Here is a 576,716-nt window from a genome sequence, read left to right as displayed (position 1 = left end):
GCATGTGTCTTTATAGCAGCATGATTTATAGTCCTTTGGGTATATACCCAGTAATGGGATGGCTGGGTCAAATGGTATTTCTAGTTCTAGATCCCTGAGGAATCGCCACACTGACTTCCACAATGGTTGAACTAGTTTACAGTCCCACCAACAGTGTAAAAGTGTTCCTATTTCTCCACATCCTCTCCAGCACCTGTTGTTTCCTGACTTTTTAATGATTGCCATTCTAACTGGTGTGAGATGATATCTCATAGTGGTTTTGATTTGCATTTCTCTGATGGCCAGTGATGATGAGCATTTTTTCATGTGTTTTTTGGCTGCATAAATGTCTTCTTTTGAGAAGTGTCTGTTCATATCCTTCGCCCACTTTTTGATGGGGTTGTTTGTTTTTTTCTTGTAAATTTGTTTGAGTTCATTGTAGATTCTGGATACTAGCCCTTTGTCAGATGAGTAGGTTGTGAAAATTTTCTCCCATGTTGTAGGTTGCCTGTTCACTCTGATGGTAGTTTCTTTTGCTGTGCAGAAGCTCTTTAGTTTAATTAGATCCCATTTGTCAATTTTGTCTTTTGTTGCCATTGCTTTTGGTGTTTTGGACATGAAGTCCTTGCCCACGCCTATGTCCTGAATGGTAATGCCTAGGTTTTCTTCTAGGGTTTTTATGGTTTTAGGTCTAATGTTTAAATCTTTAATCCATCTTGAATTGATTTTTGTATAAGGTGTAAGGAAGGGATCCAGTTTCAGCTTTCTACATATGGCTAGCCAGTTTTCCCAGCACCATTTATTAAATAGGGAATCCTTTCCCCATTGCTTGTTTTTATCAGGTTTGTCAAAGATCAGATAGTTGTAGGTATGCGGCGTTATTTCTGAGGGCTCTGTTCTGTTCCATTGATCTATATCTCCGTTTTGGTACCAGTACCATGCTGTTTTGGTTACTGTAGCCTTGTAGTATAGTTTGAAGTCAAGTAGTGTGATGCCTCCAGCTTTGTTCTTTTGGCTTAGGATTGACTTGGCAATGCGGGCTCTTTTTTGGTTCCATATGAACTTTAAAGTAGTTTTTTCCAATTCTGTGAAGAAAGTCATTGGTAGCTTGATGGGGATGGCATTGAATCTGTAAATTACCTTGGGCAGTATGGCCATTTTCACGATATTGATTCTTCCTACCCATGAGCATGGAATGTTCTTCCATTTGTTTGTATCCTCTTTTATTTCCTTGAGCAGTGGTTTGTAGTTCTCCTTGAAGAGGTCCTTCACATCCCTTGTAAGTTGGATTCCTAGGTATTTTATTCTCTTTGAAGCAATTGTGAATGGGAGTTCACTCATGATTTGGCTCTCTGTTTGTCTGTTGTTGGTGTATAAGAATTCTTGTGATTTTTGTACATTGATTTTGTATCCTGAGACTTTGCTGAAGTTGCTTATCAGCTTAAGGAGATTTTGGGCTGAGACAATGGGGTTTTCTAGATAAACAATCATGTCATCTGCAAACAGGGACAATTTAACTTCCTCTTTTCCTAATTGAATACCCTTTATTTCCTTCTCCTGCTTGATTGCCCTGGCCAGAACTTCCAACACTATGTTGAATAGGAGCGGTGAGAGAGGGCATCCCTGTCTTGTGCCAGTTTTCAAAGGGAATGCTTCCAGTTTTTGCCCATTCAGTATGATATTGGCTGTGGGTTTGTCATAGATAGCTCTTATTATTTTGAGATACGTCCCATCAATACCTAATTTATTGAGAGTTTTTAGCATGAAGGGTTGTTGAATTTTGTCAAAGGCTTTTTCTGCATCTATTGAGATAATCATGTGGTTTTTGTCTTTGGCTCTGTTTATATGCTGGATTACATTTATTGATTTGCGTATATTGAACCAGCCTTGCATCCCAGGGATGAAGCCCACTTGATCATGGTGGATAAGCTTTTTGATGTGCTGCTGGATTCGTTTTGCCAGTATTTTATTGAGGATTTTTGCATCAATGTTCATCAAGGATATTGGTCTAAAATTCTCTTTTTTGGTTGTGTCTCTGCCAGGCTTTGGTATCAGAATGATGCTGGCCTCATAAAATGAGTTAAGGAGGATTCCCTCTTTTTCTGTTGATTGGAATAGTTTCAGAAGGAATGGTACCAGCTCCTCCTTGTACCTCTGGTAGAATTCAGCTGTGAATCAGTCTGGTCCTGGACTCTTTTTGGTTAGTAGGCTATTAATTACTGCCTCAATTTCAGAACCTGTTATTGGCCTATTCAGGGATTCAACTTCTTCCTGTTTAGTCTTGGGAGGGTGTGTGTGTCAAGGAATTTATCCATTTCTTCTAGATTGTCTAGTTTATTTGCATAGAGGTGTTTATAGTATTCTCTGATGGTAGTTTGTATTTCTGTGGGATCGGTGGTGATATCCCCTATATCATTTTTTATTGTGTCTATTTGATTCTTCTCTCTTTTCTCCTTTATTAGTCTTGCTAGTGGTCTATCAATTTTGTTGATCTTTTCAAAAAACACGCTCCTGGATTCATTGATTTTTTAGAAGGGATTTTGTGTGTCTATCTCCTATAGTTCTGCTCTGATCTTAGTTATTTCTTGCCTTCTGCTAGCTTTTAAATTTGTTTGCTCTTGCTTGTCTAGTTCTTTTAGTTGTGATGTTAGGATGTCAATTTTAGATCTTTCCTGCTTTCTCTTGTGGGTATTTAGTGCTATAAATTTCCCTGTACACACTGCTTTAAATGTGTCCCAGAGATTCTGGTATGTTGTGTCTTTGTTCTCATTGGTTTCAAAGAACTTCTTTATTTCTGCCTTCATTTCGTTATGTACCCAGTAGTCATTCGGGAGCAGGTTGTTCAGTTTCCATGTAGTTGAGCAGTTTTGAGTGAGTTTCTTAATCCTGAGTTCTAGTTTGATTGCACTGTGGTCTGAGAGACAGTTTGTTGTGATTTCTGTTCTTTTACATTTGCTGAGGAATGCTTTACTTCCACGTATGTGGTCAATTTTGGAATAAGTGCGATGTGGTGCTGAGAAGAATGTATATTGTGTTGATTTGGGGTGAAGAGTTCTGTAGATGTCTATTAGGTCCACTTGGTGCAGAGCTGAGTTCAATTCCTGGATATCCTTGTTCACTTTCTGTATCGTTAATCTGTCTAATGTTGACAGTGGGGTGTTAAAGTCTCCCATTATTATTGTGTGGGAGTCTAAGTTTCTTTATAGGTCTCTAAGGACTTGCTTTATGAATTTGGGTGCTCCTGTATTGGGTGCATTTATATTTAGGATAGTTAGCTCTTCATGTCGAATTGATCCCTTTACCATTATGTAATGGCCTTCTTTGTCTCTTTTGATCTTTGTTGGTTTAAAGTCTGTTGTATCAGAGACTAGGATTGCAACCCCTGCTTTTTTTTTTGTTTGTTTTCCATTTGCTTGGTAGATCTTCCTCCATCCCTTTATTTTGAGCCTACGTGTGTCTCTGCACGTGAGATGGGTCTCCTGAATACAGCACACTGATGGGTCTTGACTCTTTATCCAATTTGCCAGCCTGTGTCTTTTAATTGGAGCATTTAGCCCATTTACATTTAAGGTTATATTGTTATGTGTGAATTTGGTCCTGTCATTATGATGTTAGCTGGCTATTTTGTTCGTTAGTTGATGCCGTTTCTTCCTAGCCTCGATGGTCTTTACAATTTGGCATGTTTTTGCAGTGGCTGATACCATTTGTTCCTTTCCATGTTTAGTGCTTCCTTCAGGAGCTCTTGTAAGGCAGGCCTGTTGGTGACAAAATCTCTCAGCATTTGCCTGTCTGTAAAGGATTTTATTTCTCCTTCACTTATGAAGCTTAGTTTGGCTGGATCTGAAATTCTGGGTTGAAAATTCTTTTCTTTAAGAATGTTGAATATTACCCCCACTCTCTTCTGGCTTGTAGAGTTTCTGCCGAAGAGATCCACTGTTAGTCTGATGGGTTTCCCTTTGTGGTTATCCCGACCTTTCTCTCTGGCTGCCCTTAACATTTTTTCCTTCATTTCAACTTTGGTGAATCTGACAGTTATGTGTCTTGGAGTTGCTATTCTGGAGGAGTATCTTTGTGGCGTTCTCTGTATTTCCTGAATTTGAATGTTGGCCTGCCTCGCTAGGTTGGGGAAGTTCTCCTGGATAATATCCTGAAGAGTGTTTTCCAACTTGGTTCCATTCTCCCCATCACTTTCAGGTACACCAATCAGATGCATATTTGGTCTTTTCACATCGTCCCATATTTCTTGGAGGCTTTCTTTGTTTCTTTTTACTCTTTTTTCTCTAAACTTGTCTTCTCCCTTCATTTCATTCCGTTGATCTTCCATCACTGATACCCTTTCTTCCACTTGATCAAATCAGCTATTGAAGCTTCTGCATGTATCACATAGTTCTCGTGCCATGGTTTTCAGCTCCATCAGGTCATTTACGGACTTCTCTACACTGTTTATTCTAGTTAGCCATTCGTCTAATCTTTTTTCAAGGTTTTTAGCTTCTTTGCGATGGGTTCGAACATCCTCCTTTAGCTTGGAGAAGTTTGTTATTGCCAATCGTCTGAAGCCTTCTCTCAACTCTTCAAAGTCATTCTCCATCCAGCTTTGTTCCATTGCTGGTGAAGAGCTGCATTCCTCTGCAGGAGAAGGGGCACTCTGATTTTTAGTATTTTCAGCTTTTCGGCTCTGGTTTTTCCTCATCTTTGTGGTTTTATCTACCTTTGGTCTTTGATAATGGTGACGTACAGATGGGGTTTTGGTGTGGATGTCCTTTCTGTTTGTTAGTTTTCCTTCTAACAGTCAGGACCCTCAGCTGCAGGTCTGTTGGAGTTTGCTGGAGGTCCACTCCAGGCCCTGTTTGTCTGGGTATCAGCAGCAGAGGCTGCAGAACAGCAAATATTGCAGAAAGGCACATGTTGCTGCCTGATCCTTCCTCTGGAAGCTTTGTCTCAGAGGGGCACCTGGACGTATGAGGTGTCAGTTGGCCCCTACTGGAAGTTGCCTCACCGTTAGGCTACTTGGGGCTCAGAGATGCACTTGAGGGGGCAGTCTGTCCGTTCTCAGATCTCAAACTCCATGCTGGAAGAACCACTACTCTCTTCAAAGCTGTCAGACAGGGATGTTTAAGTCTGCAGAAGTTTCTGCTGCCTTTTGTTCAGCTATGCCCTGCCCCCAGAGGTGGAGTCTACAGAGGCAGGCAGGCCTCCTTGAGCTGTGGTGGGCTCCACCTAGTTTGAGCTTCCAGGCCACTTTGTTTACCTACTCAAGCCTCAGCAATGGTGAGTGCCCCTCCTCAAGCCTTGCTGCTGCCTTGCAATTCAGTCTCAGACTGCTGTGCTAGCAGTGAGCGAGGGTCTGTGGGCGTGGGACCCTCTGAGCTGTGGGCGTGGGACCCTCTGAGCCATGCGCGGGATATAATCTCCTGGTGTGCCATTTGCTAAGGCCATTGGAAAAGCACAGTATTAGGGTGGGAGTGTCCCGATTTTCCAGGTGCCGTCTGTTATGGCTTTCCTTTGCTGGAAAAGGGAATTCCCTGACCCGTTGTGCTTCCCAGGTGAGACGATGCCCCACTCTGCTCTATGGGTTGCACCCACCATCTGACAAGCCCCAGTGAGATGAACCCAGTACATCAGTTGGAAATGCAGAAATCACCTGTCTTCTGTGTCACTCACGCTGTGAGCTGCAGACTGGAGCTGTTCCTATTCGGCCATCTTGGAACCTCTGGTCTGTTTTTTAAATCCAATTTGCCACTCTGTGTCTTTTAACTGGAGGCCATTTACATTCAAGATTAATACTGATATGTGAGGTTTTGTTCTTGTTGGAGTGTTGTTAGTTAAGTTGCTTTGTAGTCTCTAATATGTAGTTGCTTTATAGGGTCTGTGGGCTACGTGCTTGCATGTGCTTTTGTGATAGCAAGTATCATTCTTTCATTTCCATGTTTAGCATTTCCTTAAGCATCTCTCATAGGGCCAGTCTGGTGATGAAAAATTCCCTTAGTGACTGCTTGTTTGGGAAAGACTTTATCTCTCCTTCATTTATGCAGCTTAGTTTGGCAGGATATGGAATTCTTGGCTGGCATTTCTGTTCTTTAAGAATGCTAAAAATGGGCCCCCAATCTCTTCTGGCTTGTAAGGTTTCTGCTGAGAAGTTTGCTGTTAGTCTTATGAGTTTCCCTTTATAGGTAAAATGACCCTTTTCTCTAACTGATTTTTAGGTTTTTTTCTTTTACATTGACCTTGGATCTTCTGATGAATAAGTGTCTTGGAGATGGTCATCTTCTATAGTATCTTGCAGGAGTTCTCTAGATTTCTTGTATCTACATGTTGACCTATCTAGCGAGATTTGGGAAATTTTGCTGAACTATATCTCAAATATGTTTTCCAAGTTGCTTACTTTCTCTTCTCTCTCACAAGTGCCAAAAAGTCATAGATTTGTTTGCTTTACATAACCCATGTTTCTCAAAGGCTTTGTTCATTTTCTTTAAAATTCTTTTTTCTTTATTTTTGTCTGACTGGGTTGATTTGAAGGACCAATCTTTGAGCTCTGAAATTCTTTCTTCTACTTGGTCTAGTGTGTTGTTAAGGCTTCTACCTGTATTTTGAAGTTTTAGTAGTGAGTTTTTCAATTCCACAAGTTCTGTTTGGTTGTTTCTTACTATGTCTATGTTGTCCTTCCAACCTTGGATCATTTTTCTGGCTTCTTAGGGTTGGATTTCAACTTTCTCTTGGATCTCATTGAGTTTATTTGCGATTCATATGCTGAATCCTATATCTGCCATTTCAGACATTCCATTCTGGTCAGGATACATTGCTTGGGAGCTAGTGGGATACTTTGGAGGTGACAAAACACTCTGGCATGTTTTATTACTGGAGAAACTCATGCTAGTTTCTTCTCATCTGAGAGAGCTGGCACTTTTTTTTTTTAATTTGCTGTTGTTTGGATAGGGCTTCTTGATTTTTTATTCTTTCTCCCTTGGAGTTATGACTGTGGTGTATATTGTGTATGATCTATTGCCTTCTTTTCTGGGTGCTTTCAGGGTACCAAGGCTCTGTACTAGTTCCTTAGTTACAGATAGGTTCATGCAGTTGTGGCTTTCTCAGATGTTGCTTGTTGTAGTGATGTAATTTTGTTTGGTAGTATAATTTAGGCTGCAACTCAGTAAGTGATATTTAAGAGTAAGAGCTGGCAAGTAGGGGCCGGAATGGAGGCAATGGAGAAGTGTGACAAGCACCCTCCTCCAGTGTGTGTTTGCCTTCACAGGGGTGGAGCTGCTGGAGAAACCCGAGAAGGGGTTTCTTTTAGCCCATGCTCCCCAGGCCCTGATGCGAAGAGCCACTGCTGAGTCTGCAACAGTGCACTGAGGAGGGGAATGAGGGGACAGGAGATGACCCCCTTTCCATGTATGTTCCCGGGCTTTGGTGGTGCTGCCTTCAGCAGCTGGTGCTGCACTTGTGTTTAGTTTGACCCAAGGAGGGGTTTGGCTGGCTGTGCCCACCCTCCCTTGGGTCAGAACATGCCATGGATTAGATCTCCAGGGGAGTGGGGCCCATCTACCTCATGCTCCTCAGAACTGGTGGGGGACCATCTTCCAAGTGACCAAGGGAGCAGGCTGGGCCGCCCAGTAATGACACATATAGATTGGTTCCAGGTCACAAAGATGTCCCAGGCTGCAAGTCTTACCATCTGGGAGAAACCTCAGCTTCAGCAACTCTCCTCCCACTCCAGTCCTATGATGGGAGAGAGACTAATACCAGTGCCTACTGCTGAGGCGCTGTCCACACTCATCACTCAATTCTGGCTGTGAGAGCCCTTCCCCGGCTCCACAGCAAGGTCTCCAATCTCTGGCGCAAGACTAAAATGGCTGTTGTGGTTGCCACTGCCAGGTCACCAAACAATGTCTCTAAACTCTCAAAACAGTCCTAGCTATGGACCATTTTGTGACCAGAGAGGGTGGGGCCCCTCTCAGGCAAGCAACATAGACAAGAAGCTGTCTATATTCTTATCCTATGCCATTTCATCAAATTTTTTAAAAAAATCAATTCTCAGGCTCTAGAGCAGTTATCCCAGGGACAGTTATGTCCCTAGAACCCAATATTTTATGTTACCAAATACTCTAAGTTTCCTGAGTAAAAAGTAGAAAAAGGAAGCCTTCTTTGTTTTAATGTCTCTAAAACACAAGAAGGTCAATGTCAAGTTTCCAGAATCCTCTTAACAATGCATGCTGTGAGCCAAAGCCGTGTAGGGAGAAATCTCCAAGAGAAACTATTATGACTTTGTGTATCTACCACATCTTGGAGGAATATCCACCTATACATCCATTCTCCTTTCCAAGAGAATATTATTTCAGGCCAGCCGTGGTGGCTCACGCCTGTAAACCGACCAGTTTGGGAGGCCGAGATGGGCAGATAATGAGGTCAAGAGATTGAGACTATCCTGGCCAACATGGTGAAACCCTGTCTCTAATAAAAATACAAAAATTAGCTGGACACAGGTCACACATGGGTCACACAGGGGTCAGTCATGGGTCAGTCATGGGTCACACACAGCTCACACACATCAGTCACGTGTCACACACGTCAGTCATGTGCCACACACTTGCCAGCCAAGTGTCACCCATGTGTCAGTCGTGTGTCAGTCACTTGTCAGCCACGTGTCACACACGTCAATCATATGTCAGTCACCTGTCATGCACATCAGTCACGTGTAAAACATGTGTCAGTCACATCACATAGGTGTCACTCACATGCCACACACCTGCCACACAAGCTCCACACACGTGTCACACATGGGCCAGTCACATGTCACACACATGTCACACGTGTCAGTCACATGTCAGTCACAGCCAAACACGTCAGTCACCTGTCAGTAATGTGCCACACACACGTGTCAGTCACATGTCACACGTATCACACACGTAGCAGATACATGTCACATGTGTCAGTCACGTGCCAGTCACCTGTCAGTCACACACCACATACATGCCATTCACATGCCACACACGTGCCACACACACCACACATGTGTCAGTCATGTGTCACACGTGTCAGACACCAATCACGTCAGACACCTGTCAGTCACAGCCAAACACATGTCAGTCACCTGTCATTCACCTGTCACATGAGTGACACGTGTGTGACACGTGTCTGACATGTGACTGGCACGTGTGACACGTGACTGACACGTGACACGTTTGAGGCATGTGTGATACGGGTGTGACACGTGGAGGACATGTGCATGATATGTGACTGACACGTGTCTGACATGTGTGTGGCACATGAGTGACATGACTGACAAGTGTGTGACATGTCTGTGACACTTAAGTGACACATGATGACACATGTGTGATGTGTCTGACTCATGACTGACATGTTTGTTACACTGACATGTGACTGATGTGTGTGACTCGTGACTGACACCTGTGTGACATGGCTTTTTTTGACAAGCTCTTTTTCTGTCTCTCAGGCTAGAGTGCAACGGAGCTCAAACCTCACTGCAGCCTCAATCTCCCAGGCTAAATCTATCCTCCCACCTCAGCCTCCCTAGTAGGTGGGAGTACAGGCATGTGCTACCACACCTGGCTAAGTTTTTAAAAAATTACTTTTAGTAGAAACAAGGTCTTGCTATTTTGCCCTGGCTCGTCCCCAACTCCTGGGCTCAATTGATTCTCCTGCTTTGGCCTCCCAAAGTGCTGGGATGACAGGCGTGAGCCACGGTGCCTGGCCTGAGGCATGCTTTTTAAAATAGTGATGAATATCTCCACAAAACACAGACATGTGAGGAAATAGCAAAAATCAGATAAATTTTAAGGAAAAGCAAGGTATGTTCAGAGATATTTATCTTTTCAAATTTGATTTGAACTATACCTGTAACTACTCTGCCAATAAGAGTCATTTTCTTAGGGTAGTTTGGAGAAAATTTTTGAGAAGCATTGGGTGAACGGGAAGTGCTCAAGAGATAACCTGATAGGAATGTTCTAAAGAAGATTTCTATACTGAGAGGAGAGGGAATGATGAGCTCTGAGCTCCCTTTCAGGTCTAAGGTTTTCTAAAGGCCTTTATGGAAGGCAGAGCCTTTATAAAAAAGCAGGGAGGAATCTTAGTTTTCTAGTTTGGAGGTGGTTCTACTTCAAGAGAGGTTATTTGTGTTAACTAGCATTTATTTATATAGCAACCTTCTCTCCTTCTGTACAAGATCAGATCATAAATTGAATGATGTTTTTCAAGGACAAAATACCCCTTCTCCAATTGCTACAAGAAATTCGCCATGTTTCCCCACTTGTCCAAGACATAGATCAGCTCTCTAGTTGATGATTATGGAGTTCACACTTTAGAGTTAAATTTAATATTTTTAGCTCAATTTTTGTTTGTTTTCTGGCCATGACCCATCTATTTATATTCCCAGAACACAGAAAAGCAAAAGTGTTTGTGTCGGTGGATTCCCCTGGTCTGCTCCTGGTTCCACGATCCCCTGGAGGGACTCACAGGACTCAATGTATAGTCCCACTCACAGCGATTATTTATTACAGTGAAAGGATTCAGATAAAAATCAGCAAAGGGAACAGGTGCATGTCCAGGGTAAGTTAGGTGCAAATTTCCAGGGGTCCTTTCCTAATGTTGTCGCAAAGGACACTCTTAAATTTCCCAGCAATGAGTTGTGACAACACGTGTGAAATGTTGCCATCAGGAAAGCCCGTTAGGGACTCAGTGCCCAGGTTTTTTACTGGGGCCTGGGGGTATGCCCTCTCTACTTGCCTCTGCCTGGCATGTACCCAAATTCCAGACTCCCAGAAGGAAAGTGAGTGTTCAGCATAAACCATATTTGCACAGTTTAGGTACAGTGAGTCATTTTTGCCAGTGAATGGTGAGAATCTTATGAAATCTGAGTTTCCAGATGTCAGCCCAAAGGCCAACCTTGTAAGCAGGGTTTTCTAAGGATAGCAGTTTTCAAGTCGGCTATGTTAACGCTTTCCTGAACTGTGATCTTTTAGATGTTTTCTGAAAAAGGGATCTAGTCTTTCCAGAAGAAGAAGGGCCTCTGACTCTTCTCTTGTAGATTTTGGAGAGATCCTAACCACTGAACAAACCTCCCTTCCTTTTAACAACAGAAAGGACAGGAAGAATTATAGAGGGAGAATCAGTAGGAGAATTTTTTTTTAATACTTCAAATGAGACCAAATAAGTAAAGGCTTGTCTGCATGGGCATAACTACTTGGCCCAAGTAAATAGCCATAAAAGAGATCCCTTACCACAACCCAGTGTCTGCCTTAAGTATGTGTTGGAGCAGGAAAATATATATATGCAAGATTCCCAGTAAGCACTTAGAGGCATCCTGCTGGCTTATCAACAGGGGCTAAATGCTGACTTCAGGTTTAGTACACAGTCATCACATTAAACAATGTTTACTTGCCAGAATCCTATTGTGTCTGGCTGTTACAGCTCCTTGATGTTTTTCTACTCTCCTTGCCTGGATGTACTATCCAGCACATCGTCTGTCAGCCCTTTTAATTGTCTTCTTGATGGCCCTAGGTTCCCTGTGTGTCTCCTAAGCTGCCATCATTGCAGAATCAAGGGAGTTGCCCATCTCCTTCCTTGCTTATTTACTAGTGTCTCTTGGTAAAATATGACTCTCCTGGTTATCCAGTAAAGGAATGGCGGTGGGAGGAAGAAGAGTTAATGGGGCATTATCTCTGAAAAGTTGAGTGGATTGGACTAGACAAAGAATGGCAAATATGTGGCCAATCCCCTTACTCCAGCCTCCTGGGCCTACAGTGCACAGAGAGCATAAAAATTGAAGCCTACTGATTCCTGGCATAGATTGCTTTTAAAGTCCTTTTAATTTATAAGTTAAGTGATTACTTTATTCTTGTGAAATGCATATAAGTAAAAACAAGCTAAGCAACGTGGCTCAGTACTATGTACTGTGGAATATGTAATATTTTTACTAATTACTGTGGAATATCTGATATTTTTAGGTGAAATATGGACAAACATTTAACAGTTGTAAACTTATTTTAATGTGAATATGGAGAATTAGTGAACACATCAAACTTATTTGTGAAAATGAAATGAAGTTTAGATTTATTAATATATTTATTTAAAGGAAAAGGAGCCAAATTAAAGGCTATTTAGTAAATAATAGTACAGGTATGGCAAAAACCACGTAAGTAGATTCAAATCCTTGCTTCAAAATGTCCTGACCATGTGAATTTGAGACAGGTACTTAATCTCTATGGGCTTCAGCCCTTTCACTGGTTGAAGGAAGAAAGTACTGCCCGCTTCCAGTGTTGTAAGGATTAGAAGTAATGATATGGAAAGGGGGAAGGGAAGTGCTGGGAAGGGAAGGTCGTGGTCCCTGGTGAGGGCTCCACCCTCGGCCTGTGCCCACTGACCTAGGTGAGGACAGACACTCCTGCCTTCTTGCCCAAATGTTGCATTTCCCAAGACCACCATGGCCTGCCATGCCCCCATCCTGTGCCTATAAAGACCCCGAGGCCCTAGCAGGCAGGCACACGAACGGCTGGAAGTTGAGAGAAATACATCGGTGGAAGAAGACATGAATGGCTGGACGTCGAGAGGACATCGAGGGGAGCATACCGGGGGAAGAGCACACGACAGATGCTGGCAGGATGGCAGGCCATCGACAGGTGGAACAAGGCAGCAATTGGAGGAGAGCCTAGGCCGCCAAGCAGCCCAACTCCAGGGGAAAACCATCTATCTTCTGGCTCCCCCATCTGCTGAGAGCTACTTCCACTCAATAAAACCTTGCACTCATTCTCCAAGCCCACATGTTATCCGATTCTTCCAGTACACTAAGGCAAGAACTCTGGGATACAGAAAGCCCTCTGTCCTTGTGATAAGGCAGGGGTCTAATTGAGTTAACACAAGCCGCCTACAGACGGCTAAACTAAAAGAACACCCTGTAACACATGCCCACTGGAGCTTCAGCTGTAAACATTCAACCCTAGACACTGCTGTGGGGTCGGAGCCCCACAGCCTGCCCGTCTGCATGCTCCCCCTAGAGGTTTGAGCAGCGGGGCACTGAAGCAACGGGGCACTGAAGAAGCGAGCCACTCCTCCACTGCCCGCCCTATGAGGGGGACAAGGGAACTTTTCCCATTTCAGTAATATATGTCAAGTTTCTAGCATTGTGGCTGACATATAGCAGACACTCAATAATAATCAGAATTAACTAAATGCTTACTATGTGACAAGGTTGTTTCAGAGCTTTATCTATATCAATCTAACCCTCCAAAAAACCTTTATGAGATAGGTACTATTATTGGTACCTTTTTTTGCCAGGGAAGAAACTTAAGGCATGAAGAGGTTAAGGTGATATTATTTCCCAAGTCACAGTTAGTAAGTGGTAGAAGGGAGATTGAGCTAGGTGGTCTGGCTCTAGACCTGCCAGTTAATTATATTCTAACATCTAACATTTTAAGTACAATCTGCCATCATGTACTAAACATTACCATTTAGAGACCTTTCTCCAGGACCCTTTAGGTGGTCCCAGACATGTGCTAACAGGGGCACCCAGGGGCACTCAACCTGGCTGGGAGTGGATGGGACATATGGTGGACTGATGAAGGGACATGCTGGTGACTGTTAATGACAGAGCAAGAGTCTTGGATTGTTTTGGATAGGTAATAAGAACCAACTATAGGTATTGATACGCTGATGAAAGTCAGGTACTTTTTAAGGTACTGGACATAAAAAATGACATGATCCAACCCTCAAGGCCTGCTAGTCTAGAGGTGAAGCAGCTGGCTAACAATTCACTGCAGTAAAGAGGAAAAGATGGTATGAGACGAGTCTACATGAAGCACAGCAGAGACACAAGGGGGAGAGGGTCAATTCTGCTCTGAGAAGCAGGGGGCAAGGAAGGCTTCATAAGGAGATGACATAAGCTGGTTTTACAGGGTCCTTGGAAGGTTTTGAGCAGAATGTCATCGCCAGAAACATGCATTCCATCAAATAGCCTATTTCCCATCCACCAACTCAGGAAAAGGAGGGCCTGACCCTGGGTGGCGGCAGTGAGAATGAGGAAGAGGAACACAGAGGCAGGCTTGAGGTGAGATTATCCGGGGATGATGATTACATATGGGGCCCAAGGGGAGTACTGATCTGAAGTCCAGGGACTGGGGTGCCCCTCTTAGGGACAGTTTATGGAAGGAGAGACTGCATTTACTTCCATTTGAAGCACCAATGAGACCTAAAGGTGTAGATAGAAGACTACAGGAAGGAGATGCTAGGTTTTGGGAACAGCTTTCTCTCCAGAAGGACTCTATTAAAAGGCATGCCATTGATAAGGAAAGAAAGGGGTCACTCTTGACTTTTACCCATCATCTCAGGCTAGTTTACTGTCACTGAAGGCCCCAAGAATATAGGAGATAAGATGTGATTTCCAGAGGTGGTGGGTAGGGAGCCACCTGAAACTTCAGCCCTGCATCAGCAGGATATACACCGTCTCTTGTTCACTTGCAAGAGAAGATGTGGAGAGAGTGGGCCACTTGAGTCTCAGTCTCACAGTAGCCCACAGCAGGGCATTGGGTATTGTCCTGGGTATACATGGGAGAGTCTGGATTCCCTGTCCCTCCTTGGCTAGGCAGTGGCTGCAGTTGTGTCAGCCCAAACTCAGGCTGAGGGTAGGATACAGCTCAGCATTAAATTCTCAAAATGACACCTTAGGCCTATGACCAAGGAGGGCAGGGTATTGCCCAGGGAAGCAGCATGGGCAAAGAGCCGCTGGGAGTGTGGTTCACCCGCATCTCAGTCTCACAGCAGCCTGTTGCAGAGCTATGGGTATTGTTCTAGATATCCATAGGATAAGCTGTAGCATAAGATATTCATAGGATGAAAAATTAATTTTTTAATTTGGTGAATATGTCCAGTACTGACAAATGTGTGCAGCATATTAAGATGAAACACCAAAGTTGTTTCAGAACAATTCTGGAGTCCCTGAAGGACCCATACTCCTGCCAGTGAGAGGAATCCCAAGCTACAGCATAGGATACTCATAGGATGGCCTAGTCTCCCTATCCCTCCTTGCCCAGGCAGCAGCTACAGCTGCATCAGCCTGAACTCAGGCCTTAACTGTAAAATGTTTTGAGGCAGTGGCAGCTTCTGAATTTCTTGCCTGGTTGGAAGGAGAAGTGTGGTGGCATAAGGAACTTGTCTTGAAGATGCTTTCACATAGCAAGTAGTTTGTGTTTTTCTGTAACATTTTATTAGAAAAACTTTCAAATACATAAAAAAGTTGAAAGATGTGTATGGCAAACACCATACACCCATCACCTAGATTCTACAGTGGTTAATATCTTTCTATATTTGCTTTGTGACATATCTATTCGTCCCTCCATCCATCAATCAAAGTAAGTTGCAGACATCAGTCACGTCACCCCTAAACACTTCAGCCTGCATAGCGTTAAATAGAACTCAATATTTATTTATGGTGCTTTCTGTTTTTGAGATAAAACATACATACAGTGACATGCACAAACTTGTGTACTATTAGATAAGTTGAGAAAAATGCATACATTCATATAACTCAAACCCCTATCAAGATATAGAATATTTCCTTTACCCCAGAAAGTTCTGTAATGCTCCTTCCCAGCCATCCCTAACCCACCCATCCTGTGTTAGTTTCCTAGGGCTACAGTAACAAATTACCACAAACTGGGGTCTTAACAGAAATTTATTCTCTCATAGTTCTGAAGGCTAGAAGCCCCAAATCAAGGTGTCATCATGGCCATGCTCTCTCTGAAGGCTCCAGGGAAGAATATGTTCCATGCCTTTCTCTTAGCTTCTGGTGTTGCTGGCAATCTCTGGTGCTCCTTGGGTTGTAGATACACCATTCCAAGCTGTCTCTGTCATCAATGGCATTCTTCTCGTATGTGCCTTTCTCTGTGTCTCTTCCCTTCTTTTTATTATTATTATTATTATTATTATTATTATACTTTAAGTTTTAGGGTACATGTGCACAATGTGCAGGTTTGTTACATATGTATACATGTGCCATGCTGGTGTGCTGCACCCATTGACTCGTCATTTAGCATTAGGTATATCTCCTAAAGCTATCCCTCCCACCTCCCCCCACCCCACAACAGTCCGCAGAGTGTGATGTTCCCCTTCCTGTGTCCATGTGTTCTTCAGTCATATTGAATTAGGGCCCACCCTAATGACATCCTCAAAGATCCTATTTGCAAATAGGGTCATGTACAAAGATCCTATTTACAAATAGGGTCACATTCACAGATACTGAGGGTTAGGGTTTCAATATGTCCTTTGGGGGGACATAATTTAACCCATAACACACCCCTAGATGCAGCTGCTGTTCTGATTTTTACACCACTTATGTTTGCATGTCCTAGAATTTTGTATAAATAAAATAATGTCGTTTACTTCTACTTATTTATTTATTTTTGAGGCAGGATCTTACTGTGTTGCCCAGGCTGGAGTGCAGTGGTGCAATCATGGCTCACTGCAGCCTCAAACTCCTGGGCTCAAGTGATCCACCTGCCTAAGCCTCCCTAGTAGCTAAGACTCCAGGCATGCACCACCACACCTGGCTAATTTGATTTTTATTTTTGTAGAGACAGAGTCTTGCTGTGTTTCCCAGGCTGGTCTTGAACTCCTAGCCTCCAGTGATCCTCCTGCCTTGACCTTCAAATGTGCTGGGATTACAAGCATGAGCCACTGCAACTGGCCTATCATAGAGTCTATACTGTTTCGTGTCTAGCTTCTCTCACTTAGTATGTTTTGAGATTCATTTATGTTGTTGCATGTATCCATTCTTATTTCCTTTTTTAAATTCTTTAAGGCTAGTCAAGTGAAGCAGTTGGAGTGGAAAAGGAACAAAGAGATCGTAACTGGTTGTGATTATTTCCTGTTAATTGCTGACAAGTATTCCATTGTATGATGTACCACAGGTTGTTTATCCAATCTTCTGTTGATTGACACTTGGACTGTTTCTAGTTTTTAGCTATTACAAATAAATCGGCTATGAACATTGATATACAAGTCTTTTTGTGAAGATATTTCTCTTGGGTAAAAACCTGGGAGTTAAATTGCTGGGTGATGGGGAGGAAGAAAAGCAGGGAGAAAGAGAGGGAGGAGTTCCTTTTTAAAAATGAGCCAAAAGGATAGGACTTGTAGCAAGCTGACGTTGAGTCTTAGGGTGTTGGAGTGGAGCTTCTTAAAATTCTGTTGACAAAGTTGTGTCTGAGACTAGCACTGAGCTTGCAATTGAGATCAAATTGTTGTCTCAGCTGTGGGTAGAGAGGAGACCTACAGAGACTGGAATCAGGCCCTTGTAAATTATTTTAGAGCCAAGTTAAAAATTGGGCTTCATTTGTCTCAGGCTGTACCTATTCTATCAGCCCTCTCCTAATTTTTATGGATACTGCCTGTAGTGACTGGAGTCCATGTGTTTCAGTTTTTAAAAACAAAACAAAACAAAACAAAACAAAATACTATTACTGTTTCTGTGTCATACTTTTTTTTATTATACTTTAAGTTTTAGGGTACATGTGCACAATGTGCAGGTTTGTTATATATGTATACATGTGCCATGTTGGTGTGCTGCACCCATTAACTCGTCATTTAGCATTAGGTATATCTCCTAATGCTATCCCTCCCTCTTCCCCCCACCCCACAACAGTGCCCAGTGTGTGATGTTCCCCTTCCTGTGTACATGTGTTCTCATTGTTCAATTCCCATCTATGAGTGAGAACATGCGGTGTTTGGTTTTTTGTCCTTGCGATACTTTGCTGAGAATGATGGTTTCCAGCTACATCCATGTCCCTACAAAGGACATGAACTCATCCTTTTTTATGGCTGCATAGTATTCCATGGTGTATATGTGCCACATTTTCTTAATCCAGTCTATCATTGTTGGACATTTGGGTTGGTTCCAAGTCTTTGCTATTGTGAATAGTGCCGTAATAAGCATACGTGTGCATGTGTCTTTATAGCAGCATGATTTATAATCTTTTGGGTATATACCCAGTAATGGGATGGCTGGGTCAAATGGTATTTCTAGTTCTAGATCCTTGAGGAATCGCCACACTGACTTCCACAATGGTTGAACTTGTTTACAGTCCCACCAACAGTGTAAAAGTATCATACATTTTTTTTTAACCCAAGGTCCTTGGGGCTTAAAATAAGTCATATTCTGATTTCCAGATTTCATATTAGTGGCCCTATTGTGGCCATATTCTTACAGAAGAAAAAATCACATAAAACTAAGCTGAATTAGACAGCCCAGTTCTCTAGGAATCACTTCTTGGTACCGTCTGGCCACACTGGAGTTGAGTGATCTCTATAGATGATTTGGATGGCTGGCCTATGCAACTGGCTGGGATCCAGTTGTTTGGCTGCAGCCAGCCCTTGCTGCAGACCATGTTTAGTTCATCTGTATGTCTGGGTAGCATTCCTCTGACTCTATTCCTGGATTTATTCTGAGTGGGTATCTCTCTTGTTCTTAATGAGTTCCATGAAAAGATATTCCACAGCCTCCTTTGACAGTTTATATTACAGTGCTTTATGATATTTTCAAGAAATGCCTTTCCATTTCTATGACAACTCATTCCCTCTTTCTCTGAATTAGTGAAAATAGAGGCGAGGCTGCCACTGCCTTTTCCCATGGTAGCCCTTATGTCCTATGAAGGTAGTTTAGTGTATTATCTCTCAAACTTCTTTCTAGGAAGGGTAGATAATATATCTTGTCATGCTCCTAATCTGAGGCACCACTAAGGATGAGTGAATCAACTCCCTTGAGGGCTGAAATGACTCTTCTGGGTACTTGTCCCAACTGAACTGTTATCACACAAATGACTTTTTTCTTCCCTTTGTTCACATTCAATTAACACTTTTGCACAAAACTGAGGAAGACAGCTAATTTATTTCTCTGATGACTGGTTAAAGCACATTGTTCTGACACTAATCTGTCTGTTCCTGCTTAATGTCCAGTTCTCTGGACCCATGTCTGATCCCTAATTCTGAAACCCTGCCTGCTGTCTACAGTATGGTCACCTCGATGTCTGTGGCTTATACTGCCAATGGCTTTTGCTTTGTCTTTCATTTTTCTGTGAAAGGATCTTTTAGATTATTAGAGGAGAAGGACCATGATCAGCCTCCAAGGCTAGACTATGACAAGAACTAATATGTTGTTGGCCATGAAGGCAAAACATATTTGGTTTAGAGTACAGCTAGGTCTTTTCAGTTTGGAAAGATAGTTTAGCATTATAGTTAAGAATATTGATTCTAGCATTGCACAGACCTGGATTTGAACCAGTGCTATCACTTATTTGCCCGTGATTTCAAACAAGTAAGTTAACTTTTCCCCATGCTTCACTTTTTTTTATTTGTAAAATGATTGTGACTATAATATTACCTGTCTGAATGGATAAACAAATTGTGGTATCAATGGAATACTATACATCAATAAAGAGGAAGGGACTAGAATAGCAAATTTTATGTTATATACATTTTACTGCAATTCAAAAAAATGTAATATATCAAAAACCTTTGAATTGTACATTTTAAATGGGTGAATGGCATGGTATGTGAGTTATCTCTTAATGAAGGTATTTTAAAAATGGACTGTTGATACATGCAACCACTCGGATGAATCCCAAAATAATTATGCGAGTGAAAGAAGCCATACAAAAAAGAATATGTGGTTGCTTGGAGAGGCAGTGTGGGGAGGGGTAGGATGGGAAGGGTCAGGAAGGAGGGATTGCAAAGAGGGGCAAGGAAACTTTTAGGGACGATGGATATGTTAATTATCTTGAATGTGGTGAAAATGTGCATACATATGTCAAAGATCATCAAATTTACACTTTAAATATGTCTGGTTTATTATATGTCAATTATATCTTTCAAATGTTGTTTGAAAATAGTATTTTTTTCAAATGGCTGGTAAGAGCTTTTTGAAACAATGAATGAAAAATGCTCCGTTATATGGTAAGTGCTTAATAAGTTGTAACTGAAAAAAACAATTGGCAGGGAAGAGATGCACGGAGTAAAGTTATCTGAAAATCATTCAGGCACTCATCCAGGTTTTTCTGAATAATGATTTATCTGGCACTTGCTTTTCCCATTTCCCAGAGGGAGAACTTCACCTAAGCTCAGTTACCCACCAGATTGATGAAGTTCTTCCCCCATCAGGGAAAACTGCACCTACTCATGGTTCTCAAGGTCACAGGCTCATGTTAGCTGGCTTTTTCAGACCACTGGCCTAAACTGGTGCCACACCAATTCTAGGCAACCTAGTGCCAAGCAGCCCTGTATGTTCCCCACAGACAAGGCCTATCCTAAAAAAGAAGGAGATATAAATAGGAAGGGGTCTGTCTTAGTCCATTTTGTGCTGCTATTACAGAATACCTGAGACTAGATACTTTATAAAGAACAGAAATTGATTTCTCACAGTTCTGGAGGCTTTAAAGTCCAAGATTGGCCGGGCATAGTGGCTCACGCCTGTAATCCCTGCACTTTGGGAGGCTGAGGCGGGCGGATCACAAGATCAAGAGATCGAGACCATCCTAACACGATGAAACCCCGTCTCTACTAAAAATACAAAAAAATTAACCAGCCGTGATGGTGGGAGCCTGTAGTCCCCAGCTACTTGCGAGGCTGAGGCAGGAGAATGGCGTGAACCCAGGAGGCGGAGTTTGCAGTGAGCCAAGATCGCGCCACTGTACTCCAGCCTGGGCGACAGAGTGAGACTCTGTCTCAAAAATAAATAAATAAATAAATAAATAAATAAATAAATAAATAAATAAATAAATAAGTCCAAGATCAAGGTACCAGTGCGTTTGGTGTCTGATGAGGGCTGCTTTCTGCTTCCAAGACAGAGCCTTGTTGCTGTATTCTCCAGAGGTGAGGAAACATTGTTACTCACATGGCAGAAGAGTGGAAGAACCAAGAGAGAGAACTCACTCCTGAAAGCCCCTTTTAAAAGGCACTAACCACACCCATGAAAGCAGAGTTTCCATAGTGTAATCATGTCTTAAAAGTCCCAACTTTTAATACTGTTACAATGGTAATTAAATTTCAACATGAGTTTTGGATGGCAAACATTCAAACCATAGCAGGGTTTCACTACAGGAATTCAGCCCTACATTGACCCAGTGAAAACCTGAATCCATCATTCTTGTATTTGTTTTCTATGTTGCACAGATTCACAAACTTAATGGCTTAAAACAATACCCATTTATTATTTCATCATTTACATTTGTCAAAAGACAGCACAGCTTACCTGTATTCTCTGCTCGAGGTCTTACAAAGCTGATGCCAAGGTGCTGACTAGACTGCATTCTCATTTGGAGGCTTGAGAAAGAGAAAGATCACTTCTAAGCTTCCTGGAATTGTTGAAAACATTCATTTCTTTGTGCTTCCACAACTAGGGACTACCCTTTCCATAGGTAATTCACAATATGCTACAATATGCTATTTGCTTCTTTGAGATAGGTAATTAAGTTCTTTTCTTCCTTTTCTATTTTAATTTTTTTTGTGAGACAGTTTCTTTCTATTTTGCCCAGGCTGGTCTCAAACTTCTGGGCTCAAGTGATCCTGTCACCTTGGCCTCCCAAAGGGCTGGGATTATAGATATGAGCCACCATACCCAGCCATTAAGTGCTTTTCACCTCAGGTAGAGTCCATGCCATCTGATTAAGTCAGGCCCACTCTCAAATTCCCTTTTTGATTAACTGAAAAATCAACTGATTTGGGACATTAATTACATCTGAAAATCCCCTCACCTTTTCCCTATAACATAACCTAATCACTGAAGCAGCACTTCATTGTAATTACAGCCCTTCACCCATACACAAATGGAGGTTGTAAAAGAAGAGACAGGCATCTCAGAGGCCATCTTAAAAGTAGGTCTAGTTCAATGCTTTTCTGTGGTAGAATGGGCGGATTGGGAGCACTCATGCCTTCTTTCTCTTGCTATCTTTTGACTTACATGTCTCCTTTCTGCAACAAGCCTACTTATTAATCTATTCATTGTGAAATTCAAACAGGATCCTGATGTATGCATGCCAAATAGAGAACCATGTGGGCCCCATATTGTATGGTAAGTTGACACCTTGCCCAACTGGGAGATTCATAGTATCTTCTGACTTTGTTTCAAGAGGGGTATGTACTAACAAAAATAATGTTTACAATATTTTTCTCAACTCCATCTGCCTTATAGATTGGAGAGATTAAAGTACAGCAATATAGATTGTAAGGAAAACTAATTAGATAGGCAAATGGCCAAAGCACATGAAAAGATGCTGAACATTATTAGCTATCAGAGAATGCTAATCAAAATCACAAATGAGATGTCACTTCACACCCACTAGGATGGTTATAATGAAAAACAACAGGCAGTTCCAAGATGGCAGAATAGGAACAGCTCCAGTCTACAGTTCCCAGTGTAAGCGATGCAGAAGACAGGTGATTTCTGCATTTCCAACTGAGGTACCAGGTTCATCTCACTGGGGCTTGGTGGACAGTGGGTGCAGGACAGTGGGTGCAGCCCACAGAGCGTGAGACGAAGCAGGGCGGAGCATTGCCTCACCTGGGAAGTGCAAGGGGTCAGGGAATTCCCTTTCCTAGCCAAGGGAAGCAGTGACAGACAGCACCTGGAAAATTGGGTCACTCCCACCCTAATGCTGCGCTTTTCCAATGGTCTTAGCAAACAGCACACCAGGAGATTATATCCCACACAAAGTTCAGAGGGCCCCAAGCCCACGGACCCTCACTCACTGCTAGCACAGCAGTCTGAGATTGAACTGCAAGGTGGCAGCGAGGCTGGGGGAGGGGCACCCACCATTGCTGAGGCTTGAGTAGGTAAACAAAGCAGCCGGGAAGCTCAAACTGGGTGGAGCCCACCACAGCTCAAGGAGGCCTGCCTGCCTCTGTAGACTCAATCTCTGGGGGCAGGGCATAGCAGAACAAAAGGCAGCAGAAACTTCTGCAGACTTAAACGTCCCTGTCTGACAGCTTTGAAGAGAGTAGTGGTTCTTCCAGCATGGAGTTTGAGATCTGAGAACGGACAGACTGCCCCCTCAAGTGCATCTCTGAGCCCCAAGTAGCCTAACGGTGAGGCAACTTCCAGTAGGGGCCAACTGACACCTCATACGTCCAGGTGCCCCTCTGAGATGAAGCTTCCAGAGGAACAATCAGACAGCAACATTTGCTGTTCTGCAATATTTGCTGTTCTTCAGCCTCTGCTGGTGATACCCAGGCAAACAGGGTCTGGAGTGGACCTCCAGCAAACTCCAACACACCTGCAGCTGAGGGTCCTGACTGTTAGAGGGAAAACTAACAAACAGAAAGGACATCCACAACAAAATCCCATCTGTACATCAACATCATCAAAGACCAAAGGTAGATAAAACCACAAAGATGGGGAGAAACTAGAGCAGAAAAGCTGAAAATTCTAAAATTCAGAGTGCCTCTTCCCCTCCAAAGGAATGCAGCTCCTCACCAGCAACAGAACAAAGCTGGACGGAGAATAACTTTGATGAGTTGAGAGAAGAAGGCTTCAGACGATCGGCAATAACAAACTTCTCCAAGCTAAAGGAGGATGTTCGAACCCATCGCAAAGAAGCTAAAAACCTTGAAAAAAGATCAGATGAATGGCTGACTAGAATAAACAGTGTAGAGAAGACCTTAAATGACCTGATGGAGCTGAAAACCATGGCACGAGAACTACGTGATGCAAGCAGAAGCTTCAGTAGCCGATTCGATCAAGTGGAAGAAAGGGTATCAGTGATTGAAGATCAGTTGAATGAAATGAAGCGAGAAGAGAATTTTAGAGAAAAAAGAGTAAAAAAAAAAAACAAAAAACAAAGAAAGCCTCCAAGAAATATGGGACTATGTGAAAAGACCAAATCTATGTCTGAGTGGTGTACCTGAAAGTGACGGGGAGAATGGAACTCAGTTGGAAAACACTCTTCAGGATATTATCCAGGAGAACTTCCCCAACCTAGTGAGGCAGGCCAACATTCAAATTCAGGAAATACAGAGAACGCCACAAAGATACTCCTCGAGAAAAGCAACTCCAAGACACATAATTGTCAGATTCACCAAAGTTGAAATGAAGGAAAAAATGTTAAGGGCAGCCAGAGAGAAAGGTCGGGTTACCCAGAAAGGGAAGCCCATCAGGCTAACAGTGGATCTCTTCGGCAGAAACTCTAAAGCCAGAAGAGAGTGGGGGCCAATATTCAACATTCTTAAAGAAAAGAATTTTCATCCCAGAATTTCATATCCAGCCAAACTAAGTTCCATTAGTGAAGGAGAAATAAAATCTTTACAGACAAGCAAATGCTGAGAGATTTTGTCACCACCAGGCCTGCCCTAAAAGAGCTCCTGAAGGAAGCACTAAACATGGAAAGGAACATCCAGTACCAGCCACTGCAAAAACATGCCAAATTGTAAAGACCATCAATGCTAGGAAGAAACTGCATCAACATAACCAGTTAACATCATAATGACAGGATCAAATTCACACATAACAATATTAACCTTAAATGAAAATGGGCTAAATGCTCGAATTAAAAGACACAGACAGGCAAATTGGATAGAGTCAAGACCCATCAGTGTGCTGTATTCAGGAGACCCATCTCATGTGCAGAGACACACATAGGCTCAAAATAAAGGGATGGAGGAAGATCTACCAAGCAAATGAAGAACAAAAAAAAAAGCAGGGGTTGCAATCCTAGTCTCTGATACAACAGACTTTAAACCAACAAAGATCAGAAGAGACAAAGAAGGCCATTACATAATGGTAAAGGGATAAATTCAACAAGAAGAGCTAACTATCCTACATATATATGCACCCAATACAGGAGCACCCAGATTCATAAAGCAAGTCCTTAGAGACCTACAAAGAGACTTAGACTCCCACACAATAATAAGGGGAGACTTTAACACCCCACTGTCAACATTAGATCAGTGAGACAAAGTTAACAAGGATATCCAGGAACTCAACTCAGCTCTGCACCAAGCGGACCTAATAGACATTTACAGAACTCTCCACCCCAAATCAACAGAATATACATTCTTCTCAGCACCACATCACACTTATTCCAAAACTGACCACATAGTTGGAAGTAAAGCACTCCTCAGCAAATGTAAAAGCACAGAAATTATAACAAACTGTCTCTCAGACCACAGTGCAATCAAACTAGAACTCAGGATTAAGAAACTCACTCAAAACCGCTCAATTACATGGAAACTGAACAACCTGCTCCTGAATGACTACTGGGTACATAACAAAATGAAGGCAGAAATAAAGATGTTCTTTGAAACCGACAAGAACAAAGACACAACATACCAGAATCTCTGCGACACATTTAAAGCAGTGTGTAGAGGGAAATTTATAGCACTAAATGCCCACAAGAGAAAGCAGGAAAGATCTAAAATTGGCACCCTAACATCACAATTAAAGGAACTAGAGAAGCAAGAGCAAACAAATTCAAAAGCTAACAGAAGGCAAGAAATAACTAAGATCAGAACAGTATGAGATAGAGAGACAAAAAAAACCCTTCAAAAAAATCAATGAATCCAGGAGCTGGTTTTTTGAAAAGATCAACAAATTGATAGACCGCTAGTAAGACTAATAAAGAAGAAAATAGACAAGAATCAAATAGACACAATAAAAAATGATAAAGGGGATATCACCACCGATCCCACAGAAATACAAACTACCATCAGAGAATACTATAAACACCTCTATGCAAATAAACTAGAAAATCTAGAAGAAATGGATAAATTCCTGGACACATACACCCTCCCAAGCCTTAACCAGGAAGAAGTTGAATCCCTGAATAGGCCAATAACGGGTTCTGAAATTGAGGCAATAATTAATAGCCTAGCAACAAAAAAACATCCAGGACCAGATGGATACACAGCCGAATTCTACTAGAGGTACAAAGAGGAGCTGGTACCGTTCCTTCTGAAACTATTGGAGTCAGTAGAAAAAGAGGGAATCCTCCCTAATTCATTTTATGAGGCCAGCATCATCCTGATACCAAAGCCTGGCAGAGACACAAGAAAAAAAGAGAATTTTAGACCAATATCCCTGATGAACATCGATGCAAAAATCCTCAATAAAATACTGGCAAACCGAATCCAGCAGTGCATCAAAAAGCTTATCCACCATGACCAAGTTGGCTTCATCCCTGGGATGCAAGGCTGGTTCAACATACGCAAATCATTAAACGTAATCCATCATGTAAACAGAACCAAAGACAAAAACCACATGATTATCTCAATAGATGCAGAAAAGGCCTTTGACAAAATTCAACAGCCCTTCATGCTAAAAACTCTCAATAAACTAGGTATTGATGGGACGTATCTCAAAATAATAAGGGCTATCTATGACAAACCCACAGCCAATATCATACTGAATGGGCAAAAACTGGAAGCATTCCCTTTGAAAACTGGCACAAGACAAGGATGCCCTCCCTCACCACTCCCATTCAGCATAGGAAGTTCTGGCCAGGGCAATCAGGCAGGAGAAAGAAATAAAGGGTATTCAATTAGGAAAAGAGGAAGTTAAATTGTCCCTGTTTGCAGATGACATGATTGTATATTTAGAAAACACCATCGTCTCAGCCCAAAATCTGCTTAAGCTGATAAGCAACTTCAGCAAAGTTTCAGGAGACAAAATCAATGTGCAAAAATGACAAGCATTCTTATACACCAATAACAGACAAACAGAGAGCCAAATCATGAGTGAACTCCCATTCACAATTGCTTTAAAGAGAATGAAATACCTAGGAATCCAACTTACAAGGGATGTGAAGGACCTCTTCAAGGAGAACTACAAACCGCTGCTCAACGAAATAAAAGAGGACACAAACAAATGGAAGAACATTCCATGCTCATGGATAGGAAGAATCAATATGGTGAAAATGGCCATACTGCCCAAGGTAATTTATAGGTTCAATGCCATCCCCATCAAGCTACCAATGACTTTCTTCACAGAATTGGAAAAAACTACTCTAAAGTTTATATGGAACCAAAAAAGAGCCCACATTGCCAAGACAACCCTAAGCCAAAAGAATAAAGCTGGAGGCATCACACTACCTGACTTCAAACTATACTACAAGGCTACAGTAACCAAAACAGCATGGTACTGGTACCAAAACAGAGATATAGATCAATGGAACAGAACAGAGCTCTTGGAAATAATACCACACATCTACAACCATCTGATCTTTGACAAACCTGACAGAAACAAGAAATGGGGGGAAAGGATTCCCTATTTAATAAGTGGTGCTGGGAAAACTTGCTAGCCATATGTAGAAGGCTGAAACTGAATCCCTTCCTTACACCTTATACAAAAATTAATTCAAGATGGATTAAAGACGTAAATGTTAGACCTAAAACCATAAAAACCCTAGAAGAAAACCTAGGCAATACCATTCAGGCCATAGGCACGGACAAGGACTTCATGTCTAAAGCACCAAAAGCAGTGGCAACAAAAGCCAAAATTGACAAATGGGATCTAATTAAACTAAAGAGCTTCTGCACAGCAAAAGAAACTACCATCAGCGTGAACAGGCAACCTACAGAATGGGAGAAAATTTTTGCAATCTACCCATCTGACAAAGGGCTAATATCCAGAATCTACAAAGAACTTAAACAAATTTACAAGAAAAAATCAAACAACCCCATCAAAAAGTGGGCAAAGGATATGAACAGACACTTCTCAAAAGAAGACATTTATGCAACCAACAGACACATGAAAACATGCTCATCATCACTGGCCATCAGAGGAATGCAAATCAAAACCGCAATGAGATACCATCTCACACCAGTTAGAATGGCAATCATTAAAAAGTCAGGAAACAATAGGTGCTGGAGAGGATGTGGAGAAATAGGAATGCTTTTTCACTGTTGGTGGGACTGTAAACTAGTTCAACCATCGTGGAAGACAGTGTGGCGATTCCTCAAGGATCTAGAGCTAGAAATACCATTTGACCCAGCCACCCCATTACTGGGCATATACCCAAAGGATTATAAAACATGCTGCTATAAAGTCACATGCACACGTATGTTTATTGCAGCACTATTCACAATAGCAAAGACTTAGAACCAACCCAAGTGTCCCTCAGTGATAGACTAGATTAAGAAAATGTGGCACATATACACCATGGAATACTATGCAGCCATAAAAAGGATGAGTTCATGTCCTTTGTAGGGACGTGGATGAAGTTGGAAACCATCATTCTGAGCAAACTATTGCAAGGACGAAAAACCAAACACCACATATTCTCACTCATAGGTGGGAATTGAACAATGAGAACACATGGACACAGCAAGGGGAACATCACACACCGGGGCCTGTTGTGGGGTGGGGAGAGGGGAGAGGGATAGCATTAGGTGATATACCTTATGTAAATGATGAGTTAATGGGTGCAGCACACAAATATGGCACATGTATACATATGTAACAAACCTGCACATTGTGCACATGTACCCTAGAATTTAAAGTATAATAATAATTAAAAAAAAGAAAGAAAAACAACAAATAGTAACAAGTGTTGACCAGGATGTTGACAAATTGGAACCTTTGTCCATTGCTGGTGGGAATATAAAATGGTGCAGGCACTGTAGAAAACAAGTGGTTCCTCAAAAAGTTAAACATAGAGTTAACATACGATCCAGCAATTCCACTCCTAGCTATATACTTTAAAGAACTAAAAAATATACATCTATCCAAGAACATATACAGAAATGTTCATAATAGGATTATTCCTTATGGCCAAATGGAGAAACAACTCAATGTCCATCACCTAATGAATGGATAAACAAATTGTATACATCTATACAATGAAATATAATTGGCCACAAAAAGGAATGAAGTACTGATACATGCTGCAATATAGGTGAACCTTGAAAGCGTTATGTGATGTGAAAGAAGCCAGTCACAAAAGACTACATGTTAAACAGTTATATCCTTAGGGACAGAAAACTGATTGGTGGTTGCTGAGAGCTGGAGGGCTTAGGGGGAAATGGGAAGTGACTAGTAAAAAGTATTAGATTTCTTTTTGGAATGATGAATATGTTCTAAAATTAGAGAATGGTGATGGTTGCACAAATTTGAATATACTAAAAACCACTGGATTGTATACTTTAAAAGGGTGAGTTTTATGGTATATTAATTATATTTTAATATATCTGTTATTTTAAGGAATCAGCCAACAAGTATTTATTATCCTCTCTGTGTTTGATATGGGGTTAGTGTTCCCAAAGTCAGTATCTAATATGCAGCAATGTGAATGAAGAATATTTCCACCTAGAAGGAATATTTTTAATTTTTGTTGAAATTGTTGGAATTATGAATGAAAAACTAGAGTCAAAAACATATTTGTTATAAAAATTTCTTGCAGAACAAAGTTTCTTATAGTTTAAAGCCTTGCTACTCAAATTGTGGTCCAGTAGCATTAGCACCACTTGGGATCTTGTTGCAAATGCAGAATCACGGGTCTCATTGAGACTTATTGAATCAGAATGGGCATTTTAATAAGATTCATAGGTGTTTGGCATGCACATTGCAGTCTGAGAAACACTAGCCTGAAGGTTAGCAGGATGACTTCATGACACTTTAATTTGCCCTTTAATCAGTGTGAGAGTAAGGTGGTGGCAGCATATTTAATATTGCATTATGTTGAATGTTCTCTATATAGACTCATCATAGATGTAATCATAATCCTAAAAAGTAAAAGTCAGTCCATTTTAATATAATTTCTTCCCTTACTTATAATCTATTACTTTCCACAGCCCTTTGTAAAATCCTATGATACATGTTTTTTCAGAGATATTTTAATGTTAATTTGCCATTATTATGAACAGTTTTATATATTTCAAGGAGACAAACTGGCTTAGTGCACTTTTTTAAAAGTATTGAAATTTTAATTAAAAGTATGGGTACAAAGATAACTTGTAATTTTTAAGTTAAATTCAGTAGTAAGGAAAACTATTTAGTGTATTATTTGATTAACGTGCCAAGTAGGTAAGTTATGCTACTTAGTTAAAAGCTGTTTGTTTTCAAAGGATTGTTATGTCCTTGTTAGAATGCTAAATTACATTTTTAATTTTCTGGAACTGCTCTTTCATTTATGTAAAAATTAAGATAACACAACGCACCAATTTCATAAAGCAAAACTGTTATGTACATTAATTTCAGCAATATTTAATAACTGTATATTGCATGTATTTTGGGATTACTGTATGATAAACTTTGAAAGCATTTTGTGGAGATAATTACATATATAAATTTAGTAAAACCCAAATAACTCTATTCTTGCCTTGCTAAAGCAATATTATGTCCTTTGAATATCGAGTTTGATGATAAAATGGTTTTCTTGATCTTCCTATATAGCTAGGGATTTTATTTTGCAGTTCAATTTCAGACTCTCTCAAGTATGGGCTTCTGGCCATTAATAATCACCAAGTTAGTCAGAACCTGTGTTCATTTTCTTCCTAAGTCATTGTGGCAGAAGTAAAATGTAGTTTATTTGTGGTTTATTTAGGCATCCTTCATTAACATGACTTGATAGCATATATGGTTCCATTTCTTCTTCCTGCCTTTGTTCTCTTCTGGCCTATCACTTTTCAAATGAAATAATAAAAAAAATGGACAACTTACTCTTTATAAATTTTTATAAATTACTCATACTCAGGAATAGAGAAAGCAATCTCATTTACTATAGCTACCAAAACCACAAAATACCTAGGAATAAATTTAATCAAGGAGGTGAAAGATCTCTACAGTGAAAATTATATAATGCAGATGAAGGAAATTGAAGAGAACATTAAAAAATGGAAAGACATTCCATTCTCATGGATCAGAAGATTTAATATTGCTAAAATGACCATAATAACCAAACCAATCTACAGATTCAATACAATCCCTATCAAAATACCAATGACACTCTTCACAAAAATAGAAAAAAAAATTTGTATGGAACCAAAAAGGGACCCTGAAGAATCAAAGCAATACTGAGCAAAAAGAACAAAGTTGGAGGTATCACACTACCTGGCTTCAAAATATACTACAAAGCTATATGGTAACTGAAATAGCATGTTATTGGCATAAAAACAGACATGTAGACCAGTGGAACAGAATAAAGAACCCAGAAATAAGTCCATGTATTTACAGACAACAAGTTTTCAATAAAAGCACCAAGAACATACATTGGAGAAAGAACAGTATCCTCAGTGAATGGTGCTGGGAAAAGTGAATATCCACATGCAGAAAAATGAAGGTAGATTCCCTATCTCTCACTGCATACAAAAATTAACTCATGCAGATAACATTATTATATATTTAGAAAACCCCATCATCTCAGTCCAAAAAGTCCTTAAGCTGATAAGCAACTTCAGCAAAGTCTCAGGATTCAAAATCAATGTGCAAAAATCACAAGCATTCCTATACACCAATAATAGACAAGCAGCCAAATCATAAGTTAACTCCCATTCACAATTGCTACAAAGAGAATAAAATACCTAGGAATACAACTTACAAGGGACGTGAAGAACCTCTTCAAAAAGAACTACAAACTACTGCTCAAGGAAATAAGAGAGGACAAAACAAATGGGAAAAAGTTTCATGCTCATGGATAGGAAGAATCAATATCATGAAAATGGCCATACTGCCCAAAGTGATTTATAGATTCAATGCTATTCCCATCAAGCTACCATGGACTTTCTTTGCAGAATTAAAAAAAAACTACTTTAAATTTCATGTGGAACCAAAAAAGAGCCTGCATAGCCAAAACAATCCTAAGCAAAAAGAACAAAGCTGGAGACATCATGCTACCTGATTTCAAACTATACTACAAGGCTACAGTAATCAAAACAGCATGGTACTGGTACCAAAACAGATATATAGACCAATGGAACAGAACAGAGACCTCAGAAATAACATCATACATCTACAACCATCTGATCTTCGACAAACCTGACAAAAACAAGCAATGGGGAAAGGATTCCCTATATAATAAATGGTGCTGGGAAAACTGGCTAGCCATATGCAGAAAACAGAAACTGGACCCCTTCCTTACACCTTATACAAAAATTAACTCAGGATGGATTAAAGACTAAAATGTAAAACCCAAAACCATAAAAACCCTGGAAGAAAACCTAGGCAATACCATTCAGGACATAGCCATAGGCAAAGACTTCATGACTAAAACACCAAAACCAAATGCAACAAAAGCCAAAATTAACAAATGGGATCTAATCAAACTAAAAAGCTTCTGCACAGCAAAAGAAACTATCATCAGAGTGAACAAGCAACCTACAGAATGGGAGAAAATTTTTGCAATCTACCCATCTGACAAAGGGCTAATATCCAGAATCTACAAGGAACTTAAACAAATTTACAAGAAAAAAAAACCATCAAAAAGTGAGTGAAGGATATGAACAAACACTTCTCCAAAGAAGATATTTATGTGGCGAACAAAAATATGAAAAAAAAAAAGCTGATCATCACTGGTCATTAGAGAAATGCAAATCAAAACCACAATGAGATATCATCTCATGCCAGTTAGAATAGCAATCATTAAAAAGTCAGGAAACAACAGATGCTGGCGAGGCTGTGGAGAAATAGGAATGCTTTTACACTGTTGGTGAGAGTGTAAATCAGTTACACCATTGTGAAAGACAGTATAGCAATTCCTCAAGGATCTAGAATCAGAAATATCATTTGACCCAGCAATCCCATTACTGGGTATATACCTAAAGGAATTTAATCATTCTACTATAAAGGCACATGCACATGTATGTTTATTGTAGCACTATTTACAATAGCAAAGACTTGGAACCAACCCAAATGCCCATCAATGATAGACTGGATAAAGAAAATGTGGCACATATACAGCGTGGAATACTATGCAGCCATAAAAAAGAATGAGTTCATGTTCTTTGCAGGGACATGGATGAAGCTGGAAGCCATAATTCTCAGCAAACTAACACAGGAACAGAAAACCAAACACCACATGTTCTCACTAATAAGTGGGAGTTGAACAATGAGAACACATGGACACAGGGAGGGGAACATCACACCAGGGCCTGTCGGGGGTTGGGGACAAGGGGAGGGAGCGCATTAAGGACAAATACCTAATGCATGTGGGGCTTAAAACTTAGATGACAGGTTGATAGGTGCAGCAAACCACCATGGCACATGTATACCTATGTAAAAAACCTGCACGTTCTGCACATATATGCCAGAACCTAAAGTAAAATTAATAATAATAATAATAATAATAAAAGAACTGCTCAGTTTGGGCCTTAATAAGATCAATTAAACTTTCATGGAGAAGGCAGAACTTAACCTTGTCTTCATCTATGAGTAAAATTTGTAGGCAAAGAATAAAGAAAGGGGAGGTATTTTTTGATATAAGATTGAGGGTAGAATGAGCAAGTGTGTCGGGATGCATATGAAGGCTTTCTAGCCATAAGAGAAGTTCTATCTTGGAGAGTAGAGGAGAAGACTTTGGATAAATAGGATGAGATTTCTGTGCAACGGCCTGAATTCTAGGTTTAGAACATAAAATTTATTCATCATGCATAAAAATCTTCAGAGGTTTATGAGAAGGAAGTGCATAGAAAACCATTGGAATTTTTTGTTTTTTGAGATGGAGTCTTGCTCTGTCACCCAGGCTGGAGTGCAGTGGTGCGATCTCAGCTCACTGCAACCTCTGCCTCCTGGGTTCGAGCAATTCTCTGCCTCAGCCTCCCGAGTAGCTGGGATTACAGGCACCCACCACCATGCCTGGATAATTTTTGTATTTTTAGTGGAGACGGGGTTTTACCATGTTGGCCAGGCTGATCTTGAACTCCTGACCTCATGATCCACCTGCCTCAGCCTCCCAAACTGCTGGGATTACAGGCATGAGCCACTGTGCCCGGCCAACCATTAGAAATTTTCAAGTAGGAGGTAAACTGAGTTTAAAGAAGATTAGTTGAAATTATCAAAGACTATACTTTCTAAAATAAACTATTTGTAGCATATATTGGGTTGTCTCAGTTTAAATAAAGACCAATTACATTTTCAAACCAATATTTCAAGCAATTTTACAGCACACACACATATTTAGAATTAAAAGTATTGTGTACAAGAGGGTAAACTCTTTTCTGGTAAGAACTGATACAAATTAGTTTAGTTTTTAACAATCGCTTTTGAACTGAAAAAGACAATTCCAGCAGCTCTTAGTCCATTTTCAGACTGAACCTCTATGATGACTGCTTAGTCACTCAGAAAAAAAAGAAGCATTTTGCGTGCTTATATGCACAGCATACACAAATATAACAATGTTTATACCTGATTCTACATTTTGATGGAACTTATGCCACTGTTGTCAATTATCATGTCTTGCAAAGACTGCATAAACATAATTATATTTTAAAATAAACTCATGAATTATCTGGCTAGAAACACAAATAGCAGTTGTGAAATATACTGGTGAAGGTTTGAAGCCAAAAAATACCTGTAGATCAGAAAGCACAAAACAGAATAATTTAATCACTGAGTTTCTAAGCGATATGCGTAGGCTTAATTAAGTATCTTCTATTACAATAAATGGGAGCCATGCAGCTAAAGCTAGTTTAGAGAGAAAAAGAGAGGGAGAGAAACAGGGGGTCCTGGGGGGGGGGGGGTGGGAGGAAGGGGCTCTCTCTGATAAGAATTAAACCAAACCAATATTGAAATCTTATGGTGACTTGGGAGGTCAAAAATCATTATAAAGTCACTCTTTCTTGCAACTATTCATTGACTTCCTATTGTTAACATGGAGTGTTATTTGTGTTTGTGATATTTTAAGAATATGGTAAAATTGAGGAGAGAGGAGCCAAGATGGCCAAATAGGAACAGCTCCAGTCTACAGCTCCCAGCGTGAGTGATGCAGAAGACGGGTGATTTCTGCATTTCGAACTGAGGTACCGGGTTCATCTCACTGGGGAGTGTCCGACAGTGGGTGCAGGACAGTGGGTGCAGCACACCAAGCATGAGCCGAAGCAGGGCGAGGAATTGCTTCACCTGGGAAGTGCAAGGGGTCAGGGAATTCCCTTTCCTAGTCAAAGAAAGGGGTGACAGACGGCACCTGGAAAATCAGGTCACTCCCACCCTAATATTGCGCTTTTCCAACGGTCTTAGCAAACAGCACACCAGGAGATTATATACCGCGCTTGGCTCCGAGGGTCCTACACCCACAGAGCCTTGCTCATTGCTAGCACAGCAGTCTGAGATCAAACTGGAAGGTGGCAGCAAGGCTGGGGGAGGGGTGCCCGCCATTGCCCAGGCTTGAGTAGGTAAACAAAGCAGCTGGGAAGCTCAAACTGGGTGGAGCCCACCACAGCTCAAGGAGGCCTGCCTGCCTCTGTAGACTGCACCTCTGGGGGCAAGGCATAGCCAAACAAAAGGCAGCAGAAACCTCTGCAGACTTAAATGTCCCTGTCTGACAGCTTTGAAGACAGTAGTGGTTCTCCAAGCACACAGCTGGAGATCTGAGAACAGACAGACTGCCTCCTCAAGTGGGTCCCTGACCCCAGAGTAGCCTAACTGGGAGGCACCCCCCAGTAGGGGCAGACTGACACCTCACACGGCCGGGTACTTCTCTGAGACAAAACTTCCAGAGGAATGATCAGACAGCAACAATTGCTGTTCACCAATATCCGCTGTTCTGCAGCCTCCGCTGGTGATACCCAGGCAAACAGGGTCTGGAGTGGACCTCCAGAAAACTCCAACAGACCTGCAGCTGAGGGTACTGACTGTTAGAAGGAAAACTAACAAACAGAAAGGACATCCACACCAAAACCCCATCTGTACGTCACCATCATCAAAGACCAAAGGTAGATAAAACCACAAAGGTGGGGAAAAACAGAACAGAAAAACTGGAAACTAAAAATCAGAGTGGCTCTCCTCCTCCAAAGGAAAACAGCTCCTCACCAGCAATGGAACAAAGCTGGACAGAGAATGACTGTGACGAGTTGAGAGAAGATGGCTTCAGACAATCAAACTACTCCGAGCTAAAGGAGGAAGTTCGAACCCATGGCAAAGAAGTTAAAAACCTTGAAAAAAATTAGACGAATGGATAACTAGAATAACCAATGCAGAGAAGTCCTTAAAGGACCTGATGGAGCTGAAAACCACAGCACGAGAACTACGTGATGAATGCACAAGCCTCAGTAGCCGATTCGATCAACTGGAAGAAAGGGTATCAGTGATGGAAGATCAAATGAATGAAATGAAGCAAGAAGAGCTTTAGAGAAAAAAAAATAAAAAGAAACGAACAAAGCCTCCAAGAAATAAGGGACTATGTGAAAAGACCAAATCTACGTCCGATTGGTGTACCAGAAAGTGACGGGGAGAATGGAACCAAGTTGGAAACCACTCTTCAGGATATTATCCAGGAGAACTTCCCCAATCTAGCAAGGTAGGCCAACATTCAAATTCAGGAAATACAGAGAACGCCACAAAGATACTCCTCGAGAAGAGCACCTCCAAGATACATAATTGTCAGATTCACCAAAGTTGAAATGAAGGAAAAAATGTTAAGGGCAACCAGAGAGAAAGGTCGGGTTACCCACAAAGGGAAGCCCATCAGACTAACAGCTGATCTCTCAGCAGAAACTCTACAAGCCAGAAGAGAGTGGGAGTCAATATTCAACATTCTTAAAGAAAAGAATTTTCAACCCAGAATTTCAGATCCAGCCAAACTAAGTTTCATAAGTGAAGGAAAAATAAAATCCTTTACAGACAAGCAAATGTTGAGAGATTTTGTCATCACCAGGCCTGCCCTAAAAGAGCTCCTGAAGGAAGCACTAAACATGGAAAGGAACAACCGGTACCAGCCACTGCAAAAACATGCCAAATTGTAAAGACCATCAATGCTAGGAAGAAACTGCATCAACTAACGAGCAAAATAACCAGATAACATCATAATGACAGGATCAAATTCACACATAACAATATTAACCTTAAATGAAAATGGGCTAAATGCTCCAATTAAAAGACACAGACTGGCAAATTGGATAAAGAGTCAAGACCCATCAGTGTGCTGTATTCAGGAAACCCAACTCACGTGCAGAGACACACATAGGCTCAAAATAAAGGGATGGAGGAAGATCTACCAAGCAAATGGAAAACAAAAAAAGGCAGGGATTGCAATCATAGTCTCTGATACAACAGACTTTAAACCAACAAAGATCAAAAGAGACAAAGAAGGCCATTACATAATGGTAAAGGGATCAATTCAACAAGAAGAGCTAACTATCCTAAATATATATGCACCCAATACAGGAGCACCCAGATTCATAAAGCAAGTCCTTAGAGACCTACAAAGAGACTTAGACTCCCACACAATAATAATGGGAGACTTTAACACCCCACTGTCAACATTAGACAGATCAACGAGACAGAAAGTTAACAAAGATATCCAGGAACTGAACTCAGCTCTGCACCAAGCAGACCTAAAAGACATCTACAGAACTCTTCACCCCAAATCAACAGAATATACATTCTTTTCAGCACCACACCACACCTATTCCAAAATTGACCACATAGTTGGAAGTAAAGCACTCCTCAGCAAGGGTAAAAGAACAGAAATTATAACAAACTGTCTCTCAGACAACAGTGCAATCAAACTAGAGCTCAGGATTAAGAAACTCACTCAAAACCGCTCAACTACCTGGAAACTGAACAACCTGCTCCTTAATGACTGCTGGGTACATAACAAAATGAAGGCAGAAATAAAGATGTTCTTTGAAACCGACAAGAACAAAGACACAACATACCAGAATCTCTGGGACACATTCAAAGCAGTGTGTAGAGGGAAATTTATAGCACTAAATGCCCACAAGAGAAAGCAGGAAAGATCTAAAATTGACACCCTAACATCACAATTTAAAGAACTAGAGAAGCAAGAGCAAACACATTCAAAAGCTAGCAGAAGGCAAGAAATAACTAAGATCAGAGCAGAACTGAAGGAAATAGAGACACAAAAAACCCTTCAAAAAATCAATGAATCCAGGAGCTGGTTTTTTGAAAAGATCAGCAAAATTGATAGACCGCTAGCAAGACTAATAAAGAAGAAAAGAGAGAAGAATCAAATAGATAAAATAAAAAATGATAAAAGGGATATCACCACCGATCCCACAGAAATACAAACTACCAACAGAGAATACTATAAACGCCTCTACGCAAATAAACTAGAAAATCGAGAAGAAATGGATAAATTCCTCGACACATACACCCTCCCAAGACTAAACCAGGAAGTTGAATCTCTGAGTAGACCAATAACAGTCTCTGAAATTGAGGCAATAATTAATAGCTTACCAACCAGAAAAAAGTCCAGGAGCAGATGGATTCACAGCCAAATTCTACCAGAGGTACAAGGAGGAGCTGGTACCATTCCTTCTGAAACTATTCCAATCAACAGAAAAAGAGGGAATCCTCCCTAACTCATTTTATGAGGCCAGCATCATCCTGATACCAAAGCCTGGCAGAGACACAACATAAAAAGAGAATTTCAGAACAATATCCCTGATGAACATCGATGCAAAAATCCTCAATAAAATACTGGCAAACCAAATCCAGCAACACATCAAAAAGCTTATCCACCATGATCAAGTGGGCTTCATCCCTGGGATGCAAGGCTGGTTCAACATATGCAAATCAGTAAACATAATCCAGCATATAAACAGAACCAAAGACAAAAACCACATGATTATCTCAATAGATGCGGAAAAGGCCTTTGACAAAATTCAACAATCCTTCATGCTAAAAACTCTCAACAAATTAGGTATTGATGGGACGTATCTCAAAATAATAAGAGCTGTCTATGACAAACCCACAGCCAATATCATACTGAATGGGTAAAAACTGGAAGTATTCCCTTTGAAAACTGGCACAAGACAGGGATGCCCTCTCTCACCACTCCTATTCAACATAGTGTTGGAAGTTCTGGCCAGGGCAATCAGGCAGGAGAAGGAAATAAAGGGTATTCAATTAGGAAAAGAGGAAGTCAAATTGTCCCTGTTTGCAGATGACATGATTGTATATCTAGAAAACCCCATCGTCTCAGCCCAAAATCTCCTTAAGCTGATAAGCAACTTCAGCAAAGTCTCAGGAGACAAAATCAATGTGCAAAAATCACAAGCATTCTTATACAGCAATAAAGGCAAACAGAGAGCCAAATGAACTCATTCATCAAATGAGTTCATGAGTGAACTCCCATTCACAATTGCTTCAAAGAGAATAAAATACCTAGGAATCCAACTTACAAGGGATGTGAGGGACCTCTTCAAGGAGAACTACAAACCACTGCTGAATGAAATAAAAGAGGATACAAACAAGTGGAAGAACATTCCATGCTCATGGATAGGAAGAATCAATATTGTGAAAATGGCCATACTGCCCAAGGTAATTTATAGATTCAATGCCATCCCCATCAAGCTACCAATGACTTTCTTCACAGATTTGGAAAAAACTACTTTAAAGTTCATATGGAACCAAAAAAGAGCCCGCATCGCCAAGTCAATCCTAAGCCAAAAAAACAAAGCTGGAGGCATCACACTACCTGACTTCAAACTATACTACAAAGCTGCAGTAACCAAAACAGCATGGTACTGGTACTAAAACAGAGATATAGACCAATGGAACAGAACAGAGCCCTCAGAAATAATGCCACATATTTACAACTATCTGATCTTTGACAAACCTGACAAAAACAAGAAATGGGGGGAAAGGATTCCCTATTTAATAAATGGTGCTGGAAAAACTGGCTAGCCATATGTAGAAGGCTGAAACTGGATCCCTTCCTTACACCTTATACAAAAATTAATTCAAGATGGATTAAAGACTTAAATGTTAGACCTAAAACCATAAAAACCCTAGAAGAAAACCTAGGCAATACCATTCAGGACATAGGCATGGGCAAGGACTTCATGTCTAAAGCACCAAAAGCAGTGGCAACGAAAGCCAAACTTGACAAATGGGATCTAATTAAAGTAAAGTGCTTCTGCACAGCAAAAGAAACTACCATCAGAGTGAACAGGCAACCTACAGAATGGGAGAAAATTTTTGCAATCTACCCATCTGACAAAGGGCTAATACCCAGAATCTACAATGAACTCAAACAAATTTACAAGAAAAAAAACAACCCCATCAAAAAGTGGGCAAAGGATATGAACAGACACTTCTCAAAAGAAGACATTTATGCAGCCAAAAGACACATGAAAAAATGCTCATCATCACTGGCCATCAGAGAAATGCAAATCAAAACCACAATGAGATACCATCTCACACCAGTTAGAATGGCGATCATTAAAAAGTCAGGAAAAAACAGGTGCTGGACTGGGTGTGGAGAAATAGGAACAGTTTTACACTGTTGGTGGGACTGTAAACTAGTTCAACCATTGTGGAAGTCAGTGTGGCGATTCCTCAGGTATCTAGAACTAGAAATACCATTTGACCCAGCCATCCCATTACTGGGTATATACCCAAAGGATTATAAAACATACTGGTATAAAGACACACGCACACGGATGTTTATTGCGGCACTATTCACAATAGGAAAGACTTGGAACCAACCCAAATGTCCACCAATGATAGACTGGATTAAGAAAATGTGGCACATATACACCGTGGAATAGTATGCAGCCATAAAAGTGATGAGGTCATGTCCTTTGTAGGGACATGGATGAAGCTGGAAACCATCATTCTCAGCAAACTATCACAAGGACAAAAAACTAAACACCACATGTTCTCACTCATGGATAGGAATTGAACAATGAGAACACTTGGACACAGGAAGGGGAATATCACACACTGGGGCCTGTTGTGGGGTGGGGGGAGGGGGGAGGGATAGCATTAGGAGATATACCTAATGTTAAATGACGAGTTAATGGGTGCAGCACACCAACAATGCACATGTATACATATGTAACAAATCTGCATGTTGTGCACATGTACCCTAAAACTTAAAGTATAATTTTAAAAAAAAAGAATATGGTAAAATCTAGCTATAAATAAACTCATTTGTACATACACTGGGGAAATGACAAGCCTAATCACAATTCCTTTAATATAATTTTCTACGACAGAACTTGTTATACAGATATTTATTCTGTCAACAACATAATAAAAGTATTCAAATTTAAAAATAATTAACTCAAATTGGATTAAAGACCTAAGTGTAAAACCTAAAACTATAAAACTGCTAGAAAAAAACATAGGGGAAAACACTCCAGAACACTGGTCAAGGAAAAAATTTTATGGTTAAGACTTCATAAACACAGGCAACAAAAACAAAAAGAGACAAGTGGGACTATATCAAACTTAAAAGCTCTGCACAGCAAAAGAATTAACATAGTGAAGCGATAACCTGCAGAATGGGAGAAAATATTTGCAAACTCGTCTGACAAGAGACTAATATATTCAGAATATACATGGGACACAACTCAACAGCAAACAAACAAACAAACAAAAAACACAAAAACAAAAACAAAACAAAACACAAATAATTCAATTAAAAGATGGGGAAAGGATCTGAATAGACATTTCTCAAAAGAAGACATACAAATGGCCAAGAAGTATATGAAAAAATGTTCAACACCACTAATAATCAGGGAAATGCGAATCAAAATCACAATTAGATATCCTCTCACCCCACTTAGAATAGCTATTATCAAAAAGACAAAAAATAACAAATGCTGGTGAGGATGCAGAGAAAAAGGAACTCTCATACACTGTCAGTGGAAATGTAAATTAGTGCAGCCATTATGAAAAACAGTATGGAGGTTTCTCAAAAAACTAAAAATAGAATTAACATAGGATCTAACAATCCCACTTGTGGCTATCTATCCAAAGAAAAGGAAATTGGTATGTTGAAGAGATATCTGCCTTCCTGGAACCTCTATTCTTTTGTGAACAAACTTCCCTTAATAATGAATGTTTTCCTGGAGTCTTCACTGTCATAATTAAAATCTGGCCTTCTCTTGCAACTCTCAAAATAGAAACCACTTTTTCTCTCGCCTCTAAACTCAGAGTAAGGATTTGGGGTTGACTTCATTTTTGCTCTTATTTGGCATGCTTTCCACTGTCTCTCATGAGCCCTTCCTCTTTTGAAGTCCACACAATCCACTTATACCATACTCTTCCCATTTTGTAGCTGTTATCTATAATCCCCTGAGATACATTGATTAATGTTATTAGCACAGAATCCCAATTTTCTTTTTCACTGCGTACCTCGTCTTTGGGGATTTTAACATTTAACACAGCTAACTCTTACAACAGGATGGGCTCACTGTTACTTGTTCTCCTTTTGATGATCTTTATTTCCTACTCGTTATATTTACTCATACACTATACTTCATGCCCAGTTCTGGCCATCTCTCTAGAGTTTTTCCACCTTGGCAAGGCACAGTGGCTCACGCCTGTAATTCTGGCACTTTTGGAGGCCAAAGCAAGAGGATCACTTGAACCCAGGAGTTTGAGACCAGCCTGGGCAACAAAGTGAGACCCCTATCTCTATTTAAAAAAATTTTTAAATTAGCCAGGCGTGGTGATGTGCACCTGTGGCCCCAGCTACTCAGGAGGCTGAGGCGAGAGTATTGCTTGAGCCTGGGACGTGAAGGGTGCAGTGAGCCGAGACTGCACCACCACACTCCAGCCTGGGCAACAAAGCGAGACCCTGCCTCAAAAAAAAAGAGCTTTTCTATCTTTAAGATCTCACATTTTTACCAGAACCCCTTACCCTTTAACCTCTCTCAGTCCCTTACTTCTATTCTTCTTCCTTACCATGACTTCTATTATACTTAGGAGGAAATATAATTTTTTCCCTTAAACTGGAATACTTTTGAAGGCAAGAGGCAGGCTATACTAACAATTACACTAAGAAAATAAAAATAAACTGGGACTGTATTAGGAATATCAGGACGTATGTTCCCTTTATTTTTAGTCTGTCAACTCTTCCTATTTTGACGGTCAGCACTTTCTGGTCCCACTTGCTTCCCTCCCCAAGCAATTTTTAATAAAATTTTAACCCTGTTATATGATTTTTAATTGTTTTATATACATATAAGATACAAGAATATGTAGCATGCATATATTCAATTTATGTTGTATTTATACATAATACAACAATACATGTTGTATAAAAACAAAAAACAATAATGTACTATATATTAACATGTGTATATTTAATTTTTAAACTAATAAAAGGAATAATTGTGTACCCACCATTTTGCATGTTCTATGTAGATAATCATAAAAATTTTAAAAAATTTTGAGACAGGGTCTCGCTCTGTCACCCAGGCTGGAGTGCAATGGCACAATCATGATTCATTGCAGCCTAAACCTCCCTGGGCTCAGGTGATCCTCCCACCCCAGCCTCCTGAGTAGCTGGGACTACAAGCATGCACCACATGCCCAGCTAATATTTTTTGTACTTTTGTAGAGATAGGGTTTTGCCACATTGCCCAGGCTGGTCTCCAATTCCTAGGCTCGAGTGATCCACCCACCTCGGCCTCCCAAAGTGTTATGTTTACAGGCGTAAGCCACTGTGCCTGGCCGATAATCATATCTTTGAATAATGACAATTTTATTTATTTACTTCTAATCTTTATAACTTAAATTTCTGAAATTACTGTGCTAGCTAGGACCTTCAGTACATGCTGAGAAAAAGTGATAACAGTTTTTTTCCCCCTGATGATTTTAAAGGGAATGCTTCTAAAACTTTCCCATTAGGAATATTTGTTGCAGGTGTTTTGTAGTTACCCTTTATTACATTAAGGAAGTTCCATTATTGACATAATCATGTTTTTCTCATGTAATCTGTTAATGTAGTGAATGACATTTATAGATTTTTCTAATATTGAACTAAACTTGCATTTCTGGGATAAACACATGTAGTCATAGCATATTCTTCTACACTGTCGTAGTCCATTTCTGCTGCTATAACAAAATACCTTAAACTGGGAATTTATAAGCAGAAATTTCTTGCTCACAGTCCTGGAAGCTGAGAAGTCCAGGATCAAGGTATGGGCAGAATTGGTGTCTAGTGAAAGCTGTTCTCTGCTTACAAGATGGTACCTTCTTGCTGCATCCTCACATGCAGAAGGGCAAAAGGGATGAATGCTGAGTCCTGTCATGGCAGAAGAAATGGAAGGTCCAGGCAGCTCTCTAAAACTTCTTTTGATAAGGACATTAATCCCATTCATGAGAGTGGAGCCCTCAAGGCCTAATCACTTCCCAAAGACCCCAGTTCTTAATACCATCATGTTGGGGTTTAAGTTCCAACAACTGGATTTTGGATCATTGCATGCACCTTTACTGATTTTCTTTCTGCTTGTCTTATCAATTGAAACAAGTATGTTAAAATATTCCATTATTTTGTTGAATGTATAAATTCCTTGCCATCGTTTTATAATTTTTGTTGAATTTGTAAACTCTTCCTTTTGGTTCTGTAATTTTTGCTTTATATAGCTTGAGGTCACTGTTTTACATGCATGCAAGTTAGGAAAGTTATATCTTCCTGGTGAATTAAACATTTTCTCATTATATAAGGACTCCGAGGATGCTTTTTGTCTTAAAGTGTATTTTAATATGAATTCATTGCTTCTTAGCTGGTATATACTTTTCTATCCTTTTACTTTCAACTCTTTGGTCTCTTGTAAATAGCATATAGCTAGCTTTTGTTTATAAATCCTCCCTGACAATCTGTCTTTCAGATAGTTTATATTTACTGTGATAATATCTTTAGATTTGTCTCTTCTATCTTACCTTTTAATTTCTGCTCATCTCGCTTTCTTTTCTTTTTTTTTTTTTTTTTGAGACGGAGTCTTGCTCTGTTGCCCAGGCTGGAGTACAGTGGTGAAATCTCGGCTCATTGCAAGCTCCGCCTTCCGGGTTCAGGCCATTCTCCTGCCTCAGTCTCCTGAGTAGCTGGGACTACAGGCGCCTGCAACCATGCCCGGCTAATTTTTTGTATTTTTAGTAGAGACGGGATTTCACCGTGTTAGCCAAGACGGTCTCGATCTCCTGACCTCGTGATCCGCCCGCCTCAGCCTCCCAAAGTGCTGGGATTACAGGTGTGAACCACCACGCCCAGCCTCATCTCACTTTCTCTGTGTCTTTTTTATTGTAAACTTTTGGATTATTGTTCTTTGGTTTTTTTCCTATTTCCTGTTTTTCTCTCTGTGGGTTTAGAATTTATACAGATTACCCTTGAAATTTTACTATGCATATTAGTCTTATGTGAATATGTATAATTTTTTTCTAAACAATACAACGGCTTTAGAGTGCTTTAAATCCAATCACCTTCTTTTTTCTGACTTGCATGCTATTTTTGCCCCATATTTTAGTTCTGTCCTTTTTGTAACCCCGCAAATTAGACATCATTATTATTTTTATTTTATACAACTAGTATTTATTTAGGTTTACATGTGATTGCCATTTTATATATTCACCACTTCTTGAACCTCAGAAAGACCATCAAAGCACCTATTCTAATAAGTTTTTATTTAGTTATTTATTTTTGTAGAGACAGGCTCTCTCTACGTTGCCCAGGCTGGTGTCGAACTCCTGAGTTTTTTTTTTTTTAATTTAGTTTTGATTTTAAGAAATTCTATTTTTCCAAAATCTACCTGTTTATTCCTAATAGTACCTTATTGCTTGTTCAGCTTTTTATTATCCTTTGTTCTATAATCTGTATCTAACAATTTCAGTATCTTTTTTCTTAGGTAGCTAGAACTCTTTTGTATTTCCTTGTTCCTAGTTGACCCTCTCTTATAATGTCTTACCTTCTTGTGTAATTTTAATTGTGAGCTCATTGATTGATATTAAACTGTGGGGGTCCCATGGATCTAAATTTGGGAAACTTTGGAGTAGATATGATTATCCTTCTGCATGTGGTCATTGGGCACTATTCTCCCAGAACAATTCAGCCCATTGGATCTCAGCTCAGTTAACGAATTCCAGGCTCAAACTTTTCTACTTGCACTGGCCAAGGCTTAGTGTCCTGATCACAGTGCTGCTGTAGCTATCTTCTCTACCGGAAATGCCATAAATCCTGGATGTCCATCACTCAGGCCCAAGTTCCCAGTTCCTTTGAATGATCTATTGGCTAATCTACCAATTATGTTTTAGTTTTGATTCTATTGTGTTTTTCATTTCTATATGCTCTATGTGCTTCTTTTTCAAATCTGTTTATTTCCTTTCAAACTTCTTTTTTTAAAAAGAAATAAAACATTTTCAACTGTCCCCCTTTTCCTTTCTTTCCCCAGGCCCCTGACATTTATTATGACAGCTTTTTAACCAGTCTCCCTATTTATATGTTCAAGGAATGACTAGTGGAAAATAAGACAGGTAAGATAGGTTGTGGTTAGATTATGGAGGGCTTTAAATGCAGGCTTCAAGAGGTTGGCCTTTACTCTAGGAGCAAAGAGGAGCTATTGACAGTTGTTGAGCTGAAGAGTCATATAACCAGAGCAATGTTTTCAGGGTATTTACTCTGGGTAAGATAATCTGGAGAGGAGTAACTGCTTTCTTTCATACATCATATATAAAGAATTTTAAACTACTTAAACTTCCATATTTCATTGATTCTCAAAATGCTTATTTTCCTTACATCTTTGAAATTGGGATGAGTCTTACAATCACTGTCAGCCTTGCTGCATTCATGATGTAGTCGTCATGTGCACATGAGTAAACTTAATCCAAGTATCCTCTGGGACATTCTGGTAAGATCAAGAAAGCACTAACATCCAGATTTGCAGAATAAGTCTGAACAGCTTGGAAGATAATCCTAGAGAAAATAGTGAAGCATTCCTTTAGCACCCTCAATGCTCTTGACGGCACAGAGGATGATACCATGTGGAAAATCACAGAACTCAATGGCTATGAGTCAAAAAGACTCAAGAAAGCTGGACTTAATGAAAAGAAGTTTTAGAAATATCATAATTTTATTTTGCTTTGTCTATGTCTAAAGTCTAAAATAACTCTTTCAACAAATGTAGAATAAAAATTTTGAGTGAATAGAAAGCATTGAGTTATTGTTTAATTGGCAGTCTATATCTTTCCTTAGTGTTACATAAAGTAGCAATGTGTCTTATAATCATGGATGTCTTAGATTATCTGAAATTTAGTACTTGCTATTCTTATATACACCTCAGTGAATTTTCCATGCAGTTGCCCCTGCCTGGAATCCTGTTTCCCTTTCTATGCATACTAAAACCTTTCCTATCTTTCATGCTCTAGAAGTACTATCACCTCTTCATGAAGCCTCTCCTAATATCACCAGCTAAAATTAATATTCTGTTTTTGATTTTCTATATCATTTAATCCCATTCATGGTACATATTTTCATCATTTTATTATAGTTGTTTGTGTACATGGCTTACCTTTTTTTAGTCTGTAATTTCTACTCATATTTATATCTCTCACAATGCTTTGAATTTAGTAATTAAATACATTTTTAGATATTAGTAGACAGATGACAGATACTGTCTCTTTTCTTCTCTTCCATTTCCAAAATGGCCTCTCCTTTTCCAGCCCTGAGGTTGAACTGGATCAAAGTATCCATTCAGATCTATTTATTTCTTTGGGTTAAAATTTGCCACCCCTACATGACTTCTCTCTCTAAGTCCTCTTACTAAGGAAGTTCAGTGTAAGTGAATTTCTAAGATCTTTCTCATAATGACTGGAGGTTCTAATAAACATGGATATCAGTGGAGGAGATGCTAAAGTGGGAAAAGGAAACCAAAAAGGAAATGGAAGCTTTGGTGATGATGAGAGGCAGGCATGTTGAAGGCCAGCTTTGCCCAGGGCTTTATGGAACTATTGGCTTAGCCTAGAATCTATTTTTGTTTTTAATAGAGACAAGGTTTTAACATTTTAGCCAGGCTTGTCTCGAACTCCTGACCTCAAGTGATCTTCCCACATCGGCCTCCCAAAGTGCTGGGATTACAGGCGTGAGCCACTGCACCTGGCCCTGAGAATTTGATTTTATTCTTAGAGCACACATACTTCTCAGAAATTTCTCAGTTGTCTTTGGATTGTAACCCTTTGATATTAAAATTTATTGTAAATACTGTAAAAAGTGACCCTTAATTCCCCTACCTAAATATGACAGTTTTCATCTCTTCAAGTTCCATTCCAGGATTAGTATACCAGAATTTTATATGATTACAGATTATATTATGATTATTTTATATCATAATATAAAATGTAATATGTATCCTCATGTCATTATATATTTCTATAATTATTATTCTTAATAGTTACATCATAATCCATGGAATATTGATTTATATAACATACTTTAAAAATATTTCTCAGTATTTGTGCATTTAAGTTTTTACAGTGTTTATTGTTACAGGTAATAAAATTATTCATATAATGCAGAGATAAAGTAAATATTGACGCATGTAGCTTTACTTCATTTGAATCTGTTCCTTAGGATAAATTCTCAGAGTGTAATTACTAGGTTAAAGGCTCTTGATAGGTACATCCAAATTGCTGCAGTGGACATATCTCCCAAGCAGCCTGTATTAGTCCATTCTCACACTGTTAATAAAGATATACCCGAGACTGGGTAATTTATAAAGGAAAGAAGTTTAATGGACTCACAGTTCCACATGGCTGGGGAGGCCTCACAATCATGGCAGAAGGCAAATGAGGAGCAAAGTCACATCTTACATGGTGGCAGGCAAGAGAGAATGAGAGCCAAGTGAAAGGGGGAAACCCTTTATAAAACTATCAGATCTTGTGAGACTTACTCACTACCACGAGAATATTATGGGAGAAACTGCCCCCATGATTTAATTATCTTCTCCCATCCGGTCCCTCCTAAAACGTGTGGGAATTATGGGAGCTACAATTCAAGGTGAGATTTAGGTGGGGACACAGCCAAACCATATCACAGCCATTTGACGGGTGGAATTGATTCCTCCACCACCACCACCTCCAATCATGAGCCCTCATTAGTCTTAGCAAATCTGGGCAATCCATTCCTTTGCCATAGTATTTTGTTGAGGTAACCCAGGCTTAAGCTGTTCAGCATATAGTATTCCCTTGGTCAAAGAAATTGGTTCAGTGGTGGCCCTGTCAGTGTGGAGCCCAGAGCTTCTTTCCTGGTTTTAGAAGGCAGCATAATCTTCTCCCCAGGATGTTCAAAAGGAAGAGAAAAGTTGCTTTAGCAGCCCTTTTGCAACAATGAGGGTGGCAATGTGAGGATGAAGCAAACACAAAGAGGCAGGCAGAGCTGAAGGAGTTACAAAGAAACAGAGCTAGAACCAGGATTAAATTGTGCCTTGAATCCTCCTTACCCTAAGCCCTTAGTTGTATGATTCAATAAATCCCCTTTGTTTGAGTCAATTTAAATTGGTCATCCTGTTACTTCTAAGCAGAAGCATATTGACGTATATTTTTTAAAGAGTTCTATGAATTTATATTGCTATTAGTTGAATTGAAACTTCTTCATTAAGTATTTTAAATTGCTAATTTAATAAATACCTTATTATTGCCTTAATCTTGTTTTAGTTGAATACCTGCCCATATGTTTGCTTCGTATTTTTATTTTCTCATATGAATTCACTGTTCATGTCCTTTATCCATTTATATGCTCATTTATTTGTTCATTCATTCATTGAACAATTTGTCTTGAATGTCTACTATGAGCCTAGTCTTGATGACATTTTAAAAATAAATTCAAATAAACTCTTTATACAGAATAGCCATTAAACCTTTGCCTATCATAGTTGATGCAATTTTTTCCTAAGGTAGAGTTTCCCACTTATTTCAGCCTTTTTGTTCATTCATTAACTCAGCAAATATCTATTGAGCTCACGCCAGGTTCAGTTTCAGGTCCCAGGCATATGGCAATTAAAAAAAAATTTTCTGCCTTTATTGTGCTTAAATTCTAGTAAGGTCAACATATAAAAAATAAATAAACAAGTAAATTTATGGTAGGTTAGATGACGATAGATGCTATAGTTCAAGAAAAATAGTTGTCAAAATGAGGTCAGGGAGTACTGGGTGGAGGTGTTGCTATTGCAAACAGGCTGGTGAGGAACATTTGAGCATGTAGCTACCTGGATGAAGAGCATTTGGGGCAGAGGAAAATAGCAAGTGCAAAGTCCCAGAAGAAGGAGCTTGCATGATATATTCATGGAACAGCAAGGAGGTCAGCATGGTTGCAGCAGAGTGAGTAGAGAAGGAGACAAGCTCAGAGGAACCAGGAAACCAAATTATACAGATCTTTGTAGGCCATTACAAGGATTTTAGATTTTATTATACAGAGGTTTGCTTATGTCAATAGTGTAATTAAAATAGCTAATCAGCCTAGGTGTGGTGGCTCATGCCTGTGATCCCAGCTACTTGAGGAGGCTAAGGCAGGAAGATTGCTTGAGCCCAGGAGTTAAAGACAAGACTGGGAAACAGAGTGAGACCCCGTATCTTAAAAAACAAAACAAAACAAAAGGATAACAGTTAATCATGTCTTTTGAAATTTCTTTTCCTGGGCTGGGTGCAGTGGATCATACCTGTAATTCCAGCACTTTGGGAGGCCAAGATGGGAGGATTGCTTGAGCCTAGGATTTTTAGACTAACCTGGGCAACATAGTGACACTCAATCTCTACCAAAAAAAAAGTCACAAAAACTAGCTGGACATGGTGGCATGCACCTGTGGTCTTAGCTACTCAGGAGGCTGAGGTGGGAGGATAGACTGAGCCTAGGAGGTTGAGGCTGCAGTGAACTATGATGGTGCCACTGCACTCCAGCCTGGGGGACAGAGCATGACCCTGTCTCAAATAAATAAATAAGTAAATAAATTTTCCTGAAATACATCACCTTTTCAAAGACATAATGCATATGGATTCTCTTTGTTTCTGTCTTTTAATTCTCAATTTTTTTTTTGAAACAAAGCTTCACTCTTGTTGATCAGGCTGGAGTGCAATGGCACAATCTTGGCTCACTGCAATCTCCACCTCCTGGGTTCAAGGGATTCTCCTGCCTCAGCCTCCTAAGTAGCTGGGACTATCGGTATGTGCCACCGTGCCTGGCTAATTTTTGTATTTTTAGTAGAGACAGGATTTCACCATGTTGGCCAGGCTGGTCTCAAACTCATGACCTCAGGTGGTCAGCCCACCTCTGCCTCCCAAAGTGCTGGGATTACAGGCATGAGCCACTGTGCCCAGACTAATTCTCAATTTTTATTTTTATTTTTCATTTTTTTTGAGATGGAGTTTCACTCTTGTTGCCCAGGCTAGAGTGCGATGGTGTGATCTCGGCTCACTGCAACCTCCGTCTCCCGGGTTTAAGCGATTCTCTTGCCTCAGCCTCCCAAGTAGCTGGGATTACCGGCGCCTGCCACCACACCTGGCTAATTTTTTTGTATTTTTAGTAAAGACAAGGTTTCAACACGTTGACCAGGATGGTCTTGGACTCCTGACCTCAGATGATCTGCCCACCTCGGCCTCCCAAAGTGCTGGGATTACAGGCATGAGCCACCGCGCCCGGCCAGAAAGAATATTTGATTTTAATTTCTGTGGTAGTTAGTGGCAGGGGAAGATACAGCACCCCAGAGTGTAAAATTGAGGAGGCTGTCATTCTTTCACTCAACAAATATTTGTTGAATGCCTCCTATGTGTGCTAGGTCCTAGGAGCACAACAGTGAACAAAACAGACAAAAATCCTTGCTATCTTGAAACTCATAGTCTAATCATCTTCACAGGATGCAGCAGACTTTACTGGAAAATGCTAGAGGATTGCTTGTCCATAATTTAGTGTGCTTTCTGCTTGTTTTATTTGGATCTGATTCTGAAGTTTTACCAGTGATGGCTGGGAATGACTTGTAATGATATTGGGTAGTATTCAGAATGTAATGTGAACATAGAAGTGTCATTGAAATATGCAGCCCCTGTACCTGTATTGTAGCTGTACCCATGAATCTATTTTGAGAGGAATGGGTTTCTTGTTTGGCCTTAGAAGAGTTTGTGATCTCATGCTCATTGACCTAGGCAATATTGTGAAGGTTGTATTAAGTTTATGGAACTTGTTTAACCTGAACTGCTTGATATATATTTTCCCTAACTGTTTTTGATATTTGATTTAGTTCTTTAGTCTGAAAGTCTTTATTGGCTATTTTTAACTGCTTAGAGACTTGGGAGTAGTTGAAAACAAAGGACAAAATCTGAAGGTAAATATTAGAAGTCTTTATGGAAGGGATTTGAAGAACAGATGGCATCCTTATGTAGTGATAGCTGGTATGAGGACATAGGAAGGTTGGGAGAAGACAGCAAAGAAGTACAAAGTAAGATAAATGAAGATTTCCTAAACCTCCAGATCACTGATGAAGTTAGACCTAGTCTAGAAATTAATTAGGGCATACTCAGTGGTCTGAAAGAATTCCTTTTGGCATGAGTCTAGTCTGAACAGTTTGAACTTCTCAAAAACAACAGTTGTGGTAGAACAGCTGTTATTTTACATCTGAAAATCTCTGCAGCACACTCCCTGTGCCCTGGATTTGGCTATTTTTCATTAATAAGGCTGGAGCTCCTGGAAGAGAAAGCAATCTTGGATCTTGGGATGGGGAAAAGCACTGAGACAACACTCTGGTGCTTTAACAGCAGCTTGCGAAAGGGCATTTTGCAGGGAGGGGAAGTTTAAAGAGACTATAAGAAGAGTCAAAAAAGAAGGAAAGGAGGGAGGGAATCAGCAGTGAAGCTGCCTATGACAAAAGGACAAGCAATTGAATCAGTGCAGGAAAGCATGAAAGAAGAAGCAACCATAGGGTTTCTGATAGGGGAGGCTGGGTTTGACAAATAATCATTGTTAACAGTGTATCCACCATCTTATACATATTATCTTATTTAATCTTCACAGCAACTCTATGATATAGTTACTATTATTACCCGATTTTACAAATAAGAAAGCCAAGGTATAGTGAACCTGAAGTAATTTATCCAGTTACCCAGTTAGTTAAGTGGGAGAGCCCAGACTCAAGTCCATGCTCTTAACCATTACATTACACAGTGTTTTACAAGCCATGTAAAAAGAGCTAAAGCAGGATTTTGACATCATCCCAAGGCTAAAATTTTTCTTTTGTTGTAGTTCTTATTATTCCCTGTTTAGTGTATGTGGATTTATTTTGTAATATGAGGTGCTTTAAACTGTTTGGGGCTCCTCCATGAGTGAGGGCTAATTTTGCTTTTTTTTCAAGTTATCCAGTGGAGAATGGTTGAATCTATATATTCCTGAGCCAATTCCAGGACTAAATCCATGATCACTCGGCTAGCCCATGTTTTAATGCTCTGTATTTTATTTGTGAACCCCCTCCAATCTCGCAGAAGCCCAGCGTGTACGGGGGGAATGACTGTCTTGGGGTGATTTAGTCAGTTTCAGTGACCTCCATCAGCAAAAAAAGACAGGCTTATAAAGCAAATAAAAAAGGTAGGAATATTAAAAGTGATTAGAAAAAGGAGAAAATTCGTCCTGAGAAGAGAAAGCCTTGAGAAAAGATGGAGAAAGCAGAATCAAAACTTACCAAGGCCTTTGGACTACATTCTTGTCTCTTAAGGAGAAGAGATCTGAGATATGAGTGACAGGGCCTAACTGAGCCAAGTACAAGGATCTTGCTATATTCTGATGAGCTCTGGCAGGAAGTTATCAGGGAGAAACTAGAGCTTTGCAACTGTCTGTTTTGGGCAGAGTTTAGAGAAGACAGCATCCCCACTGTACTTTGAAGTGTCCCTTTTAAGAGTGTCAAGTAAAATAATAATATTAATAATAATAGACGGGATAAAGAAAATGTGGCACATATACACCATGGAATACTATGCAGCCATAAAAAAGGATGACTTCATATCCTTTGCAGGGACATGGATGAAGCTGGAAACCATCACTCTCGGCAAACTATCACAAGAACAGAAAACCAAACACTACATGTTCACACTCATAAGTGGGAGTTAAACAATGAGAACACATGGACATAGGGAGGGGAACATCACACACTGGGATCTGTCAGGGGGTTGGGGGCTAGGGGAGGGATAGCATTAGAAGAAATACGTAATGTAGATGATGGGTTGGTGGGTGCAGCAAACCACCATGGCACATGTATACCTATGTAACAAAACTGCATGTTCTGCACATGTACCCCAGAACTTAAAGTGTAATAATAATAATAATTACCTAAGAATTTTCTTTTCATAAGAAACCTAGATTTTCTGCATCTCTGGAGTTATTTTTACCCTGGGAGATGGTGCTGAAAAAATGATAAGTTGACTCAAGGAAAATGGATATCTTTAATATTTAGCATTCCATCTATGAACATGGCATGAATTTTATTTATTGAATGTATCTTTTATATCTCCTGAAAATAAAACTTCTACCTTTGGTAAGTAAATTAAATCTAGAACCCTTAACTCCTGTACCCTAGAATTTTCTCCCCCTGCGGTCTCTTGGAATAGCTAGTGGTTAAGAGCATGGCGTTTGGAGTTGGACAGAGCTGCATTTCTATTCAACTTCTGCCATTTTCTTTGCTGTGTAATGTGGGATAAACCAGTACACCTCTTTTAGCTTCAAGTTTCTCACTTATAAGTGGGGGTGAGAAACAAAATTGCCTACCTCACCAGGTTGTTTAGAGGGTTGAATGAGATAATGTGTGTAAAGCAATGCTGTACCTGGCTCAGGCACTCAATTATCAATAGTTACTGACAACCCCACTTATGCCTACCAGTGAAGAAAGAGGTCCCACCTTCCCTTCAGCACTTTGGCCTAAATGTAGACACAGTAACCTTTCCTGAGTACCTTTTAGTATAGTTGAGGTAAGGCTGAAACACTGGACAATATTGTTCTAGAGACTAGGGAATAACAGTAAATAAATAAACACAGAGAAAAATATGAAACCAGATAACTGTCCTTTATAACATAAGGCTTGCTTTTCAGAACCCCATCTCATCTAGGTCTCTACCTATTTCCATCAGGTGGATATCATCTTAGCAACCCACCACCACCCAGGAGCATAAGGTGAGAATTTACGAATCCCCCAATGTCTGAATCCAAGATAGCTAGACTTAGAGAAAGACAAGCAATTCATTTCTTGCCAACTTAAGATCCTGTCTTTTTTGCTCAAATGATTGATAATCTGGAATAATTACTGTTTTCCAGGGAGACTCCATCCATGCTTCATCCACATGAGTGTGGCCTTTCCCTACAGTTATAATTTGACAAGGATTTCAGAAAATCACACACTATATCAATAGTTATCAAAACACACATATATGGGTGAGAGTGGAGGCTTTTTGTTAACATCTTCCAACAGTTTTGTAGTTTTCTTTATATGGATAATATACCTCTCTTGACACATTCATTCTTAAATTTTTTTATATTTTCTATGGTAATTTATTTAATACTTACATCTTATTTCTTTTTCATATCTTATTGAATTGATCAGAAGTTCAAAATGATATTAAAAATGATAGAAGATGTCTATTTTGCTTCCTTTTTTAAAGAAAGAAATGTTTTTCTTTCTTTCTTTCTTTTTTTTTTTTTTTTTGTTTGAGATGGAGTCTCACTCTGGAGTGCAGTGGCGCAATCTCAGCTCACTGCAACCTCTACTTCCCGGGTTCAAGCGATTCTTCTGCCTCAGCCTCCTGAGTAGCTGGGGTTACAGATGCACACCACCAGGCCCAGCTAATTTTTGTATTTTTAGTAAAGACGGATTTCACTATGTTGGTCAGGCTGGTCTTGAACTCCTGACCTCGTGATCTGCCTGCCTCGGCCTCCCAAAGTGCTGGGATTACAGGCATGAACCACCACACCCGGCCTTTCTTTCTTTCTTTCTCTTTCTCTCTCTTTCTCTTTCTTTCTTTCTTTCCTTCCTTTTTTGATACAGAGTCTCACTCTGTTGCCCAAGCTGGAGTGCAATGGTGGGAACATGGCTCACTGCAGCCTTGACCTGGGCTCAGGCGATCCTCCCACCTCAGCCTCCTGAGTAGCTGGGACTTCAAGCATGCACCACCATGCCCAGCTATTTTTTTTTTTTTTTGAGAGATGAGGTTTCACAATGTTGCCCATGCTGGTCTTGAACTCCTGAGTTCAAGTGATCCTCCTACCTTGGCCTCCCAAAATGCTAGGTGTGAGCCACCAAGACTGGTCATTAATATTTCTTTAGTTACATATAATTTTGCCTTGTGTTTTAAATCAATGTTCTTAATCATGTTATCCTTATTATTTTCATGGATATCCTTATCATGCTTATCCTTCCATTCCTAATTTTACAGAATGTGTATTCAATGTTATGATATGCTGTTTTGGATAGCTCTTGGAAATGATTCTTGATACATTGGGCAAACACTTATTAAGCTTCTACAATGCGTCAGATACTGTGTGAGAGTGCTGGAGAGAAGAGGATGAATAGTGTCACAGGCTAGTCAAAAGAAGGACAAGATGGCAACCATGACAATACAGCATGACAGATGCTAAAACAGACAGAATGCAGTTTAACTCAGAGCTTCCTAACTGATGCCAATGACAGATTGAGTCGGAGTTGCAGGCAGTGCTGATATTCAGCAGGTACACGCCAGAACAGCTAGACCCTTAAAATATTGAAACACTTCCATAGTAAATCACTATTGCCCTGAGCACACTGAGTACCCTCTCACTGACCCAGCTATTCCCTGGGACACACTCCCAGAATCCACCAACTAAAGCGCTAACACCTGGCACAGCAAGAGACCATCAGGACCCTGATGTAATGCTGCTGCCCAGCGTCTTTTCTAATTGGTCCATCCCTGTGCTTTGCCACTTGGTAAACACTGTGAATAGCATACCTGGTTATAGATCTGCCAATATATCCATCCCCTCAACTATTAGGGTGGCCAGTGGGCTTGGGACAGCCAGAAACCCTTCTCTCCACCTCCAGCTAAGAACAGCCTCGTTTGCATACCTCAGTGGCCCTTACAGATATTTTTATTTTCTTTCTTTTTTTTTTCTCTTGAGGCAGGATCTCAATCTGTCTCCCAGGCTGGAGTGCAATGGCAGAGTCGAGGCTCACTGCAGCCTCGACGTCCTGGGCTTAAGTGATCCTCCCACCTTAGCCCCCCTGAGTAGCTAGGACTATGGGCACAAGCCGCTACTCCCGGCTAATTTGCGTATTTTTTGCATAGACAGGGTTTCACCATGTCGCCCAGGCTGGTATCAAACACCTGGACTCAAGCCATCTGCCCGTCTTGGCCTCCCAAATTGCTGGGGATTGCAGGCGTGTGCCACCGCACCCAGTCTCATTTTCTATGTACGCCACAAAAATGTTGAGAAGAACTGATTTAACCTATGGTTAACATTATATTAGTAGACTGCTTTAGGCTGAACCACTGTTGCTTTCCGAGGATTAATTCTTTATGATTGTGATGTTTTGCTCCCTTCAAGCTTTGCTGAACTGTTTGCTTGTATTGGGGCTAAAGTTTTTGGACCTATCAACTATAATATAGTTTACATTTGGTCTCCGGTGTTCATGTTTTATTTTATGTTTATCACGTTTTGGGATCAGGACCATATTTGTTTCGTGGGGTGAAAGGCACATGCTTTTTCTGCTTTCTCCTTTGAAGGTTTAAAATTACTTACCATTAGGTTTAGGAACTTTGTGTGACAGTTTCTGAATTTATTCTTCAGTTATTAATTTATTCAGCTTTTCTACTTGTTGTGGTATGAATTTTAGTATTTTATATTTTTGTAGACAAAAAGGATCTATTGCACTATATTTTAAAAATGTATTAGCATACAATTGTGCATAGCATTTTCTTACAATTAAAAAATATTGTTTATACTGGTTGTTATATCCCCTTTCTCATTTCTAATTTTATGTATGTGTTTTTCTTACATAGATTTGCCAGAGTTTTATCTACTTTATTAGCCCTTTCAAGCAGCAAGCTCTTGAATTTATTTATTAATTCAACTGTTTTTACAACCTCTAATTTATTTATTTTTGCTTTTATCTTTATTATTTCCTTCCTCCTATTTTCCTGCGCAACTTTTTACCATTTTTGGAAAAGGTTAAGCTCAATGTTTAGTTTATTTTATTGGCCTCAAATTTTAATAAGGAGAGGTAAAGACCACGTCGTTGTATGTGTGTCAAAAGCCTCTTTCTCTGAGCTTGATAGATGCTGGAGGAAAAAGGGAATGAAGACTGCCAGGAGTCCAAAGTCAAAAGAGTATGGCAGTGAATGCTCCTCCACAATAAGTCGCGTTTTCCCAAAGCATTTCTCCACAGTGGGGCAGTAGGGAGTAAGAAGTGTTGCAACTAGCTTTCCGGAGAGTCAAAGGTATTCTGCTATGCTCTGAAACCTGTGCGTATGTTACGATGGGAGTCCTCCACCCAGCCTGTCTGCTGTGGGTGCCGATGCGTGCTTGTAATTCTTGTTCTCTGGTGTTGGCTTTTTCTGAGGCTTCTTTTCCTTTCTGTTCGTCACAGTAGTTAGGTAGCTCAGCTCTCCAGACTGCTGTATTAGCTAAGCCAAAATCGCCTGACTCCCTTCAGGGGTCGGACAGAAGAAGCCTTTGAGCTTTGAGCTCAAGCTGCGACGACATGGCTGCTGCCACTATCACCACGGCTCCCTCCTCTTATCTGTCTCAAAAGTTTTGGCATTAGAGGCTTAAGGCATAGATTGTCTGTCTCATGGTCCCAGGAGGAGTTGATGGGAAATGGCTTGTGAGCTTAAATTGTTTTAGAGATGTGGGGTCGGGGAGGAAGAAAAGAAAGAAGAGGACGAGAAGGAGGAGGAGGAGGAAGAAGAAGGGTAAAAAAAAAAAAAGGGAGTAACCTACAAAGGAAGGGATTCCCAGGGGGAAGAGGAAGCAGGTGCAAGGAAGGCCCATGCTTTTCTTCCCAAAGCTCAGGCATCCTGCCTCTGAGTCTCCCCCTTCAAAAACGCATTTCTCCCACCCTGGCTCTTGTTACGAATCAGTAGGGGGCAGCAGTCCCAGTTTTAAGTGTAAGTATAATAGGTGGTGCCCATGGCCTACAAGGCCCTGTAAGATCTGACACCTCTCATAGGCTCCTTCACTTCCTATGCCCCACCCACATTCGCCTTCTTTTTGATCCTTAAGCCTGCCAAACCCTTTCCCACTTTTGTACTTTCTAGTACCTCTGCCTGAAACATGCTTCCTCTGGCTTTCTCATGGTTGGCTGTTTCTCATCGTTTAGGTCTCAGCTCAAATGAATTGTCACCTACTTGCAGAAGCCTTCCCCTGAGCACCTTAGCCTAACAAAGCACTGCCCCCAACCCCAAGCTACTCTTAATCCCATTTTTTTTGCTTTATTTTCTTCATAGAAATTCTTATTTGTTTTCTTCTCTCTCTTTTTTTAGCGACCAGGTCTTGCTCTGTTACCCAGGCTGGAGTGCAGTGCCACAATCATGGCTCACCACAGCCTTTAACTCCCAGACTCAAGCAATCCTCCTACCTCAGCCTCCCAAGTAGTTGAGACCACAGGTGTGAGCCACCACACCTGGCTAATTTTTGTACTTTTTGTAGAGACAGGGTTTCACCATGTTCCCAAGGCTGATCTGGAACTCCTGACTGCAAGCAATCACCCCATCTCCGCCTCCCGAAGTGTTAGGATTACAGGCACGAGCCACTGCACCCAGCCTTGTCTGTCTCTTTCACCTGGTTGTAAGCTTTACTAGGCCAGGGAATCTTACTGCCTTGTTCACTGCTGTATGCCCAGGTGCTCATAACCAGTGGTTAGCACATGGTATACATTCAATAAATCTGTTTTGAAGGGATGAATGAATCGATGTGCCAAGCATTATGCTAGGTGCTGGTGGCACAAACCCAAAGGGAGTTCATAGAACAGTGGGAGAGAAATAAATATAAGTGAATAATTGTTAAATAATGGGAGGCATGTATACTGTACCAATATAGGCTTCACCTCTGTATTCAGAACAGACTTTTAAATCCTGGCTCTAACATTTACTAGTCACATGACTGTGGGTGATTGCTCAACCTCTCTGTGGCTCACTTTCCTTATTTATAAAATGAAAATAATAATCATAATACCCCATGGAATTGTTAAGAACATTATATGAGATGATATAAAGGGTCAGTACAGTGTTTGATAAATGGGAGTTATTATTACTGAATCTCTAGAGTGGTATATATAGAGTATGTTGCGATTGTTTCTTTTTTTTTTGCTTCTGCCTATCTTTGGTTCTGGCTGCTCTAATGGAGAGCCGTCCAGATCTAGAAGGAACTGCAGTGATGTTCATTAACAGCTAGCTTGCTCAGAATAGCTTGGGCCTGGCTGATGGAGCTGGAAAGTGCTTTTCTGAGAGGGAGTGGTGCCTTCTACTTTCCATTCCATCTCACAAAGCCAGGCCAGTGTAGGGAAATTAATTCAGGCCTTTAAAAGCTGATAAATGCAGAGGCACCTACTGCTAATATTCCAATCAAGTGTCAAGATAGAACTGATTAAAAGAGGATTCAAAAGCTTCTAGTGGATGGAAGCTGTATTCCTTAACTATTGTCATGTAAGACATCATATTTTTTTATTTGACCCCAGTTAGTCCATATTGCTAATACTTGAAGGGGAAAAAAAAGTCCTATTTTGTACAGTGTTATTATGCATTAATTTGAGAGAAATGTATTTTAATGCACTTGGCATCCTCTTGGCTCTCCTTCATAATTATGGGACTAATTAAACATATACTTGTAAGCAATCAGTGTTGGGGCTGAAAAGGGATTATAGGGATTATTCAGGTGGACCCTACATTTTTTAGAGGAGAAACAGGCCCAGTATCTAGCTTGAAGACATATGTCTTGAAGAAAGCAGTGTTTTAGAAAGTTTGGTCTGGTAGCACAGCAGAAAACCTCCATTGGCCTGCTACCAATTGAGCCTCCTCTTTTCTTTTCTGGCCCTGCTCCTCCTGTTCCTGTTTCATAATTCAGCAAAGTAACTGAGTGCCTAGTGGTTGCCACATCCTCTGCTAGGTACTGGATATGAGCAGTATACAAACATGGCTGCAGTTGTTGTTCAGCCAGCAGTCGAAGAGAAAGACAGATAAATAAACAAGCAATAGGGGAAGTACAGGATATTGGGGGGAGCACCTAGGAAGCTTACTTAAGCCGTTCTAAGTGGGGTGGGGATGGGAGAGGGTGATCATCAAAGGCTTCCAGGAGGAAGTCTTGTGATTCTATCTAAACTACAGGGCTGAAGTTTGAATGAGACTTAATCATGTGAGTGGGGGGTGGAGAAAAGGAATGGATTACTGACAGAAGGATTCCCTGTACAAAGGCTGGGCAATGAAAGAGAACATGGTGCGGCCATAAAAAGGATGAAGCACTGATCCATGCTACAACATGGATAAACCTTGAAAATATTATGCCAAGTGAAGGAAGTCAGACACAAAAGACCACATATTGTATGATTCCATGTATATGAAAAGTCCAGAATAGGCAAATCCTTGGAGACAGAAAGTAGATTAGTGGTTGCCTAAGGCTAAGGGGTGTGAGGCTTCTTTTTGGGGTAATGAAAATGTTCTAAAATTGATTGTGGTGATGAATGTACAATTCTGTAAATATACTAAAAGTCATTGAATTTTACAGTTAAATAAGAGAATATGGCATGCTGTAGAAATAAAAAAAATGATGTGGCTAAAAAACAGGGGGACGGAGACAGAGAGGCAAGAGATAAAGTTAAAGAGAGAATACTACTACTAAAAGCTAATATTGGCAGGACGCGGTGGCTCAGACCTGTAATCCCAGCACTTTGGCAGGCCAAGGTGGGTGGACCACTTGAGGTCAGGAGTTCGAGACCAGCCTGGCCAACATGGTGAAACCCTGACTCTACTGAAAATACAAAAATTAGCCAGGCATAGTGGTGGGTGCTTGTAATCCCAGCTACGTGGGAGGCTAAGGCAGGAGAATCGCTTGAACCTGGTAGGCAGAGGTTGCAGTGAGCCGAGAGTGAGTCGCTGCACTCCAGCCTGGGTGACAGAGTGAGACGCTGTAAAGAAAAAAAAAAAACAAAAAAAACAATAACGCTGGAAGGTAGGCATTGTAATTACTCCGTTTTATAGATGAGAAAACTCAAGTACAGGGAGGTTAACTTGCTCAAAGTTACACAGCTACTAAAAGCGTTAAAGCTGAGATTTGAACCCAGCCAGTCTTGCTCAAGTCTAATCATTACACAGCACTGTCAAAGCAAGATCTTATTATGAAGGGCCTTGAAAATCATGTTAAAGAATTTAATTTTTTTCTTGAAGGTCTTTGAAGTGTTTTAAACAAAGGTGATAAGATCAGATCTGTGTGGAAAAAAATCAATGGCATTCTTTTGCAATGTGACCAACTGAATTGGAGATGAGACAGGGTGGCAAGATCAGAGGCAGTGAGTTCAGTAAGTTGGTCTGAACTTGGGGGCCTGAAGTAAGAATGGCAGTTGCAATGAGGATGGAGAGAAGTGAATGGATTTCAAAAATTTTTAGGAGAATTAATTGGCAGGACTTGATGACTGACTGAATGTGAAGTGGGAGAAAGAAGGAATAGAGGTTGACTCCCAGAATTTTCACTTGGGCAGCTGGGTTGATGGTGGTGCTATCTTCTGAGATCAAAGAAGGAGGATGAGTTCAGCTTCAGGCATGTTTGTACCCATGAGACATTCAAGTCTAGGTGTTGAGTTAGGAAGTTGGGTATAGGGATCTGAAAAAGAGAAAAGACCATGCCATAAATACAGATTTGGGGAGTTATCAGTCTATAGATGGCATTAGAAGCTGTGGAAGTAGGTGACAGTGTTCAGGATGATGTGTCAGGTGAGAAGAGAATGGGGACTAGGACACAGACCCAGTGAACACCCCAGTGAACACCTTAAGGATTGGCAGATATGAGGAGACAGAGCTAGAGGAGCCAGAGAAGTAAGACAAAAAACAGGAGGTATGGTCTTATAGAAGCCCAGTGAAGAGAGTGTTTCAAGAATGAGGAAGGGGGCTGAATGCAGTGGCTCACACTTGTAATTTCAGAACTTTGGGAGGCCGAGGCGGGTGGATCGCCTGAGGTCAGGAGTTAAAAACCAGCCTGGCCAACATGGCGAAACCCCGTCTCTAAAAATACAAAAATTAGCTGGGTGTGGTGGTGGGCGCCTGTAATCCCAGCTACTCTGGAGGCTGAGGCAGGAGAATCGCTTGAACCCGGGAGGCAGAGGTTGCAGTGAGCCGAGATCGCACCATTGCACTCCACCCTGGGCAACAAGAGCGAATCTCCGTCTCATTAAAAAAAAAAAAAAAAAGAGGAAGGGAAGAGTGCGTCAGATACATCTGAGAGCTAAGGACTGAAAAAATGCCCATTGGGTTTTGCAATAAGGAGTCCATTGGTGAGTGCAATTTCAGTGGAGTGTGGGAAGAAAAAGACTGATTATAGTCATTGAGAGGATGATTCATAAGAAGCTTGATTTTTTCCTTTTCTCATAGATCCCACTACCTGATTTTTCTCCTTGAGTTTCTGTCTGCCTGAGCCCATCTCTCAAGCCTTTTACCCAACCCCAATTTTAGTACCTCCTTCAGGGCACTCAAGCTCTTTGCCCTTAAAGCTCTATTTTGTTTTAAAGATTTTGCTGGCAATGACTAAATGGAAGTAGGCAAAAGGAAAGTAATTTCTAAAAAAAAACAAATCTGGGGAAGTGATTTCAAGCTTTTAGAAATCTGATAACTTTCTCATCATGGTTATGTCCTAGACTAGTATTTTCTAAAATATTTACGGCAGGTATTATATGATAAAAGGGTTCCATAATTAAACTAGTTTCTTTACTATCTGACATCCCAGGGCCTTTAATATGCTAATACACACTGCAAATCTTTGTGTGCACTGAGTGTGGAGTTAATCATGCAGTGTTTCTCAAACTTACTTGACCACAGAACCCTTTTGTTGAAAAGCATTTGTAGGATTAGCTTTCCACAGAAAACACTGGGAAAGTCTACTCATGTTTTATCACTTCTAATATACTTTTAAAGATGGTTCTAGACATTTTAAGGCCTCTCACTATTACTCTTCCACTCCTGTGGGTGGAGCTCATGCTCCTTCATCACCTTTTCAAAGTCTATATCCCCTTACTCTTACTACTACCCAGGTAAAGCTTGGTAGGAGGGTGCATACAGGGTTGGAGAGACTGGGGAATGGAATCTAAGCAAGGAAGCTGCTATAGATGTTCACCGATGCATTCATTTATTCACCCATCCATTCATTAAGAGATTTATTGAATGCCTACTATGTGTCAGACATGATGAAAAGTACTGGAAATATATTAATGAATTTAACAGCCAAAAAAAAAAAAAAACCAAAACCAAAAAAAAATCTGTTCTCATGGAGCTTACATTTTTAATATGGGTGACAGACAATAAACAAGTAGACAAAAATATAGAGACTGATTTTAGCCCTAAAGGGGTGAACTCCTAAGCCAAGTAAAGTAGGGGAAATAAGAATAGAGTAGCTAAACCTCAGAAGTGGGTTTAGGAAATAGGAAGAGAAATTTAAAGTTTTGCAAAGCTGAATGAGAAACCCAGTCCAGAGCTTGGCATCACCAGCTCTTTTTTTCTTATCTTTTTTTTTTTTTTTTTTTTTGATCTTGATCTGTTGCCTAGGCTGGAGTGCAATGGCGTGATCTCAGCTCACTGCAAACTTCACCTCCTGGGTTCAAGCGATTCTCCTGCCTCAGCCTCCCAAGTAGCTGGGATTGCAGGCGCCCACCACCACATCCAGCTAATTTTAGTATTGTTAGTAGAAACAGGGTTTCACCATGTTGGCCATGCTGGTCTCGAACTCCTGACCTCAGGTGATCTGCCCACCTCAGCCTCCCAAAGTGCTGGGATTACAGACGTGAGCCAATGCACCCGGCCTGCTTATCCTTTTGTTTTGTTTTGTTTTACTCAGAGAAGCTTTGGGCGGCTGTTTCTCTGCCTATGTATGAGACCAGTTGAATTTCTTCACATCTATTGCCTGGGCAAGGGTATCAGGGAGTGCATAGAACACTCTGAAAGGCATCAGGGAGGTAGTTTTAGACTCCTTAAATGACACAAGTTGAATAATAATAACTGGTCAAATGTTTTGTAGTTTTCAAAATGCTTTCCACCCAGGGCATGATTTCTTGCCCCCATTATATAGAACAGAAAATTGAGGTCTAGAGGCTGACTTGCCTAAGATTGCATAGTCCTTCAATGGTGGAGCTGAGATTTGAATTCAAGTCTTTAGCTGGCACAACATCCACACATTGGTCACATTATTGCTTGATTTTCAATTCTCACGCTCATGGGCATGTCTGGCTGATTCTTGCATGTGTGTGCTGGTGGGAGGAGAGAGCACGGAGTAGGAGGTTGGAGTAATGATTAACTCTCGTTAGGGAAAAAGTGGTCCCTGTTAATGTTTTTGGATTGAATGAAAAAGTTTTCAGGGCAAGGGCCAAGTAGCGATTAGATCTTTTTCCCTCCAAGTAATCCCCATTCAAGGCTGCATAAATTGGAATCCTGAGGGGAGGAACTGTGAAGCAACAAGCCCTTTAGTCTCTCTCCAAACTAGTCAGCCCCATTCGAATCAGAGAATTTGGATGGCGTTTGTGTGAAGGTTTGGGTTTTCAGCTTAAAGGCAGATGTAGTGAAGTTGAAGAAGGCTCAAAGGAGATGATGAAAGGATAGAATAATATAACTTGCATTAAAAAGGTAGAAGGGGGCCAGGCGCAGTGGCTCACACCTGTAATCCCAGCACTTTGGGAGGCTGAGGCGAGGTAGGTGGATCATCTGAGGTCACAAGTTCAAGACCAGCCTGGCCAACATGGTGAAACCCCGTCTCTACCAAAAATACAAAAATTAGCCAGGTGTAGTGGCAGGCACCTATAATCCCAGCTACTTGGGAGGCTGAGGCAGGAGAATCGCTTGAACCCAGGAGGCAGAGGTTGCAATGAGCCGAGATTACGCCAGTGCACTCCAGCCTGGGTGACAGAGAGAGTTAGACTCTGTCTCAAGTGGTTGGAATTGTTTGGTTTGGGACCTGCCTACCTCTCATATGATCTTTCATCACTTCCTGCTTTGCACTTTGTTCCAGCAATACCAAAATGCTTATAACATTTTACATCCCTTCCAATCTTTCTATGGTATTTCTCACCATCATGCCTATGTAGCACAGTATCACTCTATTCATAGCACCTCTTTCTCCACATATCCATCCTTTACTAAGAATCAGGACTTCCTGGGCTCTTACTTGCTATCCAGCACCATGCTAAATATCTTAAATCCAGTAGTTCATTTAATGCTCATAGCAACCTTCTAAGGTGGATGCCGTTACCCTCATTTTACATATGAGTGAACTGAGGCTTAGAGAAGTATGGTAACTTGTTTAAGGCTGCACAGCTAATAAGGGGAACCAGGATTTAAATTCTGGTATTTCTGATTTCAGAGTCTAACCTCTAATGTTAGTCTGGGTCCTCTGAGAAGCAGAAAGCAAAAAGGAATTAAATGTTCAAGGATTTCAGTAAGGGAAATATCAGTATGAGAGCAAATGGTGGGGGGAGCCAGAGAAGGCAGAGACAACCATCAGACTGATGTAAGTCTGACCCCTGGTGAAGGAGGAAGAAAGAAATGGTGGGTGGGGGCATCCTAGCCTGTCATGCAGTCAAAGAAAGGTTTGGTAAGGTTAAGTCCTTGAGCCAAACTCTGCATCTCCCCACAATAGCATTGCCTTAGTGTCCCTGCTGTGCTCAGTCCCTTGGCTAGAAACAGCCCATGGGAAGTGTGGCATTGTGCAAAAACAGTAATGAATTTTAGAGCACAGCAGTTGGGGCTCTTGATCAATGATGATCCTGTAATTTAGTGGTTCTCAACCAGCTGATTTTGTCCCCCCAGGGGACAGTTGGCAACAGCTGGAGACATTTTTGCTTGTCACAGGTAGGGGGAGGATGGCTCCTGGCATCCAATGAGTAGAGGCCAGGGATATTGCTCAGTATCCTATGATGCACAGGCCAGCTCCCCTCATCAAAGAATAATCAAGAATAATCTGGTCCAAAATGTCAATGGTGACAAGGTTGAGAAACCCTGCCATAGTTGGAGGCTTGCATGGTGTGTTCTCAGGGCCACTGTAGTTCTCCACCTCTCTGTCATATTGCCCCTACCAGTAAGCTTTCCCTGCCTTTCTCCTTTACACTCATTCCATTTGATGTCCTTCCTCTCTTGCTTTCATAGCACTCTCTACATACATCCACCATAACACTTATCAAACTGCATTATTGCATATTGACTTGTCTGTCTCCCTCTATGGATTGTGAGAACCTTGAAGGCAGGAGCTTTGTCTTACTTTTCTTTGTATCCCTTGCACCCAGCCTAGGCGCTGGCACCTAGTAAATGCTTATTAAATGAATGAAAGCGAGAGAAGGCTCTGAAGCAGTTTAATACCTTTCTACCCTAGTGGCTCCAATGACCCTCTGCTTAATGCCCACCAGTAGAGAAAATTCCCTACTGACATTTTCACTTGAAAGTCTCATAGTAGTTCAAACTCAGCATGTTCCTTACAAAATGTGTGGTTCTCCTCGAATCTGTGGAGACTTGCCATGTTCTCTTTATCTGTGAATGGTCCCATAATTTATACTATTATTGATACTAGAGGCCAGGCACAGTGGCTCATGTCTGTAATCACAGCACTTTGGGAGGCTGAGGTGGGAAGGTCACTCAAGCTCAGGCATTCAAGACCAGCCTGGCCAACATAGTGAGACCCCCGGTTTTTTCAAAAAAAAAAATTTAAATAAATTAGCTGGGGTAGTAGTGCACATTTGTGGTCCTAGCTACTCAGGAGGCTGAGGTAGGAGGATCGCTTGAGCCTAGGAGTTCAAGGCTGCAGGGAGCCATGATTACACTTCTGCACTCCATCCAGGGTGACAGAGTGACACCCTGTCTCAAAAAAAAAAAAAAAAAAAAAGAGAGAGAGAGAAAAGAAAAAGAGGCTGGGCATGGTGGCTCATGCCTGTAATCCCAGCAGTTTGGGAGGCCAAGGCGAGTGGATCACCTAAGGTCAGGAGTTCGAAACCAGCCTGGCCAACATGGTGAAACCCTGTCTCTACTAAAAATGCAAAAAAAAAAAAAAAAAAAAAAATTAGCCGGGCATGGTGGTGCATGCCTGTAGTTCCAGCTGCTTGGGAGGCTGAGGCAGGAGAATTGCTTGAACCCAGGAGGTGGAGGTTGCAGTGAGCCAAGATCACGCCACTGCACTCCAGCCTGGGCAACAAGAGTGAAACTCCATCTCAAACAAAAAAAAAAAAAAAAAAAAAAAAAAAAAAAAAAAAAAGAAAGAAAGAAAGAAAGAAAAGAAAAGAAATTACAAATCTGAGAGTCACACTTACTTTTTTCCTTATTCTCTAACATCCTTAAATCACTAACTCCTAAGCATTTGGCTTTTCCTAATATCTCTTAAACCTTCTTCCTTTGCTCCATTCCCACTGCCATTGCCTTAAATCTGCCTCTCATTGCTTCTTTTATAGATGATTTCAAGAGTCTCCTAACTCATCACCCTGTTTCTAGTCTTGCCACACAGCCCCTTCAAACTTATACTCTACACTGCTGCTAGAGTGATATTCCTAACACACATCTGAGTATATTATCCTCTTGCTTGAAATCCTTCAAGGGGTCCTTGTGGTCTTTAGGATAAAGTCCAAACTTCTTATCACAGCACACATGACTCCCATGACCTGGACCCTGACTGGCTTTCCAACCTTGTTTTTCATCACTTTCTCACACATACCTTTGGCTCTATTTCTCAACTGGGGGCAATTTTTTCCCCTAGAGAACATCTCGCAATGCTGGTGATATTTTTGGTTGTCACAACTCAGAGAAGTAAGGTGCTACTGACATTTAGTGAGTAAAATTCAGGGATACTGCTGGTAAACATTCTACAATACACAGCCCCCCCACAACAAAGAATTATCCAGCCCCAAATATCAGTAATAACTGTATTAACTACTTTAGAAGCATCATGCTGGTTTTACTTGTGTGTGTCCAAAATGTGCTTGGAATGCCTTTCTCCCCCTTTTTCATCAGGCTCACTCCCACTTGCCCTTCAAAACAGCATTAAATTCTCACCTCTTTTGGGAAGCCTTCCCTGACCTCCCAGTGTAAATTAGATGTCCCTCCTTTGTCTCTCATGGTCCTCAGTGCCTGCCCTCTCATAACAATTATTAGATAGCATTGTAATTATTTTATTGTCTGTTCCCTGGAGAGACTGAATTCCTTGAAAGCAGATATCAGTTTATTCACCATTGTATCCCCTGTATGTGGCACATGGTACGTGTTTCAATAAATGTTTTTTAAGTGAATGGCCACAGAACCCATACAAATGACTGTTTAGATCCCAAAGAGTAGAATTTGTTGCTTGTCATCACCTTCACCACTGGTCTTTCTTTTTAAGATGGTGCCACAATAGCAAAGACTTGGAATCAACCCAAATGTCCATCAGTGATAGACTGGATTAAGAAAATGTGGCAGATATACACCATGGAATACTATGCAGCCATAATAAGGGATGAGTTCATGTCCTTTGCAGGGACATGGATGAAGCTGGAAACCATCATTCTCAGCAAGCTATCACAAGGACAGAAAACCAAACACCGCATGTTCTCACTCATAGGTGGGAATTGAACAATGAGATCACTTGGACACAGGACAGGGAACATCACACACCGGGGCCTGTCGGGGGGTGGGGGGCTGGGGGAGGGATAGCATTAGGAGAAATACCTAATGTAAATGATGAGTTGATGGGTGCAGCAAACCAACATGGCACATGTATACCTATGTTTCAAACCTGCACGTTGTGCACATGTACCCTAGAACTTAAAGTATAAAAAAAAAAATAAGATGGTGCCTAAAATATTTACTGTGTTGCCAGGTGCGGTGGCTCATGCCACCAGCACTTTGGGAGGCTGAGGCAGGCAGATCACTTAAGGTCAGGAGCTGGGGCAATAGTGGAATAATGAAAAGCTCACTAGTGCAGAAACAGTCAATGTTCACAGAAACGGTTAACATTAACTTTGGCACTGTGTGTCAAGCGAGGCCTAGGCCTGTTATCTCCTTCCCAAGAGTCTCTCAAACTCAACTGTAACACTAAGGTATCCAAATGAAAAGAGGTAAATCTCTATATTTTAAAAGTGTTCTTTTTTTTTTTTTTTTTTTTTTTTTTGGAGTTTCGCTCTCGTTGCCTAGGCTAGAGTGCAATGGCATGATCTCGGCTCACTGCAATCTCTGCCCCCCAGGTTCAAGAGATTCTCCTGCCTCAACCTGCCAAGTAGCTGGGATTACAGGCACCCACCACCATGCCCAGCTAATTTTTGTACTTTCAGTAGAGATGGGGTTTCACCATATTGACCAGGCTGCTCTCGAACTCCAGTCCTCAGGTGATCCACCTGCCTCGGCCTCCCAAAGTGCTGGGATTACAGGTGTGAGTCACTGCGCCTGGCCAAAAGTGTTCTAATGATATTTATTCTACTTAACTGCATAGCTTTAGTCTGAACCCATGCTAGGAAAAGATTCATTTCAACTACGATTGGAAAAAATGCTATGAGAAAGATAAACTTTTAAACTCCAGTATGAGAGACAATGGGAGGACAGTATCCTCTGGAGGCCCAGAGAAATATCCAATTGAGATAACATCAGGAGGCCAGGCACAGTGGCTCACACCTGTAATCCCAGCAGTTTGGGAGACTGAGGCGGGTGGATTATCTGAGGTCAGGAGTTCGAAACCAGCCTGGCCAACATGGTGAAACCTTGCCTCTACTAAAAATACAAAAATTAGCCAGGCATGGTGGCATGCGCCTGTAATCCCAGCTACTCAGGAGGCTGAGGCAGAAGAATCGCTTGAACCTGGGAGGCGGAGGTTGCAGTGAGCCAAGATCGCACCACTACACTCCAGCTTGGGCAACAGAGTGAGATTCCATATCAAAAAAAAAAAAAAAGATAACATCAGGAGTTTTTACAGAGTCTCTGGGCAGCAGAGGAAACCTCCCATTTCATTGATCTATTCATTTAACAAATATTTATTGAGCACCAACTATACACCAAGCACCTGGGTACCAGAAATGCAGCACTGGGGATGAGAGGAGCAGACAAAAATCTCCAATCTAATGGAGATTACATACTGTTGGGTACGCATTTGGTGAACAAAGGTAAACTGCTCTGCATATGTGTGGGAGTGCCTATTCTGCTTATGTTCAGCTCCCCAAGGAAGGTCTGGCAAGTAGAGATGCTGGGTTCCTTTCAGATTCTGTAACTTTTGTGGGGAGCTGTGCTAGATGGATATATCAAATCACTGATGAAACTGCTTTGACCCTTAGGAGAAGTTTGAGTTTTCCCCCAAACACCTACCTTGCCTTTCAGGACTTAACGGCTATAAATGGAATCATTCTGGTTCTCAGGAACCATAATTAAGCTCCTCTGGTTGCATGTTCAAATCTTGAGAGTGCCCCTTGGGCATTTGGAGAGCATTTAGCACACTCAGCAGCCTCTGCAACAGAAGCCAAAGTGGCAGCGGGAGGGCGTTCCATAAAAGCAGCTCTCTTCCTAGAGCCCATTATTAGAATGTGTTAACTACATCCTCTTTGCATCTGGTACACGGCAATTCAAGGGTGACAGAGGCAGAATGGAAATGGGACCCATAAAAATGTTCTGCTATCTGTAAAGTTAAGAAGTTGGTCTTTATTCTCACTTGCCCCTGGAAATCAGGTTTTTTCCTGCCTGAGTATTAGACACTTAAGGAAGCCACACTATTCTCAGAGTGAGGCATTATATGCAAAACACTTACTACAGTTTCTGGCAAATCATAAGAATTCAACAGATGACAGCTATCATCATCATCATCATCCTTATACTAGCATTCCACCATCTTACAGATAATAAGGCACTATAGAAGAAAACACTTTGGATTGAGATTTAGAAGTTCAGGTCTGTAATCTGGTTTTGTGAGTAATTAGTCACGGGATCTGTGGGGAGCTCACTTAATTTTAAGACTGGGATGACTCATGTGGCATGATAACAAGCTGAGTCTTTGGCAGTATGAGTTAAGGAGGAGGGAGGAAGTAGAAAGAATCATGAGTGGGGCAGATTGGGGCTAGGAAGTAAATCATCCCATTGCATAGTGTTACTGGATATTCAGAGTCACTCTTCAGCCTGCCCTGTGCCACTGCAGGCTGACCTATATGGATTACAATAATGGGCTCCCTTGCTTTCTGACCCCTGATTATGTTTGGCACCAAATGGAGATTGGTAGGTAGGAAGAGAATGAAGTTGGACTGTTTATTCCCCAGGCTCTTTCTTGATGGGCCAAGTATTGGCAGTGGCTGTGTCCCTCTACTGAAGACCACAGCTCTTATAAAGCCACTCTTTTCATACTGTTCCCTCTTCTTGGCCCTTCAGACCTAGAGGGGTAATGGCTCCCTGCTGTTACTATCTCTAGGGTGCGACCCCATCTCTTGTTCCTATACTCTACCCATACTTTTCTAAATAGGTTCTTTATGAAATGCTCCCCAGATTACTCACTTTGAGTGTGCCATCTGTTTCCTGTCCAGACCTTGATGGATAAACCTCAGTGTTTTTAAATTATATCCCAAGCCCCTAGCACAGTGCTTGGAACATCATAGGTACCCAGTAAAGATTAGTTAGATCAATACATTAATGAACTTTGATTAGGATAGTGGAGTGGTCCAAAGGACTTAGGTAACTCAGGTATAAGTCTGAGTATCATCAGTTCTAGGAGGACCAGTCTGGTAGATGGAACACCCTAGGGCAATGGGGTAGGATTTTGGGAGAACAGGATCCAGCTTTCAGAAGAAAGCTGGCAAAAACTGAGTAAGGATAGTATTTAAGATCCTAGTCACAGACTAGGGTTCAAGCAGGGCCCAATTATGTGTATTTAAGGCCAGAAAAAGCAGCAACGCAGAGTTCAACTTAACCATTGGGGTTTTGAGGGGGAAAGAGTACCCTGACTGGTCAACTTAATGTCTGGGATCTATGGTGAAGGGATGAAGGAGTCTAATTCACTAGGCTAGCATAGTTTGAGGACTCTAAAATATTCATTCATGTACGATATTTACGGAGCTCTTTGCTCTGATTTTGGCACTCATCAAACAATCTTCAGGATCTCACTCAGTTTCCATCATCTTCCTTCTTGGAGAAAGAATGCACAAAGTAGCCAATAGCTCTGTTTTTCAGTATAAAACAATGAGGGGCTGTGAGTGTAGGTGCTAAGGGCATCGGTGTTAGAATCAGACAGATTTTATATAAGAATCCCAACTTGACCAGCTTGGGCAAGTCATAACCTTTCAGAGCCTCTGTTTATTTAAAAAATGAAGGTGATGATACTACTTTACTCACAGTGTTGCCATGAGTGTGAGATAATTCGTGTAAAGCACTTAGAATGTCTCTTGGCGTATAGTAAATATATAGTAAATCAATTTTAGTTTATTTATTTATTTATTTATTTATTTATTTGAGACAAGGTCTTGTTCTGTCGCCCAGGCTAGAGTGCAGTGGCGCGATCACAGCTCACTGCAGCCTTGACCTCCCGGGCTCAAGCGATCTTCTTGCCTCAGCCTTTCAGGTAGCTGAACTACAGGTGTGTGCCACCAGGCCTCGCTAATTTTTGTATTTTTGGTAGAGATGGGGTTTCACCATGTTGCTTTGGCTGGTCTCAAACTTTGGGCTCAACTGATCTGCTTGCCTCTGCCTCCCAAAGTGCTGGGATTACAGGCATGAGCCACCGCGCCCAGCCCCTGGTTTATCATTTATATTAATGTGTATCTTTTTGATTTATCATGGGTCAACCCCTTGGAGTCTAATTAGCCCTACAGCAACACATAAAATTAAGTTTCTAAACGTGCAAAACTGAGAAGGAGCCCCACGACCTGTGGCAGCATCTTCATGGTGCTACCGCAGTCTTTCCCTGCCATATTTCTGGGCCAATCACTAGCACTGGCCAATGGAGAACAGTTGTCTATCCCCTAGGCTTCCCCCAGCCTTTGTGTCTGTAACAGTGCTTATCACTTTTTACGTGTCTGTTTTCCCTACTGGACAGTGAATTATGTGGAGGCAGGGCTAGGCATAAGAGTAAAGTCTCAGAAATGCTTGAAATTTTTTTAAAATAAAATTTCATTTGCACACATCTTCCTAGGACGTCAGCTTCTTCTGAAGAATAAGCTGGGCACTTCATTCAGGATGTTGGGGCACCTGCTTTTCTCCTCTTATTCCAGTCCCTATTTCTTCTATTCCCAGACACCTGCCCCCTGCTCTGACAAGTGCTGGAAAGCAAATATGGCAGAAATAAATACCATTCAAGCAGTGCCTACACTGCAGGGGGCCCATAAAAGGAGAAGGCCCCTCTAAACTGGAGATCTGTTTATTTTGCAATTAGCAAAAGGTCAGTAGGCCTCGTATAGAATCCAAGTGTTACTCTGCTGTGTTAGCAAGAATTGTGGGGTTGGGAAGTTATTGCTGGGGATTTGGAATTTTTATTATGAATTCCAGGAAACCAAAGGTTTCTGGGTAATATGCGAATCACAGGAAAGTACTCTGCCATCCTTTGACCAAAAGTTAGCTCCTTTTTGGCGATATAATAAGGTCAATAGGTCATGGGAGCTCTACTGGGTTACCTTAAAATGACCCCTTTTGAGGATGTAACAGATTATTAATCAGGAGCCATATCAAGGAGCTATGGCTAGGGTGGGGCAAGTCTTTAACCTTTGACTTAGGAGCTGGGAATTTACAGTTCTCTTTTGTCTGCAGAGCCCTAAATTGGCTTGACATAATTCTAATAGAAACATTTGTTTAGCTGTTGCTCTTTTTGTCACAAGGAATCATGGGATATCATCCATTCCAGAAAGTTTATTGAACACCTACTATGTACCAGGTATTGAGCTAGAGTGCATACACACAAATAAATAAAACCCTGTCCTCAAGGTACTTAAAGTCTAGTGGGGCACACAGACATGAAAACAAAAAGATACAATCGATTGTTACAGGTGACATGATGGAGTATGTTCGGGGCATAGTGAGACCTAAAGATAGGAGTAGCCCACTGTAGCCAGGTAAACTGTGAGGAAAAGGAAAGGCTTCATAAAGGAGGTGGCCCATTTCAACTATACAAATAAAAAGAACCATTTCAATAAGAAAAGTGCCTCCCTAAGATTCACTCACACTTGCTTTGGCCACAGCATCTTTGATTCTGCATTTATTTGAGCCCTCTTCTACTGACTTAGATCTACTCGTACTTTGAAAATTAGTTTTGAAGTCTTAGTTGTAAGATTGTACATCTCAAATTCATTGAATTTGCCTTTGAAGCTAAAATGCTGATGCTCTTCTCTTCCTCAGTTAATGCATATATTTGGTTGCTTGACAACGGAATATTTCTGTACTACCTGTGTCATCTCAGACCGGAAACTTCTTGGAAGAGGAATCCCTTTGTTTTTATAAACTGCCTGATAAGCTTTGAAAGCTTATTTCAAGAGGTGCATGCTGGGAGGTGAGGGATGAGAAAGTATTTGGGCTGCAAAGCCCAGTTCAGAATATCTTCCTCCTAGCACCAAACTGCCTCAGACCCTCAGTCGCATTTCTTACCTACTGCGAGCCAGGGAAGTTCATATTACCACAGCCTTGACATTCCCTTTCTATTGATGAGAATGAAAACCAGAGCAGCATCTCTGTTTCTATTTTTATTCCTGGGTCTCTCAAAATGTTTTCCCAACAGCAAGTCACAATTCCTGTGATGAAGAAAGCAAATGCAACTATCAATCTATCTATCTATCTATGAAGCCAAAGACCTTTTATAGTTTCTGAACCTAGCTTGATATCTTCCTTAGAAACTAACCATTCCACACAAACTGGAACCCTCGGTGTGATGGGCTTCTACAGGCCTTTACAGCTGAAGCGCTCTTTGTCTGATTTGAAAAACTAGATTATCATTTAAATATTCTCTTTCCACATGTCCCTCAAATAGATCATAGCTATATTTTCTTTACCATGTGGCTTATAGCTTGATGATCTTGGAAAATATTCAAAAGTAGCACATAACAGGTATTGCAACCAAGGGATGTTTCCAAGACAGTGACTGGCCAGAGCATCTTCTAGGATACTTCCTTTTTAAAAAAAGTTTTGGAAAAAAACTTAATTGACAAATAAAAAATGTATGTATTCAAGGTGTACAACATGAGGATTTGATATATATTTACATTGTGTACTGATTACTGAAGTTAAATTAACACATCCATCACCACCTGTAATTGCCATTCTGTGTGGAGAGGTGGGGTGAGGACACTTAAAATCTACCCTTTTACCAAATTTCAAGTAAACAATCCAGTGTATTATTAACTATAGTTACCACGCTGTACATTAGATCCCCAGAACTTATTCATTTTATAACTGAAGGTTTGTACCCTTTGAACAACATCTCCCCATTTCCCCAACCCCCCAACCTCTGGCAATCATTGTTCTACTCTCTGCTTCCATGAGTTCAACTGTTTTAGATTCCACATACAAATGCCATCATACAGTATTTTTCTTTCTGTGTCTGGCTTATTTCACTTGACATAATGTCCTCCAGGTTCATTCATGCCATGGCAAATGGCAGGATCTCCTTTTCTAAGGCTGAATAATATTTCATTGTGTATATATATATGTGTGTGTGTGTGTGTGTGTGTGTATGTGTCAAATTTTCTTTATCCATTTATCCTTCAATGCATGTTTAGGTTGTTTTCGCGTTTTCACTGTTGTGTATAATGCTGCATGAACATGGGTGTGTTAATATCTCTTTGAGATACTGATTTCGTTTCTAGGATCCTTCTAAGCCATCCCACTGATGAGTATTTGTGCTTCCTGTACTTGTTGAATGTAAGCTAATTTAATTTTACATTAGCCTAATAATGACTTTCGTGATGACAAAAGAGAGTCAGTGTAAGGAAAACAAAGCCGTTGAGCACCAAGCAAGAAAGTCAGCGTCCATTCTTGTTGTAATCTAACTTTGTAGTGAGAACCAAGGTAAATAATAAATCGAGAGAAATTGTCACCTATTGATCCTAATAGTAAGATGTCAAGTGATGTGTCTCAGAGAGAGAGAGAGAGAGAGAGAAAGAAAGAGAGGCAGAGAGAGAAAGAGATCCCCTCTTTGTGTTTACCATTTGCAAACTACTTGAAAATCTGCCTCAGCAAAATCTCATCTATTTGGACTAATGGGGGTGGGGGCAGGCAGACCAATCTGAATTAGTGACAGGTTGGAATTCTGGAATGTTTTAAAACATGCCCTTTTATTAGTTGAAGTCTATGTGTACCATAACTCAAACTAACTGCTCACAGTGGTTCCCAAGAGAGATCCTCAGAGACTTGCTTTCATGAATAGATAAGACCCATTTGTTATTAGCAGTATTCACTGACTCGTAAACAATGTGCTAAAGTCCTTAGAAACAGTTTGTTCCTTTAAGATGAAAAGGCATTTGTGATGTGATTTAAAGAATCCTGCCCAGCAAACTTTACCCTCATGGAGAATGCAAAGATCTTTCTCTCTACAATCTCACACACACAGTTGGTGGCACCTGAGGGATTGAGGTATGACTGTACTGATGGGGTAAGGTAAAGGGGGTTCACCCTGCTGTCTCTATTAAGAGATGCATAGAATGTAAAGTTGGGAGAAACATCCTATCCCTACCCCAGCCTCTGCAGCGTAATTCTGGAAGCAGGAATGGAGACCATTACCTGTGGAGGCTGGTCAGTACTAATATTTGGAAATGGTTTTCCTTGACTCTCCATTACTTGATGGGCAGACAGCTCCTCTAAGTCTGTGAATGTGGACTTGCTACATCAATATGTGTTGTCTCCCCAGCCTCGTCTACTTGGGTGTGAAAGGGGGAAGTTGATCTTGGTTGCCCACCCATCTCCTTTCTTCTCCCATTGCTTCCTCTCTCATCTTGGACCCCCATAATATAAAAAAAAAAAGGGAGGCTAACTGTTAGCTAGAAAACAATCTTGTCCCTTTCTGGGTTCTTTGTCTACTCATAAGGAATTGCGGAAGTTCCTAATCCTTAAAGTGTCAAAAGAAAGAGCTAAAATGTCAGAACATATGACAAGCAATGGAGTTGATATATTTTTGAGAAATGGATCACCAATAGTATTTAGTCAAATCACACTGTGTGGACAGCCTGCCCTTCCTCCATCCCAAAATGCACTCACCTTTGCTCTGTTGGGTAATGTAAATATTCAGCTGCCTCTCCATATCTAGGCTGAATGTTTGTCTTCTCTTGTCTGTATGGCCTTGACATGCCTGGCCACATCATGAAGGGTCTGTATTACAATGTAAACTCCAGCAAAGGGTTTGTGTTTGTTAATCTTTGTACAATCCTCAGAAAAAAAGAATGTTTAATAAGTGGCTTTAAAAATTTTCTAATTGTGGCAAAATACACATAACTTAAAATTTATCATCACAACCATTTCTAAGTGTACGGTTTAGTAATAAGTATATTCACATTATTGTGCAACCAATCTCCAAAACTGTTTCATCTTGCAAAACTGAAACTCTATACTCATTACACAGTAACTCCCCATTCCTCCCTCCCCACAGTCCCTGGCAACCCCCATTCTACTTTCTATCTCTATGAATTCGACTACTCTAGATAACTCATATAAGTAGAGTCATATAGAATTTGTCTTTTTGTGACTGGCTTATTTCACTTAGCATAATGTTCTCCAGGTTCATCCATGTTGTATCATGTATCAGAATTTCCTTCCTTTTTAAGGCTGGATAATATTCATTGTATGTATATACCATATTTTGTTTCTCCATTCATCTGTTGATGGACACTTGGGTTGCTTCCACCTCCTGGCTACTGTGGATAATGCTGCTATGAACATTGACATATCTATCTGTTTGAGTTTCTGCTTTCAATTCTTTTGGGAATATACCTATGAGTGAAATGGCTAGATTATATGTTAATTCTATTTTAATTTTTGGCAGAGATGAGGTCTTGCTATGTTGCCCAGGCTGGTCTTGAACTCCTGGGTTCATAATTCTATTTTTTAATTATTTGAGGATAATGATGTTTTTCAATGAGACTGAGGAGAAACATAAACTATATGCATTATTATATTACAGTGTCTCCCATTTCCCTACGTATCTATTGAGTACCTATCATGTGCTTAGTGCTATTTCTAGTAGGACTTGGGACCCTATGGTTCCTTCTTTTCTGTCACTAGAATCTGACCTCCATGGGGGTAGGGATTTTGTCTATTTATTTCTTCTTTACTGCTGCACGTCCAGGACCTAGGATAGTGCCCAGCATTCATTCATTCTTTTGTTCAGCAAATAATTATTGAGTACCTAGTATGTACCATGTACAAAACGATTATGAAAGTCAATTAAGAAACCAATGTTTCTTTTTTGCTTGGCTAATGGGCAGAGCTGATGAAAGGAGGCAACAAGGTCTTTTCTGATGACTTTGTGCCCCATCAGCTAAATGTTAACAACCCCTTTACTTGCAAAGGAGGATAGGGGTAAATTTAGGACTGGAAGAGAACAACTCAGCTAGAAGAGAAGATCAATGGAGGCAGAAGCCTTTTCCAACTGATCCTGGATGGACAACTGCTTACTCACCAATACTGAAGGCATTTTTTAATTCGGAGGAGAGCAGAAAGTAGCGCCTGATTATCCACATCAACTGTTTATTTTAACAGGCCACAATCACAATCAACTCTTGCCTGAAATTTTTTTTTTTTTTTTTTGCTTTTTCACTTTTGCCTCAAATTTGGGTGCAGAGGTGGGGAACCACTATTGTCTAAGCAGCAACTTCAAATTAGAAGACTGAACAAACTCAACTAAATGTTACCTGATAACCAGTCAATCCCACTTAGTTCAATAAGGTGGTATTTACAGAATATTCTCAGGGCTCTCTGGAGTTCACAAAATGGTGCATTCAGTTAACAATATCCATTTAAATCTCTTCCTTTAAACTGGCATGAGATATGCTATTGGAGAAATTCAGCAGGTTAAGGGGCTGGCAGGAACTATCTAGACTCCTTTCAGTTAAGCCCTCAAAGGCATTTTGCAGTCCTATGCTGGCCCCCAATATGCCAGTGTGGAACTGCATGCTGTGAACATATGACAAGCCCTTCTGTGAGCCCCAGAGATTGTTTTTCTCTCCCTTCTGTGAGCCCCAGAGATTGTTCATATCTATCTTTCTACTTTAAAACCACTGCCACTTACCATTTCTTAGGGTCCTTTTCATCTCCAGACTGGCCTATGTGGTAGGACGTAATCTTGCCAGCTATCTTCTTCTTGCTGTCCTCCCAAATAACACTGATACCATGGAGATAACAAAGTTACAAATATGGGAAATAGTTATACACACTTGAGACATTTCACAAAACTTCTTGTAATCAATGTCCGTGCTTCTTTTGATTGAAGGTACTCTGAAGCTGGAGTGGTCTGCTCTCTTTTATCTGTGAGAGTGGTGCTCCTTATTGCTTATAGGCTAAGACTACACTAATTAGCCTAGCATTCAAGGCCCTCTACAAGCAGACTATGGTCTACCATTCCATTATTATCTCCTAGTCATCTTCCAGTCCACACAATCTGTCTGCTCCTATCAAATGGTCTACTAATTATTTTCCCCCAAACTATTTTCATTACTATTTCCTGGTCTTTGTTCACATTAATTCCCTCAAGCTCTCTACCCTTTCTTTGGGGCCTGGAGCCCTACCTTTTGTGACCACCCCAGCCCTTGGAGCAGAATTGCTCCCTCCTTGGAATTCCGATAATCCTTCTAGTCTGCACCACTTCTCTAGATTTAACACATGGGAGTATATGTGTGTGCATGTGAGCCTAAAAGCAGGCACATTTTTATATTTCTAGGGCTAACACAGGGCCACACACTGAATAGGGACTCAGTAAACATTTATTTTTTAATGATGATGTCATGTTCTTGAGGCCTGTTCTTTCTTTCCCTAGGTAATGTTTACTAACGTGAATGAAGTGCTGCTGAGACTTGCTCACGTTTTTTAAAAAGATGAAGATGGTGATGACTCAGTGGCAAGACCTTTTGGCAGAAAATTCATCTTGAAAATACTTGTACTATCCTAGCAACACACGTGTAACAAGGGGAAACTGCCAGAACAGTCCTAAGATAAAAGCAGGGCAGATTGTAGGATTTTAATAGGCAGGATTCTCTCTCTTTTCTTTTCTTTTTTTAAAATTTTATTATTATTATTACACTTTAAGTTTTAGGGTACATGTGCACAATGTGCAGGTTTGTTACATATGTATACATGTGCCATATTGGTGTGCTGCACCCATTAACTTGTCATTTAACATTAGGTATATCTCCTAATGCTATCCCTCCCCCCTCCCCTCCTTTTCTTTTCTTTCTCTCTCTGTCTCTTTCTTTCTTTCTTTTTTCTTTCTTCCTTTCTTTTTCTCCCTCTCTTTTTTCTTTCTTTCCTCTTTTTCTTTTTCTTTCTTTCCTTCTTTTCCATCCACTCTCCTTCCCTCCCTCCTTTCCTTCCTTTCTTCCTTCCTTCTTCCCTCCCTTCCTCCCTTCCTTCTGTCAAAGTAATTAAACACTGGAATGAGCTACAGAGGGAGATTACTGAGAAAATTTGAACAATTTACTCATTCATCCAAAAGAAAACTGGGAGGCAAAGTAAAGGAAGGGGAAAAAGTTTAAGTATGAGGGATTTGGCATTTATCCATAGAAAACAAAGGAAGGCAGATAAAACCTTCCTTCTTTCCTTTCTACCTTCCTTCCTTCCTTCCGTACTTTTTGGTCTCAATTCTGTGTGGCTTCCCCAGCAGGACGAAGAAACTTGTGGTGGGTGAGGCTCCTTCTTCACTGTGTTGTGGAGCCATCAAGCAGGCCAATAAAAATTTTAAAAGGCACAGATGTTTTTCTCTGTGAAGAAGTGGTTGAAACAGTTACAGAATAACTGTTTCTCTTAATGTGGATATACCTTCAGTCCCCAATAGACCCAAACAGGCCAACAAATTTAGCTCTTAAATACTTTACCCAAAGGAATGCTGGGGTGACGGGTGGGAAAAGACCTGCTATTGCCTCAGGAGTTGGAAAAAGACAGACTCACACAAGCGGCAGGACAACAGGTAACAGAACAACCAAAAACAAAAACAAAAAAAAAGCATAAAAAGTTACTGAAGGGAAAACAAGGAAACAAAAATTGAAATGATAAAGAAACACTACATAGAAATCAAGTGTGGAAATTTGTCTGTGATGGCATTCTTGGAGAAAAGTATAGACAATGTGGTATAAAATACTTTAGTCCCAGAAACACCTATTCTAGAGCTATTCATTTATAAAATAATTTTAGGTGTTTAAGACTAGAAATCTGGGCCGGGTATGGTGGCTCACACCTGTAATCCCAGCACTGTTGGGAGGCCGAGGTGGGTGAATCACGAGATTAGGAGTTCGAGACCAGTCTGGCCAACATGGTGAAACCCCATCTCTACCAAAAAAACAAAAATTAGCCTGGCGTGGTGGCAGGTGCCTGTAATCCCAGCTACTTGGGAGGCTGAGGCAGGAGAATCACTTGAACCCAGGAGGTGGAGGTTGCAGTGAGCTGAGACTGTGCCATTGCACTCCAGCCTGGGTGAAAGGGCGAGACTCTGTCTCAACAACAACAAAAAAGACTAGAAATCTGTATTTTTTTTTTTTTTTGAGACAGAGTCTTGCTCTGTCGCCCAGCCTGGAGTGCAGTGGCGCGATCTCCACTCACTGCAAGCTCCGCCTCCCGAGTTCACGCCATTCTCCTGCCTCAGCCTCCCAATGTAGCTGGGACTACAGGCATCTGCCACGACGCCCGGCTAATTTTTTGTATTTTTATTTGAGACAGGGTTTCACCATGTTAGCCAGGATGGTCTTGATCTCTTGCCCTTGTGATCTGCCCGCCTTGGCCTCCCAAAGTGCTGGGATTACAGGCGTGAGCCACTGTGCCTGGCCAGAAATCTGTATTTTAAAAAAAATAGAGACAGGGTCTCCTGTTGTCCAGACTGGTCTCAACTCCTGGCCTTAAGCAATCTTCCCACCTCAGCCTCCCAAAGTGCCGGGATTACAGGCGTGAGTCACTGCACCCAACAGAAATTTGTATTTTTAGTAAGTGCTTCTGCTGATTCTTAAGTTCGAGTAAGTTTAGGAAGCACTAGCCTGTAACATAGTAGAAGGAGTTTCATTAAAGTGCAGAAACAGCAGCAAATAATTTGCTTGAAAGACAATTCACGCAACAGGAAGAATAAGAGGGGAGATAAGATTGAACATTTGAAATAGGAGAATAAATAATTATATTCTCTTTTGCACCTCTTGCTCCTGAAATGATTTAGGGCAGCAATGTTATAATATTGATAATGAACATATCTTGAGTGCTTACTGTTGGCTTAGCACTACACATGTATTTTCTCATTTAACACTCATAACAACCCCATGACTACTATTGTTTTCTCCATTTTATAGATGAGGAAAAGAAAGGTTAACATAGGAAAGGGTAGAGCTGGGAGCCAAGCGTTAAGTATATTAGTCCCCAGAGTCTCTGCTCTTGCCTCACTATATTGCTTCCAAACATCAAAACAAACCAGAAAACCAGAAAGCCCAAAACAACAGGAAAGCCAAAAAGCACAACTAAGTGAAGAAATGTAGATGAAGGAAAAGTAAAGGAAGACAAACAGGTGAAGCTGGGGTGAGGCCCTGTGCATTGATTAGAAGGGAGGGGACACAAATTTGGCTGTGGGCTTTCCAACAGCCACAGCAAAAAAGGAAGCGTGTCTTGATTCAGGGTATCCGCAAGATAAAAGCAAACCCGCTTTTTAGAAGAAACATAGCAATTTCTGGTAGAATTTTCTGGGAGAAATGACCCTTGTAGTACTTCAAAAAGAGGAGAAATAATTCTATTGAAAGGATTTGAAAGGATTTTTTTTCAAAGAACTTTACTGTTCATTAATTTTTTTTAAATTGGGCAAGCAAATGTTTTAAAAAGGAAATCATTTAAATATGGATGATAATATTATTACCTTGTAAATATGTTTTACAGTTCACACTTTTATAATAAAATAACTGCATGTGGAATTTTTGTCCTTGGAGATCTTAAAGAAAAGAGTGGCTATTCCTCTGGCTCAGATGCCTGAAGGCAAGGACGGGCTTAAGGGGGCCCCTTCCAACTCTGGGGCTGCGATTCTATACTTCTGTAGCTGTGCAAACACTTCTACCTGGGGCAGCTTAACTAGTCTTAACCCTAAAGACTCAGCCACAGCGATGGCAATGAATGCTTCCATTGTGGAAATCCTTTCTGATAAAATAAATGTTTAAAACACACACACACAGACAATAAAACAAAACCTCCTCAACACTTGGGATTAAGACACACCCAAGTAAGACATTTGCAGAAACAAAAGTTTTACTTAGTAAATGCTTGCCACTGGGGATGGAGAATCAGCACTTAGGCACCACTCATTTAACTCTGAACGCGTTTGCTAAAGTCCTTTGTGTCTTAGATGTCAAAGAAATCTTTTCTAAGGGCGCCATCAGCACCACCTCAGGGGTGATGTTTTAAGCCTAATGTGAAAAAGAGAGCTTCGCTAAAACTTCTTATATGATTAACACGGCTGAATGCCCTTTATGACAAAGCATGAGGAGTGCAAATAAAATTCTCTTCAGGAGGAGACCTTCTCTCCCTTTTTTTTTTTTCTTAAATCATTTCTTAGTAATGTAGCACAAGAAAAGAAATTTCACATTTTAGGGTGGGGGGAGGAAGCCCAGGGAGGTATAACTGTGCAGTTGAAACTGACTGAACTCATTACGAATTGGGTCAAACGGCTCAGAGGAAGCTCCCTTGCTGAATGTCGTCAGACTGCAACCCATAAAAGGTGAGAATCAAGTTAACATCATTGTGTGCGTTAGGAAATGTGGTGCGGCAATAGGTAATACAAGCACATTGGTCCTTTATAGAGTCTGTTGGGATCTTTGGCCTTCTGGCTAGCATAGGACATCCAGGAAGAAGGCACACAGGTGGCTTCTCTAAAAAAGAACTGGCTGGGTGTGGTGGCTAACGCCTGTAATCCCAGCACTTTGGGAGGATGAGGTGGGTGGATCACCTGAGGACAGGAGTTCGAGACCAGCGTGGCCAACATGGTGAAACCCCATCTCTACTAAAAATACAAAAATCAGCCAGGCATGGTGGAGGGTGCCTGTAATCCCAGCCACTCAGGAGGCTGAGGCAGGAGAATCACTTGAAACTGGGAGGCAGAGGTTGAAGTGAGCCGAGATCCTGCCACTGCACTCCATCCTAGGTAACAGAGCGAGACCCTGTCTAAAAAAAATAAAAATGAAAAAAATGAAAAAAAAAAAAGAACTGAGGTGCCTGCCTCTGCAAAGAGGGCCATGGTTATGTCGCTGTCAAGTGAAAGACTTCATCCTTGCCACAGAAGGCGTCACCCTCTGGAGGGCTTGATGGACTGCTATCCGACCAGGTTTCCCCTTTATAAACAGAGTCCAGCCGCCTTGGCCTTATCTCCTTGATTCTAAAATAGCTCGTCAATTTAATAGCATTCAGGTTGTTTATGCACACACAAGGCCCTTTGAAAATAACCCTTTTCATGTCGCCAAACAGGCATTTTGAAATCAACTAATTGGATGGTTGTCTGAATTCAACTCGTTGTTTTAAAAATAACCAGTTGTTCCACTGAATTACATTTTTTTACCCCCAAGCCAATTGGTGTGTGTAGACAGAGTTTGAGTCAATCCAGATGGCTGGCTGCATTTTTGACTTGAACTGACTGACTGGATGTTTTGTGGTCAGATATATACAGCTCTTGATAGCCACTGGGGAAATAGAGTAGAAGGGAAGGAAGGTGTAGGAAAGTTAGGAGAAATTATATCAACAAAAGTTTCCATCTTGAGTGCTGTGGATCAAGACATTTTCTGCAATCAATCCTCCCTCCCCCTCAAAACACACGCACGCGTGCGCGCACACACACACACACACGCACACACACACACACACGCACACACACACATAGTTAAGAAAACAGAAATAAAGTAATAACATCCCTCCCAGCTGGCTCTGCTCACGGCTGTGGGTCTTTTCTTTCTTTCTTTCTCTCCATGAATTTCTTCACTGCTTGGGTGGCCTGTGGAGGGATTCTGGCAACTCAGCTTCATGGGTTTCGCTCCCACTTAGGCTGACTTTTCCTTCCTGTGGAGAGCTCTCCTTTGAGGGGCTCAGTGTTCCTCTCAGTCTGCTAAAGGCAAGGCAGGAATGAGAGGGCTTCAGTCAGACCTGTACCCCGTAATTCCAAGCATAAGGCCTGACACTGACCCATGTAACCACTTTTCCTGAGGGAAGCTGGGAGTTTCCTGTTATGTGTGTAACCAGTTCTCTCTACGCAGACAATTACTGGTACATTTTGAGAAATTCAGAGTTTTGTACCATCTATAGTTCTCATAATTAGCTGTCAAATTCCACTGGCCTGAGGAAGTGCAATTCAGATGCTTTCAAAGGCTACTTCTTTCAGACTTATCATTTTGATTTCTTCATTCACCTTACTGATAACATGATGAAAGCAGAACAGAGACAGACTTTCCTTGAATGACTTATCCTTAGGTTTTTCACTTCTGAGCAAGAAAAGATTCTCTAAACATTTAAAATTGAACTGTAAGGGTGATCTTGAAAATGTCTTCCACTTTTATTTTCACAAATTCTGAATGAACTGTATGACACAAACTCATTTTTCTACTGCCCACATTGTACCTTTTCTATCTGTGCAAAGGTCACTGTTTGCAGTGAATAGAAGAGCACAAGAAATATTCTGAAGTTTGGCCCGTTTATATTGTTCTCAACTTTTCTCTCTCATCCAGTAAATCCCAAATTGGCATGTTTTTCATAATGTGTCATTTTTCCTGCCTGGCTCTTTAAGGTGAGTATTGATTCCCATGAGCCTTCCATAGACATCTGGATAACATTCAAAGTTTTTGACTATGACATTTACGTTTTAAAGCACTACCACATGGCTTGTTGGGATTTTTTCTTTTCTTTTAGACTTGGGGTATGGTCCTGTCTTCACTGCTGACCTGCTATGCGACCTTGGGATCATCACTTTATCTCTCTCAATCTCAGAGGCTTTCCCATCAATATTATGGGGGTAATAATACTTGCTTGCCTGGTCTATCTGATAGGGTTGTTGGAAAGAACAATCTGATAAGGTATGAGGAAGTCCTCTGTGAGAAATAGGAAGTTTTAAACAAATACAAGAGGCTCTGAAAGGAGACGATTTAACTGGGATTATTAGGTAGTCCTGGAAATTTGGCTCTTCCTTCTCAGATTAAGAGGTTTGTTATCAGGTCCCCAAATTTTACTATGTGTTACCATTACTGTAATCCCTGTTTGTTGAATTGAAACACCCCAAAAGATCAAATTCTAAGGAAAAAATGGTGTGAGTGGATATACTGTCTAAGATATGAGAATCAATAATATTAGTACAGGGATAAGGACATTTGGCAGGCTTGATTTTTTTTAGAGTTAGGGATACTATGAATATGTTAAAGTGCATCAGTATTAAGAGTTCCGTTTGCAGCAAAACTAGGGTGAGAAATAGAGATCTCTGGATTTCAGAGTTATGACTGCTTCAGGTGTGAATAGAATACTGCTCATAGGCTGGGCAAGGTGACTCACACCTGTAATCCTAGAACTTTCAGAGTCCGAGGTGGTCGGATCACTTGAGGTCAGAGTTTGAAACCAGCCTGGACAACATGGTGAAACCTAGTCTCTGCTAAAAAAAAAAAAAAAAAAAAAATTACTGGGCGTGGTGGCGGGCGCTTGTAATCCCAGCAATCCCAGCTACTCAAGAGGCTGAGGCAGGAGAATCGCTTGAACCTGGGAGGCAGAGGTTGCAGTGAGCTGAGATCACGCCATTGCACTCCGACCTGGGCAACAAGAGCAAAACTCCATCTCAAAAAACAAACAAACAAACAAACATACAAACACACACAAAGAAACTGAACTGCTCATAGAACGATACTCCGATCTTTTTATCTTAATGAGAACTAAGCCATTTTTTTTATGAAAATACACAGAAGAACAGTAGGTGATTCCATCCTTCATTCTTTGATGTTTCTCTTTAACTGGCTCATCCTTGAGTGGTGTAGGGCATTTGATAAGCCCCAGATGGTTTAGAAGCACACAGGTAATATATCTGCTTTATATTATCATCTTGTCTAGCTGCTTGCATGTGACTAAATGACCTCTTTGCCATAGGAGCAGTTACACCAAGGAAGATGAACTTTCCCTTCCATATGTGAGATAACTGTTTTCCCTCCACACCAAAGAGTATTAGCTGGGAGACTGACATTGTTTCTACTTACTGGGAAATCATTGGCCTTTTGCCTCTGAAGAAGAGTCACTTCATTATCTAGTACCAAGCAGAAGAAAATAAAGTAAATATGGCATGATATTTCTGTAAGGTGATAAATTAGCAATGGTATGAATATATGAATATACAAGTTTGATGGTGAAGTTGAAAACTGGGGTAGATCTGGCTGTAAGCTCAAGTTTGAAAACTTTTTTTCAGAGGTGAATTTGAGCTCCTGTAGTTACGTCCAGGAAATATGAGCCATTACTAAGATCTGGGAATTGAGGGTAAGGCCAAAAGAAAAAAAAAAAAAAGATCTGGAAATGTAATTGTAATTGAGGAGGCCAAATGACAGAGGTTAAGCCCTGGGAAATGGAAAGGCAAATCGGTGTCTGAGAATTCCTGGGCCTGTGGCAGGTCTCTTGCTGGACCCAGGCCATCACTGAACACTGCTTAGCTCCTGTAATCTCCACACGGACCTGTTTTAAGGAGAAGCTGGAGGAAGACTAAGCAGGAGCCAAGACTGTGAAGTTAAAGGAGACCCTTTGAGGGGCATATGCCTGCCTTCAAACTTACAAATCTGCAAACCTTTGGTAATCTGGCACTCCCAAAAGCTGGCATTGTGGCAAACCTGGCAATGAACTCATAACTAAAATCTCAAGATCTCAGTCATGTCTGATAACTCTGGAGGTTAAAAACAAACCTGGCTAAGGACCATGAGGATGAGAATTTTGCCCTCATCACTATGTCACCAGTGCTTAGAACACAGTGACTGCTGAATAAATGTTAGTAACAAATGACAAAGAAAGAAACAAGTAAATAATGTTTGTTAAAACAAACAAAAACCAAACTTGGCTTTGATGGCCTTTAAAAGAAGTAGCCTTAAGGTTCACACAATAATGTGAATACCTGCAATGTGCCAGACACTTTACCTATATAATCTCTAGTCCCCTCAAAGATTTTGCAAGGTTGCATTTTTCTTAGCATATGGAGAAGCTGTACAATGCATTGTAATATATGTGTATTATCATATGGATCTATATATCCATCCATTCACTGACCAAGATTAAGTTTAAAAAAATGTGGTAAGAACACTTAACATGAGATCTCCCCTCTTAACAAAATTTTAAGCATATTATACACTATTGTTGACTGTGGGTACAATGTTGTACAGCAGATTTCTAGAGCCTATTCATCTTGCTTGACTGATACTTTATGTCCTATTCTTCCTTACCCCCAGTCCTTGGTAAACACTATTCTACTCTTTGTATCTATGTATTTGACCATTTTAGATACTTTATATAAGTGGAATTGTGCAGTATTTGTCCTTCTGTGCCTGGCTTTTTTCACTTAGCATAATGTCCTCCAGGTTCATCCATGTTGTCACAAATGGCAAGATTTCTTTCCTTTTGAAGGCCAAATAGTATTCCATTGCATGTGTATATCTCATTGTCTTTTTTAACAACTTTTATCATAACTTCAGGGTTACATGTGCAGGATGTGCAGGTTTGTTACATAGGTAAACATGTGTCATGGGTGGTTGTTGTACAGATTATTTCATCCTGCAGGTATGAAGCCTGGTATCCATTAGTTATTTTTCCTGATCCTCTCCCTCCTCGCATTTTCCACCCTCCAATAGGCCCCAGTGTGTGTTGTTCCCCTCTGTGTGTCCGTGTGTTCTCATCATTTAGCTCCCACTTATAAGTGAGAACATGAGGTATTTGGTTTTCTGTCACATTGCCTTTATCTATTCATCTGTCCATTGTCATTTAGGTTGTTTTCACATGTTGGCTATTGCGAATAACTGCAGCAATGAACAGGGGGGTGCTAATATCTGTTTAGGATCCTGATTTCAATTCTTTTAATGAATACCCAGAAGTGGGATTGCTGGATCATATGATAGTTCCATTTTTAATTTTTTGAAGAGCCTCCATACTGTTTTCCATAGCAGCTGTACCATTTTATATTCCCACCAACAGTATGCAAGGTTTCCAATTTCCACATCCTCACTAATACTTTCGGTCTTTTTGAAGGTTAAGTTTTTAATCCTCATTTTGTAAGTGAAGGCTTAGACCGATAAGGCTGCTTGCCCAAGGTTATCTAGCTAGTAAGTAATAGAGTTGGAATTTGGACCCAGGACTATCTGACTGTGGAACTTATGTCCATTCCACAACACTGTGCTGGCTCTTGTGATCACTGTGTTGCAACATAAGCTAAAGCAAGTCAACTGGAGAGTGAGTTGAAATAGCTGTTATTGAAAATGATTGCTGTTTAACTGAGGTTAAACCAAGGGAATGACCTAGGAAGGGCTACTTTGGCCTTTGATTCCAGAATTACATTTTTTAAAAAGCAGACTAATGCAGGACAGCATGCATCTGTATATGCTGAATCATACATTAAAGAGGAAGAGAAAATTCATTTCAGAGGATTTGTTATTTTTAAAAATCAAATTTCATGATGTGTAGTAAGCCCAATACAGACTCAGCTCATTGTCTCACCATTTTTGTATATTTACAACATTGCACAAAAATTGAATATGATAAAACAGAGCATCAAGGATAGGTTATATTAGATTTCATATGCTTTGTTTACTAAGGCAGAGAAATGGGCAATACATTTTGGAAGAATTTCCATAGAAGGGATTGACACAGGTTTTCCAATAGGAAAAAATTAATAATAAATCTTCCTAAAACATTACTATAATCATTTCCAAACAATAAAATAATCCATTAGACTCCCATACAGTGAGATTTAGATAAATATAATCTCTCACCTTTAGTATTTTATAATCTTAAAGAATCAATAACAAAGCCTTGGTTATTTAAAAATGTTAATGAATTAATTTTTTAAATCTCTGACTTAGATTTCTGGAGATAAAGAAAATATGATAGAGGTATGTCTGTTTATATCTCCACTCTTGCAAAATTGCTTACAACAAAATTACTATCTTGCTTATTAGGAGAAAATTTATTTATTTATTTATTTATTTATTTTTGAGGTGTCTTGCTCTGTTGCCCAGGCTGGAGTGCAGTGGCACGATCTTGGCTCACTGCAACCTCCTCCTCTTGGGTTCAAGTGATTCTTGGACCTAAGCCTCCCAAGTAGCTGGGATTACAGGCACACGCCACCATGCCCAGATAATTTTTGTATTTTTGTAGAGACGGGGCTTCACCATGTTGGCCAGGTTGGTCTCGAACTCCTGACCTCAAGTAATCCACCCGCCTCAGCCTCCCAAAGTTCTGGGATTACAGGCATGAGCTACCACACCCAACCAGGAGAAAATTTAAATTTTTAATGTTATTATACGGTACTTTAAGATGAGCACTGATCAACGACTAATATTTCTCGAGCATCTCCTATGGAGCCATTACTGGGGTCTGTGTCATGAGGAAGACGTTTTGTCATGTCATCAACGATGTGTATTGGGGGCATACTGCATTCTAGGCAAGGTTCTGGAGGCTACATACAGAAATGTAAGATTCCTTCCCTCAAGGAGTTCACTGACATAGAATCACAGACAGTCAGAGGTAGAAGGAATTTTAGAAAGCATATAGTCCACCATTATCAATTTACAGTTAAGGAGGCTGTAGTTCAGAAACATTAAGTTACCGATCCAGAGTCGCAATGCTCAGAGTGGCAAAACAAGAACTAGAAATGAGCTCTTTGACTGCTGGTCTGCCGTTCTTTTCATTATTCCAATCTACTTGGGAAGACGGGATACTCCCACATGAAACAACTGCTAACTTCAAAACAATACCAGACAAAAAACTGCTAACAAAACATATGGTATTAACCATAAGTTTAACAGGAGTTAGGGAAGAACTGGAGACATCCAACAGAGCGTAAATCTTCTGAGTAATGACATGCAATTTATTTACGGCTGGGGAGACTTGCTATGCTTCTGACATGTTGTAAGGATGAATGAGATGAAGGCATTCCAAGGAAGCAGTACTTCCCTCTGGATCTTATCATCTTGCTCTTAAAAAGATATGTTTTGGTACTCAGGCTAGTATCTCTTTCATTTACAACAGAAAACATGATATAAATTAGGAGGGAAATAATTGATAAAATAAAATACAAAGGCTATGGAGTTCAAACTCTGTTTGTAATTTATACCAAGATCTTCTGAGATGCACAACCTCATGTAAGCCACATTTACTCTCTTCTGAGTGTTTCTTGAATAAAAGTGAGCTGAAGAAGAAAAGCATTCTTATGTGATAATTTTTATAGCAGGAATATTTTAGCTAGAAATTTATCTTTAAATAAGCCACTTATTATTGGAAAGCTTTTATATGTTATGATCTTAATAGGAACTCTCCATAAATCAGGATGTGTGGATTTATTTTTGTAAAGAAAAGCATCACAGGGCTTCATTGAAAAACCTTTACTAAGGGACTACTACAGACCAAAGTACTGTGCATATACTAGGGCGATATTTCTCAAACTATCTGTAGTAAAATCAGCTTATTTTATATTATTTTTAATTTTCTATCTGACATGGACAAATACTTTGGGAAAACATCATAAAAATGATTTACTGGAAAAACTGTAAAAGAAATACAAAATACAAGGCCATTTTAAAACAATTATTTGACTCAACAGTGTGACCAACTCTTCATGTGCTTACAAGTGGCAGCAATATCAAAATGCTATAAAAGTTTCTAGGGGCCAAGTGCAGTAGTTCACGCCTGTAATCTCAGAACATTGGGAGGCTGAGGTGGAAGGATCCCTTGAGTTCAGGAGTTCGAGATCAGCCTGGGCAACATTGTGAGACCCTCATCTCTGCATAAAAAAAAAAAAAATTTGCCAGGCATGGTGGTGCACGTCTGTCGTCCCAGCTACTTTGGGAAGAGTGCTGAGGTGGGAGGATAGCTTGAGTTCAGGAGGTCAAGGCTTAGCCAAGCCAGGATCACACCACTCCAGTATAGCCTGGGCAAGACCCTGGCTCAAAGAAAAAAAAAGTTTCTAATTGTTTACTTGGTAGCAGTCACAGATTCAGACTAGTAGGAAACAGGGCACCGACCAGCACAGGTACACTGACTGCACTCTGAGTAGCACTGTACTACAGGGAGTACATAAAAGAAGCAAATGAATCCCTACTCATTTAAAGCTCTCAAGTTACAGTGGAGATACATAGGAAAACATACATTTGCTGCACAATGTGGCAAGTGTAGTGGTCACCCCAATGTTGGTACCACAAGTCAGGAAGCCCCTGGGCCTGGTTGGTAGGGTATGGAATGGCTTGCACCTGCTGTCTCCCTCTCCTTTAACTGCAGGTCCCAACCATACTGCCTCTCAAGAACACAGTTCTTGCCAGGCGGGGTGGCTCACGCCTGTAATTCCAGCACTTTGGGAGGCCGAAGTGGGCGTATCATAAGGTCAGGAGTTCAAGACCAGCCTGATCAACATGGTGAAACCCCGTCTCTACTAAAAATACAAACATTTGCCGGGCATGGTGGTGCACACCTGTAATCCCAGTTACTCAAGAGGCTGAGGCAGGAGAATCGCTTGAACCCGGGAGGTGGAAGTAGCAGTGAGCCGAGACTGTGCCACTGCACTCCAGCCTGGGCAACAAAGAGAGACTCTGTCTCAAACCAAACCAAACCAAACCAAAACAAAACACAGTTCCTAAGGGATAATCTTTATGGTGACTATAGAGTAACAGGTGGTGCTGGGGATGGCATTTTCTTATGAGATGTTACGTTTGAAATTCCACAAGACTTAGGAGTGTGGATAGGGTTTGGGAAGGGAAAGGGAGAAGTTATCAAAAATATGAGTTGTTATCTGTGATGGTGGCTGTTGATTTCCCATCATAGGTTGCTAAAAATTCAGGGAGCTCTGGTGACAGGAAAGGACCTTAATGGAAGCAAACACATGAGATGTCAACTGTTGAATGCGAGTTGGCTTACTGGGGACCCACGCTCCAGAGCATAAAGACCCAGAAAAAAACTTAGTGAAATTATTAGAGGTTCTACACATCATACATCAAAACAGATATATTACATTACCTGAACCACTGTGTTTTTTGGTCCAAAATGATTCAAAGCAAAACAAAATATGTGTGAATTGCCATGTGGCACATAAAGCCATGCCTCAGGCATCACCAGCATTTGGATTTAAAGCTACTGTGCTCTCACTCACCAAACTACAAACCCGTTAAATTTTGAAAGAAAACCAAATATCCTATGCAAGAGACACAAAATGTTAGATTTACATACAGTGCATCTGCCCAATGAAAAAGAAAATCAATGGACTGGTGTATGAAGAAGTATGTTAGAAATCTAGGTCAATATCCCTTATACAAACAAACAGAATAGAATAATTTTTTATTTGTGGTAATCAACATGATGCTACAAATAAAATTGTCAATAGTTTTTTTCAAGCCTTGGACTCTGACTTACAAGAAGCTCAGTTTATTTTGTGGACTTAGTGAGGGCAAAGCATAGTCCCTGGTCTGAGGAAAGGCTATCCATCCACAACTCACAATGCAAGCATCTCAGCCGGGTCTATTAATTTTCCATACACACGGAGCCAAATTCTGCCTGGGATTATTATGCAATTTTCAAAATGGCTCTAAGTCTTTCAACTTACAAAGTTACCATTTACATTGCACTGGCCTGCTGGCTGGGATGAATGAATGAACACTCTTTCCCAAAGGACCATAATTCATTCTCTGATCATAGCTTATACATTTGGGAGCATTGGGATCAGTGTGCCTGGCGCCTCCCATCCCCTCTGCCCCACAAAGGAGTCATACACTGCAAGAGAAGGGGAGACAAAGTGGCTGTGTGCCATAGAGTGCAGAGGTGTGGCCAGGGAGGTGTTGACTGTGAGCAGCACCAGTCTAACATATAAGCAACTGTCTACATGATGTGATTTCAGGTGCACCAAAAAAGGCCTCATTGCCCCTCAGTTTAAACACTCCCTTCCCACTGGCAGATGCCTGGAATTCCACAGTTTTTAGAGCTCTGTTCCTTTGGTTTAAAGCTTTGATCCTGTTAAAATACTCGTACCCCTGGGTGGGCAGCCCCATTATAACCTATCAACCATATACACTGTAAACGGATGAGTTTTAAAGTTTCTTTTCTGAAAGCAGGTTTTGAGAGTGGAGTTCAGGGCAGAAGATACTGTGTACCTGAGGGATATGAGGAGAGGAGAACATCACCTGGAGGGCAAAGGAAACTGGGCCCAAGACAAACAATGTGTGCGTGTGTGGCCGTGTGCATGGCTGTGTATGAACTCCTCCCATGGCGGCAGCTGTTGAACACCCTTTCTTAACCCTCTCCCAGAAAACTTGATTTATGCTGCTTTTGGAGCCATGGAACCAGACTCTCCTCCCAGCTACAGCAAGATAATAGCTGCTGGCTACAGCTGGGAATTCTCGAATTCTTTCAAACTGGAGACTAGGAGTGAAAGGTGAAGAAAAGTTCTTCTGGGCCTGCTGTGCTAGGTAGCCTTCCTCTGGGGTCCAAAGAGAAAGATGGGGCCCAACGGTGTTATCTAAATGCTTCCAACCGGGCCTGAAAGCACAGAATCATGAATTGTCAAAAGTGAACACTAGCTCAATCAGCACATCCTTTTGTGTTTCTAGACTGATTGTTTCTCTTTGTCTCTACTATGAAGAGTAAGGATGAATCACTGGCCTTACTTCTAACACAAGGAAGGGAGCCTTGGAAGTTAAGACAGTTGTTTATGTAAAAGAGGAAAAGAAAACCCAGTCTTAATCCACAGTCGCCCATTTGGGCAGTATATAGTATGTAATGTAACAGATTGTATGCTTTGGTTAAGGAACTGGATTTTCATCAGTAAAATTCCAAGTTACTGGGTAGGCAGGGTGGACAGCTGCTCATAGCTTTCCTGCAAGCTTTCCTCAATGTCAGTTTCAGTGCCTGAAATTCCGCTATTAGAGTCATCGCTTAGGGACTGGAAGGTTAGAAAGTCTTTGAGAGGCACTTATAAAAATGGAACCACTCCTTAAACCTAGCAAGTTTTATTAACTCCTACCTTAGGTTGGCTAAAAGCTCTGAAGTAGCTGCTTGGAGGGGCAGCAGAAGCTTTTAGGCCAAAGAAATATTTTCCAAAACCTCAGGCCAGCTTGCCTATGACAGCCCAAATCCTAGTCATTCACATATCGCCCTACACATTTTGTTATATCTTCATATTCCCATTACTATTAAATATTTTTCTTCAAACCAGTTCACATTTTTATTGAAATAAATGTATCATGGCACCAGCTACTTAGTTTTGTCCTAACAAAATCATGGGTTGGATGTACTAGTTACATATATTTTTTCTAATCCACCATTAAAATAAATGTTTATTAAAATGAAAAGCAAAAACTTCATTGGTCCACTTCAGTGAACCCAGGGATTCACATGCTTCCCTTTGAGAAGCACTGACCTAGCTCATACAAAGTATATTAAATATAAAAGCATATATTAAAAATAAGTCACATTTCCCCTTTTCCAGGTACTCAATACCCAGTAGTTGAAAACAACTGTTGCCTTTGTAGTTAGTTGCATGAGCTCTGGAAGATCATGAATTTATGGGAGGTCATGTCTTCCTCTGCAAGGTCATGAAATTCAATCAATGCTTGCCTTCCAATCTGCCCTTTGGTCACAGGGCTCCACAGGTGGAACATATCAAACTCACCAGCCAAATTATGACTCTTAATTGGTGTTTCTTTTAAAGTGGATATGTCATTTGTCAAATGTTCAATGCAGGCGCAGGCCTAGCCCCAGGCAAAATTATGAAGTAGGAGAAGAATGCCAGATACATCGGCGGCACTCAAATGTTTGTTGAAAAAAGAGTGAATGAGCCCTCCGTCCTTGACTCCTTCTCTCCCATCCCCCATATCGACTAGGTCACTATGCCCTTTTAACTCTATATGCTAAATATCTCCAGTAATTTTTTCCATTTCCAAATCTTCTCTGCTACAGGACTTTAACATTTCTTGTCTGGATTATTTTCACAGCCTCTTAACTGGTCTCCTTGCTTCCAATCTTTTTCCTTCTTCAAGCCATTCTCCACAGTGCTGCTGGAGAGATCTTTTAATCAGGCAAATATGATCATGGCACCCCCCTGTGCTGAAAACTTCCCTAAGTGGTTCCCCAGGCTCCTCCACATGGCTTCAAGACTGCATAATCTGGCCCTTGCTTACCTCTGTCACCTTAGCTCTTCCAACTCCGCAACCTGAAATCATTACTTGCACCTCCCACCTTCCAACTGGGCCATGCCAAGCCCTCTCCCCTCAGTGTCTTTGTTTACACTGCTTTCTTTGCCTCAGCACCCTTCTCCCCATCTGCTTGTCTCACCTAAACTCCTACTGGTCTGAGTTTAGGACATCATCTCCTCTGGCATGCTTTCTCCGATTCCCCCCCCCCCCACCCCGCCCCTGAGAACTTCATCTTAGCATTCACACAGTGGGTTAACTTGGTTGTTTTCCCCATTAGTTTGCAGTTCTTTGAGGTCAGGTACCGGGTTGGTTAATCTTTGTATCCTCATTGTCTGTTTGTAATCTACAGTGCCTGGAACACAGTAGGAGTTCAAATATTTGTTACCGAATGAATAAATGGATGAATGAACTTCCCCCGTGACCTTCCTCTCTCTTTGTCTCCCTTCTCAGCCCATGGGTCCTGGAACACAACCTCCTCTCTCCGGACCTTGCACACCCCAGACAATTTCCTGGTGCTGAGGTTCTCCCTCAAAACCTACTTTCACCTAGGTCGGAAACAAAACCATCAGATGACAAACTAATTCATGCTGAGGTGTTAAGTAATTTCATCATACAAATACTTATTGAGTTCTCTACTGGACTAGGGTGTGGAGGATCATGAAAAGAATCCACGCTAAAGATCCCTACTTAGCAGCATATAGGTAATGACTAAACGCATTTTTCCTTGGAGAGATATTTCATTCTCAAAGAACTGGATTTCTTTTTTTCTTTTTTTCTTTTTTTTTTTTTTTTGAGACGGAGTCTCACTCTGTCGCCCAGGCTGGAGTGCAGTAGTGCGATCTCAGCTCACTGCAACCTCTGCCCTCTGAGTTCAAGTGATTCTCCTGCCTCAGCCTCCCGAGTAGCTAGGATTACGGGCGCCTGCCACCGCGCCCAGCTAATTTTTTTTGTATTTTTGGTAGAGACGGGGTTTCACCATCTTGGCCAGGCTGGTCTTGAACTCCTGACCTCATGATCCACCCGCCTCGGCTTCCCAAAGTGCTGGGATTACAGGCGTGAGCCACCGTGCCCGGCCTAAAGAACTGGATTTCTAATGGTGAAATCTAAGCAGGAGAGGTGGGATTTGGGTGTAGGATACCTTTCAAATAGCCTTCTACTCCATCTATGAAATAGGCTAGCTTTGGCTCAATAAATTTGCTGTGTAATGATTTTCTAATGAGTTAGGCTGGCTTTAAGCCCCTGGTTATTTCGTTGTAACCAGTTAGGTTTTGCCTCTTGAAGGGCCACCTGGGACTGTCGTGCAGTAGATTTTCTTTTAACGCCCCAGAATCAGGTGCTTTCTCTGACTTTTTGTGGCTCTACTGAATCAAATCTAGCAAGCCACAGAGGCTTTCAGACTTTTAAGATACAATATTCAAAGGTGAGGCAGGCTGTGAAAAGCCCAGCGGTCCCTGGCTGTCCCTGAACGTGACTATTTGCAGGTTGGCTTTGAGAACCCGGTCAGAGCTGCGTTAGGAAAACGGTTCGCGGGAAGCTCCTCAGAGAGTAGAATGAGGAGGTGGATTTTGTGTGAAGGAATACCTTGTGTGGCTCTGGTGGCCAGGAAAGAGCTGGCACAAGCTGAAAGAAGGCCTGTGGCGAAGCGGAGGGGGACCTAAGTCAGGGACCCCCACCTGCCCCCAGGAAGGATGAAAAGGAGACAAAAATCCTAAAGGGAAAAGCCCTCCAGGCGGTAGGCCAATGAGCGGCGGGAAGGAGGAGTGAGGCTGGGGAACTTCTCCCAGAGCCAGTCAGAGCGGACGGCTGCTGGGAAGCCAATCAGCGCGCTCGAGCCTGCAGCCCCTCTGCAGTAGTTATGCCAGAGCGCCCTGTGTAGAGCGGCGGCGAGCGGGCAGCTGGGCTCGGCTGCCGGGAGCCACCGCGCGCGCTCCGCACCCTCCTCTCGCACTGCCTTCGCCCGGTCCCTGCGCCGCGGTGCCCCAGTGGCCCACGCCGCTCTCCACGCCGCGCCCCCGCACCCCGCCGGCTACCGGCCGCACAACCGCCGCCGCCCCCTGGCCGCGCGGCTCGCCTCGCCCCGCCCCGTCCCTCCTCGCCCCGCCCCACACCAGTCAGCCCCGCCCTGCCCCGCGCCGCCAAGCGGTTCCCGCCCTCGCCCAGCGCCCAGGTAGCTGCGAGGAAACTTTTGCAGCGGCTGGGTAGCAGCACGTCTCTTGCTCCTCAGGGCCACTGCCAGGCTTGCCGAGTCCTGGGACTGCTCTCGCTCCGGCTGCCACTCTCCCGCGCTCTCCTAGCTCCCTGCGAAGCAGGATGGCCGGGACCGTGCGCACCGCGTGCTTGGTGGTGGCGATGCTGCTCAGCTTGGACTTCCCGGGACAGGCGCAGCCCCCGCCGCCGCCGCCGGACGCCACCTGTCACCAAGTCCGCTCCTTCTTCCAGAGACTGCAGCCCGGACTCAAGTGGGTGCCCGAAACTCCCGTGCCAGGTGAGGAGGGGTCCCTTGAGCGTGCCTAGCGCCCAGCGGGGAGCAAGGCGCGCGTGGTGGCTGTACCCTGAGCGCGCTAGCCCCGCCGGGCTGTAGTCGTGCGCCCTGCAGCTGGGCACTTGGGAGTGGTCGGTGTGCCTGGGGCCTGGCTGGATCTACTGAGGGAGGGAGAGAGGGTGTGTGTGAACGGAGCCCACATCCCCCAGTCTCACGCTGCTGTCAGGGAAGGTGTGAGCGGGAGGAACCGTGGGGATCGCCTTCTCGTGAGCGCCCGTTTTTTGGAAGGGCGAGAAGGTGGGAGCTATTTTCCCGGGTCTCTGCGAACTGGCGCCCCACAGCCGAGCTGGTGCCTCATGAATTTGCCATCCTTGCTCGCACATACGTGTCAGAATTTCAGCCTTAGCTGGACCACAGCTCCAGCCATCCCTTCCCCAACGTGCCCCCCCCCCCCCTTTACCCAGCCTGGTTTCCTAAGCTCACGGGCCCAAGTGCAAGCAAAGTTGAGGACAGATTTCTGAATCTGCAGTGGCGGGTGAAGACACACTGAGGCAAACTTTTGAGTAAGAGGGTCCCCAAAATGAGGAGACTGAACTTTTTCCTTCAAGACAGCATCCCTTATATAGGTTAGCGAAATCGCTTTAAAACCGGTGCTGCTGGCCCAGGGAGCAGGAGTCCAAAGATATTTAACTCCTCCCCCTCCCAAATTCATCTGCCTTCTTGACAGGCTGGATCCTAAAGGGGAGATGATTTCAGGTGGAGGAAAGTTTCTGAACGCCTGCCTTTTGTTCTGCACAATCAGATCGTGCCGTAACCACGTATTTTAACATTAGCCGAGGGCTGCCGCTGTCAACAGATGAATATTAATGGTCCTGCGTGATTGACTGTCCAGCGGTTGGGCTCCTAACGCCCGCCTTAGAATCCAATTAGACCAAATTGCTACACTGACAATGCGGACAAGAAGAGTCTGTTTCAAACAGGTTAATTTGTCAGGGGTGCACTGAGAAGAAACGGCCAGTTGTATTCCGTAACCGTGAGACGTTTGTGGCCTCCAGGGTCTCTTCTCAACTCAGGCATCCAGTGAGGCGCGCGTCCCGCGCTTCCGAGGGATCGGGGAGCAGCCCTAGCCAAAACTTGGCTGGTGGCTCTCAACAAGTCATGGAGGCGGGCCCGATGGTTGGACCAAGTTGTGAATGCGGATGCGCACCCCGTGGGCGCTGCCAGCCAGCGTTCACTGGCAGGAGGTTACCTAGGCAGCCAGCGCGCCCTCAGCCTTTTCTTTAGGTTGATGAAAAGAGCCGAGTGAGCCTGCTGTTTAGTTGCAAAGGTAATTGGTCACCCTTTTTGGTGACTGAAATGCATTTGCGCATATGTTAAATATTGCTTTGCAGGATTTCGCTCTAAGGGAGGGTCGAACTACCTCATCCCCTGTTAAGTGTTAATAATGTACCACGTGGGCATGTGCAGGAGCTGTAAGGGGCAACCTATGAATCAGTTCCACAGAACTGAAACAACTGGCGAATCTCTCTCCCCTGGAAGTGCCATGGTAATTAGATTGTTAAGGCTAGAGAACATGCTTTTGTTGGTAATGTAAAAATTGGTCCTCACAGGCTGAGCACCCACAAGATGAATGGGTCCAGGGTCCAGGGTTGGGGTTGGGGCCACATTTGGCTGATTCGAAGCCAGGAGGTAAAGGTGGTGCCCAAAAGAAGAAAAAGGCCAGAAGAAAGCACAGATAGTCATTTAGCAACCCCCCTCTACACACACACTCCTGCAGGCACTCGCCCTCCCTTGCTCTCCCCCAGCTCTCTGGCTGCCTGCCTCTTTGCAGCATCTGTATAAAAGTATTGGGAGGGCCCACACACTGTGTGTATGAGATTTGGCCTGGGCTCCTTCCCTCCCTTGAGGCCTAGGGATGGCCATACACTTATAGAGAAGAGGGACTCGTAATAAAGATTTTTCATTTTCCTCTACTATTTCACAAACTCTATAGGAGAAATCACTTTTCAAGGGTTTTCATCATATAAACCCAACGTTCCCTGCTTTAGTTCTATTTAACAAACACAAACACTGTTGAGCATCTTCTACATGGCAGGCACTGTCCTGACTTGCACTGGAGCCAAGCCAAACTTCAAATATGGTGATCGCCATACAGCTACCATTATATATCCTGGATTTTCCGGGGGCAGTGCAGGTTTCTAATACTCTGTCCTGGCATGAAACTGCGTGTCCTGAATTTTAGTGGGACAAATATGGTCACTGTAGATATGGAAAATGTGAAAATCCTAGTGTTCGTGTGTGGAAAGAGCTCATCAGTATTTTAGGGAAGAGACAATAATGGCAGACTAAATACAATGGTAAGTGTATAATTTCAAAGTGAATAAATGTATAATTTGCTGCTGTCGTTCAGTGGTTGGAAATTGAAAGAGAGCTGAAAATTATTTGGTAGTTATGAACCATCATGATGACCGCTTGACTTTCCCCCCTCTGCATCCATATTTTAAGCCATGTTCAGTTTGCCTGCTGCACTATATTAACTGCATTAAAGCTTTCTTTGTCCCAGATCAAATGAGATTCAGTCACAGTAAGGAGAAATCCTCAAGAATGTCCTGTTTCACTTAGGGGGAGCATTTGGGATTGACTGCTAACTTCAGCCATTAGCAGAATTGGGTTAGCCTGAATAAGGTACATTTCTTATGCTAATATGGATGAGACTAAATGGCATTTGAGATCAGCCAGCCTAAAAAATAAATCACTGGTGCTGAAGGACTACACTAGACTTCCACAAAGCTGATCTAAAGCCTTACAACCTCATGTTCCCATTTCTTTTGGAGTGTTCAAGTCACAGGATAGCAGTTCTAAATAGCATGTCCCCAAAATCCATAGATCTCTTCATACCCCACTTATTTTTTTAAGGATTTGTAACTTGGAAAGCACCACAGATGGAAACCAGGCGCACAGAGTTAGCATTTGGCAGAAAAATCCATATAACTGACTTTCAGTACAGCTCTTTTGCCCTTATTTAATTTAGAAAAATTCAGAAAAAAGCCAATGAGCTCATAAGTCTAGATGTTTATTTTGTTTTGCTTAACCTACCCACAGGCGCAATCAAGAATGGATACAATTTTAGGCAAGGAAAGTGAGCTAGTAATCAGACAATGATGTTTCCAATTGTCTCAAGGGAATGTTACAGAAGTCTGGAAAAAAATTCCTCTAAACAAAAATCAAGTGTAATTCACTTTATGAATGCCATACACCACTTTTGTCGGGGGAGGGGGGTAGTGTAAGGGATGGATGGAAATGAGAAAATCAAACAAACCGTGGTAGTGTTGCAACTCCCAAAAGATTGAGGGATCTTGCCTTGGAAGGCCTTGGAAAGTGCGAGAACCAATCCAGAAGGCCAAATGCCTGTATGGGTAAAAGGCAGTCTTGAACAGCCAAAATTGACTCGGAGTTTCTTGAAATAGATGAAACAACATAAAAATAAAAAGCAACGTGCTTGAAACAAAGAGATAGTTTGGTATTTGTTTTTGTTGTTTTTACTGTGAGAACTAGCCTCCGTATCTGGGTTGCCAGCTGCGGTTCCCCAATTGGTTTGAAGCAGTTAGCGGTCCTAATGTCCAGAGAGAGAATAATAAGTGAGGTGTGGAAGGGTTTCCTCTCTTCTGAGATTGCACGAGACATTTGGGTGACCAGGTGATTTGTTAAAACTTGGAACTTTGAACAATACAAAAAACTCTGTATTGTGTGCTACTTGGAACAGTTAGAGAATTCTTTCAAATGTGGTCTGAATAGTACACGAATCCTGATACTGATACCAAGCTGTGCTTAGAGGGAGCCATCAATCTGATGGAGGACATGGCTGATGATTGGTGGGGCACCTTGGGCTGAAAGGAGTCTAACACTGCCAACTCCTTGGCAGCCTCTGTAATAGGTGCTGGGGTTGCAGAGAGGAGTGAGACACAATCCCTTTTGTCAAGGAGCTCACAGTCTAGTGGGGAAGCATACAAGTAAACAGGCTTCCCAGGAAACTTGTAGGATTAAAAAGGGTGAAAAGGGCTAGAAAATACCTCCAGGAAATTGGCTGAAATGGTCACAATAGCCAGCCTGGGCAAGGGAAAAGAACTGAAGAGATGAAGTGGGAGATAGGGAGAAGTCTCTTAATAGGGCCGCCATCTTAAAAAGAGTTTCTTAATTCTTGGAGCAAATTCCATTTTGGAAGCATTAGGAAATACAGACATAAGAAGAATTTTAATGGATGCTAAATGACGCAGATGGTGTCAGTTTTGCAATGTGTTTTTTTCTTATGGGCTGGTAGGTTGTATCCAATATTTTGATGCAATATTTTTGAGCATTCTGCTACTTCCATCTTTAGAGTTGCAATGTTTGCTGTTCACTGTAGCCTAGAAAAAGGCGGCTTATTACTGATCTGGGAGAAAAGAGTCCTGGATTTGTCTGGTATGAGACAAGACAGAAAATATGTTTTCTCCCTAAATGACAGCTATCAATGACCACGCCAACTTCAGTGTTTGATGCATATACAAAAGCATGGGTCTTAAGAGTTATCTTATTACTCATTTCTAAGAAAATTGAAGATAATCACTTATAACTTGTGCACACGATACATCATTTGGAAAGAATTTCACTGGGGATCATGTTGCTCAACTGAAAAGTTCTGGCATGCTGAATTTGTACATTTTTTTGTGAATGCTTCCTTTTACTCTGATCTCTAGCTTTTTTTCTGCATATGGTTATTTGTATGTTTTAGATTATAAGCCTCTTAAAGGGAAAGCACTGCATTTGAGCAGTGTTGAGCACAAGGCCATACAGCATTTAGTAAATAATTTACAAAAACAGAATTTCTAGATCATTATGTGTTCCCTATGAACTCTCACGTACTTTCTTAAGCCATATGTCATCTTACATATTTTAAAAGCCTAAGTCCAAATTGTTATGATACATTATTGGGGCATGTGGACAAACTTTTCAGCCTACATATATTTTGGCTGGAGACAGATGCAGGCTTACCTCAGTTAGCTGGCAACTCTTACCATCAGTAGGGCTTATTAAATTTTGAGTACCCAAATAACAAATTGAAATTAGCAGCATTGTTATGACTGGCTTAGTATCATTAACGATCAACAATTATTGCAGCACATAAATTGTAGGACATCTCTTAAATCAAGCCCTCTTTGATTTAATGTCAGCTAGACCTTTCTTGCTAAGGTTGATATTACCATATTTGGGAGTTGAGCTATATAACACATGCATGGACCTGTTGAAGTACCTCACAGGTTTTTGTAACCTGGGATCAGAACTCGTGTACAGACTCAATTCAAGAGCCTATTCCAGGAGCCAATATCTATTCAGTCCTAGCCAATCTTGTAAATGGGTTAGATGTTTTTGGTAATCTGCGATCTAAGGGACAGTGTGGGCAGAAAAATCTCCCACTCATCTGCCCATATTTAGCAAATTGTCTGGCTTGAAACAGGATCCCTGGCACTCCATTAGGAAATGAGCATCAGAAAATAGAATCCAAGTTACAGGCCCCAGACTGGCTTTAGAGACAGCATAAAGTAATGGGAATTTACCTTCTGAGACATAATGACAGGGAGAATGCTGTTCAAAAATCAAGGTGAAGGTGGGTATATTAGCAGAGAAAATGCGTGTTTTGAAATGCTACGTGTATCGGGGGGTGGTGGTGAGAATGCTCATTGGAACATTGTAGCCTTACTTGAATATCTTGTTGAATATACAAAGTAAAGAAGATTTAGTTCTGTACTTCTAATTAGGGCAATTCAAGATCAATTAGCCAAGTGTTAATTATTAGAAATACTTGTTTGCGATTTAAAAAAATGAATCAAGATTGATTACTAAGAGAGGCATTTTTCACTTTTCCCTCTTTTTGTGTGTAGCTGGACAAAGCCTAATTTGAGAGTTTGTATTTTTCCTCATGAATAAAAGGAAGTCAATGTTATGACCAAACTGCATTGCTAGTGTTCCGAACAGTTAATTACTTCTAGTAGCTGAAATTGTATTTATATGCTAGATTAGTAAATCTACTAAGCTCTTTGAAGCGTACTTAATAGGCTTATGTTGATAAATAATTGATAGGAAGGAGATAAAATACAAGTGGAAGTGGCAATAAGAAGGGAAGTCAAAAGCTGTTATAAAAGAAACTTCCACCGTCCAGCCATCTGAAAGCTGAAAAATGTACATGTCTCAGTAGAAGTGATGTTTTTGAAAATATTCTGTATTTTTCAAAATTTCCACAGTGTAGCATATATTTATTCCTTATAAATCCAGGAGAAGGTACAATTTTAGAGTAAAATTTTACATGGCCTTTTTGTCTGCCTTTTGCAACTAAGTTTATTACTGGAAAATTAGAAGTCCCCATTATGGCAACTTTGAAGTTCATGTTTCTAATGATATCTTCCCTACTAGACTGTGATCATCTTGAGGTTAATGGCTATATTTTATTCATCTTTGTATCCTAGTGTCTAGCACAGTACAGGGTACAAATAATAGGTACTCAATCTGTATTTATAGATTGAATGAATGAACGGAGTTAGAAATGTATTACAAACATAAAATTTCCATAAAGCCAATATTTAAGTAGTTGATTTATTTTTACCAATATACTAAGGTTTCTAAAAAAGTAACCAGTTTTTTTAGGTCAAAAATCCATTTGTTTTCTATAGGTAAGTGATAAAGGATATTAGTTTAATTCATTTGGCTATACTATAACTCTCTGGAAGAAGTAGACTAGTTAAATCTTATAAGAGGTAAGTATTTTGTGCTTGTTTATAAGGATATTATAAGTAATTTCAAGACAAATTGAAGATATATTATACATGTATGTATAAATGCATATGCTTATCTTCACCTTACAGATCTGTGGTATTTAGGTTTGTGAAAATAATGCAACTTGGTGCCAGTTACGGAAACATACACTGAATGTATGTAAGTTTTTCCTCAGTGTTCGGCATTTCTTACCTAAGGCATCAAGCTTCATAAATGTACATTTAAAAGGACATAATCCAGGCTGGGCATGGTGTCTCACACCTGTAATCCCAACACTTTGGTAGGCCGAGGCAGGGGGATTGCTTGAGGCCAAGAGTTCCAGATCAGCCTGGCCAACATGGGGAAACCCCATCTCTACTAAAAATACAAAAATTAGCTGGACATAGTGGTACATACCTGTAATCCCAGCTACTCAGGAGGCTGAGGCAGGAGAATCGCTTGAACCTGGGAGGCAGAGGTTGCAGTGAGCTGAGATCATACCACTGCACTCCAGCCTGGGTGACAGAGGAAGACTCCGTCTCAAAAATAAATAAATAAAATTTAAAAAAGGACATAATCCAAAGTGGATTTTCAGCCATGGAAATTTCATTTGGGTAGGATAAAGGGCCTCATGAGAGTTCTCTTAATTTCTGTCTGCATTAGGCCAAACTTTCAATTAGTTGCCTAGGTAAACTAATTGAAAGTTGATGGGAAGTTCTTTCAAATATTCAAATAGAGGCCCAAGTAGGAAAAAGGATAAAAAACGAAGGGATGATGTTCATTTGAAAACAAAAATCAGAATTCTATTTGCATACTCTTCTCCTTAATTATGGCTCTGCTCCCTCTCTCCCAAACCCTGCATATCAGTACTTACAGTGTGTATCATGTCACCCTGGGATTCTTCATTGCTCTTTGTCAAACTTTGGTTTGAATGATTGAAGCTGATGGAAACATGGTGAAGGGAGAAAGAGTTAGAGTGACAGATATAGGGAGGAGTTTAAAAGCCTTCACTTGGTATATATTAGAAAGTTAGCTGGCATACGACAGATGGAAAGGATTGAAAAATATTTGAGTATGGAAATTTGCATGTGTGCAGAGAGAATACAGAAGGATGTCCCAATTGCATTTGGTTCAGAGAAATACTTTATCTTTACTTCTCACTTATTATCCATGTTTTTTGAAATATGTAGCTTATTCATGGCCTCTTCCAGACCCTATGCTTATTGAATGCAGGAACCATGTTTGATTCATCATGATATCCTCTAGAGTGGTGAGTAGAGTGCCTTGTACAGAGTTTTTAATGGAATTGATTAATTAGTTGGAATGAATGTAAGAATAAACACCTAAAGACATAGTCTAGAGAGCTTGACCACTGTCCAGTGAGATCCTGGGGTGGCATATAACTATAGAACATTGATTCTCTGAATGTATCATTGTCTAAACTAATTTGCAGCAGAGACAGAAGGGGTGGTGAATTTGAAGCATATTTATTTATTCTCTTTGGCCCTGGGAGCCTTGTTGCCTCTCTTTTATTTATTTATTTATTTATTTATTTATTTATCTATTTATTTATTATTATCATCATTTTTTGAGACAGAGTCTTGCACTGTTGCCTGAGCTGGAGTGTGGTGGCACAATCTCGGCTCAGTGCAACCTCCGCTTCCCAGGTTCAAGAGATTCTACTGCCTCAGCTACCTGAGTAGCTGGGATTACAGGTGCCCACCACCACACTTGGCTAATTTTTGTATTTTTAGTAGAGATGGCGTTTCACCATGTTGGCCAGGCTGGTCTCGAACTCCTGACCTCAGGTGATCCACCTGCCTCAGCCTCCCAAAGTGCTGGGATTTCAGGTGTGAGTCAATTTTGCTCCTGGCAAGTTGCCCCTCTTTAAAACTTACGATTGAAGAGGAGATGACAAGTAAAGAAATATTTTTTAACTATAGCTTTACCTAAGTGTGGTGTTTGGATATGTTTTATGTATTTATATTCATAGATTTTATGTATGTATGGAACAATTTCTATTATTTAGACAGCAATAATTAATAAATATTTCTGTTATTTAAACTGTTCGAAAGTTAATTGTTACTCTAAGCAGTAGGTGGTATTTCACAGTCATACCTTACATTTGTCTCATGAAAGCCTTGCTTTCATATATCTCATGTACACACAAGGCAACCACTCATAAAGTGTCTGTCACTTCTGACTTCCAGCAACCTGCCTGGTTCCAGCACACATACACACACATATTTGTACACTCATATACACATATATAATATCCCTACATCTTTATGCCTTTAATAATCTAGAGACTAAGCCTAATTTTTCTGGGGGAGAGCTAGTGGGTACAGCTTTCAGAGATTGAGTAAACCATTTTCAGTTGGATTGGCCTGAAATTGTAGCAGAGCTAATCGTCACTGATATCATAGAGCTACCACTCTTAAAATCAAGTTCCATCATTTCCCCAAGTACACAGATGTTATCCTTGTTAAGTAGTGACAGTCACCAATAATGCTAATTTGGCCCACTTTGGAGAACTACTTCTAGCACTGGCAGCTTTGCATGTTGAGCGCCATAGAAATGAGAATGTGACCCAAGAAGCAGTTTCCAGGTTAGGTTTCATGGAGTGATTGCACTGAGGACCACAGTTATCTGTTTTGGAAAACAGATGGAAATTTGCAGAAAAGGAACTCACTAATAATGAACTTTACATGCCATTTCTGCATAAATATTTAAAAGTTTTTAAAATTTATTCTTACTTCAACCAACATTTATTGAGCACTGATACTATGCCAGGTACTGAGCTAGGAGCTGATGAACAAGATAAAATCACTGCCAGCAAGGAGCTCCCTGCCTAGAGAGGGATCCAGGCAAGGAAAGACATAGATGCCAAGGCAGCATGACTGTGGCCTGCCATAGAGCTGGGCACCATGTGGAGGCCTGAGGGCTCTTGAGCTATGGAGGAATTTGCCTAGTTGTCTTAAGAGGGCTGAGTTCAAGGCTGCAGTGAGCTACCATCATACCACCACACTCCAGCCTGGGTGACAGAGAGAGACCCTGTCTCAAAAAAAAAAAAAAAAAAAAGAGGGGGCTATCATGTAAAGCATGTACAAAGGTACAGAATTAAGAGGCAAAATGACACATGACACATTTGTTGGACTGGAATAGTTGGGATTTCTTGGAGCACAGATGTGGAAGTGGAGGGAAGATGAATTAGAAAAATAGGAAATGCTGAGGAGTTTGGGTTATACCCAAGGATGATGAGGAGCCTAGAAAACATTTTAAGAAGGGAAACATTATTCAGTTGGAGGATGACTGGAGAGTGAGCGGTGGCAGGGAGTTTTAGTAGCACAGGTGATAGGGCAGGGGACCATAAATAGGAGAATAAAAGCTAAACTTGAGAGAACAGAGGGAGTAGAATAGACATGACCTAGTGACTGGATATGAGGACAGAAGGGAGAATCTAGAACTTTTGGTTTTTCTGGGTGGTGGTGCTGTGGCACATAATAGATGCTTGGTAAATATTTGTTGAACAAATGAGTGTGCTTGAAATATAGGAGGAACATGTTTTTAAGGGCTGAAATAATCAGTTTGGTGTCAAACAGATTGAGTTTGAAAGGTCCTTTGATGATGGAGGTAGAAAATGTCTGCTAGGTAGTTCAAGTTGCGTTTTGGATTACAGAAGAGGGAGAAATCAGGGATGGAGATATATACTTGGAAATTATCAGCATATAGATGGTAATTGAAGCCCTGGGAACAGATGAGTTCACTGGGAAAGAGTGTATATATTCTTCTGGAGTTAAGGAGAAGCACATAGTTGGGACTCATCAGCGTATAGGCTTAAGTTGGAAGTCGTGAGTGTGGATGATATTTTCCAGGCTTTTGCATGTGGCATGTATTAAAATGTATTTTGCCAACATCTGATGATTTAAAAAAAAAACCTGCCAAAGACTTCAAGAACCCTCTTGATTAAGAGAAAGTATGAGTATATGTTGTCATGATCCAAGACTCTGCAAATAAGATAATGTACTACCAAACACACACACGTGCATGTGCACACGTGCATACACACACATCTCTATGTAGAGGAATATATTAGAATCAAAGAATCAGACTTCTATTATTCTTGATAGTAATAATGAATAATTATGCATGTTATTTAAATGGAAAGGCTGGACATGGTGGCTCACACCTGTAATCCCAGCACTTTTGAAGGCTAAGGTGGGAGGACTGATTGAGCCCAAGAGTTCAAGACCAGCCTGGGCAACATAGTGAAACCCTGCCTCTTCAAAAAATAGAAAAATTAGCTGGGCATAGTGGCATGTACCTGCAGTTTCTGTGACTCAGGAGGCTGAGGTTGGAGGATTGCCTGAGCCCAGAGGCAGAGGTTGCAGTGAGCTGAGATCACGCCACTGCACTCCAGCCTGGGTGACAGAGTGAGACTTTGTCTCAAAAACAAAACAAAACAAAACAAAACAAAACAAAACAAAAAAACGCTGAAAGTTATTAGCTGTTACTCTTAGCAGTAGGTGGTCTTTCACAATCACACATTACATTTGTCTTGTGAAAGCCTTGCCCTCATATAGCTCACGTACACACAATGCAACCACTCGTAAAGTGTCTGTAGCTTCTGAGTTCCAGCAACTTTAGTGGTTCCAACATGGTGGCTCCTCTGTCCCTCCCCCAGGGGAGTACTTTCCCAATGTAAAGAATGAAAACTGTAACAATGTGTAGCTTTTGGAGCTCTGGTCTGTATTCTGCTTCAGACTTGGCCCTGATGGCTGGTCTCTGAAACGTGGTTCCAAGTAAACGCTAGGAATACTTGTGTAATTGGGCTGATCTTTCATAAGTGTCTATGGAGATGTATTATTTTTTGGTTTGGGGGTTGGGGAGGGTTGTATAATTTTCTGTTTCTCTGGCATAAATGGTTTCTTTCATTTCTCTGTTGTTTAAGAGATTGCCTTCATCAGTGTTTCTTTCAACATAAGCTTGAAACTCCTTGTATTCCCGTTGATTTTTTGACACCACTTTCAGGTTGGTGGAATAGTTTAGAAGGACCACGAGGGAAGATTATGGAAAATAATCTTTACTGAGTGCCTACTATATGTCAATTACTTTATATTTAACCTCTCATTTAATCAACACAGGAAACCTGAAAGGTAGGTGGTATCAACTCCATTTTACAGATGAAGAAACTAAGGCTCAGAAAGGTTTACTTTCCCAAAGGCTGTGTAAGTGGCGGAGCCGGAATTTTCACCCAGGTTTGTCTTACTCCATAGCTCATGCTGTTTCCAGAATACCTACTGGAGTATGAGAGGAAGGGATATAGTCTGGATATAAAGTATTTGACTTAAATTCCCATACTTTGTCAACTTCTGTGACACTGTGTACTCTGGGTTCCCTTCCTACTCGCTTCAGTCTTTGCTTGTTTGCCCTCTTCCTCCTACACTTTGGATGTAAGTGTCCCAGTAGTGTTTGTCTTTTGCCCTTTCCATTCTCTCTTTGCTTATTCCCACATCCATTCCCATGACTTCATTATCTTTGCTCTTTGAATGATTCCCATATCTCTTTTCAACCTGACCTCTTGCTTGCTCTTCAGCTCAGTATTTCCCAGTTGTCTGCTGGACATGTCCATCTGGAAGTCCTGCCAGTGCTTCATTTTCAACAGAGCCAAAAATTAGTCCATTATTTTCTTTTCCCATCCACACAAACCTGCCTCTCCTTAACGTTCTATATTTCTGGTGATGGTATCTCTGTCTGGCACCAACTCGAAACCTTGAAATTGTCTTTGATTTCTCCTGTTACCCATCCCACACCCAAATTAAGTGACTAAATCTTGCAAGTCTACCTCTGTCTATTATGTCTCTCACTCTTATGGCCTTGGCGTGCATGCCCTCTATTTAAGTGTAACAGACTGAGCCAATGAATGAGACTGTGATATTGAATGGGCTAGGGAGAGCCAGTAGGATCTCTGCTCAGTGGCTAATCATTTGTAACTAGTTGGAAAGTACTGCCTTTGCTGCCTTAGATGGGTAGAACCTCTAGTCTTGGCCTTGGCTTAATTTAATGTGACCAGAGGCAGCTATCTCCTGAGATCATTTGGCTCTTCCCATAGGGAACTAATGGTTTCCCACTTTTTCTTTTGCTGGCATTCTGGGGTATATCTTACTTGGCCATCTCCAGAAGTCAGAGTGGAACTGTTGAAGAGTTTCAAAGAGCTGTGGAAGAACTGTGCTCAGTGTTTCAAATAGTCCTTTCTGTTTTCAGAAACAGGGTTTCTGCTTTGTTTTCAAACTTCAAAGTTTATTTCTGAAATAAAGGTTTATTTTCCCCATGGTATTCTGAAGGTTTTATACAAGTGTTAATTTCTAAAACCTAAGTCATTTCTTGGCTTTAAAACTTCAGTGTTGTGGGTCAATTTAATAACGTTGCCTGAAGGGTTTTTTGGCCTTCAAAAGCTGTCAGATTGCTTTTTCTTTGTTCTTTGAGAGTGTAAGGTTGCCTCATTTATGAAGCTTGAAGGAGATGTTGGAACCAGCATTTATTCAATCATTCAGAGTCTTTTCCCAACAATATCCAGTTTTAGCTTCGAATTAGATCCTAGTGGTAATGAAATTTACTACCAACTAATAATTCGGGGTAAAATGGGTAAGATTCTTGAAGAGCTCCTCAACATTTCATAGAGTAGTGATAAGAAGTAGCCTAGGTTACTCTAACACCCACAGTTAAGGGGAACAACGGATGTTCTGTGCACTCTCATCACAGCCCTCCTGGGGCTCAATATACCTCTGAAGCTACTGAGGGCCCTCCTTCTGTCTGTTGGACTGTTCTCCGCATCTTCCTTTCTCCCCTTCCTCCTACCCTCACACCCTCTCTCAACTGATTATAATTTAGAACAGAAGATGCTTTATGGTTTTTTATCATTATTAAATGGTTTTGTTTCTTGTTCTCTCTTAAAAAAAAGATGAGTGGAATGTTTTATATTTTCCTCTGCATTTTAGTTTTAAGCTGTGTTTCCTTTCCCCGTAGCTTCTGATTTCCATCTCTCCTCTCTCTTCCTCCATTTTCCTCTGCCTTCTCCACTTCTGTCTGTCCTCAATGGAGAGAAAACAGGCTTTCAATTTCTGCCCACGTATTTTGTTTGGGTACCTGGTTTACTTATCTTGGGATATTGTAAAATTCTATTCTTTAGTTTGAAAATGAAGATCCCTAAAATATACACCAATGAATTTACATTCCATTTTCTAAGAACTGAGTATTTAAAAAGCTTTCTATACAGATAGAACAAGGCTAGATGACCTGACTTGTGTACCTCAGATCATTGCTATGTAGTTTACATTCTGTCTCATCTTGTCATAACTCTCAATAAATGAAAATTGCATCTTTGTTCTTAGAAATCTCTTTTCTTACATTGAATGCTTTCCTTTTTTCTAAAGATAAGGGAGCCCCTTTGAAACAGCGCTAGTGTGGGTTAAAACTGACACCTACCTTGTAAGCTAACCAAATTATAACCTGCTTTTCCCTGATGAAGTTATCACACTTCAGGGACATTGTTTTGCTTGTGGGGTTTTATTGTCCCAGTTTCAATTTTGACTGCAGGTTAGAGATTGTATTCCAATTGGACTATTCCTTGGTATTTTTTCTCTTTGTCTTTATACTTATGGGGCTCTGTTGTTTGTCCTGTATCTATTATCTCTTCCAAGCTTGGCCAAGGTTGTTAGGTTATGCACTTATGTATAAATATTTAACAAGATAAGTTAGACAAAATGTGCTTGAAGACATTTAAGCCCTGTCCCCCACCTTCCCACCACCCCACCCCCAGCTCATTTTTTTGCATAGAGTCGCAGACAGTTGCTTTATCTCAGATGTTTAGATTTGGAGGACATTCCTTTGCACTTTGCTTGATGGGCACAATTAAATGGAAGCCTTTGAGTCAATCTTGACTACCAAAATAGTAGCACCAAGTAACAGATAACATTAGGTTCTTCTTCCTATTTTTTTTTTCTAACTGGTTATCCAAACTCCCTTAAGCCAGAGAGTTTTAGGTATGAGATTGTGTGTTTTTTAAGAAAATATTATGGATAAAGACTAATGTTCTCAAGTCAGGAATAACAATTAGTACCATTCATTAATCAGGAAGCATGTTTTGACTCTGGGTCCTGGCTAGGAAATATAAACTGTGAAAGTCACACATATATATGAACCTCAAGCAAATTTATGACTTGTCAGCCTTTTAAGGTTAAATTCTTAACCCCAGATCGGAGCTGGCTTTATATGTGGAGCCCGGCACATTCCTCTGGGCCACTGAGCACGCCGCTCCCCAGCCCTTTGCTTAACAGCAGCTAGTGGCCTAATGAGCAAGAAGGATTTCTGTCTCTTATCAGCTGCCTAAACAGCAACAGGAAGGCTGATATACGGAGTACAGGTCAAAACCTGAGTTCTTGAACCAAAAAGCTACAAGGTCAGTTTAAAACTCTAGATATGTGGTACCGCTATACTCATCAATACCTGTCAGTAAAGGAGTTAGACACTTGAGTTCAAACAAATAGTAATAGTTGTCAAAAGTATGAATCGTCTAATTAATTTTGCTAATAGTTCTTTCCTTCTTTGTTTAGTTCTTCTAGAAATAGCCTTCATATACTCTTTAATGAGCTTTTAGTTTGTGCCTGGAGGTTGTTATGGTCGTGTAGGAGTGTTTGATTGTCATCTAGTGATGATGATGGAGGCGAGGATATTTATATTTTGGCCCAGATTTTGGAAGGGGCTGCCAAATAAAGGTAAATAGATATCTACTACTATTTTTATTTCTTTTTTAAACTGGGTTTTTTTTGCATATGCATTCAACTTGCCATGGAGTCAGAGAAACCTTTGTGCCTCCTCATATTGCACTCAGATGTTTTTTTTTAAAGGAGAAATCCTCATTGCCTGTTTCTTAGATGCACTTGGAATCCAGGCTCAGATTCACGTAGAATAAATATTTTAGGGTATTCAGTGCCCATCATAGTGAAAGCCCCTTGACTTTCATCTTCTGCATTTGCATGTTTTCAGAGACAATAATGAAAACATTTTTTTCAGATTCTGTTGTGTTATTGAAAATCCTATTTACATAAACAGGCATTGTTGTGGCTTAGGGAAGAATGTGGGGTCCCATTCTTTAGCTCCTTGTATATCTTTGCTAAGGCTCGTCTAAATAGAAGTAATGACGCTTTAGTCTAAGCAGCTTTTCTCATTTAGGTAAGCAGGGTGGTTTGAAATTTCAGTTTACTGGATAATTGAGTCTCTTCTTCTTAATTATTTCAGGCATGCAGGTTGCTCTCTTTATAGTAAAGACCCTAAAAATCTAGTAATCTCCTCAGGCATCCATTTGGTAATAAAGTCCTGTGCATTTTCAGGGGTTAATTTTCATGACAATTGTGTGTTGCTGCTCCACCCCCACCCCTGAAGAAATTCTGCTGTTTTAGAGCCTTGGTCTCCTCACAGTTGCAAAAACACACTTAAAAATATATTAGGATGTTGCTGGAATTACTGGATCTAGAGGACATTTAAATGTATTCAGATTCATGCTCATTATACAACTTTAATTTAGGGTTTTTAATAGCCTTGTCATATTTCTTGGAAAATCATGTGCCTGACTTTGCCAGACTTGGTTTTCTGCCCTGAATGAAAAATGGGTATCAGTGCAAAAGTGCAGCCTAAGTATCCCCTATTCTATCCTTTTTCTCTTCTTAAAAAACAAAAACAAACAGAAAAAACATTCACAGAGGTCATCTGGTGCAGTGAGGTGGGAAAAACTAAAAAGCAAAAAAAAAAAAAAAAAAAAAAAAAAGCCTAGGTCGCCTTCACATCTGCTAGTCATTCCCACTAGTGTGACTTCAATTCAGCAAGTTTTTATTGAGCACCTGTGATGGGGGCGGTGCTAATAATCGTTAACATTTATTGAGCCAGGCACTGTGCTAAGCTCTTTATGGGCAACATCCTACTTAATCCTCACAACAGCACTACCAGGTGGGTAGCATTATTTCCCCCATTTTACAGATGAGGAAACTGAGGCTTAGAGAGGTTTAATGACTTGTTCAAGATCAAATAGCTATGAAATTAATCAAACCCAGTTAGTCTGGTTCCAGAGCCATGTTCCTAATGATTACTCTTGTGATGGGTTCAGCATTTGTAGGAATTACTCCTCAAATCAGTTTTGAGAACCCAGTATGTGTGAGATGCTAGGGATTCAAATTCAAATACTCCCCTCTCCCTGCTCTTGGTAGGAGAAGCAGACATGTAGACAGACGACGGCCATGTATGGAGTGGTCCCCACGTTGGTTGAGGGGGAAAGAGGAAGAAATGGGAAGACCAGTGGCTTGAACCTGTGGGAATGCTACGTCACGAAGGCAGCCCAGCAGCCTGGGGTTATAGGTATTTCTTTTCCTGTTTGGTGAAGGTCATCCTTTGAGTTGAACTGCCTCAATGATTGTATCAACCTGTTTCCATCATTGCCTCAACCCAGTGTAGCATCAGCTACCTTGAACCCAGCACTCGTAAGACATGCATGGTCAGCACAGTTTGGGCCAACTGGCCTCATAGTGTCACCATTTCCCTTTCAGTTTTCCCTTAAAAAGTAAAAAGCAGGCTGGACACGGTGGCTTATGCCACCCAGCACTTTGGGAGGCTGAGGTGGGCAGATGGCTTGAGCTCAGGATTTCAAGACCAGCCTGGGCAACATGGCAAAACCCCCCATCTCTACAAAAATAAAAAATAAATTAGCTGGGCAGGGTGCTGTGCACCTGTAATCCCAGTTACTTGGGAGGCTGAGGTGGGAGGATCACTTGAGCTTGAGAGGTGGAGGTTGCAGTGAGCCAAGATTGCACCATTGCACTCCAGCCTGGGCAATGGGAGTAAAATCTTGTCTCAAAAAAACAAAACAAAACAAAACAAACAAACAAACAAAAACTAAAAAATAAATGAGGCAGATATTCCTGCACCAAACTGCTGTCCTCTCAAGAGCTGGTGGTTTTCTGAAGACAAGTTATATAAGACTGGCAAGCCACAGGGAGACTCTGGATCCAGGCTTGGTTCATTCCGCTTGATCTAGAGCCCTCCTGGTGCTACCTCTTGGAGCCCACACTGGGATCTGGAGATCTCTGTGTCTGAATCACCCACGATTTGATGGGAGAATGAAGTTACTCTTACCTGTTTTTGAGTTTTTCACTAAAATCATAGGAATGGAAGGGAAATCTCCAAATCACCTGTTTGGATAATTTATTTGTGTTTTTCATAGCTCCTGAAGAAAGCAAGGAGTAAAAAAGTTATTACTGAGCATCATTGAAAAGTCTTTTATGTGTTGCATTCATAACCTAATATTTCCCTCAATTTTAGGAAACATTTGGTTCAGAGAAAAGTGAATTCACTAATGTACATGTGGGTGTTTTGGAAACAATGTCCTCTAGCTTCCAGTGTCAGCTTACCAAGAACTCTTGTGTCTCCAAGTTTCTTATAGTTGCTCTGCAGTGCTTTGCTTGCCAACTCTACTCCTGTGCACTTTCTCCTCCATTAAATCTCTTCCACAGCAAAGGGTTGCCACCAAGTCTAGACTTTAGTAACATGCAGAAGGAGGGCGAATTAGTGAGGATTCTGATTCGCATTACATGAGGGTAGGAGAAGGAGGAAAATCTATCCTTCCCAGTCCTTCAGATACTCAAGTTCTAACACAACACTATGTTGAAGATGTATAAAATTACTGGAGCATTTACACAGCTATTCCCCAAGATGGCATAAATGCCACAGCACTAGAGCACGTTAGTATAGACACTCGGATAAGCTGAAGAATGGGAAAAAGGAAAAGATCAATAACAGCGCTTCTCACTCGGGGATCAAGAGTGAGTGTTTGATTTTCTTTTGGTTACATTTTGCTCAGGTGCAGTGTGTATGTTGTACTAACAAGGCAACTGACTCCTTTTTCCACAGGTTCCTATCATAGGGAAAGGGGAAAGATATAATAGAGGGCACGGATTATTTACAGTGGCCGAGAATGTAATTACAAGGTGCAATGGCTTGAAACTGAAATTTAAGTTAGCCATTAGAGCTGGGAGAAGCATCTTAACAGTAAGGGCAGTTGGGCATTGGAAAGATTTGCCTGGGAGCTTGTTAAACAACATCTCCAGGAATGCTGAAGACCAGAATGGGGGAATGTGAAGAAAAGCTCATACCAAATTCAGAGTTGTGCTGGAGGCCCAGACTGATCTGCATCTTTCATTATTGCCTAGCTCCCTTTGTGATTATTCAATTGCTAATAGCTTGAAACAATTTTTTTCATGTATTCAAAATATGCCTAATTTGGTAAGCATAACAAAAGAAATGCCTTTGAGCAGTGAGAATGAGGCTTTTAGACAGGCCTGAGCATTCTTCTAACAGACTTTCTGGAATATGGGCCAACAACGGAGACAATATTATTAGTATTTTTTGCTTCTGCAAGACTTTTTCCTTCTTATTATATGGGACTATTGCTGTTAAAGTAGTATTTGGCCTCTGTTAATATTACTTCTTCAAAGCTGACCTTACAGAAAATTTGGTTTTAGTCCCTGTTTATCTTTTTCTTGATCTTTCCCCCCTTTTTAACACTTCTCCAGTACTATCCAGGTGTTCTGGGTTGCCTCTCTCCCCCCTAATCCTTCTGTCCTGTGCTAGAGGAAGATTCCTAGTAAAGTCTTTAGCCCTGAGGTATGAGGGCATTACTCACAGAGTGCTACACATGAAGACAACACCTGATGAAATGGCTTAACCAAAGTAGTAACTCACCAATAATGAAACATTTAGATATTATTAGGCAGAAACATTTAGGTTGGGTAGAGGAGGAAAGAGAGTGTATTAGTTTCCTAGGGCTGCCATATCAAATTACCTCAAATTGAGTGGCTTAAAACAACTGAAATTTATTCTCTCGCAGCCCTCATGGTCAGAAGTCCAAAATCAATGGGTCAGCAGGGCTGTGCTCTCTTCATAGATTCTCAGAGAGAATCATTCCTCGCCTCTTCCGGCTTCTGGTGGCTCCAGGCATTTTTCGGTTTGTGGTTGTATCATTCCAATCTCTGCCTCCATCCTCACATGGCCTTTTACTCTTCTTGTGTCTCTCCTCTGTGTGTCTCTTATAAGGGCACTTGTCTTTGGATTTAGGATCCACCTAGATAATCCAGGAGGATTGACACCTCTCCAGTCCAGTCCTATCCAGGTGTTCTGGGTTGCCTCCCTCCCCCCTACTCCTTCTGTCCTGTGCTGGAGGAAGATCTCTAGCCTGATCCTTAATTACATCTGCAAAGACCCATTTTTCCAAATAAGGTCACATTTACAGGTTCCAGGGATTAGGACATGGACATATATTGGGGGTGGGGGGGTGACACCATTCAACCCACCATATAGAGGAGAGCTTTCTGGGGCCTTCTGAATCATACCAGTTTACCAGAACTCTCTACTGTAAGGAGGAACTTGTTTGAAGAAATCTTAAAGTTAGTTGTAAAGTGTCAGAATGTCAGTGCGCTTCCTGAGAGGGATGTGAGTTAACAGTAGTTAACTCATTTTTTAAATGGTTAAATTGAGGACCTGGGAAATAAAATGACTTAAAGTTAGTTGTAAAGTGTCAAAAATGTCAGTGTGCTTCCTGAGGGGGATGTGGGTGGCAACTACTGTTAACTCATTTTTTAAATGGTTAAATTAAGGACCTGGGAAATAAAATGACTTACCCAAGTCACTGGATCAGAAGAAGAGTTCTGAACAAGATCAGAAAAAGAGGTCTGAAACAATGAGTCTTACCCAAGTCACTGGATCAGAAGAAGAGGCCTGAAACAAGACAGATCTACTTCTGGCCACCAGAGCTGTGAGAGAATAAATTTCAGTTGTTTTAAGCCACCCAATTTGAGGTAATTTGATATGGAAGCCCTAGGAAACTAATACACTCTTTCCCCCTTTACCTGACCTAAATGTTTCTGCCCAATAATGTGTACATGTGTCATCATTGGTGAGTTACTACTTTGGTTAAGCCATTTCACCATGGGCTTTAGGTCTTACCTCATCATTCTTGTTGGACTTTTTTTCTGAAAAAATATAATATTTTTTCTAAGCATTTTTGCCATGGGAAGGCAATTGTTGCTTATTATGCACCTGAAAAACCTTTTTGCAGGATCTGTAGGATCAAGGCAGTGGTGCACTTGCAATCTAATGCAGCTTTCCACCTGGTCTTTGTGGTTTGCTGAAAGATCAGCTACAGGGAATTTTAGAAGCCAGAACATCTGTGAAGCAAAAGCCTTCCTTTTTAGATTCAGGCATACTGAGTTTTAGGTACAACTTGCGTGCAAAGTGGTAAATATATAGTTTTCACAGATGAGATATTCTCTGAAGAAATGCTGTCACACTTGCTTATGACAAAAAGACCAGTTCTAACATTTATGGCTATGGGGTATCTCTCCTCTGATGCATTATCAGAGCATACCAGTGACAACTGTGGTGTGTCAAGAGATTAGTGAGTTAAGAGTGTGGCCTTCATGGAAACAGAGAGAAAGGAACCCTAGGGGTCATCAGATTCAGCCTCCCTCCTACCTAGTGTAGGAGTCCATTCTGTCGTATATGACATTGCTACCCAAATTATGCCTGAATGCCTCAAGAGACAGGGAGATTACTATGTATAGGAAGTAGCCTGTCATTGTTGACTAATATTTGTTCATTAATTCAACAACCATTTATTGAGTGTGTACTATGTACTGGACACTAGGCCATGTCAGGGAATACAGAGATGGCCAAAATATAGCTCTTGCCCACAGAAACCTATAACTTAATAGTAGGGATAAGAAAGGTATACCAATGACTACAAAACCTAGATTGCAAAACACATTGTTAGAGAAGTACAAAATGTACTGAAAATTCTGAGAGATAACAGCTCAAAGAGTTCATTTGGAGAGGAGGGAAGAAACATGAAAGACACCTGAGAGAGACCTTATGGATGAGAATATTTTAATAGCTGAAGCTAGGGAAAGAGCACTTCAGAGACAGGAAAAGCATGAGTGAAACGGAAGCAGGAAATGGAGGCATGTGTTTGGAAAACATTAAATAAGAGTTTAATTTAATTCTCACAACGACCTTGAGAGTAGGTGTTATTGTCTCCATTTTATAGGTAAGGAAACTGAGGCTCAGAGATTAAGTAACTTGCCTAAGATCACACAGCTAGGTGGATGGCCAAGTTGAGGTTCACATTCTGGTCTGTCTGATTTCAGAGTTTTTCCCTTTGCCACTGCATGCCATCCATCAGGAGGATATCTGCCATTAGTAGGCCTCTGGAGATACAGGGGCATATATGTAAAAGGACATGTGGTTATTACTCGGGATACAATGCTATAAAGGCCAACTTGTTGGTCTTTGCCTTAGCCCCATATCCGTATTCATGTATATGCAAGTGATATTGACAAAGCCTTCCTAAAAGGGCAAAAGCAAATCCTTTGCTTCTTTTGTGTCCTCCCAATGCCCGGTTGAGAATGGGCTCAGTGAATATTGATTACCCTACAATTGGGAAACTTAGATTTGCTAGTCCAATCCCTTTGAGGAAAACAGGCCCAGATTTGGGAACACACTTGATTAAGTCACACAGCTGATTTGGTAGCAGAGCAGATAATAACATTTTAGCTTTGATAGGGAAGAGCTCTTTTCCCTCTGATGTGATTTCATACATGTCGGGGAGGGACCTAGCACTTAGATTGGGCCTAGGGTGTTGAAATTCTCAGCTCTGCCTCAGGTCTGCATATTTAAAGATTGTATCTGAAAAATAAAAATTAAACATCTTCTGAAAGACAGGATCTCAGCTACTTATCTGAGTAGAATAACAATTAGTGAAGAAGTGACTAGGGGAGGCAGGAAAATTACCTTAGTTTAGGCCCTCTGGCAGAATTCTAAACTAAAAGATTCTGCATCCCAACTCCAGCATAGCTGGCATTGTTCTCCAACCCAGTTTTCTTTTTATTAGGGTGTTTCCCCTCATCTAAATAATCAATGATGTGCGTGTATGTGTGTGAATACTTTCGCTTTTCTGAAAGTTGCTCTAGTAGCATCAATTAATCTGACCCAGTTCCTTTAAAACTGAACTCTCTTGAAGTTCTGACATTACCTCCAAGTGAAAGGGGAGAACATCAAGCCCAAACTACGATGGGCCCCTTGAGACACAAAGATGAATCAGTCAAGGGTCCTTCCCTCAAGGAACTTAAATCTAGTGGAAATAAGGCATGCATATATAACTTTGTTGCAATATAGTGTGAGAAGTGTCTTTATAAAGACTGGAGAGTTCCATGGGAATTCAATGGATAGAAAGCTTTTGGAGTTCATCTCCTTCTGCTCCCATAAACATTCTTTCCCGTGGGAATCCAGTCCAAAGATAACGAGTAGTCATCTTGTAGCAGGGTTCACATAGCTCCTTGTCATCTGGCTTCTGCCACTCTCCACCACTTCAATTTTCCCTTTAGCCTTGCCAGGTTCCTTGGCAGTGCCTGAAGATGCCACCCACTTTCACACCCCTGTGCCCTTACTCCATTTTCTTGGAGGTTTTTAAAGAAGTAGAATGACATAATCAGATATGTACTTTAGAAATATCTCTCTGGGACTTGGGTGGAGAAGGGTATAGAGGCAGGAAGGCCAGTTTGGAGGCTGTTGTTAGTTGTCCAAGTGAAAGAAGGTGAGGTGATGAGGCAGCAATGGAAAGGAGGGGAATGATTACATTTAGAAAGCAAAATCAGTAGCATTTGGTGACATTTGGCTATAGCAGATGAGGGTGTGAGTGAAGTATCCAGAATGAGTGAAAGGTTTCTAGTTAATTTGAGAGTCCATTTTCTACACCAATTCATGAACTCTGGTGCAGGGACCATGACCTGTTCATTATTATATTCCTTGGGCTGGGCATAGTCCTTGGCATAAAGTAGGCATTCAGTAAATGTTGGATGAATGAATTGTTCACCACTTTGGCAAGGTGGATATAATCCGTGAATTTGTATTCTCAGAGCACATGTTGACCACTGGTTGGTAAAGTGGTCCAGGAAGAACCTCTTTATGGGAGAGTGTAGTGATCTGGGGATTCAACCTTTACTGGGCATGAAATGATAGGCAGTTAATTGACAGTTGGCAGTAGAGATAAAGGTAATTCATTCTTTAATTTTCGGGCTTAGAGAATGGCTTATCTCCAGGGTTGCTTTAAACTCCCAGTACTCCAGTGTGGTAGTGACATTTTGGCCTGCCTTTTACAGAGGCAGAGTCCATGGTGGCCCCAGGCACGGTCTTTGATTTAAAGTCTGAGCTCCTGATACCCAGGTGCGCCCTCTGCAAGGTCATGTTCTTTCAGGCTAGATAACAGAAGGGTAACCTTCAGCTGGGTTCCCTAAGATGATTTCTTTCACCAGCAATCATCACTTTCCCCACCGGTTTTTAATGCAGCCATTTCTTTCATCTGTATTCCTATCTTGATTAGTGAGAAATTAAATGAGCTTGTAAGATGTGGTTTAGATAATGATTAATTAGGGGAAAAGGCGTCATTCTAATAGCAAGTCACTATTATATGCTAAGGAAATTAGTTCATATTTTTGGATGGCAAATTGACTTGTCCTGCATTTAAAAAAATACCTTTTAAAAAATGCCTGTTATGGCTTTTTTTGGTTCATTAGTAGAGCAACCTGCACTTAATCCTTTGGATGATTTTAATAGGCATCTATTATTTTCCCTACAAGTCATGAAGCAACCAGTTTGGGATATCATTAATTCTTTTGTTTAATATTAATTTAATGATAATATTGCATTATTATTTTCAGCACAAAGTACTTTTGTTAGCAAAAAAAATATAATCTGCCATTCATAAAGCAGACCTTGGCAATGAAATGTGTCAAATCATCATATATATATATATAGAAAAGATTTCAATTTTCGTTGTTACTGAGCCCTGACGATTCATTCTCTTCTGTTGCTGTTTGAATATGCTTTATCTGCTCTTAGAAAAGTGTAAGGATCAAGGTCTACATTAATATTTTTTATGTTATTTAATGTGATTTTTGACAATTTGTAGTTATTAACTAAAATTGCAGTCTAGTAAAATAACCAACATATAGAACATAATAAAGGTAATTAGAGAATCAGAGACCTGGAAGTGACCTTGAGGGATTATTTAGTCCATTTCCCAATTTCAAGCTGTATGACTAATCTTCCTAAACAGCACTCTTCATCATATTATGTCTCTGCTTGAGAAGCTCCAGTGGTCCATTACTGCCTAGGAGTCAAGCCCACAGGTCTCTGCCTGCATTCAAGGCCCTTCAAATTTGGGTCCGTCTTACCTGATAAGCTATTACGCCCCAGGGTCTAGCCAGTCTGCAGTTACGTTAGCTTTGCCCCGTTATTCCACTGTTTCCAAACACATTTCACCCATTGGCCTCTCCACATCTTTTCCATTCTGTATGGTCTACCTCAAGCCTCACCTTCTCCTGGAAGTCTTCTTTGACTCCTAGAGCCTCTGGTGAGCATTCCCTTATCCAGCAAATGTTGTCTATATCACATATTTTAAAAGTCAACTTTACTGAGATATAATTTACAAACAATAAGATGCACTCATTTTAAGTGAAGAGTTTGATGAGTTTTGACAAATGTGTACACCCATGTAACCACTAACCTGATTAGAATGTAGACTATTTCTTCCACCTCAGAAAATACACTGCATATTTTGTCATGTAACCATATACCAACTTTTACTGTTCTCTAGCTATGATTTTGTGTGAAAGTCTAGTCTCTCAGCATGAATTTATCTTTGGTTTACTTTTAATTAATGCATATTGAATATTTACTTTGTATCAAAAAGACTAAGAGCTTCACGTGCATAATCTCACTTAATTTTTGTAATAACTCTATAAGGTAAGTACTATTGATGATCCCATGTTATAGATAAGGGCAAAAAGTTAGGTAGAGGTTGAATAACCTACCCTTGCTTGTGCAGCTAGCAAGTGATAGGGCTAGGATTAAATTGTTAACAACTTGACCTGAGGAATCATAAGTGTTTTGTTATTTGCTGCCCACTAGTGCCTGGGTTGATACTGACCTCGAAGCCATTAATGCTGATTTGGAATAAAAATCCGATAGAACTGACACATTGAAACAGCCCTATACACACTGTTGGCTTTCCTCTTCCAAGTATGGACAGGGATTAGGCGTGGAATGGGGTCTCCAAGTGAATGTGGTAAGCATAGGACTTCACAGCAAAGAGAAGCTGAAGTCCCACTCCTGGGAGAGGTGACTAAAGAAAACCAGGAGCAGTCTAAAAGGTCAGATATTTAAATGGAGCTAACAAAGAGCGAGAAGTGGGCCCAAAGGAAAGAGTCTGTGATGGAGGTCAAGAAGGCCAAGCCACAGGTAGCCAGGCCTGAAAAGATCTCCTGTCACAAGAGTATGCCTCAGAAGAAAGCCTTCTGTGGACCATCTGTGGTTGGCCTCTAGGAGTGGAGTAATCCCCCAGAAGAAAAGCTTCCATAGCTCAAATATCCCCTTTTACTTGTATGACTGGACCCAATGTGCGAGAAGTTGTCTTAAAATAATTAGTAATAAATTACTTCATAGTTCATTCAACTGAAACATCTATTTATTGTATCTTCAAGATGTTTGGAATTTTTTTTTTTTTTCGAGATGAAGTCTCGCTCTGTCTCCCAGGCTGGAGTGCAGTGGCATGATCTCAGCTCACTGCAACCTCCGCCTCCTGGGTTCAAGCGATTCTCGTGCCTCAACCTCCGGAGTAGCTGGGATTACAGGTGTGTGCCATCATGCCTGGCTGTTTTTTTTTTTTTTTTTTTTTTCAGTAGAGATGGGGTTTCGCCATGTTGGCCAGGCGTTGGTAGTTTACTTTTTTGGTATTTTAAAATATTTTTCCAAGATCCAAGTTAAGTGTACAGATGTAACGTTTTCAGGGTCATCTGCCTCCCCTTGATCTTTTTTCTTTTTTATCTTTTTTTTTTTTTTGAGACTGGGTCTCGCCCTGTTGTCCAGGCTGGAGTGCAGTGGTGCCATCATGGCTCACTATAGCCTCGACCTCTGAGCCCAAGTGATCCTCCCTCCTCAGCCTCCCAAATAGCTGCAACCACAGGCATGCACTACCATGCCTGGCTACATTAAAAAAAATTTTTTTTATAGAGATGGGGTCTCACTATGTTGCCCAGGCTGGTCTCAAACTCCTGGGCTCAAGGGATGCTCCCACCTCAGCCTCCCAAAGTGCTGGGATTACAGGTGTAAGCCACCATGCCCAGACTCCACTCGCTCTTCTTAGATATAGACAGACACAAAGTTCTTTGTTAGTATTCTCAATCTGCAGCCCTCATTAATTCAACACTACGTGTACAGGGCTGAATGGGAGTGAAGGAGTATCCCAAAGGAGATGGGAGTCATTCTCTCCTCTTCAGGAACTTACAGTTTAGGAGAGGAGATTATAGTATGAAGGTACTTTTTAATCCTTCAATATAAATGGGAACTAGCAGGTCTGTAATGACTTCAGTTAATTTTTTTAGCGTCTGGGAATGCAAGTTATTAAGCCCTAAAGAGCTGAACCTTTCTGGCTCATTTGAATAGTCAATTGCTAAGTCTTCTCCTTATCTCCATCCCAGGCTATATTGCTTGTCTCCATTCCTTTTTCCCAGCTGAATTCCATTTTTACAAAAAAAAAATAATAATAATAAAGTGAGAACTCCTGTTTGATAGCTGGGCTCCACGATTACTTGTCCCTTATATCTAATAAACGGGTTATTTTCTTTTAACTTTCCTTTGTCCCTCATATATTTAAAGAGTGCTTTTGTATTTAGTATGTCTTTTGAAGGTGGCATCTTATATCTTGAATTTACCTTTCTGCTTTTATTCATGCAAGTACGTACCAGTTCTTGGCTTATCTCCTTAGTCATCTGCTTTTGGTTTTAGTTTTTCTTCATTCCATTTGGGATTCAGTTCCCAGGTTAATTCTTTGTTTACTTGATGAGAATTCCCTCTAAATTCTTTTTCTGTTTCTTTCTGTTTTCTGTGTTCTTTCTGTTTTATTTCTTTCATGCACATGTCCATACATTGAAATAGTTATATTTCATTATTGTCATTTCATTTAGGCATGCCTAGCTCGCCTAGGCTTCTTCCTCATGCTGTCTTGTGATGGGGCTTTTCTTAAAAGCTGGTCTGTGAAATTTACTGAAATTTATATGAAATTTACTTAATACAAAATATCTTTTCCTTTGGCATGTATTTCTCTCCATCCTGGTTTGGAAATTCTGAATTCTTAATCAGTTTATGGGTGTTTTATTTCCTTAAATCTATAGCTAACTTTTAGCCCATAGATCAATTGTACCAGTTCACTCATTAACCAAGCAGTAATAACTGGGAGGGAGGGTAAATATTGCAACATATCCACTTATATTTGGATATAATATATACCTTTCTTCAGGACATCTGACATGTTTTCCCAAAAGTTCTCATTTGAAGTTTTATTCTTTTAAAGATTTTTGGCTTACCTGATTCTTCAGGTGGTGGGAGTTTATAAAATGATGAGACTTGGCCAACTCAGGGAAGGGACATACTGTATGCAAGCTCTAAATTACTATATGAATTATCATATCAAAGGCAAATCAAACTGGTGTCATGGTAATTCAAAGAGTCATTCCCGGACCCATGTAGGTACATCAAGCAACAATTTGTTACCTTCTAAGATCTGAACCACTCATAGCACTTCACTGAGAAAAGATCTGAGCCCTTTTATTTGATAACTCCCACTACCTAGAGCTGGTGGGAATAGGACCAGTACTAACAGTCACCCTGCCAAATAAACTCAACCATTCCTGAAAACTGGAAGTGATTGTCAATGCAAATTTAGAAACACAAAGGATTTTATCTATAACGATTAATTTTATGAACTTATTTAAATATGATATTTTGAACATGTACTACTTAGGCATCAGTTTATCAAGAAAGTAAATAAAGCCTTGCTAGATGAACAGGAACTTTGTATGTGAAAGTACCTGCCACATAGGATTTTTCATGTCTACATATGTGTCCCAACCAACATTGTTTAAATTTAGATTAGCTACTCTTACCCAAGGAGACTCTTTCCCTTCTTGGTCCAGTAAACTGCATCAGTTCCTATTCCTAGAATAGCATTACATTTTGTAACTTCATGTAGTAAGAACACAGTGAGCTAGAACTAGCTGTTTCTTTACTTTTTCTGAAGATAATCATAAAGCTTTAAGCTTAGACCATATTGAAAATCAGTCTAAGGCTTGTATATGAGATTGAAATTTATAGGAGATAAATCTGAACTCTATGTCTCCAGACCCCAAATGGTATTTTGACATTAAATATCACCTTTCCATCTAGTACTATAAATTACAGTGCTGGGTTCAGTTTGGTGATATGTATTATCTGTGTTCTCCTTTACTGCTTTTGTCAGCAGCTCCCTTGAGAAGGGTGAAGTGGAGAGCTTGGAGTCAATACCCTGGACCCCAGCAGTGATGTCATGTGAGGCAAAACTTGATGAATTTCATTCCTAAATTAAGAAAATCTGGACACATAAGTTAAGGACATGATCAACTGAAATTCCTAGGGAAATAAGATGTTGTAATAAAAATAAATTTTCTGGTGACTTAGGGCTAACTAGTCTCCCCTCATTTTTTTAAAAAATAAAACCTCCAATTATTGAAAAACTGTCTAAAATGTCTGAATATGCTTTCTAGTATGACTTCAGTAAGATTTCTTGAAACTTGCTTTTCTGAGGACCTTGTAAAACTTTAGGGGAGTCATCCTTATATCCCATATACACATTTTTTTTTCATTCTACCTTCTTAGTTTGCTTTATTGCACTCATTTACTATGCACTAGCTATTTATCTCTGCTAGTCCCTTTAGACAGTGAACTTCTTTGGAGAAGGGATTAAATTTCTCTTGTTCAAAGTTGTACCTCCAGCATGTAGCACAGTGCCTGGCATATAGAAGGTATGTTAGACTGGGTTCTCTGAGAAGCAGATGCCAGTTGGATTCATATCTAATCCAATATGGAATAGATGTGCAAGGGATTTATTGGGGGAAAACACTTATGAAGGAAAATGAGGAGGGAGCTGAAGGAGGCCAGAAAAGCCATCAGACCATGGTGCAGGTCTGACCCTTGTGGAAGAGAGAGGAAAGGAAGGAAGGTTGAGTAGGAGGAATCTTAGACTGCAGTGCCGTTTTAAGAAAGTTTGGCAAGGTCAATGGGGAGTCCTCAAGCCAAAGTCCCCTGTGAGCAAAGTCCTGGGTTACAGGACTTAGTATCTTTGCCATGCTCAGTCATTGGCTGGGAGCAGCCCCCAGGGAATGTGGCTTAGGCACAATGTGGTGGTGAATTCAAAGGGCAGCAGCTGGGACCGTTAGTCAATTACATTCCCCACAGTAGAAGATCTGAGATGCCCATATACACAGCCACCACAGAAGGAGATCAACAAATGCTAATTGGAGAAAGAGTTTGGCAGTGGCTCATGCCTGTAATCCCAGCACTTTGGGAGGCCGAGGTGGGTGGGTCACCTGAGGGCAGGAGTTCGAGACCAGCCTGCCCAACATGGCGAAACCCCATCTCTACTAACAATACAAAAAATTAGCCAGGCGTGGTGGCAGATGCCTGTAATCCCAGCTACTTGGGAGGCTGAGGCAGGAGAATCCCTTGAACCCGGGAGGTGGAGGTTGCTGTGAGCAGAGATAGCACCACTGCACTCCAGCCTGGGCGACAAGAGCGAAACTCCATCTCAAAAAAAAAAAGAAAGAAAGAGTTTGAGTAAGATAGAAGTTGAAGAGAGGAAGGAGATTGGTCTTAATATTCACTGAGCCCTAATATTTGTTAGTATTGGTGGAGGATATAAAATCATCGGATTCACACTCACCTTCCTCATCTCTCCTCAAACGTTACCTTATGGAAGATGCCTTCCCTGACTGCCATATGCAAAACAGAATAGTCTCCACAATCATCACATTCTGTATCTCCCTTACTTTACTTTTTAAAAATTAAAAACAAGCTGGGAGAATCGCTTGAACCCAGGAGGTGGAGGTTGCAGTGAGCTGAGATTGTGCCACTGCAGTCCAGCCTGGGCAATGAGAGTGAGACTCTGTCTCAAGAAAAATAAAAAATAAAAATAAATAAATAAAACAATTGACACCTTTATTGAGGCATAATTGATATATAATAAACTACATATTTTAAGGGTGCAAGTTGATAATTTTGACATGCATATACACCCGTGAAACCATTACCACAATCAAAATAATGAACATATCCATCACTCCCCAGAGTTTCTCCACTACTCTTTATAAACCCTTCCTCCTACCCCTCCTGCCCACCATCCCCCTTAACAACGACTGAACTGCTTTCTGTCACTCTAGATTAGTTTCTGTTTTTTAGACTTTTATATAAACGGAACCAGAGAGTATGTGCTTCTTTTTGATCTGGCTTCTTTCACATAGCATAATGTTTTTGAGTTTTGTCCCTCCAGTAGTATGCATTAATGGTTCATTCCTTTTTATGGCTAAATAGAATTCCATTTTATAGATATACCACAGTTTGTTTTCCTTTCCTTACTTTGTTTTACTTTCTCTATAGTATATATCACCTTTTGACATTATGTTTATATTTTTGTTTGTTTGTTATCTCCCAGAATGTAAGCTCCATGAGGGCAGGGACTTTGCTTTGTATACTGTTACAACCACAGTGCTTGGCATATAGTAGGCACCTAATAAATATTTGTTGAATGACTTGTATCTTGCTTCAGACCTTTAGTTAAAACAACAGCACAGCTTTGATATGATATTGATGTTTTGATCATTTATCCTGAAAAGCAGTATTGGGTTGGCCAGACATACATTTCATTTGGAAATCATAACTGGAATTTTGAAAATTGTTTCTTGGTTGTCTTCTCATTCATACATTATAATCAGGAAAAATAAATTATAGGAGTGAAGATTGATCTTTTAAAAGACAAACTAAATATCGGTGTTCAGTGATGTGTTTTTGGTGCTATAAATTAGTTTATGCAGAATTTATGAGTCAAACCTAGGCAATTAATTCTGATGGTTATTCAAAAAGAGTCAGCCATAAGGACAATTGGGAGAAAGCAGGGATTAGTTAAGATGAAACGTAATTTTGAATAATCAAAATTTTACTGTATCTCAAAAGAAATGCATTCTTTGCCCTGTTTGCCATGTGTGAGTGTGTGTGTGTGTGGGGGGGTGTGGGTGTGGGGGGGGGGTGTGTGAGAGAGAGATCCTGCTTACTGAAACATGAAAACCTTGTTTGTTTCAGGATCAGATTTGCAAGTATGTCTCCCTAAGGGCCCAACATGCTGCTCAAGAAAGATGGAAGAAAAATACCAACTAACAGCACGATTGAACATGGAACAGCTGCTTCAGTCTGCAAGTATGGAGCTCAAGTTCTTAATTATTCAGAATGCTGCGGTTTTCCAAGGTGAGTTCTGGGGATTATTTTAGATGTGCTGCTTAGTGGCATCATTATTTGGGCACTGGGCTTTCAAATACTAAGTATAATTTATAAATTACCATTCCAGCATTAATGCTTGCTATTAAAAACCTCCCAGTGAGAAATTCTGGTTTAAAAAAACACATTTTAAGAGAAGCTTCATTTCAATCTTTGGAAAGGTGGGTACTGTCAAAAAATCATTGTCCAAGGACATTGTATTTACCTGTATATAAAGTTATAAATCTCTACAGAAAGAATAAATAATATTTTCTCTCAGCTTGATTCAAAAACAAAAAAGTTTCCTTAAATACTGAGCCCAGTTTTCTCCAGGAATGAGTTAGATGCTTGTGGGACACATGTGGACTCCTTCTGACCACTAGGACCATTTCCATTTAAGAGGCAGACACTGGCTTGTTGGCCCAGGATTTTCCCATTGGTGTGAGTGGTGACCTCTCCTCTCTTTGTGACTCTCACTTCTTACCATGCCTGTGAATGATTGCGAAAGAAGCTGTTGTGGCATTGCCAGAACGGGTAGGAAATGACACTTCTCCTTGCTAACTTAGTAGGACTATCATAGCAGGATGGGGAGTACCTCCTTCAATTCTAACACCCAGCTAGGAAGATGATGATGATGATGGAGGTGGTGGTGGTGGTGATGATAGCAAACACTTATATGGCACCATGTGCTAGGTACTCTTTTAAGTGGTTTACATGTATTAATTCATTTAATCCTCACAATATAATTATGAGTAGATGTTAGTAGCCTTATTTTGTCGATGGAAATCTAAGGCACAGAATGATTAAGTAACTTGCTCAAGGCCACAAAATTAATAAATAAATGGCGAAGGCAGGATTTGAACCCAGATGGCATGGCTCTTAGAGTCTATTCTTTTAACTATCCCCATAGGCTGCCTCCTGTAACTGGGAAAATTAATTATGGATATTCACAATTAATTAGTAATTAATTAATTATCAGTCTTTCTTCTATCCTTCCTTGAGCAGAGGGAATCAGCCACCTTTTTCTTGCCTCACCAAGAGAGGATCGAGGTCAGATAGAAAAGTAACACTTCTGACTGCTTGACATTGCAAAGCTTGAGATTTATGGCACTGTTACAAGAATTAACCTCTGAATTGTAAGGTGTGTTGATTATAGCTTATTTTGTGTATTATAATGAAATCTTTAGAATTAGCTAAGAGAATTGTTCAGATTAGTTAATAAAGCCTACATTCACAACAGTTTCTTGGGTCAAAGCCTCAGGGGGTGTTAGGTTGATTATATGAAGTATAATATATAAGCTTGAAGTATTTGTTAAACTATTTATGCAGTCAGACTCTTGTGAAGAGTTTGTTGAGACTAACAATTTGGTGATAGAATGAATAATTTAGACAGATTTTAAAAATACATGTAGCATTCATGAACTTCTTAGATTGGTTTTGGAGTTGATCTGTTGGATAAAAGTGGGGTGAGAAGAAATGATGTGACATGAGAATTGGGTTGAAGCAGAGAGCTGAATCTTACTCTTTGGGGCATCAAGGTCCCTTTTTAGAACAGAGTATTAGTGATTTGTTTAATTCCCAGAATATCCAAGCTCACAGATGTTACCTTACAATCCTTGTCTGGTTGGAGGGGAGTGGTAGAGTGATCATACTGGTATTTTAACATTCACAGTAGCTGACATGGCTATCTATCTGAGGGCCCGGGTCGTCAGCATTTACACCTCTGTCCAGTTCTGCACTTTGCCCACTGTGTTTTCTAGATCTGCAAAAATGTGAGACTAGGAGAGAAAAAAAGTTCTGACAAGATTTTGGTTGGGTTAGCTTCCAGATAAGCCTGCTATAGCTTGGAGGCTGAATACTAGTCCTGTGAACAGAGGGTAGAAAATGGGGGCAGCATCTACTAATTGTATCTCTCTCTCCCTTTCTCTCTGTCTCTCTTTCACTTCACACACACACACACACACACACACACACACACACACACACACACACACACTTTCTTGAATTGTGGGGATAGACAGAAGGACAACCCTAGCAAAGGAATATGGAGACAATGAAATTATATCTGAGCTCATTATTGCTAGTGCCGTTTACCTTGTCACCATCGGTACTCATTCTTTATCTTGTTTCACTCCCTCTTCTCATTCTTTTCCTGCCTCACTTTTAGAAAAAATAAACCCCACAAGGAAAAATAAACCATGATCCCAGACCTCAAGGCACTTGTACAATGTTTCAGAAGACATTGCCCCTAAATCCTTTTGTAACAAACATTTGGAGAGACAAGACTTCAAACTGGGGACCACTACAAGATAATGTATTATTAATTGCTAAGAAAAAGAGAGCATCCCCTTTTTTTCTTTCTTATGACCGTTTATTATTCCAATGAATTGAAATTAGGAGACACAATTGTTTTTCCCCTAAAATACATCCCCTCCCCAATATTCTGGTAGACCAAATTAGTGAGAAAACCATCCCAGTACTTCACTCATATGAAATTTGATGTGACGGCTTTTGCTAGCTATTTTCTCCATCACATGAAGTTGAAGAAAGCTCATCTTGATCTTGGCCTAGATCCACAATCTCTTTGGTATTCCTTCACTAGTCCACATTGGGGGTATTTAAGCAGTGAGTGCTTTCTGCAAATATGTGCACAGTTCCACGAGCAATCCTTACTGCCTCGATTTGGATTTTATGTCTTCATTTGCAGGAAGCCTTTGCCCTCATAAATGAGCCTGGGGCCCTTTGCTACAGTGGTTGGAGTGCTCTATTGCTAATGTTGTTTTGATAATGATTGAAGCATTTAAAAAAGTTGTTCTTTATTCTCAGTCTTTGCATTGCCTCGTTTCCTAAATTTAATTTACTTAGATGTGCTTAGTAAAATGGGGCAGCACAATTGCTTTTTGTTTCTGCTTAATTAATTCTTTCTGAAAAACTCCACTAAAAGTAGATTTTCCTTTCTCTTTTTCTTTTTCTTCTCCCCTACCTTATAATAGTTGTGATGATAACAATAGTGAAGATTTATTAAGTGCCTACTATATGATGCTGACTTTTACATAATTATCTCATTTAATTTTCCCAACAGCCCTATGAGGTCTGTACTGTAATTATCTCCATTTTACAGATGAGGAAACTCATTGATGCCACAGCTTCTTCTGAGCCATCACGTGACATGGCTTTCCTTGTTCTTAATGTACTTGAGGTAAAACAAAATTGAGAAGTTGGATTTGTGGTTCTTGTGAAGAAAAATGGAATAGAATTCTGAATTTTTCGTCATCTCACTACCACCTCTATACCTTTAAACCTTGAGTTCTATTTTCTTTGTAGAATTTTATTATGATTTTCAGCCTTGTACTATCAAGAAATATTTGGGGTACATCCAGGTCTTTTCTAGATGTTGGATAATTCTAGATTTCCCCAAGATACCACTGACTTTGAGTGATAATAGACTCTTTTATATGCGGCAATACCTTGTTTTTTCTGGAAGTTGCCTATTCCACAACTTGAACTCTCTTCATCAGAAAGGAAAAATAGTGGTCGAGCAGGAAATCATCTCATCTGAAAGGTTTTTGGGTCCTTGCTTAGAGCCTACTACTGTTCCATGTTTATGCGTAGTCTTGGCACACTTGATTTTCTGGCTTTCTGGGGGGGATCCAAGAACTCACTAAATGTGGCACTTGGGGACATTTAATAGAGGACCATACTCCTACAGGCCACAGTGGCTCCTGTATTACGTTAGGTCCAAGTGATGTTCACAATGTGGTTACAAGTAAATAAGGAAAGTCCAACTTACATTCACTGTCCTTTTCTTTTTTTTTTTTTTTTTTTTTTTGAGACGGAGTCTCGCTCTGTCGCCCAGGCTGGAGTGCAGTGGCGCGATCTCGGCTCACTGCAAGCTCCGCCTCCTGGGTTCACGCCATTCTCCTGCCTCAGCCCACTGTCCTTTTCTTAATATTTCCATTTTAAATGGCTAAAATGAATTTCCTCAGTGCTTAAGATCAGCGAAAGAAACACTGGACTTGGAGTCAGAAAATCCAAGTTCAAATTCTAGATCTGCATTTATGAGCTTTATGTTTTGGGGCAGTTATTTAGACTCCAATAGCCTCAGTTTTCTTGTCTGCAAAATGGGCATAAAAGTTGCAGTCCTGCTTACTTTTGTAAAGTAGAAATAATGAATGTGAAAGTATCCTGAAAACTGTAAAACACCATATGCATGCATTATCTAGACAGCTCATTTATGTGGACCGCTTCACCCCAGGTGGTGCCAAATAAATGACGCATTATCATTACAGACATTAACCTCGACAAGGCTGGAGTTCATGATGTATTTCAACAACTTTTGCCACTTATTGATGATATATATGCAAACAGCTCCAGTGTACAGACGAAAGAGTACTTAGGCAAAAGACTCTTTGGGAAAGGGGTTTATTTTATGCATTCTTGGATGTGAAGCTGTACTGTTTGAAGTGTCAATACTGCCAGGAGCAATCCTTTTTTAAGCTTCCTGAAGCTTCTCTTCTGGCTAGTATCTGGTGTATTTCATATATGAATAAGCAGCTAGATCAGGAAGGGTTTGTCGGTTCAGGCCATATTTTAATTGCATTTTTTGGTCCACACTATTATGGCAGAGAGGAGGAAAAGGTTGGTATAAGTCTAGAGATCTTCAGTTGATCCTCACTCAGTATTGGCAAGTTTGCTTTCTTCTACCTGCTTTCTGTGGAGATGAAAAAGACATCTCTGAATGGGGGGGAGGGCAGCGTTTCTGTGCTTCTTCTGTTGTTTCTCTCCCTTATTTTCTGTTTTCATCAGCTCTTGGCAGTTTTTAGACTCTCTTCTGTCAGATTCCTGTCTCTCCCACTCCCCCTAAATAAAATTGACCTTGGTTAGAATACCCTTTTCTGTCAGCTCACAGCAATTTCTCTAGTCATTTCTGCTTGAAATAACTGTTTAGGGACATTGTTCAAGCAAAGCTTTTTTCCTTCACAGTTAATATGTGACTCAATAATTGCTTGAATGTTGATAAACATGTTTTTGAGATTCAATCATTTGCTAATTTAGTTTTTATTATGTAGTGGGGGTTTTAAGTGAGTACTAAGCCATTTTTCTCCATTTCACAATTCTTTCCCCCTGACTAGCCTGACAGTTCTGCCCACACTCCAGCTCTGTGCAGGCTGAGCCCCATTGCATCCCCAACTCTAACTGTCCGCAAGTCTGTCACAACCCCTTTCTTGGTTAAAAATAATGTATGGGAGAGAATAATTACATTGATGTCTAATCAAAACTTAATGCTAAATACAATAGCATTAAACTGAATAGGATAATTTTAGGAACTCAAACCACGGCCATGAGTGAAGTTATATATCCTCAAAAATGTAAATTATTAATCAAACCGCTCATCTGTACAGCAAAGCTCTAGTAATCCCATTATAAAAGGGTGAATTTCTCATCAGAGCCCAGAAGATGCTGGCTTTAATTAGTGGACTTTCATGGCACCAACTCAAAGGCATATTTTGGTTACAAAGTTTTTAAAAATGCAATTCTTTAATTATTAGGGCAATTGGAAAACCAACTGGAAACTGAGTGTTTAAAGCCATTTCAGTTTTAAAGTAAAAACTTTTGGATTCAATCGGGTCTCAAAATTCTGTGGCTTTAGTAGAGCCAGAGGCTGGGGGAGTTATAAACCTTTCCTGGGCCCTTTATTGATTTAGAAGTCAGTCATTAGGCTGAAAACTGTTTAATGAAAAGAGCTTAGAAAAACGACTCAATATGCAGCCAGAGACCATTCTGGGGCCAACCATGAGGTGAGGAGATTATGCAGATGAACTCTTTTACCCCAGGCCATCGCCCTTGATTGAACAAGGTCCTGAACTCATGCCCTTGATTTAACAGGGCTCTGAACTCACCTCCTCTTGCTGTCATCATCACTGCCCACCTTTCTCACTAGTGGGCTCAACAAAGCACATTAAAGGACATTGTCCCTGCCCTCTAGAAGCTTCCAGGAAAAACACCACTTTTGCCTAGAGTGCTTACTCTCCACCTCCCCACCAGCCCCCAAACTGGAATTTGTTTACTTTCTGAAAACATATGTTCCTCCTCTTCTTTCTGTCTCACTGAGTTGCAGTACCTGATATTGGAGTAATGAAGCATATGTTTGAGAGATTTGAATTCTCTTGTCAGTAGAGTAGAGGTAGAAACAATTTCCCTCTAAGCTGGAAATGGTAACATAGAAATTAAAAGCCCCTTCCCTTCTATTGACTGTGAGATACTTCCAGGGACTGAGGCACCTGTATTGCTCCTTTTCCTTCATTGTACTTTTCAGTCACCAGGTCTCATTTCTTCCTGCATCCTTCTTCACATCATTTTCCTACATTCCAACTGAGACCCCATCGGTCTCAGTTGTCTCATTTATCATATGCAGATGCCTTTTGATTTTAGTTCCTCTCTGATTTCAGTTCCAGGCTCCATCAGCTAACATCTAGACTACCAGCAAATGCACCCCTGGGTTTCATGCCTTTAGCCTCCCTTGCTTCCCAGTTCAGCAATGGAGTGTAATGATTAAGAGTGCAGGCTCTAGGGGGCATTCTGACAGGGTGTGAATGAGTCTGGGTTGGGTAGGCAGGCTGGTATGGAGAGAAGAAAGTTGAGGGCTTGGGTGAGGATTAGAGACCTCCTTTCTGAAAGTGTACTGTATTGGAGAGAGATGAATAAAAAATTTCTTGTTCTCAAGTGTTTTACTTATCTCATTTAAACCTCATAACAACCCTAGGAGGTGGGTACTTTCATTAGCCTCATTTTATCACTGACAAAATGGAGGCTTAAAGAGATTAGGTGACTTGTTTAAAGTAGCACCCAATAGATGGCAGAGACAAGAATTGAACGCAGGAAGTACAGCTCCATAGCCTGTGCCCTTAAAACAGTGCTATATGTGTGATACAACCTCTGTGTATTTCATCTCATGGTCATAAGCAGTCTCCTCAATTCTAACTTTCCTCCTTGCAAGGGAACTCTATTGTATTTAATTAAAAAAGCATTGGCTGAGCAACTGGATAGCATGTCTAAAGGCAGGTACTGTGGGGGATTCAAAGAGAAAAACTACCTCATGCCTACCTTCAAGTAGATCAAAATTCAGAAACCAGGACATTTGTATACAAATAACTTGGGTGCAAGGCATCCTAAGAGAAATGTAAGAAAAAACCTTAGCAGTTTTCCAAGGGGAGTAGAGGTGGATCCAGGTTTTGTAGTGCTCAAAACTTATATAATTGGGAGACCTTCTTTAAGAAAAAGAAGACAAAATAAAAAATACAAAATGCCTATGGCTCTTCTGTGAGAGGGTGTGCAAGTGCAGGGTCCCTGTAGCTTAAGTTTCATTGTTTAACAGAAAAATAACTTTTCTTTTCTTTTCTTTTCTTTTTTTTTTGAGACGGAGTCTCTCTCTGTCACCCAGGCTGGAGTACAATGGCCTGATCTTGGCTCACTGCAACCTCTGCCTCCTGGGTTCAAGCGATTCTCCTGCTTCAGACTCCTGAGTAGCTGGGATTACAGGCACCTGCCATCATGCCTGGCTAATTTTTGTATGAAAATTCACTTCTTTATGGTAGTGCAGGGTTGGAAGAGATTAACTCCAACCAGAGGGTAGAGGTTCTTGGAGGAGATTGGCTGTATGAATTCTCCAGATAGACATGCAGTTGATCAAAGAGAACAGATGAGGGAGTTGGGTAAATCAGTGCACGTCTTTTTCTCAATTAAACTCAAACTCAAATTATTATTATTATTATTATTATTTGAGACAGATTCTCGCTCTGTTGCCCAGGCTGGAGTGCAGTGGCACTATCTCAGCTCGCTGCAACCTCCGCCTCCCGGGCTCAAGGGATCCTCCCACCTCAGCCTCCTGAATAGCTGGGACTACAGGAACGTGCCACCACACAGGGCTAATTTTTGCATTTTTTGTAGAAATGGAGTTTCGCCATGTTGCCCTGGCTGGTCTCAAACTCCTGGGCTCAAGCGATCTGCCCGCCTCAGCCTCCCAAAGTGTTAAAATTACAGGTGTGAGCCACCATGCCTGGCCAAATTCAAATTATTAATTGCCTATTAGATACCAGCCTTTCTGGACTCCTTGTCTATACCTGTAGTCTCTCACTTAGACTTCCCTCTTGGAAGGGCCAAACACCTAGGAGGCAGCAAAGGGCATAGTGTGATGGCTATGTGGTCTGGCTTCAGGCAGACTGGTGTCTAAGTCCCAATTTTGCCCTTTCCTCTCTTTGTGACCAAGGGCAGGCCACTTCTCTCTGAGCCATTCATTAAACAAAATTAAATCAGATGAGTGCTGTGAAGAACTCAGCTCTATGCTGGCCCATAGGAATAAAATGCATGGTAGCCATTGTTTTTATTATTCCCTCTTGTGCATTTATAAGCGTATATATGTATGAAATATAATATCTTTGCTTTACAGTAATGAATGTCACATCTGGCACATATACATTTTTAAATAATTTTTTATGTTTTAATATAATTAATGTCAAAATGCGCTAAATACCCACTCATAATCCTCTCATTCAGAGATAACCACTTGTAACATTTTTGTGTGTTTTCTTCCTTTCCCTCTCTGTGTGTATGTGTATATTTAAAACGGTACAGTATACAGTTTCTAAATGGTCCCGTAGTGGTCTGAATGAGTTAATGTAGCCTCTAGATCTACCCAGCAAAGGGAGACTGATTCCACTGGATTACATTAAGAAAAGAAGGAGAACAAAAATGTTGAAAGGAAATTGGAATGCTATGACACTCCTCTCCTTTGGTCAGAGTTCTTTAGCATATAGTTCTGAACCCAATTAACTGAAATGTCATTATTGGATTGCATTTCTTCCCTCTCCTGGGAACCTGTGCTTTTCCTTTCTAGCACTCATCAGGTTGCAGTGGTTACAGGAGTATGTATGGTTATTTGATTAACATGGGTATCCTTTACTAAAGAATGAGCTTTCTGTGGATAGGGCTTGTGTCTATTCTACCATATCCCTCTGTCCCCAGGTGAGACAGTAAACTCTCAGTAAATGTTTGAATGAACACATATATATATTCATACACTCTCACACAAAATTAGAATAAGTAGTATTGATAGAAATAGATTTCTAACTGTTCCCCTTCCCCTGCAACAGTATGACCAAACAGAAAAGAAAAGATAGATCCTGTTGCCTGCAGCATTTACTTCTAGGTTTTAAAAGCTGCTTAGATATAAGATCTTAAAAGTCTGGATAATGGGGTTTTGCTCGCCCATTGAGATGGAACATCTGTTTCTCTAAGCGTCTGCCTCAGCTTCTGGCCCCATAACTCAGGCTGGCTGGTTGTCTTTTCTTCCAGCATGACCTAGGCTCTTCCCAGAACACTGTGAACAAGATTCAGTGCCACAGATTTGCACCTTGTGAACAAGAACCATGAGAATGGTGACACCTGTCAGCTTGTCCAAATACATTCTTGTGTGTCCTACCAGCCTTTCACAAGGACCTGAAGGGAAGAGAAGCTCCCTTTTCTTGAAAGCCTTGTAGCAGGCAGACATACTTGTATTTATTTGGACCTTGCCAGCTTCCCTTCAAAAAGGTGGTATTAATCCCATAAGGAGACTAAAACTAAGAGAGTTTGGTAATGCAGGCAAGTTAACCCAATGCTAAATAATTGAGTTGCTAGACCCAAGATTGCTGAATTTAAATTGTGCTATTTTCCTATAATTCTATGTGTTCTCTCTCAATATTGTTGCTAGTGCATCAAATTTGGAGACTATTCACATAACCTTACCTTTCCTTAGAGTTTTATATTTGATATTTTAGTGGAAGGCACAATGTCAGAATAGATAGTCTTTTAAGTCAAATAGTCCTGTATTCAAATACTCTTATTACTCACTAGTTACGTAACCCCCTTTTACAAAATGAGGGTAATAATTACAACCTTACAGCGCTGCTGTGAAAGTGAGCCATAAATTATGTAAAACATTTACCATATTGCTTGGTATAGAATAGGTGCTTAATAAATGGCAACTATTGATACTCTTCAAAGTTAAAGATTAAGGTTCTCATTCTTTCTTATATCTGTTTATAGTTGTTCTTCCTTTATCAACTCTAATAAATTGGGATTTGACGTGGGTATAGGAATTTGATCAGACACAGGTGGGACTAAGGTTGACTCAAGTTTAAAAAAGGACTTGTCAAATAAATGAATAGTTTAAACGAATTGTAGAGAGGAATCATTAGCTGATTTAAAAGAATAATTTTTAAAATAAAAATTTTAGTGTGCATTAAAAAATAAATAATCATAGGTTCATTAGAAAGAATTGTTATCTATTTGTTAAGGCAGGTTTCTAGAGACCAATGGATTATTTATTTATTCCTGATTATGTGAGACCTTGAAAGTAATACAGCAGTATTTATTTCAGGATAATCTTTTTTTAAAACAAGTTTTTACTACAAAAATAAGTATTTCTTTTTTAATTAGAGAAAATGAAAGAACCACAAAGAAATAAAAAAGTGGAAAATAAAACGACCCTGATTCTACCCACTAGAGGATAACTACTGTTAACATTTTGACATATCGTCTTGCATACTTTTTATTCATACATAGGTGTATGTATAGTTTTTCAAAAATTGACTATACTGCTTTTTCATATAGCCATCTTTCCATGTCAATAATGTACTTCTGTAACACAATATAAATATAGTATCTAGGGGCTACCCTTTACTTACTACTGTGGATATTTCACATGTTATTAATCCAACCCTCTCTATTGTTGGAAATGAAGGTTGCTTTCAGTAAGCCACAGTGAACTAAATAATGTCCGTGTAATTAAATATTTATGCACATCCTTAATGATTTCCTCAGGATAAATTCCTGGAAGTGGAATTGCTGGGTCAGAGGCTATGCAGTTTTTAAGGTTTCTCACATTTATTGCCTATTTGATTTCCATAAAGTTTGTATGTGCTTTCACTTTACTTCTTTTTAAAGACTTTAAGTTTTAATTTTTGTGGGTACATAGTAGGTGTATATATTTATGGGGTATATTAGATGTTTTGATACAGGCATACAATGTGAAATAAGCACACCATGGAGATTAGCAATGTAAGAATGTCCATTTTCCTGTCTGCCCCTTGCCATTTTATCATAATCTCAGCGTGGGTGAAAAAAATAGTACTCTTTGGTTGCCAGTGAGATTTGTTGATCATTTGTACCTTTTATTTTGTGATTTTTCTCACTAATATTCTTTCATCATTTGGAAAAATTTAAGTATAACTTGTCCCTTACTAGTTGTCCTTTTCTTATTGGTTTGTAACAAGCAGCTCTTTGTATATTCAGAATGCTAGCCCATTTTGTATAAGTTGCTTTAACTGATTTGTTAATTCAAGTTTTCTTTTTTTGTGGGGGTTTAAAAATACTTTCAGTCAAATGTATCAATATCTTAATTTGGTTTCCAATATATTCTTTGATTCTTTACTAATTGATATTGGCCTTAGCATGAATCAAAGATGTGTTCTATTTCCTGTTCTGACACCAGCTGTGTGGAAATAGGTAGGTAATTCAAAGTCTCTAAGTTTGTTTTCTTATATGCAAGATGGTAACACCTGACCTGCCAACCTGCTGGAGCTCTTGAGGATCAAAAGAGGTAATATATATGAAAATGTTTTGAAAGTTTAAGTGACTATTGTAGTTGTTATTCAGTTGTCCCTTGGCACTTATCAGTCTGTACTATATCAGAATTGCCTTTCTTCCTCTGGATCTGAAACCTTTCTGGCCTTTTAATAGGAAGTAATTTTGGTCTAGAAATGCACGGGAGCCTGTGCCCTGGTAGCTGGAAAGGTGCTCTAGAGGGTGGTGAAATGTAGCCTGCCACCAGGCTCTGCCTGGAGTGCGGATTCTGGGCATCCTTCCCAGCTGGGGAAATGGGCCCTGGAACTATTCTTTGATGTACTATGTGTGTTTACTCCTACATGCCCCAGTCCTTGAAGGGTAGCTTAAGAAACCCAGCCAGTGAGGCCAAAGTGCTTGTTCTACCAACAGAGTAGTAGGTGGGGGAAAACCCCAAAGATTGCTATCCACACTCCTCTTCTTTGGTGCCTGGAAAAACAGTACTCTTTCTAGCAATTAACATTTGAAACAGATATACTGGCCTGTCAGATAAATCAGTGGCTTAGCATTGTTTTGTGGTACAAATTTTGGAAAGAGTTGTTTATTAGGAAAACCTTTTTAAAAAATTGTGAGATGACCATAGTTCTCCCTCTCTAAATGCCAGATTAAAAAAAAAAAACCAGACAGACAGGAAAAACAAAGTATCTCATGCATCAGAGTAATCATTAGTGGAAAACAAAGTATGTTCTTTCTGGCAATCTCTGCCAGATGGTTGAGATGGCTTATAGTGGAAGAAGAGGCTTAAATGATGCACATATTATTTCAAATATAACCTTGAGGTTTTTTGTTTTTGTTGTGATGGGAGGGGAAGATAGTGTAAACTTGCAAAAAATTAAGCCTTCTTGAAGGTCAGAGACCTGTGGAAGGTTGGTGAGGTTAGACATTTGAACTTACCGGGATTACTTAAGTGAAGGAGAAATAAAGTTAACTAATCTTACTAAAAGTGTACTATGTGCTAGACTTGAGTAATCTTCATAATGGTAATAACACCATTAGGTATTATTATCCCCATTTTACAGATGTGGAAACTGGGATTAAGAGCTATTAACCAATTTGTCCAAGGCCATGTAACCAGCAACTGGCAGCATTAAGTTGCTAACTTCAAAGTCATTGCCCTTTTCATTGAGCCACACGGTCTCCCTTGGAGCTAGAAGATAAAAATAAACGTTAAAACTTATTGAAATGATCATAGATGGTTTTGAAAAATAGAAAGTGCTGTTAGGAATCTGTACAGTAATGGAGAAATAAACAAAACACCCCAAGAATGACCCCAAACTTTTATTTGGCAGAAGGCTTCAAATTCCATTGATATGAAATAATTCTCTGTAGGGACATACTAGGGTGAGTTAATTGTACCCTGAGTATTCTATGGCAGGGTGGCAGCCTTTCCTATTGCCTCATAAAGAATCGCACACACACTCTTCAGAGTTCATTTTAGTACTTTTCAGCCTGACATCTAAAGGGGCTGCTACCCTGACAAACACAATCTGGCCAGATGTTATTATTTTGCACTACATTTAATTTCTTCCTGCCAAAGATTTAGGCTTCTTTTCCCTGATAAAGATCAGGGGAAATTGTCTGGTATTTACAAAATCCCATCCAGGCATATCTGTTACAATGTTCACTTAGCAAAGTTTATTAGATTATTAGGGCTTTAAACCCTTGGGCTCTTTCATTATTGAAATTAAAAAAAGAAAAACCCAAACATCTTCAACAAATTTAAGTGGTATAATTAGACCCTGGACTTGTCTTACAGGCATTTTAGAATTATGAAAATGATTTAAATAGTATTTGCTTCCTGAGAAACTTGCTGCATTCGACAGGGATGAAAGGAAAGCAGTTAAGCTCCTTTGGTCTCCTGAGTTAATGGGGAAAGTGATATCTGGAACTGAAATAAATTTGCTATAGTTGTATGGTGAAATTACTCCCATAAGTAGTTAGCCATACCACACAGGGCCTCTCTTTCTTGGCCTAGTTAAAATGTAGCCACTATAGTGTTAGAGGAACATGTGGGTCTGTCATTTCCTTGCTCATGAAGTCTTCTTAAAGTAAACACTGAACTAGACTCCTGAAGCTCTAATTTTTGCTTATATACACTATACTAGACATGTAAAGAAGACAGTAATAGAAATATTTTCAAGGTATAATCAATTATGATTTATATACACTGCAGTTTTCCTTAAAGGATTTCAATGTGCCTTGCATGCAGCAATTGTATTTTCAATCATCTCCAGTTGAAAGTTGGTGGCACGATTGTTATTTTCCCTACTGTCTGAATGTAGACATGGAAGAATTTAGACAGTGTCTTGACTTCATCAACATAAGGAGCCAGTAGCTGGTCTGGAACTTGAGCTAGTAGGATGTACATGAGAGAGGCAATCTAGTAGAAAGCAATGTAATTATGCTTATTTGTTTTGGGGAGTGAGGTGGGGTAGCTACTAATTCAGGCACCCAAATCCTGTAACATTAAACTTTGCTTAGGAAAGAAGGAGAATTATTTAAGAAAATTGAATGGACGTTTTTGCTACATATGCCAACTTGAGTATTTTCTTCTATTGTACAATTACTTGGTGCCAGATGAGGTTTTCAACAAATTGTGAAAGCCCAGATCTTTAGAGACTATGTTAGAAATGTCTCACAATTAAGCAGGACCATAGTTGGACTTTTTCTTCTTATTTTGAAGGCGGTCAGAAGTCTTTTATGTGAAAACTGTAACAGTGTAAACATATGTTTGTACATTAACTATACAGGCAATAAATGCTGAAATGGCAGAAGTGAACTCAAGGCAGGAGGTAAATATTTTGTAAAAATTAATGATCTAGAGTGAACTCTCATTAACTTGGGCTCTGTTAATTTGAATATTGTGATAGTTTGACTTGGGCTGAAGTTTACTTTCATCCCATTTATGAAGAAAGAATCTGCTAACAAATTAATAGTGTATATAAGATTGCAGGAAGTCATGTTTAACTTGCTTGAAGGACTTGAGCAAGCCCATTAATTGAGGATGCTAATTACAATGAGCTTTGCCTATTAAAGCAAACCTGATAGAACCTCTACTTGGAAACACTTTATTAGCAGTGAGTTTAAGTTACTCTAGGTATGGAAAAATAATAAAAGGCAGTGTAGTGTTTAAGAGAACGGATTCTGGAATAAATTGACTTGGGTTTGAATCTTGTTACCTGGGGGAGTCTACCAAACCTCTCTAACTCCCAATTTCTTCATCTCTAAAACAATAATAGGACCTAACCTTACATGGTTTTTGTGAGGAATAAATGATATGATGCATACAAAACTTAATTTAGGGTGGTGCCTAGTATATAGTGAGTGCTCAATGAATGTTAGCTTGTGTTTGTTAATTTTGGAAAGTAGTTATAAATCACACTTCACCATCCTTCCCTTCATCAATTTGGCTTAGTGAAGATCCAGGAAAACATCCTATTTGTTGAGCTAGTTGTTCCTGAATTTGAATGAGCAGCCATCTGGGGACAGTAACTTCATAGAATGGCCTACCTGTTCTATGGGCCAAATATGCACATGGAAAGAGATGATCATTGGATCTATAAGTCTTTTCAGTTTCCCAGGAGGGAAATTCGAATTGAACATGTTTTATGTTATAAGCTTAGTTGACCATGAGTTGAAATTGTGAAGTTATTATGGAGCCTGAAAAATATCAAGAGTTTGTATGTCTGAATATTTTATTACAACATTTCTAATATTGTTCCTCTTCTGCTGTCCTGCTGATAAGGACACTTTACTACATAAATAATAGGTGTTCGTTTTAGGTGTTTGGATGACCTTGGGCAATCAATTTCATTTCTCTGAGCTTTAGTTTTCCCATATATAAGATGTGGGGTTAGACCAGATAATTTCTACCGCCCCTTGCAGCTCAAAGAGTCTGAGTGTTAAAAAAAAAAAAATCAGACCTGTCTGTCTGTCTGTCTGCCTGGAAGAACCCGAGGCTCTGTGGATATCTTCCTAAGGAGAGGAGGGGTGATGAATTTAAACAGTTTCTTTGGCGCCAGATAGACCAAAGGCCGTAATTTTTAGCCTATCAGGCGTTTGACTTTTGCAAGTGCTAAATTCTCCATTAGGAATAAATGTGGAAGCTCCAGGTTATTTATTGTTATTTACACTTTCCATTCATAACTGTCAGTGTCAGAGGCTCTGTCAACATAACTGCGTCAATCAGGTTAGCTTTAATCAGTTTAGTGGTGGCTAAGTCACAAATATATCAAATAGCCAATCAAAATGCAGGAGCCCTCTAAAGCCTGACTGAATTATTTATTTTGTTATGATGAAAATGTCTGGGCTTTATTGGGTTTTCTTTGAAGAACTTGATTCAGCTTGAAGTCTAGAAGATAAAAGATCAGTGATTGTCTCTCAGATTTTTATTCTGCCTTCCTTCAAGGCTTTTCATTTTTCACAAGCCGTTGTTAGCACTTTTAAGTCAAGGTGAGAGAGCTGTGATATTTTTTATCCTAGGGGTTTAGGAAAACTTTTACCTTTGATTTCTTGTCCTGTTTATGTCATGTGGAAGGTGTGTGACCTTGAGCTAACCACTTAACCTGTCTGAGCCTCATTTTCTTCATCTATATAATGGGGATAATTCTAATCTTACCTAAATCTCAAATTGTTATGAGACTCAGGCTGGGCAAGGTGGCTCACTCCTGTAATCCCAGCATTTTCTTTCTTTTTTTTCACTTTATTATTATTATTATTATTATTATTATTATTATACTTTAAGTTTAATCCCAGCATTTTCTGAGGCTGAGGTAGGTGGATTGCTTGAGCTCAGAAGTTCGAGAACAGCCTGGGCAATATGGCGAAACACCATCTCTATCAAAATAATAATAATAATAATAATAATAAGCTGAGCACAGTGGCATATTCCTGTAGTCCCAGCTACTTGGGAGACTGAGGTGGGAGGATCACTTCAGCCTGGGAGGTAGAGGTTGCAGTGAGTCGAGATCACGCCCCTGCACTCCAGCCTGGGTGACAGAGCGAGACCCCATCTCAAGAAAAGATTGTTATGAAACTCAAATAAGATAATGCCTTAGTTGTCATATAAGCATGAGGTTTTATTATTATCATTAGCACTGTTATTTAGGCCTTATGTAGGTAGGCCTGACATAGTATAACATATATAGTCCTGAAAAGTTAGTTGGAAGTCAGTTTTGTAAATCAAAACTCTTCTGTGCCTTACATGATACTCTCATATATTATCACAGAAAATTATGTCCTCTAGACGTCATGAAAAATTAAAGCATTCAACAAACTTTAAAAAATCATATTCAACTGAAAAACGAATGATTTTCAAATATAACGTGAGCATTGCAAATCATTAAATACAATGCTTAAGAAAATAGCTCTAGAGACTCTGAAAAGGGAAATAATTCATCTTGCTTCCAAAATGCTCAGGGCCTTTTGGGGGTAGAATGGATGGGGGAGTGGGCGGCTGGCAGTGGGAGGTCAGAGAGAGAAGACAGAAGAAAAAGACATTTAAAATATAGCTGTCCTGCACAATTCTTTCTGTGTCAGTCCAAGTAGCTGTTTCCAACCCCCACCACACACTTATTATTCCTTTCCCAGACATCTTTAATACAGACGGTGAAACTGTAGTAGAAATGTGCCTTTGTACTTACAAGAAAGTTGTATGGCCCCTCTAAGAATCACTTTTGTTTTCTTTATTCTGCCGAGCCATTCAGAGGCCCTGATTACCAGCATAGCAGGAAAGAAAAGAGATAAATACCTAGCTCCAAAGCAAAACACAAAGGAAGCAAGATTAGAAAATTAAGTGTGGAGGGGGAACATTTGAGTATAGTAACATGGTCACTAGTAGGAAGGAAGTGTTTCGGATTTACCTACTGAATTATCTCATGTTTAAGTTGAGTCATGGCTAATTAACTTTCATGTGCTAAAGCAAATTTGTATGTACTGAGCATGTTCTGAGAGTGACTTTTATTGAAAATGGAAGAGCTAGACATTTTCTATAATATTCCTGATGTGATTGAAGCTGTGTCTCCAGGAGTGATTTTTCAGCCCCGTCTAGTTGAGAGGCTGTATTAGGTCATTCTTGCATTACTATAAAGAAATACCTGAGACTGGATAATTTATAAAGAAGGCCAGGCATGATGGCTCACGCCTGTAATCCCTGCACTTTGGGAGGCTGAGGAGGAGGATCACTTGAACCCAGGAGTTCGAAGACCAGCCTGGGCAATGTGGCGAAACCCCGTCTCTATTAAAAAAAAAAATACAAAAAAAAAAAAAATTAGCTGAGTGTGGTGGCACATGCCTATAGTCCCAGCTACTGGAGAGGCTGAGGTAGGGGATCCCCTGAGCCCGGGAGGTCAAGACTGCAGTGAGCTGTGATCACCCCACTGCACTCTAGCCTGGGCAACAAAGTGAGATCCTGTCTCAAAAAATATATATGTATATATATATAAATAAAGTTTGGCTGGGCTTGGTGGCTCACACCTGTAATCCCAGCACTTTGGGAGGCCAAGGCAGGTGGATCATCTGAGGCCAGGAGTTTGAGACCAGCCTGACCAACATGATGAAACCCCATCTCTACTAAAAATACAAAATTAGCCAGGCGTGGTGGTGCGTGCCTGTAATCCCAGCTACTTGGGAGGCTGAGGCAGGAGAATCGCTTGAACCCAGGAGGTGGAGGTTGCAGTGAGCCAAGATTGCAGCATGCACTCCAGCCTTGGCAACAAGAGCGAAACTCCATCTGAAAAAGGAATAATAATAATAAATAAAAATAAAATTTATAAAGGAGGTTTAGGCTGGGCTCAGTGGCTCACGCCTGTAATCTCAGCACTTTGGGAGGCTGAGGTGGGTGGATCAGGAGTTCAAGACCAGCCTGGCCAAGGTGGTGAAACCCCGTCTCTACTGAAAAAAAAAATACAAAAAATTTAGCCGGGCATGGTGGCACACGCCTGTAATCCCAGCTACTCGGGAGGCTGAGGCAGGAGAACTGCTTGAACCCAGGAGGCTGAGGTTGCAGTGAGCCGAGATCGTGTCACTGCACTCCAGCCAGGGCAACAGAGCGAGACTCCATCTCAAAAAAAAAAAAAAACAAAAAAAAAGAAAAGAGGTTTAATTGGCCCACAGTTATGCAGACTGTACAGGAAGCATAGTACTGACATCAGTTTCTGGGGAGGCCTCAGGAAGCTTTTACTCATGGTGAAAGGTGAAGCAGGAGCTTGCAACATCACGTGCCGAAAGCAGGAGCAGGAGAGAGAGAGTGAGGGGGAGAAGGGCCACACACTTTTAAGTGATCAGATCTCCAGAGAACTCGCTATTGTGAAGACAGCACCAAGCCACGAGGGATCTGCCCTCACGATCCAAATGTCTCCCACCAGGCCCCACCTCCAGCATTGGGGATTACAATTCAACATGAGATTTGGTCCGGGACAAATATCCAAGCTATAGCAAAGGCCTTTGGGAAGCTCAGCCCATAGAGAAGTCTTAGAATACTTAGATTCCAGTTCCTAGTTGGTCATTTTCAGGCTCTGGATCCTGCAACAATCTGTCTGAACACCTTAGGGATCCTTTTCTAAACCTGCAGGTGAGGCTAGGTCTCCTTGCAATCCTGCCTAGTCCCCATCCCACCTGCCCCACACCATGTTCGCTTGCTCATTGTTGGCATCTCTAGGTTTCTAGTAACCTAGAAATGATGTGCTTTGGATAGGGTGGAGAATGTCTGTCCCCTTCACAGGACTGAAAGCAACTCAAGGGTCCGTTTTGAGTTCATCTCTGTATCTCTGCCCCCTTACTCAGTGTTGGTAGGTAGATATATATGGTATATTTTCTAAATGTTTGTTGAGCTTTAATTTCCCAAAACCTTGGATTTCTAACCTATAAAATGGAGCTATTACATGTCTAGTCCATATTCTTATATTAGTTATAAGAATAAGAAGATGTATATGTAAAATTGCATATTAAACCAAATAGCGCTATATGCACACTTATATAAGGGGCTCTTATTAATTACGGTTATTATGTGTAATTCACATTTTAAATATAAGGCTGTTTTCCAACAGGAAATCAGGCAAATTAATTTTCTTTGTCTGTCCAAAGAGATGAAGAGACTAGCACACTGGTTCTTAACTGGGGTCCATTAATAGGTTACAGTGGTTCCTTGAAGCCCCTGAAATTTTATGTAAAATTTTTTTGTATATGTGACTTTTTTTCTGGAGAGAAAGCACAGAGTTTAAGTCAGATTCGTAAAGGGGTCCATGCCTTCCAAACAGTTAAGGACCACAGGGCTAGCTAATCTCTAAAACTCCATTCCACTCTAATTTGGTTTTATGAAAAATCCCAGTCTGAACAAATAGATTCAAATTATTATTATTTAATGGACTCCAATAAGCAGTCTCCATTATTTTAACAGCAGTAAACTCAGGATTCTTAGATTTAATAATATCCATTTGGGTACTGATTGCTGGCATATTCTGCTACCATTCAGATTTCTACTTGGCTTGAGGGAAGAACTATTATTTTACATGTTGCCTCCCATGTCCTTTCTCAAACATAGTTATTCTGATCTCACCTATGTTGCTTTTAAGAGGGGCTAGTTTGGGGCCTGCAGAATTAGAAGTTTTACCCTTATGTTTTTCAACTGAGTATAATAAACATCTTTTAAAGAAACCAAACAACAATAGCAAAGCTATAGCCCAGTGGAGGCATTAAGGGAGTTGCACCATTTAGAAATCCAGCTGTGTTTGTTCTGATTATAATCAGGCTACTGTCTACCATTTAGTTCTCTTGGGAAGTGATACAGTTAAAATCCCAGCATCTGTAGAAATAGCAAGTTTATCCACTCAGTTATGTACACTGAGCTTTCTGTTTTAATAAAGAGAGGTGGGGTACAATGATCAGATTAAGGAATATGGGCAATTTTTACCTTGAGCAGAAGGAAGCAGTCCTCCAGTGTGTTTTAGAATCCTATTCATTGCTGACACTGGGAGAAGACTGCTGACAATATGGGTAAGCTCACCTTGATCTTTTGGAGGGGAGCCTCCTCCAACCATTTAGAACAGTACAGTGGGAGGAAAACAAAACAAAACAAAAAAAACATACCACAGAGTAGGAGGTGGAATATAGAGTTTATATTCATGGCTCTGCTATGAAGCCAATAGTGTAACACCAGGCATGTCTTTTCCTGATGCTGAGCCTTGTGGGCTAGCTGTCATTTAGGGCTTAGTCCTTAGTCCTTCCAGGGCTATTGTAATTGTTGTTAATAATAATCAGGAATAATAGTGAGAGTTTCCATTTATTGTCTACTATGTGCCACTATGCTAGAGGGTTTTAATACATTTATTTAATCCCTGCAGTAATCCTGTTAAATAGGTAGCATTGTCTTCATTTGATGTATGAGGGAAATGGAAGCTCAGAGAGGGTAAGCAACTTGTTCATGTCCTATCTTCTGCCCTCTCCTTCCTGGGTCCTTCTTTCCCCATAGCCAGTGGTCACCAAGTCCTGTTGGTTATCACTGCCCTGGTTTCAGCCCTCAGCTCTATCCTGAGGATTTAATCGCTTTCTAACCAGCCTCCCTGCCTCAAGTTTTATACCTTTCCTTTAACATCTGTCAGGTTTTAAGATGTAACTGAAGTACCACGTTCTCCAGGACACCTTCCCTGACTACCCCCTCCACTGGATTAGGTTACCCTCCTTTGTGTCTCATAATACCTTGTATATCTCTAGTGTGCTTCATTAAAAATAACAATAGCAAATATTTAATGAGTATGTACTATGTACCGAGTATCATTAGAAGCTCATTATATACATTAACACATTGAATCCTCACAGCAACCCTATAAAGTAGATACTGTTAGTACCATGTTTTACAGATGTTCAGTACCTTGCCATGATTTGAACTCCAGACACTCTTATTTGAGTGCCTGGTCTCTCAGTCTCTGCTCGATACTATCTGTTGCCTCAAGTACTACTTTCACCAGGAAGATGTCTATGGCTCATTTCTAAATTACTTTAAAAAATAATCTGTGGCCGTCCACAGTGGCTCATGCCTGTAATCCCAGCACTTTGGGAGGCTGAGGCGGGTGGATCATGAGGTCAGGAGATTGAGACCATCCTGGCCAACATAGTGAAACCCTGTCTCTACTAAAAATACACAAAAGATAGCCAGGCGTGGTGACACGCGCCTGTAGTCCCAGCTACTCGGGAGGCTGAGGCAGGAGAATCGCTTGAACCCACGAGGCAGAGGTTGCAGTGAGCCGAGATCGCACCACTGCACTCCAGCCTGGTGACAGAGCGAGACTCCGTCTCAAAAAAGAAAAAAAATAAAATTGTATTTGTAAAACTCCACATTAAAGTTTGAAGCTGAAAATGATCAGTTCTCAGGCATTTCTTTTAGACTTGAAGTACTAAAAAATAATGGTAAGATCAGATAATCCCACACTTACATAAAACTAAATACTTTAAAACATTTCTGCTTCCATGAGACACATAGTCCCTATTTTCCAAGTAGGAAAACCAAAGATAGAGAGATGAGAAGTGATTTGTCTAAAGCAAGGTTTTTCAATATTGGCATTATGAACATTTGAACATTTGGGACAAGGTAATTCTTTGTCATGGAGGTTGTCCTGTGCATTGTAGAATGTTTAGCAGCATCCCTGGCCTCTACCCACTAGATGCAGGAGTACCTCTCTCCAGTTGTGACAACCAAAAATGTTGTCAAATGTCCCTGGGCCTGGGGCAGTTGGGGGGAGCTCAAATTCGTCTTCCATTGAGAACCACTGGCATGAAGTCTTGTGTTGGCAAGTCACAGTTTGAAAACTGGCCTTCTAGCTCTAAATCTAGTTCTCTTTAATTTTTCTGAGTTGGCTCACATTCTCATTCTGATGGGGAAAACTGGTCCATGAGGCATGTTTGTACATGAACCTTTTTTTCCATGGAATGCTCTTTGTATAGTGTGGGAATTATTTGGTGACTAACCAAAGAGGAGTTCACAAGTGGTTTACAGGAGTATTTTGTTGATTGAATCTAGTTATTCAATGTTGCCTGATTTTGTTTTCCTAAACAACTTTTGTGTGTGCATGGTATCTGAATGGATTTGATAGAAAAGAACATGTGTGCCAAGGTTTTTATTGTCTTTAGGCTTATGTGAATCAGCACTTTTATTTTGCTAAGTTTCTGTTTGCCTCAAATGCCATGTTTTCTCCATCAGAAGTATTTGGCACATAGATTGTATAATTTTACTAGTGGGCACTGCTGCTGTTTCTTATGAGAAGGCTTTGAAAAGATTGTTGCTTCTCCCAGGGTTTTGAACTTCTGAGAGAATTGCTTGTTAATAAATTATCTCTCCATTTAGGGCAATGTACTACCCTAAGAACTAGTCTCCTTGCAACCTGTGACCACCTGCCACCAAAAAGAAAGAGTAAAAATGTCTTGTATGGAGCAAGGAAAGCAGGGAAGCTAAGCAGGCCTGGCTGGACTCCTTCACCAAGTCCCTCTGTGGATTCCCAGGAGGCTGGGTGAAAGGGTAGGGGTTTCTTCCTTTTCCATTTTTGATATTTTTTTCAAATTACAAAGGTAATTTTCTAAGATGGAGAAATGCATACGTATTTAGACATGCTTAATGAAAAAACAAAAAGAAAGAAACAATACAGAACTATATGGAAAACCAGTGGAACAGAATCGAGAACCCAAAAATGAACCCAAACATATGTGGTCAACTAGTTTTCCACAAGGGCACCAAAAAAGACACAATGGAGAAAGAATAGTCTTTTCAATAAATGGTGCTGAGAGAACAGGATTTCCACATGCAAAAGAATTAAATTGGACCCTTATCTTATACTGTACATAAAAATCAACTTAAAATGGATGAAGACCTAAAAGTAAGACCTGAAACCATAAACCTTTTAGAAGAAAACATAGGGGAAAAGCTCCTTGGCATTGACCTTGGCAATGATTTTATGGATATCACACCAAAAGCTCAGGCTACAAAAGCAAAAATAAGTAAATGGGACTACATCAAACTAAAAAGCTTCTGCACAGCAAAGGAAACAATCAGCAAAATGAAAAGGCAACCTACAGATTGGGAAAATGGTTGCAAATATTTACAAACCTTATATCTGATAAGGGGTTAATATCCAAGATTTATAAAGAACCCATACAACTCAATAGGAAGAAAACATAACTTGATTTAAAAATGGGCAAAGGACTTGAATAGACATTTCTCCAAAGATGACATAAAAATAGCCAACAGGTACCTGAAAAAATGCTAAACATCACTAACCATCAGGAATTGCAAATGAAAACCACCATGAGATACCACCTCACACCTGTTAAGAGAGCTATTATCAAAAAGACAAGAGATAACAAGTGTTGACAAGGGTGTAGGGAAAAGGGAACCCTTGCACACTGCTGATGGAGATGTAGATTGGTGCAACCATTATGGAAAACAGTATGGAGGTTCCTAAGGAAATTAAGATTAGGACTACCATGTGACCCATATGACCCAGCAATCCCAGCAATTTTTAGCACGTATATACCCCTCAAAATGAAATCAGTCTGTCTAAGAGATATCTGCACTCCCAATGTTCATTGCTGCATTATTCACAATAGCCAAGATATGGAAACAAACTGGTTGTCCATTAATGGATGAATTGATAAAGAAACTGTTTCATGAATAGAAACATGAATAGAAAATGTTTCACGCAACATTATTCAGCCTTTAAGAAAAGGAGGAGATCCTTCCTTTTGCCACAACATGGATGGACCTGGAGGACATTAAAGGGGAAAAAGGTCAAATATACAGAGATATACAGAGATAGAGAATAAAACAGTGGTTACCAAGATTGGGGCAGGGGAAAGGAAATGGGGAGATGTAGGTCAGACGATACAAAGTAGCAGATATTTAGGATGAACAAGTCGAAAGATCTAATATATAATACATGAGGACTATAGTTGATAATAGTATAAATTGTATGAAGGATTTTTACTAAATGAGTAGATTATAGCTGTTCTTGCCACAAGGTAAGTGGGGAATGTGTATGTGAGATGATGGAGTTGTTAATTTGTTCCACTATAGTAAATATATATATATATTTATTACATCACATTGTATACCTTAAATATACACTGTAAAATTTATTTTATAAAAGAAATATAGAGAGTAAAAAGTGAAAGTAGCCAGGCATGGTGGCTCACACCTGTAATTCTGACACTTTGGGAGGCTGTGGCAGATGGATCACTTGAGGTCAGAAGTTCGAGACCAGCCTGGGCAACATGGCGAGACCCTGTCTCTACAAAAAATACAAAAATTAGCCATGTTTGGTGGTGCACACCTGTAGTCCCAGCTACTTGGGAGGCTGAAGCAGGAGGATTACCTGAGCCCAGGGAGGATGAGGCTGCAGTGAACCATGATTGCACCAAGGCACTCCAGCCTGGGTGACAGAGGGAGACTCTGTCTAGAAAAGAAAAGAAAAAAAGTGAAAGTCCCCCCTTTATCCCTCACTCTATCTTATTTATATTGTCAACTGCATACACTGTAAAGAGTTTGATGTGTGTATCCTTCTGAACTTTTCCCCATGTATTTCTGTATAAATATGCACACACTCACTACTCATACAGTTTTTTTTCCTATGTAAATGAGGTCATACCATATATACTATTTGGTAACATACCTTTTCACTTTATATATCTCTGGCATCGTTCAAAACAAGTACTTAAATACTTTGTACTTTAAAAAAAAACCAGCTGCATAATATTCCCATCCATCTGCTTCCCTATTGGCAAACATTTAGGTATGTTCTTTATTTTTTCTTTTCTCTTACAGTGCCAAAGGGAATATTTTAATTCCTATGTTTCATGTACTGGAGCGGAACCCCTTAGGGTTTCCAGGGACAACAGGCCAGAATTGCACTCTCTGCTGCCTCCCAATGTGCAGAAAGAGCCAGTCCTTTCCATAGTTCACTAGGGAAGTGAGTGTAATTGGTGGTTCCAGAGGAGTGACCCTGAGCAGTCTGCCTAGGAAATTGTGTTCTCCCTTTCAGCGTTCCAGAGGTCAAGGAACACCAAGCTCCAGGCCCAGTCTGGTTAAGCTACCTCAAACAAAATACCTGAATCCTGCTGTCATATTGCAGGCTTGAATTTGCCGATTTTCCCGATTTTCCCGGGGCGGTGGCAGGGGGGCGGCGGGGGGGATGGTATTTTTGGTTAGATGCCTCAAACACTTTAATTTTTCTGTTACTGTCAGCCAGCTATTTAGTGAGCACTTACTGTGTGTCAGGCACTGCTGGGTAGTTTCAGACATGCACATGGTAGTCTATTCAGCTAAATTCCTCAAACATTGAGGTCAGTCTGTCTATGGACATGATCTCCGTGTTATTTTTATTTCTCAATTAAGGGCTCATGGAAGAAATGCTTTGCTTTAGATTGTGTTTCAATTATATTTCACAAATAATCCACATTTGGAGTGTGGTTTAGTTCATTGTTTTGTTTTTGTCCCTATCCGTATAAATCACTCTATAGAAAAACATCAGATTCTGTTTTCACAGAAGTCAGGGAAATAAGTTGTTTACACATCACCATTTGACTCCCTTCACCCCTGTCCTCATTACAAACATCTCAGCCACCCAATGAAGTTTATTTAAACTCCCAAGCCATCCATGCAAATAGGACCCCTACAGCTACGGAGTTTGGAGGAAGAAAGGACTAGGATTGTCTGCCACTTCCTTATTCTCTCTACTGGGTTCAGAACATTTCTTTTCATGAGTTAATTTACTACCCAGAGGCTTGGCTTTAGTTGTGTGTCCTTTTTCAGTTTTGTAAATTAGGGAGGTGGTTCCATAGAATCACAACATATCAGAGTTGTCAGGGAGCTTTAGAAACACCATCAAATGCAACCCTCATACCTCTGTGTGACTCCTCTGTACAACATATTTTGGGTGAGTGGTCATTTGGTTTTGGAGTGAAAACCTCTTCTGATCAAGAACTCCCTACCCTAAGAGGCAGCCGTTTAATTTTTGGTTAGCTTTAGTTGCTAGTTCTTATGTTTGTTGGCCCACAATCCATCTCCATGTAACTCTTTTACCATACCAGTTGCTTTCATGTGGCTTCTACTCAAGTAGGTTTCTACTTGGTTGTTATCCTTCTAAATTGTGGTACTTGGAATTGCCCAATGTGATGCACAGGGTAGCAATTACCTCCTATTATCTACATAGTATTACTTTTATTGAGGCAACCAATTTAACAGCCACTCACGGTTGAGTTAGCAAGTGTTGTATTTATAATCAAGCAAAATTCTCCAAACTTTTATCACTGGCCTTCATTTCACCTTTGGGGATTTGGTCCTGTATTGATATGACATCTTACTAAATTTGAGCCCAGATTTTAGGGTTTCAAACTTAGTTAACGGTTCTTCTAGCTTTAGTAATTTGTAAATATGATCAGTGCATCATTTATGCCATCACACCAGTCATTGATTAAAAATATTGAGCAGAGAAGATACCTTAAAATCCTGATTAGAGACTTCCTTTTCAACTGACATTAATCTATTAACTAGCACCTTTAGTACTGCCATTAAATCAGTGAGGGAACCAGCCAGTGGTATTCTTTGCAGTCCAGAGCAGTCTCTCTTGGACATTACTCTTCACTTTGTCCAAGGCCCTCTTGAAATCCAGAATCAGTATATCCACTGGATTTCTCTGGTTTTCAGCCCAGTACCCCTATCATAAAAGGGAATGAGGTTACTCTGGCATGACTTGTTCTTATAAAACTGTGCCAGTTTCTTTTGAATGCCTCTTCCTTTTTGAAATGCTCACACATATTCTGCTTGATGACATGTTCTGAAATCCTGTTTGGGATTGATGTTAGACTGGTGTGATTATTATTTGTGACAGCCACCTTCTTTTCCTTTGAGACAGGGTCTCACTCTGTCGCCCAGGCTGGAGTGCAGTGGTGTGATCTTGGCTCATTGCAACCTCTGCCTCCTGGGCTCAAATGATGACAGCCACATTCTTTTCCTCTTTAAGGAATATGGAAACTAGATGGGCTTTGTTTTCACTCACCTTACTCACCTCTTCTACACCTCTGTTTCCACAAATACTTTTCTCTTTGTCACCTTTCCCAGAAATGGACTGACTCTCTCCTTCCCATTCACTCAGAACACTGCCCTCAGTTTTCCTAGGTGAGAGCTACTTAGTGTGGTAATAGGTCCTAATGGGCTAACATGTTTTTGACAATGAGTTTCTTTTTCCTATTCACTTTTTGAGCAGGGCCTAAGTCCCAATGTGTGATTAGAATGGTGGTAATTTGGGACACCATGGCAGGTTATTAATGTAGTGTGGATGGTGAAAACCTTTCTCTCAAATAGGTGGCTGCCCATTTCGACTTCATGTATGGCTTTCTGCCAATTGTGTTGGGGGCGATTTCAAGTCAAATTGATTGGCTAATTGCTTGTGGTCATCTGGCTTTTTAGCTGCTTGTATAGCATCCGTGGAGGTAATTAGCACTTCCAGAATTGGGGGTGAATTGGAGTTATTCATGGTCATGGCTTTTGGAGTGGGAGCAGGGGCTGCACTCGCTTCTAGTTATGAGTGAATCATTTTTGCTTTAAAATGATTACTGAGGATTGATTAGTTTCTTTAACAATTAAAAAAATCCATTATGGAGGAGTTTGATATACAATTGCCTTCTAGAGCCATTTAAAGTGGCCATTTGGGTTCTATATATTGTGCGATAAACTCATTGGTAGGAAATAGCTTCAAAAGTGTTGAGCATTTTCTAAAAGCGACTGGAATTTCAATCGCAGCCCTGTACCAGCACACATAGTGGAATATTTTTCAGCCAAGTGTTAATGTTAAAGAATATATAATACATTTTTCATTTAAAAATTTCTTCATATGTAAATGTCATGTAAAAGCCACTGGTATCTGACAGTGATTCCCAAATTTAGAATCATCAGAATGTCAAGGTGATTTCTCCCTTTTAAAAACAATGTTCCTGGGCGATTTATAGGATGGAGAACAACCAAGCAGAACATCTCAGGACTGCCATTTCCTCACGTACCTGGCATTTGTCAGTGTCAATCAGCACTGAAATTCAACCTGTGGCAGTAAAGCAAAGCCGAGAGTCATCTGCTTATTTTGACTGTTCCTTTTTCGTAATTAAATGGGAGCTGATGTTATCATCTTTGGAAGATCCAGCTTGAGGGTGACTTGCTTTTGCAATGCAAATAAACAGTAGGCCTGGGCCACTGCCGAGCCTAGGGCTGAGAAGCCTTGGCCCAACCAGCTGTTGTAATCCAGTTGTTCCCATGCTGTTCAGGGTGGTCCTCCAATCCTTTGACCTGCTGGCTGGGTTGTACAGCCCTCATCTTAGAGGTTCTTCCAGTTTTCCCTCTTTCTGTGTTAGATTCTCAGCCTTGACTAATGGCTGGAATTTATGGAAGGCTAGAAGGGAAAGGCAATAATTTCTCTCCTCTGTCTTCCCAGTGATCAGGAAGACCTACCCTCTATTTCAGGATGGGGGTGGGGTGGGGATTTAGTAAGGACATGTTTTAGATTATTCTCTCTTGAATTCTTGCTTGAGGGCTTCTCATAAAGCAGGGAGCAGTGTCTGAGACCTACCATGTCCTATCTCTCTGATCAGAGCTTCCAGCCTGCCTCCTCCACTTCCTGTGTTTAGCAAGTTTGATTTTTACTTTCACTTGCTTTTCTCTTCTCAGCCTGTCTCCTCTCCCTGACTAAATGGGTCTGATTTTGTTTCCTAAAAGGAGATTAAATTGCTCTTTGCTGGAAAAGAGAAACAAACAGTCGCTTGGGATGCTGTGTGTGTGTGTGTGTGTACACGCGTGTATGTGTTGGTAAAGGGTGCTCAGATGGGGAATGTAAGGCTTCTTGTTGGAAGTCTGTTTTCAATCCTAATGGCTCTTTTCATCCTAAAACTGTTTGGGTTCAAATCCTGGCTCTGCCTCTATGTGACCTTGGGCAAGAGCCTTATCCTCTTAGACCTTCATGTTCCCCGTCTTTAAAATGGGGCTAATAGAAGACTCTACCTCATATAGCTGTAGTCAGGATCAAGTAAATAAGCTGGGAAAAGGTGAGATGGAGGTGGTGGCAGTGGTACCTTTATTGTCACCCCCTGTCATCCTTACCAGCAGACAGAACTGAGGAAAGTTTTTTTTTTTTTTTTTTTTATCTCCTGAGGATCCAGTATTTGATCCAGAGGAAGTTGCACAACCTATCTAAGCCCAAACTGTTTCTGTCCCTGGAGACCAAGCTAGATCTTCTGGGGGCGGGGGGCAAGGGGGCGGTTGGTGGTGAATCAATCAAAGAGCTGTCTTCAGGAGTGGGAAGTGTCATGAGAATAAACAGCTGCTCCTTCCACCCTGCACCCACTCCTGCTGCTAAATTACTCTAGGGAAGAGGAAACCAGTCATCAAAGGCTTCTGCCACCTGTGCACAGCTGGTAGTTCCTGAGGTCACCCTTATAGTGGCTAGAGGAGTTTAGAAAGTATCCACTGGGTCAAGACACTGATATATCCATTTCCCAAAGGCCCAAGGACTTGCTGCCCCCTCCATCCTCCATTCTCAGAGCTGGAAAGCTCCTTTGTAAGCTGGGACCACAACTAGTACAAACACACTTTGTAAGTTGGACACACAAGGTCTTCCACAGTGCCATTTTGGGAACAGTATCCCTTGAGAGATTCTCAGTGGGAAAGGCGTAGGACCAGTCTTTCTTCCTCCTTTCCCTCTAGCCTTCTCTTAAAAAGGAAGAAGAGAAAGTCATTCTTCTTGAGCTACTTGCTGCCAAGTGTCATTCTCCCGGGGAATCCAGGCTGTTTCAGCCAGACTTCCCTTTTCCTGGCTTTAAGGTTACCAAGCCAAGTGGAAGTATACACGGCCCAAAGGTAAAGTTCCTGTTCCAGATGGGGCAGAGTAGCCGGCGACTGCTAGAGGGCAGCAGAGGGCCAGGAGCAGGTCTGGAACTGCTTAATGGCCAGATGGCAACCAGACTACTGCCAGAGCAAAGGACGTCAGAGTTTTTTGCCTCATTGTTGCGGGGAGAAAGAAGTAGGATGGTCCCTAACCAGGAGAGACAGGCACATCCAGGAAATGTTAACATAACATGGCGGAGACACATCACAGAGCAGGCAACTGGGTTGGTATACAGTGCAACATATCAGGGTAGGCAGGGCCAACGTTTTAGTAAAAGAAGAAAGAAAGCATATTTGCCATAAAGATCAAGTCAGAACCAGTGCTACGGTCAGAGTTCAAGTCAAGGTTGAAAAAATCAAGGCTCAAAAGCTAGAATTGGACTGATTCAGCTCAGTTATTTATTATCTTTCAAGAAAGGCACAATAATGGAATAGTTAAGATCATAGACTTTGGAATCACATAGGAACTGGGGTTTGAATCACTGCTCTGCCATCTATTAGCTAAATGACTTTTTGTCAAGTTACTCAGCCTGTCTGCACCACTCTGAAATCATATGTACAGATGCTAAAGAAATGTTTGTTGAGCAAATCACTTTTATCCAGAGGTGTTTCTAGAAGGATTGGGGTTACTGATTGTAGCTCCCCGCCTCAAAGTTCTATTCCATTTGGTTTAGTACTTGTTTTTGTCCCTTGTTTAAGATGAGTGGAGCGGCTACTGGTGCTGCCTTGGTTCCCAGTCAGCAAGGACCTGATTGGTAGTGGGGCATGAATAGAGCTAAGAGGGGCCCGGAGACCAGAGGAGAGAAACAATACCAAAGTTTCTGGGAAGAATTCTGAGATCAGTTAATTCATGTGCAAATCAGGAAGACAGAATATTCTGACTTATTCTAAAATGGTATTTTCTCTATATTTTCATAACCTTGTAATAGAAATAGCTAAGCTAAAAGAAAACCTGATTAAATGAAATGGCATTTTATGAGTCTTGAGTGAGGCAAAAATTTGGATTATCTTGTTAAACTTAAGTGAGCAAGTAAATGCAATGTGGTATTGTGAATTAGAGCCTGGGACAGATAAAGGACATTAGTGGGAAATCTGGGGAAATCCAAATAAAGGTGGTAGTTCAGTTAATCATGTTATACCCATGTTTATTTTTAAATTTTGACAAATAATCCATGGTTATGTAAGGTGTTAATATTAGGGGGAGCTGGATGAAACTAATTTTGCAACTCTTCTGTAAATTTAAAATTATTTTAAAATAAAAAGTTTTAAAAATTAAGTAGCCGAATCTCTTACCATCAACAGTGATGAGCTCTGTTTTGGTTTTTATTTAATTGCACTGTGTCTGAAGATGTTTTGAAAATACATAGGATTGGGATAGGGATTAGCATATTTCTACTATATACTCAGTTTTGAACTCTGCCCTTTTCCCTCTTAACAATATACATGTGTATTTTCATATTCCAATAAAAGCTCACCTAAATGTGATTGTTAATATGTATAATGTATTTAACCAGCCCCTTACTGATATACATGTAGGTTGTCCCCAATTTTATGCTAGTGTAAATAATGCCACAGTTATCACCTGTGTACACATATTTTTATGCTCATTTCTAATGTTTCCTTGAGGGTAAAGACCTAAAAGTAAAATAATTGAGGAATATGAACTTTTAAAAAGATCTTGATGCTTAATGTTAAATCATCCTCCAGAAGAATTTGACCAATTTATATACCTATGAGCAGTGTGTGGTGTCTGTGCCACTACCTCCTTTTTCCTAATTGAGTCTATTAGGAAAAAGCATCTTTCTGCTTCATGTACTTGCTTTTAACTTAGTTCCTTTCTAGGAATTTCAGTTTCTTTCTTTTTCTTTTTTTTTTTGACAGGATCTTACTCTGTTGCCCAGACTGGGGTGTAGTGGTGTGATCAAGCTCACTGCAGCCTCGATCTCCTGAGCTCAAGTGATTCTCCTGCTTCAGTTTCCTAAGTAGCTGGGACTACAGGCATGTGCCACCATGCCTGGCTAATTTTTTTTTTTTTAATTTTTAGTAGAGATGAGGTCTTGCTGTGTTGCTCAGGCTAGTCTTGAACTCCCGAGCTCAAGCAGTCCTCCTACCTCAGCTTCCAAAAGTGCTGAGATTACAGGTGTGAGCCACTGTACCCGGCAGAATCTCAGTTTCAACTAAGATTTTTTTTTTTTTTTGAGACAGGATCTTGCTCTGTCACATAGGCTGGAGTGCAGTGGCATGAACACACACATCGAGGTCGAGGCTCACTGCAGCCTTGACCTCTTGAGCTCAAGCAGTCCTCCTGCATCAGCCTCCTGAGTAGGTGGGACCACAGGGGCAAGCCACCTATGCTTGGCTAATATTTTTTTAAAATTTTCATAGAGATGGGATCTCCCTGTGTTACCCAGGCTGATCTCGAACTCCTTGGCTCAGGCAATCCTCCCACCTTAACCTCCCAAAGTGCTGGGATTACAGGTGTGAACCACCATGTCTGGCCAACCCAGACTTAGCCCTCTCTTCCTTTACCCTTTTACCATTTTTATATGTAATTCCTTAATGTGGTAGCTATGTGGGATATTATCTTTTTAAAGAATATATCTTACTGACATGTAACAGGAGATTCTCTTTGTCTTTTACATTATTTCTGGTAATATTATGAAATTCACAGACAATGTTTTTATATTTACATATACACACTTTAATGTCACCGAAGGGAAGGGGTTGTGAAAACAAGTGAAAGTTGAAGTTTAGGGAATCACTACCTACTGGAGTTGGAGAGCACCAACTTGGCATGACTTGGATTTACTAAATGTACCATTGCCTAGCACTGTACTCCTCACAGGTAGTAAGTACCTTCTCAATAAACAGCACGAACAGCTGAAATCTGCAGTGGTGCAATGGAGGCAAAAGGGTCTAGAATGTTCTTGGTGGTGGGAATGCCATTTCTGCTCCTAGTTCACTGTTGGGTCTCATTTGAATTCAGGGACCTTGCTTAGCACCTGTGCTTCTGGAGGAGAGTATCCTAGCTGGGGTGCTGGCCTCTTCTGCAGCAGGGACTGCTCTGTCAGAAAATGAGCTGCCACTGCAGTGGAGGTGGTTCTTTCCGCTTCTGTCACCCTTCACAGTCTCAGCTCCTCTCGTATTTATAAGACTGCTTTAATAGTCTTGTCTTGTAATTACATCTGGAGACAGGAGACAGCATCTTTTGATGGTTCAAGTCCTAACGCATTTAAATTGCCCTCCTAATGCTATAAAAGAGTCAAATTATATATTCTGGTTTGCACTAGATAGCAGTAACTGTCAAGGTGCCATCCACTCTGGTATTTAACTCCTTGCTGCCATCTGTTTTGGTGCTCTTCACATGGACCATACACTAGTGTTTTCCTATCTCCTGGCACGAAAGGATCAAGTTGGGAGATAAATCTCACTATTCAAAATATATTAAAAGGCAGAGGCAGTTTGTAAACATTGCTTTGGAAAGCTAGGCGTAGCAATAAAGTCAAGGACAGGAACCTGATTTAGTAAAGGAAACATTTCACTAGATTGTCATCTACTTTATTTTTAAAGCTGCAATAAGATGTAACGATAAAAAGGCCAATGATGCATTTCAGCCAAGTGATATGAACTCTTGCTAAACCAATTAAACTGTCAGTATACTATGGTTTCAGTTTCTATAACATACTAGGTCACCTTAGAACACTTAGTCATGTATGACTTTTTACCACTGATGCAAAATCAATTTGGCAATTTATAATCTTACATTTCATTATGAAAGTATATTATTCTGCAAGAAAGCTGCTGGAAAAATGAGATATTTCTGAAGCCCATTCACTCCTCTCCTGCTTAAGTAGTCATAAAATAATAAAACCAATCATGTTATCTGATGTTTTGAGACTTCTAGGTAGTTTTTTATTTATATGATTTTTTAAAAAAGATATACAAAGTATACAGTTTCTAACCCTGGATACAATTTTGAATGCTGGATAAAATTGTGGACATTAAAAAGTAAAAAGTTTGATTAAAGAGCTCACTTTTTCACCTACCTTTTTCAATTTTGTAGTGTGTGGACAGAAAGAAAACTTTGCTTAAGTATGCCAGAGGGTGGGCTTTCTTAGTGTCCTATATTTGAGGGTTTGAGCTCCAGCTCTCCTCAAAGGGATAGAGCAGATGGTTATTCATATTTAATGCCATCACATTTTTCAATTTTGGTGTTTGGAAATTGTGAGTTATAGAATGATGAACCAGCAGTATTTGAGAGGTGGTGGGGAAACAGAAAAAGGAAGAGTTGGATACTTTTATTGTTATTACTGTAATTTTTTAAAAAAATATCTTCCCCTTTTCTCTCTAGGACAAATGTAACACTGCTTTTTGAAAAACCAATGACAGTCATAAAACACATGACAGATCCTTAGTTTTAGGTGCTCATTAGTACAGTAGGGGACAGATCTGTTCTTATACTCTCATATAGCAAACAAGAACATAATTAACATTGACTGTATAGCCCTTTACTTCTGCTATGAGCTCAGTGAGGATTTTCTTTAACTGCATTAACGCTGGACCATTTAAACTTGAGGTTTTCTTCTTTTTCAGTTTAAGTCATGGTTACAGAGTTGGCAGGGGTATCTACTATATTAATTTAGATTCAGTTTGGGATCAAGTATGTCTAATTTACATATGATACAAGGACTGTGGGCCACTCAGGCATTTGCCTGCCTCCATTGTTTCAGGTAATTCCACTGTCATTGGTATATCTCCTATTTGTATATTCTTTCTCAGACTCCAGTCTGAACACATGGAACACATTGAACAAAAAGAGAAACACAGAGCAGGAATTGACTAATTAAAATGAGACTCATTTCACACTTTCTTTCTTGCTGAGAAAGGTATTAGAACGACTTTCTGTGTGTTAAGTATGGAGATAGGCATTTGCACCTGCACTGTCTCGTTTAAACTCACAACAACCCTTTAGGGTAGGTAATATTATTCTCTACTTTAGAGATGAGGACTGAGGCTCAGGGAGATTAAGGAATTTGCCATGGACATAATGCTAGGAAATGGTAGAGTTTAGTTTCCAATTCAGGACTTTCACTCTAATTTCAGTGTTCTATTGGCTCCATTGGGGTTATTTATTATTATTATTATTATCATCATCATCATTGAGACAGGATCTCACTTTGTCACCCAGGTTGGAGTGCAGTGGTGTGACCACGGCTTATTGCAGCTTTGATTTCCTGGGCTCAAGTGATCCTCCTACCTCAGCCTCCTGAGTAGCTGGGACTCCAGGCATGTGCCATCACACCTGGCTAAATATTTTATTATTTGTAGAAATTGGGTCTTCCTGTGTTACCCAGGCTGGTCTTGAACTTCTGGCTCCAGTGATCTCCCTGCTTTTGCCTCCCAAAGTCCTCGGATTACGGATGTGAGCCACCATGCCCAGTCTATTTATTATTGTTGATACAATGAAGTCTTGGTAAGCCAGACTACTTAGGGAATGGTAATATACCCTATGGGGGGGTTAGACAGTGGGAAAATTAACAATTTTGGCTGTTTTTAAAAAATTAATAATGTATTGGTATAATACCTGTTAACTTTAGAAAATTGAAAAACACAGATAAGAAAATTATTCACCCATAATACTAAGACCTAGAGATAACTACTCGTAACAGCTTAGTTAACAGACTTTTTAATAGAAAAAATTGTATATATACTTTTTTAAAAGTCTTGTAGTATACATACCATTTTATACCCTGCTTTGTAAACAACCTAACAATATATTGTGAACATTTTTTCCTTATTATTATGTGGATGCCAATGCCATTTTAATGGCTATGCAATATTGTTTGAGTGTACTGTCATATATTTAAACAATCCTTTTTTTTTTTTTTTTTTGAGACAGAGTCTCACTTTGCCACCCAGGCTGGGGTGCAGTGGTGTGATCTCGGCTTACTGCAACCTTCGCCTCCCAGGTTCAATCGATTCTCCTGCCTCAGCCTCCCAAGTAGCTGGGATTACAGGTGCGTGCTACCACGCCGGCAATTTTTTTGTATTTTTAGTAGAGACGGGGTTTTACTGTTGGCTAGGCTGGTCTTGAACTCCTGGCCTCAAGTGATCCACCCACCTCCCAAGGTGCTGGGATTACAGGCTTGAGCCACAATGCCTGGTCAACCAATCAATCGTAACTATCTTAATGAGAATCAGTCTGCTGGTTTGAGAGTATCTGTCTGATGTCACAGTGTCTGGTAAAGTAGTGGCTTCTTAAAATGTTCAGAATATGCATTTCATTATTAGGTAGCTATGATTGAATGTACATAATGTTGCAGACTTCTTTTTCAAGATGATGGTTTCCTAGGACATGGCCCAAAAGCCTAACTTTTGAAACTTTTGCTTAGACATCCACAGGTAACACTAAGCCAGAAACCCCTGATGGGGAGTTAAATGCATGATGACCAAACATAATGTATGTATTAGGGGAAACAGAAACACTTTTTTCTCTTGAATTTTCATTGGAAGTGTCCTCTGGGTTGAAGTACTAAAGATTCAGGTTAAAAGACAATTATGACCAGGCACCCTGGCTCACACCTGTAATCCCAGCACTTTGGGAGGCTGAGGCAGGTGGATCACCTGAGGTCAGGAGTTCAAGAACAGCCTGGCCAACATAGTGAAACCCTGTCTCTACTAAGAATACAAAAAATTAGCCAGGCGTGGTGGTGGGCACCTGTAATCCTAGCTGCTTGGGAGGCTGAGGCAGGAGAATTGCTTGAACCTGGGAGGCGGAGGTTGCAGTGAGCTGAGATTGCGCCATTGCTCTCCAGCCTGGGCAACAAGAGCGAACCTCCATCTCAAAAATAAATAAATAAATAAAAAGACAATTATTTTTGTTAAATTGGTGTTGTGACTATTAATCAATCATGGTACATCCATACAATGGAATATTATGATGCTGTTAACAATTATGCTTTCAAAGAATATTTTATGGTAAGAAAAAATGATCTTTTATGAGCCAGATGATGATACTTGTTAAAATTTTATAAAGAAAAGAATATAAAACTTTATATATATATATATATATTTCCAGTTTGATGAAAAAATACATAAGCATCTATGCTGCATTATTTGGTTGTTTTTTTTTGGCATGGTGGGCTAAGAGTTAATTTTTGTTTCTCTTTTTATTTTCTGAATTTTTCAAACAATTATAGTGATATATATCTTTTGCTACAAAAAAGAAATAATCATATTTGAGTGAGGGAAATATGAAACCATTACTTAATGCTAAAACTTTTAAAAAGTAACATTTTTGATTGTTAACTAAGTGCTAACTATACTGTACTAGCATATTAGTCTTTACAACACCTCGAGGAAGGTACCATTATTGTCCATTTGAGGAAGTCATTTGCTCAAGACCACACAGATTGGATGGGGCAGAGTCAGGATTTCAACTTGGGTCTGTTTATTTCCAAAGACTGTGTGAGATAAAATATAGTGGGGTCAAGAGACAGGAGGCTTATTTTTTCTTAACCAGTTGCAAACCGAGCAGTCTAAGCAGTACTGGGACGAGAAAGTACAAATTGAGAGCCAGGGTGTAGGTATAGGGCATTTATGCTGGTGAAACCTGGGAGGTCCTTGGGTGCCAGAGGTTAGCCCAGGGGCTCTGAATCCCTGGGGCTGATAATATCTAGCCTCATAGCTCTATTGTGAGGATTAAATGAGACAATTCATGTAAAGGGCACATGATACAGGCTTGCTCAATAAATAGTAGCTAGTATTATTATTTCTCTTATTTAGGACCTTGCTTGTTATAGGGATTAGAGACTCCCAGAAGCCTGAGGCAAGACATGTTTACCCTAGTGAATCCTGTCACATCTTAATAGTCCTCAAACATTCCTCACCATTGAAATGCCTTTTATTTGAACCTTTCAAATAAACAAGCCCTAATCAGCTTTGTGGGCCCTACCAGCTTTTTTAGAAAACCTCTCTGCTTTTGGGGTGGGGCGGTATTTATTTACTCACTGAAAATAGGGACTTTGTGTAATACAAGGGAAGCAGGAGGTGATTGGTTTGGAGTTAATAGGCAAGCTTTTTTTTTTTTTCTCTCTTTAACTTGAGGAGGCTTGATTGGGTTATGCTCCCTAAAGACTCTTGGAGAGTCTGGGAATTTTGAGAACAAAAGCTCTGCAGGGAGGCCACCAAAGAGAGCAGGCTCTCCACCAATCTTTGTATGTTCTTAAATTTTTCATTCTATTTCTTTCCTCTCTTCAGTCCCTAGAATAGAGTGGCATTATCTTGAAGCCATGGAGATTTACGAAACAACCAAGGTTGGCCTCCCTTTGTTGAGCTTATGAAAGCCATATTTAGATTGAGGAGGAATGTGTTTTTCCCTTGGGAGGCCTCTCTATACCTGCAGCCATCAGAAATTCCATATTAAAATCCCACATTTAAGTCTTTACAGCTAAAGTCTGTTCTTGCATGTCTGGACCAGGTCCAGCTGTCAGACTGAGATATTATTGACTTTTTCTTCTCAAGTGAGTGGTTTACATCTGTTGGCTCCATTTCTTTACCACTAATTCTGAAACACCTTGTAATCTGACTTCTGCCACTGCCTCTCTGCTAAAATTGTGCCCTTGCAGGTTACCAGCAACTGACTTTTTGCTAAATTCATTGGCACTTATTTTTCCTCATCCCTTTCTTCTCCATGGATGTTTCTCTTCCCTTGGTTCCAGACACTACATGAATTTAACTCTCCTCCTACCTTTCTGAGTATTCCTTCTCTCCTTTGTGATGGAAAGTCTTCTTCCTCTGCCTCTCCTATGCAAATGTGATTGTTCCCCAAAGGGGTGCAGTGCTCCCTTGTCTCTCTACTCTTCATTCATTCTCAGAGCTTCAACTGCTACCTCAATGCAGGTAACTTCTCCAGTTCTGACTTCTTACCCATGCCTAGTCCTTTTTTTTTTTTTTTTTTTTTTTTTTTTGAGACGGAGTCTCCCTCTGTTGCCCAGGCTGGAGTGCAGTGGCACGATCTCGGCTCACTGCAACCTCTACCTCCCGGGTTCAAGCGATTCTCCTGCCTCAGACTCCCGAGTAGCTGGGACTACAGGCATGCACCACCACGCCCGGCCTAGTGCTGTATTTCTTATTGCCTAATAGTAATTAAAACTATCTTTTATGAGCCAGACATTGTGATATGTGCTTTATATACATCGTCCGTAATCCTCACAACACTCTTCAAAGCAGATAGTCTTAAGCCCATGTTATAGACAAGGCAGCCAGTTCAAATAAGTTATATATGTTTTTATTTTTCCATTTCAATCTCCTAACATTAATTGAAACTCAGCAAGTCCAAAAGAGAATTCCTCCCTCTCTGGGTCCTAACTAGCTGTCCTTCTCACTTTAAGGCAGTGTCATTCTCCCACCTTCTGTTATATCACTCACAGGCTGAGAGGATTGAAAATCAGTCAGGCAATTGCTTTGGAATAACACGCACCCCCCTTCCCCCACCAAAAAAAAAAAAACCAATTCCTTCAAAATCCCCCAAGCCCAATTCATTGCAACCCCAAATCTTGAAAATTAAAGTTTAAGCTATCATACAGTGAGCAATCCTCAACCATTATGAGAGCTAAATCTGATAGCTTTCACATACTGCGTGCTCTGGGCTGCCTAGGGTTAAGCATAATTCTCAGGATTTAGTTGTGCTTTCTTCAATCCTTAGGACTTGCTCTTCACAAACGGGACCTTCCCATAGGCGGGGCTGCCCTAGGTTCTGTGTAGTTCCCCTTGCACAGGCAGTAATCCCACCCCTCCTGTGTAGAAGCTAGAAAGCCTATTGAAATGTGAGTGATTTAGCAATGGTATTTCTATATAAAGGTGTGACTTTCAATTCGCTTTTTTTTTTGTAAAGAAAATTACTTACAAATGATGGTAGTTAGTATTCATAACAGCTGGTGCAGAACACATATTTACAGCTGATCTGGATATACCAATGTGTTGAGACAATGATTTTGAAAAACCACTTCCACAGATTATTAGGGAAGGCCCAAATGCCCATCAGTGAGGGTCAGCTTTCATTTCTGTGTGGCATATTTGCCTAATGCTACAAAATTTTAAACTTGATACTACTCAAGAATCAGAGAATTGAGAAACTGAGCATTTTTTTGAAGGCTGTGACAGGATCACCAGGTGACAACATCTCATTGAGATGTTGCACATGCCAAACCAAATGCTTTACTTGGGCTGTTTTTACTCCACTAGCATCTCTGTGACTCCTTCATTTTTTAAAGTGGAAATCTACCATAGCTGCCATCATTTTCAATGGGAGGAGTACAGAAGGTCAAAAGTTCAGTTATATACTGTTCTTGTGAAGTCAAGCTACAAGGAAGTATAGCCCCATTGGGAAATTTCGGTTATCTATTTGGTATGTCAGTTTCTTCTATTAGTAAGGTATCTGTGCCCCAAATTGTAGTGACACTACTATTTAATCAGACTTGACTAGGATGGCAGCATAGAGTTGAAAGAGAAACTCAGATTAGCCTTTGGTGACTTGTCTTCTTAATAAGGAAATTAGAACATACCTTTAAAAAAAAATCTGAGAGCCTGGATATTTAATCACTGTCATGAAAGGAAGATAAAAGGCTGATGTGTTTTCCAGGATGTTAACCTGTATCGAGTTGAACAAATGTGTAAATTCGTCCTATATGTACTGCATATAGACATGATTTGTCCACAACTAGCACAGTGCCTAGCATGTATTTGAGGCTCAATGAAAATTTGTAGAATGTTAATTTGTTACTTTAGCAAAACAAAGATTAAAAAGTACTGAATTATTAAGAAATGTCTCCCATAGTAGTTAGCATAAATAAAAGTTTGATCAGAGCAAAATCTAATTTGCAAAGAAGGTCACAGAAATGCTTATGTTTTAAGGAAAGCTTTATGCTAAAATGTAAAATATTAACAGTATCTTACAGGCCACTTTTTTTCTTCCTGAACATAGTACAGAGAGTGTTTTCACATTTAGCACATACCAATTGGATGAAAGACAGTGAGGAGGAGGTGAGGTTGAACACAGGGTCACTTGGAAGCATCACTCCATCTGGACACAGATCATGGAGGACCTTGCATCAGGTTCATTTGGGGACTCAATATTCTCTTGGGCTGTTCCTGAAATTCTTGTCCTTCAAGCAAAGAGTTAGGCCTGATGCTAGTTAGAATCTGATCAGCAACTAGGGTTACATGTGATGTTCTATGCTCCTCAGAGAAAAGTAATTGAATAGAAGCCTACTAACAACTAGCTTTCCCCATAAATTGGTAGTGAATGCAATTGACAAATGGTTGTAAGTGCCTGCTTTGTGCTTAGATTGTGTGATGCCTTCTGTGAAAGTCTGAGATGTGGTCCTTGTCACAGAGATGCTTAAAGGCAAGATACTCACAAATGAAATAGTTAAATAACAGTACAAGGTAGTTTGAGAATCATAGTTTGAGAAGGAACTATGAAGATCATTTAGTCCAAAATTTCCATTTTCAAAAAGTTAAGCTCAGATTAGGAAGTAGAATTTCCCAGGGTCTGGAAGACAATTGGTAAAAGCTGGAACTAGCACTCAAGTCTGCCTTTTTTTTTCCATTCTGTTATATACGTGGTTATATGATGTTTTGACATGCTTATATTGATCTGCCATTTTGATGCTGGGAACTTTCTGATGAGACTGTTTTGATATGGGGGTGCTTCTACAACAGCTGCAAAACAAACCAATAAAACATTCCACTACTTTTTTTTAAATTTTTTATTACCAAGTAATGTGCAAAACAGACAGACATGCCCCAGCCCTCAGTTTCACCTCATCCCCCAGCCATGAGGATGGAGATCAGGGATAAGGTGGGAGTAGGGGTCAAAAATGGAATGGGTGTCATGGATGGGGTGAATCTCAGAGAAGAGATGAGGGATGGAGTAGGGGGTCAGGCACCATCTGGCAAGCAAAGCCCACATCTCCAGGAGCCATATGTTTCCCACACTTGCTCATCTTTGAAAGGCCATTAATCATTTTGGGCATAGTATCTGCTCATTCTCTGAGAATTCTCTTATTTCTTGAATAGTCTGTGTCTTAAAATTTCTGATTCCAAACCTTCAAGAGACAAGATTCTAGAGTAGGGGAGTATGTTTGCATCATAGTATGGTCTCATATACTCAGATCCAGGCTTCACTGGGAGTCCTTGAGTCAATGTCTGTCAGTTCTATCATTAATATTCCCTGTAAAATCCCATGAAAAAATAATATGCATCTGTTATTTTTAAAATTGTAAAACTTCGATATTCTGATGGTTTGAGGGAATAGGTTTATTAGGCTCTTTAGAGGTTTATCTTTTTTTTAATACCAAACAAACTTAAAAATACATCTGTTTCCTGATTATACATATATGAATTTTTCACTTCCTCAAGGCAGTTTTTCATATGAAATTATTCTTTAAAATTTAATTCTGAAATATGGAGAATCTAAACACAAAAAGGAATGCGTAATCTAAAACATTCATATTGAAGAAAGTAGAAAGTGAGAGTTCCCTGTAATTTGGATAAGGGTTGAGGAAAAAGTATCAGACAGGTAAATGATAAACAGCTCCTAGTAGTCTGTTTTTATCATGGCTGCATCATGATGGCTGAATCAGAACAACCATGCCAGAATGTCAAATATAAATATGTCTTGATTTTAGCAGAACATTTGAGAGTCTTCTGTAATATCCTTGTGCATAGATTGTGAAATTTGACTGCATAACTAGTAATTAGGCAGATTCACAGCTGGTTGATCAGCGGATTCAATGTCAACCTGGAAGAAAATGTTTTTAGTGAAGGGCCACAGGAACTGTTTTTTGGCTCTGCCCAAGTATTCATTTATTTAACAAATAACAGACACTTACTATATAGAGGGCACCCTACTAAGCACTGTGAGGAATACACAGCTGTCCACATCAGGGCCCCTGCCCTAAAGAAGCAGATTGTTGGTCATAATTGATCACAAAGACAGGCTTTTTGCATTGCAGATAACGCAAAGCTGGGTGGCGTAGTTCAATATATAGGATGACAGACTCCAGATTTAAAATGATCTCAACTTGTAGGAACTCTAGGTCAAAACTTACAAGACGAAAGTTAACAGTGATAGATGTAAAGTCTTGAATTTAGGTTAAGAAAATTGCATATATACAGGATATGAGAGATGTGACTTGGCAGCAGTTTATGTAAAAAGTTCTTGGGGATTTAGTTGATCACAAGTTTAATATGAGCCAACAATGTGGTGTAGCATATATTTTTTTTAAGCAAAAACAATTTTAGGCTGTATTAGAAGCATGTGTGCTGCTCAGACCACATCTGGAGTATTATGTTCAAGTATAGTCACCACATTTTATGAACATTGACAAAGTTGAATGTATCCAGAAGATAGTGACCAGGATGGGTCTGAAAATCATGTCATATGAGAAATGGTTGAAAGAAAGAACTGGGGATAATTAGCTTTTACTTTAAGCCTCGGTTTAGACCCTTCAAGTCTTGGTTAGGTTCCCTTGCTATGTGCTCCACAGTCCTCTGAACAAGCCTCATGCCTTCCCCACTAGACTGAGGACTTTGTTAGGGCAGGGCAGGGGCTCTGTGAGGACTTTGTTAGGGCAGGGTAGGGGCTCTGTGTTCACTATGATATCCACAAGACCTAGCATGGGACAGGATGTGTCCTCAGCAATGTTCAGAGAATGAGTGAGTGAAATTTCCAATTGTGAGGGCCTTACGTAAAAATGATAAAGAACTGTAGTGCCTGGCATCTATAGTCATTAAATTAAAAAACGAACAAGGAACTTAGAAGAGGTCCTAAAAGTTTTTGAATGGTGCTTTTTTTTTTTTTGGCCTCTCTGACTTTCTTTTGACCTTTGATAGTACTCGATACTAGACTTGCATGTCTGGTTTAACAGGAATCTTAAAATGTCATCTCTCCAAAAGGAGCATTTTTTTAAAATAGGAGAAAGTTCTGGCAGTAGTATCAAGGAGATGCAAAAACAATGGGATACCATTTTTTACTCGAAAATTACCAAGGGAATATATATATATGTAACATATATAAATATATAAATATCTGCTATCAGTAAGGATTTAGTCAAATGGACACATTTGTACATTTCTGGTACAACCCTTTTGGAACAGCAATTTGGCAATATGTATTATCAAGGGCCTAAAAATATTCATTGTTTGATCCAAGAATTTTACTTCTGGGACCTTCTCCTAAGAAAAGTCATCCTGAATACAGGGGGGAGAAAAGCTTTATGAACGGAGGTGTTTTAGGACAACAAAAAATTGGAAACAATCAAAATGTTCCATAGTAGAGGAGTGAATGGTTATATAAACTATGATATGTCCATTTGATAGAATGTTATAAAGCTTTGTAGTTTGTAGTTTCGGAAGCATATAAAGCTGTGTATATAGTATGATATAACTGTGTGAAAACAAACAAACTGAAATCTGTACATAGATAAAATTCTATGAAGTCTTATACCACAATGTGAACAGTAGCTATTTTTCAGTGGTGAGATGATCAATTATTTTTGCTTTTTTTTTCCTATTTTCTAAATTTTTCATTTAAAGGATTTTATATTGAAGACAAATTTTGTAGTGTGCCCTATTGTGTCTAGAAATAAACCTTGTATGGTTTTGAATTTCTAGTTCAGGTCTTCAACGTTCCTGTATATTTCCAGTTTATATGAAGGGACTTATGAAATTGTGAGGAAAAAACAAACCCAAACATCTTCAGGGCAAAATTGATTTTAATTCTAAAGTTAATTGAAATTAATTTTAATTCACTTTAATTTAAAACATATATGTAAACGTATGTCATGAACACTTTTAGGTCAGGGGTATGTTAAGGAATCTCACGAATAAAAGACTACAACTTTTTTTGTTTTTTGAGATGGAGTCTCACTCTGTCGCCCAGGCTGGAGTGCAGTGGTGCGATTTCGGCTCACTGCAAGCTCCGCCTCCTGGGTTCAAGCGATTCTCCTTCTTCGGCCTACCGAGTAGCTGGGACTACAGGCGCCTGCCACCACGCCCAGCTAATTTTTTTGTATTTTTAGTAGAGATGGGGTTTCACCGTGTGTTAGCCAGGATGGTCTCGTGTTAGCCAGGATGGTCTCGATCTCCTGACCTGGTGATCTGCCCGCCTCGGCCTCCCAAAATGCTGGGATTACAGGCGTGAGCCACCGTGCCCGGCCAACTTTTAAAAATAAAAAAGTAATCATCCCAGATTCTAGAGAGCCAGGCACCTTTTGCAGACGGAAATGAAAAGGTGCCTTGCAGGTAGCAGGCACTTAATACAGTTTTGAATGGCTAGCTCCTAGAGGTGAGTAGGGAAGAATGAGAGCTTGACTGTAAATGGATACAACTGAGTGGCTGTATGTATACTGGAAGAATCTGGAAATCAGGTGTTACCTTATTACATCAAATCTGTTTTAATGGATATTTATATATTGCTCAGATATATCAAAGTTCTAGCTGTCAGACCTCTGTTGACTGTGAAAATACATCCATTACAAGTAATTTGCACTAACCTGTGACTCTGGACATTCAATCGAGTTCAATTTACCTCTTTTATCAAAATTACAAGTTGCCTTTCCAATATCTATATTTTAATTTAATACACAGTTTACCTCCTACATGTAGAAGGCATGTTCACAGGCGCATTTGATGCAAACTTAATTTCTTATGTTTTGAAGTCAATTTTGGGCTGCATATTAATGCAGCCTATCCTCCCTTCTTTCCCTAATAATGGCAGAGATATCTTGATTCTTGAGTCACTTGCATTTTTTTTTCTTCTTTACCACTTAGAAAAAGAACACTGCAGACTTTAGGAAATAGAATGGTTTTGAGTTTTGTCCGTGATGTTGTGGGTGTCAGCATTCTAGTAGAGGTACAGCCAGAATAGATCTGGTTTCATTAAGAATGTGTGGAGACAATCTAGGTTTGAAGAAAGTAGAGTTTTTATACATGTTCACGTTGCATGTCCCTGGTCTTTGTGACTTGCAGTTCTGCTTAGCATGTAGATCTATCCCTATGAAATTAATTTTCTCCTCTGTTTTCATTTTTATGACATATTAAGGTTATTGCAGACAGTACTATTAAGAGGATGAATTTAATAAGAACGATTTCTGTTTCTTACCTACTTTTTGCCTTTTTTCTCTCCTTGTCCACCCTCCATTTTGTTTTAAATATATTCATTCATCTTTTCTTGTATCACCTTGTTTCTGTCTCAACAGGAAGCAAACCATTCTTCAGAACTGGTCAAATCCTTTTTTTTTTTAACCTCAAATCCCCACTAAATGAAAAGTTTCATACGGTATTAGATTGACATTTCTACAAAGCCAAAGAAAGGAGAATCTTTGGGAACAGATTTGACATCCATTTTCTTTTAAGATGTCTTAGACTAGTGTTCTGCAGATTCAGTTGACTGAGAGATTTTTCCACATGATAACCTGAAGGTGTGATCTCCCGGGGATGGGTATTCTTAAACGGGGGATCTGGACAACTTGAAAGAAAGCTGTGAACTTCAAAGCTCCTTACACCTCAACCACAGTTAACTTTATAGTGTCACTGCTCTGGCAAATGTTAATAGCTTGATCATTTGCCTGCAGATAACTCCATTGGAAACTGTAGAGTATTTCAGTGGGGAATAGCCAGTAGGTCTTTGATCTCCATATAGATAGAGATAGAATAATTCAGAAAGAATTCTTTTGGAGTGATTTATGGCAGAGGCAGCACAATTTTATGAATGTTTCCCTCCAGTATGTCCAAAATATCTTGGCAAATATCAGTACAAGATGTACTCTTTCCATGGTTTCAACTTCTCTTATGAAATGGGGTTCTTGATTATATGGTTTTCCAACCGCTCTTTTTTCTTTAATACAATGGTTTTAAGAATAAGTACTGACAGTTAAACATGTAAACTGTTGGTGCTTGGTGAGGGGAGACTTACTTTGAAAAGAGCAGATGGTACCCCGTGGGGTGGAGACGATGTGGTAAATTTGCTTTCTTTGCTGTGTGCATAAGGTCATGTACAAATGGCCAGAAAGCAAATGAAGGTACCCTTGAAGCCATTTGCACTTAGATGTCAACTTTCTTTCAGGAAAGACTATTTTTCTTTATTTTTGCTTTTATATAGATCTAGGCCCCAATGTTGTTTGTTGGTTTCTCTTTTTTATTGCTACTTATTTAGTGCTGCCTCATCAATGACTTAGGTTTCTCTTTGAAGTGGCTGAGTACCACCTCTATAATTCAGTTTCTTAAGGACTCCAGTGATAAACTAGACTTGAACCAGTAACCTAGTCAGCATATTTTTCCTAAATGCCTCCTGCCTTCTCATCAACATTTTAATCTGTGAGAGGACACATGCTAGAATTACTATTGACGGGGATGTATTTTCTCCTAAGTGGCTTTGTTGGTTTTAGGAATCTTTCCTCTCTCTCTGGGTAGCTAAAGACTACCCATCTTCACAGCTAAGTCCTACCTCCTCCTCTTCATTTCAAACTGGCCTCAGTCCCATTTCTGACCTCTCAGAGCACTTACTGCCAGCCTGATAATAGTTTTAGCACTCCATTTTATTATTCCTTGGTTCTTTCTGGTGTTTTCCTTTTTACTTCCCAATTTGTTTGCGGGGCTCTGAAGGGAGAGACCTTGTTTCACAGAATTATTCCTTTATTAACATGAGGTATATGGTCCAGTGACCCACTTTGTTGTCACACAGTTTGTGACCAGAGGAAGAAATGATGTAAGAAACACAGGGCTCCCAGATTTCAAAGAAAAAAAATGATGAGAGAGTGAACGGGTTGGCACTAAGCTCTCTCATTACGTATGAACTAAAATCATGTCAGATATATCAGAAAACATCAACTGGATATTGATGAGAATGTTAATGTGCACTGAGTTATTTGAAACACTTCAGCTATCCTTCTACACCGTCCTCTAGATTGTATTGAGGATCTGTACCTCAGTACTGGCACGGCTGTTGCCCAGGGCTCAGCAACTACCTGGATGACACTCTTGTGGCCCCATTGCTACCCTGAGCCAGGGTACCTGTGGGCCAGGTATTTGGCGACTTTCCTGCTCCTCCAATCACAGTCTTGTGTGCCTTTGCCTGTCTCCTCAGCTATTTCTGCTCAGTACATCTCGGTCAGGGTCAATCAGAAACCAGAACCAGATTTAGGTCAGTAAGGGAGAGGAAGACTGAGTGCCATAAAGGCAAGCAAGAAAGGGGAGGAGTGGGAATGGTACAAGTCAGCTCCCACTTGGCTCCTAACAGTATTCCCCTTTCCTTCTCTGCCAGTGGCTTGCTGCAAAGGAAATACAAGTCTCTGTTCAGTCATAGAGATGTACATAAAAATGTATTTATTTATTTATATTTTATTTGTTTGTTTGTTTGTTTGTTTGTTTTCAGACAGAGTTTCGCTCTTGTCGCCCAGGCTGGAGTGCAGTGGCACGGTCTTGGCTGACTGCCACTTCCGCTTCCCGGGTTCAAGCAATTCTCCTACCTCAGCCTCCCAAGTAGCTGGGACTACAGGTGCACACCACTGCGCTTGGCTAATTTTTGCATTTTTTTTAGTAGAGACAGGGTCTCACCATGTTGGCCAGACTGATCTCGAACTCCCAGCCTCAGGTGATCCAGGCACCTTGGCCTCCCAAATTGCTGGGATTACAGGCATGAGCCACCATGCCCGGCCGTAAAAACGTATTTATAAGGGGGTTAACTGCAGCATTGTTTATGCAGTAAGAGCAAACAATTGGAAAACAGTCTAAATGTCTGAACATAGGGGAATGGTTGTGTAGAGGACACTATGATAAAGCCATTAAAATGGCTGATTTTTTTTTTTTTTGAGACAGAATCTCACTCTATTGCCCAGGCTGGAGTGCAGTGGCACAATCTCAGCTCACTGCAATCTCTGTCTCCCAGGTTCAAGCGATTCTCCTGCCAGGCTGGTCTTGAACTCCTGACCTCAAGTGATCTGCCCGCCTCGGCCTCCCAAAGTGCCGGGATTGCAGGCATGGGCCACCGCGCCCGGCCTAAAATGGTGTTTTTAAAGACTTTTAATGACAGTGGAAAATATTCACAAAATAATACATGGGAAGAAGCAAAACATCAGGCAATATAACTAATCTCAGTTGACTATAGTATACAGATAGAAAATGCTATAAGGAAATATACTAGAATATTAATGGGGATTGTTTTTGTGTGGTGGAATCATGGATAGTTTCTTTTTTGTTTTACATATCCTAAAATTTCTTTTTTTCTTTTTCTTTTTGAGACAGGATCTTGCTCTGTCACCCAGGTTGGGTTGCAGTGGTGCAATCTTGGCTCACTGTAACCTCTGCCTCCTGGGTTCAAGTGATTCTCGTGCCTTAGCCTCCCAAGTAGCTGGGATTACAGGTGTGCACCACCACGCCTGGCTAGTTTTTGTATTTTTAGTAGAGATGAGGTTTCACCATGTTGGCCAGGCTAGTGTCAAAATCCTGGCCTCAAGTGATTCCCTCGCCTTGGCCTCCCAAAGTTCTGGAATTACAGGTGCACCTCCTAAAATTTCTGTAATGCAGACTTATGATTTTTATAATCAGAAAAATGAGAAGAAAATGTTCTTTGCCATAATCTTCAACCTCCAACCCAAGACATCTCACATGCCTAGATGTAGATAATTATTTTTTCTGAGAACAAAAGTAATATATTTGAATTATTAAAACTTTTTTAAAACATACAAAAATATGAAGGAAAAATAGCAATGAATTGTCTTAAAGTGTCCTTCTTTAAATAAAACTGATTTCTTTTTCAGAAAAGCTTATTTGAAGTATCACTGTACTTTCTATTACCTAATAAAATAGCAAAGGCTCAAATATTTGGTTAATTCAAAATATTTTAAAGCAGATTCTTTTATTTAGATGGCATCTTCATCCATGATTTTTAGAAATGGAAAGGACATTATATATCATCTGGCCCAACCCCTGGGTAAAGTTCAAGAGTAGGTTTTGACAGTATTCTATGTCAGGCACAGTTCTAACGTCCCTGAGACTCAGCGAGTCTAAGTGACCTGCTTCAGGTCACACAGCCAGCTCTAGAAATCGGGAGATAGTACTTTGCTCCGTCAGTTGTAATTCCAATGGGGAAAAACGTTTTTGACATTCTGCAGATGGTAGCATTCTTAAAAACACATACCTCAAACCTCTTTTCTGAAATAAGAAATTACCTTTTCCCCCCTCTTCAGGTGTATAACTTTAACTCAAAAATATCCAGAGATTGCCAGGCGCAGTGGCTCACGCCTGTAATCCCAGCAATTTGGGAGGCCGAGGAGGGCAGATTGCGAGGTCAAGAGACTGAGACCATCCTGGCCAACATGGTGAAACCCCATCTCTACTAAAAATACAAAAATTTACTGGGTGTGGTGGTGCGGGCCTGTAGTCCCAGATACTCGGGAGGCTAAGGCAGGAGAATCGCTTGAACCCGGGAGGTGGAGGTTGCAGTGAGCCGAGACCGTGCCACTGCACTGCAGCCTGGTGTCAGAGCGAGATTCTGTCTCAAAAATAAAATAAAATAAAAAATGAAATAATAATAATAATAAAATCCAGAGACAAGTTAAAAAGAAATATGTGTATGTGTATATGTATGTGATATGAAATGAGCAAAGTTTTCACTTTCATGAAAAAAAGGTACTTGTGTTTGAGAATGTTTTCAAATTAAAGAAAAAGTTTAATATTAAGTAAATATTTGGTATAAAAATTCACCTAGGTTAATGTCTTTTAAGCTTTTTTGGTCTACCCTCTTGCAAAGAAATAGTATTATTTGATTTACAATTAACTTCTGAATCAAATGTTAACATTTCATATGCCATTAAATACATCTGTTATAGAAATGGTTCTTTTGATGAATTTTTGTAGTGGCATGCTGTCGTACTAACCAGAAATACAACATTATTTTTATTATATCTGCTTCAGAAACAGAAGTAGTTAGTTTGATTCGAACAGAAATTCCTGGAAAACCCATGTGGTTTTCTTTATGAGCAATTTAAGGACACGTTCTTCCAAAGAGAGAGATGGACAATATAAAACATAATCCACTTTTAAAAATAAATTCTACTCTGTGAAAAAGCTCCCCCTGAGTGGTGTTCAGTAAACCCTTTGGTATCAGTAGTTTGTCAGCTCTAGCACAATTGGAGCTTGTGTGGGAAGCCGTTTCACTCAGTGGTGGTTGCTCTGCCACCACCAAGAAGCCAGAGAACATGGGCTGTAACTGAGGAGAAGGATAACCATGAGAGAAGTAAAAAGCAGACCTTAGAAAATCTTTGAAATGGTCCTAGGTAAGATCTCTTATCCTGGAATCAGATTCCCCTTCCTCCTTATCATTTTGTTGGAGGAACATTTGAGAAAGAAATGGATTTTCAGTTGACTAGGAAAATGTAAATTGATTAAAAAAAAGGTTAAAGAAGATGAACCCTTGTATTGCTGTGTTGTTTAATCCTCAGATCTTCCACATGGAGTAAGAAATAAGTACCTGGTATTTTCTCAGGGACCATAGCTATTCAGTGTGGATGAGCTCTGACTCTTAAGAAAAGTGTGTAGAGTTGCTGCTATGTTCTTGCTACCACCACTTGATGGTACTTCTTTATTGAAAACCCATCTGTTTTCTCACGGACTTTTTGCACAAGGCCCTCTATGTGCCAGGCAATCAATAAATATTTGATTGATTGTTATCTTCTAAATGCAAATTCAACATTCAACATTAAAATATTGAAGTTTCCCTGTGCCAAAAAACAAAGGGATCTCTGCTAGGGGGTTGCCTACTTGAATACTTTGGGCCTGCTCCTATAGGCCAGTTGGCCTGTGTTGTGTTCTCCTTCTGCGCTTTAGTTTAAGTTGAATTTAAAAACCATTAGACCGGCCGGGCGCGGTGGCTCATGCCTGTAATCCCAGCACTTTGGGAGGCTGAGGCGGGTGGATCACCTGAGCTCAGAAGTTTGAGACCAACCTGACCAACATGGTGAAACCCTGTCTCTACTAAAAAGACAAAAATTAGCCAGGCGTGGTGGCGGGCGCCTGTAATCCTAGCTACTCAGGAGGCTGACTCAAGAGAATCGCTTGAACCCGGGAGGTGGAGGTTGCAGTGAGCCGAGATCATGCCACTGCACTCTAGCCTGGGTGACAGAGTGAGACTCTTGTCTCGAAAAACAAACAAATTAATTAATTAATTAAATGAAAATAAAAACCATGAGACCATTGGTCAAATCACTTACAACCACCTACAGATTCAGAATTTTCCAATAGCTGGTGGGAAACTTGGAATCCTGGAATTCAGTTAAACTGTTTATTGAGCATTCCTTGAGCTGTAGGCTTCTGGGTTGGGTGGTGGTGGAGTGTGGGAGGCAGAGTTTACATACAATAATGATTCAGACTTAGTCTCTGTTCTTTGGGATCTTACAGTCTAGTAGAATGGGATTCGTTGAAGAAGACTGATGATACGCAGTTTGAGGAAGAGACGCTTTGACCACCAGAAGAAATATGTACTGGAATTGGTTGGTAATGGCTGTGAATGTCAGGATCCTGTGGTGCTGGAACAAGGTAGATGTGTGAGTGGAGGGAGCAACAATAAATGATGGAGCAATAAATGAAAGGAGATGTCCGGAGGAAGGTAGATGTGGCCTCAGAGAAGCAGGGCTGTGTTCTGTAGTATGTGCCAATGTTGATCAGGGATATCATGATGTAAATATACACCCAGCTCTGTGTCCTACACCATATGAGACTGATGTTCCTTATAATGAACCAGAGCCATTAAATGGTTTATGTTTCATATACGGTACTTCATTTACAGAGACAAACAAATGTAAGAAATATCCATACGGCAATGTGTAAGTATTTTAAAAGTTACTTTTTATCCAGAAGATCTCAATCTGCAAATACTTAACAAGGTCAGGCATCATGGGGGATATTTAAAAAACATGTGTGTGCCTTTGAGCCGTTTACTAAGTTGAGACCAGACATACACAAATGGGAAGTTGACTTTCAGTACCAGGCAGTACAGGCCAACTGCTTATAGACAGTAACTGCTGTGGACTTCAGGGATGGCCAGCTTCCTGGGATCTTAGGTAGTCCGGAAATCTTTTCAGGTTCTTGAGCTGGCCTAAGCAGGATTTAGGTGGGCTCAACATAATGCCAGATCTGCAGAAACATTGTCTTTTGCCCTCTGGGAAGTTGCAGTGTCTGACCTGCTCTCATAAACTCCTCCCCAAAACAGGCTTATGCACTTAGCAGTAATAGATTGAACCATCAACTCCTTAAAGCACACCTGGTTGATAATTAGCTCAATCACATTGTGTTTCGGTCATTACCCTTGGATTTCCCAAGGATGAGTTTAATTCATCTCCCACATTAAAGTGAGTGCCTGCATGACCAAAACTCAACAGAATAGAATTTCTGTCTCTATTATGTCAATTTAATGCTGTGGTAATTTTATTGCAAAATAGGTATCGGTTTACAATTTGCCACCCAAATATCTGCACAGAAATTGTTACTGTATGCTGTAAAAAGATCTTTGATGGCAAAAGGCTCCCGTTTCTCCTAAACAGTACTTCATCTGAAGGAAGACAGAGGGAATGAGCTGAAACTCTGATTTGAGGAATTTGGGGTTGATAAGATCTAATATTGCTTATTCAGAGATGACTTACTCTGGTTTTATAGCTTATAAACGTATTGATGATAGATACAACCTCTTGATTCCAAGATTTTACAGAGTTTATTTTGTGTTTTAACCACACTCCCTTTGCCTCTGACCTGCTGCTGGATGTGAAGGGATAAACTGGTGGTGCATATGCTATATTACCAAAGTGGGAAGGGAGAGGGGCACCTTTATTATATCGGATTACTGCCAGATGCCTAGAATGCTCAAATCTACTCACTGGTTGCTGTTTAAAAGGGAAAAATACAAATCTAACGACTTCTAGGAATGGTGCCAGATGTCTGTACTAAGGCAACCCAACTCCAGAAGGCTATAAAAATAGCCCCCAAGTAGTAGGTTCTGATTTCCCACTGAGCTGACCAATAAATCCAACAACCAGTTAATTAAAAATGCTGGGAGGGAATGTTCATCCTCCATTGCCCACCTGTCCTTGTGAATACTCATCGGTTACAAATGGGAGGCTACCACTTAGTGTTTCAATGTCTGGATTAGGAAACTCTGTCCTTCTTTTTCCACAGCAACCCGGAGATATATATGGCCTTGGTGGGTTGCCTGATACCCCTACTTGGGTGTCAAGGTTTATTTGAGGCTAAAGTGATTTGAGGCTTCCAAAGAAGTTATTTTACTTGCCTAGGGGCTTCCTGGCACCATCCACGTGAGCATGTTTGGAGAGACTACCTCATCTCTCCCTTTTTCAGGCTTTGAGTTTTATTACAGTCTGCTGAAATCTGATAGAAAAGAAAACACCTTGCTGCCCTGACTGCTGCTATAGGCAGAATAGCACGGTATCCTTATATACAAGGGGGTTGCTTGAAGTTGGATCTTTTGTTCCTTTTAACAAGAAATTTCAACTTGATGAAACTAAAAAAAAAAAATCAGTTTGTGATGCAAGCAAAAACGTGGATAGAATACACCATCAGTATCATCCTCATTGTTAAAATCATTAAAAGGTGCACAAAGAGGCTGGGCTTGGTGGCTCATGCCTATAATTCCAGCACTTTGTGAGGCCAAAGTGGGTGGATGGCTTGTGTCCAGGAGTTCAAGACCAGCCTGGGCAACATAGTGAGACCCTGTCTCTATTTAAAAAAAAAAAAAAAAAAAGGCCGGGCACGGTAGCTCACGCCTGTAATCCCAGCGCTTTGGGAGGCCAAGGTGGGTGGATCATGAGGTCCGGAGATCGAGACCATCCTGGCTGACACGGTGAAACCCTGTCTCTACTAAAAATACAAAAAATTAGCTGGGCGTGGTTGTGGGCGCCTGTAGTCCCAGCTACTTGGGAGGCTGAGGCAGGAGAATGGCGTGAACCTGGGAGGTGGAGCTTGCAGTGAGCCGAGATCATGCCACTGCACTCCAGCCTGGGTGACAGAGCGAGACTCCATCTCAAAAAAAAAAAAAAAAAAAGGTCACAGAGAAAGAGTAGTAGAGAGAGTATTGGAGTTGGAGTGAAAAGTTCTGGGTTTGAATCCTGTAGGTACTAGGTGTTCTCTATGAACAGAGCTCCAGCAGCTCATCTGGAAAACAGCTGTAATAGCACCTACCTCAGGGAGTTGTTGTCAAGAACAAATGAGATCATTTGTGTGGAAATGCCTGACATTTAGTAGATATTAAGTAAATATTGAGTCTGATTTAATTTATGAACTTAATATCCTTTGTTGCCTTAGATAGATACAGAAAGCATTCATGTAAAGAGAGCTCAAAGGAGGAAAAAGTGATGGTGGGCAAGGGAGGCCCAAATTCACTGAGTACAAATTTGACTACCAGGAACCTACTTTCTGAAGATATCATTACTAATGAATTATATTTCTCTTGATGCTTTTGCCAACTTTTGAAAAAGAACTTAGAGGCATTTTGATGGAGAACAAAGAAAAGAGATGGAACTTGAGTTTTAGTTGGGTCTGCCACCTACAATGGATGTTTCCTTTCTTTTTCTTTTTTTCCTTTTTTTCTTTTTTTTCTGAGACAATCTCTTATTCTGTTGCCTAGGCTGGAGTGCAATGGCACAATCTTGGCTCCCTGCAACCTCCACCTCCCAGGTTCAAGCAATTCTCCTGCTTCAGCCTCCCAAGTAGCTGGGATTACAGGTGTGTGCCGCCACGCCTGGCTAATTTTTTCTATTTTTAGTAGGCGGGGTTTCACCATGTTGGCCAGCCTGGTCTCGAACTCCTGATCTCAGGTGATGTACCTGCCTTGGCCTCCCAAAGTGCTGGGATTACAGGGGTGAGCCACCACACCCAGCCTTGACATTTTCTTTCTAGGGCTGTTTCCTCTATCCAATAAAAGTTGGACTAGAGAAGCACTGTGATTCTTTGCCAACACCCTAAATTCATGGGGACAGTTGGATTTTGAGTATATATTAATTGGGAATGAAAGTTTTTATATAGAGTGAAAAGTTTGGGGAGAGTCTGCTGAGTCCAAGGGTGGAGAAGCTTAGCAAGGACAGAAATTTTTCTTGCCTGCGAGGGAACTCTCTTTGGTAATCAGAAGGCCTTCAGTAATCATGATTGATTGGGGTGGATATATAGATTGCTTTTATTCATGCTTTTGAGATGTGTGTGTGCCTGTGTCTATGTGTGTGTGTGCGCTGTTTAAAGACTTTTCTAAAGCTGAAGCTCTTATGTGATTCGCTGTGCATTAGCAGGATATGAATTATTAATTCTGCTTATACTTGATAATGAAGGCCACAGACTGGGACCCTGTTATCTGAGGGCCTAATGCATTCCTTTTTCTTCATCAAAATAGGTTTGTAAATTGTCATCAGGGCCCTGCTACCAGCCCACTAAATAACTCCTCTATCTGCTGCTACCTATGATTTCTTTAATAAGGAATGGCAGGGATACTCAGAATCGCATTCTATGAGGAAACATTGATGGAACCGAATCTCTTTAACTTGGGACGGGGGTGGAGATTCAGGGTACCTTGGTGGCTGTTATCAAAAACATGAAGGGCTCTCGAGTCAAAGTAACAATAAACTAATTTCGGTGGCTTTAGGGTGGGAGGAGGCAGACTTGGATCAGTAGAGGAGAGATAAATGAAGACATCTCTTTCTCAATCCAGGCAATAACTTTCCAACAACGTAAGCTGCCCAAAGAGAGAATAGGCTACTCCAAGGAAGTAGTGAAATTCTCATCATCAGTCCCCATTCACAGTTGTAGCTGGAGTGAAAAATTAGTCTATTTGAGTAGAATCTGGACTCACTTTCCTGGAATAGACCTATAGGGATTCAGTGGTCTGGTGATTCCTTCACTATACTATGAACACTTCTAGCAAACTGTATCTTATTTGTATCCTTAACACTTAGCATACAGCCTGATCATAGTAGGATCTCAGAAAATGTTTGTTGATGGACCAATTAGCTAAAAATGCACTTGAAAGTAAACAAATAGATGCTTTTGGTCCCAAGATCAATTGTATTAAATTGGCTTCCATGTAACTACAATGTCTCACTTTTTCTTCATGTGTTTCTTTTTTCTTATTTTGAGGCAGAGTCTTGCTCTGTGGCCCAGGCTGGAGTGCTGTGGCATGATCTCAGTTCACTGCAACCTCCGCCTCCTGGGTTCAAGCAATTCTTCTGCCTCAGCCTCCCGAGTAGCTGGGATTACAGGCACGCACCGCGATGCCTGGCTAATTTTTGTATTTTTAGTAGAGACGGGGTTTCACCATGTTGGCCAGGCTGGTCTCGAACTCCTGACCTCAAGTGATCTGCCTGCCTTGGCCTCCCAAAGTACTGGGACCACAGGCGTGAGCCACCGTGCCCGGCCTCTTCAGGTGTTTCTGTGCATTTTCAGTCACACCAAACTGCTCATTAACAGCAACCTTGTCATTGTTGGAGAACTTAAACCATTCTGTTACCAAAAGACCCTTCCATATTAATATATAGAGATAAAACATGATTTTAATATTGGATAAGCATTATCAAAGTTACATGCATGTAAAGTAGTATAAAAACAACTACAAAATCTGGAAATAATTTCACACACATTCATACAAAAAAAGTAGAAGAGAAAACAATTTAAAACTTCTCATTTTCTTGAGATACAAGAGGATGCACATTGTGCCTGTCTCACTTATACCTTAGGAGAGATCCCTGAGCAAATTCTAGAAGTATTTGCAGTTCCAAGGGTCAGAGGCACATGAACTTGCATTGTAAAATCAAAAGGTCAAGACTTTTAATCAGGCTGGGCACAGTGGCTCACTCCTGTAATCCCAGGACTTTGGTAGGCCGAGGTGGGCACACCACTTGAGTTCAGGAGTTCGAGACCAGCCTGGCCAACATGGTGAAACCCTGTCTCTACTAAAAATACAAAAATAAGCCAGCCTTGGTGGCGGGCGCCTGTAATCCCAGCTACTTGGGAGGCTGAAGCACTTGAACCCGGGAGGCAGAGGCCTTAGTGAGCCGAGATTGTACCACTGCACTCCAGTCTGGGTGACAGAGTGAGATCCTGTCTCAAAAAACAAAACAAAACAAAACAAAACAAAAAACAAACAAAAAAACCCACTTTTGATCAGGCATATTATGTTATGGAGACATCCTAAAGAAGGGAGGGTGAGTAGGCAGGGACTTCCCTCCCCATCAAAAATTTCATCATTGCACACTTACATCGTCTGACATGATTAGACGGTGTGTGTCCTTCACAGGATCCTCAAGCTTCCTGAGGGTTAGTTCGTTTGTGCAGTGAAACATCTTCCCTATAAGAATGCTACTACCTAGGAGCTGGAAACCTGCATATCATCACTTTATTGGTTGACTCTACCATTATTATTTTTTTTAAATGAAACACTTTGAATGCGGCCTTATTAAAAACGGAATTAAATATTAGTAAATCATAAATATAATTATGTAAGTTAAATTCTAACAATAATAAAGAATAAATAAAAGACAAAAATTTAAAAATAAAAAAATAAAAATAGAGTGAAGATGCTGTCAAAGGATGAAATAGGCTAAATCTAATGGGAAAATTGAATCTCTTTCCCCAAATACCTCACAGCGCAATGGCTTTAGAAACCATTGAGAAATGACAGACACTTCAACAATATAACCTCACTGAGAGCTTTCTCTTTTTTGAAACGGAGTTTTGCTCTTGTTGCCCAGGCTGGAGTGCAATGGCGCGACCTCGGCTCACTGCTACCTCTGCCTCCTGGGTTCAAGTGATTCTCCTGTCTCAGCCTCCTAAGTAGCCAGGATTACAGGTGCCCGCCACTACGTCTGGCTAATATTTGGTATTTTTAGTAGAGACAGGGTTTCACCATGTTGGCCAGGCTGGTCTTGAACTCCTGACCTCAGATGATCCGCCCGCCTTGGCCTCCCAAAGTTCTGGGATTACAGGCATGAGCCACTGTGCCCAGCCCGACTGAGAGCTTAAAAAGGTGCGATGACTCTCCGAAAGACTGAGACTCAGAGATATTTGGATATCTAATAAAGTAATTCAAGATGCATATAAATCTCTGGTTTCTTCTAATTGGTGTCTTATGATTGTGGCTTTTACTTAACCTAACCTGCACCCTGATTGCAAAGGTTTTCCTGACTAGCCGGTTGTGTGGACACTGCCTGTTCACCTTCCTTTAGTCCTCTCCAAGGTATGTAAAGTTCCTCACAGGAACTTCCGAAGTATATCTACCCCCCTTCCAGCTTGACCTTCTTTCCCTTTTGGTGTGGAGTGACTTGAGGGTGTCACCATAGGAATACTGTTTTAGAGCCACCCTGATCACTATTTAGTTAAAAAAAAAAAAAAAAAAAGTCCAAGCATCCTGTTTGGACAGGTTGTAAGCTGTGACATTAGACCTTCCTGGTATGCAGAATGGCTTTCATCACTCTCCCACCCCATTCAGCAAGGTTAAAGGTCTCAGGAAGGTATTTGACTTGTGGCTGTAACTTGCCCTGACTGCTGAGCAATGATGGGTCTTTTCCTTGAACCACTTAGGAGGTGCCCATGGGAGCAGCATACCAGAAAGGAGTAGTGAAGGAGCAAAACTGAGCTCATTACAGCATTTGAAACGAAGAGGTCACCAAGAGGAAAGTAGAATGTACAATGAAGGGTTTGTTGATAGTTTTGGTTTTTTGAAAGCTCTGCTCCAGAAGTAAAATGGTTTTCATGGTGTTTTATTCAAAGACAGCAGAAGGAAGTTGGAAAAAAATGTAACATGTCTTAGATGAGAAGACCCTCAGAGGCAAGGACTACATCTGATGCAGCTCTTAAGAAGGGCTTTGGGCACAGAGACACTGGGCTAGGAAATACTCTGCATGCATTTGTTTATCTAACACGGAGTTTCTATGTTTCAGGCACTTGTAATTATACAATCTCATTTAATTCTCATAACAACCTGGTGAGGTGGGGGCCCATTTTCCAGATGAAGAATCTAAAGTACCTAATCTTCAAAGTCCTCACACAGATTTGCTACTTAGAGGAAGATCTTTAAAATTAATTTAAAAATTAATTTTAGTTACTTTAAAAATAATTTTTTTACTTCAAAAGCTTAAAATTTTTAGCATGCCTCAGAATTTTTTTTTTTTTTTTTTTTGAGACAAGGTCTTAGCTCTGTCACCCAGGCTGGAGTGTAGTGGCATGATCACGGCTCACTGCAGCCTCCACCTCCTGAACTTAGGCAATCTTTCCCCCTTAGCCTCCCAAGCAGCTAGAACTGCAGGCATGCACGACTGTGCCTGACTATTATTATTATTATAATTATTATTTATTTATTTATTTATTTATTTTTACTTTTTGTAGAAACAGGGTCTCTCTAAGTTGCCCAGGCTGGTCTTGAACTCCTGGCTCAGGCAGTCCTCCTGCCTTGGCCTTCCAAAGTGTTGGGATTATAGATGTAAGCTCCCATGCCTGGCCCAGAATTTTTAAAATGACAACTTTATTGAGATATAATTCACATACTATAAAATTCACCCTTTTAAAATATACATACTATTCAGTGTTGTTAGGATAGTCACAAAATTTTGTAGCTATCACCACAGTCAGTTTTGGGATATTTTTATCACCTCAAAAAGAAACTATACACTTCAGCTAATCACCCTCATATCTCCCCATCTCCTTCACCCCTAGCCCAGAGCAACCATTTATCAACTTGCGGTCTCTATATATTTCTGTATTCTAGACATCTCATGTAAATGGAATCATACAATATGGGGGCCTTTTGTGTCTAGCTTCTTTTACTTAGCATAATGTTTTCAAGCTGCCTCCATGTTTTAGCATGTATCAGAACTTCATTCCTTTTTATGGCTATATAATATTCCATTGTATGGATACCTGTATATACATTTTATTTATTTTTCTTTATTTTTTTTTAGGAGACAGGATCCCTCTGTGTCACCCAGACTGGACTGCAGTGGTGCCATCATGGCTCACTGTAACCTTGAGCTCTTGGGTTCAAGTGATCCTCCCATCTCAGCCTCCCAAGTGGCTGGAACTACACGTACCAGTAACCACACCCAACTAATTTTTTTTTTTTTGAGATGGAGTTTCACTCTTGTTGTCCAGGCTGGAGTGCAGTGGGATGATCTCGGCTCACTGCCACCTCCACCTCCTGGGTTCAAGCAATTCTCCTACCTCAGCCTCCTGAGTAGCTGGGACTATAGGTGTGTGCCACTCCACCCAGTTAATTTTTTTGTATTTTTAGTAGTGACAGGGTGTCACCATTTTGGGCAGTCTGGTCTCGAACTCCTGATCTCAGGTGATCCACCCACCTCGGCCTCTCAAAGTGCTAGGATTACAGTCATGAGCCACCGCACCCGACCTTTTTTTTTATTTTTATTTTTGACAGAGACAGAGTCTTTCTATGTTGCCCAGGCTGGTCTTGAGTTCCTAGGCTCAAGGGATCCTCCTGCCTTGGCCTCCCAAAGTGCTGGGATTACAGGTATGAGCCACCATGCCTGGCCTATATATTTTATCTATTTATTCATCAATTGATGGACGTTTGGGTTGTTTGCATATTTTTGCACACCCAGGAATTTATCCTAAGGAAATAATCAAGATGATATATAAAGAATGGATTATAAGGATCTTTATTGTGCTATCAAGAAAATGAAAAACTAGAAATAACCACAGTCTCCAGCATTAAGAGATTAGTTTCATTATGGGACACCTATATGATAGAATACTGTACAGCTCTTAAAATAGTATTATGAAATAATTCATAATGACATTGAAAAATGCTGACAACTTATTATTAAGTGATGAAACAGTACATAAAGTGTGATTCCATTTTTATAAAAATGTATTTATATACATGAAAAGAAGGCTAGAGGCCAGGCGCAGTGGCTCACGCCTGTAATCCCAGCACTTTGGGAGGCCAAGGCAGGTGGATCACAAGGTCAGGAGATAGAGACCATCCTGGCTAACACGGTGAAACCCCGTCTCTACTAAAAATACAAAAAAAATTAGCGAGGCATGGTGGCGGGCAACTGTAGTCCCAGCTACTCGGCAGAAGAATGGTGTGAACTTGGGAGGCGGAGTTTGTAGTGAGCTGAGATTGTGCCATTGTACTCCAGCCTGGGCGACAGAGTGAGACTCTGTCTCAAAAAAAAAAAAAGAAGGCTAGAATCGTAGGTAATAGGAAACCGTGGTCTTCTCTAGATGGTGAGATTATGGTCGGGGGGCGGGGGTGGTTATTTTCTTCTTTTTTATCTGTGTTTTCTAATTTCTCTAGAAAGTATTGCATAATTACTTACTGAGCACATAGTATGTGACAGACATTGTTTAGTATATATGTATTGTGTAGTAAAAAGAAATAGAAAAAATAATGTTATTGTTAAAACAATCCAAAAAGGGAATGTATGGGATTATGTATTGTATACACACATACACATGCACCAACTTCTGAGGATGTAACAGGATCTTGCAAGCAGCACTGGAGTGTTATGTTTTAACTCCAAATAGATTAAGATTTACAGATGACATATTTATCGGATAAGAAAGACATTGAATAACTTTTTGGGAGTGATTCTGTGCATTTCTCCCTTCTCAATGGAATGTCTAGCTATTCTTTCCCTGCAGGAAGTGATTGGAAGTGGAATGCAGAGTTTATTTCCACTTACATGGTCTGACATTTTGACATTTCCTAAACTGCAGGATGTTTGAGAGCAAACAACTTGGCTTTTACTGAAAAATTAATTATACTGCCACTTTCACATAGTGATGGGCCTTTGTAAGAGAACAAAGCTATTCAAGTGGGGAAAAATGAGATGCTTAACAGGATGACAGTAACATAAAGGTCTTGAGTCTGGAGAAAAGGACCTCATTAAGCATTGATTATCAGCATGGTGTAGACTCTTTCAGAAAGTGTTACTACATTCCATGCCATTATTGTGTGGGGTAAATTTAAATCTGTGTTCCATTTACATCATAAGTGAGATTTGTGTATTCTAATAATAGGCTAGTCTTGCCTTCAGCTACATCAGTACACACAAATTCAGTTCATTGCTTTCACTGGCTTGTCATATCAAGCCATCCAGACAGTCACCAAAAGTCAGTCACAAAGAGTCAAATTAGTTTGTGTGTTGACATACAGCCATTCTGACTGCCTGTTTGGAGATCAAGTCAGCTTGGCCCAACATGAACATGTATAGTTCCTTATGAACATACATGAGTTACTTTTGTGGGCAGGATATAGTGTTGGATTGAAGCTAAGAATTCTGTCTGGAGACATTTATGCAGCCAACAGATGTATAAAAAAATGCTCATCATCACTGGTCATTAGAGAAATGCAAATCAAAACCACAATGAGATACCATCTCACACCAGTTAGAATGGCAATCATTAAAAAGTCAGGAAACAACAGATGCTGGAGAGGTTGTGGAAAAATAGGAATGCTTTTACACTGTTGGTGGGAGTGTAAATTAGTTCAACCACTGTGGAAGACAGTGTGGCGATTCCTCAAGGATTTTGAACTGGAAATACCATTTGACCAAGCAATCCCATTACTGGGCATATACCCAAAGGATTATAAATCATTCTACTATAAAGACACATGTACACGTATGTTTATTGTGGCACTATTCACAATAGCAAAGACTTAGAACCAACCCAAATACCCATCAATGATAGACTGGATAAAGAAAATGTGGCACATATACACCATGGAATACTATGCAGCCATAATAAAGGATGAGTTCATGTCCTTTGCAGGGACATGGATGAAGCTGGAAACCATCATTCTCAGCAAACTATCACAAGATCAGAAAACCAAACACCGCATGTTCTCACTAATAAATGGGAGTTGAACAATGAGAACACATGGACACAGGGAGGGGAACATCACACACTGGGGCCTGTCGTGGGGTGTGGGGCTAGGGGAGGGACAACATTAGGAGAAATACCTAATGTAGATGATGGGTTGATGGGTGCAGCAAACCACCAGGGCACGTGTATACCTATGTAACAAAACTGCATGTTCTGCACATGTAACCCAGAACTTAAAGTATTAAAAAAAAAAAAAGAATTCTGTCTGGAGAAAAAGTATATGACATTGGTCTGGGCAATGAGTGTTTGGATTTGACCTCGAAAACTCAGGCAACAAAAACGAAAAGAGACGAATAAAATTAAATCAAACTGAAAAGCTTCTGCAGAAAGAGGAACCAATCAACAAAGTGAAGAAGCAACCTACAGATTGGGAGAAAATATTTGCAAGTCATACCTCTGGTAAGGGGTTAACCTATATATTTGCTGGAGGTTGCAATTTTTTTTCTGTGAAAAATCAGGCCCTGGCAATGACTTTGAACAGTAGGATATAAATAACTCCCACAAGCTTAGCGTTCCAATAATGGAACACTAGGCATAAATGGGTTTTAATATCCAGAGTATATGAGGAACTCAAACAACTCAATAACAAGAAAGCAGATCGCCCAATTAATTCATAAATGGGCAAATAACCTGAATAGATATTTCTCCAAAGAAGACATACAAATGGCCAACAGGTATATGAAAAAAATGCTCAACATCACTAATCATTAGGGAAACACTTAGTAGAATCACAATGAGATATCACCTCACATCTGTCAGAATGGCTGTTATCAAAAAGATGAAAGATTAGTGTTACTGAGGACGTAGAGAAAATAGAACTTCTATATACTGTTGGTGGGAATGTAAATTAGTACAGCCATTATGGAAAACACTATGGAGGTTCCTCAAAAAACTGAAGATAAGCCTGGGCAACATGGTAAAACCCTGTTCCTACAAAATATACACAAATTAGCCAGGACTGGTGGCAGGCACCTGTACTCCCATCTGCTCAGGAGGCTGAGGTGGGAGGATCATCTGAGCCTGAGAGGTCGAGGCTACAGTGAGCCATGATTGTGCCACTGCACTCCAGCCTGGGCAACAGAGCTGAGACCCTGTTTCAAAAAGAAACAAAACAAAACTGAAGATAGAATTACCATATGATCCACCAATCCTACTTCCGAGTATATATTCAAAACATTTGATATTAGTATGTTGAAGAGATATCTGTACCCGCATGTTCACTGCAGCATTATTCACAAAAGCCAGGATGTGGAATCGACCTAAATATCCATCAGCAGATTAATAGATTAAGAAAATGTGGTACATATAGAAAATGAAATAATATGCTGCCACACAGAAGAGGGAAATCATATCATTTGCAACAACATGGATGAAACCGAAGGTCATTACGCTAAGTGAAATGAGCCTGATACAGAAAGACAAAAATACCACATGATCTCACTTATATATGGAATCAGAACTCATAGAAGGAGAGAGCAGAATGCTGGTTACCAGACGCTGCAGGGTGGGACTTGGAATGGGGAGATGATAATCAAAGGGTACAATGTTTCAGTTAGACAGGAGGAATAAATGATAAGTATTTGAGGTGTTGGATATATTAATTAGCTTGACTCAATCATTCTACAGTATATACATATAACATCACTTTGTACCCCATAAATATATGCAATTATAATTTGTCAATATCTAATGAATTTTTTTAAAAAAGAATTCTACCTCGTGTCAGACCAACCTGAGTTCTTTTCTACTCCCCTACCTTTTTTTTTTTTTTTTTTTTTTAAATAGGGACAGGAGTCTCACTATGTTGCTCAGGCTGGTCTTGAACTCCTGGGCTCAAGCAGCCTTCCCACCTCGGCCTCCCAAAGTGCTGGGATTACAAGTGTGAGCCACTACACCCAGCCCCGAATCTGAGTTCTAATCTCTGATTAGATTGAGACTGTCTGAGCCTCAATTTTCTATCAATAAAATGGGGATGATAATATCTATCTCACAGAGTTGATTGAATGAAGTAATACTTCAATTAGATAATTGAATGAAGATTGAATAAAGTAATCCTTTCCATATGCGTAACATATTTCATGGTATATTGTAAGAGCTCAATAAAATTTGGTGCTTTTAATGGGAATGCAAGGGAATTTAAAGGGGAAAATGGAGACAATTCCTGTTCTTTTTTCTTCTCTTCAGTAGATTTCAAATTTCCTTGCCTTGATTTTTTGTCTAAAATGGATTGTTAAAATTGCTAAAACTCGAAATTTAAGTCTAGACTTTAAGAATATTTTATATTACAATAATGAAATACTGACATAGGAGCTACTGGTGTTTAACAAAACAAAATGCACAAATACAACATTTAAACCCAGCAAATCCTGTAGCAACCATGAAACCATACCTACTTATGGTCATCTGTTCTTTCTGTTTTTTCTTCCCAGTCTTTGGACTTTTATAATGATAAACACATATCTAGATCTTAATAGATTTGGCCTCTTCAAATATAAGGCCTTTGTGGCTTTTTCTGTAATTCTCATCAGAATACTGTAAGTCTATTAATAACACCCCACTCTCCCTCTGACTTGCTGCTTTTAATCTGTTGGGGGCTTGAAAACTAGTTTACAAAACTTATTTGGATTCTATTGGTAATACAAAAGTATTCAGTTATGAATGAGGCCTTGAGTTGGGGAGAGAGAGGTCCCCATTTTCGCTGCCGAGATACCTTTTCCTTTATTATATTCTGATTGTTCTCTACATTCTGGACACTTGAGGATCATATATAAGGGAAATCCAAATAATATTTTAAAGATTAAATGTGTGACCCTGATAGCATATGAAAAGAATGTTCTTTTACTCATTAAAAGGAACTAACCAGTAAACTACATGTAGTAATCCTATGCCAAGTAACCCAGTGCTGCAGTGAATTGTTACATTGGGTTAAGCATTACCAAAATTACCAGAAACTAGCTGACCAATAGTGATAGATAGGTGATATGGAGTCAAATGTCTTGGAGAGGGGGATCTTTTGAAATTAGGTTAAATGACATGTGTTTGCAAGAGCAAAATATTTAGTGCCATGGTCATAATGTCATCTTGATAGACAAAGGAGAAATATTTCTATCCAAAATGTCTAGTTAATGTTTGACAATAGGACCGATGTGCAATAGTCAAAAGTGGTGGACTAATGTTTTGAGAGTAAACAAAAAATACCAGAGATTAGTCAATGTAGGTTTGAACAAGGTTTTGACTTTGTGATTAGTTGTGTGACTTTCCTAATTTAACATAATCAATCAATAGTTCATATCTGGTAGACTTTCTGGTGAATTTTCTGGTAGTATGTTTTATGTTGAACATTGATTGGACTGTCAAGTGAATGCCAGATGCTAGGTTTGACATTTGTATGTTTAAATACAAATAACATCATTTTCATTCAGGAAAATTCTGGTCTATTAATATTCCTGAAGTTCTCTCTACAGATACACAATTACAACATTGAAACTAGGGCTCTACAGCTTGTGATTTGGGGCAAGTTACTTAATCTCAGTGTACTAATTTCCTAGTATGTATAGTAGAAGGACTAATAACTATCTCAAACGGTTGCTATGAGTATTACATAAGATTAGTATGTGCAAAGCTTCTAGTATACTGCTTGTACATCATATTAATTCAATGACAAGTTAATATTACCACCTAAAGCTAGACTTGGCTTTGATGACTGGGTAAGGAGACATCCAATATTTGAGCTAGCTATCTTTTTCTTGCAATTTGATAAATCTCTTGAAGGCCCAGGGGCTTGTTGCAGTCTGGAGGAATGAGACTCTGGAAGTAGAGACGACTTGTTCACAGAAAACTGATAGATAATCATAACGGAGAATTCTTGACTCACCAAAATGAAAATTTCTTAGGGCAATTGGTAAACGCAGTTAAGTGGCTGCACATCTTTTGCTCATGAAACTTTGAAATTTGGTTCTCTTTGTCTCTCTCTCATCCTTTAGATGATCACCCTTAGAAACTTCTCTTGACTCTGGGATCTCAATGAGCTCTGGACTATAGACTTAATAAACTTCATCTATGAATGAGCCATCATAACCATTATAAAAGCTCACTAATTACTGTTGAAAGCCACATGTTAATCATTGCATAAGGATTATATAATATAATTTCAGGAACAAAATAATTAAAGAAATTTAAAAGACAATTCAACATATCTTTGACAACGAGCCAGAAAAAAGAAGACAGCTTTACTTTAATAGTTTAAAGGGATTTAACAATTCATGCAACACATATCTAAAGCAGTTAGTATATTACGGTTGCAGTGTTGAAGAATAACATTTCTTCTGGACAAATGGAATTAAGTAATGAAAGCTAAAACTGAACACAAATAAAAGAAGGGTAGAGTACTGGGGAAAGAATATCAGTAACGAGTACTTTAAAGTAGACTTGATAGTATTCAGAATTTGAGTGTCTAGATTCTAGAACATATCCTGGTCTGCTTTTAATTTCTACCCCAATAGAGTTGCTTAAAGGATTTCTTCAGCTTAATTGCCTTCTTTCATGCTGTTATCCTTCAACTTAAGTTCCCATATTCTATAAAACTTGACTTTAAATTCCCCTACTTTATTCTGTGTCCTTTAGTCCATATGCATTCAGTATATATTGCAAATAAAATTCTATTTAATGGCAGGATGGCAAAAATGACTATGTTGTATTAAGAATCTTATTTAAGTGTCTACTACAAAGCCTACAGAATTTTGGTTTGGCCATGCTAAGCTGGGAACTGTAAATGCTCACAGAAAAGGTATAGAAAAAATTGTACAAAGGGGGCTATTTTGCTGATTCCAGAGCAGTGGTGTTTCTGAGTAAATACCTCTAACCTTCTGCTGTACTTGTATTGGAAAGCAATAGAAGCAGAATCTATAAGTATTGAAAGGCCCAGAATAAAGGCATAGTAAGAATAAAGGTATTTTTAACCTTTTGCAGGTTTTTTAATTTGTTAAAAAGGTGGTTAGGGAAAAGCTCTATATACACATATAAGCATTCACACACACACACACACACACACACACACACAAATATATTTCTAAATTTAGAGTGGAGGACTGTGAAGGCATTTGGGGCAAAGTTCAGAATCTATCTTTAAGTAAATGATGCCCAGTTTGAAGTATTTTGCTGGGGCTGCAGGGCCTATTTGAGCACAAGATGGATATGACCTTAGGCCATCTGGGGAAGGGAAAGTGGGAGCAGCTGTGGGCCAATTTATTTGGAATTCTCTGACCTACTGAGAGTCAGATTGGAAATAAGATTCTCAAGGGATTGGATAGATCTTCCTCCACCGTGCCTCCTGCCTCTGACCAGGATATCTTTCCATTTTCTCTGCATCGTTCCCTTCCTCTTTGCAGAAGTTGTTCAAAGTCACAGCACAAGTTAATGGCAGAGCAAGATTTTAAATTCCCTGTAGGCATAGAGTTGGTGAGTAACTTTTCTCTCGATTTGGGGCACAGTTGCAAGGGCATGCTTCAAGTTTCCAGTAAACTTTCTGTGACTGGTACCACAAGGGCAATTCCTTGTTAATTCAACTCAAGGTTAAGCCACACACACACACACACACACACACACACACACACACACACACAAACTGTAGAAAATATCTGGTGGCCATTTAAATAGAAATCAAGCCAAAATTGTGTGTTTTTCATTCTAGGGGGAAAGAACAATGATACATCTAAACAGTTATTTCTAAAGAGCATATCCATGGTCCAGTGTCTTTCAGGAGCAAAAATAGGCAAATTCAAGCAGGACCTAAGGGCCATTTGCTCAGCAGCACCTAGAAACAATTTTAGTCAGGGTCCAGATTTAAAGAGTTTCTACTCAGGTCAAGCTAGAGATTAGGAAAGGTGGCAGATGAAAATCGACTCAGGGTCTGGCACCGGTTACAAAAGGAAGCAGGTCACTAGGTTGTGTTTATAGAGGAAAGAGAATGGATTGCAAGATTGTTATCGCTGGAATCATTGTGGGGGAGGGGAAGACCCTCATTTGAAGCCTTGGTCCTCCGACTAAAGGAGCCCAGAGTGCTTTAAGGACTCACACATAATTAGTCATACATTCCACAGGAAGAAGTCCTGCCTCTGGCTACATCCCTCTGCCTTGAAGCAACAGAAAAGGAGGGATAAGGGTGGGAGCAGGAGGCACGGCGGGAAGGGCCCTTCTGGCCTTCTGTGAAGACCTTTCTAAAGCATCTCCAGATTTTCTAGCCTGTTTCATCCTTTATATTGAAAACCAGCAGATCTTTAGAAGCCTCAGCTAGCAACTTGGGGAAGAGTTTTTTACTAGTATGTCAGTAAACAGTGGCATGTGAAGTTTGTGCAGTTCTGGTTTGTTGGAGCTGAGTGATCTCCTTGCTCTTTGACAAAAATGTTTTGTGCTGCTTTAGAGTTTACAGCATATTGTCCCTGACCCTAGAGGGAGGGAAAAAAAGGACTTAGTTCTTCACTTCACCCTTTAAGAATTCAGGTAACAGAGTGACAAATAAAAAGCATGTTTTCACCAACCAAAAGTGTGGGGTGTAGTTCACCAAGGTGAAACATACATGATGATCAACATGAAGACAAACTGCTAAGTGGTTTTCATTAGTATCCAATTAGTAGGTGATTTGGTTGATAAATGCATTTGCTAATTCGTTAACAATTAGGTAAATTAAATTTAATGAAAATGATTTAAATTTGAACGTAAAACACCACATGTATTAATTTTTACTTTGTAAACTGAAATCCATTTGCTGCCTCCCCCCACACCCCTTCAAATTGTGTACAGTACTCAGTCAATTAGAGCACGCAGAGTAGATTCTTTTCTCATTTAAAGTATCTCTCCTCTCTGGAAATCTGTCTTCCAGTGGACCATGTCTGTCTGTGTCTCTAGATGAGTGTCAGCGACAAATGGTGCATGTGCACATAATACTGATGGGGATTGTGGGTACGCAGTGAGAGCAGGAAAAGCCCTTTGCAATACCATGAGGGATTCAGGAAGGTATTTTAGAATTTGGAGGGGTTTAAGGCTTCATTCCGCTGCTGATATTGAATTGCAGCATGACCAAATGATTAACAACTTGGCTTTCTGGAAATATCTCAGGGCAGAGAGGTTCTCAAATGATTGCAAATTGGTTAATTACTTTAAAAAGCATGTTACTTGCTGTAAACAAGTAACTTTGCTGGGTTTTTCTAAACAACTGGCTATGTTTAGAAGATAGCAATATAGACCAATTAAAGATATACAGAGCTGGAAAGCTGATATTATTATTATTATTATTTGGTAAATCTTAGAATAGGCTTTGTAGTTTAGGATGATGTTTTGAAGACTACTGCCTCATCTTATTTTAAATAACTTCATTTCAGCATTATGGTCAGTGATTTTAAAAGCTGAAACACATTCCTGTTGTTACAATTTGTGTTATTTTTATTGTCTTTCTGACTTTTTTCCTGATCTTTGGATAAATCTCATTCACAATTTCCTGGAGAAACAACCAGTCTTTTACTGTGGTGGATCACATTATATGATTTTTTTCCTTGTTATCAAATAGAAGATTGAATGAGCAAAGCTAAATAGGTGGACAAGACAAACATCAATGTGGAATGGTCTTTTTAAAAATCAGTATTCAAACAGGCAAGGTGGTGGTTGTAATCTCTTCAGTGTATGTAGCTGAAAACAATAAGATGCTGCCTCTAGATCTTTGATCTTTACTATGAAACGGTAGGAGAGAATATGTGGCCCATTGTGTTTGGTAACTTGCCAGGGTAGGTTCACATTTCTGAGGCAGTAGCTGCGGTCATATAGCAACATCAGTATTTCGCTTTCAACTCATATTAATAGGTTGATGAAAGTTCAAGTGAATGTTGTTGAGGTTGAGTGAATGAAAAATTATTTAATAGCATCTGTTAAGTATAAGAGATCATTCACTGCTGGCTTCCTTCAGGATATCTAATTTCTCCACGAGGACTTGACCTGATTTTTTATCACATGAGGGTTGGATTACCATTTACCTCAAAGTCAGCTACTGTGCTCATAAAAGTTGTGTTTATTTTTTCTCTCTCAGATAGGTGGCCATAAACATTGGGATACAAGAATCACTGGATTTTTGTCTTCCTTTTACAGTGCTGTCTCCTAGTGGACTTCTGTTTTCTGTCTTCCCATTATATTCAGTTTTAGGGGGTTGTATAGAAAAATCCTCTTAAAAGGAAATGGTTGATGATGTCTTTTAAACAGTTTAAACTATGTAAAAAGAAAAAGCCTTTCAGTGAAGCAAGGTAGCAATAGCTGATTCAAAAACTAATAAGGGTTTTAATAAGAATTGCATCTTTTGTGTTTTTTTTTGAGATGGGGTCTCACTCTGTTGCCCAGGCTGTAGTGCAGTGGCACAATCTCAGCTCACTGCAGCCTCCACTTCCTGGGTTCAAATGATTCTCCTGCCTCAGCCTCCTGAGTAGCTGGGATTACAGGCACCTACCACCATGCCTGGCTAATTTTTGTATTTTTAGTAGAGATGGGGTTTCACCATGTTGGCCAAGGCTGGTCTTGAACTCCTTACCTCAAGTAATCTGCTTGCCTCAGCCTTCTTAAGTGCTGGGATTACAGGTGTGAGCCACCACACCCAGCCAAGGGTTGCATTCTTGTTTTTTTGGTATATACTGATTGGATTGTCCCTATCATTTCCATTCATCAACTTTCTTAGTTGAGCATTTGACAGACACACCTCTCAATATCACTAATTTTAGAATTTGCATTTAGATGTTACAGAGTTAGTCACTGGGTTGTTTGAGTTTTGCACATGGAGTATGTTAGGTAACATCAAGCACCCTAACTGCACTCTGTGGAAACCTGGACTCTATACATAGAATGAAACCTTAAAAGCTTAGGATGGAAATTTGGGTAAATTTTGTTATCTCCCAGGTTACGGAGGTGGTGGGGAGGCAAGGGACTTAACCCTATGTAAATAATTTACTGATATACCCTGGTTTCCTCAGTTTTAAAAATCTCTCCCTGGATGTACTATGACACTTTCTCTCTGAGGCTGATGTAGTCCAACAAAGCCACAGTAATCCAGCAAACACATTTTAACATTCTGTGTTTTATATCTCGATTCCCTATATTTGTCTTATATGCCACCATGTTCCTGTATTTTCCCAAGCAGACATTCGACTTGTACAGTTTTCCAGCATTACTCTCTTCTTTAGCAGTTTATAAATTCCAAGCTTGTTTGATGATCTGGAAGCCTTGCCAAGGATGAGAGAGATAGATACATGTGCTGTGTCCTCATTTATTATACTTACTAAACAGATGCTTTTTGACTTGACCATGTCTTCCTGGCTTTTCTTTTAGCCCTTATTTGCCTCCCAAGACAACTGGACATTTTAGCTGTGTATCTAACTGGGCAGAATAGTGGCACATCCTTTATCACCTTTTAAAACCAAGATGTGGTGCAGCTGAAACAGCTAAGAAGTTTGCAGCAGGCTCTGACCCCTACTATCAGTTACTGAAGTGTATGTAAAAAAACAAAAAAGACAAAAACAGCAGAAGCACGTTTTGGGTGTGGAAAAGTCAATTAAGGCCAAAAGAATCAAACTAATTCAGCACAGTTCTTTTCAGAAACACATTTTTTGGTCTTTGCTCTACACTTGGATTATTTAATTTTTGTCTAGTGACAGTGAGGATTTGGACCTCTCTAACAAAGATAATATGATTTCTTTTTTTTTTTTTGAGACAAAGTCTCACTCTTGTCGCCCAGGCTGGAGTGCAATGGCGTGATCTCAGCTCACTGCAACCTCCGCTTCCCAGGTTCAAGCAGTTCTCCTGCCTCAGCCTCCCAAGTAGCTGGGATTACAGGCATCTGCCACCATGCCTGGCTAATTTTTGTATTTTTGTAGAGACAGAGTTTCACCATGTTGGCCAGGCTGGTCTTGAACTCGTGACCTCAGGTAATCCACCCGCCTCAGCCTCTCAAAGTGCTGGGATTACAGGCGTGAGCCACCGCTCCCGGCCTCAAAGATAGTATGATCTTAACTCTTGTAATATTATCTCAGCGTTTACAAATATACATTTCCAAATATCTCATATAATTTTCAAAATAGAGTTAGAGAAAAAAAGTTAGTTAAAATTCTTTTTTTCTGATTTTAAATTCAATATATGCTTTAAAAGAAAATTTGAAAATGCAGAATATTAAAAAAACCATAAAAGTCACTCATAATTCTCCCCAAAGATAACAGTGGTTCAATGGTTAATATGTTGGTGTATTTCTCTCCAGTCTTTTTTTCTGTGTGTGTTTGTGTATGTATTATAGTCTGCATTATGTAATATGTACTGCTTTGAAACTCGCTTTTCCCACTATTTACTGTCAACACTATTTATTGTGAACATTCTAGTTCAGTAAATTTTTTATAAAACCTATTTTTTTATGGCTGTATAGCCTTCGTTACATGAATATAGAGTAATTTGTTTTGAGTTAATCATCTTAGATTGTTTCTGACTTTTGCAATTAGAGCTCATGCTATAATTAACATTCTGGTGCATAAATATTTGGGTGCATTTCTGGTTCTTTTATTAGAATAAATTCTTAGAATTTCAGCACTACTAGGCCAAAGAAACATGTAGAAAGATGTAAAAATTCTTTGATGCATTTCCAAATTGCACTTTGAGAAGTGTTTCTGTTTAGTCCCAATAGCAGGGTGTGAGAAGAGAATGGTTGGCATTATCCTTGTTTTATAGATGCAAGGGTTCAGGTGTAGAGAGATTCAAGACTTGTCTAAGGTCACATGATGATATTACTTATCCTTTAGTTTTCTGAGCCAGTTCTGTATTCTTTCCACTTTACCACTGTTGTAGTAAAACTTGGTGACAGATCTATAGTGATTTAACTGTGAGGGAAAACTTAATGCAACCGTGGCCTTAAAATAAATTTACCTCTATTATTATTATTATTATAAACTCTAATGTGTAGAATTTGATATATAGTGAGGACTCACTTCCCAAAGGCATTCTTTTATATCTTCAATATGTTTTCTGACTCACATCTAAAATATCCACTATAGAGGTTATGTTTAACTGAGAAATAATAGCCTAAAGTGATTTTGTTGTAGCTTTTTGGTCACCAAATCTGGTTTACAGTATTATTCCTTATTAAGTAATAGTCTTTCCAGTTCAGCATCAAGACATTGAAAAGATTAGTTCTGTCAGGATTAAATTGCTCTCAAACCATCATAAGTAACCCTTAATGTCTACAAAATGGACTGAAACTTTTGTTGACTCTCATTTTTTGGAAGAAGATGAAGGTAAAAATATAGTTTTAATGTCAAGACTCCAGAATGAGATGGGATATAACAATTAAGGGTGATTTCCTCCAATGAAACATAATCAAACCAAGTGTGGGAAGTAAAACAAACATCTACCCCATGTCCCCAAACAAAAACAAAACAATACTGTCAAAAGGACTAACCACATTAGTAGTTTTCATTTCTTTCACATAGCACTCACTTAATTCTTAGAATAACTGGGCATCTTGGCCTTTTTTGTCTGAGGATAGCCCATTCACAACTTCCAGGTCACCAGGGAGCCCTGTCTGGACTCTGCTAAAGGCCTCTTGCTCTTTGCCTTAGAGAATAAATGTGATAACATTGTTTTGCCCTTGATTCCCAGGTAGATAGGACATAAAGTGGAATTAAAACATTCAGATTCTGAAAGCCAAGATAACACTTTATCTTATTTGAGGCTGTGCTTTCTTTAGTATCACCTTACCCTGGGAACCCTCCTAAGTGTTTAATAGGTACCATTACTTCTGGGGTTAGGAGTGCATTGCTGGAAGCCTTCTTATTGTATCCTGATATGCCTTTGGGAAAAAGAAAGCCCTTCAAGTGTTAACAGCGTCTGTATTCTGTTTTAGGCCAATGCCATTGTTATTTCAAATCATATTATCTTAATGAAATAGGAGTCTATGTAATATGAATTTTGTTGTGTTTGACAAAAATTAAAGTTGCATAAGAATTATGATCATGTTACAGTAATTGCCTAAAATGTGGTGTTAAAGTTCCTCACTTCAGTTGTTTTTTGTTGATTGAACAACCTTTGGGTTAGATGGTAAATCTCAATGGCTTTAGTAATAAAGATCTAAATAGTCTAATAATATTTCTAAATGAATCAGTTTTTCAGTGTTTCAGGAAATGACAATTTTTTTAAATCAAGGCACTTATACTGAAATCAAATAGTGATAATAGTGTAAGTTCTTATTGCTTAACTGTTTTCAGACAGCAGGGACTATATTTTGAATGAGTGCATCTGCTGAAATTAGATTCTCAAGAATGTTCATGTTATGGTAGGCATCTTGAAACAGATGATTGATGGGTTCCATCAATCCACAGGTATTTATTGAGCATCCACAAAGTACCATGCACTATGTTAGGTACTGTGGGGCTAATATATAAGATCCAATTTCTACTCACAAGGGAGTGTATAGGCTGAGTGACAAAGAAACCGTGAACATACAATCCCTTTTTGAGCTGAGCCTGGATGGTGGGGAGGCTATTGATAAAAGAATATGAGAGACTGGGATATCCATTGTAAGTAGATATAATAGTCTAAGCAAAATCTTAAAGACAGGAAAAATGAGCTTGGTGAATGCCAAAAAACTATTTGAGCTGGAATAAAAAGATTCCTTAAAGGAAATAGTATAGTGGAAGAGAAAGTTGAAAAGGCAGGCGGGGGATACAATACTCTCATTTCCATTTGCCAGCTGTGTTCTAGGGCTGTCTGCCTAGAACTAAATAAATATGAATAAATTTAAAAATGTGTCCAATTTAAAGCAACACCCAAGAAACAAAATCTCAAATTAATTTGTACAACATGTGGCATTGTAAAATAACCCTTCAGGGTGTCCAATTTAAACCGCCTCCTCTTTCGTCTCTGTGTATATCATGTGGGCCACCCAGTGATGCCAGTTGGAAATGAGACACTAAGATCAGAAAATTTTGCCAGAGTGATTCAGATCTTGTTGGATCAAGCTAACCAGCTTTGTGATTTCAAACTCACTACTCTCTAGTTAAATGATGTAGTGTGCATTTCTAGATGTTTGGAAGTAAAAGTCATTGATCAAATGATCTCATGTATGAGCCCTTCATATGAGACACTCCACTAGCCAGTGATAGCCCAGAATCTGTCCTTGACACATTATCTTGTTTTCTCTTTTTCTGTCTTGGCCACCACCTTCATCTGTCATGTTCTTTTAAAAGCAAGACCCTAAAACTTTACCTTCTAAGTCAATATTCTAAGGTGAATTTTGTGATGCTTTGAATTAATGGCAGAGAACCAGAAGTATAGGCAATTGCAAATGGAAGATGATGAATAACTCATTTATATGTGAGTTGGAAAGCCTGTTTATATTTACATTTGACTATGGGTGAGTCTGTTTTTTAGAAATTCACTTTCAAACTAAATAATGAAGTCATACATAAAGGTCTGACTTGAGCTGCTGAGAGGCTGGCCCAATTTCCTGCAACCTGCTGCATGCTGGGGAGAGAGTAAAAACATCGTCTGTTGTCCAACCTATTACTGACATAGCATCATCGTAAGTGCTACTGACATGTGTAACTGAAATATTTTATTCTGTGGCTTACAGCTGTTTCTTCTTAGCTTGTCCTCAATAAATATGGAAGGGATCATCATGGTCAAAGGACTTAAAAAGGAAAAGTAGGATGGTTGTGTACAGGAAACTATAGCAAAAATATATATATATGTGCATAAAATGGAAGGATTGGGGTTCAGTGACATAGACAAATCTTTAAAGATTACATGAAATAAAGGAGGTGAAGTAAAACCACGATAACATCACAGTTAATGCTAAAGAAATTATTGGTCAAACAAAACAGAAAAGTTCACACAAAATGAGAAAAATACTTTATCTGAGATAAAGAAATGAGATGGTTTAAGCATTTCCAAAATGGAACTGCAAAATGTTTGGGAGACCAGGTGGCTAAAGAACACGGAATGGGAGAATTGTAAAGTTAAAGCAGGTGAGAATAATCTTGTCCCTTAACTGACTTAGACTTACAAGAAGGAAGATAGGATTTGGTGATTTTTTTTGGTGCAAATTGGATCCCAGATAAACTTTGGGAGCTCTTGGGAACTCTTCTTGGGTACCATAATTAGAACTGTATTGTTTCTGTGATTTCCAGTAATCTACTCCTGAAGAGCAGAATGTGGTTTGAAATTGTTCTCATTCAATAAGCCATCATAGATTTAAATCTTATCATCACATTGAACCCTGTTTTGGTGAAACTGTGTATTTTCAACTATTAGCACCTCTTGTTTTGAGTAATATAGAGTTCCATATATTTAAACCAGCTGTTTCCCATACTACTACCCATTTTAATCTGTTTTAAGCTTATCTTTGTTTAGTTTTAAGAAGTCCTTATCTTTACTGTATTAGGATTTGGTGAATAAATTCAGTTCACCCTGCCAATATCCATTCTTATTCGACAAACTGATTGCATCCCTTTTCAAACTTCCTCTGTTTAACCTGGAGTGTCTGAGCTCTGTAATATGCCCTTATATAGATAGTATTTCTACCCCCAAGAAGATAACAGCTAACTTTCTCAAGCTTTGTTCTGTCTCATCACCCATGGGGCCTAGAATAGTATGTTGTAACCCAGGAGGAAAAGTACCTTGCTTAAACTCCTGGACACCACTTTGTTTATTTTAATAATTTGTGGATTATTTACATCTCAGCAACATTCTTGGGGCTTGGGGGATGTGGAATATATATATTGGGACTGGCATAGTACTCTCTGCATTTTTCATTGGCTGGCCTGCCTGGAAACCTGCAGAGTTGTCTGTGATAATCGTTCATTGGCAAAAGAATGCCGAAGGATAATGTTTATGCCTGGCACCATTTTTAATTCATTTGCCTTGAGTTTAACTTTTGTAGTAAACTTCTGGGATGGCAGCCTTCTAGGGCCCATTAACCAGAGTTTAGAAGACTGTGTGGTAGAGGTCTTAGCCGTCTGTTACCTGTACAGTTCCTGCCAGTTAGATGACTTTCACTAGGGCTACTTTATGAGGGTATAAAAACTTCTTAGTAAATTCGGCCTTTTATTAGGCACTGCATAGCCCCTATTTCAGGAAAACGGTCTGTACCAGGAAATATAAGGGAAAGGAAAGACTTTTAAGCTTTCTTTGTAGGTGCCTTTTAAACATGTTAGCCATCTTGGCACTTGCCACTAAGTGAGGGAGGCAGCCATCGTTCAGAAGAGATGATTTTAACATCTGTGGTTTGGGGACACAAAATGAGACAGCATAGTAATAAATGTCCTAACCCCAGGTCATTTAGGTCAGACATGTTTCTTCCAGCATTGGTGCTGGTCCTGCCTGAGACTGCAGGAATCAGTGGCATCAGGAACTTCTTCAGCCCATATAGAAAAATACAACTAAAGGGAAAAAAAGAGGCAGACTTTGAAGCCAGTAGACAAATGTTCAGTCTAAGTAATTGTGAAAACTTAGAAACAATATCTGTATGTTCCTTCCTTCCTCCTTTCCTGTCATCTCTGTTTTCCCTCCATCTCCATCCCTCTCAAGGTTCCACCAAAGGCCCAAAGCAATATGGGGGTGAGAAAAAGATGGTTGGGTGGAAGGAAAAATCATTTTATTATTTGAGTTGCTTTCTCCCTTACCCAAGCTCCAGCACTGTTTGTTGCATGAACAGTTTGAGCTCCACAGGACCGTAAGTTACACTTACAAAAACAGGAATGTGTCTTTAAATAATATTAAATGTTTTAGTGACATCAAGATGCTTACAGGGCTAGTCAGGCAGGTAAGCATATAACCAGCTTTCTTCTACAAGACGTTTTATTTGCATCTTTTAACATCCCCTTGACATTTATATACCAAGGTAGAAAGCCCGAACCTCAGAGAAAAAAAAAATACATGGGGTTTATGAGTACTTGAAATAAAAAATTGAACTTTTTCTTCCTGTCATGTTCCTTAAAATCCTTTGAGGAAAAATGTTGTTATGATGTGCCCAAAGATATTTAACATAAAAGGTAACTGGTGCTGGATGTGGTGGTGCATGCCTATAGTCCTAGCTACTTGGGAGGCTGAGGTGGGAGGATCGCTTGAGCCCAGGAGTTCAAGGCTGCAGTGAGCTATGATTGTGCCACTCTACTCCAGCTTGAGTGACAGAGGGACACCCTATCTCTTAAAAAGGTGGGGAGGGTGGCTGTGGTTACCTGCCATCATCTTTAAGTTTCTTGGGCATTAAGCAAGCTGGAAGCCAGTTTAATAGCTATCCTCATGTCTTATGTCTTACTTTTCATCCTTGTGGATCCCTTTGGAAGGAACTAAATGTGTTGGCACCATTTTCACTATCATATAGTTTTCTTTCTGAATGTGAGGTGGTAGGATTCTACTTATCATGTACTGTACAGTTGCACTACTTGAGGATGATGAACTTCCACTATATATCACCTAATCACTTCTTCCATCCTACTTTGTATGTGGTTTAAAGTGTATCATCTCTTGCCTGGTATTTTTAAATAATGGCTTTTACATTTTTAAAGGGAAGTTCTTTTGGGGGTACCAGTTTGTGCTGATGGTTGAAAATATCTGTCTAGCATCATTTGTAGGAAAAGGATAGTATAATGAACAAATATTTATTGTGTACCTGCTATGTGAGATACATTATGTAAAGCACTGAGCATGATGTCTCTTACATAGAAGGTAAGGCATGAAGATCTTAACTAGGGCTGTAGCAGTGGAGATAGGGAAAAGCTGGAGGTCGATGTAAGAAACATTGAGGAAAAGAGAACTGATAGAATTTGTGACTATATGGATGGGGATGAGCAAGAGGAAGGAAGGAAATATTTTTGACTTTCAGAGCTGTTAGTAACTGGGAAGGAGCAGAGTGATGTCAGGAGTAGAAATAAGGAAGTTGGTTGAAGCAATAAGGATTGTGGGATGATCACTACAAGAGGAAAAATGAATTGGATTTTGGTCATGTTGAGTTTGTAATACAGGTGACCTGCTTACGGGGAGCTGTCCAAGAGGGAGTCAGAAATACAGGCCTACAGCTCTGGAGAGAGATTGAGACTTATAGAGAAATCCAGGAATTATCCACATAACTCATCATAATGGAAATCATGAAAGCAGGAAAATTTACCAAAGAAGATATTTTAGAAAAAAGACCCAGCAAAGAAATAGAGCATGAGAATGAAAGTCTTGAGGGTATGTTCATGTGGAAGGCAGAGAGATTGAAGAAGAAGCAGTGTAAAATACTCCATAGGGGTGGAAAAGGATGGAGGTTAGACATGACCATCACATTTAGCAACTCTAAAAGTCATTGGTGACATTTGAGTACCAAATTTCATTAGAGAGATGGGTATGAAAGTCACATTGATTGGAGTTGAGGAAGAGGATGTTGATTCCTCTTTTAATATATTTGGGGGTAGAGTGGAGAAGAGTGTGGTAATTTGAGACGGGAAGGAAGGAGAGATCAAGTGAAGAGAAAGAGGCAGGACATCATAGGAAATCATGTTTAAGATCCTCATTTTATCAGAGAAATATCATTCGCTAAGAGTGAAAAGGACAGGATTGGGTTTAGGACTTAGGAAATGTGGGACAAATGGAAAGTAGGAAAGGTTTAGATTGGCTGCCCTGGGAAATGACAAGTAGTCAGCAAAGTATAAATAAAAAGGCTTGTTAAACAATAACCAGGGTTCAGCTAAAGTTAAGCTATACTGTAAGTTTATACCATCAAAATGGCAAAATTACATTACTTTCTCCAGTAACAGTTGGCACTTACTAAAGAAAAAAGTCATGAAATTGGGAATGGGAGCAGAGAAAGTACATGATTTGGTATTTGTCGGCTTGAGAATAAAGACACACAGTGAGGAACTTTAGGAGACTAATGAGAGCATTGAATATTTGGAATAAGAAAAGTGATAATTTAAATCATCAATTTTTTGACCATTCATTTCCTTTGCAGCAAATAAGCTCAATTATCCTTCCAAATATGTCTTGATTAACAACAGCAACAAAAGATTCGCTCCACCCCCTATCTTATTGCTGTTAGAGTGACGGTTGGTACATCATCACTAAAAAATCAGAGTTGAATTCTTGTGTGTGAGAATTCATTGAAGCCATATGAAACATAAAGTGGTGATTTCTGTAGTTGCCCAGTACTCTTTTATTTATTTATTTATTTATTTTGAGACGGACTCTTGCTCTATCGCCTAGGCAGGAGTGCAGAGGCGTGATCTCGGCTCACTGCAAGCTCTGCCACCTGGGTTCATGCCATTCTCCTGCCTCAGCCTCCCAAGTAGCTGGGACTACAGGCGCTCACCACCACGCCCGGCTAATTTTTTTTGTATTTTTAGTAGAGACGGGGTTTCACCGTGTTAGCCAGGATGGTCTCTGTCTCGATCTCCTGACCTCGTGATATGCCGGCCTCGGCCTCCTAAACTGCTGGGATTACAGGCATAAGCCACCACGCCCGGCCGCCCAGTACTCTTAGAAGCAAAATAAAAAAGTTACCCTCCTTTCCCATCCTTGGAAATTTCGTGTTACTATTCTGTGCTCATTGTTAAAGCAGGCTATGCCACTCAAGCTTGAAATATGTTTGTGTTGCCATGGTTTGTGTCAGTAGTCCTTCCTCATCATGCTTATAGTTGCTTGTGCTCACTGAACCCCAACAGGTGTGTGACTTAATGTAGATGCTAAAGAAAGATACAGGAAAGTATCTGTTAGCACTAGATTCTGGGTGCGCTTTCGGTGAAGTTGTACTTGTGATATTTGCTATTACTTACTAGGGTTGATTTTGCAAGTATTATGTCCAAAACCCCTGTGTTCTTCCTAGGCGCCATGTATCTGATCTAAGATGACTCTTTTTGTGAGCAACATAAGAAGATATTAAATGTAGTCTATATTTTCTGAAGTGTAGAGTGCTGTCATGTTTACCTCTAGAGACACCCAGTTTCCTATGGTAACTTTTCCTCTACAAGTTTTAAGTGCATGAAAGAAAAGGATGGGAACAAGGAAAGAAAGAAAAGTAGGTACTGCTGAATACTGGAGGAAGACTTGAGCTCAGGGAAAGAAACTAGGAATATCAGGCCTAATTTCATCTTCATTCCACTGAAAATCTGTGAGAGCTGTTTCTAGAGACTTTTTCAGTTTCTTACCACTTCTCTCTGTGTGTTATTAAACCTTGTCTGTTCCCTTTTAGTTATTAGCTCTAAAACCCCTTACAAAACCTCAAAAGGGTTTCTGGGCTTAAGTAGATACAGATGGGGAGAAGGGGAAACTATATAGCTGTGTTCCACTTGGCAGTGGCCCAAGAGAAAGCAGAGTCAAAGAATAAGTGTTGTCAGCAGAGAAAGGGAGGGAGGAGGCCCGCCCATTGAGGAGAAAGTGAGGGTTGACTTGAGGGACTCTGGAAAGGGCCCAGGGGAGGATACCCTTTTCAAATGGCACATTATCATGAGGTCTTATCCTTTTCTTCTGGCTGGAAGTCATCCTCCCTTGCTCTAGACTTTACCTGTACCCCTTTAAATGAGCCTATTATTTAGTATTATCTTGTATTTGTTGTTGTTATCTTGTATTTTAGCAGCTAATTGCAAGCATGCCTTATCTCCCCAAGTAGACTGTGAGCTCCTTGAGGGGAGACATCCTCTTTCCTGCAACTTTTGTTCCAGTGCCTTGCCCATAGTAACAACTTATTTCATTTTAACTGAATGAACAAGTGAATGTAGCCTATGGTCTACCATTTTCTGCATTGATTCCACAAGTATTATTGGAGCTCTGCTGATGAAACGGAAGAGTTCCCTGATCCCCCTCACAGGACCTGTGACAGTGGTTTGGCTCACCACTGCTCAAACCCCTGACAGGAGGGGGAGAATGCAGACAGGCAGGAGCAGGAGCTGGGGTGAGTGCTTTGGGCTCTGGCCCCATAGTAGTATCTAGGGGTGGGTGCCTGCAGCCTCAGTGTTACAGTGTTCTTTTAACCTTGCCATCCACAGATGGTTTAAGTGTTAACCAGCTCAGTGGACCTTCCGCGTTTTTGCAAAGACAGAGGGCCAGTGTGACAGCTTTTTGTATCCCAAGCTTTTGCCTAGCATCCCAAAAGAATTGGGTCACACATGGGCTTGAAGGGTGAATACGGGGTTTTATTGAGTGGTGGAGGTGCCTCTCAGTGGGACGGATGGGGAGCTGGAAAGGGGATGGAGTGGGAAGATGATCTTCCCTGGAGTTTGGCTGTCCAGTGGCCAAACTACCCTCCCACTGCCCCTAGCTGAACTCCTCTTGACGTTTAGATGTTCCTTCCCTTCTCTCTTTCTCTGCTGCACCATTCTGCCATTCATCTGCTTGTCTCCTCAGCTCATCTCCTCGTCTGCTTGTCTGCTCCTGGAGCCTGGGGTTCAGGGTTTAAATGGGTACAAGACGGGGGTGTGGTGGGCCAAAAGGCAACTTTTTGGGCACAAAAACAGGAATGCCTGTCCCCATTCAGGGCCACGGGTCTTCAGGCTTGAAGATGGGGCCTTTGCCAGGGAACTGGCCTCTCCGACCCAGTATTTCCCTGTCTGCTTTTTGTGTCAATATTATGGGGATAGAGAGGATTTTTGAGATAGAAGCCTGCCCTCCAGTAGCTGCATATCTGGGTGGGATGAATAGTTGCCAAAGACTGCTCTGCTTGTGATTCCATAGGCCCCATTGGATTCTGCTAGCGGATGACTTGTTCATGTGTCTTTCTCATTTCCCCAGTTGCAATTTTAGGAAATACTCTCTTTGCTCTGAAAATTGTTATCAATTCTTCTTCAGCCATTTATTTTCTGGGACTAGTAACCCAATAATTCAATGTCTAGTTCAGTGAAGAGTCATTGCTAGACCTGATAGTGATGGTAAGAAACTTCTTCCTGGGAGCCACTCAGTCATTTCAAGACACAAGGGAATCTTACAATAAACAATTTTTTTTTTTTTTTTGAGACAGAGTCTGGCTCTGTCGCCCAGGCTGGAGTGCAGTGGCATGATCTCGGCTCACTGCAACCTTCACCTCCTGGGTTCAAGTGATTCTCCTGCCTCAGCCTCCCAAGTAGCTGGGATTACAGGCGTGCACCACCATGCCCAGCTAATTTTTGTATTTTTAATAGAGACAGGGTTTCACCATGTTGGCCAGGCTGGTCTCAAACTCCTGGCCTCAAATGACCCACCTGCCTCAGCCTCCCAAAGTGCTGGGATTACAGGTGTGAGCCACTGCACTTGGCTGTAAATGATCTTATTCAGGTGCTAAATGGTGGGCTAGGAGCCTGAGAGAGAATAATTGGTTCTTTTCTCAGTACGGTTGGTCCCACAGGGCCACTTCCATCTCTTATTTACCTATGCCTTTTTTCTAGTCTTGATGATTGACTAGAGAAGTTTGGGGGCCATTGCTTGATCTCCAAAAAAAAAAAAAAAAAAAAGAAAGAAAAAAGCCAGAAGTTCTTTGAAAATGACTTTAGTTTTTTCTTAAAGAAGCATAAAATATCAGGTTAGTTGGGATAGTTTTTAAGCAGGGAAGCCGTATTTCCTGTATTTGCTAAGAATATTATGAATGAGTTAACATGTTACTGTAGGTTAAGATAATCTAGAAATGTATCTGGAAAATCTATTTCAATTACCTTCTGGGTGCTTTAGCAAAAATAATAAATTTCAAAGAATTAAGAGAGTCATAAAAAGAAGTGTTATGAGGGGAGTATACCTCATTTTTCACCTTCAAAATTAAATATTCACTGTGGAATTATGTACTGCCAGGGTCACTGCATTGCTTATAGGCATTAATAGCTGCCATAGGTAACTGTTGAAGGAGGTGAAGGGGACCATTTCCCATAACACAGAGATTAAAGCACGCAATTTACTGAAAATCCCCTAAATAAATAGCAACCTAATGCTCAGTTGTGCACTAAAAGGGATGCTGCTTCACATTTACAATTTGCATGTGGATACCCTGTTGAAACTTACATTTGCATATATAAGGTATTGATTTTGGCTAATGGAACATGAGGTCATTTCTGTTTAGTTTCCCTCAATTTAAGTATCATTTTCTTTCTCTCCTTATTGCTCACATAGAGGAAGGCAGAAAAATAGCTTCAGATGATTGTGTCTGGAAATACCAGATATTGTGGTCTATTTTTATTTCAATTTTTCATATTTAAATTGTCTGTATACCATAGTAATGTCAGTAGCTGGCTACTGCTTAAAACTAGAAATTTACATGACAAGTAATAGTTACTTTAAAGAGCTACTTAAGCTGTTTGAAAATGCCTCCAGACATCGCTGTAGCTTTGTCTACTAAAACCAGTGAGGCCCAGCATTCTTGGTTGACATGAAGTGGCTTGGTTGAACTTGTTGGTATACAATACAGTGAATTGCCTGACCCTCCTAATTGTGCTTCAGACTTAATGCCAAAATGGTGCATTAATTGGATGTGGGCTTCAGGTTTTTGTTAACTATCAGCTTCGTTGCTGACCAATTACCACATGTAGGAAAAGATTAGAAAATATTCTATTTTACTGAGACAACAAAATCAACTGATTTACATCTACCCATACATTTTAAAGTAAGCAAACTTTGTATAGATTTTTGTTGCAGCAACCAAAATCCAGATGGATTTCCCCTTCTAACAGTGTATTTTCCTGTGTGAAATGTTTCTTGTCATTATTTTCCTCCTGTTTCATTTAATAAGAACATACGTAGCTCATTATGAAGTAGGTACCCTATGGAGAGGATTGCCTGTGACTTTCCAATATGAAATCACAATATTTTGTTTGCATCTATTTTATAAAAATTGCAAAAGTAATTTATTTGGCAAAATACCACCTGCAATAGTATAACCTTAATTAAATTGTTTTGTTGCTTATATGTAAAAAAAGGACTCTTGTTGCTTCCCAGTACCAAAATCACACAATGTAATTAGTTATTCCCTTTTAGAAACTATGGTTGCAGTGATAGGCTTGAATTTTTTATGACAGAGGGAGAAAACATAAATATTAAAATATCTTTATTTTTGTGTGGGATACAAATAAAAGAACAACCCACAGATAACTGTAATTGCATTTTATTGAAGGAAGAGAACTTGTAAATAGGGCAACAGCTGGACATGCTAAATTAAAAAAAGAGAACAATATCACATTTAAAGTACGAGTGTCTAAGAGGAAGTTTATAGTGCATGCCTCACATTTTAAATTCAGCAAGAAAGAACAGGGACATCCTTTTTCTCACTGGCAAGTTTGTAATCTGTGTAAAACACTAGGTATGTTTCCATAAGCTATTTAAATGCAAGTGACATTCAGAAAGAAGATCCAGGATGAACACTTGTCATATGAGTTTCATTTTATTCACACTTTGAGAGTTGTGTTTCACACTCATATTTGAATAAGAAACCTCCTTGCATCATGAATGAAATGTTTTCAACAACAAAAAAGTCAAATGTTGGTAAATTGTAACACATTTTTCCATAAATTTTCACCACAACTTTAGAATTGTACTCCCAAGAAAAAATACTGTTAAATTGGGAAATACAGCCAATCTGTCAGTTACACTTGAGTTCAGGACAGACAAGGCTGCTGGGACATGTGAGCATTGGGTATTCATAGAGATTAGGCATGGGGCTGAGCAGTGATGGGGCCAGGTGGAAAGGAGAGGTGATGGGAGTTGCAGCTGTTTGTTTCTACCCACCATCATGATATGCCAACAGCTGGAGAACCAATTTGGTATAAATTCCCAGGACCTTACTGTCAGTTAATGTGAGCCTTCCAGGAACACATACCAAATAATAGCTTACTTTCCTAATTCTATGATGGGAAATTTCTTCAGAGTCAATCCCTGTGAAATGGGATCAGGAACAGTTTTAGTCAAAACCGTGAAGTGCGCACAGTTTGGGTTTCATGCCCTTTAACCTTCCCTTCATCTGTCATCCCTTCTTCCTCCTCCCAAGGTGCTCAGTATCCTATGACTTTAAAATATTATCTCAACTGTTCTTATTGCTTCCTGTCCCCTCTCTTCCCCCATGCCACCACCTTACTGCACCCTTTCCAGAAAATACTCTGTGAGCAAGGTTTTGAATCTGTTACTTGACCCTATTCTTCCTCCACATAAAGATAACCAAGTATTCTTATTTTTCCAGACACCATCTGTGGGAAGGGAAATTTGCCTGTAATCAAAAAGGCGTAGTGTGTTATCTCTCTTAGGAATATTTTTATGTTAACTAGGGGTGTGTGTGTGTGTGTTGATGTTGGTGGTGGTTGCACAGTGCCCTTAATACAAAGGAATGAAACATAAATGATAGCATTTATTAGTTCTGTGGCCTTCTCAGCACTCTTCAAATTCTATCACTTGGGTGCCCCTTTCTCTGCCTGCTGAGGCTATCTCTGAATAGGTGATGTTTACATCCATTTATTTACTGCCTACCAAAACCACAATTTGAAAATGTTCCTGTTGCCCAGTGAAGCCAAGAAGAAACTTTCAAGATTATCAAAATGTTCATTCCTAGTTAGAGAGAGAGAGATGACATCGTTCTTCAAAATGTTTCTGTTACTATGCTTAAAGAAAATATTTTTTTCCTTAGAGCATTAGTTGGAGTATTGAGACTCAGATTTATGGCTATTCTATTGACAAGGGGTTATTGCAAAGATGTTTTATTTGCTGTTTCTAGGGGCTTATCAAAAATAATTGACTAGCTGTCATTTTCTACATGAGACCAATTACTATTGACCCAGCTTTGCTTATTGTTTTCATTAATGTCTAACAAAGAATGAAAATGTTGAATGTTCTTAGAACTGACAAGAGAAAAGCAGTGCTAAGAAGTGAGTATGTATCTGTTGGCCTTCCCAGTGCTGCTAAGCAGAGCCAAAGCTCGATGCCAGGATGTTGTGTGAGCAAAGGCTTCTACAGTATGCAAACTCAAAACTACCCTATGTGATGTTTGGGAGAATGGAGGATATGGAGAGGTAGCAGCCTGCTATGTGCAGTTGTACAGGTTGTGCTCTGCACATTCACATTGTGGTTCATGTGAAAGGCATTCTCTAGAGTTGTGCAAGGCACGACCATATGTGGAAGCCTGGGAGGCAGTAGAATAACTTCTGTGTCTTCTGTGATAAGTGTAGTCAGTATTATTATTATTATTTTGAGATGGAGTCTTGCTCTGTTGCCCAGGCTGGAGTGCAGTGGTGTGATCTCGGCTCACTGCAATCCCTCCTCCTAGGTTCAAGCGATTCTCCCACCTCAGCCTCCCGAATAGCTGGGACTACAGGCGCCCATCACCACGCCCAGCTGATTTTTTTTTGTTGTTGTATTTTTAGTAGAGACGGGGTTTCACCATATTGGCCAGGCTGGTCTCAAACTCCTGACCGTGTGATCTGCCCACCTTGGCCTCCCAAAGTGCTGGGATTACAGGCATGAGCCACCACACCCGGCCACTATTTTTTTTTTTTAAAGGAAGCAATACAGCCATGAGATGGCTATCGTTTATGACTTGGCACCTTATAAAGGTAAAGGTGGCCTGTTTTACCTTTGTTATGTGGTCTATTGGCTGAACATTAACCACATATTTACGCATCTTTCTGTTGGCATGTAGGAATGATTGCATTTCTGTAGTGGGAGGAGCCTAGTAAATGATTTTTTTGGCATATGCGGATTAGACAGAAAGACAAGTATGACTTAGTAAATAAGTGTTCCATTCTTCAAGAGTAGAGTAGACAGTAACATTCCTCAATTATTGAGTGGCCAAAAAAAAAATCCCCTCTTTCTAAAATACCAAGGTTGTACTCAATAAAGAGGAAATGGAAATGCAAGCACCATAATCACATGCAAAACTAATTTATGATTTTGGTTTAAGGAGCTTATATTAGGCTGTTCTTGCATTGCTATAAAGAAGTACTCAAGACTGGGTAATTTATTTAAGAAAAGAGGTTTGTTTGGCTCATATTTCTACAGGCTGTACAGGAAGCATTGTGCTAGCATCTGCTTCTGGGGAGGCCTCAGGAAGTTTACAATCATGGTGGAAGGTGAAGAGGGAGCAGGCACATCGCATGGCCAGAGCAGGAGCAAGAGAGAGGGAGAGGAGGTGCCACACACTTTTAAACAGCCAGATCTCGTGAGAACTCAGTATCAACTAGGACAACACCAAGCCATTGAGGGATGTGTCCTCAAAACGCAAACGCCTCCCACCAGGGCCTCCAACACTAGGGATTACATTTCAACATGGGATTTGGGTAGGCACAAATATCCAAACTATATCAGAGCTAAAAACTTCCTGTATGAATTTGGGCTTTCCAAACCCTTCAGTTTCTTGAAGCATCTCCAAATATATTTAGTATATTTGGAGTCCCCATTTAAACTAACACAGAAGACGTAACCAAATTTCAGTTGATAAAACTTTAGGATTGTTAATCTTGGGGAAACCATACCCAAAGTTGAAACTTTACATAAAATCTGGCCAGATTCTAGCTCCTAGAATCTAAATTCCAGATACTCCTGAGTCAGTTTCATTCTTGTGACTTAAATTAAGTGGTCCCTGCCATAGCGCCTCTTCTTTTGAGAGCCCAGCGGCCCCAAGTTACCATAAATTAAGGGTAACCAAACTAGATGCAGCTAGATCACTTACTAGGATGTGATTATCTATAAGTAAAATTTTAAGTCTGTGCAGTTTTATACGTATGCTGATAATGCACCTTCGCAATTGGGTTAAAATGGATATTCAATTCAATCAATTTTTTTTGAGACAGGATCTCAGTTTGTCACCCAGGCTAGAGTGCAGTGGCGTGACCACTGCAGATTCAACCTCCCAGGCTCAAGCAATCCTTTCACCTCAGCCTCCCAAGTAGCTGGAACTACAGGCACATATCACCATGCCTGGCTAATTTTTCTATTTTTTGTAGAGACAGAGTTTTGCCATGTTGTCCAGGCTGGTCTCGAACTCCTGAGCTCAGGCGATCCACCTGCCTCAGCCTCTGAAAGTGCTAGGATTACAGGCATGAGCCACCGTGCCTGGCCAATCAATTTTTTAAAAGATGACTTACCATATGTGCTAGAATATGATGATGGTTGAGATACTCCTCACCATTGATTCCATAGGACCTTCTACAGTGAACTTTGTAATTAACAACAGATCTACTGTCAAAGAGATTTGAGTTAGAATCATAGCTCCACTCTCTCCTAGCTGATCAGCTCTAGATCAGCTCATTTTTAGAATGAGAATAATGATAGAGTCTTCCTCATAGAAATGTTATTAGGATTAAATAATATAATGCATTCAAAGCACTTAGCACAGAGCCTGGATGTAAGCACTCATTAAATGCTAACTGTTAACAAGTTTTTAGTGGTCATAGTTTTTCACTCGGTGTTCCCCGAGTGCTGTTCAGTTTTGTTCTCCCTCAAGAGGGCTGTGAATACTTTGAGGAAAGGATTTTTTTTTTCTGCCTGATTCCCCTTTGTATTCTTACCTTAGCCCAGTGAGTGTTACGAAGTGGGAATACTGAGCCTCAGTTTCAAAATCTGGGGGAAAAAAACGGTACTAATAATGGCACTTAACAGGGTTGTTATGAGGATTTAAAGTATTTGCTATGATAACACATGAACGAAAGCCTCAGTGATTCACATATCCTACGATGCAGCGGTTTGGATATGATTTGTTTGGTCCCTGCCAAGTCTCATGTTGAAATCTGATCCCGTGTTAGAGTTGGGCCTGGTGAGAGGTGTTTGGGCCATGGGGAAGGATCCCTCATGAACAGGGTTGGTGCTGTCCTCAAGATAATGAGTGAGTTTCATTCTGTTAGTTTCCAGAACTGATTGCTGAAAAGAGCGTGGCACCACCCTCCTCCTCTCTCAATTCTGCTCTTGCCATGTGATCTCTCCTCCCCTTCACCTTCCACTGTGGGTGGAAGCAGCCCAAGTCCCCTTCCAGAAGCCGATGCTGATACCATGCTTCTTGTACAGCCTGCAGAACCACTATCCAAGTAAACCTCTTTTCTTCACAAATTACTCAGCCTTTATAATAGTACAAACAGACTAACACACATAAGTATTTACTTCCCCTTCTTAACTCACAGAATTGCCAAGGCTCCAATGAGATGATACTGATGATGCTTTGCAAACTCAAAATCCTGACATAGATTTGTGTGATGAATGAGGAGAGTATCTGTAAATGTCTCTCAAAATTTTCTCTTTGTCAGAAACCTGAAACCTGCCCAGACTCGCACTGTTTCTTCTCTCCCAAGTCCCAGTCCTTGTTTGTATAAGTCATTCACCACCATCTATAGCAGCTGGAACTTTCCCCTTCATCTCTCCCTACCCACACACACCTAAAGTGGGCCCTGGGGTCCCTGAAGAGCAGATTTCCTAGGCAATAGTTGTTTTTTCTTCCCAGGTGCAAATATGGGCCTTCTGAGGGAATTCCCAGGGAGACCCCAAGCCTGGGAATTTTAGTCTGGAATTGCTTCATTCCAGGAATCCTTCCCTCAGGTCCTAATAGCTCTGCCTTGGGAAGTCCTCTCCAGGAAGACTGGCTCAGCACCCCTGTATGGTTGGGAAAGTTCCTAGAAATGGAGCCTTGAATAGAGGATGAGGGCTTCTGGGTAGGATTCCATGGTTAACACATTTGGGAACTGGTGGGTCAGACAGAGCCTTAATTCACTACTGTGTGATTTTAATCTCTGAGACAGATAATATATAGGGTTTGCTAAACTTATTAGATCAGGTATTTTTCTTTTTTCTTTTTTTTTTTTTTTGAGACAGACTCTCACTCTGTCGCCCAGGCTGGAGTGCAGTGGCATGATCTCGGCTCACTGCAAGCTCCACTTCCCGGGTTCACGCCATTCTCCTGCCTCAGCCTCCCGAATAGCTGGGACTACAGGCGGCTGCCACCATGCCCGGCTAATTTTTTGTATTTTTAGTAGAGACGGGGTTTCACCATGTTAGCCAGGATGGTCTCGATCTCCTGACCTCGTGATCCACCCGCCTCGGCCTCCCAAAGTGCTGGGATTACAGGCGTGAGCCACCGCGCCTGGCCAGACAGTTATTTTTCTAAGAAGTATTCATAGGACAAAATGTTACATGGAACTTTCTTTTGAAAATATGATTCCCCACCCCTCAACCCAAACCAAACGAGACTCGTTCTGGTTTCTGTCTTCTAAAATGATATCCTTTTCATTAAGATTAATCTGGTCCCAATCCAAAGAGCAATGATGACTGACAGTAGTGTCTAGTATAATTGGAGCAGTGATGGAGGTGGGGCAGGTAAATGCAAGAGTGGCAGAAATTAATCTGCAGTCAGAAATTAATCTGACCCCAGACTAATGCTGGGGCAGGAAAGAGAGATATATGAGAGTGCCAGAATATGGTAGATATGGTAGATGCCAGGGCAGGGTGAAGGCATCCAGGTGGGAGCTGAAATCCAGCTAGGATACTGCTAGACAAGCTGTTTTTCTTATTACTCCAGCCACAGAAAGTACCTTTGACAATCCCTCCATCTCTTTTCTAGCTGGATGGCCCAGAGTGGGGCCCTTTTAGCACCAGCGGGGACGCCTTTTCCTAATTTGCACAATAGTGCCCTATGTTTTAGTACTGACCTTAAGGGTGGTTATAGGAGAAGATGGAAAGACAAGAGTGTCTATTTGATATAAGTGTAGGGAATATTAGTGATAGTTCGGAAATTTCTCCAGATAATGGCAAGACACTCCTTTAGCAGCCCCCCTTTCCTGAGTTTCCCATTGTTCCACTTATTAAACTCTGACATATGTCATGCCCTGTGTACCCGGATATCCATTCATCCTGATCACAACCTGATCTCCCACTTAACACACCATCTCAGAACATTGTCTGGCAGATTAAAATATCTCCCCAGCTCTGCTAACCCACTCTTATAACATGACTAGCTCCTCCTTCCCCCTTTTATCCCTTTATCTATAAGTACTTTTTAAAACAAGGGCTGACAGCTTTATTGTTCAGGAATAATTGTCAAAAGGCTTAGTGGACTGTACTTGCCAGTAAAAGGTTATTTGCTGGCTTGGGGTGTGTGCTCCTCAGCTGTCCTGTGTCATTCCAATTATATTGTCATATGGTGAGATTTGTGCCTGATGTCATTGTAGGCAAGGATATAGTAGAGGCAGCTCATTTGTATGTTGGTGCTTCCCAGTTCTCCATTTGTTGAGATGCTTTTATCATTCAGACCTTTGAGACAATCCAACCTGCTTCCTTCATCTTAAAGGTGAGGAAATGGGCCCAGAAAGGGAATGTGATTTACCCCAAATCATACTATGTGTTGGTGATGGGACCAAGATGAAATCCAGCTCCCCAGGCCTCTGGCCGGGATTCCTGAACTCATAGCTTTGGGCACTGACCTCATGGGGTGAAAGGGAAGATTATATTTCTATTTGAATGTTTTCTAAAACATGAAATTTATATAGGTAGTTATACCTAGCAGGAGCCAAAGAACAATAATTTTAAAATAGTTCTATAAACTTCATATCCAAGTTAATTAAACAAACTTTTATTGATTTAAGAGAAACTGGTTAATCAAGTTCATGATTCATTAATAATCAATTTAAGTTGATATGAAAATATTTGTGATATGAGCAAAAGATGGAGGAAAAAGGATCCAGAGAACAGGAAGAATAGGTCAGAAGAAGGGGGATTTAGAGAGAAGTGTTACTTGTGTGGTGGAGAGGGGTAGATAGAAATTTGGGAGTCGTCTGTAGAGAGATGATAGTTAAAGAAATGAGAATGGGTGAGATTGCTGGGGACAATCTAAACAGAAACATTACATGGTAGATAATTAAAATATCCATTACCACTTGCTGTATATCTTTCTTTCCTGAGTTCAAAGCCTTTCACCAATGCTATCACATTTACCATCACAGTATCCATTAGAAGCACGCAGTAATTATTGATTCCCTAAAGCACACACGAGTTAAGTGACCTGACCCAAACCATAAGGAGTGGAGATAGGGCCTAAAAGTATTGCAAAGCTCTGTGGCAGTACAACAGACTCATTTAAATAATATATGCTTGTTCACCTTAGTCTTTGCTACTTCATGTGATAGTCCAGTTTTGCTTAATCAAGTTTTAGTTTGTAGCTATAAAGTTAGTACATGTCACTCTACAAAATTGTAAAAATATGGAAACCATAACATAAAACTCATACCATAATCCTGCTATTTGAGGAAAATTGCTATTAACATTTTAGTGTAGATTCCTTTTTCTGTGCATTTTAATACCTTTTTATAATTACAAAGATACACACTATTGTAGCAGAGAATGTGGAAAATTCAAAAATATATTAAAAAGAGCAGTAAAATCACCTGTAATTTTGATTACAGGTGATTTTGATTACATCTAGATGCTTAATGTTAGTTCATTCACCTGTGATTTTACTGTTCTTTTAAATGTTTTTATTTTTTTTTAAATTTTGGTCAACAGGTATATGAAAGGTACTCAACATCACTAATCATTAGGGAAATGCAAATAAAAGTCACTGAGATACCACCTCATACCTGGTTAGGGTAACTATGATAAAAAAAGACAAGAGATAACAAGTGTTGACAAGGGTATAGAGGAAGAGAAACTCTTGTATACTGTTGGTGGGAATATAAATTAGTACATCCATTATGGAAAACAGTATGGAGATTCCACAAAAAACTGAAGATAGAATTACCATATGACTCAGCAGTAGCTCTTCTGGGTATATGCCCAAAGGAAATGAAATCAGAAGGTTGAAGAGATATCTGCACTCTCATGTTCATTGAAATATTATTCACAATAGCCAAGATATGGAAATATTGACAGACAAATGGATAAAGAAAATGTGCTGTTTGTGTGTGTATGATGGAATACTGTTAATATTTAGCCTTAAGAAAGGAAGGGATCCTGCCATTTGCCACAGTATGGATGGACCTGGAGGACATTACACGGAGTGCAATAAGCCAGGCACAGAAAGCCAAATATTTTATGATCGTATTTATATGTGGAATCTAAAACCTAAAGGTCAAATATGTAGAGGTAGAGAATAAAACAGTCGTTACCAGAATTGGAGTAGTGGGGAGAAAATGGGGAGATGTAGGTCAGAGGATACAAAGTAGCAAACCTGTAGGATGAAAAAGTCAAAAGATCCAGTGTAAAACATAAGGACTATAGTTAATAATAGTGTATTGTACTTAGGACTTGTGCTGAATGAGTAGATTATATCTATTCTGGCCTCAGAGAAAGAAGGTAACTATGTGAGATGATAGAGATGTTAATTTTTTCCACTATAAGAACCATTTTACTATATATATATATGTATATACATATATATATATATCTTGTAACAGCATATTGTATAACTTACATGTACACGATAAAATTTATTTTAAAAAAGGAAAATCTGGCTGGGTATGGTAGCTCATGCCTGTAGTCTCAGCACTTTGGGAGGCTGAGGTGGGCGGATCGCTTGAGCTCAGGAGTGCAAGAGCAGCCTGGACAACATGTAAGACCTCATCTCTACAAAAAATAATTTAAAACATTAGTCGGGTGTAGGAACTCATGCTTGTAGTCCCAGCTATTCAGGAAGCTGAAACAAGAGGATCACTTCAGCCTGGAAAGTTGAGGCTGCAGTGAGCCATGATCGTGCCTCTGCTCTCCAGCCTGGGTGACAGAACAGGACCCTGTCTCAACAAAGAAAAGAAAAGACAACAGAAGAGAAGAGAAGAGAAGAGAAGAGAAAAAGAACATCTGGAATATCCACCAAAATTAAAAGGAAAAGTAAAACTACCTGTAGCTACTCCATCAAGTAATAATTACTGTTAACATTCTGATATATTTCCTTTTAGTATTTTTTCCTATGCATTCACAAAGAAAAATGTTTTATTAAAATGTGATTATGCTGTATATATAGTTCTAAACTTGCTATTTTCACTTAATATTGCATCATGAGTATTTCACCATATCATCATATATATAGTTAAAAACATTATCTTGAATGGTTGCATAGAATTCACTTGTGTGGATATACCATAATTTCTTATGGACGCACCATAGTTTATTTCTTATTTTCACTAGCAGTGTATAAGAGGACCTGTGTCACTACATTCTCATTGTCATTGCATTTTAACTTCTTCTGTCTCTGCCAATTTGCTAGAAGAATGATGGAATCTCATTGTTTGAACTTTCATTTCTTTGCTAATGAGATTGAACTTTTTTTTGGAACAACTCAGTTTTTGACATGTGGCTTTCAATGCCTACTGAATGCACAACTTCTAGTCAAAACCACATATACATGTATAGGACTCATGGCTCCAGTTGTGACAGAACAATGATTGCCTTGCTAATATGTTTTATATAGCACTGGACTCAGTGCCACAGCCGCTAAATAAATCATAAGCTCCTTGACAACCAGGCCCATATCTTAATCATTTCTGCATCCCGCATAACCCCCAGCCTATTGCCTAACACAGAGTAAGCTTTAATAAATATTTGTTAAATGGATATGGAGGTGGAGCTTTTGTGAGGGTCAATGTTAAGTTGCTAAAATAGCTTTTGAAATCTCTTCATGTGAAAAAAGAATCCCTGGAGTCAAAATTTAAAACCATTGCTCAGGCCTCAACCTATCATCTCATATGACCAGGAACAATGAAGAAACAGATCTTTCCGTAAAAGGGGACTTCTTTTTGCCAAAGGATCCTTTTTCTAGCCATGGTATCAAATCCACAAACACAGCACCATTATGATAGGGGAGAGTCAAAAGTAAAGCTGCTAGAAATGAGCAAATGGCTACAAAGGAAAATGAATGGATGAGAAAAAAAACGGGGGAAAAAAGAAAAAAATATGCCGTCTAGAGCTATTTTTCCTTCACTTTTCTACTTGGTAAATAGAGCAAGAAAGCTGCAAAGACTAGTGGAAAAATTTTTGGATAAGGAAACTGAGGCTTAAAGAGGTGAACTGACTTGTCTAAGGTTATGTAGCTTCTATAAGAGCATAGCTAGGACTGAGAGGAGTGTCTTTTTCAATGAGATCCTACTCCTATCCCCTACACCTCACAGCAGTGCATCAAAGCAGTTTGGATTTCTCCATTCTCCTTGCCAGCTCTATACTTTAAATATCTATCTCTTCTTGCACTTCTTACACTCTCTTCTTGCACTTCTTACTCTCTACTACAATTATTTGTTTTCATTTTTGCCTCCGTCAATAGATTCTGTTCTTCAAGGGCAGGAACTGAGTCCTGATCTCTATAACTTCAATATCTAGCATAACGCTTGATTCATCTAGATGCTTAATGTTAGTTCATGAAAGATATCATGTTAATTACCAAAGCTGTGTTGTTATGTTTTGGCATTCAAACCTGAGCATCTGGAAATCTTTCTAGTTGAATAAATTTGCCAAGTATATAGTAACTCCCAATAATTTCTGCTAATTGTTAGAGTTTTGCCATAAGTAAGGCTGTACTTGGAGAGGAGAGAAATGACTCCTGTAGACAAATGACAACAGGCTAGGGAAGAGGAATATGAGGGAAACAGAGCAGATTAGGGAAAACTGAGGAGACTAGAGGAGGGAGATACTGGATAGAAGAAGAAGATGTTATGGGAAATTAGCCATTAGTGTTAACCATATGCTTTTGTGGTACGTGTTCTCATATACATACATATCTCACAGTAATTCTTTGTGTAGTATCACACCCACTTTACAGATGGGACAACTGAGACATGTTAACTGATTTGCCCAGAGTCACACAGTTAGGAAGTGGCAGAGATGAAATCTAAATTCATGTCTGTCTAATTTCAAAACCTGTATTTTTCCTTGTGTCTTTCTAATACTCCATGCTGCCTCTCACTGGCATTGAAAGGAATAAAACAGAAGAAAGCTTTTTTTTTTTTTTTTTTTTTTTTTTTTTTTTAGAATTTAAAAATTGCACATCAAAGTAACCAAATATTAATGATATACCATGTCTTCTTTTGAAACTTTCCCTTAAATTTCCCTGATAGTTCTTTAGCCTACTTTATTTATGTAACATTACCTGTGAAGTACTCTACCAGATAGGGTCAAGTAGAAGTTATAGGTGGTAATGGTACTAATGAAAGAGAACAGCAGTATTTGAAAGCACCAAAGTTATACATACATTATCTTGCCTCATCATTGAGGGGATAGAATGCCAGCGTGTGTGCTGCTGTTGGAAGCCTGGCCACCTTCAGTTCACCTCCTGCACTTTTGCCACTCTCTTGGATTTATTGAACTTCCCACAAGCTCCATGATTCCCACTTCAGCATGCTGCTTATCTTGTGATTGGCAAAATTCCTATTTTTTAGTTTCCCACAAGCAATTGGCAGCTCATTAGAAGTGATTAGTTGCTTTCCAGGATTTTAAAAGTTTAGAATGTATTTAGTTCCCCAAGAATGAGGAAATCTTGACTGGATCTTCAAAGAATCCCATTTTAGCTGCGTGTTTTCAAAAGTAAAGTTAATATCCATAGCAGTTTATTGTACCTAGTTGTCTAAACAATGTTCCAGATCCAATAAAGATTTTCTAATTATTCCCATCCTCCTTTCTGGAGGCAGCCAGGTACCAGCTTTGAGAGGAGGCAGGAAGATGGGTCTGTCTCACCCCTCTACCCCTCAAAGGCCTTATGAAGTTACAAATTCCACCTGTTCTGGAGAGGAACTCAGACTGAATAAAATATTAGGTCATTTGGTAGAATATCTTGACTTGGTTTTGCCTTAATGCATTTTATCATTATTCTACAAGAATCTAAAGCTTTCTTAGAAAAGTTTGCAAAATACAGTTAGGTTGACCATGTGAGATCTAAGACCTGGAAGGGATATATATAAGCCGTTTAATTCGTCCCTCTGCTTAGGTACATCAATACCTAAATCATAAATGAGCGATGGTTTTTATCCATTTGAAAATATTTCTAAATGCAGGTATTTTGTGTCTTCTTAGTCAGTAGTATGTTCTGGTGTTTAAGTCTCTGGCATGGTCAAGAAGTTCTCCCTAATGTTTGAATTCTTTTCTAGCTGTGCTTTTATGCCCAATTGATATGAGCAATTTAGAAATCCTAGGGAGATGCATGACATTGAAATTTCCTGAAAAGTACTCAGAGTTGGATTACAGTAGAAATAATGAAGAATCGTGCCAGCCTGCAGAGATATAAGCAGAATAGGAAAATGTATAGCTGATTTCATCATGGATTTGCATGCAAATAAGGATGAAGCAGTCTATGGGAGGGGGAAACAACAGGTAGAGAAAGTAGAACTTATACTAATGCCATTGGAAATGAATCAGTAGAGGAGAAAATTTTTAGGGCAATAATGTGAAATAATTGGAAGAGATAGGGCCCACTTCAGAGAGATTTGAGGGGATAGATTTTAAATAGAAAGAACAAGATTGATTGTATAACCCATGCAATCTGCACTATAACGAGTATATTGGGAAGTAGGGAAGGGAAATAGATACAGGAAAATACTGACTGGTTTATCAGGAGTGTAAGATGGTGGTATAGTATCTAGAGAGCTAAGTAATCCGCTGATTTTGAAGCACAAGTAAAGAACAACTCTGGTGAAAGTGTAATTGGAATGATGTGCCTTTATAAGACCTTGGCACAATGAGAAGTTGCATTTGAGAAGTATCCATTTTGAGTGGGTATTCATGTAGGCCAGGATAAAGATTTTCCTAGAGAACAGCTGAATATAAATAAGTAAATCTTTGAGGAGTAAATTTTGGAATAGTTCATTTAGACAAATGAAAGTTCATGTTTATTATTATTATTTGTTTGTTTGTTTTGGAGACGGAGTCTTGCTCTGTCACCCAGGCTGAAGTGCAGTGGCACGATCTCAGCTCACTGCACCTCCAACTCCCAGGTTCAAGCAATTCTTCTGCCTCAGCCTCCCGAGTAGCTGGGACAATAGGCACCTGCCACCACGCCTAGCTATTTTTTTTTTTTTTTGTATTTTTAGTAGAGACAGGGTTTCTCTACCCTGTGGTAACCAGGATGATCTTGATCTCCTGACCTTGTGATCCACCCGCCTCGGCCTCCCAAATTGCTGGGATTACAGGCATGAGCCACCGGAAAGTTTGTGTTTAATCCTGAATATGATCACTGTTTCACTTCTAATTGGAGATTCTGCCTAAGGAAAGAAGTTAGAGTAGGTAAAGACTATTGTCACCCAGAGTACATTCTTGGGACCCTAAGCGGAGAAGTTGCCATTAATGAGGAAGGATGAGCTCACCAAATAGATATGCCTTGTACATACTTAAAATTGCATGATCATTCTGATAGTTATGAAATGGAGCTTGCATGATTCTGAGCCCACTGCCTCAGCTAGCATTCCTTTGTACTGGTGTTGGAAGTTTCTGACCAAGGCTGGCAGCCTTGGTAGCAAGGATTACCAAGTAAATACTATTTCTGTGTTTGGTAGTGATGTGAGCTATTGATCTTCACCTCCCTCAGAAATTTGGCAGTAGTGATCTCTTCTCCTTCATCATGATACTTCCCAGGCTTTGGAGATTCTGATAATTGTGTGAAGTTCTGAAACTACTCTTCAAAATATTTCACCAGTGACTGTAGAGAAGCTAATGAGAAACCTGTGAATTTGCTGGGTTTGAACAGTAAAGTTTGAATTTTTCTTTTTCATCTTAAACTGTAAGGAAGAGCTCAGCTAGCTTTATTTACAAAAAAAAAACAAAACCCAAAAAACAAACAAAAAAAATACCCCACAAAGTCAGATCGTAAAGATGAACATATCTAATGAACAGAATTTTAGTATCTTGGGCCTTAAAGTTATAATCTCATGGCTTAAAGTGAAGGTTATTGATTTCATCCATCATAATATTTTGCATAATAATCCAGACTTTAAATGAAAGAAATAGAGAATTAGGTAAGTTCTGATCAGTGAACTACTGATAAGGTAACAGTTTCTTTAAACCCAGAAGATGGCTGTAGTTCAACTCATTAAACATTAGCACTCAGGCAGTTTCCTTGGAGTCAGAGGGATCCAGAGATGAGTCAGCCATGATTTCTGCCCTCAAAGGACTTCTTGTCTGATAGGAAGGAGAAGCCCAATAATAATCTAAAGTGGAATATGTTGAATGTGGTTAAGAGAGGTAAAGACAGCCCTCTGGAATTTAGGCTTGGTAGAGATTACAGTTGAATTGGGGCAGGGAGATCAGGTGAGGACTGGACCGAAGGATCAGGTGACAGTTAAGTGGGTCCTGTCTCCAGCAAGGATCAGGCAGGCTGGGCACAGGAAATGAGATTTTTCTGTTACTTTTTTACCAGATGGAAAAGATTTGAAAGTGGTCGAAGGGAAGCTTACCAAAAAATAAATAAATAAATAAATAAAAGGAGGTTGATGAAATAGAAATGGTTACCTCTTCAGCTGAATACTGATATTATGGTGAATTATGGACACATTATTGTTACACCTTGACAGGTCAGTATGGGTGTACCTCCATAGTCTATAAAATTTGTATTTGAATTTCAGAGTTCTTACTAGAATCGATCAGGAAGTTATTATAGCATTATGGAACTTCAGTGAGCTCATTTAATCTGTTGTCCAGCCTAGTTTGTTATAATTAGGTGAGAATACGTTTTATTTTTAAAACATCTTTAGTTAATTAGCCGGGCGTGTTGGCGGGCGCCTGTAGTCCCAGCTACTGGGGAGGCTGAGGCAGGAGAATGGCGTGAACCCGGGAGGCGGAGCTTGCAGTAAGCCGAGATAGCGCCACTGCACTCCAGCCTGGGGGACAGAGCGAGACTCTGTCTCAAAAAAAAAAAAAAAAAAAAAAAGAAAGAAACTTTAGTTTTCCTTAGTAATCTGCTCAAGCATTTGCTGTCTATTTAACCAAACTCTTGTAAAGGGTATTTTATCTTGTTCTGTCATCGGTACAGATGGAGATCAGCCACGTTTATAATATCCTGCAAGACTTATTAAATGTTTCCCCCATTTTATCTAGGCTTACATAGTCCCACTGTCATTGCCTGTACTCACAACCCCCTTACTCTCCATTGCTTTGATGATCTTTCTTTTTCTCTAAACCTCTATATTCTATGCATCTTTCCTTATTCCATTCCTCCCAGACATATTTAGAGAGTGGGTCAGCCACTGTGCTAAGTGCTGCAACATATCAGCCCTCCTTCTCCCACAACACTGATTTGTACCTTGCTGGTACTGTGCTTATGTGACTGCATGGCCCTTATAGAGACTATATACCATAAAGGAAGGGTGTGCCTTTGAACTTTATGCTTTTAATGACTTTCATGAAAAAAAAATTCATCAGTGTCACTAGAAATGCTAGATTTGTTGTCTATTTCCAATTGATTTCAGTTTCCTACGGGAATGTGACCAGCATTGATATTCTTGCAGTCTATCAGCATGCATGCTTCAATGCTGCTTTTGTTTGGTATGGCCACTTCAGTTGGTTTATGTGAAGATTGTGTATCTCCTAGTTCATCTTCCAGTCCATTACCCTTCTCTATCTGTGTGCTCTATGGGATGAATTCCACAGAACGTTTTAGGAAGCAGGGCTATGATGGATTTATTTTAAGGTAAAAAATTATTTCTCTGTTTTTTCCTTGAACCACTCCCCCAACTCCAATCTCTTTTCTCAATCTCACTCTATATTTCTTTACCCCCCAAAACAAGCATAGAGTCAGTAACCATAAAGTGTCATTTGTCTCTGATTTAGGTTTGAGTCTGAACTAATTTTGAATTCTTGGCTGTAATGGATGCTTTCATAATAATTATTGGCAGCACCTCTTTCCACCTTAGTTTTTATTAATACTGACTGATCTTGTATAAGAAATATGAAAAATATTTCCCTTTCCTCTATCACTTCATGTATTTGAAATGACATCCCTTCTCTCTTCCTTCATTGAAGTGGCAGCATTGATTTTCTTTTGTTAATCTCTGCTTCTGTTTTCAGAAACAACAATCAGACACACATCCCTGCAAATAGCTGTTCTTTTGTCTCTTCTAAATAGTATTTTTAATACAAATTTATTTTCTTATGGTCAGCTTCTCTTGTACATTAATAGAAGCAGGCACCAGTTCTCTTGTACGTTAATAGAAGCAGGAACCAGAGAAATAACTCAAAATATTAGTCATGATTCTGACTCCCACCCAACAAGTCAGGCACTCTGCATTGCACTTATTTTCTGTAAGTGGGAAAAACCCTGAGGATTAACTAGTTCTAGTTTGGAAAACAGTTCATTCATATGTTTGAGCATGACTTATGAAAAATTTCCTGTTTGTAGATACGTGTGTGTGCTCACTGTTGTAAAAGATCTTTCTTTCAAATCTGAAAGCCCTGAGCTGGAGAGCTGTCATGGAAAAAAGGCAATGGAAAAGTCTCCTAAAACTGTTCCAATTTAAGCCAACTTGCTCCATTTATAAAACTATTATATAGGCAGTCGGATGTCTGCTTTCAGCAAGTGCATGCGCAGTGGGACCTGAAATTGAGAGCATGTGAAATCCGCAATTCATATGATAAGATATTCTTCCTGAATAATGAAAATTGCAGTAGGGAAACAAACCTTCAAGCAGGAATCAGCTTTTTAAGCATTTTTTTTAAAAAAAGATATCTGTGTCCGTTATGAAGTAAGAGAGCGTAAAATGTACCTTTTGGCGAGAGAAATAAAAATACTCCTTACTACAGATGGCAAACTGTAGACAAATGCCCTGTATGTGGTATCATGTGTAATTATATCATTTCGTCTTGAAACATTTTATGAGTTTGCCTTGCTGGATGTCTGTTGTCTTTATCTTGTCTCATATGCATATACTCAGTTATATGTATGTATACATATAATTTTATTGGATAAATCCACCTAAATTAACTACTCTTGGCTTTTTCTTTGCCAGTGGCTGGAGGGGTCACATATTTGAGATTTCAAAATAAAGAACATTTAAGGTATCAGTGGAAAAAACTTAGGAAAAAAATCTGTTATCTGTTCTTATAAGGAGAAGTTCAGGTAATGGAAGATTCAGAGTGAATTCTATGAGCAAAGCCGGTTTAGGTGATGAAGTTTCAATTGATGCAACTATATCAAAGCTTGTGGTAGCAAATCTTAGAATTCTTCATCTATAACTTACAGGCACAAAGACAATATAGTATGCATTTATTAGTACTGATTAAACTACAAATATAAGTTATTCTGGTGGCAGTTAGAAAGCACAATGTAAAGAAAATAAAAGGAACTACTTTTTTTTTAGGATTTCAGAAGGAAGGCAGTTTTACAGAACTGAGTGAATTCTGCCTTTTCATGTTGGATATCGTTCTGGTTCTCATCCAGACTAGTTCAAAAGTTCAGTATAATAAATTTATGATGACTGTGAAACCAAACTATTTCTTCAGGTCTTTGGAGAGAAATATGGAAAGAGTAGTGGGGAATACTAATATGTACTTTCATTAGCTATGTCATGTATAAAGGAGGTAAATATTAGAGTATTTGTCATTCACTTCAGAAGGATGCCATTAGAAAATGAAACTGGCAAGAAGTCTTCAGCAGCTCCCAAAAGAAAAGATATGTTTTCGAGGTCCAGTGTATCATTGGAGTGGGAAGAGGATTATTTCCATATGTGTCAGGGTTAGTTTGTATTTGAGGTTATTTAAAAAGAAAGAAGTTGAACCTCATTAATTCAGTATTCTGTTAATTTGTAAACAAGATTGCCTGAGGGAGCTTTTAAACTGCTTAAAAGAGCAAACTTTTCAAACACTTTAGAGGTAGTGCCTGGTATACTAATTTCAAACAGTTATTTGCATGTGAGGCAAACATCCTTGCTGGGCAACATTTTGTTCATTTCACTCTAGCTATGGTATGCACAGTAATCCTTTCCTAAGTCTGAATTCCCTTAATCAAAATTATAGCCTAGGCAGACTTGCATCTATGTACTTCTTTCCCACCATCATCTCAAGAATTTTGGATAGAGATTTATACAAATCTCCATTCACTCCAAGTTTTGAATTTGGGAGCATTATCAAGGTACCCCAAATCTAACACCTGGATGGAGGATTGGTCAATGAAAAAATGTCTCTTAATATTTTATTTGTAACATGGAACAGTGAATTTACCAGGATCTCATTAAAACTGTGAGAGAGGAAGACCCTGGAAAGTTTGTAATCAGCGGATTAAGTGAAAGTTAATTGTACAGCATCCTTTAGTGCTCATTTACCAAACACAATTGATATTCTTTTTACTTAATGTGCTGTTTCTGTTGCTTTATTTTGATGAGCATTAACAAATATTTCTAAGAGTTCTCTTAGGGTCACTTGTAACCACAGTCTCCTAAATTCTAGGGAATGTGGCATTGTTCAGCTCAAGAGAAAATTCTGAGGGAGCCCAAGGCCTTAGGTACTTATGTTTAGCTACTGGGACTCACTTTGATCCCAGAACACTGGGACCTTTTTCTGAGTGTCTGAGAAGTAGACTTTCTCTTTCTAGTTGTATTCTATTATTCTTGCTCGAAGGCTAAACTTTTCCTAAACTCCCCTCATCTTTGATGAAAGAAAAGCTTTCACTCAAACCCCTATTTTCTGTCCTCAGCCAGCCACATTGTTACCTCAAGCCTAATTCTCATTATTTTGAGTCAGCAGGACTCAACTAGTTTGCAGCTATGCATTCTCCATACTTTATTTTACACTTTTGTCTGATTCCTCGCAGTTTTCAGCTCCTTTCAGGCCAGACTTCCCCTTTCATTTCATCTGATCTATTTTAAGTGTCATTTGTGCTTCTCCTGACCAACACCTTATCTATTCCAAATTAGCATATATAAGAAAGTTGTTTGTCTAAACTTGGAAAGTAGCTTCCTACTCCCACCAAGGAGGACTGTGAGGGGAGTGCAAAAAGGGAAGTTTGTATTTCTGTTCCTTCCGCTATTACCTACAACCTCCCCGTCTTCTGAACTGGGACCCTCAGGCTTTGACCCTGGATTAGGTATTTTTTCTATAGCTCCCACCAGCTGAGGACCACTGAGTTATTTACTCTTTATCTACAGTGAAGATATTTTTGAACTAAACATGGTAGGGGCTTGTGGTCTAAAAATGGGACCAAATATTAAAAATCAGAATTTTTCCTTATATGCTATTATTCTTGTAACTCAACTATATCTTTACTCCACTTTCTAGAATCTCCACTGTAGGTAGCAGCGGAGGGTGAGGGGATGTGTTGGGGGTGAGAGTGTTTTGTGAAACAAGTCTTGCCTCCCTTAGAATGTGAAGAATAAGTTCTGGTTTATTCTTTCATTTTATTTTCTTTACCTTTCTTCTTTTTTTCTGGAAAGCAAAATGGATTTACCAAATAAGGTTTCACAAATAACTGTACTCAGTCTCCCATTGATCTAGGGCCCCTATACAAACAGCCCTGGAGTTGTATGGCTGGTGACCTCCTCATGCTTTTTCTTATGAAGAATAAGTACAATCTACCTCACTAGGGAGTGTCCAGTCATGTGTTTCCAGCTTTGTTAAAGTGTGACTGAATGTGTATGTTTAAAGTGTACAGTGTGATCATTTGATATACTTTGTGAAATGATTATCACAATCAAGCTAATTAACACAACAATCACCTCACCTAGTTACTGTTTGTGTGTGTGTGGTGGGAACACTTAAGATCTACTCTCTTAGCAAATTTCAAGTATACAGTTTTATTAACTTAGTTTCCATTCTGTACATTAGATCCACAGAACTTATTCATCTTATAACTAAAAGTTTGTACCCTTTGACCAGCTATTCCTCATTCCTCCTGTCTCACACCTCCCTTTCTCCTTTCACCGAGTCATTTTGTGAAGGCTCTACTGGCCATGGTTAACTTGTCCTTCCTCACAGGTTTATTTTGCTAGTCATATTCTCTCTTTCAGAAGACATGTTGATTACTCTTTTCACTTTCTGGTGATGATTGTCTTCTGTGAGATCTATTATGTAAGACTTTATCTCTTGCTAAAAGGATGTATAAGCTAAGGAAAGATTCCTGGCAATAGCTATGTAATAAAGAACAGGGAAAAAGTACAATGAAATGTATTAAAAATGACTTTGTGGAAGAAATTTTTTTTGTATCACGAAATGCATAGTTACATAGTTGCCACAGAAACTTTCCAGATTTTTAAATTATTGTCTATATTCATGAGAGGTAACCATTTGTATAGTTATCTATTGCTGCATAACGCATCACCCCAAAACTCATTGCTTAAAACAACAATAATAATTTATTATCTCTCATGGTCTCTGTGGGTTATGAATTTGGGAATGGCTAGGTTGGATGATTCCTGCTGGAGGTCTCTAATGGGGTCATGCATTAGGCCATTCTTGCATTGCTATAAAGAAATATCTGAGACTGGGCAATTTATAAAGAAAAGAGGTTTGATTGGCTCATAATTCTACTGGCTGTACAGGAAGCGTGGTTCTGGGATTTGCTTCTGGTGAGAGCCTCAGGATGCTTCCAATAATGGCAGAAGGTAAAGGGGGAACAATTGCATCACATGGCAAAAGTGGGAACAAAAGAGAGGTAGAGGTGTCAGGCTCTTTTAAACAACCATATCTCACCTGAACTGAGTGGGAACTCACTTGTAACCAAGGAGATGGTGCTAAACCATTCATGAGGGATCTGTCCCCATGATCCAGTCACCTCCCACCAGGCCCCACCTCCAACATTGGGAATAGAATTTCAACATGACATTTGGGAGAGGACACACTTCCAAACCATATCAGGTTGCAATCTAATGTTGGCTGGGGCTGCAGTCATCTGAAGGCTTGTTTGGGGCTGGAAGACCTGTTTCCTAGTGACTCAATAACATGGCTGCAAGTTGGAACTGACTGTAGGTGATGAGACTCAGTTCCTCTCCTTGTGGGCTTCTACATAGGTCTTCTGTAATATCCTTATAGCCTGGCAACTGATTTTTCCCAGAACAAGCAATCCAAGAGACCAAGATGGAAGCTACAATGTCTTTTTTGGCCTATACTTGGAAGTCACACATCATCACTATGCTGTGTTCTATTGGTCATGCAGAGCCAAGCCTGATTCATTGTGGGAGGAGACTATCCAAAGTCAAGAATACCAGAAGGTGTGCATCATTGGGGACCATCTTGGAAGCTGGCTATCACACCATCCATATGAATGAGAAAAAAACCTTCTGAGTATCTAATAATAATAATAATAATAATAACAACAACAATAACAGAAGCTCCTACTTTTCTGTCTTAATAATTTCTGTATAGAAACTCCTAGTGTAATTTCTGGGCTGGCACGCACTCCTGGTTCTCTTCTTTCCTTCTTGCCTTTATTTTGTCTATCACTTTCATGGAACTCTTTCTTCAGTCTGCACTTTCAACATGTTTCCTTAGTGGCTTATCTTTAGTTCTTTATTCTCACTGTACATGCTTTACCTGGGTGACATTAAGGGTGCTGTATTAGTCAGGGTTCTCTTAGAGGGACAGAACTAACAGGTATGTAATATATATATTACTGTATACATATATAATGTATTATATATAATGTAATACATTATGTATATAATATAATGTCATATATATAGGGGAGTTTTTAAAAATTTAATTATTATTATTATTATTTTTTTGAGACAGTCTCACTCTGTGGCCCAGGCTGGAGTGCAATGGCACAATCTCGGCTCACTGCAACCTCTGCTTCCCGGGTTCAAGCGATTCTCCTTGCCTCAGCCTCCCAAGTAGCTGGGACTACAGGTGCCCATCACCACGCCCAGCTAATTTTTGTATTTTTAGTAGAACTGGGTTTTCACCATGTTGTCCAGGCTGTTCCTGAGCTCCTGACCTCAGGTGATCTTGCCCACCTCTGCCTCCCAAAGTGCTGGGATTACAGGCGTGAGCCACCACGCCCGGCAGGGAGTTTATTAAGTAATAACTTACATGGTCACAAGGTCCCACAATAGGCTGTCTGCAAGCTTGCGGAGCAAGGAGAGCCAGTCCGAGTCTCAAAACTGAAGAACTTGGGGTCTGATGTATGAGGGCAGGAGGCATTCAGCAGGGGAGAAAGATGTAGACTGGGAGGCCAGGCCCATCTCTCTTTTCACGTTTCTCTGCCTGCTTTATATTTGCTGGAAGCTGATTAGATTGTGCCCACCAGATTAAAGACAGATCTGCCTTCCCCAGCCCACTGATTCAAATATTAATCTCTTTTGGCAACACCCATATGGACACACCTAAGATTAATACTTTGTATCCCTCAATCCAGTCAAGTTGACACTCAGTATTAACCATCACAGGTGCACACTGCCGAGGTCTCAAATCTGTATTTTCTGCCTAAACTTCTTTTATTTCCAGCACCTATCTCTAAAATATATTGCAAATTGACCATTTTCAAATTCTAACTGATCACTTTTCTCTCTAAGCCTACTCTTCCTGTACCCTCTTTCTGATATCTGACATGAAGTTGACATTGGAGTGTTTACTGAATGAATCTATTTATGCATCATGACATCTCTAATTGTAGGCATCTTTATGCTTTTCAGTGTGGGCAAATGTCACACTGGCAAAAATAAATTATTAGACAACTTTAGGGCTGGGCACGGTGGCTCACACCTGTAATCCTAGCACTTTGGGAGGCCGAGGCAGGAGAATTGCTTGAGCCAAGGAGTTCGAGACCAAGCCTAGGCAACATAGGGAGACCCCATCTCTACCAAAAAAAAAAAAAAAAAAAATTAAAAGATTAGCCAGGCATGGTGGTGCTATTAGGTCCCAGCTACTCAAGAGGCTGATGTGGGAGGATTGCTTGGGCCTGGGAGGTTGAGCATGCAGTGAGCCACTGCACTCCAGGCTAGGTGACAGAACAAGACGCTTTCTCAAAAAAGAAAAAATAAAACTTTGATAGAAGAATTTTTTAAAAATATAGTCAATACATTAGGAATAAATGGGTAAAAGTAAACATACACATAGATATAATACTTATGGTTCATTTCAAACACTTATTTATGAACCAGAGAAGATGCCTGAGAGTCATTGTCAACTATTACTTGAAGTCTCAATGCCCAATACTGCCATAAGGGATTCGTAATCCTAGGTATCATCAGGATGGAAACAAAGCTCTACCTTTTCAAAAATTATTTTATTGGGTATTCTTCAAATGTGGCCTTTTACAATCACCTCTTGTCCCAACCTCAGCATAACGTCAGCTTTCTCCTTTGACCTACTCTGTCTATATAATGCCCTGGTTCTGAGAAGCTTAGACTAAAACTTTTGTCAAAGGATAGGAAAAGAGCATGGTGATGATGGTGATGATGATGGTGATGATGATGATGATGATGATGATGATGATAGTTAACATATAGTAATTTTCTTCTATGTACCAAATGATGTGCTAAGTGGTCTGTATGCATTATCTCATTTAACCATCACAACAACCCCACGAGATAGGTACTACTATCTTTAACCCCATTTTAGGGAGGAAGCCACTGAGGCTCCCAAGATCACACAGTGAATAAGATATGCATTCAGGTTGAGATTGACACCTGTCTTACTCAAAATCTCTTTGTAATCCCTTCCAAACCCCCTCCCCTAGCCTCAGTCACCTTAATAAGTGCTGTATACCTTCTTAAAGGATATAATACTGCCTAAAGTCACTGAGTTAGAGGAAACTCCAAAGGTCATATATATATAACCTATAAACCTACATATGTGAGATATAAGACACTATAGCTTCTGCTGTTACTTTAGTGTCCTCTCTAAGTTGAAACTCTCAACAGCTCAGTGAAGTATCTATAAAGGATATTATCACCACTTAGGGGATATGTGACTTGCCGAAAATCACCCAGTAAGCTTGTGATAGAGCTCAAACTAGAATCTAGGCCTCCTAATACCTAGTTCCTTTTTTTCCTTCTATTTTAGTGTTCAAAGTTATGAGTATGGAACCACATTTCTAATTATCATTAGCCAGAAGATACACATGACTGTTCTGAGATGTCTTTTTTTTTTTTTTGAAACAGAGTCTCACTCTGTTGCCCAGGCTGGAGTGCAGTGGCGTGATCTCGGCTCACTGCAAGCTCCGCCTCCTGGGTTCACGCCATTCTCCTGCCTCAGCCTCCCGAGTAGCTGGGACTACAGGCGCCCGCCGCCACGCCTAATTTTTCTTGTATTTTTAGTAGAGACAGGGTTTCACCGTGTTAGCAGGGATGGTCTCAATCTCCTGACCTCGTGATCTGCCTGCCTCAGCCTCCCAAAGTGCTGGGATTACAGGCGTAAGCCACCATGCCAGGCCTGTTCTGAGATATCTTAAATGATATAGATTTTTATAATTGGGGAGAACAAAGGACCAATATCAGTCATGTGCTTGAGAATTACCATATCAGTGTTGATGACTCATTTGCTTTCACCCAAACGCCCTCTTGAGTCCTTTAAACTTTTTTCCCTTCAACTTTATTGAGGTATAATTGACCAAAAAAATTGTGTATATTTAAGGTATACAGCATGGTGATTTGATATATGTATACACTGTGAAATGATTACCACAATCAAGCTAATGAACATATCCAACTTGTTTAAAATAAGTCTATTATCCCAGGATTCCCAGACCCCCCTGATAAAAGTCCTGGGTCTTCCTGCAAGGCATGCTTTAATACAGCTTCTTCCCACAAGGGGGAGCCAAAAATGCTTTGGGGGCTAGGAGATGAAAAACACTAAGAGGTTCTGAAAATCCTGCTTCCTTTCTGGTTTCTTTTGCCAGTAAGGCCCTCCCAGCAGTCTCCAGAAAGGAAAAGTAGATGGTGTTGATGCTGATGGTAGTGTTTTTGTATATGGACATGGGATGGGAGTAGGGGGCTTTCATCTGAAGAAACTTGATCCTGAGAGATAAAGTCCTTCTGAGCAACCAGTCAGCACTGTATTCTCATCACCTATTTCCTTCTCCTGCTGGAACTTTGTCCTGCAAAGCTGCATTCTTTTGCCACCGTGTGGGGGGATTGGATCAGCTGCCTGTTGAAGTCTGCTCCCTTAACACTGGGTCGATAATCTTGCCCCATCAGCCCATTGGAGCTGCTTCTGCCACCTCCCGCTAAGGGTGTTAAAGAGGACCTGGTAAAAAGACTTCTACTGCCTTCTTCGCAGAAAGTGGGTAGATGTTGGGGGAGAAAATCCCACGTGATTATGGCCTTTAGCACTGCTTTAACTTTGGTAGTACCAATATTTCAGTTAAGCCAGGAGCAAGAAGGGTTGCTGTGGCTTTGACAGATAAAGCAAATTTCTGAATCCACATTTGAAGAAGAAATTTGGCCCCAAACCAGGAGTATGTATAAAGGATGGAGAAATTCAGGCTTATTCAGAATGTAAAAATTAATTAAACTATTGTTTCCATTGATACCCTTTAGATCTTTTTTCTGTCAGAAATATTTAAGAAATTTACATGTGATAATAACTTTCAAACACGATATTTCCAAATGTCAAGTTAATGTGTTCAGGGAACAAAAAGACTCAAGAACCCAGTATGAGGTTCACATCACATCTGTTTCCACAAGTACTTTTGGGACCCTTTGAGGCAAAGACAGTGGGGGACCTTGACTTATTTGTAAGACATGGAAGTGAAGATGGGAACATCCCTTTCATCTCCCTTCATCTTTAAAAAGGGAGATGAGGATTGGTTGGCATAGTCTAGAATTTCAGGAAAAAATAAATTACAAGTGATTTTAATTGCAGAAATAACAATATTCATAAATGAAAAATGGGGTTACTTTTTAGGATAGAGAGAAGTAGGCTATTAAAATGGCATATTTTGAATAATATAACTTCCCAGCAAGATGTAATTGCTGATTTTTTAAAAGAGTAAAACAATAATCTAGTAATTCTAAAAATCCATTCAGTTTTCTGTAGACATTTAAGAATTACTGTTTGTTTTTTGGAGTGGAAGTAACATCTTTTGCAGTTAGTTTTTGGAACATGGCCACTGCTGAATAAAGAATTCCAGTCGTGCATTATATTCCTTTTGTATAATTGCACTAAGAGAATACGTTGGCATATTGTATGGTTTATAATGAGCTGGAAATAAAAATGAAAAAGGTACCACAAACCCTCAACAATGAATTAGTTATTCTGAATATTTTATTTTTCTAACAGTGATGCTATGTAAATTGAACAAAATGTCAAAAATGCTTCTTGGTATTTGGTCTGAGAGTTAAACGAAAGCAAGGTACAGAACTGATCAGTGACTAGATTTCTTGGTTCTTCTAAGGAGTTCCTTCACAGGGCAGTTTAGCTTCTGTCTAAACCTGCCTTTGAAGACATGTTGGGTTAGGTCTAAACCTGTTCTTTTATCACTATTACTCCAAATCAGGCACTGAGGAGGTTGTGCAACCCTGAGGCCCCAGTTGCAATTAAAGTACTTAATAATAATTGTCAAAAACATATGCAGTTATTATACAAGAATGATTATCTTGAGCTACTAGCAATCCTTTAACCTTTAGGCTGTAGGTTCCTTACTTTCTTTGTAATTCCTCCCATGTATTTCATATGAGTCCAGTCAGAAACTATAGACTGTTAAAAACTGTGAAGCATCTGGGATTTTTTACCTTACTTGCAAGCCAGCAAGTTAGCTAAGACAGTTTCTTGTTGCTGGCAGGAGACACAAGACTCGTATCAGAGATGAAGAACAGTTTATTACTCACAACAGTAGCAGTAGCCAAAGTCTCAGCATTTTCTCTGAGCCCCGGTACCCACAAGATGGTGTGAAGAGGGCCACATGATGTCTGCTCACTCACTGGGTTGCATTACAGAAGAGAACCCCAAGCTTAGGGGGCTCAAATCTTTTATAACAGGCAGTAAGCATGCCAGCCCTTTGCTCCAGAGAGTGACATTATATTTATTATACTGCAATGTAGTCATCTGTATCTTCAAGGGCTGTAAGCAAACCTGCTTTTTTTCCCCACAGAGTAAGACACTGTCTCTGTCTAAACAGTCTTGAAAAGATTATTCCAGAACAAAGTCACTCAGTGCATCTGTTCACAAGATGTACAAAAACACAAGAGATCCACTGGGAATTGTCTCCCAACACAGACTAGGGCCAAGATGGCCTCTGAAGAACTGTTGGCCTAGTCCATCCTTAGGAGTTGCTGTTGACAGGACAAAGCACCATAGTCATCACCATCATTACTATTACTCTTGCCTGGAAGAATTTTGTCCTCATCTTCCCGAAACAGAAAGTCAGTACTCTGCACCTGACTCTGGTTTAGCCAGGAGATTTGGGAGGATGTAACTTGGTCACCATAATTTGGCTTGTGACTTGAGATTGGGGGCCAATGGTTAAAAAGTTAACATGCTAATTTGGTTTACTCCTATCCCTCACTTAAAAAAAAATAACTAACTTGATTGAAGCTTTATGTAGCTCCAGTTCAGCGGTTCAAAGCTTTGAAGGGAAAGACCATTCTGTTGGAAGGAAAGATGTGGAATTTGGAAGTTCAGGCCAACTCCCAGTCCCTGAAGAAAAATGGGTCTCCTGACATAGCCTTTAATAAGCTTCTGGGCAAAGGGGCCATGAAGCCAGCCAAAAGATCTCTGTTTATCTGCCACATTTTCTTCACATAGGTAGAAATATTATCTTTAAATCAGCAAGCTGTACAATCTGAAATTAACAAAAAATATTGAATTATAGAGCTGTGTTGTCATGAAAATCCAAAAATTATTGTCTTCAAAGTTTTGCCTTAAAAATCCTTTTGTTTTCTTGCCGGATTCTAGGAAGTTCAACATGAGAGAAGGCTGTATTGTCAGATTGTATTTCATGGACTCTTAAAGTTGCAAGGAACCTTAGAGCTCTGCAGGCCAGCCTGGCCCCCAGGGCTAAGTCCTTGCTGTAACTTCTTGTCAGAGGATCATTGTTCCTCTCAGAGAGGTAGCTGGACTGGGCAAAGCTCTGGATCTGTACTAGGCTCTGCCACTGATGGGCTGTGAGACTTTGTGGATATCACTACTTCTCTAGCCTAGGTGTACTCAGACCTAAAGAAGAGAGAAGCCAGATGATCTTTTAGTGTTCTGCTAGCTCTGACATGCCTCTGGTGGTCTCTAAATTCTGGAATGTGTGAATATTTGAACATTTTGAAAGGATGATTTTTTTTCCTGATAATAGAAGTAACACATTTATTTTAGAAAAATAAGAAATTATAGATTTTAAAAGTAATTTCTAATCTTATTACCAATTTCAGTGCATATTTTAGACTATTTTGTGTGTGTAATAAAATTGGAGTCATATTGTTCTGTAATTTGCGCCTTTTACTTATCAAAATAGCATGCGCATCTTACTATAGCAATTGTACTGTATCCTGAAGGAAGTAGAGAGCCAGTGAAGGGTTTTAAGTAATTTTCCCTGTAAGTCATCCCTCTCCAGGTCAGTGGTAGACAAGAGAGAAGATAGTTTTTATGCAATTTTGGGATTAATTCATTCCGTTGTTTATTGCTTTCTGTGCAGAAAAAGGATGGCTCATGGTTCTCTTCATTGAATATGGGGGTTATAGATTATTTTAGAAGTTTAGACATCATGAGATGCTATATTATTGGCACTGTCTGTGTACATTTGTCTGCTGTGAAAACAAATTAGAATGGCACATTTCAAGGCACTACTCATATGGAGACTATTTAATTATACCAAAATCAAAACTATCAACTATGAATATCAAATCTCACAGCTCCCAACGCAGATACTGACAACCATCAAGCCAATTTTTAGTAGCATGTGGGCCAATTGTTACAAAACAGCTTTTATTTATTTAAGCTGTTTATTTAAGTGACCAAATTTATTTAAGATTCTTTCATTCCTTACACATTCAAAAGGATCAGAGGTACTGTACAAAATTAAACACTGTAAAATATAGGGCCTTTACATTTTAAAAATCAAGGATACCAACTAAGGAACCAAAAAGCGTGGATGCCATGAAGTATCTAGATAAGTCAATCCAAGTCTGTTTCCTAGCAGCAAAAGTAAACAGGAAAATATATTGGCTTGCATGTTTTTATTGTTGCAGCAGAAAAATATGTATTCTTTTTCCCCAGACAAATTTTATCCTGATATTTATTATATGGTCCCTCATGTGAAAGATAATAGGTAATAGTAGACACCTTCAACTATAGTTTTGCAAAGGAACAATAACCCTGTTAAAATGGAAAATTCCTGTATTGACCTTCTACATAAGGGTTGAGTGTGTAATATTAAATCATAATTCAGTTTAGACATTTCTTTGGAGGCTGAAATAATACAGTCCTGATATGTGGCTTTCTGATTATTTAAAATATGGAAATAGAACTTGGAGAATGTGGTTGATCATTTAGCTATCAGGCCCACTTTATTCTTTCTTTCTCAAGGGTCAGATGCCTCAAGGGGACAATTGCCTGACTATAGCTTGCATAGGAATCATGTTGGAAATCTTGGTCAGGTAGCTCTAGGACCCAGGGTCTAGGTTTATCCATACACTTTGAGTAGGTGTTCGATAAAATTTTGTTAAATGAATAACTTACCAGGGTCCACAGCCTGGACAGACACTTTCCTCCCTCTTAGTACTCTCTCTCTACTAGGGAGCACCTTACGTGAATCTGCTTTTTTCTCCATGTACTATCTGACTACTCTCTTATTCATTTCTCAGTAATCTCCTCTTCTTCCTTCTCTTTTTTACCATTTCCACCCTTGTGCAGTCTGCATCTGCCATGTTTTGGACAACAGCTGCCACAAATACAATTTGAATGCAAATACAATTACATTTCAAAAATTACTCCTACCATATTGCAAAAAATAGAAAACAACAATCAAGAAAAGACTGGTTAAATTATGAAACAGCAATATGATGGAATACTATGCAGCTATTGAAAAGATGTTGAGAAGATTTAATGACATGAATAAATATCCATGATATATATTTAAGTGGAAAAAACTGTGAGTATACATGAATTTCTTTTGATATCTATTTTTTCTATCCACCTATCATTTATTGAGAGAGTGAGACATAGAGACACAAAGAAACACACACCTAGAGACAGACACACAGACAGACATAGACACACACAGAGGGTGTACAGCTTTAGGTGGTAAAATTAAAGGTGATTGCATTTCTTTGCATTTTGCTTCTCTGTACTTTAAAATTTTTCTATAGTAAACGTGGATTATTTGTGTTTAAACAAAAAATATAAAACTCCTTGGCATGGCATACAAAGCCTTTTAACAGGCGGCCAGTGCATATTCCTCTAGCTTCTGTTTTAATAGTCCGCCATCCTTTGTTATATGCGTTACAAACTCCAGTCACATGGGGCCACTTGAATTTCCCCGAGATGCTCTGGGATCTCCCTCCCATACTAGACTGCAGACTCCTAGTAGCAGTTGGTGGCTGGGTTGTGGCCCTGTCTGTATCTTTTCCACTTAGTGCAGTGCCTGGCGCTTAACGAGTGCTCAGCGTCTGTTTGTTGAATGAATAGCCAATGTATCATATACTCTTCTCTCGATTTTAATCAGACCCTCCCTCCTCCTTCCTTGTCACTGATGCACTTCTGCTGTTCAATTATCAAATTATGGACCTTATATTATATGTTAACATGGGTTTGGAGATAGTCAGTGAACATGTCCAGAGTTGTTTAACCATGAACCTTATATATATGTTCATGCCCTTATACATTCTTTAGCCTCTAATCAAGCTCATTCCCTATCTATTTCACGAAAGCACACCTTCATTTTAGGACTTATTTTGAACACATAAAAAGAGATGATCGTAAGACATCCTAACTATAAAAACCTGCAGTATCCATTTCCCTCCTGAAAAAACATATCTGGCTCTGTTTTCTTCTAAAAGTAAAATTAGACCTTGCAGAGATGGTACAATTTAAATGGCACCACCCAATTAATTTTTCTGGCCAATTTTATTTTTAAAACAATAATTAAACATGGTCTTCTGTAACATCTATTCTTTCTTTTCCCCAAGGAGAGATTTTGTATTATTTTCCTTTTGTCTTTGCTCAGCACTTTGGAGTGTGTGAGTTTTCATTAACTATTCTGAATGCAGGCAAAGGCAATGTGGTAGGAACAAACACAAATCAAGGCCGCATGAATTAATAATCTTTTTAGTACCATTGTCCTGCATGCCTTTAGAAATTAATTTTAATACCAGCAAACAAGTTCAAAAATTCCTCCTTCTTTAGCTACTGTAAGAAACTCAAACTTCCTTTGGCAATTTTATGAATGATAAAAGCTCACTTTTGCCTATATTTATATGGCAAGTATCATACGGATTTATGCAAGGGGAACAAAGAAATGAGTGGAGAGAGACCAGCCACCTGTGTTAATCAGTACAGTATGTAGGAAAGTGTGGTATAAATTATGACAGGTAGATCTTTCCCTTTCTCTTTTTGTCTCTTTCTGACTAACTGGGTGTGTGAATTTATCTTCCTGAATTGTAAGGGATTTCTGCATAAAATATCAGTTAATAAGTACCTCAGGTAGGTTCATTCATGGGTAGAGTGTCTTCTAAAGATCTAGTAGCCATAGAATAGAGCACAGTGTAGTTTCATGGTTAACAGCAGAGATTGGTGTTAGACTGAAGCTGACTTTAACCCCAGCCTCACCGGTAGTAAGCTCTGTCATTTTATTTTATTTATTTATTTTTTATTTTTGAGACGGAGGCTCACTTCATCACCCAGGCTGGAGTGCAGTGGTGCGATCTCCACTCACTGCAATGTCTGCCTCCCAGGTTCAAGCAATTCTCCTGCCTCAGCCTCCTGAGTAGCTGGGACTATAGGCACGTACCACTACGCCTGGCTAATTTTTATATTTTTAGTAGATATGGGGTTTTGCCATGTTGGCCAGGCTGGTCTTGAACTGACCTCAGGTGATTCACCCACCTTGGCCTCCCAAAATGCTGGGATTACAGGCGTGAGCCTCCCTGCCCAGCCAGCTCTGTCATTTTAGATAAATCGCTTAACCTCAGTGTATATCACTTGTGTGTAAAAGGGGGGGAAATGGTGATATTTACTTCATAAGATTATTCTGAAAATTAAATGAGTTAATAGATGTTTGAATTTGTACTCCCCTAATGGCTAGTGATGTTGAACATCTTCTCAAGGGTGTTGGCCATCTACATACCCTCTTTGGCAAAGTGTCTGTTCAAATCTTTTGCCCATTTTTAAATTGGATTGTTTATTTTTTTACAGTTGAGTGTTTTTTTTGTTTTGTTTTGTTTTGTTTTTTTTGAGATGGAGTGCAATGGCATGATCTCAGCTCATCGCAACCTCCGCCTCCTGGGTTTAAGCAATTCTCCTGCCTCAGCCTCCCGAGTAGCTGGGATTAGAGACATGCATCAACATACCCAGTTAATTTTGTATTTTTAGTAGAGACGGGGTTTCTCCATGTTGGTCAGGCTGTTCTTGAACTGCAAACCTCAGGTGATCTGCCTGCCTCGGCCTCCCAAAGTGCTGGGATTACAGGTGTGAGCCACCACACCCAGCCTACAGTTGAGTTTTTAAATATAAGTTTTTATTTTGAAATAGTCTGTGACTCACAAGAAATGCAAAAATAGTGCCGAGAATTCTCAAGTGTCGTTTGCCTAGCTTCCCCCAGTGATAATATCTCACAAAACCATATATATTGTTAAAACCAGGAAATTGATATTGGCACAATACTACTAAGTCAGGTACAGACCTAGATTTTACATACACTTTAAAAATGTATTTTATTAAATCTTACTAAATGTGTAGATTCAAGTACACATCATGATAATCAGGATATAGAACTGTTTCATCACCACAAATAAACTCCCTCGTGTTACCCCTTAACAGTCACACTCTTCCCTCAAACCTAATCCCTAGTAACCACTGGTCTATTCTGTATCACTATAATCTTTTTTAACTTTGAGAACATTGTATAAATGGAATTATACAGTAATCTTTTGAGATTGGCTTTTTTTTTTCACTCAGTATGCCTTTGGAGATCCATCACATGATGGTTCTTTATATATTATGGGTATAAGTCCTTTGTGGAATGTATGATTTGCAAATATTTTCTTCCAGTCTGTAGCTTATCTTTTCATTGTCCTATAAATGTCTTTCTCAGAGCAAAAGTTTTTAATTGTGATGAAGTCTTCCAAATTATAAGTGTTGTTATGGATTGTGTTCTTGGTGTCATGTAAAATCACTCTTTGCCTAACCCCAGGTCAAAAAACATCTCCTATGTTTTCTTTCAAAAATTGTATGGTTTTTTTTTTTTTTTTTTGAGATGGAGTCTCGCTTTTGTTGCCCAGGCTGGAGTGCAGTGGCATGGTCTTAGCTAACTGTAACCTCCGTCTCCCAGGTTCAAGCGATTCTCCTGCCTCAGCCTCCTGAGTAGCTGGGATTACAGGCATGTGCCACCATGCCCGACTAATTTTTGTACTTTTGGTAGAGATGGAGTTTTGCATGTTGGCCAGGCTGGTCTCGAACTCCTGACCTCAGGTGATCTGCCCGCCTCAGCCTCCCAAAGTGCTGGGATTACAGGCGTGAGCCACCATGCCCAGCCCCCAAAATTGTAGTTTTACATTTTATGTTTGAATTAATTTCTGGAAAAGGTTTGATTTTAGGGAGAGATTTATTATTTTTTCACAAGTAATTTTTCAACATTGTGGTTGAATCTTTGCTCCACTGAATTGCCTTCAAGCCTTTATTAAACTCATTTCCCCCTATTTGTGTGGGTATATTTCTGGACTCTCGGTTGTATTCCGGGAATGTATATATCTATCCCTTTAGCAACACCATGCTGTCTAATCTTTACAGTACTGGAGCTTTCCAATAGGACTTAAAATTGTGCAATAGGATTCCTCCAATTTTATTCTTCTTTTTCAAAATTGTTTTGGTTATTCTGGGTATTTTGGATTTCCACAGGAATTTTAGGATCAGTTTGTCTGTATATGCAAATTATCTTGCAGGGATTTTGATAGGAATTGTGTTAATTAGATCAGTTGTGTTAATGTAGATCGATTTGGGGAGATTACATCTTTACTATGTAAAGTCTGTATGAATTTTGAAGCTCTGTCATTAGGTGCATACACATTTAGGATTGTTTTACTTTCTTTGTGGATTGACTCTTTTATCATTATGTAATGTCCTTCTCTATCCCTGATAATTCTTTTTGCTCTGTAGTCTACTTTGTCTGATTTTAATATAGCTAGCCCAGCTTTCTTTTGATTAGTATTTGCATAGTATATTATTTTTTTCTTTTTGCTTTTAATTTCCATGTTTGTGAATTTATTAAATTCCCTTCTGTTATTGATTTCTAATTTCATTCTACCATGGTTAGAAAACATCTCATGTGTCATTTTAATTCTTTAAAATTTATTTAAAATTGTTTTGTGTCCTGACTTTTGGTCTGCCATGGAGAATGCTTGATGTTCACTTGAGAATATGTGTTCTGCTCTTGTTGGAAGAAATGTTCTATAGATGTTTGCTAGGACTATTTGGTTTATAGTGTTGTGCAAGTCTTCTGTTTCCTTGCTGATCTTTGTCTAGTTATACTATGCATTGTTGAAAGTGAAGTGTTGAAGTCTCCAACTATTACTGTTGAATTGTCTATTTCTTTCTTCAATTCTGCCAACTTTTCTTCATGTATTTTGGGGCTCTGTTATCAAATTCATATATGCTTATAATTGTTATATCTTTTTGATGGAATAACCCTTTACTGTTATAAAATTTTTTTGTCTCTAATAACATTTTGGTCTGATATTAGTATAGCCACTTTAGCTCTCCTTTTGGTTACTGTTTTCATGGTATATCTGTATGTTTTCTTCCAACCTTTTATTTTCAATCTATTTGTGTCTTTGAATCTAAAATGTGTCTCTTGTTGACAGCAGATAGTTGGATCATTTTGGCTTTTTAGTTGGACATGGGTTTTTATTGTTGTTGTTTCCCTATCCAATTTAATTCAGTTACTTTATTTATATTTTTAATTGACAAATGTTGTATATATTTATGGAATACAACATAATGTTTCAATATATGTATACATTGTAGAATGATTAAATGAAGCCAGTTAACATATCTATTACCTCATCTACTTATGTACTTTTTTTTTCTGGTAAGAACATTTAAAATCTATTCTTAAAGCAATTTTGAAAAATACAATACTTAATTATTAGCTGTAGACACCATGCTGTGCAATAGATCTCAAAAAGTTCTTTCTCCTATCTAACTGAATCTTTATACACTTTGACAGACATCTCCCTTTTCCCCACTCCCCCACCCCAGGCTTTTGTAACTGTCATTTGATTTTGCATCTATGAGTTCAACCTTTTCAGATTCCACATATAAGTGAGATTAATTGGAGACTTTAATAAATTCCCATTTAATGTAATTACTGATAAAGTAGGATTTCCATCTGCCATTTTTAATTTGTTTTCTATAAGTTTTATGTTTTTTCTTGTTCCACTATTCCTGCATTGTCCATTTTAAAAAGATCGTTTCAGGCTAGGCACAGTGGCTCACACCTATAATCCCAGCACTTTGGGAGGCTGAGGCAGGTGGATCACCTGAGATCAGGAGTTCAAGATCAGCCTGGTCAACATGGGTGAAACCCCATCTCTACTAAAAATACAAAAATTAGCTGGGTGCGGTGGCGGCGCTCACCTGTAGTCCCAGCTACTCTGGAGGCTGAGGCAGGAGAATGGCTTGAAGCCAGGAGGTGGAGGTTGCAGTGAGCCTAGATTGTGCCACGGTACTCCAGACTGAGCAACAGAGCAAGACTCCAGCTTGAAAAAAAATTAAAAATAAATAAATAAAAATTAAAAATAGTTTCTACTGTGCCATTTTAGTTTTCTTGTCATCATTTTTAACTATATATTTTTGTGTTATTTTTTAATGCTTGCTGTCAGCACTACAATTAAGTTCTCAGCTTATGACAATTTAGTTCAAGTTAATACCAAGTAAATTTAAATAAATATAAAAACTTTGGTTGTTCTTTTTTTTTTTTTTTTTTTTTTTGAGACGGAGTTTTGCTCTTGTTGCCCAGGCTGGAGTGCAATGGCATGATCTCGGTGACTGCAACCTCCGCCTCCCGGGTTCAAGGGATCCTCTCTCTTCAACCTCCCGAGTAGCTGGGGTTACAGGTATGCACCACCATGCCCAGCTAATTTTTTTTTTCTTTGAGATGGAGTCTCACTCTGTTGCCTAGGCTGGAGTGCAGTGGCGTGATCTCGGCTCACTGTAACCACTGACTCCCAGGTTCAAGCAATTCTCCTGCCTCAGCCTCCTGAGTAGCTGGAACAACAGGTGTGTGTCACCATGCCCAGCTAATTTTTGTATTTTTGGTAGAGACAAGGTTTCACCAGGTTGGCCAGGCTGTTCTCGAGCTCCTGACCTCAAGTAATCCACCTGCCTTGGCCTCCCAAAGTGCTGGGAATACAGGTGTGAGCCACCATGCCCGGCCTAAAAACTTTGGTTCTATATAGCACAGTTACTCCCTCTCCTTTATGCTGTTGTTGTCACAAATTACATCTGTATATATCGTGTGTCCATAAACACAGATTTATAAATTTTGCTGTATGTAATTGTTTTTAAATCAGGAGAAAGAAAAAAGGGGTTACACGCAAAAACTACATTTATATTGTCTTTTATATTTACCTATATAATGACTGTTACCTGTGTTCTTTATTTCTTCATGTGAATTAGAGTCACTATCTAATATCCTTATATTTCAGCCTGAAGGACTTCCTTTAATTTTTCTCGTAGCGCAAGTCAGCTAGTAACAAATTCTCTCAGTTTTTGTTTATCTGGGAATGTCTTGATTTCCCCTTCATCTTTTTACCCAGGTGAAATTCATATACAATAGAACCCATTTTAAAGTGAACAATTCAGTGACATTTAGTTCATTCACAATGTTGTTCAACCACCACCTCTATCTACTCCCAAAACATTTTCATCACCCCAAAATGGAATCTTGTATCCATAAAGCAGTTACTCTACATTTCCCCTTCATTAGAGGCATAGTTTTGATAGATATAGACTCTTTGTTTGACAGGTATTCTCAGCAATTTGAACATATTAATCCACCATCTTCTGGCCTTCATGGTTTCTGATAAGAAATCAGCTGTTAATTTTATTGAGGATTCCTGGTGCATGAATCAGTTCTTTCTTGCTGCTTTCAAGGTTTTCTGTTTGTCTTTGTTTTTCAAAGGTTTCATTATGATGTGTCTAGGTGTGGATATCTTTGAGTTTTTCCCAAGAATCTGTTGAGTTTCTTGGATGTATAGATTGATTTTTTCAAAAAATCAAATTTGGGAAGTTTTTGGCCATTATTTCTTCAGATATTCTTTCTGCACGCTTTTCTCTCTCTTCTTCTGGGACAACAATTATGTTTTTGTTGGTATGCTTGATGATATTCTACAGGTCTCTGAAGCTATCTGTTTTCCTTCATGCTTTTTTCTTTCCTTTCCCCAACCAAATGATCTCAATTGATGTATCTTCAAATTCGCTGATTCTTTATTCTGCCTGCTCAAATCTGCTCTTGAGCCCCTCTAGAGAATTTTTAAATTCTAGTTATTTCACTTTTAAGCTCCAGAATTTCTATTTAGTTTTTCTTTAAAAAAATATATTGCTTTATATTTTTCACATGGTGAAACATCATTCTGATACTTACCTTTAGTTCTTTAGATGTGCTTTTCTTTAGCTCTTTGAATATATTTAAAATAGCTGATTCAGAGTCTTTGTCCAGTATGTCTAATGTCTGTGCATACTCAGGAACAGTTTCTATTGATTACTTTTCCCTTCTGTGTATGGGCTATAATTTCTTGTTTCTTTGCATGTCTTTTGTGGGCTTTTTGGTTAAAAATTGGGCGTTTTAAATAATATAATGTGGTAACTCTGGAAATCAGATTCTTTCCCTTCCCCAGTGTTTGTTGCTGCTGTTACTACTTGTTTTAATTGTATTTATTTGTTTAGTGAGTTTTCTGAGTGAACTCTGTAATGTCTGTGTGTGGCCACTGAAGTCTGGTTAGCTTAGTGGTCAGTGAATGATTGGACAGAGATTTTCCTTAAATGCTTGGAATGAACAAATTTTCCAATGTTTGCTGAGGGGCTCTGTGTGTATATTGGGGCGTCTTTTCAACAGTTAGGCAGTTGACAACTCTGCCTTAGCCATCATTTCTTACTTGTGCAGGGTCTCAAGGTCTACCATAAGTAAGACCTTTGTGCCTTCTCAGGTCTTTCCCGAGGATGAGCACAGCCCTACATCTGTACATGACCTTCTGTATTTCCATGAATATGTCCAAGATTTCCAAAGCCCCTGTGGATATCTTCTTTTCCAGTTTTTCCTGTTAAGCTTTTGTTTATTCTTTGTCCCAGCTGTATCCACCACCTCAGGCAGTCACAGAGCCTTGTCAGTAATACTCTTTGACTAATTCCCAACCCTCCCTCCTCCCCAAGAAAATGCTTTTTGTAGTGGGTACTTTCCGAATCAGGTCAAATGCAAACAGCCTTGTAAGTTGCATCTTCCAGATAACCTCCCAATGGGTCACATAATGACAATTATTTGAGAATGACACTTTGTGAGAGCTCCACTTCCATTCTGCTCCTTAAGGTGGCTGTCAGACTGCACCAGGAATGCAGGCTGTTATTTTTCAAGGCTACTGCAGAACTAGAGAGCAGGAGATGGACCTAGAGCAAGTTAAAATTTCACAAAATTCACTATTCTTACAAAGATTCAGCGATTTTACTTGAATAACTGCTCCCTGAGTTGCTCCAAGCCTTCCATTAATTTCCAGAATTCATAAAAATGTAATTTTCGCCAGGCACAGTGGCTCATGCCTGTAATCCTAACATTTTGGGAGGCTGAGGCGGGCAGATCATGAGGTCAGGAGATCGAGAGCAGCCTGGCTAACATGGTGAAACCCCGTCTCTACTAAAAATATAAAAAAGTAGCTTGGCATGGTGGCACGCGCCTGAAGTCCCAGCTACTTGGGAGGCTGACGCAGGAGACTTGCTTTAACCTGGGAGGCAGAGGTTGCAGGTTGCAGTGAGCCGAGATCGCGCCACTGCACTCCAGCCCGGGTGACAGAGCGAGACTCCGTCTCAAAAAAAAAAAAAAAAGTAATTCTCGCAATTTTTTTGCCAGTATTTCATTGCTTTTATGGAGAGCAATTTTTTTGGTATTAACTTTTTTTTAATTTTAAATTTTTGTGGACACAGTAGGTATATAGAGCACTTTTTAAATTGATGCATTGTAATTGTACATATTTATGGGGTACAATTTAATGTTTCGCTAGAGATATATGTTATGTAATGATCAAATCAGGGTATTTAGCATAGCCATCACCTCATGTATTTACCATTTCTTTGTGGTAAGAACATTCAAAAGCTTCTCTTTTAGCTGTTTTGTAATATACTATATCTTACTGTTAACCATCATCATCCTACTATGCAATAGAACATCAGAATGTATTCCTCCTATGTAATTATAACTTTATACCTGTTGATTAACCTCTCCCCCTTCATCTCCTCCCTTTTCCCCTCCCCGGTGTCTGGTAACAACTATTCTACTCTCTGCTTCTATGATGTCAATTCTTTACTCTGTCATTTCCACTGATGTCCTTCTATATCTTTGTATTTTAAACGTACCTATATCAGTGCATGGGAGATAGATCTCTTATAGACACCCTGTAGTTTGTAATATCTATCTTTTAATTGGATTGTTAGACCATTTACATTTAATGTCATTATTGATATGTTTGGATCTATATCTATCATTTTATGATCTGTTTTCTGTTTTTTCCTTTCTGTTTCTCATTCCTCTTTTTCTCTTTTCCTGTTTTCCTTTGGGTTATTTGAACATTTTTTATTATTCCTTTTTTTTTTTTTGGCTATATCTCTTTGTATTTTTTTTTTTTAGTGTTTTTAGTTTTTAGTGCTCTAGGGGATTGCCATATACACACTTTACTTTTCACAGTCTTCTTACAATTTTTTTTTTTTTTTGAGATGGAGTCTCGCTCTGTCACCCAGGCTAGAGTGCAGTGGCACGATCTTGGCTCACTACAACCTCTGCCTCCCAGGTTCTCCTGTCTCAGCCTCCCAAGTAGCTGTGATTACAGGTATGTGCCACCATGCCTGGCTAATTTTTTTTGTAGTTTTTTAGTACATATGGGGTGTCACCATGTTGACTAGGCTGCTCTTGAGCTCCTGACCTCAAGTGATCTGCTCGCCTCATCCTCCTGAAGCACTGAGGTTACAGGTGTCAGCCACTGTGCCTGGACAGTCTTCTTAACAATTTGTATTTAACCTGAATGCAGAAATCTTCTATTATGTAAGTCCCCTTTCCATCCCCCTTTTATATTGTATAATAGTTGTTTTATATGAATATATTGCAAAATCCCATCAGAAATTATTATGTTTATATTTAATGGTAAAACACTTTAAAGACCTCAAGACCGTAAGTATAGACTATTTTATTTATTTGGATATTTATCTTTTCTGTTGCTCTTTCTTTAGTTCTTATTTCCAGATTTTCCTTCTGATATCATTTTCCCACTATATGAAGAACTTCCTTTAGAGCATTTCAGTGGCTATGAATTCTGTTAGTTTTCAATTATATGGAAATGTTTTTCTTTTTAATTTCATCTTCATTTCTGAAAGATATTTCACTGGATACAGAATTCTGGGTTAGTAGTTTTTTTTGTCATCACTTTAATAATGTGCCACTTCTTTCTTGCTTCCGTGGTTTCTTATGAAAAATCCACAGTCATTCAAATTGTTATTCTCCTGTAAGTAATATGACATTTTTCCAGCCAGTTTTTTGTTTTTGTTTTTGTTTTTTTTTTTTTTTGAGACAGAGTCTTGCTCTGTCACCCGGGCTGGAGTGCAGTGGCGTGATCTTGGCTTACTGCAACCTCTGCCTCCTGAGTTCAAGCGAATCTCCTGCCTCAGCCTCCTGAGTAGCTGGGATTACAGGCATCCGCCACCACACCTGGCTAATTTTTGTATTTTTAGTAGAGACCGGGTTTCGCCATATCAGCCAGTCTGGTCTTGAACTCCTGGCCTCAGGTGATCCGCCTGCCTCAGCCTCCCAAAGTGCTGGGATTACAAGCATGAGCCACCATGCCAGGCCGTTTAGTTCCTTTTATGCCAAGTAATTTTATATGTGTTCTGGACATTTTGTACATTATGTTATAAGGCTCTGGGTCTTGTTTCCAGTCTGTGGTAATTAGTTTAATTTCATCTTTTAAACACATATAAATGTTTGGCATATGATATAGTAGTCCCTCCTTATCCATGGGCATGCATTCAAGACCCCTAGTGGATGCCTGAAATCTCAAGTCTTAGTTCAGTCAAATAGTACTGAACCCTGTATATACTATATTTTTCCTATACATGCACATCTATGATCAGTTTTAATTTATACGCAGGGCACATTGAGAGATTATCAACAATAACCTAATAATAAAATAGAATACAATGATATACTGTTCAGTTTCACATATAGATTTGTCCTTACCATAGATCTTAGCAACCTCAGCATATGATTTTTTTCTCTTTCCTTATTAAGAACTTTCACCTTTTCACTTAAAGGAAGCACTTTCTGACTCCTCTTTGGCATATGTGAATTGCCAGCACCACTATTCTTGCACTTTAGAGCCATTGGTAAGTAAAATAAAGGTTACATGAATACAAGGCACTGTGATACTATGACAGTGGATCTGATAACTGAGAGACTAAGTGATTAACAGGTGAGTAGTATATACAGTGTGGATATGCTGGGCAAAGGAATGATTCATATCCCAGGTGGGATGCAGCAAGACAGTGTGAGATTTCATCACGCTACTCAGAACAGTATGCAATTTAAAACTTATGAATTGTTTATTTCTGGAATTTTTTGTTTAATATTTTCAGATTGTGGTTGACCGCAGGAAACAGACCACAGATAGCAAAACTGCACATAAGGGTGAGGGGGACTACTGTATTTATGCATGCCCTTTAGAAAGGTAAAAATGCATAGACTCTGCAGTATACCATTATCTGTTTTCTGCGTCAAGTGATGCCAATTCAACGATGACTCTTCAATCAAACCAAAGCAATCTATTTCAACAAAATGATTTTGACTGTGAGTGACAATTATAGGATTATTAATACTTTATTTGTAATATGTTTTCCTAGCAATGCAAAATTCCAGGGTCAAAAATACTATATTTTCCTGAAAGTTTTATCACCAAGCAACGAATGTTTCTTTGGCATCTGCTCGCTATTTGTCTACCACAATTTTCAGGCCCATGATGGATATAAAGATGAATAATGCCTACACTAGGTATTATTACCTTTTGTTATGTGGATGAGGGAGCTGAGGCCCAGTCAGACGTTACTCACCTAGTAAGTGGTGGAACCAGGCCTCCATTTCAAGTGTTCTGAATATATATGTATCTCTATAGCCCCAGCTTACCTCTATCAAGTACATAATCTGAGACAAAAGGAAATAAATATTTCAACAGTTTGAAGAGTTTGAACAGAACTATTCATGTGCCAGTATTCCCAAATTATAGATAAAATTGACTGTGTAAAGATTGTGACACTGTTGCTCCTTACTTTTATGGACCACTTAAGAATGTGCCAGGATTATACAGAAATTGAAAGTATTAATAATTGGCTATAGTATTTACCAAAGTTCTTTTTCCTTCTGATGGCATCAAAAAGCTAATTAGTCAATGGAGTGCATATGTCATTGGCTGGTGACTTTTGTAATAATTAGTGTACATTTATGCTTCCAAAATAAGCTATTTTGAGGTTACCTTTGATCATTAATTAACCTTCATTGTTCATTCACCAGGTGTTGAAAAAAATGATTCTGTTGAAAATGTTGCTATACAGGTGTGTGGCTAGAAAGATCACTTTGTATACACTTGAAGACTTTCATCCTTTGGCTTTTCGGCACAACCCCTTTTGTGGAACTTTAAGAAATGCATGGAGCTCTTGCTATGTGCTGGCCATTGGACTAAGTTTCTGGCATATGTTTCCTCAGTCATACCTTTGAACACAGTCAGTTTGAGATCCTAGTGCTAGATGGCCAAATCACACTCTTGTACTATCTCCCATCTACCAGCTATTTGCTCCTCTGTCTTTTTTGCTTATCACTTTTCAGGCTGCCCAGCACCTTTGAGAGCCCTTGCTAGCCAGACATGATTACTCTTTTGCTGCTAGCTTAGGATAGTTAGTGTATTCTTTCTGTGAAAGAAAGTATGTGAGAGTATCAGGTTCAAGCTAGGTGCCCTGATTCATAATTTTTTATGGACTTCCTCCCATTTTCTCTACCCAAACTTATGGCCCAACTGGCTGCTCTGATTTGTGGTGTTTGTATATTTCTTTATCTCAGTCTTACCTCTTCGGCTTCCTGAGCTTCTAATTGTGCTAACTCTAACTACTAGGATGGTCTTACCAAACCTCCTAGTTCCAAAATCATCTGTTAACTCAAATTTTACTGCCACTCAAAGTCCCAGCATGACATTTTCTTGAAAACAAAGCATCCCATTTCTGATTGCTCCACACCAGGCTGAACTGCCTGCTTCTGTTGGCCACAGCTAAACTGCATCATCTAATGTTATGATCACTAATATTGCACTAATTTGCAAGAAAAAATGCATTAGCAGCACTAGTAGAAAAATAAAGTCAAAATTGACTGTATAAGATATGTATCTTATGCTGCCCTTTGCGTTCTTGTTACAACTTTCATTCTTGTCCTTAGGGTTGGAACATTTATTTCTCTTCAGTTACATATATTACATGGTGACAGTGTTAACAAATGTGGTGTGAAAAAAATGAGGTTTCCATGTTTGGTTTCTAAGCATTTCCTGACCAGGCATCTAAGTTATTATTGGCTTCCTCATTGTCAGTGGGATTATACAGTTCTGTTATGGTTAGCTATGTGGCCCAAACTTTATTTCTTAGTGACCGGAGAGACAATGAAGACAATAGTTCAGGTTTAGGTTAGACTGAAAGGACTGTAGTGTGATGGAAGTAACGGTAAGAATAGATTTTGGAACCATATAGATTATGGTTTGAATCTAGATTCTACCATTAGCCATGTATAACCTTGAGCAAGTTTACTTAAACTCACTGAACCTCAGTTTCATTATCTTTAAAATGGAGATAACAAACTCACAGGGTTGTTGTGAAGATCAAATGTGATATTGTTTATAGCACACTTGTCACTTAGCCTGCTATTGATTTACAGAGAGGCTAAGTAACTTGCCCAAGGTTATATTGCTGGTAAGTGGCAGAGTTCAGTCTGGAATCCAAGTCTGCTTGATTTCAAAGACCCATGTTTATTCTACTGTGTTTTGTTTTGTTTTCCCATTTATAAGGCATTTGATCTGTTATTACTTAGAAATATAGATGCTTAGTACTGGAAGGAACTCAAATGTCATCTATTATACCACTGATGAGATATTCAAGTTTTCTTCACAGCATATCTCACAAAGCCCTGCCAAGATTCAAGCTATTCTTGAACACCTTAGTTTGTCTATACTTTGCATAATTTTTGCTGATATTGTACTGTATGTCAAAGATTGCTGTTATTTAAAGTATCTAACCGTGTTTATATTATGTTGGAGAGGACACCAGTAGAAGGGAAGGGACTGTCAGGAAGTATGCAAGTAGACTGGGAGTCTATTTTAATGAGAAGCCCCTGACGCCGTAAGTGCTGGTAGCAGGTTAAAAAAAAATCCGCATGTTCTCACTCACAGGTGGGAATTGAACAATGAGATCACATGGACACAGGAAGGGGAACATCACACTCTGGGGACTGTTGTGGGGTGGGGGGAGGGGGGAGGGATAGCATTAGGAGATATACCTAATGCTAAATGATGAGTTAATGGGTGCAGCACACCAGCATGGCACATGTATACATATGTAACTAACCTGCACATTGCGCACATGTACCCTAAAACTTAGAGTATAATAATAATAAAATTTAAAAAAATCCATCAGTAGAGAAAAATCACCAAAAGGGTCTCCAGTCTAGGATTCTCCTGAACTGATTTCATCCTAACTTTCCATGTTATGATAAACATAACATGGAAACATAACATGGTTTGGGGTCATGGCACAGCAGTTTCAGAAATAACTGCTTTGACCTGCACCCACTTTTATTTTTACTGAAATAGGGAATCTTCTCAGATTCCCACAGGGACTGGGCAGCCGTTCATTGCCATAGTGCAGATAGCTATAACTTTACAACTTGCTCAGAGTTTATATGGCCTACCACTCTATTGGGCTTGTTAAACTGGGTAATTTGCTTTTTAGCTTATTATAACACATATTCTATTCTGGGGGACAACCAATCTATTGCACTTTTCGTTACCTGTTATTCAATAACAACACCTAAGGAATTCAGGGTGTTTGGTGCTGGAGTCCTGGTTTAAATCCTTATCATTTGGATTACACAGCTGATCAGTGCTCTGACTTCTAATAGTTAGACTAACTCTGGAAACACCTAGCTGCTTTTAGACCAAGGTGCAAGGGTGGGTGGCTCTCCATTCTCAGCTCATTTCAATTCCTTATCTCAGGGACAGGGCCATGCAGTCTTGTTGGATGTCATAATTTTAAACCACTTGGAATAATATTCTCCTTTGCTTTAATGTTATACATCCCTGTGCATGTTCTTCAGTAATTGAAAGGGATATCGGGCAAATTTGATCTGTCTAGCTTTGACTTATGCTGTCCTTATCTTGGCCTTTGTGTCATTAAGAAAAAAATTGGTATTGATCTCGGACCATACCACTACATTGTGCTGCAATTTTTCTTCCTTGCTAGTGGAATATAAATCGATAAAAGGCAGCTGCTTTAGACGAAGGCCAGATATGGTGCCGTCATTTATATATTGTAAATCCAATGATAGCTGATCAAATCAGTGCCTCTCCTGTTCCAAACTTGACATGATTGAATTGTCAATAGAAAAGATTTTACAGTAAGAGAAGGAAAGCTGACAGTGTAAATGTCTGAAAACTCAATGAAGCTCAATATAAAATAAAACAATGAGCTAGGATATCATTTTATAATTTCCAATGGGAAAAAAGTGTTTAGTAAATCACAGCTGAAATTGGGGGTGATCACAGGGAGGGGGAAGCAGGAATGAAAAGCCAGCTAACTTGCATTATAATTTTTGAGAAATCTGAAATGCAGATTTGCAGATGCAAATTTTAGGAATTATGCATCATAGTCACTGAGTTGTTTATTTACAGAAATGGTTCAAATACTCTCCACCTCTTTCCTCCTCCATACACATAGTTTTTAGTGACAATACCCAGTTGCTGGGGAGAAATAAGCATATCTTTCCCCAGGAGTCCTGCTGACCTCTAGTAAGTGGCTTGGGAACAGATCTTGTAGAACTTATCCTTGCATTCTTAAAGTCAATCAGTAGAGCACTAGTTTCATTTAAAAGATCCCTAGAAGGAGTCAGGTTTGTTTTTGTTTTGCTTTGTTTTGAAAAGAAAAGCTATAAATAAGAAGCTGCAGAACTTTCTCAGATATATACATCTTGCTTCACACGTGGCCAACAAAACTTCCCTTAGGAAAACTAAAAAACTAAAAAAGCTGTACCCCTTAAAACTTGAAGAACTCCTGCCAATTTTTCAAGAGACCTGATTTGTCTGTTTGCAAATATAAGAGCATGGTACTTATTTGTATGTTGAGAAGCATATGACATCCCATAGGGAGAGACCAGGCTGTGAACTGATAAGAGAATGCTGTTTCATTTAAAAGCAGACAGAGCCTTGTTTGCATGACGTTCTTGCCTCAGTAGTTGTTCTAAATGCATGGGACCTGATTAAGGGAGAATTAGCTTCTGAGAGATGCTTGGTTTCTGAGTTTTCATCTTGAAAACTATATTCTGAGGTTGTTGGAGCATATTTTTGGAGACATCTTTAAATATAAATGAAATTCAGCATTATTCTCCTCCTTGTGGAGGTGGCACATTACACCACTGACCATCCTCTCTCTCTCCTTCTGTGATGTGCTCTTCTCCCAGGAAGCTTCTCCAATATTGCACTTTTTATTGTATTTATTTATTTTTTGAGATGGGATCTCCTTCTGTCACCCAGGCTGCAGGGCATTGGTACAATCATAGCTCACTGCAGCCTTTACCTCTTAGGCTCAAGCAGTCCTCCCACCTCAGCCTTCCAAGTAGCTGGGACTACAGCTGAACGTGCCACCATGCCTGGCTAGTGAAAAAAAGTTTTTATAAAGACCAGGTCTCACTTTGTCACCCAGGCTGGTCTCAAACTCCTGGTCTCAAGGGATCCTCCTGCCTTGGTCTCCCAAAGTGCTGGGGTGACAGGTGTGAGCAACTGCACCTGACCTAATATTGCTCTTTTTTTGAAGCTTATCAAAACTTGTTCTTGATGGTTTGTTCTTTGTCTCATTCAACCAACTTCTTTAATCTCTTGTTCTGACAGTGGAGTTCTTATAAAGCTCAATCAATTGCTCTCAATTTATTATCATGGCTACCCTTTACTAAGTGCTTTTTACAAGCCAAAGACTGTGCTGTTCAAATTACATGTATTATTTCATTTAATGCTCACAGAATCTCTATAAAAATCAGAGAGAAGAAAAACAGGTCCAAGAATACTCTAGATTCTTGGTTAACACCCAATTTTGCTGGACAGGGAAAAGAGTAGGAGCCAACAAAAAAAATGGAAAAGTAGTGATCAGAAAGGAAGGAGGGGAACAAGGAAGAGCAAGATCCTGGAAGTCAAGAGAAGTTCATGTGACACCCACCATGAACTACACTCTCCAATCTATGTATCTCCATCCTCAGCTTATTGCACATGCACTGTACTAAAGGTGCTGTAGGTGGGTTTGGGGCATCATTGACCCTCTGAAATGTGATGCAAAATTTCATGCATCTACATGCATACATTTTCTGGGGAATGAGTTCACAGGTTTAATTAGGGACCCATAAACAAAACAAAGGTGTATCTTCAGGCTCTTGCCTTCAGTTTTCCATTGTACAGTTTCCATTGTACCCCGAAAGTTGACATGTCTAAAACTTCATTTAACATCTATTTTTGTATCACCTCGCTGCAAACTGGTTACTGATCTCACCTCTGTCCACTTTTTGCTAGTATAATACCATTATTCTCCTCCAAGCCATCCTCTGTTTTCCCCCATATATCTAGTACATGACCATTGCCTCTAGGATTTATCCCTCCTCTCTTCTTACTTTTTTTACCACCTTCTCTTGGGACCTTTTCTTCTAGCGTGTAGACTTTTGAGGTTGTTCTTAGCCAGCATCCTTGCTTGCTAACCCTCTTTGTATTACAGTGATGCCAGACAAATCAGGTCTCCTGAAAAATTGGCAGGAGTTCTTCAAGTTTTAAGGGGTACAGCTTTTTTAGTTTTTTAGTTTTCCTAAGGGAAGTTTTGTTGGCCACGTGTGAAGCAAGATGTATATATCTGAGAAAGTTCTGCAGCTTCTTATTTATAGCTTTTCTTTTCAAAACAAAGCAAAACAAAAACAAACCTGACTCCTTCTAGGGATTTTTTAAATGAAACTAGTGCTCTACTGATTGACTTTAAGAATGCAAGGATAAGTTCTACAAGATCTGTTCCCAAGCCACTTACTAGAGGTCAGCAGGACTCCTGGGGAAAGATATGCTTATTTCTCCCCAGCAACTGGGTATTGTCACTAAAAACTATGTGCATGGAGGAGGAAAGAGGTGGAGAGTATTTGAACCATTTCTGTAAATAAACAACTCAGTGACTATGATGCATAATTCCTAAAATTTGCATCTGCAAATCTGCATTTCAGATTTCTCAAAAATTATAATGCAAGTTAGCTGGCTTTTCATTCCTGCTTCCCCCTCCCTGTGATCACCCCCAATTTCAGCTGTGATTTACTAAACACTTTTTTCCCATTGGAAATTATAAAATGATATCCTAGCTCATTGTTTTATTTTATATTGAGCTTCATTGAGTTTTCAGACATTTACACTGTCAGCTTTCCTTCTCTTACTGTAAAATCTTTTCTATTGACAATTCAATCATGTCAAGTTTGGAACAGGAGAGGCACTGATTTGATCAGCTATCATTGGATTTACAATATATAATGCCACAAGAGTGGGTCAGGCACAGTGGCTCATGCCTGTAATCCCAGCGCTTTGGGAGGCCAAGGCAGGTGGATCACCTGAGGTCAGGAGTTCAAGACCAGCCTGACCAACATGGTGAAACCCCATCTCTACTAAAAATACAAAAATTAGCTGGGCGTGGTGGTGTATGCCTGTAAACCCAGATACTTGGGAGGCTGAGGCAGGAGAATCGCTTGGTCCTGGGAGTCGGAGGTTGCAGTGAGCCGAGATCACGCCATTGCACTGCAGCCTGGGCAATAGAGTGAGACTCCATCTCAATAATAATAATAATAACAATACAAATTCAAAAGGCGTGAACTCTCTAAGTCCCTTCCAACACTGACATCCTAGGATTTTGATCTCTGATTTTGACAGAATGTAGCATCTCAAACAAGGCTTACAAGGGTTACATGCAGTCCTTAATTGAAACTGTTTGTCTCTCCTAGTGAGCAGACAAGCCTCAGTTTTCGGAAACCACATCAGCAGATTTCATTCCAGGGTGGGGAACTATTTCTGACAAGGAGCCCCGCAAAGTATGTGTGCTTCAGAGAAAAGGGAAAACTGAGTAAACAAATACTCCCTTTGCTGAAGGAGGATGTGGGTTGAAAATCATATTATAGAGGAGGTATCCTGGAGTGTCCTGAGTAACTAGCCAAAAATTTGATCTGGTTTCTCTTAGCATGGGGTAACTCACCATGCCAACTGACATATTTCTCCAGTGACCTCGACATCCGAAAGTGTCCCCTGAAAGCACAGCTGTCTGTTCTCCATGCTTCAAGCCTCACTATTTGCCCTAACAGCCTGCAAGATGCCATTCTGCAGATGTTTCTTCGACATTTCTTAACACAAGGGCATATTAGGCTCCTTTACATTTCTGACGTTTGTACGATTGAATCCCCTCCTGGAAATCCGGGGTTGCTTTTATATGATGCAGGCCATCCATGCTTGAGAAGCTGGGGCCTTGCAGAGCAGCATCTTAATGCCATTCACCCACCATTTCCACCAACTGCCCAAATCTGGGTCGACATTAAGTTGCAATTTGCTTTCTCAGGATATTCTAGTGAGCAGAGTGGAAAGAAGAAACATTGGCATGTCCTCCAGAATTTTAACTAACCAGAGGGCTGTCTGCTGATGGGTGCTCCGTGCACCACTAACTCCAAACCTTTACTAATTATGCAAACTCATCAGGAATGTCACCTGATATTCTTCCATTTAATGAGTGGTTGTGCACCACACTTCATTCATTCTGCATCAGAATTATTGACATGATATTGACATTCAAGGGAAGGCTGGTTTTCTAATGCTTGCCAGAGAATCAAAGTTTTTTTATTTCCTAACTTTACCTATCCTTTCAGAAAACCTGAGAATGTCATTGATACTTAATGCTGCATATAGTGTTTCCACCAATAATACTTCCCCCAGAGGTTAGTCTTCGGAGTACATAGGACAGGGTAATTAGGTCTATTGATCTTTGCTACAGCCAGTGTTATCGGAATGGTGATCAACTTTATAAATAAGACATGGATATTCATTTTAGCTAAGGGGCTACGACAACTCTTGTTTCTTGGACATTCTTTGCCCTAACAGAAGCATGGCTAAGCAGCTATCAGGACATCCTGAAGAGCTGGAAGCCCTCTTTTGTAGGCCTAGTGTTAGGGGCCAGAATAGGTAGGCACTTGCTGTGCCAAGAAGGGGAAAACCTTAAACTTAAATAGATTTGGCCCATGGGGCAAGATTTGTAAAGTCAAAAACTCTGTCAGGAGCTCCCACCCCTGCCATTTAAATTGCCAAGTGAATTCTCAGAAAGAGAGTTTCTCAGGTAAAATGTTCAGCATAGAACCCTTCTCAGGAGGCTTTTCTTTCACCTCACCAAGGCATAGAGTGGGGCAAGTAATAGCTTAGCTTGCAGCTGGAGAGAAGCCTTAAACAGGTAGCACTGACAATTGTACTGGAACCTAGATCAACATCTACCTAGACCCAGAGAGTCTGGGCACTGGGAAGGATTGTTTTCTGGATTGTCTGGTGTATAATTCCTACAGTCAAAGGATTTGAGCTTTGCTGAGCCAGAGAGAGGCTCACAGGGAGCCAGGACACCTTGTGTTTATCACATTTAGTAGCCACCCTGAGCTCTTTTCTATTTGGGTTCCCAAAGAGGGCTCCTTTTAAGAAAACAGGCACACATATTCAAACGTCATAGATTTAGTTCTTTGGCTGGCCGGAATAGGGTGGGTGGAGGGGTTGGAGATTAAACTGTCAGGCAGGCATACAGCCAAGGAAGCAAGAGTCCAGTTACAAGAGAAATCTGAGTAAGCAAGATCAATTCACAGTGAAGCCAGGAAGATCTGGACTAAGGTCTCCTTATTCCTCCTCACCTGTTCCCCCTCCCAGTTTTCTATAGGGCTTATGGAAATCATGACTACTGCTTTCAGAACACATCTGTATATCTGTATACATAGCCTGAATCAACTACAGTGACATCCAAACACATTCGAGTTTAAATATTAACAGCAATTTGTTTCTCATGTGGCTTTGAAATTTCAAAAGTAGATCCTTCTGACTAGAATGGTAAATGTTTCTGAGACTAGATCTGTCTGTCAGGCACCTCTTCACCAGAGTATTTAAATATTTTTATATGATGAAGTCCTTTAGACCCATTTATATCAGTCTCCAGCTTGAAAAATAATTAAAATACTTAGGTTTTGATAAAGGTTCAATAAAATTTTGTCCAAATAACATGAATGTTTGTTGAAGTTTGGGACTACTTTATTAGTTTAAATATGTCTTTGGGTCTTCACAATAGTTTGCTGTAGCCCTTTTCAGTCCCAGAAAAAGAGGATATCAATTTTGCACCACTGTTTGCAACAAAATCTCCTTTCCTTATTTGGTTTTTAACTAATACTTTTTGTAGGACTTCTATATTTTAACTAGGTCTAGATACTTGTCTAAGAATTTCTTTTAAGTAGCCTTCCAAGTTAAAGAAGTTATTTAAACCTGAGATTTTCAAGGCAAGTTTAAACTAGCAGTCTATCTCTGTGATTAGTCTGGTGGGAATTGTCTGTGGAGACCTGAGGGCAGATTTTGACCTACATGAGCAGCTTTGTTGATTATGTGGCTTTAAAATGGCTAGTTTTCAGAATTAGACATTTTTCTCTCAGTTTAATTTATGCAAGTTGACCTACTGTGTGCAAATGATGTTTGATGACAAAAGAGAGTGAGTCACACTTAGGCAGCAACATCAGTGCCCATTAAGCAGAATATAAATAACTGTCTCTAGATATGCAATAGAGATTTAAAATGGTCCCATGGGAGCTGAATTACATAGGAGAGTTTCCTGTGCAATTATTCTGAAACAAACAGAAAACAAGCAAAAAACCCAAAAACCAAAAACCGAAAAACAAAAAACAAAACAAAACAAAACAAAACAAAACAAAACAAAACAACAAAAAACAGCCCCCACCAATTTCAGTTGGGACAGTCCTTATATCTCTTTAGTCAAACAGTTGAATCTCAACTATGTGCTCCCCTACTCAACCTTGTTTCTTATTTCACTGTTTGTACAGCTCCTTCCTCCCACCTTCCCTCCTCTTCTTCCTTCCTTAAGGAATGAGGCTCTGTAATTTTAAGTACGTTAGCTAGAGAGATGTAATTAACTAGAGCTGTACACCAAAGTACAAAACTTACATTTAGAAGTGACTCACAGATAGAGTGACAATATAAATTATTTTTCCAAACAAGGATACTTTTGAGAGTGAAAGGAAGTGCTAAAAATAACTAACAGGTTAGTTAGTTGCTCTACAAGGTATAAACCAAGCCTGTAGCAGGCTAATCAGGATGTATGGTCACCCTATTCACAGAGACGATTAGGATGCTAAGGTGGAAGAGGCTTCAGAAAGCATCTAGTGTTCCCTCCTTTGGAAGAGGAAACGGAGACTGAACCAGTAATGCCTGGTTCTGAGTTAGGTCTTCTATCTTCTAGGCCAGGCCTCTTTCTTTTTTTTTTTTTTTTTTTTTGAGACGGAGTCTTTCTCTGTCACCCGCCTTCCGGGTTCATGCCATTCTCCTGCCTCAGCCACCCGAGTAGCTGGGACTACAGGCGCCCGCCAATATGCCCGGCTAATTTTTTGTATTTTTAGTAGAGACGGGGTTTCACTCTGTTAGCCAGGATGGTCTCAATCTCCTGACCTCGTGATCCACCCGCCTCGGCCTCCCAAAGTGCTGGGATTACAAGCGTGAGCCACCGCACCCAGCCGCCAGGCCTCTTTCAACTACTTCCCGTGCCTCACTTCTCTACCAAGATGGAAGTACATATAGCGTGGACTCACTTCGTTTTTGTAGTTTTTTCCTCACTGTCCAATGAATAACTTTTAGACATGAAACATTTCAGATGTCAGAATCCCAGGCTCCTCTTCCCTCCAAATCAGTGCTTCACAATTAAGCAGCTACACTGATACTTGCAGAACTCCTACTGTTAACTCATTTTTGGTCTTTCCCCCACTTTTCTGTAATTTAGGAAGGATGACGAATTCACAAAACCCAAGCCAATTAGATATTATAGAAAGATTCAGATAATCTGGATTCAAAAATATTTTTCCTTTTAAAATTCAAAACCAGTGAATCCTTAATTGATTTCAAGGCAGACTTTTCAGACTAGCCATACTTAAGTGGTCATCTGCTAACCAACAAAGTTAGACAATGGAGTACAGTTTCTCCTTCGATAATGAACTTGAGCTTGTACTTCTGGGTGAGAGATGAGAATGAGTAAAACTCTCAGCTGTGACTGACTTATGTTTTGAAACTGAACAGAATGTACCTGAAATAAAATGGGCCAGAAACTGGTATTAAGTTTTTAAATATAATGCTCACTGTCTCATATTTTTATTATCCTGTGTGTCTTCTTTCATCTCTGTTCACACACTAGGTTTGCTTGCCCTGGTGATAGACAGGCAGCATGATGATTCCCTCATTAATGAAAAGGATGGGTTCTGAAAACACACTTTGTTGTTAGAAACTTTATTACCAGTAGTAGAGATAACAGAGAAAACATACAGATGAGTTTTAGGACACAGGGAAACAAGGACTCGTAGAATAAAAATACTGTCAGATCCTAATGGAAGTATGGATGTGACTGATACAGGGCCCTTAATGTTGAGGTCAATATCTCACTCCCCTTTTATGTATAGCTCAATAATCATTTGTTGACTGAATAGCATTGCTGGATGCCGCCATTGATTCTGCAGGCCAATGTGAGTTCTTCCTTTCATTTGTCTAATGACTCTGAGTAGGAGAATGTTCTGTAGCCAACAGTAACACTGTTGGTGGTTGTTTTACCAGAGACTGGAAATTGGATTACAAGGATCAACTAGGAGTCTGGGAAGCTGCAACAAGGATCAACTAGGAGGCTGGGAAGGATGAGAGGTGGAAGTATCTCTAGCTCTTTCTCACTGTCCTCCCTGCTTTTCTTCTTCCTAGTGGGTCCTTATAGTGAATTGATCACCCTGATACTTTTCCCCTCTTCTCCAAATAAACCTGGATGTCTAGGCAAACTAGACATTTGGCTTAACAAGTTATAAATTTTAACAAATGATTTAAAAGGAATACCAACATAACTAACTTCATTGTAAGTGAACTTCCTAGGAAGTTTGTTAACTTCCTAGAAAGGAGGCATACAAAATTGCATAAATATAGCTGTGGATTGGTCAATTATTTTTTTCCCTGAGTCATTTCTTTCTGCACTCCTCGTATTCCTCTTGCACACTTCGTATAGTTGATGTTTTACCATTTGGCCCTTATTTTGGTTCACTTCTTCTCCTTACTCACATATGCTTAACAGTTTTTCTCCATTGTCTGTCTCTTTTCCACACCGTTGATCTTATAACAAGGATATGAATAGGAAAAAGAGAATAACTTGAAAGATGGGTTAAAAACAACTTTTCTAATGCATTTGGAACATGCCTATGTCTATATATGTGTCTTGTCCTTGTATTTGAGAATACCTAAAGCCAAAACTGTCTTTTTATTATGTGTGAAATTGCATTTTGTGCATTATGCATTGTTTGTGGGGGAAGATGTACAAGAAACTGTAGGTGGTGGGATTATACATTTTCAAAGTTAGAACAGGTATTTGTTTGTTTTCTGTTTTTTTTTTTTTTAATACTCATGTCCTGGGCACTTTAAATACATTATCTCATTTAATTCTCACAAAAAATCTCATGAAGATGTGGTATCTTGCTCATAGTCTCACAGCTAGTAAGTGGTAGAAGTGGAAATGGAATGCAGATTTGTCTGGCTCCAAAGCTCCAGACTTTTTCCATTGATACCATACTGCTTCAAAATGTGAATAATTCTGGGTCTTCTACTTCCTGATATTACAGCATATAAGGACCAGGCATATTTCCCCACTGAGCTCAGTGTTCTTATATTGAATTTCTTTATATCCCAAAGTCTGTTGAGTAGTTTTTCTATTTACAAAGCATTCTAAGCTTTGAGTTGTATTTTGGGATGGGATAACCCCCCATTTTCTTTCCCCAAGACATATGGAGTTCTTTGAAAAAATCAAACTGTCATTTGAGACTAAGAAGGAAAGGAAAGTCAGAGTGTGTTAAATTTCCCTTTGTCTCAAGGGCATGGTTTTCATTAAGTTCTTTGCCTTTTTTGTAGGGAACAACCCTGTGGGCCTGGGTGTATGTTTAATGTTTGCTTTTATGTGGACATGGTCTTCTTCCTATTCTCAGGGTCCTGTCATGATTGCTTCATAATAGTGTACCCAAGTCATGGCGATGTCATTGTAGTGCCTTAGCCTTTGGCATTTGGCCAGTATTGTTAACAGCGTTGTCTTATGTTTATTCTGATGTTGCTTTGGTCCAGCAGAAATGCATGGGAGGCAGAGAAGCTGGAGATGACAGTGCACTAGAACAGTGGTTCTTCAACTTGATCTTCCTTCCGAATCCTCTGGAGGGCTTGGTAAAACACAGATTTCTAGGCCTTACCCCATATTTTCTGATTTGGTAGGTCTAGGCTGAGGCCAAGCAATGTACATTTCTAACAGGCTCCCAGGTGATGCTGATGCTGCTGACCCAGAGACTGCTCTTTGAGGATCATGGCAGTAGAGAATGAAGGGAAATTAGCTTTACCACTTGATATTATTTTTTTGCAGATTTGTACATCTCTTGAGCACAGTGCCTGGCCACATAATAAGTGCTCAATGCGTGTCAGTGCTGCTTATTTTGGTGTGTATACAGTGATACTTATTCACTGTGCTTTTCCCTTTGCCAGCCTTTTCTAGTCTAGAAAGAGTTACCTGTACAAGAGCACTTAACAGCATTTGCCTGGTTTGGCAAACTCACCCTCTAGAGACTCATATTTCTTTCTTTGTCTTATGCCTGTGATTCAGGCAGCTGTGTCAGGTTCATACCATTTTGTTCCCCCTGGTGTCTTAGTCCATTTGTGTTACTATAAAGGAATACCTGAGACTGAGTAATTTATAAAGAAAAGAGATTTGTTTGGCTTATAGTTCTGCAGGTTATACAAGAAACATGGTGCCAGCATCTGCTTCTGGTGAGGACCTCAGGAAGCTTCCACTGGTGGAAGATGAAGGAGAACAGGCATCATATGGTCAGAGGGGAAGGAAGAGAAGGGAGAGGGTGGTGCCAGGCTCTTTTCAACAATCAGCTCTCTCAAAAACTAATAGAGTGAGAACTCACTCATTACTGTGAGGATGGGATCAAGCCATTCATGAGAGATCTACCCCCCATGACTCAAACACCTCCCACCAGGCCCCACCTCTAACACTGGGGATCCAATTTCAACATGAGATGTGGAGGGGATAAATATCCAAACTCTATCACCTGGTCTTGATGATCTGAGAACATGCAGTAGGATGCTTTTTTTCACTCATTTATCCTTTCCTGTAAGTGAACCCTCAGAATTCCTTTAAAATAGGCGGTCTTGGCTGGGTGCGGTGGCTCACGCCTGTAATCCCAGCACTTTGGGAGGCCGAGGCGGATGGATCATGAGGTCAGGAGATCGAGATCATCCTGGCTAACATGGTGAAACCCCATCTCTACTAAAAATACAAAAAATTAGCTGGGCGTGGTGGTGGGCGCCTGTAGTCCCAGCTACTCGGGAAGCTGAGGCAGGAGAATGGCATGAACCCGGGAGGCAGAACTTGCAGTGAGCCAAGATTGCACCACTGCACTCCAGCCTGGGCGACAGAGCAAGACTCTGTCTCAAAAAAATTAATTAATTAATTAATTAATTAATTAATTAATTAATTAAAATAGGTGATCTCAACTTCAACAAATTGCCTATTATCTTGTTTTTTGAAATCTGCATAATTTACTGAGGTATAAACAAAAGCATAGATCAGGATGCTAAATCAAGACCAGTTTTTTCTTCAGGCTTGTGCAGCATACAACTTTCTAACTTAATTTGAAGACTTACTTAGAGTAACACATCAAATGAAGAGTGTTCTGCTTTGGTCACTGTTCTGTTACCTTGGCTTTATCTTCACTCCCAAGATAGGCCCAAAGAATTCTAATTTAGAGATAAAGTTTTAAGTTTTTTGTGATCTTATCACTTCCAGTTACATCTGACAACAGTCTCTGTGTCTCTTTTCTGTCTGTGTCTTATTGCAAAAGCAGAGAGGGAAATAACATTATTATGGGTCTTGGTTTAACCACAACAATAACAATGAAAACAAGGTAGAAAACCTTGTACATTCTGCTCTTGTTTCATATAGCATAGAGCACCACAGGTATTTTGCTAAGTTGTACTAAGTGCCAGACAATTGCTCTTCAATGGCATGAAGTAATTTACTTTCCTTAATTCCAGAGGATCAGGTTTTGTATTTTCCACATATAACTGGCTACTAAATATAGTGTACTCTTTCCCTGGGATATACTTCTTAAAATGTTAGGTTGCACCACATAAAATTGTTAATTTTCCTTTTTTCATCAGTGAAAATGGCTATTTGTTATGGTTCAATCAAATACTTTTAAACAATACAGTTTTTAAATGGAAATATAAAGTGATTCTTTAAGGTACTTGACGATGATGATGATAAGGATGATAAGGATAATAGCTAGCATTTATACAGGGCCTGCTATGTGCCATATACTTTATATGTGATTCCTCATTAACTCATCTCAACAACCTTAGGAGGTAGGTACTGTTAATACTATTCATATCCTCTCTTTATAAAGGAAAACACTGAATCTTAGAGAGGTTAAGGAACTTGGTCAAAGTCATACAAGTTAATTAGCAAAGCTGAGATTCTAACCTAAGTCTAGCTGATTCCAAAGCTTGGGCTTTTTTCAGCTGTGTCACCATTGTCATGTTGTAATTGAGTATAGGGAATTGTGTATGGTAAGGCATAGGAGGCAGCATTCACTGATGACCACATTCAAAGGTAAGCTCCCTTCCATTCAGCTCTAACTTTGGCATAGAACTTGACCTTATATTCCACTGTCCTCCAGTCCTAGGCTGCCCCTGCTCCCTTTTACTGGTTCAATTCCTTTTCTGAGGTATTCTGGAAGAGGGAGTTCCAGGACACAACCTTTGTTTTCTACCTAGTGTGAGATGGAGAGGAGGATAATTAGAGGGGTGGGGAGTGGGCTGGTGTAAATCCCTGTAGATAGTCCAGTTTGTGGCATTGCCATAACTTTCTGTTTGATTTTTGCCCACTTTATATATTTCTTTTTTATTTGCAAGACAAAATAATCAGATAATTAAACAAAGTCTACTACTTCACTTCTGTTCTCATATACTCAACACAACTCAAGGACGAATTTTGACCCAGATATGCCTGCGTCTGTGTAACCTGGTGAATAAGAAGTTTCTCTGAAAAACTGTTGGTGGAATTTTCCTCTGATGGCACCAGTGATACTTTAATCAGGACCTATTTTAAATGGATACCATATAGTATCTAATGGTAATATTCCATCTCTGCACAGATATAATATAGTATACCTATTAGATTTTTGTAAATAGAGCAGATATTTGCTAGGGCTCATTACTTTTATTTATTTTTACTATTTTTTTTAACCTCCATCACCACCACCACCACCTAGGATTCATTACTTATAAAAAAAAATATGTAGTGTGAAGAAAAATGGCAAATGCAGAGTGGTAAAGTTTTATAACATATTTTTGGGTCAATTTTTAGAAATTATTTTTAAAAGAAGAGGCATAAGGTAGGGTTGTTAGAATTCTAGTTTTTGGAAATGCAAGGGATCTTGACGTGCCTCTTTTTGAAATATTATGTTAAGAAAAACAACTTGAAATTTAGACTTAAAGAAGGAACAGGTTGGAGAGTAAAAGAGATGAATTTAGTGTTTTGGCCTTGGTATATTTGAGATGCTTCTGAGACACCCTATGGGCTTGTCTGGAGCTCAAAAAAAAAAGGTCAGGGCTGGGGAGAGATTGAGGAATCTTCCGAAGAGAGCAGAGATGATACCCTAGGATGGGATGAGTTAGTACAGATGTCTTGAAACGGTTAAAGATACAGATTCCTTGGGTCCTGCCTTTGGAGATTCTGATTCAGCACATCTGGAATGGGGCTCGGTCCCCCCCTCTTCCTTAACAAGCTCCCCAGGCTATTCCGATTTGCAGCCAGGTTAGCGCATTGGCTCATCTATCAACTCAGGTCTTGGCTGTTGCTTTGTTGCCTCTAAAGGGGATCATAAAATGTGAAAGATTTTTCTCCTGTTCTTTCAAAAGAGGGTAGTTTCCAAAACAAAGCAAGTTTGAGAGATATATTTTGAGGAAATATTTGTGAAAACACCAGAAATAGTGGAGCCACTTCCATTTCAATCCTCTGGGTTTGATTTGTTTGTCCATTAAAAAAGGGGGGGGGGTAATTATTTGTGTGTCTGTGTGTGTGTGTGTGTGTGTGGATTTATCTCAGACATTGAATGGGTCATTTTTTTCATATTTTCCAAAGTCACATAAATAATAATAATTTTAAAAATTCAGAGTGCTGGGCTAATTTTACTACATAAGTAGAATATACTTAGCAGCTATTAGTGGCTTCTACACTGAAATAGAACCCTGCAGTTATGAAAATCATACCTGAAATTTGAGAAAAGTTGTTTTTGCACAGTAATATAGGGTAAATGATAACTCTGGTAGAAATAGCCTAAATGAAGTTCAATAAATGCTGGACACTACTTGAGGTTGACTTTTGGATTTTCTTGTAAGGGTTATCTCCAGATCTAAGTGTAAACTCAGATCACTCCAGTCTTCCTGAATCAGACCTATTTTTCATTTGAGACAGATGGAACCATCAAGAATTTTTCCCCTTTGACTATGTCTTGGAAGAACAGGGTGCCATTCCTTTCAGGTACATTTAAACCCAATCCAAGTAGTCAAATTGAAGAATGCAGAGAGCAATGGCTATTACAGGCCTCAAAGAGTCCGAATCCTTTGCAATGGCCATGAACCAGTCTTGCCTTTTCAGATGATCTATAAGCCTGGAATAGGACAGTTTTGGACCATGGTAGGGAACTTGGAAATGTTAGTTGGTCTAAATTCCTGGTTATGCAATTAAAACAAGTTGTATCTACTTTAGTTATTAACTTAATCCAGTATTTTTGTTTTGGCTTAATCCTATTAGTGTCACATTTTACTTTTAGAATATCTTCCACTGTTACCGGGCGCACTGGCTCACGCCTGTAATCCCAGCACTTTGAGAGGCCAGGGCGGGCGAATCACGAGGTCAGGAGTTCAAGACCACCCTGACCAACATGGTGAAACCCCGTCTCTACTAAAAATACAAAAATTAGCTGGGTCTGGTGGCACATGCCTGTAATCCCAGCTACTCAGGAGGCTGAGGCAGGAGAACTGCTTGAACCAGGACCTGGGAGGCGGAGGTTGCGGTGAGCCGAGATCACGCCATTGTTCTCCAGCATGGGCAACAAGAGTGAAACTCTGTCTCAAAAAAAAAAAAAAAAAGAATACCTTCCACTGTAACCTAGCATTTTTTTACACATCTCCAAGTCTTTTACTCATTCTCTCATTCTCTCTGCTGATGTAGACAGATATTTCTATATCTGGAGCTGGACACAGTCCCTATTTTCTGGGCAGGAATTCTCATTAGATGGGAATACTGGGAAGACTTTGGAATGATCAGTCACTAGTGTGTGATGTATAGATTGTTTATATTGATAAAATGTTATTCTAGCATCATTTAGGGGGAAGTTCTCAGAACAGTTTTGTATGTGTTATTCACTTCTAACTAGCCCTGTGAGATAGGGAGGGTAGGACAAGGGTCCTTGACATTCAGCCTTCCTGTGGAATCAGGAAGAGGAGGAGTGATGGACAAGAGAATATATGTATATGGCTATGAAACAGTTTTGCAAATCTGCAGGCAGGTGATCATCATTATGAGTTTTCCCATAGGGGCAAAAATATTAAGCACAGTCTTGAGAACCACACAGTTTATACAAAACAGTTTGCAGGCTGGACTGAGTCACAGAGTTGGCTCTTAATATGTTGTTGTTGTTGTTGTTGTTGTTAATATAATGTCTCCTCCTAAAATGCTATTATTTTTTATGAACTGATGGGGGAGTATATGTGAATGTGCATACAAACTACAGTGCCTTGACTTTTCTCTCATGATAGAGGGCTTTTGCATTTAATACTGTGCTCATTTTATGTACCATGTTTAAGATTAGAATACATGATCCCATGAAATGATGCTTGTATCCAGACCTTCAAAAAAGTTAATTATTCATCTGCATGTTCTATTTGTATTGACTCTGATGTTGGGGAAGGAGTTATAAGGCTTGTAATTTATGATTAAGACTGTTAGAGTTTATAATTAAGTGTCTTGGGAATGGCGAACAGAAGTGAAGAGGGCAGTAAGGTTTTGTTTTTTTTCTTCCCCAGGCCCATTTTCTGTTTCTCAGTTGCATTTTCTCACTGTCTTTAAACACATACACATGTGCATGTGCACACACACACACCACTAGATGGTTAGTTCATTCATGTGCAATTAAACTTAGAATGCAGACTTCATGGAGACAACACATAAAAAACAAAAGCTTAAGAGACCTATTAGTGAAGTTCATTTGAGTGCCTGAGGTATAAAGAATCTTTACAGCCTTGACAAAATGTATCTCTAAGTGTTCTTTGTTTAACTGAGATGTGCTAATACATGTCTTGTTGTATTTTAGTGTTCTTGACCTTTTAATTAAAATCCCTTGAAATGAAACCTTCAAGAGATGACATAGATTTCGTTGAATTTACGAAAGATTGGCATTTGTTAAGAATAATGGCAGTTTGGTTAACAGTTTTTTAAAAACACACTTGCTATTTCTTTCCATAGAGGAAGGAGAAGAAGTGATTTTTTTCCTGCATGATTTTATAAAATGCGTTCGACTACATAAGGCCTTATTGAATTCATAAGCAGGAAGGTGCATGTATAAACACATGTTAGCAAGCATATCCTAATGAAAAATAGGACTGTGAACCTCCATTTACCAAGGTAGGGAAGGAAGTAAGCAACAGCGCCATTGCTTAAAATACTTTCCACTGAACCTGACCAAAAGTAGAAAATGTATTTCAAAGAGCATCTCTGGCTGGGACCACCTGTCTATCTAATTTCTATGGCTGTTTCAGATGGAAAGTTCTTGGTGGTAGAAATTTCTCGTTGAATAAAAAGAAACCCCCTTTGTGAACTCTGTTACCACAATTAATTTTCTTATAAGGTGTTCCTTACCAGAAAGTTTCAGAATTCATTGATCAATCCTGTGTTTCCTACTAACTTTGATTACTAGTGCTTGGATATCCTAATTCATTTACTGGGGGTGGGATTTTTGTTTATTCTGTTAGTTGCTTGTAAAGGAAGATGTCTTACATGAGTAGACTTCAAATCAAAGCAGCAGAGATAGTATCATTGCAGCTTAGAGTATTTGAAATGGACTAGATGTGCTTGAACAAAAGACTTGCCTAGCTCATTAAATGGCTGTTTAATACTTTCCCTGGTGAAAGAGGTGGACCTCAATTTGATTTGGTAGTCTTCCTCACACACATTGGTGGTCTTCTTCCATGATGCATTTCAATCTAGTTGAACTCCAGACAGACTACTGGCACTGTTTTTTTCTCAAATTGGACTTTCCTAATGTATGCAGCTCTAATGGCTCTCTCTAAACAGTCTTTCCAGAATGTACTTAAGAACTTTTCTATTTTTGCTTTTTGAATTTGTAGCCCGCCGTATTACTTGCAAAGCCATTCACATGTGCTTTGTTTCTTTCGTTCTTTTAAAAATGACAACAAAAAGCGATTTCAGAAAAAAATGAGCCCAAACAGACTAGATTGACGGTACTCATCAAGTTACTACCCGTCTCCTGACACCATAATAACCATATTTCAGAGTCGTGCATGCTTGATCGTTACAACAGAGTAGATGAAATCAGATTTAGAGTGGGGCTTGGAATTCTCTGCTCAAGTCCACAGAAATCTGAAAGCCCTAGTTTGTAATCTCTAATATCTGGTCTAGTCTGGAATTCACAAAATATTGCTTGTTCTCTGTGTTGAAGAAATGGACATTTCTGTGATACATTTAGTAAAGCCCTTTGGCTCTGGGGAATAAGTGGATGGTGGAGGTCAGGTAAAGCCAAAATAGTCTTCCAATCACATGACAACATAATTATTTTTATCGGATGCAAACGCTGAATTTGGCTATTTGGGCATGTTTTAGTTATTGGTTTTTGCATTGTGTCAGTTTCCCCAAAGGAACCAATCTTTGGGAAGCCAAAGAAAGAATGGATTGAAGATACCACAGATCAAATAAAGTGCAAGGTTAATCGGTCATCTCTGTTCAAAAGGGTGCTGCAATTCTAGGTAACTTTTTATGTCAGTCAGAAAGCAGGGGCTTCCTTCCAAAGTCATTCATGTTCCTTTTTGTTGACATATTGACTCATCAGGACACCTGGAAAGCTGTAGAGCTTATCCTTCTAGACAGGTGGCTAAATGAAGGTCTAGAAGAGGATTCTGTCTTTCCATCTGTAGTCTCAGACTTTGACCTTTTAGACTCCAGAGAGGTTATAGCTATCTGAAGCCCCTCTTAAGTTACCATATGTTCTCAAGCAAGAAGAATGAGAGTCACAATCCTATCAGAGAGAACTATGCTGGGCTTGCATGTGAGTGAAGAAAGAAGTATCAAGGAGAGCTTCTGGGACAAGGAATGCCTAAACTGTAGCTTTAAGGGTCAATAAAAATTTATCATGTAAAAAACAGGCAGGGAGTACAAAAAAGGGAATTTCAGGCACAGAGAATAAACAGCACGTACAAAAGCTATGTAGCACTGTATACTACATTTAGAAAGATGAATATGATCCAAGCCCTGCCCTTGTAGACCTCACAGTCAATAGGCTACCTATTCTGACTTCCTTTCCCAGTAATTAAGATGGCTTTGTCCTGATGGTGGATTTAACTTCAAGCCTTTGGCCCAGAGGTAGCTTCAGGACTTTTTTTTGAGACAGGGTCTGGCTCTGTCACCCAGGCTGGAGTGCTGTGGTGCAATAATGGCTCACTGCAACCTCTGCCTCCTGGGCTCAGAGGATTCTCCCATCTCAGCCTCCCAAGTAACTGGGACTACAGGCATGCATTACCACTTCCAGCTAATTTTTGTATTTTTTATAGAGACAATGTTTTACCATGTTGCCCAGGCTGGTTTCAAACACGTGGCCTTAAGTGATCCTGCTGCCTTGGCCTCCCAAAGTGCTGAGATTACAGGCGTCAGCCACCGTGCCCAGCCCAACTTCAGGATCATGCAACTGTGCAGTCACACAAAGCCCTGCACTCAGAAGCGCCCAGTGCTTGGTTTAATGTTCTGCCATTGCCATCTTTTAAAATTCTAAATATTTTTTGAATAAGGGGACCACATTTTTATTTTGCACGGGACCCTACAAGTAATGAAGGTGGTCGTGCTGGTGTCCATGCTACTTTAATGTGCTGACGTGAGGCAAAACACAAATGTCCACTACCCTTTCTAGTATGCTTTTGTCTTCTACATACCACCCCAGCTGTGTCCCAGTGAGGGAAACTTCAGATAGACTTATTCTTACCCAAGTTGATGGGGCTTAATAGCTTTCCCTTGCAAGGACTATTTGCCTTCTAAAAGAAGATAGCAGGCAAAGGGTGCAGTGCTCAAAGGAATGCATTTAAGCGTGGATATTGAAAAACATAAAGTGTTTATCACAATTATAGCAGCAACAGCAGCAACAACATTTGAACTGAGTGCTTACAAAGCTGCTTCTCACATATTATTCCACTGTCAAAGCACAAGCAGTCTGATGGTTTCTGTGTTGTATTCATAAAAGGTAAATCAACAAGTTAGATGGATGGGGTAACCTCCCTAAAACAAGCATGTTTATCCTGTGACCCACGGGAGACAAGTGCTTGTACTTAGTATCTAGCAGTGTCGGTATCTAGCAGTGTTGGTGGTGGCTGTACCCCATTCCATCTTTCCTTGCTAGCATCAATTAAGGGGAACATTTTGAGTACTAAAGCATAAAAAGAAGGGGAGATTGTATCAGGCTGAGGGGTCCCATTCATCATGTGGGAATTTACTACATGGGCCCATCTAAGACAGCTGACATGGACCTCTCTCTCATGAACACCATCATCACACCATCTGCCTGACCAGGTCCTCTTTTAATTATTTACACTCTGATCTTTTGGGGGAAGGAAAACTGGTTTGCTCTCTTATTTTAGATAGATAAGCTTAAAATGAAATATAAAATCTTAATGTGTTACTGAGCCCTAGTTGAATTTAAAATTGACCTTTTTTCACTTGTGTTAAAGAAGCATTGTAAGAAGCGATCTCTTGAAGTTTTTGACAAACTTGCACTGTTGAGAAAAGAGTTATCAACTTGAGACTTTAGGAAACTTATTATAATTTTTCTTCAGAAAGAGAGCATTTTTTTTTCTTAACAGCTTTGGAGGGGGTATTGAAAGAAGGCTGAAGAGAAAGAGAAGAAATTAGATTTAACAATCATTTATGCACTTTATTTTTTATTTTCTAATTTTTTTTTGAGGCAGAGTCTCACCCTGTCATTCAGTCTGGAGTACAGTGGCATGATCTTGGCTCACTGCAACTTTCGCCTCCTGGGTTCAAGCGATTCTCCTGCCTCAGCCTCCCAAGCAGCTGGGACTACAGGCACATACCACCACGCTCAGCTAATTTTTTGTATTTTTAGTAGAGACAGGGTTTCGACATGTTGGCCAGGCTGGTCTCAAACTCCTGGTTTCAAGTGATCCGCCTGCCTTGGCCTCCAAAATTGCTGGTATTACCAGTGGAGCCACCGCACGTGGCCCATTTATGCACTTTGGAAACAAAACCTAATAATAACACTTGTCCCCTAGTCTTTAAGGAATCTCAGGGGGGTAGAGCTGGTGATCAGGGAGAATTCCAGAGATGGATAATAGGAAGAAGTTGTAGTTTTGTGGGCACAACACCAGGCTCAAGCAAGCATGGCAGCATGTAATAAATATGGCAGAAGTCTAGTCATCCAATCACCTCTAGTCTTTCTATATACTGGGCATTGTGTTCTGTTCTATAGAAAAAAGATGAATAAAATAAGGTCTTTGCTCTTGAGTTCAAAGTCTAGGTGGGGAGATAGACATGTCCCCAGTCAGCACAATCTGATTGTGGCTGAGACCACCGGACTGTGGTTAAGAGCCTGGATTCCTAATCCAAGGTTTGGGGGTAGGACTCTAACAGCAGCAGCAAGGCAGTCCACAAGAGCCAGGGTTCTGGCCAAGAAACCAAGACAGGGACTCAGGCGAGATACAGTATCAAGACAGAGGGAGAACTGCTGGAATTGACTAAAGTATATAAATCACAAGGAATTACCAAAGGCCCAGTTATTGCAACTGGGTAAAATGTCAGAGCAGGACTAGAAGACTTGATGCTGAGGGGTGACTTGATGCTGAGCACTGTGTATCCTAGGAGCTTCCTTAGGTTAGGAGATTACTGTGAGCCTAGGTAGGGCTGGGGTACTATGGGGAGTAATAAGTAGGCCTCATCTGTAGTCATTCAAGAAAATAGTGGCAGTGAAGTTGACTTAGTTTAACTGTAAAGGCAAAGCTAAAAAGTTCTATGATTTCTAGGAGACTAAAAAAAAGAAAAGGTTATTTCTGACACTTTATAAATTGCACCACTTAAGCTGTTGGTTAGTTTGGACCAATGTGTCCTCTAAAATCCTTATTTGAGTGGTGAGTCCCCAAGTAATTGAGGCAGAGGATGCTAGAGAAACCTCATCTAAATAAGCACAGAGCTAATCTATGGGAGCAGAGAATGTTCCAGACTTAGAGAAGGCTGCCTTTTAAGTAGTTTCTGTTTTGAGTCTCAGATAAGGCATACCCAATTTCTAATTACTGTGCTTTAACTGAAAGCCATTTGTCTTCTCCCATTTCCTCCTTTCTTAGTGTTACAAGAAACCAGGGTCTAACTTGTCAGTACATTTCTCTTCAGGCACATTTAGGGATTTGTCATACATGGTAGAAAGTCATATTTTTCAACTGTGGTACTTTTAACTGTATCAGCATAGGGTTGATTTTGTACTTATACTTCGGCATACAGAAATGAAATTTCGTTGATGTGTGTTGAAAATGGCTCTTATGCCAGGCGCGGTGGCTCACGCCTGTAATCCCAGCACTTTGGGAGGCCAAGGCGGGCAGATCACGAGGTCAGGAGATTGAGACCATCCTGGCTAACACGGTGAAACTCTGTCTCTACTAAAAATACAAAAAATTAGCCGGGCGTGGTGGCGGGGCCTGTAGTCCCAGCTACTCCGCAGGCTGAGGCAGGAGAATGGCGTGAACCCGGGAGGCGGAGCTTGCAGTGAGCCAAGATTGCGCCACTGCACTCCAGCCTGGGCGGCAGAGCGAGACTCCATCTCAAAAAAAAAAAAAAAAAAAAAAAAAAAAGAAAAAGAAAAAAGAAAATGGCCCTTATAGCCTTTTAAATTTAAAAGAGATACATCTAAATTAGTAAAATATTAAACTGTGAAAAATGACTGTAGTCACTGCCCATGAGGACTTTTGCTCCATGGAATATACTATATTGATGATGATTGTTTACTTGGAGACTCTTATGAGAGGGCCAGTCCACCATTTTTCATATTGTAGCAGTTCAGGGAAATAGAGTAGGATTCTAGTACATAATATGCTTTTCAAAAGCCTCAAGATAATTTATATTACTTGTAACATAACCTTTAAAAAACAGATTTTGAGTCCACAGGTATTTAGATACATACACAAGATAGTAAAGTTGTTTTACTGTTTTTTTTTCTTTTGAAGATTTGAGTGAAAAATTACACTTCACTGGGTGGTTTTCATGATAATCTATCTTATCGGACCTAAGCCAGGTTTTTGAGAATAGAAGCTGGAAATTTTCTCTTGTCTCACCCCACCTTGACCAGGCACTGCAACATGAATTTGGAACTGGGACCATGTGTGACCCTTATCCATTTATTTAATATCTAGTCCTAGCAAAGCGTAAGCAGACTCTCTGCCTTTGTAGTTTTTCATGGCTATGACCACTTTATGTGAATTACCACAAGGGGAAGACATGGTCCCTGACAGGCAGATAAAGGATAGTCTTTCCAAAGGACATTGTTCCTGAAAAATAGAATGGCTTTTTAAATGTTCCTTGTTTCTTTCGATTATATCAGTTGTTTCTGGTAAGAATAGCCATATGTGTCTTAGCAATTTAGTTTTCAAAAACATTCCATGATCCACACATCAGATTCTTTTCAGTTGGCATATCTTAGGCTGAGACCACCATTTTTGCTGATTGTTGATACATAGCTTGGTTCAGTGAAACAAATGCTTCTAAAGAGCCCCTTCTGTGTCAGGCTCTAAGGTAAATACAGAGACACAAAGATGAGAAAGACACAGTCCCGACCCTCTAGTAGTTCATAGTCCAGTGGGCAAGACAAATGGACAGATATTTTCAACATATTTCGATAGACTCAGATAGAAGCATACAAAATGTGCCATTGGAGCCAATACAAAAACGTGGTCTGTGACTAATAGAATCTATTTTTCCCCTTGCTACTCACTAAATAGATTTTTTAAAAATTCTCCCTTCAGCTAGCATAGGAAGCCACTGACATCTTCAGCCACTTAGTAGCCAACCTGTTATCATAAGGAAGTGCATTTACAGTGGGGATTCTGTTGAGATCATGTGAGGCGGTTGTGAAGGCACGTTTACAACCCCAATTGATGGTAGTTACTTTTGGTCTTTCTCTTCCTCCCCATGGGGAAGAAACAGACAATGAGTAGAGACCAGAGGAGGAAAAAGAAGCACCGCAAAAAAGGAATAGAGAACCTAAAAAGGCACAAATGGTGCCCCCCCCCCCCCACCCAAAGCCAAATGTGTGCCTTTTAGGCTAAAAAGGTGACTGACCCTGGTGTTAACGTTGTATATTTTCAATAAGCTATATTCAGCTGTCTACTCCTTGAATTTCTTCTTAGCAACTTAAACACAAACGAGGCCTCCTTTGTGCTCAGGGACATTCTCAAGCACTTACGTTCTTTCCTTGGAATTCACAGGCCCTGCTCTGTTCTGTGTTTTATTGCTCTCAGCTTATTTCCTTTTCTCTTGATTAAAAACTAAAGCCTCTGTAGACATGATAAGTTAAAAATGGAACAGACACCAAGCATTGCTTACTGGTGTCCACACCCTGGACCAGGTGAACTGAATCCAGGGCAATTGGGATAAAAACACTATATGGGATCAGCCTTTTGCACGTCTTGTTCAAAGGAAAAAGAAGTGCTTTAAAGGTCTTGCTTTTTCAAATTCTCTGTGGAATTATTTCGATAAGTTTGGAGCTGTTTATTTTTTCTTTCATTCTGTTGTCTCTTGTGCAGATGGAAGAGAAGCCTCCTATATTAGCTTGGTTTAAGTGATGCTAAAAGGGATACATTTGCCGGCACTATCAGGGGGCCCAACTGAAAATGATCACCTCTGACAGCACAAGATGGACCAGCTCTTTCTTTTCACCTCCTGAGGGTTTAAACACTCTCAACTTTTTTATTAACAGGAACTTACAGGGACAAGCCTGCTAAGCTTATCTCATTCCAAATGAACACTTTAATTCATCAAAAGCTTACAGTGAGGCTATGCAGGTTTATAGAAGAAATACCATACAAAAGGCTCTCAGAGGTCCAAGGCAGTGATCTGGTTCTGAAGCTAGAGATTGTTGGTTTTACACACAAATATATAGGCTATTAGAATTGTGAGCAGCCGTGCAGTTGTGGCCTGAGGGGTTGTGTGCAAGATTGGAGTTCATGAAAGGATGTCACCCAGGGTGCAGAGTTAGGATATTTCTGGGTTTGGTGACTTAGGAAAAAATATGAGGAAAATCTGTTTCGCTTTAAGGGTTGGAGTACACTTACTAAGAGCATCAGAGCATTTATTTCACAAGGGGGTATTGTCAAACTTAAATGCATACATCACAGTAGCCAAAACCTATGCCATCACAATAAAAATTCATATTAAATGTTTTTGGATATTCATTAAGCCCTTACATTTCTTAATACAAATTATATGCATATGTCCATGCACATTAACTGTAATGGGTTTTTCTTTATATATTTTCTTGCATACCTTTGATACTATAGCAAGGTGTTCAATTTTTGGATTTAATTATACTCTTTTGAAAAACTCCCCAGCTTATAATGTGTATAGCGTTTTAATTAAAATGCATTTCCACCAAGTCACAATGATAAATTTCTTGGAGCAGCAAATAAGCAACTTGTAATGTCAGCCTACTTTGATGCCAGGAGTTGGCTTTTTTTTTATTTTTATTTTTTTGGTGTTAATTCAGAATAATCATAAACCAAAAGATTATCATTATCATTTTATTACATTACTCTAGTTAAAGAGAATACATCAAAAGGACGATTTCATTAGGCAGCCCTTTGCATAATGGCCTTTTGTTAGAAGGAAACGTGGCTCCCTCCCCTAGTGTGTATGGAACAACCCAGGACAATTCTGGCAGCTGGCCATGGAGTCCGTCTTGGCTCTGGCAAGAACAGATGGTTTTGGGGTCTGTTGTTCACATTTGATTTCCATGTTACAAATTTTGAATGAAGTCTTTACTGAACCCTTTGTCCTGCAGTCTGCAGCTTCTCACATCAGGGGGCAGTTAGGCGCCGGTCCTGACATGCCAATTTGACACCATTTATCCAGAACTTGGATTCCCCTTTCTTCTGGCCCTCTACTGGATGGAAGCAGTAAGTGTGGGTATACCGCCCTCTGGTGTCCAGCTCGGAGAGGTGCCGAAAGCTGGAGTTCTGAACTCCAGGAGCTTAGGGGGAAACAAATGCCTGAGCCCTCTCTCTGGTACTTGGGAGGTGCCTGTTTGAATGCCAAATCCTTATCAGAAAAGGACCCAAGGTGTGAATGCCATGGTCCATAGTCTTTCAACTCAGGGAAGGATCTTGGGGCTTATCCATTTCACCACCTTCCTTGTCTCATTCTATACCCATTTATTGAGCATCTACTATGTTTGTAATTTTTAATTCAACAGATATTTATTCACACCTACTATGTGCTAGGCACTGTGTCCTGAAGCAAAGAATATAACAGTGAAAAAGATGTACAAAAATTCTTGTCTTAGTGCAACTTCCATTCATTTTGGAGTGGAGGTGGTGAAAGGCCAGGCTAACAAGAAAATAAATAAATAAGGCAAATTTAAATTTATGGTAAGTACTATGAAGAAAAAGTAACAGCACTTTGGGAGGCTGGGGTGAGTGGATCCCTTGAGGCCAGGAGTTTGAGACCAGCCTGGCCAACATGACAAAACCCTGTCTACTAAAAATACAAAAATTAACCAGACATGGTGGCACATGTCTGTAGTCCCAGCTACTCAGGAGGCTGAGTTGGGAGAATCACTTGAATGTGGCAGGCAAAGGTTGCAGTGGGCCGAGATTGTGCCACTGCATTCCAGCCTAGGTAACAGAGCCAGGCTATGTCAAAAAAAAAAAAAAAAAAGAGAGAGAGAGAGAGGGAGGGAGGGAGGAAGGAAGGAAGGAAAAGAAAAAGGAAAAAGGAAAGCAGGGTGGAGTTAGAGAGAGATGCGGGTGGGGTGACTGACATTTTAGATAGGGTGGTGAGGATAAGCTTCTGAGTGAGGTGAGGGAACAGCCATTTAGAATGTGTTTAGGTCAGGAAAACTGAGGTCAGGAAAAGGGGAGAGACATACCTCGAGTCTCATAGCTCTTTGATAGTAGAAGTAGGACTAGAATGCACACTCCCTGATCCCAAAGCCAATGTTCTTACTTCTGAGTTGCATCTAAGTAAGATAACAGAAAAAGATAATTATTGAGCTGCTTCTACGTATCAGGAAACAGCTAAACCCTGGGTCAGCAGGCGCCACACAAACATGAATGATGGTGAGTTCCCTGTTTTAAAGGAGCTTAATGTCTAAATGCATGTGCCTGGCAGGTATCTTTTGCCCAGAAAGTCGGCATCTACCTGCACTAATGGCACTCTATTGCTCAAATATGACATTGCAGACCTGTGGTGTCTGGGACTAGCCAGTTGAGTGTTAGGTACCCTGTGTGCTAAGGGATGAGTTTCCGGGGAAGCTGCAGCATTAGGTCACTTGCTATCCCCTCAACCAGCAGAGTTGCTGCTCCTTATAATCTCCTGGACTCTGTACTGGCCATGGGGAGAGGCTATCTTGGCTTGCTTTGAAAGAAGTCAAGTCAGGAGAACTCTGTGGTGAGAAGGTCTCTTTTATTCACAAAGTGGTGGTGGTGATGCTCAAAGGTAATCAGGTTCAGAGACAGGGTCAAAGCACTAATGAACTGGAACCCTCATCCACATGGTAGACCAGTCACTTAGGACAGACTGAGGAGATGCTGCCTTTGTTGAACCCTGCCACACCCACACCATCTTTCATGCCCTTGGCTCCCCCAGCTTTGAGTAGCCAACTCCCATTCCTTTCATGGAGTGATTTATACTGTGCTCAGGATCTTTCTTCAGAAGAAATAACTGCCTGTCCTCATTTTTTTTTTAACATAATGGTTCAGAGATTGGATGTGAGAATTTCTCTAGTTGACCTTTACAGCCTGATTTTCTTCTTTCTAAAATCTATTATCATATGTAGATATGGTGTTATATCTGACAGCCTAATTGTGAACAGGCCTTTTAACAAACACACCAGGAGGCTGCACAGGGGTAGAGTGGGTAACTGGTTTAGCATTTGTTTACCTCTGATTTTTCTACAACTGAAGATAATTTTTTAAGTCAGCATTTTTGGAGTAAGGAACTTTGCAGCAAAAAATATATTCTTTTGAAAGATATGTATATTTCATCTGCTACAATAAAATACCCTTTTCGGTCTCCCCCCAACACAGAAAATGATGCATGTGACAATCAAAAAATGAGAGTTTGAAATGAAATATGATGAATATAATCTGAGGTCAACTTTTAGGATGGTCTGTGTGAATGTCATCAATCTCCAGAGGAAATGATCACCTCCTCTTCCCAGAGAGAGAAATGTTCCAAGGGGTGGGTGGGAGGGGAAGAAATTCTTCCTTTACCTCTGGTGCTTGCCAATTGCCAGAATTTCTTTGCTACATATTCGTCTTTCTCTGGGCCTTCAAATTGTTTCTCATTCTCTCTCTCCTTCGTCCTCTCGCTCTTTCTCTTTCTCACTCGTAAATCAGCCAGCCTGTCTTTTTTTTTTTTCTTGTTTGGCTGATATCCATTTCTTCTATGTCATCCAGCCAATTGACTCCTCATTTATCAGTTAACAACTAATTGTGCACTGATTACCCTAGCCTTCTCCCAGCTTTGGCTGGGGAGGAACCTGCAATTCACTGACCTCATTTCATTGCATATCTGGCATCAGCACTGTTTTAGAAATAAGTGATAGCCTTGGGGAGCTAAAGGAGAGAAAAAAACAGTAGTTAAGTAGGAGTTCCCCAAGTTTTCAGCTGACTGAGAATTTTGCCCTTTTGGAAATCCTTCCACTAAGTGCTCTCTGCTCTCGTTTACCACTTTATTTGGCAAAGTTGAAAGATAGCAAAATGATCCATTTGTGAGGAGTTTAAATTGATAATAGATAATAGCTTATATTTGCACAGTACTTTAAAAGCATTTTTGTATTTGTCTCCTTTTTCTCCTGTAACAACCCCGGGAGGGATATGGGATCATCCCTGTTTGATGGTGGGGCAGCAAAATGTAGTTGAAAGCATTGCAGACTCAGAATCAGAAAACCTGGCCTCTTTTAGTCATCCGTAGAGGTGACAGGTGTCCCCTGGAGATCCTGGAAGTAGGTTGTTCCATGACAATTAAACTTACGCAAGAAGCAATAGATCAACGCAGAGAGCTGTCTCTGGAAGGTATTAATATAAGTTAAAGCAGTGATGTGTCAATGAGAATGGAGACTGGAGAGAGTAATAGAGCTCACATTGAAGGGCCTGTCCAGTTCTCTCTGAAGGCATGGGTGTCTAATAGTTCATTACATTACAAAGACTTGATGCCATTGCACATATAGATGATTTAACTAACTCACTGGGTAATGCTTCTAGGTTTGCCAACCAACCTTCTGATTATAATTCATCTTTTCATGTAACTTGTCTATTGGAGGGAGAGTGTGGCCAGAGAATGTGTGAATCTAGTCCTCTTAGTAGTAATATTTAATACCTCAAATGAATACTTTGGTAGTCTGGTTGTATATGACCGTCACTTGAGAACTTACTTAGCGTGAGTCAGATGAATACTGGGACACTGTCAAAATCAAATTTCCTGGTGGGCAAAACTGAGGACCAAATTACAGACTATAGAAAATTTATCAAAGGGAAGCCTCCCCTGTGAAGCCTCATAGTGGCTGCCTGGTCTGTCAGCCTTCCTTGGTGATATCCTTCATTATCATCACATATATGTCCTTTTGAACCTCCAAGGATTCCTGCTTTCATAGGCTGTGTAACCTTGGGCAACTCAGTTCTCATCTCTGAGCCTCAGTGTCTGCATGCTTAGAGTGCTTTGGAAACTATCCAAAAGTAAGGTGGTAATATTCTGAAGAAAAGGAAGAAGAAACAAAGAAGAGGAGGAAAAGGAAGAGGGGAGGAGGAGGAGGGCATAGGAGGAGGAGAGGGGGAGGAAGAGGAGGAGGAGGAGGAGGGGGAGGAGGAGGGGGAGATGAGAAGGAGAGTTTTGGCATCAAAAGCAATTTGCCCAACACCATATATATAGCTGATGGTAGCCAAAAGTAGCGTGGCAACCATCACTGTATTCTTTTCTACCAATGGAGATATGGAGGGCTGAGAAGTGGTGATCTTGTGAGATGGGGATAGGAAGGCAAGAAAGGGGCAACCTCTTGAATAGGTAAGGGGTGTGTGACTGTCATGTCAGAGGTGAAACAGTGAGGCTGAACTCTACCTGGGAAGAAAGGATTGATCATAGATCACTGGAGAATTCATAATAGTGAGAAAGCATCTAATCCCACAACTGGATCTTTTGGTGCTGTCTTAAGGGATCCCACAAATAGCTCTTTAAGCTCAAGTTTTTATATCTCTCCACCTTCTAGGTCTTTTCCTAGAGCCCAGGAGCAGAGTTTTCACCTGAAATTTTTGTTATATCCTCTGTCTGATGGCTAGGTCTCTTTACCTAGGAAGCTGGATAAGGGGAGTTTATTATGAAGCTAATGACATTTGCTTTGGACCACTACAGATATTTCTGTATCATATATATACATATATATATATATATATAAAATCATATGATATCTTTGTATTATGTATTACGTATATGTATATATCATAAAACATCTTTGAGGGTACACGCATATTCATCTTTAATCCCCAGGGGCTAACACAGTGCCTGGCAATAATGTTAAGGAAAGCCTTAATCACTGACCTATTATTGAATGAAGTTTTCTTTGAGAGTGGTTGTGTCCCATCTTCTTCATTCCAAGTCCTGATGATGAAGAGAGTAGAAGAGAGAGAGTAGCCAAGTGTATTGTAATTGAACTATGGGATGCTCAGAAAAGCAGATCATGTAGGTCCACTTTCACATTTTACAGGTGTGGACGCGGAAGACCAGGGGATTAAAGCCACATCTCAAGGTTGTACAGTTAATGGTAGAGGTGGGGCCAGAAGCTAGATCAGTTGATGAATAATTAGAATAGAACAGAACAGAGCAGAACAGAACAGAGCAGAACAGAACAGAATAGAAGGAAGTGAGCAGATAACTGACTTCACCTCTACTTGGTAACAGCCTGGGGCCCCTGGGGGACCTGCCACTCTCTGTTTAGTCCATTCTATTCAAAACTTCTTTCTGTTGGAGGTAAAGGACTAGTTGAATTCCTAGGGGTTCTTCATTACTTTTTCAGTGTTCCTCCTTTCTAGAACCAACGCCTGATTGCTAGAAGAAGTAAAGACCTTCTACAACAATGGGGAAAAAAATCCTGAAAGTTAATCATTGCTTCATATAATCATGGGCCTTGGCATAGGCCCCCCAGAACCTAACTAGCATCCAGGACTGTTTCCTTTAGATGGCTGTTGCTAATGAGCAAGAGGGAAAAAATATACCTTCCAATATCAGGTGAATGATAAACAATTGTGTCAGACTTCTCATTCCTTTGCCATTGATAAATGTTAGAGGCTCTAATCTTCTCTTTCTGGATATGATTTCTTGAGGCTTGAATAGTATCATGGACCGGGGATTAGAATGGCCCAAGTTTTTCAAGATTTAGGAAATCCTACAGAAATAGAATTGTGTTGAGAACCTACTGCTTTGTGATTATTTTCTATTACTATAAATAGTATTAAATGTCATGTTATTATCCATCAAACCTGAGAAAGGGGTGAAATACCCACAGAGACGTGTGATAATTTCCTTGTTTTTGTTCACCTACCAGACCAACTCTGTGTGCAGTTATAAAATACTTGACTTTGAACTTTTTATTAGGGAAGATAGATGTTTGATTGTGTTGCAGAATTTTGCTCCTTAGTTCAGTTAAAAATCTGGGTTCTTGTCACATGACCAGGAAAATTTAAGCACGCAGACACATTGAAGGGTGAGTAGATCAGGATTTTATTGGGCGAAAAGGAAAAAGAAAAAAAATACTCAGCAAAATGAGATGGAGTCCTGCTAACAGGCCCCCGACCTCACAGATCAAATCCCAGGCCACCACACAGGAACTGAAGAAGCCAGGCTCTTCCCCTGCATAAGCTACCATTCCCCATGGCTCCACTCACTTCTCCCAGTACATATGTCAGGCTCCAGTCTGCTGTGGGCATGTCCAGACAAGCCCTGGGCAAATTCCCTCATCTGCACAAAAGCATCTAATATACACTTGTGGGGCAGGTCGGAGATTCTCCGGGGACCCCTTTTTATCTGCCTAGGCATTTGGCTGTCTCAGTTGTGTTTAAAAACCCTATCTGGGTTCTTTCTTTCTTCCTTTCTTTTCTTTTCTTTCGGCAGAGTTTCGCTCTTGTCACCCAGGCTGGAGTGCAATGGTGCTATCTCGGCTCACTGCAACCTCTGCTTCCCGGATTCAAGCACTTCTCCTGCCTCGGCCTCCCGAGTAGCTGGGATTACAGGTGCCTGCCACCACGCCCAGCTAATTTTTTTCGTACTTTTAGTAGAGATAGGTTTCGCCATGTTGGCCAGGCTGTTCTCGAACTCCTGACCTCAGGTGATCCACCCACCTCGGCCTCCCAAAGTGTTGGGATTACAGGCGTGAGCCACTGCACCCAGCCTCACTTTATAAAATATATATTCTTTATTTTGACAGGATTATGTTTAAGGTAGCTTTTGATGAGAGACGTTTATCTTTTCTAGATCTTTTGTCCCCGGTGATTTGTTGTAAATTTTTATAAATCAAAGGTCTTATTGATCTATAGGTTTTGTATTATACTGTGCATGAATAGCTATTGCTATATTACTGAAGAGACTGCCATATAGTCAGGGTAAAACATTGATTTTCACGGACTATAGTATTCTTTGCAGAAACAATACGTTGAACTTTAATTTCCTGAGAATGTCAACTTGCCTTGCCCGTCAAGAAATTAATCTGTGGCTAGAGCTTACTGATATAGCAGTCTCACCTACTTGATTAGACATCATGTCATTTTATTACATCGATATCTTTCAGAGGCATTGCCAATACTTGTATTCAGAATCCCATCTTTCCTTTTGATGAGGTGCACTTTGCTCCAATAAGTAAACAATGAGTAAGTGCAAAAACCAGTACCTGGCACACAATAGGCATTTAAGTTTAGATATAATTTGTTGAGATCTTACTAATGCCTGGCGTAGTACGAAGCTATTTATCTGTATCTATATTTATATTGGTACCTGTCTGTCTAGCTATCTACCTACTTATCGATCTCTCATTTAGTCCTCAAAATAAATCCTGTGAGATAGGTACTATCATTTCCCTTTTACAGGTGAGAAACTGAGGCTGAGAGGTCATATAACTTCCCCATAGTCACACACACCATAACCTGCAAAAAGTAGTAGAGCTATGGCTTGGAACCTAGTTTACCTGACACTCTAGTCTACTCAGGTATACTGCTTTTCACAAACAGGCTGGAACTGGCTTTGAGATACTCAGATCTGCCCTGCTTCTGACAAACAGCAAAGAAGACCCCCCACTTCCCCAATCAAAAGAGAAAGAGAGAATCAGACCTGGGGTAAAAGTCTGTGCTCAAGCAGTGCTATCTGTCAGCAGCTATATACATCCACAAGTAAAGCCCCCTAAGGAAGTTTCTTCCAAGAAAGTTCCCATCCTGGTTTATTCAAAGACCTGAATTTTAAGTGGGACCACCTCAGCATTTCCACTGATCTGTTTCCTGCAGGGGGTAAAAACACACACACACAAATAAATAAAAAACAAAACCCTATGCAAAAAGAAGTGACTGTCCAGAATAGGCAAATCCATAGAGAAAGAAAGTAGAGTAAGTGGTTGCCTAGGGCCGGGGGGAGGAAAGAGAGGAAATGGAGAGTGTCTGTTACTGTACACAGGCCTTCTTTTGGAAGTGATGAAAATGTTCTGGAATCAGATGGTGGTGATGGTTGCACATCTTTGTGAATATGTCAAAACCAATGAATTGTACACTTTAAAGGAGTGAATTTTATGATATGCCAATTATATGTCAGTTTTTAAAGAAATGAGTGATCATGCCCATCTTCTTTTCTAACAATAACAATTTCCTTACATTCTCTGTGTTACAAACAGTCTGCTGTTAAAGGGGAGCGGTCCTAGAAATGGAATGTCTGTTTAAAGCGTCCATGTCCTTGGGGGTTCACAGTGCCATTTGGAGGGATGCCATTTGTGGCCTGTGACCTTTGACTTAAGAACAGTGGTAACTTTGAAATCAGCTCTGCCGAGGAGCTGGTCAGTATGGGCTCCTAGATTCCAGAGGGGATTTTCAATTCCCTGATTACAAATTTCCTAGGAAAGTAGGAGACCCAGTTTGGGTTTCTGCCTCTCTGTATGATACTCAGGTAAAGGCTGGGGTTTTTCCCCTTTAGGAGAAATGTGAAAAGTTAAAGTGTAACTTCTGCAAATAACTTGATTTATCTTGAAGTGCAGCAATTTGCTACACGTGCGTTTTTCAGAAAGCACTAATCAATTCCAGGTCAGAATCATTTAAAGCGCCCCACAAATTGATAGTGAGGTCTTAAAAAGGCGCAGCAGCTTTGGAACGTTAAATTTACTTGCTGTAAATTTGGAATAAGAACATAAAGAATCACTTTCCAGCAAGATGATGAAAATTCATCATGTTCATTATGTGTTTCTTTAGAAGCACACTACATTAATTTTCCAGCTCAACTAAGTGGAGGAAGTAAGGTTTCTCGTTACTAAAGAGTTGCTCTGATGTTTAGAGAGGCGGTCCAGTTTCATTAATGAATCCAATCTGGTCTGACTTGAGATACTGCTTAATGTGTCCCCAGAACTCGAATATGGATAAGTGTCATACAAATCAACATCAGGTTTTCTCCTTTTAAAACAATGGCCAGAAGGTATTTATAAAACTTAGTTTTGTTTTCCAAGGATTCAAATGCAATAGCTTGCATTCAGCTCTTGATTTTTTCATGGTAATGAGGGAGAGCAATGGTATGGCTCCTCTGAAAATAGTATCTCTTTCCATTTGACTCTGAAGGATGTGTCAGAATGAAAGAAAGGAAAATAAAGAAGTCTCACTGGTCAGCACCTCCTCCTGGAAGCCCTCTTCAGACATTTGTCCCACTCTAGGGCATGCTGGAGAATGATAACATCACCTCTCAGCCCAAAGGGGCTTTTGCTAGCCAGGGGGAAAGAAAAAAGTGTCTTCCTGTTTAAAAGCCTTCTTGCTCAGCTGCAGGCCAACGTGGAGAAGTGAAAGGAGAAGCAAGGCAATCATGTGCGTCAACATCAAGTGTCCTGTCACCTACTTTGTTTAACTTGGCTAATAGGAACATGAAAGCAAGGTCATTTGCCCGAGGATACCTGAGGTATACAGGCCCATCTTTCTAGGCCCTGTAAAACGCACTTTCCATCTCATCTTAAAGAACCTCAAAAAACTTTGCAAACTACACAGTGGTCTAGAATTGCTTGACACCTCCTGAAATGCAGCCTATGTTGTGACTGGTAGCGGCTGTTAAATAACTCCTAGAAATTCTGCCCAGAAGTTCAGATCAGGGATGGGGAGGTAGTACTTTGGGTTGCTGTGGTTCCAGCACCTCCAGGCCTTGGATCCCTAGCTCTCTGTTTGGCCTCTGTCTGCTTGGGCTCTCCTGACCAAGCTGAGTCCTAGGACACCTGAACCTTGGACATCTTTTTTGGCCTGATATCTGTTGTGATCACACATCCCTCTCTGTCCACCCCCTGCCTACTGACCCCTTGACATCTACCCAACTCTGCTGGCCTAATGAGCTCTCAGAATTGGCCCCTGCTAACCTGTCTTCTTGCTGCCTGAGTCAAAAGCTTTGGCAGCCTGTTTGCATAGATGTAATACCTATTCTTGTGGCAGATCTCTATCTGTAACCATGGGAACTAGGCACAGACATTTATATGATAAGCATCCAGTCTCTCTATGGTCATCTTTTGTTTGTCAATGCTAGTGGAGAGGAGTAGAGACATAGGTAATCTGATAGAGTGGGTGATCCAAAATTCATTTGTATTTGAAGTTGAAATGGACATACACACTTCATCAGGCAGCCATATATAAAGAGACTGCTCTGAGTCTGGTTCTGACTTCTGTTTTATAGTAAGGTGCTAGGAACAGAGAAGGAAAGGGACATGGGAAAAATGAAAAGAACAAGAGGAAGGGAAAAAGGACAGAAAGGGGATGGAAATATAGAATAGGAAATGTGAAGAGACACACTAAGAGGTGAGTGCTTCTTTGAGTTAAAACAGGTGGAGTGCTGAGTGCTTCCAGAGGTAACTGACTTGCTCTGTTGGCCTTGTCTTTTCCTTGTGTTCCGTAAATGCTAACCTCAGATTTACATTTCTATCACAGAGTTTCAGGCTTGATTACTCTAACAAGTGCTTCTCAGATAGTCACCTTTCTATTACGCTTTCTGTAGAGATGAAATTTAGCAACTGGTAATAATTACGGTGAAGGTCTCAGTCCCCAGCAGAGAATGTGAGTTTGCAGGGTAGTCACAAATGATGTTGCTTTGGTGCTGGGCCAGGGATTTAGGGTTAGCACTCTGTCTCCCACAGAGGAGATGGAAGGGAATGCCTGGGATCTTCAATAAGTAGATTCCCTCTGGTAGCATTCAGAGCTGTTACTTCTCAGAGCAATCGCTAGTTTGGGAATGGGCTCTCTGATGAGTCACTGTGGTCTGCATGATTTGTAGAGGTCTTTGCAAATGGCAGTGCTTCCAATCCAAAAGAAGTTATGAATTTCTGTCCTCAGAAGTGCTGGGAAGATTAAAGCCCCAGGAACCCAAAATAAGCTGTTGAGGGCATAAGAGAGATTGGATTTCACACCAGACAGTAAATTTTTTCAGGAAAGGAATCATGCCCAATTCTCTTTCAGGTTCCTGGCACCCTTAGTACCGTGTCTGGCACAGAGCGGGCACTCACTGAACACAGGAGTTGAGGCTAAACAAGGAAGGGTAGGAGTGGAGACTAAAGGGTAGCTTTGGCCATTGCAACTGCAGGCTTTGTGCAGTTCCCTGACTTCCAATTTGCCTCTTCCCCACCTTCCCACTAGGCATGCTTACACCTAGTTTCTGCTTCATCAGCCTTGTCCAAGGCTTTCAGAAAAAGAAGTCTGCTCTAATGTACCCCTTCTGCCAAACTATCTGGAGTTCACCTTTGCAAAGGGAAGTCAATCCATGAAGATAGTGTTGCAAGTTGTTTTCTCAGTTTGTAGAAAAAGTGCTTTATTGGTCTCCTGACAGACTGGCCTTAAAGTCATTCCATAGAGTCCCCAGTTGCTGCATTTTGAGCCCCGACACCTGGCTCAGCTCTAGCCTCTGTTATCCTGGCTGTGTAGCCTGCCAGCTGTGACAGTCACCATATGGCCTGGTCTCTCACTCTTCCTGCCTCAGGATTGACTAATGTGGCAGAAAAACACTCCCATTACATTTTTGTGGATGAGGCAGACAAGTGGATTTACTTTTGAAGTGAAGGAAATGAGACTGAGATTTCCTTCTAGCCTGTGTTGCCAGAGAACTCTTCATCAGTGAGGCAGTTGGGAAAGAAAATATAGAGCTACCTTTGTAGATACAGAGGATCGATTCAGAGAGAAAAATAATAAAAGAAATACAGAATTAAAAAGAAACAAGATGCAAGGGTGTAATGGGGGAGGAAATACAATATCCTACATACTGTGAGCATCATTTCTGAAATAATTTTCAATAAGTCAGTGAAAGCAGTGCAGTTCCACAGGGCTTGGGATATGAGAAAAATAAAGTAAATATTTGGAATAAGCCATCATGGAGAAAGGTCTCTGATGAGTTGCTATTCACTCTGACTAGACTATAATGATACTAAACAGAAATCCTTTGGCGCCTCCTATTTGCAAGTTTTTATTGAGGCACTCAAGATCATCGTTCTCTTTCCCTTTGGGATAACAGCATCCCAAGCAGACTGTACAGGGTTTGATCGAGGAGGTGATGTTGCCCATTGATCTCCTTTTACACTACTAGCAATAGAGCCTGCTTCATTCCTAAGCTAGGCACCACATTTCTGAAGGGTGGCTGTCACTGAGACTGCAGGTCCGGCCCTGTGAAAGCAAGTTGATAGGTAATTATATGTTCCCATGAATTACTTTCAGAGCTGGGTAATTATCATGAAACTGACCAGCTGGAACTCACAATTAGCTCAGGTCCAGGCTTCCCAGGCCACCAGTCATTACCTTTGAGTCAGGGTAATCTGGGACACAAATCGTTTCTTTTAAATGTTATAAGACAGGAAAACATTTAAAATGAGGAATGGCTAGGCCCTCTAGAAAACTAAAATCTGTTATTAAAACAAAGTATAAAATAAAATATTATACCTTTAAGGAAGCCTGTTTGTGAGAGGCACAAGGAAGAAAAGGGATACTCTGAAATAGTTTTGGCAGGGAAAATTTCAAAATTTAATATAACTTAAAAATATTCCTTAGGATTAAAGAGAAACGAGCTGTAATATTGAATGATTAGGAAGCTATAACCGTTTTTTCTAGCTTCCAAATAGCTTTCTCTCTAATCCCACGTTTATAAGAACAAAAAAATTTTGTGACTCTTCATAGCTTGCAAGATCAAACCTAAACCTCCTAGCATGGCGTCTAGGTCATTTCCCAGCCTGGCCCCAGCCTGCTTTCAGCCTCTGCTTCCATATGGACCCCATAACCATTTCATTTCATCCATCCATATGGCATTTATAGAAAGGTGCCATGTGCAAGATACTTCTAGGTGTTTTGTGATCTAACGCCACATTACTCCACCTTGGTGGGGACTTTATTAGTTCACCATGCTCCTATTTGGGCCCCATTTAAAAAAATTATGAGGTGGTGAGTGCCTGGGCAAGGATTGTAGCCATGGCTTGGGGGTGGGAATAGTCAGGACCAGGATGTGGTAGGAGAGGGGAGAAAAACTTTGAATAACAAAAATGATGGATGTGATCCACCCTCTGTTTTTTTTTTAATTTCAGTGATTTTCCAAACTCCTATGAATCATCTAAACCCATGCAAGATAAAATTGGCTAAGCAAGGTGTTATATATTAACACAATGGAATGAACATCTCATAGCTACATGAAAATGTGGGTATGAAATAATGCTATTAATAACAATGAACACTGATTGAGCTTATTATATGCCAGACACTGTTCTAATCATTTTGTATATATTTTATCATGTAACCCTGACAACAGCCCTCTTAGGGCAGGTACAATTATTATCCTGATTTTACAGGTAGAGAACCCAAAGTACAGGAAGGTTAAGTGACTGGCCCAAGGTCACACAACTAGCATGTGGAGGAACCAGGATTGGAAAGGTTGTGTTCTGGTTCCAGAGTTCATGTTCTTAACTACTATATTATAACTGTCTCTGTACAGGAAAAAGAACATAAAAAGTACATAAGCATAGCTACCCACATATAAATACCTTGTTAAAGACAATTTGCAGTGATGCAAATGATTGGATTTAATGTTAGATTCATTCTTCTGTAAAGAAGCTTAAATTCATAAGAAGAGGAAAAGAGTGAGAATAGTTTAGTGTCATGGGGGTCAAGGGAAAGCAATTTAGGAAGGAAAGTGTCAATGGTGTCAAATGTTAACTGAGCCAGGAATTAACTTAATAACTTCAAGCAAGTCACTTAGCCTCCTTAGTAATTGTTTCCTCATCAGTAAAATTTTCTATTGCTTTACAGCTACCTTTTGAAGATTAATGAGATGATGTTAATAAAGTCCTTGTGATTTCCTTTGATAATACTTTCTCAAAATTGCAGACCATATTTTTAGAGGGTAAAAAAACACTAAAGGCAGAAAATATGTAAATTTTTCAAGTGTTGTGCGATAATCTAAAGTGTTTCATGTCCTTCAACTCTGGTTGGGGTAGCAACATAGCCCCAAATGTCTTGGTATTTGAAGGGAAGAATCAGCCACGGGCCCTGTACTGTTATTATATTCAAACCAAGCTCTCAGAGCCATCCAGGCAGTCCCAAGTCAAGAAGACAACCTGATATTCCCAGTTGAGTGTCTCTTTCATGTCTTTGGCTATCATGTTTAACTAAATCTGAGGTGACCTTTTACATTTTTGCCAAGAGGGAGATCATGATAATGCTATAATAGACTTTATGTTCATCTTGGCCAGACATAACAGTACTTGAAAACTATCTCAAATTCTCAGTTGTTTATAATGTCTAATAATCACATTGCTGTTTCAATTCATGTCAGTTGCTCAGTGGGTCCATTACTAATTTTGTTTCCAAAATATTTATCTATAATGGAAAAAATTCTTTGTGAGAATCTATTCTGATGGTTACATGTAAGTAACAACTCAACTATAAACAACCAAAGAAGGGGGCTGTCTGAGGGGCCAGATTCTTTCTCTTTTATTGCTTCTTTTCCGTTCTGCTTTTGACTTTTTGGTTTGCCTTCTACAGTCTTCATAAAGAAAGGGTAACAAGCAGTTCAGATAGCTCGAGTAACCATCCCAATATAATTCTCTCAAGCTCCAATGCATTGCTGAAATGTTCAAGTCTCTCCTGCTTTTGACCCATGTAATTTTGGGGGGGGAAAATAATAAATCTTCAGTAGCTAATGTGTGTCACCACAAGATGACTGTCTTTAGTAGTGTGCAACCCTTTTTAAAGCAGGGGTTTGAGCAAGTTCAACAGATAGGCCATTGTGTTCTTTACAAAACAAGGTTTTATTGCTAATTGACTTTATAACTTGTTCTTATTCAAGACAGTTCTAACATATTTCTTCCAGGAGGAGAGAAAGTTGGTTGATGGAAAGAACAAAAGACCGGGGCTCATGAGGCTTGGGTTTTAGTTCCTGCCTCGTCAGTTTCCTCATCTGTGAATTGACGAGCTTTGATCATCAGAGTGCCCAGACTTGGCTCTGCATCAGATTTGCCTGGGGAGCTTGTTAAAATAAAGATTCTTGTGACCAATGCCTAGAAACTCTGAATTGACAGTTCTATGGTAGGGCCTAAGAATCTGTATATTTAACAAGCACCCCAGGAGATTGTGACATAACAGGTTTGCAGACCAACAATAGTTAGAAGTCGTTGATTTAGATTACTTCTAAGGCCTTTCAGATTTCAACATATGTAATTCTAGTATCAAAGATTTCTAATCTAAACAATAGATGAAAATAAACAGAACTGAGATAAGAGGAAATGTATATTAATAGTTTCATGCTGGGCTTTTGTATTCTGAAACCAGAATTTGGGGTATCAGGCACTACTAGAAGATGTTGGCAAGGTTGTGGGTCCAGCAAGTGTGCTGGAGTCAGAGGTCAGACTTCTAACTTGAGAAAAGGAGGTGGGCACCATGAAGTCATAATTTCACATCAAGAATTTGGGCTCCAGAGGTCCAGGGAAGATAAGCAGGCATAAATAGGAACAGAAGCCTACCATACAGGAATTGCTTGAGACTTAGAATTAAAGTAAAAAGAGAATAAAGAGGGGGTGGAGACAAAGAGAGGAGTGGAGAAAGAGGGGTTGAAACCAGGAGAATAAGAATAAGATCTCTGTTCTTGGAATACCTGTGGTCCATGCATTAAGAAAGAAACGACGTCTTTGGGAGGTCGAGGCGGGCAGATCATGAGGTCAGGAATTTGAGACCAGCCTGGCCAACATAGTGAAACCGCATCTCTACTAAAAATACAAAAAATTAGCTGGGCGTGGTGGTGGGCACCTGTAATCCCAGCTACTTGGGAGGCTGAGGCAGGAGAATCACTTGAACCCGGGAGGTGGAGGTTGCAGTGAGCTGAGATCGCGCCACTGCACTCCAGCGCGGGCGACAGTGTGAGACTCCATCTCAAAAAAAAAAAAAAAAAAAAAGAAAGGACGTGACTACTTCCTTGCTGTACTAATTTTTGAGTATACTCATTGCTGTAAGAGAATGAGAGCAAAGTTCGTGGACTGTGATTGGAACAGAAGTGTCTCTTAGGTCATAAGGTATTGGGGATGCACCTGACCTAGTATTCTTCTGACCTTTGGATTATCACTGTCAGGGCTATGGGAAATGGCTGTGACTGGAAAGGAATAATAGCCAGTGTGAACAAAGACAGGAAGATGGAGGTGAATCTCAAGGAGCCTGAGATGTCCAGCTCAAATGACTCAGAAAATTGATAACAATGAATAATAAACAATAGTGAAGGATCTTGGCATCAGTGGCTGCATTTAATGGAGAGGCTCTTCACTTGATTTTCCACATACAGCCATGACCTGTATAGGTAGGTACATTTTGCCACTCCAGTTGAAAGTGAGTAAAAATATGGGCATCACAGTTTAGCGGTCTCGAATACCAGCAGCAGGCCTCACTGTGGATCTATGCGTAGATGAGACAGACCAAGTAGTGCTGGAAAAGGGGTCTGTGAAGGGCTGAGACATGGGGATTGTTTTGTCATTCTTGGGAAGGCCAGGAGGGGGCGCCAGTGATTTGATTGATACCCTATAATCTGTGTAACGAGATTCTTTGAGAATGTGTTTTGATCAGAAATAGCAATGAATTTAGTTAACAATATCTCCTCAGTTTTCTGCTATATATATTATTAGAAAGATATATTTAGAGTAGATAAACTATAAAAATAACTCCATAATTACAACCCTAGAAGTTTAATATGTCACAGACTGGAAAAGGCTTCTTTGATTTGATAGAAAGGGTGTGTTTGACCATTGTTCACTGTGCTCACGTGTTGATATTTGCTATGCACACCACAGTTTTTCCTTTCTGGGAGGCTTTTTATTTTCCATTAACTTTGCAGTCTTACCTTTTCCACTGATAACTTTTTAAAATAGTTTTGGGTATGCACCTTTCTTTAAACCCATGCCCCTTTTAATTTTTTATTTTGAAATAAATATAGACTTAATGTTGTAATTATTAGATATCATGAATTATGCTTATGATTCTCAGAGATGGCCAGAGGTGTCTTCTTCATGGGTTACATTTTTGTTCCCAAGGTATCTCTTTTTCAAAGTGATGCTCTCAATTCTGCCAAAGCCCCTCGTGTAGTGAATTGTTTATGTCCAATCCTGTAATTTCCTTGTCAATATACACATCCTTTTGCTGTGTTGGGGAAAGACCATGTAATTACTGACCCCGGCACGATACCAATTTTTACAATCTTATGCTGAAATAGATTTTTCTGACAATTAGAGCAGTTAGACAGCCTAGACAGAGTGCATGATCTTGGGCCCTAATGTTAATAAGATGGCCAGGCTATCTGCCTGTCTGTTCATATCAATCTCAACATATCTTTGAATGTATCGCTGAGACATGGAAGCAACTTACAGGGGCCTCCCCAAGACCCTGAAAATAAGGAAAATGAAATCGCTACCTAAAAGTTAAGCTAGAAAATCAACAAGCTATGGATGAGAACAGAACTATGCAAATTCACTTTGAAGAGACTGAATTACAAAAGAACAATGGAGTCGCATATTCGTTGTCTAATTTTGTGAAGTAGAAATGTAGTAAAAAAAAAAACACGCTGGCAGCAGATTGCCAAAAGTTAACTCATGTTGATAACAGTTGGTGGGAATATGGGTGATTATTACTTTACTTCTTTGAACTTTATTTTTTTAATTTCAAAAAAAAAGAGAAAAAACAAGACTGAGACAGAGACAGACAGACTTAACGGCTGCTATGAAAAAAGGCCAGACAGTAGCCTGACTGACAGTGTTAACACAGTAGAAGAAAGAATGTGTCAATCAGGGGGTGGGGGCCATGGGCTGTCAGTCATGAAAGCAGATGAAAAGGAGAAAGTCACAGAGAAAGATAGTAACACTGATCAGTGCCCTTCTACCAAGAAAGAAACTTCCTTCTTGGGCTCTGGGCTAGGCACAGAGGCAACACAGCAAAGTGGTTATAAGTGAGATCCCAGATCCAGACTGATTAGAGTTCATATCTCATGCCCACCACTCCCCAGCTTCATGACCCTGGGCAAGTGGTTATACCTTTCTGAGCCTCAGTTTCTGTCTATAACATGGGAATTTTAATAATGGTACTTACCATATAGGGCTATTGTGAGAATAAAAGGAGATAATTTATATATTCAGTATGGTGCCTGACACACAGTAATCTCTCAATAAATGTTAGCTATTATTATAATATTTTATTTATAATACCCTATTTATAGAGATATATTTTAACATGATGCCATAATTAGATATTCAAAGCTTATACCTTGGGTTGACATTGCTTCCATGGTCACTAAGCGAGCTTTGGATTATATTTTGTCTTCCTATGTTATTTATCAGTAGGGAGATTATATGAGGATCTGTCACCTCATGAATTATATGTATCATTATAAATGGGTTACATATATTATATATGTCATTGTAAATGGGTACACTAGTGTTCAGCTTTATTCCAGCAGTCTTTGGAGGGTTTGATAGTGTGGATTCCATCAATCTGGAACATTATCAAATTGAGTTTTGAGCCTCCAAATCCTGGGCATTTTAAAATTTTAAACATGGCCCTCTGTGAGCTTGGTTGAAGTGAATCCACCTCTGAGGGCCAGTTTCCAGACCTAATGAGGTTTCCTAGCAGCCAGTCTGCCAGCATCCTCCCGCCAATTAACTCCGTCTGTTTCTACACAAAATTGTACGGGATAAAACCAGAAACTCATTTCGTATTTTCTGTGTATGTTTGCTTGAGTCCTGTGCTTTGTACATGTCCTATATGAGTTTATACAGTGCCTTAGTAAGAGCCTACATTATATTGTTACTGGAGTTGATGTGTAATATCAGCCAACTAGTAACTATGGAGAAATAGCACAGAATTATGGAATTACAATGCTTGAAGGGAACTTAACACTCAGGTAGTGCTATCTCCCTGAAGGCCAGAGAGGAAAAATGACCTATCCAGGATGACAGGTGGTTTATTTGAGACAACACTATACTCATATAAAAGCATAAAAATTTTTCTGAATTACTCATCAAAGCAGAGATAAAGAACTGAAAGAATGTATCAGAAACCCAAAACAGAACCCAAAGATGAAGGGTCCACCTCATTATTATTCTGCCACATGGAAAATATTCCATGGCTGAAGTCCTTCACTCTGCTCTTTTATGTTCACTTTATTGGCTTTTTCCTTCATTCTGATATTTTTCCTGGAGAAATAACTGTCACTAGTGTTCAAGAGCTGACTCTCCTTGAACTAGGTCAAATTAAAACATGGTTCTGCTCCTTTTCCAAGACATTTTGTTCATCCTAAAATGCTTTTCTTTCTTCTTTTTCCTTAAAAGGGGACTGCCTTCTACATAGTGCTCCCATTTTATTTGCATTTCCCTCTCAATTTTCAGTTAGTTCAATTACTTATTTATTGAGTCCTTTTCTTTGTCTAGTTTTGTGCTTCTTTGTCAATTGGTACTGTTCTTCACATTTGGTATGCAGGCCGCCTGGACTCTGCCTTCATGACTAACTCATGCACTCTTTTAATAAAAATAAAAATTTTCATGGTGAAACCCCATCTCTACTAAAAATGCAATAATTAGCTGGGCGTGGTGGCAGGCGCCTGTAATCCCAGTGGGAGGCTGAGGCAGGAGAATCTCGAACTCAGGAGGTGGAGGTTGCAGTGAGCCGAGATTGCACCATTGCACTCCAGCCTGGGCAAGAAGAGCGAAACTCCATCTCAAAATAATAATAATAATAAAAATAAAAATTTTCTACCCCTTTTTTGTTATGTGAAATTTCAGTAACAGTGAATATGCCACTTGAAACTGCCTTCCTCTTTCCTTCTCCAAGGACAATGTCTAGTCTCCCATATCAGGCATTAGAGAGGAATGCTTCAGAGCTCATTTTGAATTCCAGCTCTGCACCACTTACTTGTTGTGTGGCTTTGAGGAAGTTGTTTCTGCTCCCTGAGCCTCAGTTTTCTCACCTATGAAGTGGAAATAATCATAATAATTAAATAATAATGTAATTAATTAATAAAATGTGAGGGGCACTTGAAATAGTGCCTGGTCCAAATGAATGTGCTATGCTGATATTAGTTCTTGTTACTATTGTCATCATTGTTCTTGTTACTGTTATTTAGTCATCATCATAAAACTGGTCTTCTGACATCACGTTAACCATGATACTCAACCCAGATTGTCAATATCAGCACTGTCTCCAGTAATGCCATGACATTCTTAGGACAAAATAAACTTTCGTTTTAATTTAATGAAAAAGGAGCATATAACATTTTTAGGGGTTGGGGTATGATGATACCATCAACCCAAATGTGCTGATGAAAGAGACATGATTCCAGGGAGGTTGGGACCTATCATGTTGAATGTATTCACCTGGTTGTTTGTCGGGAGCAGACCTTTCTCCGTGTTGGTGTGTGCTAGCATGATGCACCACACCAGCACCTTTGTTTATGATCAATAGTGACATATGTCTGCTCAAATAAATTAACATTCTTGTCTGGCCCAACTCATTTTGAGAAAACAGATTTGCAAGCCAGTGTGTAAGCTGACCCATATAACCCCTTAACTTAAAAAAAAATGTACTGTATACCATTGTAGTTTTACTCTAACAAGCATTGAACGATGGCAGGCAAACTTTTCTTTAGTTTTTTTCTTTTTATGGCTACATCGACTGACTTCTACCTGGTGTTCTTTGAGAGGCATGTGGAAAGGAGACTGAAAACTAAATACAGGAGAAGGAAAGGGACACAGGGAAAAGAGGCATATTGGAATTTGTCAGCGTCTCTGAATACTGGTGTCTTGTTCTATAGTAAAACCTCAGATCTGAGCAATTCTGAAGAGCTTAAACACAGCATAGGAATGGAGCAAGCTAATTATGGGTCTATTACAGGGGCGATTTGAACATCATTTACATTAGTATTCCAATGACACATTGACATGATGGCATGCCAAGACCACACAGCACTAATATTTCCTTCTTCCCTCTCTGCCCAGAGAATTTATAGCCTAAGGAGAATATAATAGAAAACAATTTACTTCTCTAGTTTGGTTTTGGTCATTCCAGGCCAGAGGCATAGACTGTAGTGACTTCCACGTGCAGATTTGGGAAAGTGACAAACTTGAATTTTAATTCATCTATTTGTGGTGTGTTTCAAACCTAAACAATACCATTTTGAGGGGTTTGGCCTCATCTTTCTTTCCTTAAACAAATAGAATTTTCAGTGATGTCAACTTCACTATTCTAGACCCCATGAGATGGAATTTAGTGTTTGGGTCAGGCTAGTGAGGTCAGCTGAGGAGACACAGTGCAATTGTGCCATGTCTTCCTTTGCACTGGAATTGGGGATGTCTCCAGGCCCACACAGAGGGGCCCTCAGGCATGTTTAAGGAAAGCGCTAAGCAACAGGATCAGACGACCTCATTAGGGAAAGTGACTGTAACTTGTATTTTAGAGATTTTGTTTAAAATGCCCAATCTCAAATTCAGCCTTTTCCAGGCACATTGCCAAATTACAGCAATGGACCATTTTTCAAATGCCCATTTAAAATAAGCGGTCTTGAATGTAGCACTGTGACAAAAGATCCTTTTGGCAGAAAGCCACTTTAGACATCAGATTACTCCAAGCATTATTTTAAAATAGTGCCCGGGCCTTTAAGTAATTCAGGTGCTGTTTCCTTTGAACCCAGAAAATGTCAGTGTACCGAGAGCAGACATAAATGGGGCAGGCCTGGCCAACAGCTGGATTTCCTTTTCCACAGATGGATTGAGCCCTCATAGTGTATACTGTCCCTTGTCCATCTGTCCGAATGGAGTTATCTTCCTCTGATTCACTCCTTCCCCCCATCCCCTCCCAGATTTAAATGGGGGTGAGAGATGGGGGAGTTACGAGGAAAGAAACTTATTGTGAGATATTGAGGGTGAAACTCCTAGAAGAAAATAGAAGAACAATCCTGCTACGAGGTGGATTCTGTGCTTGCTCTTCCCTTTTTATCTGGAATAGCAATTGGGAGGTAGTGACAAGGGCTGCCAGAGGTTTGCTAAAGAGAGTTCTGAAATAATAGGTTTTGGTCTTGTGCAAATAAAGACCTGTAGTTTGTTAGGAGCTTGGGGACAAATGGTAGCAAATGGACAAATAGCCCCATCTCTGATCCTGCAAGTCACCGAGGTAGCAGTGGGTGGCTTGCTTTCTGTTTCTAGCTCAGGACTTGGGACTTTCTAGGAGATTCTAATATTGCATATGAACCTTACCAGAGGTGCTCGGACAACACAAAATAGAGCAGCTGAATCAAGCATTTATACTTGTGGGAGTGGTTGCTTGTCTTTCTGACCATACCCTCTCTTCTTCCAGGTTAATTCTAGGATTACTTTCATTGCTGGCTCTCCATTTTTATAACTTCTTATTAAACTGGTTTCCACATTTTGTTAAAATAATCAAGTGTTCAAGAATGTTCAGAAGGTCCAATTTCATTAGGTCATCTGGTCCTTAATCATGAACCTCACGTGCGATTTTTTTTTTTTTGACAGGGTCTTCCTCTGTCACCTAGGCTGAGTGCAATGATGGGAACATGGCTCACTGCAGCCTCGACCTCCTGGGCTCAAGCAGTCCCCCTGCCTCAGCCTCCTGTGTAGCTGGGACCCTAGGCATGCGCCACCAACCCTGGCTAATTTTTTGATGTTTTGTAGAGACAGAGTCTCACTATGTTGTGCAGAGACTGGTCTCAAACTCCTGGGCTCAAGTGATCCTCCTGCCTTGGCCTCCCAAAGTGCTGGGATTACTGGCATGTGGCACTGCACCCAACTGTGATTGTTTTATAGTACAATACAGGCAGCTCTTGTGGCTAAGTCACTGCTTTATGGAGACAGATTTCTTAAGCCAGGCACCCTGCATGTATGCTCTTACATGCAGGGTATCTGGCATTTCGTATACAGAACTGTTATTTGTATGTCCTTTATATATTTGAATCTTAATAAATAATGTCCCTTTTAAAAACAAATCCAGTTAAGCTTTGAATAAAAAAGATGTTTCTCTAATTCATTTCTTCGACTTTGCACTTGGCTTTTAGGCTCTTCAGATAGTTGCTGAAGTCCCTAACAACTGCTGTAGACCAGAACTAAGGTGGTAGCTAAGCCTCAGAATTTAGCTGGTTTGGTGCAAATATGTACCAAGTAATATTTTATTTAGGCCTACATAGATTAGATGACCTGCCTTCTAGATCACACTGGTATTATAGTATTTTTTCCAGTTTATTGAGGTGTAGTTGACATACAAAAAGCTGTACATATTTAATGTGTGCAATTTGATGAATTTGGAGATAAGTATATACCCTTGAAGCCTTCATCATAATCAGTGCCATAAACATATCCATCTTCTCCAAGAGTTTCCTCCCATCCTCTTAATTTATTATTTTCTTTGTGATAAGAACACTTGACATAAGATCTATGCTCTTGGTGAAATTTTAAATATATACAGTATCATTGACTATAGGCACTATTCTGTATGGTAAATCTCTAGGACTTCATCTTGTGTAACTGAAACTTTGTACCAATCGAATGATGATACCTCTCTGTTTTGCCCTCACCCAGGCTCTGAAAACCACCATTCCTCTCTCTGCTTTGATGAGTTTGACTATTTAAGATTCTTCAGATAAGTAGTATCATGTAGTATTTGTCCTTCTGTGTCTAGCTTATTTCATTTAGCATAATGTTCTCCAGGTTTATCCATGTTTTTGCAATCAGCAGGATGTTCTTCTTTTAAAAGGCTGAGTAATATTCCATTGTGTGTATATGTGAGTGTGCATGTGCATGTGTGTGTGCATATGTACGTGTGACATTTTCTTTTCTTTCTTTCTTCTTTTTTTTTTTTTTTTTCTTTTGAGACAGTATCTTGCTCTGTCACCCAGGCTGGAGTGCAGTGGCTCAATCTCGGCTCACTGCAGCCTCTGCCTCCTGGGTTCCAGTGATTCTCCTGCCTCAACCTCCTGGGTAGCTGGGATTACAGGTGCACGCCACCACACCTGGCTAGTTTTTGTATTTTTAGTAGAGACGGGGTTTCACCATGTTGGTCAGGCTGGTCTCGAACTCCTGACCTCAGGTGATCCACCCACCTTGGCCTCCCAAATTGTTGGGATTACAGGTGTGAGCCACTGCGCCCAGCTGTAACATTTTCTTTGTCCATTCATCTGTCAAGGGACACTTGGGTTGTTATCTGTGTCTTGGCTATTATGAATTATGCTGCAATGAACATGGGAGTGTGGGTATCTCTTTTTCTACTGCCTCTCCCCATTTTAGATGTCAGTAGAACTGGCTCTTTATCCAAAAATTAAGGAGGGGAGATGGGGGTACAGTGGGGTATGAAGGAGGAGAGACATCATAGGTAGTGTTCAGGTATGTATATACTCTAGTTTTGGATACATGACAATAATTTTCTTTTTAAGCAAAGGTAATGTCAAAAAGAGGTTGCAAAGACCTGCTGGAAAAAGGAGAAAAGTTTTGCTTCATGAGAAGGTCCATGGAGTCAATCTTTACTTACTCTCGAGTTCTTCCTGGAGAGTGAATTCTTTACTTTAGGCGCTCGATGCTCAGTAAATTGTGAAACTCTTCCCCCTCTGCATATAGGCATTAGAGACTTTTGGAGATGCATCCAGAATTTATCAAACTCCTCAGCAATCAGATAATAATGATAAATTACATGGTTGCTTTAGTGCCTTGATGGCCTTGTAAGACAACTGGGGGAAACAGAGACTAACGTGCCCAGCTAGACCAGGAACTTCATTAGAGCAACACGGCTATTTTCCCACCAGCTGACTTATTTTGTCAGGTTATAACCTTAATCCTGGAGATTTACCCCCCAACCCCGCCACCCTATTCTCTCACACAGACTCCCTAACACACACGTACATACAACTCAGTTCTAATGTGGTTGCAAAAATCATTTTATAATGTTTATAGAATATAAGAGCAGTTGGCTGAAGGTGAAACATTCCTTCTTTTGGGCAGGCTCAGGGGAAAGCTGCATGGTTGAACTTTGCTTGTGTGCCACCCCTGCCCACCTGCCATTGAATTTGGCTGGAGTCCCTGTGGTGGTGGTTACCTTCCTGTTAAGTCTTCGCCTGCTTCCGGAGCCCATTGAGTACACCTGAGCAGCTCTCTTCCCCTGAGTTAATTATGCCAGCCTTCAAGAGTCCCCTGGCCTTCATCCTCCCTGTGTTTCATGTGTTGGAATACCCTGCAGGAAACTGAGTCCTAAGAAACTGTCAAGATCTTGGCCCTTGAGCCTTGTTTCTGCCAGTAGCCCTTTGAACGAACTGCGACTCAAGGGAGAGCCTGGCCTTTTTGCAAAGGCTAGCTTTCCAATTAAATAGCAGAGTTTTATGGTTAGAGTTGAGAGCTCTGAGATTTCATACCTGTATCAGTAATCCCTAGGAAATGCACAATATTGACCTCTTTCACTTATTTTCTTATAATTTCCATTTCATCATGACTCTAAGGCAACACGGGTAATGCATTTCTGGGGAATTATTGTTGTTGGTAAGTAGCTGGAATCATTCAGATTTTTGCATTGTTCATCACATCTTACCCAAGTTGTAGAGTTATTTTCCTGAAATATTTAGTAGACCCAGTGTAGCCAAACAGCTGAGGTATTAAGTTTACTTAAAGTCAAACCAAAAGGAAAAGAAAAAAGAAAAATAGACAAACTACCTATATTTGGAAGCATTGTAACATAGTAATTTAGTAGGTAAGCTCTGGATTCAAACTGCTTATATTCAAATCTTGGCTGTTCTACTTACTGTCTGTATAAGTTTTCTAAGTTACTTCTCTGTGCCTCAGTTTTCTTATCTGTAAAATGAAAACAATACTATACTCACCTCATAGGGTGGTTCTGATAATTACATAAATTAATTCACATAAAACGCTTGAAACACTGCCTGGCAGATGGTAAATGCTCCAAGGATGCTAGTTCTTATTATACCTAAAGCTAATCTTGAAGTGCTCTGCAATATTTGCCCTTGAAGAAGATGGACATAATGGAAAAAATATTGGACAAATAGGAGTTCTGTGTTTCATTGCTGCCACCATCTACTACATAGCTATATGATTTGGAGCCAGTCTTAGTTTCGGTTACCTCATCTGTGAAATTGGGATAATAATGTTTCCCTTAGCGACTGTTCAAACACATGCATGCACGAGTACACATACACACATGCTCACATTCAATGATAGAGAAAGAGAGAATTAAGTTAGAACACAGATTTTTAAAATCTGAAATTACATGAGGCATTTTGCAGATATGGTGATCTGTTGCCATGTATATTATGTATACTTAAGCTATAAAAGAGTCCCAGAACAAAATAGATTAATACTTTTATAACTATATGGTATTTTATGGTTTTCAAATGAGATAGGCCATCTTGTATTTATCACAGCTGGCTATAGCTGGCTATTGCAAGCCTTTAGGACCCAGGGATAAGTTGTTTGCATATTTTATTCACAGTCTAGCAGAGAGTGTACACTCAGTAAATATTAAATGGAAAAAATGTATTTACACAAGTGCAATCAATCTAATGAGACAGCAAAGATGCCTCAAAAATGGTCTTTAAGTAGTTTTTCAGCAAGTGGTTAATGTTGCTGACTTTACCTAATGTCAGGGGCCTATGATAATTTAGGTCCCAAACAAGTTGAAATTTGTATTGGACACATCTTTAGAGACTGTGGTATGAGTCACCAAGGGAAGCAATAGCCCAAGCCTTTGGGGCTTGGGATTGCTTATCTCAGATCTACCTTATCATTAACAAGAGAGTAGGCAGTGAGTCTTATGGCTCTCTATCTGTAAAGAGTCAAAAGAAAATTGTTACAGTGAGTGCTCAGTTAGTACTTGTTAAGTATATGAATGACTAAGGCTTTGGGAGGGGGTATGTGTTTAAATGTTAAGCCAATTCAGATATGATACTTCTCATTAATGTTGGAAAGGAGGGCTGGAATGCACCTTCCAATAACAACGGGGAAGAGGAGTGTGTTGCTTTTGTAATCACTGAAGATTTGGCTGTAAAGCACTTGCAGGAATAAAAAGTGCTATGGAAATCTTTAATAACAGTTACAGACACAGTGCTCTCAATAACAATGGTTGCATACACTACTGGCAATTGACCTTTCTTAGGATATTAATTTAGTGTCTGAGTGGTTTAAGAGGGAAAGAAGAGCATATAAGAGCAAGGCTATGTAAAATGCACACATTAATTGTCCTAATAATAACACAAAACGTCCCCTAGATGTTTGGCTCTTTCTTTTCAATGACTACAGGATATTGGAAAGAAATACAGGTTTTTTATTAGATAAAGGCACTACCAGAATGTTTGCATTTAAACCTTTAAATGCAGCTATTCCTTTTTTAAGGTGCAGAATCTTTCATTCAATACTTACTCAAAAGCCTATTTTTATTTTCCTAAGCTGTGGTTAGTAATAGTAAGTGCTTGAGAGAAGAAACTCCTTAGCCTTGATTTGTGGAATTATGGTCATACGCTATTAAAAAATTCACAAGTTGAGAAAACAATAGCCAGATGTAGAATATATGTTAGTGATTTTTTTTGGTCTAGCTAGGATATAATCCAGTCTTCGCATGGCTGTTTGGAGTAATCCATGTCCTCTCCTCATAAACTCTTTGGAGAATGACCTTTTTTAAAAAAGAAAAGTTGTTAATTAAATAGAATGATTTGGTGAGTCCTGGGAGCCTTTTAACTACTCAGTATGTGGATTATTGGAAGAACTGTAGTAGAACTTTACTTCTTTGGGTACCATCAGGCTTTCTTTTGTAAAGAATGAACTAAAAAATCTAAGAGTGTGATCCTGATACTTCTTCGTAGGTGTCATTTCTTAGCCGTGAGAATGTTGAATAAGTAAGACTATTTTCCAATCAACCAAGAATTAGCTGATCCAAATGAAATCCTGGGAGACAGAGAAGAATGAAAAAAGGCTAAGGATCATGACTTATAACAGAAATAACTCATCGAGATGACAGCACAAAAAATACTGATCCCCAAGATTCTCTTGCAAGATCCAGAGTTATTCTTGGTGTGTCCACAGTAAAACGGGTTTCTAAACCCCAGTGGCTTTTACAAGACAAACTGTTCTTAAAGTTTTATCTATTTAAGAAACAAGTTTTCATGTGGGATTCTCCTACGCTGTTCTGTTTAGCTACTTTCCTGCTTTTTCAAGGGTGTCTTTTTCCTGAACCCAGTGTGAAACCAGACACATTCTGAGCGATGATGAAGGTAGCCTTATTAGCAACTCCCTAATTTTAACATTGTTACATTTGACTCACATTTTTAAGATGTGGAAAAAGGTAAAAAGATGGAAGATTTTGGAAGGGTCATATACATAGATTCAACCAAGGGCATTTTTTCTAATTTCAGCTTTTATGTTAGATTCAGGAGATACATGTGCAGGCTTGTTATATAGATATATTGTGTGATGCTGAGATTTGGGGTATGATGATCTCATCACCTAAGTATGAAGCATAGTATCCAGTAGTTACAATTTTTAAACCCCCACCCCTGTAGTTCCCAGTTTCTATTCTTACCATCTTTATTTCCATGAGTACCCCATGTTTAGCTCCCACTTATAATTGAGAACATGTGGTATTTGGTTTTCTGTTCCTGCATTAGTTTGCTTAGGATAATGACCTTCAGTTGCATCCATGTTGCTGCAAAGGAAATGATTTCATTCTTTTCTGTGGCTGTGTAGTATTCCATGGTATATATGTACCACATTTTCTTTATCCAGTCCACCATTGATGGGCACCTAGGTTGGTTCCATGTCTTTGCTATTGTGAATAGTGCTGTGATGAACATGTGAGTGTATGTGTCTTTTTGGTAGAATGATTTATTTTCCTTTGGGTATATTCCCAGTAATGAGATTACTAGGTTGAATGGTAGTTCAACTCTTAGTTCTTTGAGAAATCTCCAAACTGCTTTCCACAGTGTCTGAACTAATTTACATTCCCACCAACAGTGCATAGGCATTCCCTTTTCTCTGCATCCTCACCAACATCTGTTGTTTTTTGACTTCTTTTTTTTTTTGGAAACTGATGTTTATTTTTTGTCAGCCTTATTTCCATGTTGCTTAAGAGCTGATACAAGAACAGCTTAAGACTGACCAGTGGTTGCTCCTACCCATTCAGTGGCCTGAGCAGTGGAAGCGGCAGACCAGTCTTCCGTGGCAGGCTGAGCACTCCAGTCTTCAGTAGGGAACTGCTGAATAGGCACAGAGGGCACCTGCACGCCTTCAGACCAGTCTGTCACCTCAGGCTGAGTAGCAGTGAACTCAGGAGCTGGAGCAGTCCATTCACTTTGAAATTCCTCCTTCATCACAGCCTTTTCAGCAGCAGTCTGCTATTCTTTTTCAGTCTCTTCAGGATCTCTGTAGAAGTAGAGATCAGGCATGACCTCCCACGGGCGTTTGCAGGAAATGGTACCACGCCTGTGCAGAACTTCCCGAGCCGGCATCCACCACATCAAACCCACTGAGTGAGCTCCCTTGTTGCATGAGATGGCAATGTTCACATAGCACAGAGGAGAATCTGTGTGACACAGAGCAATGGTGGGAAGATTAACATAAGATGCCTCTGTGAGAGGCTGGTGGTCAGCCCTGGGGTCAGTAACCACAAGAAGCTGCGGCTCCTGAAAGGCTGCCTGGATCTGGTTAGTGAAGGTTCCAGGAGTGAAGCGGCCAGCAATTGGAGTGGCTCCCATGGCAGCAGCAAACTTTAGCACGGCCCTCTGGCCAGTATTCCTGGAGGATATGACACTGACATCAGCAGGGTTTTCAATGGCAACAATGTCACGAGCTGCCAGCAGAAGATTCTTCCAGGTCCTCTTCAGATTTAGGATGTAGATGCCATCACTTTTCCTTTTATAGATGTACTGTTTCATTTGGAAGCCAAGGCTGGTGCCACCTAAGTGGGTTCCTGCTGCAAGGAACTTAAGGACACCCTTCTATTTCATTTGCAGGACATCAAGGGCTCCGGACGTTGTGAAAGTTTTCCTCTGAGTTAGGACAGGAATCCCGAAAAACGCTGTATGGACCCCTCTGTGGGCAGGGCGGAAAGGCTGTTGTTTTTTGACTTTTTAATAATAGTCATTCTGACTGGTGTGAGATGGTATCTCATCGAAGTTTTGATTTGCATTTATCTGATGATTAGTGATGTGGAGCATTTTTTTTCGTATGTTTGTTGGCTACTTTTATGTCTTATTTTGAGAAGTGTGTGTTCATGTATTTTGCCCATGTTTTAACGGGGTTGTCTTTTGCTTGTTCAAATGTTTAAGGTCCTAATAGATTCTGGATATTAGACCTTTGTCGATGCATAGTTTGCGAATATTTTCTCCTACTCTGTAGGTTGTCTGTTCACTCTGCTGACAGTTTCTTTTGCTTTGCAGAAGCTCTTTAGTTTAATTAGGTCCCACTTGTCGATTTTTGTTTTTGCTGCAATGGCTTTTGAGGACTTACTCATAAATTCTTTCCCAAGGCCAGTGTCCAGAATGTCAGCCAAGAGCTTTGACCACTGCTAGGGAAGACAGTGTTGAACTGCTAATGAGTCCCTGACAAAGTGTTTGCCATTTATAAACATAAACATTTCTATAGTTGCTACTCATACTTGTGAGAAAACATTGTTGAAATGGTATTTTTTCTTTAAGTGGTAGGCATAGCTCCTCTCCCTCCTTCTCCTTATTTATTTACCTACCTATTTGTTTTTATCCTATTTTGTCCCCAGAGGAATTTAAAGTGCTCTACAAATATGTGCTTAATAAATGTAAGATGCAATGCAACTGAAATACATAGGAACTATCAGGCAAAGGGGAATGTAAGATGGAGCCAGGTGTAAGATTATCACACAAAGTACATAAATTATGCTTGATAGAAGCAGACCATAAATTTGGCCCTAAGCTTTCTAGTAATAAATGTGAAGAGGGAAAAATGATGAGTTACCCAAATTATGGTGTCCAGAAGGTTAAAATAAACTGGTTGTTCAGGAAAGCTAATGGTGGGTAAACGAGAAGAGCTAGTTGGGCTAATGAGTTGGTCAATTGTTGCAGACTCATACATTTTCTAGTAGTTAGAGTTATTCACTTCTCATTTCTGAGGACCCTTTGACTGAATTATTTTAATTGTTCTCTCTGATCTATAATAGCCTTTAGGGAAATATCTGTATCTATCTATCTCTCCATCTATCTATCAAATGATATATGTAATAGCCTGTGAAAAGCATATATTTCTTCTTTCTTTCACTCATTCTTCTGTTCCTCATTGATGTACATTGTATTTAGAAGCCTAGTGTGTGAAATTTAAAAAGCAAGACTGTATATATTTACAGGCTGGTCATGGATCTGCACAAATAAATTGCTTATATTTAATAGCAACTTATTTCTAAGCTTTGTCCATTCTAGTTAAATTAATGTGAAACATAAAATGCCAGAAAAATCTGACAGAAATTGGAGCAACACTTTTAGTGTCTTCTCTATTATTTAGTTTTTAAAACGTGAGGCTTTTCTTAGCTTGCAGTTTCTATGTGGCTGATTTCTAAAAAATCATTTAGTATTTAAAAATAACATTGAAATGTGTTACCTATTTGGCTGTTTGGGTCCATTAACCTTTTCCACTGGTTTTTTTCAATTAAAATTACATTGATGCCATATGGCATCTATTGTATGTGAAAACTCCCTAACTCATGAAAGAAATGTCAAAGCAGATTGAGGGGGGAAAAAGAGGGAGTGATTTAACACTCTTCAGTGGTTCTAGTCACTAGTTCCATCAAGGGCTAATTTCCAAGGTCTAGTTTTTTTAAAAAAAATTTAAAAGATTAATAGACCTTATTTGTTTAGAACAGTTTTGGATTTAAAGAAAAATCGAGCAGTTAGTACAGTTTCTGTGTACTCCCTCTTCCCTGCACAGGACTTATTCTATTATTAACATTATTAGCATTAGTTTGGTACATTTGTTATGATTAATGAACCAATATAGATACATTATTATTAACCAAAGCCCATATGTTTACATTAAGGTTCATTCTTTGTATTGCACGGTTCTATAATTTTTTACAAATGCATAATGTCTTGTATCTTTCATTACAATATCATACAGTATAGTTTCACCACCCTAAAATCCCATGCTTCACTTACTTTCCCATGTTCTCCTCTCCCCTCTCAAATCCCTGACAACCATTGATCTTTTTAGTGTCTCTATAGTTTTGCCTTTTCCAGAATGTCATATGGTTGGAATCATATAGTATGTAGCCTTTCAGACTAGCTTCTTTCACTTAGCAATAGACATTTAGAGTTCCTTCATGTCTGTTTGTGTCTTAATCTCTCATTTCTTTTTATTACTGAATAGTATTCCAGTGTATAGATGTACCACAGCTTATTTATCCTATTGAAGGACATCTTGCTTGCTTCCAGTTTTGGTGATTATAAATAAAACTGCTATAAGCACTAGGTTTGGCTGTAGACATGAGTTTTCAAATAAATTGGGTAACCACCAAGGGATACAGCTGCTGGATCACATGGTAAGAGTATGTTTACTTTTGTAAGAAACTGCCAAGCTGCTTTATAAAGTGGCTGTACCATTTGTATTAACATTCCCTCCAGCAATGCATGAGAGTGCCTGTTGCTCTGCCTCTTTGCCATCATTTGGTGTTGTCAGTGTTATGAATTTTAGCCATTCTAATGGCTTTGTGATGGTATCTCATTGTTATTTTAATTTGCAGTTCCCTAATAACATATGATATTGAATATCTTTTTCTAGTTTTTTTTCCCCATCTGTATATCTTCTTTGGTGAGATGTCTGTTCAGATCTTCTGCCCATTTTTTAATTGGGTTGTTTTCTTACTGTTGAATTGCAAGTGTTCTTTGAGTGTTTTGGATACAAGGCCTTTATCAGACATGTGTTTTGCAAATATTTTCTCTTAGTCTGTGGCTTGTCTTTTCATTTTCTTGACATATGCTTTACTCTTCATTCTCTTAACATTGCAGAATGGATGTTTTTCTGCTTAGTGCCTGATAAGTCTGACTAATCAATTTTCAACTTCATAGATTGTGCTTTTACTGTTATATCTAAAAACTTACTGCTAAACTTAAGGTCAGTCACCAAGAACTCCCACTTTACATTCTATAAGTTTTATAGTTTTGCATTTTATGTTTATGTCTATGATATATTTGACTTAATTTTATGAAAGGTGAAAAGACTATATCTAGATTCATTTTTTGCATGTGGATGTCCAATTGTTTCAGCACTATTTGTTGCAAAGATTATTCTTTCTCCACTGAATTGTCTCTGCTCTTTTGTCAAAGATCAGTTGATTATTGTATTTGTGTGGGTCTGTTTCTGGGCTCTGTATTTTGTTCCATGGATCTGTTTTTCAATTCTTTCACCAATACCAAGCTGTCTTTATTACTGTACCTTGATGGGAATTCTTGAATTCAGGTCATGCCAGTCCTCCAACTTTGTTCTTTTGCAGTGCTGTTACAGCTATTTTGAGTCTTTTGTGTTTCCATATAAACTTTAGTATTGATGTCCACAAAATAAGTTGCAGGGATTTTGATTGGGATTCATTGAATTTATAGATCATGTTGGAAAGAATTGAAAACTTAATAATATTGAGTCTTTCTATCCATAAACATGGAGTATCTCTTCATTTATTAAGATATTATTTCTTTTACCAGAGTTTTGTAGTTTTCCCAATCTGTACACCTTTTATTTCCTTTTATTGTCTCATTGCAGTAGCTAGTACTTTAAGTATAATGTTGAATAGGAGTGCTGAAACAGGGACATTCTTGCCTCGTTCCTGATCTTAAGGGGAAAGCATGCAGTTTCTCACCGTTAAGCATGATGCTAGCTGTAAAATTTTTTGTGGACGTTCTTTATCAAGTGAAGAAAGTTATCCTCTGTTTCTAGTTTGCTGAGAGATTTTATCATGAATGATGTAGGATATTGGCAGGAAAAACAGCAAATGTTTTTCCTGCATTTACTGATATGATCATATGATTTTTCTTATTTAGGCTGTTGATGTGATGGATTACATTAACTGATTTTTTCCCTAGTTTTCTTTATTTTTTAATTTTATTTTAAGTTTCAGGGTACATGTGAAGGATGTGTAGGTTTGTTATATAGGTAAACATGTGCCATGGTGATTTACTGTGCTTAGCAACCCATCACCTAGGTATTAAGCTCAGCATGCATTAGCTATTTTTCCTAATGTTCTCCCTCCCTCCCTGCCTCAACAAGCCCCAGTGTGTGTTGTTTACCCCCATGTGCCCATGTGTTCTCATTGTTCAATTCCCACTTACAAATGAGAACATGCGGTGTTAGGTTTTCTGTTCCTGCATTAATTTACTGAGGATAACAGCTTCCAGCTCCATTCATGTTCCTGGAAAGGACATAATCTTGTTCATTTTTATGGCTGCATAGTATTCCAAGATGTGTATGTACCACATTTTCTTTATGCATTCTATCACTGATGGCCATTTGGGTTGATTCCATGTCTTTGCTCTTGTGAATAGTGCTGCAGTGAACATACATGTGCATGTATCTTTATAATAGAATGATTTATATTCCTTTGGGTGTATACCAAGTATTAGGATTGCTGGATCAAATAGTATTTCTGCCCCTAGGTCTTTGAGGAATCACCACACTGTCGTCCACAATGGTTGAACTAATTTACATTCTCACCAACAGTGTAAATGCCTTCCTGTTTCTCCACAGCCTCACCAGCAACTGTTGTTTCTTGACTTTTTAATAATTGCCATTCTGACTGGTGTGAGATGGTATCTCATTGTGGTTTTGATTTGCATTTCTCTAATGATCAGTAATCTTGAACTATTTTTTTAAAAACACATTTTTTCATATGTGTTTTGGCTGCATAAAAGTGTGCAAAGGACATAAACAGAAACTTCATGTGATATGACCAATTTTACCACAGATCCTGGCATGTACCTTGCAGTTACTTCATAAATATTACTTTTCTTCCTTCCGTTAAGGTACCTAAGCTTGAAAACAAGGACCATTTTTTATTCTAACCCATTGTGAGGCATTTATACCAGGAACATAAAAAGTTCTTAAGTATTTGCGATTCTTACAGTGCTGGAAAAACTGCCTTGAAAAAAAATAACCTGCTTCTATAAGGACTGCCTTACCCTAAAGGGCTTGAAAGAGATTCCATGGTTCATTTATTCCTCTCTTCTTCCAAACACAAGTATATTCTCCTTTTTTTAAATACCCAGCTTACTACTGAAAAGGCCCATAAAAACACATTTCTTCCTGTCTGAGTCTGAATACAGGAACATCAGTATCAAATACTAAAGACAGTCATTTTGCTACAGTGATAGGCTATATGTCCTGGGGGGTAGTAGAAGTTATTGAACCATTTAAAGAGAGGTAATAGCCTGATTGTACACTTCACCATCAAGCCACATCTGGAGAATTGTATCCCTTTTTGAACACCATAATTTAAGGAGGACATTGACAACACTGGAGCATGTCCAAAGGGTGGTGACCAGAATGATAATGGGGCATCTAGATATCTAGAAACCTTGCTATATTAGGACATGTATTAACCCGAATTTATTAAATCTATTTGCCTGCACCACTTATTTTTCTTTATGTTGTAAAAAATTAGAATATTTTCTATCCAATGCCAAAATGTTCATGATAGCTCTGATTTTACATTGTTTGTTCAAATTTTTCCTGGATATAACCCTTGATTTCTTCCCAGGAAAGAGGCAGAGGGAAACCTCCCCTAGTTGAAGTGTACATTATTATCTGACCAAAAAAATCAGTGAGCTGAACTTCTTTGCAGTAATTCTAGCCCTTGATTTCATTTCATGAAATCTTAAGTTGCCAAGAAAAGCTGAGCATCGCTTTTCGCTTTTCGCCTAGTGTTGGTTTCTATAAGTCTCCCAGGAGCCTTTAGTTGACCAGTTATGGCTTGGTTTGTTGTCCTGTGATACAGAAGTAAGTGGGTTGGGCAAAGCCCAGAGATGTGCTAAGTGGATTCTGAGCTGTGGAAGTTGGAGCAGGGAGCACATATGAGCTTGAGGTTAAAAGTAAACCCCTAGCCCTTTTCCCCTGCAACATGCATTGTGATTATTCTTTCTGCAGAAGAGTTCATGATCTTTTATAATTTTCTTTTTCTATTGATTTAGGAGTGCTAGTAACAGAAACTTTTAAAAATGTTATGACAGTACAGTCAATGGAATCTTGCTGTTGTACATCTTGCACATTGGAGAATGAATGCACTGTACTTGAGATAAAGCTTGCCTTGTATAGAATTCATTTTAGGGATGCTTGGATGGTTGAGATCTACAGGAGTGGCATATCCACAGCAGTCTTTTCCCTTCTCTTCATTCTGCACAAAGGCAAAGGTGAAAGGTGTGACTCTGCTTTGTTGGTCTTTGGGTTGCAATTTCTTCTAGTATGTTTCCATTTGAAGATGGGAAGCCAATGGGAAAATAATGAGTTTAAAATAGAACTGTACTTTCTGCAAAGGTTTTTGAGACTATGTGTATTGGCTGTAGGTCGAGGGCAGCAAGAGTGTAACTGTTATGGAAGACACTAGTTTGTGCTGATTGCTTCTACTTTCCTGTGTGACCATGGGAAAATGCTTTAACTCTACTGAGCCTCAATTTTGTCGCATATAAAATGGGAGTTGTAATACCAAACTTAAAAGATTGTTGTAAAAAGTAGATGCCATAATATACTTGAGAATATTTTGTAAACTCTAAACCATATAGCTTGTGAATACTTCTGAAACAAGGATGGTTTATCATTTATCTTCATCTACCCAGCACTTATGTGCCTCTAGCACCTAGTACAGAGCCTGATATATAATAAGTGATTGCTAGCTGAAATTAAAATGAATGAATAGTTTCAAATCTCCAAATTTCTGATGATTTTAACGAATTTGTTGACTGGTCCTCTGTATTGGGCTAGATAATCTCCTGGCCTCATCCAACTTTTAGAAAACAAGGATTGAGACTAAAGTAGCATGTGGAGTTTGGAGAGTTGTTATAAGATAGAGCAACTTTCTAGGAATTGCTTAATGTTCTAAACAAACAAACAAACAAACAAACAAAAAACCAAATGAACATTCAACAACTTACAGAAAGGCAGATTTTTTTTCCCCAGGGACACACAGCTGCAAAGTAATCAGTGCAAGCTAGTGTCCCTCAGAGACTGTTACACTCTCACTGCCCTCAGTACACATACACTCAAAAACCTTTTGTAGGAAGTTAAGTTTTGTTTTAAGCTCATTATTTTCTCAAGTGAGCTTGGAAACCCAATAGAACTACACTGGCAATTGTTCAACATTGCTGGGCATGTCATAAGCCCAAGGGAAGAATCTAGGGAGCATGTTCTACCCTGGGAGGGATCTGGGGCAGATGGTGGTAGCACAACCTAGAGCTCACTTCTGCCACAGATGACTGAAATGTTGGACTAAGTGATCCCAAGGAACTGTTGGAGTATGGTCTCTCTAGTAGTCTAAAAGTGGTAATAATTCGGTTTTTCAAGGCTCATGAACTGGCATCATTTGGAGTACATCTGTCATGGACCTTTGCACTTTGGAAGGAAATGGAAGGAAGGACTAAGTTAATTTTAAGTGTCTCAGGAAACTTGGCTATTTTTGTTTTTAAACTCTGTCTTATTTCTTCAAAAGCCTATTGTGGTTGTTTTTCCTTCCCTCATATAAATGTAGAACTCTGATTATTTGAAATAATTTGGGTCTGGGATGTTTCAGTTTGGAGAAAATGAGATGGTGACATTACTACTTTCTCTTTCAAACCAATGACACTGATTGGGCTTTATGCAAAGGGATTGGGGCAGCAGATGTAATCATGAATTTGTGGTCTCTGTAGAGCAGATAAGGCTTCCAAGCCATGTGGAAGCTGAACTTAGCAAGGAAGCTTAGTAGTTATCCCTCCGGATGTTCAGCTTGCAAATACCAGAGGTGTTGTTTTCAATACCAAATGATAGATAAGTACATGGATTATTTTTCCACCCAGATACAAATGCATTGGATAAATTCCATTTCCAGGTCTGGCAATCTGTCAGAAAGCTCTCTTTCAAGTTATCAGGAGAAAATCTACCAAAATGATTAAATTCGTGATAGCTTTTATTCTTGGCTAGGAACTTGCCTCCCCTCTAGGGCTAAACAGGCTTAAATTGTTGTGTGAGTTTATACAATGTATGGTTTGTTGTCAAATATTTATCTCTGTCTAAAAATGAAATGTCCTGAAATACAATTTCTTTTTAACTGAATAAATCAGTGTGAGAAAGAGAAATAACTTCTCATTTAGCCAATTTTTAATCAATATTTTCATGAAAGGCCGAAATGTTAACCGAATCTTGGCTTTTGTCATTTGAAATATAATTTGTGTGTTTAAGAATTTATGTGCACATCAGAATCTGGACTTCATGTTCAGAAAGGAAAATTGATTTATAGGAGCAAACGACTGCAAGAGTAGAGGCAATGCCAGAAATGAATGAGAGTCAATTATTTAACGCAAATGGGACCTTAATCACCACAGCAATAGAGAAGTCTCAAATTCATTTTCACACTGGATTTTCATGCTTTAATTTGTATACATTTTTGTGTCTCTTTTTTTTTTTTTTACAGAGGCCTTTGAAATTGTTGTTCGCCATGCCAAGAACTACACCAATGCCATGTTCAAGAACAACTACCCAAGCCTGACTCCACAAGCTTTTGAGTTTGTGGGTGAATTTTTCACAGATGTGTCTCTCTACATCTTGGGTTCTGACGTCAATGTAGATGACATGGTCAATGAATTGTTTGACAGCCTGTTTCCAGTCATCTATACCCAGCTAATGAACCCAGGCCTGCCTGATTCAGCCTTGGACATCAATGAGTGCCTCCGAGGAGCAAGACGTGACCTGAAAGTATTTGGGAATTTCCCCAAGCTTATTATGACCCAGGTTTCCAAGTCACTGCAAGTCACTAGGATCTTTCTTCAGGCTCTGAATCTTGGAATTGAAGTGATCAACACAACTGATCACCTGAAGTTCAGTAAGGACTGTGGCCGAATGCTCACCAGAATGTGGTACTGCTCTTACTGCCAGGGACTGATGATGGTTAAACCCTGTGGCGGTTACTGCAATGTGGTCATGCAAGGCTGTATGGCAGGTGTGGTGGAGATTGACAAGTACTGGAGAGAATACATTCTGTCCCTTGAAGAACTTGTGAATGGCATGTACAGAATCTATGACATGGAAAATGTACTGCTTGGTCTCTTTTCAACAATCCATGATTCTATCCAGTATGTCCAGAAGAATGCAGGAAAGCTGACCACCACTGTGAGTACCAGTCTACAGTTGTCAGAGGATTTGGGCCTTATTGGGGTGAGGTGGCCAGTAGCAGGTGCTGATGGAGAGAAATGAGAACAAAATTGGAAGGTGGGGAAGCGGTGATGATGGACTGAATGACCTCACAGTGTTAGGCAGCATATTAAGACCACAGGCTATGGAATCGTAAAGCCTGGCTCCACCTACTTCCTTACTGTGCGACGTTGGGAGTCATTTTATCTTTATGAGTTCATTTTTCTTATTCATGAAATAGAAATAAAAAGAATATAGTCTTCATAGGGAATGACATTTGTTAAAGCACTTAGCACGTGTCTGGTACGTGGTAAGTCTTCGATAAATGTTGGCTATTATTAGCATTATTGTCAGTTATCATAATCCTCATTATTGATACACAATAGATGACAAGCCTGTGAAGTGGGAGCTATTATCTTCATTTTATAAATGAGGAAACTGAAGCTTAAGTGAAATTGCAACTTGCCTAAGAGCACCCACGTAAAGTTAGTGGAAGAGCCATGCTTCAGAAATTGACCAGGTCTCCCTTTAATTCGGTTATCACCAATTTTTCTGATTCTAATTTCCTCTTGGTGTTTTCAATCATGTATATCACATTAGCATTTTGAGTAGTGACTTCAAACACAAAAGACCCAGCTAGAGTTCACTAATTAAACCTCACAAACACATAAGCAAGGCAAACAATCCATGTTCTCCAATGGTTTTGTTTATAGCCTTGATTATATCAGTCTAAGCCTGATGAAATTCGTGATGGAGGAAGGGAAGTTCTGTGAGTGAGGCAGCAGTTTGCTTGGTTTCAGTCAGATATTGTTAGTAGCGGAATCTTGGGAGATACCAACTTCCAATATATAGCAGAACATGTACCCAAGAGTTACCAGTCAGTTCCCCTAAGGTAGTGTCTGATTCCTGAATGCTGCCAGCTTTGTAGAAGGAGGTGGCAGAATAGTATATTACACTACCATTGTTGAGCTTCCACTACATCTCAAGTGCTATGCTGGCTAGTTTACATAATATCATTTCATAGTAACCCATGAAATCAGTCTTAATAAACCTAAAAGCTGGGTTTTGTTTTATTTTTCTGTTTTAGAAATATTCTATTTCTGCTTTCTGCTAATTATTTTTCATTGATATACAATACATGTACGTATTTTCAGGGGACATGTGATAGTTTAATACATTCATACAATTTGTAAAGGTCAAATCAATATAATTGGGATATCCATCACCTAAATATTTGTCTTTATGCTAGAAACATTCAAATTCTTCTTTTCTAGCTACTTTGAAATATATGTGGCCAGGTGCTGTGGCTTAAGCCTGTAATCCCAACACTTTGGGATGCCTAGGCGGGAGGGTTGTTTGAGGCTGGGAGTTCAAGACCAGTCTGGGCAACGTACAGACCCCATCTCTACCAAAAAATAAATAAATAAATAAATAAATATAAAAAATTAGCCAGGCATGGTGGCATGCTACTGGGGGGACTGAAGTGGGAGGATCAATGCTGCAGTGAGCCATGATCACGTGACTGCACCCCAGCCTGGGCGAAAGAGTGAGATCCTGTCTCAAAAAAACAAAACAAACAAACAAAAAAAAACAAGAGAGAGAAAGAAATATATGATAGATTACTATACACTGTAGACACTCTACTGATCTATCAAACACTGAGTCTTATTTCTTCCTCAAAGCTAGTTAAGTCAGAGGAGCTGGGATTCAAACCCAGACTTTGTTGGCTTGGTTGATAGACACCCTTAGCATCTATACAGTGCAACTGCTGTGCACTCTGAACTATTGCTTATCCAAAATGTGGAGGGTGGATTAGGCTATTTCAGCTTGTCTTTAAACTCTAGGAGTAATTAGTTTCTTTGGTGAATTAAACTAGGAAAGAGGACAAAAATGATGCAACCCTCAGCATGGCTACTTACGGAGTTGCTGTAATTGCCCCATTCACAATGTTAGTCATTTAAAACACATTTCCTGTGAAAATATTTTATAGTAAAATGAACAAAAATGTCCTATCTAATTACGGTGTTCTTCAGTGGCTAATTATTCCCTTGACTGCTTCACAATTCAAGGCCAGGTTCTGGGGCCTTCTGCAAAAGTAAATTTTACAAAACTAGAAAAAGTAAATGCATTCATATGTTCATTCACCTAATACTGATTGAGAGCCCACTATGTGTAAAACACAAAGAAAGCATGCCAGGGGCGTGGAAATGCTTTCAGTAAGAGGAAAATAAAGAGACAACATTAAAGACAGGGTGTAGGAGTGTTTAAAGGTTGCCTCTGATATTGGTTATTTCACAGCAACGCAATTGATCTCGAAAACAAGTATCCTCCTGTGGTGCTTTTATTTATTTATTTATTTATTTATTTATTTATTTATTTATTTATTTATTCATTTTTGAGACAGACTCTCGCTCTGTCGCCCAGGCTGGAGTGCAGTGGCATAATCTCGGCTCACTGCAACCTCCGCCTCCTACTTCTAATCAATTCTCCTGCCTCAGCCTCCCGAGAAGCTGGGATTGCAGGCACATGCCACCATGCCTGGCTAATTCTGTATTTTTAGTAGAGATGGGATTTCACCACATTGGCCAGGCTAGTCTCAAACTCCTGACCTCAGGTGATCCACCCACCTAGGCCGCCTAAAGTGCTGAGACTACAGGCATGAGCCACCACGCCCGGCCATGTGGTGCTTTTAAACACATGAAAAAAGGAGGTGAGGAACTTGTAAAGAATTAAGTGCACTGTTTTGATCAGGCAGTAGACATGAAGGTTCATTTAGGAAACATTTATTAAACATCTGCTTTGTGTATGGCACTTTGCTAGGTGCTGGATATTCAAAACTACCCAAGACATAGTTCTTAAGTCTTGAAAAGGTCACAGTTTAGTTGGTAGACAGACGTGTAACTGAATACATTTCACCATAGTGAACATTTCACCATAATGTGAATGTTGAAAGGGCTGTGAGAGATTAGCTAGTCCAATCCCATTGATTTACAAAGGAAGAAATAAAGTTCAGGGAGGCTTACCCAAAGTTATACAATTAATGGAGGAACCAGAAGTAGAATCCAAGGTCTTCTGCTGCTACAATGTAATACTTTCTCCATCATACCAGTCTGTCCCTGCTTAGACCCCCCTAAACTTTTACTCTAAGAGCTCCCTTAGGATTTTGCAAACACGTAGTGAACCTAAATTGGATGGCAATTTCTGGCTGCCAATCCTGCTACATTTTAGGTGCATGCACATGCGTGCAGGGGGAGTGCATTTCGTGTCATTATCATTCAGGAAGAAAGGCTTTGGCTGTCAAGAGGTGCTCAGTGATGCAGGCCCTTTCTGTTTTGGCCATTAAGGGCCTGATTGCTCCCAGCTCCCAGCTGGTTATGAGAGTGTGAATTCTGCCATCCCCGGGGAATGCCTGAACTAAACCAGAAAACATATGTAAACTCTGCCTTGTTCATGTTTTATGATCACCAACTCTAAGTAATATGTACCAAATGGTGGGGGTAGGGGAATCACTGGCCAGATGTGATCCAACCCATACTCAGTACGGGTCAAAAAGGGACTGGGCATTTATGAGGGCGAGGGGAAGTCGGAGCTGCAGAACTCTATTCACATTAACAAACCCACAGAATGCCGCAAAGCAAAAGCTGGTTTAAAACTAAAGCTTTAATGAGATTCTCCAGTAGCACCCTCACCTTCCTGTTGCGATAAAATGTAAAACCCTGCCATTCAGTCCTGCTTGAGGTTCAGTTGTGGTGAGAGACTTCTTTAAAAATATCCTCTTCCTGAGCTCTGCTGGGATATCCTTTCGAGCTGGCTTTAAGCCATGACATGAGGTCTGCCACACAGAGACTTTGCCTAGTTGTTTTTGTGGCTGTCATCTACCCAGATTATGAAGATTGTTTTGGTCTTCTAAGTGAGTGTGGTACTGTTTGTTTTTTTAAGTGTGGCTTGTTGGTGCTTTAGTTTTCTCTAGCATAGTTCTCAATACTTCAGACTACCAAGTGAAGGCAGGCAGACAAATACTGGGGTGTTGTCGCTGGCAGCACCACTGGAGGTGGTAAAGGATCCTGTTCTCAAACTCGGCTCATCATCACAATCACCTGGGTTACTTGTTAGACACATTCCTGGGGTCCACCCCTGCAGAGATTCTGATACCAAAGGTGTGTGAAGAGATCAGATGATTTTGTTTCGTTTTGTTCTCTTTTGTTTTTTGAGACAGGGTCTCACTCTGTCACCCAGGCTGGAGTGCAGTGACTGCAATCTCCGCCTCCTGGGCCCAGGCGATTCTCATGCCTCGGCCTCCCGAGTAGCTAGGATTACAGGCGCGTGCCATAATACCTGGCTAATTTTTTGTATTTTTTTTTTTGTAGAGACGGGGTTTCGCTATGTTGGCCAGGCTGGTCTCGAACTCCTGGCCTCAAGCAATCCACCTGCCTCAGCCTCCCAAAGTGCTAGGATTACAGGTGTGAGCCACCGTGCCCAAATTATTTTTTATTTAAGAAATGTCCCAGTTGATTCTGATGCTCCCTTGGGAGCAAATCCAGCCACCTCGTTTGGAAGATAAAGAAAATAAGCGCCAGAGGTTGGAAGTGAATGGCCTAAGTTCCACAGGCAATTAGTGGCAAAGCTAGGACCTTGAATTCTTCATCTATAAAATGGGGTTGAGATATGGCGATTAAATGCAATGTTAGGTTCAGGAACATGGCAAGTATTCACTAAGTCCCAGTCCAGTACTCTTTCTTACTACAGTGATCTAAGTGCCAAATGAAAAATGAGTTTTTCTTAAACTTATTTTTAGGTGCCAAGATATCTTAATGTTATTTTAGTCTAAACGAAGTAAATAAAAATAGCAAGTGTGTGAGAATGTATGTGTGTGAATACATGTGTGGGGGGGGAAGAGAGATGGAGGGAGGGGGAAAGAGAAGATTTGTGCTGAAAAGTCCGAGAAAGTATTAATGATGAGACTATAAATAGATCCGTTTTGCAAACTGAGATAAATATCTGTACAAACTAGGATAAATATCTTGGCCCCAAGTGAGAATTGAATAGATCTTTAACAGTATTTGGGTGAAAGTATCACTATTAAATTTATCAGTGCATTATTGAATTCCACATCTTATACCTTAAAGCAACTACAAATATGTACCATTTTGCAATACATATATTTTCAGTGTTGTTACACCCAAATTGCTGAATGCCACAGCTTTTTAAAATATAACTGTTTTTATCCTGAAAATCATTTTGATTGCTGTTACCATATACCTATGTGTGGACTATATGCATAGCCATTGCCCATTTCATGTATAATTCATCCATTGACTAAATGATTAATAATTAGCATGTTGGATGTTTATCCCTCTCCTGGAAACTTTCCCAAAACTTTCTGTAATTTTGTTTACTTCCTTTAATCCCCAAAGTAACTACTCACATGTCTTCACATGGCGGTTTGTACTTTTATTTTTCCACTTGTACACACATACATACTTTATTGATTCATCTCAGCATTTCTCAGAGTTAGTGCTTCCTCTCGCACAATTTCATTACCTTGGCTTGTTCTATGCTTCCTTGAATATTGTGTAGAATTGCAACCTTTTCTACCACCATTACTTCTCCCTTTCTTTTTTCATTGTGATATTCATTTTAGCACTATCTGAAATAGGATTCGTTGCAGGAAGCATTTATTGAGCATCTAATAATGGAAGCACTATGATAGCCACTGGGGATCAGAGGGAGTAGCTGGAAAGATGCACATGACTCTGTTGTGTTGCCCTCAGCGGTCACTTGGCTAGTAGGTGGCAGAACTAGTATTTAAAGCTGAACCTGTCTGACTCAAAAGCTCATGCTCTTAACCATTACTCTATATTGCTCTCTCAAGCAGTTCCATTATCTTCAGCAGAATCTTTATTCCTCAAACACAGACTAAGTAGGTTTTTATTATATTATTTAATATCCTGTATTACTCCCTACTGTTTTTCCAGCTGCACAATCAGTTTCTGAATTCATTCTCCCTCCTTGGAGACTTTTGCTCTAGTATTTCCCAATGAAGTACTAAAAGGCATGAGATTTACATCTTCCTAACACTTAAAGGAACAGTGTAGTTTCGTGGAAAAGAAGGAATGTTTGTGCAGGTGATGGAAGGTCCAGTCACACAGTCAGATGACTTGGCCTAGAATCTATGTGAGCAGTGCCGGTGGTGAGAAAGAGGTTCTCTTCCACTTGCAAAGTTGGAAATCTGCCGATTGGACCAACAGATAGTTTTTAATGCATCTGCCTTTGATTCCGGACAGTAGAAGAACATCAGATCTCGAGTACAGAGTGTCCTTGGTATTTAATAATAGTAACATTGCCTACTGAGAACCTAACGTATCCAAATACGTCCATTTCCTTTGCTAGGATTTCTGAGGTCAGTATTTATTTTTGTGTGCCAGGAAGCTCTGGGGAAGATTCTCTGTTGATCCTCAATAATAATTAACTCCATCAAACTCTTATATTTTGCTGTCAGTGTGAGTGACTGTAACTCGTCAGAATTTCCAAGATTAGCCTTACCTTCCTCTCCACTGTTGAAGGCTGAGGTTATTTCTCAGGTGTCAGAATGTCAGTGTTTTTCTCCTCATGCTATCACTTTGGACTTTCATTTTTCAGTCTCAGATAGAGATACCTTGTCTGAATTCATACAAGCTGTTTTCAGTACCAAGTGATTTGAAAGTGATAAAAAGAAGTAAATGGCTCACTACCTAATTAGTGTCTGCAGGTCAGCATCTAGAACAATGGTAAGCAACTTTACTTACACAAGGTTTATTTCTGGAAAGACAAAAACTGTTTGCAGGCTGCCATCATTTTTTCATTCACAATCAAAATAGCTTCAGTGATTTCCATGGAGAAAATACGTAGTTTTAAAACACACATTACCTATTTATTGCAAGAATACAAGTGAAAAAATTGGCACCATGTTTTAGGCAATAAATGTTAACTTTATGGTAGGTTTCAAAAAGTGGTTACATAAGGGGAGCTTTTTTTAAATGTTTCATCCTGAAATTATACGTATATTACAGGTCATATTAAGAAATTAGATGGGTTCTTTATAAATCTAGAATTGCTTGCCCTTGCCTTGGCATAATCGCCAGTCGCTTATATGTTCTGAATTTTTAGAGAGAAATTTTACATCCTTTCTGTGGTCAGTGGACTGATGTGGCAGGAACACATCCTCAAGAGCTGTGAAAGATCTGAGATTTTTACCCTGATTGCAAGCAAACAAGCTAGCCTACTGCAGTTTCATCGATGTTAGTTAATGGCATAAGACTCCTGAGTCAGAGATGAAGGACAGTTTATTGCTTACAGCAATAGCAGCAGCCAGAGTATTAGCATTTGTGCCAGATCCCTGAGTCCCAATTCCCACAGGGTAAGGCAAAGAGAGCTGAATGACTCCTGTACACATAGTGAGTTGTATTATAGGAGAGAAACTTTGAACTTAGGGAACTCAAATATTTTACAATAGATGGTAAGCCCACCTGCTGTTTACTCTAAAGGGAAATATCATCTCTATCTTCCAAGGCTGTTGGCTATACAAAGATACTTGAAAAGGATAGTCTGAAACAAAGGGTAGTCAGTTCGTCTGTTCCTAAGGCATGCCAAAGCACAAGAGATCCATGGAGAATTGTCTTCCAACACATGGTCCCCCACCCTTGGATGGCTCCAAGAACCTTTCAAGTTCTCAATGCTTTTGGAGGATCTGGCAAGGAAATTAGAAGTTAGTAAAAGACAGTTAGCTCAACCCTGACTGATTGGCCAAAAAGCAGGCCCATATGCCACCTGTTGGAGGGTAGCAGAAGGCATATCCAAATACTGAGAACAGTGGCAGTTTTCTCAGCTCTTCAGAGAATACTTTAAAGAGAAAGTATCAAAGAGGCACCTGTTTGTTGCTTCTCATTAGCAGTAAATTCTGCTACTGTGGGCCTCCAGCTACTCCACTGCTCTCTTTCAGTCTCTAAGCTGTCATTTCCTTTCTTGCTCTGTTCAGGCTATAGGGTTGGGAGTTTTCTGTTGCTAAGTGACTTGGCTGAATTAAGTTTTCTCTTTTATTGCACTTCTAGGGTGAAACATTGTGATGACCACAGAGTGGTAAGCACATGCTTATCCATGCCTGCTGGCAGTGACACTCAGAGTGTATTCAGAAGGGTCAGAAAGCCAGGGATATTTGCCCAAGTAGGCAGAAGTCCAAGAAGATCTCACCATGACCTGATATTCTGAGTACCCCTGCGGTCCTGAGACAACAGTGAGGGAGCCAACAATGCCTTTTTTTAAATAAACTTTAAGTTCTGGGATACACGTGCAGAACATGCCGGTTTGTTACATAGGTATACGTGTGCCATGGTGGTTTGCTGCACCCATCAACCTGTCATCTACATTAGGTATTTCTCCTAATGCTATCCCTCCCCAACCCCCCACCCCCCGACAGGCCCCGGTGTGTGATGTTCCCCTCGCTGTGTCCATGTGTTCTCATTGTTCAACTCCTACTTATGAATGAGAACATATGGTGTTTGGTTTTCTGTTCCTGTGTTAGTTTGCTGAGAATGATGGTTTCCAGCTTCGTCCATGTCCCTGCAAAGGACATGAACTCATCCTTTTTTATGGCTGCATAGTATTACATGGTGTATATGTGCCACATTTTCTTTATCCAGTCTAACATTGATGGGCATTTGGGTTGGTTCCAAGTCTTTGCTATTGTGAACAGTGCTGCAATAAGCATACATGTGCATGTGTCTTTATAGTATAATGATTTATAATCCTTTGGGTATATACCCAGTAATGGGATTGCTAGGTCAAATGGTATTTCTGGTTCTAGATCCTTGAGGAATCGCCACACTGTCTTCCACGATGGTTGAACTAATTTACACTCCCACCAACAGTGTAAAAGTGTTCCTATTTCTCCACATCCTCTCCAGCATCTGTTGTTTCCTGACTTTTAAATGATTGCCATTCTAACTGACGTGAGATGGTATCTCATTGTGGTTTTGATTTGCATTTCTCTAATGACTACTGATGATGAGCTTTTTCTCATATGTTTGTTGGCCACATAAATGTCTTCTTTTGAGAAATATCTGTTCATATGCTTTGCCCACTTTTTGATGGGTTATTTGTTTTTTTCTTGTAAATTTGTCTAAGTTCCTTGTAGATTCTGGATATTAGCACTTTGTCAGGTGGACAGATTGCAAAAATTTCTCCCATTCTGTAGGTTGCCTGTTCACTCTGATGATAGTTTCTTTTGCTGTGCAGAAGCTCTTTAGTTTAATTAGATCCCATATGTCAATTTTGGCTTTTGTTGTCATTGCTTTTGGTGTTTTAGTCATGAAGTCTTTGCCCGTGCCTATGTCCTGAATGGTATTGCCTAGGTTTTCTTCTAGGATTTTTATGGTTTTAGGTTTTACGTTTAAGTCTTTAATCTACCTTGAGTTAATTTTTGTATAAGGTGTAAGGAAGGGGTCCAGTTTCAGTTTTTTACATGTGGCTAGCCAGTTTTCCCAACACCATTTATTAAATAGGGAATCATTTCTCCATTGCTTGTTGTTGTCAGGTTTGTCAAAGATCAGATGGTTGTAGATGTGTGGCATTATTTCTGAGGCCTCTGTTCTGTTCCATTGGTCTGTATATCTGTTTTGGCATCACACTGCCTGACTTCAAACTATATACTACAAGGCTACAGTAACCACAATGCCTTTTTAAAAAGATGTCGAGTGGCTAGGGAATCAGAGTACAGTGAAAGTAGCCTCTTACCTTGTGGGGGCAGAAAAGCCCCTGGATACTTGCTCCCTTCATTAGAAAAGCTGAAATGCCACACTGAAAACAGAGTCATATACACTGTGATTTCCCTGTGATTCAATTTCCCCCACTTGGAGCAAGGTTCCTCTTGGCAAGTGTAGTTCTGCATTATCCACTCACAATGGCACCACAAGTAACCTTGGCTCACTGACCTCTTATGCCCATGCATTTTGCTATCTTGCTCAGGTATCTGGCAGAAAAATGTTTTCTAACTTGACTGTTTCTTAAAAGGACCATTCCTCCTGCCCCTACCTTAAAAATGGAAAACATATTCGAATATCACAGAAGCATTTTTTAATGAAGTTGCACTGTCCTATAGTAATTTCCTCAAGGGAGGTGGCAATTTTAATACTTGCTGTAATAAAGAATTTTACAAAAGTCAAAGATAAGGGAATTCTGAGCAGATGTCTTCCAGCATGTTGCAGCCTTTGGAAGATAAAATACAAATTTCATCATTACCAGCAACCACAATTTTCTCAGTGCTGAGTGCTGAGCACTGTTCTAGGTCTTACAGTTTACCTTTCCCTTCCTTGTCCGGGGGACTGTTAATGGGGTAAAACAAATAGCCTTTGTTTTGGTGAAATTACAGATTTCTTAATGTCCTTTTAAAATGCGCCTTTGGGAAGTACATAATCCAGCAAGGCTGCTTTCTTATTGTGAGGGGAGGGTTGTTGCTGCCTCCTTATTACCCAATTCAAATTCATTCTGAAGAGTATTCAGAAAGTGAATTAATTTTTCCCTTTTTCATTCCACTCAGAATGCCTAAAACAGATAAAGTAGGAAGCAGAGTCATTATATTTGGGTGCTGTCTATTATCATTTACTGAGAGTCTATCTAAGCCTTTCTGCTTTTTGCAGATAATTAATTTTGTTCCTAAATGTAGGGAAGAGTGATTGTAATCAGTGTGTTTGTACTTTCAGCCACAAATAGAGCCCATCAAAGATATGCAGTACAAATAAACCTCATAAAATATGCAGCCCAAGTACTGCTCAAAGTTAATGTTCTATCTTTTTTTCCAAAGAAAAAATTTTATACACATTATATGATTTTTAAAAGTCATTCTTGGTATTTTCATATAGTTAATAGATGGGCCCCTCTTTTTCAAACTCAAACCTATGCTGTGAATTATTTTTTATCATTAAATCTCATGTAGTGGAGCTGAAGGAGACTGATTTGGCTTAGAAATCATCTCAGCAACATATACACATTACTGAGTTCTGGGTGTGGGTTTCTCTTATGCTTCCAGAAAATAATGAATGATCAGATCTAAGTTACAGGCTCAGTTTCATGGATGAAACCGCACACTAAGAGCATGGTGTTTGTGAATGAGTTCCTCTGAACTCTTTTGGAAAGCTTTTGCCCTTCTATCCCAGCTGCCTGTCCCCAACCTCTGGCCAATGCCTACACTAAGCCCATCCCTTTTCCTTCTGCTTCAGATTTGTACCTTGCTCTGTTCTGTTCATTCAAACCCTGTACTTTATTTAGAGTGGTGATGTGTGATTATGGTTTAGTCATCACAGGAAGCCCATTTCTGCTTCTACTAGTTCTCTAATGCATTCCTTCTCTTGAGAAGCAAACTTCATTAGCAAAGTTATCGCTAGAAAACTCTTAAAAAGGATTATTGAAAAAGGTAGATCTCAGTCACTGTGATGCAGTTGTAGGGAGAAATATTTAAGTGTATGTGGGACCTTATGAAATTACCTACTATACATTGTAAGTTATAAAGAACATTCATTCAGAATTTTGATACAGGATCTTTGCCTTGCGCTGCCACAGGCAAGTGGCCTGCGAAAAGCAACTTCTTAGTGTCTGTTCCTTAATCTATACAACGAGGAAGATGATGACAAGAGTGATTATTTAATAAGCACTTGCTATGTGCCTCACACAATTCTAAGCTCTTTATGTGGATCAACTCATTTAATGTTTACAATACTAATGAGACGGAGATTATCATTACCATTTTCCTAGTTAAAGAACTGAGACAGAGAGACTTGGAAGCAGGTGCCAGCAACAAGGCAGCTTCAGCTAATTGCTCTCTACTGCAGCAACTTTTGAGGTGCATCTCTTGCCCAGGGCCAGACCCAGTCTTAGAATATATGGGCGTGGCTTGGCCTTGTCTGCAGATGGATATAAGCTGACTCAGTTGTCTGGAATGAGGCAGGATGGGGAGCCAGAAGTTATTAAGGGTCTTTCATTCTTGCCTACTCTTTCAGTTACTATTCATCCTGTTTTCTACGTGTGGCCTTGAGAATTGCGTGGAAACTTCCAATGGGCTTAGCTTTTCTTCTCTGCTTTTCTTCATATTTGTATTAATTAATCCTAATTAAAGTTTTCTTTCTTTTTTTTTTTTTTTTTTTTTTTTTTTGCTTAAACAACAGAAGTTTATTTTCCCACAAATCCAGGGGTTAAAAGTCCAAGATCAAGGTTCTGGCAGATTCAGTCTCTGGCAAGGGCTTTCTTCTTGGCTTGCAGATGGCTGCCATCTCATTCTGTCTTAACATGGCTTTCCCTTGGTGCATGTGCACCCTGTGGGGAAAGAGGAGGACATAGAGAGAGACAGAGAGAGAGAGCATAACCTCTCTGGTATCACTTCTTATGAAGACACTAATCCTATTAGATCAGGGCCCCACACTTATTCAGAGATGAGGCCTCTAATGAAGTGATTAAGATTAAATGAGCTAACTAAATTTTTCTAAATTTGCTTGGAGCTCAGGCCTCCCCCAGAATCAGGGCCTATTTCATTTACATTTTTTTAAAACAAACAAACAAACAAAAAACCCACACATTCATTCTTGATGAGCTTTTTGAAAAAATACTTTAAAAAAGTATTTTAAAAAGTATTTAAAAGTATTTAAAAAATACTTTAAAAGATATAGGGCTTCTACATTTTCTCTCTTTCAGATCAGAAATCCAAAGAATTGTGAAATACCAAGCTCTGTGTCTTTCTTATTCTGTTTTAAATCCTGTAATGATCTCTTTCCATACATGGAAGGAGTTCCCTATTAACTAAGTTTCTGATTTACTCAACTGCTTATTCCTCTTAACAAATTATTAATGCAAAATGAATTTCTTGACTGTAGCAACCTGCTAGCATATTTTTTTAAAAAATTGTGAACCCTTTAAATAATCTTTGAGCGGTTTCTTCACAAGTTCTAGATAAAAAAGCAGGGAACTAAACTAATGTCCTTACTCTGGTTAAAAATAAAGCAATAATTGTGACAAATTGGTATAATCAGACTTGACAGATAGAAGCTATAGAATTCATGTTAGATTTCTATCAGTCTGAAAAGGATGTTAACAATTCCCAGATCACAGAGAGTGAAAGAATACACACTGGTGGAAACATTTTCCTCACACATCTGTGTTTATCAAGTTTTAAAGTCTGTTTCCTCCCCTACCACTTCTCCTGAATCTGTAATACATTCATTGAAAAACAATTAATGCATGACTCAAACTGCTCTGCTCTGAAAGGCCCCATTCAGAATTGTCTCAGTTCTGGTTAGCATTGACCGAAAACTCTATGAGATACCAGGAATAATAAATTACAACAAACATTCATTTTTAATGGCACCATAGAGATTTTTAAGAGCAAACCTTTCTAGATGGAAAGCTGAGTCAATACCCTCCACAGGAATGGATCGGCTTGGCATTGCAAGGAGCAGAGGAAGAAAAGGTTGTGTGATGCAGTGAAAAGAACATGGGCTTCAGGAGTTAAAATGTGACTTTCTCTCTCTCTGTTTTTTAATTTATTGAGACAAAGTCTGACTGTGCTGCCCAGCTGGAGTGCAGTGGTGCCGTCTCGGCTCACTGCAACCTCTTCCTCCTGGGCTCAAGTGATCCTCCCACCTCACCCCTTGCCCCATGCCATAAGTGGGACTACAGGTGTGCACCACCATGCCTGGCTAATTTTTGTTTGTTTTTTTTTTTTTTTTGGTTTTTTTTTTTAGTAGAGACAGGGTCTTGCTATGTTGCCCAGGCTGGTCTCGAACTCCTGGGTTCAAGTGATCCTCCCACCTCAGCCTCCCAAAGTGCTGGGATTACAGGCATGAGCCACTACATCTGGCCAGACTGTAAATTTCTATTCAGCCATTCTTTTTCTTAGTGACCTGAACATGTAGTATAATCTCTGAGCCTTGGTTGCTTCAACTATAGAATGGGGATAAAAATACCAACCTCTCAGAACTACTATGAAAATTTTGCAACAATGCCTACCACGTGGCAGCACTATAAAATCTGACATGTAACATGATCTGTTTAATCTGCTGTGAGGCAAAATAGCCTTTTCTTCCTAGGCCTTCTCTCACATGGAGGCACTCATCTTTGGGGTACTCTCATTAGTAGCACCATCATTGATAAACATTTACCTGACTTCTGTGACAAAGGCCCTATGTCAGGAGCTGCCAACACAAATACACTAATATCCCCATGTCCACAGAGAGATATGTTCCAAGACATCCAGTGGATGCCTGACTCCCAGTGGATGCCTGAAACCACAGATAGTTCCAAACCCTATATATACTGTGGGGTTTTTTTTCCCTATACATACCTACCTGTGATAAAGCTTATTATAAATTAGGCACACTAAGAGAGTAATGACAATAACTAATGATGATAAATAGAACAACTCCACCCTTTCCTACTGAAGTTCCTGCTAGTCTTTGCATTCAGAAATTGCTGTGTCTCTGAACAAGTTTATTCAGCATGTATGGCTGTAGTCCTCTGCTTCTATTTGCCCAACCTTTGCCACTAATAACCAGGAGAATCAATCATATCCCCCAGATGTTCGGATAGATTGATTCACAGCCAAGCAGACCAAGTTGAACACACAGGTTTTGTAACTACTCACAGTGGTCTTCACAGAAGACTCATGAATAAAGGGCAGTGTGATATATCTGGATTCCCTATGGGGATTTTTAGCATTCATCTTCTTTCGCTCAGATTTAGTGCTGAAATCCCTGGGAATAGAGGGAAGACTCAAGCTGTGTTTATGGCTCCTTTGTTTTGGAGTGTGAATTGTGCAGTATAATGCTAAATTGCTTTTGCTGGGTACCACTGTTAAATGATGATTAAATTTAGGTTGGGTATAAAAATGAATAGATGTCTATTACAAATCTTTGGGATAATTTAATGATATCTCCTTGTTTTAGATATTTTCCTTTTATTGGGTCCTTAAATTTACTTGTCTGTTCTTATCTATCCTGCCTACTAAGAGTTTTTCCTCTTTTATAATGAATTACAACTACCTTTCTGATTCTTGGGATTACGGGTTATCACTGTTTCTTTGATGGAAGGAAAGGGAGAAAGCAATGACTGTGGGAGTGAAGGGAGTTTAACAGGAATACAAGGAAGATGAAAGGTGAATCAGAGGCCTGGTGCAATGGCTCACGCCTGTAATCCCAGCACTTTGGGAGGCTGAGGCGGGAGGATCCCTTGAGCCCAGGAGTTCGAGACCAGTGGCAACATAGCGAGACCTTGTCTCTACAAATAACAACAACAAAAAATAGCTGGTGTTCTGGTGCATGCCTGTGGCCCCAGCTACTCGGGAGCCTGAGGGGGGAGGATTGCTTGAGCCTGGGAGATTGAGACTGCAGTGAACTGTGATCACACCACTGTACTCCAGCCTGGGCAACAGAGTGAGACCCTGTCTGAAAAAAACAAAAAGTGAATCAGATCATTTTGAAAATGATTTTTTTTCCAGACATATGTCTTCTGCAGTATTTACTTAATATTATCATTGCCCCACTCATGCTGCCACAACACAAATGTCACAAATTCTAGATTTTAAAAATATAGAAAAACGTTATGTCTCAACTATGATATATTTGCCATTTTCTTAAATCAAACAGCAGTTTTAGTATGTGAGACTACTATTCTCTCTTCATCCCCTAGTATACCTCATCTTACACGTAATAGGTATTTAATTTTTCTCTTAAATCAAGAAATCAAGCTAAAGGGGTGTGGAGTTCATCCTTGGGAGAGTGAGGAGCCATTGAGACCATGTGGAATGTGGATCTCCACGTACAAAATCAGAAGTATAAGAAAGAGTGCTCTTTTATTTATGTTTTTGCCCTTCTTTTTTTGTTTGTTTGCTAATAGACTTTCTTTTTTACAGTGCTTTCAGGTTTATAGCAAAATTGAGCAGAAATTACAGAGCGTTCGTTTATACCTCTTACCTCCTCCACACACACACCCTCCCTCACTAGCAATATCCCTCACCAGAGTGGTACATTTGTTACAATGGATGGACCTACATTGACACATCATTATCACCCAAAGCCTGTCATTTACATTAGGTTTCACTCTTGGTGTGGCACATTCTTTGGGTTTTGACAAATGTATAATGGCATGTATCCACCATTCTAGTATCATGCAAAATTGGTTCACTGTTATAAAAATGTTCTGTGCTTCACCTGTTCATCCCTCCCTCTCCACTAACCTCTGATAACCACCGACCTTTTTACTGTCTCCATGCTTTTGCCTTTTCCAGAATGTCACATAGTTGGAATTATACTATTTTCACATTAGCTTCTTTCACTTAGTAATATGCTTTTAAGTTTACTCCATGTCTTTTTGTGGCTAGATAGTTCATCTCTTTTTAGTGTTGAATAATATTTCTTTGGAGCATCTTTTACTTTCATATTAATTGAATTTCAAGTCCTAATCATTATTCCCATTGCATTAGTGGTAAATTATACCTCATTACTTCTTTTTAAAAACAGCTTTATTGAGATATAATTCATATAGAATACAATTCATCAATTCAACTATTTCAAATGTGCAATTCATTGGTTTTTAGTATATTCATGGAGCTGTGCAACCATTACCATAATCAATATTAGAAGATTTGCATCACCCCAAAAGGAACTTAGTACCAGTTAGCTATTACTCCCCTATTACTCTCCATCTCCCCTGTCCCCCATACCTGGCAAAAACTAATCTGGCTATCTGTCTCTATAGATTAGTCTGTTCTGAACATTTTACATAAATGGAATCATAAAATATATGGCCTTTTGCATCTGCCTCTTTCAGTTAGCATGTTTTCAAGGTTCAGTCACATTGTAGCATGGATCACCACATTACTTTTTATGGATGAATAATATTCCATTGTATGTATATACCACATTTTGTTTGTCTATTATCAGTTGGTGGACATTTGGGTTTCTTCCACTTCTTGGTTATTATGAATAGTGTTGCTATGAACATTTGTGCACAGATCTTTGTGTGGATGTATGTTTCATCTCTCTTGGGAATATACCTAGCAGTAGAATCATGGGTCATATAGTAACTCTATATTTACCTTTTTGAAGAACTGACAAACTGTTTTCCAGTGAAGCTGAGCCATTTTACTTTCCCACCAACAATGTGAGGGTTCCAATTTCTCCACATCCACACCAACAATTGTTATTATCTACCTTTTTCTATTACAGCCATCATAGTGGATTTTAAGTGGTATCTCATTGTAGTTTTAATTTGAATTTCCCTTATGATTAATGATGTTGAGTGATTTTCATGTGCTTATTGGCCAGATCTTTTTTGGTAAAACGTCTATTGAAATCTTAAATTTTAAACTGGGCTATTTGTCATTTCACTGTTCAATTGTAAGGATTATTTACATATTCTGGATACTAGACCCTTATCACATACATGATTTACTTTTTTTTTTTTTTTAAACAGGGTCTCACTCTGTCATGCAGGCTAGAATGCAGTGGTGTGATCACATCTCACTGCAGCCTCAAACTCCTGGGCTCAAGCAATCCTCCCACCTCAGTCTCCCAAGTAGCTGGGACTACAGGCGCGCACCACCACACCAGGCTAATTTTTGTATTTTTTGTAGAGATGAGGTTTTACCATGTTGCCCAGGCTGGTCTTGAACTCATGGGCTCAAGCGATCCACCCCCCTCAGCCTCCCAAAGTGTTGGGATTACAGGTGTAAGCCACTGCCCCCAGCCTATAATTATTTTCTCCTATATTCTGGGATGTCTTTTCACTTTCCTGATAATGTCTTTTTAACTCAAAAATTATGATTTTGATGAAGTTCAATTTATATATTTCTTTATGTGTCATATCTAAGAAATCACTGCCTAATCCAAGGGCATAAAGATTTATACCTATGATTTCTTCTAAGAATTTTATAGAATCAGCCCTTAAATATAGGTCTATGATTCATTTGAGCTAATTTTTGTATATGGTATGAAGTAGTGGCACAACTTTATTCTTCTGTATGTGGATATCCTTTTGTCCCAAGTTCCATTTGTTGAAAAGACTGTTCTTTCCCCCATGAATTGTCTTGGCACTATCATCAAAATTCAATTGACCATAAATACATGTAGGTTTTTTTTTTTGACTCTCAATTCTATTTTATTGATCTCTATGTCTATCATTATGCCAGTGCCATGCTGCTTTGAATACTTTGTAGCAAGTTTTGAAAATGGGAAGTGTGAGTTCTCCAACTTTGCTCTTCTTTTCAAGATTGTTTTGGCTATTTGGGGCCCCCTGCAATTCCATATGAATTTTATGAGAAACTTGTCAATTTATGCAAAGAAGTCAGCTGAGATTTTGATAGCGATTGTGTTAAATCTGTAGATAATTTAGGAGGTATTGCCATCTTGACATTAAGTCTTCTAATATGTTAATGTCTTTTCACTTATTTATATCTTTAATTTCTTTCAATGATGTTTTGTAGTTTTCAGTATAAAAGCCTTGCACTTCTTTTGCTAAATTTATTCCTAAATATTATCATCTTCAAGTTATTGTAAATGGAATTGTTTTCTTAATTTCATTTTGGGTTATTTATTGCTAGAGTACATAAATTGATTTTTGCATACTGATCTTGTACCCACTAGCATTACTGAACTTGTTTATTAGTTTTAATTGTGTGTGTGTGTAAGTGAGTGAGATTGAGAGAGAGAGAGAGAGATTGTCAGTCTTTGGTGTTTTCTATACACAAGATAACATTATCTGCAAATACAGATGCATATACAGTTTCATTTCTACCTTTCTGACCTGTATGCATTTTCTTTCTTTTTCTTTCCTTCCCTTCTTTCTTCCTTCCTTCCTTCTCTCTTTTTTTTCTTCTTTCCTTTTCCTTTCCTCATTGCTCTGGCTTGAACCTCCAGTACAATGTCAAATAGAACTAGCAACAATGGATATCCCTGTCTTTTTCCTGATTTTAGGTGAAAAGCCTCAGTCTTTTCCCATTAAGTATAGTATTAGCTGTGACTTTTTTATAAATACTCTTTTTCAAGTTGAGGAAGTTCCTTTGTATTCCCAGTTTGTTGATTGTTTTTATTATCATCAAAGCATGTTGGATTTTATTAAATCCCTCTTTAGAAACTGATGAGATAATTATGGGAATGTATCCTTTATTCTATTGATATGATATATTACATTGATTACCAGATGTTAAACCAACCTTGCATTTCTGGGATAAATCTCGCCTGGTCATGGTATATGATGCTGTTTATATTTTGCTGGATTCAATTTGCTAGGATTTTGTTGAAGATTTTTATATCTGTCCTTATGAGAAATATTGGTCTATAGTTTGCTTGTGATTTTTGTCTGCTTTTGGTATCGGTAATACTGGCTTCATAGAATGACTTGGGATGTATTCCTTCCTCTTCTAAAGATCTTCTCTTTGGAAGAGTTTCAGAAGGATTGGTATTAACTGTTCTTTAAATGTTTTGTAGAATTTGCCAGTAAGGCCATCTGATCCTATGCTTTTTTTTTGTGGAAAGTTTTAAAAGTATTAACTCAAACTCTTTGTTATAGGATTATTCTAATTTTTTATTTCTTCCTGAGTCAGTTTTGATAGTTTTTAGAAATCATTTTGGAATTTGTACATTTCACATCTGCTATCTAATTTGTTGGCATACAATTTTTTAAATATTCTCTTATAATTCTTTTTATGTATATAAGGCCAGTAGTAATGTCGCCCCTCTTTCATTCCTGATTATAGTAATTTGAGTATTTTCTCTTTTTTTGTTGGTCAGTCTAGCTAAAGGTTTATCAAACCTGTTGATCTATTCATAGAACCAACTTTTGATTTTGTCAATGTTTCTCTATTGTTTTTCTATTCTAGGTTTCACTGATTTTCACTCTAATTTGTTATTTCCTTCCTACTGCTTGATTTATGTTTAGTGTGCTCTTCTTTCTAGTGTCTTCAGGCAACAATTTAGATTTTTAAAAATTTTTATTTCAATAGCTTTTGGGGTGCAAGTAGTTTTTTGTTACATGGATGAAATATATAGTGGTGAATTCTGAGATTTTAGTCCATGAATCACCATAGTAGTGTATATTGTACCTAATGTGTAGTTTTCTTTTTTATCTCTGGCTCCCCTTTCACCCTCCCCCTTCTGAGTCTCTAAAGTCCAAAGTGATATCACTTTGCATGCCTTTGTATATACTCATAGCTTAGCTCCCACTTATAAGTGAGAACATACAGTTTTTGGTTTTCTACTCTTTTGTTACTTCACGTAGAATAATGGCCTCCAGCTCCATCCAAGTTGCTGCAAAAGATCTTATTTCGTTCCTTTCAATGGCTGAGTGGTATACTCAGGTTGAGACCAACCTGGGCAACATGGTCAAACTCTGTCTCTACAAAAATACAAAAATTAGCCAGGTGTGGTGGTGTGCACCTGTGGTCCCAGCTATTTACGAGGCTGAGGTGGGAGTATCACTTGAGGCTGGGGGGTCGAGGCTGCAGTGAGCCGATTGTGCCACTGCACTGCAGCCTGGGTGACAGAGTGAGATCCTGTCTCAAAAAAACAAAAGGAAGAAAGAAATGTGAACTCTTGATACCAAGGTTCTGTAGTGGATTGCCTCCAAAGAACTGAATTAGAGGCCCAAGCAAGGGGAAAGCTGCACAGGGAATGGAGGAATCCATTCACTTCAGATGCCAATTTGGGTGATTTAGATCCTCTACAGATCTCTTTCTCCTGAACTGTGTATTTGTTTTTCTTTTTCTTTTTGGCCAGAAATTAGGAGGTGGTAAGATGAGTGAAGCCATCTGTATATCTGCCCTAATCTCTCTATCATTTTGCTTGACTAGACTTATCATAAGGATGATTAAAGATTTCTCAGCACTTGAGAATTGCTTATTTTTTTTACCTCACCTTTGCCTTTTAAAGAAGAGTTAGTTATCATTTACTTTCCCATCCAATTCTTCAGTTTCCTTAGTCAATTAATTCCATGCCTACCCTATTTGTTTAAGGTTTGGGGCAGCCCAGATGAACTAACCTAGACCTCTGATTTTTCTCAGGTTATAAATGCTCTGTGTTCCCTCATCCATTCTCCCAACTTTGATTTCCACCTATTACTCTAGCTTTGTCAGTAAGTGGCTTAAGATTAAAGTTCCCTTTTTGCTCCTTTCATGAGCCCGCCAATCATACTCTGTGTGGATGCTGCTTTCTCTTTTCCCAGATTTTGTGATTGGGTCCCTGATCTCATGTTTCATAGATCCTTATCTGGGTCTCTGAACCTTGCATCCTGATTGCACAGGCCATCAGTCTTCCCAGGACCTAAATTACCTACCTGTTTCTCCTTTATTTCCTTCACACACTTCTCTTAATACAGCATCTAGACTTCCCAGCTTAAGTATTAGCCAGAAACCCTATCTCACGTCTACCACAGCCAACTATCCTGGATCCTGGCCTTGGATTTGAAAGTGACAGCAAAAGAGGAAGAACAAAATACTCATTGAATGCAATTTGTAAGGCAATGCATAGTTTTCAAGAAGCAGCAAGTGAAGACATCTATTGGGGGAGCTCTACTCTGCAGAATGAAAGAGGCTATTGGATGAAAAAGGAAACAAACCTATCAGCCCAGCAACTAGGAAGGCTTAACGTAGACAGGGCAGACATTTCCTTGTTTTATCTTTTCAAGGCAGAATAGGGAGATTTAGTTGGTTGGGTGTAGTAGACAAACCAGCAAAGTAGAAAAGTGAGGGTTAGAAATATGGCAAAGTAATCAAGTGAGATATGGCTGCCTTTTGTGAAGACAAGAAAAACAAATACTAAGTGGGTACTTTTGTAGCATCTACAAGTTCTATGATCAAAGAAAAAAATGTAGTAGACAAACCAGCAAAATAGAAAAGTGAGGGTTAGAAATATGGCAAAGTAAGCAAGTGAGATATGGCTGCCTTTTGTGAAGAAAAGAAAAACAAATACTAAATGGGTATTTTTGTAGCATCTACAAGTTCTATGATCAAAGAAAAAAATCTGTAAATACTTCAAGAAGTTTGCTTTTGTACTATATGGCTAATTTAAAAATCAACTTACGGGGGAAAGTGAAATGCTTAAGTCTAGAAATATAGATAAGTAGTCCAAAGTCACCCATGCACACATGTCCAAGAAAGGCCATATGACCTGGAAATTTTTTTTGGATTAGCCCCATGGCATTTATGTAAACCAGGGTTCTTCTCTGTTAGAGGTGCCATGGGAGGTATCCTCTGAAATTACAAGCTTCCCTTAATGGTCTGTTCTTCAAAACATCCTAGAGAAATACTGTCCTTGGATTAGGACCTTTGTTTCTGTTATCAAAATTTTCTCCTCATCTCTGATCCTGTAAAGTATCCTCACTTATCCTTGTCTCTCCTTCCTCTTACCTAAAGTTTGTGGTTTTTAAAAAATCATTTCTTCTTTACTTTCCATTTAGAGGTAGAGAACGACATCTGGAATGGCCCTCAAATATCTAGTTTTGTTTCTTCATTTTGAAGACAAGAAAACTGAGGCATATGATTTAAGGCAAAGGAATTGCCAAAGATCAATCAGTTAATGTCAAACCAGGACTAAAACATGGCTTCTGGCAATAACACCAGTATTCTTTCTGCCATACCTTCCTTTTTTTTTATATGACATTGTATGCTTCTAAGGCTTATTTTTAGAATTATTGTGTCTTCTGCTACCTAAAAATATTCAAATTAGCATCTAAGATGCTTCTTGATTTTCTCTGCTTTTTGATTGTAGGATTCCTAGAAATCACAATAGATGCAACATTAGTATGTGTTTCAATGCACAGACTATTATGAGCATTTTTATGTGAAAAAGAGAAATAAAATAGGCAGAAGATGACATTTCTTGCCAAGATATTTTCAGATCTGTGTTTTTACAGGTTACCTGAGAAATTCTTTATGATGAAGGAATCAAATATAAATACACAATTGAGACTAGGAGAACCTCTGAAATACGGCTCACTATAGAAAAACTTTCAGTCTTGTTTCTCTCAGCTTTGACTGTTGCACAAGTCTAAGCAAATCAATATAAAAGTGTTTCTCAAAATGTGCTTCAGTTATAGCCAATTAAAGGTCAACACATATAATTTACATGAAATGGATGGGCAGGAACAAAAGGTATCTGTTGGGCCATGAGGAATGGTTCTATTTCATTTGCAGATGAGTACTATAAAGGTCATTGAAAATGTGAGATGCAAATCATTGTTTTTTTAATAAAGCATTTTTTCTAGGTTTGGTCTCTCAGCCTGTTTTATTTTGTTGTTTGCATGCATGCCACAGTCATTAGTACAATTGAATTATAGAATGACCTACACTATTAGACTGTTAGACTGCTTGATTGAAATTATCTTTATAATGGAAATCAGAGAACACTTTTAACCTTGTTAGAGCATCACTGTACCGTTGATTAATATATAAAGCAAGTCATAAATTTCACAGTGAGCTATTTATTTCCAGACAATCTTGTGAAAGCACTTTGGTCTATATTACAGAAACTTTCTTTATACCTTTGTCAGGCTGACATTAATGATTCTGATTATTTCTAGGACTTTCAAAGTATCAGCGTTAATTAAACTAATGCTTAAAAATATGTGTAGAAAAGAACCTTTGAATGTTACATTTAAGTGTTTGACAATGTGTATGAAGATTCTTTTGTTACCTGGTTAATTTTAGAGAACTGACTTCATTTGATAAGGTTTCTCCCCAGTAGCAAATGCTTAGCTAAGTAGCAGTAGCCAATACTGCCAAGGTCACAGCTTCGTCTATATACTCAATACATATTTGTTGAGTACTTTTGATATGTTCTTCACTAGATATGTAATACAGATAGAGAGATGAAAAAGCCAGCACCTGCCCTCAAGAGAGTTCATAGTCTAGTGAGAGTCACAGAAACAGAGATCAGCCTATGCCCAGGCATTATGATCGCACAGATTAAGGGAGTATTATTTAACCCAGCCTGGGTAGGACAGGGAACTTGTCCTAGAGGAATTCCCCCTGAATGAAAACTCTTCTAACCACTGAAGGGGTGAGGGAAGGGTCTGTGAGAAATAGATGACTGCTGGGAAGGAACAAAGGAAACTTAGGGCTTGGGTGGAGACTGAGGAATAATGGAGGGAATAGGGTCCTTTTTACTCCAGTCCAGAACTCATTTGATGGCCCAGATACATGTTCTGAGCAGTACCAAACCACTCAAATCCTGAGACCTAACATTGACCCTGGGAGCAAGGATGCTGTTATACTGCCTTCCCTGAAGCCCCACTAAAGATGGCTCTGGCAGCAAGAGGGTAACATGGTGGCTAGAGAAGTCAGGCCTCCCACACTGGACCAGCCACCTGCATATATGGGAGGTTTGGACACAGGAGCTTATAAGTCTGGGAGGCCCTGGACTAGTTCCAGAAAAGAAAACAAAAGGTTTGGGAGTGAAAAAACTGCTCCTTTTTCTAAAGAAACTGTTTTCTATAAAAGTGTACCTTTGCTTTTAGACTATTAGGGGGATATAGAACTAATTAAGAGACCTGAACATCATCAATATTTTTCTACTTAACTTTTATGAGTAGTTAATTTTATAAAGGCCTCTGTGAAGTCACTGGTGGAAAAGCTAATGCACAGCTTTTCAGCATATTGCCCTTCAAGACTCAGGTTATATTTAATCATAAATTGCATACAAATAGCTAATTGCTAGCTTCTGCAGTAAAATGTATTTGTTGTCTCAAATTGGATTCATAGCCACAAAAGTCAAGCCATAGCCAATCTTTGTAGAGAACATTGCTAAAGGAGATACTAAGCCAAATGACCTGCATAGATACAGTGCTGAGAGGCCACTAGGCCGGATTGGTGGACTTTAAGTTAGCAGGAATAGAGTTGGATAAACATATTGAGTAGGGGGTGTTCTAAATCAACACTTTGTGACAGCAGAGATTCATATGATGACTTCTGGTTCATATTTGAGAATTACATATCCTAGAAGGTAACTGTGTTTCCTATCTAAATTCTCCTCCTTCATCTTCTCCTTCTTTCCTTCACTCCTTCTTTCCTTCCCTCCTCCTCCTTTCTCCTTCTCCTTCTCATTCTTCTTCAAGAAAAATGCACTGGTAAGAGCAGATTGCAATGTCCTTTTAAGGGAAAACCTGCTACAGGGTGTTTTGTCTCCAGAGGCCAATCTTTAGCTGATCTGAGAAGTGAAGCCAAAAGGGTCTTCATTGACACGTAGGCCACTGGCATGGGTGTGTAGCTGTTTGCATGTGGGGAGAACTGAAGCCAGCCTTGCACCTTTCCCTTGCCTTTAAGATAGGTTGCAGGACTCAAAGTGGAAACTCAATAAAACTTTCAGAAGCAAATAAATGGAACCTAGAAGGCTTGTTTCCTTGGGCATGGGGAGGCACCATATGTCAGCTTCACGTTTTTAATCAAAAGGCCAAGGCTTCATCTAGATTGTAGTAATAAGTATTTGCTTTTCAGAGATTTTCATTGAAATGACAAATGCCTTTCCTTTAACTATTTCTCATGCTGTTTCCCCTGATCAGAGACAAATTCAGAACAAAAAAATGCCTTTCAGAATTTTGTATAATTTCCTTTATGATGTGCTATCATTATCTAACCTATTTATGAGGAAGTAGTTATAACATTTGATTGCCTAAGAAACATTGGAACCCAGGCTGTGGCCACAGTGGTGCTACTTGCAAGATCCTTAGAGATTATTTAGTCCAATCTCATTCTTTTACCAGTGAAGAAACAGATAACCAGATGGGGAGATGCATGTAGAGGAGAACAGGGATTTGGAAATAACCATGGCAAAGGAGTCAAAAGGAAGAATATGAAGTATGTTAAAAGTTGCCACATATCACTTTTTTTTTTTTTTTTTTTTGAGACAGTGTTTCGTTCTTGTTGCCCAGGCTGGAGTGCAGTGGCGTGATCTTGGCTCACTGCAACCTCTACCTCCCGGGTTCAAGTGATTCTCCTGCCTCAGCCTCATGAGTAGCTGGGATTACAGGCACCTGCCACCATGCCCGGCTAATTTTTTTATATATTTTTAGTAGAGACGGGGTTTCACCATGTTTGCCAGGCTGGTTTCAAACGCCTGACCTCAAGTGATCCACCCACCTCAGCCTCCCGAAGTGCTAGGATTACGGGCGTGAGCCACCGCACACAGCCCACATATCGCTTTTTAAAATTTTAGAAGATGGTGTGAGAAGGTTGGCATGTCATAAAGATGGGGGAAAAGGGAACTGCAGCTTAATAAGTGCCTTTCATGTACCAAACTTTGTGCTAGACACTTCATATATATTCATTCATTTAACCCTCACCACAAATAAAGTGGAACTTCTTATTTCCTTTATTTTACAGATGAGGAAACTGAGGCTTAGAGGAGTAAAATATTGCCTTTCCCTTATTGCCTTTCCCTTTGAGAAGAAGCAGGAGACCTGGAAACAGAAACTCAAGTCAAGCATCTTGCTTCCTGGCCCATGTTGCTGAGTCTGTAACCTAGCAGCAAATACAAGGAACATACACGTGTCAGTCGTGAAGTCAATATGCAGAGAGGAGCAAATCAGAAAGTAGGAAATCCAGGTGCGGAGGGAGTTTCCTGATAGGAAGAGCACATGGGTGCTCCAGCTTTTGCAGTGGCCAGTGTGGCCACTCGGTTTGTTTTTTGTTTGTTTGTTTTTGTTTTGTTTTGTTTTGTTTTTTGGAGAAATGAGAGCCAACAGAAAGATTTGTGAACCTGGAAGCAGGTGGGAAGAAGGGGAGAAGGAATATTTGAGCACATGGGATCAAGAGTAGGAAGGTGGAGTAATAAGAGAGTGACTGCCTGCTGAGAGGGACTCCATAAGAAGAGGTTGAGAGAGTTGGTACATCGGGCAGATGAGTGATTACGGAAGTGAATAATTAGGGGACAGCAAAAAGACTCCAGGGAATTCCTAACAGGCTGGTTTGCTCTTTAGACATTTGTACAAGGAGTATTTTTAGAGTGATCGAGACAACTGAATGCTAACTTCATGTAGTCATTGCTACTTCCTGTGTCTTTATTATCATTATTTGCTTTTTCAGTGTTTATGATGACTCATTAATCTGGATTCCCTGTCTTACAGTTGATATTTGAGACAATGTCCTAAGGGAGCCCTACCCAGCAGCCTTTTGCAGAGGAGTTGTAACCTGAATGCTAGGTTTTTTTGTTACCCAGCTGCCAATGTTTGGATCAAAACAATCCATTTCTGATTCATGTATGTTATTAGCTCTGGCAGGATGGCAGGACGTGAGGCAGATACTGTTTTGTATATTACAGAAACCTAGATAAGCAAACAGAGAATGAAGAGATTGCCTTTATTAGAAAAGCAATCTTTTGAGATATTTCTTAGCACCAAGCAATGAGTTTTTAATAAAACCTAGGAGATAGAGTGTTCATGTGTCTAGTCTCACTCCCCTTCTTTGAATCTAGATATATGTGATTTCATGATGCTAGCAAGAGGCCTGCTGATTTGTCAGTTCATCAAAAGTTGCTAAAGGAAAGCCAACACAAAAGAAGCTAATCATCATCTTGTCTTTTCCCAGTGACTCTATTGGACTTCTAGTGTCTGAGCTGCCTGTTCTCCATGGCAGTGTTACCAACGGTAGTACCTGCGCCCTAGTTGTAAAGGGTGAGAATCTCATTTTGTCTCTCTTCCTCTTGATAATAGGCTGGGGGCCGATTCCTTGGAAGAGCTGGAAGAATTATTAACACAAGTTATGTGTAGCCAAGTGTTGCTTTTCCTCCCTTGTTTGGTCATATTCACAATAACTCATTTCTTTATCACACTTGCCTTCCTCTAGACCTGTCTTTGAGGCTCTTCTCTCACTCCCTGTAAGTCAACTCCAAAATGAAGTAATTTGATTTTCTTCAGGTGGAACAATGTGTTTCAGGTGTCCCTAGTCCAAATGGAATTGTGCAGCTGCCATGCAAACTGTGGAACCAGCATAATTGTGTCTACTAATATTTTGTAATAGGAATCACTGATATTGTTCAGGCAATACCCACATGGGAGGAATCTGATGTTACAACAGGATTTTTTTCTTTTTTTATAATAATAGAGACAGGGTCTCCCTGTGTTGCCCAGACGGGTCTCGAACTCCTGGGCTCAAGCGATCCTCCTATCTTGGCCTCCCCAGAGTGCTGGGATTATAGGCATGAACCACTGTGCCTGGCCAGAATTTTTGCCGAAAGCACCTTTCCTTCTTAGAATCAACTTGCTTTGAGAATTCTCTTGTGTTATGTGATTTGTCCACATTGAATCAGTAGCAGAACTGAGATTATTTCTATTAACAATATTCTGGGCATCATAAAAGGGCATCTGAAATCAATGGAAGACTCTCTGTTGCTTTACTGACCCTCAAATCTGTTCTGGACCCCAACTGCCTGAGGTAATGTGTTGTCCTAACAGACTGCAGCCTTTCTGACCTGATAATACCTATCAGGAGCCCCATGTATGACCTCCAAACAGCTATTTCTTTATTTTTCATTTATCTTATTACTATGCTCAATTATGAAGACTGTTAAAAGATTGTGGCACAAAGAGCAAAGCTCTTGTCCAAGTATTACTCACCTTTATTATGGCTACTGCAAATTCTTCAGTAACAAAATGGCAGGGTGATAGGAAAAGGAGGCATCCTCTATTTTCAAAGGGAAATTACTTCCCATTCCTTTCACTAGTCCTGCTCTTAGATCAATAGAATTATAAGATTCCAGAGTTGAGAGTGATATTTAATTCAATCCCTTTCATTCTATAATTGGGGGAACTGAGACCCAGAGAAGAGAAGGGACCTTACCAATGGCATGCAATCTCAGTAGCAGGCTAGCACTGTAGACTTTGTTATTCACATCCCAAATTCGGTGTCCCAGAAAGAATGATTAGTGGCTTTTAAATTTCAAATTGGGGCTCCTAAGATACATTTCAAGCAAAGTCTTCATTATTCTTCAGCATAAAGAAAAATAGACCCTACTCTTTAGCCCCCATGTCCAACTGGAGATTCTTATAATGTAGGTATCACTTGAGATGATTCATTCTTAAGGTAGGAATAGAGAAAACACTTGGTCAGGTCTGTTTCTCTTTCTGTTAATTATTATTTCCATCTTCCTGAAGACCATAGCTTCTAAGTAATTACCTTCAGCTAGTTGAATCTTTGATCCTCAGTTATTCCCAAAGGGTTTCCTCAAGTAAAGACTGCGAGCAAACGCATTAGGCTTTGAAGTTGTAGATCCTGGTTTCAGGGCCCTGTTTTGTCCATTACTAGTTGTGTGGCCTTGGGCAATCACTTAACCTCTTGAAACCTAAGCTGATAAAAATAGGCATGATATCTTACCTCACAGGGCTGGTTACAAAGCTCCATGTGATAACGTAATGTGGACAAGTGCTTTGTAAAGAATAAAGGACTTTGCCCAACCTAAGTGTTAGTTATGAGAATATCTACTATATGTATTTCACAAAAATAGTCTGGGATGCCCTCAGTTCCTTCTGCACAGCAATACAACAGCTATCTCTTGATTATTCACACTAATGGTAAGGAAATCTGTTAGGCCATTTGCATTGCTATAAGGGAATACCTGAGTCTGAGTAATTTATAAAGAAAAGAGGTTTAATTGGCTCATGGTTCTGCAGACTGTACAAGAAGCATGGCACCGGCATCTGCTTCTGATGAGGGCCTCAGGAAGCTTCCACTCATGGCAGAAGGCAAAGAGAGAGCAGGAGATTTCACATAGCAAGAGAGGGAGCAAGGGAGGGAGGGAGAAGGTGACACATTCTTTTAAACAACCAGATCTTGCATGAACTCAGAACAAGAACTCACTCATTACCTCGAGGAGGGCACCAAGACATTTATGAAAGATCTGCCCTCACGACCCAAACACCTCCTATCTGGCTCCACTTTCAACATGGGAGATCACATTTCAACATGAGATTTGGAGGGGACAAACATCCAAACCATATCAGGCGAGGAGCACAGATAATACAAAACAGAAACATTCTACCATTTGTGTTTGTGTTTAAAATACATTTAGTTTGGGGAAGCCTCTGAACTCTGTTTGCTGAAAGTGAAATTCAACTGAGGAAGAATTCCAGAAGCAGGCCATGTGCAAGTCCCTGCCCTTTTCTGGGCCTCAGTTCCCTACCTGTAGAAGGGAGAATTGCCCTAACTAGTCACACAGTCTCTGCCAGCTCCGATGTCCATGTGTCTGTGAGTCTAGACATATGGAAGGCAACAGGGGAAAGCCAGTTTTAGATGATGCACAAAGTTTTATTGGGCAGCTGAAGTTGTGCAAATACTAGGGGGGAAATCACAAGCTGCCAAAATAGTGTCACCTCATTGATAGAATGGGCAAAGAGAGAAGTCAATTCTAAGTGGAAGAAACCATGACTGACATTTTAGGAACTGATCAAAAGAAGCGATCGGAGGAAAGTGAAAATAACATCTGTAGACAGGAAGGCCCGGGACGATAGCAATGTGTAATGCTGCTGTCACAGAGGGAAATGTGCAAGATGAGTCTCTTTGTGCTGTTTTTGTTCAGGGGTCAGACTCTTCTCAATTCACCTGATTTTTTTTCCTCTCCTTTCAATCATATCCTTTTCAAAATTCACCTCAGAAGTGTTTCTGAGCCATTCTGATTACAACTTTTGCTAAAACCAATCAGCAGAGGTCTGCTTACAGTGCAAGGCAATCAACAGAGACCCAAGGTATTGGTCAGAGATGATATCTTCATTTAGATGGACTGTGGCTAATCGGATTGGCTGAAGTTACAATCAGAGCAATTTTGCAACGGCACTGCTGCCTACCAGGTACAAAGCTTCCTGTACAATTTTAGGAATGATGCCCGGTTAAATATAGTGTTTTATACTATTTGCATGACAAATTAATTATGAAAACGACATATGTTGCACTTTAATATTTTCCTTTATAGCCTGTAATACTCCTTTAGCCTTTAATAATTGAATGACAGTGAGAAAATAAGATCAAAATTTGGCCTCTTCTAACATACTGTGCTATGTGGTGGTATCCTGTACTCTGAACCTTGTAAATTGGAAAGGCAGTGACATTGTTTTATGTGATTTGGGGTTCTGTGATAGGGTGGTATGTAATGTTCCATGATAGTCAATCCTGGTTTTATATGCCATTCCCATGCGTTCCCAGAAAAAAACATCTTAAATCAGACTCAAGTCTTAATTGTATATGATAAATAGGAACAGACAGGTGAATAGTAACAAACTTTGAAAAATGAAGTACAGGTACATATTAGTCAATATCAGATAAGTTACAGACTATAAAGGGGCTCATCAGACTGTATCCGTATGCATAATAATATTATGATTTTATTGTTGAGGTGTAAGAGTTCCTTTTGTATTTAGAGTACTAGATCCTTATTAGATATATGATTTGAGAACATTATCTCTCATTCTGTAGGTTGTCTTTTCATTTTCTTAATAGGTTCCTTTGAAGCCCCAAAGTGCTTTAATTTTTATGAAGTCCATTTCATCTATTTTTTTGCTTTGGTTATTTGTGCTTTCATTGTCATATCTAAGAGGACATTGTCAAATCCAGGATTACAAAAATGTACAAAATTTTTATTTAAGAGTTTTACAGATTTAGCACTTAATTTTTATTTAATTTTGGTATATGGTGTGAAGTAGGGGTCCAAATTCAGGGGTATGTTACTGGAATAGCCTTGCTAGGATTCTGTTGGGGATTTTTAAGCCTATCTTCATGAAGGATGTTGGTCTGTAGTTTTCTTTTCTTAGGATGTCTTTGTCTAATTTTGGTATCAGGGTAATACTGGCCTCAGAGAATGGGTTGGGAAGTGTTCTACCTTTTCTATTTTTGGGAAGAGTTTATGAAGGATTGGTGTTAATTCTTTGAATGTTTGCTAAAACTCACCAGTGAAGCCTCTGGACCTGGGCTTTTTAAATTAATAATTCAGCCTCTTTATTTATGAATCTATTCATTTTCTATTTCTTCTTGAGTCTTTCTAGGAATTTGTCCATTTCATCAAAGTTATCTACTTTTTGGCATAAAGTTGTTCATAGTATTCTCTTATGATCATTTTTTTTTAATTTCTGTGAAGTTACTAGTAGTGTCCTCGCTCTCATTCCTGATTTTAGTGATTTGGGTCTTTTCTCTTTTTTCTTTATCAATCTAGCTAAAAGTTTATCAGTTTTGTTGATCTTTTCAAAGAACCAGCTTTTAGTTTTATTCATTTTCTCTAATGTTTTTCTATTCTCTATTTCAGTTATTTCCATTTTAGTCTTTATATTTCTGTCTGCTTGGTTTGGGTGTTTACTTTGCTATTTTTTTTCTAGTTTCTTAAGGTAGAAGCTTAAGTTACTGATTTGGGATCTCCCTTCTCATTATTTTTTAAAAATTTCTATTTCAATAGTTTTTGGGGAACAGGTGGTTTTTGGTTACAGGGAGAAGTTCTTTAATGGTGATTTGTGAGATTTTGGTGCATCCATCACCTGAGCAGTGTACACGGTACCCAATGTGTAGTATTTTATTCCTTACCCCCCTCACCCTTCCCCCTGAGTCCCCAAAGTCCATTATATCATTCTTATGCCTTTGTGTCCTCATAGCTTAGCTCCCACTTATAAGTGAGAACATATGCTATTTGGTTTTCCATTCCTGAGTTACTTCACTTAGAATAATGGTCTTTATTTCCATCCAGCTTGCTGCAAATGTCATTATTTTGTTTCTTTATATGGCTGAATAGTATTCCGTGGTGTATATATATCATATTTTCTTTATCCACTTGTTAGTTGATGAGCATTGTATTAGTTTGTTTTCACACTGCTGATAAAGACATACCCAAGACTGGGCAATTTACAAAAGAAAGAGGTTTAATGGACTTACAGTTCCATGTGGCTGGAGAAGCCTCACAATCATAGCAGAAGGAAAGGAGGAGCAAGTCACATCTTACATGGATGGCGGCAGGCAAAAAGAGAGAGCTTGTACAGAGGAACTCCTCTTTATAAAACCATTGGATCTCATAAGACTTATTCACTATCAGGAGAACAGCATGGGAAAGACTTGCCCCCCATGATTCAATTACCTCCCACCAGGGCCCTCCCACAACATGTGGGAATTCAAGATAAGATTTTGGTGGGGACACAGCGAAACCATATCAGGCATTTAGGTTGGTTCCATATTTTTGCAATTGCAAATTATGCTGCTATAGACGTGTGTACAAGTGTCTTTTTCATATATTGGATAGATACCCAGTAGTGGGATTGCTGGATCAAATGGTAGTTCTGTAAGGAATCTCCATACTGTTTTCCATAGTGGCTGTACTAGTTTACATTCCCACCAGCAGTGTAGAAGTGTTCCCTTTTCACCACATCTACACCAACATCTATTATTTTTTTATTTTTAAATTATGGCCATTCTTGCAGGAGTAAGGTGGTATCTCATTGTGGTTTTAATTTGCATTTCTCTGATATAATGTTGAGCATTTTTTCATATGTTTGTTGGCCATTTGTTTGTCTTCTTTTGAGAATTGTCTATTCATGTCCTTTGCCCACCTTTTGATGGGACTATTTGTTTTTTCTTTCTGATTTGAGTTCCTTGTAGATTCTGGATGTTAGTCCTTTGTTGAATGCAGAGTTTGCAAATATTTTCTCCCACTCTGTGGGTTGTCTATTTATTCTGCTGATTATTTATTTTGCTATACAGAAGCTTTTTAGTTTAATTAGGTCCCATTTATTTATTTTGTTTAAAGTCCTCTTTAATATAGGCATTTACAGCCATAAATTTCTTTTTTTAATTTATTTTTTTTATTATACTTTAAGTTTTAGGGTACATGTGCACATTGTGCAGGCTAGTTACATATGTATACATGTGCCATGCTGGTGCACTGCACCCACTAACTCGTCATCTAGTGGGCGAAGGACATGAACAGACACTTCTCAAAAGACATTTATGCAGCCAAAAAACACATGAAAAAATACAGCCATAAATTTCTAAGCACTGCCTTCTCTACATATGATAATTTTTGTTAAGTTGTGTTTTCATTTTAATTTACCTCATAGGGTTTTCTAATTTCCCTTATCATTTCATCTTTGGCCCATTGGTTATTTAGGAGTATGTATGTTTAATTTCCACATATTCGTGAATTTCCCAAATTTTCTTCTGTTATTGTTTTCTAATTTTATTCCATTGTGGTCAGAAAATGTATGATTTCAAACTTTTTAAATTTGAGACTCGTTTTGTGGCCCAACATGTACCCTGTACTGAAGAACGTTCCACGTGTAGTAGAGAATTGTGTTATACCACTGTTGTATGGAGTGTTCTATAGATGTCTGTTTGATCTAGTTGGCTCATAGTGTTGTTAAAATCTTCCATTTCCTTTATATTCTGCCTAGTTGTTTGAACTATCCATTATTGAAAGTGGGGAATTGGAGACTCCAAATATTGTTTTTGTATGATCTATTTCTCCCTTCAATTCTGGTAGTTTTACTTCATATATTTTGGGCTCATATACATATATGTTGATAATTATTCTATCTTCCTGATAGATTGACACATTTATCTTTATAAAATGTGTTTATTTGTCCCTAGTAACAATTTTTGCCTCAAAGTCTGGTATTTTCCCCAACATTAGTACAGCCACTCTTGATGTCTATTGATTCTAGTTGGTATATCTTTTTCTATCCTTTACTTTCAACGTATTTGTGTCTTTGAATCTAAAGTGTGTCTCTTGTAGACAGCATAGACTTGCATCATGTTGGTTTAAATCTATTTTGCCCACCCCTGTCTTCTGATTGTAGTGTTCAATCCATTTGTATTTAATGTAATAAAATGAGTAATAATGAATAAGTAATGAAATAAGGTAAGATTTATATCTGTCATTTTCTACTTGATTTCTAAATGCCTTATGTCTTGTTTCTCAGTTTGTCCAGTATTGCCTTCTTTTGTGTTGAATAGTTATTTTCTAGTGTAATGGTTTTATTCTCCTATCATTTTTAACCATATTTTTAAAGTTATTTTCTTAGGGGTTGCCCTGGAAATTGCAACTAACATTTTATAACAATCTAATTTGGATTAATACCAACTTGATTTTAATAGCATGTAAATCCCTTTTTTTCTGTAAAGCTTAATTCCCTTCCCCCTTCTTGTGCTGTTACTGTCATACAAATTACATTTTCAAACATTGTATTCCGATCAACACAGATTTATAATTATTGCTTATGCGGTTGTGTTTTAAATCAGATAGGTGGAAAAAAGAGTTATAACCAAAAATATATTTATACTGTTTTCCATATTAACCTATATAGTAAACTTTGTGGATGTTTCTTCTTTCTTTCTTTTTTTTTCTAGAGACAGGGTCTCACTCTGTTGCCCAGGCTGGAGGGCAGTGGCACAATCATGGCTCACTGCAGCTTCCACCTCCTGGTATCAAGCAATCCTTCCACCTCAGCCTTATTTCTTTGTGTGAATTACGTTACAGGATGCATACTGAAGGACTCCTTCTAGTGTTCCTTGTGGTATATATTTGCTAGTGATAAGCTCTCTCAATTTTTCTTTATCTGGGAATGCCTTAATTTCACTTTCATTTTTCATGTATACTTCTGATGATCATAGAGTTCTTGGGTGATGTTTTTTTCCTTTCAGTGCTTTGAATATATCATCCTGTAGCAGGACAAGCCACAGACAAAACCCCTCAGACACCGAGTTAAAGAAGGAGGGGCTTTATTCAGCCAGGAGCTTCGGCAAGACTCACGTCTCCAACAACCAAGCTTCCCGAGTGAGCAATTCCAGTCCCTTTTAAGGGCTCACAACTCTAAGGGGGTCCTCGTGAGAGGGTTGTGATCGATTGAGCAAGCAGGGGGTGCGTGACTGGGGGCTTCATGCACTGGTAATTAGAACGGAACAGAACAGGACAGGGATTTTCACAGTGCTTTTCTATATAATGTCTGTAATCTATAGATAACATAACCGATTAGGTCAGAGGTCGATCTTTAACTACCAGGCCCAGGGTGTGGTACCAGGCTGTCTGCTTGTGGATTTCATTTCTGCCTTTTAACTTTTACTTCTTCTTTCTTTGGAGGCAGAAATTGGGCATAAGACAATATGAGGGGTGGTCTCCTCCCTTAATCCCATTGCCTTCTTGTGTTTCTACTTTCTGAAGAGAAAGCAACTATAGCCAGGTGCGGTGGCTCATACCTGTAATCTCAGCATTTTGGGAAGCTGAGGTGGGCAGATCACTTGATGCCACGAGTTTGAGACCAGCCTGGCCAACGTGGTGAAACCCCGTCTCTACCAAAAATACAAAAATTAGCCGATCTTGGTGGCATGTGCCTTGTAATTCCAGCTACTCGTGAGGCTGAGGCACAAGAATCACTTGAACCCTGGAGGAAGAGGTTGCAATGACTTGAGATCACGCCACTGCCCTCCAGCCTGGGCAACAGAGCAAGATATTGTCTCAAAAAATTAAAAAACAAGAAAAAAAAGCAACTGTTAATCTTATTGAGGGCCCTTTGAATGCAATGAATTACTTATCTCTTGCTGCTTTCAAGATTATCTTTGTCTTTTGACATTTTGATTATTATGTGTCTACTTGGAATTCACTGAGTTTCTTGGATGTGTGGATTAATGTTTTGCATCAAATTTGGGAAGCTTTTAGCCATTATTTCTTCAAGTACTCTTTCTGCCTTTTTCTTTCTCTCTTCTCTCTCTGAAACTTCCATTATATGTATGTTGGTACACTTACTGGTGTTCCACAGGATTCTGAGGTGCTACTCATTTTCCTTAATTCTTTTTTCTTTGTCTTCCTCAGATAGGAAAATTTAAATTGATCCATATTCAAATGTGATTATTGTTTCTTTTGCATGCTAAAATTTCCTGCTAAGCCCCATTAATGAACTTTTAATTTCAGTTATTACAATTTTCAATTCCAGAATTTCTATTTGGTTCTTCTTAAAAAAAAGTAATTTCTATCTTTTTGCGTATCAAGGCATCATTCTCCTACCGTCTTTTAGTTCTTTAGGCATTGTTTCCTTTAAGTGTTTGAACATATTTAAAATAGCTAATTTAAAGTTTTTTGTCTAATAAAGCCCATATCTGGGCTTCCTGAGAGACAGTGTCTGTTGATTGATTTTTTTCCTGTGGATGGGCCATGCTTTCTTATTTCTTCACATCTCTTGTAATTTTTTTGTCAAAAACTAGATATTTAAAGAATATAATGTAGTATCTCTGGAAATCAGATTCTCCCCTATCCTCAGGCATTGTTGTTGGTGTTTGTTATTGTGGTGGTAGTTCTTATTTCTTTGTAACTTTTCTCAACCAATTCTGTAAAGTCTGTATTCTTTGTCATGTGTAGCCGTTGAAGTCTTTGTTCAGTTAGCTTAGTGGTAGTGAGTTAATGATTGAACAGTGTTTCCCTTAACTTTCTGGAACCAGTAAGTCTCTCAGTCTTTGCTGAAGTGCTCTTTGTGTATGCTGGGCACACCTTTAACATTCAGCCTAGCAGTTGAAGACCCTGCCTTAGCCTTCACTTCCTTGCACAGAACCTCAAGGTCAGTCAAAGGTGAGGGAATAGGGCTTTCTCAGATCTTTCTTGATCTGGAATGCACACAGCCTTATGCTTGAGTGTAACCCACTAGATCCCCAGGAATATGTAGCTTTTATAGCACTTATGGACATCTCATTACCTGGATTTTCCTGAAAATTTTTTGGTTAGCCTATTATTTGCTCTAACTATTGTCCCCTTGCTTCAGGCAGCTACAAAGTAAAATAATTACCTCTAATTGAGTTCAGCAGATGTCTCCAGGGAAAAGGCTTTTGCACGGGTGAGCTCAATATCAGTTCAAATAAAAACAGCCTTGCAAATGGGGTATTTTAGGTAACCATTAGACAGGTCAAATAATTACAGTTTACTGAGTGTAGCTTTGAAAGAACTCCAACCTGTCAGGGTTCTCTAGAGAGACAGAACTAATAGGATAGATGCATATATGAAAGGGAGTTTATTAAGGAGTATTGACTCACACAGTCACAAGATGAAGTCCCACAATAGGCCATCTGCAAGCTGAGGAGCAAGGAAGCCAGTCCAAGTCCCAAAACCTCAAAAGTAGGGAAGCTGACAGTGCAGCCTTCAGTCTGTGGCCAAAGGCCCAAGTGCCCCTGGCAAACCACTGGTGTTAAGTCCAAGAGTCCAAAAGCTGAAGAACTTGGAGTCTGATGTTCAAGGGCAGGAAGCATCCAGCACAGGAGAAAGATGAAGGCCAGAAGACTCAGCTAGTCTAGTGCCTTCCACATTCTTCTGCCTGCTTTATTCTAGTCACACTGACAGCTGATTAAATGGTGCCCACAGAGATTGAGGTTGTGTCTGCCTCTCCCAGTCCACTGACTGAAATGTTAATCTCCTTTGGCAACACCCTCACAGACACACCCAGGAACAATACTTTGCACCCTTCAATCTAATCAAGTTGACATTCAATATTAACCATCACGAACCCCACTCTGCTCCCTCCAGTGGCTGCCAGGATGCTAGATTTCACCATGAATGTGGGCTGTTAGTTTTCAAAAGTACTTCAGAACTGGAGAGGAGGAATGAGAATAGGGAAGTTAAAATGCCACAACGCTCACTGTTCCTACCGACATTCAGCCATTTTCTTGAATAAATGCTTCTCGGATTGCTGCAAATACTTTTATTAAATTCCAGAGCTCCAAAGAAGTTGGTTCTGAATGTTTTTGCCAATTTTCTCATTGCTTTTATGGAGGAGCACTTAAAACACTGTCCAGCACATAGTAGGTGATGAATTAATATGTTATTCATTAATGCCATTTTATTTATTTATAAATAATTTAATTTATAATGTACTTATAAATGATTATTTTCAGATTATTTTGGATGTTAGTGTAGAGCAGAGATTATGGTATCAGGACCCTTTACATTCTTAAAAGCTATACAGGACCCCAAAGAGATGTCGATGGAGTTATATCTATTGTTATTTGCTGTATTAGACATTAAAACTAGGAATATTAAAAGTATTTACTTACTAATTCATTTAAAGTTAATAATAAAGGAATCAGACACTCATATGTGTTTTTTCAAGATATGCTTTCCAAAATAAAATACTTTAGTGGGAAGAATAGCATTGTTTTACATTTTTGCAAATCTCTTTAATTTTTTCCTTAATGGTAGACAGCTGGATTCTCGTATCTTCTTCTGCACTCAATCTGGTTTGACTGAGGAAAATTTGGTCTCACAAATATATACAGTTGGAAGAAGAACTGTGTCCTAATACCCTTTTTTGACAATTAGGGATATTTTCTCTGATACTGTACAAGAAGTTGGCAAGTGATAGTTTCTTAAAGGTTAGTTACAATATGGAAGCTGCAAACGTATCAATTGACTTTTCATTTTCTGTTATGTTAAAATCTATCTTACACTTTGGGTGAATTATTAGTCATTGTGTGATTTTTGCATTATGATGCCTTGGTCATTTGAAAAATTTTGGCTCACTGAGTTATGCCGATTTTCCAAATATTAACACACTTCATTATATAACGTCAAAACTCATATTCATTAGTGTCACCTCTGTTATCATCAGAAAAGCCTTCAGGTATTGGGAAGCTGTCAAGTTTCATAGTAGAAGATAACAAGTTTTCCCAAATTCTAATTTTCGCCTGAAAGTGCAAATTCTATCATTGGCTGTGAACACTGTCAGTTGTTTTCCTTGAAATAACAGGCTTGCTTTGTTCATTTCCAAGAAAATGCCTACAAAATACTTGAGTTTGAATAAGAGTTTGTCTGTCAGTTTTTCTTTCAAGTAAAAATAGTGTTACATTTAAAAAGTGTTTAGTTCATCTCACAAGTCAATCACACTTGTGCTTTTCCTCTAGATGACCATCATACTTTAGTATGTACCAGAAGTACTTTATGCATACTTCCCATTTCATCACACATAATATCAAAAAAGACATGTAGTCAAGGGTGAAGATTTGATGAAATTAACTTTTACTGCCTCTTCAAGTATATTCTTAAGTGAAACTAGCTTTTTTAAAAATGTGTGTGCTTGGCAGTGAAAACTACAATGACTGCTATTGCAGTTTGGTGTCACTACCCTGACTCATGATAAGGTGCAAGCAGTTTTACCCACCATAGCTTTTGCATCAGTGCAAATGTCATCACATTTGTTTGAGGGAAAACCATGAATTTTAACAATGCTATTTAACATTTTGAATATTTCAGCACCACTCATGGTTTTTTTTCCCAAAGCTTTCACATAATAGATCTTCTTTAATGATTAGTTAGTGCTTAATACTGGATGAATATAAGCAAAACAGCAATTCCACCCCAAATCTGTAGATTTGTCCATTTATAAGGCAAAAACACATTCTGCAGAAGAGACATTAACTAAAGAGGGCTTTATGTTTGCAAATAAACCTTTTATTTGATGAGTTTGTTTCTCCATCATTGGAGAGTGGCATGATTTCTTCTATGACTTTTCACCCAGCAGGCATTCAGCAATGTCAAATCTACAGGGGTTTATTTTTTATTTTTTATTTTTTTTGAGAGGGAGTCTCGCTCTTTTCCCCAGGCTGGAGTGCAGTGGTGTGATCTCAGCTCACCGCAACCTCCACCTCCTGGGTTCAAGCAATTCTCCTGCCTCAGCCTCCCAAGTAGCTGGGATTACAGGTGCCTGCCACCAAGCCTGGCTAATTTTTTTTTTTTTTTTGTATTTTTAGTAGAGACAGGGTTTCACCATGTTGGCCAAGCTGGTTTCAAACTCCTGACCTCAAGTGATCCGCCCACCTCAGCCTCCCAAAGTGCTAGGATTACAAGTGTGAGCCATCATGCCGGCCTCTACAGGGATTTATTAGTTTTTCCACTATTGTGTGTACTTCTACAGCTAATATAATGCAGTAACTTACCCTACAGTATGTTTCAGTGTGTTTTTCGTTTCTATTTGGAAAAGCCATAACAAACACTTTTGACTTTTAAAGAGCTCATAACATTTACTTTAAATGTTTAATTTCATTTTCTTTAAACTCCAAATAATTAATTTCAAGATGACTCTACAATTTAACTTACACTCTAATATCCTATTCCAAAATGTTCTTTTGCATCAGAAAAACAAGATAAATTATGCATGTCTATAAGGTCAAGGAAAAGACAGCTTTTGTTGTATTTTTGTTTCTTAATTACAGTTGTAATCTACAGAGTAGATCCCTCTCTTCCATGAGCCAGAACTCTGTGATAAGTTGTTTTGACATGTTTTTATCAGTTTTAGACATAGACATTGCTGCTGTGGGTTGGTGAAGTAAGTCTTCTAATCTCCCTTTTCAAAGCCAATCATCCATTCTTAAATATCAGAAAAACATGTTGCAAATAAATTTTATCTTATTGTATAATACGTCCAATAAGTTATAGAAAAAATTTAAAATTTATATTCTTCAAAAAATATTTTAAAGTGTTATTGCAAAATAAGACTAAAAAATATATTCACTTCATATATTTTCACATAGATACAAAACTTCTAGATTTCCAAATAACAATTTATTAAATAATAAGAAGGTTACAAAGATTATGGTATGCATAACCTAGATAGCCAGTAAGAGCACTCAGTTCTGGGTATAAGGTAAACTCTGAAAATGCATGTATTTTTACTTGCTCCCTTAGAACATTCTAGAATGCACAGATACATATTTCAGAACAGTGATATCACTTTACATCATGTTGCCGCTTGAAATTTCCCCTGTATACTTGTGAGAGAATAAGAGTAAAAAGGACAAATAAAGTCTTAGTATTATTATGAAAATAGGTTTGCCCTTTAGGACCTACCGAGAGGTCTCAGAGAACTGGAAGGAATGGATTGGAGGAGGTCAAAACTGGAGCTTTGGAGACCAATTAAGAGGCTGTTGGGATGGTCTGTGTGGCAGTGGTTCTCCAACTTGTATGCATCAGAACCCCCTGAAGGGCTTGTTAAAAGCTGGGCTCCACTCCCAGGATTTCTGATTCAGTAGGTCTAAGTCTGGCCCCAAAATGTGCATTTCCAACAAGTGCCCAGATGGTATTGATGCTGCTTATTTTAGGACCATGCTTTGAGAACCACTATGCTAGGGCCTTGCTAATCATCTCAGACTTCACCCCAGATCTATTGAAGATGAAACTCTGTGAATAAGATTTTCAGGTGATTTGTATACACATTAAAGTTTGAGAAGCACTGCTCTAAGAGACAGTTGATGGAATCCTAGACCTAAAGGTAGAGAAAAGTTCACAAATTGAATGGTTATTTATAAGAGACAATAAACAAGACTTCGTGTCTCGATGTAGAGAAGTTAGAGGGAGGGAGAAATCACCAGAAATTCTTTGGTTTCTTCTGGCTTGAGCAATTGAGTAGGAGGTAATTCCTTTTCACTGGGACAAAGGACGCAAGGAGATGAGTATATTTGGGGGAGTGGTATTTGAATTCAGTATTGAGTTGATTTACTACACAAAGTTCTCTTTTAATCTGCACATTAATGGTTTCACGTGGTTAAATAATAATGTCATGAACTCCTGGTGCTGCAAAAGGATTGGTAATGCATAAGAAGTGTTAGGCACACATGCAGGATTCTGCTTTCAGCTCAGACTCCGTTTGTGGCAGATATAAATTAGCAAAATATAAGTCTCTTCTACATAAGGAGCATTTAAAACCTGTCTCCCATCCCTACAGCATTCAGCCTCTCAGACAAAAGTATGTGGGTATGAGACACAGGGTAAACAGCCAGTCACGTACCACCTATTGGTAATTCGAGATTAGAAGAACAGAAGAGGATATTCCAGATATTCCAGAGCAGACCGGACCCAATTGTGTGACTGCCAGACTTGGGCAAATTCCATGTGGTTCCCTTTCAGGGACGTATAGCTACCCATGTTCCTGACCAGCTGAACCAGGATTATGACACACAAAGCAGGCTGCAGAAGGAAGTAGTCCCCACTTAAGAATGAATCAAATTTCTATCTGGTTGGGGGAGACGTTACACTTTCAACCATTGTTTCGCTTGATCTTCACATTACAGCCAGGTCCAGCAGGCATTTTAATTATCTTCATTTTGCAGATGAGGAGGCTGAGTTTCAAGGAAAGTAAATGACTTGTCTAGAGTTACTGAAATGGTACGAGGATGAACTGACACTGGGCCCCAGGTATCCTGACTCCAAATTGTGTGTTCCTTTCACGATAATACCATGCTGTAGTTCAATTTAGCAGCAGGCTGATCTGTAGGACATTTGTTCCTTTTTTGGATTCCAATTTACTTCAAGAACTAACTTGTATGAAATGTTCAAATAATAGCACTTGATTTCTTAAAATTGCTTGATTTATAATACATTACAGATTATTAGTGAGCTTTTATCTTAATGGTCAAGCAATTAACAATGAGTCACAGCAAAATGTCTGAAAGATGAGGAAAGAAAAAAACGCTTACATTGTCACCAGGTCTGTTCATTATCCTCTGTGCTGTATATCAGATCAATCAATAGTTAATTAATAATGATGTTCTTCCTGAAGTACAAGGTTATAAATTAATTTAATGCTCATATGCATATTTTCTGTAGGAAAAGTGAGAGGAAAATGCCTGCCATGCCCATCTCATTGTAAGAAAATGTATGTAATGATTACAAGCATATAATAAGAATGGTTTGCTTAGCCAAATGTTTGTTCATTTCTGTTAATCAGTATTCATTTGAGCTACCTCCATGCAGTTTGTGGAAGCAGTGCAATCAGTTGAGTAGTGTGGCAGATTTAAATCAGTAATAAAAGCCCTGGGGAAATTAACAAGACAAAACATTAACCACAGTCTAAACATTAACATATATTAGCATTTTTATTATACCTGTAGAATTGTTAAATGGGCACGGTTGCTACTATTAAAAAGTTTATGTTGTATATCACATAATTTCAATGTATATATAGTTTTTAAACTTTTAAGATTTAATTAAATGAAATTGTATAGTGGTATGATAGATGATTCAAGAGAATGAACTGAAATTCATCATTTTATTTTAACTGGAAAACTGAAATTCCCACTCAACTCCACCTTCAGCCCCAAGGTGCCACAAAGCGAATGCCACAGGTAATACTCATCCAAAGTAGACAACTAGATCAGAGTTGATAATTAAATTGCATGACTCCCAGAGGAAGTTTTAGTTTTAATTCTTTAGGGTCCTGATGAATCCATCAATGATCCAAGACTAAATTTAAATGGTATTTGGCAACATTTCTCAGAAAAGCACTTTTTTTTCTAAGCTGGATGAACTTTTATTAGCTGAATTCGAGACATTATAATAACACTTCAATTAAGAGAATGATATATTTGCATAAGCACAAACATTTAAATAAACAGAATAGAGTTCAGAAATAGATCCACAAACATGGCCAATTAAGTTTAAAGAAATAAAAAATTGAAGTAACTAAATGAGAAATGATCTTAACAAATTGTACTGAAACAATCTGATAAATATTTGGAAAAACATAATCATTATTTCTTGAGTGTTAAATAACTTGGAAAGTTTGACAAGTTAATCAGATAAACAAATGGATAGCATTCATGACAGATAAACAGAGCATACACATTATTTTTAAATACCAGAGAAAAATATTTAAAGGAAAAGCATTAGGCCTAAAAATGTCATTAACTTTGTGAAAGTAGAAATCCAACAGGTCATATGATTTAAGCACTGTGAAATGAAGTAGAAATGTCAGTGAAAGGGAAATCAACAAGTAATATCTAGCCATGTACAAATTTTATTTAAGATAGATTTATTTAAATAGTTTCAGCTCTTATTACAGATTAGAGGGTACACTTGCAGATTTGTTACATGGGTATATTGTACGACGCTGAGGCTTCGGGTCCCAATGATCCCATCGCCTAGGCCATGAAAACAGCAATCTTTACATCACACAATATACAAAAATTAACACAAAATGGGTTAAATACCTCATCATAAATGTACAAATGATAAAGGTTCTGAAGAAAATATGTCTGTGACATTGCCATATGGAAAGGCTTCTTTGGATGGAAAACAGCATCAATCATAAAGCTGCAAAAATATATAAAATCAGGTTCATCAAAAAATTGTAAAAAGTGTTCTGTGCAAAAGGCACCACTAAGAAAAGTGAAAAACCAGATACTGGGAAGGAGTATTTACAAAACATATATTTGAAAATGAAATGGCAAGATTTGAGTAAACAGTGTAGCTTTATTCACAAAAGCAAAAATGTGGAAACTACCCAAATGTGTAAACATATTTGGTATATTTATTCAGCAATTAAAAGAAAAAAGTACTGGTAAACCACCAACATAGAGTTCCTCAAAGAAAAAATTATCCTGAGCAAAAAAGCAGAAACAAAGACATAAATACCGAATCTATCCATATTTATTTTCTATATTTCTATTCTTTCTTTCTGTTATCAATCTAATCCTAAAAAAGACAGATCTCATCTGTAGTGATTAAAATGTCAGTCACTATAAAATTATGACAATATTTTCTACATTATGAGGTAGTGTTTACACATGTGTATACATTTACAAATCTCATCAAACTACAATTTAGGGATGCATTTTATGTATATTGGGTCTCAAAACATTTAATTAAAAAAAGAGTACGGCAACCAAAAGAGGTAATGTACTGCAGCATAAACTCTGCCCCCCCATTAAAAAATTATCTCGGATAATTAACACACTATTAATTATATTAATTATACTTAATAAGATACATGACATAACCTTTATGTAAAATAACTGCCTATGCTTTCCATCTATTTGCTTACTCTCCATGTATTCTACATCTTATGATTCTTATTTTCAGAACTTCTCTACTGAAGTGACTCATGTCATCATTATCAGTCATCTAAATTTGCTAAACACAGTACATACTAGGTCCTCATCTTGCTGAATCTCTCATTGTTGTTAAACCCAGAATATTGATCTGGGTTTTCTCCCTTTGGATGTTTTAATTACACTGGTGTTACATAAGGACAGGATTCTCCTACAAAATATTAAATATATGTTTCAGAAACATAAAAACATCACAGTTTCAAATAACTTTTTTTTGGATTCAGGGAGTACATGTGCAGGTTTGTCATATGGGTATATTGTGTGATGCTGAGGTTTGGGGTATGGATGGTCCCATCACCCAGGTAGTGAGCATAGTACCCAATAGATAGTTTTTTAGCCCATGCCCCTTTTCCTCCTTCTGCCCTCTTGTAGTTCCCAGTGTCTGTGATTCCCATCTTTATGTTCATTAGTGTATTCAACATTTAGCTCCCACTAATAAGTGAGAACGTGCAGTATTTGATTTTCTGTCCCGGCATTACTTTGCTTAGGAAAATAGCCTCCAGCTGCATCCATGTTGCTGCAAGGGGCAATATTTCATGCTTGTTTATGGCTGAGTAGTATTCCATGGTGTATATGTACAACATTTTCTTTATCCAGTCCACCGTTGATGAGCACCTGGGTTGATAGCATGTCTTTGCTATTGTGTATAGTGCTGTGATGAACATATGGGTGCAGGTGTCTTTTTGGTAGAATGATTTGTTTTCCTTTAGCTATATACCCAGTAATGGTATTGTTGAATCAAATGGTAGTTCACCTCTTAGTTCTTTGAGGAATCTCCAAACTCCCCTCCGCAGTGGCTGGACTAATTTACACTCCCACCAGCAGTGTGTAAATGTTCCCCTCTCTCTGCATCCTCACCAGCATCTGTTGTTTTTAGACTATTTAACAAAAGCCATTCTAAATTCTGTGAGATGATATCTCACTGTGATTTTGATTTGCATTTCTCTGATGATTAGTGATGATGAGCATTTTTTCATATCTTTATTGGCCACTTGTATGTCTTCTTTTAAGAAGTGTCTGTTCATGTTCTTTGCCCACTGTTTAATGGGGCTATTTGTTTTTTGCTTGTTGATTTATTTAAGTTCCTTATAGCTTCTGGATATTAGGCTTTTGTCAGATGCATAGTTTGCAAATATTGTCTCCCATTCTGTAGGTTGTCTGTTTACTCCCTTAATAGTTTCTCTTGCTGTGCAGAAGCTCTTTAGTTTAATTAGGTTCCACTTGTCAATTTTTGTTTTTGTTGCAATTGCTTTTGAGGATTTAGCCATAAATGCTTTGCCAAGGGTGATATCAATAGGTGTATTTCCTTGGTTTTCTTCTAGGATTTCTATAGTTCGAAGTCTAATATTTAAGTCTTTAATCTATCCATCTTGAGTTAATTTTTGTATATGGTAAAAGATAGGAGTCCAGTTTCAATCTTTTGCATATGGCTAGCCATTTATCCTAGCACCATTTATTGAATAGGGAGTCAACTTTGCCAAAGATCAGATGGTTAGACATCAGAATTTTTTTAAATGTGGGAATTACCGAAGATTTTGTAGCCAACCCAATAATCTGAATTCTGGAGCCAGGGTCAAGGGACATCCTGCAGGCAACAAGTGGCAAGCTAGACCTACTTGGGAGCCTCCTCTTCCATAGAATTTGACATGCAGTGCTTTCGTATGGTAACTAATTCACTCTTACTTGGCAGACCAAAGAATTTAAATCATCCCACTATTGGCTTACTGCCACTTGAAATACTACCTGAGAGTTAGGTTAAAATTGAATGTCAGTTTTCTGTTGAACAACTTTAGCCATTTCTTGGAATATGTTTAGAGAATTTTTCATCATTATTACTGTCCTCCAATTATAGGTAAGGTGTCCACATAACCACAGACCTGGGCCACACCCAATACTGGGAAGCCCCAGAGCCTATGCCTGTGACAGAAATCCATGACACGGGAAAATCGAAAACAAAAACATAGGTTTTAGAATCAGACAGACCAGCATTCAAGCCCCAGCTCTACCATTTACTAACATTGTGACCTTGCTTTTAAGTTCCCCAACTTTTGTGAGCTTCAGTTTCCTTATATCTAAAAATGGGGCTAATGATACCCATTCTGTGTAATCCCAGTGCTTTGGGAGACCAAGGTGGGCAGATCACTTGAGTCCAGGAGTTCAAGACCAGTCTGGGCAACATGCTGAGATCCCGTGTCTAGCTACATTAGCTAGGCGTGGTGTTGTGTGCCTGTAGTCCCAGCTGCTCAGGAGGCTTAAGTGGGAGGATTACCTGAGCCTGGGGAGATCAAGGCTGCATTGAGCCGTGACCACACCATGGCACTCCAGCCTGGGCAACAGAGCAAGACCCTGTCTCAATAAATAAATAAATAAATAAATAAATAAATAAATAAATAAATAAATAAATAAGTAATACCTGCTCTGTATACCTCAGAGGGTTGTTGGTAGGACTGAGTGAAGAGAATGGAGAATGGATGTAGAAGTTATCTGTGAAGCACTAGGTTGGAATAGGGTATTGTGTAAGAAACGTGAAGTGTTGGTATTGTTGAGAAGCTTTCGATACAGGCTGTCTTTCTCTGTTCTGGAGTGAAAGATCAAATCTGAATTTTTTTGTCACTTGAGAGTTCCCAGAACCAACAGTCAACAGGGGCCTGAGAATGACAGTTAGATTTTAACCAATAGAGTAGCCGCATTTCTTGACATGTTCATTATAGAGTATAGGAGTGAATTGTATCAGATCAAATTTTTGCATGATTTCAGAATCTTTGGTAATAATGGGATTCAGGACACACCACCCCAAAATATGGCACCTTTGCATTTAAGAAAACCTCAAAAACAAGAAAGTCACTCTCACCTTCCCCTCACCCCTTCTCCCATGAAGCAGGTCATAAAACCTAACTGACCCTCTTCTGAAGTATGTCGTAAGACCGTCATGTGGAGGTGCCCACCCTATACCCAGAAGAAAGAAACATCTTTACCTCCAAAGTTACAGGGACACAGAGAAAAATCTGAAGAAACTGCCCTGGCTAAGTTCCCCCAGTTTATTTCCATTCAGTTATAACCTCTTTGTCCAATCACACTTCACCACTCTCCATTTCCTTAACAAACTTAGCATAAAAATCCACAGCTTTCCCCATTTCTTTGGGTCTTCCTTTCTAAAGGATCTTGTGTGACGTAAAACGTATGTTAAACATATTTGTATGGATTTCTCTTTTTAATCTGTCTTTTATTACAGGTGCCTCAGGCATAGGTCAAGAAAATAAAATTTTCCCTGCTCTACAATAACATACTCCATTCAGAAAGTAATTTTCACCTTTTTTTTTTTTAAAGGAAACTGAGAAGAAAATATGGCACTTCAAATATCCTATCTTCTTCCTGTGTATAGGGCTAGACTTACAGGTAGAGTGAAGCTATGGGACCAGGTCACAGTGAAGTCCTGCTGTGGGTGAGAGGTGGAAGTGGGGTGGTAGGCCAGGTTTCCTGATGCCCAGCCTACTGGGCTCTGCATGATCTAGACCAAGCTTGTCCAACCTGCAGCTTGCAGGCTGCATGCAGCCCAAGATGGCTTTGAATGTGGCCCAACATAAATTCATAAACTTTCTTAAAACGTTATGATATTTTTTGGTGATTTTTCTTCTAGCTCATCAGCTATCATTAGTATTTTATGTGTGGCCCAAGACAATTCTTCTTCCAATGTGGCCCAGGGAAGCCAAAAGATTGGACACCCCTGATCTATACCTTGCTGGGTCCCAGCAGTGTATTTTCCTTATGTAGGTACAAGGATGGTGCTTCTGGATCCTGGCAGAAAAGAATGATGCTAAGGTTACTAAAATGTGTTCCTGGCTGGGCACGGTGGCTCACGCCTGTAATCCCAGCACTTTGGGAGGCCAAGGTGGCTGGATCACGAGGTCAGGAGATCAAGACCATCCTAGCTAACACGGTGAAACACTGTCTCTACTAAAAATACCAAAAATTAGCTGGGCGTGGTAGTGGGCACCTGTAGTCCCAGCTACTCAGGAGGCTGAAGCAGGAGAATGGCGTGAACCCAGGAGGCGGAGCTTGCAGTGAGCCGAGATTGCACCACTGCACTCCAGCCTGGGCGACTGAGTGAGACTCTGTCTTAAAAAAAAAACAAAAAAAAAAAACAACAAAAAACATCTTCCTGGCCTGGATATGGTCAGAGGCCCTGCCTTCTTCTTATGTTTCAGGACTTGTAACCCTGCAGAGCACTATTGGTTTCCTTGTCAGAAGTCTAGCACATAAATAAAAACACCTTTAGGAATCATGGTCTATGGAAAACAAAAAGGTTTTATATTCCAGTCTTTTGGTAGAGACACTCACCTATCCAATAAATTCCCTCCAACTAACCAAATTTAAAGGTAGCAGCATCCTTGACTAGATACATTAGTCAGCGAAAGGAAATTGGATTGCACTTCTTATTTAAGAGCCTAAAACTCCTGGGCAGGATACTGATTTCTAAAATGCCACTTGGGAGGCTGGCTTCTTCAGTAAGGGCTGCTGAAGAATAAGACTCAAGTCTCCCAGCATAGCCTGACGTTTCCCAAGTGTGAAGCTGAAAGGACTTCTTTAATGTGAATGCTGCATCTCTTTGTAAGTTATGTTTTCTTTTAGTGTCCACTTCTCAAAATAAGCTCATAATATTCACCTATAGCTCACATAGTGTGGAGGTGAAAGATGTAGGGAGAAGGGCCCAAAGGAGGGAATATATTTGACAAATGCTTTGTATATGAGAAGAATTTGCTTCATGGTAGATTTGTGGAAGAAAATGCAGCCTGTCTGATAAGATGTGGCACATTTCAGATGGAGGAGTAGGGTTATTGGCGGGACACCATTGTTTGCGCCTTACCCCACACAGAGCCTTGGAAAGTTGGCTTGATAATACTATATTGGGTGGCTTGGGAAGAAAGTTCAGACTGCAGAGTGGCGACATTATCATTTGTTCTTAACCTTCCTACTTTTGCCTCAGCTGCACCCCTTTCCAGTAGGTTGGGGTTGGTGAGGGGGGAGGGGGTTAAAAACTTTAAAGTCTTGCTGTGGACCAGTTAGTATTCACTGATACAAAGGGCTGACTTTCAATGGGGAGGGAGATTTCACAGCTGTGGGTTGCAAGTAGACAAGTTACTGTGAAAGATGTGTGAAAGATTTGATTTTGGTGCTGGACTGGGAACAGGTGTAGGTCAAGAGAATGTGTACTGTGCTCTTGAATGTGCTAAGAATACTTTGATCCTACTGAAATAAGTTCTCACATGAATGTTTATTCACAGAATAATAGATATTTATGGAACAAACATCAAGGTTTTGTTCCATGAAATTTTACCTGCATTTTCACAAAGTAAACATGTATATGTCTTCAGACAGAAAGTGGTAATACACAGTCTGCCCTCATTTATTTGGCATCTGCATTATATGCTTTGAAAATGATTGGAACTTAACTCCCCAGTCCAGCTAGGCAGCCCCTGACCTAAAGCACCCTCCCAGACTGCTACTAGTTAAGGCATATTCATGGAATGCACATGCTTCATTTGAAGTTAATATTAGCTCAAGTCACATAGCATTACATAAGCACATCTGAAAAATTCAGTATCATGCATTCCAAAGCCAAATTGAATGTCTTTAAGTGTCTTCGGCTTTTGTTTTATTCCCATTAAGATAAACTATTGAGTATAGCTCATCTGAATATCAAACTATAGATGCTATTCTTTTATAAATGAAGGTGATGCTACTCTGATTCTAGATTTTTTTTCTAATTCGAGAATTTATTTGTATGAAAAGCCTTCCAAAGCTGTATAAATAGATAACTTAGTAAATGCTGTCAGGGCCATCTTGAGAAATCCAGAAGCTGGGATTACCACACAGAGCCCATGGCTTATAAGTAGAGTGCTGAGCTGAGGCTGATAATAGAAGATTCTTTCAATTCACTTCAATTAATTCACCTAACTTAGGCGCACAAAATCCAGTCTGAATAGCGTGGAAATACAAAAGTGACAAACATACAACCCTTCTCCTTGCCAGCTATTTCTAATATTTTTCCTGAAGTTTACAGTCCATATATTCACCTTGGCTACGTTGGATGGCTATGTTTTTGAGGACTGGTAGTTCTTTATATTTTTCTACAATGTAGAATGTAAGCCACTGGAAGGTCAAGCATTATCTGCTAGGGAGGCAATGTCGCATAATCTTTGAAGTCAGATAAATGGGTTCTAAGTCAGACAAGTGAGTCCACTGTTTTTCTGCCTCATGCAAGTCACTTAACTCCCTAAGCCTCAATTTCCTCATCTCTAAAATGGGGATGATAATAGTTGGCATAGTGTCTGGCACAAGGGAGATATATAAGAATGTTAATATTCATATTTCTTTATATGGAAGTTCATTTAGGCTTTTGCTCGAAAGTGAAAAAAGTAGCAAATCTACTAATAATTAAACCAAAAAAATCAAGTAGAATGGAGCTAAGTAAGAAAGATTATGCCATTTTTAAAAAAGTTGCTATATGAGTGTAAAAGAGGTCAGCTTTAGCGAGAGATATCCAATAAATATTTTTGAATGAATGAATGAGAAAAGATGGAAGGAAGAAAGGGAGGAAAGAAGGAGACAGGGAGGAAGGAAGAAAGGGAGACTGTTGAGCACCTATGTTTTTAAAATACTTTTAATCCTGGGCTTATTTAATGATATATGATTCATAGGTGATGACACTGGCTTGCTTATTTATTTATTTATTTATTAGAAACAGGATCTCCCTCTATCACTCAGGCTGGAGTGCAGTGGCACAATCATGGCTCACTGCAGCCTTGACCTCCCAGGCTCAAACGATCCTCCCACCTCAGCCTCCTGAGTAGCTGGGACTACAGGTGTATGCCACCATGCCTGGCTAATTTTTTATTTTTTGCAGAGACTGGGTCTTGCTGTGTTGCCCAGGCTGGCTTTGAACTCCTGGCCACAAGTGATCCTCTTGCCTCAGCCTCCCGAAGTGCTGGAATTACAGGTGTGAGCTGCCTGTCACTGGCTACTGATTGGTTGACTTGCCTTCTTCCCTTGGGTATTTTTAGGAAATCCAGATGAGCAATCACACTTTTTATCAGAGTACCTTAGCTTGGGTCTTATAAAAAAATACTCATAGAAATTGGGACTACTCTGTGCTTGGGAGGCTGCTCTTCTATTAACTGGCTACACAACCCCCATCTTCTGCACCAGTTCTTCCTAAATTTTGCAATTCCCTTTTGTGAACTTCTTCATACGTATTAATACTAAGTGCCATTGAAAGGTATCAATAGCGTGAGGCCTGCATTGACAGTCCTCTCAAATGTATACTTCACTATAGAAAAAAAGCCATTTTTTATCTTAGGAAATCTCTGAATAGGCTGTACTTAGAATGGGGCCCCCATTCCCCGTCTCCAGCCTTCTTTCCACCAATGGTTCTTTGTCTTACAAGCTTATCACCTTTTTTGACTCTAGTCATAGCTTTGTTCTGCTCTTTAAAATTGGGGGAAGAAATTGAAGTGCCTTTCAGAATTTGTTTCTACTATCATATCTGCACAAGTATCATATAATTATATTGCATTTCTTTTTTCAGATTGGCAAGTTATGTGCCCATTCTCAACAACGCCAATATAGATCTGCTTATTATCCTGAAGATCTCTTTATTGACAAGAAAGTATTAAAAGTTGCTCATGTAGAACATGAAGAAACCTTATCCAGCCGAAGAAGGTGAGAGGTTTCTTTTTTCTTTATTCCACAATACAATTAACAATTGTATTTTAAGGTCAAAAACCACTAGAGTGAAACTTCTTAAATACATGTTATTTAGTTCTTCTGAGTAGAGTGCTTGATTAATTAAATTTTATCATCTGTCAATGTTTAAAAAAAGATGATATTATATCCAAGCCATATTTAAATGTAAATTTACTGTTCATAAATATCTAGTACAGCAACATGTGTGGAAAGGACTTCCCTATTCAAGATCTTTTATTGATTAAGCAAAATTGTTTCTGCTTACAATCTGGTCTCACGATTCCTTGGCTTGCTTTGTAGCTTTTCCCATTATTAACAGTGAGTCAGAGTTAAATTCACCAGAGAGAAACTGGTGAGACACATTCATGTGTATACACAGACACTGCACACTTTACACACCTTTAAAAAATGATAAAATGAAGGATCTGGTTCCTGGTTCTTAAAACAACAGTCAAGGGACAAAATCCACGTTTGTTTCTTATTCTCTTCATCCATTCTCCCCTGATCCAGGTTCCCTCTATCCCCATTCTATTTTTTTGATTACAATAAAGGGGTAGAAATTGGATCAAAAGCCCAATACAATTCTAGAAGAACTGCCCTACCTGAAAAGACTGCACATGTAGCCAGCCCTGCCACTGGCTCAAGAATAGCTAGACATGAATTGTTCCTATTGACCTTGAGGGGGTTAGGTGACATTGGCCTATAGATAGAAAATGAAGAAAGGAATTAAATAACATCCCAGATTTGGGCTAAACTATTTCATTCCTCTCATTTTCCTATAGAGGTTTCTGAGATGGTAATTCTTAGCGTGATCTGATACAATTTAGGATGAAAGAAGGTAGTAATGCAGCTTGACAGAGTTCCCCCACTGAAGCATTTCAGAAAGTCCTCATTTCTTCTCTTTTGTTGACTTTCAATCTAATGGATTCCTACTTTCCCTGTAGCAGCTATTTTAAAATGTGATTCCAGGACTGCTGGCAGTCCCAGTGACGCTTTCAGGGCACCTATGAGATGTTCTTTTTGCTAATTACGTATTTGTGTGAAGCTGGATATTGTTCATATACTTCAACCAAAACAATTTATTGCAACATATGAAATGCAGCAGTCAATAGGAGAATCTACCTATCCCCTATCAAGCCAGACAGTAGAGACAGCTTGCAAAAATGAAAAATGATACCATTTTTCTCACTGTTGTCATAAAATGTTATTAATATTTATATTAACATGTAATGGGTCCACAATTGCTAGTTTCAAATTAATAATAAATTTAAAAATTTTAAAAATTTCTAAAACAGTAAATATCGATAAATATATATCATACAAACAAAAGCTCTTTGGGATCCTGAGGCTGCAGTCATTCAAAATGTTGATGGAGTCTGGAGGACCAACTTCCAAAGTGGCTCACTTACAAGTGTAATAAGTTAGTGCTGGTTGTTGGAAGGAGGTCTCAGTTCCTCACCGTATGGACCATATGAGTAGCCTCAGGACATGGCAGCTGGCTACCCCACAATAAGTGATCCATGGAAGAGAGCAAGGAGAAAGCTATAGTGTCTTTTATGGCCTAGTCTTTGAAGTGACACACCATCAGTTTGGGCATATTTGATTTGTCAGAAGTGAGCCACTAATTCTTTGTGGTTTTTTGTTTTGTTTTGTTTTTTGAGACAGAGTCTTGCTCTGTCACCCAGGCTGGAGTGCAATGGCACCATCTCAGCTCACTGCAACCTCCACCTCCTGGGTTCAAGCAATTCTCCTGCCTCAGCCTCCTGAGTAGCTGGGATTACAGGCGCCCACCACCATGCCTGGCTAATTTTTGTATTTTTAGTAGAGACAGGGTTTCACCATGCTGGCCAGGCTGGTCTCAAACTCTTGACCTCAGGTGATCCACCTGCCTCAGCCTCCCAAAATGCTGGGATTACAGGCATGAGCCACTGCACCCAGCCAGTGAGCCACTAATTCTAATCCACACTCAAGGAGAGGGAGGAAATTAAGCTCCACCTCTTGAAGGGAGGAAAATCAAGGCGTTTGTGGATGTATTTCAAAACTACTTCAGGACTCCCAACATCAAAATGTTTGAGAGCCATTCTGCTATAGCATAGGGGTTCTTTGGAAAATTTTTGTCTTTTAGGCCATTTATTAAGGCCCTCTTTTGCACCTGCCTGTCCTTTGTCCATTTTTCTCCTTTGCATTTACTCTTGGACTGAACCACCTTAGGAATAAACTTCAGTTCATCTAAGGCATTGACCTTTAACTAGTGGCAACCCCTTCCATATTTGACTGAAGTGAAGATGATAGATAGATAGATAGATAGATAGATAGATAGATAGATAGATAGATAGAAAATCCTCACTTAACTGTGTCTGTAAGTTCTTAAAAACTGCAATTTTAAGCAAAACAACATATAACAAAACCAATTTTTTCCTCATCACCATTATAACAAAACGATGTTGAATGAAACCACGTTATTCGAGGACCTGCTGTACATTGTTTCACTTTAAGTTTCAGTTTCCAAGAACCTATAAATGACATTAAGTGAGGACTTACTCTATATGTGTGTGTGGGTGGGGTGTATCTTTATTCAATTCAGCGAAAATTTAGTAAACACTTGTTAAGTACCAAAATGTATACTAGGCACTGAAAATACAAAGACACAATCTATGCTCTCCAGCTCAGTTTAATGGGGAAATAGACTTAAGTACAAATAATTCCTAAACAGCTTTGTAAGTGCTAAAGCAAAAGAATGTCCAGAGTACAGAGGCAGCCTACAGGGAAAGACAGAACCTTGAGGCTTCATGGAGGAAGTGGTATATGAATTTGTAGCCGAATCACATGCAGAGCTTTTTCAAAATTAGCACACCCACTCAGTCCCATTTTGAGATTACTCTGCCAACCTAGACACATTTATAAGTAGGAGGTTTACCCAGGCCTGTTGCTATAACTTCTATCTTGGGCTCTGGGGAACTCATTCCCTTTCGCCTTAGTGGGGACAGCTGTATGTGTGTTGATTCCTCCAGGGAAAGAAGAAATTGATAAATGAGATTTTTGCTGGGCACTGGGCTTGGTACTTTGTTTAGATTCATATACATATATTTCTGAGACTGAGTCTCACTCTGTTACCCAGGCTGGAGTGCAGTGGCGCAATCTCAGCTCACTGTGACCTATGCCTCCCAGGTTAAAGCCATTCTCGTGAGCCACCACACGTGGCCTAGATTCATCCTCCAAGGAAAAGAAAGGATAGTAAGAAAAACTGACAAAGCCTGTAGAGTTGAGTAAATGATGGTTAGGCAGAGCTTCTTTGGTGTTAGGAGACTGAGCCTGCCCAATGATGTTACTCACTTTTTTTGAAACTGAAGCATTAGAATCTGAGATGGAGCCTTTCTTTTTGAATTCTCTTGCAGAAGAAGAAAACGAAACAACAGGAGAGTATCTGATTTTATTTAACTCCCTCAAATAGGCATTGTAACCCCTTTTAGGGAGAGAGGAGAAGTGGGAATTAAGATGATCTCTTGCTAAATGCACTGCCCCCTGCAATCTGATGTTATTAAGAGGGTTTGTTTTTGCAGTGTTAGTACCTCTATAAATCTCTCAGTATGTTCTGCACAGCATTTCACACTGTCCAGAAAAATATATGTGCCTCTAGCACTCCTCATGCCCATGCCCAAGCTCCGTCCTCTGTGGTTAAAAATATGATAATTGCAAAGGAACCCTATTGTAGTATTCAGTCTGTGGAGGTTGTGAGCAAGCTGTCTGAATCTGATTATGAGTTGAAAAGCCCTTTGCCTTATTAAAATAACAACACACAATGAATTCCTTTGGTAGTATTCAGAAGTCATCTGTTTGTTTTGTCTGCCCCCAACTGGGTAGTTTGCAACACACAGCTAATCTTAGAAATAGCTTAGTTCAATTTCAAGGCGATTTGATACTCAACTGGTGGTCTATGTGTGGGACTCAGTGTTCCTTTAAGGGATAAGTATTGAAAATGTCTGTCATAGATTTAAAACAGTGAGTGGAGAACAAGATGCACAAGTAGTACAATCAGAATAGAAGAAATCAGATCTTCACAGCCCCTTCTAGATTTCATATTTTTGGCACATCTCAGTTGTCACCTTCTCCCTTCTTTGCCCTTCCGAATGTCTACTTCACTGCTTCCCTTATGATACTGTTTACCTTGCCACAATATACTGTTTGGTTGAGTACATGAACAATATTTTTCCATTGTTCAAATGCCGAATCTATGGTTGAATAGTCCATCTTGCATCTACAGATACCAAGCTTCTGGCCCAACTGCTAACTTGTGAGAAAGTCACACAGTTCCCTCCACCCTTGTGAAATTATATCTACATATTCCAGCCTTCTCCTTCCTGTGCTCCCCCTCCTCTCCTTCCCCTCTGACTTGGTCTAAAGCGGCAATGGATCAGGTGACACTAGTAAATGACCTAGAAAGAAAAGAACAAAAGCTGACCTCAGCTCCCCTAGTCCAAAATCAATGCCTGCTCCCACCCACTCTGAACAAAACAACAAAGTATGTCCTGAGTGAATCAACGAGTTCTGGATCTGGTACAAGTCATTCTGCCCTAAATAGGCCTCTACTTCTTTCAACATTTGTCAACACCATCTCTATGCTTCACATTGTGTAAGGGTTAGGCTCTGAGGAATGGAGGAGCACCTAGCTTAGTTAGGGAGGGAGACATGCAAATGAATAATTTCCATACATTGGGGGGTGAGTGCCAAATCAGAGCTAGGTGCAAAAGAGTGGCAGTGTCACAGATGGGGAAGATAGCCCCTCTCCTGGGAGCATTAAGAAAGACTTCTTGGAAAACGTAACTTTTGAGCTCAGCCTGAAGGATAAGTTCAAACAAGCTCAGCAGATTGAGGAAGGAAAGGAGGGCATTCTGGGCAAAGGGAACACTATGAGAAAAAGTATGGGCAAGTCTTTAGAATGGTAGAAAGCTCTAGTTAGGGATTAAACTGTGAAAGGCTCTCTCCAGCAGAATTAGGCATGATCTTACATCATTCCAATTTTCGTTATTTTAGTTTAGGTACTTTTTTGCATTGTCAACTTTTAAAAATAATAAGCTCATATTACTTTACATGAAGAGAAAAAAACGAACCTTAATAATAAAGGAAAAAGTTCCAGGTCTGCAGTCAGGGATGAAAGGCTGTTTTTACTTGCAGTGATTTCCAATTAGTGCTGCTTTGATGCCTGCCCAAGCAAATCATTGCAAGAAAGCAAAGGCAATCTCCTCCCCTGCAACCAAAGAAGGGAAGGGATGATCCTCTTCAGGATGATGGAAGCCCTCCAGGGAAGATCACGTGCACCCAACTGCCATATCTGAAAATGGCTCGTGCGTGCAAAGGGGCCCTATCCTTTAGTTCCACATTTAACACATTGAATGGAAACCTCTATGAAGAGACTTTTTCCTGAGCAGGCTGTCGTAAGCAAATGTTGGATTTGTCTAACTGAGAGCCGTAGGCATCAGAATTTTTGTATGTCAATGCTATGTTTGACATGTATGTATTAGAATAAAGTGGAATTACAATCGAAGAACATTCTCTTCAATCAAATTGTTTTTCCCATCCCAGGCAACGAATTGTCCAAACTTTCTATCCTCTTTTTTTTCCCCTAGGAACAATTCAGTTGAGCAGACTGTCTTAGTTCACACGTGGAGATTCTTTTGTTGTCTGTCATGAGCTACTAGCACAAAGGAAAAAAATCTGGACTGTGTCATACATGGGTAATTAACATGTGTCTTTAAAGAGAAAAATAGAAATATTCAACTCGTCTTTTACAACTATAAGCAGAGGAATATAAACCTTTATTTAAGAAAAGATTAAAATACGCTTAATTCCTGTGCTGGAACAAGTTTAGAAAGGAATGACAGGAAGAGACAAAGAAGAGGAGAGATGAGAAAGGCCCAGTAAACTTGGTAGGAGGTAAACTACTCTTGTAACTCTGCTGCTGTAGTGTCAGAGGACATTATCACCTGTTGTTGCTGTCCTTTGAAAAACTCATTAACTCTCCAACAGTTTCTGAAGTCTTCTTCCCTATCCTCCAAAACAGTATGTCTGCACTTATTTTCAATAATCAGTTTCTTTTAGAGACCAAGATGTATTTTCTCACAGTAATTCAGAAGGTTTTCCATAAAGGAATGGTCTTCGCCGTAACACTGTCCTTTGGGACTCTAAGATATTGACCAGTTTGCGAACTGTGCTGGAGATCTACTCTTTGTTCTCCCTGTCTCATCCCACAGGGCCTGGGAATTAGTTGAGAACCAGGATTTATTTAATTCTGAGTTTCTTGTAGTCAAATCTACCTTGGATTCTAAGTGGATTCTAATGGAGATAATACACACTAAGAACCAAAAAGAACTCAGAGAACAAGCCTATCAAGAAGAATAGGTTTTAAAGAAATAAATGTAAAACTTTACTCAAGAGAAAAATCTAGAACAAACTACATTGAAATATTAACAGTGATTATCTGTGTCTGGTGGGACAATGAATTTTTTTCCCTTTCTATCTTTCTTTATTTTCTAAATTCTCCATAGTGAACATATATTTCTTTTACAATGAGAAAGAAAACAAAATATTTTAGAAGATGGAGGAAGAAATATATTTGAACTGTTTACAGCTGGTGCGGCACTGAAGCTGCAGCTTTTACAAATTTCTCTTTTCTTCCCTCACCACCTATGTGTTTATTTTATTTGCATCCAGCCTGGCTTTTCCCAACTCTCCTCCCTGTCTGTTTTCATTCTTCCAAGGGGCATCCCTCCCCATACTAGAGAACCCTCTCTTTCTCTAAGACATATTTCTCACCTCTTCTCTACCCTTTCTTTTTAGGGGCAGGGGTAACAGCTTTATTGAGATTTAATCCACATACCATACAATCTATCCATTTAAAGTGTATAATTCAATTGTTCTTAGTATATCCACAGAGTTATGCAACCATCATCACAGTAGATTTTGGAACATTTTCATCACTTCAGGAAGAAACTCTGTACCCTTTAGCTATCATTCCCCAACCAGGTGGAGATAATTGAATCATGGCGGTGGTTCCCCCATCCTGTTCTCATGATAGTAAATTAGTTCTCACGATAGTAAATTAGTTCTCACAAGATCTGATGGATTCATAAGGGGCTTCCCCCTTTGCTTGGAACTCATTTTTCTCCTTCCTGCCACCATGTGAAGAAGGACACGTTTGCTTCCACTTCTGCCATAATTGTGAGTTTCCTGAGGCCTCCCCAGCCATGCAGAGCTGGCTTTTCTTTATAAATTACCCAGTCTTGGGTATTTCTTCATAGCAGTGTGAGAACAGACTAATACATTCACATTCTTTGTGGTTTTCTTAGACTTTTATCTTGACCCTTCCAGGTAATATCTTTCTATACTAAAGTGGGAGGTCTTATGTTTATTGCAGCCCCTCATGCTCTTGACATTTAGATCGAACCTCATCTGGATCTTCTTCAAATTGTCAATAATCTTTATGATCCACCAAGAAAACTGCAAGGGTTGGGAGAAGTTCAGGGTGTTTTTTTTTGTTGTTGTTTTTTGGGTTTTTTTTTTAACTTCTATGGAAATCAAAATGGAAGGCCTTGCATGGGTTCAATTTTTCTTGCCATGTGCTGTGTTAGTGAGAGGGGGTTTGGAGGTAGGGAGAGGCCTAAGGGAAACTCTTTCCTTTAAGAGAGGGCCATTGTTTCCCGTAGACTAATGGCCATATTCCATTTCCTTATGGAGTTGGGGGAATTACTTAGACTCAGCCTTTACTCTTTCAGCTTCCACTCTTGGGAACTGTATTATTACCTTGTAAAACAGAACATCTCTCCTATTAGCTGTTAATTGAACCCATCTTTTTCCTCTATGAGGAACTATAATGTTGACTTTTATTTTCAGAGCTCTGTATTGAGCCTCTTCTTTTTGGAGACTGATGGTGCTCAGACACCAGGGGTAGGCTGTGGGGTAGGGGGTACAGGCATAACAGGAAGTGACTTGTGGGTATCAGAAGTTAAATATGTCCCAACAACCTTTCTTGAGTTGTTCTGTCCATCACCTTGGCTTTGCAGTGACCCAAGCCTTTGTGAATCTATGCTGAGAGCCCTTTCTCTCCCTCCCCCGCCTCTTAAATCATTAGTTGAAATGAGTAGTTTTATGGTAATTGTCCTAGTTTGTTTTATGTTGCTGTAACAGAATTCCTAAGACTGGGTGATTTATCAAGAAAAGAGGTTTATTTATTAGGCTGGGAAGTTCAAGATTAGGTGGCCTCATCTTGTGAGGCCTTCATTTAGAAGGTCTCATACTGTGTGAAAACATGGTGGAGAAAAGGAAAGGGAACTGAGCACAAGTGAAAAGGACAAATACGAAAGGCAGTCTCACTTTATAACAACCGCTCTCCTGGTAACTAATCCATTCCCTGGAGAACCAACCCAGGCTTGCAAGGCAGACATAAATCCATTTTCACCTCTAAAAGGCACCACCTCCCAACACTGCCACCTTGGGGACCACACCTCCGCATGAGTTTTGGTGAGGACAAGCCATCTTAAACCATAGAGTAATAAAATGAAGAATCGGATTAAGTCCAAGAGGATATTTTCACCAGTCTTCCTCATTTGGCCAGATCTGAGAACAACTCCCAGAAGGCATTTCTGGGCTAAGGACTTCCACCAGTGTCCAAATGATATTCAGGCCTCTGGTTCCTATAGAGGCCTGTACATCAGGCCAGTCCATTCTTAGCCTGGAGACAATATTGAATAATTACTCCACTGCCAGATAATTCCCTGAATAGAGTCTCCAAAAACTTAGTATAGACATAAGGTACATTTGGATGTGAAGGATGCTTTAATTTTCTACCAGTAACATTGCTTTAGAAAATAAAGTGTGTTTTATTTTTCTTTATTTACCACTGTACATCTATTACATAGATATTTTAATATTTCTTTTTAAACATATCCACTTCTCTCCAGTCTAAGGCATATTACTTTGTGTATCCATGTACATCTGAAATGAGATAACAGACCTGAAATTTTTCTGGTATATGTGTGTGTATTTACATACAATTGCAGACATAATATATTCTCTCTCTCTGTCACTCTCTCTTTCTCTCTCTCTCTGTCACACACACACACACACACACACACTTGTCTTATTATATGTAGCACAAAAACAAAAGCAAATAAATAATAAAATATACTAGAATTGTCCCCCACCCTGCTCCCTCTCCCTCACAGGAGCCACAATATACAAATAACAAAGAAACCTTCCTCTTCTGGCAGATGTGAGTTGCTCTGACTGTATTGCCAGGAGAATTTCATAGAGCTTATACTGTTCTGAGCACCCTGCAATTCTGATCTGCAACCATTAGCCAGAGCCTATATGGAAACGGGCCATCTCTAGGGTAATAGCATTGTAAATTACAATCAATGCACCCAATTACACTCAGAAACCAAAAGATATGTAGTGCTCCAGTGTACCTTGTAAACAGCACCTTTGAAAATGTAGGTAACAGCATTCTGAATAAGAAAAATGGAAGTGGAACGTCTTAGAAAATGAATGTTGGAATTAAATCATCCTTCTGATAGAAACAGCACCTTATATGGCAGTCAACTTTTTTTCTAATATCATTTTATTGATTTTTTTTTAAAAAACTAAACTGTGGCCTTGTAGCCAAGAATGTCTTTAAAAGTCATTTATTGCTCTAATCAGCCTGGCAGAGCCTTTCTGTCATGCTGATAAGGAAATTAAACTTTTCTCATACTGAGTTTACTTGCCTCTTATGCACAGATGTTTTGTTTTTCTTTTAGGGAACTAATTCAGAAGTTGAAGTCTTTCATCAGCTTCTATAGTGCTTTGCCTGGCTACATCTGCAGCCATAGCCCTGTGGCGGAAAACGACACCCTTTGCTGGAATGGACAAGAACTCGTGGAGAGGTGATCTTTTTTGAAAGTTACATATAGCAATATTTGAGGAATAATTGTCATATGTTTATATAAAAGTTAATTATGTCTTCTATCTCCATTAATTTCACCAGAAAAATTCTAGAGAAATCTATGAGGCTGGTTGTGGTGGCTCATGCCCGTAATCCCAGCAGTTTGGGAGGCTGAGGTGGGCAGATCACCTGAGGTCAGGAGTTCGAGACCAGCCTAACACAGTGAAACTCCAACTCTACTAAAAATACAAAAGTTAGCCAGGCATGATGGCGCAAGCCTGTAGTCCCAGCTACTGGGGAGGCTGAGGCAGAAGGATCATTTGAACCTGGGAGGTGGAGGTTGCAATGAGCTGAGATCGCATCACTAAACTCCAGCCTGGGTGACAGAGCGAGACTCTCCAAGAAAAAGAGAAAACATCTATGACATTCCAGATGATGTCTATAATTTATAGCCCTCCTAGAAGTTGCAAAGTTTGAAACACATAGAGAACTGTGTCTGAAGGCAATTTTACAGAGTTTAAAGCATAAAACAACTTTCTTTTGTCTTCGATTCTTCCATCTCCTCATTATGTGGGTCCTTATTTATTTGATTTGAAGAAATCACATTCATCTTGAAAGCTATCATTTATTGAGAGTTAATTGTATATTAAGTACCATGCTAAGTGCTTTGTATGTATTATTTATCTTTATAAAAATCCTGTGAAATGAATACTGTTATTTTCCCCCATTATACAGATGAAGATAGAGAAAGGAAGAAAAGGGAGGGAAAGAGGAATACCATTTCACTGAGCAATTTTACTGAAATATTTTATGGAGCATTTGTGGGTTTTGTTTGTTTGTTTTGTTTTGTTTTTTTTTTGAGACAGAGTCTCACTTTGTCGCCCAGGCTGGAGTACAATGGTGCGATCTTGGCTCACTGCAACCTCCGCCTCCCAGGATCAAGTGATTCTCCCACCTCAGCCTCCCGAGTAGCTGTGATTACAGGCACCTGCCATCATGCCTGGCTAACTTTTGTATTTTTAGTATAGATGGGGTTTCACCATGTTGGCCAGGCTGGTCTCGAACTCCTGATCTTGGGCGATCCACCTGCCTCGGCCTCCCAAAGTGCTGAAATTACAGGTGTGAGCCACTCCACCCAGCCGAGTATTTGTTAATATAATCTATGCTATCATTATGTGTGAAGAATTTGCTCATCACTGAAAAGGAAATCATATATATTCATTATATTCATTTATTCAGCAGGTATTTACTGAGCACCTTCTAAGTGCCAAGCCTGTTGAAATGAACAAAATAGACATAATTTCCTGTCCTCGCAGAGCTTTCATTCTGGTGCGCTAGTGGTATTCCTAACCTCCATTGCTTTCCATGTGGCAGGAATAGCTTGCGATTAAAAAATTAAATCAAGAGGACAGAATGCTTAGGAAACCACAAAGAGTTGATGAACATGCTTTAGAAAATGTTTGTACAAGTAGCATGTTGTAGAGGAGAATACAGAAGAGACCCAAAATCGAGTCTGAATCTTTCACTAATTAGTTGCTTAACCAAGGGCAAGTGACTTAATCTCTCTAGGCCTTGGTTTCCCCCATCTAAAAAAGGAGGTGGTTGGATTAGAGCCCCTCCAGGTCTGACAATCTGTATTTTTTTCTTATTAATTTATTCACTCATTCATACCTTCAACATTTATGTTTTGAGATATTATGTGTTAGGCACCAAGCTGGGTGCTAGGTAGGGATGCAAGGGCGAAAAAGGCAAGTTAGCTGCTTTGAAGAGCTTACATTCTAGTGGGACCCAATACCAGGACATGGAATGCTGAATGGAATTTATTAACAGTGTAATGGAGTGCAAAGAGGAAGGCTTTGGAGCCAGATGAATTTGGATTTGCCTCTCAGTTCTGCTACTAACTGTGGCCTTGGGTGAGTCACTTAACCTAAAAAGTCTCAAGGTCCTCCTCCTCTGTAAGGGAAGGGCATCTCACAGGATTGTTGTAACTGTTAGGAGAGGTCATAAATGAAAAGCCCCTAGCAAACTGGCACATGCTGGAAGCTCAATTTATATTACTTCTCTGTTTTTCCCGTTTCCCCTTCACTCCTCCTCTTTCCAACACAAAACAAAAGACATGTCAAAAAATAGCTTGTTCCTCATCTATGCTATTTTACTGACATGGGACGATGAGAATAAGGTTGCGTGCCACCCTGAATGAGGCACTGAAATTGTATGGAGATACACTTCTCTCTGGCAAATGTAAATCAGCCTGGAAGGATTAATGGCTCCGTGCACTGGAGAAATAATGTATATTTGTCATCCTAAAAGCTCATCAGGTACTAAGAAGAATCATAAACATTTTTTTTTAATTTTCAGAAAAAAACAGTTGGTATTTGGCTTTATAAAAAGCTGATGCTTTAAAACTGATAGAAACAATAACTATTTGAAAAAGAATATATCCACAGGTCAAATATGTGCTTCTTACATAAACTTGATGACAAACCATTCCAGTGCCTTGTCCAGTGTTATGTTACTTTAGCGAAAAATGAACAACTCCTGAATATTTGTTTTAAGCGCTTATCTTCTAACCACGGTTTCTTATTAAAAAGGAAATTTTACTTTACAAATATATTTATTTACTGATGTGTTCATTCATTCACGTATTCATTCTAACAAATATTTGAGCACTTATCCAATATCAAGCACTAATATTTGTTTCTTCATTGTGATTGTTTGAAGCAAATATTATAACCCTGCTGGATTTATCTTCTATTGTTTATGGTGAAAAATTGGATCGATCCAGTTTTAGTTAATTGTAAAATAATTTATCCCTAGGCCTATGTATTTTGAATTAGTGGAATTTTTATTGAATTTTGCTCATACTGACTACTTCATGTTTGGTACACTTTGGTGAAGAATGATGCCCTGGAACCAAGAAATTTCTCTTCTATCAAATGGTGGATTCCAAAGCCTGCTAAATTTGAATGAGTCCAAAAGTTAGCCAAATGTACTTTTATATCATTAAAAGAACTATGTTAACTGAAATATTTTTGTTTCATTTGCTAGCTTTAAGCCTTAGGGTATTGAACAAAATAATAAAATAAATATTATAGTATGGAGAAAAGCTAATATTCCAAACTCCTATTTATATTTCTGATTTCTGAAAAATCTTTATTTTCAAAACGACTTTTATTGTTAATATATACTATCCAGGAAAGAAAGAAAGGAAAGAAGGGAGGTAAGAAGGAAGGAAGGATGAAGGCAAGGAAGGGAGGAAGAAAATAAATCAAACATATTTTCAGAGAGAATAAGGGTAGTGTAATCCAGGAAGTGACTCCTTCTTGGTTAGTAACCTCAGGTTATAATTAACTTGTACTTATTACTGACCTAATGCAATGATCAAACTAGGGAATAATGTCAAACTAAATTTTTTTAAAAATTACTCAGGAATATACCTTTAATAATACAAAGTTCTTTAGCCTGAAGACATGTATGGCTTCTATTTGTACCATTTATAAAGATTAGCTTTGCATTCGTGTCTCATCTATAGTGAAAACCTCTTTCTAGAGCTTTTCAATAAATTTCTCATTTAATTTAGTCTTAAGTAACAGTTACCACTTCCTATTGTCCAATGGGTTGTAACTTTGTTATCTTTCTAGGTCAAGTTTGTGTGCCTGTGAAAAATTTTACTTTTAGTCAAGAAAAATTATGAAAATCAAGGATCCTGATAGGGAATGAGACTTGTCAGTGGAGACACTTGATCAAAAGGAAAATATTGATGTTGAGGGAAATACTGAGCAATATTCATGTCAGCTGGGTTATTAGAGCTGTTTGTAGCCTACTATGGATGTGTCGATCACTCAACTTTTAAAGAGTTAATTCCTTATCTCTCTGAATAAGGTCATATTTTCCATCCTTTCCATTTTTATCTCTTATGAATGCAATCAATTGAAATATGAATGAAGAGAATGTTTTCACCAATCCAGTCTTAGAGAGTACCACATAAGCCTATCATTCTTCCTTCTCAGCTTCCCACCACCACCCTATCTGGGCTTGAGATAAACATTGGTTTGTCTACCAGGACTTAGCTGAGAAACCTTCAAATTAGCAAACTGGGCCCATGTAAGATATCCTCTTTTATGTGAGCCACTAGCATATCCTACAGGCAAAGATTTCCTAAAATTGCCAAAGGCAGAAAGATCCTCCAGCTTCTGCCTTTGTCAAACTACAGAGAATTTCACTTAGAGAGTCCTTGAGACCAAGAGAAAGATAAAGGAACCCAGATTGCTGAGTTAACACTGGGCTTCACAATAAGTAAATGTCTTTGCCCTGATAACACCCAAATGAAGAGTGAACATTTTTGTAAATCATCCTCAAACACCCTTTTCACTAGGCCAAATATCTGGATAATTGACTGAATTTTCATTCATTTTCTGGATAGTTTGATACTTTATAAATTAGTATAACAGAGCAACTATAAATTAGTTTTAGTTTCTATAAATTAGTTTAGAATCTATAAATTAGTAAACAGAGTTTGACACTTGTTTAAATTAGTATAACACAGGAACTGTTTAAACTATATATGTTCAAAAACCCCTAGTTTGTGAGAAAAAAAAAAACGTGTTTTGTCTTTACATTTAATATCTGATAGGCCAGGCGTGGTGGCTCACGCCTGTAATCCCAGCACTCTGGGAGGCCGAGGCAGGCAGATCACAAGTTCAGGAGTTCGAGACCAGCCTGGCCAATATAGTGAAACCCCATCTCTACTAAAAATATTTTTTAAAAAAATTATCCGGGCGTGGTGGCAGGTTCCCGTAGTCCCAGCTACTTGGGAGGCTGAGGTAGGAGAATCACTTTCCAGGAGGTGGAGGTTGCAGTGAGCTGAGAACCCAGGAGGCAGAGGTTGCAGTGAGCTGAGATCATGCCACTGCACTCCAGCCTGGGCGACAGAGTAAGACTCCATCTCAAAAAAAAAAAAAAAAAAAAAAACTCTGATAATTCAGGCTCATTCCACACAGATTGAGCACTTAATATATAATAGGGCATACCTTGATAAGTAGAATCCAGCTCCTGCCCCTGCTAAGGAGTTCACAACCTAGAGAAGGATGAGGAAAGAAAATCAGCCCATCTCTGCCGGGCACGGTGGCTCACGCCTGTAATCCCAGCACTTTGGGAGGCCGAGGCAGGCAGATCACGAGGTCAGGAGATCGAGACCATCCTGGCTAACATGGTGAAACCTCGTCTCTACTAAAAATACAAAAAAAAAAAAAAATTATCCGGCCATGGTGGCAGGTGCCTGTAATCCCAGCTACTTGGGAGGCTGAGGTAGGAGAATGGCGTGAACCCAGGAGGCAGAGCTTGCAGTGAGCCGAGATCGCGCCACTGCACTCCAGCCTGGGTGACAAAGTGAGACTCCATCCGTCTCCAAAAAAAAAAAAAACAAAACAAACAAACAAACAAACAAAGAAAATCAACCCCATCTCTTCCCCAGCAGTCCAGGGAGAGCTCCTCTTAGAGGTATCACAACAGAGGCCCCATCCATGTGTATTGTGCATGTGTGTGCAGGCGCAAGTGTGTGTGTGTGTGTGTGTGTGTGTGTGTGTTGAGGTAAAATTTGCATGACAAAATTACCATTTTAAGGTATACGATTCAGTGGCATTTAGTCCCTTCACAATGTTGTACAACCACCATCTCTCTCTAGTTCCAAGACATTTCATCACTCCAAAAGGAAACCTTGTTGTACATTAATGGGCACTCCCCATTTCCCCTTTCCTCCAGCCCCTGGCAAGCAACAATCTGCTTTCTGTCACAACAGATCTACTTATTCTAAGGGTTTCATATAAATGGAATCATTCACTTAGCATTATGTTCTTAAGGTTTATCCAAGTTGTAGCACATATCAGTACTTTATCATTTTATGGCCAAATAATATTTCATTGTAAGTATATAACATATTTTGTTTATCCATTCATCAGTTTTTATCCATTTTTATATAAACTCTGAGCAACTACTTCTCTGTCAGATCTCTCTCACTACCTCTGCATTCAGCTTAGCTCACCCTTATCCTTGAAGACAGGTCAGCCAAACCTATAGGCCTCCCATCCCCATCATCCTTGAGCACCATCTAAATGCTAGCCTATCACCAGACCTCATCTCTGTAATCCTTTGCAATGATTCTCCCCTGAGTCTTTGTCTCAGCCTTCTGTTTGTAGTCAGCTGGCCTCTCCTACAATTAGCACACCTCCCATAGGGGTTTATATTTCCCTAGTGACTTTGAGGCTTATCAACTCTGCATAGACAACTGCTTTACTTTGTGGCACGATGCCTTAGTTCCCTTTGTGATTCAGCTGGAGCTGCTAATGCTACCCCTTTATCATGTTGCTGGGCCAGATGGGCCTAGCTCCAGATGTCAGCTCCAGGATATTGCTGTTTTCTGGCTGACAGTTTCTACATAGCCACTTCTGTTCATTATGAATTGGAGCTGGGCATGGTGACACGTGCTTGTTGTCCCAGCTACTCAGAAGGCTAAGGCAGGAGGACTATTTGAGCCCAGGAGTTTCAGTCCAGCCTGGGCACACAGCAAGACCCCATCTCTTAAAAAAAAAAACTATGTTACGATTGCATGTTCTTCTTTAATTCTCTCATGATGACTCTGAGACTCTCACATGGGGCAGCTGGCATTACTAAATAAACTCCCTAAGATCTGCAGGGGCAAATTGTGGTGAATCTGCCTCCTCTTTATCTTATGCAATCTTACCTCTCATTTCACCTGAGAAATTATATATATATATATATACACACACACACACACACTTTGAATTCTCTTATTTCCATTGACCAGACAAGTCTTCCAATGTTTCTAATGCCTCTTCAGGATTTCTCTGCTTAATTGAGAAGGCAGAAGTGGGAATATGCAAAGCAATTATGTTAATTCTCAGAGTTTTGTCCGTTGTCTCAAAACCTTCTGGATGTTTCAGAAAAGTACAGTAAGGAAACATTTTTCTCTCTCTTCTGCTGGGTTGGAAGGATAGACTGTGGCATGTCAGCAAGTTGAAGTGAATATGAGAGAACCATGAACACCCAATTCGTGAGATGTGTAAAATCATACAAACAATTAAATGACCGAAATAGCTTCTTTTTTCCCCTATGATCTAGGAAAGGCAAGGGAGAATAGTTGATTCTGCTTTTATAATGCAATTATTTTAAGAACACGGTATGTTTTGAGAAATTTGGTTGGGGGCACAGTTCTTTCTTTTCTTTAATTTTTATTTCTATAGCTTTTGGAGTACAAGTGGGTTTTTGTTACATGGATCAATTATATAGTGGTGAATTCTGAGATTTTAGTGCATCTATCACCCAAGTAGTGTATGTTGTATCTAAAAATTTCTAACACGAAAAAGTCTTTCACTGGTTTACATGGAAACAAGGAAAGACCTTCAGAATCTTCAATCTAGTAGTAAAGAGATTAAGTAAAAAAAAAAAGACCTATATGCCAAAGTGCATATATACTCACACATACATATAAAACATGCACATCTCATTCTAGTCATGTCAGAACAGGCCAGTGGTATGCAGCAGTTGCTATACATCGCTTCCATGCTTTCGTGCTAAAATAAGTTATTATTTGTTGTTGTTGTTTTTTAATTTATAGGGTGGCTTTTCTCCAAAGGGCCCAAGGCAGTATGCATACAATTTTAAATATAGGATAGCCAATGCAAACATCAATGGAGAAATAAATAAATAAAATACAGAGCCAAGAGGAAGAGGGTACAGAAAAACATAAACAATGGACAATGGAAATAATATTCAGTAGCACTGAGTCAGGTCCGAAAGTCCATTGATTCAGGCATAAGTCAGACTAAAGTCATGCTGAAGGTAAGACTCAGTAGCTCTTCTCAGCCACTGTTGTGGTGATTTGAGGGTTAGAAACTGAGGTATAGTCTTCAACTTCCCAGCTCTCTCTTCTCATAGCTAGTTCTTCCTTTGCCCCTATATTGGAGGAGGCTCTGCTTATGAAAGGCTGGTGTGAGGGACAGAGGGACAAATAGGGCTTCGGTATTTGATTTATCACTATCTATCTCCACAGTTCCTGGTCCCCCTAAGACATTTTTGGATTTCATTTCTACTTTAGTTTTCCCAGGAGCAGAAACATGACACTTCATTTTTTCCGATTTGGGGAACTGCTATGTTAGCCTGAGTGTGTGCCCAAGAATGAACATACTGAAGTATAATGATGCTTTGCTAGTATGGCAGTTTACATATTCTACCTTGCCTTAGATAAGTCAAGATTGCTCTTGGAAAGCCTTTGAAGGAGAAATGGATTATGCAGAAAGTGACTTAATTTGGTATAGCATGAAATATTTATGGCAGCTAAGAATTTTTTTAAATCCGGGTAAGGCAGAACAGATCAGTTTGGAGAGTACCCCCATGTAATAATCTCTCTATGGACTTAGATTGGCATATTTTTCAGCAGCGATTTCTCTTAGATGTAGTCTTTAGTGACAGCTATTTATCAGGACATACTCTCGTGGCAATACAGTAACATTTATCCCTTAAGATTATGGTGTCATACACAGTAGCTTTACCTTCAGAATTGAGTGAGAAAAACACAGCTTATGCTGCTGACGGATGGCTTAATACAGTGTGCTCCATTCAGGATGTGTTAGACTTGGTTGACTGTCATGTCTTAAGTAGCAGGAAGAGACATTTTCATGGCTCAACATTGAAATGTCTATAGACAACCTGTTGAATACTGGATAGCTTATTACTTTAAGCAGATTGTGTCCTATTAGTATACAATTCTAGCCTCTGTTGAGTTCAGTTGGATCATTTTGTGATACAAAGAGCATTTGGGGGCCTCCAAAGCAGGTCCCAGCATATCCACACCCTCAACAAATAAACATCACCTCCTAATTTCCTCTTGGAAATGTGATTCTGATGATTGCATAAGGCCTGTCTCCTTTTACTATCACTGCTCCATGAATCAGAAATCTTCTATTTTAGCCTGGAAGGCTTAGGAGATGGAACCAGGAAGAAACATATCTGCTTTTAAGAAATGAGTAAATTAACATACTAGAGCTTCTCTGCCCCTTAACTATTATTGCCTCCTTCAAAGGTAGTGCCTTGGTAAGTGACAGATGGACTCCACTGATGCTGCCAGTCTTCCAAATAATTTTTCTGCCTCCTTTTTGGAAAAAGCCTTGTGGGTTTATGGCTGATCCCTGCCGTCTACAAGTTGTTGATTCTCAACCAGTTGATTATCGGTGGTGCAGGCTGAGGTCTTCAGTGAGAAGACCTCACTGAAGTTAGGAAACATACACTAGGTAATTAATACATACTGGGAAGAGTGCAATCTTTAGAATGATCCAGATGGATTTTTTTTTTTTTTTTTGAGTCAGAGTCTAGCTCTGTCACCCAGGCTGGAGTGCAGTGGCACAATTTTGGCTCACCACAACCTCAGCCTCCCGGATTCAAGCGATTCTCCTGTCTCAGCCTCCCAAGTAGCTGGGATTATAGGCACGTGCCACCATGCCTGGCCAATTTTTGTATTTTTAGTAGAGACGGGGTTTCACCATGTTGGTCAGGCTGGTCTCGAACTCCTGACCTCAAGTGATCTGCCCTCCTTGGCTTCCTAAAGTGCTGGGATTACAGGCGTAAGCCACCGCACCCGGCCCCAGATGGATATTTTAATCCTGGTTCAGACACCAGCTGTGTGCTTTGGGCAGGACATTTAATATGACATTCTGTTACCTTATTTATAAGATGGGAGTAATGATACCTACTCTGCAGGGCTGTTGTGAAGATAAGTTCTGGCACGTAGGCACTTAAATAATTGATAGCTGGTGTTGATGTTGTCATTACTATTATACCCTGGTTGAGCAGCCCATGTAAATGTCCAGAGTAAGGGTGAAGAGGTGTGGGCCATGTTTCTTCCCATAAAGGTAAACTGGATTTTTTTTTGGGAAATAATGTGAGTCTTTGGGAACCAAACTGCTAAATGAGGTGGCTGATCAAGCAGGCTCATACCATTTGGGGTTCATTTGGAGTGAGAGGATAAAATAATAGGACTGTTTCCTTCTTCTAACATTTATATTGGCTTTAAATGGGGTTTCCAAAAAGGAGTTCCAGGAATTTTTTTGTAGAGACTGGGTCTCGCTGTGTTGCTCAGGCTGGTCTGGAACTCCTGGGTTTAAGCAATCCTCCTGCCTCAGGCTCCTAGGTAGCCGAGATTATGGTCATGTACCACCACGCCCAGCAAGAAGTGTTTTGAGTGATGTCAGCATAATTGTTGCAACAACGTTTGGGCTGCATACGTTCTGGTAGATTTATACAAGTTTGAAATCTGTCATGACTTTATATTCACCCCTCAGAGAGCATGTAAGTTGAATACTGATTGAAACAAGGCTGCTGAGTGTGATAAGTGTCCTGACGTTTCCCTGGTAAATTTCTTTTAGTGTTATCAGTGTCACTTCATCAGAACACCTCTGACCTCTACAAACAGTAACACCCGCCTGAAACATTTTTGTCCAATTTCTCTGACTCAGAAAGTTTCTTTCTGATAGTCAATCACTGAGCATCAGTGAAAGTGGACTCTTGGGACTTGGAGTGTGAAGCACAGGGAAAGGTATGTTAGGGAAGCCTCTTTCTTGGGAGCTTCCTGCTAGCGGCCCTGCTCTTAGAACACCTCTGGCAGTTGTCATTGTTGTGGCTGTGATCGTTGGATTGTGGTGGTGGTTTTTCTGTTCCACAGGCCACAGGAAATGGCTGGCAGGTGCCACTTTCTTTGCTGCTACTGGCACAGTTCTTTCCCTAGGGTACAAGCTCTTGGTGACTTCTTTGAAAGAAATTTAGCTCTCCTATTTTTTGCTCTTTCTTCCTATACTTCAGCAAGTACAAAATCTTGTTTGAGTTTCTCTGATGATTTTTTTACTGATAGAAATGTAGCCAAACAGTTGAGGGATTAACAAAAAGCACACACAGTTATGTGGCAACCTAAGGCAGTGTAGTAGAGTGTTTAAACTTACAACCTTAGAGTCAGCAAAGCCTGGGTTTGAATGCCTGCTCCATTACCTATTAGCTCCTTTTCTTCTCTGATCCTCAGCTTCCCCACATGTAAAATGGAGTTAATAGTTTCTCCCTTAACAGATTGTTGAAAAGATTCCAGGAGATTGCGAAGTGCAGAGTATAGTGCCTGGAACACAGTTAGTCTCTCAAAAATGGTAGCTATTATTGCTGTTCTTCAAAAAAACCTATAAAAAAGCCCTTGAAGATCTTTACTGGGAGATAGATGGAGTTAGGCCTGATATTGGCTCCCTTCAATAACCCATTCTTAACTTTTCAGGATCACCTACTCCCCTCTCATTTTTATGTTATTTCCTCTTTTTTCTGCAAAAACATCAAAATCCCAATCCTTGGTCATGGTTGGTACAAATGGTGGGCATTTGAGTCCACTGGGGATCAAGTGAGAGTTATTTGCATCTAAGGGTATGCACTAGGCTGGCCTTCTTACCTTCAGCATCTTGTTTCACAGCAAAGACATCTTAAACCATTTCTCCTATAACTGCTTTATAGAGATTAACTCGGGCAATCTTCCTAAATTACATTAAAAACCATGATGAGTCTAGTTGCAGGTCAAAAATAGTTGTTCAGTGCTCTAAAGTCCTTTCTGTCACCCTTGAGTTAGCCTTTGTAGAAAAGGAGAAAGATCATTAAAATCAGTCACGATTTCCCAATTTCTCAAGCCAATGAATTTTATTCTTTTACGTGAGTATGGCTTTGATCCATGGGTTTGTCTCCTTTATAATGTAGTTTCATTTCCCTGGAAAAGAAATTTGTTTTAATTTGTAACTCCAGTGTCACAGGAGCTTCCTATTTTTTGCCCGCTGAGATCTTAGTGATCCACATGGTCAGATGGATCTTAAAAACTACCCAAATGAACTTTTTCTTGGTTTGAGCCACTTGTTGGCCCATTTTATCATTGTTCTCTTTGCTTCTAATCACAGCTTCGGGCCTAGAGCTGGGATGAGTACTTGTTCAGCAGGAGCCAGAGTAAGGTGTTCCCACCTGGGGTAGGGATACAGCAGTTGGGGTTGGAGGGATGCATAGAGGATTGCACTATGTAAGAACTCATGCTGAAAAGCTAATTTCCAAATACTATTAGGGAGCACTAAGACAAGGACCATCTTAGAATGGGCTAGAAAAAGAGCCATTGGCTAGCTTACCCCTACTTATCCTTAACATTATCTCTTCTGAGGACCCTGGATCCTCCTGTCCACACCTTTGTCTGGGTTAAGGCTTGCTGGCACCTTATCTTCTCTCTAGCATGTCCCCAGTGACACTATATTGAGAGCTTTTACATGACTGTCTGTAATCTTCTAGTAGCTCCTTCATGACTGGTACTGTGGGCCGGGCACAGTGGCTCATGCCTGTAATCCCAGCACTTTGGGAGGCCAAGGTGGGTGGATTGCCTGAGCTCAGGAGTTGGAGACCAGCCTGGGCAACATGTCGAAACCCTGTCTCTACCAAAAATACAAAAAATTAGCCAGGCGTGGTGGCATGTGCCTCTAGTTTCAGTTACCCGGGAGGGTGAGGCGGGAAGATCGCTTGAACCCGAGAGGTCGAGGCTGCAGTGAGCTATGATCGCACCACTGCACTCTAACCTGGGTGACATAGTGATCCCTTGTCTCAAAAAATAAAATAAAATAAAATAAAAAATAAATAGTAGTACTATGTCTTCCATCTATAGAACCTCATTGCTTAGCTGTGCCTGCCATAGAGTAAACTCTCTATACATGTTTATTGAATTCGTAGGATGAACCAACAAACATAGTTGTGGGTAACAGACCTTAGTACTAGGCCTAGCTTCCCATGGTATCACTGTACCATTAAGCAGATTACTTAAACTCTATTTTGTTTTCTCCTTTTGTGAAATTAATACCTCTCCTGCCTACCTCAAAGGGTTGCTGTGAGCCTCCAATAAGAAAATGCATATGAGATGTTTTTGAAAATTATAAATTACCCTCCATTTACTAGATGTTAGTGTAGAAGAGTAGATCAGATGTAGGGGGAAGTTTTACCCTGAATAAATGGAACATTGGGTAATCAACACAGCATTACTGGGCTCTCTTTACAAACATGGATCCTTTAGTAGCTTCCTGAGTATCTCTCTCTGTACATCTCTCAAGGACTTGAGGAATGTTACTTAAAAAAAATTTTAAGCAAATCCACCTATCCCCATGAATTTTATTTTTAAACAAGTCAGCCCGTGGTGCTGAATTAAACCAGTTGGCCCTCGATAAGGAAATACTTTGAGAGATTGGTAGCATCAGTTTAAATTAATGAAAAGTCTGAGTGACAGATCATTTTAAAGTAAATGCAGTTTTATTACTTTCAAGCACATATAATAACAATGCTGGGAATTGAATTTGGAGAAAGACAACATGTGTCAGAGAATCGAAGCATACAAATAAGAATCATTGATAATGAGGCTATTGCTGTGTGGCTGTCCTGCTAAAGACCATCCTCCTCAAATTGGCTAATGTTCCCCTGGAGAAGCTTATCTATTTAAGAAACCCCTATTTTTTTCATTTATAGGCATGAAGAAAGTACCATTACAAATTCCTATACATGGCTTCTGGATAACCCAGCTTTTTCAAACCCCAGTGGATAGCATCTAGCAGCAGTGCCCTGCTCTCTGGTTATAACAAATAGTAATTTCGAACAGCAAACACCCTCTGGCCCCTACAGTGATCAACTTTTTCCAGGTTGCCTAGGACTTTCCAGGTTTAGCACAGAAGGTCCCAAGTCCTAGGAAACCCCTCAGTCCCAGCAAACTGGAGTGGTTGGTTACCTATTGGTACCTATGACTCTTACAGCTACTAAATATAGGGAAAAGATGCAGTCATGGGGGTTTACATTGAAGGGGTGGAGGAGAGCTGGGAGAGCTGCAGCTCACCCATTCTGTTGGTTTCTCTGCCTTCACTTTTTAACTCCTCTTACCTTTTCCTCCCTGATGCATTTTGATCATTGCCCTCTTCCCTTTGCTCTCTCAAATTCTAAGGGTACAGTGGGACTTCAGAAAGCAGGACTGAGACAGTAAAGTGGCTAATAATAGTAATAACTAACCATTCTATGGAGCTTCCCAAGTGCCACACAATATGCTAGGCAGTTTGTATGCATTGACTAATTCTCAACAACAGCCTTTTGAAGCAGACAGTATTATTACCTACATTTTACTGATTCTACTGATGACATTGAGTAAATTACCAAAGGCCACAGCAAGATGGGCTTCAAACCCATCCAATCCATCCCTTACCCACAGCACTGTCCTGCCTGTCAAATGCCTGGCTTCTCTCCTGCAAGGTTTAAAGCCTTCTCACCTTCTTCCTATTCTTGGTGGAAATCCTGACCTCAGCTTGCTTTAATCTGTCATCCAGCAGACCTGGAATGAGTGTTCTGTCCAGCTTTTCTCTGGTCTGTACTGCTATACCCTGTCCTTTCCTTGTTCCCTGCCCAGTCTTGGTCCATGAGAGTAGAAGTACATTTCCTGCCTCTCATACCATGCTTCTCTGCTCTCATGTCCTCTCAAGTCTATAAGGCGCCATCCCCTGGAAGAAGGAGTTCTTAGAGATATTTCAGCCCCTTGCTAGAAAATGGCACTCACCTGCCTCTGAGGCTAGCTCTCCATTTAATCTCCTCTACTCACATGCCTCTGATAATAAAGCCATTGCCTGTGCATCCCCTGTGGCGCTTTGGAGTCCATGCAAACAAACAAACAAAAAACCTTTGCCCTAGGCTGAGACTCCAGCCTGAGTCCTAGCTCTACTGTGAACTTGTTGCATGACCTTGGACAAGTCACTGCACTTCTGTTTTTTCTTTTACTTATAAAATAAAGGAATTTGACAAAATCACCTCTAAAGCACTTTCCACCTATAACAGGCTATGAGATCCTATAACAAAGATATTTGATGGGGGAGGGAATATGAAAGGAAAGGGAACACCATAAAGCTACCTTAATGACTTTGAATTTGATGCCTTCCCAAGTAGACCAAAGTGAAAGTGATTCGAAAGGAGCCCCAGGGTATAATCATTCTCCTGATGACAGCAGTGAGCTCTTCATTTTACTCCTACAGGTATTATTGGAGCTACAGGGGAGCAGGAAGGTTGGCTGTTTGAGATGTCAGAGTTGTTCTCGATTTCTAATGTTGGAGAGTTTGGGGTGCAACTCACATAATTAAACCTTAAAGAAAATGTTTCCCCCATAGCACTGCATAACTCCAATGGGGCTTCTGAGCAGGAAAAAAAAATGGAATTCAATGTCTGTTGCTCCCAATAATATTTGACACAACTGTCCAGAATGAAAATTAGAAGCCCTCTAACTACAGAGATATATCAGTGACAGGAGAGAGACATTGGGGGAGTTCCAAGGGCTGAAGGGCAGGTTAAGAGCAAAGGAATACAAAGTGGCTAAGAAAACCAGAGGGAGAGAGACAATTTCCACCCTTTCCAAGACCCTCCAGGCTAGAGAGCTTGGGTAGATTTTGACCTAGTTGTCCTTGTGTGCATGGCTGTGAGCTTTTATTAAGTATTTATGCAGCAGTTTATATTTTACCAAGTGCTTTACAATCACTTTTATTTGGCTTAGTAAAGTTTTCCTGGAATCCCATCTACTTTATGATCAGAAGAGTCATTTCTTGTTTGCTTAGCACCTCCATGTATACAGCCTCACACAATAGGCCACTTGTTCCAGCAGGAGAGCAGGTGCAAAGAGTTGAGCAGTGGAGGGCACCTGCAGCTACCAGGGCAGTTGGAGTGGGTGTAGTTTACACTTCAGCTCACCTTTTCTCCCCCTTTGTTATTCTTTCATGTTACGTTATTGCTGGCAACTTGAGAGTGGCAGGGTAAGGCTTGGGCCTGTCAAGTGCAGAGCTGTCCTGCATATGGACACTGGTAAAGGTAGGCTCTTTCCCCTGTGCCAGTGTCTCTGCCCATACCCACCATGGCCATGCACTTCCACCAGGCAAAGACTTGCTGAGTGTGTTTCTTTCTGCTGCTTCAGGGTTCTTGCTGCAGCCTTGGTCCTAGATCTCTGGACATGAGTTTAGGAAGACTATAGAAAGAGCAGTTCGGCCGGGCGCGGTGGCTCACGCCTGTAATCCCAGCACTTTGGGAGGCCGAAGCGGGCGAATCACGAGGTCAGGAGATCGAGACCATCCGGGTTAACAAGGTGAAACCCCGTCTCTACTAAAAACACACAAAAAAATTAGCTGGGCGCGGTGGTGGGCGCCTGTAATCCCAGCTACTCGGGAGGCTGAGGCAGGAGAATGGCGTGAACCCAAGAGGCGGAGCTTGCGGTGAGCCAAGATCGCGCCACTGCACTCCAGCCTGGGCGAAAAGTAAGACTCTGTCTCAAAAAAAAAAAAAAAAAAAAAGAAAGAGCAGTTCTACTCTCTGCAGACAAGACCAGCCAGTGTTCTTGGACAAATCTAACACTTAGCTACCTTATTCTTGGTAGTCCCTTCTCCCTTCCAGCAACCACGGCAGCCCCCCTGCACCAGCACTCTGCATTTTGTGATGTAGGATGGTGTGGATGTATAGATGGCTCATGAAGCAATATGGCTACACACTCTCAATCACCGGTTTGCAGTGGGAATCCAACACAGTCATCAGTTGGATGTTTCCTTTTCTGAAGACCAGATTTGCCAAGGCAGAAACTAAATGCTGGTTCGTGAAGTCCAGACCGGAATTAGTAGGCCAGAACATTGGAAAATTCAGGACCTCCAACTACTAAAGTTCTGTGGCTGAGAACAGGGCTATGTAGATGCTTAATAGGTAAGTGTAGAATAGATGATGACACTCAGTGGAGCATAGAAAAGGAACTCTGCTGTTCTCTAGGTTGCCACTGGTTTCTAAAATGGTGTGATTTGGCAGGTGGGACACATTGACAGGTTTACCTCGAAGGGCCCAGTGTAACATAGGTCCTCAGTCAGTGGCTGCAGATTTAGGGGAAAGGCCCCAGGGGCAACAGGTTGACAAGGGTTAGGCAGAGTAGCTTAGAGTCTCCATCACACAAACTGAGCATTGGATGAGGCCTTTTATCTTAGGTCAGTTCAGTAGACATTTATTGAGTGCGTACTGGGTGCCAGGTACTGGGTAAGGGAGTGGGCCTAGAAATGAATACAGACAAGAGCCCCAGGACAGAGTTTTGCTCAGGAAAACACAGCTGGCAAGAGGAAGTCATACCTGAACACCCGGGGCTCACTCAAAAAAACATGAAATACTGGCTTGGAGGAACAAAACGAATTCCAGAGCCTGGGGCCTGACAAGTGAGTCAGTTAAACTAACACCTTCCTGCCCTTGTCACTACTGGCTCAGGATCTGGGTAGGGCTAATTCTGCAGGTTGAAGGTTTGAGGCCTGGAAGTGACTGTGGCTAAGGCCAGAGGAGCTGACGGAAAACAGTGGCAGGAATGTTTAGCTTTCTTTTCAAGTGTATCAGTAGTACCTATTTGCATGAAAACAGTTAGTTCTTTGAGGCTGATCTTTGGCAATTTATTAACCACAGTTCAGCCAGACATCCAAAAGAACACTGAGGAGCCTTTCCTCCCTCTGTTTACTACATATTCTAGAGATGCCACACAAGAGAAAAATCCACCAGGCACACTTTTTCCTGTTTCAGACTTGCCTGTCTCCCAAACGTGTCTGGAGTCAGTTAAGAGTGATTGTTTAGGTGGACTTTGAGAGTCCTGTTCTTCATTTTGAAGATCACCACATTAAAGAATGGATGTTTGTTGTGGGCCCTGCAGCAACTGGAGACAAACAAAGCAGTGTTCTGAGCAGAGAGATTTGAAATAGCATGTGGGCATTTTCAAGAGTCATCTAATTCATTACTTGTGACAGTATCCAAAGTGGAAGCAGAATATTTTCTATCACTGAGAGGAGGAATATGAACTGTGGGAGAAGGAGGGAGGGGAACAGGCTTCTGACACCCAAAGCTGGTCACTCGGGAAACTTTGGAGGGCTGCCCTGGGCCACAGGTGAATGATTAGTTCTTCTGTGAACTAAAATTAATTTTGAGCCGTTTGAAGCCCTTTCTGGTCATTTCCCCCTCAGATGATGCCCTGTCTCCTGGAAGGTTTGGGAGGGCACCTCTGCTAAAAAGTTCCTCTCAGCTAGGCTTAAATGCTCAGTGCCAGCCATTCACACATCATTGCTCAATCGCGATGGCAAAGAAAGTTCCAGTGCTTTTTCCCTTGCCCATTTTCCCTGATGATAAGCCATTCCTACTCATGCCTTGACCCATACTTTACCGAGGACCAAAATAAGAGAACTGAGACTCTTCCACTTCTTAAGTTCTCAATGTGGGGATGAAGGGATTTGAAGCTTCCCCTGGCTATTCATTGCAAGGTTTATTTCTTCTCTCTCAGGAAGCTCTTTTTTATTTTTTTTAGAGACTGGTTCTCCTGTACTCCACCCAGGCTGGAGTACAGTGACACCATCATAACTAACTGCAGTCTCAACCTCCTGGGCTCAAGTGCTCCTCTGGCCTCAACCTCCCAAGTAGCTGGGACCACAGGCATGCACCACCATGCCTGGCTAATTTGTTTTTAAGTTCTGTAGAGACGAGGTCTCCCTATGTTGCCCAGGCTGGTCTCAAACTCCTGGGCTCAAGCAATCTGCCCACCTCTGCCTCCCAAAGTGCTGGAATTACAGGTGTGAGCCACCATGCCTAGCAGGGGATTCTTTTCAAATAACCTTTATTGAACATCTACTGCATTTGAGATGCTGTGTTTGGTGCTTTCACGTGATAAAAATAATAACAGCAGCCCTCATATAGAACTTTCTATGTGCCTGGCATTGTCTTAAGCACGTTATCTCAATTTGCTAACGTTCATTATATCAAATAATTCTCAAAACAGTGCAGGTGGCATTATTCCTATTTTATAGATGAGGAAACTCAAGTTTGGCAAGGTTTAATTATTTGTCAAAAGTCACACAGCAGGTGGGGGCACCAGCTTTGAACCCATGTCTCTGACTCCAAGGCCAGTGCTCTTTCCACCACATGACTCTTCCTCCCTAAAATGTATTATGTACTTGCTGCCTCAGTAAACTATGACTGCCAAACTGAACTTAATCTCTTACAGCAATTATTGATCATTATTTTGAACGTCAGTTACCTTCACACAATGCCCTCATGTTGTTGAGGTATGTGACTAGTTCCTTGCCCCCTTGTTCTTTGCTATTCTATTTGGGGGAGGTAACAGCTTCATTCCTGTCTCACTAGCAGTGATGCCAATAATAACTTTAGTTGCTGTTATTTGGCCTCTGGGCCTCAGTTTGCCCCTCTGTGAGAGGAGAACATTGGGCTGAATGACTTTGAAGGTCCTTTCTAACCCTGATATTTTCATCAATTAAAATCTAACTTAAAAATAGGTAAAGAGGCTGGGTGCAGTGGCTCACGCCTGTAATCCCAGCACTTTGGGGGGCCGAGGCAGGTGGATCACGAGGTCGGAGTTCAAGACCAGCCTAGCCAAGATGGTGAAACCCTGTCTCTACTAAAAATACAAAAATTAGCCAGACATGGTGGTGTGCGCCTGTAATCCCAGCTACTTGGGAGGCTGAGGCAGAGAATTGCTTGAACCCAGGAGGCAGAGGTTGCAGGGAGCCGAGATTGCGCCATTGCACTCCAGCCTGGGCGACAGAGCGAGACTCCATCTTAAAAACAAACAAACAGTCGGGTGCAGTGGCTCACGCCTATAATCCTAGCACTTTGGGAGGCCGAGGCGGGCGGATCACGAGGTCAGGAGATCGAGACCATCCTGGCTAACCCGGTGAAACCCCGTCTCTACTAAAAATACAAAAAATTAGCCAGACATGGTGGTGGGCACCTGTAGTCCCAGCTACTCGGGAGGCTGAGGCAGGAGAATGGCGTGAACCCAGGAGGCAGAGCTTGCAGTGAGCGGAGATCGCGCCACTGCACTCCAGCCTGGGCGACAGAGCAAGACTCTGTCTCAAAAACAAACAAACAAACACACTAGGTAAAGATCGTGTCCTTTTGGTTTAGCTTGAGTAGGACAAGAAAATGTCTGGTCCTAGTTCTCTGGACTAGAAGGACTTGGTAAACGAGTTTGGGGTGATTGAATAAGAAGTCTCTACCACACTCGTTCTGTTATTCCCCACCCCCGATTACTGAGCTTTGAATTACACCTTTTTCTTTCTGTTTTTAAACACAGTTGGAGTCCTCTCCTCATTTGTATGTTCCCCTCAAGGACAGCCATCAGAGAGACACTGCTCTGGCTTAGTGTCCTGACCGCCATGTTTAGTTCTCACCAGCTTGCTTACACTTTGGGCTCTGCCTAGCTTGCAATTCTCACAAGAATCACTTTTGCTGTGCTTATTTACTTTTCTCTCTCTTTATCTCTAGCCTCTTCTGCAAAGTTGGTTTCTTCAGACTAACATTCAGGTGACCTCATCTCAAGCATTTTCTCATTACCTTCCCCTTTCTGCTGGGGGACTGTTCTCTACAGCCACAGACTCTTCTGCTTGTAGTGGGTGATACTAACCTCTCACTCTTTCCTCACCATCTGAAAAATATTCTTTGCTTCTCTGGGTTTCAGTGGCTTCCTGATTATGTACCAAGACAAATCTTTTAGTCCCTCCTCAAAGTAAGGTTGGAGACTGCACTGTAAACAGATTCTAATGCAGTTATTCCCTCATATAGCTAATGGCTACTAACGGAAATATAGAAATAGGTTTATATCACCAAACACCGCATGTTCTCACTCATAGGTGGGAATTGAACAATGAGAACACTTGGATACAGGGCAGGGAACATCACACACCAGGGCCTGGCGTGGGATGGGGGAATGGGCGAAGGATAGCATTAGGAGAAATACCTAATGTAAATGACAAGTTAATGGGTGCAGCAAACCAATATGGCACATGTATACATATGTAACAAACCTGCACACTTAAAGTATAATAAAAAAAGAAAAGAAAAAGAAAGAGAAACAGGTTTACATGCCCTGGGTTTCTTTCCTAGATTTTGCTTCCTCTCTACTGAAATCTACTTGTAATTTCTGAAAGGCTGTTGTTGGAGAACACAGGTACTTCTTGGAGTAAAGTGGATATATCTGTTTCTAGCACCCTCGTAGCTTAACATTGGCTCTGAAGTAGTACTGCTATGCAAACAATTATGAAAGACATTTTTTTCACATGAAAGTTTTTAGTTTATAAATCCTCTCATGAAAAATCCACAACGGCCGCAGATAACATCATTGCAGCCCTTTACTTCTTCGGCTTTTTGCCAGCACCAACATTGGCCTTTGCGGTCCCCCTGACTTTCTTTATTGGGTTCTTGCATTCCTTTCGTTGCTTTCTTGAGGTCTTTTTCTTCTCATACAGGCCATGTCTTGCAAGTCTATGTTTGGGTTCATTTTTCTTTGCATAATCCAGGGAATCATAAATCATGCCAAAGCCAGTTGTCTTGCCACCACCAAAATGAGTTCTGAATCCAAATACAAAGATGACATCTGGTGTGGTCTTGTACATTTTGGCTAGTTTTTCCTATCTTAGGCACTCTTAAATTTCTGTCTTAGGCACTGTTGCCTTCCTGGGGTCAAGGACATCAATGACCATTTGTTTCCCCTGAAGTAGTCGGTTGGTCATGAACTTTGTAGTTTGGATAGTTACCGTGTCGTTCATGATGGCTGTCTATCCTCAGACAGCCAGGAAGGAGAAAGACATTTTTATTTAGATATGTGCATAAATAAAGAAGAAGCTAATTGTTTCTGTCTTTATTAAGCACATTTACAAATCTCAGCTCTTTTCGCCTTTGCTTTATTTTACTGTGCATTTATGTAAATTAACACTGTATCATGGATAAAGAAAAGGACGTTTTCTTAGGCCTCTTAATAGGATGGTTTTTCTACCCTGTTTTCTGGTTTGTCTTTAAAGCTATTTATGCTCTTTAAATTATCCAGTTTTTCCCACAGTGATTGTTGTGGCCAGAATGCGTTCCAAGGAAACAGATAAATCACTGAGTTAGGGATTACATGCAATACTGAATCTTGTCCATAAGATGGCGCTCTGAGAATGTGAGATCTCTAACATTTTTAGCCATGTATAGCTGGGCAGCATATTAAACTTTTGTGAAATCAAATTTTTTTTGGTGGGGACCTAGTCTTTCTGATTGGCTCTCAAGCACTTGGAACCATTCTGATACTTAAGGGAAGAAGGAAAGTGAATTTTCTAGCAGTTCCCTTGTCCTAAATCAGTACTAGCAAGTGTCAAAAATCAGCAAGATCTGTTTGAGAGACCTTTTAAAGAAAGGGATTTCTTCTAAATGTGGGACTTGTGATACTAACCCTATGTGTTGTTACAAATGTCCCTGTCTGGGTATCAGATTTTTCATCTACACAGTGAGTGGATTGGACCAGATGATCGCTGAGAGTGCTTCCATTTCAAATGATCTACATTTGAATTTGTTGATTTCCCTCCGCTACAACATTGCTGCCTCAGCCAGAACAGAAATGAGAAGAAAAGATCGCCTATTTTACGCTTGTTTGACTCTATTCCTCTTCTACAAGTGCTCTCTTTGCTTCAACTGTCCCAAGACAAGCATGCCCAGATGTCCTGTTTTAATGAGGTTCCTTTTCTGTTTATGGCTTTTGCGCAGGTTTTTCCCTGCTCTCCCCAACCCCCTCCGCAATCCCTAACCAATCTGCCTGAACAGAAGCATGTCCCCCTTTTCACTTCACAAATAGGATCTTCTTAGTATTATGACAGTCATCTTTGTGCTAAACAGATACCAAACTGGATAAAGAAGAAGACGCCGCATGTAAGGTAACACTTCTAACATCCAACATAGCATGTCCAGTTAAGAAAACATTAGATTTGGGAGGTAGGAACATCTCTCAGTTTATTTTTCCTCCTCCACTTGCTAGTATTCATTGCCAGAACCATGTCAAAGCCTCAGTAGAGAAGCAGCATTTTGCAGAGGAGGACAATTAATTTAATTACAGATGAGTATTACTAAGTAGCTAATCCATTGTTACAATCCCCCATGGCCAACAGTGTCCCCATTCCTGACATCCTCTGGGCAGTCTGTGGGTAAGAAGAATTGGGGCCACGCTGGCTCATCCTCATTCAAGGCCTGTCGTGAACCACGTGCTCCAGTGGCACAGAGCTAGCCTGAGGAAATGAAATGCTGAATTAATGAATTAATACAAAGCTGCAGAGGCACCCTTCATCGATTGACTTCCCTCTGGGCTTGAAGCTCAGAGCACACATGTTACATGAAATTCCCCAGGGGCACATCACACATGTTGCCTTGGTGTAGCCAAGATGACAAAGGCAGGGGATGCACTAAGACATTGTTATCCTGCATTTGTTTTCCTATTGTCCTTAGACAGTTGAAATCTTCAAATAGTCTTTGGTATGTGTCTAGTGGCATGGATGGTGGTGGTGGTGGATTATTTATTTCTCTAACTTCAACACCTTGTCTCCCAAGAACACAAGTATGTCACTGAATGGCTTTGACCTGCCCACCCTGGCCTCCCAAAGTATGGCTATTAAATAGCCATACTGTTGTATCTCTGTGTAAGAGAAGAAACCCTATACACAGGGCTCTCTCCAGGGGCTCTTAAAGGGCAAGTCCAAGAATCTTGCTGAGTAGGCCAAGAGAGCTTTGTGGCGATGCTGCTGGGAGCCTTGTAGACCAATATAAGCAGCTCATCCATTGTTTCCTACAAGGAAGAAATGTAGCAGGGTGGTGAGGAAATGTCAAATATTTAGTCAACATCATTTCTCTCTAAGAAAGCAAGACCAGCATAGTGGTTAAGAACCCACACAGCTGGAGATGGAACCCACACAGCTGGAGATGGATTCTCAAAGTTCACACTCCAGCTCTGCTGCAGACAAGCTGTGTGACTTTAGGCAAGTGACCTACCTTCTCTGTGCCTCAGCAGCAGCAAAAACAGGCTGCCAATAGGGTAGTCAGGAGGATTAAGTTCATGTTTTCTTTTTCTTCAGTGCTTCCAACAGTATCTGGCACAGAGAAAGCACTCAGTAACTGACAGCTAGTATAAGTACCATGAGGTGCTTTGGTTGATTAAAAAAAAAAAAAAACTAACCAAGCCTCTGCCTTCAAAGACCTCACAGAGTACATGGGGTGGCAAATGGAATATACATAAAAGGAGCACTAGCAACTCAGGGCAGTGCCCACAGTACATTTCAATGCGAGAGCAGTGAGGTCAGCATGAGTCAGGGTGGTTCAGGGAGGCCCTCAATTCTCATCAGGTGAGGACTTCAGGCATCTACAGGAAAAGGTAGTGAGAACTTGAATATGTTCTTTGCCTCTGTTTTGAGGGAGGGTACAACTGATAATTTACATTCATGTTCACATCCTCACTAATATACTGTCTTTTTGAAATAGGCAGGTCGGAGTTACCTCATTGAAGAGTAGAAAATAGGGCCGGGCATGGTGGCTCATGCCTATAATCCCAGCATTTTGGGAGGCCGAGGTGGGCAGGCAGATCATGAAGTCAGGAGATCAAGACCATTCTGGCTAACAGGGTGAAAACCCCGTCTCTACTAAAAATACGAAAAATTAGCCGGGTGTGGTGGCGGGGCACCTGTAGTCCCAGCTACTCGGGAGGCTGAGGCAGGAGAATGACGTGAACCCAGGAGGCGGAGGTTGCAGTGAGCCAAGATCGCGCCATTGCACTCCAGCCTGCAGCAGAGCGAGACTCCATCTCAAAAAAAAGAAAAGAAAAGAAAATATATATACATATACATATATAGAGAGAGACAGCAAGAGAGAGAAGGTTTCACTCTGTCATCCAGGCTGGAGTGCAGTGGTGTGATCTCGGCTCACTGCAACCCCCACCTCCCAGGCTTAAGTGATCCTCCCACCTGAGCCTCCTGGGTAGCTGGGACTGGGACTACATGCACACGGCAACATGCCTGGCTCATTTTTGTGTCTTTTGTGGAGATGAGGCTTCACCATGTTGCCCAGGCGGGTCTGAAACTCCTGGACTCAGACGATCTGCCCACCTTGACCTCCCAAAGTACTGGGATTATAGGCATGAGCCACCACACCCAGCCAATATGGGCTATATTTAACCTAACAAAGTTGACTTGGTGACCTGATGTCAACCACCTAAGGTTTGAAGGAACTCAAGGGTGACATTGTGAACATTGCCCCAAATATGTGTTCTGTCATAAGAAAGCACCTTTAAGAAAGGACATTGGTGATGGCCAACATAACTCTTATTAACAGGAAGGATTTCCCAGAGGCCCTGAGATGTGCATCTGAGTCAGGCCCACTTTTTGTTTTTCTTTTGTTTTGTTCTCTTTTGCCTTTAAAACAACTAATGCCTGGGAATATAATGTATAATATGGTGACTATATTAAAGAATACTATATTGTATATTTCAGGTTCACTAAGAGAGTAGTTCTTAAATGTTCTCACCACAAAAATAAAGATAATTATGTGAGGTGATGAATAGGTTAATTAGCTGGTTTGGCATAATCATTTAACAATGAGTACATATATCAAAACATCACATCGGAAGTGTACATGTATTTAACTTTTATCAATTCTACCTCAAGAAAGCTGGAAAAACATTTTAATTAACTGCTATATAAAATCTCATTCGTTATATATTAAACTATTATAAAGATTAAAAATTGTCATGGTAAAAAATATTTTAAAATATAGAAGGATATAAAAAAATAAGATTTCACTAGCATCTCCCTATTCTCACTCACTGAAAGTGACTGCTCTTATCCTTTTCTTATATATCCATCTAAAATTTTTCTGGGCATATTTGAACATGTATAGAGTATATAAGAGTAATGCAAATGTAGACCCATTTTCACTGCAGATGCTGCTATTTGTATCTGTTACAATGTATCTCGTACTTGATTCCATATCAACACATACAGATCTACTTTGCCCTATTAATGTGCTCATAGTATTTCATTCTAACACTCACTACTTTTAAAATTTGGTTCAATATTTTGTCTGGCTAAGGAGCAAAGGATAGAGACATGAGAAACAGAAAAAAGTATTGAGAACTGTGGGAGAGGTATCAAGATACCTAAAGGATAGTGCAAGAACACAGAGTTTTTAAATAGTGCCACTAAACTTAAGCAACTATAGGCATCAGTTGGACCAGGACTTTTGGTTACTGCCTTGTGAAGTAGATGCAAAAATGGCAAGTTTTAGGCCTAAGCCACAGGGCAGCTATTCCCAACACTTCTGTAACCAGAAACCATGCTTAATTTGCTAGAGTCCTTTGAGGATTTAAATAGCACATGGATAGAGCGGAACAGTAGATGCTATTTCAACTTTCAAAAAGTTTGGCAAGCTTTTAAACCCAAAACTGTCTTTTAAAAATGGAGTCACTGTGGGATCAGGGAGCAGTGTTTAGTCCTGGCACTTTATCCATGGCTGGGAGATAAGAAATTTTAAAAAATACATAGCTAAAGGGGCACTTTTCTGAATGACAGAAAATAATACAGTAGGACCACAAAGGATCAGCTGTGGGATTAATTTGATTTAATATTTATAATAGTTTTGGAAGCCGGAGTACGGGGCAAAATCGCTAAGTTGGCAGATGTCTTTACACTACTCCAATGAGGATAAGAAGCTTTGGAAAGACGCTTGTTTTATAGGAGTGGACATAAAAGTGGTTGGCAAGCTTTGATATGAAAAAGACCAAGGATATGTCTCTAGGGACACATTCCTGAAGTTCATTTCAGAAGATTTATAATGAACCTTACCTCTTTATCTGCAAATAGGGTCTCTGCTTCAGGCATCAGTAGGAGTTAAAGGAGAGAAGATGGAGTTGGTAGTATCATCAGAAGATGAATGATATTTAAACAGACCGCATTATATGAACATAAAAGAGGAGGCTAGTAGTGAGCTGATACCCACCAGATAAAGAATGTTCCTTTATGTCTCTTTAACACAGCCCCCAAAGGCAATTGGTATTTGATGATTGGTGATCTGTGTATTCATCAATTAACTTTTAAAGTTAAATAATCTGAATGTGTTAAGCTATCATTTTAGAAGAAATGCAATCAAATGTGCTCTTCAGCATCTTTGCTACAAAATATTTTCCTTCTCAGAGGATGACTTTTAATTATGAATGTCAGAACTAGATTTCCTGACCTCCTCTGTTAGCATGCATGTTTTTCAAAGTATGTCCTTAATATTGGCAGATATATTGTATCATGGACGGGGACATCTAATAGAATGAGATTAGTATCTTCTGAAGTTGTGAAATTTTCAGTAATAAAGAAATAATGCCCTATCTAATTTTCAGTAATAAAGAGCTAATGCCCTATCTACCTCTCAACTTCACAGTGTGGTTGAGAAGCTCAAATGAGCTGAGTGATATGAAACTGCTTTGTAAAGTGCTGTACAAAAATATGGTAATGTTAATTATTCTTTGTACTTCATAATTTGGGATTAGAAATATAAATTGACTCAAAATCTATGAATTTATCCTTTATAGATATAAATGCCAGTGTGTGAAAATCAGTATACAAGGATGCTCTCTGCAGCATTGTTTATATTAACAAAATATTACAAATTATTGTTAATCAGTAAGGCATTGGATAAAGAAGTTACTACTGAGCCATACAGAGAAATAAGAACAAGGCATTTCCATGTGTTCTAACATGAAAATATGTCCAAAGTATTTATTTAGTTTTAATTTTTGTTTTGAGACAGGGTCTCACTCTGTCACCCAGGCTAGAGCACAGCTCACTGCAGCCTTGACCTCCCGGGCTCAACACTTCAGCCTCCAAAGGTGTGCACCACCACGCCCGGCTTTTTTTTTTTTTTTTTTTGAGTGGTTCGGTTTCATTTTAAGCAGTTCTTTTTTTTTTGTATTAAAATACTGCAACTCAATATTTTTGTCAAAGTTTCCACTTTCTTATCAGAGACAAAAGCCAGAAAAATACAAAAAGTGTTCCTTTCCCTCGTTTCTCAAGCATAACATCCAACAATTTGGCAGCTGGTAGCTGTTTTTGACAGTTGTGACTTGTATTTGGTGATATAAACAAGATTACAGAAGCACTAAACCATAAATGTAGTTTCATTTTTTTGGTCATTACTATCATTTTACAAAATATTTAACTTCTACTTTGAACATTAAAATGTAGTCCAGCTTTTTAAAGCCACAATTAACCACCATATTTTTTATAGGACCAAAACAGTTTGATTGTGCTTTAAAAAATGATCATTTAGAATCAATTAATTAGAATTAGAAATGCTTAATGCCTACCTTAAGTGGATACCTAATTGATTCCTAAAATAAAATTTTGGTCTCTTTAAAGATGTTCAAGTTGCAACATTGAAGCTGCTTTGGTGGTGCTATCTAAATGATAATCTGTTTGCAAATGCCAAATGAAAACTCTTTGTTGGTAGATTGAGCTATGTGCCGAATTAAACACAAATCAGTTTAGGCATCTTCACTTTTCATTATCTTATCTCATTGAAAATTATACATAATGTAAACAGTAGAAGCCGATTCACTGATTTTTTTTCCTTAGTTTAATACAAGTGTGCCTCACTTTAAGCAAAATACACTAAATGATTTCTGAAACAGGAGTTTCCTTATTTTTTCAGTTAAAAAGATTTGCCTACAGAATTTCTTTAAATAAGAAGGCTTGTTTGGCCTGTTTAGAGTATTCAGATCACAGAAATTCATTTCACACACAACTTCTTTGAAATACCTACATTGCATAAAATGAGGCACACAGGTACATGTGCCCATTCCATCGAGATTACCTCATTATTTTGTGGTTATTTTATATTTTTCTGTTTGTCATTATTAACACTTTAGTATGCCAGGTTCATTCACTCCCTATTTTAGTTGAGATGAGTTAGTGTTTCTAAGGAGTGTTTCATAATCTCTTGTCCCAAACTAGGCTGGTTTGGGAACCCAGTGAGAGTGACTGAAAATTGAAATTCAAGTCCTAAACATACTTCCAGAGCACAGCCTATCACCCTGTGGAGATAACACACAAACTATCTCAGAGGACCCCCACCTGTGGAAGTGAAAATCATGTGAGAGTCATAGTTCAAAAGAAAAAAGTGCTGGGCACCGTGGCTCATGCCTGTAATCTCAGCACTTTGGGAGGCTGAGGCGGGAGGATCACTTGAGCCCAGGTGTTTGAGACCAGTCTGGGCAACACAGGGAGACCCTGCCTCTACAAAAAATTGGCCAGGCTTGGTGGCTCACACCTGTAATCCCAGCACTTTGGGAGGCCGAGGTGGACGGATCACCTGAGGTCAGGAGTTCGAGACCAGCCTGGCCAACATGGCGAAACCCCATCTCTACTAAAACGCCCAGCTAATTTTTGTATTTTTTGTAGAGATGGGGTTTCACCATGTTGCCCAGGCTGTTTTCAAACTCCTGGGCTCAAGTAATCCTCCTGCCTTGGCCTACCAGAGTGCTGGGATTACAAGTCCAGTCCAAAGTATATATATTAAGTGATACAAAGTTGCAAATCAGTATGAGTAGTATCATTCCAATTTTGGTTAAAATTACCTATTAGTATATGTAGGTGAAAACCTCTACATGTATATCAAACTGTTGACCATGGTCCACTCTTGGAAAGACAGATTGATGGGGCAACTTTTACTTTATGCCTTGTTTATTTTTGTACTTCTTGAATTGTTTACAATGAACATTATTATTTTGTAATTAAAAATATGAATTACAGATATCAATTTTGCCCTTATAACCCTGGCTACCCTATTGTAATTGAAAATACAAAAGTATATAATGAGAGAGCAAAAGCCCTGGGAATCTTTTCATTTCTTTAAGAAAGCATTCCATTATCAGGATCAAGAGCAAGTAAAAAAGAGCTCAAAACCTTTTTCTGTCTTTGGCAATGGTGTTCTGGTATTTCCACATGATGAAAGCAAAAGGAATAAATGAAATCTGTTTCTTGTTTGCTTTGTTTCGCAAAATGAGGAATAATTCTATGTAGAGGTCTGGAACCAATAAGGAAACCACCTCATTTGTGAATCACTGTCCCAGTTGAAGTTGGCAAAACCCCACACTGGAAGGCAGAATTGCCTAGTACTTTAAATAGTTACCCTTCTCATGATGGTGAGGATGTCCATTGCTACCTTGAAACTTCAATTCTGGAGTAAAGCCTATGGTTTATCCTACAGGAGCACATTAAAATCTTCCCTTGGGCTGGTGTTCTCTCCTCTCATGGAGAACGCAGAGGGAAGCTTACAGGTATAATTTATGGTGAAAGTGATTTGAGAAAGTCTCCTGAATAGATACCCAGCTCCAGAGCCTACAGGAAATGGTGGGAGGAGGAACAAGAGGAGAAGGAAGAGGTAAAGAACATGGAAGAATCTTTCTCCTTCAAATGAGTAGAAGGCTCACACACAGTGAAGGTTCATTCTGTGTGCTTCACTGTCATGACCTTGAACCTCCCCTAGCACAGCTCTAATCACTCTGCCTGGTCATTGGCCCTTACTCTTCTAGACTCCCCACTGGACTGAGAGCACAATAAGGGCACACAGACCTTGTCTGTCTTGTTCATTGTTGTATTCCCAACATCTAGGGTGAAAAAAAGCATGTTGAATATATTTGTTGATTGTTGAATGAATTTTTTTTTTTACTGTAAATAGACACTATGTGGAGTGATCTACTTTTGCACCATGAGGTCGTCTCATGAGCTTGTGGTCAGCCTGACTGTTGATGCCAAATACAGTCAGCTTTTCCTTTGTTTGGGACTTTCTTTGACAAACCTTTTCTTTACCTTCACCTTTACAGATACAGCCAAAAGGCGGCAAGGAATGGAATGAAAAACCAGTTCAATCTCCATGAGCTGAAAATGAAGGGCCCAGAGCCAGTGGTCAGTCAAATTATTGACAAACTGAAGCACATTAACCAGGTATGTGGAATGTAAAAAAAAATAATAATAAAAAGTAGAAATAACCGAGAGAGAGGAGGAGGGGGGGAGAGAGAGAGAGAGAGAGGGAGAGAGAGAGAGAGAGAGAGAGAGAGAGAGAGAGAGAGAGAGAGAGAGAGAGAGAGAAAGAAAGAGAGAGATAGCCAGCTTCCACTGTTCAAACTATATTCTTGGGCTTTTAGGAAAGATGCTATTATTTCTTCAAATAGTCTGTCTGCTAGAAAGGACTTCTGGCCTTATTTTTCACCCCACTTTTAAATTAAAAAGACAATATTGCAATTTGAGGGGTAGCTTGGAAAATAGAGGGAAAAATATTTCTCACAATCCCACTATTCTATCCCAACTGTTTTCATTTTTACATGTTCTCTTCTAATATTTGTCCAGAAAGGCACACTCACACAGACTTTTTCCATAATTAGAAATCCACAAGTGACTTGTAGTTCTGAAAATTAACACTATCTTGGAAACACTTTTCTTTTCCATATTGTCACAAATCTTTTTGTTATTGTTGTTTTGTTTTGTTTTGTATTGTTTTGAGACACGGTCTTGCTCTGTTGCCCAGGCTGGAGCTCAGTGGCACAATCATGGCTTACTGCAGTCTTGACCTCCTGGGCTCAAGATATTCTCGTGTCTCAGCCTCCCGAGTAGCTGGTACTATAGGCATGCACCACCATACCTGGCTAATGTTTAATTTTTTTGTAGAGATGAGGTCTCACTATGTTGCCCAGGCTGGTCTCGAACTCCTGGGCTCAAGCAATCCTCCTGCATGAGCCCCGCAAAGTGCTAGGACTACAGGTGTGAGCCACCATGCCTGGTCCCCACAAATCTTTATATTAATTATTTGTCACGGCTGCATAATATTCTGTTGAGTATTCATCATAATTAATCAGCATGCTTTTGCTGGATATACAGGTTGCTTCAAATTTTTTGCCATCATAAATAAAAGTACCTCCTCATATATAGTGCTTTATCCTGATCTTAGCTTATTTTCTTAACATGCTAAAGTTATTGGGTTAAAGGATATGAGCAATTTAAATGCATGTGTCCAAATTTGCTTTTCAATGAGAATGTATCAGTTTTCACTGCCACCAGCAAGACAGGAGAGGTCCAATTTCACTGCATCCTTGCCAGCTTCTGACTCACTGCCGTGCACAGAGACACCCACAGATTCCCTTGACCTGTACACATAGTTTTTCCTCTCATAAGAAGTTTAGTAACAAGACACAAATAGAAGTTAGTTGTACCATCTGCTTATGATTGCTTTGTGGCCACAATAAAAATGCCACCAAAAAGGCATATACCAGAGTGAGTGTTCCTGCCCCATGATCCATGGGTGGGAGGACTGTGGCATCACTGACTTCTATTTGTAGTTTAGGAAGAACTTAATGAAACTGAAATCCTTATGCAAGAACAGAGGTTTTAATACAAAGACATTGGTATGAGTTTTTAAAATATGGATTTTAGCAGTGAAATTTTTGTGGGTCTTAGAAAATACTTAGAAGGGCTTTCTAAGAGTAGTATATTTTTCACTGCAATTGGCATTGTGAAAGTATTGACAACATGCTTGGGTATAAACTCCTCTGGTGCCTGATAAGGTGCTCTGTACTCAGTGAGCACTTAATAAATAGCTGTTAGTGCTGCTGAGCACATGGTAATGGCAGTGTCTACCTAACTGAGCCTTTTTTGTGTGTGAAAGTACAACTTCACTAAGTTCTATCAAGCCTTGCTAGATATAGTGTGATGATTTCAAAATGCATCTCTGAGGGGATCAGAGCACAAACGATGTAAAACACTTACTGCTGAGTTGAGGGCATGATATGCTTCACTTGGGGACAGTGGTACAAATTATCTCAAACCAAAATGTGTCTAGGTGGCTATGTTCAACTGGTTAGACCCCAACACTGGTGAGGCCAAAATCTCAGTTTCCATCACTGTGTCCCTAATCCTAAATGAGGAATATTGTCAACAGGTCCCTTGTGTCAACAGACCTTAAGGATTACCTACTATGTACTCAGCCAGGTGCCAGGGACTTTGGGGATTCAAAGGAAGTCTAGTCCTCTGTCCTCACGGAAGTCTAGTCCTCTGTCCTCACAGCGTCCTTGGGAGAGGAAGCATAAGCATAAGAAGTGTTTAAATAAAGATAAAGGGCAGCCTGTGATGCAGAGCCTGAAGAGGAGTGCTGCTCATCGGTTTTGGGTGGTATGATTAGGCTAGTGGGAAGATTGCAGAGAGGGGCAAGTGTTAAGATCTGCGATAAGCAATGAGTAGGGTTTGAGTAGGTAAAGACAAGCAAGGGAGGGGCAGTCATAAGAAAGATCGAATGAAGACCTGTGGGCGGACCCCACCCTAGAAAATGGGAAAGCTGCATCAGACATGGGCTTCTATATGATCAGGCAGTCACTAAAAAATATTTATAGCAAGTCCTTTCAGCAAAGGCTTTGGGCACAGTAGAAAGAATTTGGGCTTTGTATCCAAATGGATCTGAATTCAGTTATAGATTTTACTAGGCATAGAACTTTGGGTAAATCAGTTAACCTCTCTGAGCTTTAGTTCTCTCATCTGTATTATGGTAAAGATATCAAAAACTCCAGTGTATATCTATTATATACATATATATAATATGTACACATAGATATATGTAATTGCATGTGCATGACAGGCACTTCATATATGGCAGTTAGTTGTGAGGACTGTGTTTAGGATTTTCTCTATAGGCAGGACTTGGGTTTGAAAGGGAGTTCCAGTACTTTCTGCAAGTCTAATTCTTCTCCCCCAGTTTTGTATGTTTGTAGATCCCTTTGATGCATCTCTTCTTTCTCTCCCATATTGTCTCCTTCTTTTCCTCTCCTCTAACTTTCAGCCTCAAAAGCTGAAACCAGCTGACAGGTAGGGAGATGTACATAGAGTGAGAAAAGTCGCTATTACAATTCCTTTTTCCTACCTCTGGCCATGAATAAGTGTATGAACATTTTCAGTTTCTATACAAATACCATTGAGCAGCCAATTAATTCTCATTGATAAACCAGTTTTACCTGTTTCAGTTGAGCTGTTAAAATTGGTTGGACTCGAAACACACACATTGATTTTTTTTCTCATCTGTGTTGCTTTATATAGCCAAAACACATTTTTTCAGTCCTTAAATAAAATTTATATTTTGGCCGTGATTCGATCTGAAAGTGAGACACTTCAGGGAAGTCATAAAGAAGAAATCATGATGATGATGATGATGTCGATGATGATGATAATGATAATGTATTGTCTTTGTATAGCATTTACCCATATTTCAAAGTGATGTCATGTTCTAAAGTCTAACTGCTTAGGAAAAAAATCCAACTTGGAATTATATAAGATATAAAACTGTGACAGAATCTTTTCAAGAACTCATTATTACTCTTAAACCTTATCTCATTTTCACTGTTTTTTGGAAGGTAAGGGATAAATAATGTTTGTCCTTTTTATAGTTAGAGAAACTGAGGCAGAAAGCCATTAATGGCTGTATAGACATACTGCCAAAAGATCCAGTGAGTTCAGTTGAAAACTCAATCAATCATCCAGATGTTTCCTATACACTGCCAAACATCTGGATTCACTGAATGCCTGACTAAATCGGCCTAAAGATTTGGTGATAGGGAGGAAGAATCAAGTTAACTTTCCAAGTTCACATGTAATTGAGTGGTGAATCTGAGAATGTGATGTTATTTTCCTAAGCCCCTTGCTCGGTGCTGCATCTATTAAAACTACAATAGCATGCTCCAACATACATATTTATAAATACAGAGATACTTCTCCTCTCTCTCTCTCTCTCTCTCTCTGCATGTATGCCCCATGTGCATCCATCCAGATGAACTATAGCTAGGCTATTTATGAGCACATCCCAAAATAGCTTCTCACTTTGTTTCCTGGGAATTCTCAGCTGCCTCCTTGCAGGTTATGGTTACTGTTGATAGCGCTGGAAAGAATATACCCACTAAGGGAATAAAGTAACATTATTTTCATATTGATAGTCCCATGGTATAACCTTGAGGGGATGGGTTCAGAGCCAGGCTCAGGCCCCTTTCCTGGGAAGGCCTACAGGTGTGGAATGTTCTCCCCTCCTCCTTCCAAGGCAGAGTTCATGTGTAACATTCCCACCATCAGAAATGAGGACCTTTTTATTTCCTTTTCAGTTTCTAATTTGTATGAGGACTTATTGTCTTGTGTTAGGAAAAGAATTGAACTCTTTTATGTCCTCAGTGTCAGTCCTGGAATTTGCTAGGCCATGTTGCTTTAAAACAGCAACAACTAAGTTTTGTTTTTGTTAGTATCATTCTGCTCCAGGCTCCTGCATGGAGAGAAGACTCCACAATTACCAAAAATGATCACAACACATCGTTACTCATATAAAACTGTGGGCCATTTATCCCCTAACCTAGTTTTGTTGTTAACTTTTTCTCTCTCTTTAAGAGTAGTTATGTAGTTAGTGCTAATTTAGCAGTCCCTAAACTGCTACAGGACTTACTGTTCCCAAGGAAAAATCTATCCATTTATTGTTTCCCCATTTCAGTTCAGGTTCAAACGAAATACCAGAAATTGTTTTCCTGCCCGTTGTAAACAGTTGAAGCCAGAGTAGTCAATACCTGCCCACTTGGTGTCAGAGCTTTTCATTCAAAGTTAGATAAAGTCTCATCTGTTTGGGATCGTTGAAATGTCCTGCTGAATGGTGGGGGAGTGGACGAGATGGCCTCTTAAGATTCCTTCCAGCCGTGTGATTCCATGATTTGTGGCTCAAGGTCAGGCTTTAACCCAGCACCCTCTTGTGAACAAGTCTTGTGACTTTATTCTCTGCTCTGCCACTCTTTTTAAAACACCCTGTTCCCAGGTCACCGCTTTCCACTTTGTAACCTCTCATCTTTTCAAAGGTTGTTCCCTTCCCACCAGTCTTCCAGCCTGGGCAGATGGAACTTAAACTTGCCCTTCCCCCCCACCCAATTCTTCTGTTCTGCCTTGTTCTCATTAGGCTATGAAAACATTAAACTATAAAAACAGTTTTGCATTTATCACCCCTAAGTTTCCCTCCTCCAGGGCCAGATAGGTGACCTGTTTTCGAATCGTGTTAACCATGTGATTCCATATGAATGATAATTCTGCGATATGTTTACATAGCACAATTCAGTTTGCAAAGCTCTTTCCTATCCATTAGATAATGTGATCTTTATAGCCGCTCAGAGAGGAAAGCAAGGCAGGCATTATTACTTACATTTCCCAGATGAAGAAACTGTGGGCATTAGAAGTCTACTGATTTCCATACAGTAAGTGGTAGAGCTAGACCTAGAATCCAGAGCTACTGATTTCATTCTCTGTGCACTTTCCTTTACTTGTACCAAGACATGGCACACCTATTAGGAAGATCTATATAGAAAAGATGTGCAGAATACAAATAACAAAAACTCCTTAATTTGTGGTCTGATAATTTTCAAGTGCCAAATATGGTAATTTCTATGGCCGAAGCTCTAAAATCAGCAGCAATGAAAGATTAAGCACATTGTTTACAAAATCTCAGTTGGTGAGATTCTTGGAAAACTAACCACCACATTGTATGGAAACAGAGGAACTTTGTGGCATGAGTTTGAGTTATAAATAGCAGAAGAACTTTCTGTTAGTGAGCCCTAATTCATAGAATGATGTTAAATGGTCAAAGATAATTAAAAAATCTAGAACAGACGCTGAAATGTCTCCACTTCCATCCCCCTCTGTAAACACCAGAAAAGTATTTTTAAGATGCCTGGCAGACTCTAGTGCAATGAAGACACTAACTTTTGAAATAGAAAGTTAAAATTTTTAATAAGTTAATTAGTAAAGCTGTTAAGTGCCAAAGGAGCACTCAGGACATTCCTTAGCATGTGATTTTCAAAAAATGTTTGAAATGAATCTCAGACATGATGGAAAACACTCCAAGTAGCTTGTTTTCATAGTCTTCTCACAATAACACCAGTGAGAGTTGTAAAACACTGGCCTAGTGCAGTGGTTGCTAGAAAAGCCAATATTGATCTAAAATTTCTAAATAAAAGGAGAAACCTTTTGAAAGTCAACTTTAAATAAAAGACCTTCCCAAATGGAATTATGTCCCAGTGTCTGTCTTACTTGTTCACATACAAGTGACATGGCAGAACTCTAGTAATTGCCATTTATTTCCATACAGAGCCAGAATGTGTGTGTGTGTGTGTGTGTGTGTGTGTGTGTGTGTGTGTGTGAAGGACAGAGTACCTACAAGACATGTTAGCAAGAGCCAGTGAATGACTTCTGAGTCACAAAAGGACAACGTGAGTTAGTCCTTAAATACCAGACTTAGACTCTGTGGAGTTAAACATTATTTCATGAAGTAAAAGGGAATTCTCTGATACATTCCAAAACGGATTTATCATTAAAAAATCTTCTGTCACTTTGCCTAATAGCCTGAAAAATAATTACAATGTCTGGTGGCTTTGGGGAGCATGTGTTTTTAATATCTTAATTACTATATACAGTTTAATAACACTGCACCAAGAAGAATTCCCAAGTATTTTGTACTAAATTTCTTGAAAATGAACTATTTGCTATATTTAGAATACACAGGATTAAAGGTACTTAAATTAGGTCATGTATTTCAGTCCTTGCATATTAAATTAAATTACTCAAAAATGGAAGATGAGTCAGGAATGGCGAGCCAAAATGTTGTTGGTATTAGTGTTGTGGTCATCTTGATTGAGCAATGGAGGGAAATACATGAACTTTTCTCATTACATTATTGTATTCTTTCATAGGATATTTTTAACTGGAAGTGTTAGCAATGGAAAGACAAGTTCTACATATGAAAAGAGAATTCTGTCAAACAATATAGACTACCAGGTTTATGAAGTTTAGAAATACATTTCTAAATTTTCTATGAAATTCATAGGGTCTCCTATTGTATTTACATTTACCCGCTGGCCAAATGCAGCATCTTTTTTTTTTTTTTTTTTTTTTTTTTGAGACGGAGTCTCAGTCGCTCAGGCTGGAGTGCAGTGGCGTGATCTTGGCTCACTGCAACCTCCACCTCCCGGGTTCAAGCAATTCTCCTGCCTCAGCCTCCCGAGTAGCTGGGATTACAGGTACCCACCACCATGCCCAGCTAATTTTTGTATTTTTAGTAGAGACAGGGTTTCACCATGTTGGCCAGGCTGGTCTCGAACTCCTAACCTCAGGTGATCCGCCTGCCTCGGCCTCCCAAAGTGCTGGGATTACAGGTGTGAGCCACCGTGCCTGGCTGATATTTTTTAATAAACAGTTACAAATGCTCGTTCCCTAAAACGTTTGCAGTTACAAACATTTGCTGTATGAGGTATATCAGTCTGTGTGTATGTATGTGTGTGTGTATTCAAATACTATTTCAGAAATTAACCGAGATATATTTATGAATATGTATCATGCTTCTAGACTATAAGCTCCCTAAGTGTGGAATCACACATTTAATTCTTTGTATCCCATGGCACCTAACACAATAGCATATACAAAGTAGACCCTCAATATATATATAATTAATTGACTGATCAGTCAATTCAAAGGACTTAACCTTTGCTGCCCTTATTTCTGAATTTAGATTTCATTTAAGGTACTTTTCACATTCAATATTAAACAGTGTCTGTGCTAAAGGGCAGAATTATATAAGTGCAGGATCATAGGGTCTAACCCTTTGATTTTACAGAGGATGTTAAAGCCAAGAGAGGGAAATGACTTGTCCAAAGTCATACTACCAGTAAATGACAACACTGGCACTGGGAATGAACAGGTTAATATTCTATAGTGCCATTTGCTCTGCTTCCAAAGGCTCTTAATGCAAACATGCTTGCAAATACACAGACACATTTTCTTATACAGTAAGTACTCCAAATCATGGCAGAAGCCCATAGTCATGAAGTTCATCTTTGGAACAAATGGCTGCACAGTAGGAACCATGAACTTGCTAATTATTTATCACTTATTTTGGATATTAACTAAGTTTGGGCCTAACAAGTATACCTTAGTGCCCAACTGCCTCATTCAACTCATTGGGCAGTTGTTGCACCGGGTGGGGAGGTCTCTGCTGGGATCACTGAACCAAAGGAAGGCAGAATCAGCAAGACCTGTTGCTCATGCCCTTTTACCCACTCACAGAGTCTGACTCAGGCTCCTGTTCTCATTCAGGGTCAGTCATCCTTTCAGTCTCATTCCCTGGATCTCAACTCCTCCACCTTCCTGGACATCTTATAATAATTTATCTCGTGCCTCCTTCCTCCTTCCAGAATGACAAAATTAGCATCATATTAGTCAGTGGGCTTATGTGCCAGATAGCTCAGTTGTTTAGGGCAGTGTATTCAGATTGTGTTCCATAGGGAATGTGGGAGAGGTGCTGTGGAGGTTGTTCTAAGTACCCCATTCCTATTTTAACCAGAGCAGCTCCGTTTTTAAAAATCTTCTTCACATATTGGTCTTCTAAGTAAGATTTCACTTAAAGGGGTCCAACTGCAAAAATAACAAAAATCTTAGATGCCCTTAAAGCTAACATTAAAGGCTTAATCCCATGTGAGCCATTTAGTAATTTGAGTGGTCAATGAAGGTACTAAATATCTATAATACACAAGGAAGTCACAGCATGCCCTCCCCATCAGCCACTTTCTAAAATGAACTGTGGGTCAGAATGGAGACCAAATGGGAGAATGTGAATGGCTTGGTGGTAACATTATTGAAGTGATAGCTAAAGGCCCATGCTCTAGTACTAGTGAACCAGAAGTGGCTTCTTTGAAGCTGATGACCAACATATATGAGTTTTCTTTGCCCATGTCATTAGGATTCTAACAAAATCCAATGAAAACAAAGTGCTGAGCTGAGCTCTTTTGTCTTGAACTAGCTTGTCTATATGGTGCAGTCTTGTGTTAATTGGCCCAAACAAAGTTTGGTCTTAGTCCTTTAATCCCATGGCTATTTGAGATCTAGCGTTCAACTGTAGATTTATTTGACACATAGCAAAAAATGTTTCCAAATTCTGTATGGGCTCAGTGTTGGTACATAGTTAAGGTAAAATGGTAATAATGAGATTAATTCTTTACTCCTAACTATGTGCTTTCCTTAGATAGTGAGCACAGTGATTTTATGTAGCAACTGTTAAGTGGAGTGTCTCCAACAGAGTTCTAATTAATATCCAAAATAAAGATTACATTATTATTTATGTGCACTGGATCTTATTGGATAATTTCTTAAGTATGGTCTTCTTTTCCTTGTTTAATAAGTTGATCTAGATATTTTTTTCATAGTCCCTATTTTGCTAAGTCATCACTTCTGAGAATAATATCTATTCTGTATTATGGGCAAGCAGCTGACGAAACCAAATAAAAGCTAAGAGAATTACTCTTCTGGTATGTCACAGAAATGAGGTCCAAGTTCAGGTTAGTTACATTCAAGGCCACTGAGGATTCTTATGGTTATTATCATGGTATCACTGTTATTAAACTTTGAAGCATCACAAAGAATTGGTGAAGAGCCAAAAGACTGAAGACTGGCACAATTGTTTACCATCACCTTCAATAAGGGATGGAAATTGGATTCTGGAAGCCACAAACCAGAAAGTCTGGTGTCACATCTTAATGAAATTCTAGATTAGATTCTTGGAGAGCATGAGCTCTTGGAAGCAACCATGGTGGTTACAAGTAGCCACTGTGGACTTACTCAGAACTAATCAGGCCATTTCCCTTTATATGTGCGTACATGCACATGCCTTATTGATCAGAGGAATGGCATAGACATGCTGGGTCTAGATTTCAGCAAGGTGTTTGACAGAGATTCCTATGATTTGTTTTAAAATAAGTAAGGAGAAACATTGGCTAACTGATCATCTACTTGGATAAATGTGTAGCTAATTAATTATCAAATATGAAATGTATCAATATCAGCCCAGAGTGAGGCCTTTGGTTATTAACTTTGTGCTTAGCCCCTTGTTGCCTAAAGTTTTTGCTAGTGACTTAACTGAAGATAGAGAAGGCATACTTCTAATATTTAGTGCCTGCATGATGCTAGGTGGGGGTTAGTGAATACATAGATAACACAATTGGGATGCAAAAATATCTCAGTAGGCTGCAATGACAGGAGAAAACTAGCACGGTAATATCCCCACGGGGATAAATGTGAAGCATTACATGTAGATTCACAAACATGAGTGCCTAAGCATGATAGGGGAAATCCAACTTAGCACACATGTTAGTTTTTAGTTATGATGGAAACAGCTATGAAACCTTCACTGACCTAAAACAATATCCCCCAAACATTGTGATAATTTGGCAACTCTCTTGATGTTGTTGCCATTTTTGGTGGGAAGAGAGGGATATGTATTTACATGTATGTTGAGGTGGGAGAGGGAGAGACATGGAAGTGACTAGAAAAATACTCTCCACCGCTTGCAGTGAGCCGAGATCGCGCCACTGCACTCCAGCCTGGGCGACAGAGCGAGACTCTGTCTCAAAAAAAAAGAAAAAAAGAAAAAAGAAAAATACTCTCCACCCTGTTTAAAGGTTAAAAAGGACTGTTTTGGGATTGTGATGTTCACTGCTCCACATGAGTTTTTGTTACACCAATACTACCTGTTTTAGTTGTAAAGCATCACTGGTATGTGACTGAGAGTCTCAGTGAGACATTTGAGAGCCAAAACAATGGATTATTTAGTTTGAGGGAAAGAACAAAGGCTTTAGAGCCAAATAGATCTATTTTTAATTCTCAGATTTGTCATTTTGTAGTAACTTGGCTTTAGGCCAAATTACTTAACTTTCCTATACTCATGCTTCCTAATCTGTGAAATGGGTATACTATCATCTATCTTGAAAAGTTAAGACAAATATTAGGGATAATATATGTGGTAGGCACTCAATACATTCTAGATACTGTTTTTCTTCATATTATTACAATATGAAGAGTTAGCATAAGGGCAAGTCAAGAGTGACCTTTTAAGTGACTTGAGTCTCTGTGCCTCAGTTTATCAATTTCTGAAATGGAGAGACTACAACTTTTCCAGTTAAGAGTGTTGTTTAAATGATTTAAAAATTCTAAATATAATAATCTAAATTCTAAAGATTCTTGGAAAAATATATCTAGCCAACCTTCAACAGATTTTTGAACTATTTAAAGATTAGTTTGGCTCAAAGTGACTGAATGGAAAATGAAGATGATTTTTTATATGTGTGTGTGTGTGTGTGTGTGTGTGTGTGTTTAAATCAAGTTCTTCAGATTTTCCCAAGTTTGAACTCTGCCCTGAAGTAGAGGCTCTATAAATAGGCAGGCTGCCCTTGGAGTACAGCTTAGAGATTTTACCACATGATCCAGAAGTCCCATTTTAATCTTCAGCCCCACCAGGACCTTTCATGGAAGGATGGTATCAAGTGGAGAGACTTCAGAGCTATAAAGTTCAGGGCAAGTTAATCTGCATTCCTTTTGCATTTTGCTCTCTGGTTGAAGATGGTAAGAGGTTCCTATATTTAAAACCTGGTTGACATGATATCCTTATTGGCCAATGTCTCACAGGAGGTATTTAGAATGATTTTGAGCAGCATATAATATGTTTGTGAGTGTGTGTGTATTTCACATGCCAACAGAGCAGAAAGAATTCACAGGGCTTGTGGCTACTGAGCTTTCTTGAGACACCATCACTCTCAGCTGTTGGGGTGATGTCACAGTTACAAGTGACACTGCCTAGGCCCAAATTCCCAAAGCTCTTTTTTGCATTGCAGAGCCTAGGGCAGACCTACACCATGGGCTCTACCTTCAAAGAACTATGGAATTTGTTAGCCACAGACTGGGACCAGTGACCACTTGTTGTCAGGCAAAAGGAAAGCTGCCCCCTGCTGCCTGAGCCTTTGTGCCTGCCTGGGATACCATGGAAAATGGGGAAGGAATCCAGACTCATTAATGAGCTAATACAAAAGATTAAGCCAAGCTAGAGGCAGTTTGTTATAGCTGCATATGGATGCTCGAAGGCAGTCAGAGCTGAAAGATCTCCAGACCAGAAACCAGTGGTGCTGCCGCCTTTGTTTGCCAGACACAAATATAGGATACGGGTATCCCTGTGGGGAGCAATTTTCGTATTGCCAATTTCTTTTTTCAGTTATGTCATTCCCTGAGCTGTTGTGTGACAAATTGATTGATCAGTAATTGCAATCTGATAACCCATGGTCCAAATTATTGTTAAAACTGCAGGTTTCATTATAATATACTGAGATGGAACTCAGATCTGAGCTTTTACTTGGTCTAATGGTCTTTGTTCTTGTTTGTTGTTTTTGGAAGTCACTTAAAGCATGATTACTTCTATGACTCCTTTTCAAAATGAAATTCACAAGGCAAAATAAAAAGTAAAATACACACATACACGCACACACACACACATATATATATATCCTCGTCATTTATTAGGAGTTATTTATTGAATGCCCATTTTTTATGTAGTGCTGGATTTGATGGGGTCTGTTGATAAGGACATAGAGAATCTCCCCCACCTACACACTCATCACATATGCATATATCATCACCATTTGCATTCATTTATTCAATATTGAGCAGCTCTCTGTGCCAAGCACTGAGCATAGGGGCTGTAGACAAAGATACAGAGATAACTTAAGCACTTCCAATGAGGGTGATGAAAACATGCCTACATTACTATACTCCAAGGCACAGTGTGTCATAAAAGAAATATAAACCAAGTACTATGCTAGCCCGGAGAAGAGAAGGATTAATTCTTACCGAGGGAATTAGACAAGACTTTAAAAATAGGAGGTAGCCTTTAAGCCAGCCTTTGAAAGATGAGGAGAATTTTGACAGATCGAGATTGGAAGGAAGGATCTTCCTGGCAGAGGAATATGGCATGAGCAGTGGCTCAAAGACATGAAAGTACATCGATAGCATTATGTGGCTGGGGAGCTGAGGCCACAAGCCAGATTGGAAGAGGACGTGGACAGTGAAAGATGAGATGGAAAAGGTGGTAAAAAATTTGGGAGGCCATGAATAGCATACTAAGGAATCTGAGCTTTACTCTGTGGCAGTGCAGAGCCCATGAAGGGCTTGAAGCATGAGAGTGACATGGTCAGATCAGTTAACATCAGTAATGTTAACTCTGCCAGCAGCGTGAAGGATGTTTTAAAGATCAGAAATTGGAGGCAAGGAGTCCAGTTAAGTGATAGCATTTACAAGGCAAAGAAGGAAAATTTGTTATTCAAATTCATTACCCTTCCTTTCCACTGCCTGATGGGAAAATGGAAGGGGTGTCCAATCTTTTGGCTTCCCTGGGCCATATTGGAAGAGGAAGAATTGTCTTGGGCCACACATAAAATACACTAACACTAACGATAACTGATGAGCTACAAATAAAAATTGCCAAAAAAAAAAAAACCTCATAGTATTTTAAGAAAGTTCACAAATTTGCATTGGGCTTCATTCACTGCTGTCCTGAGCCGTATGCAGCCCATGGGCTGCGGGTTGGACAAGCTTGGTTTAGGAGATGAGAACCGCTTTGTCCCTAAAGTTGACTCAATCATCTTTTGGCCATTAGCCAGGACATAGGAGAGGCTGGAGCAGGCAGTGGTTTGGGTCTCCGCAGAAGGTAGTAGGGTGCGGCCCTCCCACAGTAGACCAGTAGCTTCTCCAGGTCCCACAGTAGAAAATGAAAAGAAATTTCTAGTACCTGCAGAGATTTGTCCCTTATTGAACCTTTAGTAGAAGTTCTCACAATGAGGTATTTAGATTCCCTGATGAATGTGTTAACTATTACTTTTAATCAATTTGTTACACACTTTTTTTTAGTCAGAATTCCAATTAAATGTAGCTCCTTGGCTGTTGAATGTTGAGTGCCATCCATTCACTGAAGTCTCAAAAATTACCAAAACTGTGAGAAAGATCGAGAGAGATTATAGTGTTTTTCTTCAGCTGCCACTGTGGGTGCTTAGATGTGTTGGAGAGACTACTGTGTTTCGTGACAGCCTCACAAAGAAGAGTGGGGGCCCCAGAGGGAAGCAGTGACTGTTTGCCTTCTCCATACCTTCTCAGAACACATTTTCCTATTTGTTATCAACTCCTATGTCTTTCTAATTATGGCAGCTCCTTATAGCTGGTGCTGTTTCACTAGAACAGTCTCCAAGAACTTTACACATGTTATATATAAGACCTCGCTTGTTCATTTTACTCAAGCATGTGCTGACAAGGAGCTGACCTGACATTTCACAAAGACGCTCTGCCTTGTACTCGACAGTGCCTCTTCTCTCCACCTTAGCACCCCTGTGCCCTTGCTGGTCAGAGCAGATGCTGAGAAGACAGAGCAGATGTCTCGGTTAGGCTAACCTTGTCTGTCCCACTCACCACCGTATCTTCAGCTCTTTGAACAATGCCTGGTATAGAATAAGTGGCTGATAACTATTTATTGCATAAATAAGTAAAAAACTCTGTTCTTCTTTATCCTCAGTTTAGAGCTGTGTAGACAGGGTGAATATATTTTGCACATGGAACAGATATGAATTTCGGGGAGAAAATGTAGTGGCAGGTACAGAGAGAAGGCAAGAAAGTAGGGGGATTCTTTTCGCCTTCAAAAAAGTTACAAAATGTTACCTTGGGGTTTTGCTTTTCAAGTATGTACAGAATATTTTATTTCTTCAAGAAGTCATCTGGAATAGCCCTTCCTCTATTTTATTGAGAAATGCAGTGGAATAATACCACAGCTTCCCCATAAGTCTTCATTACATCAATTCAGAAGGTCCTCAACTTGCGAAGAACCTGGAAAATCCATGAACTCTCTTCCTGTTCAGTCGCCCTTTTCTGACCTTCACTTGGGGGCTATGCTGTGGCTATCATACAGTGGAATTATTTTAGACAGAGCCCCCAGGCTCTGGCCTACTCCCCACCTACTCTGCCTATTCAGTTGCTATAAAATATGGTATTGAGCAAAGATGGGAAACCTACTTTATCTGTCAAAGCCTGAGTAATAGCAACTTTCATTTTCTTGGCTGCCTCCTTTCAACTCCAAGCTCAGCTTGTTGAGGCCTGAAGAGCTGAGCCAAAACAGCAATTCATGTGCGTATTTCTATCTAGATTCCAGTCTCCCTGGGTAGTGTAGTCCTGTGGTGATTCATGCCTCGAGTATAGATAGCTAGATATTGGGAAACTTCCTTATTTGCAGGATATAAAAGTGAATGAAGTGATCAAAATCTTTGGCATACCTCCCCCTATTGCATAGCTTTCTCGTGCTTTCCCTAAGAGAATCATTTCTGTAAGGAAGGACAGATGGGTCTGTGATCCTCTCTACTTTCAGTGTATTCCCTGGACCTACTATGTCCTACTCACTTCTCTGCTGACATCACTAGGCCTGAACTCTCTTCTATGTAGCCGATTACCAGTGCTTTCAGGTCATTCTTTGTACAATTCTGTCTAAGATCCTTTTCTGTCCCCATGTCGTTGCCCTAGTCCAGACCTGCTTTGCTTCACCATCAGTCCTGTGCTGGGCACAGGAACTAGAAAAATCAATGAGATAGTCACTGCCCTTGGCTTCTAGGGACTCACAATCTTTTTTTTTTTTTTTTTTTGTCTTTGTTTTCTTATAGTACTATAGTCTTCAACTTCTATTTATATTTTGCTTTATATATTTTCTTTTGTTGATCCAGAAACAATTTTTTTTGTGTAACTTTTTTCTCTGCCACAAAAAGACATGTTGCCTTCCTTTTATAAGTCCCATATTTCCCTGACTCCCACTTATGCCATGCCACCTTCTCTGAGGGAGAGGTACTTCTCTCCCCACAACTCCTCACTTTTTTTTCTTCCTATCTACCCACTCTCATCTTCCACATAATTTAAGAATTCCTCTTATAGGTTGGTTTATTTTCTGTGGTCTTAGTGACTCTGTCTTAAAGGGAAAGTAATAGAAGAAATGACCTGGAGAAAGACAGTGATCAAGACCAAGTAGCATTTATCTGGGACTCGCTGAGTGTTAGTCCTTGTCTGGATGTCTCACAACCTCTAATAAAGAACACCATGTTTGCTATGTGCTCCCTTCTAGATGAAAAAAAAAAAAAGTCCATAATATATAAATGCTTTTGGCTAGCAATGATGAACAGCAGCAGCTTTTATTTTTTTTCAAAGCAAAAGCACCAGAAGTTTGGAAAGGAATTGCGAGTTATGTTGTAATGCAACTGATCTCCTTCTTCCTGAGAAAGTTGGTTTCTCGCCAGAGTGTTCAATTCAGGCCCACGCAATCTGGGTGTATTTATAGAGGGCCCAACAAGAAAGAGAACATGATAAGCTTTCCTCCCCAGTATGGTAGACAACGGCAAACAATCGCCAGGTGAATGCTATGGGGAGCCAAATGCCATTTAGGTATGTGACAGCAGACATCTGCTAGACTGAGAGGCCCGCCTGCCCCTCAAAGCAGTTGAATCCGGTCCGAGAAGTCAGAAATATTATTCTGGATGATGGCAAGACCTCAGAGAGTTTTGGGGGCCCTGTCTGTGTGGGGGACATCTAGGAGATGAGACCCACTCTAAAGCTGCCTAATTCTTAACAACATAAAAATGTTAATAAGAAAATAAGAATCCAGCTAGGTGCGGTGGCTCACACCTGTAATCCCAGCATTTTAGGAGGCCAAGGCGGGTGGATCACTTGAGGTCAGAAGTTCGAGACCAGCTTGGGCAACATGGCAAAACCTCATCTCTACTAAAAATATAGAAATTCGCTGGGCATGGTGGCAGGCGCCTATAATCCCAGCTACCTGGGAGGCTGAGGCACGAGAATCACTTGAACCTGGGAGGTGGAGGTTGCAGTGAGCCAAGATCGTGCCACTGCACTCCAGCCTGGGTGACAAATTGAGACTCTGTCTCAAAAAAAAAAAGAGAGAAGAAAGAATCCCTGCAGCATTTAAGTGTTTTAACACTTTTGAGACCCATAAATATAAATGTTTTATTTACATTATCACATTTATTTCACACATATATTTTAAAAATTAATGCATATATGTGTATGTGGAATAAAGTCTGTAAGAATTATATCAAAACATTAGCAGTATTACAGTAATTTTCATTTCCTTTTTATATCTCTCTGCACTCTGCCCAAATGCTTTTTAAAATTATTTTTTAAATCAGAAAAAACAATAAATCTATAGGCTCATACATGTAAATGTTTTATTTACATTATCACATTTTTTACCACTATCCTCTGATTAATAATATCCACTGTTAATTATAGTTAGCTACCATTAATATTCTCTTTTACAGATGAGGAAAATGGCAGTCAGATTGTGAGTAACTAAAAGGTTAAACTTGGACTTGAACCCACGTCCTATTACTCTAAAATTTATGATTTCTTTTTTATTCTGTTGAAGAAATGAGAGCCATTAGCACAGTCTCATTGTCAAGGAGGTCAGTTGAAGTAGCCAGAAACTAGCAGCTCCACCTCTAACAATTTCTCCCAAGGAAAGAACATGACAATCTACAAAGATGTATGTATAAGGATATTTCAGTAGCATTGTTTATGAATAACAAAAAAATAAGGCCAGGCTCAGTGGCTCACGTCTGTAATCCCAGCACTTTGGGAGGCTGAGGCGGGCGGATCACGAGGTCAGGAGTTCAAGACCAGCTTGGCCAACATAGTGAAACCCCGTCTCTACTAAAAATACAAAAATTAGCTGGGCATGGTGGTGGGCACCTGTAATCCCAGCTACTCGGGAGGTTGAGGCACAAGAATCGCTTGAAACTGGAAGGCAGAGGTTGCACTGAGCCAAGATGGCGCCACTGCACTCCAGCCTGGGCAAAAGAGCAAAACCCCGTCTCAAAAAAAAAAAAAAACATAAAAATAAAAGCAATCCAAATGTCCATCAACAGCAGATTTATTATGGGAACTATGCTGTTTCCATACAATGGAGTAATCTGTAGACATTTAAAAATATTTTTTAAAACACAGCTGTGCATAGAAAGATACCTGTCATATATTGCTAAGTAAAAACCAACGCAGACTATGAGACAGTAGTAAAGTACAATCCAATTTTTAAAAAAATTAATGTGTATATATGTATGTGGAATAAAGTCTGTAAGAATTATATCAAAACATTAGCAGTATTACAGTAATTTTCATTTCTTTTTTTATACCTCTCTGTACTCTGCCCAAATACTTTTTAAAAGTTATTTTTTTAAATCAGAAAAAATAAATCAATTTTCACTTAAATAAACTTTTTGAAATAGATGAAGACAGATGTAAGATTGAAACCACGCTGGACCAAAGCAAAGCTCTTCCTCCCTGGTCCCCAACTGAGCTGTATTCATCTCTACTGGCTGTCTCAGAAGCAGCCTAGCTTCTGTGAGGAGGTAACAGCAGTATCACTTGGTCTGGTGGCGTGGTGACCTCCTGACCAGTGCATACTGACCCAGTGTTCCAGCCTCATAGCCTAGAAGTCATCCCCTTAATTCTGAGGGCAGCACCAAGGACCTTTTAGAGACATGGTCCCAGGGGCAGCCCCCATGATCTACACCATCCAGGATTCTAGCTGACAGGCACACTCAGAGATGTGTGCACAGTGAGAGGTAGCCCCCATGCATCTCAACTTCTCAGAATAACCCAGTATGATTCTGTCATTCACAAATGGGCCCAAACATTTTAGAATCTATTTCTGTTTTTGGCCTGTCCAACCCCTTAGGGAAATAAATTCCTTAGTATTTGATATGCAAAGTAGGGCCTCCCTTTATCTAACCCCAAACCATCTCTTTCAAGTTCAAGGGGATACCCCTCAAACTCCAGTATTCTAGGACTTAAATTGTGGTACTCTACCTATCACATTGTATGCACTTCTTTTCTTTCTTTTTCTTTTTCTTTTCTTTCTTTTTTTTTTTTTTTTTTGAGACGTAGTTTCACTCTTGTTGCCCAGGCTGCAGTGCAATGGTGCGATCTCAGCTCACTGCAACCTCTGCCTCCTAGGTTCAAGCAATTCTCCTGCCTCAGCCTCCCGAGTAGCTGGGATTACAGGCATGTGCCACCACGCCCAGCTGATTTTTGTATTTTTAGTAGAGACAGGGTTTCTCCATGTTGGTCAGGTTGGTCTTGAACTCCTGACCTCAGGTGATCCGCCCACCTCAGCCTCCCAAAGTGCTGGGATTACAGGCGTGAGCCACTGCGCCTGGCCTGTATGCATTTATTTTCTTTTCCCCTTCAGTCGTCATATTTTCAGACTCAAGAAGCTAGTGATTTTAGTTTGTCCCTATATAGCTTTGCTTTGTTCTCCATTCTTCATTGTTTTATTTCACCTTCTCTGGACATTTTCCTGTTCTATTTTGTCTTCTTTAATGTGCCACCAGCAGAACATAACCCCAAATATTCTGGGAATAAGGTACAGTAGCACATATACGGTAGTGCTAAAAACAGTTACTGCAGCTTGAAAGCAACTTCTTTCTTAGTGGGTTGCTAGGTGCAGACATTCACAAGTTCAGCTTTCAATGGGAGAAGAGTGATCATTAAAGAGCTGTGAATGCTGGTCTCTTTTTCCTTACCTTAGAGATGTATATGTGGCCTCCGTTTTACATTGTCTGTACTAGGATCCAATGGAACCCCAAACTAGGTTTGATTGTGGGGCAGGGTGGGTGGGGGTGCAGTGGGAAATCCCTCAAATCAGTGAAATAAACGCTGATTCCAAATGTAACATGCAGGCTCTATAGAATAAGACAGCTCTAATCTCTCAAAGACCAAAGATAAGGCCATCTGACAGCTTTGCAACGTCAGAGACTTTCAGTCATTTCTTTACACACATGTAAAACCTTCAGACGTTCTTGAGAAAATAACCTTTATTTCAAAAAATAGCTTTGAAGTTTGAAAATCAAAGCAGGCCAGCTGTTTCTCAGCACAGAAAGAATTTTTCCTAAACTGCTAGAAAGCTAATAAGGATTTCAAAGGGCAGTGATCACTTACTCTAATGCCCACGGTCCAGGAAGCACCAGGCGTGGGACAAGCTGTTTACTGCAACTAACACATGAACTAGGGAGTGTGCCAGACCTTCCTCTGTGTTTGTCCATCTTTTGCTGTGTCCCAGTATCTAGTTTTTCTCCTTTTCTCTCTCACCATCCCCTGGCCTCTCTCTTTCTATTCTCTACCTTTTGTTTTCTTTTTCTAATCTCTCTGTCTCCTCTTTTCTGACGTTTTTTTTTTTTTTTGAGACAGTCTTGCTCTGTCACCAGGCTGGAGTGCAGTGGCACCATCTCAGCTCACTGCAAACTCTGCCTCCCGGGTTCAAGCAATTCTCCCACCTCAGCCTCTCGAGTAGCTGGGATCACAGGCGCCCGTCACCACACCTGGCTAATTTCTGTATTTTTAGTAGACACGGGGTTTCACCATGTTGGCCAGGCTGGTCTCAAACTCCTGAACTCAAGTGATGCGCCTGCCTCGGCCTCCCGAAGTGCTGAGATTACAGGCGTGAGCCACCACACCTGGCCTGGACATCTTTTTTTTTAACCTCCTCATTCCCCAAACTTGGTATAGCATACACCTGGAATTTTTTTAAAATTTACTACACCTATTCAATGGAGTTTTCCTTTCCCTGTCCTTATTTTTCTTAAAGAAAACAAGGTGAATGTTTTCTATTTCTTCCACAAACACAAGCAAAAAAAAAAAAAAAGCTAAACTAAATCAAGCAGCTTCTTACTTGTGTGTGGCCCCAACTGATTTTTTTTCCTCTGTGGGTCAGTGGCCCTTGATAGAACAAAAGGTCCCCACCCTTGCACTAAGGGGTCTTGCCAATTTAATTCTTCTTCAGAAAAGGGGATGAATAACAGTATGGACAATTAGTTACTGTGGGTGGGAGAAGGAATTTGGCTGGAGGCAATTTTCTTTGGAAAGCGATAGGATGGCACAAGAGGTTGAAATAGTTCTGCTTGTGAAAAATAGAGGGTATGAAATAACTTGGAAAGTTCAGCTGAGAACAGGAGCATCTGGGGCTTATTCATGGTTTTTCAGAAGTTTTTGAAGCTTTTTTATTAGCTGGGTTGACCTCAGATTGAGGAGGAGATTTTTCAAATGTTAAACAGTTTTTTCTTTTGCATTCCTAAAGTCATATTGTGTTCAGCTTGTTAATATCTGCACAGGGGGCCTTCGGCAGAGGCTGCCAGAGCAGCGTGCTTTTGGGACATAGTTCCCTATAGCTGGTATTTCCCTTTCTTGTTGAGGATTTGCATGTGTCTCTTTCATCCATGCATACAGCAGATTCCTCCACAAATAATTGCATTTGACATCACAGTTGTTAGAGAAAATGCAGGGGAGGGGGAAAAGCCTCCCTTTCCTCCACACTGAGACAGCTGGAGGGAGGAAGCAGGTTAGACAGGGAAATACATAAACATACCTGGAATGTAGCAGCAGGTAATTCTGTCTGTGTTAGTCATGATAATAACTTGCATGTTGGAATATCAATAGTGTAGATTCCAAGATGTCTAGGATTTAGAAAGGAACAAAGAAACCACCACATATCAACACCTAGCATCTCACTGATTTACTGTGCCTAAGACAGGAAATATTGGCAAACATGTTTAGTTAGGATCAATGGAGTATGTTCCAAGGTGCCTTCCCCAAATATTTTTTACAGAAGAACTTTAGGCAATTTATTTCCAGCTTCTAGTGGCAGGGGCAAGTGCACCCTGCTGGGAAACTGAAATCTGGCTCATGATAGACTGGCAGGAGTTGGGGGCCAGTGTCAGATTCCATTTGCACTCCCAGTAGAAGTTACTGGAACCCTCAGAAAGGCACACTCTCCAAAAAGGAGTATTTGTTCAGGGCATGACAGTATTGAGAACAGCAAAAAATAATCTATCCACTAACACTGTGACCAGCAGTAACTTTCTATGTTAGAAATTAACCAGTACTGCCTAAACAGAAGCCCTCATTCTTAATGGTCTGCAAAATGTTCCGTGGCTAAAACTTTTGGAGGTAAGTCAGTGATTTGATTTTTTTTTTCCTATTAACTGCCAGGCCTACAAAGTTTTCATGCAAGCAAAATAATTTAAACAAATTTCCCAAAATTTGACATTTAAAAATGTTTGGAGCTGTTCTGACATAGACATTCTGTGTTTTGTATTTGGTTTATGGACTATGCCAGGCTCCTTGATTAACAGGTAGAGGACATACCCACAGTTCAATAGATCAACACATAGTATTTGAGTTCTTACTCTAAATGTTTATTGTTTATTCGGTCACTGAGTGTCAGGTACTTGGGTAGGCTCTGGGAGAGACACAAAGATGAATCAGACACAGTACCACCCTCAAAAAGCCTTTGGCCTCATAGAAGAGACAGATACAGACACAAATAATTACAATACAAGGCAGAATGTGATTGAGATTTTAAGACAAGTCCAAACAAAATGTTTTGTGAGCACAGATGAAATGATTAGATTCACCTGCAGGAATTGGGGAAGAATTTATGGAAGAAATTACATATGAGATGGTTCCTGGAAGATAATCAGAATTTCAACAGAGGGGGGATCACTCAAGGCTAAGAGAACAGCGTGGACAAAGCACAGAGGTGTGAAACTGTGTGGCATATTTAGAGAATGTTGATTAGCGAGATGTGTGCGGTGAATTCTGGGAGATGAGGTTGGGATAGTGAAGTGGAAGTATACAGTGGGCAGTTATAAATTTGAGTTAGGAGCCTGAGGGAAAAGTCTAGACAACAGAATTTTTACTTAAAACAAGCTTGTCCAACCCACGGCCCACGGGACTCATGTGTCCCAGGACAGCTTTGAATGCGGCCCAACATAAATTTGTAAACTTTCTTAAAACATTATGAGATTTCTTTGCGATTTTTTTTTTTTTTTTTACCTCATCAGCTATTGTTAGTGTTAGTGTATTTTATGTGTGGCCCAAGACAATTCTTCTTCCAGTGTGGCCCAGGGAAGCCAAAAGATTGTACACCCCTGATTTAAAAGTCTGAAAAGTATCATTCCCTGTGAACCACATGCCTTGAGGAACAATATTAGAACTCAGCATCTGTTCTTTGGGGATCCACAACTAAATTTGAGGCAAGGCATTCATATACATCTACATTGGAAAACAGAACGACCTACGTATTGTATGATGCAGTGTACATGGGCACCAGCCAAGAGTGGATGCAGGAGAGCACAATACATTATTGGTAACTTGTCATTTTTGAGGCCAACCTGGAGTTGGTCCAAGTTGCTTTGCCCCCCCTCCAACTCATGTGTCACTCCCTTCTTAGACAAATACTGACACAAACCACAAACAGACTTCATTCATCAGCACTAGTGTTTGGGAAGGAAGGGGACAGAGGAGAAAAGACTGGCAGGCGAGGGAACAAACAATTCATTTTTAGGCTTGAGAATAAGAAAATTAACTGGTCATAAATTCCAGGTAATCAGTTTTTCTCTTGTTTTATCATGAATAAAGGACGTGTTCACATTTTGAAAGTAACACCTCATAGCACAGAATGGAATAAGCAGGCAAGCCAAATTCATTCTTTGCTTTTGTAAAGTGTGAGAAAGGGAAGTTTTTCTGACCCATACATAGATTCCCTAAAGGACGAAAACCCTTCTCATTATGAACACATAGGTACCTGACACTTCGTGCTGCATTGAAAATAGATTTAATTAAAATATTTAGTAATGACTCATTTTGAGGGCCAGGTATTTACATATCATGATTTTGCCTCTAAGAATTTCATAGATTTAAAAGATAATGTGACCAGGCACGGTGGCTCACACCTGTAATCCCAGCAGTCTGGGAGGCTGAGGCGGGAGGATCAGTTGAGCCCAGGAGTTTGGGACCAGCCTGGGCAACATACCAAAACCCTGTCTCTACCAAAAATAAGAAACTTAGCCAGGCTTGGTGGCATGCACCTGTGTTCCCAGCTACTCGAGAGGCTGAAGTGGGAAGATCGCTTCAGCCAAGGAGGTCGAGGCTGCAGTGAGCCGTGATCAAACCACTGCACTCTAGCCTGGGTGACAGAGAGAAACCTATCTCTAAAAAAATTTTATTTTAACAAATAAATAATATAAAAGAGAATCTTTGGTGAATTAATGTTGTCCCCAATAGAATTTTCTTCTGGACAACATTATGCAAGTCCCCATGAATGACTTTATAGGAGAAGTCCTGGAAAAGAGTCTAATTTCCCACAAGTGAACTTCCTAGCTCTCCCTTTGAATCTGGTTGGCTAAGGCATCTGCTGCCTTTTTTTAAAATATTTTTTATTTTTTATTTTTTTTTTTGAGACGGAGTCTCACTCTGTTGCCCAGGCTGGAGTGCAGTGGCATGATCTTGGCTCACTGCAACCTCCACCTTCCAGGTTAAGCGATTTCCGGCTAATTTTTGTATTTTTAGTAGAGACAGGGTTTCACCATGTTGGCCAGGCTGGTACCAAACTCCTGACCTCAAGTGATCCGCCTGCCTCAGCCTCCCGAAGTTCTAGGATTACAGGTGTGAGCCACCACGCCGCACGTCTGCTGCCTTTTAAAGCATCATTCTTCCCACTTGATTTTCATCACCCTATACTACAAGGACCAGTGCACCTGTCTTGTATTGGAAAGGAAATAAAGGTCAAAGTGAGAACAAAATAAGGACAATTGGCTCATTCCAAGTTTGCGTGGGACTGGAGAACAATTGCTTTTCCCAGCGTGTTGGGCAGGGGTGGTGGGAAGGCAGCTGCATGGGGAAGAAGTGTTAAATTGTGGCTTGTGTTCATATCCATTGCAGCTATCATCCCTTTAAATCACCCCTAAATAATGCCAAGTTCTTATTTAGAAATAAGTTTTTCAGAGAGCCTGCCATCTGAATAGTGAGGGGAGATCTGCTAGTGAGAAGCCATGCAAATTACCCTCCCCTACCACAAAACAAGATCAGTGCAACAGCAGAGGTTTGGGGCTCCAAATGATTCCATTTTGAATAAGATGTGATGCCAAGGTTGCAATGACTTTTAGGTGTGAAAGATCCTGTGGCTATTTATTTATTTATTTACTTTGAGGCAGAGTCTCGCTCTGTTGCCCAGGCTGGAGTGCAGTGGCATGATCTTGGCTCACTGCAACCTCTGCCTCCTGGGTTCAAGCGATTCTTCTGCCTCAGTCTCCTGAATACCTGGGACTACATGTGCATGCCACCATGTCCAGCTAATTTTTGTATTTTTAGTAGAGACAGGGTTTCGCCATGTTGGCCAGGCTGGTCTCGAACTCCTGACCTCAGGTGATCCACCTGCCTTGGCCTCCCAAAGTGTTGGGATTACAGGCGTGAGCCATTGTGCCTAGCCCCTGTGGCACTTCTTAAAGGAGAGTTTGCCCTGACCTCCTTGGCCAAAGTTCACATCTGGTAATCGCATCTGTTGACACTGGCTTCCCTTGTCCTTTCAGCTGTGTACAATATTGGCTCTCTCGCATCCTGTCTTAGACTGTTCTATAGTGTTGCTATGTGCTATTAAATAGCAATCGCATTTCACCGAGTGGAGAATGCATGTGGAAATCCTTTGGGAGAAGTGTGCTGTAGAAATGTTGGATTGACAATGTTTTTTTTCTTTTGTGAACCAGGAAGTGTAAGTGTAAGAAACAGATCTAAACACTGTTGGGAATAATTGTTAGTGTGTACGGCAGAGTAAGCAATGACCATATATGCAAGACCAGGTTTTCCAGGGCTCAACAGGGCCCATTAGAGATAGGGAAATGAAAACAGAATGTTTTTTAAAAGTAATTTAAGTGAGTGGGCTTATAGTTCAGAATAACATATAAAGAATTTTGGAGTTTTCTGGAAAGTAGACAGCCTCTATTTGAATGGGCCTTTGCAATTTATGAAGTGTTTTTTTTTTTTTATGTACACACACTGAATTCCCATAACCATGTGAGATAGGTATAACTCTTATCCTGATTTAAAAGCATAGCAAACTAAGGATTCGTGAGGTTCAGGGATCTGCATAAGGTCTCACTTCTGGCAAATAGAAGAAACAAAATAGATGGGAATCCAGGTTTTCTGACCTTAAATCCTTTGTCTGTTCAGCACACCATAACTAGATGAGTGTGTTGGTTGTGGTTTGATGGATGGAGTGTGAGTCTGGCATACTTTCTTAGGTATATTTTAAACACTGAATGACTAGCATTCCTGGAGATTCTGGAAAGCTCAGTTGTTTTTTGACACCTGAAGGTTAGGACCAAAATTTCAAAATGTTAAACTGTTTTTTAAAATACAGTTTAACATTTCTAAAATAGACTTCCCTACCTTGTCACATGATTGCTTTCTACTGTAGATGGAGGTGTTTTAAGTTGTCACTCTTTTAAACTGCTACTGGCCTTGGCTGTGTCCCAGAGACCTCCAGGCCTCACAGCATAACTCAAATAAGTGCTCTCCTTCTGGTCCATTTTCACTTTCTTGTCATTTTCGTGTTGTTGGATAAAAGTATTTTGCATAGGTAAAAGAGTTAGCATACCTTAGAAATGACTAATTTCTACAGAGCAAGGAGTTTACTCATCTGATAGGATCCTCTCATAGAGATTTATTATTATTAAATATTGGCTGTGGGATGAAAAAGAGAGATTTCAGAAGAGCAGGAATTTCATTTTAAAAAGTGTCAACTTGAACTTCATGGAGTTAATGTGTTTCCTGGCCGACGGCATGATTATAGGTGGTTGAATGCTAGGACAGGGGAGGAGTCTGGTAAGGTACTGCTGGCTGAAAGATAGCTAGCTTTCTACTGGGTTTTGACTCCAAGGGCAGGTATTTTAATCCAAGCTTGAGTTCCTCACTTGGCACACGGACTAGCATAATCTCTCCATCTTGCAAAGACATTTTTGGTTACTTTATTGAGGTATAATTTACATCTCATAAAATTTACCTATTGTAAATGTACAATGCAAAATGTTTTCCTGAATTTATACAATTGTGCAACCATCACCCCAACCCAATTTGGAACATTTCCATCACCCCAACAAGTTGCCCTATATGCCTGTTTTCCGTCACTTCTCATTCCCACCCCAGCCCCAGGCAACCACTAATCTACTTTCTGTCCTTATAGATTTGCCTTTTCTGAATATTTCATGTAAATGGAATTCTACAAGATGTAATCTTTTGTGTCAGGCTTCTTTCATTTAGCATATTGTTTTTCAGGTTAATCTGTGCTGTAGCATGTGTCTGTACTTTGTTCTTTTTTGTTGCTGAGTAGCATTCCATTGTACAGGTATACATTTTGTTAAAAATATTCATTCACCAGTTGATGGACATTTGGATTGTTTTCTGATTTGGAATGTATGAATAATGCCGCTGTGAACATACACATACAAATCTTTGTGTAGATGTAATATTTGCACTTCTTTGAGGTAGATACCTAAGAGTGTAATGGCTTGGTCATATAATAAATATATGTTTAACTTTTTCAGAAACTGCTAAACTATTTTTGCAAAATGGCTGTACCATTTTACATTCCCATTATCAATGCATGAGGGTTCTTTTTATCCATATCCTATTTTACATATGGTATTGTCATTCGTTGATTATAGACTTTCTGGTGGGTGTGTAGTGGTATCTCATTGTGGTTTTAATTTGCATTTCCCTAGCAAGTGATGATATTAAGTATCTTTTCATAAGCTTATTATCCACTTGTACATATTCTTTCATGAAATGTCTATTCAAATAGTTTTTAATGGATATTTTGTAGTTTCAATGGAGAGAAAAAAGTGGAAAGAATATGACTATGCCAGGAGATTTTTTGCATTCTCCCCTCCTAAGTATTCATCAGTCTTTGTTTCTTTTTGTAGTTGGCTTTGGGAGTTTTGTTTGTACTGTTTTGAGCAAGTAAAGGACTGACATGGTCCATAGCAATTCATTGAACTAAACAGAATTTCTGTATGGAGTAGGAATAGAGTTTCTCTCCTCTAGAGCAGAGGTAAAGTTACCTTAAACTGCTTTGGGTGAGATATTACAAAGTGCTTTCATATGTATTATCTCATTGACTCTCTGTAGTTGTTTCATGAGGTACGTGCTTTTATGATCTGCTCTTTACAGGTGAGACTGATTGGATAAGTGACTTATACCAGGATCATCAGTTGGTAAATTGGTAGAGCCGACTCTTGACCCCAGGTCTCCAAATCCTCTACTCTTTCCACTATAGCAGGCAATCACACTTAAGGTCCACTTTATTTTCATGTATCAGAACTCTGGCAAAGCCCAGACCAGCACCTTCAGGATATCACATGTGGGAATGGCTGCTGGGTAAACTTTCAGGAAGTGTTTCCTCCCATACCTGAGTAAATGGCTTTGCCCATTTTCCCTTGGCCCAGATGTCTGGATCTCTGTGTTATGAGCAAACTGATTGTAATCTGGAAACAATGAGGACTCAGAACATCTGTTGAGAGAAGGAAATCTAATAGATGAGATGGCATATTCTGATTGGAGATTATTTTAGGCACAAATCAGTTTACATAAAACCAACTAAACAATGTTTAATTGACAAAATGCTAAGGCATAGGCCAAAATATTGTTTTAAAATTATTAAACATAGAAACGAGAATACTAATATATTTATTACTGGAGAAATGACATTAAAATATATTATATTCAGTGCTCCCTAAGGTTTTAAGAAAGTTTTATTGGTGTGGGGAGTGTGTGAGTAACAGTTCTGTATCACTCAGGGGCACATTTTAAAGCTTTTTATCTGTTTGGCCTCATAAATCATTGAACATGCATGATAATTTCAGTATTTAATATGCATATGAAAATTCACATACTGCCTCACATACTCAATTACAGCATGCATGCACACACACAGACACACACACAGAGAGACATACACACATCCTTTGTTAGATGGTATGCTTTGGTTGAGTTGAAAATATGGTTATTATTACTGGGGCATATAAGAGAAATATAAAGCACAGTCCCTTCCCCTGTAGAGCTTACAAGTTATGGAGCACTGCATGTTCACACAGAAAGAACAATTTAGAAAATAGTATAAGGCAGAACCTAAGCAACTGCTAATTTAGGCACAAAAACAGTAAGAATTACGAAAAGGAAGAGATCACTGGAAGCTACGTGCTGTGGCCAAAGCAACTAGCATAGTGTTGGACTATCTATCTATTTAGCTATCCATTCATCCATCATCATCTATCTTAAACTTTTAAAATTACATATGTTCATTGGAGAAATTTAGAAATTCTATATAAGTAAAAATAAGTTAATCTACCCCTAATCCTACTACACAGAGATAACCACTCTTTGAGCACATATGTTGTGTTGCTTTTAAAGTAACAAGTGTTGGTGGGGTATGCTGGCTCACACCTGTAATCCCAGCACATTGGGAGACCGAGGCAGAAGGATCACATTAGGTCAGGAGTTTGAGACCAACCTGGCCAACATGGCGAAACCCCGTTTTTACTAAAAATACAAAAACTAGCCAGGCATGGTAGTACACATCTATAATCCTAGCTACTTGGGAGGCTGAGACATGAGAATCACTTGAACCCAGGAGTCAGAGGTTGCAGTGAGCTGAGATTGCACCACTGCATTCCAGCCTGGGCAACAGAGGGAGACGCTGTCTAAAAAAATTTTTTTTAAAATTTTTTAAAGTGGTAAATGTTAACTGTTTTAAAAATAACCCAAAATTCCTGTATCCTGAAAAAAAATCATTATCACATACTCAAATACAGCGTGCATGCACACATACACATTCATTCATTCTGGCAGTATGTCCTAAACTGTGTTCCACAGAACTTTTGTTGGTTTGAGTTTTTTTTTTTTTAATACGTGCTCTTTCAGCAAGCACATGAAAAATGCTCATCATCATTGAACAATTGGTAAATGTAAGTTAAAACCACAATGAGTTATCACGTCATACCCAATTAGAATGGCTACTATAAAAAAAAACAACAACAGAAAATAACAAGTGTTGGGGGGGATGTGGAGAAATTAGAACCCTTGTGCACTGTTGGTGGGAAAGTAAAATGGTGTAGCTGCTATGAAAAATAGTATGGTGGTTCCTCAAAAAATTAAAAATAGAATTATCATATGATCCAGCAATCCCACTTCTGGGTGTATATAATATTCAAAACAATTGAGAGCAAGGTCTGCAAGAGATATTTGAACACTCATGTTCATAGCAGCATTATTCATAATAGCCAAAAGTTATTGGCATAATAGCAGCCCAAGTGTTCATCAACAGATGAATGGATAAGAAAAAATTTGGTATATACATACAATGGAATATTATTCAGCCTTAAAAAGAAGGGAATCCTGTCACATTCTACAACATGGATGAACCTTAAAGACATCATGCTAAGTTAAATAAGCACCACAAAAGGACAAATATTGTTTGACTTCACTTATATAAGATATCTAGAGTAGTCAAACTCATAGAAATAGGAAGCAGAGTTGGTGGTTGCCAGGGACTATGGGGAGAAGGAAATAGGCAGTTGTTTAACAGGTACAGAGTTTTAATTTTGCAAGATGAAAATGTTCTGGAGATTGGTGGTACAGTAATGCAAATATACTTAACACTACTGAACTGTACACTGAAAAATGGTTAATATGGTAAATTTTTGTGTGTTTTACTACAAGTAATGTTTTAAAAAATGTGTTCCATGTGCTCAAGTAAGGAAACAGTGGACCAAACAAAATTAATTTAGTTTGTTTATAGTGAGACTTCTCAGAACCTTTAATATACTAATGTGTATTGTGACTCTGCATGAGGAGATACAGTGTAATGTGTTTTCCCAACTTATCTGACCATGGGTCTCTTTTTCCAATATATTATGGGACTAGCAGAGTATATTAAGGAACACACTTTAGGAAATATTACTACAAAATGTTGGTGATTTAAGGTCTTACCTCTCTAAGAGACATTTGATTTCAAGGAGACACCTGGGGTGATCAATGTTTATTCCAAAGGAATGTGTCTCTAGAGATAGAATGTCAAGTCTTGTAAATACCTAAGAAGGAAAAGGTCTGGGGCACAAGGCCACCCAGCACCTCTCAGATCTCTGCTTGTCGACAGCCAAATATTCGGCCTGCCTGGAAGGTCAGCCCAGCATTTTGGCAATTGAGAGGAAGCCATCAAATTTAGAAACTACTCTTAGGAGGCAACAATCTTCAGTGTCTGATTATAGAGTTTCGTAATTTCATTAAGGCATCCAGTCATTCCAGTACAGACAGCAGCCATTTCCAAGCAAGAACTTTAATGCTGTACTGGAAACTCTGGATGGACAGAATTCAGGTCAAGGGAAAGATAATTCTCTAGGTTGAATATCTTCATGTGTAATTCAAAATGAGAGTTTGCTAGTAGATTTAAATGTACTGTACTTGAGTTAAAGGAGGATGTCATGGTTAAAAGCCAAGCATTTCCTCTAGGAGCAGGTGAAAAAACAGCTGACATTCCTGATTGTTTTTCTAAGTGTTTAAAATGACTTTTCCAGACCTGAAGCCCGTAAGCATTTTATTAACATTTGATTAGCAATTATTCCTTACTGTGTTGAACCTGAAATTAGGATCAGGTTCCTTACATTACCACAAACACACACACACAAAACACAAACCCCAAGTAACTCAACTCTTTTTCTTTATTCTTTTTCTTTTCCTTTTCCTTTTTTTCTTTTTTCTTTTTTCTTTTTGAGATGGAGTTTCGCTCTTGTTGCCCAGGCTGGAGTGCAATGGCACGATCTCGGCTCACCACAACCTCCACCTCCTGAGTTCAAGCGATTCTCCTGCCTCAGCCTCCCAAGTAGCTGGGATTACAGGCATGCACCACCATGCCTGACTAATTTTGTATTTTAGTAGAGGCAGGGTTTATCCATGTTGGTCATGCTGGTCTCGAACTCCTGACCACAGGTGATCTGCCCACCTTGGCCTCCCAAAATGCTGGGAATACAAGCATGAGCCACTGCGCCCGGCCAACTCTTTTTCATAAAGGTTCATTCCAAAATAATTTCCCCTTTCCCTTTCCTTAGCAATCTCAAAGAATCATAGACTGAGGCCAGGCGTGGTGGCTCACACCTGTAATCCCAGCGCTTTGGGAGGCCAAGGCAGGCGGATCACGAGGTCAGGAGTTCTAGACCACCCTGGCCAACGTAGTGAAACCCTGTCTCTACTAAAAATACAAAAATTAGCCGGGCATGGTGATGCGTGCCTGTAGTCCCAGCTACTTGGGAGGCCGAGGCAGGAGAATCGCTTGAACCTGGGAGGTGGAGGTTGTGGTGAGCTGAGATCGTGCCACTGCACTCCAGCCTGGGCAACAAAGTGAGACTTTGTCTCAAAAACAAACAAACAAACAGACAAAAAAGAATCATAGACTGTCAGAGCTGGGAAAGACTTAGAGCTCATGTAGTCCAACTCCCTTTTTGGACATATGGGGAAACCAAGGAGCAGAGAGGTGGAGCGATTTCCCCCAATACTCAAAGAGTGACAGAGCTGAGAAAACCTGACTGCTTGTCTAGTGCTCTTTCTAATATAGTTACTTCATTAGAAGATGATCCATGGAGGCCCAATATATCTATGACTACAGGTCAAATTGGTTTATAATGTATTGGACAAGCAAATAATAACGGTTTTATTTGAATGCCAGAATGTGATTTCTCATAGGTAATACAATTTGTAAGCTGACCATGAAATTTAAAACCTGAAATAAATCAGTGTTCACAGCATGTAAGAATGTACATTACAAGCGTAATGTAACATTTTGTTTTATGTGTAAATATATAGCAGTTAGGTCAAATACATCCACCAGAATTACTTGGTGGCCTTGATTCGCGTGGACATCCATAGCAGATTCTGAAGAGAATTTTTACTGTGAATTATATGGCTTCGTAGGTACTCTGTATGCCATACCCTATTTGTAAGTTGCAACCAGGAAATAGTTGATAGCAAAGGTCAGCTAGAGTATAATGGAGATAAAACGTTGGTTGTGTAAAATTTTTTAAAAAGAGGGCTCTTTAGTAATGTTTATAATCACTTGCTAATTAACATATTGGTGTGTTATGTATTTGAGGCCACATATCTTTTTTTTTTTTTTTTTTTTTTTTGAGACAGAGTCTTGCTCTGTTGCCCAGGCTGGAGTGCAGTGGTGCAATCTCAGCTCACTGCAACCTCCACCTCCCGGGTTCGAGTGATTCTCCCAACTCAGCCTCCTGAGTAGCTGGGGTTACAGGCGTGTGCCACCATGCCTGGCTAATTTTTGTATGTTTAGTAGAGACAGGGTTTCCTCATGTTGGCCAGGCTGGTCTTGAACCCCTGACCTCAGGTGATCTGCCCGCCTCAGCCTCCCAAAGTGCTGGGATTACAGGTGTGAGCCACCACTCCCGGCCAAGGCCACATGTCATTAAGCAGCTTCAAATCCATCAACCAAATAGGATAACAATTCTGATGTCAACTAGTAGTTTATTTCATGAGTCTCTACAGGGATTCTTACCACATTAGAATAATTAATGTCAGGACACACTGTTTTTGATGTTGCTTGGGAGAAGCCACAACTAAATAAACAACCTCATTGGTTTGTGAATGCAAATATTGAGATAGCTGGAGTCTAGTTTTTTTAGGATAGCTAAACAACGACCTCTGAATGGAGGGGTTATAAAGAACAACAACAAATAGAAGAGTGGATTTAAAGATTGTTAAAATGCTTAAACCATCGACACAAAAAGTCATACTTCTTAAGACATATTTTCCCTCTGTTCTAGACTCCAGGATCCTCATCTACTGATGTCAAACAATAGTGCAAACAGGGAGTCTTGTAAGCGGCTCCTTGTAAAGAGAATTAATGACTTGGTAAATGCAGTACTTGGCAGTAAACATTATATTCCTATAGCCTTAGCCCATAGGGCTCTGCATTTACTCAGAGCCTAGGGAGGCAGATTTCCCCATAGAGACTGCCCACAGAATCATTTGTTTCCTTTGTGGATTTGGAATGGATTTGGAATTTGTACTTTTTCTCTTTTTGTAACAATAAGCCTCAAAACATTGCATATGCTGTCCTAAGATACCTGCGGATCAAAACATATAAGCCTTTAAATTCACTTAGCCAGTTTTAGAAGTTGGCCTTTGTTGAATTTGTACTTATCAGATAGAAAGCCAGCAACATTAGTTTAGAGGAAAGAGTGTAGCTATGTTCTGAAAGCATTTGATGGTTATATTTGATGAAGCTGGGAATATGATGGAAATTTCAGAAATATAACAACCTCCTATGCCATGTTTCTGGCTTGGTATCCAGTCATTCACACAGTCCCTGTTAATATTAACGGTAGGAATGAATTTTACTCCCCCAGGAAACTATAAACTTTCAATATTTTATTCATGGTTTAAGAATACTTTTGACTTTTGAAGCTAAGATTTTAGCCAAATAAGAACTATTTACTGAACTCTTTTTTTTTTATACTTTTAAGTTCTAGGGTACTTGTGCACAGCGTGCAGGTTTGTTACATATGTATACATGTGCCATGTTGGTGTCCTGCACCCATTGACTCGTCATTTACATTAGGTGTATCTCCTAATGGTATCCCTCCCCCCTCCCCCGACCCTGCGACAGGCCTCAGTGTGTGATGTTCCCCACCCTGTGTCCAGTCGTTTTCATTGTTAAATTCCCACCTTTGAGTGAGAACATGTGGTGTTTGGTTTTCTCTCCTTGTGATAGTTTGCTCAGAATGATGGTTTCAGCTTCATCCATATCCCTACAAAGGACATGAACTCATCCTTTTTTATGGCTGCATAGTATTCCATGGTGTATATGTGCCACATTTTCTTAATCCAGTCTATCATTGTTGGACATTTGGGTTGGTTCCAAGTCTTTGCTATTGTGAATAGTGCCACAATAAACATATGTGTGCATGTGTCTTTATAGCAGCATGATTTATAATCCTTTGGGTATATACCCAGTAATGGGATGGCTGGGTCAAATGATAATTCTACTTCTAGATCCTTGAGGAATCGCCACACTGTCTTCCACAATGGTTGATCTAGTATACAGTCCCACCAACAGCGTAAAAGTGTTCCTATTTGTCCACATCCTCTCCAACACCTGTTGTTTCCTAACATTTTAATGATCGCCATTCTAACTGGTGTGAGATGGTACGTCATTGTGGTTTTCATTTGTATTTCTCTGATGGCCAGTGATGATGAACATTTTTTCATGTGTGTGTTGGCTGCATAACTGTCTTCTTTTGAGAAGTGTCTGTTCATATCCTTTGCCCACTTTTTGATGGGGTTGTTTGATTTTTTTCTTGTAAATTTGTTTAAGTTCCTTCTAGATTCTGGATATTACCCTTTGAGAGATGGGTAGATTGTAAAAATTTTCTCCCATTCTGTAGGTTTCTGTTCACTCTGATGATAGTTTCTTTTGTTATGCAGAAGCTCTTTAGTTTAATTACATCCCATTTGTCAATTTTGGCTTTTGTTGCCATTGCTTTTGGTGTTTTAGTCATAAAGTCCTTGCCCATGCCTATGTCCTGAATGGTATTGCCTCGGTTTTCTTCTAGGGTTTTTATGATTTTAGGTCTAACATTTAAGTCTTTAATCCATCTTGAATTAATTTTTGTATAAGGTGTAAGGAAGGGATCCAGTTTCAGCTTTCTACATATGTCTAGCAAGTTTTCCCAGCACCACTTATTAAATGGGGAATCCTTTCCCCATTTCTTGTTTTTGTCAGGTTTGTCAAAGATCAGATGGTTGTAGATGTGTGGTATTATTTCTAAGGGCTCTGTTCTATTCCATTGGTCTATATCTCTGTTTTGGTACCAGTACCATGCTGTTTTGGTTACTGTAGCCTTGTAGTATAGTTTGAAGTCAGGTAGTGTGATGCCTCCAGCTTTGTTCTTTTGGCTTAGGATTGTCTTGGCAATGCAGGCTCTTTTTTTGTTCCATATGAACTTTAAAGTAGTTTTTTCCAATTCTGTGAAGAAAGTCATTGGTAGCTTGATGGGGATGGCATTGAATCTGTAAATTACCTTGGGCAGTATGGCCATTTTCACGATATTGATTCTTCTTATCCATGAGCATGGAATGTTCTTCCATTTGTTTGTGTCCTCTTTTATTTCATTGAGCAGTGGTTTGTAGTTCTCCTTGAAGAGGTCCTTCACATCCCTTGGAAGTTGGATTCCTAGGTATTTTATTCTCTTTGTAGCAATTGTGAATGGGAGTTCACTCATGATTTGCCTCTCTGTTTGCCTTTATTGCTGTATAAGAATGCTTGTGATTTTTGCACATTGATTTTGTCTCCTGAGACTTTGCTGAAGTTGCTTATCAGCTTAAGGAGATTTTGGGCTGAGACAATGGGGTTTTCTAAATATACAATCATGTCATCTGCAAACAGGGACAATTTGACTTCCTCTTTTCCTAATTGAATACCCTTTACTTCTTTCTCCTGCCTGATTGCCCTGGCCAGAACTTCTAACACTATGTTGAATAGGAGTGGTGAGAAAGGGCATCTCTGTCTTGTGCCAGTTTTCAAAGGAAATGCTTCCAGTTTTTGCCCATTCAGTATGATATTGGCTGTGGGTTTGTCATCAATAGCTCTTATTATTTTGAGATACATCCCATCAGTACCTAGTTTATTGAGAGTTTTTAGCATGAAGGTTGTTGAATTTTGTCAAAGGCCTTTTCTGCATCTATTGAGATAATCATGTGGTTTTTGTCTTTGTTTCTGTTTATATGATGGATTACATTTATTGATTTGCATATGTTGAACCAGCCTTGCATCCCAGGGATGAAGCCAACTTGATCGTGGTGGATAAGTTTTTTGATGTACTGCTGGATTTGGTTTGCCAGTATTTTAGTGAGGATTTTTGCATCAATGTTTATCAGGGATATTGGTCTAAAATTCTTTTTTTTTTTTTTTTTTTTTGTTGTGTCACTGCCAGGCTTTGGTATCAGGAGACTACTGGCCTCATGAAATGATGAAATGAGTTAGGGAGGATTCCCTCTTTTTCTGTTGATTGGAATAGTTTCAGAAGGAATGGTACCAGCTCCTCTTTGTACCTCTGGTAGAATTCAGCTGTGAATCCCTCTGGTCCTGGACTTTTTTTTGGTTGGTAGGCTATTAATTATTGCCTCAATTTCAGAGACTGTTATTGGTCTATTCAGGGATTCAACTTCTTCCTGGTTTAGTCTTGGGAGGGTGTATGTGTCCAGGAATTTTTCCATTTCTTCTAGATTTTCTAGTTTATTTGCATAGAGGTGTTTATAGTATCTTCTGATGGTAGTTTGTATTTCTGTGGGATCAGTGATGTTATCCCCTTTATCATTCTTTATTGTGTCTATTTGATTCTTCTCTCTTTTCTTCTTTATTAGTCTTGCTAGTGGTCTGTCAATTCTGTTGATCTTTTCGAAAAACCAGCTCCTGGATTCATTAATTTTTTGAAGGGTTTTTTGTGTCTCGATCTCCTTCAGTTCTGCTCTGATCTTAGTTATTTCTTGCCTTCTGCTAGCTTTTGAATGTGTTTGCCCTTGCTTCTCTAGTTCTTTTAATTGTGATGTTAGGGTGTCAATTTTAGATCTTTCCTGCTTTCTCTTGTGGGCATTTAGTGCTATAAATTTCCCTCTACACACTGCTTTAAATATGTCCCAGAGATTCTGGTATGTTGTGTCTTTGTTCTCATTGGTTTCAAAGAACATCTTTATTTCTGCCTTCATTTCGTTATGTACCCAGTAGTCATTCAGGAGCAGGTTGTTCAGTTTCAATGTAGTTGAGCGGTTTTGAGTGAGTTTCTTAATCCTCAGTTCTAGTTTGATTGCCCTGTGGTCTGAGAGACAGTTTGTTAAAATTTCTGTTCTTTTATATTTGCTGAGGAGTGCTTTACTTCCAACTATGTGGTCAATTTTGGAATAGGTGTGGTGTGGTTCTGAGAAGAATGTATATTCTGTTGATTTAGGGTGGAGAGTTCTGTAGATGTCTATTAGGTCCACTTGGTGCAGAGTTGAGTTCAATTCCTGGATATCCTTGTTAACTTTCTGTCTCGTTGATCTGTCTAATGTTGACAGTGGGGTGTTAAAGTCTCCCATTATTATTGTGTGGGAGTCTAAGTCTCTTTGTAGGTCTCTAAGGACTTGCTTTATGAATCTAGGTGCTCCTGTATTGAGTGCATATATATTTAGGATAGTTAGCTCTTCTTGTTGAATTGATCCCTTGGCATTATGTAATGGCCTTCTTTGTCTCTTTTGATCTTTGTTGGTTTAAAGTCTGTTTTATTAGAGATTAGGATTGCAACCCCTGCCTTTGTTGTTTTCCATTTGCTTGGTAGATCTTCCTCCATCCCTTTATTTTGAGCCTATGTGTGTCTCTGCACGTGAGATGGGTCTCCTGAATACAGCACACTGATGGGTCTTGACTCTTTATCCAATTTGCCAGTCTGCGTCTTTTAATTGGAGCATTTAGCTCATTTACCTTTAAGGTTAATATTGTTATGTGTGAATTTGATCCTGTCATATGATGTTAGCTGGTTATTTTGCTCGTTAGTTGATGCAGTTTCTTCCTAGCCTTGATTGTCTTTATAATTTGGCATGTTTTTGCAGTTGCTGGTACCTGTTGTTCCTTTCCATGTTTAGTGCTTCCTTCAGGAGCTCTTGTAAGGCAGGCCTGGTGGTGACAAAATCTCTCAGCATTTGCTTTCCTGTAAAGGATTTTATTTCTCATTCACTGATGAAGCTCAGTTTGGCTGGATATGAAATTCTGAGTTAAAAATTCTTTTCTTTAAGAATATTGAATATTGGCCCCCACTCTCTTCTGGCTTGTAGAGTTTTTGCCGAGAGATCAGCTGTTAGTCTGATGGGCTTCCCTTTGTGGATAACCCGACCTTTCTCTCTGGCTGCCCTTAACATTTTTTCCTTCATTTCAACTTTGGTGAATTATGTTTCTTGGAGTTGCTCTTCTCGAGGAGTGTCTTTGTGGCATTCTCTGTATTTCCTGAATTTGAATATTGGCCTGCCTTGCTAGGTTGAGGAAGTTCTCCTGAATAATATCCTGCAGAGTGTTTTCCAACTTGGTTCCATTCTCCCTGTCACTTTCAGGTACACCAGACAGACGTAGATTTGGTCTTTTCACATAGTCCCATATTTCTTGGAGGCTTTGTTCATTTCTTTTTACTCTTTTTTCTCTAGACTTCTCACTTCATTTCATTCATTTGATCTTCAGTCACTGATACCCTTTCTTCCAGTTGATCGAATCGGCTACTAAAGCTTGTGCATGCATCACGTAGTTCTTGTGCCATGGTTTTCTTCTCCATCAGAGAAGCACTCACTCCATTTAAGTGCTTCTGTACACTGTTTATTCTACTTAGCCATTCATCTAATCTTTTTTCAAGGTTTTCAGCTTCTTTGCGATGGGCTTGAATATCCTCCTTTAGCTCAGAGAAGTTTGTTATTACCTATCATCTGAAGCCTTCTTCTCTCAAATCGTCAAAGTCATTCTCCTTCCAGCTTTGTTCTGTTGCTGGTGAGGAAGTGCATTCCTTTGGAGGAGAGGAGGTGCTCTGATTTTTAGAATTTTCAGCTTTTCTGCTCTGGTTTCTCCCCATCTTTGGGGTTTCATCTACCTTTGGTCTTTGATGATGGTGACATACAGATGGGGTTTTGGTGTGGATGTCCTTTCTGTTTGTGAGTTTTCCTTCTAACAGTCAGGAACCTCAGCTGCAGGTCTGTTGGAGTTTGCTGGAGGTCCACTCCAGACCCTGTTTGCCTGGGTATCACCAGCAGAGGCTGCAGAACAGCAAATGTTGCAGAATGGCAAATGTTGCTGCCTGATAGTTCCTCTGGAAGCTTCATCTCAGAGGGGCACCCTGCCGTATGTGGTGTCAGTCGGCCCCTTCTGGGAGGTGCCTCCCAGTTAGGCTACTCGGGGGTCAGGGACCCAGTAGAGGAGGCAGTCTGTCTGTTCTCAGATCTCAAACTCCATGCTGGGAGGACCACTACTCTCTTCAAAGCTGTCAGACAGGAACGTTTAACTCTGCAGAAGTTTCTGCTGCCTTTTGTTCAGCTATGCCCTGCCCCCAGAGGTGGAGTCTGCAGAGGCAGGGAGGCCTTCTTGAGCTGCGGTGGGCTCCACCCAGTTTGAGCTTCTGGCCGCTTTGTTTACCTAGTCAAGCCTCAGCAATGGCAGACGCCCCTCCCCCAGCCTCATTGCCACCTTGCAGTTCGATCTCAGACTGCTGTGCTAGCAATGAGCAAGGCTCCGTGGGCGTGGGACCCTCCAAGCCATGCGCGGGATATAATCTCCTGGTGTGCCATTTGCTAAGGCCATTGAAAAAGCACACTATTAGGGTGGGAGTGTCCCGATTTTCCAGATACCGTCTGTCACAGCTTCCTTTGGCTAGGAAAGGGAATTCCCCAACCCCTTGCACTTCCCGGGTGAGGTGATGCCCTGCCCTGCTTCGGCTCATGCTCCGCGGACTGCAACCACTGTCCGACAAGCCCCAGTGAGATGAACCCAGTACCTCAGTTGGAAATGCAGAAATCACCTGTCTTCAGCGTCACTCATGCTGGGAGCTGTAGACTGGAGCTGTTCCTATTCGGCCATCTTGGAACCTCTCCCCTGAACTCTTTTTTTTTTTCCCAGTGCTTCTTCTTGTGCTAAAACTCTATAGGCCCTTGTCATATCAGAACTAGTTATACTGCTGCTTCTTGTTGAGGAAAAGAGTCAAACCCTGTAAAATATTTGAAGAGATGTATTCTGAGCCAAATATGAGTGACCAATGGCCCATGACACAGCCCTCAGGGGATCCTGAGAATGTGTACCCAAGGTGGTTGGGCCACAACTTGGTTTTATGTATTTTAGGGAGATATGTATCAATTAATACATGTAAGATGTACATTGGTTTGGTCCAGAAAGGTAGGAAAACCGGAAATGTAGGCTTCCAGGTCATAGATGGTTTCAAAGATTTTTTGATTGGCAATTGGTTGAAACACTTATAATCAATAGAAAGGAATACCTGGGTTACAATAAGGAATTGTGGAGACCAAGGTTTTATTGTGCAGATGAAGCCTCCAGGTAGCAGGCTTCAGAGAGAATAGATTGCAAGTGTTTCCTGTCAGATTATAGAGTCTGCTCTATCAGTAATTCCAAAAGGGTGGGAGGAGGGTATAATGAGGCATATCTGGCTCCCTTTGCCATCATGGCCTGAACTAGTTTTTCCAGATTAACTTTGGGACACCCTGGGCTGAGCAAGGAGTGGTCCATTCAGATGGTTGAGGGGCCTTAGAATTTTATTTTTGGTTTACATTTTTGATGGCTGTTCTCCTTGTATATCTCACTTTCCATGGGCTAAATGAATACTGAAAGCAAATCTGTGAAAAATCCTTTTGCAAGATTGAGACCCCTGAGATTTTTGGTGTAATAAGATAATTGATGTGCTGGCATCATAGTTCTCAGGCAAGTTGAAGTAGAAAAATAAAATAAAGGTTCCTTCTTAGAATTATCCCAAGGAAATATCTTTTCACAGGAGGGGATACCAAGTCATACCTATAAAGAGTAGAATTTTTTTATTTTTTTGAGATGGAGTCTTGCTCTGTCTCCCAGGCTGAAGTGCAGTGGTGTGATCTTGGGTCACTGCAACCTCCACCTCCTGGGTTCGAGTGATTCTCCTGCCTCAGCCTCCCAAGTAGCTGGGATTACAGGTTCCCGCCACCTCACCCAACTAATTTTTCATATTTTTAGTAGAGATGGGGTTTCACCGTGTTAGCCAGGATGGTCTTGATCTCCTGACATCATGATCCGCCCACCTCAGCCTCCCAAAGTGCTGGGATTACGGGCATGAGCTACCATGCCCGGCAAGAGTAGAATTTTTCAATCACCTTCTTAACACCAGACAATAGGAAGTTTGGTTCTGAATTTGGGGTTGCAAATTCTTCCTAATTGGTTAGTGCCCTTTTTGTTGTCTTTTTTTAATTGAGTAAAATACACATACTATAAAATTCACCCTTTTAAAATGTACAATTCAGGCCGGGCGCGGTGGCTCACGCCTGTAATCCCAGCACTTTGGGAGGCCGAGGCGGGCGGATCACGAGGTCAGGAGATCGAGACCATCCTGGCTAACATGGTGAAACCCCGTCTCTACTAAAAATACAAAAAATTAGCCGGGCGTGGTGGCGGGCGCCTGTAGTCCCAGCTACTCAGGAGGCTGAGGCAGGAGAATGGCGTGAACCTGGGAGGCGGAGCTTGCAGTGAGCTGAGATGGCGCCACTGCACTCCAGGCTGGGCGACAGAGCCAGACTTCGTCTCAAAAAAAAAAAAAAAAAAAAAGTACAATTCAGTGGTTATTAGTATATTGACCAAGTTCTGCAACCATCACCTCTAACTCCAGAATATTTGAGTCATCTCAAAAAGAAACTCCATTATGCCCCTTACCCCTGACCCCTGGCAACCCCTAATCTACTTCATATTTCTATGGATTAACCTATTCTGATAGTTCATATAAATGGCATCATATCATATATAGTTTTTTTTATGTCTGGCTTTCTTAGCATAATGTTTTCAAGGTTCATCCACAATGTAGCATGTATCAGCACTCATTCCTTTTTATGGCTGAATAGTATTTCATTGTATAGAAACAACATATTATGTTTATCCATGCATCTGTTGTTGGACATTTTGGCTGTTTCCACCTTTTGGCTATTGTGAATAATGATACCACAAACATTGGTGTACAGGTATCTGTTTGAGTTCCTGCTTTCAGTTCTTTGGGGCATGTACCTAGGAACAGAATTGCTGGATTATATGTAATTTTATGTTTATCTGCTTGAAGAACCACCAAACTGTTTTCTGCAATGAATCCACCATTTTACATTCCCACCAGCATTGTATGAGGATTCTGTTTTCTCCATATCCTAACACCTGTTATCTTCCATTTTTAAAATTATTATTACAGCCATCTAAGTGGTTGTGAAATAGTATCTCATTGTGGTTTTGATTTCATTTCATTTGTGGCTTATGATGTTAAGCATCTTTTCATTGGCAATTTCTATATCTTCTTTGGAGAAATGTTTATTCAGATCCTTTGTCCATTTTTTTTAAATTGGGTATTTGCCTTTTTATTTTTGACTTGTAAGAGTTCTTTAGATATTCTGGATACAAGACTCTTCAGATATATGGTTTGCAAAAACTTTCTCCCATTCTGTGGGTCATCATTCCACTTTTTGATGGTATCTTTTGATTCATAAAAGTTTTAAATTTTGATGAAATCCAATTTATCTATTTTTTCTTTGGCCATTAAATATGCTTTTGCTTAACCCAAGTTCACAAAACTTTACCCCTATGTTTTCTTCTCAAAGTTCTGTCATTTTTGCTCTTACATTTTGATGCAGTGTCTTTCTCTGTGACCCAGGCTGGAATGCAGTGGCATGATTTTGGCTCACTGCAACCTCCACCTCCTGGGTTCAAGTGATTCTCCTGCTTCAGCCTCCTGAGTAGCTGGGATTACAGGTGACCGCTACCACACCTGGCTAATTTAACCCTTGGTCTATTTTGAATTTATTTTTGTATATGGTATTAGATAGGGATCCAAATGTATTCTTTTGCATGTGATATCCAGGTCTCCCACCACCATTTGTTGACAAGAGCATTCTTTCATTTTGAATTTATTTCATTATGAATTTTGAATTTCATTTTGAATTTCTTTCATTATGAATGAAAAGAGCATTCATTTATTCATTCATTTGTATCCAGACAGTTTAAGAAAAAAAATCTGTCTTATATTTTTAGTATATAGGAGCCAATGTTGCTTCTATTTGTTTTGAATACAAATTCCATTTTTCTTTGCATATTAGACCCTATATGTAAGAAACAACTTTACACAATAATTTGTTTGCTGGTAATATTTGGACAAGTGCCATAAATTCATGTGTATTGTACTTTCTGAATAGATTTTTTCTAATCATAGCAAAATTTATTTATTTCAAAACTACAACTCTTTGAAGTGTTCAGCTATAATAAAATTTAGTTATAAAATTATGTGGCACTACTGAAAATCTAAAGGATAATCTGAAGAATGAGTAAGACAAATATTGATAGTAATTTTTAGTATTTTCAAAATGTTTGGGTTCACACACATAAATGAAATCATTTTAAAAAACTAGGGGCTGGGCACAGTGGCTCACACCTGTAATCTTAGCACTTTGGGAGGCTGAGGTAGGAGGATTGCTTGAGCACAGGAGTTGGAGACCAGCCTGGGCAACATAGCGAGACCCCTGTAGCTATAAAAATAATAATGATAACTAGGTACCATATTTCAGACACCATTGTGAAAAATAATAACTAGGGATTGATTATAGTATCTTTACTCTGTATTCACAAATTGATCTCTATATTCCTGAACATATTTAATCCTTTGATTTACCTTTGACTAGGTTTGTCATTGTAATCCCTAGGTTGCTTAGGAAGATACTATTTGGTTTGATGAAAAAGCCAGAATGATAATAGCTCAAACTCTTTTGAGCATTTAGTACATGCTTGGCACTGTTCTATACATTTTAAGTTATTCACTCATGTATTTAATCATCAACACCCTTATAAGGTAAATATCCCACAATTACTTTTGTACCAACCTAATACCATTGCAGACAAGGAAACAGATGCAAAGAGGCTAAGTTACAAGGGCACACAGCCATTAAACTTTGGATCTGTAGAGTGACTGGGCTTCAAAGTCCTCTTCCTAACTGCTATTCCCATGTCTTTTGCAAAGATAAGTCTTTGACAGGTATATGCTTAATTAAAATAATGTTTAGAAGGAAATGAGACAATAGAATTAGAAAAAGAAATGGCTGTAGGCTTCAATGAAAATGACCTTTGTGACCGGGTGAAAATTGTTTGGCTGGATATCCTGGAAAATTGTCTTCTGGGAATATCTATATTGTAGGGTTCACTTTTGTCATAGAATTGCTTCTTGGCCCATTTAAGAGAGATACTTTAAGTTCGTTATTAATAAATCAAATATTTTAATTTTTTAAAATAGAGCATTCTTTCCCCCACTGAATTCTTGGCACTCTGTCAAAAATCAATTTCTAGGCTAGGCGCGGTGGCTCACGCCTGTAATCCCAGTACTTTGGGAGGCTGAGGCGGGTGGATCACGAGGTCAGGAGATCGAGACCATCCTGGCTAACCAGGTGAAACCCCATCTTTACTAAAAAATACAAAAAATTAGCTGGGCGAGGTGGCGGGTGCCTGTAGTCCTAGCTACTCAGGAGGCTGAGACAGGAAAATGGCGTGAACCTGGGAGACAGAGCTTGCAGTGAGCCGAGATTGCGCCACTGCACTCCAGCCTGGGCGACAGAGCGAGACTCCATCTCAAAAAAAAAAAAAAAAAATCAATTTCTGTACTCTCAATTATATTCCACTGATCTGTCATTATTCCAAGACCTCCCTGAACTAAGTACAGTACATTTACAGTAAGTTTTAAAATATGGAATTGTGAGGCCTCTGACATTGTTCTGTTTTTTCAAAATTGTTTTGGGTATTCTCAGTACTTTCATATGAATTTTAGGATTATCTTGTCCATTTAAAAAAATAAGGCAGTTGGAATTTTGATAGAAATTGTATTGAATCTGTAGATCAATTTGAAGCGTGTTTCCATCATACTACTGAGGCTTCTAATCCATGGATATAGGGCGTCTTTTTATCTACTTAGTTCTTTTTAAATTTCTTGTTGTGATGTTTTGTAGTTTTCAGTGTATAAGTCTCACACTTCTTTTGTTAGGCTCTAAGTGTTAATTTTTTTGGATGTAATTGTACATAGAATTACTTGATTAATTTCATTTTTAGAGTGTTCATTGTTAGTCTATACAATTAATTTATTATATCAATCGTGTATTCTACAATCTTGCTGAACTGATTAGCTGATAGTTTTTTCTGAATAACTTAAAATTATCTATGTACAAAGTCGTGTTACTTGTCAATATGATTTTACTTTTTCCTTTCTAATCTGGGGACTTTTATTGCCTAATTGCTCTGGCTATAACCTCCAGTACAATGTCAAATAAAAGTAGTAAGAACAGACATATTTTTCTTTTTTCTGATCTTAAAGAGAAAACTTTCAGTTTTTCTCCTTTAAGTATACTGATAGTTGTGAGTTTTAGATAGATATTGCTTCTCAGGTTGAGAAAGTTCCCTTTTATTACTAGTTTGTTGAGTTTTTTTTAAATCACGAAAGGCTGTTGGATTTTGTCAAATGCTTTTTCTGCATCTATTGTGATAATCATGTGGTTTTTCACCTTTCTTTTTTTTTGGATTGCATTTTCTTTCTTTTTTTTTATTATACTTGAAGTTCTAGGATACATGTTCACAACGTGCAGGTTTGTTACATAGGTATACACGTGCCATGGTGGTTTGCTGCACCCATCAAACTGTCATCTACATTAGGTATTTCTCCTAATGCTATCCCTCTCCCAGCCCCTCACCCACCGACAGGCCCCAGTGTGTGATGTTCCCCTCCCTGCGTCCATGTGCTCTCTTTGTTCAGCTCCCACTTATGAGTGAGAACATGTGGTGTTTGGTTTTCTTTCCTGTGTTAGTTTGCTGAGAATGATGGTTTCCAGCTATTCTTAATTTACATTAATATAATAATTTATATAATATATTTCTATGAATATATTGTATACATTGATTGATTTTCATATACTCAACCAACCTTGAATTCCTGTATTAAATGCTACTTGGTTATGGTGTATAATCCTTTGTATATGTTGCTGGATTCAGATTGCTAGTATTTTTAAAGGATCTTTGTGTCTGTATTTACACAACACTTTGATCTGTAGTTTTCTTTACTTGTAATGCCTTTGCCTGGTTTTAGTGTTAGGGTAGCACTGACTTCATAGAATGAGTTGGAAATTCTTCCTTTCTCTTCCATTTTTTGAAAATTTTGTGGAGGATTGGTGTTAATTATAGTTTACCATTTGGTAGTATTTACCAGTGAAGCCACCTGTTCCTGGGCATTTCTTTGCAGGAAGTTTTTGATTACTAATTCATTATTTTACTTGTTATAGATCTATTCAGATTTTCTGTTTTTTCTTGAGTCAGTTTTAGTAGTTTGTGTCTTTGTAGGAATTTGTCTATTTCGTCTAAGCTATCTAATTTGCTGGCATGTGATGTCTATAGTATTCCAGTATAACCCTCTATAGTTCTGTAAGATCAGTGGTAGTGTTCCCTCTTTCATTCTTGATTGTAGTAATTTGAGTCTTCTCTCTGTTTCTGGGTAGTCTAACTAATGGCATATCAATATTTTTAATCTTTTCAAAAAGCAACTTTGGGTTTTATGAATTGTCTCTATTTTTAAATTTCATTAATTTATACTCTAGTACTTATTATTTACCTATGTAGTTACCTTTCCTAATATACTTTATTTCTTCCTACAGTGTGGGTTACTGTCTAGTGTCCTTTTAAATCTGCCTGAAAGACTCTTTTTAACATTTCTCCTAGGGTATGTCTACTAATAGCAAACTCTTTCAGCTTCTGTTTCTGTTTCTTTTAATTTCCCCTTTATTTTTGAAGGACACATTTGCTGGTTATAGAATTATTAGATGACAGTTTTTTTTTCTTTCAGTGTTTTGAATGTCATCTCACTGCCTTCTGGCTTTCATGCTTTCTGATGAGAAATTAGTTGTTAATCTTATTGAAGATTGCTTGTACATGATGAATCTCTTCTTTCACTGCTTTCATGATTTTTTCATTGTCTGACTTCAACAGTTTGATTGATATACATAGGTGTGGATCTCTTTGAGTTTATCCTAGTTGATGTTTGTTAAATTTCTTAGACACATAAATTTATGTTTTTCATGAAATTTAGGAAGTTTTCAGCCATTATGTCTTTAAATATTCTTTCTTCCTATTTCTCTCTCCTGCTTCTGGGATATCCATTATGTATATGTTGATATGCTTGATGGTATCCCACATGACTCTGCAGATTTGTTCATTTTTGTTCCTTCTTTTTTTCTTTTCCTCATACCGAATTGTCTCAATTGATGAAGCTTCATATTCCCTGATTTTTTATTCTGCCTGCTCAAATTTGCTGTTGAGTACTTCTAGTGAACTTTCATTTGTTATTTTACTTTTCAACTCCAGAATTTCTATTTCGGTGTTTTATATAATTTTTATCTCTGTTAGTATTGTGTATGTCATGGGACATCATTATAAAACACTTCTTTAATTCTTTAGACATGATTTCTTTTAGTTCTTTGAATGTGTTTTAAATAGCTGATTTAAAGTTTTTGTCTAATAAGTCCAATGTCTGTGCTTCCTCAGGGGCAGTTTCTATTGGCTGCTTTTTTCCCCTGCGTATGAGCCATATTTTCTTTTGGTTCAATTTTTTAAATCTCCATTTGTTCATGAGGAAGTAACATGAATGCTTGGAAATTATTTTATACTTGTGGGTCTATTGTATTTACAAAAACCACTCTCTTACATTTTATAGTTTCCAAAATACTTATTTATTACATTTGATCCTAAAAGCAGCCCTGTGCTTTTTCCAGGGCAGAGATTATTTTTATTACTGTTCTACAGATGAGAAAACTGAAACTCCTATGACAAGCCTCTTTCCATGATACTGTATATTTTATGTATCCCTCTGACTTTTACATTTAGCCTGCTGCCATTCATAATTCCACTATGTTGTTTTATGTACAAGCTCAGTTTGGTTTCTTTCATTCTTTGGGCTTGATATTATTCCAGATTGTTACAAAAATAGGTTTAAAATTGTTGTAAAAGCTCTTGGAACATTCTTATTAAATTCTTTTTGTGAAGCAAACTACATAGAAGAACAGCCACATTCACCAAAAGCCATAAATACTTAGATTTACTTCTGGCTCCTAAGAGTATTCTTCATTTGGGAGAAGTTCATTTGTATTCAGATTTATTTTACATGTTCTCTTATTTCAGTTGCTTTTTTTTCTCCTGATATTTTGATTTTTAAGGTACCAAAGCCTTTTTCTTATAATACAGGGAATTTGAGTTAAAGTTTGAAGATAGGAGAACTAGACAACTGTCAATGTGGAGTGAATGCAAGGATATCCAGAAACATCCCACCTACACCAAAATATCTGTTTCACCAGTGTTCCCCAGTCTCTATAATTTCCACTGCCAATCATTCCTTTGGGATGAGCCATTCTTCCCAGAAGGCCATGTTTAAAGGCACAGTTTACCAAAGGGGAAGTCATATCTGAAATCATTATTATTTTCTGTTAACAGACAAAGGAATCTGACATTTATTCTCAGTCTGTTGTGTGCCCAGGCACCGTGCTAAATTATTTCCTCATGACAGTTCATATAAGGTAGGTGATATTATCTTGATTTGACAAATATGGAAAACTTAAACCACCAAGAACAAGATCCTAAGTGATTGACAGATAGATTTTGCCAGAGTGGAGGACCTGAAGCATGGAAGAGGTTCCCCAGTTAGATGAGTGAATAGGCAGACATTGAGCATTCAAGGGCCATTTTAAAAGACTGGGTCATCTGAGGAGAAGCAAATAGAGAAGACCAACCTTGTCCAATTGAAGGTACTGTTTCTTTGTTTCCCTGTCAGCTAGACTGAGTGGTGAGAAGTGCTGTAAATTACAAGGAAGGAGAGAGAGGGAGAGAGGGGTGCGAGAAATAGCAGACTTTGATAATTATTTACCATAGGGCTAGAAAGTGAAATTTTACAAAGCAGTACAGTGAATGAGTGTGCTTCTCTAAAAGCAAGATAATATTTCTAAGGGTAAAGTTTTGACCTACATAAAGGAGTGAATGTTTTAACGCCAAAAATAAAGGAACTGTTTTCCCAGTTGAGTTGATGGAAAATAAATCTTATTTCTGGCGGGCATACCTAGAAACAGAAGTCAAGCTGGGATGGGGTGGGGCAAGGCCATGTTTTGGGAAGAAGAAGTACTTGATTAGCAGCAGCAGCAACCTCCTCCAAATTCCCATGGCCCTCCATGTTTTATATTACTTGTTAGGGAAGTTATGTGTTTCCTTTGCATTAATTAAGGTATCAGCTTAAGTGTGAGTGCCTAAGCATGTGAATTTGTTGTGCACTCTGTCTCTGATGTTGTGAGTGGTGCATTTATGGCAAAAGGTCTCTTCATTGCCAGCTCACAGATGGTAATGCTAGAATTTAGTTCAAACTTGTGGAATCACTACATACAACTTCAGTGATGATTGCACTGTATATGTTCCTGCCTCTCTCCAGAAACATGAAAACACAAGATGTCGACCATCTGAAATGTCATGGTAGTCCTTAAATATAGTTGCTATTTAAAGATGTATAAATTATAATCATCCCACCAAATTTCATCTCTGGGGCAGCAACATATTTGAAGTTTTGATTTAGTTGAAAGGCATGATAATTTAGGAGTTTACCATTTATATTAACAAACTTGATCAAATGCTTAAATGTGTATAAGAGACTGGGAAACAAAATGCAATTCTGTGTAATTGAATGCAAATGCAATGATTTTAGTATGATTAAGCCTAAGATGCTTTCAACTGGAATTATTTGGGAATAGATAGAAAAAAATGAATAGGAGAAAATAATAAAAGGCATTTGATTTATCCACTTAATCAGGAGTGGATCAGAATGAGAACTTTGAAAGGTTGTAGGAATTAATGATTTGAGTGTAGGAACCAAGCCTTTTCCTCTTCTTGCACTGAGCTGGTTTTATTCCACTACATTTCCACACCTTGCAGAAAGGAACTCCTTGTGGACTATATGAGGGTAGGCTCTATGTTCTGTAACTACCACTTACTCACACCAACCTGGAAATTGGCTGCTTCATGCTCCACCCCCCACCACACCCCCACCCACACTCCACCCACACCCAGGGGCTGTGTTGCTCTCCCCCTAGCCTGTTATTTGGCAAGGTTTGGCTAAGGATTCAGGAAGAAGAACCTCATTTTCCCCTACTGGAACTTAAACTCATTTTACAGCTCTCACATTCTTTTGCTTCTTTTTCACTTTACCTGCCCTCAACTGATTCTCCTGTGTTATCCCCAAGGATTAGGCAGAAATCTAGCATTATTTATAGCACTGGTGTGGTTGAAAGGCTTTACTATCTATTGTCTTCGTAGACTTTCTGTCTTCCCCTGTAAAGTCGGGGAGGGGGGGAGGTGAGAGGGGGATTTTACCATTGTGCTCTCTCAGGTCCTTTCTAACTCACTTACCATTCCAGTCTGTGACTTTCTTCCCAACTCTTTTCTAATTCCCTTGTAAGGTGTTGAATATAATGCTGAGCACTTCTGGGTGCTCGATACATCTAATATCTCCATTTCTCATACTAGATGCCATCCTCTGAGAGGCAAGTGCCCCATTTCCCAGCCATCCCCTCTCCTGTTGCATCTAGCTAGGGCATTCAAGTTGATTTCTTCAAAGACGGAAATTACCATAGCTGTATCCAGAAGAATTATGTTGAACGAACATGATATTAAGACTGTGTGTATATTACCTGGTATATCAAAAGGGGGTTAAATGTTATGGGGGAGGGTAACAGCTATTTATTTAACAAAATGTTAATTGAATATGACTACAAGGAATCTCAGAGGATGATGGAGAAGCCCACGTTAGAACTAATCAGGACATTGTTACCTACTGAGCTCAGTGAAGAGAAAGGTGGAACAGTAAGTGTGTTGACTATAGCCTGTTATAAGCTGTCCTTTTCCCTTCCCACACTTACCTTCTGCTGTTCCTACCACTCTATCACCACCATCATCACCAAACAATTTTGTGGGATAGGGAAGGATCCCAAGTAAGAAACCCAGCCAAACACTTCAGTCCCAGGAGCAAGCAAAATGTGCACACCCTATCCACCAAAGAGGGCCAACAGAGAAAATAATTCACCAGAATCTCTACCAAACTATACCTAGCCAAAACAGGAAGAGTTCAAGCACCGCCCAACACTGAGTACAAATTAGCTGGACTTGGTTACATGATGCTCTTCCCAGACCTTGTGGTTAAATTCTAATAACCTTCTTAGGAAAAACAAGAGGGCTGTCTTGGGAATGCTTGATGAGGTTTGGAATTCAAGAATAAGAGGCAATGATGAGAGACACCCAGATGAGCATGGAAATGATTGTATCTGAACTAAGTTCCAACTGTATACTTATTTCAGAGAAGTGAAATTAACCTAAGCTATGCTACCCCAAGGCAAGTATATAGATACACTAAATCAGCTCGTGTTTTAGGGGATGAAAGGTCGATGTGAATGTTAGTTTAGGCAAATGCCAAGTAGCAATTATTCTGTGAAGGTTAGTTTAGGCCAATATGAAGTAGAAATTATTTTGTAAGCCTGTACAGTCAACCCAACAGAAAATTTTACAACTGTGGAAAAAACATGTAAGGATATAGTAGAATTAACTAAGCTAAAATTGAGAGAATCTTCGCCAATATCAATAATATGTAGATGTTAAATGACTATGAATTTTGTTAAAAGACCATCTAACCTAATATGGGATGCCAACAAGGTAGTAAATATATTCAAATTGCGAATGGCTAAGCTTAAGTTGAACTACGGTGTTCAGTGGTATCCTTTCAACTAATGTCCTAAATAATTACCAAAAGCAGGGCTCAAATTCCTTTCCTATTGGAAAATACCAGCAGTTCTGTTCAATTTCACATTCCTTCATCTACTGTTTGACCATGCCAGTCAAACCACTTGAGGTACAGAAAAGAGAACTACACTACAACAAGGAAGTACTTAATCATTTGGTAGCTGCAGAATATAACTTGGCTTGCCAATGGCCCACATAAGAGTCTAGTGGTCTAGTGGTCTTCTGTGACCAACATGTTACAAAAGCTATACATGCTGAATTCAGAGAGACCCAATCATTTTAGCATCTTTAATGCTGTATTTACCAAACAAAGCACTGTTTTAGGATATGTCCCAGTTTTTTATATTTAAAAGAATGACCTGAGCATTTCTTAAGTTAATGTTTACTTAAGGAGTGAAGCTAAAAAATATACAAGGGCACCATTCCTTTGCTGCTGTTGCTTCAGCCTGTAAAGGTGTATGATTAGATAGGAATATTGCAATGATTTTATTCATGTTTCCTGAGAGACAGCCCATTTCCCCCTTAGGATTCGGTGACCTAAAATTTGGGAAGAGAAAGGCTTGAAAATCTCTGACCTCCAAGGAAACTAGAAGCTCAAAATAGAGTTTTTCAAGTCCCAGTCTCAATTATCTGAAACATATTTAAAAATTCATATTCTTCAAATAGTATACCAGAACAGGAAAACTGCTCTCACCGAAAACCTATTTATAAACCCTGATCTAGACCTAGTCTTTAAAGGAAGGAAGCTTTGTCAGAAACTAGAGGCATCTCATTAATCCTCAGTGGACTAGAGGCCTTCTGGAAGAATAGTGAACCGATGTCCCCCAGTCATTGAGGTTGACTCTTCAAGCCCAATGCTTGATGACATGGCTGCTGTGGTTCATACACAGATGTTATTTTTAGAGGCAAGAATTCTCATTTCCCAAAAGTATAACCACAAGATGTCTATTTGGAATGAATCACATTTATGCATTTGGACAATAGTAAATGTTCAGATCATGTCTGTGTAACCTCAGTTCCCTGAAGAAATATGTAATATCTTGGTACACTCTCACCCCAGGACCTTTGCCCTCTGTCAGTGGCCCTCATCTAACTGAGGTGATTTATTTGGAAATGGAGCAGGGCTGTGGGGTTCCATAGATGTCTTTGAAGCAGGTTTTTCTTCCAGGAAAAAAAGTTATATTTTGTCCTTGTGGATTTTCATAAAAACTGGTTTAGGGACAAAAATGTCACCAATCTTCCACAAAGCGGGTAGCAAGGCTCAGAGACCTTCAGGGAGAATTTGAACTTGGTGGCCCACAAGGGTGCCTTGCTGTGTTTGCACTTTGCTGCCACAGCTGGCAAATCAGCCTGATCTGGCTAAGCTTTTTGGGCCTAGGCCAATCTCAGGTCCAGCCTTTATAACTGTGACTGGACTGTGTGGGGCTTTTGGCCCCTTAAACTGAGCTTTAGTAAGGCTGGAGACCCTCAAGGAGGGCATTACAGAGCCCAGAATTAACACACACAGGCAGACTAATCTAGCAAAGAGAGTGCTTATCTGGGAATTGGCAGAGGCTCCCTGGGTGGGTCCAGTAACCTTGTTTAGCCACTTGGTGCTTTGCTTGGCCACATCCCTTTGGGTTAGCTGGTTCCTTTGCTTAAAAAGATCGAATGACTGCCTTCCTCTTTGACTTTGCCCTACTCCTTCATGGGAAGAGTCTCCTTCATCTGTGGGGAAAGATGGTACCTGTCTTTCAGGGTAGCCCAATAAAGTAAATGCTGGTAGTCAATCACTGAGTCCGTTTGTTCAGCTGTCTTGCTGTCTAGCTGTGGAATCAGGGCTCCCTGGCAGGAATCAGCTATTACCATACCAGGAAAACAGCAATGGCATATCAGACTGGTCAAAGGGACAAAGGTTGGAAAAAAAATCAAGTCAATGAATAGGGCTGGCACAGTGGCTCATGCCTGTAATTCCAGAACTTTGTAAGGTCAAGGCAGGAGGATTGCTTGAGCCCAGGAGTCCCAGACCAGCCTGGGCAACATAGCGAGACCCCCATCTCTATTAAAAAGAAAGAAAGAAAAAAAATCAGTGAATAAGCTACTTACTAATTTCTTAACCCATTGGTTCATTCATTCTTTCAGTTACCAAACATGTCCTGAGCACCCACTATGTGTCAGGCATTGTGCTAGTCCCAGGGCTATGCCCTTTCCAGATTAATACTGGAGTTCAAAACCCCTCCTTCCTGGCCCCATTCCAAATCCTAACAACTTTATACTAGCTACCCTGAGGAAAGTTTTCAGGCTGAAAATGGACATGTTGCCCCACATCTCTCTCGGCTCTCATTTCCTCAATTGTAAAATGAGGCTAATAATACTTGCCCTGCTGCCTCACAGGGGTCCCATATAGATCAACTAAGAGAACAGATACAGCAGCTTTTAATTATAAAAATCATAAAATGCTAATAGTTGTGACTCAATAATGAAGATTTATTGAGGGCTTACCATGTTCTCCAGATTTAGCCTTACCCAGGCCATAACTGAATGTTAACCTATACCAAAAATTCTGAATTTATCATGTTTGGAAATTCAGATTTTATAAATATATAGTTTTTCATGTATAATATTAATATTTTGTGAATGCTGTGTACCAGATACTAAGCTCAGTGCTTTACACAAATTACCTCATTTAATCCCCATAATTACACAATGTGGGAGATGGATACAAGTATTATTATACTCATAGAGAAGAAACATGGAACTCAGTGAGGTTAAAGAATAACTTGTTGGCTGGGCACAGTGACTCACACCTGTAATCCAAGCACTTTGTGAGGCCAAGGTGAGAGGATCACTTGAGCCCAGGAGTTCAAAACCAGCCTGGGCAATATAGGGAGACCCTGTCTCTACAAAAAAATTTTCAAAAGTATTCAGGCGTGGTGGCATGCACCTGTAGTCCTAGCTACTCAGAAGGCTGAGGCAGGAGGATTGCTTTAGCCCAAGAGGTCAAGGCTGCAGTAAGCTGTGATCACTCCACCACACTCCAGCCTGGGCAACAGAGCAAGACCCTGTTTCAAAAAAATAAATAAAATAATAGCTTATTTATAGTAACAAGGCTAGTAAATGATAGAGTCAATTTGAATCCAAGTTTTCTGACTCCAGAGTATGAACCTTTAACCACCATGCTATGCCTCCTCTTAGAAAAGAATCAAACCCTATACACTTCTAAGCTATTGGTAATATTATTGGAAATTTTCCACTTTGAGGTAGCGGACAGTTTCTTAGAACTACAGAGAACCATTTCTACCACTGGGGAAGGAGCCCCACTGAAATGGATTTAATTCCATCCTGGGTCGGCTTCTTCACATCCTGGTGTTTTGATTGTTTGTTTGTTTCCTATCCATTTAACAGGGGGACATATTTTCATAAGTTTCACTGCTGCATTCACAAACCATAAAGTAAGAATTGGGAAAGCTGTAAGTGGTAGAGAAAGTGTGTTCTGTGGATCAGAGGCAGATGTGGAAGCAAGGCCCAGGCAAGAACATATGTGGGTGTGGGTAGCTTTGCTGATACCATATGGAAGCACAGCCTCTAGCAGGTCTCTCTTCTTTGTCATTAAACATCTCTGTGTGTATCCTTGGTACACAGACTCTTATCTTACTGGGAGCATCCAGAAGGGTTTTCCCAGACCCACAAAAATTCCACCCAGGCTTCTTTCTAGTGCTTCAGTATGTGGCCATGGAGTATTACTTTTTTTGCCTTAGGAGGTATTTGTAACAAGCTCTTATGTCTGCTGCTATGGCTGCTACTACTACCCCTCCTCCTCTTCTTTTCCTCTTCAAGATCATCATTGTTATTCTGAGCAGAAGAGTTAACATGTCCAATAACTTATTACCTTTCCAGGCAATGTGCTAAGCACTTTACATGCATTATTCTATTTATTTGTTCATTCATCCATTTAATATTTACTGTTCATTACTTTGTACCAAACACTGTGCTAGGCACTGGGAACCAAACACACTTTTATCCCTTCTGTTAGTCTAGTGGGGATGCAACAGGGAATATATAATTACAAACAGTGGAAAGTTCTAGAAAAGAAGAATACATGGAACTATATGAAAGGTGAATGGTGCTATTTTATTTAATATTTCAACAGCCCTGTGAAGATAATAAATAGTATTATCCCCCATTTTACAGGTGAGGCAAGTGAAACTCAGAGAGTTTAAGTGACTTGCCCAAAGTCACACAGCTAGTAAGTAGGCTGAGTAGGGATTCACATCCATGCTGGTCAGATTCCAAAGCTCATGCCCTTAACTGCTATACTTTATTGCCCCCCCCCCCCCCCCCGCAACGTGTGAAGTGCATATATAGCCATTAATTCTAGGCCTATACATTTGGGTTCTGGCTTTATCTCAAATGTGTGGAGTTGCAATTGTTTCCAATTAGTTGTGGCTGTGGTTTGGTGCATTCGTTCAAAGAGAGTGTGCACGCAAAGCACAGGTCACGTGCTAGGCCTTGTGGATGTGCACAACGTATAAATAATAACGGCATTCCAAAAAAGCTGGGCTTCATTGGAGTCACCACATTTGTTTTCCATTAGCTTATGCTACTCAAATACAAACGGTAAAGCATGTGTTTACATTGCTGTGGATACGGAAAGCCAGGACCCCAAAGCACATTTTGCAGGTTGTATAAAGCTGAGCATCCAAATAGTTCAAAATCAGTTTTATAAGCCCAGCTTAATAGCTTTAAAATGTAACCTGGATTCCAGATATTAAAAAATGCCTACAGAAAGTATGTGAGTAGCCAAAAGAGATAAAACCAGCTAAATCCTTAAAATATGTACCAAGTCCCGTATTTGCAGTATCTATTTTGTTACTTATCCCTTTATTTTTTTTAAATGCTAAAGAGCTTAAAGTCAAGCAAACTCTTAGCCATGTAGCAGCAGTAATGGAATTTTTCATTCTGTACTAACCAGCTGTCTGAAGCTTTTCAAAACAAACCTGTTCATGATGAGATAGTTTGGTTATTTAAAACACAGTAGATGACAAGCCTGGGGAAAGCAAGCAGGAAGCATCCAATGTTGTTCAATGCCCAGTGCTTATCTCCCCCTTCTGGTCCTCCCACCCAATAGTGAAAAGCTTTCCCATCAAGTTATAGTTAATGCCCAGCATCTGAGAAAATGGAATTGAAATGGAAATTATCTGAGCTAAAGGCAGTAAAGATGGCAAAAATGTACAATGAAGGCCCCATTCGTTGATGTCTTTACCTAAGACACATGTTTCTTTTGAAGAGTTCTGGACCTGGGGGGCAAATATGTTACTGTTAATGAGATCTCTATTACTGACTCAGTAACTTGGTAAGGTTACTGAGCTTCAGTGTCTTCCCTTAACGTGAGAAATGGGGATGGCAGTCTTCCCTGTTATATAAGCTGGTGGAGAATATTGAGGATTATGTGAGAGAACATATGTTAAACCCCAGCACAGTGTGTGGCTGATAAGCTTCATATCTTTGCAATCAAGACAATTCCAAGAGGCATATTATTTATACCATATAGACAGATCAAGACTTGCTGCTCTCACTGGTCTAATTTCAACATATTTGATCCCTCTCAGAACAATAAGTATGTCCTTTGATCTCCCATGGACCAAGTACAAAAAGAGCTTCAGCCAAATCTCATTGTCCCATGCTGCCATACCCTTTTGCTATATTGGTTATGGCTTTAAAAATATGAAATTGCTGTACTTCAGAAAGCCCTTTTTTCCCTTTCATTGTGTTTCCAATTTTCTTAAGTAATTATTCCAGGCTTTTTGTTTCCTTTTATCACACAACCCTGAGTATCTGTTCCAAGGCTAACTTTAAATGTTTCCCTGTCTAATCAAATGAAGTCAATCACCTTTATACAAGGGTGTTTTCCTTAACTACAAAGACAAAAGGTCAAGATATCCATACCTAACTGAAAAGGAAATCATCATATTATATTTACTTTTAAACACATGGTTTGAAGAGCATTTACTAAGGATTCCAACATGCATGGTGCTCTGGTGGCTCTTGTCAAAAGATGGTTTCAGTGGGATTCTGGGAAGAAGAGTAACATTGGAACAGCCTTTCTGAAAGAGTAAGGAGTGGTCTGCGGTTCACTCACAGTAAGATGAGGGGGACAGATCTAGTTAGGCATGTGTCTGTAGTACCAGCTACTCAGGAAGCTGAGGCAAAAGGATTGCTTGAGCCCAGGACTTCAAGACCAGCCTAGGCAACATAGTGAGACCCCGGCTCAAAAAAAATGCAGATCTGTGTGCCCCATCCCAGATTCACCAAATCAGAAACTCTGTGAGTGAATTGGGCCAGGGAGCATGTCTTTTTTTTTTTTAACTTTTGCCTTTTTATTTTTTTCGAAATCACAATTTGTATTTATTTTGTCAAAATTGCTGACCTGGATATAATTGGGAAAGAAATGATTGAATGATTGCCAAGAGCTCAATATCAACACAAAAATGTAAGCCATCAAGACTGTTTGTACACGAAAAAACTTATGTTTCTGTTAGGTGTTTGGGGGAATTATGGCTACACATTGAATTACTTGTTATTTAAATATTACTTCTACAATATGTATTATCTTAGATATTTTTCTTTTTCCTATAAAATACCTTTCAACTTAAAAAATGCTTAATTCTTTATTTTTCCTTTTATTTTTGGTTGACACACAATTGTACATATTTGTGGGACACAGAGTGATAGTTCAATACGTGTATACAATGTGTAGTGATTAAATCAGGGTAATTAGCATATCCATCACCTCAAACATTTATTATTTGTGTTGTGGACATTCAAATCCTCTCTTCTAGCTTTTAGAAAACATACAATAAATTATTATTAACCATATTCATCCTACAGTAGTATAGAACAGTGGTCCCCGACCTTTTTGGCACCAGGGACCAGTTTTGTAGAAGACAATTTTGCCACGGACCAGGGGTGTGATGGTTTCGGAATGAAACTGTTCCACCTCAGATCATCAGGCATTAGATTCTCATAAGGAGTGCCACCTAGATCCTTTGCATATGTAGTTCATAATAGGGCTCCCATTCCTATGAGAATCTAATGCTGCCACTGATCTGATAGAAGGAGGATCCCAGGTGCTCACCTGCTACTCACCTCCTGCAGTATGGGGACCCTGGTATAGAACACTAGAACTAATTCCTCCTATCTAGCTGTAATTTTGTATCTATTGGCTAATCTCTCCCTATCCTCCCCTTCCCAGACTCTAGTAACCACTATTCTCTACTTCTATGAGCTCAACTTTTTTTTAGCTCCTACATATAAGCGAGAATGTGGGGTATTTATCTTTCTATGCCTGAGTTATTTCACTTAACATAATGTCCTCCAGGCTCATCCATATGGCCTCAAATAACAGGATTTCATTATTTTTTATGGCCAAATATTATTCCATTGTGTATATATACCACATTTTCTTCATCCATTCGTCTGTTGATGGACATTATAGGTTGATTCCGAATCTTGGCTATTGTGAATAGTGCTGCAATAAACATGGGGGTGCTGATATCTCTTCAATATACTCATTTCTTTTCCTTTGAATAACTACCCAGTAGTGGGATTACTGGACCATAGGGTAGTTCTATTTTTAGTTTTTTGAGAAACCTCCATATTATTTTCCATAGTGCCTGTGCTAATTTACATTCCTATCAACATGTATAAGAGTTTAGCAAGGCTAATTTTTTAATAAGCATCCTGGTGATTTTTATGGAATTTAGAGAATCACTCCCATAGTGTGTAAGTATGTACATACCCTTTGACCCAGTATCCTTACTAAGGAAATAATCCAAAATATGGAAAGAGTTATGTGAATGTTCCTGATGATTACGTTTTTGTTTATAAAAGCAAAATAACAGGAAACAATGCAAATATTCAATATTAGAAAAATGGTTAAGTAAATGTTGATAGATCCCTTAATGGATAGATGCATCATCCCATTTAAAGTATGACATTTATCATATTTACTTATTACAACAATTCTGTGAGGCAGGCGTTATTTCTCTCATTTTATAGATGAGGACACTGAGGTTTAGGGAGATTAAGCAGCTTGCCTGAAAATACAATTTTAATAAGTGGAAAAAGTAGCATTCGAACTCAAGTCAATCTGCTTCCCAAATGCAAGTTCAATTTAAAAACAAGCATTAAAAAGTGCTGACCTTTGAAAACACAAACATTGTTTATTAAAGTTTGGGAATTAGGGGTTTTCTTCCTTGTTTCTTTTCCTTTCACGTTTCTATATTTGATACTTGCATATTTAAAATATTAGATTCTAAAAGAAAGTTGATTGTACGCTTAGGCAACTGCGATAGTCTCAGTGGCTAAAACAGAGTTGCACAGACAGTAGTGGCTGTAGAAAAAGCTGGAATGTGAAGGGCCTTGTGCACTTCCACTAAGGTATCCTCTGTATTCAAAGTAATGCACAGCAGAAGTGTCAGGTTAACAGAATGTCTATGGGGATAGTGGAATGAAATACTCAGACGTAGGTTTTAATATGATAGTTTACATTGATAGTCATTATTGTGTGCCTTGGCTTTTAAAAAGCTAACAGGACAGTGTCCTTTGAAAATGGCAAACAGTTAATCAAAAGCATTAGGCCCCTAAAGTTACCTGCTTTTGTGTGTAAGTCCCTCATAATTTTCTTTTCATAAAGTTAGTGTTCAGTCTGAAAGACTGAGAGAGGGAACAGAAAGGTCAATATTGTGAATTGTAATTAAGCAATTGGATTTCTGGGCCAAATTCCAGGCTGCCTAAATCCACTCCTTGCTGGCAATTCCTCCTCTCTGGCCCATTACCCTTCTTTCAACACTCTGGAGCTTCAGTCTCTTCTTTAAGATTTTCGCATTAACAATAGATTTCTAGGTTTGGGTTTGTTTTGTTAATGTGTGAGGGTTAGGCTTATCAGCGGCTGTCTGTGTAAAATGGCTTAAAAGTCTACTATAATCCTTCTTCCATGCTGAATTTGTCACCAGAATGGGAGTGATTTAATACCTAAAGAAGTAACTTCACTGGCAAAGTTTTAAAGGGTTTTTGTTTAATTGCACTTTGTTTTAAACTGAGCTACTCAAGAATAGTGGGGGCATTGCACACAGGTTGGAAACGGCCTCTCAAAGATTAGCTATGTGTCTTAGCCAAGGTCCTCCAAAAATGTTTAGCTATTCATTCACAAATTCTTCTTCTGTAATTAATCTGGGCCTTGACTTTCTCCTTTTTCATAAGGTTGTGGAAATAGCTTTTAAAGAATTAAAGATACCATAACACTTCATTTTGCTTCAGTTCAATAGCACATATATTGAGTGCCTACTATGTGCTGGACACTGCCTTAAATGCTCTGGGGTTCAAAGATATATAAGATTAAACCCCTGGGCAGCTCACAGGATGGTGGTGGAGAGAAGTCATATGTTCAAATACCGGATTGCATACAGAAAGTGGCATTTAGGAGGTACAGATAAAGGGAACAGTGGTAAAAGAGGGAGAGGGAGAGCTGTAATGACTGTCTACCAGGAAAGCTTTATTAATGACATGGCGTTAGAACTTGGCTTGAAAGTATGGAGGACTTTGAACAGACACAAATGAAGAACAGCTCATAGTACCTTCTCAATGAATGTGTACTGAAGGTGTTAATGAAAGGGACAGATGCAAGGTGTGCTTGAGAAATAGCAAGTTCACTAATCTATATCTAAACATAAATTCTACTTATGTGAAAAATTCTCATTCAGGTATTCCATGATGTACACAAAAGATGCATTCTTGAAAATTAACATAAAAATGCTTATATCAAAAGCAAATTTCTCATAAGACATAATGATAAAGGAGGGCATTGGGGGTTTTGGTGAAACTGAAGTGATGTTATAGGCTAGATTAGCAGTTCTCAAAGAATGGTTTATGGATCCTGGGAATCCAAGAAATCCAGGGATCCACAAGGTTAAAACTACTTGCACAACAGTACTAAGATGTTATTTGTCTTTTCCCCTGTGTTGATATTTGCACAATGGTTCAAAAGCAGTGGCAAGTACAACTCTTTGATGCCACAGTATGAATCAAGACACCACAGGATGAATTAAGCCAATAGCACCAAAATGTACTAGTAGTCATTGTATTCATCACTGGTGTGTACTTGCAGAAAAATAAAGGGCAGTTTTACTTAAGGATATCATTGCTGAATCTGTAAAAATTTACTAATTTTATTAAACCTCATCTCTTGCACTTTTAAAAGATTCTGTGTTATAAAATGGGAAGTACACTGAAAGTATTTACACAGTAAACCATGTCAATGTGCATCTCAAGAAAAAGCACTTGTGAGAAATTTGAGCTGTGAGCTTCCTGTTTCATTTTTACTTGAGAGAATGACTGACAAACTATAGTTATGCAGACTTGAATACTTGCTAGACATTTTCTTGGAAAGGAACAAAGAGAGCCTGTCAGTTCAGGGAAAACAACTGGCAGTATTTATTGCCAATAATAAAATTCAGGCTTTCAATAGAAAACCAAAAATTGTTTTAAACTTTTATCTGCCACTGTGAGCTTGAGAGCTTCCCAAAACTTAAAGACTTTTCAGATGAGATTGGAGATAATATTAACGAATGTGATTTTTTATATCATATAATGAAAGGTGTTGACATTGGGAAGACCTGCATTGCTCAGTGAGCCAGTATTTTCCAGATGACCCATGGATGATGATACAAAATGAGTAAAATGTGTGTTCAAAGTTCAAAACATACCAATGGATGTAAATGTAACAGGATATGATATATTTATTTATATAGTTTCATATTCCACATTGCAACTAACTACTTGTTGAGTTTTTATGTAGTATCAAAGAAAAATCTCCACAATTATCTGAAAAGTCTGCTAAAATACTTATCTCTTTTCCCATGACATATCTGTGGGAGGTTGGATTAACTGCAAATGTTTCAACCAAAACCATATATCACAGCAGATTGAGTGGAGAAGCAGATTTGATAATCCAGCTATCTTATATTAAGCTGGACATCAAAGAGATTTATAAAACTGTTAAATAGTGCCACTCTTCCTATGAATTATCTTATGTCTGGGAAAATATGTTTGTCATTCAAAAATGTTTATGTTTTAGCCTGGGCAACATAGTGAGACCTTGCCTCTACAAAAAGTAAAAAAAAAAAAAAAAAAAAAAAATTAGCTGGGGATGGTGTCACACACCTGTAGTCCCAGCTACTTAGGAAGCTGAGGTGGGAGGATTGCTTGAGCCTGCGAGGTTGAGGCTGCAGTGAGCCATGATCATGCCACTGCACTCCCACCTGGGTGATGGATCCAGACCCTGTGTCAAAAAAAAGAAATGTTTATGTCACATCATAGGTTCATTCTTGTTATGTTTACAGAAGCTATCAAATAAATATTTTTAAAATTTCTCAGTTATAATTTCTAAGATGGCAAATGTTGATAGATATAACTTGTATAAACAAAAATAACTTATATAAACTCTATGGTTCTCAGCAAGTATAAAGGAGTCCTGAGACCAAGAAGTTTGAGAACCACTAATCTAGCTCATCTTAGCCTGTATTTATATATAATAAATGTAGTTGTGTATGATGAGCAGCAGCGGAAGTGGCAGGGTGGACGTGGTGCTGGAGTGGGAGGGTGAACGTGGTGCTGGAGTGGGACAGTTGGTAGATTGGCTTCTCCAATACCATTAGAGGTTGTTGGCCAGAAAAAAAAAAAACAAAAACAAAAATCTCTTTGGGACTTTCCTTTCTTTGCTAAAAAATAAAAATAAAAACGTAAAAACCACCTGCAGAATCACATTTCTCTGTAGTATGTAGCTCTTTCCAAGTGGATCTCAGGGTGGCAGCTAAATCCCAGGTGGAGAACATAAAAGTATACTTAGCCGTGACATAAACATAGGGACGATGGAAATCGCAGAAACCCCAGCTTGTGTTTGCAGCAGTTTTTCTTTCTGGATACCTCTTCCACAATCACAAAGATCTCAGTTTCTGTATATCCAGAATCTTTTGTTGGCTGTCTTAAAAGTAGGGGTTGGATCTAAGATTTAGGATGAGAAATGGGTGATGGGGAAGAAGCCAGGACAAAAACAGAATATGAGAATGAAGCCTTGGAGAGAGATGGCGAGGAAAAATAAGATGGAATCTGACAACGGCCCTCAGGGACCCTTCGTGCGGTGTGCTGGGTCTCTGGGTCAGTGGAGAGGCTTTTGAAAGGCGGGAGTCCCGTGAAATTAGTAATGCATTGGCCATGTGACTGAAAAGCCAGACACCGCAGAGTGAAACAAACATGTCTCTTAGTGTGCATATTATCTACAATAAAGCAAAATAAATTTAAAAGCATCTTATTGGAATTGCGGGAGAGGAGAATATTGAACAATTTTTCTAGTGATCAAGGCACATATAATGATGATTGATTCTAAGTAGTCATTGTACATGTGTATAAAATGGCACTGCTATTCTCCTCATTTGGTAGGAAGCATTTTGTGGTTTTAATTTAGTGACTGTAAATTTGATTATTGGGGGCTTCCATAGGGATCTTTTCTGGTCTTGGTGTCCTCTTAGCTTTGCCTTATCATGTCTTAAGTTCCTCATCAGTGAATTGTATCATGGAGACTTTCAGGAGCTTAAATACCATGGTATGAGAAGATCTAATGCAATATACACTCTGGCTACTGCATGATGTAAGTAGAGTCAAGGAGTAGACCATCACATCAAATGCTGTGGAAAGGTTCAGAAGTCTGAAACTCTAGAGTATAAGCAGTTTACACCTATGTAAATTTGAAAGTGATTTTTTACAGCTTCTGTGTAATTCATTGAACATTTTTAATGCCTCCTGTTAATAACACACTGTGCAGACCCACCTGAGAAATATGAAGAGCTGATGCATTCCTGGTTGTTTTCTTTCAGCTCCTGAGAACCATGTCTGTGCCCAAAGGTAGAGTTCTGGATAAAAACCTGGATGAGGAAGGGTTTGAAAGTGGAGACTGCGGTGACGATGAAGATGAGTGCATTGGAGGCTCTGGTGATGGAATGATGAAAGTGAAGAATCAGCTCCGCTTCCTTGCAGGTAACTGATTAGTGCTGACCCAAATGTAATGTAAAAATGGTGATGCTCAGGAATTAAAAATAAATTGAACCCGCTGTCTGCAATTCCCTTACATTCCCTGCAACACACAATCTCATCAACTCTTCAAGGAAAGACTATACAAGCTCTAGAAAGTGAAGTTCTCAGGTAGCCTCCTTCTTTTCCTCCCACCATTTCCAACCTTTGGTAGATTAAAAGGGTAACTTCCTGTTTTTCATTATCTAAAATGAACTGACCTAATCAGTTGGCTCTGTTTCTCATTGGAGTTTTCCTTGGTTCTTCTCATTTGTAAAAAGAAATGCATAATAAGAAATGCAAATTTGGGATGAAATAACCTGTACCATAAACCCCCATGACACAAGTTTACCTATATAACAAACCTAGACATGTACCCCTGAACTTAAAACAAAAGTTAAAAACAAACAAACAAAAAAAAAGAAATGCAACCTTGGAAGTCTTCTGAAAACCATTGGTGGGATAACTTTCAAAGGAAGAGCCATTAGCTGACCTTCTTTTCTTAGGACGTTATGTCTATTTTGTTTTCTCACAAGCAGTCTAACATAGATAGGCTATGGCATATGACTGAAGACCTACATAAAGACAAGAGTGGTAGGGCACGGTTGTTCATGCTTGTAATCCCAGCAATTTAGGAGGCTGAGGTGGGAGAATCACTTGAGCCCAGGAGTTCCAGGCCAGCCTGGGCAACATGATGAAATCCTGTCTCTACAAAAATACAAAAATTAGCAGGGTGTGGTGGTACGCCTGTTGTCCCAGCTACTTGGGAGGATTGCTTCAGTCCAGGAGGCAGTGGTTGTAGTGAGCTGAGATTGTGCCACTGTGCTCCAGCCTGGGAGACAGAGCCAGAGTCTGTCTCAGTAAAAAAATAATAATAATAACTAAACAACAAGAGCAATAGAAAAAAGTAATATAGTACTGCTGGGGTCAAGGAGGCAAAACAACAACAAAAATTCCTTAAATTTGTATTCCATATCACAGTTTAGAGTACTTTCATGTGGATAGGTGTTCTTTGATTTTACAGGTAATTAAAACCAGGGCTCAGAGAAGAAATGAGATTGCTCTATATGGAAGAACTAGAAATCTACCTCGGGTCTTGAGACTTCCACTGCCATTCTCTTTCCTCTGTGGTGCACAGCCTTCTCCCTAAAACCCTATCACCCATGGCCTCTGAGATGCTAAATGTTCCTATTTCTCTGGCAGCCTCTTTCCTTCTTAGTTCTTCTTCCTAATCCTACCTGAAACTGGCTATTATCCGGATGTCCCTTCTTAAGCCTCTGTCTTTTCTCTCTTCTCCAGAAAGAATGCAGATCTTATCTACTCTCCGTCTTTTGACTTTTTCTTCCTTTTTGAGATAGGGTCTCCCTCTGTCCCCTAGGCTGGAGTGCAATGGCGCGTTCACACCTCACTGCAGCCTCAAACTCTTGGGCTCAAGTGATCTTCTCACCTCAACTTCCCAAAGTGCTGGGATTATAGGTGTGAGCCACCATGGCTGGCCTCAACTTTTTTTTATGATTTATTTATTTTTTATTAGGGTAAAAAAAAACTAACATGGAATCTGCCCTCTTAAACTTTTAAGTGTACAGTACAATATTGTTAATTATATGCACATTGTTGTGCAACAGATCTCTAGAACATTTTCATCTTGTGTGCCTAAAACTCTATGTCCATTGAACAGCAACTCCTTATTTTTCCCTCCCCCAGTCCTTAGCAACCACCATTTTACTTTCTGCTTCTGTGACTACTTTAGATACCTCATATATGATGGAATCATGCAGTATTTGTCCTTCTGTGACTGGTTTATTTCACTTAGCATAATTTTCTCAAGGTTCATCCATGTTGTAGCATGTGACAAGATTTCCTTCTTTTTAAGACTGAGTAATATTCCATTGTATGTATGTACCACAATTTTTTTATCCATTCATCCATCAGTGGACATGTAGATTGCTTCCACTTCTTGGCTGTTGTGGATAATCCTACAATGAACATTCTTTAACTATTATAACACTGTGGGAAATAACTTACATAAAGTCATTACCACGAGTCTCAACTGCTCTCCTACCATCCCACATCTCCAGCTGCTTATTAATCATTTCTGACTTCACCACCACCACCTCCAAGGTGATGTGTCACAAGTCAGATTTATCAACTGACCATCATTCTCCTGATCACTGAGGCTTAAACCTAAAGCCATCTTTGCTTCTTCTCTCTTGCCCTTAAATGCAATTAGGCCCCCAATCCCTGTCGATTATTTCTTTGTAATTTATTCTGCTTCTGTTAATGCTTTTTTGTTTTTTGTTTTATGGTGTTTTTTTTTTTGAGATGGAGTTTGGCTTTTGTTGCCCAGGCTGGAGTGCAGTGGCGCAGTCTCAGCTCACTGCAACCTCCACCTCCCAGGTTCAAGCAATTTTCCTGCCTCAGCCTCCCAAGTAGCTGGGACTACAGGTGTGCACCACTACGCCCAACTAGTTTTTTGTATTTTTGGTAGAGACGGGGTTTATCCATGTTGGCCAGGCTGGTCTCAAACCCCTGACCTCAGGTGATCCACCCACCTCAGCCTCCCACAGTGCTGGGATTACAGGCGTGAGTCACCACGCCCAGCCCAATCCTTCCTTTCTATTCCCCCCTTCACACCCTCCTGCACATACTATTGCAGACGCATCCTAGGTGGTCTCCAGGCTTCTAGGCTCAGGCAGGAGTATTGAGAGCCTTAGGCTAGTAGATTAGAGGACAAAGAATTTGAGACCCAGGCAGAAGATTCCATCAAATTCATCTTGCATAGCTACCTGGTTAATCTTTTGAAGGCATCTCATACTTTCTCCGCAGCTCAGCTGTCTTCATGCCTTGAGGACAAAGCTAAGACTCCTTAGCAGAGTTCTGAGGGTCTTCTGGTCTAGCCTCAACTACCCTTCTGGCTTCATTTCCCACCACTAGCCCCCATAAGTACCCTCCACTTTGGTGAGAACAGCCATATTCATGCTCCATGAACCCCATAAACATACTGTTCTTGTTTCTGTTTTCCCACCACTGCCTATGTTTATTTCTTTTTTTTTTTTTTTTTTTGAGACAGTCTCACTGTGTTGCCCAGGCTGGAGTGAGTGCAGTGACACAATCTTGGCTCACTGAAACCTCTGTCTCCCGGGTTCAAGTGATTCTCCCTGCCTCAGCCTCCTGAGTAGCTGGGATTACAGGTGCACACAACCACGCCCAGCTAATTTTTGTATTTTTAGTAGAGACAGGGTTTTGCCATGTTGGCCAGGCTGGTCTTGAACTCCTGACCTCGTGTGATCCCCGCCTGCCTCGGCCTCCCAAAGTGCTGGGATTACAGGCATGAGCCCCAGTGCCCGGCCTGCCCATTTTATTTCTATAGAGATTGACCTTTTTTTCTTTCATCTTAAATTTTACCCATCCTTCAAGGTGCAATTCAAGTGTGATGCAGTGAAAAGAAAATAGGTCTTGGGGTAGGACAAATGTTTATTTAAATTCTTGCTCTACTTATGAGCAAGCATGACCTGGGACAAGTTTCTTAGCCTCCCCTGTATGTCTCCATTCTGTCATCCATTAAATGGGGATCATAACCCCAACCTCATAGGACTATTAAATCGAGGGGGAACATTTATAAAACATCTAGGCAAGTACCTAGCATATGCTAGGTGTTCCATAATTGTTACTTTCTCTCCATGAAATCTTTCATAGCCATCTCAGTCCATAGTTACCTCTGTCCTCTGAATTCATAACTAAAATGAATTCTGCCAGTGCTTTCATGAAACAGTCTACAATGGCTCCCAGGTTCCATAGGACATAAAGTGACCACTCAGAGCCTGGCAACCTATTAGAAGAATGTTGAATAAACATGAAAAGTAAAAATAAGAGAAGCTAATGTTCATTGGACACTTATTATGCTCTAAACACTGTGCCAGACCTTGGCATGCATTGTCTCATATCATTTTCACAATACCACTATGAGGTAGGGGTCATTACTATTCTCACTTTACAGATGAGAAAATTTATACTGGAGGTGTTCTCACTCATAGTGGGAATTGAACAATGAGAACACTTGGACACAGGGCGGGGAATATCACACACAGGGGCCTGTCCTGGGGTGGGGGGAGGGGGGAGGGGGGAGGGGGGAGGGATAGCATTAGGAGATGTACCTAATGTAAATGACGAGTTAACGGGTGCAGCACACCAACATGGCACATGTATACATATGTAACAAACCTGCACGTTGTGCACATGTACCCTAGAACTTAAAGTATAATAAAAAAGAAAATTATGCAGGAGGAGGTGGAGTGGCTTGCTTAAAGTCACATTCACGAAGGGCAGAGTCAGGATTCAGAGCCAAGAAATCTGGTTTCAGAGGCCACTCCTTGAACAAGCCTACTCTGACTCTTTTTTCTCTGATCATCAACACAACTATAAAAAGATCAGAGTCAGCTTTGCATTTTGCTACCTGGAAAAGTTGTGGTCATCTAAAGTTGCCCAGACAACTTACCAAAATGTTGCCTGGTCCCAGCACTGATCGCTGAGACATACCGCTGTTCATACTTCTCCAGAAAAGTCTATGCTTATTGCTACTTGTGCTTTCCTGACTATAAGCCACTTCCTTATCCATTTCAAAGCACTGCTCCACAATTCCATGGTGACTTAACTTGTTAAAACAGTGTTTGGCATGGGATCTTCTCAAGGGCCTTTTCAAAATCTAAATAGATTACATCCATGGTTTCCCTTTGTCCACATACACATTTATCCTGTAAAAGAATTCTAGTCAATTTGTTAGGCATGATTAACACTAAGTTCTTTATAAACTGTAAAACATTAGACAAATGGTGGTTAATTTAATTGAGAGGAAAAATGATGCCTAGCCCCCAATACATTACACTTGCCTAACGTGTTCAGTGATCCTACCAGCCTGAAGTTCCTTGGGCCCCCTTTAAAAATGCTTCTCATGGAAAGGAGACTCATTGCCAATCTGCCAGGCTCATGGTACAATAGCTATTTGGCATAATAGCTATTTGGAATGACAGGCTATATGCTTTGGTCAGCTGTTATACAATTTTACCTAAAATTTGGATAGATGCCATCTGGTCCTGATGATTCATCAGCATCCATTTATTTAGTCAGCTAGACTTGGAACACCATGCACATTCACCACCATTTCATTTAGCCCTCCAAATTGCCTCCTCCAAAACACAACTTGGGAATGAAGAGCATGGCTCGTAATATGTTAAGACTCTCTTGTATCTCCCTTTTGTCCCTGAACAGACCTTTTGCAACATGACCAGCAAGTAGTTCTATCGGCTGGCTTCCCTGGCTTACTTCTTCCCTTCTTTTGAGGCACTGAATGAAGTGCAGGACACCCAGGTTCTGTTCCTGGCTTTGCTTCTCCCATATGTCCTAAAGCGAGCCCCTTCCACTTTTGAAAAGTCAGTTTCTCCATTTGTGAAATAGAGGGAGTGTACACACAAGTCTTGCAGGGCATTCCAGTGCCAGCAGTCTGTGATTATGCTCATTTCTTTGGCTTTGACCCCTGGCAAGGTGCTTATCAGAGTCTTTTGAGGACATCTTCTTGTAAGTTTTCATCTGACCTTGCAGGTTCTCTGTTCTCTTCTCTTGAGCTATAGTTCTATATAGAAAAGATCTCATTTTCCCCATTCTAATCCCTTTGACTTTCCCACCAATCTGGCAAGCTGGGCTTCTTACCAAGGGCTCCCCACATGTGGTCTTCCACACATTTGTGCATTAGGATGCTATTAAAAGTAATGGCAAAAACCACAATTACTTTTGCGCCAACCTAATAATAAGAAGGTTTTAGTAGTTTCCAGGCTTTCTGGGGTATATTCATTTATAAAACTATTCATCTCAAAGTTCCCTAAGTGTTCTCTTTTTCCTTATTTCTTATTTATAAATTTTACATAGAATCCTTAGAGTCTTCTTCTTTCTGATTGTTGAATTTAATTGTTGGTGGGATGACCATTACATGATGTCTTACCCATGGTTACATCTTCACCTGTTCCTTGCACTTCTCAGAACCAAGGGTAATGTATTTCCCTTTCAGTGCGTGTCCTAGTGCATTTGCACTGCTATAACAAAATACCTTAGACTGAGTAATTTATACATACTAGTAAGTTATACTTACAGCTCTGGTGGCCGGGAAGTCCGAGATGAAGTGCCAGCATTTGGTGTCTGGTGAATGCCTTCTTCCTGCATCCTCATGTTGCAGTTGGAACAAATGCTGTGTCCTCACCTGGGGGAAGGCAAAAGGGCAAAAAAGGGACAGATGCTGTGTCCTCACATGGCAGAAGAGATAGAAAGGCAGAAAGGAGCCTATCTAGTTATCTCCAGGCCTTTTATAAAGGACTAATTCCCTCCATGAGGGCAGAGCTCTCATGGCCTAATCACCTCCTAAAAGCCCCACCTCTTCATACTGTTGCATTGCCGGGGGCATTAAGTTTCAACATGAATTTTGGATGGGGCACAAACATTCATCAAACCATAGCAGTGGGATACTTCATCTCTCTCAGCCTGCTTCTGTTTCTAAAAAGTGGAGATACAGCAAACTAGCACAGGAGCAGAAAACATCTTGGGCTTAGGGCTTAAACCGATTGTATTAGTCTGTTCTCGTGCTGCTGATAAAGACATATGAGAAATGGGGTAATTTATAAAGGAAACAGGTTTAATGGACTCACGGTTCCACATGGCTGGGGAGGACTCACAACCATGGCAGAAGATGAAGGGAGAGCAAAGGCACGCCTTACATGGCAGTGGGCAAGAGAGAATGAGAGCCACGCAAAAGGGGAAACCCCTTACAAAAACATGAGATCAGCCAGGTGTGGTGGCTGATGCCTGTAATCCCAGCACTTTGGGAAGCCAAGGTGGGCAGATAACCTGAAGTCGGGAGTTCGAGACCAGCCTGACCAACATGGAGAAACCCCGCCTCTACTAAAAATACAAAATTAGCCAGGTGTGGTGGTGCATGCCTGTAATCCCAGCTCCTCGGGAGGCTGAGGGAGGAGAATGGCTTGAACCTGGGAGGCGGAGGTTGCAGTGAGCTGAGATTGCACCATTGCACTCCAGCCTGGACAACAAGAGTGAGACTCCATCTCAAAAAAATAAAATAAGTAAATACATAAATAAAACCATCAGATCTCATGAGACTTATTCGCTACCACAAGAATGGTATGGGGGAAACTGCCACCATGATTCAATTACCTCCCACAGGGTCCCTCTCACAACACGTGGGAGTTATGGGAGCTACAATTCTAGATGAGATTTGGGTGGGGATACAGCCAAACAATATCATCAATACTGAAAGCAAATGGCTGTTTATTGCCCTTGGTACACAGATATTTCTCATAGAAATGCTTGCCTTCAGGAAACTTTCAGTCTCTCAGATGTCAGTGTGGGGACTGCAAAGAGAAAACCTGCCACTTGTTGCTTGACAGGGGGTGACTGGTCCCTTTTGCCATTCTTCTGTTGTCATCTCCAAGTGCTATGGGGGAAAGCAGTGGTCTGCCCCTGGCTAGTCACTTCGTCCCAGCAGTACTGTGGAGGAAGCCTTTAAGATTTCACAGCTGTGAGCCCCATTTAGGGTAATATTATTAGTATTATTTAGTATCATTGTATTATAACTTATTATTTTAGCTGTCTGTAGCATATATTCCCTTTTTATAGTTACTTTATAATCTGAAAGCAAAATAACGATGATCTCAAGTAAAACAGCAATTAGGAAATATTTTCATAAGCCAATGATCTTTATTTTCATTTATTTATTTATTTTTTTACTGGATCAAGTGTAACCTTACACTTCAATTCCTAATAAGCCTGCGCACATAGGAAAGGTGAAGGACACCTCAATGGCTTAAGTGTTCTTCTAAAGTGTCAAGTCAAACCTTCATAAACGTAGGCTGGTAGTCATTTTGCATTAATAAATTCATTAATAGAGTGGTCTGGTGAAAAGGGTCATTGGAAATTTATGATAGGCCTTTTATCATGAGTGACAACTGCAAAATATTAATGATTTAGAACAAATCATGTTGCCTGCTGAAAAGTGAGTAGAAAGCTTGTAGGGAAATGAAATGTCCTGGGTTTTTTTGTTTGTTTGTTTGTTTGTTGTTTTTTTAAATGGGAAAGTTGTTAGGTCCTATGCAGAACTCAGAATACATTAGATACAGTATTATATCTATTTATACTACCCTGTTGGTAACAAGTCCAGGAATAAATTATGGCAGTTTTACCAAAATGTATTTTATAGTGTGAGTAACCCAATTCCCCTTCCTTTGTGCTCTTTGGAAATGCACCATTCAGACCTTTGTCACGTAAGTTGTAGATTGCTTCCTGCTAAGTAAGCCACCCCTGGAACTCTCAGGCAAGATCTTGTAGTGACTCCCTCCAAACTCATTTCTTGGGATATCAGCCCCTCCAACATGTGACCTCAGTGCAAGGGACCCCATGTCATCCACTGGGAGGGAGATCCCATCTGTTGGGCAAATGAGACACCTTCTTACCCTTAGACTGTTGAAGTTTGAGATGTAAAGGGAAGGGCATCACTTCTACAGAGTCAAACAAACTGGGTCTGCCACTTCCCAATGTTGTGACCTTGGACAAAGTCAGTCAGTTCCTCTGAGCCACAGTTTCCTCACTTGCAAAAATGGTGATAAAATATTTCCTGACCTACCCACCTCATAAGTTGCTGAATGAAACACATGAGATAATGGATGTAACATACTTTATAAACTTTAAAGCATCATATCCATTTAGGATAATATTATTAATATTGTTTAGTGTTATAACTTAAATTATAATTTTAGCTAAAGGCTTTTGGTGAATAAAACTAAACTAAGTTCCAAATGTCTAAGCCAATAATTTTCATTATAAATGTGCTACTCTTATACACTGTTGGTGGCAATATACACTAGTACAGCTACTATAAAGAACAGTGTGAAGATTCCTCAAAAAACTACAAATAGAACTACCATATGATCCAGCAATCTCACTACTGGGCATTTACTCAAAGGAAAGGAAACCAGTATATTGAAGAGACATCTGCACCCCCATGTTTAGTGCAACACTATTCACAATGGCCAAAATATGGACTCAACCTTGGTTTCCAACAACAGATGAATGCATAAAGAAAATATGGTGTATATGTACACCGTGGAGTACTATTCAGCCATAAAAAAAGGAAATCCTGTCATTCCAGGCAACGTGAATGGAACTGGAGGACATTGTGTTAATTGAAATAAGCTGGTAACAAAAAGTTAAACACCACATGTTCTCATTCGTATATGAAAACTAAAAAAAGTTGATCTCATAGAAGTAAAAAGTAGAACAGAGGTGGGGTAGGGAGAGACATGTCAAAGGATACAAAATTGCAGCTAGATAAGAGGAATAAGTTCTGGTGTTCTAGAACCACTGTAGGATGACTATAGTTAACAATAATATATAGTTTCAGATAGCCAGAAGGAGGATATTGAATGTTCCCAGCACAAAGAAATGATAAGTGTTTGAGATGATGGATATGCTAATGACCCTGATCTGATCAGTATATATTATATGAATCAAAACATCACTATGTACCCCGTAAATATATACAATTATTACATGTCAGTTAAAAATAAAAAAAGAAGGAATCTCTGAAAAAAAGATGTTCTCCATCGTCTCCATTCCTAAAGGTGGCATTTTAAATTACTCATTAACTTGTTTTTAGCCAAGGGTGGTTTGAAGTGAGAAGGTATTTGAACAATGACAAATATGTCGGCTGAGTTGTACAAATAACCACATAGTCACAACAATAGTAGTCACTTACATCTTGAAAGAATCACAGCTAGTTATGTTTTGTTTTCTTTGGTGCTAGTGGGGCGGTAAGGGCATGGGTGGACAACGAGTTGGGGAGGGTCAAGAAAGGGCCCCTGATTTTTTCCATTCTATCTCGCTCTGAGCTACAAGCAATCTGCTTTCATGTTTTGATCTTTTCTTTTAGAGATCAAATGTCATAGGAAAGCTGAAGGAAGCAAAGCTCACCATAATAACACTTTTCACACAGATACAGACCAGGTGGTTCTCGCTAATCAATTGACAAGACAGCCAATCCCAGCTCACCCTAGAGCTTTGCGAAGCTCCCAGGGCTCACAAAGGGGACTTAGATGTGAGCTTTAGCAGTGGTATTACCTGCCAATTGAGTAGGTATACCAAGAAAGAGGCCTTCCCCATGCTTTAATGTTGGCTAGGGAATTACTATAGGTAATCTGGTGATAGATGAGAATGAGCAAAGGTTAAAACTTCCCATAAAGTTATCATAACTCAGGATACCTTAGGGAGTTTGTTTCTTATTATTTGGAAGGAGATATTCTGAGATTTGCTTTTCTAGGTGTGCTGCGCTGTGATACTTTCCCATCTGAGCCATTAGGCTATAAGGCTTTTATCAGGAGTAATGCTGTAAAAGTTGTACTTGCTGGTAGGCCTTACACATAACTCTAAGAATTGAGTAAGTATTAGGGATATTGTGAGCAATTTAGTGCCATTGTATTATATTTTCTAATCAATCTTCAAATTAAGAGGAAATTGTTGAACAGATGAATTTGACTAAGTGGTGCAATTGATTTTCTCTGGACAGAAGCCATGTTGGCCAGTTTTATGACAGCCTCAACTAAAATGTGGTAATTTAGCCAAGTATTGGTAGAAAGGAAAGGGATGGAGAGGTTCAGCATTCAGCTGGTGAGAAAGTAGAGAAGGATCCAGCAGGAAAGTGGCAAGCCCGAAGCCTCTCGCTGAGTTGCCAAACAGAAGTGAAGCAGTCCCTGTAGGATAACATCCCCGAGGGATCTGGGAGTGCAGACTTACATGCCAGCAAAAGGAAAGTGCTCCCCTGCAAGAAGAAATAGCATAGCAGAAAGAGAGAAATGTGGAGATGTCTGATTAAACCTGTGCTGTTGTCCAAAGTTTCCATGATAAACAATGATCTCCTAGGGGGTTCAAATCAGAAACAAGGAATCGTGAGCGTGCAGAGTGAGACAGAAGCTGAAAAGATCTAGTGTGGATAGTCCTAGTGGCTGCAGGTAGAGATCGGGAATAAAGTGAGGGCTGAGGTCCTGCTCGGAGAAGGGGAGGGATGTGGAGCCATCCAATGCCCTCCAATCGTTGACTTTCCATAAGGCCCCTTAAACTGTGCACATGTGCACGCATGTGCTGTCAAATCTCTCCAATTCAGACAGTGCAGTCCTCTAGGTTTTTCTAGCATGGCAAAAAGAACAAAGATGCAGCCATCACCTCCCCTCTTTATTTGTCTGTGTCGGGTACAAGGACATTTCCCATTCACACCGGTAGGAACGAAGCTACTGGCAAGTTTTTGTGTGGTTAATTTTTCTGAAGGGAAACCTTGTTATAGATCTTGCCTGTGTACACACCTGCCTAAAAGATGTTTAATGATTCTTATCATTTCTAAATATACTTGCTGAGTTTTTTTAAAAGTGCCTTTTAGTCTGTTTTTTTTTTTTTTTTTTTTTTGCTTTTTATAATCCTAATGTGAATGTCTGATGGTAAATAAGCTTTTAAGGTGAGAACACGAGCACCAGCACAGACAGAATCTTTTAATTTGTAGCTCATTGGTGGACTGAAGCAGTAATATAATTACCAAGTAAATAAAAATGGAGTAGAAGGCCAGGCACAGTGGCTCACACCTATAATCCCAGCAGCTTGGGAGGCCAAGGTGGATGGATTACTTGAGCATAGGAGTTCGAGACTAGCCTGAGCAACATGGTGAAACCCCGTCTCTGCCAAAAATCCAAAAATTATCCGGGCATGGTGGTGCGCACCTGTCATCCCAGCTACTCAGGAGGGTGAGGCATGAGAATCGCTTGAACCTGGGAGGTGGAGGTTGCAATGAGCTGAGATCGCACCACTGCACTTCAGCCTGGGTGACAGAGTGAGAATCTGTTTTAAAAAGAAAAAACAAAAATGGAGTAGAGGCTATTCTACAAATTCAGGTTTCCGAGGACAGTCTAGGTTAGAGCAGGAGGAAATCTCATGAGCACATTCAGGATGAGCTTCAGAGGAGAGTCGTTCTCCAATTAACAGTGAACTCCTTGGAGGGTCGAAAGCAAGTATTTTTCATCCTGTGTATACACTTCACAGTTCTCAATCACCTATTCTCCTTCCCTCCATGCTGCTCAGTGACTCTCACTTAGTACGTATTTAGTAAATATTCAGTTATGGATTTGTAATGTTTACTTTTCACATTTGCTTCCTTTGGTCCCATATTCAATAGGGCAACAGTGTGCTTCACCTTCACTGCATCTTAAACTAGCTTCCTCAAAGTATCCTCAACTTTTAGCAGCCGTATTTGTGAGCAAAGAGATCTGAGATCCCTGTTCCAGTCAACACAGGAGTAAGGACTCAGCTGAGTGGGGGAAGGCACGGCATGTGAAACATAGGGTGTTTGTAGCCTCCTGTGCATCTTGAGAAGAGAGAGACAGATGGGGAAGATTTCGCACACAGGGACAGTGGGAGGATGGTGAAAAGAAGTAACAGTGTTCAGTCTACATGAGAGAAGGATTAGGAAGATATGAATGTTGTCTTCTAATAGTAAGAAGTCTTGCATATGGAAGAGGAGAGTAGATCTGGAGCCAATGCATGACATTTACAAGGAGACATATTTTGGCTAACAGAAAGATGAACTATCTCTTTGAGCTATTCCTCAATTGAATGGATTGCCCTGAGAAACAATCAGCTTCCTGACTTTGAAGGTATTTGACTAGAGAATAAATAAGCATATCAGGCCAAGTGCAGTGGCTCACACGTGTAGTCCCAGCACTTTGGGAGGCCGAGGCAGGCAGATCACTTGAGGCCAGGAGTTCGAGACCAGCCTGGCTAACATGGCAACATCCCATCTCTACTAAAAATACAAAAATTAGCCAGGCATGGTGGCACACACCTGTAAGCCCAGCTACTCAGGAGGCTGAGGTGGGAGAATTGCTTGAACCCAGGAGGTGGAGGTTGTAGTGAGCCGAGATCACACCACTTCATTCCAGCCTGGGCAACCAAGTGAGACTGCATCTCAAAAAATAAAAATAATTAAAAAAGAGAGTAAGAAATATTGGCTGGATGGGGCTTAGGTGTCAGAGAGTGGATAGATACCTACATCATGATGGACTTTTGACTTCTGGGGTCCTGAATAGCTCTGAGGGGCTAAATTTTTATGATGTAAACATGTAAATAGAACAAAAGAGAATCAATATGGTGGAGCAAACCAATGAGGCCATTTTTCAGGCTGGGGGAAAGAAAGAGGTGTGGAGAAGAGAATCTCTGTGGTTGTTTGTCTATGAGCACATGTCACCAATTATGATTTTCTGCAACTATTTTCCTAAGAAAACGGATCCTTACAAATGGCAGAGACTTTTCCAGGGAGCAATTCTTTTCAACATCTTCTGTCATTCACAGCCTCCAGATTTGTTTTGCCACTACAAGAATCCAGTTCTCATTTCTCCCCAATTATCTCCAGGCTTGTGGCCGTCCCGCCCCATGTTAGAAAAGCAAACCCAGGATAGAGCCCTCCCCCCGGCTACAAGCAGTTAGTGCTGATTGCTGTATTGTCAATATTAAGGTTGTCCAGTTCACACTCATCCCCTGCACCACTCTCTCCCTTCTGATTCTGCCCACACAGAATAGACCAGTGCATCTCAAGTTATCTATGATGAAGGACCCAGAGTTTGTTTGTTTGTTTGTTTCATTCCTCCCAAATCTGTCATGGACCAATATCTTTGTAGAAAATAAAACTAAATTACCAGAAAAAGAAAATGACCAAAAAAAACCCTATAAAATACAAGCCACACGTTTTAATTATGAGATTCAACAGACCTAAAAATCTCTGTCAAATTGCTATAAAAGTTTCAAAGTGCTTATTTTCAATGTCTGTACTTATCTTCTTGCAGATTAGCAATAAATAGCAGAGCAGTAGCCCACACATTGAGCAGGGAGGTGTAGCCTGCTCTGTGTGTCTCTGCCTTGTATTCCTCCTCACCTTGGATCTCATGGTGGGAAACACTCAAAAGCAGTCTAAATGGAGTGAGGGCAGTGGTGTACTAGAGCTGGCTTGCACTGGCTCACGAGAGCCAATTGTTAAATTTTCAGAATTCCTGTGAGTCAGTTGTTAAACATGGCCATTACTAAAAATTAAATTATATAAATTTACAATGAAGTAAATTCTACCAAACAAAAATAACACTGAAGACTCATCACATCCTAATTATTTTATTGCATTTTATAATTATCTCTACTCTTAGGGTTATATGTCTATTGTGTGTGTATGTGTGGTGGAAATAATATATACTCTTGCAATTCTGTGTTCAGTGTGGTCACATTGGTAGCTTAAAGCTGGCCAGGATAGAAATACTTACACCACAGAAATCAGGAAGAAACTACAAATCAGGGCTTGATTTATTGTTTTGTTGATTGTCTTGACTCTAGACTTAAGAAAGTGATAGGAGAAAATGTTAATAGCACAGAATAAACTTAAAATCATGTTGTCTCTGTAGCCATTACATTGTGAATAGCACAAAAAATTTGAAGAAATATTCTTCCAGTATTTGAAAACTATTATCCAAGTCAGTAAAGAAGTTGCTCCTATCACTGATGGAGTGAAGTTCTGACTCCATTGGAGTTGGAACACTAATAATAATAGTGTTATTTCACTTTTGTGTCGCCTCTTAGTGTATTCCAATATATCAACCAGTATTCTTGTAGGAACTACACTTGCTCATCGATCATAACCCTAGTTTGGCTCCAGTTGCAAGAGCTTGAACAAAAGTCAATGAAAGCATTCTGTGAGAACTAATTGGCTAAATAAAATTTATAATGAAGAGTATTTTATATTTTTATCTGTAAATTGTAAGGTGCTGCACATCCGTTATTCCAATAAAATTAAAAATAAGCTGACATGCATACTTCCTTTTTTTGAGAGCCAGTTGTTAAATATTTACCAGCTCACCACTGGGTAAGACAATATATTTAGAGGATTTATTTTCCTTCGTTTATCCTTAAAGTTTCTAAGTTTAAATCAATAGCTCTTGCTACCATGAGTGAGAGAAAATTTCTGTCTTCCAAAGTTATGCTGGCAAATTAAAGAGCCCCTCATTTTCAGTGATACTGACTTCTAGGAATCCCAAACTTGGAAACTTTCTTAACTTGGATCTGTAAGATCCATAAACTTTTTTCCTCAAAACTTCTTATTCCCTGTTGAGGTTCGGGGGCTCCCTCTGAAATCCCTCTGCTAACCGATGGAAATCTCATCAGTCCCATCCCAAACCTCAATGGTATTCTTGCAGGTCAGTTCACTGGAGCACCCAGGTGAGGACCACTTTTAGAGTTCAGCCTCGCTGTAGAAGATGGCATTAAGACAAATGTATACCGTGTGCCGGTATTAGCCTTGGCTTCATAGAGTTCGAGTGGAACTCCTAATATCAGGTTACATTTTGTTGGCTCAGTAATCATTTTTTGAACCACCGACCATATGGGCAGAGGTTGGGAGGAAAGCTAAATTTGGAAAACACTCCCACTCTCCTGTTCAACATTTCTTTCTTGTTTGTGCAGGGAAGCAACATTATTACTCATACTCACATACAGTACCAACTGCTAGAGGACTAAGAAGTGAGATTCTCCCAAAATGTGGTCGGATCACTGGAGATTTTCTATACAAATATGCAGCAGTTCAGTAAGAACATCTGTGCTCTGCTTCTGCAGATGTCAGAACCTGTCTGTGACACATAGCACTAGAAGACTAAATTGATAATGAAAAGGAACCCAGGGATTTCATGCCTGTGGGTTCATAAATTCTTTATCATTTTTAGTCCACATGCAGAGATAGCACCTTTCTGAACTGATATCTTTTTGATTCAGGCATTTTTAGAGCATGGAGCCATGAATGTCTCTCCATTTAGTTTTTCTTGTTCTAGCTTTCCTTCTCTCCACACACCACTTCATATGGAATGATAGTTGGAACAAAGAAGATGGATATTTTGGGAGAACAACAATAATGATTTGGGCAGTATCTGAGGAAATCATGCACATTTCTTTCAGCTCTAGGGCTTTCTAAACCTAAATACGCAAGTTATATTTAGCCTAAAGCAGCTAAAGGTCAGTGCCTCCAAGGGGTTTAGAAACATGTTCAACTTAAGGAATGAAAGTTAGTCTGCCTTCCTTCGAGGGGAGGTTGTAGTCTTCTCACCAATAGCCAGCTTGGAGTCATAAGGGCATTCTCCTTGCTGTCCCTAAATTCTAGGCATAAATGAGGAGTAGTGAAACCAAATCCCTTAGCTCAGCCTTTCCTAATCTGGCCCCAACCTACATCTCCAATCTTTTCTCTCACTAACCCCTACTCCATCCTATGCTCCAACTACCTTAAAGTTTTCACTGTTGCCAAACTTGCTATTCTGTTCCTTCAGGCGTGCCTGGGCCTTTGTAAAGTCTTGTATCTGTAATACACATAAAGCACTTAGCCCAGTGCCCATGCCTTGGTAGGTTCCCATAAATAGTGGCTGTTAATATTCTGCACATGCTGACCTGTTAACCCATACTTGTTTCCCCTTTTGTACCTTTAAAACTCAGTTCAGGCTGGGCGTCGTGGCTTGCTTCTGTAATCCCGGCACTGTGGGAGGGCGAGGTGGGAGGATCACTTGAGCCCAGGAGTTTGAGACCAGCCTGGGCAACATAGTGAAACCCTGTCTCTACAAAAAATTAGCTGGGTGTGGTAGTGTGAGCCTGTAGTCCCAGCTACTCCAGAGGTCAAGGTGAGAGGATCGCTTGAGCCCAGGAGGTTAAGGGTGCAGTGAGCTATGATTGTGCCACTGCACTCCAGCCAGCCTGGACAACAGGGTGAGAATGTCTCAAAAAAATAAAAATAAAAATGAAAAATTCAGTTCAGATGCATCTCATTCCTCAGTGACACCTAGCCCTAGGCAGAGTGCTCCGTCAATATGCTTCAAGCATTTACCAACATGATGGTCAGGTCCCAGTGCCTGGGACCTAATTGGTGCTCAGTAAGTGTTTGTTGCATGGCCCTGGCCATACAAAAATGAATAAGCAAAGTACCTGCCCATAAAAGTTCCTAGTGTAGTTGGGGGTCTTGGGGGGTGGTGGGCAATGGGAAGGGCACAGACACCTAACTGGATCATTGTAATGTAAAGCAGTTAAAGCACTGATTGCAGTATGTACAGGGAGTTGTGGAAACACAAAGGTAAAGCTTCACACTCAGCCTTGGGTCGTCAGAAACTGAGCTGAGTCTGAAACAACGTGTAGGGGTCAGGTGAAAAGGGAAGAAAATTGTAGGCTGGCGGGATAGTATGAGCAACAACTTGGAGATGAGAAAGAGCACGGTGGTTCTGAAAATGACCTGCACTTTGGTGTGACTAGAGTACAGAGAAGCAAGAGGTGAGGCTGGAAGATTTGTTAGGGGTCACATCATGAAGGCCTTCTCTGCCTTGTTAAGGAGCTTGGTCTTGATCCTGTAGCAGGGTCTATAAATTCACAACATATGGGCCATTAGCCTCCCCAACCTCCATCCCTCTCCATAGCAGACATTCATAATCACAGCACCCCACTCCACTGAGCCCAGATGTGACATCCTAATCCTTCTGAACATAGCACTACAGGGAAACACCACCAAAAGATTGAAGGCTTGAAGGCAGCACTCTGGTTTGCTGCCTTCAAACCTTTGGTTTGGTTTGGTGTTTTGTTCTGTTTTGTTTTGTTTTTTGTTTTGAGACAAGGTCTCCCTCTGTCACCCAGGCTGGAGTGCAGTGGCACAATCACGGCTCACTTCAGCCTCAAACTCTGGTGCTCAAGCAGTTCTCTCACCTCAGCCTCCTGAGTAGCTGGGACTACAGGCATGTGCCTGGTTAGTTTTTTTTATTTGTAGAGATGAGATTTTGCCATGTTGCCCAGGCTGGTCTTAAACTCCTGGGCTCAAACGATCCACCCACCTCAGTCTCCCAAAGTGCTGGGATTACAGGCATGAGCCACCATGCCCAGCCAGAGAAAGGTTGTAAGCATGTTGGGAGTTTGAGGGGGGCAAGTGAGTGCAAGTGAAGGGAGAAGGCTGACATGGTCAGAATTGCATTTTGGAAAACTCTCTGGGGGAGTGGATGAAGATGCAGATTTAAGAAGAAGAATCAGCAAGACCTGTCTATTTAGATGTGGCAGAGTGAGGGAGAAAGAGTTGTTGAGGATGACGTCACTGTTTCCACCTTGGGCAAATGGGCAGATGCCAGTGCCATTCAGAGAGAAAGCATGGAGGAGGTAATGATAGGGTTGGCACAATAGTAATAGCTCATATTTTTTGAGTGCTTACTATATGCCCGGCACAGTTTTAAGCATTTTGTGTGGATAAACTCATTATATCCTCCCAGCAACGCTGTGGTGTGGGTACCATTATTATTTGTTTTGTAGAAGAAGAAGAAGATGCACAGAGGGGTATAGAATACTGAAGAGCTAACACAATCAAGGGCACTAAGGGAGAATGTTAGAATGATAAAAGCTGAAAACCCTCACCTGAGTCATTTGGAGGAATATGGATAGAGCCAGCCAGGTCACTAGGCACCCATGCTAGGGTTTATCAGTTCATCTTTAATGTTTTGGAAACCAAAGGATTTATCGTTCTTGGAAGAGGCCCGATGTGTATAAATCCTTCCTGCCCTTACCACATCTGTTCTACTCACAGGGGCAAACATCAGTAGGAATAGGAATTAAAACAAGCCTGTCCAAATGATGACCTAAATGATTTCCAAATGAATCTTCAAATATAAAATACATCCAGCATTCTTAAAATTAAAAGGGAGATAGTTTGAGGGGTGGCTAGTTTCCCAGACTCCCCCAGAGCACCTCATTTGATGAATGCTGTAATAAAAACACTTCCACCCACTCCACCCTGAATATTAAAAGGTCAAGGTTAGGAAGGGTATTGAATTTTAAGAGAATACATCACATTAGATTGTGCTGTTTTTTCTAACGATTAACCCTTTCTTGTTTTAATAATTAGACTATATACATCTATGGGTATGTATGTGTATGTAAATGTATATATTTATGCAATTTGTTTAATAACTTCATGCTTTGCAAAGCGCTTTCTCATGCCGTGTTTATTTGAGTATTATAGGAGCTTAATTACTTTAAGGAACAGGCTATTTCAATGACTAATAGCAGTGTTGCCATTTTCATCTTAGCTTCATGTCTGACTCTCTTGCTATCTTGGCTGTGTCAGTATTGCAGTGTGAGCACTACCAAGAGTCAGGTACTTTAGCCAGGAGGGGATGAATGTCCATGCCCCATGGCCTGAACATGAAGCTCAACGTTAGAGTCAAGGTGAGCTGAGGACTGAACAGCTGAGGTTTTCAGACCTGTCCGCCATATTTGCTGTTAACCCTGAACTCAGATCATGAGACCATGGATTTGCTAATGATCCCATAGTGTCCTCTGGAACAGCTATAAATAAACTACAAATGTGCAATTTTTGCCTGAACATGCCATTCCCATAAACATGTCTTTACCCCAACTCAGGCCATTACATCTGCTTGTGATGTCTTCAATTCTTCTGTCCTGAAGCCTGCCAATACTTCAAGACCCTCCTCCTCCACAAAACATATTCTTGATGGCTTCAGCTATCCATGACATCTCGTTCTTTTCTGAAGCCCTTATCTGCACCATTCTATACATAACAATAACAATAACCAACTAGCAGATTGTTATTTACTAATAACTTTGAAATTCATCATCTGATTAAATCTTCATTACAACCCTGTGAGGTAGACTTTAATATTAGCTCTTAGAGAGGAGAAAACTGAGTTTCAGAGAGTTAAATTAAATAACTTGCCCAAAGTCAATTGATATTAAGAGCTAGGATTGGGCTGGGCACAGCAGCTCATGCCTGTAATTTCAGAACTTTGGGAGGCTGAGGCGGGTGGATCACTTGAGGTCAGGAGCTCGAGACCAGCCTGGCCAACATGGTGAAACCCTGTCTCTGCTAAAAATACAAAAATTAAGTGTGGTGGCACACACCTGTAATCCCAGCTACTCAGGAGGATGAGGCACGAGAATCACTTGAACCCAGGAGGAGGAGGTTGCAGTGAGCCAATATCGCACCACTGCACTCCAGCCTAGGTGACACAGCGAGACTCCATCTCAGGAAAAAACAAACAAACAAAAAAACAACAACAACAACAACAAAAAAACAGAGCTAGGATTGGAGCCCAGATCTTTCTGATGTCAAATTCATTTCCCTCTCCACCATGCTGTATGACCCAGCACACATAGCTGAAAAGTATTTGTTGATGATGATGACAACAATCCTCTTGTGTTAGTAAATAGCCTCTGACTTTTTCCATGGAGTTGATGCTCAGAATCAGAATAGCCTGAGCAAGAAGAGTTCTGCGCCTCTGTAGCCTTTTAGGGTTAAGTGCTATAGAGAGGAGCTGAAAGTACATTGCTCTACTCAGTTGGGTGGGACTAGTCTGGATTCCCAGAAGATTTTTCTCCCTCTCTTTATATACATTTCCCCATATCTCTCCCATGAATCATAGTTCTTCTGGGTGCCTGAGCCTGGACCCGAAAAGGAGGGATTGAAGAGCATGTGGTATTCAAGTAAGTCACTATATGTGCTTAGGAGATCTAGGTCTACTCCTCTGTGCTGTACTTGAGAGCTATGATTATTGATCCACAGTACATTCTTGTGTCCCATGACCATCCGGCCTCAGTATATCCTAGACTATCATTTGCTGGGGCAGCAGTTGGTTTGGACAGCTTATTCTGAAGGTAGCTTTGGAAACTTGCATAATCTTGGTACTGAGAGACTGAGCAAGCAGCCAGGCTAGAGGCCCCGTGTGCTGTTCTTGGGTCCAGTGCCCCAGCTAAAATAACACATTTAGAATTATTCAGTATCCCTTCCGCTCATCCCTAAATTTGAAAATGCATACTCATGAGGAAGCCTGGCTTTTAGTAGGTCTTTGGTATGTTAGAGAATTGCATGTTATGGGAAGTCAAAATGAATGTTGGAGTGAATCTCATTCTGGCTGTAATAATAATCTTCACGTAGTAGCAGTATTGTAGCCAATGAGGTTTATCCACAGCATGATTATTGCTGATTAAAATAATGATAATAATAATAGTCAGAAACATAATAGCACTTACTGCTAATTGTTTTCTCTATGCTGACGTTGGTCTAAGTGAGTGTTACCACAGTTAATCTCTACAAGGCCCTATGAAACATTGGTAATATAACTCCCATTTTATAGATAAGGGAAATAAAGGTCAGAGAGATTAAGTAAAAAGGTTAAGTAAATGGTTTAAGGTCACACAACTAATAAATGGTCCAGCCAAAATTCAAACCCATGCCTTTTTGGCTCCAAAGGCCATGAAACTATTAATACTAGCCTCTGCTCTACCACTTCCCTTTCTGCTGCTTCTTGGTACTCCTGTCTATGCCTTGTAAGCCTTCAGTCAGCACCCAGCTGAGACCCACAGGAAGTGCTTCAGCCAATGTTGAGGTCAGCTAAAGAGTAGTGACCAGCATGCAGCAGAAAGGGACCCAAACTCTTCATTCTAACCATGCCATTGTGCTCCACTGGCCAACCCTTAAGCCTCATTACATTTCATTCTCCCAGCAAAGACAGTAAAGATAAGAATGCAGATGGAGTGTGTGGGATGCGATATGACTAAATTCATTTGGTCTTCTGGAACTTTTGTAAAAATATAAACAGATCTGATCTAGTTAAATACTCCTCTTCTCCTTAGGCCCAGACATAATCACATAATTCACAGTCAGCTTTGCTGGCAAGACAAAGATTGGAGATGTTCCATAAAGAAGATATCAGTTTGAAAAACCTACAACCTTAGCTGAAAAATATAATTTTGTTCATAAAGATGTCTAGTAGGAAATAACCAGAAAGACTGAAATAACTTTGAACCAGTCGTTATCTTTGGTCAATATCATGTGGCCAATGAGAATTTATAATCTCCCCTTTATACAGAATGTTGCTTATATTAATATGGCTTTCTATAAAATATCATTTTAAATGTGGGTTGGTGAACTGGTCTCTCTCTCTCTCTCTCTCTTTTTCTCAATAGCTTCATTGGGATATAATTCACATAACCATACAATTCAACCATTTTTAAATGTAGAATTCAGTGGTTTTTAGTACATTCACAGAATTGTGCAGTGATTACCACAATCAATTTTAGAACATGTTCACCACCCCCAGAAAAACCTTTTACCCCTCAGCCACCACTCTCCAACCCTCCTAACCCCCTCAACTCTAGATAAGCACTAATCTACTTTCTGTCTCTTTGGATTTGCCTATTCTTGAAATTTCGTATAAATGGAATCATACTATATGTAGTCCTTTGTGACTTCTTTCACTTAGCATAACATTTTCAAGATGCACCCATGTTGAAATATGTATCAGTAGTTCATTGTGGGGTTTTGCTTAATAACATTCCATTGTATGGCTGTATTATTTTACTTAACTATTCATCAGTTGATGGAAATGTGTTTTGTTCCCACTTTTTGGCTATTATAGATAAGGCTACTTGTTTATAGCCAAAAAGTGGGAACAAAGAGTAGGAACAAAACAAGCAGCCTTATTTATCATAGCTAAAAGGTGGGAACAAAACACATTTCCATCCACATTTATTTAATTCTTGTTTAATTTCCTTTAACAATGTTTTGTATTATTCAGAGTATAGGTTTTCTACTTTTTTGTTAAACTTATTCCTATGTATTTTATTCTTTTTGATACTGTTGTAAGTGGAATCACTTTTCTAATTTAATTTTCAGAGTTTATTGCAAGTCTATATATATTTGATTTTTGTATACAATTGATTTTTGTATATTGATCTTCTATCCTACTACCTCAATGGATTCATTTATTAGTTCTAATAGACTTTGTGATTTCTTTAGGTTTTTCTACATGCAGGATCATATTGTCTTCAAATAAAGACAGTTCTACTTCTTCCTTTCCAATCTGGATGCCTTTGATTTGTTTTGCTGGCCTGCTTACACTGGCTAGAACCTTCAGTACCATGTTGAACAGAAGAGGCAAGAACTGATATCTTTGTCTTGCTCATGATCTTAAAGGGAATGCTTTCATTCATTCACTCTTAAGTAAATTATTAATAGCTCTGAGGTTTTTATAGATGCCCTGTATTGGGCTGAGGGAGTTCCCTTCTATTTCTAGTTTGTTAAGTGTTTTCATCATGAAAGGATGCTGAATTTTGTCCAATGCTTTTTCTGTTTCTGTCAAGATAATCATGTAGGGTTTTTTTTTCTTTATTCTATTAATATGGTATATACATTGTTCACATTTTGTATGTTAAGCCAACCTTGCATTACTGGGATAAATCCCGCTTGGTCATGATATATAACCTTTTCAACCTGTTGCTGGATTTGCTTTGTTCATATTTTGTTGAGAACGTTTGTGTTTATATTTATAATATATATTGGTCTGTAGTTTTCTTTTCTTGTGATATCTCTGCCTAGCTTTGGTATCACAGTAATGCTGGCCCCATCAAGTAAGTAAAAAGTATTTCTTCCTCTTCTATTTCAGGAAGAGTTGTGAATGATTGTTGTTGATTCTTCTTTCAGCATTTGATGGACTGAAGCCATCTGGGCCTGGGCTTTGTATATTCAGATTTTCTATTTCTTCTTAAGTCAGTTTTGGTAGTTCATGTAATTCTAGGAAATTTGTCTATTTCATCCAGGTTATCTAATTTTTGGTTTACAGTTATTTATAATATTCCCTTATAATCCTTCTTTATTTCTTTACAGTTGTAATGTCCCTTTTTTATCTCTGCTTTTAGTAATTTAGGTCTTCTTGTAATTTCATTTTTTTCTTATGCAGTCTTGCTATAGGTTGGTCAGTTTCATAGATCTTTTCAAATAACAAACTTTTGGTTTTGTTGATTTTCCCTGCTGTTTTTCTGTTCTCTATTTTATTATCTTTACCTCTGATCCTTATTATTTTCTTCCTTCTGGTTGTTTTGGGTTTAGTTTGCTTGAGTTATTGATTTGAAATCTTCCTTCTTGTTTAATGTAGGTGATCATAGCCATAAATTTTCCTCTAAGGACTACTTCCCTGCATTCCAAAAGCCTTGGTATGTTGTATGTTCATTTTCACTTATATCAAAGTATTTTCTAATTTTCCTTGTGATTTCTTCTTTGACTGATATTTATGTAGGATTGTATTTTGTAATTTCCACATATTAGTGAACTTCTCAAATAGTTTTCTTTATTGATGTCTAATTTCCCTCCATTGTGACTGAAGAATAGACTTGACATGATTTCCATCATTTTTAATTTATTGAGGCTTGTTTTATGGCTTAGTTTAAGGTCTATATTGGGGAATGTTCCATGTGCACTTGAGAAGAATGTGTATTCTGCTGTAAACTGGTTAATTTTATCTACAGGATTAATATGAAGCTATAATAAAGTACTTTTTCAGCTTATACTTCATATTTTAAAACAAAATTCAGTCAATAATCCCTTCCCCCATGTCCTTCAGAAAAGAACATGTGATTCATAATCACCATTCAGATCTCAGGATTAAAAACAGAACTACAGAAAGTCCTCCTCTTGACATTCCAATCCCACTGTGCTTTAGAACCATAGAGGCAGCACTTAATTATCCACAAGGAGATTTTTTATTTTGTGGCTTATCTGAAGTGACCTATAGTTTTCAATCTTTCTGCCACCCCTCCCAAGCTCAGGCCACTGATGTAAGCCAGCACAGATGAGGGGCATTTAAATATCAGAACAGGGTGGTTTGTTAGACTGTCACTGAAGCCATAGGGACCGGATATGTTAAATACAAAAAGCCCATCTGACTAGTGTTCTAAGCCTCTTTGGTAACCTAATCAGATTAGCTATTAGAAAATGGCTATCAGGCCGGGCGTGGTGGTGGGCGCCTGTAGTCCCAGCTACTCAGGAGGCTGAGGCAGGAGAATGGCGTGAACCCCAGAGGCAGAGCTTGCAGTGAGCTGAGATCGTGCCACTGCACTCCAGCCTGGGCGACAGAGCGAGACTCCATCTCAAAAAAAAAAAAGAAAAAAAAAAGAAAATGGCTATCAGGACACCCCAAAAAAAGTAGCCAACCTAAATGCGCAGAGCACAATGGCTGAGTGTGAGTGGTTGGCTGAAGTAAATGTGATGCTTAACTGTATGTTGGTATCATTTATGCCATTTTTGAAAGCTGGCCATGCCTCAAAAAATACATTCTGGAACTAATTTCCTATTTTAAATGGTGTTCAATATTGCCTTTTGTCAGAGAAACCGTTCTCACTTGTAGATTTATAAGGTAATACAAATAAACATCAAAGAAATAAAAATATTATGATCAACCAAGATGTGAGTTTAAAGACAAAAAGAAAAATTTTGATCTCTTTTTATGCTTCTAAATTCTCATGATACTTATGCCATACACATATGTATAAGTTTATAAAGCTGTGCGATAATAAAATCACAGACTTTCACAGTAGGTAGGTTTAAGATTGAAACACAGGAGAACCATTTCTCCTGTGAGATTTTTTTTTGAGTGCTTATATGAGCACTCTTAAAATCCAACCACAGAATATCCTGTCTCTGAGTAATAAAATTGGGTACACTGGCTATAACAATATAAAGATGGCCAAGAACCAACATGGAATGGTGAATCACTTTAAGCATTTGGTCATGGGGCCAAAGACCAGGCTCTTGGGCCTAGACTGTGTATCTAATTCTACTTCAGTAAATCAAGCTAGTGAAGGCAGTGGGTCTCATGCTGAGAAAAGAAGGAAGCCCAGACTCAAAGGGGTCTAATTCTGCTGGGAGGTTAAAGAATGGATGCCTTTCATGGAATTATTTTGTTCAACTTAGAATGAGTCATCCACAGATGTGCCCATTTCATCTCATATTTGTTTATACCTCTGTTTTAAAACATTCTTTTTCTGCTGGGCACAGTGGCTCATGCCTGTAATCCCAGCACTTTGGGAGGCCGAGGCAGGCGGATCACCTGAGGTCGGGAGTTTGAGACCAGCCTGACCAACATGGAGAAACCCCGTCTCTGCTAAAAATACAAAATTAGGCGGGCATAGTGGCACATGCCTGTAATCTCAGCTACTCAGGAGGCCAAGGCAGGAGACTCGCTTGAACCTAAGAGGCGGAGGTTGCAGTGACCCGAGATCACGCCATTGCACTCCAGCCTGGGCAACAAGAATGAAACTCTGTTTCAAAACACAAAAAGAAAAGCAAACAAACAGGCCGGGCGCGGTGGCTCAAGCCTGTAATCCCAGCACTTTGGGAGGCCAAGGCGGGTGGATCACGAGGTCAGGAGATCGAGACCATCCTGACTAACACGGTGAAACCCCGTCTCTACTAAAAATATTAAAAATTAGCCAGGCATGGTGGTCGGTGCCTGTAGTCCCAGCTACTCGGGAGGCTGAGGCAGGAGAATGGCATGAACCCAGGAGGTGGAGGTTGCAGTGAGCCAAGATCACGCCACTGCACTCCAGCCTGGGTGACAGAGCAAGACTCCGTCTAAAAAAAAAAACCCATTCTTTTTCTATATAGATGTATTAAGGCTGATGTTTCTAGCATAACCAAAATTTGTATAATCTAGAAATAACTTCCATCTGCTAATACTCATTATGCAAGATGGAAATTGCTCTTAAGAGCTTACGGTTTGTATTTATAGGGACACTACATGGATAGATGCCTGTGGCCACATGTGTCTCACATTTAACTGTAAAATAGATACCAACGTCCATCCAGCATAGAGTGATTTGAAATACAACATTTAATTTCTAAATGTTAGTTTTGCTCAGAAAAATATAAAGCCTGTCTGGTTAGAGAAGAATTTATGGAATGATGCTTCAGGGCTGTTTTAATTGAAGTTGTGTCTTTACTTCAGTTAAAGCTCTTAGGGACAGTAATGATAAACAGGGTTCACAGCAGTGGACTTCCTCTAAGGAAAGGCAGCTCTTGTCCCCAGCTTCCAGGAACTGGGACCATGGTTTCCAAATCAGTCACACACAGACCCACCCCCTGCCCTCAGTGTCCCATAGTTGGTCTTGAAATCTTCCTGGCATTTGGCTGGAGACAAAAAGAGGGCAGGGACATAGCAGCTTCTAAAGGATTATGGCTCCAAAGTGGAAAGCTCATCTGCAGTGTACAACTGCTTCAGGCTTGTTCATTCATTTTTTCATTTTTGATTCACATATTCATGGCCCTCTGCAAGTTCATCTTCGTCTGCCTTTTCAGTCTAATCTTTTTTTGTGTGTGTGAGACAAGGTCTCACTTTGTCCCCTAGGCTGGCATGCAGTGGCGTGATCATGGTTCGCTGCAGCCTCAACCTCCTGGGTTCAAGTGATCCTCTTGCTCCAGCCCCACCAAGTAGCTGGGACTACAGGCTTCGCCACCACGCCCATGCTAAAGTTTTTATTTTTTGTAGATACAGTGTTTCGCCATGTTGCCCAGGCTGGTCTCGAACTCCTGGTCTCAAGCAATCCACCTGCCTCCACCTCTCAAAGTGCTAGGATTACAGGTGTAAGTCACCTTGCCCGGCCTTTAGTCTAATCTCTTGCTTCTTCTCACATAGTCCAGCTGAACTATTTCCTGAGCATTTTCCATTTTTCCATGCCTCTGTGCCTCTCTATATACCATTTTTTTCTATCTAGAATACTTTCGCCTCTCCTTCCACTTACTCCTCCTCTCAGTCTCTATATATCCAAATGCTACCCATGCTTTCCAGCCTCAGTTTAAATGCTCCTTCCTCCATAATGTCTTTTCTGATCCTAAAACACTCCTACCTAATCCAGAGGTGATTACTGTCTCCTCTAAACTTCCTCTCTTTCTCTGTACCTTGTTGAGACACTGTAACACAATAGATAACAGCATAGCCACTTATGAATTGTGTGGCTTTGGGCAAAATTCTTCTCCGAATCTGAGACCTTAAATTTGTACAGTGGAGACAATGATACCTGTCTCATAGTATTCTTGTAAGAATTAAATGAGATTAGGTATGCTAAGAACCTACACAGCTCTCAATTGTAGCTGTCCTTGAGGACAGAGACCACATCTTGTTCAACTTTGTACTCTCAGCACTTAGCATTGCACCTGGCCCAGGGTGGTACTATGTGAATGTTTGTGGAGTAAATAGGTACCCCTTTAGTAATGGGAATGTGGTGGAGATGTGCAAAGTGTTTTCCAGCTATTTAGGAGGTGATCTTTTGTGTCTGTCACTTGCCTTCCAATGGCTCCCTTGTCAGCCTACAAAATGGAGCTGTCCTTCTCTGTTTCTAAATTAAAAGTCAGGTCAAGCAACGCAAATTTTGTGCTTGGTGCTTCATTCCAGCTCTCTGATTATTCCCTGAGGATTTTGCTCTCCTTTGTAGAGTCTGGAGCTCATCCTTTGCTGAGGACTTGAATCCATTCAGAATTTTGCATTGTTAAGTTTTCAGCCAAGTTCAGCTAGTTTGGTAGTTTGTTTGTTTATCCTTGGCCAAAATATGACTTCCTCTTTTTTCAAAGTGTCTTTGAAAGGTATCATAAAGGTTTTGGTACATTCAAAAGATCATTAAATATTTTATGTGTATATAATGAGAAATTCTTTGTTTTCTCCTAAACTGCCCCTCTGGTAAAGTCAAGAGGAAAGCATGTGTTATAAGTGGGCCTTAGTTTTTATTTGTTGGATTTGGGCCTCTCTCCATTCTCTTTTTGGCAGATACCTGGAGTATATTGAATTCCAAGTTGACTTTCAATCAAATGGCATTTCTATATTTCCTTAAGAAAAATACTCCTAGGGTAAAGGAAAAATGTCTTGAGTGCCAAGAGGGACTGGTCGATAGATTTTGACCACATTTTCAGGAGCTAAGGCAAGGATAAATTCAAACCTGGATCAGGGAACTCAAATTGAAGAAAAGCAGCCTACTAAAAGGGCTCTGCCACAGGCCATTGATTTCACTGCCAAGGGGGATATGAGTTTTGTCCTTCATAGGAAAATATGCAGCTCTTTAATATTCTATCAGAACCAGAGGATGCTGTTCATGGGGTGTGATTTGACCACACTCAGAAATTTAGCCATAATTTTAAAACGTGTGGGACATTACTCTGTGTTGTTGTTGCTGTTTTCTTAGAGCCATGGTAAGGGCCTAGTGGGTGAGAAGATTGGATATGCAACACTATGTCATAGATATACATCTTCCTTAACCTTGAACACCCTAGGATGGGAGCAAGACAGGGCTCACCTGGGAAACTCAGCATTCAACCCATGGTCTGTTACTCAGGAGGCACCCTATAAGTATTTGAATGAATGGAAAGTACTTGTCTACAGAATGCCTTTTTTACAGCTTCCTCCTGGCATCAGTGCGGGAGGAACATTGGAGAAATACTCATCAGCCTTTCCTCTGCCTTCTGACTCTTACGGCAATTCCTGCTTGAGGGTCAATGAAGTTTGGAAGCTGGTAGAGGGAAAGAGAAAGATTCCTTTTAAATTTTTATTTAATCTTCCCTATCTACTTGAGATCTGTTGATGTCTGGACAGATGTTAAGGCTTTTGTTTTTGTTAATTGCTCATCACTTTGAACAAATCTCTTTCTCTAGCCTAGAAGCCAGGCTTGAGCTAAATGACAGGGCCCATTAGTATTAGCCTCCTTGGGCTCTGTGTATCTGGTGATGAAAAGTAGGGTAAAGCTGAGGGGATGAGGTCCTGTCTGTAGGAGGAAGATACCTGGGGCCATACTTTATCCTGGATTCTGCTCACCTTCCCCAATTCAAACCAATTGGTGAGTATTTTATTTGCATAGAACACCTGCAGGTATACATGTATGTTATGTTCAATGTGATACTTTATGTGATCTTTGTAGGTTTTTCAGGCTTGGTAACAGTACAGCTAAAGATTTTGGAAGGGTGGAGAGGCAAGTATTAATGCCAGTTCATTTGACTTCTCTATCACCACCACGTGAATAGAACTTTTATTTAAAAAAAGAAAAGAAAAGCCAAACAAGCCCTAATGTCTCATGCTATGAACAGAAATGCCTGCAATATAGGTCAAGCCTTACATGTCCTCTCCAGAGGAGGACCACCCTACTGGAGTCTGGGGGTAGATGATATTTCCTGAGCTGCATGTCTGAATCCATCACTCCCTCCCCTGGCTCCTGTTCTCCAGACAAATGGTCTAGCCATCTTGCTGGAATCGGCAATATCATCCAAACATATGGCAGTCTTTGGAGGTATCTAATGGGCCAGCAGTGCACATTATGGTGATATCATGTTGGAACCTGACAAGTTCTATGTGTAAAGCTCAATTGTGCTTAAAAGGAAGTTCCATGGCCAATCTGGTCGTGGACCTGACTGCTTTATTTAGAAAAATTAAAGTCACTCTTCCAATTTGATCAACAAATACTTATTGAGGTCCCATTAAATACCAAGCCTTATGTGAAAAACTTTACATAAACGCTGTCATTTAATTCTCTTGGCAACTTTGTTGGGGAGGTAATTTTGACAGCTTTGGAGATGATAAAATTAGGGCTTAAAGAAGTGAAGTCTTACTGCTGGCAAGTGGTAGAGCTTGGATTTGAATTGAGGTCTGTCTCTTCCTCAAACTCTCCCTATTCTGCCCTGTGGCATCCCAGGAATTCTTTTTCCTTCTTATTTCCAATTATTTCATAGCCCAGTTCTACCAAAAAGCATAACTCTATTAAGGGTTCCACAGTTACAAAAGTCCTTTGGGGATGAGCCCTTTAACCGTTGTTCATGAGGACCTTCGAAGTTTCCCAAGTTCCTCCTTAGTCAGTTGCATGCATATAATAAAAGTGGTCTTGTTGATGGCACAGGAACATACTTTCATCACCATTAACTTGGGAAGGCACAAGGAATGAAAAGAAGGTGATGAGAGAAAGAGAGAGCAAGAATTCAATGCAGCCAGTTATTTCACCTCAACTCACAGATATTTACTGAGCATCTCCTTCATGCCTAGCACAGTGTTAGGCACAGTGAGAATAAAGAGGCTATATATAGAGCACCTGCTCTGTAGGAGAAAGGAAGACACAGAAGAACCAAAGAGTTTGGGCTGAATTCTGTGAACAGTTGTGAGGCATTGGTGGCTTTTGAGCAGAGAAGTGACAACTGCTCCCAAGGTATGCTTTTATTCATTCCTTCTGGGCTATTGCGGGGGTCAGGAGAGAGCAGCTGTTGAGGAGGGATGGGGCAGTGGGCGTTGAAAAAGCCAGACTCTACTATGCTGGGGTATTAAAGATGCAACAGTTTCTGCATCTTTGCCTAGCACCTCCCATACATGTGAAATCCCACAGTTTAATGGAAAGGATATGAACCATCTGCAGAAACATATTTGTTTAAAAAGGAGACACCAGCATGAAGACTTAGCAACTTTGAACCAGTTGAAAGAAGAGCAGCTGCCTGATATTTTCATAGTGGATCTATTGATTGTTCATCTTCCATTCTTCTTGTGATTTTTATTACTAGCATATTTCTATTGATTGTGCCAGAAAGATCCTTGAGAGAAAGAAGAATTTGTAAATTGTTACTTTAGAGAGATTAAAATCTATGTAAGAGTTAAAGTTTCTGTAGGTTTGGTCCATTGGCATGCACAATTAAAGTGCATAAGATTTTGGAAGTCATTTTATATCATGAGGGCCGATGGAGGTCAGGAATTTTCCATCCCTGTTCACCTTTTCATGGAATGCTTACACTTAATCAGTACCTACTGTGTGCCAGACACCATGCCAATGCTTTCACATATCCTCACAGCAATTTTGTTTTATAGGTGAGGAAACTAGGGCCCAGAGAAGTTATATAACTTACCCCAAATCAAAATTGGTATGCAGTAGAGCCAAAGTTGATGGCTGTGTTTACTGGTTCCAAGTCTAGAACTTTTACCACCACACCACCCACCTCCCTCACTGATCTATTTCATACTCCTAGAGTGTGTGTACACAGGGTGCATCACTAGAAAGGGATGAGAGTCTCTGACTTGCTCATGACCACCCATTGTCATTTAAACAAAGCCCAGGGCCATGCAGAAATGGGGTTCAAGCCTCACATTTTGATGAGGGAAAGGAACATGTTGGGAGGACTGGGTACTGACACAACGCTGCCAGCCCAAGAAGGTTGCCCTGATCAGCTATAAGACAGCAAGAAGTCAACAAATCTCTTCTGAGGATATGGAAGGACTATAATGAAAATGACATCAAGAGGGGAACAAAAACACACTTGTCCTGATTCTCAATTTTTGTCCCAGATAGAAGCATAACAATGCTATCACATCTCTTGGTGGGTACAGATCCATATCACTTCTGTGCATCCATCTCTCCTCTCTCCTAAAAGACCAATGGGCTGGTGGCAGAGTTAAAGACTGGTAAATAGGCCCAGACCAAACTAACAGTGGCGTATCACTCTAGTTTGTGCCTGAATCCCAGACTTGATCCTAGGACCCCTTTCAGTTCCCTAACTCCTCTGCTTGGTTATGATTTCATAATTTGGAGTTGGCCTAAGCTCTGCAGCACACTCTTTCCAAAATACTTGTAGGTGAAGGCTGGGAGTGAGAAATACAGCCTTATGAAATAGTTGGCTAGGGCCCCACCCCTTCTCACAACTGGAAATGGGAAATAGGGCTGAGCTTGGTTAAATAAAACATTCATTAATGCCTGGGACTGGGGTCCTGGTTATGGAGGATTAAAATTTGGGGAAACCTTTTCAGAAAATGAAGAGCCAAGTAGTCTGAAAAAGCAAGTATTGGAACTTTGTTATCTCAGAAATGCTCCATGTGCTGGCTTGTTTTTCATCAGTAATAAAGCTATGAGGAGCAACAAGTTGATTTATATCTGAAAATCTAGGATCTGGCATTGCAAAATAGTTGCTGGAACTTAATGCAAGAAAATAGTTCATGTCTTTAGATTTAGCTATTATCTATAATCTTTTATTTTCTCTTTTGAGCAACATGTATAAATCTGATTGTTTCTAATGTTTTTATCACTAAGTACAACTATGTATATTAAAAGCTCAGTATAACTATCTTGACACAAGTCAGTTGAACTGCCTTTCTAAAATAGAAAGTTGAATTCAACAAAACAGCTCTAAGGCCTAGTCCCAGCTACTCAGGAAGATCGCCTGAGCCCAGGAGTTTGAGGTGTCAGTGAGCCATGATCAACACCACTACACTCCAGCCTGGGTGGCAGAGGGAGATCCCTTCTCTAAAACAAACAAAATCCAGTTCTTTTGTATTCAATTCATAGCATTGGATAGCCAGCTTGCCTTTTTTTTCCCCTCAAGTGTTTTGGTATCATGTAGCCCAGCTTCATTTATTGGTTCCTTAAAAGAATTATTTTAAATACCTCCAAACCCAGCCTTGCAGAATACTCCCCTACCCCTCTTCAGGGACAACAACATAGTTTAGTTGTCCTTTTTATCTCTCCCTGTTCCTGACCATTTCCCTCTCTTTGATCCACAAACTGGGACATTTATAATATCTAATATAATTTCTTCTACCATCGTGTGAAGGCAGTGATATTGTCCCTATTTTGCAGATTAGCAACAAAAGCTCAGATTTGAAGGACTGTGGTCATATGGCTAGTAGTTGACCGGAGCTACTCAATCTCTCATGCGGTCCCTCCAGATCCTAACACTCCCATAATGGTTCTATGGTGGTGATCCCCATTTCTAATGACTCCTGTGGAAATAGACTAGTATCTACTCAGAATGGACCTGCCCATAGCAAATTTCATCTAAGTCCTACTTTACTATATTAACTACATCGCAGATGGAGACTGAGGTGCAGACATTAAGTCATTTATTCTTTTTTTTTTTTCTTTTGACACCGATTCTCACTCTTTCGCCCAGGCTGGAGTGCAGTGGCACGATCTCAGCTCACTGCAACCTCCATCTCCTGGGGTCAAGCAATTCTCGTACCTCAGCCACCTGAGTAGCTGGGATTACAGGCGCCCACCACTGTGCCTGGCTAATTTTTGTACTTTTGGTAGAGACAGGGTCTCACTATGTTGGTCAGGCTGGTCTCAAACTCCTGAGCTCAAGCAATCCACCTGTCTCAGCCTCCCAAAGTGCTGGGATTACAGTTGTGTGCCACTGTGCCCAGCCAGGTCATTTATTCTTAATCTTGGGAAAAATCAGCAGGAAAATCAGGATGAGAACCTGATACCTCTAAGGGGAACTGGACCAGGCTGTCTCCTTACTTTAATGCTGCTTGGAAAACTGCTCGTGACTCCTTCGCCTTTTTGATTTCACATAAATATTCCAAGGTACCCAAACATTTTTCAGGTACTATTTTCACTTTTTAAAATTCTCTCAAAGTTAAAACAGAATGCCTGTATGTCTGTGCATGCACATATTTTAGAACCGTGTGCTTTATGTACTGTGGCTTGAAAGCCTTCTATGTTATTTTGATTTTATAAATGTTTTCATAATCACCCAAATGGTGCAGTTCATGCTTTTGTCATCTAATATAAACTAAATTTCCTAATGGAAAATGCATTCATTCTGGAACAATGCCAGAAATTGTCCAAAGAAGACACTTGAAGTTTGTGTCATAAAATATCTGTGTGGGTAAATTATCAGGTGTTCAACTAAAACTACAGAACTGATTTTTTAATTCCTATTGACATCATTGCAAGTGCTCCAAATTCTATCACTTGTGCACTTCACATGCCTTCTTCATAATTAACATAAAGAAATTAATGTCTTACAAGCTTCAATATTTGATGCCATATGAATCCTGAGGATATTTAAAAGGAGAAGAAATGTAAATAGGATGAAATTCTTAAGCAAGATTACTGATATGACAGGACTAAAGAGCTTCAGAGTGTGTGAAAAGTGCCTCTTTTCTTCCCTTTAATAAGTCCATTACTTGCACTTGGGCATATTTTAAGGTCCTTTTCATGCTGAATCTGGAGTTGGGCATGCTTTGCATTTCAAGCTTTGTCTATGAATCAGTAAAAGCCAAAGTTATTTCTGCTTTAAAATAACAGGAGCCAGGAACAGCTAATCTCTTTTCATTCTGAGTTCCTTGCATTATTTTAGTGGACAAAGTTTGTGTTGGCTACAAAACAGGCCATTCACAACATCTATGAGAAGGAATTTAGGTAAGAATGAAGAGAGATTGTAGGATGTATAAAGACTCCCTCTCCTGAGGCCATTAAGAAATTCCAAATTGGCACTGTTTTGAATAGTGACATGGCATTAGCCTTGCTAATTTTAGTAATTCAAGCTGATAGCTTCTGTTTACCAATCTTTTGGATAAAACCTTCCCATCACTACAGTACCAATGTGCTTCTCAGCTAAGGTGAGTTGGTATTTTAAAATAAGTGATGGAGGGGGAAGGTAGTGAAGCAAGTTGGAGGTTGATGATGGGCAGCACGGTAGCACCTCTCTCTCTGTCAGAAACGCTTTGAAAAGAGGTGTATGTCTTTACTTCCTCAGTAAGACAGGCCTTTCGCTTTTCTTTCTTTTAGCAGGAATGAGAGAGAATATGAGACAGAGGATATGTCACTCCCTTACCTCATTGCATCTGACCTCTTTGATGATCTCTGTCTGGCTTTTAATTGTGTTCATTTCAATAATTGGGACAGGCAAAGAAACCCATCCAAGATTTTTTAAATTTTATTTTTAATTGGCAAATAATAATTGCATGTATTTGTGGAGTACAATGTGATGTTTCAATATATGAAGAAATAGGGACTTTTTTTTTTTTTTTGAGACGGAGTCTCACTCTGTCGCCCAGTTTGGAGGGCAGTGGCATGATCTCAGCTCACTGCAATCTCCACCTCCCCAGTTCAAGCAATTCTCCTGCCTCAGCCTCCCAAGTAGATGGGACTACAGGCATGGGCCATCACGCCCAGCTAATTTTTGTATTTTTAGTACAGATGGGGTTTTGCCATGTTGACCAAGTTTGTCTCGATCTCCTGACCTCAGGTGATCCACCCGCCTCGGCCTCCCAAAGTGTTGGGATTACAGGCGTGAGCCACCATGCCCGGCCAAAATAGGGACTTTTTAATAGTAGGAATACATTTGCTCTTCAGTTCATAAAATGTGCAAATAAACTTACAAACAGTTAATGGCAAAAACTCCAGGGGGAAAGGGAACTCTTTTTTTTAAAGACATTGTCCTAAGTCTCTCTTGAATAACTGGCATCTCACATCATGCTGGAAAAATGTACACAGGGAAATCTTCAGAGCCTCACAAGCTGAGAAGGTAGAAAGATTGCCGAGTGTTTGAAAGGGTTTAGGGTTTCATTTGAAGAGCAGCTACACCCCACCGTGCCTATGCTCTGATACATAGAATATGGGTGAGGCGGTCCATTGGAAATTGCCCTGAGTGAATTGACAGTGAACCTTGGGTGACAGGACACTGCCGGCAATCCACACCTTCCGAACATCCGGCCCTGGGTTATTGACCTGGGATTCCTGTCCGTCAGTGACTAAGACCAAAGCACAGATTCTTCCCTGAATACTTTGGCTCATCAAACAATAAAGATTAGAGAGAGAAAAAGAGAGATGAGAGAGAGAAAGAGAAAGAGACAGGAGCAGAGACACAGAGAGACAGAGAGAAAGGAAGGACATCAAAGGGTGGGCGGGTAGATGATGTGAAAATGCATGAGAGATTTTCTTAGGTTCCAGAGCAGTGTTTCTCCAGAAATGTTAATGGCTTTCTCAAATAAAAAATAACATCTTACGCTTGAGGAGCACGTTAAAGTTTACAAGTATTATTTACATATCTTATCTCATTTGAGAAGTGAGTACAAGTATTTAGTATTATACAAGTTTGATACTAAATAATCAAGTCTTCTCTGCTTATAGACACAGCAGGAAAGGTCTATGGATCAGTCTTTCCCAGGTTTCTCTTCTCAGAACACTCCACAGGCTCTGCCCCTGCTCAGAATCCCCATGGCACTCTGTTCATGCCTCTCTTGTGGCACTCATCACATTCTACTTTGGCCTACAGGGGGTTTTGGTACTTGCCCCATCTTCCCCACAAGATAGAGAGTTCCTTGAGATTTCCTGAGTTTTCCTCAACTCCGTACCCACTATGGCACCTGGCACAGTGTCTAGCAAACAACAGGTACCCAATTTATGTTCATCGCTGCCCCTCCTAACACCTATGCCATGTGTCAATCTCCTGCTAGATGGAGAGCCCCTTGAGGGCAGGCTCCATGGGTTCTCCTGTCCCCAGTGCCTGGCCGGCTGGTTCCTCGGACATCCATAAATGTTCTCAGCACTCAAGAAATGTTACATAAATTGGCTGGACATGGTGGCTTACGCCTGTGAGGCAGAGGTTGCAGTGAGCTGAGATCACACCACTGCACTCCAGCATGGATGACAGAGTGAGACTTTGTCTCAAAAGAAAAAGAAAGAAAGAAAGAAAGAAAGAAAGAAAGAAAGAAAGAAAGAAAGAAAGAAAGAAAGAAAGAAATGTTACATAAATTAATGAATTAATTACATTATACTAAACATACTCAATATAAACGCTTCCTTTCACCTGTGGCTGCCACACCCACCCCTCATCCACTTTAAGGGCTTATTCATGATGACACATTTATATTTATTTATTTATTTATTTATTTATTTATTTATTTACTTACTTACTTACTTACTTACTTATTTTTGAGACAGAGTCTTGCTCTGTCGCCCAGGCTGCAGTGCAGTGGTGTGATCTTTGGCTCACTGCAACCTCCGCCTCCCGGATTCAAGCGATTCTCCTGCCTCAGCCTCCTGAGTAGCTGGGATTGCAGGCCCTCCTACCATGCCGGGCTAATTTTTGTATTTTTAGTAGAGACAGGGTTTCACCATCTTGGCCAGGCTGGTCTTGAACTCCTGACCTCGTGATCCACCCACTAGGCCTCCCAAAGTGCTGGGATTACAGGCGTGAGCCACCGCACCTGGCCGATGACACGTTTAAACCAAACTGTTTTCATCAGGCCTCAGGTAATGGTGACAAAGATCAGCATCCAGAATTTGATACGTTTTCAACCCTATCTTTCCCCAAAAAGATACTCCAAAAAGCAAATTGTAAGGGTTAGAAGAGATTTTAGAGAAAGAAGCTATAGAGAAAGGAAAAGAAAAAGTAGTGAGATAAAGAAGGTAGGTGAGAGAGCCTGGAAGGCGAAGGATGCTGTCTGAGTCTGTTCTCAGGGCCCTGCACCCTCTAAATGCTGCCTGGCCAAAGCATGAGAAAAATGAGACAAAGAAAAAAAAAAAAGCCCAAATTGAAAAGGAAGCCTCCTAAACTTGGTCTTAGGCTTCATACTGAGGAAAAAAAAAAACATTTGCAGGTTACTTACCTTGTTGTTAGTCAAAAGGGGGCTTCACATTTCTCCCCTGGGTGACCTAAGCTATAATCTGTCTCCATAGCCCTCTGTAAATATTTCTTCCATTTGTGAGGAAATTATAGTGACTTGAGAGGCTCAACTTACTTTCTCTAATCTCTTGGCAAAGAAATTAAAAAGACAACCAGAAATTGCTGTCCGACCAGATTTCTGCATGGCATAGGGAGAACCACTTGGGACAAATCAATTGAGAAAAAAAAAATCTTTATTTAAGGGGAATGCATCTTTAATCAGGGTAATCCCTTTAGTAAATTGCATTCTCTGGTGACATTGCATACCTAATTACAGTTTGCTCATTTTGATTTTCTCTTTATATTGTTGTCTGCTTCTTATGCAGTTGTGGATCTGCAGGCTGAGCAATGAATTTACTGCTGGCATTAAAAACTCTCGGTCAAGTGGGTCTCAGGTCCAAAATGTCACCACTTTGGGAAGTGAATCCAAGGTCACCAGACAATTATATTTCCTTTAGCACTTCCTCAAAAGATGTATTCTCCACCCTCTTAAATCATTTGGGTTATTTTCTCAAAGAAGTATTCTCAACATCTTAAGACTGTGAAAATAAAAATGAAACATTGTAAATGGGTTCAACCAAGCACCATAGTGGTAGCTCACGTACTAGGATTTGCTCCATAATCCAACTGATATAGCCTCGTGTCATGCTGGGGTTTTTTTGTTTTGTTTTGTTTTGTTTTTGTTTTTGTTTTTTAATGAAAGCACTCTATTGCCAAGTCATATTCTGTGGTGAGCCACTGTGACTCCCAGGTCATCTTCTATAGCAGTTGTGCCCAGCCAGATTCATCAGATGTTGAAAATACTGTTTGTTTCAAATAAATATTTTTATTTATTTATTTATTTTTATTTTTTATTTTTTTGAGACGGAGTCTTGCTCTGTCACCCAGGCTGGAGTGCAGTGGCGCGATCTCGGCTCACTGCAAACTCCGCCTCCCAGGTTCACGCCATTCTCCTGCCTCAGCCTCCCGAGTAGCTGGGACTACAGGCGCCCGCCACCACGCCTGGCTAATTTTTTTGTATTTTTAGTAGAGACGGGGTTTCACTGTGTTAGCCAGGATGGTCTCGATCTCCTGACCTCATGATCCGCCCGCCTCGGCCTCCCAAAGTGCTGGGATTACAGGCATGAGCCACCATGCCCGGCCCCTCAAATGAATACTTTTTAATAGCAGTTGCATTAGGGTGATATCATTATAAGATGATATTTCAAAACAAAATCTTTATTTTTTTTTAAATTATACTTTAAGTTCTACGGTACATGTGCACAACATGCAGGTTTGTTACATATGTATACATGAGCCATGTTGGTGTGCTGCACCCATTAACTCGTCATTTACATTAGGTATATCTCCTAATGTTATCCCTCCCCCCTCCCCCCACCCCCCAAAAACTTTAATGTCATATTTCCTTGATAACCTCCTCTACATAATCTTTTTGACATCATTTTTAAGAAAAAAAAAACATTACTGTCCCTTCTCAAAATATTTTTCTCCAACCAATCTGTACCACCTTCCGTCTTGTAACTTGTCCCCCATACAGCCTCCATTCCTACATGCCAGGACCTTGGCATGTAGGAATCACCATGTACCCAAAGGTGGTATGTTCTAGGATATTCACTACAGCATTGTTTATACAGGGAGAAATGAGAAACAACCTAAATGCCCATCAGTGGGAAAATGGTTAATTGTGTTATATTAATACTATGAAATTCCTTGCAGTAATGAGAAAGAAAGAGGTAGTTCCACATGTATGAACAGGCAGAGATTTCTAAGACATTACATTACAGTCTGAGCCTATGTATGCATATTCATGGAAAATACATTTACCAGTAATTACTCTTGGATAGTGCTAGGAGGGGGAGGTGAAAGAGGGCTCTCTTTTGTTACTCTATATACTTAGGCATTGTTTGAATCTTTAGCTTCAAGAATGTATTCACATGTTGAGTAGTTTTAAAATTAACAAAATAAAAGAACTCTATCAAGAGTTCAGGGAGGATGATTTGAGAGGGGACAAAACAGGGGAGCTGTCACAATAGTCCAGGTGAGAAATTATAAGAACATAATCTAAGCCGTAGCAAACAATGGTAATTGAAAGAAGAGTTCACAAAATATCAAGGAAACAGAATTTACAGGATGGGGTAATTAATTACAGCTGGAGGATGAAAAAGGAGGAGGAATCTGGGGGTGGCTGGCAGGTTTCTGGATTGGGCAACAGTAGAAGCATTTACTGAAAAAGGGGAACCTGGGAGGAGGGGCAGTTAAGGGAATAGAAATAGAAATGCTGCATTGCTGCATTCATCATTTCAGTGGCTTTTTTTTTAATTTTTTTTTGAGATGGAGTCTCGCCTTGTCACCCAGGCTGGAGTGCAGTGGCGCAGTCTCGGCTCACTGCAATCTCTGCCTCTCAGGTTCAAGCGATTCTCCTGCCTCAGCCTCCCAAGTAGCTAGGACTACAGGTGCATGCCACCACACCTGGCTAATTTTTGTATTTTTATTAGAGACAGGGTTTCACCATGTTGGCCTGGCTGGTCTTGAACTTCTGGCCCCAAGGGATCCACCCACCTTGGCCTCCCAAAGTGCTGGGATTACAGGCTTGAGCCACCACACCCAGCCTTCAGTGGCATGTTGAGTCTGAAATGCCTGAGAGACATCCAAGTAGAAATGGCCAGTGGGCAGTTAGATCTTCAGAAAGATGTCTGAGCTAGAGATAGATTTGAGAATCCTCAGCGATAAACAGAATCAGGGACATGGATGAGGGCATTTAGGAAGATTTGTAAAATGAGAAGAGTGGAAGGCCAAGGAAGAGATGAGAGAATATCCATCTTTAAGAAATGAGCAGAGGCAAAAGAGCCTGCAAAGGAATCTGAGAATGATCAGAGAAGTAGGAGGAGCATCCAGAAGGAAGTGGTGTAAGGGGGAACCAAGTTTCAAGACAGGGAGTGGCCAGCCTGGCCAGGTGGCATGCGCCCATAGTTCCAGCTACTTGGAAGCTGAGGTGGGAGGATTGCTTGAGCACAGGTGTTCAAGGCTGCAGTGAGCTATGTTTGCATCACTGCACTCCACCTGGGTGATAGAGTAAGACTCTTTCTCAAAAAAAGAAAGAAAAAATACCTGGGTGTAGTGGCATGTCCCTGTAGATACAGCTACTCCAGAGGCTGAGACAGGAGGATCATATGAGCCCAGGAGGTCAAGGCTGTGTTAGAAACAAAATGCTTGTTCCTCAGTGCCACAAAGAAATAGCACTCGAAAATAAATTTAATTTTCTCAGCAAGGCAATTTTTACTTCTATAGAAGGGTGCAACTCATGAAGGGAGTAATGGCAAGAGCACACCTGAACAAGGGAGGGGAAGGGGTTCTTATTCCTGACGCTGGTAGCCCCTACTGCTGTGTCGTTCCCCTACTGGCTAGGGTTGGACCACACAGTCTAAGCTAATTCCAATTGGCTATTTTAAAGAGAGCAGGGGTATGAGCCAGAGCAGCAGGGTGAGTAGTTTGGTGGGAAGGACGGTTAGAAACAGGTAACTAAAGGTGACTTAGGTCAAAGCAGGTGACCAGGGGTGACTCAGGTCAAAGCAGGTGACCAGGGTGAGTCAGGATGGAGCAGGTGACCAGGGGAACAGATGTGAACTACTGATTAAAACCGGTGGAAAAGGTTGTTTACTGAAACTACAAGGAAGTTAAACTTTAAAATGCAGGACAAAGAACTGAACATACTGACATACTAATTCTTTGATGAGAAATCTAGAACTCACTGTATCTAACAGCTGCAATGAGCCATGATTGCATCACTGCACTCCAGCCTGGGCAACAGAGTGAGACCCCATCTCTAAAAAAAAAAAAAAAATTGCCAGATACAGTGGCTCACACCTGTAATCCTAGCACTTTGGGAGGCCAAGGTGGGTGGATCATGAGGTCAAGAGATCGAGACCATCCTGGCCAACATGGTGAAACCCCGTCTCTACTAAAAATACAAAAATTAACTGGGCATGGTGGTGCGCACCTGTAGTCCCAGCTACTCAGGGGGCTGAGGCAGGAGAATCACTTAAACCTGGGAGGTGGAGGTTGCAGTGAGCCGAGATTGCGCCACTGCACTCCAGCCTGGCGACAGAGTAAGACTCCATCTCAAAAAAAAAAAAAAAAAAAAAAAGAGAGAGAGAGAGAGAGAGAAAGAGGATAGTCTGTAGTATTGAATGCTGTAGAGAGCTCAGGATGGAAACCCTGAAAAGAATCCATTGAGGAATTAACTGTAAACTAGCGTGAGGGATCTTATTGGGCTAATGAAAATGATCTAAAATTGGATTATAGTGATAGTTGCACACCTCAGTAAATTTAAAAATTATTGAATTCTGTGCTTGAAATGTACTTGAAATGGGTGAATTTTATGAATTTTGTTTTAAATTATGCCTTAATAAAGTTGTCAAAAATATAAATGGAAAAAAAGAATCCATTGAAAGTTAGTTTAGGGCAAACTATTATTCCAAGGGGCACTTCTAGTCTGATCTCTTCCTAAATGGTTTGGGAAAAGCCCTGTGAAATAAAATGACAGGGAGTCTATGAGATTACTGATGCTACACCTCAACACTCCTATATTGCAATATCAATATTTAGCTTATTGTTCGATTTGCTTTTCACCAAGCTGATACTATCAACCTATGTCCTGTCCTCCTCTGGATAATTGCAGATTAGTTGTTTTACTTATTTTTATCATTTCTTATTTTTAGCACATATTTCTAGAAAAAAAATAGGATGCCAGGCTATAAAGCCTCAATTTATACCTGTTTTGGTTGTTGTTGTTGATTTCATTTTAATGTGTTTAAACATGGATTCCTTATTGGCCCTACAGAAAGTGAGATTTCATACTGAAATCTCATCATTCATTTTCTGACACTTCTATGATGCCTGTCCTTCTCAGCCATTTTCCTTCTTAATTCGACTTGGCCAATCACACGATGTATTTGTCTTGGTTAATGGGCACATGTGATGTATTCTATAGTTAGGTAAAAACAAAATGGAAAACTTCTGCCCCTTCTTAGTTGTAAGGAACCAGGGCTGTCAATGGTCCTACTTAATTAAAGTGTTCGTTTCTTGCCAATTGCATCTTCTTTTTATTTTGGTTCAATATCTTCCTGCTGCTTATTATAGTCCTGCTTAGTGATCTGGCTGCCACTCTTTGTAGTAGAATTTTCCTTTTTCCCTTTCACATCTTTATAGCCGTGAGTTTGAGCCACTTAGCATCTTTTTACTTTTCCTGGCCTCCTTTTGCACTTGCTTGCTTTGTTCTAATGCCTGCAGAGCTATTTGTATGAGGATCATCCAGCTTTTTCTCCTCAGTTGCCTTCCTGTTGGTTCCTTCCAACTTATGTCCTAATCATGTTCCCAAATTGAATTTTCTTCACCTGATGCCTCTTCTTTTCTTCCTCTGGATCCTGAGTGATGCCATTGTGTGATTGCATTGAGCAAAATATCTACTAACTGCAAATTAGTTTCCTATTGGGAGGGAGAAAAATTCAATGTAAACAATTGCTGAGTTGGTTGCTCCATCTTCTCCATAGGCAGTATCCTCATATGACCATCTTTACTGTATAGGCGCATTTCGTATTGCTTGATATGTATTCACACTATCCCTGAGATTAACCTCTAGTTTAATAAGCTGGATAGATTATGTGGTTTTTTCTCCCCACTCCAGGCAGGTCCGTGGTTATTTCCCTACAATTATGTCTTGGTCAATAACTCCTTGACTGACTTAAAGCCCTCCTCCCTAAGTGAGTCATGGTCTCCAAAAGACGCTGGTCCCTTTCTTTGAAAAGGATGCAAAGCAGTCTCTTTAGATTTCTCTCCAGTGTCTGTGTCAAAGGGAGGAATGCAAAGGTCACTTTAACCCTTATGCTTTCACCCTTCTTCCCTGCCATGAGACCTCTCAAGACCTGAATGAAATCTTAGACTCTTAGGGCTAGCAAGGGTCATCAGAAGCTATTTACCTTCACCCCCTCATTCCATGTTTGCATCCCTTCACTGACATCTCTACCTAATGGCTGTCCAAACTCTCATAGACTGCCTCCCAGAGATAGATCTCACTGCCTAGGGCCAGCCTATGCAATTTCCAGATTGCACTTATTATTAGAAAGTTCTTTCTCTTTCAAGTCCAGTTTTCAGATTGTGTTATTAGAAAGTTCTTAATTTCTTTTAAATCCAAATCATTTTCCCCTTAGGGGAAAGACAAAGCCATGAATCAGCATTAACTAAAATGGCATGGCTATGGGGCAAGAAGAATCTAAGATGAAGAAAGAGAGAAGAGGAATGACAAAGAGGGTGCAGGCAGGTGCTGGGGTCAGGAAACAGGCAGGCATTATCAGATAAATAGGTCTGTGGAGCTAGAGGGGCACAGGAGGGAAACTGAGGTGACAGGCAGAAGTGGTGCTGAGAGGAGAACAGTAAGGGAATGGAAACTGGTGGAAAATTAAAGAAGGAGATACTGGAATCTCTTCTAAAAGGAATGGAACCCAGACTAGAGGTTTAAATCAAAGTGGGGAGGAACAGAAAATCATTTTTAAGATTCAAAACCTATCAGAGGATTCCAACGTTGCCCTTTGCCTACAGCTATGGAAAAGAGCATTATGGAGACAGGAGAAACTGTTTACTAGAACAAGGACTAGACAGAAGAGAAGGGAATAATTGGACACAGGAAATTAGTTTAAAGAGCAATGGAAAGAGAAAAAGAAGTGAATAGAGAAATGGAAAGGAGGGGGAATGAAAACACAGAACTTTTAGGTTAAAGAATTACATTTATTCCTGTGCCAGCACATAATTGTATTTTCCTGGCAAGCATCCTGCAGCCCTCTGCAAGGGAAAAGGGGTGCCGGCATGTGTGACTGCAGGGATTGAAGTCTTACTGCTTTGTACTATTACAGCCAAGCGAGGGACTTCATTAACGAGCCTGTGTTTTGATGTCACAGAGACAGGCACTGAAACTTCAATCACCAGCAGTCCCTGCACTTGAGAATCAGTGGTGATGGAAAGGGCAGGGTGTAGCCAAGGGCGAAGGGTGGGGTGGGGTGGGGGGCAGATTGTGAGGCTGGGACAGGGGTCAAAGGTATGGGAACACAATCATGAAGCTTCCAAGTAAGAAATGAATAGAACCTACTCATCAAAAACCCTGTTTCCTGCCCAGCATGGCACACAGATTGCCAGCATGTGTCAGCTGCTCACATAGCAAAGCATCAAGTTCCAGGCAGCAAAAGGGAATAAGAACATAATCTTTGTGGATTCCATCCACACTGAGTGTGGTAAACTGATGCTGTGGGTAATGAGGACTGGGTATTGCTCAGAAGTACCTTGGAATCTAGAGGTCATGGCTTGAGCCCTGCCATTTGCTTCCTGAGCCACCCACCACTGGCCCTGCATTTTTCTTGACTTCATGGATCAGTGGTGGCTCCTTCTCGTAAGGAAATCATCAGTTAGTAGAGATCAACTCCTTGGGAAGGGTGTCTTGTAAGGCGGTAGCCCTTCACCTGCACATTCTCAGTAGGGTGGGGATGTGTGTTCATTCATGCAGCCATTGATTCCTGCATTCACTCAGTCATTCAACTGAATGACTGATGTTTTTAGGTGTTTGTGTTAGCCGAGCACTGTGTGGGAGTGACAGAGGGGAATAAGGTGAATTTCTTCCTTCAATGAAGCACAGTCTAGTTCAGGAGAGGAACATAGAAATGACTAACTCTACTGTGAGGCAGATGGAAATTAGTACTGTAATAGAGGTTCAATTCAATTAATACTCAGAGAGAGAAGTGATTTATTTGGGTTGAAGTGAGAAGGGAAGGCTTCCTGGAAGAGGCTATCATGTAAGTTGAGGCTTGAAAGATACAATTGTGGGGCTGGTCACAGTGGCTCACTCCTGTAATCCCAGCACTTTAGGAGGCCGAGACAGGCAGATCACCTGAGGTCAAGAGTTCGAGACCAGCCTGGCCAACATGGTGAAACCCCATCTCTACTCAAAATACAAAATTAGCCTGGCATAGTGGTGCATGCCTGTAATCCCAGCTACTTGGGAGGCTGAGGCAGGAGAATCTCTTGAAACCGGGAGGCAGAGGTTGCAATGAGCCGAGATCACACCATTGCACTCCAGCCTGGGCAACAAGAGTGAAACTCTGTCTAAAAAAAAAACAAAACAAACAAACAGAAAGATACAATTGTGGATAGAAAAGAGAGGGTAGGTGGGAGACAGAAAGACAGAGGGGGGAGGAAGGAGAGAAAGAGAAAGAGAAAGGGGGAGAGAGAGAAAAGGATAGAAAGAGAGAAGGAGGGAGGGAAGACAGGAAGAGAGAGAGGGAGGGAAGGAGAAAAAGAAGGACAGAGAGGGAGGGAGAGAGAGGGAGGAAGGTAAAGAGAGAGAGGGAGGATGGTAAAGAGAGAGAGAGGGGAGGAGAGACAGGAGGGGGGAAAGGATGGAGGGAGAGAAAGAAGAGAGGGAGAAGGGGAGAAGGAGAGAGAGAGATAAAGAGGGGGGAGGGAGGGAGAGAGAGAGAGAGAGAGGCCATTCCAGGCTGAGGGAATAGCATGAAGAAAGACATGGGAACTCCAGAGTGCTCGGCATTTTCAGCAAATGGTGAATGGGGTGGTATGACTGCAGCATATGGCACTTGGAGAAATATATGGGCAGTTGAAATTGGAAAGCAAGATGAGCTGGGGAGGCTCATGGATGCCATGCTCAGGAATTAGGACTCTATCCCACATGCAGTAGGGAGCCATCAAAGGATTTTGAGGAAGAGAGAAATGTGTTCCAACATATGTTTCAGGAAAAGGGTTTTCTCTGGTTCCAGCTATCACAGAATGGAACATTCTTTCTTCCTGGATGGCAATGGGCCCCTGGAGAGGAATGGCTCTTATGTGGCTAAGGCATTGAGGACTGTGGGTGGCGGTGGTGGGGAAGCTGAAGGAAAGAGGAGAAATGGACAGCATCAAAAGAGATGGCACCTGTGTGAATGTGAGAATGGGCACTCGCTGACATGCAGGTCCAAAGGTGGGAAGAGAGGAGGATGGAGCCAGGATGACAGTGTGTGCTTCCGAGTAAATTGAGGGAAAATGAGTCTCAATTCTCCAAATCCCATTGATGATGAGTGTATTAGTCCATTTTTATGCTGCTGATAAAGACATGCCTGAGCCTGGGCAATTTACAAAAAGAAAAGAGACTTAATGGACTTACAGTTCCACATGACTGGGGAGGCCTCACAATAATGATGGAAGGCAAGGAGGAGCAAGTCACATCTTATGTGGATGGCGGCAGGCAAAAAGAGAGCTTGTGCAGGGAGACTCCCATTTTTAAAACCATCAGATCTCATGAGACTTATTCATTATCACGAGAAAAGCACAGGAAAGACCTGCCCCCGTGATTCAATTACCTCCCACCGGGTCCTTCCCACAACCCTTGGGAATTCAAGATGAGATTTGGGTAGGGACACAGCCAAACCATATCAATGAGGGAGAGATTTCATACTCAGAGAGTATTTGAAGAACAAATTCAAATGGAATAACTTAGGGAGGCTATTCATCTTTCATGTATAAGGATACCTGCCTGCTGTTGATTACTGGATAGGGTGTTTTCAGGGCCTTGAGCCATTTTGACCCCTTGGCTATTGTATGAGTACCTTTCTTGGCTGTTGGGCATTGCCAGGACATTGCATGCATTTTAGTTCTCAGGTCCATTTATTTATTTATTTATTTATTTTGTAAGATCCATTGTGGCTGATTAAAAATGTAAGGTTACCTGATTTGGGGTTTTCCCATCCAAGTATATCTAAAACCCTGATACACTGATGAAGCCCTGATATACTTGGGCTCCGAGGGACTGCAAGGCCACTCCCTCACTCCCATAACCCCTCACCAGCAATTGGATTTGGCTACAATAAGTGACATTTTGTGTTTTTCCTCTGTGTGCTCAAAGCCCAATGATGCATACCTCTGTAGCTGCATCATGCCTGAAATGTATATTGCAAACAGAGCTTTGTGAATCTAAATGATTAAATAACTTTTGAAAATGTTATAAGGACAGAGTGTATGCTTTCATTTACTTTTTTTTTTTAACAGTTTCAGCGTAGCAGCCTTTGTATGAGTTACAAAAGCAAATGTAAGTTTCCTGAGAATGTATAAAAGTGTCTCTTAAAAAAATGCAGCCTCATGCCTGGGAGTGGTGGCTCACGCCTGTAATCGCAGCACTTTGGGAGGCTGAGGCAAGCATATGGCTTGAGCTCAGGAGTTCAAGACCAGCCTGGACAACATGGTGAAACCATGTCTGTACTAAAAATACAAAAATTAGCCGGGTGTGGTGATGTGCATCTTAGTCCTATAGGCGGAGGAAGGAGGATGGCTTGAGCCTGGGAGACAGAGGTTGCAGTGAGCTACGATAACACCACTGCATTCCAGCCTGGGCAACAGAGCCAGACCCTGTCTCAAAATAATGATGATAACGATGATAATAATAATAATAATAATAATGCAGCCTCAGATTAAAATTCTTGGTGAAAATTACCCTCTTCCCCATTCCCAATTGAAGAGCTATCTATATCTGCTATTCCAGGGTAGCACTCAAATATCCATTCATCTTCATTCTTTTGCACAACTTAACTTGCTTTCAAAGCACAGACGAGTACCATTTGGCATGGATGCTTTGGTATCAGGTATATTCACACACAGACACCTCTACAAGGTAAGATACCAGAGTAGTAGTGCACTCCCCTTAGGAACTAGGGAGCATCCCCAGATGCTGTTATCTCTTGGTTTCTAGTGTATGTTTTTTTTTCTTTAAATTATGGCAAAATATATAGAATGTAAACTTTACTATTTTAACCAATTTTTATTTTTTATTGAGGTAAAATATACATATATACTTTGCTATCTTTATTAATTTTGAGTGTGCAGTTCAGTGGTAATAAATACATTTGTATTCTTTTTTTCTCCTTCATCCCTCCTGCTTCTCCCCTTCCCAGCCTCTGGTAACCACCAATCTACCTTCATGAGATCTATTTTTTAGCTCCCACATATGAGTGAGAACATGCAACTTTTGTCTTTCTGTGCCTGGCTTATTTCACTCAACATAATGGCCTCCAATTCCATCCACGTTGTTGCAAATGATAGGATCTCATTCTTTTTTATAGCTGAATAGTACTCCACTGTGTATACATACCACATTTTCTTTATCCATTCATCTATTGATGCACACTTAGGTTACTTCCAAAGCTGGGCTATTGTGAATAGTGCTACAACAAACCTGGAAGTACAGATATCTCTTCGATATACTGATTCGCTTTCTTTTGAGTATATACCTAGCAGTAGGATTGCTGGATCATATGGTTGTTTTATTTTTTGTTTTTTGAGGAACCTCCAAACTGTTCTCCATAGTGGTTGTTTACATCTCTACCAACAGTGTACAAGGGTTCCCCTTTCTTCACATTTGAACCATTTTAAAATATACAGTTCAGTGGTGTTAATTTCATTCACAATGTTGTGCAACCATCACCACTATTTCCAAAATATTTCATCATCCCAAAAAGAAACTCTGTAACTTTTAAGCTGTAACTCACCCTTCCCCTACCCCCAGCCGCTGGCAATCGCTAATCTACTTTCTCTCTCTCTCTATTTGTTTATGCTGGACATTTCATATAAATGGAATTATATACTATATGGCATTTTGTGACTGGCTTGTTTCACTTACTATAATGGTTTTTTTTAAGTTTTTTTTTTTTTAATCTTGGCTATTCCACATCCTTCTTAATGTGTATATTAAGTTGTTGTTCAGCTAGGTAGAAGAGGTGTATACATATCATTATGGAAAATAATTCTTTTGGCTGACCTGGAATGACACAAAAGAAAGTGAGGAACATTTAAGTAATAATAACCTTAATGTCTCAGAACTTGTAAGGGCTGAAAATTGGACAAGCTGAAGAATTCCAGCATAAGTTTCTGTGTTATTCTAGAATGCAGGCTAATTTCAATATGTGTTTGGTGCAACTAAAAACTAACAGCAAGAGGAGATAAGTTAGAGAAATGACTACCTTGTGGAGAATTTAGGGCCACCAACATATTAGAAGTAGTTAAAGTCCTATCAGTGTTTGTCAACCTTTAGAAATTGACATCCCCGTTTGTTTGCTTGTTTGTTTATTTATGAGACAGAGTCTCGCTCAAGGTTCATTCATGTGGTGCCATTTATCAGTAAATCATTCCTCTTTTTTTTTGGCTAATAGTCCATTGAATGGATGTACCACATTTTGTGTCTCCATTCATCTGTTGATGGACACTTAGGTTCTTTCCACCTTTTGGCTATTAGGAATACAATGCAATGAACATTGGCATACAAGTATCTGTTTGAGTATCTGGTTACAGGTTGTTTATGCATCAACAACAGCAAGAATATAGTATTTTAAAATGCCATTTTGCTTTGGAATTCTAGAGGCACCGTCTAACAAAACTTGGTTGTACAGACTGGTGAGGTGTTGTGGCACTAACAGCACTGCCATGCACCCCAGGCACAGTCAGGGTGGCAAATGCCTCATTTCACTCACTCTCAGACTTCTCAGAGAATCCACATTAGCTCCCCCTCTCTCCTTAACTCACTACTCACTGTCTTTTTTTAAGAGATGGGTCTTGCTGTGTTGCCCAGACTGGAATACAGTGGCTATTCATAGGTGTAATCATAGTGCACTACAGTCTTGAACTCCTGGCCTCCCACCTCAGCAACCCAAGTAGCTGGGACTACAGGCAGGCACCATGGCTACATCTGGTTTCTTACCCAACAATCCTACTGAAACATCTTTCAAAAATCACCCATAACCTTCTTTAACATCTACAGTGGCTTCCTTTCAGTCTTTACTTTTCTTGACCCCTACACAACATTTCACCGTGTTAACCCACCCCTCTTTAAAGTGTTTCCCATCCCTTGCCTTCTCTAGATCAGTTATCTTGATCTTCTTCCCTGGCCCTTGCTGTACAGTGTCTCTGTCCTCAGCTCCTCTTCTTCTACTGACTGTTAGGCCCATCATTTCCCATGGGAATGAGATAACCTTTCCTGTGGGAAGTAAAGGCTCTGATGAGCTTCGATCTCTGTGGAGCTGTTAGGCAGCCTCAGGCAAGAATGACCTGTAGACATCAGAGGAGTGGTCATGACACTGCTGGGGAAGGTGGTGAGAATGCTGGGGCTGGTGGAAGAGAGCCACCACCCACATTACCCACACATACTGTCAGTGCTTCCAGGATGGGGTTGTTCTGTTCCTGGGAATATGGTTTGACTCATGATGTGCCTAAATAACTATGGTAGGCCGGGCACAGTGGCTCACGCCTGTAATCCTAGCACTTTGGAGGCTGAGGAAGGAGGATAATTTGAGGCCAGGAGTTTAAGACCAGCCTGGGCAACAGAGCAAGACCCTGTCTCTACAAAAAATAAAAATAAAAAAATTAGCCAGACGTGGTGGCACACGCCTGTGGTCCCAGCTACTTGGGAGGCTGAGGTGGCAGGATTGCTTGAGTCCAGGTATTCAAGGCTGCTGTGAGCCATGACTATGCCACTGCACTGGGAAACAGAGTGAGACCCCATCTCTATAAATAGTAAGTATGTAAGTAAGTGGTGGCCCATATGACTTTTTTATTTCTTTCTTAATGGCTACATATAATAGTGAAGCATAGCTGGTGGTTGAAACCCCCTGGAAACATTTGTGTTAGAAAAAGGAAGCAGTCTGAGCCCTAGTTAAGGACAATCACTGTGATGTTTCCCTCGTAACAAGGAAGTTGCCATAGAAAAGACTACATTAAGTCACTCATCAGGAATTTGTGAGTCAGAAGGTCCAGCGTGGTAGTTGACAAAGCCCAGGTGACCCAAGTTGCCTAACAGTGCTGGGGTTGTTTTTTGTTTGTTTGTTTGTAACAGGGTCTTACTCTATCACCCAGGCTGTAGTGCAGTGGCACAATCACAGCTCACTGCAGCCTCAACCTCCTGAACTCAAGCAATCATCCCACGTCAGCCTCCCAAGTAGCTGGAACTACAAGCACACGCCACCATGCCCAGCTAACTTTTCTGTTTTTTGTAGAAACAAAGTTTCACCATGTTGCCAAGGCTGGTTTCAAACTCCTGGGCTCAAGTGACCCATCCCCCTTGGCCTACCAGAATCCTGGGATTACAAGGTGTAAGCTACCGTGCCCAACCTCTAACAGTGTTTTTAAGATTTTTCTACCTAAATCCCCCCACTACGTCAGAGAAGGGTGAGTGATCCCTACTCCTGAGGATTTGAGACATAACCTGCTAAACAGGAAATGTCTGATGAAGTCTTCAGTGAGCTTGTAACTAATACATTTCTGCTCCATGATTAGCCTTGCATATTTTAGTATAAAAAAGTGTGCTTTCCCCCTAATTCCCTAGGAAGAAGCATGTGATGGCTTCATGTACCTACAACCCACTGCAGTGTAATCTGAAGATACACATACTCCAGATTGAGAAACAGAGGCCTATAATAAGAGAGGCCATGCCTCAGCTAATGGGAAAAATTCATTATATTCTTTCAACATCCTATTGTTGTAACTAAAGATGTTTGCAAGCTGGAATGAGCCATAAGAAATGAAGAGGACATCTCATTGCCCAAACCCTCTTCTAGGAGAGGCCATTGGATTATTCCCAGGTGTTACTGTCATTTAGTGGGCAAAATTAGCAATTCATTTGTTTGTCAGAAAGGCAGATTGTGGGCCAGGTGTGGTGGCTCACACCTGTAATCCAAGCACTTTGGGAGGCCAAGGCAGGCAGATCGCTTGAGCTCAGGAGTTCAAGACCAGCCTGGACAACATGGTGAAACCCTGTCTCTATGAAATATACAAAAATAATCCAGGAGTGGTGGTATGTATTTGTAATCCCAGCTACTCAGGAGGCTGAGGCACAAGAATCACTTGAACTCTGGAGGTGGAGGTTGCAGTGAGCCAAGATCACGCCACTGCACTCCAGCCTGGGTGACACGGCGAGACTGTCTAAAAAAAAGGCAGATTGTTAAATGAGCCCATTCCCAAAAGAAGTCCCATTAGACCAGTTAAAAACCAGAGGTCTCAAGTATTCCTTGTCCTCCTCATCTGATCTATGAAGAAGAAAATCTAGACTCCCAGAGACCCAAGGGTCATTTGAAAAGTCATTTTCTTCTGCTTTAAAGTCTAGTCATTTCACATCTAAAAGTTGGCAAAAGAGGAGGTATTGAGGTGGCAGGAAAGAGGGTTGTGCTGAAGGGAGAACAAGGAAACCAGGGTCTGTTTTGGATTCAAGAGCGAATGGCAGAGCCCAGTGGCTCCTGTGGGAACAGGCAGCAGAGTGAGCAGTATTGCAATGAATGTGATTTCTCCAGAGATTTCCCCCAGCTTCAGCCTCTGGGGGTTGCCAAGCAATGTCCTGAGGGGTATGCATGTCTTGGAGGCCAACTGTACACAGCAAATGCAAAACACAGAGATAGCAGTATTGCTCTGTTGCTATATTAGGGCCAGATTGAAGCCATCTGCTGATGCAAGCTTGGCAAGTAAGAAACCCCCATGCTTGGCTCAGCAGTAGCGTTTTCTCTCCTGGCATTTTGATAGCAGCACTTCTTTCAGTCTGCCCTGTGAAGTCTTCCTGTTGGTATGGGTGAAGCCCTCATAGCAATGCATTATCCTCCTTGAAGCCCACACCCTCAGAGGGTGAGCATTTGCTTCCTATTATGTGCTGAAGACTCCAGTAGCTTTGTAAGGACCCAAAGGCTTGTCTTCCTGGCTCCCAGATCCCCCTGTGCATGCCTATCCATGCCTGCTTGATGCACCCCAGGTCCAGCAACTTCTCCCCCAAAGCTCTGTGTGTACTGCCTCCAATGGAAGTTGTTATGCCAGAGTTTAAAAGCAAAACAGAAACAATCCAGCATGGATGTGTTTATAGCCAGGATCTCTCATCCAAGATTAAAAAACAGCTCAAGAAAAAAAGAGAATTCAGAATTTGGTAGCTGATGAATATCACCAGAGAAACATCCCAAGGGAAGCAACTGATTGACCTGACTTGCTTATGGAGGCCCTGTCAGGGACAGCCACCTTGGCTGCTGTAGGTGGAAGAATGATTACAGGCTATGTCCCTCACTGGGCTGCAAGAGCCTTGGAATCAGAGAGAAATAAAACTAGAAGGAAACTTAGAGGTCATCCAGTTCAACACTTTGATTTACCAGATGGGGCAACTGAGGCCCAGAAAAGAAGGAAATGACTTGTCTAAGGTGAGATAATAAGTCAGTAGCTAAACTAGGCTTGGAATCCAGGGCTCCAGACTGCCAGGATGCACAGGATCACTTGAGGCCAGGAATTTAAGACCAGCCTCCTAGGGACTCTGCTAGGAGACGCTGAATAACCAAAGATGGAGGGCTCTCTATTTATTGCTTTTCTCAATACAGAAAAACTTTTCAACACACAAAAAAATGCAGACCTTAATGACTGACAATTATTTTAAAAAAAATTATCTAATCTACAACACAAAGGACATGAAGGCGAAATGATAGTCAGGGGCTGAATGTGTAATTAGTACAGATGTTGAGTCTACCCTTTGGGCATAGTTAAACTGATTACAAATAGAAACAGATTTTTGGATTTAGCATGAAAATCTCCTTGCTGGCCCAAAAGGTTCTCACTGATGATCAAGATAGAAACAATTTATGTGCATTTTATAATATGTACCTAATACAGCAAAAATACGTTCTGGAAAATCACTGATAAACATAAAGATATGAATGATTGAAAAGAGAATGGTTTGTGGTGATTCTCATAATACATCTGGTTTGTAGCAAACTGAGAAGTTTCTGGTTTGATGTAGATTTAGCCACTTTGTAGGGTTTTTTGTTTGTTTGTTTGTTTGTTTTTTAACTTTGCTACTGGCTGATCCCCAGGTACTATTCCCACAGGCTTCTTGTTTATTTCAACACAAGATGTCTGACAAATCTCTCCCTCTTAGAGCTGTCTTCCACAGTGTTAACAATCATCTTTCTAAAAAACACAATCAGATTGTGTTGTTTGTTTACTTCAAAACCTTCAGTGGCTCCCTGTTGCTCACAGAATAGTTTTACTTTCCTAATCCACCATGATTTGGCTCTTACTTGTCCCTCCGCCTTACCTTTCATCTCCCACCACCTCTTCCCCCACAGTACACACACACACACACACACACACACACACACACACACACACCACAACAATGTCCATTCTGTGGCTCCTCCTACCATGGAGGCTACTTGCTGCTTCTGAATATGCCTCATAGACATTCTCTGAGCTTGGTGATTTTGGTCAGGCTGCACCCTCTGCCTGGAATAACCATTCATTCAGCCCCTGCCATAATTCTGTCCATCCTTCATGGTGTAGATTATGTCCCAATTATTCTTAATTTTATTATTTTTTATTTTTATTTCAATAGTTTTTGGGTACAGATGTTGTTTAGTTACATGGATGAGTTCTTTAGTGGAGAATTTTCAGATTTTAGTGCACCTATCATCCAAGCAGTATACACTGTACCCAATATGTAGTCTTTTATCCCTCACCTCACTCCCACTCTGTCCCCTGAGTCCCCAGTGTCTATTATGTCATTCTTATGCCTTTGTGTCCTCATAGCTTAGCTCCCACTTATAAGTGAAAACATACGATATTTGGTTTTCCATTCCTGAGTTACTTCCCTTAGAATAATGGCCTCCGGCTCCATCCAAGTTGCTGCAAAAGACATTATTTCATTCATTTTTATGGCTGAGTAGTGTTACATGGTGTATGTATACCACATTTTCTTTATCCACTTGTTGGTTGATGGGCACTTAGGCTGGATCCATATTTTTGCAATTGCAAATTGAGCTGCTATAACCATGCGTGTTCATGTGTCTTTTTCATAGAATGACTTCTTTTCCTTTGGGTAGATACCCAGTAGTGGGATATCCCAATTGTTTTAAGAAGTCTTCCCAGATCTTTCTATTTGGAATTTTTATCTCTTTCTCTTCTATCCCCGAGGTGTTTTGCTTGTGCCTTTAACTGAGCCCTTTCTACTTTCTGCCACGTAGCTAGTTGAATTGTCTCTTGATCAATTTCCCTTGCCAGTGAGGGGGCTCATGAAGGCAGACAGTAAGTCTTTCTCTAACCCTCAACTGTGATGCTTGAGACATCATAGGCTAGTTTTGTTTGTTGAATTAAATTGGATTACATTTCCCCTGTCCAGAAATGTCTGTATTTATCTTTCACCAAAAATCCTATTTCCTCTGTCTCCATAATGCTTCATTATTGTGCTAAGCTATTCCCTTTATCTCTAATGTTCATGATGGTGGCCCAAGCGTACAGTGGCTTTGCTGGGATTCCCATCAATTATAAGCCACAGGTGCCTGGCTATGGAATTGGTTGATAAACTTTTGCTACTGCTGAATGAAGAGCCTCAGGAAACCTGCAGCCATAGCTTATGTAACACAGGGAGATAGCGTTCTGAATATTCCTGGGGGCCTTTTGGAGGTAGAAGACTTGGCCACCTTTGTGGTTGGGGTATCTAATGGCTTTGGCCATCATTGTTGATTTCTTCAGGGAAATAGAACTGATATGATAATTCCCATTCCCAAGCCAGAGCTCTTTTCAGGATTTCGAAAAGTTTAACAAGGCTACTTAATCAAGTATGTGGTCAATTTTATGTGCAAACAGTGACTTTGCTCTCATGCTGTTTGGAAGTTCTCTTTGGCACTGTGTATTTCACTAATGGAGTTTGTTTTCAAGAAGAATCCATTACTACTTAATTACTGTAGTTTATTTGGTATATAGAATTTTTCAAGAGGCAGTATAGCTTTATTTGAGGTTTAGAGTCAGACCTGGACTCAAATAGCTCCTCTACCCCATACCAGCTGTGTAAATATGGGCAAAATAATTAACCTGAGCTTGAGCTTCCTCTCCAGTAAAATGGGAATTATAATACCTACCTTATAACATCGTGGGGATGGTTAAATTCAATGAAATAATGTACAGAAATAGTTTAACACAGTGCCTGGCCTACAGTGAGGACTCAGTAGTTGGGGGTCATTACTATAATTAAAAAATACAGGGCCCAAGAGATAGAAATAGCAAAAGAAGGCCAGGCACGGTGGCTCACGCTTGTAATTCCAGAATTTTGGGAGGCCGAGGTGGTCAGATCGCTTGAGCTCAGGAGTTTGAGACCAGCCTGGACAACATGGCAAAACCCCGTCTCTAGAAAATAAAAATAAAAATACAAATAATAGCCAGGCAGGGTGGCACATGCCTGACTATTATTTGTTTGTTTGTTTTTTTCTAGAGACGGGGTTTTTCCATGGCCCCAGCTACTTGGGAGGCCAATGTGGGAGGATTGCTTGAGCCCTGGAAATCGAGGCTGCATTGAGCCATGATCGCACCACTATACTGCAGCCTGGGCGACACAGAAAGACCCTGTCTCAAAAAAACAAAACAAAAAACAAAATCAGAAGAGGTCTTTACTGGCAAAAAAAAAAAAAAAATTAGACACAACTGGATTTAACAAAACTTCTGGGTTTGCCATAACTACTACAGTAAACAAAACTGTTGAAAGTTAGCAGATGATTTGAAGAAAGAAACAGTGTAGGAGCTGAGTAGTGACATTAATAGATATTGTTTCAGCTTGATGTTGGGCAAGGGGCACTATCCAGAAAAGGAATCTGAAAGCAATGCTGAGAGTGCTCTCATTCAGGTCAACCCTAAAAATACTCCTCTTCATTTAAGTTGAGAAGTTGCTGTGAGAACCAAGGCTGGGCTTTCAACAGATCTAGCCATATGTGCTCTCCACTTTGGTGAAACCCGATCGTGACCTAAGCCTGTGCTATCCTTGCCGACTGACAGCTGACCTCGGCCTTCTCTGTGCACCCTGCATAGTTCACCTTTCAAAGAAAGAGGTCTGATTTCCAAGTAGAGCATTGCTCTTTGTTCTTTTTCTCTTTTTATTTTGTTTGTAGGTATTTATTTTGGAAGGGAGGGAATCTAGATTGTAGTCTGCTCAATTGCTTCTCCCTGGGTAAGAGAGTTTCCTGGCAAATTTGATTTGAATTATTACGAGTACTCAGGAAGAAAAACTCTCTGCTTTTAAATGAGTAAAATGTAACCAGATTCATATATCTTAAACCTTAGGACATTATTTCTTTCTACAGCCATGAAAATAGTTATAGTTAATAACAAAATGGAGAAAATATTTGTATAAAATATAGGCAAAAGTTCAACAAAATATATATTATTAAAATGAATATGAAAAATATCAATACCCACTAGATAAAAAGGCAAAAGGTATAAACTACTACACATTGAGAAATATAATTAGTAAACTAAAACATAGGAAAAGTTTGTCTGCACTAGTAATCAAATCCCTGAAAATTAAAGAAACGTTGAGATGTCGCCTTATATTAGCAAAAAATATCTTTTTTCAATGGAGGTGCCGTAAAATTGTTTCTCTCATCATTGCTGGTGGCAATATAGATTGCAATAGACCTTTTGGAAATTAGTATGTTAGTCTGTGAAATTAGACTCCCTGGCTTTGATCACTTTGACCTTGCTGCCTGCCCTAACCAGTGCTAGCCTTAGCAGAGCCTTGGTCCTGGGCCCTGCTCTGTACTGGACCAGCTGAGTCCCCACACTTTCTTCTTGTGACTTATTGAGTGTTTCATCCCCTGTAAGAGAAGCTCTTCCTTCCTCTTCCTTCCTTCCCTCTGTAGAATCCCAGTCATTTCCTCTGTGCCTGTTGCCGGGCATCTCAGTGTCCCAAAGGATCTTTCTAGCTCCCTTGGCTACCAGACAGCTGGCTGGTGAAGTTGCTCACATCATATCACCTTCACAAGATATTGAAATAGCAACATTGGCAACAGAGTCTAGAAGAGCCAAGAGAGTAGATTTGATCTCTAAATCTGGAAAAGCAAATGTGAAAGATATTGAGCCCTTGGCCAGGGTCAGCCATCTTGAATTTCCTGATAAACCACTGTCTTCCTTAGATTTGCCTTCTGGGGCCACCTTTGCTTTAGGACAAGCTAAATAACACCCTGATTTCTTTTCAGAATCATGAACATATATCATAAATGCTAGGCAGTCAAAGAATGAAAGGCTCTTACCCATTAGCCTCTCCTTACTCCCATTCACTTGGTATCAGTTTAAATCTATGCTTTGATCAATTTTGCTTTTTTGCGAGGATTGTTTTTAGGGGGAAATGAAAAGACCTTATAGATAAAAGGAGAATTATTTGGGAAAATAAAACAACTTTCAACAGCAAACTACCTATCCTCAACCCTAATTAAGGGAAAGCTCCCAGGACAAGGAAATGTATATAAGGTGCAGGGCCTAAGAAAGGTACACTGGGAACCCACAGCACCCCCTCCCCACCAGCACACATACACACAAGAACACAACCACATGGTATAGTCACCCACATGGAATCTTACGTTTTGATACCCATAAGATCTGGTGAAAATGCCCTTCAAGCAAAACCTTGCCTGGGAGGAGATGTTGCAAAGGGCTAGCGTGCACCCTACAATGTGGATGCAGCCAAAGGGGAGTGGGGTGCAGCCTGTTCACTCCCCACTCCTGCTTGCTGTGATCTCTGGAAGGAGCACTTCTGGCTGGCTCCTTCCACTGCCTCCCCTCTCCCCACCTCCCACCCCCACATATCCTTCTTTTTCCCATCTCACAGTGGCCTTTTTCTCCCCCCCAAAAAAGGGAATCAAAGCTGAGGCTTTCCAGTGGTCCAGACACATGCTCGAGCTGTGGATAGTGTTATACTGAGGCTATGGGTAGACTTGCATTTCAAATCCTTCTCTTTTGATTGACAGAACTGGCCTATGATCTGGATGTGGATGATGCGCCTGGAAACAATCAGCAGGCGACTCCAAAGGACAACGAGATAAGCACCTTTCACAACCTCGGGAACGTTCATTCCCCGCTGAAGCTTCTCACCAGCATGGCCATCTCGGTGGTGTGCTTCTTCTTCCTGGTGCACTGACTGCCTGGTGCCCAGCACATGTGCTGCCCTACAGCACCCTGTGGTCTTCCTCGATAAAGGGAACCACTTTCTTATTTTTTTCTATTTTTTTTGTTATCCTGTATACCTCCTCCAGCCATGAAGTAGAGGACTAACCATGTGTTATGTTTTCGAAAATCGAATGGTATCTTTTGGAGGAAGATACATTTTAGTGGTAGCATATAGATTGTCCTTTTGCAAAGAAAAAAACCCATCAAGTTGTGCCAAATTATTCTCCTATGTTTGGCTGCTAGAACATGGTTACCATGTCTTTCTCTCTCTCTCACTCCCTCCCTTTCTATTGTTCTCTCTTTGCATGGATTTCTTTGAAAAAAAAATAAATTGCTCAAATAAAAATGTATTGGCCCTTTTTTTGCAAACCGTCGTCTATGGTGACTGCGCAATGCTTTTTTTCCTTCTCACTAAACTTTCTATCCAACATATTCTTATCAGGCCCCAGCAGGTTCCTTGAAACCCACCTCCCTGCCTTCCTTCTGGGTGGAAATCAATCCTGACTCCAAGAACCAATAAGAAAGAGCCACTCTCTCGCAATCCACAATCTTCATTTCGAAACCTTGGGTTGGAGTATCTTGTCTATGAAACCGAAGGTATCTCAAAAGAGTTACCTGGTCTGGTCTCTCTTTACAACTTTTACTTTGCCAAAAATGCTTTGCCCAAACAGGAATCCTCTATGTAAATCAGGTACAGTTACACCATTCATCTTCTCCCTTCTCCCAAATCAAGACAGGTGAGCCCAAACAGTGCAAAGAAATCACTCCCCAGCTTCTTTGCTGCTGTCTCAGGCTTGCTGTGTTGCCTGTCTCCACAGGGGCTGCCACATAGCATGGGCAGCCGTTGCTTTGGGTCAGGTTGCAGAAGGTGTCATCAGCAAACCCATGATTTATAGAGAGCAACTCTCACTCGGCCTCAGGTGAGCTTCTTCAACATTCATTTATTCAATGAGTAGGTTTTGCATACTTGTTGGGTTTCAGGTACTGTACCAGATGCTGGAGACAGTGGAAAACAAAACAGAACTGAGCCCTGCTCTCATGGAACTGAAGGTCTGACACCAGTAGTAATTACAGCACTGGCTTTTCATCAACCATAGGCCCAGTATTATTACTCAAAATCTGTTTTTTGCAGGGTGTGGTGGCTCACGCCTATAATCCCAACACTTTGGGAGGCTGAGGTGGGTGGATCATTTGAGGTCAGGAGTTTGAGACCAGCCTGGCCAACATGGCAAAACCCCGTCTGTACTAAAAATACAAAAAATTTAGCCAGGTGTGGTGGCGGGTGCCTGTAATCCCAGCTACTCAGGAGGCTGAGGCAGGAGAATCACTTGAACCTGGGAGGCAGAGGTTGCAGTGAGCTGAGATCATGCCATTGCACTCCAGCCTGGATGACAGAGTGAGACTCTGTCTCAAAAAAAAAAATCTGTTTTTTACACATACGACATTGCAATAATAATGGCACTTATGTTAGGTGATACTCAGACATTCTGCTGCCGAGGGATCCCAGGAATAACCACCCTGCCATTTTTGTAATGTGTATAATGCTTAGCACATTGCCCTGTTGCCAGGTCAGGTCAATAGAGACATTGATTCTTTCTAAAGGGGGCGGACTCAACTTCCACCTGATAAATATAAGAAAGAGAGGGTGAGATGCACTGAAGGGGTGTGAGCAAAGGTCAAGGAATGGACGGGGAAGTTCCCTTTGATTCTACGAGGTGGTCCTAGTCAGGATCTCCGATTTCGGTCCCATGGCAGGGGGTCACCATGTGGGAAGCAAAATGTGTAATTTCTCACAACTTATTGTACCCCTTCTCCTGCTGTCACCAACATACTTCTGTCCCCTGCAGAGCACAATTTTCCAATATCCATCTTCATCCTTTGCAGAAATGCTCACAAACACAAATTGGAAATATTTGGTTTAGCGTTTCCTTTGGTTAGTTTTATCGAAGTTAAGACTACAATCAGTTGTATGTGTTAATGTGATCTCAATGATTTGTAATGGTGGGTAAGACCTGAAAGAGAAAGAAGCCAGTTGTCTTTGTTTTTAAACCATCATTCTTTGTGCATTTGAATGGGGTTTGTAAGAAACTTTGGGCTTTGGTTTATGAAACCTACACATTGCAAAGATTTGCTGCTTGGACTCAGAGTCTAATATAGCAACACCAACCCAGAAGAAGGATTTAAAGCCCAGTTATCATCTAATAACTGTCTCTGACATTCCATGGAAATGTTGTTATTTGATATGGCAAAAAATAATTTGTGGCTCAGAGACCAAGCTTTGCTCCTGCAAGCAGGAGAGGATTGTCTTAAAGTCCATTTCTCCTCTCTGGGAGGCAAAAGAGATTGTCAGTTTTCACACACCCTTCTCATCCACTTCCTCTCTCTAGACCTCAGTTTCCCTATTGTCAAATGGAGAATGAGGACAAGGTTTCTAACCTCTTTGTTACTCAGATTTTGTGGCACCATTCAACCCAAAAGGCAGTAAATGCCGGTCCCTCTGCCCAGCTGGTGGCATGAATGTGCTGTCCCTCCAATGCCTCTCAGAACTTTTCCAGCCTAAGGTCATATTTGACTTGCTTCAGTTTCCAGAACATGACCCCAGGCACCCTGTGTTTCTGCTGTCCTGGTACTCTGTCTGCAGCTATGGGCCATCCAGCCTGAGCAAGGAGGACCAGAAGATAACTCCCCTGTCACGTCCAAGACCTGCTGGCTTCAGCTACATAGATGGGATTAAACTGGATAACCATACACATGTTTAAAACATGGAAAATCCACCATATCCTACTGGCATCAACTATGTATCACCAATGGCCTCTTTTAGCTTTTTGCCTCTGTCTTTTCCTATCTCTCTATGTATTTTTTTTATTATTGCTCTAGTTCAGAATCAAGTTTCATGGCTAGTTAGTGGCTTTTCATCTTTGATGTGTTGATTCTACCATTTTATTTTTTTTTTAAACAGAGTCTCCCTCTGTCACCCAGGCTGGAGTATGATGGCACAATCTCGGCTCACTGCAGCCTCCACCTCCCTGGTTCCAGCAATTCTCCTGCCTCAGCCTCCCGAGTAGCTGGGACTATAGGCACACATCACTAGGCTTGGCTGATTTTTCTATCTTTTTGTAAAGATGGGATTTCACCATGTTGCCCAGGCTGGTCTCAAACTCCTGCCCTCAAGTGATCCACCTGCCTTGGCTTCCCAAGGTGCTGGGATAATCATACACATGTATAAAACATGGAAACTCCACCATATCCTATTGGATTTAAGCTGGGATTACAGGTGTGAGCCACCGCACCTGGCCTGATTCTACCCTTTGATTTAAACTTCCTACACTTGAATTATGTTAAGATGACTATTTTTTCTTAGAAGAGACCTGGGAGCTGGGAAGTTGCCCCATTGTGTTGGAAGGCCTCTTCCTCATTGGATGCATGAGTGAACTTCCACCAACTCAACTCTGGTACTTGAGTAAGGTTAATTCCTAAAATAACAGATACTGAGTCCCTAGACTGGAAGGGACCTGACAGTTCATCCCACAATGTTTGCTTGATTACTTCCTAAGGCAGGGCTCTCACTAGGTCACAAAGTAGCCTGTTTGGTTGTTGGATACCTCGAATTTTTAGCAAATCCATTTCTTAAAGGAAAAGAGTTATTACAAATGAAATACAGGTAATAAAAAATCTAACAACACATAATTATGTAAAGTTTAGAAAATGATGTTTGCCCCATAATTCCATACCACATAGAAATCCACTATTAAATATTTATATTTTTCCATACAAAAAAAATTAGCTGGGTGTGGTGGCGGGCGACTGTAGTCCAAGCTACTCAGGAGGCTGAGGCAGGAGAATGGTGTGAACCTGGGAGGCGGAGCTTGCAGTGAGCCGAGATTGTGCCACTGCACTCCAGCCTGGGCGACAGAGCGAGACTCTGTCTCAAAAAAAAAAAAATTTATATTTTTCCAGTCTTTCACCCCCTCTCTGTATATGTATATTCGCACACATGAGATTGTACTGAACATACAATTCTTTTTTTTGCAGTTGCATACTGTTGCAGTATTTACAACCAATGCTTTATTGAGAAATATACATATTTTTAATTTATTTCTTATTATAATTTAAGTCCTGGGATACATGTGCAGAATGTGCATGAGCATACAATTCTATAATATGAATCAGTCTTTATTAGGGTGAGCCTAAATCCGCCTTCCTATTATTTCCTCCTATGGTTCTGGCTCTTCCATAAAGAGCATCCTGAGATTCAGATAGCCGTGCTCACTTGGGCAGCACATATACTAAAATCGGAATGATACAGAGATTAGCATGGGCCCTGTGCATGAATGACATGCAAATTTGTGAAGCATTCCATATTTTTAGCAACATTGATGGAACTAGAGGCTATTCTCTTAAGTAAAACAACTCAGAGATAGAAAGTTAAATACTGCATGTCCTCACTTATAAGTGGGAGCTAAATAACGTGTACACATGAACATTGAGAGTGGAATAATAAACACTGGAGACTGGGAAAGGTGAGAGGATGGGAGGGAGTAAGGGGTAAGAAATTACTTAATGGGTACAATGTACACTATTTGGGTGACGGTTACACTGAAAGCCCAGACTTCACCACTATGCAATACATCCATGAATCAAAACTGCACTTGTGTCCCTTAAATTTATACAAACAAAAAAAAAGAGACTAAGATGACACTAGTTTTCACATAGCTCCCTTTTCGCAATAATTTTCAGTCACTGACACTTGCCTCCTCTGGGTTGTCTGCTTTTCCAAACACATTGGACAGCGCTAAGCTCCTCCGTGAGCCGGGCTCCAGTGGGCCAGTGGTCCTCTTGTCCTGTCAGGCCCATAGCTGAGCCCATGGCAGGGAGAGCCTGAAGAGTGTGGCCGATGGGTGTCTCTGTTCCCGCAGAAGTCCAGGACCTCTGCCAGAGCAGTCCTAGGATTCAGACACTTGCTGAGCAGCCACATCACACTCTTTAGTGCATGATAATTCCATGTTCTGGCTGACTGCAACTGTGATAGGTTTTTTCAAGAATGGCTGCCCAGCCAGGTCTCTTCCATCCCATACTTGCACAATTGGTTTTTTTAAATACGTTCCAAAGGCTTTTGGTTTCCCTTGTCTATGGATTGAGCCAGATGCCATACACTATGTGTGTGTGTGTGTGTGTGCACGTGTGTGTGTGCACGTGTGTGTGTGCACGTGTGTGTGTGTGTGTGTGCGCACGTGTGTGTGTGTGTGTGTGTGTGTGTGTGTGTATACTGGGGTGGAGAAATATTTTTTCTTGCCAAGGCCACAGCATTTTTGGAAGTCCTCTTTTGGAATTGCTGTTGAGCTAGTTTATGTGCCATACAAGAAAATCAGCCTCATTTCTTTATAGTCACACCTTGTTTGGAACCAAAAATAATATTTTTCAGTTTGATCACCCACCTCATTCACTACACTTGCTGCCAAGTAGCTTTTAGCTGTTTCCAAAAATCAAATGTGCCTTCAAGAAACAAAGCCCCTTCCCTCCCTCACCCCAAGAAGATTCCAAAGAATGTGCTATGGGCTATGGAAGTTTCTCTTTTTTTCCAAAGAAAAGTTCCAGAAAATTTGAGGACACTGTCCCTGGTGCAATGATTCCCTTCTAAGGGGGCCTCTTAGAAAGTCACAGTACTAGTTTGGATGTAGAAGGTCTAGGTTTGCCAAGGAACCAACCAAATAAGATCATAGCTTTTTATTCACTTTTATATATTTAGAAATTAATGTATTGAGTTTGAAAGATTCACATTAAAAACATAGAAAAATAAAGCATAGGGCTGGGCATGGTGGCTCATGCCTGTAATCCCAGCACTTTGGGAAGACAAGGCAAGCAGAACACTTGAGCTCAGGAGTTTGAGACCAGCCTGGCCAACATGGCAAAACCCGTCTCTACTAAAAATACAAACATTAGCCGGGCGTAGTAGCACGCGACTGTAATCCCAGCATTTTGGGAGGCCGAGGCAGGCAGATCACTTGAGGCCAGGAGTTCTAGACCAGCCTGGGCAACATGGTGAAAACCCCATCTCTACTAAAACTACAAAAATTAGCTGGGCATGGAGGTGCACACCTGTAATCCCAGCTACTCAGGAGGCTGAGGCAGGAGAATCTCTTGAACCCAGAAAGTGTAGGTTGCAGTGAGCCAAGATCATGCCACTGGACTCCAGCCTGGGCAACAGAGCGAGACTCCGTCTCAAAAACACAAATAAACAAACAAAGACTAAGGGAGAAGAGTGCTTTAAGCAGAACAATATGACACAGATCCATAGTGGGCCATGCACAAGGCAGGTTACTGTTGGAATACTTGCCATGGTGAAGCACTGCAGGATACCAGGTACCTCCCTGGGAGAGAGGAGAGGTACAACGTGAGGATGCACACCATGGAGTATCATGCAGCAGTGAAAAGCAACAGACCATATGTACCCCCAACAGCATGGATGGATCTTAAAACCCTAGTATGGGTAAAAAAGAAAAAAGGCAAGAAACTCCATGAGCTATATAGCATCTCACCATTTGAATTAATTAAAATATATGCACAGGCTGGGCACTGCAGCTCACACCTGTAATCCCAGCACTTTGGGAGGCTGAAGCAGGTAGATCATCTGAGGTCAGGAATTCGAGACCAGCCTGGCCAACACAGTGAAACCCTGTCTCTATTAAAAATACAAAAATTAGCCAGGCATGGTGTAGTCCCAGCTACTTGGAGTCCCAGCTACTTGGGAAGCTGAGGCAGGAGAGTCACTTGAACCCAGAAGGGGGAGGTTGCAGTGAGCTGGGATCACACCACTGCACTCCAGCCTAGGCAACAGATTGAGACTGTCTCAAAAAAAAAAAAGTATATATGTGTACACATATGTATGCGTATATATATATACACATGTATATATGTATATCTATGTATATATATACACACGTATATATGTGTATATACATGTATATATGTATATATGCACAGGCATATCTGTATATATACATGCATATATGTATATATGCACATGTATATATGTATATATGCACATGTATATATGCACATGTATATATGTATATATACATGTATATATGTATATATACATGTATATATGTATATATACATGTATATATGTATGTATGCACATGTATATGTGTATATATACATGTATATGTGTATGTATGCACATGTATATGTGTATATATACATGTATATGTGTATGTATGCACATGTATATGTGTATATATACATGTATATGTGTATATATGCACATGTATATGTGTATATATACATGTATACGTGTATATATGCACATGTATATGTGTATATATACATGTATACGTGTATATATGCACATGTATATGTGTATATATACATGTATACGTGTATATATGCACATGTATATGTGTATATATACATGTATACATGTATATATGTATATATGCACATGTATATGTGTATATATACATGTATATATGTATATATGTATATATGCACATGTATATGTGTATATATACATGTATATATGTATATATGTATATATGCACATGTATATGTGTATATATACATGTATATATGTATATATGTATATATGCACATGTATATGTGTATATATACATGTATATATGTATACATGTATATATGCACATGTATATGTGTATATATACATGTATATATGCACATGTATATGTGTATATATACATGTATATATGTATATATGTATATATGCACATGTATATGTGTATATATACATGTATATATGTATATATGTATATATGCACATGTATATGTGTATATATACATGTATATATGCACATGTATATGTGTATATATACATGTATATATGCACATGTATATGTGTATATATACATGTATATATCTATATATGCACATGTATATGTGTATATATACATGTATATATCTATATATGCACATGTATGTGTATATATACATGTATGCACACATGTATATATGTATATATACATGTATATACACACATGTATATATGTATATGTATACATGTATATATGTATATATGCACATGTATATATGTATATGTGCACATGTATATATGTATATATACATGTGTGTATGTATATGTGCACATGTATATACGTATATGTACATGTATACACGTATATATACGTGTATACATGTATATATGTGTATATACGTATATATACGTGTATACGTGTATATATACGTGTATATACGTATATATACGTGTATACATGTATGTATATATGTGTATATACGTATATATACATGTATACATGTATGTATATATGTGTATATATGTATATATGTATGTATATATGTATGTATATATGTGTATATATGTATATATGTATGTATATATGTATGTATATATGTGTATATATGTATATATGTATGTATATATGTGTATATATGTATATATGTATGTATATATGTATGTATATATGTGTATATATGTATATATGTATGTATATATGTGTATATATGTATGTATATATGTGTATATATGTATGTATATGCATGTATATGTGTATATATGCATATATATGTATATATATGCGTATATATGTATATATATGCGTATGTATGCGTATATATATGTATATATGTATATATATGCGTATATATGTGTATATATGTGTATATACGCGTATATATGTGTATATATGCATACATATGCGTGTATATGTGTATATATGCGTGTATATGCATATATATGCGTATATATGTGTGTATATATATATACAGGAGAAAATACATATTTTTCAAAAACACAGACATACTAAAAGGTATACATTTACAGCATTAGAATGGGTACCTTTGCAGGGAGGGAAATGGCAGTGAGCTTTGGGAATAAAATAGAATAAATGAATGAATGAAACAAACCAAGAGAAGGGCCTTATCTGGACCAACTATGGTGCCTACCATGAACTGAGCAGTAGCTTTCACTCAATCCTTTGCACCAGGGGTCACAAACAAAACCAAAAGCAAAGAAAGGGAAAGGGGAAAGTCAGGGGTGGGAAGGGAGGAGAGGGCATAGGATTCCAGGAGAAACATCTTCTCTGCAGAGCCTGGTACATAGTAGGTGTTCAATAGATATTTGAGGGGATGAACATTGAGGGAATGAACAAGCATTCAAAATGTTCTGCCTCAGGCCATTTGAAACTACTGGCTTAACAAATGTACCTTCAATTATGTGACATAATTGAAGGGATCAATTCAACAAGAAGAGCTAACTATCCTAAATATATATGCACCCAATACAGGAGCACCCAGATTCATAAAGCAAGTCCTGAGTGACCTACAAAGAGACTTAGACTCCCACACAATAATAGTGGGAGACTTTAACACCCCACTGTCAACATTAGACAGATCAATGAGACAGAAAGTCAACAAGGATACCCAGGAATTGAACTCAGCTCTGCACCAAGCGGACCTAATAGACATCTACAGAACTCTCCACCCCAAATCAACAGAATACACATTTTTTTCAGCACCACACCACACCTATTCCAAAATTGACCACATACTTGGAAGTAAAGCTCTCCTCAGCAAATGTAAAAGAACAGAAATTATAACAAACTATCTCTCAGACCACAGTGCAATCAAACTAGAACTCAGGATTAAGAATCTCACTCAAAACTGCTCAACTGCATGGAAACTGAACAACCTGCTCCTGAATGACTACTGGGTACATAACGAAATGAAGCCAGAAATAAAGATGTTCTTTGAAACCAATGAGAACAAAGACACAACATACCAGAATCTCTGGGACGCATTCAAAGCAGTGTGTAGAGGGAAATTTATAGCACTAAATGCCCACAAGAGAAAGCAGGAAAGATCCAAAATTGACACCCTAACATCACAATTAAAAGAACTAGAAAAGCAAGAGCAAACACATTCAAAAGCTAGCAGAAGGCAAGAAATAACTAAGATCAGAGCAGAACTGAAGGAAATAGAGACACAAAAAACCTTCAAAAAATTAATGAATTCAGGAGCTGGTTTTTTGAAAGGATCAACAAAATTGATAGACCACTAGCAAGACTAATAAAGAAAAAAAGAGAGAAGAATCTAATAGACGCAATAAAAAATGACAAAGGGGATATCACCACCGATCCCACGCAAATACAAACTACCATCAGAGAATACTACAAACACCTCTACGCAAATAAACTAGAAAATCTAGAAGAAATGGATAAATTCCTCGACACATACACTCTCCCAAGACTAAACCAGGAAGAAGATGAATCTCTGAATAGACGAATAACAGGATCTGAAATTGTGGCAATAATCAATAGCTTACCAACCAAAAAGAGTCCAGGACCAGATGGATTCACAGCTGAATTCTACCAGAGGTACAAGGAGGAACTGGTACCATTCCTTCTGAAACTATTCCAATCAATAGAAAAAGAGGGAATCCTCCCTAACTCATTTTATGAGGCCAGCATCATTCTGATACCAAAGCCAGGCAGAGACACAACAAAAAAAGAGAATTTTGGACCAATATCCTTGATGAACTTTGATGCAAAAATCCTCAATAAAATACTGGCAAACCGAATGCAGCAGCACATCAAAAAGCTTATCCACCATGATCAAGTGGGCTTCATCCCTGGGATGCAAGGCTGGTTCAATATACGCAAATCAATAAATGTAATCCAGCATATAAACAGAGCCAAAGACAAAAACCACATGATTATCTCAATAGATGCAGAAAAAGCCTTTGACAAAATTCAACAACTCTTCATGCTAAAAACTCTCAATAAATTAGGTATTGATGGGACGTATTTCAAAATAATAAGAGCTATCTATGACAAACCCACAGCCAATATCATACTGAATGGGCAAAAACTGGAAGCATTCCCTTTGAAAACTGGCACAAGACAGGGATGCCCTCTCTCACCACTCCTATTCAACATAGTGTTGGAAGTTCTGGCCAGGGCAATTAGGCAGGAGAAGGAAATAAAGGGTATTCAGTTAGGAAAAGAGGAAGTCAGATTGTCCCTGTTTGCAGACGACATGATTGTATATCTAGAAAACTCCATTGTCTCAGCCCAAAATCTCCTTAAGCTCATAAGCAACTTCAGCAAAGTCTCAGGATACAAAATCAATGTACAAAAATCACAAGCATTCTTGTACACCAACAACAGACAAACAGAGAGCCAAATCATGAATGAACTCCCATTCACAATTGCTTCAAAGAGAATAAAATACCTAGGAATCCAACTTACAAGGGATGTGAAGGACCTCTTCAAGGAGAACTACAAACCACTGCTCAAGGAAATAAAAGAGGATACAAACAAATGGAAGAACATTCCATGCTCATGGGTAGGAAGAATCAATATCGTGAAAATGGCCATACTGCCCAAGGTAATTTACAGATTCAATGCCATCCCCATGAAGCTACCAATGCCTTTCTTCACAGAATTGGAAAAAACTACTTTAAAGTTCATATGGAACCAAAAAAGAGCCCACATTGCCAAGTCAATCCTAAGCCAAAAGAACAAAGCTGGAGGCATCACGCTACCTGACTTCAAACTATACTACAAGGCTACAGTAACCAAAACAGCATGGTACTGGTACCAAAACAGAGATATAGATCAATGGAACAGAACAGAGCCCTCAGAAATAACGCCGCATATCTACAACTATCTGATCTTTGACAAACCTGAGAAAAACAAGCAATGGGGAAAGGATTCCCTATTTAATAAATGGTGCTGGGAAAACTGGCTAGCCATATGTAGAAAGCTGAAACTGGATCCCTTCCTTACACCTTATACAAAAATCAATTCAAGATGGATTAAAGACTTAAACGTTAGACCTAAAACCATAAAAACCCTAGAAGAAAACCTAGGCATTACCATTCAGGACATAGGCATGGGCAAGGACTTCATGTCTAAAACACCAAAAGCAATGGCAACAAAAGACAAAATTGACAAATGGGATCTAATTAAAGTAAAGACCTTCTGCACAGCAAAAGAAACTACCATCAGAGTGAACAGGCAACCTACAGAATGAGAGAAAATTTTTGCAATCTACCCATCTGACAAAGGGCTAATATCCAGAATCTACAATGAACTCAAACAAATTTACAAGAAAAAAACAAACAACCCCATCAAAAAGTGGGCGAAGGACATGAACAGACACTTCTCAAAAGAAGACAATTATGCAGCCAAAAAACACATGAAAAAATGCTCATCATCACTGGCCATCAGAGAAATGCAAATCAAAACCACAATGAGATACCATCTCACACCAGTTAGAATGGCAATCATTAAAAAGTCAGGAAACAACAGGTGCTGGAGAGGATGTGGAGAAATAGGAACACTTTTACACTGTTGGTGGGACTATAAACTAGTTCAACCATTGTGGAAGTCAGTGTGGCGATTCCTCAGGGATCTAGAACTGGAAATACCATTTGACCCAGCCATCCCATTACTGGGTATATACCCAAAGGACTATAAATCATGCTGCTATAAAGACACATGCACACATATGTTTATTGCGGCATTATTCACAATAGCAAAGACTTGGAACCAACCCAAATGTCCAACAATGATAGACTGGATTAAGAAAATGTGGCACATAAACACCATGGAATACTATGCAGCCATAAAAAATGATGAGTTCATGTCCTTTGTAGGGACATGGATGAAATTGGAAAACATCATTCTCAGTAAACTATCGCAAGAACAAAAAACCAAACACCGCATATTCTCACTCATAGGTGGGAATTGAACAATGAGAACACATGGACACAGCAAGGGGAATATCACACTGGGGACTGTTGTGGGGTGCGGGGAGCGGGGAGGGATAGCATTGGGAGATATACCTAATGCTAGATGATGAGTTAGTGGGTGCAGTGCACCAGCATGGCACATGTATACATATGTAACTAACCTGCACAATGTGCACATGTAGCCTAAAACTTAAAGTATAATAAAAAATAAAAAAACAAGAAAAAAAAAGAAATTTATACCTTGAAATGAAAAAAAAAAAAACAAACAAACAAATGTACCTTCAATTATGTGACATACTTGCCACCTAGTTATACACTGACCTTAGAGTTTGAGAGGTGATTCGACTTAGAATTCTAGAGCAAGCCATCACTCAACTGCAGCTTCAGTTTAGAATGACATATTTAAAAACTACTTTGGATATGATGTTACAGCTTTCTTTTTGGGTGAAAGTCCCCCGGTCGTCAGCACCATTAGGCAATGGGATTGTTACATTTATTTTGCTTTGTTAGAGTCTTCAACTCACAGAGATACATTAGCAACCCCAACCCCCTCATTTTACATATGTAGAAATTGAGGCTTAGAAAGGTTAAGAGATTTGTTTAAGGTCACACAGCACAGTGAGTGCAAGTCAGGACTGAGCCAACCAGAGCCTTTTCAATCACATTGCACACACCTTGTCACTTGGAAGGAGCAGTATTAACCAATGGTTATATTGGTGAATGAGAGTAAAGGCTGTTTTCTGAAATCTGTGCCCATGCAGACGGAGTTAGTTATACTGATCTTCATTTTGATCCTAGTGGCAGTGAAAAAAAAAATCCCTTATCTAACCAAACACATTGCCTTCAAAATTAATGTGTTCAAGCCAGGGCCTGCTTTGAGACGTTTAATGTTGCTTTTACAAATTAGAACCTGGGGTGCAGGAATTCCATCATCCTCACGAAGACTTCCTGTCACAACAGAGGCATTGTTCTCCCCACTCATACTGTTTGGTTTCATGCCTTTTCTGTAAGATGTTAGGTATTTATTTTGTTTTGTTGGTGCTTTTGTAATCAGTCTAGACATAGACCTACACTGAACCATCCAGGAGGCAGATAAAACTCCCACAGTGGAATTAGGTAACCCCTTCTGTGCTGTTCTCTCAGGGAAGGCTGAGAGGCCGCTCCTCCCCACCCAGCCCCCACACCTAAATGTTCATGAACACGACCACAGAATAGACTGAATTCACTAATTGAGGAGGTAGGAAATGTTCTGTCTCTGAAAATACTCCCCGTCCCACAATAATCTTTGGTACTTGGGATGAATTTGTTGCCCACATTTTTGTCTTAGCCAGGGCACTAAATGCAGCCTATTTTGAAATGAAAAGGAGCTTTTTGCATGGATCCTAGAGACTGCTTGCTTACAGGTTTCCACAATCAAGAACCTGTAGATTTTCCTTTACCCTGAATGAGCAAAGGCATAGCAAGAGAAAAAGTATGAGGAGAGAGCAGGGCATGGATTTCTTGGATTTAATTGCAATGCACTTTCTGTGCTATCTTGATGCAAATTTTTTGTTTTTTTAGAGACAGGATCTCACTCTGTTGCCCTGGCTGGAGTGCAGTGGTGCGATCACAACTCACTGCAGCTTTGACTTCACAGGCTCAGGGATCCTCCCACCTCAGCCTCCCAAGCAGCTGGAACTATAGGCACATGCCGCCACACCTGGCTAATTTTTTATTTTTTGTAGAGATGGGGGTCTCATTATGTTGCCCAGGCTGGTCTCAAACTCCTGGCCTCAAGCAATCCTCCTGCCTTGGCCTCCCAAAGTGCTGAAATTACAGGCCTGAGCCGCCATGCCCAGCCTGTTTTGAATTTGTTTACTATCACAGAATAAATAGAAGCATGACTTGTGTTTCACAATTACCATGGCTAATGACATTTACTTTTACCATTACAATACATTGCCAGTAGTAACAATGTTTTGCCCTTCTGGAAAATCTGAAGAGGTGTATCCTGTCCTCAGAGCTTTCCAGATACCATCCATAACTGTGACAGGAGAAGCTTCTAGAGGATAGGGAATTCCAAATAAGAGTGTCTGCCTTAGGCTTGCAGTCAATGGGACCACTTAGCCTGGCATCCCCCACAGTGCTCAGCTCCACCTCTTACACTTGGTCACACCACAGAAGATGTTTATGGAAGGAACATCAATTTGAGTGTCCAAAGCCCTGGCAGATGGAGTAGAAACTACTCACTTTCTCTCAGACAACCAGGACCACAGACCTTCACATTTATACAGCAATAAGGCCACTAAGCACTGGCCAAATGTGAAATGTAATCGTATCCCTCAACTCTGACCTGCTTCAATTGCTACTGATGGAGCATTCATTAGTAACCTAGGGCTCATTTCACTTAGAATGATATCATATTGTTTTCTGCCATGTTACCAACGAGAAAGCCTTATTCTCTCCCAATTTTCTAGAACTTGTTTATGGCTACAGTTGCAAAAACCCAACAGGGCAAAAATGTTATCTAGGAACTGCAGCAAAAACTGAGTTGTTTTCAAGTAGCCACATGCTGTCTAAACTTCCGAATCAATTTCCTCCTTAACTTTCCATTTAGAGCAATCAAAGTCCTAAATCATCCAAGAAAGATTAGATGCTTTCCCAGTGTGTGTTTTGTTTTTGTTCTTGTTGTTTGTTTGTTTGTTTGAGACAGGGTCTCACTCTGTCACCCAGGCTGGAGCACATGGCTCACTGCAGCCTCAACCTCCCACGCTTAAGTGAATCTCCTACCTCAGCCTCCTAAGTAGCTGGGACAACAGGCACATGCCACTACACCCACCTCCAGTATGTTTTTGTTCTGCATATTTTACCATACTTGAATTCTATGAAAATCAATAAGCAATGTATGTATATATAAAAAAGAAAACAGCATAGGCCAGGCACAGTGGCTCATGCCTGTAATCCCAGCACTTTGGGAGACCAAGGTGGGAGGATCACTTGAGCCCCAAAGGTCAAGGCTGCAGTGAGCTATGTTCATGCCACTGCACTCTAGCCTCGGTAACAAAGCGAGATCTTGTCTCAAAAGCAAAAAAAAAAAGAAAACAGTATATTTAGTTTGCCAAATCTGTTGGATTATAAAAAGTTTACTACATTACCATTATTTCAGTCCAGAGAAGCCTGTAGTTAGTGGTCGTCTTTCTAATATCATGAATATTTCAAACACAGCTTAGGGCTCCCAATAAATTAGAATCTATCCCAAACTGATTGCCACAAATTCTCCTTCTCAGGGGTAAGTTTACCGTCTCCTTAGTTCTTTAAGTTGCTTTTAAACTTTGGGATTTTCTGTTGCATCAAAGGGTTAGTTCTAATGTTGGTGGTCTCATTTCCTGTGATTTCAGACTCTCATTTAGTCCTATAGCAGTTGATAATATGAAATCTATGGTTCCCCGGCATGGCTCCCCTATGTGAGTTTTGGTAAAACTCTAGAAAAGTGGGGAAGTTTTTGTCAACATTCTCTCCAGCATCGGGTCGGCCCCAGTATCACTAAGAACACTATCAATTACATTAAGTCCTGTACTGCCTGCTCCAGGCTGGTTCTGAGGCTCACATGGAGAAATGAATAGGAGGGTTTTTTTGTTTTGTTTTGGTTTTTGTGTATTTGTTTGTTTGTTTTTTTGAGACAGGGTCTCACTCTGTCGCCCAGGCTGGAGTGCAGTGGCATGATCTCGGCTCACAGCAACCTCTGCCTCCTGGGTTCAAGCGATTCTCATACCTCAGCCTCCCAAGTAGCTGGGATTACAGGCACACGCCACCATGCCCAGCTAATTTTTTTTGTATTTTTAGTAGAGACGTGGTTTTGCCATGTTGGCCAGGCTGGTCTAAACTCCTGGCATCAAATTATCCACCCACCTCGGCCTCCCAAAGTGCTGGGATTACAGGCATGAGCCACTGTGACTGGCTAATTTTTGTATTTTTAGTAGAGACAGGGTTTCCCATGTTGGCTAGGCTGGTCTCGAACTCCTGACCTCAAGCGATCCACCTGCCTTGGCCCCTAAAGTGCTGGGATTACAGGTGTGAGCCACTGCGCCTGGCCTTTTTCTTTAGACAGGGTCTCACTCTGTCACGCAGGCTGGAGTGCAGTGGTGCAATCTCAGCCTCAACCTCCTGGGCTCAAGCAATCCTCCCACCTCAGCTTCTTGAGTAGCTGGGGCTACAGGCGTGCACCACCACACCCAGATTTTTTTTTTTTTTTTTTGTAGAGATGGGATCTCCCTATGTTACCTGTGCTGGTCTCGAACTCCTGGCCTCAAGCAATCCACCCTCTTTGGCCTCCCAGAATGCTGGGATTACAGGTATGAGGTACCTTGCCCAGGCCAGAAACTTGCTATTAATCTGTCTTGCCTCATCTACTGATTATTAATAATTTATCTTGAAATGGCATTTTTAAAGCCTCACCAGTGGTCTGATTTTGCCTAACAATGCAGTGGGACTCCAGCCCCACTATCTTTTGTATTTTGGGGCTTAAGGGTCTATCTCAGATATCTTCCAACATCTCTCTTATTGGTCATTGTTGCTTCATCCCTTAGCTAGGGCAGGAGGTAAGGCCCCATGGGATGGCCATCCATTACAGGTCATCCCCAGGATATATTGAAATCCCACTGAAGTCGCCACTCAACTGTTAGGCAGAATCTAGGTTTGCAAGAGTGTGCTCATAGCAAAGCCATCAATGATTTAGAGATGAGTATCGGTTACAGCTCAGTGAGACACTGGGAGCAGAACGAGTGTCTAACAGGAGATCAGGTTCTATACAGCCACACTATGAGGAAGGCTTAGGCCTCCCAAGAGTTGACTAGAACAGCTGAAGCCTGTGCTATGAGCCGGCCACAGACCTAAGGAAAAAGGTCTTCATGTTCTCCAAGAGCTTGCCAGGCCCGTCCACTCAATTAATCCTGACAAGAGCTTCAGTTACAGAATGACTTTCTCCAGCAGTCAGGCAGGAAGCCTGCCTGCTCACGTACCCACATCCAACACCCGCTCCCAGTAGGATCCTGCTGCTTATATAGAGAAGCTTTGCAGTGATTCCTTTCTCCTTGCGACTGGGCTTGGCTGTGTTGATCCACGACTCCCCCGCCTAGTCTGTGAGCCACAGGCCTTGCTCCTGTTGCTTGAGAAAATACCTTCCAGGCTGGTGTGTGCTCTGAAGCACAGTGAGTCACAGGCCTTCTCATACGATCTGGCCTGGATGCTTCCAGAAGTTCATATTCCCAGGTGAGATGGAAGCCAGCAAGCACATGGGGCTCAGTTTTCTGAGATTCCCATTTGGCTTTTGGCCTTAAGTCCTGAATTGCAAGTCACAGCAGCTGAATCCAACTTCCTCAGTTGCTGAGTGTCTCAGAGGTGCCATCCGTAATGTTCCTGTGAGTCCACATGAAACCGTAGGCTTCAGAGAAGGCAGCCAGCCAGGACTGGTTTCAAGTGCCTTCCACATTCTTCCTCTTGAAGAGTTCTCCGGAAGCTGCAGAGCTTAGTTTTTCTTATCCAAAAATCTTCTGGCATTTTTTATTTGTAATAATTCCAAACCCACTCAACATTATTATAACAACTGAGATTGGGGAGAGAGAGTGGGGGGAAAGGATTGGTTACATGAATAAGGGCATACTCACTCCTAGGTGCTGATTTTCAAGGGGAAGTGAATTTGATGGCTCTTGTTTGAGCTCTCAGGCAGTGTTGATTTCTTGCCTAAAACCTCCACAGTTTTTCTTTTCTTTTTTCTTTTTTTTTCTTTTTCTTTTCTTTTCTTTTCTTTTTTTTTTTTTTTTTTTTTGAGACAGGGTCTCACTCTGTCGCCCAGGCTGCAGTGCAGCAGCACGATCATGGCTCACTGCAGCCTTGACTACCCAGGCTCATGTGATCCTCCCACCTTAGCCTCCCGAGTAGCTGGAACTATAGGTGTGTGCCACCATGCCCAGCTAATTTTTTGTATTTTTTTGTAGACACAGGGGTCTCGTCATGTTGCCCAGGGTGGACTCAAGTGATCCACCCGCCTTGGACTCCCTAAGTGCTGATATTACAGGTGTGAGCCACCACACCTGGCTGCTTTTCTATTGTTAATCAGGGTGGCTGATTTGGATGATGGAGGTGTAGGATTTGGGGTTGCCAGGGGCAGGGTAGGATGGTGCCTGAGGTCCAGTTCCAGTGCTGTGTTCCAGCAGGAGACTGGGAAGGGCCTGGCAGCAGCTAAGCTTATGCCTTTCAAACAAGGGCACTGCAGAGCTCCCTGCTGCAGCCAGCACAAGGCCCAGAGGTGGGTTTCCACATTCTCCACATGTCCTACTCTCCGTGCTGCAACCAGGAAGAGACAGAAATCACCCAGGGACAGAGCAGGCAGGCAGACCCTTGAGGTCAACTAGCCTAGCCCCTCAGCCAGCAGATGATGCAAGTAAGGCCCCAAGGTAAATGAGGGACATTGGGATGGTTCTAGAGCCTGGTGCCTCCTGCTTCCAACCCAAGGCTCTCTTAGTTTCCAGCTCCTGAGTGGGATGAGAAATAAGACAGCATCTGCCAGGCCAGAATCTAGAACTTTCTCCATCTCAGAGTCCCTGGGTTCTTATCGCTAACTTCTGTCACGAGTGTTTGCAACAAGAATCAGACCAATAATACCAGGTAGAATCTAAATTGCCTGGGCACCAGGTGCTAGAGCAGTTGCTGGTGAGCCTGTTAGAACAGGCATTTCCTATGAGTCCTACAAGACATGAATTTTCCTTACAGAAACACATGGAGAGTTACTTCAAGGGCGATGTAGAAGAAAAAACACATTTGCACAAGGGCCATGGTCATTTCCTTCTGCAGTAACTTACACACAGGCCTCTCCCCCGGGAGCTGAGCAATACAATTATCCAGAGATCTGCCTCTCACAAATCTGCTCAGCCCTTCATTATAGGGAGGCAGAATTCAGCCACCGATTCCAGAAACCGTTTTCCAAGAATAACAGCATATCTGGCCTAATATATTATTCTTTTCACTTTTCCTACTTACGTTACTTGCTGGTAACATAAGGAGGCTGGGCATTGCCTTTTATCCATACCTATTACTTAGGCCTGGCCAAGCCCCTTCTCTGGAAGTCTCAGCTCTAGGAGAAGTTCACACACTTAGTTCTTAGAACTGGTGAGAAAGGTTGACAATGGCAGGGAAGTATGAATGAGGAGAAACTCACACGCTCCCTACAGTAGGAATGCAAACTGTTTAACTCCAGCAATACCAAGGGGTGGGATCACAAAGACTTGGTCTAACCTGGGCCTCAGTACACCTTCTCCCAAGGCCCTGGTGGCTCCTCAAGTATAGAGAACCATGCCTGAGAGATTATAGGGAGAAATCTTGTGATTATTTCACTCAAGTATATATTGACAAGGTGGGCGGATCACCTGAGGTCAGGATTCCGAGACCAGTCTGGCCAACATGGTAAAACCCTGTCTCCACTAAAAATTAAAAAAAAAAAATTAGCTGAGCATGCTGGTGCATGCATGTAATCCCAGCTACTTGGGAGACTGAGGCAGGAGAATCACTTGAACCCAGGAGGCGGAGGTTGCAGTGAGCTGAGGCTGTGTCACTCCATACCAGCTTGGGCAACAGAGCGAGACTCTGTCTCAAAAAAAAAAAAATGTACACATTGAGTTTTTATCTTTATGGACCTCTTTCCATTTTTTTTTAGTTGATACCAAGTGATTAGATATTGTATATAGCACTGAAATTTTGCAAGGAAATCTCTTCCTTAGTCAAAACCTCCATTTTAATTTCCTCCAAACCAGTTCTTAAAGTTTTGTGTTTTTTCTTTGTTTTTTTTTTTGTTTTTGTTTTTTTTTGGTTGAGAGATAGACTTCTTTGAGAATCAGATGAAAACTTAGGTCTCTCTAGAAAAAAATGCACACATACACTGTGGTCAGCAGCCTCTATGATGGCTTGCAGTGGTCCCTTGGCATTCACATCCTCGTGTAATCCCTTCCCCTTAAATGTAAACTGGACCTAGTGACTTGTTTCTAATGAATGGGATGCAGCAAAAGTAATGAGATTGGTTTACAAAAAGACTCTGGCTTCCTTATGTGTGTCCCACAATTTAAAAAAAAAAAAAGACTGGCTGGGCACAATGGCTCACACCTGTAATTCCAGAACTTTGGAAGGCCAAGGTGGGTGGGGTGGATTTATTGAGCCCAAGAGTTTGAGACCAGCCTGGGCAACATGAAACCCCATCTCTACAAAAAATTAAAAAATTAGCTGGGCATGGTGGCATGCATCTGTAGTCCCAGTTACTTGGGAGGCTGAAGCAGGAGAATGCCTTGAACCCAGGAGACAGAGGTTGCAGTGAGCCGAGACCGTGCCACTGCACTCCAGCCTGGGCAACAGAGGGAGACTCCATCTCAAATAAATAAATAAATAAATAAATAAATAAATAAATAAATAAATATAAATAAAAGACTGGCTTCCATCTTGCTCACTCTCCCTGCTCTCTTGCTCAGTCACTGTTGAGTGTAGTTAGCTGCCATGTTGTGTGCTGCACTGTGGAGAAGCTCATATAGCAAAAAAAGAATGTCTCTGTCTATTAGCTAGCAAGAAACTGAAACTTGTCAATAGCCATGTGAGTGAGTGTAAAGGCAGAACTACCTTCAATCAAGCCCTGAGATAAATGCAGCCCTAGCCAACACTTGATTGCAACCAGTGAGACACCCTGACCTGAGGCACCTGTTAAGTGACACCCACATTCCTGACCCACAGATCCATGTGATAATAAATATTTTTAAGCTGCTACATTTTGGTGTAATTTGTTACACAGTAATAGATAACTTACACACATACACACACACACACAAATATTTTGCCAAATGTTCAGTGGATTCCAGGACATCCTAAATCTTATACCATTGCTCTTCTAGGTTGACTCCATGTTAAGAATCCCTAGATCAGTGATGACCAACAGAAATATAATATAAACCACATAGATATTTTGAATGTTCTAGTAGCCACTTTCAAAAAAAAACGTGCCAGGTTCACTCCTGTAATTCCAACATTTGGGAGACCAAAGCAAGAGGATCACTTGAGTCCAGGAGTTCAAGACCAGTTTGGGCAACACAATGAAACCCTCTTTCTACAAAAAAAAGAAAAAAAAATTAGCCAGGCATTATGGCACATGCCTGTGAGTCTCAGCTACTCAGGAGGCTGAGGTGGGAGGATCACTTGAGCCCAGAAGGTTGAGGCTGCAGTGAGCTATGATCACTGTACTCCACATGTACTCATGCCACTGTACTCCATCCAGTCAGAGCAAGACCTTGTCTCAAAAAAAAAGTAAAAGTAAAAAGAAATAGGTAAAATAATTTGTAAATATATTTTATTTAAACCAGTATATCTAAAATATTATCATTTCAACATATGGTTAAATTATTGAGATATTTTCCATTTATATTTTTGTGTCAAATCTTTGAAATCCGGTGTGTCTTTATTTTTTTTACTTTTTTAATTTTTTTGAGATGGAGTTTCGCTCTTGTTGCCCAGGCTGGAGTGCAATGGCATGATCTTGGCTCACTGCAACCTCCGCCTCCCAGGTTCAAATGATTCTCCTGCCTCAGCCTCCTGAGTAGCTGGAATTACAGACATGTGCTACCACGCCCGGCTAATTTTATATTTTTAATAGACACGGGGTTTCTCCATGTTGGTCAGGCTGGTCTCGAACTCCCAACCTCAGGTGATCTGCCCACCTTGGCCTCCCAAAGTGCTGGGATCACAGGTGTGAGCCACTGCACCCGGCCTGAAATCAGGTATGTCTTTCAATGCATAATCTCAGTTTGGACTAGCCAGATTTCAAGTGCTCAGTAGTCACACATGGCCAGTGGCCTCTGTACAGAACAGTGCAATCTAGGAGTAATGTGAAATTAAAGTAATGGACAAGTAATTGGCTTATCTGGATATTATAGCACCTGCCACCTTAGATACCTGGCATTGATGGGGAAGTTAGCAGAGCCTGCTGCTTTTCAAAAAGCCTGAAGGGGTAAAGATGGTAATGCTCTCCAAATTTATCTGCAGATTCAACACAATTTCTATCAAAATCCCAGCTGGTTTCCTTTGCAGAAATTGACAAGCCGATCCTAAAATTCATATGGTAATGCAAAGGACATATAATAGCTCAAACAATATTGAAAGAAGAACAAAGTTGGAGGAATCGCATCTTCCCATTTTAAAACTTAACTACAAAGCAAGAGTAATCAAGATCAAGATAGCATGGTATTGGCATTGCATTGACATATAGATCAATCGAACAGAACTGAGAGTCCAGAAATGAACCCCTGCTCCTTGAGTCAGTTGGTTTTTTTGTACAAGAGAGTCAAGATCATTCAATGAGGAAAGAATAGTCCCTTCAACAAATGATGCTGACACATCTGGATATCTACATGCAAAAGAAGAAAATTGTACCCCTACCTCACACCATACACAAAAATTAACTCAAAATTGGTCAAAGACTTAAATGTGAGAGCTAAAACTATAACATTCTTAGAAAAAAACATAAGGGTGAATTTTTATGACATTGGATTTGGCAATGGGTACTTAGATATAACACCAAAAGTACAAGCAACTATAACAAAAATATAGATAAATTAGACATCACCAAAATTAAAGAGTTTGTGCTTCGAAGAATACCAGAAGAAAATGAAAAGATAAATCACAGAATGCAAAAATATATTTTAAAATAAAATGTCTGATAAGAAACATGTATCTGGAATACATAAATAATTCTTACAACGTGATAATGAAAAGAAATAAGCCAATTATAATGAGCGAAGGATCTGAATAGTCATTTACCAAAGAATGAATATATATACATATATTCATTGCACATATATTCACATATATATATATACACACACACATACACATATACCCAATAAGCACATAAAAAGATGCTCAACACCACCATTAGCCATTAGGGAAACACAAATCAAAATCACAATAAGACACCACTTCACCCTCACTCAAATTGCTATAATAAAAATATTGGAAAATATATGATCATGAGGGTGTAAAGAAATTGGAACTCTCCTACATTGCTGCTGGGAATCTAAAATTGTGCAGCTGCTTTGGAAAACAGTCTGGCTGTTCTCAAAATGTTAAACATAGAGATATCATTTGACCCAACAATTCAACTCCTAGGTATATACTCAAAAAAACTGAAAGCAGGGACTTGACCAGATACTTGTCCATCAGTGTTCATTGCAGCATTATTCACAATAGCTGAAAGGCAGAAACAACCCAAGTGTCTATCAACAGATAAATAAACAAAATATAGTATATCCATACAATGAAATATTATTTAGCCATAAACAGGAAGTTTGGATACATGCTACAACATTGATGGACATTGAAAACACTATGCTAAGTGAAAGAGAAGATTTTGAATGTTCACAACACAAAGAAATAATAAATGTTTGAGATGATGGATGTGCCAATTACCCTGATTTGCTAATTACACATTACATACACATATCGAAACATCACTCTGTATCCCATTAAATATGTACAATTATTACATATCAACTAAAAATAAGAGGGGAAAAACTCAATAATTAAAAAACACATTTTGCAAATGAAGGAAGCCAAACGTGAAAGGTCAAATAGTCTATGATTCCACATTTATGAAATGTCTAGAGTAGGCAAATTCATAGAGACAGAAAGTGGATTAGAGGTTACCACGGGCTCCAGGGAGGGGAGAACAGGGAGTTATTCCTAAATGAGTTATAGAGTTTCTATTTCAGATGATGAAATAGTTTTGGAAACAGATAGTGGTGATGGTTGCACAACATTGTGTAATTAATGACACTAAATTTTGCATTTAGAAAGTGGTTAAAATGGCAAGTTTTATGTTATATGTATTTTCATACAATGTTTTTAAAATTAATAATGGAATATGCCCCCAAACCACTGAATAGTACACTTTCAGTGGATGAATTGTATGATATGTGAACTATATCTAAGTAAAGCAGTTTAACAAAACCAAGTAAATACCTAAAAAAAGAAAAAAAAATCTTGTACATGAATGTCCATTAAATTATACATAAGAGCCAAAAAGTGCACTTCAGCCTGGGCAACAGAGTGAGACTCCATCTCAAAACAAAAACAAAAACAAAACAAAACAAAACAATTCGGCCCAAACAAAACATCTGCATGATTATTCCACCTGAGGAACCACCAGTCTGCAAATCTGAACTAGGTGTTGTCTGATGTTCATTCTGTCTTTCACATTCCCTGAACCTCCATACTACAGACCTGACCCTGTCTGCCTCAGTGAGTACAGGGTTCAAACTGATGTTCTGGGAGC

The 576,716-nt window shown here is 39.9% G+C and overlaps 3 protein-coding genes and 1 non-coding gene across 4 annotated transcripts; 2 read left to right on the top strand and 2 right to left on the bottom strand.

The window, feature by feature from the left end:
* Positions 1–99,313: 99,313 nt before the first annotated feature.
* On the top strand, positions 99,314–552,001 carry GPC3 (glypican 3). The gene is made up of 8 exons (XM_019019454.4): positions 99,314–100,006; positions 132,107–132,268; positions 330,527–331,221; positions 384,699–384,832; positions 394,648–394,773; positions 425,569–425,689; positions 491,075–491,234; positions 551,457–552,001. The coding sequence occupies exons 1-8, from the start codon at positions 99,832–99,834 to the stop codon at positions 551,624–551,626; spliced, it is 1,743 nt and encodes a 580-aa protein (XP_018874999.1). The 5' UTR covers positions 99,314–99,831; the 3' UTR covers positions 551,627–552,001.
* On the bottom strand, positions 321,255–321,794 carry LOC109024647 (small ribosomal subunit protein uS2-like). Its single transcript, XM_031005789.1, has one exon. The coding sequence runs from the start codon at positions 321,792–321,794 to the stop codon at positions 321,255–321,257; it is 540 nt and encodes a 179-aa protein (XP_030861649.1).
* Positions 416,039–416,455, bottom strand: LOC101129206 (small ribosomal subunit protein eS24-like). Its single transcript, XM_055376021.2, is given in 1 exon segment — positions 416,039–416,455. A coding segment is annotated over 1 exon segment (417 nt).
* Positions 552,002–555,917: 3,916 nt separating the features above from the next.
* On the top strand, positions 555,918–556,021 carry LOC115932481 (U6 spliceosomal RNA). The gene has a single exon (XR_004068759.1). It is a non-coding gene; the product is annotated as a U6 spliceosomal RNA (small nuclear RNA).
* The last annotated feature ends 20,695 nt before the right edge of the window (positions 556,022–576,716 follow it).

This window comes from Gorilla gorilla, chromosome X (genome assembly GCF_029281585.2).
Source record: "Gorilla gorilla gorilla isolate KB3781 chromosome X, NHGRI_mGorGor1-v2.1_pri, whole genome shotgun sequence".
NCBI classification, from domain to species: Eukaryota; Metazoa; Chordata; class Mammalia; order Primates; family Hominidae; genus Gorilla; species Gorilla gorilla.
This window is presented reverse-complemented; position numbering and strand designations above follow the sequence as displayed.

What these genes read in the sequence shown, in the direction of transcription:
- GPC3 (XM_019019454.4), top strand. Translation starts at nt 99,832, where the DNA reads ATGGCCGGGACCGTGCGCACCGCGTGCTTGGTGGTGGCGATGCTGCTC. An exon ending in GAATGCTGCGGTTTTCCAAG is followed by an intron (nt 132,269 to 330,526) that starts GTGAGTTCTGGG and finishes TTTTTTTTACAG; the next exon opens with AGGCCTTTGAAATTGTTGTT. An exon ending in CAGGAAAGCTGACCACCACT is followed by an intron (nt 331,222 to 384,698) that starts GTGAGTACCAGT and finishes TTCTTTTTTCAG; the next exon opens with ATTGGCAAGTTATGTGCCCA.
- LOC109024647 (XM_031005789.1), bottom strand. Translation starts at nt 321,794, where the DNA reads ATGAAACAGTACATCTATAAAAGGAAAAGTGATGGCATCTACATCCTA.